At 39.5% G+C, this 558422-nt stretch overlaps 16 protein-coding genes across 26 annotated transcripts; 9 read left to right on the top strand and 7 right to left on the bottom strand.

The window, feature by feature from the left end:
- The first annotated feature begins 5702 nt into the window (after positions 1-5702).
- Positions 5703-27837, top strand: slc6a11b (solute carrier family 6 member 11b). The gene is made up of 14 exons (XM_054616606.1): positions 5703-5913; positions 6375-6509; positions 6834-6974; positions 7159-7240; positions 9862-9994; positions 13180-13314; positions 20208-20311; positions 20532-20656; positions 21488-21600; positions 21898-22035; positions 24782-24884; positions 25468-25568; positions 26112-26282; positions 27575-27837. The coding sequence occupies exons 1-14, from the start codon at positions 5703-5705 to the stop codon at positions 27716-27718; spliced, it is 1836 nt and encodes a 611-aa protein (XP_054472581.1). The 3' UTR covers positions 27719-27837.
- Positions 27838-65056: 37219 nt separating this feature from the next.
- On the top strand, positions 65057-75500 carry slc6a1b (solute carrier family 6 member 1b). The gene is made up of 14 exons (XM_054616607.1): positions 65057-65303; positions 65602-65733; positions 65973-66073; positions 66585-66694; positions 67164-67296; positions 68251-68385; positions 69441-69544; positions 70219-70343; positions 70732-70844; positions 71009-71140; positions 72969-73071; positions 73257-73357; positions 73589-73756; positions 75387-75500. Exons 1-14 carry the CDS (start codon positions 65057-65059, stop codon positions 75498-75500), a joined length of 1818 nt encoding a protein of 605 aa, XP_054472582.1.
- Positions 75501-118456: 42956 nt separating this feature from the next.
- hrh1 (histamine receptor H1) lies at positions 118457-123747 on the top strand. The gene is made up of 2 exons (XM_054617570.1): positions 118457-118597; positions 121437-123747. Exon 2 carries the CDS (start codon positions 121699-121701, stop codon positions 123343-123345), a length of 1647 nt encoding a protein of 548 aa, XP_054473545.1. The 5' UTR covers positions 118457-118597; positions 121437-121698; the 3' UTR covers positions 123346-123747.
- Positions 123748-128469: 4722 nt separating this feature from the next.
- atg7 (ATG7 autophagy related 7 homolog (S. cerevisiae)) lies at positions 128470-185996 on the top strand. 3 transcript variants are annotated; one of them, XM_054616441.1, is made up of 19 exons: positions 128470-128545; positions 130144-130348; positions 130529-130583; positions 131004-131121; positions 131277-131354; positions 131475-131591; positions 132396-132542; positions 132827-132915; positions 136049-136170; positions 137669-137759; positions 137954-138098; positions 139666-139824; positions 143558-143752; positions 144785-145021; positions 146663-146778; positions 150984-151059; positions 156094-156174; positions 160873-160995; positions 184701-185996. In XM_054616441.1, the coding sequence occupies exons 2-19, from the start codon at positions 130177-130179 to the stop codon at positions 184731-184733; spliced, it is 2154 nt and encodes a 717-aa protein (XP_054472416.1). In that variant the 5' UTR covers positions 128470-128545; positions 130144-130176; the 3' UTR covers positions 184734-185996. The 3 variants fall into 3 exon arrangements, with proteins under 3 accessions (XP_054472416.1, XP_054472414.1, XP_054472417.1); XM_054616439.1 differs by lacking the exon at positions 128470-128545 and adding an exon at positions 128556-128986; XM_054616442.1 differs by lacking the exon at positions 128470-128545 and adding an exon at positions 129052-129182.
- Positions 185997-190664: 4668 nt separating this feature from the next.
- vgll4b (vestigial-like family member 4b) lies at positions 190665-226671 on the bottom strand. 2 transcript variants are annotated; one of them, XM_054617612.1, is made up of 6 exons: positions 226562-226671; positions 224738-224811; positions 202482-202716; positions 192436-192706; positions 191976-192093; positions 190665-191158 (listed from the first exon to the last, which is right to left on the bottom strand). In XM_054617612.1, the coding sequence occupies exons 2-6, from the start codon at positions 224799-224801 to the stop codon at positions 190902-190904; spliced, it is 945 nt and encodes a 314-aa protein (XP_054473587.1). In that variant the 5' UTR covers positions 224802-224811; positions 226562-226671; the 3' UTR covers positions 190665-190901. The 2 variants fall into 2 exon arrangements, with proteins under 2 accessions (XP_054473587.1, XP_054473586.1); XM_054617611.1 differs by lacking the exons at positions 224738-224811; positions 226562-226671 and adding an exon at positions 209373-209463.
- A 1464-nt stretch (positions 226672-228135) lies between these two features.
- Positions 228136-234628, bottom strand: tamm41 (TAM41 mitochondrial translocator assembly and maintenance homolog). The gene is made up of 8 exons (XM_054617224.1): positions 234274-234628; positions 233666-233848; positions 233179-233271; positions 232778-232928; positions 232104-232249; positions 230986-231151; positions 230516-230578; positions 228136-229842 (listed from the first exon to the last, which is right to left on the bottom strand). The coding sequence occupies exons 1-8, from the start codon at positions 234409-234411 to the stop codon at positions 229751-229753; spliced, it is 1032 nt and encodes a 343-aa protein (XP_054473199.1). The 5' UTR covers positions 234412-234628; the 3' UTR covers positions 228136-229750.
- A 9621-nt stretch (positions 234629-244249) lies between these two features.
- Positions 244250-319046, top strand: syn2b (synapsin IIb). Its single transcript, XM_054617733.1, is given in 14 exon segments — positions 244250-244384; positions 244387-244706; positions 284840-284897; positions 286483-286574; positions 293547-293703; positions 294060-294149; positions 306859-306921; positions 308651-308793; positions 310457-310531; positions 311793-311895; positions 313665-313841; positions 314156-314225; positions 317751-318288; positions 318893-319046. Coding segments are annotated over 14 exon segments (2175 nt in total).
- LOC129105355 (metalloproteinase inhibitor 4-like) lies at positions 295024-305652 on the bottom strand. Of its 3 annotated transcripts, none has more exons than XM_054616329.1 (6): positions 305529-305652; positions 305060-305358; positions 298300-298397; positions 297739-297853; positions 297017-297141; positions 295024-296772 (listed from the first exon to the last, which is right to left on the bottom strand). In XM_054616329.1, exons 2-6 carry the CDS (start codon positions 305190-305192, stop codon positions 296575-296577), a joined length of 669 nt encoding a protein of 222 aa, XP_054472304.1. In that variant the 5' UTR covers positions 305193-305358; positions 305529-305652; the 3' UTR covers positions 295024-296574. The 3 variants fall into 3 exon arrangements, with proteins under 3 accessions (XP_054472304.1, XP_054472305.1, XP_054472306.1); XM_054616330.1 differs by having other exon boundaries at positions 305060-305262; XM_054616331.1 differs by having other exon boundaries at positions 296629-296772; positions 297013-297141; positions 305060-305548.
- Positions 319047-324489: 5443 nt separating the features above from the next.
- Positions 324490-354290, top strand: pparg (peroxisome proliferator-activated receptor gamma). 4 transcript variants are annotated; one of them, XM_054617784.1, is made up of 9 exons: positions 324490-324715; positions 339660-339953; positions 340344-340510; positions 343510-343648; positions 347834-348033; positions 350803-350920; positions 351199-351395; positions 351489-351732; positions 352820-354290. In XM_054617784.1, exons 2-9 carry the CDS (start codon positions 339662-339664, stop codon positions 353065-353067), a joined length of 1605 nt encoding a protein of 534 aa, XP_054473759.1. In that variant the 5' UTR covers positions 324490-324715; positions 339660-339661; the 3' UTR covers positions 353068-354290. The 4 variants fall into 4 exon arrangements, with proteins under 4 accessions (XP_054473759.1, XP_054473757.1, XP_054473756.1 ...); XM_054617782.1 differs by having other exon boundaries at positions 339657-339953; XM_054617781.1 differs by lacking the exon at positions 324490-324715 and adding an exon at positions 325197-325275 and having other exon boundaries at positions 339657-339953.
- A 7771-nt stretch (positions 354291-362061) lies between these two features.
- Positions 362062-367673, top strand: terf2ip (telomeric repeat binding factor 2, interacting protein). The gene is made up of 9 exons (XM_054617428.1): positions 362062-362140; positions 363250-363495; positions 364054-364199; positions 364375-364610; positions 365308-365403; positions 365531-366242; positions 366403-366506; positions 366725-367159; positions 367260-367673. The coding sequence occupies exons 2-9, from the start codon at positions 363266-363268 to the stop codon at positions 367479-367481; spliced, it is 2181 nt and encodes a 726-aa protein (XP_054473403.1). The 5' UTR covers positions 362062-362140; positions 363250-363265; the 3' UTR covers positions 367482-367673.
- A 3767-nt stretch (positions 367674-371440) lies between these two features.
- iffo2b (intermediate filament family orphan 2b) lies at positions 371441-394603 on the bottom strand. Of its 2 annotated transcripts, none has more exons than XM_054616719.1 (8): positions 393730-394603; positions 377707-377767; positions 375750-375845; positions 374211-374381; positions 373415-373563; positions 372656-372869; positions 372411-372509; positions 371441-371781 (listed from the first exon to the last, which is right to left on the bottom strand). In XM_054616719.1, the coding sequence occupies exons 1-8, from the start codon at positions 394203-394205 to the stop codon at positions 371548-371550; spliced, it is 1500 nt and encodes a 499-aa protein (XP_054472694.1). In that variant the 5' UTR covers positions 394206-394603; the 3' UTR covers positions 371441-371547. The 2 variants fall into 2 exon arrangements, with proteins under 2 accessions (XP_054472694.1, XP_054472695.1); XM_054616720.1 differs by having other exon boundaries at positions 372656-372839.
- Positions 394604-396190: 1587 nt separating this feature from the next.
- On the top strand, positions 396191-399052 carry mrto4 (MRT4 homolog, ribosome maturation factor). Its single transcript, XM_054616722.1, is given in 9 exon segments — positions 396191-396301; positions 396540-396598; positions 396703-396806; positions 396903-396984; positions 397077-397095; positions 397098-397143; positions 397232-397383; positions 398368-398444; positions 398531-399052. Coding segments are annotated over 9 exon segments (711 nt in total). The 5' UTR covers positions 396191-396273; the 3' UTR covers positions 398675-399052.
- Positions 399053-399138: 86 nt separating this feature from the next.
- akr7a3 (aldo-keto reductase family 7, member A3 (aflatoxin aldehyde reductase)) lies at positions 399139-404616 on the bottom strand. Its single transcript, XM_054616721.1, has 7 exons — positions 404136-404616; positions 403384-403571; positions 403179-403283; positions 402838-402934; positions 402292-402391; positions 402022-402151; positions 399139-399363 (listed from the first exon to the last, which is right to left on the bottom strand). The coding sequence occupies exons 1-7, from the start codon at positions 404428-404430 to the stop codon at positions 399202-399204; spliced, it is 1077 nt and encodes a 358-aa protein (XP_054472696.1). The 5' UTR covers positions 404431-404616; the 3' UTR covers positions 399139-399201.
- A 3121-nt stretch (positions 404617-407737) lies between these two features.
- On the top strand, positions 407738-465281 carry megf6b (multiple EGF-like-domains 6b). Its single transcript, XM_054617730.1, has 39 exons — positions 407738-407885; positions 408292-408340; positions 409767-409901; positions 410886-410995; positions 418303-418407; positions 437511-437633; positions 444826-444948; positions 447612-447737; positions 448442-448564; positions 449319-449441; positions 449556-449693; positions 450075-450197; positions 450441-450563; positions 451027-451197; positions 451963-452094; positions 452228-452356; positions 452474-452602; positions 452849-452983; positions 453463-453597; positions 453688-453813; positions 453909-454040; positions 454436-454564; positions 454707-454838; positions 455428-455556; positions 455666-455794; positions 456088-456216; positions 456312-456440; positions 458170-458298; positions 458456-458584; positions 458919-459047; positions 459211-459342; positions 459446-459574; positions 459674-459802; positions 460249-460377; positions 460557-460685; positions 461343-461471; positions 461586-461714; positions 463977-464105; positions 464384-465281. The coding sequence occupies exons 1-39, from the start codon at positions 407738-407740 to the stop codon at positions 464443-464445; spliced, it is 4899 nt and encodes a 1632-aa protein (XP_054473705.1). The 3' UTR covers positions 464446-465281.
- A 3043-nt stretch (positions 465282-468324) lies between these two features.
- On the bottom strand, positions 468325-541039 carry kcnab2a (potassium voltage-gated channel subfamily A regulatory beta subunit 2a). 2 transcript variants are annotated; one of them, XM_054616101.1, is made up of 16 exons: positions 540951-541039; positions 514913-515080; positions 512334-512375; positions 481251-481294; positions 480894-480931; positions 480516-480595; positions 477050-477094; positions 476454-476498; positions 476174-476217; positions 475809-475895; positions 474347-474432; positions 473887-474007; positions 473543-473637; positions 472308-472428; positions 470098-470186; positions 468325-468771 (listed from the first exon to the last, which is right to left on the bottom strand). In XM_054616101.1, the coding sequence occupies exons 2-16, from the start codon at positions 514987-514989 to the stop codon at positions 468511-468513; spliced, it is 1275 nt and encodes a 424-aa protein (XP_054472076.1). In that variant the 5' UTR covers positions 514990-515080; positions 540951-541039; the 3' UTR covers positions 468325-468510. The 2 variants fall into 2 exon arrangements, with proteins under 2 accessions (XP_054472076.1, XP_054472075.1); XM_054616100.1 differs by lacking the exon at positions 512334-512375.
- Positions 541040-541288: 249 nt separating this feature from the next.
- park7 (parkinson protein 7) lies at positions 541289-546566 on the bottom strand. The gene is made up of 6 exons (XM_054617350.1): positions 546373-546566; positions 545907-546008; positions 545418-545477; positions 543873-543942; positions 542318-542404; positions 541289-541792 (listed from the first exon to the last, which is right to left on the bottom strand). The coding sequence occupies exons 1-6, from the start codon at positions 546460-546462 to the stop codon at positions 541632-541634; spliced, it is 570 nt and encodes a 189-aa protein (XP_054473325.1). The 5' UTR covers positions 546463-546566; the 3' UTR covers positions 541289-541631.
- Positions 546567-558422: the final 11856 nt, after the last annotated feature.

Here is a 558422-nt window from a genome sequence, read left to right as displayed (position 1 = left end):
CGCCCTTTTTCCAACATACTATACTATATATTACATTTTTCACCACAGTAAACCATAATTTTTAGCTTTTTCTACATTTACTTTTTTGGATTCATTTCATCATACAAGACTACACATTTTTAGACATACTTATATATGATTTTTATGACTTCTTTTCAACATAAATTACTATGACTTTTTCATGACATTTTTTTAGACAAACAATAACATGACCTTTTTTAAACTTTTTCTTGAAATATTCTACTATGACCTTTTTTGTCATACTATTCTTTCACTTTTTATTATTTTTTTTAAATATATTAATAAATGACTTTTTCCGACATACTATACAATGACTTTTTTACGTCTTTTTCAAAATACTAATATGACCTTCATAAATTTTTTGACATTCTATATTATGACTAATTCATGGCTTTTCGAATATATACCATGACTTTCTCAACATACATTTCTATGACATTTTTAAACATACAACTTTTTTTACAACGATCTTTTTCGACATACCCTACTAAAATGTCTTTTTCAAAATACTTTACTATGAATTTGTTCTACATACATACAATTATTTTACTTTTTATGAATTTTTTTCCCATATTGAAATATGATGTTTTTTTTTACTTTTTCAACATACTATACTTTAACCTTTTTAACCACTTTTTTTTTTTACATACTTACAAATTCCTTTATACTACTTTTTCAACATTCTTTACAAGACCTTTTTCCACATACTTACACAAGACCTTTTTATTATAATTATTTTACATACTATTCTATTACTTATTTCGTCATAACTTTTTTCAAATACTATAATTTGACATTTTTACGACATTTTCTATGAATTTATTCTACATACTTTACTATGACTTTTTAATGTCCATTTTTTGATATATTATAAAGATTACTTTTTTCATCTGCTATACTTTTCCTATTTGACAATAACATTATTATTACTTTTAGATCTTTAGTACACAGATTTCTTTTTCAAGCCAAAATATTTATTTTTCAACATAGTTAACTTTGGCTTTTTATGACTGTTTTTGACAAACCAGACTATGTCTCTTTTATGACTTTTTCTTTGTAATAATAAACTATGACATTTTAGCATATTATTCTATGACAATTAAAAACTACTTTTTCCAACCTACTATAACATGAGTTTTTTGATATTCTAAACTGACTATTTTTACAAGTCAAACTATAATTTTGAATGACTTTTTGACATACTATACTATGACTTTTTTCGTCATACTATACTATAACTATTTTTGTCTTACTATATTATTACTTTTTTAAATGTTTTTGACTGCTATGCTATGATTTCTCATGACTTTATTACATACTATACTATGACTTTTTTCCACATTCCGATGACTTATTATTTACTTTTTTATTGTGTGACTTTTTAACAATGCCTCTAGATGTGATATAATCACAACATGCCCGGCCTGGTGTGAGCTACTGCTTAAGTGCCTGTTCTAGTAACTAATGGGGGTCAATTCAATTTTAAACTACGACACAACGACAGTTTTGTCCATACTTCCTTCATTTTTCATTCTGCTTCTATCCTTTCTGTCTTTCTGCTTCATTTTTACTAATTACCCTTTTGTATTCCTTCTACTTATGCCTCTAACATACTACAGTTCTTTCAGTCTACTTATCTAATCTCTTGGCTTGTTTTCTCTACCACTAGCAGCACCTTGAAAAATACTTGTGGTAGGTATCCTAGCAACAAGTCTTTTTTTTTTCAGTGTCTTAACTGGACAGCAAAGTGATGGGTTCCCCCTGACTCTAACAACCAATTGAACAAAAAGTCTGTGGTCCCTTGGGAGAGAGTCGGCCAATCCCTTTGAAGCATCTTGCTTGTTCTGGAGTCAGTAGGCCAGAAGGATCGTGGTTGAAGAGAATGACCTGTAGCCATCTTGTCAACAGACAATCCAGTGCTGGAGATGAGAGGTTCTCCATTTGTAACACATCTTGTGGAGGCAATCTCTCTCACATCATAGTCCACAACTCACTCTTGACCTTCCTAAAGTGTATGTCACTGCATCAGATGGGTCAAAAGTTTTTTTGTGTACTTGTATCACCACACTCATTACACCGCAGCAACATGCAGCACTTTTATGAGGAATAAATCTGATTCGTCTTACCAACCATAGAAAAGCACTCTGAAGCTGCCCTCTACCTCCGAGATATTATCCAAGTTTTATCCTCATCAAGCATTCCCTCTCAGATAATGTTGTACAGGGCAACGTAAATAAAGGACTTGACTCTGCCTGAAAGCACAGTGAGTGTTTGCCAGCCGCTTTGGGTGGCCATACTTTTTATGCAGGGCACTTCCTTTAAGCTTCTAATGACGAGTGACCCTTTCGTGAAGGGATTCTTAGAGACTAGGTCAGGCTTTTAGAGTCAGGGGAGTTCCTAGTGCACCGAGTCTATCACGCCTGGAAACCAGGCAATCAACTGGTGTACGAACAAACCCTACAAACCTTGTAAACTCTTTGAGTCCATAAAAAATGATTGTGCTTCAAGCAGCATGGGTTATTATGACTTTATGACGGGCTGATCATTCATCATTAGCCAGTGACAAGAACAATCCAATGTTTTTAAATGAGGAGATCCGTTCATATTGTATGCTCGGGTGCAGAGTGACTTCTAGAGAGGACAAAGAGGTGTGAGTTGGTATGCTCAGAGCAAAGCCCCAGGAGCAACTGCTTTGACAAAAGGAACCACACTGTTGACATCAATTCATAAATCAAACGGGGTCACTGCCTCTTTGGAGATCGAGACTCGACTTCCGACAAGTCTTCAACCAACAGGGACCTCAGGTGAAAAAAAGTGCAGACAGCTGATTTATAGGCTGATAATATCTGTGATAGACTCATAGTTGAAGATGTTGATATATCTCCAGGGTTTTAATGCAGATTTGATATCATGTTTTCCATAAAGTCATTTTGTCATATTGTTACTAATGTGTAGGCAGGTGAAACTTGAGAGACACCAGACACAAAGCTATATTCAGGGATCTTTATTTCTGGGCTAATCTTACTTAGTAGAATAGCATTCAATTAATTTGGATTGTCAAATTCGTGTTAAAGTTAACAAAGATTTTCCTACAATCCAATTTACACTTCAGACAGAAAGTCTCACTAACAAGTTCATCAACCAAATAAAAGGGCCTTAAAACCATACCGTTACAGTATATCCGTCTGGTGGATTAATTCAGTGCGTAAACAACTGTAGTGGTAATTATTTTTCTATTAATACAAAAATAAAATAAAACAAACAAAGCCACATGCAGTTATTTCTGATTTAACACAAACCATCCATTTGGTAAATTAATATCAATTGAAATGGTGTAGTATATCTCAATACACTGACTACATTCTATCTTTGTGCTTACTCAGGTGCACATGTGGAGGTGGCAATCAACCACTACAGCACAACACAACGAAAGTAAACTTTCAAAAAATAGTTTGGTTCCATGCACACACACTGCATTTCTTTAAACATGTATGTTAAAGAAATATATATCTGTAAAATGAACTTGCAAGGCTTTAAAAAAAGTTTTAGACGTGCAGTCCCCTCGTGGGAACAACTATCACCATCGGCGCATTCAGCAGCAAACATTAGACCTACATTGTTCTGACTTCTATACAAACCTAATAATGCACATCTTTCTAACAATTTATATCTATCCACATGCAAGAGAGCTCAACTGTTAGGGCTACAGGTCAGTCAGTCGAAATGAACTGTTCACTTACTGTTTTGCTCTTCACCTGTTCACGCACCTCTTAAAGTTACTTCCTGTGGAGTGCAACTCAATATCGGGGTACCTGAAAAGGCACAGTGCCATCTAGTTGCATTAGTGTCAACAACATATTATGCACTCAATGCTACACATACAATGGAAACTTTAGCTCTGAAAACTCATTAATTGTTTTTTTTAAATCAAGACGCCCAGGTTGCAAATGAATGCTAGCTTGGCATTATTTAAAAGCTAACTTGAAGGGAAGGTAAACCTTTAAAGGAAACTTTGTATTTTTCAACAAATGTCTTATTTTAATAATTGTGCACATTCTGACAATGGGTCATTCCCACTTTGCTAACCTACCACCTCCGTTGAAGAAATTCTGAATTAGCTGTTTTAGCTGAGTGCTTGACTTGTCCAACTTGCAACTTACCAGCTAACCCATCTAGCTGACTAATCATCTGCACACAACTATTTGTTTACACAAGGTTGCAGCTCTTGTTATTATTGTCAGAATGGACGTAATTATCAGAATAAGACCCAGATTGAAAAGAATATACCAAAGATTAACGCTCAAAAATGGTATCTCCAGTGTTGTCTGACTGGTTGCATGCTGAATTTAAACTTTAAAGGAATGTAGGGCTTTATAAATTAGCTACATTTTGTGGTGCATTAGGGCCCATTTAAAAAAATATATATATATATATGAGTTGTGTATGCCACATCCCACCCATCAATTTGGAGACATGAAGCCTTGCTGTAATGGGGTGGCTGTAATATAATAAGCAACTTAATATTGATACATTTACAGTAAAACTCCATGCTTAAACTTACACCAACCTAACTTTTTCTCGCGTTTTGCCTCATCTCCTCATGGCACCCTGCTCTCTCTCTGCCGTGGTAACGCTGATGTGAGGGCTAGATTCGTTACCAGATGGCTTTTATCCAAGTAGAGGCGCGTGAGAGTGGACCGCTTGAAGGCTGGGAGCGCAGTCGCAGGTTTCCCATTGCCTGGAGCAAGATCTACCGTCACTCTGCGCCGTCTGGGATCCTCCTTTATATAGACGGTAGACTTACCACCACCACTTTACTCAACGCGGATCCAGATTGTTTTCAATTTCCTCTTTTGCCCCGTCTCTTTTTTTTTTGTTCACCCCCCTGATCAGGCTTAACCACCCTGTGTTTTGTAAAGGCAATTGTTTGTGCGCATCATTGCGGGAGCCAAAAAGAGGTTTGCCACTGTTCCATAGGAGACCGGTAAGTGAGCGACTGATTGTTTCATGTCTTTGATTTCTATTGCATGTTCAATTCTCTTTTTAGTTGACATGTGACCCAACTTCTTACTTGGTTGCTAATTTGCATTCAGCAAGTACAAGAGCCTAGATCATGGAGATTGGGTTAATTGATTTTCACATTCACTGTATTTCAATAAATGATCAGGTCATTTTTTTTTAATGCTACATAACAATGAATTTACATTGATATAAAGCAGAAGAGTGAGCCAGTGTTCACAGAAGTTATTGGTCCCGTGCAGGTTACTGACAGCTTGTTTTTTCTCATCTACCCACATTAACATGAACGTACAATATCTTTTCTACTCTTTCATTCATGATGTTGTTGTCTTTCAATCGAATGAATAGTTGATGAGGCGTCACACTAAATTCCACACAGTTCTTTTTTTAATACAGATAAAAGGCTGATTTTGGGGCCATGCAGTAGCATTATAAGTGAATGTTAACTGGACATCCGTTGATTTGAACCTTCACTTACATAAGTGTGGACTTTTCAATGGGCACGGTTTTGCACTGATGGGACAGTCCCATCCAGATGTTGCAGGGAAGAAAAAAAATTCCAGAGAAAGACACTAAATTCAGTTTTTGGTTATGAAGTCACCTTTTAAAACTCTTCTGTCTTTGTGTTTTGTCTCCCTCTCTCAGTGGGCTGCTGGAGCGTCATGACAGCTGAGAAGAGCGGGCCCGTTATAAACGGTAAACCAGAGGATGGCAAAGACCCGGAAGGGTCCTCTTCCAGCCTAGAAGCTGGGCAGTACAATGAGAGGGGCCACTGGAACAACAAGATTGAGTTTTTCCTGTCTGTGGCTGGAGAGATCATCGGTCTGGGCAACGTCTGGAGGTTTCCTTACCTCTGCTACAAGAATGGAGGAGGTAAAGAAGTAAGAATGGAAAAGGCAAGATTAGAAAAGAAACGCTTATAAAACAATATAAGATAAGATATGATCATTCAACTTTAAAAGGCAGATTCCTGAGAAAAGGAGGTAAGACACGTCCTTTTTACATTTTATCATACCAAAGATGGAGGTCAGTTTTGTTTTTTAGAAACTTTGACTTTATAAAATAAGGCAAGATAAGTTTCAAAATATGATGGCCCCTATTATTTCATTCGTTATGCACAAATTTGGTCAATGAAAGAGATGGGTTCCCTCATTAGACACCATTAGACAGCACAGTATGGATTCTCCATTCATCACATGAAAAGCTCACTTTGCAGTAGAGAGTCATCTTAGTGAATGCTTTTATCTGAATCTTGTGAATGGCTCCTGTACCACTCGTTTAAAGTTTTATCAGACTTTTTATTGATTAATGCTCTGTATTTTGTGTGCCTGAAGGTGCTTTCTTCGTTCCATACGTCATCTTCTTTGTGTGCTGCGGTATCCCTGTGTTTTTCCTGGAGACTGCCCTTGGTCAGTTCACCAGTGAGGGAGGCATCACCTGCTGGAGGAAAGTCTGCCCGCTATTTGAAGGTGAAAATACCTGCATTCCCCATCCTTTATCAGGGTATGCTCAGGATTTTACTTTTAAAAAAGAAGATCGGAAACTTTAAAGAGACAAAGTATTGGGGCTGTTGAAACTTGATTCTTGCACATGCACAATACACACTATCATATAAATGTATTTCCTCATGATGATCACAAGTAATTCCTTTGTTTTTGTTGTGTTTTTTTTACAAATCTTATCTGTTGCAACACCTGTACAAGCTACAGGTCAGGTATTAATCCCTGCAGCTGTGTATCCATAATTAATTAATAATTATTAATTTCTTTATCTGTGTCTCTTTGCCTTTTCAGGAATTGGTTATGCAACGCAGGTGATTGAAGCCCATCTCAACGTGTACTATGTAGTGATCCTTGCCTGGGCCATCTTCTACCTCTTCAACTGCTTCACCACCGAGCTGCCGTGGGCTGCCTGTGGACACTACTGGAATACAGGTAGGAGGAGGGACCAGTGGATAATAGAGGGAATTATTCTTGTGTGCAAAAATGATCATGTGCATCTTTTTTGTTTCAAGAGTAAATACAATATATAATACCTCCTAGGTTTTAATGTGCAATGCCATATCTTAATCTCTACCTGAAGGACGCACTGAAAGGTAATAACATTTTGTATTCACAGAGAACTGTGTCGACTTCTATGGAGAAAATGCCACCAACATTACAAACCCCAATGCAACATCTCCAGTCATTGAGTTTTGGGAGTGAGTACATCTTTTAATACATTCGTTTCATGTTCTATCATGTTCATTAGTCTTTATATGAGATTTCACGCTCTGTTTGTGTTTGCAAAGTCCCATTGCAGAGCATACCACTATGATGGCTTTCATCTCTGTGGGTATAAAGTATTAATGATATCACAGTTTGTATAAAAACACAACAAGGAGATGCTTTTTCAGTTCAGGCAGTCTACAGCATCTCCTTTAATGTACCATAATGTTGAAAATCTGAGCTTCTGATTGCTCCAGATTTACACTGACCCCCCCCTAACCTTTCCCCCAATAATTAGTCAGCCCTTTTCATATTTGTGTGTCAACAGGCCCTGGTAGGCCAGCTGTCTCCCAGCTAGAGCCATGTGTGTGGCAGTGGATCAGGCCTTGTCAGTGTGTAATGCTGACCACACTTCTTGTCTCGCTGCCAGTTGCTATGTTTACACTGCTGTCAAATCTAATAAAACCCCCAAAAATGTATATTGCGGTCGGATGGCTAAATAAAAATGTGATATATATTTGTGCGTTTAGATCAAAATTACGCAAGATGATTTGTGTAACGGGAATGAAAACGTCAGATTTGAGCCATGAAACATGAACATAAACCTAACCCGGAGAAAGACATGACCAAAGGAAATGGCCAAAAAGACAACCACCATGTTTCTGGCAAAAATAGAAACCAACCGGGCTTTGTTAAATCCATGCCAAGACAGACTGTCATGTGTTGTACTGTATATACAGCATAAACAAACATCAGAGCAGTAAGTTAAACAAGCTGCATTTTGCCATCTTTATGAATCATTACGTTTGGGCTCCAAAATAATGTTGCACAGTTTTATCATACCATCTTTACTCCTAAAAATATTAAAGCTTAATCACTGAAATAGAGTTTGATGAAACACTTACAAACAACCTCATTCTTTCGTACATATGTGATTAATTTTGTACATAGGTGCAATAATTGTACCAGTGCATCACTAAAGTAGTGATATGTCTGGACAAATAATTTGAACTGTACCAAAGACTAGACACAAGATATCATTGCAGAACTATTGGAGTCTCTTAACCAAGAGGACGCAGTAAAGTTATAGTTTTTACATTTCAAAATATTTGTTTCTTTGGTAAAATTAAATAACACATCTTAGTCGCTTTTTGTTGGTTAGTTATGGGACACGGTATTTTATATTTGTCTTCTGTTTGCTTAGCTGTAGTTTGAGCCGTACAGAATCCTTAAAAATAAATAACTTGCACACTTACTCATAATCACACACAGTAGCTGCCTTGTAGAAATATGCAGCACTTTGCGCCCATATAAAACCGATTTATATGCGTTTTGGATCACACAAAAGTATATTTACACACATTAGTGTTCGCATCTTGCCCTCTCGGATGACCAGGAGGGCTGTGTTGGACCTAGCCTGTGGCCGGCCACCAAGAACATGTCACGATGATCAATGGCTGGTCAGGAGCTCCAGGGGTGAACTCGGTGGCAAAGATTTGGCAGCTCCATGTAGCTCTATGGTTCCAAGTCTCACTTCTCATACACCATCAATGATGTTGCCTGGCTTAGCTTCAACAAACAGGAAACACACTGTTGAATCACCACCGCTGACAAGCTATGATGTCATAATCGCTGACAACTTGCTTTGTATATTGCACCTACACTGTTACACCTGTATTGCAGGGAAGAACATTATAGTTGTACTGAACCTATACTATGACAGTGAAAGACTTCAAGCCCTCTATGGGATTATATTGGTTTGATTACTCTCTACTGCCAAGCAGCATGCTGAAACTAGCCATTTCAAAATATACTGTGTTGGTCCCTTTAGGAAATTAGCTTTGGACTCCACAGTGCAGTTCCACAACAAATTAACGAATAAACAGCACAGAGAAAAGGCGGACAGATGCTCGACACTTCAAATTATCAGATGGCAGGTGGGAAGTGACCTCAAAATTTTAGTTAGAGGGTCGTATTACCTCGTAGTTGCATCCTCAACTTCCAGGTTAGCAACAGGATGAGGATAATGGACAGGAGGAAGTTGAAGAGTGAATAACAGATGATCGTTACGGTCATCCTATAATGCTGGTTCTTCCCGATGATGTTATGTGGCTCTCTGAGTCGTTGACAGAAAGTAGATGTATGGTTTGGTAAGGATGCCAATGTTAATGAGTGACTGGGCAAGTACATGGGGAACCAATAAAACACAATAAAGGCCATTTGGTGATCAAAGTTAGAAAGTCATTGCACATTATATTGTCAGCTGGTATAGTATGCCAACTAGGGTGAGGGACAGTGTTTTGATGTTCAGGAGTAGACAAACTTTGAAGGGTTGGATAATGCATGAACTGAACTATAAACTATGGTTAACCAGAAAAGTACATTCATATTTTTATTGAGAAGCTTCAAGCTAATATCTATTTTTCATTATCCTTTCTCTGTGTTGTAAGATAAGCTGCACAGTTTGCACTTTATACCTGAAGACTTACTGAAGGTTCTATGTTCGATACATCCACATCTCATTCTTCAGAAAGTGCTTACAACAACTTCTACTAATGCCACACAAGAGTATTAACTAAATTGTAAATCACCTGTGCTCTCTGTGCCAAATCAGACGCAGAGTACTGAAGATTTCAGATGGTATTGAGCACATGGGGGGAATGCGCTGGGAGCTCGCCATGTGCCTTGCCCTGGCCTGGTTCATCTGCTACTTCTGCATCTGGAAGGGACCCAAGTCAACTGGCAAGGTGAGACTGAGTAATGCATGTTCACTATTATTTGTCAGTATGAGGAAATCTATGCGGTTGAACTGCAAGCACAGCAAATAAGTATTGCACAATGTTTTCACACCATAAACATGAGGACATATATGTGTAATGCTGTTATCACATCGTCCAACTCATGATGGAGGAATCTGTATATGAATGTGTTAAGCAGGTATACGTGTGCATGCTACTTTGCTCTTTTAATTCACTGGAGCAGTTTTCATTTTCATCCTAAACACTTAAACAGCGACAAGATGAAGTACGTTCCTTTCTTGTCCTCGAAACAACACAATCACAAGAGGCCACCTGTATCCATTCATCCAACCGTTTTTAATCTACTTATCCGGGGTCGGGTCGCGGGGGCAGCTGGTTTAGGAGGGTAGCCCAGATGTCCCTATCCCCAGCAACACTTTACGGCTCGTCCTGGGAACCCTGAGGTGTTCCCAGGCCAGACGTGATATTCAATCACTTAAGCGTGTTCTGGGTCTACTCCGGCGCCTCTTACTGGTTGGACTATGGAGGGAGGCGTCCTGATCAGATGCCCAAGACACCTCAGCTGGCAGCAGTTGCTCTACTTTAAATTCCCTCCGGATGTGTGAGCTCCTCATCCTATCTCCTAAGGCTGCACCCAGCCACCATACAAAGGAAGCCCATTTCCACAATCTCATTCATTCATTCTCTTGACCATAGGTAAAGGTCAGAATGTAGGTCGGCTGGTAAATCGAAAGTTTCACCACAAGGTCCGGTAAAACGCTCACAGCACTGGTGATACCGCACTAAACCACCTGTCCATCTCCCGCTCCACTATACCTTCACCCATGAACAAAACCCCAAGATACTTGAATCCCTTGCTTCGGGCAGTGAGTAAATCAGAGGATGCAATCTATGGTTTTCCAGCCGAGAACCATGGCCTCAGACTTGGATGTACTGACTCTCATCCCGACCTCTTCACACTTGGCTGTAAACCGCCCCAGTGCGTACAGAAGGTCAAGTTTTTAAGGAGCCAACAGAACCACATCATCTGCAAAGAGCACGGATGCAATTCTAAGGTCCCCATACCGGGCAATCTCCTCCCATCGGGTGCGCCTTGAAATCCTGCTCCTGAAAACAGGATTGGTGACAAGGGACAATCCTGGTGGAGGCAAACACCCTCTGAACATGTTTAACTTTGTGCCAGTATACGGACACAGCTCTCACTTTGGTTGTAAAAGGTTCGGTTGTATCCAATGCGTTCCCCTGCTCTAATACAGGACGAAAGATGCCTCTACTCGACCTACTTCTACCTTTCCTCCCATCACCCATTCGATTTTAATGTCCTTTGAGTCTCTTTTAGCAGCTTCGAGGAGGACAGTGAGGACGCTGCACCTTGCTTTGGGTACTCTGCTCCACTAAAGAAACTCCTCTTAGATTTAATGAGCCAGAATGAGTAGAGAGTTAGAGATGGAGCGAAAAAAAGAGAAGAGAGTAAAGACAAAAGAAGAGAGGTGTGTGAGGAAAAAAATGAATGGGTTCACATTCTACATTACGGGGGTGGGGGAAACAACCAAGCTGCAATGCCTATATCTCCCTGAAGTGTCTTTTGTCTGGCTGTGAAGTAAGAGGGGAGAAGGCTTCTTCATGGCTGGGCTTTAGCAGCCGGTCCAAGATTGATTCCTGTATTCACTGGAGCAAAGGAGAGCGTTCATGAGGGGCATGCAGAGTAAACCCTCAGCCTTCGCCTCTGCTGCCTCTCTCTCTCTCCTGCTATGAGAAATAAACCACAGCCACCCATCGCAAGAGAGAGAAGTGCTTTCTTCTCCACAGACCCTACAGCCCATTCAGTTCCGACTCTGCTAAGCTGTTTGCTTTTGTTGGCTGTGTTTGCCAGCCATTCTCACATTTAAGCCCTCCTGTTAGATTTACGGCAAGGCAGGGGCAAGTTTGACCAGTAAATTTGTGGTGGCTTAAATGTTTACCCGTGGTGAGCTGGATGGAGCATGTGGAGCACCAAAAGTGCATGGAGAGATTGAATATTGTCCTTTTCATTGCCAGAGTGATGGAGAGAAAGAGGGCAAGAAGGTTTAGGATGTGTGATCGTTTTATTTGACAAATTAAAGGAGGGATTTTCTGAGCAGGAGACAACTTTTCCCACAGTTGTTGTCCACGCTAGGATTATCAAAGCTTAGTGTGGACAGTCTCATTAAGTCTTGTGGATCCTCACTGTTCAAGGTGAAAGATGTCCAGGATATTCCGTAAAGCCGAATGTTATCAATTTCTGAATGGTTGAGGGCACACTAAAGATTTAGCTGGCATTTCACATCGGTCACACTTGTCCCCACACAGTAAAAGTGAGCTGTCCGGATCTGAAAGTTGGATGAAGAAGTTCAATACATCAAATGCTTCATATCTAAATGCTGCTTGCAGTTATAATATGACCAGGGTTGTACGGTTAATTGTAGTGTGCATTCGTTTATGGATGTGTGTTTTGGCCCGTACGTGTGAATGGCCTACTCTATCTTTGTCTGTAGTATGTGCACACCCATTTCAGTGTTGTGAATGAAGTTGTGTGTGTGTGCACTCATGCACTTCTGTACGTGCTTCAAAGAAAAGCGCATTTTCCCACACTGCCAGCATCACTCCTCTGGGCTTCTCCTGTTTAAGAGACGGGGCCAGCGGAGCCTTCTTTTCTTTTCAGCCTCCTGGCCTGGCTCTGTTCTGTCCTGTTCTGCCCTCAATTGGACTTTGACTGGATGCCAGCAAGCCAGGGGATGTATGTTGCCCGCCTTTGCCTTCCAAGTGGCCAGGGTCTTTGTTCAAGGGGTTTCTAAGAGTCTTGAGATGTTGAGCACAATTCTGCAAAACCTGAATAGTTAAATAAAAAAGGGAGCGTTGGTTTGATGGTTAGCTACTGTACTGTACTGATTTATTATAGTGGTATTGACCCCAGTGCTTTTCATGAAACCCTACCAGATGTTGTACTGTATATACCCTACACAATGTATTTATATAGTTGCAAAACATGGCCCTGTTGGTTAAAGCCCAACATAAATCAGCTCAGACTATCGTTGGCAGGTTTTTTGCTTTGCACAGTTTCACTTTGAGTTCTGATAGTGTCTCTGTGTCTCTTGTGTATTTCTATGATCTGTACATAAATTAATATTCTAAAATCTGCATATTTATACTTGCAGGTTGTGTATGTGACAGCTACATTTCCTTACGTCATGTTGTTGGTCCTGCTGATCAGAGGAGTGACTCTGCCAGGAGCATATGACGGCATCAAGTTCTACCTCTACCCGGACATGTCACGTCTCTCTGACCCTCAGGTAGGCTTAGACCCAATGTATCCCTCTCATCTATAGCAAACAGGTTAAGAATCTGCAATCTGAATATTGGATGCAGGTGGCATTTTGGATATATTATATGATCAGGGAATCATTTGTACTGTGTATAAATTACACAGTTTCACAATCAGTGTGAAAAAAAGTTTTACTAAATCGTCATTGGCCTAGATTTGAGGCTCCATTGAATTACGTTGTCGTGCGTTCAAGATCAATTCCGTAAAAAATAGTTTTGGAAGTAAATTATAATGTCATCATGATGTGTTCAAATGTAATCTTGTTAAATGTAGTTTTTGGTGAGAAACTTGAATAAATCCAGTTGTTTGAAGGAGATGTTTTCATGCAATATAAATAGAGATTAGAGAGTGACACTAGCTCTGAGCAGCTTATAATACATCATTAAAATTACTAATGTTAAGATTTTTTTATCACCACTAAAGATGACTAAAACAAAAAGGAATGAAACAGTTGATGTTGATAAAAAAATGTTTTAGTTCATTGGCAATAGGTCTATTAGAAATGAACTGAAGTGAGATGAACCAAGTGATCTTATCTTATAAGATAAAACTGATGTTTATAAACTGCATAATTTGCCAATGAAAATAGGTAATATACTGCAGTATATCGCAATGATTGATATCGCAATACTCAGTATAACCCAAAGTCGCAATAATATTGTATTGTGACTTAAGTATCGTGAAAAAATCATATCATGTGGCCTCTGGTGACTCCCACCACTAACAGTTATACACTGTGCTGCACAGGTTGATATGATTCAAAAAACAAATGTCCAGCAATATTGTTTTTTCAAGGAAACTGTAGAACCCCAACCTTATATAAGTCATGGTAAATAGTGTACACCTTTGAAACTTCAAATAAAAAAATCATCTCCCTTGTTTATATTCTTCCTGTGCCCTCAACTTATATTTCTGTTATTTTTTAATGACAGTTTAAGGAAGTGTTTGTGCGCTGTTCTAAACCTGTGGCTGTTTTTGTCAGCTTACCTATGAGAGGGAGACCGTACCGAAGTAAAGCAGGAAGGTTTACAGAGACTAATAGAGGATAATGGGAATGAATGGATAGCCCTACCTCACACATTTAGCTGACAGGGGGACAGGTGGTGTTGTTGTAACTGTAATGCGATGGGGGATCAGTCTTTTTTTTATACACCTTTCACTATTTATGACCTATATTACCAAATACATGTTAATTTACAATACAAACAAAACAACTACTTGGCTATTTCATGCAGAAATAAACTATTTGCCAAATGGCACATCTCTTGTGGCAAAGGTCTAAATAAATGCAACTGTTTAATTTAGTTATAAACATTTGGCTTCATTTATACTCTCCTCTCTAGTGGCACTGATACTACTCTGGCTTACAGTCATATAGAGCCAAGATTATAATAGCAGAGCTGACACTTCCTGCTGGTGATGAGATGATCAACGGTCATTTAAATAAAACGTTTTTAGGGCCTGGAGGAGTTGAAAGTTCAGGTTTTGAGGCTAATAGAGGTGGTGCATTAACATACAACTCAAACACACAGACAGAGCAGACACCATGACCTCGTCTGGAAAAGGTAGACCGCTCAGGTTGCTAGGCAACAGTGCAAAAAAAATGACAGTGGATGGGGTCTCATGACAACGTGAATCAAGATAGATGTAGAGTTTGAGTGAGAAAGACGGAAAAGAATGGAAACAGTGAATAATGGATGGATGGATGGATGGATGGATGGATGGATGGAAGGAGAGATGGATGGATAGACAGATAGAAAGACATGACTTCAGAATTGGCCGCTCATTGAACCCCTTCCTCAAGCAGCATTTGTTCAATCACAGCTTAACAATTGTTATGTGGCTCAGCAGACCTGTCAAGCTTTGGATTTCTCTGCATGTTGAAGTGATGTGCATGGTAGCAAGAGCAATATCTGAGATTTAACACAAGAGCAAAAATATAAGGAAGAGATAACACTGTGTTTACTGGCCGTAATATAAACACTAAGCGTTAGCATGTGCAGCTAACTCTTGCAGTAGTAATCTATCTAGTAATCTATAATTACCTCCAAGTTTGCCTGGGACATACAGCTTTAGCCTAGACCTTAGGAAAGTATTGAGTAAGTAGCATTAAAATGCGACAAGGAGTCGGGTAGAAACATGAAAAAGTCAAGTGCAGACTGTGTTTTCAATTCATGGAGCAGATATAGCCAGCTAGCTTCAGCTGTTAAACTATTGATCACAGTTGTACTTTCAGCAGGCAAGTAAATAAAAATTATGAAAAATTTGTGATCAAAAATCACTGTACACTTTGTATGTGCTGCGGAAAACGAAAAGTATCAACAGTAGGGGGGAGGGGCTTTGCAGGTAATTTGAGTTGAAGACCAATGCACCCAAGTACACAACTTCAGTGCGATGTAGTGCCTTTTTTTCTGACCATTTATCCTGTCTTTTCATGTTTGCAAAATAAGTAGCTCTCTTGCAACTTGCACATTTGACAACATATCACATTTGATCACTTCCTGTTGTTCAGACTCCAATCCTGTCTGAACACCTGTTTTAAACTCTTAATGGCAACAGCCGGTCCATGGTGTGAGACGCCATGGATGCGATAACAAGGACACGTTATTGCCTCTGAAATGTCTAGAAAATGAGTCAGTATGTAACTGTACAGACAGACAAGCAAGATTGGGCAAAGCAGCTCCTTTTGGTGAGAAAAGGCGTTAAGAACATACAGTATCACACCATGATCCCGGCTTGGATGATATAATGCAGTATATATAAAGACTAAAACATTAACTCTTGATAAACTGCCTGTTACTAGTTATATTTCATTTTTATATCTATGCATTTGCAATGCAAAAAAGTAAGCCTATAACATGATTTCTTTTCCACTTGTTGTCCAGTGAGATGATTGTTGTTTCTGTGAATTCAGTTAAGTTAGAGAGAGAAACAGTGATACAGATAGATGGTGAATGAGTGAGACAAAATGGATTGGCAAACAAAGACACAAACAGAGGCACAGCGAGAGTGAAGGAGGGTGATAAAGAGTTGCTGCTGTCTGCCAGAGGAAGACATTACTTCTGACACCGATATTAAATTAGCTTCCTCAGGGATAATCAGGGCTCTGTTCTGTTCACCAGGCTGTGTGCAGTGTGTGAGGCTGCGTGTCACCCGCTCTTTACACCCCTGAACTTCATCATGCATTCACAATTCTCTTTCCCCCTATACCTTTCTGTCCTCGTTCTCCCCCATCACCTTGCATTGTGCATCACTCCTCCTCTCTGCACTTCACACACTCTCTGTCCTCCCTTGTTATCTTTCCATGTGCTATAACAGAAACTCTCTTGCTATTGTGTCTGTGCAGCCTCATACTAGTCAATCCTATACCCTCCTTATTTTTGGCATCAGAACTTGTTTTTCCCTTTATATACAAAAACAGCAAGGCCCAACATGTTGTTGTGTGTGGTACCCTTACTTAACAAAAGAGATGGACAACACTGAAATCAGCCAGACAGTAATATGTGATAAGCAACTCAATGGATGTGTTAAAATCAATGTTCAGGTACAGGTAGTCCCTTCAGGGTTTGTTGTTAAGTTCCAAACTTAAACCTGCAATAGCTCATGTTCTGCCACTTGAGCCGTATGGGACTTATTATCACCTCATAATATTGATATGATGAAAGTGTTACACATCCAGCAACAAGCTAAAGACGTCAACTTTGTCCCTACTGTTAGATGCTGAGCAGGTACAGTGGGAGTTTTAGAGCTTTGTAGCCTAAAGAGATGCAAAACAATACTTTTAGAGTGGTGATGGTGAATCAAAACAGTAAAGATTTGAGCTGAAAAAACACAAAAAATATCAAACTTTTGTGTTGTTTAGTTGCCATGATGTTTTTTTTTTGTATGTGTAATTTGAACTATCAAGTATTTCATTTTCAAATTGATTTCATTGAGATGAATTTACATTTAATTTAAATTAACAACCTTAATGCAAAATGTCTGCAAAGATTACTGCAAAGATAAAAAATGTTCTACAACCAAGTTGTTTGCAGTTCATCTAAGGCATTTTATCAACACAATAGTTGTAGATAACTCAACAGCACATCACCGACTAATAAGTTAGAAGACCAGATTGCTACATGACAGCAGCAATATTCACATTCGTAAAATTATAACTTACGTAACCAGTTTCATGTGATCTGTTCCCTGATTTCACATCTAATTCTGTAATGGGTAGAAAACTGATGTGTTTTCCTTTTTGTTACTTTACTGGGATGTCTGATATTCACTATGCAGAACGATGTACAGTAGAGTTCGACACTATAAGACTGTAGACACATTTATCTGCTAAAGGTTGGAAAGTTTCTGTCTTCACCCTAAATCTGCATTTAAGACGTAAACATGCGAGCAATGAAGTAGGAGAACACATTTGACTGTTTAGCAGAAGCTAAGAACATCCCTCATTGACTCATTGTTGTAGGCTCGCACCATCTGTACAATCTAATATATTGTGATGATTATTTGATACATTTAAAATGACGTTCATTGTATGGGAACAAGGTTAATTGGTGAGTGTAATCTGACTGATTAATTTCAGCCGAATATCCTTCAGCACTTTACATAAAAGGATGGCCTACTGTATGGATCTCAATATACAAAGAGTGCAAATTCAGGAGACCCAATACTGGTACATTTAAATTACAAGAAGGCTATCTTACAGCCAATGTCTTCCAGCTTTCACACAGTAGAAAAGTTTCATGGAGCCACAGTCTCAACATAACCAAACACAAGCCGGCTAAATTAGGCACAACATCAACAAATGATTCTCTCTGGGCCTGGGCCTTTAAGGTTTTCCTGCACTGTGCGGCCATCAGCCGAGGGTGAACTAAAGGGAACATTAATGAACATTAGGGGAGAAAGGCCTGTTCTTCCACAGGAACAGTCCTGTTTTTGTGAGGTCACAGAAGTTACCGTGGTTACTCCCAGGAGGGAGCGAAGACCGTGCGTTTGTTAATTGTTTCTCGTGGGGAAATGAGATTAGTGGCTGAATGGTGATGTGAGAGAGTTTTCAAAGAGCCACGCTGCATTAAGTTTGAATTCGCCAGCACACCATGCTATCCTGTGGGTTCTAGGGTCCTGTACTGAACTACAAACTAGTTTCATAAAGCACATTTTACTGCTTCACTGTCTTAGTGAAGAATCGTGTAAATCCCCATGCAGCCTGTGAATCAAAATACTTTGACCCACATCCACATTATACCTAAATATTTAATAAGCCAGGATAAAGAAGGTGATAAAGTTCTTGCATCACACTTCATCCTTACTTATCACCAAACATTTACTGGCAATGTAATAATGAACTGTTTTGCATTGAAACAGGTATCTAACTGAACAAAACAAGCAACTATTTTAAAGTACCAAACACATGCTTAAAGCTAAAGACTAGCAAAATCCTAGCTAAACTTTGCTGACAGAAAAGCCCTCTCCTCTGCTCTCCCAAATCAGCCTGTCACAGAAAACAGTAACACACCACATTTAAGATACGTCCCAGGACATCAGAGAGGAAAAAAACTGCAGATGTTGCAGCCTTTTCAATAGGTTGGGGTGTAACCAGTGATAATTTAGATTCAGTGCAGCTTTTGGTGTTTTTGCGGTGAGTGAGTGAAAACATAAACATAACATAAGAACTGGTTTGTATTGAGACACTGCAGCACCATAATAGGGAAAGATTTGTTTGCGGCTGTTCTGAGATGCTTGAAAAGAAAGTTGTACGCTGGGATTAAAATGGAAATGTGGATTGTTATTTGACCATGTAAAAGCTTAAAAAATATTCAATTAGGGAACTTGGGATCTGATTACCATTTTGCATCTGAAAAGTAGAGTACGATAGGTGTTTGCTTTTGATCCATGGCCCAACATTAAGATTCAGTTTTGGCCCTCACAGGAAAAAAGTTTGGGCCCCCTGGTCTATAGCCATAGCGGCTCTGTGAGACTGTATTGAAATGCAGTGTAGCTTTCAGTTAAATGCTAATGTCAGCATACTAGCATGCTCACAATGCAAATGCCAACAATTGCAAGTTGCATAGGTATAATGTTGACTATGTTCACCATCACAAACCTCAGTTATGCTTTCCATACAGACATGACTGAAGCAGAATCATGATTATGAAACGTTTAGTTCTTTTACACTCTATCAAGGCTCCTCGTTGCAAACCAATATGCTCTCAAACTGTAGGGGGTAGTGTGATTGGAGAATCGCGTCTTCTGCATTCTTTCATCCTTGCAGATGCAACAAGCATAAATCACGGTTTAATTTTGAGTGTTAGTGCGTTTAAATATAATATATATACTTTTTTTTAACGAACAAATTCCATTGGAAAAAAGTACTGAATTTTAAAGTAAACCCTAATTCATACTCTAGCTGTCCCCCGTTAACACCCACCAAACAGTAGAGAGGAATAGAGTTGGTGTAGATTTTGTATCTACTTTTAGGATGTCAATCCATGATTTATGCTGCTCCACTGTGTGCCTCTTAGTGGGCAAAGAAATAGGTTGAGCTGAGCCATGATTTCATTAAAAAGTTATTGAGATAATGAAAATCAGGTAGATGAGGAGTAACAAAAGAAATGTGGGGTTCCATTAGAGCAGATAATAGTCACCTCTTGACATACCATGGTAATCTCTTTTGAATGGCAAAGCCTTTTATACTTATTGTAATTCTGTGATTTAATTCATTAAAAAATCTCACAAAAATGTATAATGTGAGTTACAATACGCAGAGAAGCATCAATGAAGTGGAATTTTAACAATTTTAAAAGGTTCTCAAACTATAGCTGTTCTCAGTTAATTTACTGTATGTTTATTCCACGTTTTCCTAAGGTGTGGGTGGATGCTGGAACCCAAATCTTCTTCTCCTATGCTATCTGCTTGGGCTGTCTCACTGCTCTGGGAAGTTACAATTCCTACAACAATAACTGCTACAGGTAGGCCTATAAGAAAACAGGTAAAGCCCCACTTTTAAAAGGTGATTAATAAGAATGAATGGATTGCCACATACTGTATCATTTCAGTTTCCATTCATCACACAGTAGTTCCGTGCATGAGAAGGTATAAGGCAAAAAGTCTGCGTTGCCTTAAGGAAAGGTTCGGGGACAGCTTTTACAGGTGTGATCTCCTTCTCTGTCTGTCTGACTTGCTCCTCAGGGACTGCCTCATGCTCTGCTGTCTGAACAGCGGCACCAGCTTTTTAGCAGGTTTTGCTATCTTCTCTGTGCTGGGCTTCATGGCCTACGAACAAAATGTTCCCATCGAGGCTGTGGCAGAATCTGGTGAGAGAATAACAATGTTTTTAATCTATTATCAAGTCCCAGAACTGTAATGTGGCCATATACTATATCATATATCTCTAGCATATTGTTGACTAGAGAGAGCCTTTCTGAATCATCGTATTGTGCAAAAATGGATAAACATAACCAGTTATATAACGCCACACACTTCACCCAAGCTCTTAGACCACCGTATTATGATTTATTCAAGTCAGTATGAATGATTTAGTGAATGTGACAGAGCGAGAGATTTGAAATGTGTGTCTCAGAGCATGGTGAGGACAGAGTTCAATGCTTTAAATAATGTGTTGAAGGGTCTGTCACAAAATGAAGGTGTTAAATAACGCAATTGCATTCCACCTCTTATTTTAAATCAATTTTACAGCTGTATCTCATCTCATTTCATTCATTTCCCCAAAGATCAGGTATTGTGCCACTTTGTGCACATATAGTATATTTACACATCTATCTGCCTTTAATGTGTAGACAGCGTTTTTTGAGAGAGATATTCAAACCACTTTGCCAAGTGGAGGTTTACTAGCGTCTGCATTGATTTTTGATAATGTGTTTGTATTGGAATAATCCTGCTTACACCACAATCATTTGCCAATGATAAAATTAGTATAATAAATGATAAAGCCTAAAGCCTTTGCTTACATGGACTCGTAGGAAAAACATTGTTAAATTTAAGGCACTGTCAAACGGCTTTAAGTTCAAAGATTTATGGACCATGCTATGATTATGAGTATAAGGCCATAATTCTGTGTTGAATTTCTTGAAAACTCTCACCTATACTCTAAAAAGACCCCTGTTATGTTTTTTTTTGTGATTCAGGTCCTGGTCTTGCATTCATTGCTTACCCAAAGGCTGTTACTATGATGCCTCTGTCTCCACTTTGGGCCTGTCTCTTCTTTATGATGCTCATCTTCCTCGGTCTGGACAGTCAGGTGAGGACCACTGGTGTGATAATACTGAGATTATAGAGAATCTATAACTTTTTAGTAAAAATGCAAAGGTTGCTAAAGATGTGCAAGTAAAAAAAAAACTGATTTGATGTTTCGGGTCAAGTTACTCTGAATTGAATTGAACACTGAACTTTGTTTAGTTGTTGAATACTAAGCCACTATTGAATAACTACAGTATGTTGTATGAACTGTACCATAGTATTGTTTTGTCAACTAATTTATAACTTAACTCAAGGATGTTTCCATTGAAACAATTATCTTGTTTATTTTATTTTGCAGTTTGTGTGTGTGGAGAGTTTAGTGACAGCTGTGGTGGACATGTACCCAGAGACCTTTAGGAGAGGCTACCGCAGAGAGCTGCTGATTCTGGGCATGTCTATAGTCTCCTTCTTCATAGGACTCATCATGTGTATGGAGGTAAGACTCAGCTATAGATACAGCTTTAACGTTTAAGGGAACACATTTTTGTATTTTGAAAAAAAATATTCACTAAACGATGAAGAACAGTTATTTACTGGTTTAACAGGAAGACATGTTTGCATCATCAGGAGAAACAAGCAAAACATTCATATCTCCTTTTGAGGTTCCTAAATAAATTTTGAATATCACCCAAAAAAACATGGAAAAAATGTATATTATTTGTTACTGTGGTTATATGAATGTAATACATAGTGCTGTTAGATTGCTGCTAGACTGCTATGTTAACACAGATGCGTGCCACCTGTGTGCGGCAAGAAAGAGAGCAACAGTGTTTTTTTTGTTTCGTTTTTTGTTTTTTTTAAGATTTCCTTGATTGCCTTAATGCACCGGAGAATGATAGGAAAGGGAAAAGAGAGAGAGGGGATGACACGTGTCGGAATTTAACAGGGTGCAACTGCCAAGGACTCGGCCTACATGGGTTAAACCAATCTGGCTTTGAGGTCTGGTTGAGCTAGAGGTTGAAATAGTTTTTTCACCAGAGCAAAAATTTTGGTTTTTGAAAGGCTAAACGCCAACAAATAAGGATTGACCAAAATATTTCTTTTGATACATTTTTTTGGGTGAATCTTGGATATTATAACACTTTAATCAATGGATTTTGACTTTTAGAATTAACAACGCTCTGGAGTTATTGGAAATGTTTGGATCACACGCTTCAGAAACAATCGCATGCAGCGCCCACTAGAATCTAATTCTACAAACACTATTAATATTAGTGTAGCCTAATCTTTATCAGCATTACTGGATTTAAACAGAATGATTTGACATGCACAAAAAAAATTTGTTGAGTTTGTGATGTCTTTAGTTACTTGACACATATTTTTATAACAAGACATATGAGAATCTACTTGGTAATATGTTAAATGTACATTCAAAGTGTACTCAACCTTATTTCTGGGGAGTTTTTACCTACACAAAATGTTTTTGTTTTCATTATATGTCGGCATGTCAGAATCACCATCACCATCACCAACATCATCATCATCATCCTCACCACCATCATTATCGTCACAACCAACAATTTATGTCTAAAGTCTGAAATGGAGCCCAGCCAGGTACATTCTAGATAAAGGTCAACAATCCATATAATAAAAAAAGTGGACCTGTTGGATTAAAATAATTTGAATCAGAGTTTATCATGTTTGAATCCTTAAGGTCTGCTATCCATTTAGAGCTATATTCATGTTACCAGCTTTGCTGTGCTTTTTAAAACATTTCATCTTTAAGTCATAATAATGGAAGACAATCTGGTTCCTGATACTTTGAAGAAGGTCTTTCATCCACTAAAAGCTTTCCATGTGTCCATATGCACTGCACTCCATCTATCCCCACTGTAAACATGCTGCACTGTTCTCTGGTGGCCCATTATGGCCAGGAAACAGGGGAAAATAATTGAATGCAATATTAAAGTACAGGACTTTCTCAGTCTTTATGCTGTTTTAGGCTGTTTCATTGTCACCACCAATTTTTCCCTCGGCTTTTACTCGTCTTGCAGCACCTATACTCTAGACACTTTATTCTTTTCTGCCACCAAAGAGGCATCATGAATAAAATGTTGCAAGAGGACTAGAGTAAAGCACCATTCAGAAGGTCCTCTAAGAGTGAAGTTCAACAGCCGGCTAAAGTATGAGGATGAAGACAGTCACTGAGACATTGTGGTGATGCTCTAAGCTGTTTATGAGAAGTTTAGAGCTGAGATGTAATCCTACTCCCAGATTCATGTGAGATTTTATTCATGATGACCCAGTTACTGGAAGATGAAAGCACAAATGGGTTGTCTTGAGTGGAGGTAGGGTAGATAGAGTGGATGATAACATGTGCCCACCACCAATGATACTGTAACAATGGAACGTTTTAATGGATTTATGGGAAATGTATGAATATTTGCTTTCTTGCTGAGAATAAGATGATAAGATTGGTACCACTCATATATATTGTATGTCCTTTTAAAATCTCCAGCTAGCAGACGGTTAGCCTAGTTTAACACAAAGAACTGAAACAGCGGGAAACGATGACAAATTTTGTCGTCATGGTGAGGTCAAATTTTACGCATATAGCGAGATATGGGGTGTTAAATTGTAAGCTTTAGAGCTGCTGTATTTTTTAACCATCAGGCTAGCTTGTTCCCAGTCTTTATTCTAAGCTAAATTAACCAGCTGCTTGCTTTAGTTACATATTGAACTGACAGATATTAGTGTTGTAAATCGAATTAGATTATTTCCCAAAATGGGCATGAACCTCAGTTATAATGCAAAAAAAAAAAAAGGGTTATCATTCACTCAGCTGAAGTTGCTTTTCTACTGTACATTGCTTAAACATGTTCTCAGTGTATCAGAGCTAAAATGGACCACTAAAGAACAGTTTGTAGTTTGGATTTAAATAGCCCTCCAAAGAAACAACAATGATTAAAGCATAGATGTTTCATTATCACCAAAGCAGCTTAGTACTGGGAACCTCTTGAGGCAATGAACCTTGGTCATTTTGGGGCAAATCCTCATTTTTGTTATAAGAAATATCAGTGTCGAGTTGCTTTTTACATTAGTTTAGTAAATGTCGCTATGACATCGGCTCCGAAAACCAAATTAAGAAAACATGACTCAACTTGCATGCATCAGACTTGAACCAAGTCTGATGCATGCACAGTGTCTGTGACAGAGAACTGACACCTGTCTTGTCCCATCAGGGAGGAATGTACGTCTTCCAGCTGTTTGACGCGTACGCTGCCAGCGGGATGTGTTTGCTGTTTGTGGCCATATTTGAGTCCATATGTATTGGCTGGGTGTATGGTAAGATAACAGTCTCAACTTGAAATGTAAGAAGAGATCTCATAGAATTGTGTTTATTTTCTCCCCCTTGTCATCTCAGATAACAATAGTCTCTCTTCTGTTAATTGTCACACGTTTCAGCACAGAGAAAGGCCACTGCACAAACATTGAATCGTGCTTTTACCCTCTTTGCTGCATTAATATTTCTTCTCTGCCCTCTGCTGGAGAATGGGCACAAACACATGCATCACACAGTGTTATACAAGGCACACAAATATTTTTAGTGAGACATTGAATCTGATATAGTGTTGAAGCAGTGTGAAATGTTTTTTATATTTTTATTAAGCAAACATAGTGGAGTGCATTTTTTCTATCTAATTTACCCTCATGCAGTGGACATTATGCCCAAATAAGTTATTTATATATTTTTATATATTTATATATAAATATGCAGAATGTCTGTTTCTCCTTTTATCCACATTCACATCTATTCAGCAGCTTTGTTTAGATGGCCTTTATCTTTTAAACTGTCAAAAGACATCAATCTCACCATTATTTTGATGGTACATGCAGAAACTCTGAGTGACACGTTTTTGCATTTCAGGTAGTGACAGATTCTACACAAATATTGAGGACATGATTGGCTACAAACCTGTCTTCTTCATCAAATGGTGCTGGATGATCCTGACCCCGGGCATCTGTGCTGTGAGTCCGACTGCAGACACAAAATCAGGCTTCAGCAGTAGCATCGACAATATATCATATCATATGTCATATACATTATATAAATGTGACTATTTATTTTTGGAATAAAATTGTTGAATTTGTTATTGGTTCAGTTAGCAAGAACTTCTGACTTTGTGTGAACAATCAACTTATATCCTTTACCTGATTTTATATCCAGTATAAAACAATAATGTTTTTTTGATTTAGGTTTTTAAAATGTTTTGATATTAGCAAAAACACTGTCAAAAACAGTGTCGCATAAACAGCTTTGATTTATATCTGGGCTTAGGTAAAGGTATTAACATTTTAAAAAGATGTGTTTGGATTGTTTTTCACATGACTTGTACTTTACATGAAGGCTCCATTGTGTGTGGCCTTACATTTACTAGACTAGTATTTGTTACAGCAACATAGTGACTATGAATTCAAAATTTGCAACCTTTAGTAATCAATAGACGCATTTGTTTCTAACAATACGAAAAACAACATTTACAAATGAGATTTTATCTTCAATTTCTGCAGGCAATTTTCCTGTTCTTCTTGATTAAATACAAGCCGCTGAAGTACAACAACGTGTACACATACCCTGACTGGGGCTACGGTATCGGCTGGTTCATGGCCATGTCCTCGATGGTCTGCATCCCTCTGGGTATGATCTATATGATCTGGAAGACTCCTGGCACCTTCTCTGAGGTACAAATACACACAGGGACAAATCTCACAAGGTTTTCTTTCACTTAAAAAACCCCCAGTAATGCTCATGCCTTATTGCAATAACTTTAACTATAATGTCATTGTCAAATCGACTATAAAACCTCAACCTACCAGTTAATACTTTAAAATCAATCAACCAATGTTCTTGATGATCAGTAGTCTCTAAATAAACCCTACAACTTGCAATCTTAAGAAAAAAATATTGTTTCCCACATAAAAAACAGATTGTTTTCTTCTTCAAAAGGCCAGAAATGTGATGTTTTATGAAGAACCTTTACAGTAGTGATGGTTGCACAGGAAAAGCTGCGAAGGTAACAGTTTGGTGACATAGAGAACCTTCCTTTATGTTTTCAACTAATCTAGCAGGTTATTCTAATTCATAGATATAAGGTAGATAAGACTTTAATTTACAGTTGTAAAGTTCTTAAAAGCAGAATAGCATTAGTGACTCATTCATTCCAGGGATGTAACCTGTATCACCTTGCATAGAAGGAAATTACTTAAAATAATCCAGTTCTTGTATTTATTTGACTTTCTCAAAGGGATTTTGAGACAGTTGATCTCCCATCGCTGCTTGAGGGAGGCTCAGATGAACAAATTGCAGGTTTCTGATGTGATAAGATCAGTCGTGGCCTCTGGCTCTCAGTAGACCTGAGGCATAATGACATGTAGAGGAATGATACCAGTGATGTGTTGGTCATCATGTCTGAAATAAAATACACATGGCATACAAATGCTTTTTGTAGTGTAGAAATATCAAAAGACAAAAATTGATAACTATACTTTGGTTATATGTGTTTGTGTTTAATGACAATATTTTTCTGACAGCTTCATATTTTTTTATATGCAGTCCTGTATTTGGACAGTGGCTATTCAGTTAGTACGTAATTTAACTGGCTAGTCAGTATGACATTGTCAGATGAGTGTGAAACATACTTCGTGTTTTGATATAATATATATACAGTATGTTATGAAACAAACTGTGTGAGTGTCTCCATGCTCTTTTATTCAATGTTTCATCCCCCAAGTGCCCTGACTTTAGTTAGTTAGTTGATGCATCATAAAAATCGTCTTGACTGTATTTGTCAACAAATGAAAGGCTGGCACAGACATCTCAATTTTATATTTGGATACATTTTTATTGTTTGTTATTACCTTCAAACGTGTGACTATATGTATGAAATGTATTTGCTTAATGCTGTTATGCTGTTAAGCATTCCTGTGGGAGACTGAAAGATAACCTTGATTCGCTCTCCCGATGCTCTCTGCAGAGAATAAAGAAGTTGACGACTCCCAGCCCAGACCTGAAAATGAGAGGGAAGCTCGCCGCCCTCAGTCCTTATGCTGCCAATGATGCAAAACTTAAGGTTGATGGGAAAATATCCACCGTCTCAGAAAAGGAGACACATTTCTAACCGCCTGTCTGACCGACCAAGCTGCCTGCCCTCTACACAATAAGTCCAACTAAAGAAAACTACTGCAAACAACAACAACATTATCCACAACTACACAAAACAGGAAATGATACAAATGACTCAAGGTGTTATTTTTGTTTCGTAAAAAAAAAAGCAAAAAAAAGCAAAAGCTATCACATTTTACGTAGTCTGCTTCTGTTTTGCACAAACTTTAATAACAATTTTTTTTGTTTTGTTCCAGTTAACATTGTGAGTAAAGCAGCTGTTTCTTTCTTTTCTAACCATTAATATTTTTAAAATCTGTTTGATGACATACAATATATGGTTAAAACTTGTCTTGGTACTTTGTCAGTACTGGTCACGCTAGTGTCTGGGCTTGCAGAATGTTACCAATGTGCTGTGTTGCAAAAGACTTAAGCTGTACCTTTATTGGCAAAGTGCTGTGCGTGTAGGTACCCAAATGTTATCTAAGATGTAGCAGCTTGGGGACCATTCTACATAGTTTGTGTGTTAGGAGAATACTGCAGTATGTGTAAGTACTGAGGCTATTCCTGAGTACTGAGGGCAAACCCTGAATACCCAAGTCAAACTTTAGTTGTATAAAAAGACTTTGGCCATCAAAATGTCATACACTATCTGAACCAGATGTGACTGTGACGGTTTTTAGGCCTTCAGTGTTTTTCATTTACTTGAATTCAACGTTGTTATCTGAATCTTCTCGGGAGGTTCAGAGTAACGTTGAAGGAAAATTAATAGTAAAACCTGTAAAAGCATTCCTCTTTCAGAAATACAAAATTCGACATCTATTGTTTTGAGTTACAAAGCTTAACATGGCCACAAATAACGAGTGACTCGCAGGCTGAGTCTAAAAACACACCTCCCTCTCTCCTCTAGCCGCCCTCCTATAAGTCGTGGGTATCTGCCATTTCACAGCAATTATGCTGAGCCTAACACAGAGTGACAGACAGACGTGCTTCCATCCCTGCATTTATATTTCCTGTTCCGCCTGTAAAAGAGAAGATGTACGGCCATCAGATGAGCATTTCATCTGTCCCATCTGTCCTCTTATACCCCCTCTGTTTATTCTTTACCCTTCTCTCTCTTTTCTCCCCCTGTCCTTCTTTCTCATCCTCAACCTCTGCTTGTCCTCCTCCAATGTTTTTCCACTTCTTTCTTTGACTTCTCTTTATCACTGCTTGAGGAATGACACACACCTTGTATAAAACTGAATGCTTTGTGTTTACATCGTAGACTTATGCATCAGCAATAGTCTTGCTATTGATTAGTGTTTCTTGAACCAAACTGAAATAATACATCGTTTAATTTTGCTGTCTGAGCCGGTGCAGGAGTGAAAGCACCGTCTGTTCCTGTCATCCATTTAATTGTGGTAAGAGTCAATGAGCTGGTCTCATTGTTCAGATCAATGTCATTTCATTACAGCCTTATCCAATCAGCTCTCAGATGACTCTGAGCTGTCCTCCTACCTCCCTTCCTTGCTTTATCTGACTTTCTCACCACCCATTCTTTCTTCCCTATGTTCTTTATTTCCTGATAAAAATGCAATCAGAGCAGAGCATCTGAGGGGATGAAACTCAAATTTCTCTCTGTACAGTTTTTCAGGAGGAGGCAAAGAAAGCAGGGGAAGAAATTAGGAATTGATGAGCTGAGGAAGTGTGTGATCGAGTTAGTAATGAGGGAAATTGAGGAAGTGTTTAGTGACTGAAGCCCCTCCTGTATAAGCTTTGACATCCTCTTAAACATGTGATTGGTCCCGCTGGCGTGGTTGCATTATGACTTTATCACCTCCTCACTGATGTTTTTGCAAGTTAATAGTTGTGTGCACTGGAAATTATAGCCTTCTGTTTAACACTGATCATGTTGATGTATATTTTTACATCTCCTTCTAGAAATCTGTTTTTTTTCTTGACAAAAAAGATGTTTTAAAACGAATTGCTGTATTAAAAAGAATACAACCGTTGATTTGACTTTTGATATGTTGCTCAAAAGATCTTGTTATAATAATAAAAAATGAAAGGCATTTTACTGTTCTGTACTGTTCTATACACACTTTGGTATTCACAGGACACTTGAACTGTCTGCTTACTCATTTTTAAGAATAAATATGATAAAGGACAACAGAGTGTTGGCTCTGTTTTTTTTATTTAACTACATTTCATAGTTCAGCATCGCAGTAACCCTAAAAAAGGAAAAAAGAATACTCTTAGATATTGACATTTCCTTTTTAAAGTAGTTTGAAAGGGTTTCAATGCCTCGTCTGTATCTATGATGAGACTTTATAGATACAATAATGGGATCAGATAGGATGACATTTAAAACATTTCCACCGGCTTTGAAAGACGGATGACTGAATAAAATATTTGAAAAAGAATAACTAAATACAAAAGATGCTTATTTTGAAACTGTAAGAAACACATTCAATGTAATGATCATTCCAATACCAGATTAAGCTCTAGACAAGCTGTAGATAAGCACTGCAAGGGAAATGTCTGAAAGAAAAAAAAATCAAACATGTCAAACCCCCCACATAACCATTATCCACCCACACAGGTGTTTTAACTCAATCTGCCTGGTTACATCTCTTCTCAGGACTCTCTCTGTGTGTGTGTGTGTGTGTGTGTGTGTGTGTGTGTGTGTGTGTGTGTGTGTGTGTGTGTGTGTGTGTGTGTGTGTGTGTGTGTGTGTGTGTGTGTGTGTGTGTGTGTGTGTGTGTGTGTGTGTGTCTGTGTGTACAAACTGGGCTTCACTGACATATTTTCATTCTCACGTTGCCTTTGATACACCTGTCAGGGAAGGACAATTTTCCTTTTCATAATTGCATACTTTACTTAATATTACATCGTTTCCAGCATAACTTACCTCCACCTGACTAGCGGTCTTAACATTTCTGCTACCTCAAATAATTAATGTGGAGTTGCAGTAATATGCATGTGCTGACCAAATTATGATATTTTCTTGTCTTGGGCCGGTGCAGTATGGATCCTTTCCTACATTCTTTCTTCCCCTGTATTTATGTATCTCCATTGTCACCACTACATTTGTTGTCTACTATCTTTTAAGTCACAACAGAGGCCTCTAAAATCCTGATTACAGCCAGGAGTATAGGGCAGCAGCCATCAGATCATATCTATTGATACAAATAAACAAGTAAAGAGATTGTCTACAAACAGTTTATTTTTTCTTTGAACCTTTATATATGATCGTGTTTCATTCAGGGACTGCCACATGACTGTAGTCCAGATTTGACGATGTCCCTTACTGGTGTGTTTGTAGGCCTCTGGGTGGATGTTTCAGTCTGTGCATGTGTGTCGTGCATGCTTGCTGTTTCTGTGTGTGTGCAGTCATGCACATATATCCAACTGTCACACTTCAGAAATCAGCTTTACTTTCTTTGACTTGGAGGTGACATTTTGACTTGATCCGGTTGATGATGTGAAGTAAATCTTCTTTTGTTGTTGTGTCACTTTGCCACAGCATGAAAACTTCTGAGAACATTTTATGAGCTGAAAAACTTTCTGGACTTTTCAGCCAAGCAAAACCCATTCAGAGAGTAATGTGAAGGTTACAAAAAAAGCTCGGAAATTATGTTGCTTTCTAATGCTGTGAAATGTCTTCTTGGGTTTCTCTTTTCTTCTTTTTTTGGGGGGAGATAAGCTTTTATCTCAAAGCCTGATCTAAAACAGTTCTATTGACTGACATGGACATACTGTTTTACTAATGCAGTTTAGTTACTCAAGTTTAGTAACAGGAACCCGTGAAAACGAGATGGTTCCTTTCAAGGGGTTTATCCTTCAAATAAATAGCTAATGTATACATTATGAACTAGGATAACCGTCTCATGTTAGTGAAGTCACAGTGACCTTTGACCTCCAACATGTAATCAGTGTGCATACTTGAGTCGTAGTGGATGTTTGTGCCACGTTGTACGAAATTTGCCCCAGGAGTTCCTGTGAAGTAGCGTTCCAGAGAATAGACCAGACATATAAGTAGTGTGGACGAATGGACAGACGGACAACCAGAAAACACAATGCCTCTGGCCACAGCTGTTAGCGGCGCAGTGGCATGATATAATTTCCCTACGAAGGGTTGTGTTATTTCACTCTTCTGATGTTTGTTAAGAATGAAGAAGGCTGGAAGGCATTGTTAAATAGTTTTCCTGGAAGCTACACATCTATCGCTGCAGTAGTAGAGTAGACCATGCAGAAAGATAGCAGATTAGAGAAATCTAACCATTTAATTTAAACCTTAAAGCGACATTAATCAATTTCTGGCTAGGTTGCAAAAAAAAACCATAAAAACTATCTGACAGTTATTTTATGTATCTTTTACTGTATGTTTTATGCATTATATTAGGTTTATGTATCTAATGGGCAAAACAATGGCTGTTTTTGAAAGTTTTGAATAATGTGTTAGCAGTCAAATATTTGTTTGCTCTGTTTGTGGGCTCTTACACTTACTAGGTATTTGACTTTAATGATCTGCAAGTTGCTAACTTTGTTTGGCGTTAGGATAGTGGTATGGTATATTTGACCACACAGGGTTGATGAGAGTGGAAACAACCATGCAAGTCAAAGTAGATGTACAGGCAATCAAACTAAAGCAACTAGCTAAAACAGGCTAATAAAATTATAATTTTCAATTATATGTTTTAATGTTAATATAAAATAAATATTGCTTAGTAAAGGTTCAAATATTAATTCTGTACAAAGACACAAACAGACGTAGATAAATTCAACAGACCACAGCAGTTGAATTAGTGATAATGGCATGAAGAGAAACAATCAGGTGGAGTGAGAGCAAGACAGGTAGGACAGGGAAGCCATCAGGATGAAAGACAAGCAAACAAACACCATGCTACTGTAGCTATACAGTGACAATTATACAGTACATACAGCACAAACAGGCAGTCCAACAGACGCAAATTTAAAGAAGTGATGGAGAGACGAATGCCATAAGATAGACGGGTAAAAAAGAGACAGCAGATAGAAAAGCAGCCAGTAGGAGAGATAAGAGGGAAGCAGCATTCTTCACTGCGATTATGGAAAAGGCACAACAGATTAGTTGACTCACCCACTGTGTTCTGGGGCAGCGCTCCAGGACAGAGCCAAGATAGAAACGCATCGCACCAAAACTCAGCCTTGCCTAAAGATTAAAGCAACCTAGATTTTTCTCCTGATCTTTTGATATGGAGCGATAAAAGGAAAAAAAAAGTGCGAGAAAATCTGAAGTAAATTCATAGATGTAACAGTTATTAATACACCAAATCCAGTTACCCTTTAATTCATTATTGTAGTAGGTGTTATATTGCTACGACTTCTTGTATTTTTATTGGATGCTCTTTTTTTTTGAGGGGCAGGGGGGTATCAATTAATAAATCGATTACTCACTCACTCAGTTAAGTATTTTGGCAAATTGACCTTAATGCATTATTTCATGACATCCGTGCCAAGTCCGACCAAATTCCTTGATTCAGGTTCTACAAGTCTCTGCTGGCACCATGGCTTTGTTAGTGTTGTTCTTGGCTTTTTTCTGCAAAAAAAAATCTTGCACTGTTTATGAACACCAGGAGGCAGGACACAGGGTCAAGCAAATCATTATGAGAAGGAAAGATTGTCATTAGGCCAAATAAAAATACAGAAGGGAGATTAGTTTCAGGGACTTGAAAAGAAAGAAAGCCTTGCAGAAGAGTAGACATACAGTAAAGTTGTGCATATAATGACAACATTTGATTATATAATTTGATGAAGACATAGCCAAATCCAAAATAATAGATGATTATGGCTCTCCTGCTCTGCTTTTCCCAATCATAAAGGAATTGATTGAAATTCCTTTGGAGACTTGCCAATGCGGCAGCAAATTCCAATAAGAGGGAGAGCCCTGTAAGATTATTGTGTATCATAAAAGGTGAGACAACGTGATTAAGAAAAGCCTAAAATATGCAGTAAAAAAAAGCAGTAGTTCATAGAACATCTCAGATACTGCACACAGCTTTTATTAAATATTGCTTGTAAATGCCTGGAATCAGCTAGAGGTTGTGTTATGGTTATTTGCTTTAAAAATCTAAAATCAATCAGTTTTTGTTTGCTCTTGATACCATTGTGGTGATATCAAGCTGGAGTTATTCTATTAATTTCAGCAGGGGGCAGCAAATTCCAAACTACCATGACTGAACGAGCTTCAACACCAGGTGAAAATACCACAGTTAATTTGCATATTTCTGATTCTGGTGCATATGTGTGTGCAAAAAGCCTCTGCTTGAAGCTGCATATGTTTTAACAAGTGGGTGCATTTCTGTGCGTGTGCACTGCATTTTCTGCTCATGGCAATATATATTTGTGTGATAAAGCATCATGTGTGCATCTCTGCCTTCATTATCGCTAACTTAAAGGTTTGCATGCTCAAAGTGCCTGATAGGGCATCATGTAATTTCAGGTAAATTTCTTCCTTGCACGCTTGATGCTGACAGCCACAGACAATGAAATACATAGACATCAGTGTCATTGTGAGCGTGTCTTTTCACATGCGTGTCTTTAATGTGTATATGCACATGAGGCATTTTCTGCATGTATCTCCTTCATTGGGAGCTTTAATCATGCTTATCATGATCCCCCAGGGTTTCACAGGCACACAAAATTGTAAAAAACTAAAAAAAGAGAGAGCTAGAGTGAGATAGACAGAAAGCGGATGACCAAAAGTGGGAAATATACGGTTCGACTAAAACGTGAGGAAAGAGAAGGAAGGGGAAAGGAAATGAAGATGGGAGGGGCATGAGTGAGAGTAATCTGGTGTGTAATGAAAGGAGGCAACACAGAGAAAATGGTTTCTGAACCTGGTGAGAGAAAGAGAGAGCAGAGAGGCTGGACAGAAAACTCGGAGGTCAAAAAGGGTAATACTGTTCATTATCCATTGACGGAAATTGCCAGATACAGCTAAAAAAAACAGCTGATGAGAATACTTCAATTTTACTGTTGTTGTTTTCAGACAAAGAATATCAAATGAATATATATATGAAAGCCATTTGGGGAAAATAACATAATTAATCAATGAAGGATAATGGATTCAGTGTGTAAATAATGTATAATTTGTTATCCGCAAGCCTTTAAAACATACTATCAACTGTTTAATTTTTCTGTGTTTTGTTGATATACAGAAAATCATCAGAAAATGCAATGGTACACAGTGGAACAAAGCAGTTGATCTCTATTCTCGCACCCAAACATGAAAGTGGGCCAGGAGAGAATTAAAATCAGACCCCAAGTACCTCTGGAAAACCTGACTTTAAAAGAGAGAGCGATTATATTACAGTATTAAGTTACCAGAGCCTTTCTATATGTCTGCAAAATAAAACAGTCTGAATATAGGTAATAAATACCAACAGATAAAACAATTAGGTGAAAATAGAAAACCAGAAAGTGGTCCAAAACCAACAGATTACAAGAAATGTAGTAGATAACACAATACAAATAATTGAAGCTCCTCAGTGAAACATGTTTCCATAAGATGATTCCATCAAACATTCCTCACGTTTGTATGATTTTGGATTCCCTAAATGTTTGGTTCTACTAATTAAAGGAACATTTTAACTTCTGTTGTAGTTTTAATTTGCTCTTTGCTTCTGTTAGCGATTCAAAGATGTACTCGTGACTGTAAGAGAGAGTCAAAAGTAACGTTGTGGGAAGAAAGAATAATAAAGTGTGTCTATTTAAAAAAGTCAATCAATCTACATTTACACCGATTCAGTTATATTGTCATGCAGTCTCTGAACACTGAGAGATGACAAACTGAGCTGTGGAGCCATTTTAAATGCTCTGACATAATGTACTAGATTCATTTTTAATAATAACATGTTTATATCCTCTATTCACCTCTTCTGTGCTCCCTATATTTATTCTCTAAATGACACATTAATTTCGTCTGACATTATAAACAGTCAATGAAAAGCTATTACACTGCATGTTGAACCCTGACCTGCACGTCAACATCTTCGTTGTATAATGACAGTGCAGCACACATTAGAATTATGTGCGTGTGGGAGAGAGGGTGAAGTAGAGAGAGAGAGAGAGAGAGAGAGAGAGTGTCACAGGGGTAAGCATGTCAAATGGGACCCGACTCGGCACCTTTTTGAGTTCTCAGTTCATGGGTCAAAGGAGAAGAAGCCTGAGGACACTCCAGGCATCTTTCTTTCTCTCCATCACCCTCCCTGTCCTCTTCAGTAGGCAGCAAATGAAGTGTAGCCTAAAAAAAAATCAGCATTACCACCATCTATCATCATCATTACGAACATCTTTAATGCAATCAGGAAGTGATGATTAAACAACCCAAGGGGCAATCCAGTGACTAGTTTTGGCAGTACCTCATTTTGTGGATTTTTTTTTTAAATATGAATTTGCGTATTTGTACCACTTATCACTTTGGATTACTTAGCCTTTTTTATAAGCATTTAGACATTTTTAGGATCTGATTATGACAACGTTTTCATTTTTCATTTTTTTCTTGTTGTTCTGAGATTTTATTTTGGTTACAGTATGTGCTGGATTGTTACCATATTTAATCAATAATACTATTATTATCACTATTCAGTCATTTTTGATATCTAGTTTTTTTCATGCCAGGTTAAGATCGGCTTACAGTAAAGGTATTATTATTTTGCTACTTAACGGTTTTCATAATCCATCAACACCAAGTCCTTTTTTTCTTGGTCTAGGTAGGTTTTTTCTTGGCAAATCTCTTTTCTATTGCATGTGTCTTGTTTTAAGATGTGAATCATGACAGTGAAGTGAGCACTGAAAAATGCATTTTCCACAATAAATACTGTGTAGCATGAAACAAATACATTACAGATGATGAGCACAGGCATGGAATGTGTTAGGATGCCCATGTCTGCGTGTTCTAGGCTGTGATTATGATTTTTTTGTGTGTTACAAAGTGTATACACCCCCACACACACACACATATATGTGTATGTGCTCAGAACTGTGTGTGTTTGCTTAATACACTCAATGAGTGGTCTATGCCCATTGGGTAGGCCCGGTGTTACACGGTTCTGCAGTAATAGGTTTTGGCAGCTGTGTAATTTCTGTTGATTTACCCCTGACCTTGGAAAACTGTTCTTCTGCAGTGCAGGTGTCATTTGTAAGGCACACACACACAAACACACACACACACACACACACACACACACACACACACACACACACACACACACACACACACACACACACACACACACACACACACACACACACACACACACACACACACAAACACATGCACACACTGTATATGTATATTCCGTATATATACAAAGAAGAGTCAAACAAGCACACAATTCAATGTACGAGGCGCCTCAATTTGCTCAAACACCACACTTACACACACACTCACCAATCTGCAAATGCAAACCCAGCAGCTCATATTCATGCATCAGCCCCCACCACCCTCCATCTACATACATTCACACACACATGCACACACTTGGTGTTAATAGGTCACCAGCCAATGACAACGTTTCCAATTTTACTGTCAACTAATGTTGACTGGTTGAATGGGTCACTGGTTAGGTGGGGCGCCAGCTCTGGTATTTTAGTGAAGGCTCGGGAGAACACTGTTTATCACTCTGAGCCTGGTTTCTTAAAGTCATGGAGACTACATGGAACTTGTTATGGTAGAAAAGAAAAACAGTACTACAGTAGTATTTGATTAATTACAAATTCTCTTGATTATTTAATGTAGAGTAAACAGACTTTGAATAGTTATGTTTGAGCTATCAGATTCAACATCGTACTCCAAAATGAATGTATACCTTCACTTGATCATTATATTTAGAGTTTATTTTTGGTACAAGCCTTCAATAATGAAAAGTACCATGGTTATCAGATGTCTGTGACTGTGTAGGTTTGAATTTAATTTTGCTGAGATATTTTACCACATTAAAAAACAATGTCACAAACATTGGACTATCTCTATGATGGCGTAAGAATTTAATGGTATGAGGTGGAGATGAGATGTGATTGTACAGCTCCCCTGGCTTTTCACTCTCACTCTCTTACTATTGAATCTTACTATCCTGCTTTCCACTCATAACCCTTTTTCTGTCATTGATCTCCAAAACAGTCAATACCCTTTTACTTGTGGTACCATCATTATCCCACCTCTCACAGCTTAAACGACATCTGTGTGTGTGTGTGTGTGTGTGTGTGTGTGTGTGTGTGTGTGTGTGTGTGTGTGTGTGTGTGTGTGTGTGTGTGTGTGTGTGTGTGTGTGTGTGTGTGTGTGTGTGTGTGTGTGTGTGTGTGTCAATGAGGCCTGATCAATGGCATCAGTTGAATGCAGGAGAGGAGTAAACACATATTTGCACCATGTAATTGTGGGCAGAGACAGAAGATGTGGTGCCTTACAAAATTTAAATCTAGCAGGTTGTGGAAAAAAGGTACTGCACCTTTACTTCTCTTTTTATTTAGATATTACAATATATATAATGTAGTTTGACACTTTGTTGACTATTTTCAAAATAAGATGCAGTCTTAACAAAAAAATACTTTTGACAATACTAAGCTAATAACAAAATACATACATTACATACGTAGAACCAGGATTTTAGATTGTTCAAATTCCACATTTTTAGTTAGCTGAAGTGCAGTAATGGCCTAATAATACAAAGCAAATTTGGATTTAAATGTGTATTGTAAAGTTTATTTTTAATTTTTTTACATTGATTGTTGTCACAGAAGCCTGAATTATCAACACTATGGAGCGTTACTATAGCAGCGAACAACTATTTGCGATAGATAAATAGCGAAGATATAGTGGATTAATGTCAAACCTGAGCAGTGAGTTTTTTGTGTGTAGTGTTATCTGAGCTTTTCTGTGCTTTGTTTATGAAGCCAGTGTTAGTGCAGAGCAACGCAGTAGAGGAGGAGTCTGCAGAAAATGCAGCTTAATGAATCCTAATGAAGTCTAAATATTCTTTACAGAAATTGTCAGTGGCAACGTGACAAACCAAAGAAGACTATGCAGAGAATGTAGATTTAATAAGAAAGACAGATCTGATGTTTATCATCAGGATTCTGATGAACAATACGATTATCATGATATTTATTTAGCTTCCACCTTAGGACTGATACAGATCAGAAGACATCGGGTTACATTTTGTACATGCAGTGTATCATGTAGTGATTTGAAAACACATTGCTCAGTGTCAATGGTGCCTGGTTATACGTTGGTCCACGTTAGTGTTTATTCTTTCAGACATAACTCATATCTTTGCTATTTTCTTGTAAAAATAGCAGACTTTATGGTTTTGCCTCTTTGGGCCTATAAAACTAAGAATCTACAGCCATGCTAGTAGTCCAGTAACAATGTAACTTCACCTCACACAATATTAACACAAGCTATTTTAAAGGTATCGTCTCTAACATACAAAAATTGTATAAATGTGCACTCATGATTTTATATATTGCGCCTGCATGTGTGTTTTTCACAGGTTCTTTACAACCAAAACATTTATCAATAACTTTGTAAATGTGGAAAAACTCCCCTCCTACTGCTCTAATGTTCTTTTTATGTTGCTGCATGTTCCACTATCCAATCCCCATAGGAGCATTAAGGAGCTGTAACCGTCCATTGAGTTTCAAGTCTTTAGCTCAAAGCGTTAACGATGCTCTCCGGCAACATTAGACATATCTTTGTGCAGTTGTTTGAATCGGATTTCAATTCAATTTTTATTATCCTGTCACACCAGTATGCCTTAGGTTGCAAATCTGAACCAATTTCCAGTTTCCTGCAATTCTACAAACCATAGCACTTCTTCAGTTTTTATAGAAGTTAGTATCCATTATGTTTCAAATTAAGGAATAATTCTTAAATCAATCTGTAGGTCAAACAATCAATCTGGTGGTGCCTTGTAAAATATACAACCTGGGACATGTACCCTTGGTTGTGCACATTATGACTTCAGAGTTTTCTGTATGTGTTGTCAGTGGGGTGTAGACGTTTTCTATAGTTGCTTGTGTTTGTTTATTTGCTTGTATTTCCTTAACTCGCAGTGTGATGACACTAATATTGTCAAGAATAATTCTGCATTTAACTGCTTAAACATTTGTGACATCAAGTTTTTAAAAACCTTGAAGAGCTACAGAGTATATCAGCAGTCGCAAAGGTAACATCAATTGAAACCAAACCTGGATGAACACGTTGGGGGCCTCCTAACAATGTGCCTATTTTGGTATGACTGGCAACAAGAAGACACATTGAGACAGGTTGGGGTTTGTCATTTGTTGTTTTTCTGAGAGGCGGCTGAGTTCTGGGCCCTTTGTAAACACAACAAACCAGCTGAACGATTGATTGCGGTGGTGGTGATGGGTAAAGAGACAAGACAGGGTAGAATTAGAGAGTGAGAGGGATGATGCTATCCGTCCAAAACCACCTCTGGCTACTCTAAAATGAATCTCCTCATCATGGCTGTGACCTCTAGCCCCAGTTGTAAAGCAAGGGGTAATTGAGGTTAACAGTGTAATTTGACCTTTGAAGTTTCTGTGGGGCTTCTGTAGGAAGGTTGTCCTGCTAAACTGTAGAAATATAAGAAACAGCAACCGTTTGAATATTCTTATCTACAGCTCCAGAAGGATTCTAATGTGAAGCAGCATATTAAATCCATGCCACTGAGAGCGAACATCACATGGAGGTTAGAGATAAAATGTTTTAGAAAAATAAAATAGACTCGCAACTGAGTGCCATGATTATGCCCTCTTCTTCTAACCCTCACATAAAAAGAGAGTTAATGTTGCATAATGTGGGCTTACCCAGTGTGCATTTGCCTCCATCTTTCTTTTTCTCTCCCAAGAGGACATAAAAAACTACTCTGTGCATCCACCTTTCAGATTCTCTGGAGAACTGGTACAGGAGCCTGGAGCACTACAAATCTAACAGCTTCACAACTGGTGTAACAATTCACAGACACAGCAGTACACTCACATGGACTGTTGACACCAAAATTACAAAAGAAAAAAAAAGAAAAATACACAGAAACACTCGGCAATGAACGTGTGGCAAAAAGTACACGTATCCACACTAACACACACAAAGGAACACATACAAACGCAGCCACCTCTTGTAGTCCAGGGACTTTAAAAAAACATGCATGTTGATGAGTTTGGCTGCAGGCAGAGACACCTCCCAGTGAATCACTGCTCCTGCCACTCGGCCCCCCCGCCCCACACCTACAACTCATAAAGGTCACCATGCCAGCATGGAAAAAAATAAATGAAGTTGTTCCCTGGGGTGACATCTGTCTTGAGGTGTGGGTATGTGCAGTGTTTGGGGAGAGTGTGTGTTTAGCTAGCTGTTCCTGGTAATTTGGTTGTGATAACCAACAGTTAAGTTGATTAATTATGTTGTAATAGATAAGATGCTCAATAGTGTAAGTATAAGTGCATTGCTGGAGGACAACATGTCTTTAGAGAATGAATTAACGAAGCAGTCATGTACGTTACAGTATGTTTAGATATGCACAGAGAGGTGGGCTATAAAGAGCACAACCCTTTTAAATCCATGCAAACCCTGAGTCCAAAAATGCATTTTTGTGTGGCTAATAAATCAACCTTGGTATTGATAGGATTCCTCAGTCTGATGTGAACATAATCTACACCGAAAGATAACTAATTATGGGAAATAAACCAGATTACCACTGAAATCAATGTAATGCGAATTATTACAACATTTCCAGAACAGCACCAAAAAGAATGCAAATAAATGTGTGTTCATTGACATCCTCCAGTCAGGTGCCATTAAACAGTGTTAAACAATGTATTAAACATGATGGAAATGCTCATAACATGCATATTCAACCGATGGATAGAAACGCGTTATGTACACAGGCTTGTCAGCAAGATTTCAGGATTTGTTGATATCAGCTGTTGGTATCAAAATTTCAGTCTCTGCTCACTGTGAAAATGCATAAAAATGATATAACACGTCAGTGTGAAGGTGAATTCCAGTGCGTGAATGTGATCCATGATTTAATCGACTTATATATATATATTTAGGTAATGATGTGTGATAATGATCCAACAGCTCATTTGAACACCATATCTAACTATATTTCTGTTTGATGATGTAGCTCAGAAATACCATTATAACTTAGCTCAATAAAAAATACATTACTATCCCGCATAACGACCTCCTTATTATTCCTAGATCAAGTATTTATCCTTACAATACTCTGATGCTGCGTGGATGTAGCTAAGGCAATGACTGTTAGTCAGTTGGTTGGGTGAATGGATCAATAAATCTGGGGAGCACTATAAACAAAGAGAAATCTGTACAAAATATTGTATTTTCCTCTACATTTTTAAGAGACATTTCCCAAGCTTGTGAGGTTCTGCTTTACTTTAATGACTCAGATTTATGAAGTAATTCTCAGTATGGTGGAACTTTTTCATGGTTGCCTGCACTTCTTGCTTTTACACGCAGAGTTTTTCTTCTGCTGTCATTCTCTCCCATTTTCCTATCCCCTTCCTCCCCCTCTATTTACCTTTCTGTCCCTGTCTCTTGCACTCAGTCATCCTATTTTTATCTCTTTTCTTCCTCTCTGTTTCCCTCTATTTATATCATACTGTCCCTCTCTCTGAAGTAAGTGTGAAATCAAATTAATATCAAGGAGAATAGGTCCCTTAAGCATTTGGCAATCTGATAAGAAACTGCTCTAATTTTAGGTAAAATATTAATGTCTGATATATTGTAATTTGTTGAGAAGTGATCTCCTACAGACCTAACGGAGAGAAACAAAGCAGATGTCTGATAAATATTTCCTACATATGATCAAAATACTTTTAGCGCTTCAGTGCCGTTTTGGATTTGCATGCCAACACGTGTCTGGTAAATTAATTTAAATGGTTATTTTCATAACCTTCATCTTCTATGTGATACTTCAGAGAAGAATATTAAGGGGCATTAATCTTGTCTTTTAAGGGATGAAACACTTAAAAGAATCCAGCTAGATCCAGGTTTCTGTCCACCCACATAGTCTGTGCATAATCCAACTATTTTCTGAAAAAAAAGAAGGCAAGAGAGTGTTTGCATGACAGAAAGAAAGATAATTGATAGCCTGAAGATAGAGTGCCTCCCAGAGTTCTGCTCAGCAGCCATACAATCATTATGCATATAGTAAAACTACAGTCGTGTGTCTGCATCATTGTGTTTTTATGCAAAACACTCTGAAGATCCCTCACAGTTGTAGACTGAGCTGAGCTTTTCAGGGACAAATCTGTGAAACATTCCTGATTTTTATAATTTACAGCAACAGAGATTGTAGAACAAGGGGGCATTAGTAATTACACATTAGAAGAGAAAAGTTAATTTTGGCTTCTGACTGCTTCAAAAAGATTGGGTATGTGTCAAAAGAAAGTCATGCCAAAGTGATCTATCATACCGAACCACCTTGCTCTCCTCATCAAAGGGACACAACTTTTTCACTGGATTCAAATTTTGATACTGAATTATTTTTCACCGACCTGAAAATCAGTTTAACTTCAGTTAAGCAATTCGAAAAGGAGCGGGCCAAAGGTGCCTCTGGTCTCAGTGCAGTGAACTGGAGTGTGTGGAAAAGACTGTCTGCCAGGTCAGAGGAAGCAGACCTGAATGGCAGCATCAAAGCTAGAGGAACATCTCCTCCTCTAGAGGTTCATTTTACACTTAATCCATTTCTCTTTCTTGCTCTGCCTCTCCCCCACTTTCCTCTACTTTCCTCCATTGCCTACTTCCCCTTTATTGTTCCTTCTTTCACTCTTTCTTTCTCCAACTCTTTCTCCCCACCTCCCTGTAGTTCACTTTTCTCTCCGTTTCTTCCACTTTTCCTCTCATCAGATTGTGAATCACATGGTGCAATTTTGCTCCATTAGCAGAGTCCTGTCATATCACAACTCACCTATCCTTATGAAATCCGAATAATGAAGGATATTAGTCATTTTAACAATGCCTTAACATCATGCTTTCATTAAAAAAAAAAAAATGGCATTACATGTTTAGCTCACTTCTTTGTTTTCTCACTGGCTATTGCATACGTCCCCTGAGATGAAGAGGAGTCGACAAATGGTGGTATAGCACATTACCCAAATTCCTTATGCCTAATGGTGTGTCAACATGGATAGGCTATTCCCGTATAATGATGTGCTTTGTGATAACGAGTGGATTATTTGGTTTACTATGCCATGAGCAGCTATACGGAAATAACACGGGGGAGAGGAGAGGAGGCTAATTCGGTCCTAATTCGATGCCCGAGGCAATCTTATCTGCTTTGTTCTTGTATGTATGAAGGGCCTCTCCTCTCCTGTGAGTGCAATATGGTGAAAAGCTATTTTAGACCCCGTGGATGCAGTGCAAGCACACATCATATAGAGGACAGGATTCGGCTTAATTTTGCTCCATACTATCAGCAAGTAACTTTCTCTATTCTTTTGTGACGCAATGGGATGTTTTTATGTTGCCTTTTTATATAAGTATATCCCATGAGATCAATTAAAAAAATGCAGTTTAGGCTGACTGTAAGTGATACTTCACTTTGTTAAATCTCCGTTCTTCAGTGCACTAACCTTAAAATGGGCACTCAAACCAAAAAGATAGGTCTTTTTCCTTGGTAGATTCAAAGTCGAACAACGATAATACAAAAAAATATATATTTTGTTAAAAGTAAAAGTGTGTGCCATTTAATGCATCCCAATGTCCGTCTGATTAGCAATTCTCGCTAAAAATAATGTCAAAACTGGCACTTTTTTCATGTTCTTAATACAGTGCATGCCATGGTGTGCCAAATCATTAATTTGTGGTTTGTGTCTGAATTTTACCATGAAACATAAATTACATGTAAGTAAAATAGCCTTGATGGAAGTTTTTGTCTTACCTAACTGAAAAAAAAATCACAAAAGTTTTATGCCACAATGACTTTACACAGCGCATCACAGTTTGAGACAGCTATTGTAGTAATCGCTATCCTTGAGGCTATTCTATATTTGTTGCATCTGCACAAGAATGAAAAAATACAAATATTGCTTACAACATCCCTCTGCTACTGTATTTCCAGGCAGATCGATATGTCCTCTCTGCGTGGAAAAGGGTAACTCAGCTGTGATGGCTGCGCTTTAAACAAATTGAGGTGAGATTGTGTAAATAGGGCAGGCTTTATAAAGGTATTGTTTAATCAATCACTTGTTCACCGCTTTGGTCTAGGCTATGAATGATATGCTATCATATTAGCTAGTTAATGGTGCAAGATCTGTGATTGGGACCATTTAAATGGCCTCTCAACATCTCTTTACATGTCGACAGCAAGCCTGCGACTCATAGCTGACAGTGCTAACGGCGAATACAGTGCCAACTATGGAAAAAGTGATGACGGAGCTAACAGTGTTTACCTGTAGTGTTATTCAAAATGTTCCCATATTACCAAGATTCCTCGAACATTTTTAGGACACAATAGATATTTTATCTCACAACAACTGTTTGATGGATTGCCATGAGATGTAATTTGATGGGTTGCCATGAACCATTCATTGTTCCCAGGGGATGAAGCCTACAGACTTTGTTGATCCCCTGACTGTTCCTCCAGTCCCAGGAGGTTGACATTTGGGTTTTGAGTAAAAATGTAAGGTCAACTACCGGAGGAATTGTCAAATAATTTGGTACAGAAATTGACGCACTTTGGTTTTGGTTTAAGTTAAATTATCTCATCCCATCATCAGGTCAAAACGGTGATTCTGCTTTGGTTTATAACCAAGCATCTACAATGTAAGCATTCTAACTGTAGCCTCTTAGTCTTAGCATAGTTGCTTCTCTGTTACATATCTACAGTCAACTAATCCAAATGTATCTTTGTCATCTATTGTTTCATTCTACACATAATCTTCACAGGGAACTGAAATGTATTTCAAATCCAAGACACGTGTGTCACATCTCCAGTTGGATATAGACCATCTTTCATGTTTTGCTCTCTATTTACCTGCCATATCATTAACGCTCATGTCATTTCAGATCAGACTCCCACCTACCATGCCATAACCTCATTCCCCTCACCAGAGATTCCTGGCCAGTCTCCCCACCTTTACCGTATTCAGTCACTATATTTACTGTCCGACTGTCATATACTGTATACTGTCATATAATGTCATATACTGTCATATACTGTCCGACTGCCTGCCTGGTGCCTCTTTTTGGAACTGATCAAACCTATCTGTCCCTGTATTGCATGTTTGGGTTCAAGCCTGTCTGTTTTATGAGCTCTTACAATGTGACCAATAAAACCACATTTGGAAAGTGATTTACTGATCTTTAAGCTTCTTAACACTTACAAAATAAAACCCAATGCAAGTCAAATCTAGTCATCCTTTTTTAAATATTTCATCACAGAAGGCTGCCTGCATTTGAACCCACTGTGCTCGTCAAGCAGTCATTCAGTAAGGTAACCTTTGTTTCGAAGTAAGAATCCATCTGAGAGTTTACATGCCAATCCTTCAATATTCCCTTTCAATCACAAACTGATGCATGGAATTTGATTTTTGATCAATCTATATTAACTTAAAAATGTACTCAAGGTGAAAGAGAGAAGAAACGATTAACAATCATAAGTTCCAGCAGCAGCAATTCGCTGTCAATTACTGATTAGACATTAGCATGAGAATGGATTCTCTGTCAAACTGGGGAACATATGAATTGATCGTAGCCTTTCTTCGCATCATTGGTGCTACACTAGAGGCTATAGGCCAACAAACAAGCAGAAATTAAATTTCACTGTAGCTCCAAGCAAAATATGGTGAACAGGCTCCAGTTAATCTTTAAACAATTAAATGAAAAATGTTGTTTTGCATATGGATTGCATATGGATTCTGCCTAGCAAAAAAAAATTAAGGTTTTAGAATTGTTTAAGATTAAGTATCTGAACAAATGCATTTTAATAATGAAAATCATTTTTTTTGCCCCTCTCTATTGAAATGTTTATTTCAAAACTGATTTTGCTTGTGTCGGCCAACATTTCTTTTCTTTCTTTCTTTTTTTTCTTTAAGACGTTCTGTTGTTTTCTATAATTTAAGATCGAGCATGTGGATCTTGCCCAGAAGAGGTCAACGAATGGAGCCTGGGGAACACCATTTTTGTATGCTTAAGGTTAAGATTGGATCAATTTTTGGCATGCTAATTGATTGTGGCTGTGAGGACCCGTGACAATACAGACCCTAAACACAATATGGTTGAATAGTTTGAACAGTCTAATTTTCGGAATTATGACGGAAGAGATTGATTCATTGCATGATTTAGTGGAAAAAGGTTCAGTGGGTAAATGCACAGGGGGTTTGTCTGCCTTTCAAAAGGTTGCAAATACAGTGGATGCATTATTATTGTTTTTGGCATGATTTCACATAATAAGAACCACCTTTTATTTCTTTATACATCTTATAATAAACCTGAAGATCTGTTTTAGGAAGGTATCTCCCTGCAATAACAATTAAGCCAATTCCAAGCTGATACGGTAATGCTAATAGTTTGTGTTTATTCAGTTATCAACCATGAAGGGTATCAAACACTTTTTGATGTCAAATTCCATGAAAACAAAACTTGTTTTTCCTGTGCCAGGGTAAAGTAATAGTCTAGTGCAGTTATCAGCTGGGCCAATTGTCCTCTTCTTACCCTTTCTAAATGACACTGTGATGAGAGTTGTTACTCCAGGACAATGATTCAGCATTGCACAATCATCTGTGTTCATTTAAGGTCTCCATGTTACCCTGCCCCTTACTCCCTTTGACTCACCCCCTCTCTCTTCTTCATCCCCCCCCCCCCCCCCATTCCTTATCCCATTCACCCTCCCGCCATCTTTCCACCGCCTCAAATATGCTTCCTTTTCTTTTCTTGCCTCTTCTGTTTGTTTCCCTTCTTTTACTTGCTCTTTATTTCTTCTCCCTCTCTCCTCCTCCTTTTGCTATGACGAAAGAACGGCAGTCAGAGCCTAGTAGGCAGAACTGTCAGGACTGTTCATGGTAACCTTTCAGTGACGAAGACATGCAATAGTTAAGCCAGCAGCAGCGCCTGGCTGTTGTTAATTTTCAACTGGCAGATCCCCCTCCAACCCTTACTCCTACTCTCTGTTTTACTCTGTTTAGAGTTGTGCCTGTATCCCTTCATGAGCCATTTTTGTTTTACTTTGTCTATCATATAGATTTCTAAAAAAACATTATTTAGAAATCCTCTTTTTCTCTCTCTTCTTTACCCTTTATTGCTCACCATACTGAGGACCACAAATGTAAGATGGCCGTAGATAGCCTCAGCATAGGAGAGACTTCTTTGTCAGTATCTATAGCGATCTCCTAAATATTCTTGCTTCCATAAATACAGAAGATTAAATTGTCTAAATTAAGAAAAAAATGACATCTTTTTGAAAATGTGCCGCTGAGCACTACAGTCATTAAATCCCTTTTACTGTAAAGGGTCAGAGCAGAAACCGTGCAGTGTCATGCATGTTGAGCTGGTAATGAACCAGTAAACAGGACCCGTGATAATTATTCTCCTCAATCACCCCGACCTCCTACAGTTGGACCAGAAGTACATGTCTCAAACAAGAAATGTGCAATATATACTTATTTTAAAGCAACTGGCATGACCCCAGCTAATGAGCCTTAGAAAATAAAACACTTGATTATTAAGTTCAGTAGTGAGGAAATATCTGGAAATATATAGTTTATATCTAATCTGCAGTTCAAAAACAGAACTAATAAAAATGTATTGGACACTTGGAGAAATAGCTTACTAACTGTCACGCAAAAAATACTATTGCTACCAATAGCAACAATGTAATAAATTGGGAAGTATAAGAGTGCTGGTTTGCACTACACACCCTAACCCTTGGATCTGCGTTCAAAAACACAAGCTGGTGAGGGACTTTATTAAGGCCCTGTGATAGACTGTAAACATGTTCAGGGTAAACGCCCCCATTGTAAGCTGGAAAAGGCCCCAGCGGATACAAATAATGGACACAATATATTGTACTTAATCTGACTGTGCCCCTTCATAAGCCTGTTGGTTAGGTTCTTCAGGCAAGGTTAGGTCCTGGGTGTGCTCTGCTTCAGCAGGTGGCTCAGCCACAAAACACCCGCTGGTACCTTTTTCCCTTGTCATTGTCAGTCTACATCACAAGTTAGCCAAACAGACAACCATCCAGAGAGTCATGTCACAACACATCTGCTCTTCATACTAAATGTCTATTTAGAAACACGATGTGAAGAAATGCCTGTCTTTTCGTCAAGACAGCCGAAAGATACAGCAGCAGAGGGGAATGGATTTCACCGGGAATGTCAAAGATCTTGCGATTGTCTTTTGAAACTGATGATAAGAAAGTGGCACAATGCAACATCTGTTTACCAGAGGGCTAGAATGTGCCTTAATGCACCCCGTCATCATTCAGGGAAGATCATTGCTCCTTTTTCTGTTTTGACGTCGTGGCTGGTAATTGTAAGCATTAGCATTTGTTGAAAATGAAGGATGTCTGATGGATGCTCCTAAAAATCTGCGTGGGGAAAAATACAAAAATGACCACTTCATTATTGACTATACTGATGATAAAATTGGATTTCTTTATTGTTTTTAAGAACAGTTTATTTTTTTCATAATTCAATTTCAATTTCCCCTTTAAAATTAATAAATTCAAGAGTACGTTTGTAAGAATATGTCTTGTGGCCCCGCATGGGCTATGAAAGTATAAAAGGATTTTAATTTCCTATAAACTGAAATAGGGCAGAAAGACTATGTTCGAAGAAAAGAGTGTCACGCCAATTATCTTTTATCTGTGTGTCATCTCTTTTTGCCATCAGGCTATTATAACTGATCATCTTTGATCACAGACTCACGGTAATTAAATCTCTGATAAGAATAAAACCTACCAAAAACCCAAGCGCTTACTTTTTTACTTTTCTATCTCCTCACTGTTTCTTCTTATGGCCATGACAAGATTAAGTTAATTTACATTTCCCTCACAAATATGAAATGTAAAAATAAATTTAATTCCCATAACAAAACAATGCAATACACTGCATATGCTGATTTTTATGGAACTTTCAGTGTCTGGAAAGCAGCTCAACAAAAGCAAAATAAATGGCAAAACTAAGCGGGCAAGTCCATCGCTACTGGCGCAAAACTTGTTTAACCAACATCTAATAAAAGAACCAAATAAAGAACACTGTAGGGGAAAACTGTCGCATTTAGGCAAGCTGCAGTAGCGGGTATCTTGAGGTTAAAGAAGGATGTTGGGCTGAAGAGCACTGTCTGCCTCTCTGGAAGATTGGCAGCATACCGAAGGGCTGAGGCTCTCTGAGGTGAAGTATCAATCAAGGCTGCAGTCAGGAGCATGTAGACCGAGTGAAAAACCTGACATCAAAGTTAAAGATAGGCTACTAGATTCAAGGAGATAGTTAAAGCCAATGTTTGACTTGAAGGGCAAGAACTGAGACAACTTCTGAGTTCGGGGGCAGAGAAGTAACAACCAAATGCTTTATGTTGTTTAACAGATAAAGTCTGTAGGCCCTCATGGTCTCACAGTATTTCAAGCAAATTATACTCTAATGCTAGAATAGTTTTCTTTCCAACTGAATTTTATTTTAAAACAATATTATTTAGAGAATAAATTTCCATACAACAGAATTTCCTTTCATGTATTTGTCACATATTGACCTTTATGCTTACAAAGTCATTTATAAGCATGCAGGCTCTCTGTCCATACCCTGTGCTGGAAGGGAGCTTTGTACCCGTCACTTTTGCTCTTTTCAAAACGGTTTATACAAAAATGAGAACCCAAAAAAAGGAGCTTAAAAGGCATTTTCTTTCTTGTGCATTACACCACACCTTTAATCTGTTGCCTTGTAAGCATAGCTGGACAAGGAGTAGTCCAGTAGGGTGTAGGTTAGTTCATAATAATTGGCTGTGTAATGATCCAATCGCACACCTCCTACACTCCACTAACTCCTCCAGGGAGTACTCAGAGCTTCCTTTCCTGCAGGATTGCTTTATTAGACAATTTAAAAAGAGACAAGTATGCTAAATTCACATTGAGTTTAAACATTTGACTGTGATAGGTTATTATGCAAATGCAGCTGCTTGCTGAATGCAATCAGGGATATACAGCTCCTGTCTCCCCTTGCGGATCACATCACAACCTGATCCACCTGGTGTTCAAGTGTGTGTTTGTGTGTGCTTCCACATTTCACCATGCTCCATCTGCTTGAGAATAAGATTAGATCCATGGAGGAAGTTTTCCCACGGTGTCTTGGACTATCGATTATTAAACAGACATGCAACGATGTGTCCACCAACTGAGCAATGTGCCGGACATACGGCTACCATGACGGTGTCCCTATAAGACCACAATATCAGCATTCCTGGGCATCCTCTCCTTCACTTACACTATACATTCTTTTGTAAAATAAATAAGGAGTAACACATAAATGTGCTGTTTGTAGACCGCTGACAGAGCAAGAGATCACTGACATCAGTCATATAGCCAGAGTAATCCAGAATTAAATCAGGAGAGAAGAAACCGTCATTGATATTTGTAATAACGCACACTAGAAATTCAGCTTTGAAACAAAGCCTTACTCAACAGTATGTTGTGTGGTTTACTCTACCCGTCTACATAAGGGCCGTATTTCAAAATGTTAATTAATTAATTGTAGCTCACACTATAGAAACTATTTTGTATGTCTCGTAACAAAACTTAACAGACACATTTCCTGTGACTTTTTATCTCTCCCTTTATCTTTTTAATTATCTTATTTGAAAGGATGAATATGAAACAAAATAATTGTGCTTTGCTCTGAAAATAAGGAAGCACTTTCACAGTTTTGGGTTAATGAAGTGCGAAGATTAAAAGTGAACAAAAATCCTCCCTAAGACTTGCAGAATCCGATAAAATCTGCTGATGTTTCAAGTTTATAAGGAGTACAGTCTTACTGACAAGGCCTCAGATGTACTTTCTGATTGTGTGCATGTGTGCACAGTTACATAATGTTTAAATGTTTGTGAGGAATTTTACAGTATGTGTGAGTGGGAATAGGAAATGGAGGAGAGCAGGTGTCAGCAATCTCTCCATGCTCCCCTACTTATCCCCTATTCACTCGGGCCGTTTCTATGGTAACGAATGAATGGATTGCCACATGGATGATTGGTGCCAATCCACCAGTCATTGGCCTCATAATGGACACCCACTCAAGGAAATAATAGTAAATTAAGACTGAGAAAAGCCTTGTATGTATGAAATACATCACTGAGGGATTCGAAACTTCTAGGTCTCCAGTTTCAAACAGTTTCTCACAGTAATTTCACGCAGAAATGTTTAATGATTGGAAATAAAAGTGGTTACCTAAAGTCATTGGGGAAATTAAAAACAAAAAACACATCTGTGTTTCCGCAGGATATTACCTTGCAAGAACCTTATTGCAATTCCTAAATTGAACAAGACTAAACACATGCATATGTATGATGAGTTCTATGATCTTCCTTTCAACTGGTAACAAGGTAGAAACCATAATCCAATTCTACACAGAATAAATAAACTAAGGTATTTACACACATACAGAGTAAAGAATAGCTACTTATTACACAAAAATTCTCAGTTATTAACAGTACAGAATTTAAGCCTCTTCTTGTGAATGTATTTCAGCACCATTGTGGAGTGGACAGCTCCACCTCAGGATAACCACAGTTAACTATTACTCCAGGATAATAATAATAATAATAATAATAATAATAATACTACTAATAATACTACTACTACTACTACTACTACTACTACTACTAATAATAATAATAATAATAATAATAATAATAATAATAATAATAATAATAATAATAATATTTAAGCAATGGCCATTTTCCAACTGCATTCTATGCATTTTGGATTTAGGAAACAGGTGCTGTTTTCCTTGTTATTAAAGAAGGCATTTTTTTTACTGTCAGTCATAATGTCCTTTTTCCAAACTGTCAAGGTTTAAGTTTTCTACTAATTCATTAACGGTGCAACATGGCATGGCTATTAGAGTTCCATAGGAATAAATCCTTTGGCCAATTCTATCTAGCTTATACATTAATGATATGCCCTTGATTTGCCCAGATCTCCACATACAGATGTATGCAGATAATACAGTTATTTATACCCAAAACGACTAAACCCGGCAGGAGAGAGGAACGTTTTTGACAGCAATCGTGCTTTCAGTGGTGGAATGTTGGTCAACGATCAAAGGAGGTAGCGGCATGACATGTGAACTGTCGATGTGTTAAGTCTCAGTTATGGAGTGAGTGAGACACTACGATGTTTAAGCTTGTGACACCATAAACTTATGTATGTTTTATTCAAGGGCATTAGTTTGAGAAGCCAAATCTTTTGTTGGAGTTTCAGTGTGTGTACCTGTAGCTGGTTTGTCAATGTGAGCAACATTAAATAGTAAGGGTGACAAAACAATAACTGCCCCAACCTCTGTGGGAAATTCACCCTGATTACTGTTGTGAATCATCTAAATAATCATGTATCTTAGGAAAGGAACTACAACATGCGCTCATCCTCCAACTCCAGCAAAACCGTATTGTCCATGTATGAACAGACCATACACATCTGTTTGTTCTACTTACCTTGGTCTTGATCATGTGTCAGTGGGATGGCGGTTGTAAGATGGAACAACTCATCAGTGGAAAGGCGGAACGGTCCCTACTTTACAGTCCAAACCAGCTTCCTCCTCTTGAGGCCTGTCATTGTGAAAACTCATCAGATGCCCTCGAAATCCCTCGCTCTGGCAGCAGTCCGATGCCCTTCATTCTTACAGCCCCTTGCTCTTATAACGTGTCACACACTGGTCCACGGGTTCAGGGATCATTGGATCAAAGACGTTCTCCAACCAAAATATCTGTAACAGACTGAGAACCGATTTGCCAATACAAAGAATAACAAATAATCCAAAATATCTAGGCTAGTTACAATGTTTTAACTGCTTCAAGTTCAATAAGTGTACAACTGCATTAATTCATTTTCATTCAATCCATCAACTGGGCTAGTGTTTTCATTTAGTTCACAACTACTAAAAGAAAACATTACTAAAACATATAGAATTTCGATGTTCTCATAGGATACCTTATTTAACGTCACTCTTTGTTAAAATAAAAAAGAACAGTACATTGCTACTATTGAATGTCATTTCAGTAAGAACGCATAAGCTGAAGACTTGCAAAGTCTATAATGTTCAAGAATATAAACATCAAACTGTGACAATAAAAAATATTCTTTCCAATAAGCTGTCATACCAAAAAAAACTGTAAATATAACATGCATGTCAATATATTTTTGTTCAGTTTGAAAACTTCACCAACCGTTAAAAAAAATGCAAAAGGTGTTTCCATTCAGTGCAAATTTGCTCAGTAGAATGAGGAAACAACGAGTCCGATTACAAAGAGATTCCATGGGAATAGTAAAGCGATATACTGTATCCTACTGGCAACACGAAATGTTCCAAGTGTTTTAAAATAAAAGTCTTGCAGTCTCACCAAGAGGCAGTAATTGACCAGAAAGGCTAATATTCAATTTCATAAACTGAATGAAAGTGTACCAAGAAGAGTATCTCAAGACTGAGAACATTAACCTGCTTTCTCTGCCAGATTCTTGTGTAGTGTCATTCACGTCCAGACTTTCATCTGCACTGATAAACAAGTTCTCAAGCAACACCCTTTGATGAGTGCCTTGCTGATCGATAAAAGTGTTTATTCGTCAGTGTAGACTGGCAGAGTATGACTTGCTGACAGGTACCAGTTAGCTGTCATTCAGGCCTGGTAGCATGCTCATGGCTTTGGGCAGAAAAGGCTTCACTTTTAGTGCAAGTGAAGAAAGAATACCAGTAATGGTTGAAATTGATTCCTGGGTTTACATAGTGATTAATTGTTTTTACATTTTTGGAGAGGTGGTTGGGTCTAAAGCAGCTCTTTAAAGAAAGAGCACTTTGTCTTTGAAGGGAACTTTGCATGTAAGGACACGGTGCACGGACTGCCACATTTGTATTTAGGATAGTGGATTGTAGTGGTCTATAGCTTTGCAGCAGAAAATCACTGTCCTTAGTGTGACAGCTTGTCTCTGTCCGCCTATGTGACAATTAGAGTGTGGAGACTCTAGACAGATGCATAACTGATGACCATGTGAGGATGTCTATTAAGGCAGGGACATACAATCTCCGCCGTCCATCATCAGATCAATCCACCCTAAAGAGAGAAAAACACTAACTGGAGAGGGAATTATAACTTTAAGATTGTGCGACAAGTTGCCTTTGTGCCTATCTTGACTCTTTTGTCGTAAGGTGGCTTTGCACTTTGTAATAAAGAAAAACACAATCGAACCCGTCCACGTTCCTCAGTCAACAGTGTCATGCTGATGCGGATACAGCATTTGCGAAAAACATGTCCGTGAAACCAGCTCCACTCTCAATGGCAATCAATCCGATCAATTAGAGAGCTATATGAGGTGTTAAACATTGTACGTATTGATCTTTTCCAACATGCTAAGTGTTCATTGTAAGAATGCAGAAGTCAATAACCATGTAGAGTTATGGAGTAACCCAGCTTTTTCTTAATGGATCACTGGTCCAAAACCCCTTTATGTTTTCCTAGAAGAAGGAATAAAAACAATAAACATTAAATAGCAGTTTTGAATTGAGAATTTATTTATAAGAAAGATACTATTGCTCACAACAGTGTTGTTGTCTACAAAAAGGATAAATTAGAGTATTAAATCATTAAAGAATGATTGAAGAACGACAGCTCCACAGTCTAAGTCCAACCTTGCCTCTTAGGCGACCCTTGTCTTAAAAGCCGTCCAGAGAGATGTGGTCAAACTGCGAAGACCAACTAATCAAACAGCCCACAGCTCTGTTGCCCAGCAACACTTGAGTGAACATTTAATTTATCACAGCAGGGATTTGCATTTAAACTGTCGTGGATTGAAATGATCTAGGTTGCTTTACAAAATGTTGTAGATTCTTATGTTTTGTCCAAAAATCTTTTTCGCCTTAAACCTAAATTCAATGATGTAATTCATTGAACACCTTTGGCGAGTATCTCACATTAAAATTACTGTTATCTGCCTAGGAGCAAAAACAAAATCCCTGGAATAAAGGATAGGAGCAATCACAAGCTCCTCTCTTTCCTCCTTCCTTTTCTCCATCCTTCCCTTTCCTATGTGGCGGCAGCATGAGCCATGAGTTTGAGGGTGCAGGTGGCAGCAGATGCAGATTCTCTGAAAGCCATTAAGTCTAAATATCAGCCCTGACTCGGGGATCACATTCTGTCTGCCTCAATTACCTTGACTAGGGTTAACAACCCATAAAAATGGTTTTGGGAACCGAGTTGAAACCCATAGAATGGCTACATCTTCCCATTCCATTCATTTCTCCTGCCGAGCCTTTATTACAAATACATGACATTCAACAGAAACCAGTTTGAGAGGAACATCCCAGTTATGGCTCCAACCACTGAGTCCTTTCTGAGTCCAGCAAGCTTGTCCATCCTATAATTCATATTTTTGTAGCTTGGGCAGCTACAACCCAATCAAACTCAGTCATCCAGCATCTAAAGCCCCCACACTCTGCTCTGCTCAGATGGTGTATAAAACAGCAGAATGATGTGGAACATTAATACAGGTGCACAGGCAGGAAAAATGTTTGCTGCGATAAATTATAGTATAACCAGAGGCCAAAGTGTATTGATATTTCCAAAGCACAACCCACTGGCCCTCTGGACAAAAAGAACAGCATTTTGTTTTGATTTTTAATAGGTAAATTATTATTCTGGTGCTTTCAACCATAACTGACGCAGATCAATAGTTTGACATTGAACTGTATCCTTTTTTTGAGAGAAATAATGCATGCTGAAGTATTAATGTTTTAATTTATTCATTTACACCAGCAAGAGAATGGCTGCTTCTTGTGTTGATATAATTATGATGTATTTTTGTTCCTACATTACTAATTTGCCCTTTTTTCTCTTCTATTTACTTTAATTTTTTTTATTCTTCTTTAATTTACAATGTGATTATGTGAAAACACTCTAATGATGCATTAAGTTTTTTTTACAGTGATGGATGCAGATTGTAATTTCAAAATATTAATTCATTCAGATTAATCAAAATGTCGATTTCAGTAAAGATTTTCACCACCGCAGCAGCATAGCAAATAGGCTCATTAGAGTTACTTTAATGACTTCAAGATTAATATACAGTAGTAGTCAGATCAGGATGTGGGGCAAAGGGAACAACTGCACGGTGATGTAACAGTCCCATGTACTGTGATGGCGTGTTTGTGTGTCAAAAGATGTACATGTTAGCAGAACATAAACAACACGCAGTTCAGTCCTCTGAATTCATAGTTAATGCAGCAGGAAAAATTATGGCACAGAACTTTCCAGGAAAAACCTTTTGTAGTTGTAACAGTTACCAAATGTCACAGGCTACATTTTGCACAATTCTGTTTGGGGAGCCTTTTTAGGTTTACAGGTTGTTGTTGTTGTTGTTGGAGCTCATGTATCTATCTCTATTTTACACCAAACGACTTGACAGAAGAAAAATAGAATTAAACCTTCTTTGTTTGATAATTTATTCAATCTCACAGAATTTGTGGAAAACAAAGACCAGTGCATAATCAAACAAACAGCTGACTAATGCTAGGGACTTCGTGCAATTTAGTAAGTTTATCTTATACCATTGCCTTCCATCCTGATATTTTCTGCCATGCTTGACTTTTTTTACTCGAGTCCCGTTAGGATCAGAGAGTCAAATGGCAAAACACCAATGCAGAGATGTACAAAATTAACTTTCCCACCATGCTTGTCAACAGTGAAATTGTCCCTCCACCCACGTTGTGGAAGTAAGCATTAGTCAATTAGTTTGACTTTGGCTACATAACCTTGTGGAAAATCAGCATAGACTAAGTACAGCACTCTTTCTATTTGAAATATACAGTAGGTTTCACTCTGAGCAATACTGACCTTGCACTTTTCTAGTTAAAGCCCTGCTAGCTGTTAATAGGTGATGGATACACGTTAGCAATCATCCTACATCCTATGCTACACTCAGCACCTATTGCATATGTAATAATACTTGAGTGGCGGTTGTTGTATAAAAAGTTGTCTTTAGTCCAAAAATGGACATGTTTCTCTTTATACTACAGTGGTAGTCAGTGTGTACAGTCCTCAAGTACAGTTTGCATGGACATTCAATTTTGACTTCAGCATGGAGGAACCCTCCTAACCCTCACGGCCATGCGGTTTCGATAAAAAAATTAGGGCTCACACAAAGTAATTAGTTAATGCCTTAATGCACATCTATAAAACCTGCTTTCTATGATGAATCTGTCATTTATTATTGAAAGAAGGCAAGCGATATTATTTCAATGTCAAGAAGAACCTTAAGGGATTTTGATTCAAGCTGAAAACACCGTCATTTGATTTACTTCCTGTTCCACATCTGTCCTGAAGTTGGAATGAGTTCCTGTTGTGACCAACTTTATAACATTTGTCTGTTGATAAGCCAACACATAATACTGGGTTTCAAAAGCAACAGTAAATGGCACCGAGTAAATATGTGAATCCATACTTTGCAAGGTAAAATGGCTACCACCCACTCAGACTGGCTCTCATTGTATAGGAACCCACATAGTGTCGGATATCCATACAGTTTTATGTTGAATGAATTCATAAGCCCAAGATTGATGCTTTGTCTCAGTGTCTCCAAGCAGCAGTAACGTGAGAGGTTGTAATGAGTAAACAAATATGTAAATCATATTTAATTACCATTTTAATGACTCATTTATTCATGCAAAAGCTATTTCATTTGTGCATGAATAAAAGCACATTAGTGACACAAACATGGTCATATACTGAGCCTTTTTAAATAGAAAAGGCGTTCATAGTCCCCAGAGGATAAGGTCTTTGGATTTTAGTCATTCCTGACTTTTTCTCTAGTCTAACAATTAGGTTGCCATTTTTATTGATTTTTTATGAGAGTTAATGGATGGATTGCTGTGAAATTTGGTTAAGTATTGTGTCAGTTCAGTATTTCACAATAGTAATGTTTTGACTCTTGGGGTGGCAATGATGGTCGGCCGACCACTTATGTTCAGATTTAAATACCTCCACAATTATTAGATTGAAAGGCGACATTTTCTTGGCACATTTTTTCCATGTTTTAGTTTAACTCCAGATATTCAATGTTGTGTGAAAGAAGCAACGTACCTGCTTAACCTGTGGTAGGTTTGCACTGCAGCTTTAAGTACTAATTATTCTCAAAAACACACATAATGACACAGTGTAGTTAATATGACATTGGGCAGCTCTGTAATCAGTCATTGAAAACAAGCCCTTCTTTCTTAATTTACCTTTTATATTGTATTCTCATAATGCCATGTTGCATATTCATCCGCTGCACCTTGGTAAGCTTTTGCAACCTGTGTCGCTGATGTTATAATAAATCATAACAGGGGTCAAAACAATATCACAGTGCATTAACAGACATTACACCATTGCTCACATGTCTGAACTTGTCTCTACTGGCTTGAAACTTCTCTGATACGTGGAACATGACGGTTCTTTAATGGTGATTAATTTAGGGAAAATTTGAATTAATTTACATCCATGAAGAGGAAGGGGATCAAATTTCAGATTAAGTGACTAATTGAATCTTCCCCTTTATTTTACGATGCAGTTCTTAAAGATGTTTCTACATTTAAGTATGGCTTGGCAGGCACATTTTGGCTTCACTTTCCCTCCGTACTCTCCCTCGTGAACTTCTACATTCCTGCTAGGCTGTGAGAAGAGTGAGGGAGGCAGGGAAGGAAGCCAGTATTTGTTTTACTTTGCTGCTGTGTTTCCACCCTCTCTTTTTTTAGAAAGGCACCCTGGGTTCTTTTTGTGAATCACCCGGCAACAGACACATCACTTTGTCTCCATCTTTTCACTGCGAGCGGAAACGTTGCACCGAGGCTCTTCTGGAGAGGCCTAGCAGCGTCCTACCTGACTGACTTACCAATGAAGAGCCAAACACATTCTATGGGCCTGCAGTGTTCCACATAACTGGTCTTGACAACAGGCCCTCCCTCTCCCCACCGCCCGAAAAGAACAGAGGCTTTTAGGATTAAGAGACATGGAAAAGCTACAGTACAGGGCTCCGTCTGTCTGTTTGTTTGTTTGTTAGTGTGTCGTTCCGTTTACCACTCAGTCTTTATCTCTTTTTCATATGCCCAAACATACACATTGATTTCCATAAGCTCTGGAGTGCTAAGCCAACATACAACAATGTCAAAGAAAAGTGTTAGTTCAAGCTAGGTATTTGAGATCCTAAAACACACTTAAATGGGCAAACACTAAAACTGACTTGGAAAGTGATGGTAGACGGTTCATGCAGTTAAAGTTAAAAGGCCATGTGCTGCCAAGTAATAAAAAAGACAAAACCAGTGTCCCAGAGTAGTAAATAGTAAATAGTAAATAGTAAATAGTAAATAGTAAATGGTAAATGGTAAATGGTAAATGGTAAATTCAATTCAATTCAGTTTATTTTGTATAGCCCAGAATCACAAATTACAAATTTGCCTCAGAGGGCTTTACAATCTGTACACATGTGACATCCTCTGTCCTTAAATGGACATTTACTTGAATAGCGCTTTTCTAGTCCTGTCACCTGCCGATCAGGACTCTATCTAACCAATCATAACCATTCATACACCGCAGGCACAGCCTACGGGAGCAGTTTGAGGTCAAGGGTCTTAGACAAGACACTTATGGGCCACAATGCAGCCACATCCAAGGATAAATGGCCATGGACTAGGGGAGTCGGGGATTGAACCACAGATCCTCTGATTGAAGGATGACCCTGCTCTACCACTGTGTTACAGTCACCCCCCAAAAAAGTATGGATTAATATTTCAATCATATGCATTTTATTTGCTGTTTTTCAATGTCACCTTTTCAAGAAGATGTTATTTGGTCCTGTGTGTTTGTAAAACACTGTAGGTCTGTTTTTTAGATATGTTTTGATTTCTGGCTATGGCTGCGTCGTGGCTATGGGCCCAGCAATGTTGGTCAGTTAGTCAACTGTTGGTCCAAACAGAAACATATCAACAATCATTTTTTGACAGATTGCCATGAAATGTGGTACGTACGTTGAAGGATGAATCATTATGACTTTGGTGATCCTCAGGTTTTTCCTCTAGCACCACAATGAGGTTGACAATCATGGTTTTGGGTGAAATGTCTCATCAACTATTACATGGATTACTGAGAAATTTGTAATATTTGAAACATTTTAATGCGCCTCTCAGATTTAAATGTAAACACTTGATTCCTTAATACTTTTGTTTATGACCAAATACCTGCAAAACTAACGACATTCTGTACTTTGTGTTTATTGCAATTAGCAAATTATAGCATGCTAGCATGGTAAACTAAGACGGTGAATATAGTAAAGATTATATTTACTTTCAGCATGTAATCATTGTCATTGTGAGCATGTTGCCATGTGAGCTGCTGGCTTGGCTCATTGCTATGTATGTTAATCCACAAGAAATCATTCCAGTTTATCAATAACATAAATACAAATACTTCACATAGACTCGAATCCTGCTTGTTGCAGTTTTCTAAGAATTATACTTAGGATGTTATTATTAATAGTCACAATATTTTTGTCGCACATAAAGAGCCATGAATGCAAAGCTTCATAGGAATTCTGAAAGTGAGAGGCAACATACGGCTCTGTAAATAAGCCTGCATTATACAATGCATCTGTCATCATTATCACTGTCATCATCATTGGCATCGCCATTTTGTCTTTCTCACGAGTAATAATCTGCTCTACAGTTTCACAACATCACTTTTGTCCCCTACGTCTGTGCGGTGAAACTGACAGGGGGCCAGCTGTCTGCCTGTGTGTTTGCCTGTATTCTACTCTCTATTACTACCACCTCCTTCTGTAATTACAAGCTCCACTGCACACAGACTCACCATCAGGTGGGGCCAGGGCCACAAGCGCAGCTCCACCAGCTCTCATCACTGTGGCATTTTGAATTCCCCTCATATGAGAGCTGCAGGCCAACGGGAGGCTTTTTGCACATCTGAGGTGCCACAGCCTGCAGGCCAATCAGCCAGTTGGGATTAAAAATGCTAAATTTTGTTTCATATCATTAGAAGGTTAGCTCACCCCCTCATTGGTTCACCATCTGGGCGTTATATCCTTCCCTCTCAATGGTGTGGCTTTTCTGTCGCACTGTATCAGCAACGCACAGCCTACAGCATGGCGGAAGGAGACAAAAAGAACAAAAGATGGAAGGGAAAGATTTGGGCAGATGAGCACAGGGGGGTAGCAAAGGCAGCGAGACGTGAGAGAATGAGAAAAGGGATGGTGTGAGAAAAAGGAATGAGAAAAATAATTTAATCAAATTAATTGGAGAACATAGATATTTTCTTTTACTTCCAAGGATCCATAAATAAGACACAAGCCATGACATAGCATATGATTCCACTTGACATTAAAATGAAACTGCCTTGACAACGCGATATCCCGACAAGGTGTCACCTGACAGCTTAACAACAAACGTGAAATACGGGAGAAAATGAATCACCATCACAGTTTTCATCAGTCAGACGTTTGTCATTCCCAAAGGTAGTTGTAGATTTTATTTTAATTTGAACACTGGTTTAATCCTTACTCATTTTCACAACTCAAACTTTAACTGTTAAACCCTGCGAGAGTGTAATCTCCCAGTGAGACCCTTATAATTTATCTCGATGTGGGAGTTAGAGTCTGCATTAAGACTGCTCATTTGGGATGTTCCACAAGGGTATTATTTTGGAAGACAGTTGGCTAAGAAGATTATAAGCAAAGTTTTCAATTTATCTCACACACCCTGACTCCCTTTATTGGCAGGGACCCTCTTATCACGTTTTGCCAGGAGCTAAAGCAGCCATTGGCATCTTCCTCTATATCTGCTACTTTGGAGTGGCTGCTTTTGGTGCAACAGTACACTTGTTATTTTTTACCCAGAACCTGGCCTTTCCACTCTAAATGTTTCATGTTAACCACCCAAAAGTTAGTTGGATGGAAGTTTAGGAAAATAAAAACAGTGAATATGTGTCACTGAAGTGTGCATAAGTGTTTTTGTTATGGCAACTGGATGGAATCTATTCATTAAGTTGTTTAGTTAGCATCAACTGGCCCCTGAGTGAGCCAGGGAGAATGAATGAGTGAGAGAGGGAGAGAAAGGGAGAGGGAGAGAGAGAGAGAACTTACTGATGTAAAAAAAAAAAAAAAAAAAAAAAAAAAAAGCTGCAGGAGTAAGGATATAAAACCTTGAGACAAGAGGATGCTCCTCTCTCAAACCCGCTGCCATCTCAGTGGTGGAAATGTTGGAGTTGGGGAGGGTCGACTTTGAGGTGACATTGACGCTATGTAGATGAGAGTGAGGATCTGCGCTCCATGTTACGTCCCTGCTCGTTTCAACTCAGACGGCGGCAGCTCCTTTCCCCGTCCTCTCTCCCCTCCTCTCTTTCAGCACCACTCCTTCCAGGACAGCACCTCGCTCTTAAAGACGCATTTGTTCGACATCCACCCCTCTCAGGATCATATATTTGCCCGGTGTCGTCGGATGCAAAGTTTTCACCTTGGTTTTGTTCTGCAGAAGTGCAAGGAAGTAACTTTTTAAAATTCGGATTTTCCCCATCGGGGAAACAATCTGGGAAATAAAAGGAATTTATTGTAAGTATTCTGTTACACAATATACATTTTCATCACACTAAGGGATATACTAGTGTTCGGTGACATACTAATAAGAAGCGAGAATCACTGAGGAATTTGGAAAATGCAGATGCGCGGAATTTGGCGATGTGCACGGATGTGCGTCTGCACTTATTTACGAGGCAAGAGACTCATCTCAGGAGGGTCATTAGCGAATCTGATACTTCAATCCTGCAGCCAAATATTTTAAATCTGCCAAATGTAAATGTGTGATCTGTGTGGAGAAAAAAAACCCATCATTCTTACTTCACTTAATCCCAATTTGTCTTGAGGCTGTGCGTCTCTTTGAAGTCAAATGTAAAATAAATCTGGAATATTATCAACAGATTGGATGTGAAATGCTTTACTGTTTAAAACATCAACAGATTTGTCACCGTGTTGCCTCATAGAATAATTAATGCCTTTCACTATTACGCACGCGAGTTGATGGAGAGCGCAGAGAGCGTTTATTTTGCATTTTAAAAGTAAAAATAAATAAATAACGTAAATGCAGAACCTTGCTCAAACCATGCGCTAAAATGGTGAATCCATGCATCTAATGCAGATTAACTAGTAACTATAATACATGTAAAAAAAAAAATGTAACTCTGTTCCGCAGATACTTAATGAAATTGTCTATTCAAAAACTCCAGTGAGTTATAAGCCTCTCCAGGTGATTCATTAGACATTATCGTTGCGCCTGACTCCTAAATGTGTTTAATCGCTCTCCTCTTGTACCGGAGCAGAAGGAAGTGGGCCATTGAATTTGGAGCATAATGACTCAAAGACAAGAGCAGGCTCTAAATTTCTGTTAACATGCATTCACTCCAGGCAATTAAAAGTGAATTTTATTGCATGAGAAGTCTTTATTTGATCCCGTGGGGTTCACGGATGGTGGGGCCCATTTTTTTTTTCTATCCAGCCCTGAAGAAATGTCATGGAATCAGAATAGATGCATGCACAGTTACCGTGGACAATTATATTTAACCAGTAACGTAAAACTTATTCTTAAACACATGCCACTAGATTGACCACCTTGATAAGCAATTTAGTCACCTCTTTAATCTTGTTTTTTTTTTCTCGCAAAATTCAGAGGTTATTCGGTTAACAGGGAACATGATTCCAGTTTCAATGAACTGAAAATAAGAATCACAGTTGTTTTTTTTAATAATGTAAATATGTTAAAGAATTAAGCCAGAGTTACGCAAATCATCACTCATTATTAAGACCTGACATTAGACCCATATGATATTTCAAACAAGTAGATTTGCGTCTTGTCTTTTTTTGTGCATTTTTTATATTTATATGTAAGCATATATAATTATGTTTTCAGGGTCGCTGGACCGCTGCTAAGCTGCTCCTGATCACTCTCATTACCCCGATTATTCGTCTCCACTCGGACGTTATCTTGGATAACTGGGTGTAAGCGACGGAGAGAAGCTGCTGTTTGCCTGGACCGGTGCTGAAACCACCTCCTCTCCATTGGTCAGGACTACCCGACACGCACAGCGAGCATGGCCACCAACGGGACCAAAGCCTCGGACGGACACGTCTTAACGGAGACCGTGAATGACGCGCCCACTACCACGCCAAACGACAAACCCAAAACCTTGGTGGTGAAAGTGCAGAAGACGAAAAATGAGTTACCCGAAAGAGAAACGTGGGGAGGGAGATTTGACTTTCTTCTCTCTTGTGTCGGATACGCAATCGGACTCGGGAATGTCTGGAGATTTCCTTATTTATGTGGAAAAAACGGAGGAGGTAATCAGGAATTTCTTGGCAATTTTTCATTTACCCATTCACCAAAAGGAATGCAAAGATCTCGACAACCAAAAACTGCCAGTTTGCTTCCGGAGGTTTTTAATAAAAATAAGCTGTATAAGTGTATTTCCCCTCCATTTAAGCCGTGCGTAATTGCGCACAAGCGAAAGCCTGCACGCTGATCAGGGGCGCAGAGTGAAATACTATTTTGACCTAATATCTTATCTGGATTATGATGAATGTTACTAGATATGATTCACCTTCACTTACACACCTTTGCCTCTCACTTCTCATTCAGGGGCCTTCTTGATTCCCTACTTTTTGACCCTCATATTTGCTGGGATGCCCCTCTTCTTTCTGGAGACGGCTCTTGGTCAGTACACTTCTATTGGAGGACTTGGAGTGTGGAAGCTGGCCCCCATTTTCAAAGGTAAAATACACTTTTGCATTGTCCTTCAGGCCTTAAACTATGCTCTTTATGTTAACTAGCCGCTTGATAAAAGCCAGGTTGATTGACAGTTCAAGTTGGTAATTATTTATTTGTAACCATGTAACAGTGAAAGACCAATACTAAAAAAAAATCAACTTAAATATATTTCTGTTCCCGTTTTATGCCAACACAAATATTTTAGCACAATGTAACATGCCTGTACTCTCTCATTGTTTCAGGTGTGGGAATAGCTGCTGCTGTTCTGTCCTTCTGGTTAAATATCTATTACATTGTAATCATTTCCTGGGCTATTTACTATCTGTACAACTCCTTCACTACTGTGAGTATTTGTTTTTTTACATTATTGTGGTACCCTAATAAAAAGATATAATAGGAGATGAATACCTTGGAAATGTAAAGGCAAAAAGGTAGTCTAGTTTCCTCGATTCCTACTAAAAAACATTTAAAACAAGTGCCCCTTTAAATCGCAACAAATCTCCGGTTTTATTGTGTTTTTCTTTCCCAGGTTGTCATTTTTTACATTATAACCTTTGAAGTTATGTGGCTGGTTATTTTTGCCAGCAGCTCTTATATAAGGGTGAACAGCTCTTAACAGAGTATGACATGTATTACTTCCTTTCCCACATAATTAGCGCCGTATACAAGGTATTGATAAATGCATTTGGCGATGAGGCATTCACTCCTCTGAGAAAAGCATGAAATCTCAATGAGTATCATGGTCTTGGCTGCTTGACAGCCACAGAGAATGGGACCCGGCGGTGGGAGAGTGGTCCGAGTAAAAAGAGCTGTCTGTGTGATTTTTCTCTCTCTTTTTTTTCTTTAATTTTCAGGAGCTACCATGGCAGAGTTGTGGCAATCCCTGGAACACAGATCGCTGTTACACCAACTACAGCATCCCAGACACCAGAAACCTCACCAGCGCTGTGCAGGAGTTCTGGGAGTAAGCTGGACTCAAGAGTCTGTTTAGATCACAAGGATACTGCTCTGTTATGAACAGATTCAAGCTTAGGTCATGGTCTCTACTGTTCACAATCAGGATCAGAGTTGGAGTCTGACATGGCAATGTTGATCTGAGGATCCAATGGTTCACCAAATCCCTTAATATCCATCCATCTAGATAATTCTGGAGGAGGAGAACTTGTGCGCATACAATAATGAGCCTCAGACAAACCTAAGATTTTTTTTCATAAGAGCAAAGAAAAAAATCAGTTTAGCCATGCAAGCATGACTCCCTGTGACTGTAAAGCCTTAAAAAAAGCTTCAGGGGTGAGAAAAGAAAGCCACGGAGAGGGCTTTTTGTGAGTAACTAGACATGTGCGTGCATGTTTGTGTGTGCACCGATGCACGCTGCACGTATGACATCATGATGCATTTATGCGTTGTAGTAAGCACACTTTTCTCCCCTGCAGACGTAACATGCACCAGATGACCGATGGTCTGGAGAAGCCTGGGGAGGTCAGGATCCCACTGGCTATCACACTCGCCATTGCATGGGTGCTGGTCTATTTCTGTATCTGGAAGGGGGTCAGCTGGACTGGCAAAGTAAGTAAAAGACAAACACGGGAACTAAACAAAATGTAAAAATAAAATCCATTGTAAATTGAATTTGCTTCATCTTTATACTCAAGGGCTTAGATTATTGGTCAAATTTAGGGGTCACATAACTTTTTCATACTACTTCAAAACTAGTGTAGGTTGAGCAAAAAATGTAGTTTAAGTGACAATGTTTTCATAAGATTAACTCTCTCTCATGAAATATTTGAAAATGATATAAAACAACATTTTCTTCCTTTTGCAAGTTAGACAATACATTGACATGCCGTATTCTGCCAACCACTCTCTGTCCGTGTCTCTTTAAAAGGCAATACAACACTGAACATCCAATATCCCTTTAATCCAAAGCACCCTAAGTATGACAAGCACCAACACGTTCCACAAAGGGATACAAAGGCCTTCATTTGACTGCTGCAAAGCCATGATCTGCCCAGTGAGCTACACAATTACAAACCACACAAATGTATGATTAGCCTTTTTCACTTTTTATATCAATGGTTGTTTAATGTAGATTCATCATTGTTTTTTTTATAAAAAGCAGTGTCAATGACAGTATATCTGTTGGTTCATGTCTTATTCAGTTTATTTTCTAACAAATGATCTGAACTGTGTTGACTTTGATAACACAAATTAGTTCAGATAAGGAGGGAAATAGTACACTGAGAGTGTGCTGAACCCAACCGTTCTGGGGTCATCTCGCCTCCGGGGAATGGCAGACTAGGTCACTGTGCTGCTCTGTGCTGTAGGGATGGTGCCACACAGTGCTGTAACACTGTACACGAGGAGTGGAACAACTTAGCAGTTTTCACTTCTTCTACAATTCTTTTGCCTTGCAGGACAAATATTCAAAGTTAAATGGTGCTCACTAGCTGTGTGATTTAACAATTTCGAGTTTAGATAGACACTATTCTTCTTTTCTAACAATAACTTTGTGTCCCACAGGTGGTGTACTTTTCAGCCACATACCCTTACTTTATGCTGTTCATCCTGTTTTGCCGTGGCATTTCTCTACCCGGTGCAATTGATGGAATTCTCTTCTATATCACACCAGACTTTGAAAAACTGAAGCAGTCTGAGGTATGCTTTCTGTTTCCAGTCGAAGTGTAAAAATGTTTCTGTTCAGGGATACATTTAGCTATTTATTAAGGTGGCTGCGAAGGATAAGCGTAGCCCCAGTGGGAGGTGTTTTTTACTATTTGGGGCAAGGTTGTATTACTGTTACAGTAATACCATAGTACAGGTCTCTTACTGTGCCTGCAGTGTACCTGCACTAGTGGCGAAGAGCACATTCTTATCCAAATAGATTTTCAGTGAGTACACTATATAAATAATAACAGATAATAGTTATACCAATGACTATTAATTGCATGGGCAGCAAAAGAGTAGAAATTATGCACAATTATTAGCACACATCCATAAAAAAAGAAGTATAACTATCAGTTTATGTTCCAACTATTTTACCCTCGAGCAGCTTGATAATATTGATATATAAATATTTTGCATATTTGTATTGATTTTGCTGATGCAGACTTTTTATAAAGTATACAGTAAGTCTCACATAGCTGTTGAAAGGCTGAAGTTTACCTGTTGTGGGTTAATAAAAAGCCCTATAGGATTGATTCTTTTTTTGATGATGATGATGATGATGATGATGATGATGATGATGATGATGATGATGATGATGATGATGTTATCTGTTATTCTGTAATGATTGTGACTAAATGACTTAGCCACATCGTGAAGGCTCATGAAGAACATGAGCTGAAGCTATATGAGGTGTGGAGAGACATCATTAGACAAGGCAAGGTCTTGCCGAGTTAGGTCAAGATGAGATGCAATGGAATCAGAGTGAGTCGGATAGGACCAAGTATAACAAGACAGCACTTAGGTCTTACAAGTTGCCGACACAAGTATTGTTCCCAGTTCGTCCTATTAACATCAAAGGTTAACAAGAGACAAGATGCCTTTGGGCACATGGTTTGGTCAGCCCGGCCAGTTAAATTGGCAGATAATGACGAACAAGGCAATTTCATCAGTAAAATCAAATCAAATCTAGCCAATTTTTAAATAAATATCTCTGTTTAACATCAATCTGGTTAATTGAATGTCTTTTTTTTATCTTTGTGTGATAGGTGTGGCTGGATGCTGCCACTCAGATCTTCTTTTCATATGGGCTTGGGTTAGGCTCTCTGATTGCTCTTGGCAGCTACAATCCATTCAAAAACAACGTATACAGGTAGGTGATTAAAATATGACGCATTTTCATTACCTGTTCACAGTGTTTAGCAACGGTCACTCACACATCTTTTTCCATTTTCAAGCAGACTGTGCAGATGTCTCTTCTTGAGAATATTTTTGGTTTCCTGGCAACATAGTGTCTGCTGTACCTTCTATTTTGGGACTATTTCAGCCTTATTATTAACTCACCTCTTCAAAACTGCTTTTAATGTCTGACTAATGCTGTGTGTTTTAAGTTTTAAGTTTTTAGTGTGTAGCTTTTAATGCTGATTTTAAATGTCTGTAAAACGTCTTTGAGTACTCTGAAAAGTGCTCTATAAATAAAATGTATTATTATTATTATTATTATTATTTTGGTTCTACCCTCTGTTTTAAACTCATAGGCTCAGACTTCAGGTTTGACTCAGCCTCTGTCATATTCTCTGATAAACACTGGTCTGCAGGCCACCTACGCACATCTATGGTTCCCGCTACTTTGAAACAGCTGGAGCTAACTGCCATTTTAAAAGAACAGGTCAATATAAATGTACTCAGCTGCTGTGCTACAGCAGGATCCAAAATGGCTCTCCACCGTCCCTTCCCCCCGGTGCATCTCGACAATGTGTGACGGGTTGATAAGGAATTGATATAGGCGTGACAATGGCTGCCTTGTGCTTTGTCTCTCCCCTACAGAGATTCTGTCATTGTCTGCTGCATCAACTCCTTCACCAGCATGTTCGCTGGCTTTGTCATCTTCTCCATCGTGGGATTCATGGCCAATGTAACAAAGAGACCTATCGCTGATGTGGCAGCCTCAGGTAATTGCAATCAATGTTGAAAGTCAATAGTGACAATAGGCACCAAGAAGAGATATTTGTGATTGTGCAAAAAATTGCCCTTGAAATTGCGAGATGTTATTCTTTCGGTGCTCAGTGATTTTGCAAAAACTCTCTGTCCTTTGTAAAAACTCACGTTTGACATTCAGCACAAACATTTAGGTTTTTCCAGGACACTTTGGATTTATCGAGTATTACAGCTACTTTACGGCTGAGTATGTTTGTTAAAAAAAGGGCAGACAACCTGTTTTTAAAATAAACTTAACATTCAATTTTTAAACTTATTTACAAATTTGATTTTGAACTGTTTTTTGTTAGTGTGACATTGCAATCACACGTCATAATGTCTATGAAATGTGTCTTTTTTAAGGACCTGGCCTGGCATTTCTGGCTTATCCTGAGGCTGTGACCCAGCTGCCCATCTCTCCTCTCTGGGCAATACTCTTTTTCTCCATGCTGCTGATGCTGGGAATTGACAGTCAGGTAAAGATATCCCAACAAAAATTGACTAAGTTGGGGTTTATGGTCCATAATGATACAGTAATATTTGACATCATAGTTCTAAACCTCAGAAATTGACCTAATGTTTTTATTGTGATGACAGTGTTTTACGTAACACAGTTTTGAAATGACTGCCATATCTCCAGTTCTGCACAGTGGAAGGCTTCATCACTGCACTGGTTGACGAATTCCCTCACGTTCTCCGAAAACGCAGAGAGATCTTCATCGCGGTCGTCTGCCTTATTTCTTACATCATTGGACTGTCCAACATAACACAGGTAAATTCTTCTTTCCTATTAGATAATCCACTAACTGAGACATTACTGGCAAGTAAGTTCAGATACACCCACAGCAGCCTCCCACTTAATGACAAGGTTTATATCTGTTGCTATCTTCGGCTCATATTGAGTCTGTATTGTTTACCTTTAATCAACTCAGAAAACACTTGAAGTATTCAGACATCAACATGCTTATAAGTATTTCATATTTTACATTTCTGACTTTGTCAATTTCACGGGATAATAAAAAAAAATCACAGACTTGTTAGCATTCTACAGGACACCATTGTGTTGACCTCAGCAGCTGACCCAGTAACCTGCAGGAATGTTAACTAAGTTAGGTTGTTAACTCAGCTCTTCAAGAGGCCCTCATATGAAATCCCAAATGCATGTAAGTAAAAAGTTCATGGGGTAATACTCCCTCTGACACTGTAGCTACCGGACAAAGTGGTTTGGGTCATCTAGCATCATGTTTCAGTCTGTATACATGAAACAACATGAAACAAAAGTTCACAACCATGATTTCACTTATTAACCAGCTAGCTGCTGGACCATAAGGATAATGACATGGTCAGTTTGTTTGCCTGTCCATTTGTCTGTCAGTCCAACTGTTAAATGGCTTAAAATGACTACGCAATTTAAACAAAACAAAACAAAAACGTAACAAAAGTAGTTGGTTAAATTTAGGCAGCAAAACCAATACTTGGTTATGTTTAGGGAACACAATTACTTGGTTCATACAAGATAAAAACATCAATCTCTAGGTTGAAAGCCCTTTGTTATTTGATCCATCCAGCACCCTGACCTCATCCCAACATGGACTTCTGCAGACTCCTTTGTTTTACTTCAAAAGCAAACGTTATACAGGACAAAATACATGAACCTCGAAACTCACAATGCAGTTGGGATGGGAAATGTAATTTTTTGGAGACGGGGCTGGATGACCTCTAGCAGTGACCTAAGGTTAAAAATTCCACTTTTGTACAGAAAATATCTGATAATTTAACAAGCAGGTTGCCATAAAAATGGTTGGCATTAATTCTTAATGTTCTGTTTCAGGTCAAAAGCGATGCTTTAAGAATTTTCCCTATCATGCATTTCAAAACACCACCCCACAAAATGACTACTGAGTACTGCTGTACCTTGTATTTCACCTGTTTATCTATCACATATACATACATACAACAGTACTTTTGTCCCAATTAGAATCAAAAGTTAAAAAATCAATAAAAATAAGTGATGGAACCAACAGTCAACAAAAAGTTGGCTTCTGTTTCTGCCTACTTGTTAGTGGGAATGACAGAATCACTGCAGACCAAGGCCATGGTTGCCAATGACACTTGAAGACCCTGCATTGTCCCTTTACTTCTGCCAAACTGGCTATTCATTAGCCAACATGCACAGCCCTGTTAGAATGAGGCAGTTACCCCAATTGCTTCTCCGGGAACCCCAAAATGTATCAAGTTTCACAGGTTAGGAGTTAACAAACTGTAGCAGGTCTTTCTTTGAACTGGTCTCTACAATTACCTGATAGCTGCAAGAGATGGTGGACAGACATGAAATCTTTGGAGGAGTTGCTTACACTGGTCTTGCCTGTGCTGAAGTGCACATTCTCATTAACACAATAGCCATACAGAACCGCTTTGTCGTCAGCAATGAAACGTCAACGCTCACCTGCCACAGCTGTCGGTGCTCTTGCCCTCGATGTTATTCCACTTGACTTCTGTCCTGCACATTCAATACTATAATTGCTTCTTTAACGTTTCCCCCTTCGCCTTTATGTGTCTTATCCTCTTGGCTTTTGTTTTCCACTTCTCTCCTTTTACAGGGTGGACTTTATGTGTTCAAGCTATTTGACTACTACTCAGCTAGTGGAATGTGCCTGCTCTTCCTGGTCTTCTTTGAGTGCATCTCAATTTCATGGTTTTATGGTGAGCCACATTTATGTATACGTAATCTAAAAATGGATGTATTCTCCATCCGGTAAAATCTATATATCCATCTATCCATCTATCCATCCATCCAAACCTATCTGAGATAATACCTTATGGAGCACATCTAATGTCACACAACTCTAACAAAACTTTATTCATGATTTTTTCATATTTGGTTCCAGGTGTGGACAAGTTCTACGACAACATTGAGGAAATGATCGGCTACAGGCCCTCTCTGTGGTGGAAGGCCTGCTGGGTTGTGTTCACTCCACTTATTGTGGCTGTAAGTGTTATGGCTTAGTTAACTCTCAGTGCTCTATGCTTAAAATGCATTATTATCTCACCATACCATCATATTACATCACAAAGTGCATCTGTTCTGTCCAAAGATCATCCAAGACTCAAAGCTCATTCCGCAGTTTTGCAATAATTCTCATAGCCTAGAATTGTGTGTGTGTCAAAACATGATAACGAAGAAGATGCTGAGATATATTTCTTTGTCCCTCTTGTCCAGGGTGTCTTCTTGTTTAGTGCAGTGCAGATGGTTCCCCTCACCATGGGTGACTACGTGTTTCCAGCCTGGGGCCAGGGAGTTGGGTGGTGCATGGCCCTCTCCTCCATGACTCTCATCCCTGGCTACATGGGCTACATGTTCCTCACACTCAAAGGCACATACAAAGAGGTAAGATCAATGCGGATTCTGTCTAGTAGTTGATGCATTTTACTTAAATAATACTATCTGACTGCTTTTTTTTGCTGCAAAGCAAATAGATTTACCAGATGCATATAGCAAATAGTACTAGTATCCGCATATGCAAATTAAATCATAAATACATACACTTAAAGGAAGTGTTATTAAACTTACAAATATGTATAATGGTATATAAATATGGAGAGTTTTAGTAAGTGTAATGCAAATACGATAGCCGCAGATTTCGCAGAGCACATCACTGCACCCACGTCGGAGCATTTCACACATCTACTGTATTAGCTGGTTTGAATTTTAATCTGCAGGCGGCAGCGAGGCAGGGTCTGTGTTAAGAGTTTCAAGTAGATTACTTTTGGGCTCAAATATATTTTTACATACTGCATGATCAGACCAATCCAACAGGAATGCAGAGGAGGCTGATGTGTAGTGAGGATAATATAATAATGTGCAAGCCCTGCAGATTTTACAGTCAGTTTTAACCATGAAGGGAAGTTTGAATATACATTCAAGGTCACCCTGTAGATTTTTCACCGACTATCTGGCTCAAACATGTTTACCAGAATATACTGATCCAGGATTTATATCATCCTCACTTACATTTACAATATTTACATAATGGCTGGCTCTGAGAGTAGTACCTGAAAAGTAATTTGGCAGCATAAAGACACACATTGGATGGTAAAATGCTCAAATAGGCCCAATGTGATCTTGCTCTATGCATTATAACTGCATTATGATCCAATTAGCCAACACATAGGCATGCTCGGTAAAGATGAGATGAATTACAGTGAGGAGTAGAACAGTGATAAAAGGATTAGTAAAATAGATTTTCTAATTCGTTCTGTTAAACAATTTTAGATGCCTTTTTGCTTTACCAGTTCTCAATACATTTCATTCATTTGTATGCAGCAAAATGGTACGCTGCATTTTTATTGATCTGATGATCCCAATCAGAGACGCATAATGCCTTTTTTCAGCATGCCATTTACATTAAGAGCATTTTGATTTGCAGTCATCCATAATGTGCTGAACAATAACCTTACATCTATGCACTCCCTAGTGACAGATATAGCTTTATAGCCACCACTGACGGAATAAATGGGCCATAATTGCAGGCAGTGCAACAGAGGCTGTCAGAGGCGATGTGCAGGTGTCAGATCCTGCAGTACCAGCTGATGGTTGATTGTCTAATTGTAGCAATCAGCCAGCCATGCACCCAGGCGGAAGCTTAGTTTCACAAACACTCCACATAAATGCTGCAGAATCCCAGGTCCTACACTGCACCCAGAGTTTAGATTATTTGAAAGGTTCCTGGATGGTTTGATTAAGGTTTGTTCGATTAGTACATTTGGCCCATGAATTATATATGAGTAACTCACATCAGGGAAACTATATAGATGTCTTTCCTGAAACTATCGTGTTGAGTTTACAACCATTCATCAAGCTCACAGCTGTGTAGCTGGTGTATTTTGTTACAGCTTATTGGTTCACAAACTTTGCAGCTGTTTGGTCTCCACTAATGCTGTGTGACAGTGTCTCATTGTAATTTCAACACCATCAGCGATTTCTTCAGCTGTGTGATATCCGTGCTTCTCCCTTTCAGCGTCTGCGGATAATGTTCAAGCCTGTGACACTGGTGAAGGCTCAGGAAAACGGCCCAGACCAGCAAACAGAAAACCAGAATCAGAACCCTGCCAACGAGGAAGCCTACATCTAGAAACTCCTGCCTCTCTCTCTGTCTCGACGGGCAGACTGGCGATCTACACAGAAAAAAACATAATCAAGGTTGGGAACGACCACCAGACTTCCATGTCTGTTTTTATTCACCTACCTCCTGGGGACACGTGAGACCAACCTGATTACGCAGTTATTTTTAGGGGTTTTTCTGTTTGTTTATTTGTATAATACAGAGTTATAAAACTTATGAGGAAAAAACAAACTACCCAGCAAAATTGTTGTGATATTTTCAATTTCATTATGCAAAAAAAGTTAGTCTTTTTAGAAAAGGAAATGTGACTTAGGAAATTACTGTACATTGAATATATAATTTAAATTTGGAGGCCCGTGTTGATTCAATAGTATTGTGCTACTTTGAAGATATTAATTAATCTACTAAACTACAATTACTGTACAAAGAAAAATATTGGTTAAATGCATTTTGCTTGTTTATGAAGTACATACATTAAGATGATTGCAGTGTATTAGGTGAAAAAAATGCAATTTTAAAGTTTGTGAAGTGAAAATTGAATACAGACCAATTTATGGCAAAGACAATATGGGAATGTGCAACAGGTAAGGCCAAATCTGCTTGTATGTGTACAATATAATTTAGACAGACTATCACTCCCTTGCAGGATCCTGCAGTTCACCTGAAATGTTTACCACCCATGTCTGGGGCTACCTTTGAAAAGCACAAGTTCAGTATGGGATTTTGAGGCGTCCAATTTTTATTTTGACTCAATTGAAACTTGGGACAACAGCAAAAATAACTTACATAGGATAAATAGCAAGAGACTGTTATAATTGTTTCTTTGTTTTCTAAAGAACAATAACTTTGTATGTTGTCTAAATCTTTTTTGTAGAATCATTTTTAGGTCATTTTCTATATGTGAGAGTGAGAAGGACCAAAATCATAGTAGCGTTAGAAGGATTGGTGCAGACATTTGACCTGCTGAATATATCTGGATTAAATCAAGTAACTCCTCTTTTCTCTTTGAAAAGCTATGGAGTAAAGTAGCAAATACAGCATCCATTACATTACAAGCACAATTTTTGGATCTGTAAACTACCACCTCTAACGATAAAAGAGTAGCCAATACATAAATCCCACATTTGCATTGTGCGTACAATATTTATGCCTGAGATTATTTAGAAAAAGTAGAATTTCTTTCTCCTGACAACCAGTAAAGTGGAAAGACAGAGTTTTGTTGCAATAAGTCAATGCTAATTCAGATCTATATTTTAAACTGTGAGAATGAATAAGCTCCGGGGGCTGCTGCACTGGAGACTGCATGATGGATTTCTATGATAGCTCCACTTTTCCGACTGGAACCGTTTACTTGTATATCTATTTAGTAACCCACTCCTCAGGAACAAAGGTGGAAGTGACCAAATTCTCTCAGCTCTCAGATACCACCATTAAACACTGAAACAATTAATGCTATATTTAAAAACAAAACAATCAACTATCAGCAAATTTTTGCCATTTTCTCCCATTATTTCAACATGTAACCTTAAGCGGCAACAAAACATGAACACACAAACAATATATATATTTATATATATATATTGTTTGTGTGTGTGTACATGGGCGCACTCGAAAGCTGATCCAAATTGTCATATCTTTTCTATGTGCTATTCAGCTAGCATCATTTCTTTCAGTGTAAATGAACTGTGATTGCCTTCACTCAGTCATTTTAGTAAAAGCCAAACTGTGTTTCTATCCTTGTGGCGAGTGCAAATTTCCAATATCAGATGAGAGAGAAACTTTGGCTCAGTCAGCGGACAGAGCCAGCAAAAGCACTGTTAACTCAACAGGACATAGCAAGATGCTACATACTGTAGGCCAACACCACTGAAACTACTCCTTTTTATAGGGTAATGAAAAACCTATTATTACATATCAAGTTTTCTCGGCAATATAAAAACATATTATGTAGAAGCTGACTTTGCGACAGACCACAGATATCACTGTATTACTATGAAGGAGGATCAAGAAAATTTGCTTCTGTGGCAGCTACATGCGACAGGAATCAGGTTGAACCAGTCCCATTTATTTTCTTTTATCTATGTTCTTTTTTCAAAGATATGTGAATTAAAATGTGCAATGACAAAGGGTTCCGTGAATTTTGTATAAAGTTACCATACTGCAGTTTTCTCTCTTGAATGATGTTGTAAACTGGACTGTGTAATACATGTATCTGTGAATGTCCGTACAACCTGAGTTTTTCTTTTGTCTAAATGTTGAACAAAAAAAGTGATATTATTTGCTGTTTTCTGCAATAATATTATTATCTCAGAAACTAAAGCACATATCTCTCTCAACTGTAAAAAATATAATAACAATAACAGAGTAGAGTAATAATTAAGATGATGATAATATTAATAACAATAACAATAATGTAATAGAGATGTCTAGTAAGAGAATATTGTTTTGTATATTTCTAGCTGTTTCATGGGCCTAATGTAAAATATTCTATGTAAAAAACATATAATAAATGTCTTTAGATGGTGTTATATGAAAAAGCATGATTGCAATATATGTTATCTGCAAAAGTAAATAAAGACCTATAGATTATAATATCTGTGTCATGTCATTTTGGAGATAAAGGGAATATATGTAACTATTCATTTTTAAATGCATATAAAAAATAATATATTCATCAGCCCATGGTACAAATTCACAATAGGTTAATTGTGGATTGTACAAACACTATTTGTATTTGTTAAATGGATGTGACCCTTCAAATAACTACAAGTTTTGACTTAAAATGTATAGAAATGCTCTTCCAACATGCTTTCTGCATTGTTGAGTGAGATGGTTTTGCATGACAATGACCTGCTCAGTGTTATGCTAATGCTCAATTTATAGCATACTGTAATTGGAAATGAATATGCAATCAGCTCCATCACCTCAAGAGATGTTCTCTTTAAACTTAGTTCATAGTTTCTGATAAAATGCTTTTTCGCCACAGTTATTTCCTTGTGACACCTGCACTGAGCACTATAGCTGTCCTGGCTGACAGCCAATCCCTCCGGGTCACAATGCAGCATCCATCTCACTGCTGTTATGCTGTAGTTAGCCTACGTTTGTTATGATCCAAAGAGCCAAATCATCACTAAATGCACTGTGGAAAAGAAGTAAAGAATGTGTAGACATCTTCACTTTGCAAGATTGGGAAAATTGTGAATTACATTACTAAAAAAAGCATGAATTAAATGACCCCATTTGTTTGCCGCGAGGTATGCCTATCAAAAAGAAATACACCTTTGGATGATATCATTGATTGATTTAAACTAACTATTAACAAAAAGCAATTATGTGTTACTCATTATTATGCAACCAATACCGCAAAAATAAAGCAATTATTTTTATTTTTCTTCTTGAGGGGCAGCTCAGCCAATGAAGGCAAATGGGCCGTTACTCACGTAACTTTGCCTGGCCTTGTACACATACTTGATTTGAAGCAGGTGCAGATGAAATGATGTAAGAAAAATACATTTGAAGTAGTATTCTCATCAAGTGACTGCTACAGTTATCTGTTGAGTTTTTAGGTGAGCAATGCTGAAGCAGGCTTGACAAAATTGTAAGACTGGGCAGAGCAATGACAGCTTAAATACATGCTCTAATGCGTGCTGGATATAAAATGCAGCAAATTCTGTGTATCATGTGAGAGTATAGTAGCAGAATCCTGCACTATAGCTCACAGGCTTTACTACATTCCAGTGAGCCTAATCACATGGAACAGATGATGTGAATGCAGAATATAACAGAGTTTAGAATTGGCATCTTGGCAGTGACATCATCATTCCTTGCAACCATATACAATATTAGCACGGCATAGATCTGCTAAATGACTGTAATGTAATGTAATGTAATAGATTGAGGATTGAGGGAGTGTTGATAATAACGTCTCTCTAAAAACCGCATTAGACACCAGATTTTATGTGGCATCTTCTACATCGTGTGTGTGTGTGTGTGTGTGTGTGTGTGTGTGTGTGTGTGTGTGTGTGTGTGTGTGTGTGTGTGTGTGTGTGTGTGTGTGTGTGTGTGTGTGTGTGTGTGTGTGTGTGTGTGTGCAGCCGTAATAGCAATTTCCCTGAATAACACCTCAGTCCACATATCTTTTAAGCACTGTTGCTGGTAGCTCAGTTGAACACATCGGCCAGGCACAGTTTAGTCACTCTCAAGCTGGACAACTCAGAAAACAAGGGGACAATACATCTGGTGAACTGAGATGAAAAAATGTTGCCCTAGCTATTAAGTACAAGGCATAAGGTGAAGTTGGAGTAGAGTAGACATAAACAAATTTTGATAGATGATTTTAACAATGTGAAATACTACAACGTTCAGCAAATAATCTTAATACAAATAGTTTATTGCCATGTTTAGGTGTCCTCCTTAAACCGGTAATACCATGCTTCTTTGATGCCACAAAATTCTGTAAGTTGTTTGCTCAGATCCATGTCTCAAGTGTTTGTATCCAATTTAGAAAACAGAGAGAAAGTGATTTTATACCTGGTCAGACGAGTCCTAAATCGTACTTTAGTGGTGATGACGGTGTGTTTTCAAGCATGTTTGAGTTGGTGTTCATGCATGCATGTGATTCAGCGTGTCCTTGTGAGTATGCATATATATAAGTCTGTGTCTGCTCATCTGAGCATGCGCCGGCACTAGAAGTGTCAGTTGTGGTGATGACACAGGCATGAGCGGAGCAGCTCTGACAGCTCCATTCTAGCAGAGGTAGTAGCAGCTCAGGAGTCAGCTCGAGGGCCCCAACAACACACACACTGTGGATATGGTAATCCGGTTTCCCTCCCTGCCAGCTTGGCCAAGGCTCCCAGTTGCATGCACACTCTCCAACCGCATCACAATCAGTGGTCGCTGACATGCGCAGCACTATGGGGCATAAAAAGAAGAGGAAAAAAATACTCTGTTCGCTCGTCTTATAGCTGCAAGGCTGTAGTTTTCCACAGTTGTTTCATGTGATGATGCAGTGAGGTTATGCAATGGACGTTGCAAAAGGAGACAGCATATGATATTTGAAGGGTATATAAATGGGAGTTTTGGGGGGACAACTCAGCCAGCCAACACACTAACACATCCGTTGCTTATAAAAAAAAACATTAAAAAATGAATACAAATACAAATAAAAAATAATCTGCCTCAGACAGTTTTAAGAGTTAATTTGAAGCTTTCACTGATCAAGTTTAAAGCACTTCATCGATCAGAGTTCAACAACGGCGATCCTTGTTGTTTTTCTATTTTGCAGTAGACAGTCAAGTCATATTTTTTTTAAGCACCACCTTCATGTAGTATGTCACATTCAGAACAACATTAACAAAATTGTTACATTAACCACAACACGATCTTTCCCTAAACCTAGTCAAATCTGTTTTATGCCCAAACCTAACCCATGTCATGTCATAAACCAATTCTTTTTTCAACAGGGATTTGTCTCGGTTTTGGAAGGGACAGACAAATGATGTTGTCCTGCTGATAAGGGTGTCAGATCAGAAAACCGTTCTATGTTTCATCTAGAGGGCATGGACAAATAACCAATGTACTTTGTCATTTCCTTTTTAGGATTTTTTCAAATGCCTAACCCTTTTATACAGAACCTACGTTTTTACAGGCTATCTAGGATACACTGCCACGCCTTTACTTCAACTAGGATCCTTTTTTCTCCTGCTGACCAAAGCTGAATCAAAATATTAGTGAGCCTTCACGCTTTCCCTCTGTTCACCTTTACAACAGGCTACTGATAGCATATCTGCTCCCAGCAGACTGATAGACAGACAGGCAATGAGAGAAGAAAATGCCCTTATCATTGCCTGCCATATGATGGGATTAGCTTGAGTGTTGTCAAACAAAGCATTAATGAGCAGCTTTAATTGCCTGCACAGCATACCCTGCCAAGCCCTGCCTGAACCACACACACACACACACACACACACACACACACACACACACACACAACACAGGGTTGTGACGCATATTTGTCCCATCTGAAATGGCGTCCAAGTGATACAGAATTTGTATTCATGACTCGAGTACAAACCATTATTGAGTCATTCCGATACATTGGTGTATAATGTGAGAGAGAATTTCTCTTTAAAGACGTTCATATAACCTCCGTTAACTCCCTCACACAATACAGACTTAAATTAAATCAATAGATGTTTTTGATTATCTTTTTGGACCGTACTACAGTGCAGCGTCACTGTGAGCAAAGGATCTCAGCACTGCCGTGACCTGAACATCCAACTGCTTACAGCATGGCAGGGGGCAATATTATTTGACTGAACTTCAATTCTACAAAAATACTAGAAATACAATTATATATAAATACCAGTCATGTCTGATGCGCTACTGGGATCTTAATCAGTTTGTGATGAGGGGGCCAATCAATAAATATCTCATTAATACAAGTGGCAACTATATCTCTGTCTCTAACCTACTTATGAAGGCCATTTCTAAAGGTTACAGTGGCTATATGCTCTGCAGACAGAATACTAGTTTTTTTATATGTAGCAAACTGCTCTCTTGACTGCAAAGATGCAAAAATGACTACAGTTATTTGACATTAGAATCAGGAATACATTCTTAATGTATGAAAGGTAACATGACTGAGAGCATTGCACTAAGAGCTGAACACATATGTCTGCATGCTAACATAACCATGTCAACCATCCTAGTTTAGCATGTAAGAATGCTATCAAATTTGCTAATTAGCGATAAACACAAAGTACAGCTGAACTTGATGGAAATGTCATAAGTTTTGCAGGTATTTGGTCTAAGTATCAACCTAATGATAACTTTGGAGGAAAAGCCAGGAGATCATCAAGTTATTACAATAGAATTGCAAGCCATCTAATAGTTGTTGAGATATTTCCGTATGGACAAAAGACTTGCAACAACTGAAAGGCCAACAGACGTTGCTATCCCTAGAGCCATGCAGTGGAAAGCTGAATCGAAGGTTATGCATTTCCTAATGAAACCAACCAGATTTGTGGGTTTATCTTATTGACCTGCATCTCTGCAAACTGTTGGTAGATGGTTTGTGTACAACTTCTCTGAAACGCACAGAGCTAGCCGTAAAAATGCAGGAGGCAGTATGTTGAAAACTGTCGTAAAAGGCCCCATTGAGACAAATATTCCAAATGCGCTGTATACATGTCCAAAGAATGCTCCGAAAATATAAATATTATTGGCATACCCCACATGTCTCAATCAGAAATCCTCTCTTCGGAATATGCAAAGGAATAGGCTGTTCACATGACCTATATGAAATTTGGAATATTAGTGTGCATATAAACGTGGTCAATAGCATCATATCCCCTTTACCCCCTTTTGTTGCTCCAACTTCCAGGGAACAAGGGAAACAAAAGATGATCCATCAGAGAGTGAGGAAGGAAGTTGGTGAGCCACCCTATTGTTAACTATTGATTTTTTGCTTGGATTTACCAGAATTACCACATGATGTTAGCTACAGTAGCTGTATAGGCGGTAGACCATCCAATGGTAAGTTACCAAGTTTACTTTACATTAGTCAACGTTACATGGGGCTATTTCATTAGAATGAAATTACATAACGTCAATAAATGTAACTAAGCGTAACTTGAATTAAACTTTAATACATTATCTAGCCCGTGAATGTGATTTCTGCCTTAGTCATTTTTATCTGCTATTGCGGTTGTTTAACAATGAAGAATACAACTCCCCTAATCCCACACTACATCACACCATCATCAAAGTCCTTCTTTTGTTATAGCGCTGATTGAGAGATCCCTAACTGTAGAAATAACAAACTGTGCGTTTAATCAGGACCAACCTAACCCATTCCCTACAGTAGCCTAGCTTTTATATAACAGCAGTTTTTCAAAAGGAAACACAGTCCTAGGTTAAGGAACCGGTCACCATGATACAAACATCCCAGAATGGTCAGCGACCGTCGCACACCACCATTCAGGCTGATTATTAAACAGATGGTGTCAAACTATGCTCCTTGTCTTACTGCACAGCACAGCAAGACACAGCATGTCTCTGTTACAACACAGGTCGCACACTGACCCAGTAAAAGGCCAAAAGTATCCCACACCGCTCAATCAACACAAGGCTTTGGCCTTGTTAAAGGTGAAGGAAAAGAGCCTTGAGGCAGTCCTTTTACATCCCGGGATCTGACTGTCCTTCTACCTAACAGCTTATAGAGAAGCAGGGAGCAAAAAACAAATCAAAGACCATCTGTGGTCAAATTGTTGTGAATCAAACAAATTAAGTAAAAATTGGGATCAAGAAAAGCAATACCAGGATGTATTGGTGTAAACTGCAGCAACTATAACCGTTTGGTATCATGTGCAGGTACGCAGCAGTTTGGGGCTTGAACTAAATGTGTTCTTCAGACCCTCTCTGTGTTTTAGTGATGAATGGAGACAGAAGAGGCTTGTGTGACAGAACAGGGAGCGTGACTTCCAGCTGGAAACAGCTCCTTTCTCCTGGCACAAAAGAGTAAAGAGCCCCAAACAGAGCTCAACGCTCATTGTCTTTGCTCTCCTCGTCTCCGTACTTAGTCTCTGCCTCTTCCCCACACATTTTTCTCTTCTCTTCTCTTAGGTTAGTGTGAGTGATTGCCATGCCAAAGCCTCAACCAATGAACCCATCCTATCCCTTCCAGTTCCTGAGGTATTTTGCCATGCCACATTTATAACCAAATGTTGCAGGACTGTTGGCGTTGCGTCGCATCTCAAAGCTCAGAAGCGGTCCCCTTTAGGTGAGGCATCCTCTTCTACATTTAAGCAGAGAAGACTAAATAGAACAAGACTATGCACAATGTCGAGTAACACATATTGCATCTGTGACGGAGATATGGTAGGAAACTTGGAACGTTGGGTAAGCAATTAATAAATGTTTGTTCTTCCTCTTATATAGCTTATTTTTCTATGTTTTTTTATTCAGGATTTTTATTTCACAACACCTTGACAGTGCTTAGTAACCCTTTAGTCTTAAAAACAATGTTTTTGAGATAATTTGGTAGGACAACCTGTGCTAAAACCTCATGATGAGCATAAACAGGAGGTTTTCATTGAGCCTGAAAACCTTATCATACTATTGTAGAAGGTTTAATTAAAATATTCCCTTTGCTGTCAAGAGCTATCACCTCATCAGCCAAGTGCTCTTTAACTTAGCCAAGTTATCATGGGCTTGTGTCTCTCAAGAAACATCATGTACTTGACAACATTTTCTGAAGAGTACTATCCACCCAACAGACAAAGAGGCTAAAATTGCATCAAAAGTATGTCTGTTCATGGTGGAAGGGGAAAACAAAAAGAGAGGGATGAGTTCAGTACCATGAATGTTAAAACTGCTTGTTTGAGATTCAGGCACAGTCGTCGCCGTGGGAACAATGGGACATCTTCCATTACAGGTGATTCACATGTGTTTGGTTTTGTGAAAGGTTACAGCACCACCTGACAGCAAGATACAAGGATTTGGAACGTAATGTAATATTTACATGATATTACATGGTATTTTGGAAGTTGCACAAAGCCTTTGCACCCTGGTGGCTATTGTGATAATTCAATATAAATAAGTAATTCAAAAATGATATAAAACAATATTAAATGTTGAGCTTAAAATATGTTTTCTGGCTTCAAATGAGGCAAAAGAAAATATTTACAATTCTTGCTTTTTTATATCCCCTTTTCGACAGTGTGCACAGTTGTCCCCATTTTTGACCATGTCCTGTTTCCACCCTCTCTATAACTAGAACTGGGAATAACTATAAACATTAATTTTTGATGTTACTGGACAAAGCCTCCTATATGAACCAGTTCTATTCGAGCATAAGCCAATCAACTCCATAGCAATGCTATTGCCAATTTGAGGCTATACTTTGGCACAGCGTTGCTTTGAGCTGAATGCTAACATCAGCATGCTAACAAGCTCAGTTTAGTATATTGATTCTTCACCATGATCAGCATTTAGTGTGCTGCATGCTAATTGCATATTAGCATTAAACACAAAGGACATCTGTAGATGATGCGAATGCCATTCATTTTAGAGGTATTTGGTCATAAACCAAGGTTGTACAAATTAGGACTTTGCCCTTAGGATGTAGCTGAAAAGTTAAGACATCACAAGAGTCCTTACGATTCATCAACTGGGAACCTGAGTGTCCGTGCAAAATGTACCAATTTATTAAGTAGATAAAGAGATATTTCACTGGAAAAGTGTTAGATCTGCTGGTGGTTTTAGAGGGAAAAAAAACCTAGGTGATGACCAAAGTCAGTAGGATTCATCCTCTGGGCACCATGAGTGACTGCAACACATTACAGGATAATCCATTATATTCAACTATTTAGTCTGGACCGACTGATATTTCCATCCCAGAGCTTCACGATGCCAGCTAAACGCTACATATACAGTCGATGTATCCTCATACAACAGTTCTTAAAATATTGTGCAAAAATCACCCTCATTTTTTGTGTGTTTTCCTACGAAAGCCGGCAACAGGTGGGCGGCAAGTCACATGGTTACAATTCTTGATCCAATCCGGCAATTAATATAGTCCACTGTAATTGAGACACAGCAATTTAGGGGCTACACCCTACTGCCTTTTAAGTGAGTATGTGTCCTTCTATACAAAACCCATATTAGGGGAAAAAACAGAGATGCTAAAGATATGCATCCTCGAATAAATGTCCTCTACGGTACAACGATTCATTGCTCAACAGAACGACATCCAACCAAGGATGCGTTATATGTCAACACCCCCCTGATCCCTCTCTCTCTTTCACTTCCTTCTCTCTCTCTCTCTCCCTAATGCTACTTATGCAGACAGGAAGGAATCTGATCTCATGCCTGCCTGCCCTCGGCTGTCAAGCCCTCTGACACATACAAACACACATACATACACGGACAAACGTTATTTACAGTATAATAACTTCCATGACAGTTCCGATGCAAGCCTATCACTCAGTATTATCAAACTCTTGGTGCGTGTAACAGCCTATATATAATACCGACAGCAAAAATGAGTCCTATCACAAATCCAAACACATGACCAACTACACACACAGATTTCTTCTCACAAAAATGATTTCTAGTCATCTCAATGTTTTTTTACTCATAAATGAATTCATACTGAGATTCCAAAAATCATGAACTCATAAAGAGAATTTCAATAACATAAAAGCTTGGAAAACAGAATAAGCCAACTGGATAGTTTTTCCTCATCATATTCATTATCATTCAAACCCATGCTAGTGTGCAGAATTTGGCAGGAAGTGGAAGGCAAGGGAAATTTATATGGGTTTCTAAAGGCTACAGTTACTATGCAAATCAAGTGCAGATGATTGAGTGATTGCACGTAGACTCTCCCATCCTGCTGCTCCCTCTCTTCCTCTCATTCCACATAACCTGAGCCACCGGAGCAGAACATTCACTTGTCTTTGCTTTTTGCTTCAATTCCAACATTGCCGAGGGCGTGCTGAGAGAAATCAGATGTAATTAGGTGGATGTTCGAGAGGCAGTTGGGTATTAACATGGGTTTCAACACTCAACATGGTGTTGAATGCCATATGCACGTCTCCTGCAGTCACTTTATGTTTGCAGACAGATGTTCTTTAAGGCCCCCCAACCCTTCATGAAATTGTGGGACGTTATTTAGCACTTATTGTAGTTCTTATACACATTTATAATGGAGATAGTGTGGCTTGAAATTAAGTTTGAATAAAGTTTTTGTCTTGTTGTTTCTAGTTTTGAGAGAAGCTTGATCATAGAGGACAGATAACTGGTATACTGGTTAATATTGAATGCAAAATTCAATGGGATTTAAAGTTTGTGATTCCTTTTTGTTATTACTATCTTTGTAGACATGGTTGTGTACAAAACATTAATGTGTACAAAATATTGTGATTGAGGGAAAAATGTATTCAAAGGTAGTTTTTTTACTTGTCATGCCTTATCCTTCATGTCAGGCCAACAATAACATTTAGGTTTTTTTTGTTAACTTGGTTAAAATATTAGTTCTTACTTTCTCACTTGTGCTACTTTTAAGCTGAGCACTGTGGTTACTGGTGGGAGTGCAACTGAGAAGAACACAAGACGGACACAACAACAACAAAAACTGAATAGGACATGCTTCGAAGAAAAATGGCAGAGACAGATTACAGATTAAGCGTGCCACATCCAGCTCTCTAACTGTCCTCCCTGTCTCCTTTCTCATGGTAAATGCTTTCCTTTTCTCTGTTTGGAGAAAGTAGTGGGAAACAGTGAGTCAGGCTGGAGTGGTGAGAGCTGGACTGGACTGTTAATGCTGCCCAATGAATTAAGAGTTGGTTCTGCTAGTTTACCATTTGAATGACTGGGAGGCTTGGGAAGGTAGCGAGCTCTGGACACAAAGAGATGCTTCACAGCCCGAATGCACTTGGGTTCACATCTACATGTCTAAATATTTGCTTCCAGGGTCACAGCATGTTGTGCATAAGTGGAAAGACATTATGCTATATCACAACACCTAAATAAAAATAAGTAATTTTAATTTGTTGTCTAATTTGGATTGGCAAGTGGGTTAATCATCTTCAAGCAGTAAAACATTTTGGGACAGGCCTTATCTTTATTCAGTCAACAAATTTGACTAAATTACACATTCCCACATAAAATAATAAAATTCAGAACCACAGTTATTGGTCCAGGTGAAACTAAGCAACTTTCAACTAACCAATGTCATTATAAATGCACTAATGTCTGGGAGACGTTCTCTCCCCTGAAGGTATTTTCTCAGGCGAGACTTACTTCCAAGCTGTGCATCGCCTAATTATGCCCCCATCTATCAGAGCCCTGAAAGTCCACCTAGTTCAAGAGGTGGATCTGTCCATCATGTTTCGGTTGTTAGCTGCTTACAGAGTGTTTCCGCCATTACTCCTGCACATAAGACAATTGTGGTGGCGGTTCACATAGCTTGACTGGGTTGTATAACGTAAAAAAAAAAAATATCCCCCAGTGATCAGCCTACAACTGCCCGTCAGCTGTGGTGAAGTGTTGGTGGTTTGTTTTTTTGTAAACTATCAGGACAATCAGGGCAACACCTGTGTGAAATATATCACAGATTATCCTTTGTAATATGTATGTAGTTTTATGTGAAAAGGTGGGAACATTTTACCTTTTTGTTTCAGCACTTCTGACTTTACACCAGATGTGGTTACCATGGCTATTTATATATCTATACAGTATATAGTTAAGGCTGGATTATGATGCTCATTGTAAGGTCAGTGTAAGGTCCTCATTGTAAGGTCCTGTGCTAACAGAAGGGATACAATGTCCATTTATTCTTCTTTCAAGAGACCCTTTTTTTTTTACAGGGTGACACTGATTGTGGGTTGTAGGGAGTAGGATTGTCGTGTGACGACGGAATTAACAACTCAAAGCAGGTGAGTGCTTTATTCCCCACGAGGCGCTTTCACAAGCCTCGTCATCAGTGAGGCGAGCCCATCAACCGAGTCCTGATTACAAAGAGAGCACTTTACTTCAGCCTTACAAGAAACCCACTGAGGGTGCTATTTATAGAATACAGATGTCAAAGTCGTACTTCAAGAGAAACTTTTCAAAGTTTATATGGGGAATCCAGTAGTCAGTTAGTGATGGTGTAATTGTGGCCCGTCTCAAATTACCACAGAGGCTATGTATAGTCAACATGGTATCTCCATGCATTCTAATGACTTTCAAGATCTTGAACACGTCAAACAACGAAAATTGCAGTACTGTCTGTGTGGCAAAAGACTACAGTAAACAGATCATATCAAATTTTCTGAATATTTTGGAAAACAAAACAGAAATGGCAGCTGAAGACTGAACATACAGTACTACTTGATGGACATACTCCTTATTTAACTCATTTTATGTGAGTATCAACAGATTTTCAGCCTTTCGTCTGTCTGTCTTGAGATGCATGTTTCAGCTAATGGATTGTGTTTAACCCTTGTGTTGTCTTAGGGGTCAAAAATGACCCGCCACTATGTTTAATAGCACAGGAAACCCCCTTAATGATCTTTTTTCAACTTGAAATTCAATGACTTTTCCTAGAATGACCCCAACATGAGAAAAAGTTAAACATTGCCTTTGTTCATATTTCCATAAAAGCTGTACACCAACAGGGTACAAATCTTGTCTTAGGGGTCATTTTTGACCCGGGAGTTATACAATCATTTTCATACTACAGAAACCATAAAAAACACACACACACTCACACACACACACACACACACACACACACACACACACACACACACACACACACACACACACACACACACACACACACACACAAAATTGAGATTACGTGTGCTACTGATTGAACTCAGGAAAAACTAAAACTTTCTCAGGAATGTGCAGCATTTCCCCTCCACGACCCCACACCTGACTGAAGTTCACAGACAAAATACAAACAAGATCAGACAGAATAAACATTTCTTGAAAGCATTGTTTACTAATGGGGAATGCAGTCAGAGGCTATAAAGGTGCTGCAGATGACAGTACCCCCAGTACTCTCTTTACCGTAGCCATGAGTGCACGTTTCACTCCTAGATCTGATTTATTCAGATGTCCAGGAGGATAATAAAAATGAGTGGATTCCACTGATTAAACACAGTCTTTCTGCACTGTGAAGAGGAAAAACCTAGATATTCACAAAGTTTGTGATGAATGACAGGTTGTTTCTTCATGCAAAATAGATTTGGGGTTTAAAATGCAATCAAGCTGCTTTATTTTAGGGGTTTAGTGAAGGCGGGTCATTTTTGACCCTTAGGACAAGTGGTGTATACAGAAGGTTAAGACAACACAAGGGTTAATATGTAAAACAGAAGGTAAACACATACTTCTCCTTGGCTAAAATACAGATCATGGCAATACAAATATTGCTACCTAATTATCAGGTGAAAGGTTATTTAACATTAGGGCCATATTCAATTTAGGACTAACTAACACTCAGCAAGAAGTTGTTATGTACACTGAAATAAACCACAGATACAGTTATATGATATCTCCCTTAAGCTTAAGCCATTTAAAGAATGTTGGAAACATTTTCATTCATGATAAATACTTTAACATGTATTATGATTATTGTTAAAAAGAATAATAATTATTTATTAGTGATTATATCTATAATTATACAGTGCCATAAGCAGATTATAACTCATTATAAGTATAATTATAATGCCTTTTTAGATATTGCCAGCATTGAAAGTGTTATCGAAGTGTTTAACCCACAAATCACAAAAACAAAAATGAAGACGTTACGGATCAGCATGATCCAAATAGCATGGAACTGGTTGCATCTGCTAATAGCACAATTAATCATACAGGCCACCGCATGTGTCACATACTAGAACAACACATTCTTTCATTTCCACATGGCATGAAATTCCCCTCTCCCACCAACCTCGCTTCCTTGTCTGCCTCAGGAATATCTCCCGGCAAGACAATGGCGCACAATTACCCTGAGCAGAAAGCACTGTGGCACTGACAAATGTAGTTTTTACCGAGCAGGAGACATTATGTTCTCACATCAGAGTTAAATACCTCCTATTTATCTCAGCCAAGGCGAGGGAGAGAAAAGAGCAAGAGGGAAAAGGAAGGCAGGGAGAGAGAAAGTCAGAGTGATCAAGATGGACAGAGAGAGGGGGAAGTAAGGGCTGTGGGCTGTGGAGACATTACGAGATGATCCATGACAACCGAGAAGGAGGATTCTGAACCATTGCATCCTATGTTCCTATTAGGAGAAGAACAGTGAGAAGGTGCAGCTGCGTAATGACCTAAAGCTTATTTCTCACGTGGAGCTGAATGGCGCAAACCATTTTGTGCTACTCAACTGAATTGAAACTGATGTAATTCAGACTCATTGAAAGACATTTTCATTGGAGGCCATGTTTTGGATCATTGCTGAAAAGTCTAACTATAACAAAATGTTTTATCCCCTGCTTTTTAGGATAAGTTACATGGTTGCATCTACAATGTACACTGTTTTTTAGAGATGGGGAACATTTTGCTTATAATGCTTTTTTAGCTATGAAGAAGTGAAATAATGTTTGTAAAAGATTGCATATTCAGACCAACAAACCATTAGTCACTGTCAAGTATTTATATGAAAAAATACACATTGTATTTCCAATAAAGGCCTTCACAAAAGTGTACAAACACAAAGAAAGATACAATTAAGGTGCACAATCTTTGTGCATACACTCTGCAGTCTCAGGATCTATAACCCTCCCCCCTTCTGCCACAGATATATTCATAGACACAAACACTATTTTGTGCTCATGCAACCCCTCTTACATTTAAACAAAAGACAGATAGAAGGAATCAAAAGCTTTGTATGGTATTTAAAAATGTTTCCTATGATTTGCCAAGTACTAATAACGCATCACAATCATCATAATGTGTTCTTAATCGCCTCGGCGTGACCAACTATGGAAGCTCCAATGACACCACGTCTGTCACTGACAGACAGGTCGAACTGTGCTGGGGCCCCGCCCCCTCATATTTCCACAGTCGACCGTCCCATCCCAAATCATTCTCGCTTTCTTCCCGTGAAGAAACTATAGCTCCCTCAGCTCATCTAGGCTAGCTTGGATTTTCTGCTCAACAGTTCACAGACGACCTGTTAAGGAAACGTCGCCGAACGCAGTTCTTGGCTTTAGTCTGGATTTGCTGAGTAAGTACTTCGATAGAAGTATACTTTAGAAGTTACATAGGATATTCGAGCAGTGTCCGCGTCAAGGCGAACTGTTCTCCCAACTGACCTGTATTTGTTTACGCGCGCAACCTAACCAGCCTTGCTTCTCCCTCTCCTCCTCCTTCAAAGAAAAGAAAGGAGATGGAGGTTTGGCCGAACCCCCTAGTTCATGTTTCAGAGTCCCTGGTGTTTTCCAGTTCTCCAGAGGTACTTTCTCAATTTCTCCTCCCTCACGTTCAAGGGCAGGAGTTACAGGGGCGGCAGGTAACAGAGTGTCACCAAGCACTTCCACCCAGTTCAGCGAATGTAAAAATAAATGTAGCATTTTCGCAGCCAGGCCGAGGGCCGAGGGCGAAATGCTCCCCACAAAACAAAATAAAAACAAAACCATGTTGTGCCCCTATAATCCCTGCAGGGGGAGCTCACGCTCCTCCGAGGGAAGGCGGCTCCCTCCAGGTAAGGGAGGTGACGTCACCGTATGGGTTAAGTCCACTCTCTGCCCGCGCAGACCAGTGGCGCGCATGCGCAGTGCACCCATGGGTTTTGTCCACTATTTCTCAGGGGTACAGACTACAGTTCGCTATGAAACCACCCAGATTCAACGGTGTGTTAGTTTCAGTGGCCAAGGGGGATTCAGCACGAGTCCTGAAGGACGAAATAGCATCACTGCTAAACAAACAAGCGATCAGAGCGGTCCCGAGGGAGGAAGCTCTACGGGGTTTTTACTCCCGTTACTTCTTCAGGGGCCCCAGCACAGTTCGACCTGTCTGTCAGTGACAGACGTGGTGTCATTGGAGCTTCCATAGTTGGTCACGCCGAGGCGATTCCCATAGTGAAACACCTCACTCTGTTATCAAAGAACCGGGGTTACGTTAAGTAACCTAAAGTTTCTTTAGTGCCTACCGATGCAGTGTTTTATTTATAGAAATGCATCATCAGGGTTTGTTTAGTCAGTGAGAAATAACTGAGACATAATTTTACTGCTTATAGAAAACAATACATTTTCCAAACAGAGTCAGTTCCTTAAAGGAAGCATTATTATTTGGCACATGGAATAGATCGCAAGGTCATACAAAACGCACATATCATATTAACCTTAACACAGGTATAATGTAGCAACATGATGTTAAATATGAAAGGGTTAATATTCTACGAGAGTTGTGGGTCTAAGAAAAACAGCTTTCCTTTAAGTTCATATGAAACTGTATGCATTAAGTTGCTCCACACACCATTAAGTTGCTCCACAGTTTTGAATTTTTGTTTTTACAGTTATTTTTTATAGTTATTATTATTTGTTATTATTCTTACGTACTGAATTTAAACACCTAAGGATTGGAAATGATTGTTGTGTGTACCCTGTTTGTAAATGTTGCTCACCATGTTTGTTGAGGCGGATCTGTTGGGTTGAGCTAACACCTCCTCCTCACTACCTACCGACTCGTGAATCAAGGTGTTTGTGTCGACTGTGACCATTCGTTTGGAAAAGGGGTCATTTTGGGGGTCGAGGTTATTATTGTTCTCAAATAGCTTCCTTGCCTTGCTGGCTGGGTGAATTATAGCTTGCTTGGCTCAAATTTGGACCGCTGCCCATATTCTGAGGTCATCTATATTGAAGGTGCTACATAAATCATTAAGCACATTAGAGCAATGAAAATAAATATTGGACATTGATGCATTGATGCATGTTTACGTGCATACATTTGGGGGAAGTTTGTCAATTGATGTCAGAGATCAGCCCTTTCAAGTCAAAACAGGGAAAAAAATATATAATATTAATTACTTTTTCATTATTTTTATTATTATTATTATTGCATAATAAACTTCTACAACCGAATCACCATCCTGAAATATTGTCGCTACATGTTGCCTCGGCTCACTAGCCTGCCACATTATGAATTTCATAATGACAATTTATTCCAAGTAAAACTAAATGCACCTCCAAACCTCCAGGTTACATCAAATTTAATGTCACATTGCGAGGCGTGACTTGATTTTCTGGAGCAACCAATTTCACAGTGTAGCCTGGACTCTCTGTCTCTGTGGTCTTTCATCTGTGAAGGTTATCCAAATAAGACTGAAACGCTTCACAGGCATGGCTTCTGTTTGTGTGTTTGGTGGCTCTCCAGCAAACAGAGGTCCTCTTTCTCTTGTCTTCCTTTCATTTCAGAAGCCCAGCAGTTATTGTGTAAGTCTGGCCCAAGTAAATTACCGGGGAACACGGCAGGTTCAAGGTCAGTCACAGCTTCAAGTGAGGTTGAATGGAGGAGGTTCAGCACCATCTCCAGTTCACCCTGCCCCTCTGTAGTAGCAGCCAATGTGATCGCAGATTATAACCTCTGAAATGTGTGATGTTTGGGGGAGTCTACTATGTCTCTTTGTCCCATGGATTCTTTCTTACTAATATTTCCAGTGCTTTATAATGTATATGCCTTATTTTCATTATCTCTATTTTATCATCAAAGTATTTGTTATAAAGTCATGTATCATCAGTTAAACACCCACTATGTTTTTTCACATTTGGCTGCAATCATTGTCAATACGAGCACCGTACACACTTCCGCCTTAAGCCTTAATTTTCAATTGACATCTCTTTTCCCATGAGTTCTGATGCTACTAAATAAACTATTCATTTTGTGATCTAATGTAGTTCTTGATGGAAGAGGTGTGTATCTCAAACTCAGTCGCAAGGAAAAAACGTTGGCAAAAAAATGTATGACTTTTCTGTGTCTTGTTCACATTGCTGGGCAGTCCGCGTTTGTTAGTGCATGTGAGCCGCCTCAATTGTTAGCTCCCTGCTGCCGCTCTGAAATGCTCTCATACAACGGTTACAAGTGATAACGCCGCCGCGACCGACAGTGTTGTGGCGGAGGAGTAGCACCGACCCTCTGGTTCCCATTTAGGTAAATATTGCTATAATTGTTAGCATTGTTGCTGTTTTCTGTACTGTTAGCATTGTTGCTGTTTTCTGCACTGTTGTCAGAAGTTGTGAGCTGTCGGCCAAGCCGTCCCCATGTTGAGAGCCGTTGAGAGGCAATAGAAATACTCCTAAAATATACTGGCTAGTAACTAGTTGTTTGACAACGTTAACCACATGACTGTGATTTTCTGCAAGGGTGAGACAAGGCTGTAGTAAAACGTATTGAAAAATAATTTTTGAAATGAAAAATTAAATATATATTTGTTCCAAAAACATAAATATTCAACGCATCCTGGGGTTTTTAGAAACATACAATTCAAATATTTTTGCTGACGAATAAGTTGGTATCTCCCTTTTTCTATAGTATTTTTTTTTTATTTGCCGTTGATTTTTTATTTATTTAGCTATTATTTTTTGGGCAAATACATCTATAATTTAAATTGTTCTTTAGGTGATATTGTCAAAAAGCCCACAGCTATAAATGAAACATACAGTGACTACTCCCAGAAATACTGACATTTGGACAATGTCAAGTCTTCTGAACCACGTTCATCTTTAGTACAGAACCAGTCTTTTATCTGTGTGTGTCACTGTGTCACAGTTTGTAAGGCTCTCAGGGCTCTCGGTGAACTGAGGCATAACGCAAGAGGAGCTGAGGGCGATGGGTATTTGAAAGGAAATCTCTCATAGCATTCAGTCTTTAGCATTTACTGCATTTCATAGTGCAGTGGGCACCAGGGGGCTGTAATCCATGGTCCTTTTCATAAAGTTACTGAATGCCCTGAGTGGCGCTAGGAGAAAAGCACAAGGCCCAGTAGCGTTGGGAACTGATGATCCATGATGCCTTTATACTATGCTGGTCTGCATCACTGTTCCTTCTTCTTCAGCCCCTTCATCTGCTCTAGCTGTATCTGCTGAGGGAGAAAACTAGACTGCACTCCATGAATACAGAGAAGCTTTCCAGAAAGCATCTGCTCAATGACCCTAGAACCTCAATGTTCTTTGTCTTTCTTTTTGTCTGGTGTTTACAACTCACTAATGCATGGTGGCGTTAAATGATAAGGTACATTACCCTCAGTGTAAACACTGTACAGTACTTGAGCCTTGCCAATATTTGATATCCTATGAGCAAGTAAAAGTAACAATGAATCCCCTCACCATGTGTGAAGATGAACAACGAGCTAACTACACTTGCAATAGATGTTGGTTTTTGAGGTTTTCAGTGGACAACAAATTCAAAGATAGTGATTACAAATAAGAAAAACATGATACACCATAACAGATTGTTACCAAATGTATACTTAGAATTAATAAGTACGTTAACAAGGCAACAGGATTCACAGAAGTACAGACTAGCTGTAGCATTAACCATTGCAGGACTGTCTGTCTCTGTGGCATCACCGTTGAAAGATCAACTTCTTCATATCAAGTACAACGTAGAATTTCCACAGGCTGTACACATACAGACTGTGTACGAAATCACCCCCTCATTCGTTAATTCAGTACTAGACACTAAATAATTTACTCAAAGTGGTGAGCAGTAAATTGAGATTTCGGCCATGTTACGAATCATCTATCAATCAACTGTGTAGACGCAACAACGATCATTTTTGTATCTAGAAAATGTGGAGCATTGCGTTGTGGAATTGTTTGCAAAAACTAGTGTACATACTTTTCTAGTTTCATTATTAAATTTTAGAGGACACAATATAATGGGTACATTCACACACACAGAATTTGGGTTTTTCTGACACAGCCAAAAAACAAGGGTAAAAATTGTTAAATGTATAACAATTAGCCCAACTGCACATTAAAAGTCACGCAGACTGCTGCATAAGTAACACGGCAGCTTGAATGGACAGCAAATCACAAATGATCAATCCCAAAACACTCACAGCTTCACTGAGCTTGGCTGAAATAGGATACCTAGCGCAAGTCTTTGATTTGGCTGCTTCTTCACCATCTTTACATGTACAATACCATGTAGAGAAATTAGCTAAGAAGATACTGGTATTTCATTTAGCTGTGTTGATCTCGCAACCCGCCCCTGCTTTAACTCTCTTCCCCCATTGTATTTCTTTTAGGCTTATAGTTGCTTCAGCCATCTCTTTCTATTTCTCTTTTTTCTCTCTCTCTCTCTCTTGTCCTCTTGAGCTATAGTGAACCCTGCTGAAACCTATTTTTATATCAAAAACACAGCAGAGAGGATCACAATGGCTTTATTGCCAATGTGCATTTAGTAGCTCAGTGCGCTGCCCTAAACAGAGACACACTCCAAATTTCACCATTTTTAGACCTGTGAACCCAATGTTGCTGGATTTAAAAAAAATACACCAAAGCCAGCAACCTTTTCCAGCTTAAAGACTTACAGTTACAGAGAGACAACGAGTCTCCCAAAACAGTTTATTTGCAGTTACAGCCTCAATCAGAAAATACACAAAGACAAAATTATTCCGTTCCTGCCAATGTGTAGAATTAAGATTACGTTTGATAGGAGTTCTTTGTGCTGTGTTCGGCTCCATGTAACTAAAGTTTATACCAGGCAAGGATTCACTTACAGTGTTTTCTAATCCACAGAACAAGATTTAAGTTTGGTTGAATTGTTAGTTGACATAAGCCATTTCCTTCATTTCAAAGGGTTTCTAAAGGCTGCAAAGCCCCAACATCTTAAAATGACCTAAATGTAGAGAAATGTCATAGCAGTTGTTCAAATAATGGTCATGACTTGGATGGAAATGTTGTGTCCAACATCCTTACATACAATTGATAAAATATACACTGGTTGTTGATGCTGATAACAGTGTAAGCAAGATTGATAATGTGATACATTAAATACTAAAGTGTCTTTATTCCAAAATGTGCTACAGCAACAGGCAGTTCTCTTCAAAAATAATTTGATCTCGCTGGAGGACAAATCAATTAAAAGCCTGTTTTATTAAAACAACACACATCAGTTTTGGCCCCATGGAGTGGAAAGCATTGGATAATTGTTACATTTTTCCATTATCACAAAGTTGTATCAAAATTGACAATTACATTTTTTAATATACAATGCACAGATATGATAATGAAATCAGTAAACACGCTGCCTGAGGCACAGTGAGATAGCAGCACTAACGATCTCATGCTGCAGTTAACTCATTACACTTATTATTGTTTGCAGGCTGCTGAGTCTTTCAGTCTCACGGGACATTTGGTTTGGTCAGTGTGCAGAAACTACTGTGAGCTAATATACACGATGACATGGAGTTGGTTTGTCATATATTGCAGTGTACATATTTCCAGTTGTAAGCTGACCTTTTCTGGTCAGGGCAGATATTATCTCAAGCTGTATGATGTTGTGAGTCACCCAAGGGTCTCGTTGGTCTCCGAGCAGACCATCAGGCCTGAATCTAAATTCAATTAAAAGTTTCTTATGAAGAGACTTACAGGTCAGACGTGCAGTCAGGCAACAAGTTGCTAATCAGTTCTGACACAACAGCAGACCATGATCTTTTCACTAGTAATTATGTGAGGAGAGGTGCTGGTGAGGCACCAAAATATGAGCCATGTCTGACAAATTTTGCAATGACATTTAAAACAGGAGTCATGTCTTGCCCTGTTCATCCTCAGAAGTCTATTTTTAGTCCACTTCATTAGCATTGTGTGTGTCATACACTTCCTTACTGTACATCAAAATTAATATGTAAAGATGTCAACTCATCCCTGCGCAGAAACTGATGAGATGAAAAAACCTAGAGAAGATAAATTGATGAATGGCAAATTAAAGGAAAAACTCAAATAAATGAGAAAAAAACAGAAGCTTCCATACCAGATTTTGACCCAAATGAATGTCTGATTTAGAACAATTAATCTTTTCTGGTGGTCTTTGATGGCATCAGCACCTAACTAGGACACAATGGCCCTCAGTTTCATGGCGATATATGAGCTGGCAGAAAGACATTAGTACGTGTAAAGCCAGCAGTAAGACAGAAAAGATGGGACTAATTGAATATGTTGATCTGTGTTATTGTCCCTCTAGCAGACATCTCAGCTAGAGATATCTTATCACAGTGTAACAGAACTTTATCTCTTAAATATCAGTTCACCTCTCTGCAGCCTGATTCATGACATGAGTTACTAACTCATGTCTTTCACGATCCAATTCCTCCCCCCTCCACTGACAGTTTTCACCCTCTCAACCTCCCCACCCACTTACTCACTTGTTATTCTAATGAATTCTACAGGACATTCACAACGTGGACTGTCTCTTTGTCTTGCGTTTGGTTTCCTGTCTGCCACCAGCATTACATTACGTTACATCAGTGTTACATCAGTGTTACATCTGGACCAATAACTGATTAACTGCAAAGTGGCGGAAACTGGAAAACAACACGTATTTTTTTATTTTTTGTCCTTGTCACCACCAAGAGACCAGTTTCCCAGGGGTCTAACCTGTGTAATGGCTTTAAAAAAAAGTTTTGGGGTTTTCTCTGGCTGAGTTTGTGTTACTTCAGCTAGCCACTAACTGAAGGCGCTGACCCCCTCTTCTCCCAGCAAAGTAGCCTTGTCCTGGCGGCGAGGGGGCGAAATGAAAGATAAGGTTTTCTCGTTTTTGCCACCTTGGATTTAATAAACTATCAACTTTTTTTTGGGGGGGGGGGGGGGGGGTGAAATGCTTCCACCTATTTCTTTGGAGCGTGTGAACAGATCTTATGCAATGCACCTTTAAGGCTCTGAAACTTTGTCACAAGTCAGGCCAACATGTTAGACTGCTTACCTCGAATAACGCTAATCTGGTGCTGTATATGAGAGAACTCAGCTAATGTTGATTGTGCAGGTTTGTGCATGCCATAGTACTATTAATATAGTACATTATATTAAAGAGATATACATACATTTAAGTTACAAGTAATTGTTGTGCATGTACTCAAGTAGGTTTTGCTTGAATGTCAGATTATTCCGGTTGTTGAGTGACCCATTCCAAAGCACTCATTAAACTGGGTCCGTTACACTTCCAGAAAGGTCAACACTCCAATTCCCTCCCAACCAGCTCTTGGCTCACTTATACATGCTCATACAGACCCGAAGACACAGCAATATAGGTCATTTATTGCATGCATGTATTCTGATGAATGTTTAACATTATATTAGTAATATAAAACTGGAGTTACTGATTCTGCTGCTCTCTGCAGGATCTGATATTTCTAAATCTACTACGTGTCAGTCTGTACTGCTACATGGAGTCTGCTGGAACTAATTCAGTCTCCAGTTGAGCAGAGGATCCAGACTACACCGACTGCCTCTGACTCATGGAGAGAAAGAGGATGGAGAATATGACCCTGAGTCTCCCCTCCATCCATCCCTCACTATTCATCCATCCATTCTTAATGGGATACTCTAACCTGGCTGTTTAACACACATTAACATCAGAGCTCCCCTCAGCTGGAAGTCTGGCTTTGGAAGCTTTTGGCTATAATGACTTGGTTGGAGGGCGATATCATATATATGTGGAACGCTATTTTGTTGATTTGAAACAAATGTAAAATGTCTAGGTGTGATATGAACGCAGCAATATTTGTGCATAGTCAGTCTGGGATCTTACTGGATCTGATATTCACGTCCAGCCAATACTTATTTTCTAATAAAGGACATTGTAATTTGTGTTCAAGAGGTTGACAGTAACACACTTTGTAAAATATATATGTCTTGGAAGTTTATATTCAAGCACATAGTGGTCAAAGGAAACATTGAAAACTGAGAATAGAAGACACAGAGCATGAAATGAGATTGATGATGAAAACGAAATTGGTGTTACTATCTCTGCACAGCTATATTGGCCGGTCTACATCTTCACATACATATTAATTTTATGCTTAAACATATAGTATATACACTGAAATGCAAAAGTTACATTTCTGTGGTTAAGAAGGGTTTTTGGCATTACACTTTAGAGCTATAAACTAATGAACATTTCCTTATAAAACACTACAGCTTGGTGCAAGCAATGAGGCAAGTTCCCTGCTTGTTTATCTATTGATGATGAATATACATTTATGGAGGTCAAAATGAAATAAAGTGCTGCTTGACACAGAGTTTACAATCTGTTACGAGAAACAGTGGGAGAGTAGTTATTGAGAATACGGCTTCCTGCTGTTAGGCTGTTCTGCTTGGCGGGCGTAATGATGTTAGTTTTACATTAACTTGATAATATTCTCTCCTAGAGGCATGACCAAATATGCTTCCATCAGGGAAGATTGTGATGAAACTAATTCTTACTGATGTTGACAGTGTGCTCGTTTCAAAATGTTTTTTCTTCTATGTTTTGAGTTGTTGTCTTTCATGGATTTGGCTGCTTGCATGCAAAAAATAAATACCATTAAAACAACTTGTCTGAGGCATGAGCTTTGAAAGTGTTTAGGGACCTGATGAAGGTTCTCCATGAAAAGTCACGGTTTCATCAAATAGCTGTTGAAACATTTCACTCAAAACCACAAATGTGAAACTCATGGTGGCACATTTTTTAATTATTTGTCAGGGCTGTGTGCAGTATGATTTTGTTGAAAGGAAAGCTGGTTTCACTGCACCTTTAGCAGACATACAGATTGAAAACAGTCCTGTGGTAAAACAATGCAAGTGGCTGCATTGGTTCCATTGCGTAGTAAACACCAGTGGTTATATCAAAGATTGCAAAATTGTAACTTGATGGATACTGCTACTTGTCTCTTGGAGTTTTTAGGTGGGTAAATGGTGTTACATCTATAGCAAGTTTATGATGTCTCAGTTTCTTCAAACATGCTTGCGAAGCACCACTGAAAAAAAGCTTTCTGATGGCAATATCCAGATAAATGTTAATAATCACCCCAATCTTAATGCATGCTTTCCACTTCTTCTGTGTGTTGCTTGGCAACCGTTCTGCTAAATGTCGCTGAAGAACTACAATGCTTGGCTAAAGAATGAATATTCATTACTTTTTTTTTAGCTGTGTGTTTATTTAATTAAAGCTTTGCCAGGTATATGTAGTAACCGTTTTATCAAAGCGAAACGCCACGAGAGGCCATGATTTACAGTGATTTTATAACAGCTTAGGGGCGTTATTAAGCATTTACTCTCTGGGGACCATGAATCCATTATATAGTTTGTTAGATATTTCCGTCTGGACCAAAGTAGTGGGCTGACCAACCAACCAAGATAGAGAAAGGGAATAGGGATATTACTAGCATGGCAAAACTGTATTTTTTTGAAACATCTCCCACCTTGGACCAGGGGACAATTTGTTTAACACACTATCAACTGATAAAATGGAGTTAAATGCTCATTAGTTCACACAGCTTTTCATATTAACATTTGCTCCTATAAATAACAGCCTTGTCTTTATTGAATTTAGAACTTACAGTTGCTGTTTTTGTCAGCTCCTGTTTGATTAATTTGAAGCTTTGACTTCCACCACCCATGGGTACAGATACTCCGGTGTATTCAGGGTTGAGCTGAAACAAGCAATTAATCTGTCACTTTCAAAACAAGTCCTTTGTGCATCAAAGGGGCCAGCGCACTACCACAACACACCCACAGTGCACATACAAACAGCCACACACATACAAATCCCTGTACTCCTCAGTGAGGTTACCTTCCACAAGCCCAGCATTTAGTGCTGTGTGTTTTTGGTCCAGAGAGAGACGGGGGCTCCCCTGGTACCCTGGCTGAATGGTCTTCTTTGGTTTGTAGCAGGTTGCTGCTCTCCTCTCAGTCTGTATGATTAATGGTTTACCCCCATAAATGTAGGTCACCAGTGACAGCATTATTATAACATTATATGAATAGATTGCCATTATTTATTTAAGGTAAATTAGTTGTCTGTGTGGGAATATCGAGCATGTGGGTAGCAGACCAATCATGCACTTGTCCTGTTGTCACAATGTCTTTTTAATGTCTCTAAATGTCATTCAAGGTCCACAGTAAAAGTTATTTAGTATGTGATTTGTGGCCATGGACTTCAGTCATTTTAAATTATGTCCTCATTATCAGGAGAGTAATTTCTTATTGTGTATCCATTATTAACTTAAAATGTGTTGGTCTTATTGATCTATTTGACCTTGAATTTTACCAGTGTTTTTTCTTCAATTTAATATTTTAGGAGGTATACAAAGATATATATATATATTTTTCTCTGTTTTTAATATCCATTCTACAGTCATAGCAACTGGTTCATCCATTGCGGGTTACATTACTATAAGAGTAAAAAAATCAGTTGTATTTCACATGTACCTGGACATGGAACACAGAGTAAAAGTAATAGAAATGGAAAACCGGGAAGAAATGCCTGGTTATTAAGATTCAAAAAAGCATGCAACACTTCTGAACATAATAGCAAAGGTTTTCAATCATGTGCCATTGAGCCTCAAGAGTCTGCTGGTTTCCGTTCCAGCCAACACTTAAGCAGCTGATTTCACTGATTACAGTTTCAAACTGAGGCACAGAGAATGAGGGCTTTCAGCATGTGCATTTTGTAGCATTGTTAAATGCATTTCTATGCAATAAAGAAAACATCCTTGTTTTTTGTATATTATAAGTTGCATGTTATATGTCTCAATACATGCTTATGAGCTAATAACACCGGTTTTAAGTCACTATGGATTGATTGAACATGATATCCGACACTCACAAAATCCAAAGGGTCAAGGTTGATCATGATGTTGTAAAAGCATTGTGACATTTAAGATAAATTAAAGATTTTAAATGTCTTTGTTCTGTCTCAGTTTGCAGTTGTAACAATGAAGTGCAACAAATTGTTTGTGATATTATCAGGTTTCTCGTGTAACAAATGTAGAGGATACGATATAAACATGGTCTCAGAAGTTTTGTTCAACCGTTGAACTTCATCTGAGGTCATTTTAAGTTCTTTCAACCTTAATTCTCCATTTTGACATTTTCACCTCTCCTGCCTTCCCTCAGTAAGGTCTCATGTGGTCGCTGACCTCCGGCCACGCTGACCAACAAAGTGTTTTGAAAGTATTAAGGTCAGGACATAATGTTATACCCCTCTGCTCTCTGACTTGCTAGACAGCTGTCACTTCTGGTTTTGTTTATTTCAAAGGAAGTATGCCTGCAGAGAGCTCATCTCATTGTCCTTTCTTTAAAAATAACAACACATCCAACTAATGTCCTGAACAGTTACATCATTAGGGGAAGTTGTGCATGTCAGGCACTGACTCATCACCTGGACATGAAGGGAGAAAGACACCCTGAAGCAAAGTTGTTTGAAGAAGCCTCTCCTAAAACTTAAAAAACGCCAATATGGGTGTCAATTTTTAGCTGTAACACAGGTTTAGAATATGGACATTTTGGATTGCAGTATCACTGGGTGAGATTCAGATGCTTTACTAAAGTAGAAATACCTCACTGTAAGAATAATCCATCACAAACACAAGTCCCTAATTCAAAATCATACATAAGTGCTCTGATTGAAATGTATAAGTATCTTAAAGTGTACATTATGCAGTAGACTGGCCCTTGTTATTGCAGTATTATTCTATATTGTGCTATTGTATAACAATTACTGACACATTCATCTGTGAAAAAAAGCTACACTTTACCGTGTAGCTTGTTAGGTGGAACTAATTGCAACTCTTCACACAACTCTCAATTGTTCCCATCTATTAAACTTTGTGGTTTTCATTTACATCGTGTGGTTTAGTTTTTGGGGTATTTGGTGATTTGTGGGACTTTGTTCACACTCATTTTTTATGTTGAACTCATGCTGTTCTAAATTATTAACTACTCTGCGGTCTCCCCTCACACATTGTATGTTTTTTAGCAACGTACCTCTATATCAACCTATGTCAAACTTCTGAACGCAAAATATTAAACAACTTTGTTTACAAACACTTCGCAGTCCAGCTGAATTCTTTTATATTTCCTCTACTGCTTTGAAAACCATCTTGATATATTTTCTTTACCTTGTTAACACAAGGGGAAAATCACATTTGGATGATCTCAAATCCGTCATCCTCTTCATTGTTATGATAAACAGTCAATTTAAAGTATGCTGAGCTGAGCCCCCTAGTGCTGAATAGCACAGGGGGGCTTTAATAGCATTATTGTTGATGTGGAATAAAGCCATAAAAGGTAATAATTGAGTGTTTCCTTTTTTTCTCAGCCAAGATCTGGGCTCTAACTGACGCACAACAAAACACTATAAATCAAACTGTCACTCTGTGGAACAAAGATGAATTTGATTGAATAGTAAGGATCACTGACTTTGACAGTGTGACAGGAAGAGAGAGAGAGTGTTTGTGGGGGAAAGATGGATACGTATGTGTTTATTTGTGTGAAAATGGATGGGAGTCATGTGATATGTTTTGGGCTGATATTACGTGTGTGTGTGTGTGTGTGTGTGTCTGTGTGTGTGTGTGTGTGTGTGTGTGTGTGTGTGTGTGTGTGTGTGTGTGTGTGTGTGTGTGTGTGTGTGTGTGTGTGTGTGTGTGTGTGTGTGTGTGTGTGTGTGTGTCTGTGTGTGTGTAGGTTGGCTGTTTCTTTCTGTGTTTAAAGCCAGGGTGGTTAATGTATTTTAGAAAAAAAGTGTTATATTTGTTGAAATTCTCTTTACATCCTGATAGTTATCAATAAATGAAATAATCTGACGATAAAATAAAAAATCTGTGGCCGTCGCAGGACTCTAACAAATGTAATGTAGTGATTGGACGAGCAGTCTGCTTTCTAACTAGATTCAGCGATTTTTGGAGATAGTGCTAGCTGTCAAGTTGATACAGACAGAATGTTGAAAATCTTGTCATTATGGAGCTCGCTTTGTTCACAGCAATCAGCAAAGAACCTTCCCCAAACTCTTGGCACAAAGTTAGAAAGCTATTATCTTAAATAGCATTGCATGTTGTAGAATTTTATATCTCTCCATTGGAATTAAAGGCCTGATAGCTCCCCGACAGCAACCAAAAGGGACCTTTTGATGAGATGGTTTACTCAACTGCTGGAACCAAGGTCAGGAATTGACTTAAGATCAGTGAAATGTTAGAACAACTCTACTCTGCTACAGATTTTTACAAACAAAATTGTATTATTTTTTTTTAGAGGTATAGTTCCCAACATTAAGAGACAAAGTACCACTTTAAGGAGTGGAAATATATCTCTTATTATTTAAATTCCGTTATTTTGTTAACGTCTAACGTCGCCTACACCTAAAACTATTTGTCTTGTGAATTCTTAGATAACTCAGATGCACGTGCAAAGTAAATTCACATCATAGGTGCATTTTAGTTCATGGTCTCATATAAGAAAAGAAAAATAGGACAAAGAAAGAGAGAGTGAGATAATAAGGGACTGACTTTGTCAATGAATGCACCAACAATAATCATTTTATCTTCACATATAAGCAGACAAAGAAAATGCACCATTCCTCTGTCTTCTTCTGCAAGTCTTCAAACATCAATAAAATTAGTTACGATCGTCTGTCATTGTACAACATTTGTCACAGTGCTCTGCCTAAACAGTAAAAAAAGCAAATCAGTTTTGTTTTTTCCTTCCTTTCTCCCCCCCTCCTTTAAAAACATTACTGTAATGAATTGGCTTGAATGACAAGAAGGAAGTGTAGTGAGAAGCCTTTTCCTTGTCTCCATTAGCAGGTCCTGTGTTTCCAGAGAGGCATCAAAGAGAGAGGAGCAGGAGAACGCAGGGGGGGAGGCACGCTGTAAGCTTCAAGCTGCACACAGAGATAAAGACCAGACACAGAGTGTGTGTGTGTGTGTGTGTGTGTGTGTGTGTGTGTGTGTGTGTGTGTGTGTGTGTGTGTGTGTGTGTGTGTGTGTGTGTGTGTGTGTGTGTGTGTGTGTGTGAGGGATTAGGCTGACTTTGACTGGCTCTGTTCCATTGTGACAGCAGCTCCTAAGAAGCTGCACACTGCCACATGACGGACAGGGCTTGAAATTGCACAGATAACGTCTGCCTCGCTCTTCTTCTCTCTCTCTCCCTCCCTCTCCTTCTCTCTCCTCTCTCTCCCTCTCTGTAGTGCCCGTGTCTCTTAGCCCCAGGACGCTTAAGCTTTACAAATTTGTGCGACTGAAAAATCATGCAGTATGGACTCTGAAGGTTATTGGCCATTAAAACTGTGCAATTCTAAACATTCGGGTCTGAAAAAAAGTGTGAAAGCTTTAGACAGAGAGCATGCACGGCATAAGAGAAACTGTCATGGAATGGTGTTGTGTTTTTGAAAAGATGGTGTAGATCTTAAAGAAGCAAAGTCTGATGAATTGCCTTGAGTCAGCTTCAGTTGGGTCTGAAGACTACACGTTTGAAAATGAAAACAATCTGTAGGTGTGGAGTTAGAAAGAAGGGAGGTTACCAGACCTCCAACTCCTCACCTCTGCCTGAGGCCAGAGGCTCAAGGCTGCATTGCATCTTGGGTAATGAAGATGCTTGGTTTTGACAAGGAAGAAGTACTATAACATAGTACACTGCTTAATCAATGGAATCCTCTTGAACTGTATCTTGAGTAAAAATGTGAAATAATAAAAGAAAGAAGTAGACTGAGAGGAAAGATTGAAAGGGACAAATAAAATAAAGTGAGGGAGTAATAAAATAAAATATCAGAGAAATTGACCAGTTTAAAAGCTGAAATGGTGACGTTTTAAAAGTAAAACCAGCCCAAATAAAGCCTCTTCTTCCTCTTCTCTTCATGTTCTTTTTGCACAAGTGCATTAAACCGTATTTTAGAGTTTTCTGCTGTGCTTTAGTTGGAATGACATAAGCTTGTTTCACCGGTCAGAGTTTTTAATGTTTGACTATAAACCCTCTGCTAAGTCTCGCCATGCCTGACCCTCCTCATTACCTTCATCACTAAATTAAATCACCAGTGACACACACTGTAATAATTTTGCAGTATAACCATGCAGCTTGCAGAAGTAACTGTGGGCTGATGCTTGTTTTGCCATTATTTCACTCACAATACCTATCCCTTTTGGTTTAAGAATGTAACAATAAACAAATACAATATTATTTTAACTGTGATATGTTTCAAAAGTAATGTGATAAATGCCAATGCTTATATTTAAAATATATATTAAAACATTTACAAACAAATACACCTGCATAGATTGTCATACTGGAGAAACCAGTAATCTTGGAATTTAAAAGTCTCAGTCCTCAACCTGAAACCTTATTTGGGCAAATCCAAAATGATTCTCTGTGTTCATGGCAAACGTTACTGCCTGCCTTATTTGTAATGTATTATTCACCTACTGATACGTATTTTGATCTAAATCAAAAGAGACAAAACATGCTTGGAGGATACATAACGACTCTTCCAAATCTCTGCCGCTGTGTCTGCCAACTAACCATCACTTTAAGTTAAGCTTTTTCTATTCGATGTTAAGGTTACATGGTAATTGTAATCACCCCACATCTTACTAGATTTTCATACAAATGCATTTTGATATTCCATATGCTTAGGTTTTAAAAATAAGATCAGTAAAAACATAATTAGTTATATATAGAGGGGTTTTCAGTTGAACTCTGCTTTCTCCGAGTGTCGTTCCCACTGTATAACAGTGTCAGCACACCTCCCCTCCAGACACTCATCATATGTGGCTTTATCAGTGGTGCTTGACATGCAGCGTACTACTGAGCTCAGAACTGCACACACATTTCAGCCTTCCAGCACTTGCGTGACTTAAAAGTCAGCGGCAGACGAGTGCCATCAGCACCACCGAATCAAGTTTCTATTCTTTGAAGTGGACACACACAACAGTGAAAAACGACAACAGCATTATAATAAAACAAAAGAGTTACTAGAAGGTTTTCTTTCTTATTATTTTAACATTTTTACATATGTGGAGAACATCTCAAAACATGAAACAATGATGCTACTCTGTTTGTGCATATGCTTTGTGTGTAATCATTGTATGTGTGTGGCTCTGAAAGGCTGTGAGAGAGCTATTAAAGCCCAGAAACTGTTAATGGGGCCTGCAGGGTCCTGGGCATGTGTTATAGGTAAATGTGTGTGTGTCCAATGCATGACTATGTGAATCAGTATGAACGCATATTTGTGTGTGTGTGTGTGTGTGTGTGTGTGTGTGTGTTTATGTGTGAGAGAGAGGGGTTTTTGTGTGTGTCCAGTGCAATGCATTATTCTTCATTAGAAACAGATGAGTGACTCTGTCTATTCCAGGACTGCCCCTGGGTTCAAGTCAATCCACCAACCAGGCATCCACACACACACACACACACACACACACACACACACACACACACACACACACACACACACACACACACACACAGACACTGCCAAACGCATTCACATTATGCACATAGTCTGTCTTGGACAACGAGAACTGAGTCAGATGTTCAGTAGAAATTTGCATTTCCGACTTGTAACTCGGCCAGCATAGCAGATTCATCTCTGCATATGAATACAGGAAGAACGTAGTAAGGTACTTCAGCTTTTCAGTGAACTTTTCTAAAGTATAGATTTGATTATTAACAGATGGAACTAACACTTTGCTTAATGTTGCCCCTTGAACGTCGACTGGACAATCAAAGTGTAACAATAGCCACCTCTGACCAGGGTCTTTGGTCTGACAGCTATACCACTGGCTCCATAGACTCTTATGCAATCATTTCAAATTCTGTTTATTATCAGGCTGGTTTTGTGGATTTCAAGCTAGTCATGTTTAAACGTTGTGCCTGTGTGACGTGTAATGGTGATACTTGGTAACCAGAGGTTGGAAGTACATATACATTACTAAGACGCTACATTTCTACATAAAGTTTTTGTTGCTAAATCACTCTGACATCCTGGATTTATCCTTCAAATACATGTTATAGAACTCTCTGTCTGCTTCTCTCTGGAATCGCTTTTTTGTTTTTCTAAAATTAGATAATATTTCCTCAGGTATAGCAGTTAGTGACACTTTGGACTCCATGGTAGCATTGAAAGTTCGACGTAGCAGTGGGGGGCGGGGCTTAGCAAATGGAAACAACTTTTGATTAAAGTGGCCCCAAAAAAAGTGCTAAGAAGTTGTGTTTCCTAATATGAAGAGATTTGCATTAAGACGTCCTAAAGTAAGCATTTGAATTGATGATGAATGATTATTTAGTTTTTTGATCATATTTAAGGTGTAAATTTTACATCTTCCCCCATTTTGGTCTTGATGGCAAATTATCTCAAACAAAAAAGTGCTTCTTGCAAAAAAATAAAATATGATTGGGAAATGCAGTGTGTACATTATTACATACACATACATACTTACATTTGCAATTATTTATTTACTCACAATACAGAATATAACATTCTCACTATCTAAGTATATAAATAATAGCTCATGTGCTGTAATACCTTAAGTCCCCAGCCAGTTGTCATTCAGACCAAGTTTTTCTGAGGTATTACTGGAGGAATTTAAATTGAATTTCAATATGGATAGACTTGCATGATGAGCCTCTCTGCTATCTATCAGACGGCTTTGACTGAATATTGCCTACCTCCACATTGCCCGCTACTCGCTGGGATGGAATTATCCAGTATGCTAACACCTCACAATTTCTGCTTACTCGGGATGGATAAAGCTTTTGCATTTGTTTGCAAGATGAGGCAGCATGTGTGTATAATTCTTCCTAATATTGTAAAATCTAGTTTCTCATTAAAATAGGTAATATTAACCTGATGAGTTTGACAAACAGCAAAACAGCACAATCAGGATTCTTCTACATAAAGACAAACGGTGAATTTGACTTCTGTAGCCTCCACTTCATTGTCAAATTAGCACCACTGTAAAAAGAAGGACAGACATGGAGAGCAAGACAGACAGACAGAAAAAAGAGATGAGAGACTGTATAAAGAGAGAGCAGATTACATAAGTCCTTCACCTCACATGCCTGACTATGTGACTGCAAAATGCCCAAGAGACTGAGGAATGGAGGAAGGCAGCGAGAGGAGAGGAGGTGGGGGAAGCGGAGTAAATTGGAGAAAATTAAGTGGAAGAGGGGAGAGAAGAGGGATTTGAGAGAGAGATGGGGTGAGCGGGAGGAAGAACGAGCGAGAAACAGAGAGAGAGAGAGGGGGAGGCTGATGAGAGGTTTATAAAAAGGAAAGTGAAGATGATGTAGAGGGCGTATGAAGTGGGCCTCTGTCATTCTAGTTAACGCCAGTCGCCTCGCCTCAACGACGGCAAAAAGAATGCAGCTGAAGAGGGCTCTGATATGCAGCCTGTCAAAAGCACGTATCAGATCCAGTACGGCTTGAAAAATGCTGACGTGCAGAAAAAAACATTGAAATCAAGTCAACTGAAAGGCAGATTGATGAACCTATTCAAATTGTCTGGCAGACGCAACGTGTCAGAGAACATGTTATGTTATCATTTTATACTAAATTAGAAAATTGGTGCATTCATGCTTTACATTTTAATTTAAAAAACATTTTAATGATCTGAAGAAATATAGTTTTCTGCTTTAAAATACTCACATTTTCCTTTTATGTTCTGAAGTGGGTTTTAATGCTGAAGATAAATGTGTCATCAAAATAACATGACTAAGTCCGGAAATTACATGTTAACGCAGTTCTCTTTTTTAAGAGATTTGGCTCATGCTGCACAGCTACACGGCCATAAATCTAAATCACTGGAGCTGCTGAGGATTAAGCGTGTTGCTCAAGGACACTTCAAAAGGACAGATGCTTTTTTTTTTTCAATTCCTGTGGCTGAAAAGCAAGCTCCCGACCAAGTATCAACCCAAGTACTGTACAATATTCGAACAAAGTGGATATATTCTATATAGCACCAACCCCAAATTCACACACATGCTCCTAAAAACAGTGCGCACATATTTATTTTTAGTCGCATATGCAAGTGAAGCACTCGATCTGTCAAGCCCAAATGAGGCCACTTGTATTTGAACATTTCCATTTCATGCCACATAATACTCAGAGGTCAGAGGAAATATTCTTCTTTTTACTCCACTATAATTATTACATTACAGCTATAATGACTTTACTAATTACAATTTCATACTCAAAACATTTGAAGATCTCACAAAACATGATGCCTAGATTAATGTACCCAAAGTATATAAAAAAACATACATAAATCTGCAACTAATAAATCAAGCACTTTCTCATTCACAAATGCCAATCTTTCTTTTCAGCATCACAAATTAGATTTTTTTCTTGTCTAAAATTACAGTAAACAGTAACAGTTTAGAGAATTGGACTATTAGATGAGACAAGCAATTGGAGGATGCCACACTGGACTCATGGGTAACAGTTTGGGTAAACCATCAATTAATCAACAAAGAAATCTGCAGTTTACACCGTAATGAAAATATTCATATCTTGCAACAAAAAATATGCTGCTTACATGAATTGAGTAACACATAAAACATATGATATAGTAATTATAATCTAATAATTTAATACACGATCATTTTTTTCAATCATACTCACATCTGAATATGTCCTCCATCACTACCTCACTGTGCTATGTCAATGTTATTAGGTTTGGTTGCCAACTTGCTAAACAACAAGACAATCTGTAATTTGAATGAATATAGAGACCATCTTGTAATAAGATCACACCAGCCTCTACGCTAAATCTGACCCAGGGCATAAATATCAGGAGCCATCCCCCTTCCCTACTTCATACACCCTCTACTTTCGGCGCACTTGCTCAGACCACACCTATGTTCAAACCAGCTTTTGTTTTAATCTCAACTACACACCTGTAAGATTTCAAACTTGCATCTTGTACAGTTGTGATGCTGTTGAGGTCACAAAATCTGTCCTCAGACATATAAACACCTGGCAAAGTACTCAGACCCGCTTCTGTGGTAGTTCCCCCTACAGTAGATGTCTCCAGGACCACTTTACCATGATGACACACACCTAGACTCACAAGGTGACAATAATACCAGCTTGCTTTTGCAGCTCATCATTAAGAGCCTTAGAAAGAATATGCAAGACCATCATAAACAAAGTGACAGAGTTGGACAGAAAGCAGCAGCTGCAGTGAAAGAAGTAAGGAGGTGTTTAAATTGGCAATAGAAAAGAGAAGAAGAGAGGGCTGGAGGGAAAAACAAATCAGAAGGTGTAAAGGATGGGAACAGGAGGATGGAAGAAATATATAGGTCAGCTCCACCTTCCGCTGTACATATTCTTAAATGAAATGAAGGAGTCTACTCAACTACTGTTAGTAAGGTTCACCTTTGTGCTCACCGTAAAGGTACGGCATTTAATGGGTTTGCTTAGAGGCCGAACAAAGGGTTACAAAGTCAACTCCCATTGCTAACAGCAGAGTAAATCCCACATGTGATGGCAGATTAGCCAGAGATTTTCTCCTCTTATCATTTTCAGAGAAACTGATCTACAGGCTAGTGCGATGATTAATAGTGGAGATTATAGGACTGGTCTTGAGTTTACGAAGGCTTTACTGAAGGTTATGCTAAATCCGGGGTTTCGATTTGTTTTGTGAGCTCGTAAATCCCCCACATATTGCCACACACAAGATGATTGCTACATTTCCAGGCCTCCTTTATGGATCATTACAGCAGGTACAGACATGGCCAGCAGATGTCACTGTTGGCTTACAAAAGGCCTGACATGTTTTTGTTTTTTTTAAGGTGCTATGGAAAGGAGCCACAAAACTGCAATGTTAGATTGCTACAGTTTGAAAAACAAAACCCAAGTTTAAAGCATGTTGATGCTCACAATAAATGTTGATGGTAGCTGTGGCATAATGGGGACATAGATATTCAGTTTAGGCAAGTCATTTATGGAAATCAGGAGCGTAAATTATACAAGTGATGTCTGTGACCAGTGATTGACTTCTATTAGAAGCTTCTGGCTTACTCTGAAAGATATAATTACCCAACCCAAACAATGAACTGTGACTGGTCTGTTTCTTTCCTGACACTCTGTAATTATGGGCTATTATGGACTCCCATACAGATTGATCTTAATGAAATTAGGAAGACCTCTGACGCACTCATTCACACAAACATTCTTACAACCATGTGCACTGTGCATGCAGGGCTACTACTCCAGGTGTGTGCGTACACAAAATAAATAAATCAGATTACTACTTACGCACATTCATATCATTGTCTATTAAAACCTAATTCATGTACAGTTTGGATCAATGTGACTACATTTTAAAAAGATTTTGTATGAATTATAGAATCTAAATATCCATTATCCCTCAGCTACCCTGCTGTCGTCCTTGTCCTTATAGGAACTAACTCATTTCTAATTTTTTTATCCAGAGGAGAACTAAGCATTCAGGCTGTTTGTAAACAATGGCTGCCCTCCTGTGTTTATTAATACATTCAAGCTGTCCAGTTTCTGGCCACAGAGCAGCTGGACTCAACTACCTTCATGGTGTTTTTGAAAAGGGGATTTTCCAAAGAGATGTGGCAGTTCAGAATCCAGAAAAGTAATCTTCTATCACCATCAACTGGTACTTTTTTGGCACATTTTTGGAATTTATTTCCTCATTGTTTAATCTTCGTCCTCACACACACACACACTATCTTTTCATCGCATCCCTCTTTTGCTCCCCCTCATTCTACTCTCCCTCCCTGCCTGCCTTCCTTCCTTCCTTCCTTTCTTTTCATGACCTCGTAACCTGCAGTTTATCATAACATCGATGGTAGCAACACTTATCCCCTCACTCCCAGTAATCCAAAATGTTTTTGTTAGAGCATCCAGTGTTTTGCATAGCAAGACTGACATAAACATAATTTATTCGTTGTTACAACTCTAGCGCTTGAACAGGATCAGGTGTGACAAAAAATATACCTGGCAATTAAAAGTCCTGTTTTCTGTTGCATCCCTGTCTTCACCAGACATCGCTCAACTGGGATTTTCAGTCATACAACAGGTTTACATTTCCATTTTATGTAATTAATGCATCTGCCTACAGCTCACACTTCATGTTTTGTGCACGTAGCACCTCTATTGTAGGTCAGGTCTGAGGCTGTCTGATGGCAGACTCACAGCAGCCGCTGATGTTCTGGTGATATGTTGCCTTCACAGCAAAGCTTGTAAGTAGAAAAGCCGATATTCTGAATAGTTTTGGCCTCTTCTCAGGCTGAAGGCACAGTGACGATTGGGGGTTTGCTACGTTCACTAAACATTAGACTTCTGAAGGGGTAATTCGTCCCACCCTACCAGGAGCAACGAGTAATAAAATCTATTAATATAATATATAACCATTTTTATCAATCTTACTTGTGTACTTTTACTTAGGTAACACTTTATATTAAGGACTTATAATAAAGCATTTTTCAGTGTGGTATTACTTTTACTCAAGTAAAGAATATGAAAACTTCCTCCATTCCTGCCTCACTCTGATGTCAATGTTATTCAATTTGGTTGCACACTGGCTAAAAAAAACTAACAATTTGCATTTGAATGAAACTAGAGACCATCTTAAAATGAGACCAGTCGCGACACTAAATCTGACCAGGGGCATGTAGTGGAAGGGCCAATGTTCACTTACTCATTTTGCCGCTTTCGATTTCATCTCAGCTAGTCTTCTACAGCCAATGAAACAGGACCAGGTGTATGCACATGACCTATGAGGGGTTAAATAAAACAAAGTTCAGTTAGTGACTGTTAATTAGAAAATGTCATGTTGCTGCATGTGCAACTCACTTAACAAATAACAGTTGGTACAATAGAATTAAAGTTGATTATGGAAACAGTTTTTTAATACAGAGACATAATAAAATAAAATACTGTAAAACGACAATACTGAGTAAGTTCATGGGAGTGCATTCTCACTTTACTTATAGGAATAAAAAAATATGAATATAATTGAAGCTTAGTTGCGTTGTCACTGGGATATTAAGTTCTGCCACATTTTATCTCGACCAATCAGCTGATGTAAATATTTTGACAAAATTTATACTGAATGTATACTCTTTTTTTAATTGAATTATCTTTAGATACGATGCTCAGTGTGCTCAACAATTCTCATTTTATATGATGTTCAAAGTAAAGAGTGTGGACACAATTGCTAACATTTTCATAACATGTTCAAAAATGTGATGTTTTCAAAATTTTACTACAGAGACTTTACATATTTGGCACTATTAGTTAAAGCTCAGCATTTGTTATCTCAAGATAATGGAAAAATTAAGTCTGATCTCAAACTAATAGGCTAAGACAGAATTATGACAAACCACAGTTGCTCTCAGCTTCCTGCTCTACATTATTTGGTTACAAGGTTTTTATTTGTCAGACACTCAACATAGCTCTACATCACAGTGAAATGCTTGTTTGCATCTTGTGTTTGAAATATAAATATAAAGATATTACATGCAGTATACAAAACTACAATATATAAAAACAGAGAAAATACAGTATAAACAACAAAGGTAATATGGTATATGCTTTACAAATACTAGAAAGAGAAGAAGAAAACACTGACTGTTATTCAAGTAATGCTATTTGCAATGCAAAAGATACATGTATTTTAAGTTAATCTTTACAAAGTAGATGAATAATTTCTATGTATGCAACATACTCTGGTAATGGAGCACCTTGTCTATGTGTGTTTTTTACAGCTGTTAATGTTTGGTGTTGAGAGCTATTAGAACTGTGAACCTCATGCTTGAGTTGATCTTTGTCTAGCTTTTAACGGCCAGAGAGGCATAAAATCCAGAAAACACTCTGGGTCGAACGTTCTTGTAACACCACTATAAGGCCTACATTTTGGTTTTCCAATGTGTTTATTTCTTGGACAACCTGCTGGAAGAAACATGGTCTTGGATGTAACTCTTCATGATATCAGGCTCACCTTTTGCTAATCTTTAAATGTTTATGTCCTGGCACCTTATCAGAAATATGTACTTGCAATAAAAAGAAACTGCTTCAGCCTTTTGACCTCATGGACTTTCCCCCACAGTCATATGTTTCCATCAGTTCGTACACATCAGTTTTCCCTTTGACCAAGCAGCCGTTTCACAATGGTTCAAAGCCCAGTGGAGCCCCTGATGAATCCCAGACTAATTCTCAGAATCAACCCATTAGCAGCGTCATTAGGAGCCTCCCCCCAGTGTGAGATGTTATCGAACATGTCTGATAATTTGTCAGAGTTCTTCCCAGTGTGACACTCAGTGCCTTTCAAGAGCGCACATAATTATAACAAAAAATCTCTATCTACAGTTTACAAATGTCACATCAGTTCAGAAAAAACATCCTCTGATGGGCCTTAGTTCAACTCTTTAATCATTTGATCAGTGCCATGTTGACTGAAAGAACAGTTGACACTTATATAGTTATATCTTTTGGATCAGCAACCGTTGTAATAAAGCTCTAAACCAAGCAACAATAAAAAAAAAAGTTAGATTACAAACACAACCCTTCCTCTATCCAAACTTTCACTTTCTCTGTACTAGTTTAACATCTTTACTTTGACACATTCATTTTGCATTTCAATTTTTCCCAACTGATATTTTTGTTGTGGACTACTTCTTCTGATCCTTTGGCAAGGAAACGGATCTGATTCAAACCTCCCAATATTCAAAAAAAATAATTAAGTTGAGCGTTGGCTGGAGTTCTAAACAGGCTGATGGCATCCACCCAAGACAAACCAGTCATCCTTATGTACGTAAATCCACACACTGGAGATAGTGAGACACTCTTGGCGTGGGTGGAAATGTTGCCCTATGACAGCTGGTGAGCCATAGAGCCGGAGAGGTTGGTTCTTCAGGTACCAAGTGGGAATAATATGCAAAAGTAATCATGTCAGCAAACCAAATTGACCTAACGCTCAATCAGGCTGAGTGAACTTGATGACACTTACATCTATGTTCATTGGACTTAATATAAACACCACAAAGACAACTGCTACTTGATTGGCACAATGTGTACTGGGTTGCATCATTTTAGCTTGAATGTTGTGATTGGAGGAATTCATGATGTTGCCATGGTCCCTTGCTACTGCTGTCCTTAGTCGCCCCAATACTGCTCTCACCATCAACTCTCACTGATACAGGCTGGCTCAGCTGTAAATAAAAGTGAAAATATTGAATATAGGTGTTTTTACAACACTGTTCAAAGATTAGTGTTTAAGGACCTTTAAAGGCATGTTTTGCATCCCTGTAATCCTAGATAACGCTGGGTTCATGACATGGAGGAAGTTACACCCCCTTTGCTCACAGCCTGCGTGCAACAGTATGGTGAATCATACTCCAATCATAACGCGCAACTCCATCAGTGAAAATCAATTCCAGTAACCAGATCATTTTATGGCTGCAAATGTTCAGTGGGATAACATGTAAACTCCAAAGTCCATCCGTCCAAAGCAAGAGAGAGAGAGAGACGAGGGAAACGGGGAGAGAGAGAGAAGAGGAAGAGATGATGTCTGTTCATTTTCAAGTCCTGTCCTTCACTCGATTTCTGATTTTCACCCTGAATACAAGCTGGAATTTAACGGACCTTCCTGGAAATACGCATATACATCATTGGTAAGTGCAGAAACGAATTTACACCATTGCATTAACTTGAACTGATAAACTTAATAGCGATTTCATTATCAGACTGTGTTTTTGTCGATTACGTTGAGAGCCTGAAAGTTTCCATGCAGCGGCTCAACAGGTGGTCCTCTGCGCACAGACTTGTAGTATCTAACACCAGAGCTGTTATTCATCTGGATGAAAAGGCTCCATCAGGTCTCAACAGGGCTGAAGATGAGTCTCTGTCCCCAGCTCTCTTGTAATGAAATCAGACAAGCAAGGGGTCATCACCGATAATCTTGTTGGACAATCAGCGTTGGATAAACATCCTGTCCTTTTTCTGCTGAGATAAGATGAAGGGTTCCGCTCAAATTCAGAAAACACGCAACGGTTCTGTGGGTGGGTTTTGGTTCTTTTTTTTTCTCTCTAACCTGTTATTCTTCCTTTTATATCTTGTTATTCTTTAAGAATTCGGTGAGTAATATATGGTACCTAAATATTTGTGTTGCGGAGGCAGTTATTGTATAAACACAGATGATATGAACACCGCGAGAAAAGATGTTTACAGTCATAGTTATATTTATAGCTTGGATTTTTAGAGCCAAAAAGATTTATGGAAGGAAATGATAAATCATCAGAGAGCCTATAACTGAGTGGGTTCAATTAAAGTTTCTTATGTGAGGCTCAAAATATAAAGCGTGGATTCACAATGCTTTGTGTTCAAGGGTTTTGGTTTCCCTTCACCTTAATTTGTTCAAAATGTGGCATAAAACCGACTTTATCACCAATTTGAAGCTTTGTCTGTTGGAATATGCTCCTGTGAGTGTCTCCACCTGATTAAATTAACCTGGCAGTCAATGGAGACATTAACATCCATCACACCACATCCACAGGATAGTACCATAGTTTATTAAACGCTTCAAATACTTTGGCATTTATTGAATTGGTAGAGGAAACAACATTTTAACACAGGGGCTGATGAGAGCAAATACGTCTCTATTTTTCCAATGCTGCCCCATTTTAATATAACAAATATCCATATATGTATAAAATATCCAAAACAGTTCCAATGAGTAATTTTCTGTGGATGTTCTGCCTAAAACCGGAGTCTAAGCACTGAACACTTGTGAGCTTGGTGTTTCTTTCCTTCTTCCTCCTCCTGAGTGTCATCTGTGAGTAAGCAGGCATCCACATACAGAGATTCAGACAAAAAAGATATAGTCACATCTGTTGGATGAATAGGGGGGGAAATAGATTGATGGGAATGAAACTGATGTTTCAACAGGATTTCTCCATAATCAATACACATCACAAGTGTCCTACCTCCCTCTCTCCGACTTAAATTATTAGGTTTATTTATGTTTACATGTTTTCTTGTTGAGGACAAGCCAGATCTCAAGTCCATATTCTTAAAGTTCTTTCTTCTTATTAATCTATTTATTGATTTAGAAGGGTGGCTCTCCTGCCTACCCAGACATAAGTTGTTTTTTAAGTGGTTGTGAGGAAAGAGTCAATATTAATGTGACGGTCTTATTAGCAAAATATCACACAATAATTATCCTATGTTGGATAATAATAAATAAAAAGTGCTCTGCAATATTCTATACTTAGGTCTGAGTAAAAAAAAAAGGCAGAATGCGTATTTCAAGTCACAGATTCATCGCATATACAGAAACACCAACCTGCCTCCATGGCAACGGGTATATTTCAGTCTTCTCTTTTAAAAAGCATCACCCCAAATGGACAAGACATGTGATAAGATTTTCAAGCAGCACATTGATATATTTTCATATGAGATGTCAAACTGTGTTTAGCAGATTCAAACATGAGAAGGACTCAGATTTTATCATGAAACACCAGCAGCATTGTATTGCCTCCTTTTCTCCTATCACTTGCTCTACTGCTGTGTCATTGATGGGATATGCCCGCCTCCCCTTTGTGTGAGTGTTAAAGAAAGCCAGCTGGACAGCGAAAGAGCAAGAGGGATTTTAGCCTGTACTGTATATCCAAAGGGAAGTGTCAAGCTGCTGTTAAGTTTCTTTAGGAACACACATATATAGTGTATATATATATATATATATATATATATATATATATATATATATATATATATATATATATATATATATACACTGTTGAAGCAGTTTTGTTATCTTTTTTGGTGTGTGGCACCTTACAAAAACACAGGACCTAGAAAGGAGCTTGAACTGGCTACCTTGAAAAATGTGGAAGGCTACACATTGATACATCAGTAATGTTATATGTTATAATATATCAGCTTTTTGTATGTATAATAAGTACTTTTAATTTTGATACTTAATGTATATTTTGCTTATAATACATGTACTTTTACCTAAGCAGGAATTTTGAATTAATGTATCGGTATTCTTACTTAAGTAAAGGGTCTGATACTTCTTCCCCCATTAGAGTTACATCTTTATTCCTCATTGAAATACCCAGAATCTATGAATAAACAAATTGTTTTCATGTCAAACTTTAACTGCTGGACACAAGATGTCTCCTATTTGAACACACTGACAAATCCATTCTCAGTGTCTGTGCACTGAAGGTCTCCAGTTTCCACACCACACTTGTGTGAGTTGCATATTTGACTGTGCTTGGCCTCCAAACAAATATGCCACAAAATTGTCAGTCAACATTTTTTCTCATATTTAAGGTGTTTGTCCTTCTCCAGATAAATGTGAAAAATCTTCTCGTGTCAAACCGCACTTACATTATTCTTCACAGTGAAGGACAGACATTGAAGTAACAATTATATGTGAAACACATTTTTTAGTGATAATTTAGTTTCATTTAACAAATCTTAATGTTTTTTTCTTTTGTTTTTCAGGTGTTAACAGTTTGGATTTACATAACAAAAATGGACTGCCCATCAAGACAACATGGATCAACACCTTTTCTAGTATTTAAAGGATTCATTTTGTAACATAAAGGTGCACTGGTTGTTGTGCCATACAAGGGTTGGAACCAAACTGTGTAAATACACCTCCCTCCCCTCATTTAAACCTACTGCCTCATGCGTGTTTTGGCCGACAGTTGAAGATACACTGTCCATGATATGACTGGCTCTATAGGTGACCATCGCACCTACTATGATGGAATCTGGTCTGTCACCTTCCTCAGACCCTTTTCTCCTCAACACCAACAACTTTATCAACGTCAGCAACAAAAGCTGGAGTGGCCTCCTCGATGCTGACCCACTGAGGAGCAACCACACGCTGACTCTCAACGACCGCTTCCACAACGCCCTGCTGGGCGTCTGCCTGGGACTACTTTCTCTACTCACAATCATGATGAACCTGCTCGTCCTCTACGCCGTGAAGAGAGAGAAGAGCCTCCACACCGTCGGGAACCTCTACATCGTCAGCCTGTCTGTGGCAGATCTGATCGTGGGGACCACAGTTATGCCTCTAAACCTGGTGTATTTGTTGGAGGACGAATGGAAGCTGGGACGGGCTGTCTGCCAATTTTGGCTTATCATGGACTACGTGGCGAGCACAGCCTCGATATTCAGCTTGTTTATCCTGTGTTTGGATCGTTACCGCTCTGTCAGACAGCCGCTTAAGTACCTCAAGTATCGAACACGGGGAAAGGCCAGTGTGATGATAACTGGAGCCTGGCTGCTCTCAATGATGTGGATTATTCCAATTTTAGGATGGAGGTCTTTCACTAATGTAGAGCTTAAACCTGAGGAAGAAAACAAGTGTGACACTGATTTCCGCTTCGTCACGTGGTTTAAGGTTATCACTGCCGTCTTCAACTTCTATGTGCCCTCGATTTTGATGCTGTGGTTTTACACGCACATCTACTTGGCAGTAAGGCAACATCTCAGGGACAGAGAGAGAATTATTCATCCCACAGACTCATTTGGGGAAAATGGGAATGGACAAAATGCCCAATCGGCAGTGAAAAATGACTCCAAATCACCCAAGAGGGAATTTGAAGTTCCAATAAAACTGTCTAAAAAACAACGTTTGTTGGACCAGAACACTTTAGACCAGCCATATTCTCTCGAGGATCCCGATAAATCTACAACTGCTTCATCCAGATCTCACAGGAAAATTGGTGTCAAGGGCCAGCAGACGTCATTGCTTGCCATGACAACAAAGCGACTCAGAATGACAAAAAAGGTGAAAAGTTGCTCGTTGTCTCCTGAGAAGCAGCCAGACACTGAGATTCCCCTCAGTCAATCTTCGATGCTACAGGATGTAATTTGCTCGGAGGCGAACAATGAGAACAAACTTCAAGCGTCTTTAAATGAATGTCACGTCACAGTGCCAAAGTCAGTGAGTGGTGTCTGTGATATCAGTCAGGTTTCAGACGTGCAGAGATACACTTCTGTGCTCTGCAACAACTACGACCCCGGTCAGGCTCAGTCCTGGACTGAGGAAGGGGTCGAAGATGCTAACTTGAACCCAGCTAATGCAGTGACTCTGAGACAGACGTGGCAAAGATTTATCGGCCAATCACGTCAGCGTATCCAAAGCCTGAGGATCCATAAAGAGCACAAGGCAGCCAAGCAGCTGGGCTTTATAATCGCTGCTTTCTTGTTGTGTTGGATACCATACTTCATAACTTTCATGGTCATGGCGTTCTGCAGAGAATGCGTGCACCATGACCTTCACATGTTCACAATATGGTTAGGTTACATCAACTCCACTCTCAACCCTTTCATTTACCCGCTCTGCAACGGGAACTTCAAACGAGTCTTCAAAAATATACTTAACATTCATTCGTGACAGGCAGAGCAAAGAAGCAGATATTCGAATGAGAAGGGAGCATCTGTTGCATTAATTAAATATCTCAAACAGCCTTGTGAGATTTTTAAGTGTAGATAAAACTGTAAATGTATTTTGAACGTCAGTTACTTCAGTTTGTTCTAAATTTTATTTTTGTAACTTACTGCCCTCCGATTTCGGACTCATGGCAACACTGAGGAAAATGTCTGACTTTAATGTTATTTATTTTGTCTATTTTATGTCTCAGACCACAGACCTTTAAACTCAAAAGAATGTAATCTCTCACCCTTGTAAAGAGGAATGGCGACTCTATATTGGCTCTGGTCCAGAGCGAAGGGAAATATGTCCAAAATGTGTTTTTAAAGAAAACCATATTTATTTTTGCACTTTCAGTGTACAGGACCGGAGATGTTACATGGTACAATAAATCTAGCATTTTAAAAACATGCATTGTTCACTTTGTTTTTTTCATCATTAGACCGGGACATGGGTCAAGTGTTGGCGGTGGTTGTTCTTTTTATTTATTTTACCCTTCTTTTGAGAGTCTTAAAACATGCAAGGTTTCAAAAAATCCATTGTATCATAACACATTAAGATCACCATCTTGATAATAATCTGTAGAGATCATCTGGTCTTTTTTATTTGTTTTGCTTTGTCAACTCTTAACTATCATCATGTAGAATAGGTGAGTGTATTAGCAAAGTGTATATACATACATGTGTATATGTACGTGTGTGAATCACACATTTGCACACATTGCAACAATAACAGTGATGTGTCTGCATGGCAACCACTTGGGCTTTATTTGACACTCTTTTTTAATGTGAAAATGTGTGATTCACACTCATCTATTTATATATACTCATTAGCCAAAGAGCACCAAATATTATTTCACAATGCAGTAGAAAAGCAACCATTAACTTGAGGCTCATGTAAATGCATTTGTATTGAATAAATATTTGGGGGAAAACACACAAAGTGAATCCATCAGGCTCCAGAGACACATCATTACAGCGCAATTATGCCTGCTATCCTGCTGTGAAAAACAAAGTAAGTGGTTCTACAATTAACATGTACCGCTATTAAATCAGTGTTCGGATTTTTTAAATGTTTCTCACATTAGTGGTCCATAACTGTATTTCAATGAATATTGCCATGACCCTAACAAAATCTAGAGACAGAATCTAGTCCAGTGAACACAGACGGGAATTGAGTCACTACTTAGCCAAATCAAACACATCGGGGGGGCGCTGAGCTGGAAGAAGTGTCATTGCACTCGGTCATCTCTATGGTACATCTCAGGCAAAATCATGGAGCCAGTGTCAGGCTGGTATTTAGGAAAAATTATGATGTTTTCAGATGCAGGCATGCAAACTCACTAGTGGTGAAAAAGAAAAAAAGACACAACTTTGGTCCATAGCTGTATTACAATGACTGCAACAAAATCTGAATCGATGTTTACTTTTAGATTAGGAGCATCGCTAAGGATAGTGTATTACACTGTACAAACACTTTCCCAAAAGGCTAAAGGTCACAATAGATAAAAAAAAACAGAAACGCATCTCTTCTACTATAAAATTGAAAACATCAAAATGCATGGAATAATAAAAAAAAATATAGGACATGTGCATTAGGAGGAGGTTGACTTAAGCAGTTCCACCTTAGCTATATGCCAATGTAAATGCCAATTATTCCTGTAATTGTTTTGTCCTGTTCTGCCTTTACCTCTGAAGGCTAATTGAAAGCAGTGGGGATAAGGAGTTGAGCTCCGGCTGTTTGGACCTCTTTATACCCTTCAGCAGTAACCCCGACACATTGTCCTCAGAACTCTCTCTCACACTATGACGAGAGCTCTTTTTGCGCTCGTCATAGTGTGATGGACTCGCACACCAATTGGCTTGTTATGCTAACCTCATCATATGTTGCAAGTCTGCATGCCTGCTGATGATCTTATAACATTATAACACAGACCAAAGATGTCAAGTTCTGTTCGTTGAAAAACAAAACTGATATACCTAAACGACAGACGAAGGCCAATGATTCTCAAATAATATATCCCGTTAGATAGTAACGTCACCCGCGACAAGCCTGGTTAGTTGCAATTTTAAACACACAAATAAAACTACGGGGTTGGTTAGAAAAAGATTTATATATATATATATAGGTTGTTATATGCTGCTTGCACAGACGCCCTATACAGACTTTTTGGAGTGGATGATGGTCTGAAAATGCAACCCTCATCTCACCACTGAGGTTTCTTAACAGCATATTATGTTGCACAGTGCTTTCATCATGTGGCCACTGAATGCTTTGATGTTCATCAAAGTTTTATTATTGGCGACAGAGAGTAATGTTCTTGGTCTAGCAATCTAATGATCACTGCTTGAAATAATGCTCCTGGTTATGACTACCAGAGCATATCTCTCATTTGAGGCGTTGTAGTCATTTACCCAACCAAACTAAATGTGGCAATACTAAATGTGCATATACTTTGTGTTTGAATATACTCCATTATGTACATGAATTATGCTACATACATGGCTGGATTAACCAGGACGATGTTGAGCCCCTGTTGCAGCTAAGTTCCCATATAGTTCACACTATAGATGGCAGCTTTATTGTTTTGTTTTTTTATTTACTCAGGAGAAGAAACGTATACCTAACTACCTAACATCAGTTTTTCTTTATGTCAAGTAGTTTGTGTTAATTTGATTAAACGGTCTTTACACAGGAATATTAACCATATAAATGCAATCTTAAAAATAATTCAAGTTTACTGGAACTAGATTTTGACATCTTCCAAATAGGACAATATGATAATGGTGTGTGGGAGGTTGCCCACCTTGGTTGTTGGTAATCAAGCCTTGGCTGCATACACATTTATAATAATTATCTTACATTGCTGGGTTTCATCAATACATGGCAGTTACGTTTATTCATAAAGCCCAAAATCATAAATCCAATTTTTTCAGCTTCAATCTTTAGATTCTCAAATTTGAATTGAGTGTTTGCTCTCCCCCACAAAACATTAGATCGTATCAACGAGAGAAAAGTGGCACAATCATAGAAGTAGAATATGAAAAGATAAGATAAGATAATCCTTTATTAGTCCCGCAGCGGGGAAATGTGCAGGCTTACAGCAGCATAGAGTAAAGTGCACACAAGAGACATAGTAAAAGAAAGACAAGATAAAAATAAAAAATGAAATAAAAAAACAAGTATTATAAATAAGCAATAAGACACAGTAGAAAAACAACAATAACTGAAATATTATATTTACAGACAGAAAAACTATTATAACTATTATTGCACAGGTTTTTATTGTCATGTGTCATGTGTCATGTGGTCTGCTGGGAGCAGAGCTGGTTGTGCAGCCTGACCGCAGCAGGGGTGGGAGGTGTTGTTCATCAGGGATGACAGCTTGGCCATCATCCTCCTGTCTCCCACCACCTCCACCGTATCCAGTGGACACCCCAGCACACTGCTGGCCTTCCTGACAAGCTTGTTCAGTCTCTTCTTGTCGGCTGTCGAGATGCTGCTGCTCCAGCAGACCACTGCATAAAAAATGGCTGATGCCACCAGAGTTGGAAAAGGTCCTCAGGAGTGCTCCCTGCACTCCAAAGGACCTTAGTCTCCTCAGCAGATACAGTCTGCTCTGACCCTTTTTATAAAGTGCCTTTGAATGATTAGTCCAGTCCAGTTTATTATTCAACAGACATTCCCACTCAAATAAATGTAACAGGTTAGTCACCAGGTGGCTATTTTATGTGTACTGTTGCCATTGCAACCGCTGTAGCACGCTTACTTTTATATTAAGGGCAAGTCGCTGACTCACTCATGCCAGCCTGAAGTGTAAAACAACAGCGTCAACATCAAGCTTGTGTGTTAAGAGCAAAAATTATCAAGCTGTGAAAAGTAGTTCCCCTATGCCTACATGAGGCTCACTCTCGTATTTGTAGCTTTGTTTCACTCAACCAGTTAATTTGGCTCACAGAGTGTCACTGACCTTAAAATGAACCCAGCTGAGTTTAGGTTCAACAAATCGACCAGCAAACTGAGTGGTAAATTTATTTCAAAGCACTTTATTGTATCATTTCACAGCAATAGCCCATAATTACACCTGCTAATAGAACGTATTCCTACGATTAAATTCTAAGATGCAAAGTTAGTCTGAGTGTCTATGCAACTAAAGTTCAACTTTTGCAATGTTAAATTGTTTTGTTTAGCCAATAACTATACAGTTTTATTCTAGTGATATTAGTGGTTACATTAGGATAGTATTTAAAATTCCCATTCTGAGACTTGAAAAGCTTTTTGAAAGAATCAGTACCAAAATACCAATGGTAATTTGAGGTTTTTTCTTTACAAGGTTGGTATTTTATGAGCCGATTCCAGTATTTTTAGACTCAAATTTTCTATACTTTATTTGTAATTTGTGTTTTATTCAAGTAGAAAGACGGCTTTGAAGCAGCATTTGAGGCCTTCATTTACAGAATAATAAAACTGAACAGTGATATTTCGACATAATGAAAAACATGTGATTTGTGAAAGATCTCACGACCTGCGTATTTCCAAAATCTTTGCTTTCGCCATGGTTTATGGAGTCTTTATTGGTCCCCTTATCCCTATGGCTTAAAAAAGCTGGTATCTTGGTAGTGAATTAGCTAAAAATGGTAATTTGAGTTTATGGAAGTCTGATGCTTGACATGTCATGTGACATGTGGCTGGAAAAGGTGAGAGCAAGGTAGTTCTCCAATCAGAGGGTCGGTGGTTCGATACCCGGCTTCAGCAAGTTGCTCCCGAAGGCTTGCCATCGGTGTGGACTGGATGATGAATGTTAGTTAGAGTCTGATGGTGGCACCTTGCATGGTAGCCTGTCATCAGTGTGTGAAAGGGGGAATGATATGTAATACACTACTGACTGTAAGTCGCTTTGGCTAAATGACTGTAACTTAATGTAATGTAATATAATAATATTCACAAATGTAGACTGTCTCCAACAAGAATGTGCAATAAAAATATTCTGAAACAAAAAAAAAAATGAGCAAACATTAATGCTGATGTCTTCATAACTTGACTGCATGAAATACTTCCAAGCTTCCCTTCTTGTTCTGCAGGAGTGTAGTTTGCAGACGGCCCCTAACTCATTGCCTCACACTGGTTTGTTGTCCAGCAGGTGAAGTGAATATGTGATTTCCGGGTAAGCATTCGGGTGAATATCAACTCGTCTCTCCTTTGCCTTTATTTACAGACAACGTGGACTACTTCCTGCTTGAATGCAATATTGTTTGGCTTGTGACTCAACCTGCTGAAGCTCATTAAACCGGTTTTACGGATGCACTGTTTCCATACTGACATACTGAACTTCTCGGTGTCCTGCAAACCATCTACACATCTGTTCAATCCGACATGAAAAGAAACGGCACCTATAAGTTTTTGTCAGTTTTCTCCTTCTTCGTCGTTTGCTTGTTCTTGTTTTTCTTTTGGTTCTTTATATTTTACTCATTTACACATGCACCGTAAGGAGTACATTTCTTTAGCAGCTAAGCTAAACCGCTCAGCTGCTTACCCACAGTGCATTGCGGTGTTGACAAGTCCCGCAGGTCACATGATCCGTCTGACCAGGAAGTAAAGGTTTCTGGTAAGTGCACACACACCTCGGCTTGTTACAGTTTTGACAGGAGAACGTGTGTTTAATCTGGTTTGAAATACAGCTATATCGTTATATTGTGAATTAGTTTTTCGCGGATGCTTGTCGTGTGTAAAGAAAACGATAGAGTTACATCTGTCAAAGCTTCTGCTTCAACTCTGAGGTCTGCGTAAAAAGTCCTCATCAAGTAAATATGGTTTGTTATCATGTGTTCATTTACAGATGAACCTCAAAAGAGACCCTTATAGTGTTTAAGGGTCAGAGGTCTTAGTGCTACATGTTTGCCAATAAGACATATTTTGAATTGCACAAGACTAGCAGGGCTTCAGTTTGCATGTTTTGTTCATTTAAAGAGTGGAATTTGTAAATGTATAACATAATTGGACGTGCTCATAGGATCCACATTAATCTAGATATAAATTATGAGATTTATTAGTAATTTATTCTGGAAAAGGTAATAATGCTCTTCACTAGTTACCATAGCCAATCAGGTTGATTTATGTTATCATACAGTTTGTCAAATCAAGTCAGTTTGATTTGCAAAGCCATAAATAAACAAACAAGTTTGCTGCTAAAGGCGTTGCAATTTGTACAACATACAGTACCAGTCAAAAGTTTGGACACACCTTCTCATTCAATGGTTTTTCTTTCTACATTGTAGATTAATATTCAAGACATCCAAACTTTCATATGGAATTATGTGGTAAACAAATGCTTCAAACCAGAATATTTTTATATTTTAGATTCTTCAAAGTATTAATGAGAAGACATCCAAACTTTTGACTGAAGGAACACATATCTTAATCTTTTTGTGAATGGTTTGAATAAATTTTATTTTCAACAAACCAGAATATGTTTTATATTTTAGATTCTTTCCCAAAGCAGTTGAATGATCTTATTTGTTTTGTGTTTACCAAACTGATTGGTGATCTGACTCACTATTTTCTTTGAAAAGTGTATATCTTAATTTTTTTCATGTAAATGGTTTCAGAAAATTCACCAGCTTTTATTTTACCACAGACTGTTGCAGATGTTTACAGCGTCAGTGGTAATGTAACCGTCCTACTAGAAAGTGTGTTGAAGTTATGACAGGTTACAGAGACTGCAACTCTTTTGTAACCTACAACTGTTTGATTTCACATCTTCAGTTCTTGGCAGCGCATCCTGTTAGTGAAGTTGTAATGGCATCTGACACCAGTGAAGCAGCGTCCTCCACTCCAGACCTCAAGCTGCAGTTTGCTCCCTTCAGCAGCGCTCTGGAGGCAGGCTTCTGGCACCAGCTCACTCAGAAGAAACTCAATGACTACAAATTGGACGAAAGCCCCAAATCTATTAAAGGATATTACTACAATGGTGAGATCAGATGGTGTCTTTTTAACGATGACTATTCAGTTTATGTTTTTTTGCTCTTTTGACAATTGTGGATGTTATATGATAAAAGTGTTCATTTTGTAGTGTCATATATAAAAAAACAGTGAAGGCAATTTTTGGGGGATTTTAAAAACTATTTTATTCTTCATTTCTGTCCTGTAGGTGACCCACTTGGTTTGCCCACTCGCCTGACGTTGGAGTTCAGCGCATTTGAAGTGTAAGTTTGATGCAGTATGTTGCCTGTATACATCATATTTTAGCCCTAAGTTCTCCTCATGTTATTTGGTCTTAAAAAAAGCATGAATACTACTAATGTGGATGAAAGGGTTCAACCAACAACTGACAAACAATGTGGAACGTGATACCACTCTCAAATTTATTGAGAAGTCTTTTAGTACAATAGACAACATACAAATAATTAAGATGAGAATAGTTTTTCATGTTGTACAAAATAGTTTTCATTGTTGGGGAATAATGAAAGGGTGAACTCGCTTTAAAGTTTATCAGCCAGGTTTAGGGTTGAACTAAATTTGGAACAGCTCTCACTTTCTTGTCATTTAGAAGCCTTCAATAAAGCAAATTGTTGCACAATAAAAATAAACAATTTAATACAAATGTATTAATGCTTTACATTCAGCGATGGACCGACTCCAGCCCGTTGCTGTCCAGCTACTGGAACGCTGTACAACACCAACACACTCGATGCCTTTAAGACCACCGATAAGAAGGCCCTGCTGGAGAAAGAGGCCAAGGAGGTAAAAGAAAACAAACATAGGAATCTTCTCGGTCACACACATATTCACACAAGACATATTGAATTTCTTTGAAATAGACTGCAAGTTACTAAATTGTGCAGCTGAGGGTTAAATGATCTCATGAATGTGATTTGTCTTCTCCTGTTGTTTTGTAGATATGGGATGTTATACAGTCTGGGGCTGCATTAAAGGACCCATCCATCCTCTGCAAATTCATTCTGCTGACCTTTGCAGTGAGTTAAAACAGCATCTTATAAATGTGTTAGTTTTGTAGATCTATGATGTTGTGTGTGTGTGACTGTCTTTCTATTTCTCTTTCTCTCTTTTTGCCATTTTTTAAATCCCTTTTGCAGGATTTGAAGAAGTATCATTTCTACTACTGGTTCTGCTTCCCTGCACTCTGTTTCCCAGAGGGAATAAAGATCACCCAACAGCCGTCTGCCCTAGATCAAGTGTTCTCAGCAAAACAGGTTGGCTTTTTAAAAATCACTATACAACCACTGGAATTAATATTTTCTAGTGTTTCTTTCCAAAGATTCTCTATGACATAAATTGACTTAAAAGTTTAAATATTATTCCCATTTTTGAGATCTTCATAACATTTCTAATGTTGAAACTGAGATGGATGCATTTTACAACAGCAATCTTTGAATCTGTTTGTTCTACCTAATACTGTCTAGGTTATAGAATAGTATAATGAAGTGAGGTGAATTCTTATTTCTCAGGTTAGTGGTTCCCTAAGAAAGAATCAGAATGACTCATGAACAGCGTGACGCCAACTGCAAGAGTCTGATCAGAGTATAAATGAGACACACTTCAGATTTACAGTGTACATGTTCATAATCACTAAAATAATTCGTACAGCGAGGCTTATCCTTGTAATGAGCCATAATATCCTTTCGTTCATGCTCTAAGTTCTATTTACGGTAAATATTTCAGCAATTGCATATATTATGCGTCAGATAACCTCTTGCATTCCCACAATATAATACATTATAAGTTATTGTCATGTATGACGTGTCAGAAATGAGCTGCTGCTCCTTCACATCAAGAAGATCCAGTTGAGTTGGTTTGGAAATCTGATCAGGGAGTCCTGGGCAACTTCCTTTTTCCAGGAAGGATACATGGGTGGATGGATATTATTAATGATTACCCTTTAAAAATTCTCTCTCTCTCTCTCTCTATATATATATATGTATAATATGGTGGGTGGTGTAATGTACAGCAAGGGGCTTTCTATAATTATTACTGAATCCTAATCATTTCTGTCTCAGATCACAGCCTTGCAGGAGGCCTATGACGCCCTGTGTGTCAAAAGAGGGACCACTGCTGAGCCTTACTTCATAATGAAGTACACCGCTGACACTGTTCAGATGGCTGCACTCGAGGACTGGGACACGTTCTTCACTGATACTAAGAAGGTACTACTTCAGTTTCTTTGCTTTTTTTAAGGAATCATCTTTAAAAGCAGCAGTTGAAAAACATTTTCTGTGAGAGTAGTTTGATAGAGTCCAATATATGTATTTAGGTTTTTTTTCAAGATTCAAGTACTTAACGATTGTTCAGTACACAAGTACTGTACAGTACTTTTTGTGGCTCCTCTATCAGATTATATATATATTATTATTATTGTTACAGTCATTCTCAAACACACACAAACACACACCGTTTGGTAATGTAAACACACCTTGTTTGGTTTTTCTAGGTTACTGTGGGTGTCTATGATCCGTGTACTCTGTCTCAACATCCGGGCTGGCCTTTGAGAAATCTGCTGGTCCTCTTAGCCAACCGATGGTAAGCCGTACTTCTGTGTGTGTCTGTGAATGTGCTGTTAAAAGAAGAGAAAGTTCACATTGTGGGTCCCTAAACACATGCTGTCTTTGTGAATTTCTATGAATGTTTTTCAGCTTACACTGACTACTTTATTTAGGCACCAAGCCACAGAGTAAGAGAAAAGGAAATCTCTGCTTAACTAATTTCCTGACTCTGAAGTGTTGGGAGCAGGTCATGTAAGCAACGTGGCAGTAAAGATGCAGACCAAAATTTAATGGCGTTGCTAAAATCAAAGCTTTTCTGTCGCACTCAGAGTGAAAAAACAGAGTTTGGCTGTTGCTTAGCCACAGCTGTGTTGTTAGAGTTTAGGGAAGTTGAGATAAACATCATAAATTACACAGAACATGACTGCTGCAGTTAAGATTGCAATAGCTGTAAATTTTCCTGATAAACGAGGTCCATTTTTCTCAATTTCTTACATGTTGCTCAGGCCATGGTGTAAAAACAAAAGTTGGATTTTACACTTCATTTTTTGTAATCTAGTCATCTTTGTCTGCAGAAATTTCAGTGTGAGAACTTTATTGCGTGCTGCCAAGAATATTCTATCTACATAAGGATTTCCAATATTATCAAAAATTATTCAAAAAGGTATTTTTTTCCCCCCAAAATTACAACAAATACAGTACATGTGTGCATGAACGTGAGTTACCAGGGCCTCTGCTTGTGATGGTTTCACTCCCTCCGTATAGATACATCATTTTATATGAGTCGGATCATGCGGTTGCTACATTCAAGTGAACATAACTGGCTTGTTTGTTAACCCATGCCAGGCCCATCTATGACACATGCAGCACACAGCAGCTGCTGTCTGTAGACACCACTGGCTATCTTGTGTAAACACCAAACTCCTGAAACTTAGTAAACAAAGTATGAAGCTAGCCACTGAATGCTCTACTTCTCAACTGCTGTATATTATCAATGATAATAGTTCGTAATACTTTAGGCTGTTGTTGATGTTATAAATTTGAAATATTTTGCCACGATATATATTTGAGGTTTTAAACAGCCGGAAAATGGCTCTGTTCTGCTATTCAAAAGTTGAAGGAGCGGTTATGAAGGGAGGGAATTATGAAAAATTCAGTATTACATGTCAGCATGTAAAGAAAGCATGTGAGACTTCTTGTTTTGTAAATAAGATTAATTTATGCTATACTCAAAGCATTATAATGTAAGAGCTTATAAATTGTTTACTGATTCAAGTTGTTGCAGAAATGAGGGTGTTATGTGGAGGCTTCCGTGTGCTTTGCAGAGGGAGATATTTCATAGAAATATTTACAGAGGAAATATTTCAGTTCACCAGTGGGGAAGTGGTGCAAGTTGTTGGATTAAATGTTCAGTCATAAATCTAAGAATCCAGGTCTGAGCGTATTCAAATATTTACAGAAAGATTAAAAGCAAGTGACTTACTCTGCAGGTGTCTCTCAGAAACTTTAATCCCATGTCAGCTATAATTAGCAATCAAGAGTTTATCTTGTGCAATGTTTTCAAAACCCCTTACTGTAGCTATAAGCAACCAGCTTGAAAAGACTGATGCAATATTAGGAAGTAGAAACGAAACTGTTAGCCAATGATTGAAGAACTGTAGCTATCTACAATAGGTCTCTGTTTGGAACAAATTTGGCTTCTTACTTACAGATATAATTTATTCTTGATTTCAAACAAGTCTGTCCTTAGAGACTTTCCCATGTTATCATTGTAGCCACTTCTTTTTCTTACTGCAAGGCTTTTTAGTTATTAAGCATTATTAGTAGAAAACAGTCTCCCAAAGAAGTGCTTTTTTTATTTTGCTTTACAGATTGATGAAACGTTAGAAGATACACGCAGACAGACAGCATAAATATGCCTACCAAGGACAAGGGGACAAAAGTACACTATAAGCTCAACTAAACAAATTTGTCTTCACTTTATTTGTTAAAAATGGATGAATAGTGCAGGTGAAAACCTCAAATCAGCATGAAGGCAGTCTGTGCTCTAGCAGCATGAAAACTGAATGCTAAGATTTTGAATAACTGTTTTTCTGCAAAGTCAAAGTTTTCTGATAATAAAGCTTGAGGGCAGAAGAACTTACAACAGAGCAGTAACATGATTTTGACTAAAACAACACTAGACATAACTGTGATGGGTTACTGGTGTAAACAAGGACAAACGGCTAATTGATCTTAATCATTTCTGAAAATGAATGAAAACAATGTTACATCACATCATCGTATTGCACCATCCTCCGGGAATGTCAGTTAAATATAACTGCATTTAGTGCTGCGCATTTCAATGCTGCAATTTAAAAAAGAAAATGTTGCCACAATTTTCCCCAGAGAGCTTAGTTTTTCCTGGCACTTGTATTATTATTTCTAGCGGATTTTTATTGCATAATTATTTTTTATTTAAACAAGGAAAATCCCATGTGGGCTTAGCAATAGAATCCTGTGATACCAGGGGCTTATCAGCAGCAAATGTCTTTGGACAGTTTGGCCCTCAGCTCTGTATTTAGAGGCATTTGTCATCCAATACAAACCTCATCAATCTTGTGCTTGACTACTCTTGCAGTGTTAACCATAAACTGTTGATAAAGGCTAAAATAGGTGAAGATAGAGTTACAATGTAGCCGCAGTGTCTCGCGTATTCAGTTGTATCACTGGAGTTTGATTGTGTAATGTGACTGTGGTCATTTAGTACCATATTAGGAAGTGTGTTGGTATGTGGAAACGTGTTGATTACGTCTGTTGTTCCTTGTTTAAGAGAGGGAGAGAGAGCATATTCCATGTAAAATTGTATTTGTGATATTTGTATTGTCACTGATTTTTTTTATTTCAAACGTACACTTTATTGTGTGTGTGTGTGTGTGTGTGTGTGTGTGTGTGTGTGTGTGTGTGTGTGTGTGTGTGTGTGTGTGTGTGTGTGTGTGTGTGTGTGTGTGTGTGTGTGTGTGTGTGTGTGTGTGTGTGTGTGTGTAAAGCCAGGGTGGTTAATGTATTTTAGAAAAAAAGTGTTATATTTGTTGCAATTCTCTTTACACCCTGATAGTTATCAATAATATTGTGTGTGTGTGTGTATGTTAATTTGCATTGTCTCTCCTTGATTTGTGTGTTTGTGTCAGGGGCTCTAAGCTGGACACAGTGGAGCTGCTGTGTTTCAGGGACCGAACTATGCAAGGAAGCCGCTCCATACAGCACAGCGTCATCTTCCAGATAAAACTTCCTGAGCTTCCCATCAACTCGGGTAATTTCCTTTTCTTTATGTGTTCTTCTGGTAGTATCTGTCCACGTAACAGTGCGTAGCGTCTACGTGTGTTGGTATGTCTCATGTCTTTGTCTGTCATGCATTTGTTCTTGTTCATCTGAATGCATCTGTGTATATTGTAACTGAGCCATCAGTGCTCGCCTTCTTTCCACTGAGACTTTCTGCTTCTGTTTCAAGCCACACTAATCTCACACAGCTCCTCCATTATTCCTTTATCTGTTGCATAAGGGATGAAAGTAATTTAAATGGTAATAGGATGGGAAAGGGGTTGATGGTTTTTGTTGAGATGTGTCTTTGTTTATTCAGTCGACCTCTTCATCACAATGTGACTTTTAATTACCTGACAGAATATGCATTCATGCTACAAAAATAGAGTTGTCTGTTATGTTTGGTTTTGCATGGGCAAATTTGGTATTGTTTTGAAAGGGTGTAATTAATCTAGCTCAACCCACGTTTTCAGATACACCAGGCTAAGTTGTTGCAACAACCAAAAAGAGTTTTGCGCTTCAGAATGGTGAAAAAAAACTTCATGATAATTTAAAATTTACATATCTCAGACCAGATCCAATATTAAACTGTATTTACCCAGCGACAATTGTGCATCTAGCAGCCAACACTGATCAGCGAGGAGTAAACGGTGTGAAGCAGTGTCCAAGCAACAGTTTGAGAAAGAAAGGCTGAGTGGACCGGAAAGAAAGTGATCATTTCATGTTTTTTATTAGAGCGAATAAGTTGAATACTTTGAGTCCAACTCAACACTAAAATTTCACAGCGTTCACTAACTTGCGCTTACAAACACTCTGCTCCTCCCTGACTCACTTATGTTGGCCACAATAATCTGTTACATATCATACTGCTACAATAATTTATTGCAATAAATCAAATCCAATTTTAAATGAATTAAGTCATTTAACTCTATGATTTTTATTATTCAGAAGTTGGGTGGAATCCTAATTAATGTGAACAAATTAACACAAATATTAACCAGAATCCTTAGCTAATACTGAGGGGAAGATGAAGTGGTAAAGAGAGTGAAGGCAATAGTTGGTTATCTTTTTGTGCCTATCTCATTGCACCACTCACTGTATGCTTGAATTTTATAAAAAACATGTTTTTCTCATTAGTCCACTTCTGTTTGACATGCTGTCAACATTTTTTCAGGGGAACTTTTTCTCCCTAGGAAGGAAGTAACACTGAAAACTGTGAACAATGCGATTTGTGTATAATTCAGATTAACTGCAACATTGTCACCAAAAAGATGTCTAAATGTGTTTTCAATGCTGTGAATACTGTGAAATTCCATTTGCCTCTATTGTGTCGGGATGGAGGCAGAAATGTCAAAATTGAAACTTGAGCAGATAAAACCCAAATTTCTGCATTGCCCTTTGTTTTCTGAAAAATCTTTCCACGTCTCTCACTTATGTAGTAGGGGCATTTTATGCTTATTTTACACTGTTTATGTTTTTTTGTTCCACAGCATGTCCTAAGAGTGTAGGTTGGGAGAAGAACCCTAAAGGGGCCATGGGACCCAGGATGGTCAACCTCAGTGAATGCATGGACCCTAAAAGGTAATGAACACACTACAAGGTGTTTAGGTATAACGGTTTAACTGGTCTGTGTTAGCCTTCAGACCAAAACACATTTCAACTATCAATATAAAATAAATTAATGAACAGCATTGGGCAAAGTAGATGATCTACATCTAATTATTTCTCTCTGTGAACAAAGAGTATCTTCAGTTGTCTCCATTGACTGTCTGCAGACTTGCAGAGTCATCAGTGGACCTGAATCTGAAGCTGATGAGATGGAGGCTGGTTCCTTCCCTGGACCTGGACAAGGTGGTCTCCACTAAGTGTCTTCTACTGGGAGCTGGGACTCTGGGCTGCAATGTAGCCAGGACTCTGATGGTAAGGGTGGGAGGATACTTGGATGAAAAGATGGATTTGGGATTAAAGTACGCAGTAATGAGACACTTAATTTTTAGGATGTAGCAAATTATGTAAAATTGTACTTGACCAAAAAGCTTTTAGGAGATTAGTGTGATCTTTGCTGTTAATCTTTGTTTAATCAGCAGTTTCATGTGTTATTTCTGCTGTACTAGCCCCAGACTTTTGACAGCTATGTGCTGTCAAAACACTTCTACTATACTCATGTTTAAGAAAAAAATGAATATATATATATAGGATATATAGGATATTACAATTGTAGAAATAGTCTGTTCTCCAGAAAACCCATCCAGTATCTCCTATCGGTGAGCTTAATATGACACAACTTTAAATGTATAGCTTCCTCTGAATGACAGTTCAATTTTTCTTTGATTTAAGTGGGAGTTGAACATGCTGGATTAATCTTGGTGCAGACATCTAAAGATAACTATAAAACTGAGACAGCCTGTACAGATGTAGTTCAATCAACATTTGATGGACATCTAAGGAAACAGTCCAACCTGTCACTTTAATTGACTCAATTATCAAATTTACAAGTGGTAAGGCAGTTAAAACATTGTGCTTCCCAAGTGCTGCACTCTGTGGCATAATACCTTAACTGATATCTGGTTGTTGTACTGGTTAAATTGTCATATTATTGTACATATGGTTACCATTGACATTAACAGAGAGCTATCAGTGACCGCTAAGTCAGGATTTTGATGAGCTGTTTAATGTCTTGGAAAATACCAGCTCAGTTATCAGTGAATTGCTACCAACTGTTGACAGAGTATTCAACATGTTCCACAGATTTCACTAGTCAGTTTTGTACATGGCTCTGCAAAAGTGCAGTCTCCAAAAGATGGATCAGCTTCATTGAAAGCTGTTATCTGTTACTTTCCAGGACAGATGGGACAGAAAGACTTAAACCAAAATTCATCTGCAGTCATGCAATACATTTTTAAAAACTCTTCTAGGAAACAAAACGCATGCAATGAAATTTGCTTTATACTTTAAATATTTTCGCCTCAGATTCTCAAATAAATAATTTTGGAATGTATTTCCATGTACAGAGCAGAAACATTTTAATGAAATATTTTTCATACAACCACCTGCTAGCTAGAATACAATGGTTTTTTTTTAAGTAAATGGAACTTAAACTAAGACTGCATTATAGGGCTGTCAGAGTATTGCTGCCTGCAGTTATGATGTTCATTATAAATACATGGTTATGTTTTTTTGTCCTCGTCAGTTACTGTTCTGGGGGAACTTTGGACACCAGTTAATACCGACTTGGTCTAATGTTATTGATATTGTGGCTAGATGTTGTGTGAACAGAGAGTGAAATGAATGAACAACAGCTAGAATAACTTGAGGGTTTTACTACCTGCACACTGATGCATCCATTATTTTTAAATGAAAGTGGAATTGCAGGTATTATTTAGAATCACACACTGGGTACAGAACCTCCCACTCATGGTCGCTGAAGCTGCTTACAAAAATAATGTGATTTTAAAATATGAATGAATGTTTGCCTTTTGTGCTCCAGGGATGGGGCGTGAGACACATCACATTTGTAGACAATGCGAAGATCTCATACTCCAATCCAGTTCGGCAGCCGCTCTATGAGTTTGAGGACTGTCTCGGAGGAGGGAAGTTTAAAGCCATGGCAGCTGTGGATCGACTCACCAAAATCTTTCCTGGAGTGGTGAGTGCATAAAATCAAAAGATGATGCCCATGATGCGGAATGTGATCTCTCTTTGTATGTGAGGTCATCCGTCAATTAGAAAAATCTGAGATATTATCATCAGAAATCTGTCCTCTTTTATTAGTTTTCATACCTTAAATTGATAAGTATATATTTTTCACATTTGTGCGGCAGATTACACTGCTGTACAACACCATTGAGATTATAATCTTAATCTTAATTTTATTTATATATATATATATATATATATATATATATATATATATATATATATCCCTATAATCATATTCCTATTTGATTGGTCGTGTCTGAGATGTGATGGCCAAACCATGCAGAAAATGAAGAGTCGTGTTTGCAAATTAATGAAGGCACTTTCATTACTTTGTTAATTAATGAGTGGGGGGGGCTCCGGGGACGATATTTAGCTGTATTACTAAATGAAAAAGCAGCCAAACACTCACAGCAGGGCTCTGTTTTTGTGAGAAAGCAACCATCTCTTATTAAGCTTCTTGGAAAAACAAAGACCGAATGCATATTTATGACGTGAATCATGTGTACACCTGTGTGCTGATGAGTGCATGTTTAGTTTTGCAAGAAGATGTAGGCAGTTCATACGAGGATGATTCTCTTTGATTTGGCATACCCTCAGATGGCATGTAACGCTGCGATTCAGGAGGTCTCAGAAGTTCAAATTAAACAACCCATTTACTAAATGGTCGTCTTAAATTAAAATTACTGCCTTGTTTCTGGTAAGCAGTTATTAGGTCCTGTAGCTCAGTGGGGACCAACCCTTTTGGGACACCTTAAAGGGAGCAGTTCGACCAAAAGTGATTTTTTGCTCTCAAATTGTTTAATTTAAAGGATTTTTAGGGGGCCTGCAAATGTTAGAGAATACAGTATATCGCTCGGGAAAAAAAAAATTGTATAATTTAAAAACTTAATTTTGTGTAACAGAAATATTCCTTCTCATCTCTTTAATCATCTGGCAAACAGTCCAATCTCAGGTTATGGGTCCGTTGTGAAATGATCAAAAACAAAAACAAACTACATGTACTTTTACATTTTTTAGGTACTTACACTTCTACTCTACGTTTTTTAAATATTGTTCACTTATTCCACTACATTCATTTGACAGCTGTAGATACTTGTTACTTTTTAAATTAAGATTTTACATGCAACACATGTATTCAGTTTATGGAAAATGATGCATTGGTATTGATTACACTACCAAAATAAAGCAGTTAAAATTGGCTGAAACCTTAACTTATTACAACATTAAAGTACTGAAAACATGTTCACCGATGATACATATCTAGTAATATAACATTTCTGCAGAATTAAATACTTTCAATTTTTATACTTTAAGTACATTGTTTAGACTAATACTTCTGTACTTTTACTTAAATACATTTTTGAATGTAGACATTTTACCTGCCATTGAGCATTGCTAAATAGGGATATTTCTAATTTTTAGAAATGATCTAAGTACTTCTTCATCCACTGATGTGATACCAGGAGAACGTATACTGGCTTAAAGTCGCTACCTGTGCAGTCGGCAGTAACACAAGTTTTTGATCTTGTGAATCTTTTGAAGCATCACTAAGATTTTTTTTTCAGATAACAGACATTCTTTTTTAAATGCATATCGTAGTCTTCTATCCGGAAAGTATAGCGCAGTCTGTTTAATATAATGTTTAAACCCTCTGGACTTTGATGCGACTTTTGAGTTTTGACTAAACTGACTGAGACTCACTTACTGTCTGACTGGAAACCTGTGATGTCATTTACCTTGAACTCGGTAAGATTGAAGCCTCATTTTATAGTTATTGACCCCGCAAAGCTTGCAATCATGACTTGGTAATAGGCGGTTCCTAAAACAAGATATAGTTGCCCGGGTTTAGAGGGTCCCAGACAAAAAGACCTTTGATGTCCCCTTGAGACACACACACACACACACACACACACACACACACACACACACACACACACACACACACACACACACACACACACACACACACACACACACACACACACACACACACAAAAATAATTGGCATGCCAGCATGTCATCAACTTCTTATCCCAGTCTCTCTGTCTGCCCCTGCATTTTCTGATTCCCTGTTATTGTTGTGGAAATAGAAAAGAAAGTAAAGAGCAAAGGCTTAACTCTTGATGGATGGCTCTGGGTTTTCAAGACATCTGGTGTCTGTCTAGACATCTTACCGTCGGCCTCCTATACTAGCTGCATCCATACCTGACCTCCTATTTTTATCTGTGTGGTTCTGTGCTCCCCCTCCCCTTAACTGTCTTGTTTCCCTACAAACACAGAGGCACCAGGTGCCAATGTGAAAGCTAGAAAGAAAAACAGACCCAGAGAGCACAGAAATGCATCAATTGAACCGAGGAGTCGGTTCACACAAGGTCACAATGTTGAAAAGGTTGAAAGCAGATTTCATATTTTGTCTGTGGACAAATACTGTCACCTGACATTTACAGGATAGTTTGTGGTGTTTGCTCTTCTTTTCTCTTTAAATTTTGTCAACAGTGAGGTCAGAGCTGGTTGAAAATATCAACAGTGGAATTGTTGGATCTATTCAGGAAAGGATTTTTCCACAGTCAGAATGATTTTTGTGTGACTTTCTTGGAGGCAAACTAGAATATTATTATCATCCCTGCAGCCTGAAATAACATCCTTAATACTTAGCAACACTTGAGTCAGAGTGAAATAAAAAGTAAATTGAAGACTCGGTTAACAGCTCCCACTCTCGACACATGGAGAGCGAAGGCAGTAGATCCACTGATTTGGTAAGAGTGGCATTTCTTCTTGTTAAGACCTCTCACCTCGTCTTTGCCCTTTTCTGTCCTTCTCTTGATTATAAAATGACTCTTGACATTTCTATTCGCCTCGCCGTCAAGCCTTTATTCCTTGGAGAGAGTCACAGTAATAAGTTTGGCAATGGATAAGATCGGTCATTGAATATTTTTTATGGAATTGGAAATGGCAAGGGTTTCCTTTACATACTTCCATACCATTGACGTATACAGGAGAGTCAAATACATACTGGCCTCAGGTCAGCTGTGGTGATGAAGCACACTCCACAATTTGCACTCAATTATCTTTCTTGACTAGTATGTCACTCAGCAGAAAGCACAACAATACTTTTTTTTTTTGGGGGGGGGGGGGGTTAGTTTTCAGCATCTGGCTTCTCATACAGCAACTGATAATTTATTAATAGTAAGTTTTTAATTTCAAGATTTTTCTGTAGTGTCAAGTATGTTAAGATAGCTCTAAAACACAAAGCAAACATTTTATACACTGTTGGAAATATTTTATGTAAGGGCTTGTTTTAGACGGCGTGGAATTAAAGTGTTCTTGCATATACCCACGTTGCATTTGAAAGAAGGCAGCAGCTAATGTGCACCATCTAGAGGCAAGGGAAATCCTTATTATTAATTACTTTAGAACTTGGATGTCGAGAGACAACTTTGTTCATTTGAAATTTTTCAGTTAAGTTAAAATGTATGTATAATGCACATCATAATTCAAATTCTGTTTTTACAATTTCATGTTTGCAGATGCACAGATGTTGCAAAATTGAAAACCACAAAGTTGATATCATTGTCCAAGAAAATTGGATACAATCCTAACCCTGCATTTGTACATTTTCATGGAGTATTCAGTCTCAGATGTTTTTCTCTGACTCTCTCTCTCTGTGTGTCCTCCTACAGAATGCAGAGGGTTTCAATATGAGCATCCCCATGCCCGGTCATCCAGTGAATTTCTCTGAGGCCACTCTTTCCCAGGCCCAGAGGGATGTGGAGCAGCTGGAGAAGCTCATTTCAGAACATGATGTGGTCTTCTTACTTATGGATACCAGGGAGAGCCGCTGGCTGCCTACTGTGATAGCTGCCAGCAAGAGGAAGGTAGGAAGAACAGAACAGCCACACTGTCAGTGACCAGCGGGGGTGGGGTCACTAACGCTGCACTAATCACATTTTCTATGCAAACTTTGAATCATATGACAGTGTTAGATTTTAATGTTGTGTGTTATGTTGACTTATGTTTACTGGATGTTTAAATGGGTAATTGTTTTATAATCTACCACAAGCCAAAACCACTGATGCAGTTCTTCTTAAGTGTTAAAAAATATACATTAATGTATGCAACAAACCAGACATTTGTCTGCAATGTTGCACTGTGATCACAAATATAAACACAAAAATCAATGGTAGTACTAAGGCTAATTAAAATAATAAAAAACTGAGGCTTTCCACAGATCTGTTTGCTTAAAGGATCCGATGGACCAGTAGAGACAAAATGCAGCACTGTGGATGGAGACTTTTATAACTTGTCTTTGTTTTACTTTAAGCTGGAGCTTTTCAATTTGGAAACAGTTTCACTTATCTTCCAGGAAATTGAATGAGCCCAATAATATTAGCCCCATTTTCTGTTTAACAGCTTGGATTCTATTAGTTGCCAGGCAATGTTAGATTTAGCAACGTTGTGTCTTTACGTTTTAATGCCTCCAGTGGTCTCACCGATGCAGCTATTAGCAGTTGAATGTTTTTTGGACTGTTGATTAGATTTTCTTGTTGGCCGGGTCAGCTGAAAGGTTATTTTGCCATTTGTGCTGTGGGGCTGTTTGAGACTTCACCGATAAGTGGCTTCACAATTTATTTCCATTGCCTCTCTGAGTGTCTAGAGGCTTTCAACATTGTAAAGAGCCTATTCATTTTTTGTGTCATTATTTTTTTTAATGATTTTACCCATTTCATCCTTGTTGTTTGTGTAAAATGAGCCATTTAGCTCATTTGATTTGGTTGAAATGTGCTGTGTTTGTGTTTAGGAGAAACAGATCAAGCCAAAGCCATTTAAGATCTTTCTTTGTCACTGTTTTTTAAAAACATATGACGTGTTATTATGAATTACCATAATTGTTGTTTTTCACCCTTCAGCTGGTGGTTAACTCCGCTCTGGGCTTTGACACATTTGTCGTGATGCGCCACGGCCTGAAGAAGCCCCCCGTCAGTCAGAGTGTTTCTGCAGGGGCAGATTCCTCCACTTCCTGTTCTTCTGCTTCCTCTTCGTCCTCCACACCTGCCGGCTCTGTCCCAGGATCCTCTCTGTTCTCCAACATCCCAGGGCACAAGCTGGGCTGCTACTTCTGCAATGATGTCGTGGCACCAGGAGATGTGAGGAAAACACACAGATTACACGCATGCACTCAACTCATTAGCTCACGCAATGCACTTAGAACCAACACTCTGGCAAAAAGGTCAAGCATTTAAGAATAAACAGGAAGCAATTAGGTTTCTTAGATGTGTTTTCTTCAACCAGCACTCATTTTTAAAGCTTGTTTGATATTCAGAATGGGCCAAATGACTAGGTGAAAGGTGTTTTCTCATCGTCAATACCCTTAAGTGAATTTCAACCCAATTATGCAGTTCCCCTCAGCTCTGTGGAGCTTTTCAGTCTTTATTGGATCGTTGCAAATATCTCTCAGCAACCTTCTCTGCAGTCACAGCAGGCCGCTGTGTTCAGAAGAAAAGCAGTAATAAACCACCTAAATGTTACCAGACCAGCACCAAATGTTTACAGAAGAAGTTAGCGACTAACTGGTGAACATAGTGTTACATTTAGTATGTAGCAGGTTAGAGTCAGATTTATTCTTCAGGACTTGATGGAGACCAGAATAGAGCTCAAAGGAGAGTGAATATTGGATTTTTTTTTTTTGTCAGTTACCCAGAAACTCAAAATGAATGCTAAGGTTGCCCAGTGTTAACACTGTCTGCATATCAACATTAGTAGTTGATAATATGTGAATGTTGTGTTTAAAATAAATTCTGTTGCCCCAATCTGATAACGTATTGTTGCAGGTTTAAATTGCATAGTTTATGTGATTCATTTTTTGGGGGATTTTATAATCATTGTTATAAGCTGCAAAAATGTTACCATTTTGAAATGTTATGTTTAATGTATTTTTTTTTTTTAAAGACGGAGGGAGATGTAGCCTTTGTTTTTTCTCGCCATACACATTTTTGTACCCTTTGTGACACTCTTTGTTTCACTCTTGTTTTTCCCTTCATGACCTTTTGATATGAGTATTTTTTTAAAGCAATCAATCAGCTATTGAATGCCACAGCCTATTGTTTGGAAACTGTGCTATTCAGCTCTGACTTCTCCTATAAATGCCATATGGCTCCAGCCTGCTGTCACAGGTTTTAGTGATGCTAACACTTGAATTAGAGGCACAGCTTCCTCTCACAAAAGCTAAGTTTGCTGAATGAATGAATAGAAACTTGTAAATAATAAAATGCGTATAAAGGTTTTTTTTGGATTAAAGAAAAATGATACATTTTCAACATATTGTGAAACACACACAGTCCTTCACCACAGTGTCATTGATCAGCTGTTCTAACAAACACTTGTGTTTGTAGCCATGCTCATGGTGTAGCTCTGTGGATGTTGGTTTGTTGATCCAACCAATATCCAGACAACTATTAGATGAAGTGTAATGTAATTTAGTCCAGACATTAATGGGGTTAATTTTCAATCATGAAAATAGTATTGCATCATTAAATACCACTTAACTAAAAGGACTCCCATTGTCATTGTGTGGTAAATAGTCTGCGATCAAGCAATTTAGTCAGTAATTGCTACCTCAACCCACATCACTTTGGATAACAGCATCATCTCGACCCGTTCTGAGTATAATTGGAAAAAAATTCTATCTTCCAAAACACATTTTTCCTGATGTCACTGCTGTTATGTTAATGTATATTGCCAGTGGTTTACTTGACTGATTTTGTTGTTTTCCCTTCTTTTGTAAACAGTCAACCAGGGATCGGACTCTGGATCAGCAGTGCACCGTCAGCAGACCAGGCCTGGCCATGATTGCTGGAGCCCTGGCTGTGGAGATGATGGTGTCCATTCTGCAGCACAGTGAAGGGTAAGACCAGCACACTTACAAAAGTTATGTAGGCCAATTCTAAAGACTAGGAAGGACTGATTAAATTGATTGAACGAAGGAAAAATGTTGCACTTGGATTCAGAGTTTTACTTTTTGTTAATCTCTGCTGACAGCTACGTTGTTTAATGTATGTTATGCACAAAAATAACGTTTAATGTCGTCAAGGAAACATGAAAACAGCTCTGAACCTTTATGGTGAGCATCAGCCTGGCTTATCCTATTGCTGTGACGATTGACCTTGAAGTTCTGGGGTTGACAGCGACAGATACTCCTTCCCTTGCAATTTGTTCTGGACGCTCCCTGATCCCAACTTGAGTTTTCTTGTGCAGCGTATCAAGTCCACGTCTCTTATGCACCTTGCCTCAGGCTCCCCTGTTGCAAACCTTCTTGATCTTGATTTTTTTTCCAACTAAAACCAATTAAAGTCAGAATCCAATAAAAGATCCTCGCAAAAACCTGCAGAGGTCTGCCAGGTCAGACACTCGCCTACCTCAATGTGTTGGCTGCCTCACTCCAGGCTTTACACTTAAGGAGATCGTGCCTAGGATGTTGTGGCTCCTCAACTGTCAGTAAACTTTACTTGCTTACTTTTGCTTTTTGATGGAGCAACCCTGAAACTGAGGTCTCACTGCACTGCAGGTAGTGCCTTCTATTTGGTTGTAGCAAAGCGCCCTGAATTAACTGCACTTCAGCCCAAGAACTAGCGCTCACTGCGATTTGTTGCAATTAATAATCCATCTCTTTTTTATTCCTCAAAAGCTTGAACAAAGTGATTCAGTCAACTCTCAAGTTCACTTAGCAATCTGTACTCGCTCGATAGTGTTTTCCCCCCGCAAACATTGATGGGGATGTTTTCATCCTTATTAAGTGTGCACAGCTATGTCTTTGTGGAAATGTAATTGTGTGTACATGTTTCGGTGAAAGTCGTACTAAAGTGGCTGCTTGCTGGGCCTGATAAGGCAGCCATTTTCTCTCAGAGTGTTTTGAGATGTTATAAGCCGTTACAGAGCTGCTCTGCCTATCCTGGATAAAGAGCAAAAAGGAGAAAGAAAGTTTTTATGTACACTCTGTACCTCTATGTTGTGCAACTCCTTCCTTTACCACAAGAACTCCCTCTCTTCGCTCTGCCCTCTCTGTGTCCTTGTTTTTCTCTTCATAGCCGTGTTTATTCCTTTCTTTTTAACCAACTTCTCTCCATCTCTTTATCCTTTTTAAGGCCCTTATGCCAGCGTTCATATGAACAGCCATGGACTTTAGAAGATTGTCACATAAGAATTAATTTTGTAGTGGTTTGCCATTTTGTAATTTGCAAAACTAAAATGAGCTCAGTGTGAGACTTGATGTTTTTGTCATTGTTATCCACTGAGAGTCAAATCTTTTAAACCTTGCTAGATTTACTGGCGAGCAGTAGCTCTCAGATCTCATGGAAAATGTAAATCTTTTTCATTGTTAAAGCAAATGGGATGGCTCAGTTCTCAATATAGGCTACCAAATTCAGTCTTTTGACGTTATATTTTCTGTGTAGATTTGCTACAGGGGGGAAACCTGGAGGGGTGTGATTGGGAGGAACGGCCTGCCCGATCTGAACCCGAGTGGTGCTTTGTTGTTGGACTTCTGTGCTAGTCATGGACTGTCCATAACAAACACCATGTTTGAGCATAGGGAGGTTCATAAGTGTACTTGGTACCAGAACACCCTAGGCCAAAGGTCTATGATCGACTTTGTAGTTGTGTCATCAGACCTGCGGCCGTATGTCTTGGACACTCGGGTGAAGAGAGGAGCAGAGCTGTCAACTGATCACCACCTGGTGGTGAGTTGGATCAGGTGACGGGGGAGGCTGCCGGAAAGACCCGGTAAACCCAAACGTGTAGTGAGGGTGAACTGGGAACGTCTGGCTGAGGATCCTGTCCGCAAGGTCTTCAACTCCCACCTCCGGAATAATTTCTCGTGCATCCCGGGGGAGGCTGGGGACATGGAATCCGAGTGGGCCATGTTCAAATCCTCCATTGTGGAAGCTGCTGCTAGGAGTTGTGGTCGGAAGGCGATCGGTGCCTGTCGTGGCGGCAATCCGAGAACCCGCTGGTGGACACCAGCAGTGAAGGAGGCCGTCAAGCTGAAGAAGGAGGCCTTTCGGGCTTGGCTGGCCCAGGGGTCTCCTGAATCAGCAGGCAGGTACCGGTTGGCCAGAAGGGCTGCAGCTGCGGCAGTTGCTGAGGCAAAAACCCGGGTGTGGGAGGAGTTTGACGAGGCCATGGAGAAGGACTTTCGAATGGCCTCAAGGACGTTCTGGCAAACCGTGAGACGACTCAGAAAGGGGAAGCAGGGCTTTTCTCAGGCTGTGCTCAGTAGGGGGGGAGAACTGCAGACCCGGACTGGGGATATTGTCGAGCGGTGGAAAGAACACTTTGAGGAACTCCTGAACCCAACCAACACGTCCTCTGTGGAAGAGGCAGAGTCTGAAGACTCAGGGGAAGACTCGTCCATATGCCTGGCGGAGGTCGTTGAGGTAGTTAAAAAGCTCTTCAGCGGCAAAGCGCCAGGAGTGGATGAGATTCGACCGGAGATGCTAAAGGCTCTGGACAGTGTTGGGCTGTCTTGGCTGACACGTCTCTTCACTGTCGCGTGGAAGTCGGGTACAGTGCCTGTGGAGTGGCAGACCGGGGTGGTGGTTCCCATTTTCAAAAAGGGGGACCGGAGAGTGTGCTCCAATTATAGGGGTATCACACTGCTCAGCCTCCCCGGGAAAGTTTACTCCAGGGTGCTGGAAAGGAGGCTCCGTCCGATTGTCAAACCTCGGATTCAGGAGGAGCAATGCGGATTCCGTCCTGGCCGTGGAACAGCGGACCAGCTCTTTACCCTTGCAGGTCTGCTGGAGGGTGCATGGGAGTTTGCTCATCCAGTCTACATGTGTTTTGTGGACTTGGAGAAGGCCTTCGACCGTGTCCCTCGGGGAGTCCTGTGGGGGGTACTGCGGGAATATGGGGTACCTGGTTCGTTACTACGAGCCATTTGGTCCTTGTATGACCAAAGTGAGAGCTGTGTCCGGATACTCGGCACAAAGTCGAGCTTGTTCCCAGTGCGTGTTGGCCTCCGCCAGGGCTGCCCATTGTCACCAATCCTGTTTGTGATTTTCATGGACAGGATTTCAAGGCGCAGCCGGGGGGAGGAGAGTTTCCGGTTTGGGGACCTCAGAATCACATCCCTGCTTTTTGCAGATGATGTGGTTCTGTTGGCTTCTTCAGAACGTGACCTTCAGCACGCACTGGGGCGGTTCACAGCCGAGTGTGAAGCGGTCGGGATGAGAGTCAGTACCTCCAAATCTGAGGCCATGGTTCTCTTCCGGAAAATGGTGGATTGCACCCTCTGGGTTGGGAGTGAGTCACTGCCCCAAGCGAGGGAGTTCAAGTATCTCGGGATCTTATTCACGAGTGAGGGTAAAATGGAGCGGGAGATGGACAGGCGGTTCGGTGCAGCGTCAGCAGTGATGCGGGCGTTGTACCGGACCGTTTTGGTGAAGAAGGAGCTGAGCCGTAAGGCAAAGCTCTCGATTTACCAGTCCATCTACGTTCCAACCCTCACCTATGGTCATGAGCTTTGGGTAGTGACCGAAAGAATGAGATCGCGAATACAAGCGGCCGAAATGAGCTTCCTTCGTAGGGTGGCTGGGCTCAGCCTTAGAGATAGGGTGAGGAGCTCAGACATCCGGAGGGAGCTCGGAGTAGAGCCGCTGCTCCTTCGCGTCGAAAGGGGCCAGCTGAGGTGGTTCGGGCATCTGATCAGGATGCCTCCTGGACGCCTCCCTTTAGAGGTTTTCCAGGCACGTCCAACTGGTAAGAGGCCCCGGGGTCGACCCAGAACACGCTGGTGAGATTATATATCTCGTCTGGCCTGGGAACGCCTCAGGGTCCCCCAGGAGGAGCTGGAAAGTGTTGCTGGGGAGAAGGACGTCTGGTAAGCGGAGGAAATGGATGGATGGATGGATGGATGGATGGATTTGCTACAACCCTGTATAATACCATGTATCAGCATCACGCTATAGAGTTAGTTGTTGTTCGGCTCATACCTGACAAATAAAGTGTAATATTGTGGGGTGTTTAGGGAGATTTAACCCTTTTTTTTTTTTCTCTCTTTCAGTCAAATTTTTTCTGGTATTTATTTTTCTCCCTCTCTCTCCCAACCCTCAGAGGCTACGCAGTGGCAAGTAGCAGTGATGACAGAATGAATGAACCTCCAACCTCTCTGGGTCTAGTGCCACATCAGGTCAGACACTCAAACTCACCCACATGCATCAACTTGTTTTATTCTGAGGACACTCTATGCTATTTGTGCACTTACATCCATCAGCCTGCTCCGCCTGTGTTTGCATATAAAAAAAAAAAATTAGTTTCTGTTCTTGTTTACTTGTACTGATTAGGTTGCCATAGAAAAAGAAATCTGTTTTCTCAGGGCATTGTGTGTTTGTGTGATGTAGTGCAGCATCTTTAATAGAGTGCTGAAGATACCTGGCGTCTTCATTAGTTACAAATTAATGCAATCTAATACGACAGACCTGCTACAAATTCTACGTTTTTGTCAATCCAATCTGAATATTATTATCTTTGTAAAGGTAAATATTAATGCATTCCTTTTAGAAAATTTTACAAAGTAGCTTTCAAAGTCATTAACAAACACAAACATGAAAGATCTTCAGATCTTGCTGAAGGAGGCGGGAACGTTGTAGCCTGGCTGACACGTCTAGCTTCATCATTATGAGCAAGCTGCATATCACCAAGAGTGGTGTATGCAGTATGCCTGTATTAGGCATTAGTTAAGCTCTGCAAGAATAAAGGGTCCTGTTATGGCTCAGTTTTTATGTACACTGAATAAACAGAATGCAATGTTGCCCAACTTAACATCCCTGCAATAGAAACTAGCTTACTAGAAGTGCTACTTTATTTGGACTGTGTGGTATTGAAGATTATTTCTAATGCTTTGTCTACATCATTTGAACATGAGAAAAATATAACCTCAGCACCATACCACAAGTATGTACAACACCAGTGAAAATGTAACAGACATTTCTAAGTGATAGGCCATCAGCGTTTCCCTTAAGAATGCTCAGCTTTCATGCTAGCATCAATGTGAATTTTTTTCTCAGCACAATCTCTAAATGCTTTGCAAGAATGCTAACAATGATCCATTATCTCAATCCTGGGACCGACTTCATCTGTAGCAAAAGCATCCAGTTCCGTTAACAGATAGCCTATCATTAGCAGCTGGCAGAGACCCTCCATCTTCCACAGCATCAGCCCCTGCTGTTTTCTCCACTGCTTTGTTCGTAATCTGAATTCTATCACCATTTATTGCTATTGTTTTGTTTTACCGAACATGACGGCGCATAGGGGTTTTTATTCTTGTCATTTTAATGGTCACTTGATGTGTTTAAAATGAAAGATCCAACATCAACATGAGACAAATTGTTAACAATTAAGAAAAGATAGAGCTTGTCTGACCATAAACAAAAATCCCATTAACTGTGAGATGAAGACATTTAATTATTTGCACTGCGGCTATGGAAGTCTCTGACTATTATCTGTGGGAATTAACTTATTCTGTCTTTTATGAATTACGATGCTCAAAAGTAGAATAGGCCAAAAATATAGCACTGTGGCCAAGCATAAGTGATCATAACTATATTTAAAATGCTGCTGTTTATACAGAACAAAATTAATTCAGTTTCATAGGTCAGGGAGCAGTGGAGTTGATTGGAGTCCATACATAGTTATATTCAGTGAGTTGGATAGCTAATACTTCCTGAAGGACTATGGTGATGAAAGGGGAGTTAATTTATGTGTCTGTGCCTGTCTGAATGTTGGCTTTTGTGTAGCCATATTTCTATGGCCTTGCCATCGTTTTTGTGTGTGACTCTATTTATTATTATTATTTTTTTTTTTTTTTTTGAGTTATAACAGCCACAGACAGTTCTGTGGAGTGGTTCATAACATACAAAATATATATATATATCTAGACACAATGTCTTGGTTAACAAGACCAGGAGGGCAGCTCTATTAAAACACAGGTTTTTTCAGCCTGTTTTTAAATGAATATTTTCCAGCAATAATCTTCAGCTTTCCAGACTGTGGTCTTTTGCATACTGACTGTTGTCACATACTCGAGTTTCCCACGCCCTCCATTTGCATCATCATCAGTATTCATCACCCTGAGAATCTGAATTTCTGCCATTTGCTTGACACCTTTGCCACTCGTGGTATTTCAACCAAATAATCCAGAGGAAAGTGGAATGCAAATGGGTTTGCTGGGTTTGTGTGTGTGTATGTGTGTGTGCGTATGTGTGTGTGTGTGTGTTTCTGTAGAGAGAGAGAGGGTGATGGCGAGGAAATAAGATAATGATGACCAAAGAGAGAGGAATGCAGGGTAGATAATATGCACAAGGGTGTAAATGCTTGCATGGTGGTGTGTGTGGGTGTGTGTGTGTGTCCAGTTTTGTATATATTATTCCTGGGATGCCTGTCCGTCCAGATATATCTACTGCTGATACAACACCCTGCAGATGTAGTCTGAAGCTGCGGGCTATCTTTTCCGTGGTGCCACAGTGACAGCTTATGGTGCTTTACAGAAACTACATGATGTCGTATTTATTTATTTAAGTGTCTGAACAACAAAGTGCCAATACAGGATTCTACAATTTTGTAATGGTGATATAAAACTTTTACTCAGATGGCCCAAAATCACAAAGTTGCCTATCTTTAGAACTTTCATTTAGAAAAGTAAAAATCTCCCCTAAAATACCCCTAAGGGAGCAAACATAACATAAACATAATGGCACCAGGATGGACAGACATTTAATATATGTCATTTACAGGAAAGACATAATAGCAAAATTACATTTTATAAATGGTCGTCAGATACAAGCTGGAAACACATTTTATTTATTCACTATACTGGACTGGATTCACTAGCTGGAACGGAAAAGCCTGAGGATGCAAAATGATTTTCATTGTTAAATGACAATAAAGTTTCATCATATCCTATATACGATGCTACAAGGGGTTATGCAGTTTTATGTAGAGCTGCTAGTCTGTTCAAGTCCATCTCACTTGCCCACACTCACCCATTGGCCTGACTCACTCATGCACTCTCCGCTCCATTTGTTAATTCATCCACTGGACATGTCTGTGCCACCAGTTATCTTCTCACATTCATGTTATATTTAAACAGCCTGATACTGCAGTTAATATGTCAATCCATCTGTGCCTTTTAATTGTATAATCTATTTTAGTTGAAATAATCAGCACATAGATGGGAATATATAAAAGACAAGAAGAAATTAAGAAAAAAGATGACCCTCCGGCTGAAGCTGTTTGACTAAATTGAACCGTCTTACAAGATCAAACACTGTAGCACATTGTAATTGACTATCAGTCATGGATGGAGAGATTTGCATCTTAACCCGATACTGTGAGTTTACCACACAGCCTTGGCTAATGCACATTTGACCCCGAAAGGGTCAGCTGAAATGGGGGTGCATGAAGATGTGACAGAGTTTGCAGCCAAATATCCCATCCAAGAACTGAAAGCTTTTCATTTTCATCCCTGCAATTTTTCAACTAGTGTAGTTTGATATGTTTGAGGATATTACACACGCATACACAGCCTTTAGTGTGTGATACTTTCAGTGCAGTCTAACAAATCATAATTATAGTCAGGAAGTCACTTCATGCTGTGGACCACGTGCGTCACCAGAAAACATAATGGGTGAAGCTTTTATTAAGGAACCAGGAGGAAGAGGAGGAAGTATAAGCGATGAAAGGAATATATTGATGACAAGTGGTGGTTTCAACATGTATCACAAAAGAGTTTTGGGTGCGTGTGTGTGTGTGTGTGCGTGTGCGTGTGTGGAGAGGGTTCTGTAGACAGTAATCAAGGTAATTAGCCGTAATTACTGTAGCCATAAATAGGATTAAAAGCTTTCAGCCGTGAGAGATGTGGTGAAAAGGTGTTTCAATATGGTAACTTATGCTTCCTCGCGTCCTCTCTCCTCACTTGATCTGGAAATTGAGTGTACCTGCAGCAGACGAGGAGTGAAGAAATACCAGAAATATCCTTTGCAGAAGTCTTTTCTCCATCCGTTACATAAAAGAGGCCTAAACACAGCTGGATTAATCTCAAACCATGGCAGGACTCTACAGATGTGACACTTCCTTTAGTGTGTAAAGTCCTCGTAAGGCCTTTTTCTAACTGCATTCCTTACTGACATTTCACCTACACCAACATATTGCTTATGTATTTAAAAATTGATTGTAGGCTGCCTCCAATTCACGGGACGCTTACAAATGCAAACGGCTGCTTTTGTCAAATTATCAAATCAATAACAACATTCTCTTGCATTCCCCACTTATTCGCTGTATTTTACGATATAATGTTGAATTGAATAAATGTGTATATAAAATATGTATATGCATGATATATGATCATTCTTCATATTATGTATATATTTATGTATATATATATGTATATATTTATGTATATGTATATATATATGTATGTATGTATGTATGTATGTATGTATGTATGTATGTATGTATGTATGTATGTATGTATGTATGTAGGTGGTCATAAACACAGTTGTGCTCATCTGACAGAGATCATAAAATACATTTCTATAACAAACAATGATGCAGCCACACGTCATATTTAATTGACGTCTCTTTTAAATGACGGATCCCTCTCTTCTCGTGTCTCTTACTCGCCTCCTCAGCTCACATCTCTGTGGGGTGTGACTATGATGTGAGAAGAGGAGGCAAGGAAAGGAATCAAAGACACGTTTGCATAAAGGCACCCAGTGTCTCACTGAAAAAGGTTGTAGTGTCTCTGGACACCAGAGGGCGCTCTTGGCATGATTTTAAAATCTAGAAAACATAAAAAGTCAAACTGCCTCCAAAATCTTCAAGCCCTAGCTATAATGTTTTAGTACTTTACTACTGTTACATGTACTTTTCTTACAAAGAATACAGGCTTTAAGGGGACTTTATTCTCACAAAGGGAATACTGTCTGTCCAAAAGGCATTTTTAACATCCAATAAAGTCATATTCTGCTCTATTTTCTGTTGAGTTATCTCATATTTTCATCTCTTTATGGTTAGAGACCTTTTTCGTGTTCTCATAATTTAAGTTTTCATTGTTTATGAATGATATGAACGTGCTTTTAAAGGAGTGTGCCTCTTTGTACTCCTGCTGTGCTATTTTGCTGATGTTTCATGTCTGTTTTTTGACATGTTGATTTCTCATCCACAGATCCGAGGCTTTCTTTCGAGGTTTGACAATGTCCTGCCTGCAAGCCTGGCCTTTGACAAATGCACTGCCTGCTCTGACGTTGTAAGTAGCACAAATTGTAACTGACTAGTTTAAAATATGTGTCTTCAATTCCAGTTTACTAACAAGACAGTGTTTAGACAGTATAAGAAGGAGTGTTGCGGTTAAGCAGGTTCTTATCAGATTAGATTATTTTACTACTAACAACATTGTTTTGAAGAGCAAATTGCAGCCTTAGCAGAGACAAGGGGGATTCCCATACCTCCCATTTCTACATGGTTAAGTCAGTGGAGCTGTGTTGAAATGTTGGCCCTTGAGGAATACTGAACACACACACACACACACACACACACACACACACACACACACACACACACACACACACACACACACACACATACACACAGGGAAAATCTGGTAAAACCATATGGTAACAATCAGGCAGCAGTTGCTCACTGATGTCAGTGACTGTCGTATGAGTGAAATTAGCTCCCACCACTGCAGTGTGTGTGTGTGTGTGTGTGTGCCAAGCAGGGTGGGAGCGATTCCCCTGTGTCTTTTTACCGCATTGTCATTGGTCCACAGTCAACTGGCCAATCACTGCCCCAGGTGGTCCTGTGGTCACCGTGTCCATTGGCTGGTGTACATTAGTGTAAGACCAGGGGAGGGGCACAAGATAGAGACAGAGAAAGTTTTAAAAAAGAGGCGTAAAGCAAGATGATTTGGTGGTGGGGGGGGATAAGGAGAGGAAGTTCAGTGCTGAAGAAAGGGTGTTGTGATGAGTGGAGGGCTGTTTCTCTCTCTCTCTCTCTCTCTCTCTCTCTCTCTCTCTCTCTCTCTCTCTTTCTCCCTGATCTCAATGCTGTCTTTGTGTCTATAAAGAGGTCATAAAGCCCCAGATCTATCACTTTCATGTGAAGACAGAGCGAAAGGGAGACAGGGAGGGAGAAACCAAGATGGGGGAGGGGGGGCTTTCTAGCTTTCTTTAAGTTTTTCTCCACCTACGCTGCTTCTGAGAAGAAAAAAGAAAAAAGTATAAAGTTCCACTCGACCTTAAGGTGTCATGTTTCTGCCCGTGTGACTGATGAGATTATCTGGTCTGTTCGGAGGGTTCATAGGGTTTGATAGGGATTGGGGTAAAGCCTGTGTAGTTGGGAACAATGAACAACATGAGTTAGGAAAGACGATCCTCTGCTGAGGCAGGGATAAAGGTTATGTAGGGAAATTGGTGAATATGTTTTTATTCCCTTAATCCCACCCACACACATTTTCCCTTTTTGTTTTGCGTTTTGCTTATCTGCCTTTCTTTCTTTTTCATTTCTACCGGCCTACTTCAGTTCCTCTTTTTTCCCTTCTGTCTTACCTTTTTCTCCCTTCCTGTTCTCCCTCCCCCATATCTCTCCTCTCTTTGTGTGTCCCTCTGTCCATCCATCAGTCCGTTCACTGTAACACGTTTGTGTGTCTGTCTTTGTCTTGTGTGTGTGCGTGTGTGTGTGTGTGTGTGTGTGTGTGTGAGCGAGTGTGTGAGTGTGTGAGCGAGTGCATATCTGTCTGTGTGTATTCCTGCCGCAGTCAGCTGTGTGCTGCCAGGTCACTATGGAAACAAAACAATTCAGCCCCTGTCTGGGCTGGAGCAGTTCCTGTAGAGTTGGGGCTTTTTTGTGTGGGTGTGTGTGTGTGCGTGCATGTGTATGTGTGTGTTTCCTAATTCTTTCTGGGGCTTCAAGCCAATAAAACTACACACCAGAGAGTAAATCTCAGCTGACGTGGTCTTAAACCATGCCAGACACCTCTTACTACAACGACTTGTACTAACAATACCAAATATGCCATATGCTACCTTTATTAATGGCAAAAGGAGACTTTTTTTTTTTTTTACATATGTAGTGCAAAGTGTTGAAAAGACAACATAGCTCAAAGTTTATCTGTTAATGCATTTCTTTCTTCTGAATAACTAGACTGTTATAACTGTTTTATATATACTTAAAATATATTCTACTAGATAATTGTAAATTAAATGTCTTTGAGTTTGAGACTTTTATTTTAGACCAAACAAGCGATTTAAAGCTCTTATTTGGGCTGTTGGAAATATTTTATTCATATTTACATTCTAACTAGCAATCACTTCCACACTAAGTGCAATTTCCGCAAATAGTCATAACTTATTTTAGAATAAATAGCTCTATATCACTAAGTGTATAAAACGTATAAAACGTAGACACACATGCATTGTACATCAACCACAGAGCGTCAACAATGCACACTTTATGGGATGTGCTTCCTGTAAAGTGGGCTGGAATACCAGAGAATCAGAGTGGTTCCTCAGTGAGTCAGTATGGAGTTTGCACATTTTTAAGGCAAGTGTCTAACCTGGCATGTTGACTTAATAAGTTAACAGGGGAAGTTAAAACCATTGAATCACCAGGAACTGTTTACTCATAGTGTTCAGTAAGTGTCACATCATGGCAAAACCACTAACCAAGAGCCTCTATGCATTTAATTTATTGTTATGCATCAGTAATTGATTTGAACTGACGTACTTATGTATACAAGTATATTTATACATATAAAACTCTGTTCTTCATGTTAACAACATAAGTTAAAGCCCATCTGAACCACCAGGACCACCCAGTTTTTTGAAAATATGTTTAAAGATGCTACACACACAAACACAAACACATGCAAGCACACACATATACTCAGTCTATAGTGTCTGATACGTTCAGTTAGAATCCACACAGTATGGATCCACAAACAACTTCAAAAAGAAATCGTCACCGCTGTAAAATACAGCCAGAGGGTAGAGATTTATGTGGCTCCATAAGGAAGGAAGCTTTAGGACAAGTGCACATGTACATGTGTGTATACAAATGTGTAGCACACCATCTAATCCAGATGTTGATGATTCCGTGGTGTTATCAGTCAACGGCATGCAGTCACTACTGAAACACATCTGATTAACAACAACGAAAATCTACTAAAAGTTTCTATTTTCTTCCGTTCTGTGTTTACATAATGTTCTTGAATTTATTACATATTCCCCACAATGGTTTTGGCACAGCATAGTTGAAATTAGTCAGATATTAGATGATTCACTCTGCTATCAAGTTTTCTATCCCTCGAAAGAAAATTGATGATTTCTGTTCTTTCATCAAGTTGCAGCTGTAGAAGAAAGTAAAAGTGCCAAACACTCAATTTGAAAAAATTGAGATTCTCTAAATATATACAGCATTTGATGAAGGTACAATAAACTTGTCAAAATTCACAACCCAATCTCTTCGGAGTTGGCTAAATTATCTTTTTAAGCTTATCTTTTTACAGTCTGAAACCAAAGGCAACGCCTTTCCATGTGACTGAACACTTTAGAAATCTTTTGTCTCGATCTTGTCTACTATTAATATGGACATAAGTGAAGGTTATTAGTGTGTGTTGTGCAAGTAAATGTGTGTTTGTGTGATGATCATGGAGTGACTTTAGAAACTTTAACACAAAATCATCACGGTTATCAAGTTGCTCTCTGTGTCATGAGCATCTATGTTTCAACAAAGTGTGTTTTGGCCGTTGGCGTCTCATGTAATGGATCCTGTGGATGGAAGTGGAGAATCAAAGAAATAAAAGAGAGGGAAGGAAAGAAAAGAGGTTGAAAAGATGAACCAGGGACACGTCAGTGTGCATTGTGTGTGGTGTGTCTGGCTCCACGACTAGACGCCAGGTCAGTCTGCGAACACACACGCACGCACGCACGCACACGCATGCACAGACGCTGATGCTCACTGTGTGTTGATGTCTGAGGTGGAGGTAACCCTACACCTGCAGAGGAGGGTCTGTGGGCGTCCATGAAAGGCTTTGCCAAGCTTAGTAAAGGTAGTCGAGAGTGGTGTGTGTGTGTGTGTGTGTGTGTGTGTGTGTGTGTGTGTGTGTGTGTGTGTGTGTGTGTGTGTGTGTGTGTGTGTGTGTGTGTGTGTGTGTGTGTGTGTGTGTGTGTGTGTGTGTGTGTGTGTGTGTGTGTGTGTGAGAAGGTGTGGGTATTTGAAGTCAGTGCTGGTGGGGGATCAAGGTAAACACTGAGTTGCGGTGTTTTGCAGGTCGTGCCTATGGACTAGAGCGCCAAGAGTGCATTTTTATTTCATACCATTAAAACCATTTTTTTTTTTATCCGCTTTTGAGAGGAAGTTTCTCTTTGCCATCTCTTAATGTTTTTGATTTAAGTGCACAAGTCGTGATGCATTAGCATGACTCAGCCCTCAACTCAAAGTGTACACATCAGAATCAAAAAGGACTTTCACCAAGCATCAAACTTTTAAAAGTGTCTTGGACATTACGCAATGTTTTTACTTAAAAGTGCAGTAAAAGGTTACCGAAGCCTCTCTACCCTTGAGACTTGAATCAGGGAAATTACTTCCACATTTTACAACTGTCCTCCATTAAAGTCTACAACTATAACACACACACACACACACACACACACACACACACACACACACACACACACACACACACACACACACACACAACACAGCTACTTATATTTCTTCCTTTTTGTCAATTTTATCAGGTACTCTGTTGGTTCCACATCATTACAAAATGGTCAACTGTTGTCTACACATTCATTCAAATAAAAAGGAGAAATGTAAAACAGGAGCACCAATATTATATTCAATATGCACCTTGGACCAATACGGTGATATAATTGCCTGTAATGGAAATGTTTCAGTCAGAATGGATTTATTATTTTTATTACATTTTCTGTTTTTTGCCCAGGTCCTGGACCACTACGAGAGGGAAGGATTCAACTTCCTGTCCAAGGTTTTTAATTCATCCCACTCGTTCTTGGAGGACCTGACAGGGCTGACACTGTTGCATCAGGAGACACAGGCTGCAGAGGTAAATCACACTCTAATACGGCACAAACGGGTACAGACACGCACACAAAACCTGCTGCACTAAGAGACACAGGCTGCAGTGTCAACACGTACATTGACAAAAGAACAATGTCGCACTCAATGAATGCGCAACACTGTTTAGTTAAGACTTGAAGTTGGTGTTTGATTTTTCTCTCAACCCTGGGGTGTCTCGTAGCGGGTACTGGGAGAATATGGGGCAATAACTATTGCAGTATTTGGTATTTGTGTAACTTGAGTGAGTGAGTGAGTATTTTAGGCAATAAGTCAAGCACGTCCGAAGTGGGCATCGTACTTCCCGAATGTGGTGCCTTGTCACCTATTCTGTGGTTATTTTACGGGAAAAATCTTTTGGCAAAGCTGAGGAACAGAGAGTTTCCACTTTGGTAATCCCAGGATTGCATCTCTGCTTTTTGCAAATGATGTAGGATGTAAGGATGTTGGGAAACCAAGAGTTTACCTCCAATTCTCAGACAGACGTATTCAGACAATGGTGGAGATCATGGTGGAAATTCTTTGTTTTGGGGGTAGCAACTTGGTCCCAGCTTATCAAGTTCTTAGATTCCTTCACAAGTGGGGGTAAGACAAAGAATGACAGGTGAATTGGTGCAGCATCTGCAATGTACGTTAAAGGCTTTCAATATCCTGTCTTGCCTGGGAATGCCTCGGGAGAAGTCAGACGTCATGGCTAGGGAGGAGGACTTCTGGGTGTTCTTGCTTAGCCTGCTGGAGCCATGACCTGGACCTGAATAAGGAAGGGGAGATGGATGGCTTGGTAGAGCTTACCATGAAGCTGAGTTTCATCAGCTCATCTTGTGGAAACTGAAGTCTTAAATGAGCTCTCATTAGTAGGATTTCTTAACTTAAAAGTTTAATAGGAGCTACACTGTTTTAACTCAAAGACAGAGAGAGATATTTTTGTCCCGTGATCTTGTTTTAATTATTCTGTTGCCGTAGCAGCCAACAGTTGATGTCTATGGAACAACGAGCGTCAAAAAGTTCCAACAAACATGCAGAATACTTGGTGGTGGAATATGGGTGGTTTTCCTCAAGACTCCCTTCTGACATGAGACAGGAGGAGGAGGGAGGGGGGGGGATTGGGTCTGGTCATGCCGAGCTGTGGGAAAATCCCACGTATTTTCTCCACAACTCAACTCATAACACACAGATGGAGGAGGGGAGAAGAGAAAGGCAAGGATGCACGATGGGAAGGAGGGAAAAGAGGCGTGTAGATAAGAGAAAACAGGGGAGTTGGAAAAGACGAGGGAAAGAAAGAATGGAAAACAAAGTAGGACAGGAGATTAAAGAGAAAGAAAGTAGTGGTTAGCAAAGAAGAAAAAAATATATTCTTTTCTCCTTTTTGCTCTCTCCATCATTCTCTCTATCTCTTTAGATTGTTCCTTCCTTCTCTGTTCAACTCGCCCTCTCTCTTGATGAAGTGTGATGAAGTGTCTGGCATTGGTCCCTTTCTCCTCAATCAGAAGATAGAGAGATTGTTTTGATTGCTCAGCCCACTAGCGCCAGAAGTCTTAGCGCCTGTTTCCTGTACACAGATTAGCTATTCCAAAAACTACTGCACTTGGAGGACGTCCCTTCAAGTTTTTTTTTTTCCTATTCCAGGAAAGCACAGAGGTTCTTCTCCCACTCCTGAAAGCATATTATTACTTATTTCATGCGGGCACCCACTAGAAACAGGCCTGTGGCTCATTTCGGATCTTGTCCCGTATTTTAAGAACTACCAGCCCAAAATAATGATAATTTTCAATGTGAAAATTAGGGGTTTAAAGGGTTCTTGTGGGATACCTTTTTTTATGTATTGGAATTGTGTACAGCTATGAGTCATCATTGGATGGTGATTATTGCTTCCAGTGGCTTATTTACTGAATTGTTGCTTTAAGAAGGTTTTTTCCTGTGACCTTTGTTTAAAAGTTAGACATACTGTAGGTCTGTGATTTTAAGTGTCACTGTCAACTTTATGTCTGATTAGGATCACAAAAGATGTGGTTATATTTTACAAAATGTTTATGCGTAGATTTTAGTGGATATAAATGACTTTATCTGCATATTAAGTTGTTATTTTTTTTAAATTGCTCACTTCTTTCCCTGAAGCATGGTGCTGAATTCATTACAGATTGTGTGTATATGTGTGTTTTATTGCGTGTTCAAGTGTGTGTAACCATTCTAAACTATAGTCTACGTCACCAGATAGCAGTACTATGTACTTATGGCCTATTTTGGGCGAGTTTGTAACCTGAGAACTACTTCTTATGAAATCACCACAGGGTTTTGAGGGGAGTTCAAGTTCGGTAAAAGTTTAGACTGACTGAAAGCTTGTGTGTGTGTGTTTTGTGTGCGTGCGTCCGTGCATGCGTGCGTACGTGCTAGTGAGTGAGTGAGTGAGCGCGCACAAATCAGTGTGAATGGCTTCTTTGTGAGATCAGATGTGGCAGAGTGGAAAATTTACTATGAATCTGGCATCTGGCAAATAAGTTACATGTATTTTAAAGTTAAGTATGCAACACGTATTTTAAGTTTCAAGAGTGGTAAGCAAAGACAAACATGACGAACCATTTTTAAATATTCATGGCATGATCTGTACTTGTACTGTATTTCCCCCCACTTTTACTCTACAATTTGGTATGGCCAGTTTCCCGATTGCAGTCCTTGCAACTGTTGCATCCGGTGTCACTCCCCTCAGTCACAGTCTACTGGCAGATCGTCTAAAGGTGGAGATACACCAAATCTGTTGCTTTAAGAGAGGTCATCGGATCCTACTTGTTTTCTATGGAGGGCAGGAGATCCAGCCGCGTGTACATGATGATACAGCTCGGCAGGTTGACTGAACATTCGCTGTAACTAAATCTTTCAGATCAAATTCAAATGAAACAATCAAACTAGGAAAGTGCTGATTAAATATGAATCAATGTTCTGCTCATCTCTCGCCACAAATTTTTTCCAAAAACTTATTTTACATCAAATTTTATTGAGGCCTTTATCAGGGCACATATCTTGGCTGAGACGCGGTTTCGTCTTTTCTTTACTTTACTTTTGACAAGTTATGTAGTTAAGCATAATTAACATTTAACAAATTAAACATCTATAATAGAAAAAGCCTGTTCACCAAAAATAAGTAGTGTCCGTTCAGTTCAACCAGGTTATATGGCACACATTGGACCTTCCAGATCAATCCCTACTGCATGTTCAAACCATTAGCGAATTCAAGGGGTTACCTGAAATGAACTCGGCCCATTGTGCTAAGCATTTGAACCATGTATCTGTGTCATAGTGTAGATGCATGTTAGCATGTCAGAACAGGGTGTCGTGTTGGCTGATTAGACTTCCTGAATGTAAGCTCACTGTGGAGGGCTGGGTCGGACAAATCAACACACACCAAACACTCAAAAGAGTCTGAGAGGAAATGAGGGTCTGCACAGGATGTTGTTCCTCTGACGCATCCACCCGCTGTCTTTGGCTCGGCAGATGAAATTATATGAAATTCTGTATGCATTCATCCATACGGGCACATAAAGGGGTCAGGCTGATCCTAATTATGTAAGAGGACAGAGGACAAAGGTCATGGATTTTGTCCTTACAAAATCTGAATATTATTAAAGTTATTAAAGTATTATTAGCATAATATAAAAGGGCTATACACAGTATGAAAACCTCCATATTATAATGATGTGGGGCCTTTGTTACAAATGTTAATTTCTTAGTGGGTGAGTCTAAGGAAACATACAGAAATTGTAGAGAGAGAAATGATGCATTATAATCTTTTGTATGTATTTTTTAAATTGGTATGTTGAAATACTCATAAGTGGCTCTGCAGTTCTTTATACATTAAATTCTAAACAAAGTCATAGCTCAAGTTTTGTATTTGTTATTCCCAATTATGTTAGGGAGAAGCAAAAACCAACTGTAAGATTACAGCCTTCAGCAAACCCCCTTTTTAAAGCCATAACAATGATGATAATACGGATTTTAATTAATACAGCACAATTCAAAATGCAAGCGAAGTGTGAAGGTGCTTCACATTCAGTGAAAACAATTATAGTAAGATGTTAAAACTAACCAATATATAGTAAAGAAACATGCAGTTATAGGGTTTGAAACAGCATACATTTTATAATAGCAACAGTTTTTCAAGTCCCAAGTTTGAAGTTAATAAAATAATAGTCATTACTGTATCTACCCAGTTCCACCCTCCTTGTACACTCATGTGATATCAAAGGAAGCCCTCCATCTTTGGTCATTCTTCATATGACGTATATCTATCATCATTTTCAGTAAGCGATCCATCTGCTCGTGTGCATGCGTGTTTCCACGAACATGAGGCGGCCTAAATGTGAATGCCCCGTACAGAGGATGTGTGACCCTCTCAGCACAAAGGGCCTTTCTGCACAGTCCTTGTTCCACTCCCTTCCACCTACTCCTTCTCGCTGTGCGCTGCCAGTAAGTCACAAGATTAAGACGTTTGCATTGGACTTAGAGTTGAATGTGTCACTTGTCAGACTTTTTGCCTTCTTTGGTTTGATCTTGTGACGATGAGTTTTTTCGCTATTCTCTTTCTAACAAAATGACAGCTAGCCTTGCAAAGTGATTAACTTAAAAATGACACAATTTTATGACGAGAACCCCTTGTGAATTTGACACATGGTTTTGTCCCCTAGGCTTCAGTGCAGAACCGGGTCACACGGAGAGTGTGTATATTGTGGATTTTAGTTGTTGAGGGTGTAACCTGTCTTTGTTCAACAACATCATCTGATGAAATGAAATCATTGTAAAATTACCTCAATCCCTGCTTAATAATACAGGACCTTCCTGGAAGTTTCCAGGTCCAGGACTCCTTGGGGTCTGGGCCCCCCAATTTGTTTTGTAGATGATTTTCCAGATATCCAGGGCAACTTTTCATGAGATCAGTGTCTTGCTCAAGAACATTTTCACTAAGAGACCTTTATAGTTGGGAGTATTGTGTACACGGTTTGTTAGTTCCAGGGCAATCTCTCTGCCAATTATTTTTTACAAGACGATGCCCTGAGTTTGAACCACACTGGATTTACAAGTAATATTTATGAGATAATCTGTGTCTTGATAAAAATCCTGGGTCTTGACACGCTCCTCTTTTTTGCCTGATTCCAGTACCGTATAATATAGACTCCTCTGTTACTCCAGATATGTGCGTTTGGCTGTTCGATAGCAGTCTGTGCGGCATCAGATGCCACTAATCATCACCTTGAGTCATGCTAACGGCCCGCAGGAGCAGAGGTTACCCAACCACCCACGCTCTGGTCTACGTAAAACAGTGTGCTGAGGATAAAGTTGATGTAGTTATGTTGGCTCGTCACCCAGCAGCTTGGGAAACACACAAGCGGGAGCATGCACGCACACACACACACACACACACACACACACACACACACACACACACACACACACACACACACACAGAGTTACACAGACTTTCACCAGTCTCCTTTCTCCTTCTCTCTCTCTTTCTCTCCCCCCCACGTAAACACACTCTTGAGCGTCAGAGGGCCCCATGGATGTCAGAGCTTTATCCAAACACAGCTACGGTTGCTACATGCTGCAATTATTACCAGATGGACTCGGGGAAAAACATATTAAGTCTGCTTTTTCATTAGCACACCCTCCTGTGAGAAAGAGAGAGTGGGAGACATTTCAAAAAAGTTTTATTCATTACAAATTTCAAATCATATATTTCAATTTCCATCTTTTTTTTTTGTGTGTTGCTATGTTTTCAAAACATCTAGTTTAATGTTGGTTTATATCAAAGTCACATCCTTTTCATCTTTGCAATCTTACACTCAAGAGAGTGTTAAAAAGTTCTACTAAATAAAATGTGATGACAGAATGTGGTCCAGCCCTGCCACCCTGTCAAAACTGCAACTTTACCTGGGTCACTAAAACTAACAGCAGTTACTTGTATTGGAGATACTCCCCCAAAAAAAGAGTTAATCAGTTAGTTGACTAACAAAAAATTCCCACAATTAATAAAACAAGGATCGCATGCTTTTCACTGTGTATTATCACTAATGATGAAACTAAATAAATGAATATCAACTATTACTATGTCACCTTTTCCACAGAGGTTGCCTTTAGTTACATTATTCTAGCTCCATCCAGTAAAAATGAGCACTGGACGAAGTTAAATTATAAGATTATCATGATGAGTTCAAATGTAATCTTGTGTTTAGGCGAGGAATTTGAGGCTGATCATCAGGGTTTAATGATAACACATAAAAACAGTTTGCGAACGTTAATAAAGGGATGTATGTTAAAGGGATTTGATCTTTTGTTTTGTTTTTTTACCATGTTATTTAATTGTATCAACTACAAAATGTCTGGTATTGTGACATCCTTATTCATGAGAAACGTACAGTACACACACACACACACACACACACACACACACACACACACACACACACACACACACACACACACACACACACACACACACACACACACACACACACACACACACTTATGCCAGTGTCATCATGTATCACCGGTACTAAGCATGTGTATTTCTGTCCAACATGTATGCCAGCTATGCCTGCTTGACATCTATTGCACTGCTAATTATAAATGTGTGCTCTACTTTTAGAGATGTATGTCAGCTATGTAAAGACACATCACACCTCCTATGCTTCCTCTCTCTACATAGTTTCTCTCTCTCTCTCTCTCTGGATTGGTGGTCTCTCACACATGAACACACATGTTCAGTACTATACATAGTTGGACTAAATCTCCCCAGTTCCTTACGGGCTAAATTCAGAAGCTTCATGTCAGTCTGTGGCTTGACTTTTAACCTTGCTTGCTAACCTTCCTAACCCTCTAGTTGAGTGTTTGGAGGTTTTTACCCCTTACGGATGTGAGTATATTTGGTGGTGAAGAATCCTGGGTATTTATATTTGTGAATAATTCTTTACCTGACAACTGTGTTGGCTCTTGAGTCATCTGCGTTTAACTAACCTCTCATGGTTTCCTCACAGGTTACAAATGATTCTACATTTCTCTGGTTTTACAGAGTTGTTGTGCGAAATATTTGGGACTCCCTAAGTTGGCATGTCTCTGATTCTGTACTTACTACGCAGTGCATATTGGTAGTCATAATAGATACTATAATTTCTCAAAACAGTAGGTGTCCTCCCAACTACCGGTCCTGGTGGACTGATACCAGAGTGAGACAGACGCATACAAACAGAATGCTGAGAGTCCAAGCAGTCCTTGTATTACTTACTTACATATTGTACATTATTTTATTCCTAGCTTTCTTTTAATTAAGGTTCAGAAAATGCCTATTTTACTCCATTTGTTCCAGCATCTTATACAAATCCTACATAGTCGAATGGCCTCTGGGTAAAGGTGGGGGATAATAGTCTGTTAAATAACCCACATTCTGTGTCAGTGCAGATATGCTTCCAGGACTTTGGTCAGGTGGGTCAGCTATGTCATCATTCCTTAAATACCCCTCCCCTCCTCTCTGTTTCTGTAGCTGAGGTATATATAAATATAGGAATATGAGTCCAGCATAGCTGCTCAGTGTTCCCCGTATTACAGGGTGCCCTTCTCAAGCAAAATGCCAGTCAAATATAAGAACATATTTTAAAATAACTGATATTAAATATACAGTGAATGTTCTTTTCTTGTCACCATAAGAAGCTAAAAACTATGAATAACTCTCTTTTGCACTGTTATATTTAATACTTTTACATATGGTATGGAATGTAGATTATATCAATGAAGAGGTAGATGTGAAATATAGCAGGTGATAAGATCTGCACCTCGGCCTGCACATTACTCCACTAGAGAGGGGCACTACTTTGGTGGGCTGTATATTAATAATACTCTGGTACACGGGGCTGAAGCTGGTGAGGAGGTGGACTGTAGGTGGGGGGCAAAGGAGATGCATGGCACCCAGGACAGCTGTCAGGCTTCTGGAGCCCAAAAGGGGCCCATTCAGAATTACCAATCATTAATCTTAGGAGAGTTATTTTCACAAGTCATAAATAGGAGCCATAAAGCCAACTTTTCACTCACTGTGGGAAAAACTTCCAGCGGCCCTGCTCCTATACAGGGGCCCTGCTCCTATACAGGGTCGCTCCTCCCCGGCGCCAGTCAGTCCAGAGTGATGCCTTCTTCTGGCCTGGCAGCTGGCTGTGTGCATGGACGGACAGACAGACAGACAGACAGGTAGACTGACAGACAGATGACTGCGTTGCGACAGACTGAGTTGTAGTCTAGCCATCCCTTTTTAGCTCCAACTCTTCTTCCTCTTCGGTAGCTTGTAACGGCTATTTCCGTATCTGTATCGGCTTTGCACTTTTAGAGTGGGCTTTCACTCACTCACTCACTCACTCACTCACTCACTCACTCACTCACTCACTCATTATAGGGACTGTTTAAGCTACTGTTCTTTAACATGGACATTATGATATAAAAGATTAAAAGATGAACAATTTTATCATCCACAATTTATAAACTGTCCACCTTTTATTTTTGAAAAATAATATACAATTTATTTATTTTTTGTCCCATTTTATAATGCCTTCAAACAGGGTCATGTTTACCTTGTTGACAAAAATAGCCCGTTTGATAGATTCACTTATATCCCAGACTTTCTAAGTAAATATTTATCTGATAGTGAGAGCCCATGGATGTTTTTTTTTAATTTATCTTGTTTTTAAAGTATATTTGTTATCACCATTTCTTGATCTTAGCCCGACATTGAAATGCAGAAATAAAACAAGTCGTTCACTCCTTTTGAAAAGGGAAAATCTCATCGATCTACAGATAAATGGTAGATATACAGTGTTCATGTTTCAAAGTAGTCTACCTGAAATGTGCACTTGCACTAATATAATTGTCCATTACACATAGAATGGAATTTAATCCTATAGGAATAAATTTAATTAAGCTCTAAAAACTAATTGATTGGAGTTGGAATATCAGTTTTCAGAGTTTTACTGAAAAAAAGTTAGTGAAGTTAAGATAAAAGAGACCAATGCTGAGTTTGAAGGATGTTTACCTGCCTGACTTCATTGTGGAGCTCAAATGTGGCACCTGCATCCCTCTCTATACAGTTGTGGAGCTGATAAGTCATTTAATTAAAGTCTCAGCATGTGAAACACACACCGTGTCCTGTTAATGCTGCATTGTTGCATTGTTGCATTCAAACTAACGTTCACTAGATGTATTAAAGTCAGCTGAGCACATCCAGTCAGTGATGGCAGAGGACCCCACTCTGCAGCCTCAATATGAAGCCTAAATATAAAGTAACCAATGGTACCTCACTCTTATCTAGTTTTGACTCTTAGACAATCTACCAAAGATATTTAATCTTAAAGTGCAAACTTGAACTTAGTCTAAGTATTTACATGATTCCTGTCTGAGTGCAGGGCTGTTTATTCCTCTGATCCTGTTTCTTTGATACAGAAAAACCCTCCAGCTGCATCAAAGACTGAGATAAATGTGTGTTTGTGTGTGTGTTTGTGTGTGTGTGTTTGTGTGTGTGTGTGTGTGTGTGTGTGTGTGTGTGTGTGTGTGTGTGTGTGTGTGTGTGTGTGTGTGTGTGTGTGTGTGTGTGTGTGTGTGTGTGTGTGTGTGTGTGTGTGTGTGTGTGTGTGTGTGTGTGTGTGTGTGTGTGTGTATATGTGTCAGTGCCTGCATGTGCATGTCTGAATCTTGTAAAGCCTGATTCTATCCTTCCTGGCTGGTCGCAGGTAATCTGCCCTGGAGCTCTGGCCTGAAAAAGAAACACACACACACACACACACACACACACACACAAGCACACATTTATGTACATCTGGCCGCAAAGCCAGTTCTTATCTTTTTCCCCTGATGCTGTTTTGTCCAGCACATGGAAGACGGTGATAGCATCAAGCCTCTGGTTCAGATAATTACTCACACGAACGCACAAACAGAAATAATATGTGTACATGTGTTTGTGTATGTGTGTGTCTCTGTACCCCCATTTTTATGATTTTCTACAAAAAAATTCAGGAACAAACATTTGTGACAACACAATCACTGTATTGACTCATTCAAATTAAGCTAAAACATAAATAAATAAAACACACTATTATTATTGACTAATCACGAACATCTGTGTGTAGCCACTTGAGCCTCATGGTTCCCAGTGTGTGAATTCCAAAAGCTGATTAATGTATGCTTTGAAAATTGTTCCATTGTCAAAAATGATCCGTCACAGTTGTGTTAAAAAGTGTTAAAAAAGTTTGTTTTGTTTTGTAAAGAAAGAAGTTGTTTTCAGTGATTGATTCACAGAGTGAAGAAGTCTTTATAATGAAAGACTGTGACTGCCTGCTGCTTTTAACATCAGATCAAAAGATCTGATGCCTCCACTGTGGTTTACAAGGCACTTTACCGTCTTGAGCTTTGTGTGTGTGTGTTTGTCTCGGTCTGTCAGGGCTTTGATGATTTTTTGTTAATTTCAATTTGTAAGTTGTCCTGTTTAGATCTGAGTTCTTTTAAAACAACAGAAAAAAATTAAGCAGGAAACTCTTTTCTTTTTTTAATGTTTATTCCCTTGAAGGGTGTTACATGTGATGGAGTGTATGCGTGTGTCTGTGTGTGCCCATGGGGCCCGACCAGTGTTTGATTGCTCCTCTGACCACACGTGAGTTGGCTTTGACTCACTGTTAATTAAACCTAGGGCAGGTCTGAACTAGCAACACACACACACACACACACACACACACACACACACACACACACACACACACACACACACACACACACACACACACACACACACACACACACACAGCCTCTGAAGTTGATCTGTTATTGCCATTTGGTTAGTTGCAGGCTCAAAACGGTTCATTAGGTAGAGTTTATAATGGTTGCACACACACACACACACACACACACACACACACATACACACAGGGTAATGCATCTTAAGAGGGAAGTGAACTAATGTAGGCTTCACGCTGTTTAGATCTTTTATTTTATCTTTTACAGCAATTGTGATACGAATTATCATCATAAACAAGAAAATATGATACAATTATTGTGTTATTCGAAAAATGATTCAAAGCTACATGTCTACACTTTGTTACAGCATTTAGTTATTTAGTTTTTAAAAAGTACGAGAATCTTCATTTTGTGTTTATGAAAAACTTTTATGACTTGTATGACCTTTCTCCAGTATACAGGAAATGTGTCAGAGGGAAATGGGGGCCACGCTGAGATACAGGGGGAGAGAGGAAGAGGGGAAGGGAAGAGGGAGGAAGGGGACTGACAGATTAAGTGAGAGAATAAACAGAAAAGAACAAGAATGAATCCAAACGTTTAAGAGAGAAGAGGGTTGAGTTTTTTGACAAAGACAGTTTAAGAGCAATACCTGAAATGTGAGGGATTCATTATAATAAAATCGGTGAAGAGTTCAGATAAAGGCAGATAAGAATATCTAGAGGTGAAAGCAATCCAAAATGAGCAAAAAAAAAAAAAAAAAAGTAAACATTTAAGAAAAAGTTAAGGACACAGAGGGAGAGTTGTCCTGAAAAAGAGGGCGAGCTGTCAGTCTGGGTCTCAGGAGAAACAACAGGACCCAGCTGTTGCTCTGCAGGCCACCACACCCAGCCGAGAGAGACTCCATTTGTTGTTGTAGCTGGCCTTTATGACTGAGAGAGAAAAAGAGGGAGAGAAGGGAGGTGGTGGTGGTGGTGGTGGTGGTGGTGGTAGCAGAATCTTAGATTAAAGTTCCCTAAAAAGTAAGAAAGAGGACGAGCGTCCTTTTATTAGGAAATGGGACGAACAGAGGAAAGACAGGAGGATGCTGCATCACTTCCTGGTTTGGTGTGTGTCTCTCTTGTGAAGTTTGGTTCCAAGGTTTTGCTATCTGGGTCGAGTGCCGGTGCTCTGTTTGATTACCCCGAGACTCAAGAGTTTATGAAAACGCAGCCAGGGGACATGACCTCAGCTGGGACCTTCAAACTAACTCCGTTCCCACCAATGCTCCTCTAAAACCCTCGCTTTCCTCTTCTGTCAAACCACTTTCACTCCCACCAATGTTATCCTTCACTTTCCCAGGATGTCTCTACTATCTATCTTCAACTTTCTGCACCGCTCAGGCTTCATCTCCACCCTCTTCTGTCAATCACTCTCCCCTTTGTCTCACTCTCTTACCTGCGCTCTGCCTCCTGATTATAGCTTGTTAAACTTGGAAAAAAATATATATTTTGAATTTTCATACCATGAAGCACTTTGCTGTCACTTCGCAAAATTAAAAGCAGTGCTGGAGCCATTTTCATCTGATGAGTCACATTTGATGCATTTGTGGTAGCAAGTATGTGAAGGGTAATTAAGAAAACTTAACAACTTAGAAGTTGTTGTTCAAAAACCATTATAAACACATAAATTAGCCACACTGTTGCACTGGGTGACGTGTACATTCATTATACTTAAAATTGGGCACTTTAATTAAATTTGAGTCAATCCGCAAAACACTATCTAGATAGTGTAATTACTGACAAGAGGCATCATGTTTCTACAGAAGCCCAATAAGGACAAACTAAACACAGGTTCTGGAAAGAGCCGTTCGCTTTTTTGTGCTCTTGTGTCGTCCACTGTACTACTACGTGTTCGGCTCACGGGAGAAGTTTCAGTTGGTTGCAATCTGTAAGTGTAGATGCCGCCAGATCCTTCACACTAAACCTTTAACTTAGTACTATATATTTCTGTTGGTGTATCCTGTCTTAAGAGGATTTAAAAACTTCCCCTGACTGCATTCCCACATCAGATTAGTGGAGGATATGTTCGACAATTTCTGTAACTTTCTTAAACTGTTTATTCATTTTTATAATTTAATATTTTCTTCGTGCGTGTGGGTCTAATGTATTGGTCAGTTTTGGATCAAACCCAGAGGACAGGACATGGGCTGCTGAGACTGCAAGGTTAGTTAGTAGGGGACCTTCCTCTTCCTGTTTCCACCCATCTCCTCTTCCTTTTCCTGTCTCAAGCCTCAATGAATACATTGTGTACTCTTGCATGCACACACACACACCCACACACCCACACGCAGACACACACACAGCCGCACCAACACATGGACATATCCAACCTGTGGCCTGCTCACTGTGTTCCCCCCTGAGACCTGTAGGCCTGGAACAAAGAGGACCCAGGAGAGAACGCGATCCATGAAATGGAAAAGCACAAAATGATCATTTAACAGAAGAGGAAAGAAAGCTACCTTAGTCCGTGTGATCTCAGTCCATATATATATATAGATATAGATATAGATATATATATATATATATATATATATATATATATATAATATATATATATATATATATATATATATATATAGATAGATAGATAGATAGATAGATAGATAGATAGATAGATAGATAGATAGATATAGACTGTATACTGTATACTGTAGTGAGAAGGAGACATTGGAGGTGGAAAACGTTTAGATTTGGCTCGCTTGGTTTTCCTCAATCCAAGGAAAAGCTAGTGTGGTGTGATGTTATAGGCAGCAAAGTTACGCAGAGGTTTGAGTTATTCAGGCCTTGAGTTGTCGAACTCGGATTACAATGTTTTTTGGCAGGAAAAGGAACAAATTGCACAAGTGCAATTTAAGGGCTCTACAGGATCACTTGTATAGTAGTTTGACTGCAGAGAAAATATAGACACTGCCTTCAGGCAAGGCCACACATTACGATTGCTGAACCAATCAAAGAGTGGTTATGTTTTGGACGACATGACTAATTGGACCAAGGAGGATAGGGTATTTCAAATTTTTGCCTGACGATACATGCACCCCTTTCTGACTGTCGAGAATTAAAAATCTGTGTATGTTGGTGGAAATAGTTATTGCGTGTGGGATGTTGAGACTTAAGCAACCAGACGTGCTATAACCAGTTTTAGGTGACAACCTCAATGTACAAATCAGCCACAAAGTACAGCTTTGAATCTGGATCACAAGGTCCCAACATCTTGTGTCCACTGAGGCATCTGGAACTACTTTATCAAACGAGTGTTTTTACCGCCAAGCAATATTAGCCAAAGCTCTGCTTATTGTGTGGAACTGTAAACGCTGCCTGGAGACATTACTTTATTAAACAGAAGGCATTCGAAGCTTTAGAGTCCTTTACTAGTATGTTTTTACTGTTGGATGGCTTTGGATAGCCTGAAGATGTAATGAGTAGAAAATGAAGACCTGAAAAAGCAACATACAGATAACATAACGGCCCTCTGATGGACTCGGACATGTGTGACTTGTGTCCCAATAGGAGTATTGATCAGATTAGCCATATTGTAGATGAAGAAAAGTGTGTTTTAAATGCAGTTGTGGTAGTCATCAAAAGCACCAAGGAGAAGGAAAAGTGATGTGTTTAGTGGGATTTCCACAAAGGAAAAAAGTGCTTGTCAGTTGTGAAAGCCCATCACCCCTGGGTGTCGATCTGCTTGTGTAAGAAATTGCATTGAATCAAATAAAGTTACATCAGTTTGGTCCTGCTCTATTTTGGACTCCATCTCTAACGAGCAGTGTTTATGTTGGGATGACATAACATGATGACACTTGGCAAAGGGTTGCAATAAAGCTGGTTGATCCACCACTGATGTGATCTGGTAGAGTCGTTTGCATCTTGACATCTTCTTATTTTAACTGTATACTATTTATATTTTTATTGTACCATGCCCTTTATTTAACTGCAGTAAAAGTACACATTTCACACACAAGATCAGCATCTGCTATTTTAATCTGCCTATTCTACCGCCTACATTTGTTTGGGATTAAAGACATGTGTTTATTGTTATGAGTTATGAGCATGACACGTTTACTATTTCATTTTCAAAAAGCTCGATTTACATCAAGCCCGCCCAACCTCAGAAATACTGGATGTGGCTGCATGTGCCACCCAGAAACTAAGTCAAGTGCCTGCATAGTACAAGTCTGAATGTGGCAAACTTTCCCCATTGTACTAAAATATAACCTATAGTATCCTGCTGTCACAATGAAGAGGCGACATGCTTTTATAGATTGTTTTAAAACTTTAAATATATGAATGTGCCTTGCTTATTTTTGCAACACAAAGAGAAACAAGTGACAAATTAAAGGGAGCGTGGAGAAACAACAAAGCAGCAGCCAAATTAATTGTTTTAGTATTTTATTCTCTCACAGTCTCTCTTGTTCTGTGCCAGTCTGTTTCTCTCTCCCCTTCACAATGAGGCCCTAGGAAGTCTGAGACACAGAGACTCAGGCCTCTATTATTTCCCTGACTGTGTAAGTGATTTGACCTTTTACCTTTTCACACTACTTAAAACCGCGTATCTACCAGAGAAACCACCACGCTGCAGATTCCCGCCACATTGTGCAGGAATGTCTGAGGGGAACTCAGGAATGTAGTTGGGAATGCAGCGTGCTGCAGCAGCAGTTGGAGTTACATTGGGCTGCATGAGGTCATTTTCTCTGCTTAGAGTGGGTTTGCACATGCACTCATCAGCATCTGTGTGGTTGTGTGGGGTGGGGGTGTGTCCTATCATTTAAGTGTGTTACTGGAAGACATTATAGGGCTTAACACTCTTAATCCTAGTTGATCTTTTTACAGGAACATGACACACTGACCAAGATTAAGTCTGGATATTTATTTAACCAATTACATTTCTTGCAAAGTTTTCCTATAATTAGTTTAAGAACGTTAATAGATCAACAATGGAAGGCTATTGAATAATTAGGGATACTTGTTGCCAGCCTGTTGGACAACCCACAAAAATACTTCCCTCATGACCCCATGCTAACGTTCCCTATTTTCTAAAGATGGCTGATTGTCTTAGCATTTAACGCTTATTGTGCCAGCCTGATGCAGATATTGGCTTAAGATAAGTGTCAGTTTTAAAAGAATGGACGGCAGCATTAAAACCTTTTTACACACATTGATGCCTATTGGATACAAATTCACAGTACATCCTCTTCTTAAGTTACTAATAGCTACTGCAGAGATAAGTAGAGATGACATCACCAGGGCCCATGAAGGATGCCAAAACATTATAAAAATGTGTAAATCTGCTGAGCCTGCACACTTACTGAGATAAAACTGGACCATTGAGATCTACTGTATTTGGAGCCACATAAATAAACTCTGGACAGGCCTCCTGTGTTACTTCAGATAACATGCAGCACTTCAATCCTGGTGACAGGTGCTGCTTCAGCTGGACGGGGTGTATGTGTTCTGCTGCCTTTTAATAACTTGACAGTAATCCTTGGCAATAAGCAGAACACCATAATATAAATGTAGTGTATGTGTTACATTGTTGCCTACCAGTATGGTCAAACAAGATTCAGAGACTACAGCCATGCTAGCCGCACTTTGAGGCCGTACTTAAGCTCAGCTCAGCTATATGTTTAGCTCAACGCTAACATCAGCATGCTAACATGCTCACAAGGATAATGCTAGCATGTTGATTAATCGAAGGTACAATGTGTACCTTCTTTGTTTAGCTTGTTAGCATCCTCAGCTTTGCTAATTAGCACTTAATGCAAAGTAAAGCTGCGTCTGAATGTTATTAGATTTGCAGATATTTGGTCACAAAGCTAGTATGGAAAGATTAAACAGCTTCTGATTCTGATTGTTTGCCACATGAAGGGGCTCCTGTACGTCAAAAGATAAAATGAAATCTCTCGCTTTTTCATCTATCTTATTTTTTCCTGGTTTGAATGTAGCCCAAAGTTAAGATTTGAAAACAAGTCACTTTTCTTTCTTCCCTTTCCCTGAGAACGGCTCAGGAGCCGGCTAAACCAGATATTAGTTGTTCCCTCAGTCGCCCCTGAGGTGATTGTAGAACTTATCACGTCTTTTGTAATTCAAAGCGCTGCCGTTTTACAGCTGAATCCTCCCCCACACCGCCAACTGAATCCTCAGGAAGGCTCCACCCAAACTACATTATTTAGTTACGTCAAGCACGCTGAATCAACAGTTCATTTGCGTGTGTGTGGTAAGATTCATGGGAATTGTGTGTGTATGTGGTGGAAGTATGTGGAAGAGTGGTCATCTTTTTAGCATTAGTTCAGCACACATACCTGCTATTGTTTTTCTTGTTTAGGTAATTTCCAGTTCAGCGTGTTTTCTACGTAGTGTGAGAGTCCCCATGATTAGTGGATTGTGGTTAGACGGGCAGAGGGAAAGAACGAAAAAGAGACGAGAGGAAAAACAAAGAAGAAGGAGATTATTTCTCAACTTGTATGAAACCACCAAACTGCTCTGAGCAGAAAACACTTTTTTTATTGACTTCTAAAGTTTATCTCCCTTTGGTTGTAGCTTCCTCCACCTTCTGGGTGTGAAACCTGCCCTCGGGGGGGGCTTATGAGGAGGGATGAAAGGGGAAGAACCACCCCCCCTCATAAACATTAATCATCAAATGCATTCCCTGTGGCTAACAGAAGTAAGATCGTTTGTTAGAGGAAACAAGTATTTCCATAGCTAACACCCCTTGTGAAGTATTTGCCGTTGTTGATGTTTAATGCTGATAGATTCATCAGGATTAATTTGTAGATCAGAAAGAACAAGTTTACACAGTTTGGGCTTCACTTAAGAAAAGGATTTTGAAGGATCAGACGGAAAAGCTGTGGTGTAAAACAACAGTGGTGGTTTTCTAAGATCTGTCATTTTTTTATCATTATTTCTTGAGACTTGAAAACTATCTGCCAAAAATTCTATTTGTGATGTTAAGAATCAGCAGTTTCTGGACCTGCTCCAAACACAGTGACTGTTTGAGCATTTCCTTCCGTGGAAGTTTGAATGCACTGTTGCGCTGATTAAAGCTATGTTCAGACATGCAGCTCATAATGTACCGTGAATGTGATGGACCCTTTTTATTTAGAATTCACAATGGCACCTACTTCAGACCTGGTAAGCTTTTCAGCACGGCACAAGTCTGCATTGAATGCATCCACATTACTGTTAAAGCCACTGTAGCTCAATACACAGCAAGAAGGATTTCATGTTTGTGTTGTTTTCTTTATCTAAGATAAGATAAGATAAGATAATCCTTTATTAGTCCCGCAGCAGGGAAATTTGCAATGATTTATTATGATAAGAAAATTGCCAAATTTAAATTGTTAAGGAGATCTTTGTTATATAAGCGGTTTGTTTCAGTTATGTATATATTCTCTATTTTCATTCATGGCAACTGGATGGATAATGAATAACTATTCAGCAAAACAGTGTACATACAGCATAATACAAAAATCTATTTAATTTCTGGTCATTCTTTGCTTGTCACTGACTTTATATAACAAGCAGTAAAGTTCTCTAAAGGATGAAGCTGATGAGAGAATGTATCAGGACATTCACTGTAAAAAGACAACAAGTTTCTCTTGGGCTACAGTAGTTATTAATTAAGGAGTGAAATCGCTCTTTTTTCATATTATTGTACTTGATGACTCACAGCTTGGCAGCAGGCGCCTAATTTTACCCAGAACACTGTGGCTCTTTCCTTAAAAGTCCTGTTATGTCTGACTAAAAATGTTTATGTAATTTGCACACCTCTTTGACAAAAAGCCATCATTTTAACAAACAGATGGAGACATTAAGGTCCAGTGTGGTGACAGATCTTGGTCACAGTCCACATATTCTCTTAAGCCTTGTAAAAACTCACATTAACTAAAAATCACATGAAGGAAACTGAAACGTAGTTAGATTGGATTTCTCCCTTTTTCTTCCTTAACCAGCAGCACACAGTTGGAGTTGCATCCAGCAGCCATAAACCACGTCACTCTGTGTGGTCCACTAATTGCACATCAGATGGAGCCAGTCTCCGTGATGAAAGCTTGACTTTGCGCTTTGTGCTTTGGTGTCAGTTGTAATATGTAAAACAGATGTGTGTTTAATATCAAAGCCCATCCGCGGTTGTGTAGCCCTGCCTAGTTTAAGGCTTTAAAGGCTGGATTCCTGCTGAGGCCACCCGCACTAAGGATGTATTCCTGGAAGTAGGCTCAGTATTTTGAGTCCTGAAATAAAAAAAACAAACCATAGCCATCTGCCTGAAAAAGGTAAAGTCATTCAAATCACCTGAAAAGTTGTTGCTAGATAAACTGTGACGCTAGACTGCAAATATATTGTGGTTCTGGCGTTACTTTTTCTCAAAAAGCTTTGACCCAGTCCTGCAGAATGATAAATATTGCTTAAGACACTCATGCTGAGACTCGTGTTGTTTTTGTGGGGTAACAATAATCAGCGACAGCAGAGAGTTGGCTCACTTCACGGCCCTCAGCTTCCAGCTAAAACCTCCTCTATCTGATCAGATCCCAGCCTTGTTTCAACATCTAGCCTGGATTATAGTTGTCATATCAGCCAGAGCCCAACTGATTACAAACACATTCACACAATGATTACATGCAGCTTACTGTAGGACTTTCATGGGACATCCAGAAATCCTCTTTGACCTGCAGTGACTCGAGGTCCTGAAGCGATAAGGCTGCTTCAAAGTTAAAGATGTTTGTCGTCGATTGTGTAGCTGCCAATCCCTTTGAGATGCTGTCATGGTGTGTGTGTGTGTGTGTGTGTGTGTGTGTGTGTGTGTGTGTGTGTGTGTGTGTGTGTGTGTGTGTGTGTGTGTGTGTGTGTGTGTGTGTGTGTGTGTGTTGTGTGTGTGTGTGTGTGTGTGTGTGTGTGTATTTGTTTGTTTCCGTCTGTGTGGTGTGTGCGCCAGCCACTAACAATTACTTTCATTGTTGCTGAATTTGTTGATTATTGTTTAGTTTTTGAATTAGTGAAAAAATCCCAAATTCTTCAAGTTGACAGTCCTCTAAACTGGAAAAAAAGTTTATAAAAGAAGAATAGTATAGTACGTCAAAATCAATGTAATGTAAAAATATTATGGCACAAGAAAATGATATGAAAAGTAATTGTATAGTATGTAATAGAAACACTATAATAAGTTATGAAATTGTATTTCATATAAAAAATTATATAAAAAGTCATAGCGTATGATGTCATGAAAATGTCATAACAAGTCATAGTATAGTATTTCACAAAAATGTACGTATACAAAGTCATAGTATAGTAAAATAAATATTATTTCAAAGAGAGTGCAATATAAATAGTCATAACGTAGTATGTCATTAAAAATGTTGTATAAAAAGTCATCGTACATCATCTCTCCTTAAGATAAATCTGCTCATACTCTGCAACAACAAAGTAAATGGTTGATACAAATCCTGAGTACTCAGCCGTGCTTGAAGCAGTGTAGTAAAGTTGTTGGCTTCAGTTTGCTATTCCCGTTACATAAGGTCTATTCACCCCCCTTCAGACCCACCCCCGCACCCCCTCTTTATTTTGCACAAAAGACTCCTCAAAACACACACAGACGCAGACACACACGGCATCAGTGCGGCATGGCATCCGTCCAGAGAGGGGCTCCAGTGTCGCTCCGTTTCAAAGAGCTCTTTCTTGCTGTCCTTTTCTGATGCTCGCTCCCCAGCAGCAGTGGAGCAGAAATGCCGAACGTCCAGCTTTGATATGAATTTGTCCCCCATTCTCCACACTGCCCCGCAACTCTCCATCCGGCCTGCTGAAGTTACAACGGCTCACAACAACACTCCGTTTTAGCTGGTACGCAGTAGGTCCTTCAGGTCAACATGCTGCAGAACAGGTTAGACAACTTCTTGCAGAGTTCCCTCGTAGGGGAAAGTTCTGTCCCCATGACTATGAGTACCCTAACTTGTTTTTGCGTGCCGATGCCTCCTTGGTGAACCCAGATGGACATGCATGTAAGCTTATGGCGTCAACCATGACAAAGCCAAAACAAAAATAGTTCCAAAAGCGCCCTTGTTAAAATAGAATCCATATAACAAAAGGACGGATGAACTGCTGACAGCATGAATCTCTTAAACCAAATGGCACCTTTAAATACTTCTTTTAAACAAAGGTGATACAGCTTTAGAAGTGTCAGAAGGTGTATTTATTAACAACGCTAGGTGTTACACCTGCTTCCAGTCTTTATGCTAAGCTAGGCTTATCAACTCCTGGCCTTAGCTCTTTAAGAGAACATTAGAGTTTCAACTTTAAAGGAAATTTACTGGGGTTTTTTATTATTTCAAAAACAGCTATTTGCAGCTTTTTTGTTTGTTTCTCATGAATTTACATGTTTTCATACAGAAGGATTTCACAAGGGATGTACTGTGGTAAGACAATAGATGAAAACCACATCCATTGCAGCTGCTGGTTCTGAGTACCGGCCCCTTTTTTTTTAACTCCAATTCAAAGACCAGGTTCAGCGCTGACACATCAGTGAAGAGCAGTTTTTGTAGCCTTTTCTGTGAGAGATGCTTTGCCTTGATGCGTCATCCCAGAGCATTATATCTTTTCAGAATTTATTTTTGGTCCATCTCAGTCTTTTAGCTGACATTCAGTGAGGTTTTGTACTGTTTATATTGAATTGATGTTTTACATTGATTGTTTCACATGGAGTTGCCAAATCTGGATCCACAGTATAAATAACTGAGAGCTCTTGATGTGTGTCGTTGACGATGTGTTCTTTACTCCGAGCAGATTTCACTTCAGTTTACTGTGTGGCCTCAGCAAACAGCATGGACTCTAACAATGTGGTTAGACTCTTCTCTCTGTTCTCTCCCCCTCTCTTCACAAACAGAGGAAGTGTTGGCAAAATCAGAAAAACACTGGTACAGGTCTGTTATTTACTGATCATTTTCTGGGAAGTCTACAGGAACAAAATGTAATGTGGTGCTAATTTTAGAGAATTCCCCTTAAAGAATTCCCCTTGCGAAACCATCACTTTGGTTTAAAGCTGAAACAATGATTGCTATCGACCTAACCAATCACTCAATTAATCAATATGCAGAGTAACTCAAATGAATCAGCAACTATTTTAATAATTTATCGTTTATTTTCCAGTAAAAATACCAACTAGGTTCCCAAATAGGACCGTTTTCTGTTTGTTATTTGAGTAACATTTGGTTCTGGACTGTTGTTCAGACAAAAACAAGACATTTGAAGTCATCACTTGGTGCTCTGGAAAATTGGGCATTTTTTTTACAACCTTCCAACATTTTATTGACCAAATGATTACTCGATTAATTAAGCAAATAATCAGTATATTAATTGATAATGAAAATAACAGTCAGTTACAGTTGCAGTGACTTTGGTTGTTTGTTTAGATGTTTTGAGACTTTTTTTTTTTCCTAATCATTTCAGATGTTCCCCGTTGAGGTCTGTCAAAAAGAAATGAACCCCGTTTTCATGGTTTCTTTAAAATATGGGTTCTCTTAAATCTCCTAATAATACATTCTGTCTGCATGTGTGTCCACAATATTCCCTGCTGGTTCTCACTGCACAAAAAGAAAGGGAAGGGGCAGCACATTCAAAGGAATGCAGCATGTATGTGTCAAACTGTGTGTGTGTGTGTGTGTGTGTGTGTGTGTGTGTGTGTGTGTGTGTGTGTGTGTGTGTGTGTGTGTGTGTGTGTGTGTGCGTGCGTGCACACTCAGAGCCTTGTGTGTGTACATTCCAGACAGTGTTAGAGGTATGTGAATTACGTCTCACAGTGAGAGAATGTGAAGAATCTGCTGCCATGAGAAGGCCGCTGTTGTTTACTGACACAGTAGTGAAAAGGAGGTTTGTGTGTGTGTGTGCGTGCATGCGTGTGTGTCACATGCTTCTGTCACTTCCTGGTAAGTAATTTCATAGCAGTGATTGTGAGTAATTATTGTCAAAGCTGTTATACAATCGGATGAAAACATTCAGGCCTTTTAGTAGAAGTGTATCAAATGAGCACAGTTCCTCAGTGGTTCACACACTTTGACCTAAATCTGTGGCGAGCAACAATCGGAGCCCTTATTGCTCTGGATTGGATCGGATTACAAGTACAGTTGAACAGAGTTTTTACTGTGTACTTCTGGTAACTCAATGTATGCTTACATGCATCTTCATGCCTCAGTCCAGGATAACGATTGATGACTTTATGTTCTGTACAAACTGTACATAGACATGAGAACACTACATGTATCAGACCTTGATGTTAAGCATGATTTAAGGTTCATTCTTGACCTTGGAAATAGTAGTTTGACAAAAAAATAATCTTCAGGTTACTCTGTGGATTTTTTGACAACCAGGGAGCACACCTGTGTTTTTACTAACAGGTCCCCGTTGGGTTTGTATTGCGCAGGAACACGGGACATAACGTGATCCTTATTTCTGCCTCCGGTTTCAAGCTATTTCACTGATGGACAGTTTGTGGAGCGGTGATGCGAAAAGAAGGGCTGCAATGTGGCTCGAAAGGCTGTGAAGGAGACTGCAAGCTAGATAACATGCACGTAAACGATGCATGTTTTAAAGTCATTTTGAAAAAGAATGGCTTTGCAGGAAATGCTCTCAACACGTTCGGTAGAGCTCAAGGACACATTCATGTGTTGTGGTGAGAAACACTGAACGTTAACATTTCTTTTATTTGTTTACATTCACACAGGGCACCTTTTAAGGTCCACTTGCTAACTTTCTCAACAGCAAATCACTGAGAAAACTCCACCGAAGGCTGTAACATGCAGCTAAAAGACAGAAACAAATATTTACTGGACCTTGAGTTAAGGCTGTTTAGTCGAACGTTGTTCGATAGACAAAATAATGACTTCCTTGTTAACTGTTTCTTTTTTTTGTTTTGTCTTTTTCTCATTAGATCTGGGATATGAGCGATGATGAGAGCATCTGAAGGACTGGAGGAGCAAACCCTGAGAAGGACTGAACACTCCAATCCGTCTGGTTTTGTCTCTTAAGGAATCACACCTTTGTATGCAGATGAGAGCAGGGCTTTGCAGACGACAGTAGACACACACACACATACAACTCAAGTAATCAAAATGAACTACTTTACAAAGACATCTTCAGAAAAGAGCAGTAATGAGGTAAAATAACAAACAGCTAAATAACCAGATTTATTTTACTGCTAAAATATTCAGTGGCACAGTTAAATTAGAAACAAGATCAGAGATGGAACAAGTTAATGTTCCACTTTGTGTGTAAGAAACTGTTGCATTTTATGGAGAATGTACCTTTTTCTATATCCTCATGATGTGTAATCAGTCACCTTCACTCATTGTTTGGAGTCAGTTCAGTTCCAAAAGACAAAACACTGAGTTTTTGTCTGGAGATGCCTCGCTGAATGCTCACAGGTTCGATCCTTCCCACAGTCCCTCCATCAACACATTTAATGGGGTTGCTGAGTCCTCTGGCAAGACATTGTCTAACTACATCTGCTCGCTCATTCAGTTCGCTGCAGATAGATTATGAAATTACAAAAACACATTTGACAACTCAGCAAATCCATCCATCTCCCTTTTCTGTTTACTGGAGACTGTGATGCTTTCAGCACAACTAAAACTAAAACCAGCTTTGTTGATTTGAAAGTATGAAACCTGCAAACAGATGTTACTGTGCAGCTGTGGCTTCTGATATGGAAACGATTTGCTGTTACTGTAGACAACCTGGAACCTACAACTGCATGGTTTAATCGGGGGAAAAAAAAGAGCCTATGGACAAACTGAAGGTCTTTATTGTTTGTTTGTGTTGAAGCATGCACTTGTGTGTCTGTGCAGTTAGTGTTGCTTTTCTTACTCTACCATGTGTCGTTTGTCTGAACTGTGAACATGTACAATGTTTTCAGTGTAATGAAATGTACATTTCAACAGCTGCTTGGATATTTATGGAAGATCATTAATGCAGTGTGAAAAAAGCGATCTGAGATTAATTAAAGGGTTTAGGATTGAAGTTCAAAAATTAGAATTGTGGGAGAAATACATATTTTCAAAATAAAACCCAAGAATTCAGACTTTTTACTCATACTTTATTGAGGATCGAGATTAAATAGATTCTGACTTGGCTTTCATAATTCTGACTATTCTCAGCTGTTTTGCTCAAGCTTTGACTCTTCTGTAAGTATTCAACCAAAGACTGGAATAAAATGTCTCTTTATTAATTCTGTTTCCTTTGTGAGTTTTATATTGCTCTTAGTTCGGGGTGGTTTTAATGGTTTATGTGGAATTCAGAATCCAGCACATCCTTTCATACACTCAATGTTGCTGCATCTTTCCAAAACCCATCCACCCTTTTTCTACAATCTGTCTTAACCATAAAACACCAACACAGTCACAGAGGCCCACACAGTCAGACAGTGGTTTAAAAGCACTTTATTGTTCATCAAGGCTACTTTACGTACAAAAAAGGTGGCCTGCCAAAACCTTTTTAGTAGGAGGAGCACAGAGCCACAAAATGACTGTTTTTGATACAATTTTTTTTTTCTTTTACAGTTCAGAGTATTACTACCACTAAGTACATGCTACTTCCACTTCAAAAAGGACCTGGAAAATGTGATACAGTCAGAGTAAAGACCAACTCCTCTTTGATTTATCTGCACAAGTTCCATGTTATTAACTTGATTACAGATGCAAAATGGCCTCCACAGATGGGAAAAGCTACATCAGACACAAGGGTGACGACATAAAGCTCATTTACTGCTCAGATCTCAGCCTCAGAGAATGATAACGGAGATGAAGCAGATGAACTTGAGCACGAAAAAAAGAATCGACTAAATCGCTGTAAGGTTTTTATCCGTTCAGCTTTAGTGCTCTGATTTCAGTTAAACCAATCTGATACATTTTTTCCAATGGACTGATGGTGTTACTGGTTAGTTCAGTTCCCATCTTTAGACCAACAGTCATCAAAAGACCTTCAAAACCAAGAATTGAAACTGCAGTGGTGGAAGGTTTGCCTGCCTTCTAGCCCATAACTAATGCTGTTTGTTTATTTTATTTTTAATTGTTAAATGGAAATGATCTGGGAAAGGCTGGCAGGACTCACTGGGCTAGTGGCAAAATGATTATGTTCCATTAATGCAAAACTTGCTACTTGCTCAAGAGGTCTCTGAAAGGTCAACCTCCTTTGTTCAGATGTCTCAGAAGCAACACCATCAAACCAAGTCAGATGATTGCAGAACACTGGGGACCAATGGAAGTAGCGATTGTCACCAACACACCAGTGGCTTATTGTGGTTTCATACGTTTACTGTGTTCCTGCACTTGAACCTTTACTCTGACAAGACAAACTCTATAAACAAAAAAGATCAACTTTTTTCACAAAAAAAAAAAGAAAATGCAATGATTACAATATAAGGACAGGGAAAAAAAAAAACCAACAATTAAATAGCTACATATCATTAACAAATTAATTGTTCCTCAAAAAATACCTACGATTTTTGTCTCTGTACATTCGTTACGCACAGCGTAATGATGGTCTTATAGTTACCTATTATAAAAAAGTATTTTTTTATTAAGTGATTTCCCTACAGGGTGTAGGGAGTGTTTGCCGAAGCAGAAAGAGAGCCGCCTACCTACAGGGTGGTAGTGAAATGATAATGAGAAAGAATAATAATAGAATAACAAAATCCTCTGGACACTGAGCCCTTTTCCCTCGTGTTTTCTAGCATGTTGCTTTTTACATCAAACTTAAATCAAGGTCAACTGGATCTGAGGGGTCGTGTGGGGGCACTGCCGTTAGACTTTCAGCTCAAAGTCTCCCAACTCCGGTCTATCTTACAGAAGCTCAGCTCCTGAAGCTCCGCTCCCCAAAACCTGCCTGCTGAAAATCACCATTTAAACCACTCTGAACCTTTCACAGAAAGCACATTTAAACTGAGAGTACTTATTTGTTCTGGGAATTATTTCACTGGCAGATGCGTTTTGATTGAAAACTTTTGTGTATCTGAAAATTCTACAACTTTCACCGTCAGTTCCGGTTCTGTCACGTCTGTTCAGTTGAGGATGGAATGTGTGGACATTCTAGAACACAGACTGAATTCCATTTAGAGAACTCTGGTTTAGGTCATTTTTATCAGGTATGATTAAATCCATCACAAACAAGATCTGAACCTCAGTGTACTCGGCTCAGACATTAAGTGATTCAGTACTTTAGATACAGAATGACTCACATCGCTGTACACTGTTACAGCCACAGTTCTCTGAATTCTATGCTCTTAATGGCCTCAAAAATGTAAGTATTTATAACATAAATGTTTGTTTTCCTTAATCATATGCTATGGATTTATGGCCAAATTGCCTGATGCAAAGAAAAGCAAAACCTTGTAATTCCGGAAAAGACACAAAAAAAAACCCTGTTGGCAGGGAACTCTGGGAGAGTTGGCCCTGACTGGTTATTAGTGCAGTCTGTTGAAATGGAGATACTGAGCGAGTATGCGGCCTGTACAAAGTTCCCTATAGGAGGAATGTATGCCACCTTGGCGCAGGCTCTTTAACAGGAAAATGCATTTTCTCAGACTGTAGCAGTCAAGCTTAACCGCAGCAACAATACAATGTTGTTCAGAAAAGAAAGCATTGAAGCACAAAAAACAAAAAGTCTGGACACCAAGTCGGGACACAAAGAGTCAACTGATGAAGGTTGAGCTGTGACATCACACTATAAATTCAGATAACCCTTCATTTTCAGCAAATGTTTTGTTTGTTATCGTCTCTTAAACATCAAAAAGATGTTTGCGAGACGCCATCACTAGCTCTTACCATGAACAACATCTTGTTTCTCAAAAGCATCGGAGCATACTAATTGGATTGCAGCGAGAATTTGGGTTAAGGCTGGTACCAAGACGGTTAATTTAAGAAGACAGCCAAACAGACTCGTAAGAATAAAGACCACTTGAGATGCTTTTCAGGAAAAACAAGGCCCTGTTGACTAATATGTGCCAAGTTGATGTCTCAGCTCGGTCATGCTGAAGGTTGTAGCATCCTGTACCACCGATGGATCAACATCTTAAGAAAACCTTTACTGGGCTGCGTATCCCGGAGCCAACTCAGCACCAAGGCCACCTCTGCTCCGCTGCGGGAACGAGCTAATCGGTTAGCGTGCCGAGATGGTTCCGAGAAACGCAGCTCTCATTGTTAAACAGAGCCTGTCCGGAGGCCGTCCCACTATAGATGTTTGTTACCATACTGATATTAATGGAAAACAAAAAAAAAAAATACAAAATTGTAATAATAACAATAATAATATGGAGTACAACTGACCCAGCAGTGAGTGTATAGTGTCTATGTCTGTTACTGACAACGAAACAAAGTAACAACTAACGTCCAAATGGAAAAGGCTAATAGTAGTTAAGATTGAAATGCTGCTTAAAAACATTAATAGATACCAGCTATTAAAAAAAACACAAAAAGAAAAAAACACAAAATAAAACATGCACCTGTAAAAGCATTAGTTTACCCTTCAACCTTATAGAAATCTACCGAACCACAGTGTAGGAGAGGGAGGGGTAGCAGGGTGTAAGCCAAACATAATTACTACACCCGTGTTCAAAGAGACACAAAAACAAAAGGTGTGTTTGAAGAGATCTGAATGATCTTCTCCCGACCCCCATTCGAGAAACCAGACTTCTTTTTTTTTCCCCAACCACAAAGTGACATGCAGCGTCATCTCTCTCCTCATCACTGTCAGCAGTTAATCTCGTGAAAGACATCAAAGCGCATTGTTCAGCAACGCACTGCAGGCCGTGCAGCTGTGTTTCCAGCTCGGATCTCTGCTCCTAATGGCTGCGATGTCTATTGGAACCACAGTTTGCTGATTTGATAACCTGACTGTGCTTGTTCTAAAAATGAAATGCAACATTTTGGCACCATTTAAGTAGTTTAGACCCCGACAGTGGCTGCCAATGGTGGCAGAGCGAGCTACCACGTGTGTGTTTGGAGTTAACAGCTGCACTTAATCCACATGCAGTGATGTGACAAAGTTCACTTTACACTGGAACACATGGCATCCAAATGGGTATAATTTAGCACATCTCTAACATTTTTTTTTAACTTCCAAGCCATACTGGTATTCATTTTATATTTTTTCCAAAATGCATTAACAAAATAATGCATAGTAATTGTACTTTTTCCAGAGGGGTCAGGTTGGAATTTTACCCAGGTAGATTTTACATAACAGTTAATGGGATCCGATAGAGGTTCCAACAAAAGCTGGATTATACCAGACCGTGTCAGAATGAGCGTTATCAGTCCAGGTGTGTGCGGCGCCAGATTACAATATTGACATGCCACTCTTTAACCTCTACGACAGCAATGCAAAACACACCAAGCCAATCACCTAAGTTTACACATACAGTAATAAAAACCACCAGCACACAAACACAGGGGCGAGAGGGAAGGAAGGAAGGTGAGAAAATAAAAAGGAGATAAAAAACAGAGGGAGATTGCAAGATGGTTTTTCGTTGTTTTAGTTTTTTTCGAGGTGGGGCATTGATAAACATCTGTTTCTGAGGTTTCTTTGGTAGCACAGTCAGGTGGTTTGTGATTTATTTTCTCCAAAGTGTTTCTCTCTTATCTTTTCTCTCAAATATCGGACATCTCATAACGCAAAAGCAGTACACAAAACTACTGTTAAAAACACAAACGGAAAAAAAAAACGAAAAAAAGAAAGAAGAAAATTAATTATTAAAATACCGCCTTTGCTCTCTCTCTTTATGTACATATAACTACAGACACGTTGCTCAGCTCCAAGCTTGACATGCAGGGATGATGAATGATTGGAGGGAGCAGCTCGATGCTCCAGTCGAGTCTCAAAAGAAAGGGTGGGGTGGGGTGGGGGGGGGACGACGACGACCATGTTGTTATTGCTTCGTTGATCCTCTATGAGTACACAGAGAGTGAAGGAACAGGCTTGAGGGTTTTTACATGTTTTGTTTTTTTTAGCAGACCAGCAGGCAGGCATTCCCTCTGGGATGCTGGTGATAGACCAAAGTGACGAGGGCGTGGGTGTCAGAGCCGGGAGGATTGTGAGGGCCGGGGAAAGAAGGGAAAATCTCTCTTAAACCCTTCTTCCTTCAGGAGACCACAGAAGGGGAGTGGTTGTGATTGACCATGTGACTGTCAGGGGAGGAGTTTGGGCTGCTGCCCGACGACGAGGGACTCCCCTTGTTTTTAATCTGCAGCCAGGTCTCGCCCAGTGCCTTGGCGAAGTGGTCGTCCACGGAGCCGGTGATGGACACAGAGTTGGTGGCGATGGGCTCGGGCTCCTTGTAGTTCTTCCCAAGACTGCGGCGGAAATGTTCCTCAATCACCGGGTCACAGGCTGTGTTGGCTAAAACGGGGAGGAGAAGGCGACAGAGGGAGTTTTTATTTCCCATAATAAAAAACAGAAACATCTCTAAAACACACGTATATAAAGTTCAGCGGGTGTTTTATTGCCTAGCGTCAGGTTTCAACATTGGTATTGTTCATTTTAGGTCAATGGAAAAATACTAACGCTGACATCTACTTCACTTTTTCATTGCAGTTTTGAATATTAAATCACCGTTTTAAATTTCACTGTTGACCTCAATGAGATCATAGGGATTTCACTGGGATCATAAAAAATGGCCACAGTTAAGTTATCAACCCACAGAAAACATGACCAACACTCACAGACAGGCTGAATAAAACAGACACATGTGTTTGGCTGGAGCCTCGGGGGACTTTTACAGTACAGAGATAACAGAGAGAACAGACAAGGTAGTAAAGAAAGCACATCGAGTCTTCTGAGACTCACTGACAGAAAACTTGGATGATTTTTTTTTTTTTTAGCAACACTAGTTATATAAGTCTGTGGAGAGTATGAGCGGTTGTGTTTTCTCTGGAGGCTGATCTGCACTCAGAGAAGTTTCCCACCAACTGCTCTGTATGGGAAACTCTTTTTTTCCCCAAATGATATCCACTTTTAGGGATGTGGCCAGTAAAGGTTACTTGGTAACAATTGGTATCAATTTACTACTGAGATATGTCCATCCATCACTGCTCCTTCTAACATAAACAGAATAACTGAAACAAGCAAAGAATAGCATATAAAAAAACTATGATGTCATGTGTCTGTCTGTATGTGTATATGCTTTTTTCCGATGCACTTGCACTTGTGCACTCACTGTTGATTCTCCTGTAGTTGTTAGCGAGGCTTGCACAGCCGTTGTGGGAGACGGGACAGTGAGACAGGTTGCAGTTGCGGTTGTTGGCCGGGGCGCATGTGATCACTGAAGGACGATTCTGAAACACAAATTCAATATTTAGGAATCACCAAAGCAACATAACTGTGTCAAGAGTGGGGTAAGAAGATTGAATAAGAAGAGAAATATTCATGTCAAGTAAGACAGACTAAAAGGAGGTTTGAAGCTTGAGGGAGAGAGAGTGATTTATTTACCACCAGGGATTTAGAACAGTTTTGGCTAACAAACCATATTTTTTCTCTCTAACGTCCAAGGAGACTGGCTATTGAAGGCACGGTGCTCACATCATGAGGGGCGACTTAACGAGTTGAGGTTCTACCCAACAATTTGCAAAAAAATGTATTCTGTGCTCAGACCAAATAATACAGGAAGTGCAGGTTACCTGCTGGCGTTCCACGGCGCTGACTGTATGTGGCACTGTGGCCATAGCTGCTGTGCTGCTGCGTGCAGATTCCACCATGCTGTTTTTGGTGAGCGCTAGCGGCTGGTCCATGCCAGCTAAGCTGGCAAGGTGGTGGTGGTGGTGGTGGTGGGTGTGGCTGTACAGGTGGTTGCTATGGACTCCCAAAGCGCTGGGCACCACCACACGCTCGCTTGGGCTCCGGCTCCGATCCTTAGAGAGGGGAGAGCTGCGGTAGTCTCCATTAGGCTTCCTGGGGAACGGAGGGAAGAGAGGTAGAGAAAGAGAGAGGCGCATTAGTTTAACCTTCACATTGGGTTTTGTATATATTTTAGAGGTGGAGTCCAATAGTGAAGTGTCTTTTTTTTTTAATCCAGCAAAATGTATTGTAAGCAAGAAAAGACAACTTTGCCAAATAGATACCATATTTGCTATTTATCTATAGTACCTTCTCAATGTTTAGCACATTATTCTTTACTACATGGATTAAATGGCACCTTATCCAAAGTTATTAGAAAAACCCAACCCTTGGTGTGAGGGATGAGCGGATAAGAAAGATGAGGAAAGACTGGTGGCAGCTTGTGTGTGTCGTGACGGAAAATGGACCGAGAAAAAGGATGAGCAGTGAAGAGATGAATAAAGACAGAGCGGTAAACAGGGGCTCAGAGAGAGAGAGAGAGAGATGAGGGAGAAAAGAGGGAAGATAAACAAAATAACATTTGTAAATGGGGCTCTGTGTCAAACACTGCAGGACCAGCAGAAGCTATTAATACTAACCTCACACATGATAAGTCACGCATACACAAACTGTCTTTTTGCTGTTAAACCTAGGAAGGAACGCTCTCTTAACTTTATCCAACATGGATGGACTCCAAACTTCTCCCTGCACAGAGGGCAAACATTGCACAAAGCTCTAAAAAGGGGTTTCCTCAGTGCAGCAAATCAACTTAACTCTGCAGGGAGCCTGAAGCCAGCTGCACTCACTGCCGTCTGATGAAAACAGGGACTATCCTTCAGGGCTAATGCAGGATAGTCATCTCTCAACACTTTATTTAATCTGCTTGAGCTTACATCCGTCTTTGGATGTTTTTGACTCTTCTATTCCACAACACACCGTCTACACTCACAACCATGGACTGGATACTGAAGGTGAAAGAAGGTAGGCTGGCCCAAACAAACTTTCCATATGAAAGAGAATTAGTTCTCACCGCAACAAAAAATCCCTCTGTTCCTCTACAATACGTGAGCTCATATTCTAATCATTGAAAAAGCAGCGATAAGGATAAGAGACTTAAGTAACGACAGTTTCACACAACACAGATTTTGGCCTCTTTTTTTTCCAGCTCCCAGGCACTGCTTAATACTGCACACACACACACACACTTGTTTGCCGGTAGCAATTATTTTGCACAGTGCGTCTAATGTGGTCTGTGTGTGTGTGTGTGTGTGTGTGTGTGTGTGTTCAACTGTATATTACAGCCTTACTGCAGCTCCACTCTCCTCCCACAATTTGAGGCCCAGTTACAGGGAGCAAGATTGACTGTACTCTCCTCTCACTATCTCTTCTTTTGTCTGCAACTTCATAGCCAAATGCAAAGACACAAAAATGATAAATGAATACATACTCCCCGACTTCCTCCTTCCTAAACTGAAATATACACTATTAGACAAAGAAGCCTCAATACTGAAAAAGTATGTAAGCTTGCACCCAAACGTGAAATTCTCTCTTGCTCCTTTTGTTCTTCACCAGACACAGGGAGGCATTTCTCCAGGAAAAAAAAAAGTCTGAATGAGAATACGAAACAGACCCTAGAGTGAAAAAGTTGAAGCGGGCCTTTAGAGTTTTTTTGTTTGGATGCAAAACAACAAGTTCAGGCAAACAGTTGTAAATCCATGTGACCAGGCAACCTGACTGCTGGGTCAAGCATCTGGAGCCCACAGCAGCGTCCTCCACAAATAAATAGTCTCTACAGAATACAGAGCGGGAGACAAGAAGAGCCCAGGAGAGGTGGGGAAGGGGGGGGAGCTGCGTGTGAATGGTCCGGACCTCTACTATAAGAAAGAGTGAGGTCAGTAGTTTCCTTCGTTTGTGCCGAGAGCTTACATTAGCAGAACCCCCCCTTCTTTCTTTTTTTTCTTTCTTTCTTTCTTTCTTTCTTTCTTTCTTTCTTTCTTTCTTTCTTTCTTTCTTTCTTTCACAATCGGCAGCAAACTTCCTGAGGGTTAAAGAGGGAGAGACCTGGCAGCGTTTTCATAAACCCTGGACGACAGCTCACCAACAAGCTTTGGTGTTTTCCCCCATAGTGGCACAAGTTTTCTGTTTCATTCTTTATCAAAAAGTCAAAAAGTTAATGCATTGTGAAACTAATCACAAAAAAAAAAAAAAAAAAAAAAAATCTTATTCTCCAGAACACGGTCCTCCTGTATAACTCGGTTATCTTCACATATAAACAATCAGCAGCAGATTAGCTTGGAGGCAAACAGATAATAGAGCACTCCCCCTCTCAGACCCTCCCAGCAGCTGGGTCTTGGGTTAGGTTAACCAAGTTGTTCCAAACTTTAATCATTGCCAAAGAGCAGGCATGCCCACATCCTCACACAAGAGGGGCCCTTTGCAGGAGCCGGTGAACGGGATCAACAAATCCGACCAATGAATGGCGTAGCTGTCGAATCCACCGCCGCCCCCGCCATCCCCTCGCCTGATTGCCCACCAAACCCGGGACCGCATTTCATGCCAGGGATCAGGCATTCAAAACATACCCTGTGTCTTTGTCTCTCTTACTCACCTCTCAATTATCGTTTGGGGTCGCAGCTGGGGAGAGGGGCGGGGGAGAGGATGCAAAAGGCGGAGGGGTGAGGGCTACGCATAAGATACGGGTATGCGGGTGGAGAGGATGAGAGCTAGAAGTGATGATGAGAGATAAAAGTGGGAAGAGATAGAGAGCGATTTAAAAAAAAAAAAAAAAAAAAGTAGAGAACTCTGGGACTCTGTACCTACAAAAGCTACGGGGGGATAAAGTGAATAAATAAAGAGGCAAGAATTATGAAATCAGCTTCATCTGATTTCATAATAAAGATTCACTCGTTGTTATTATTATCACCAGCTTGGAGTTCACCCCACACAGCACTGCATTAGTGGTAGTCAGTCACTGAGGTGGGCATTCACTGGAAGATCCCTTCATTTTAAAACCCCAAGAGTCCAGACCTCAACACATAAATGATATAGTCCTATATCCTGAACAATATTACGCCATTGAGATCTGTCATTAAGTACAGCCTTTAAAGAAACCGTTCACATGACACCCTGTCTTCAAGTTAAACCCCAAGTTAAAGATCATGACTGTGATCATGTGTTTGAATGACTTAAAATCTGAAAACCTGTAATTTGTTCTTGCAGCTTTGTACAAGTCAACTCGCCTTATTGTCACAATGGAGAACTAAATCCAACAAAAATAAATATAAGAACTGAAGGTTTTAAAAATATGGTTTAGTATTCCCGGTTTAGCTGAACATTTAGTGAGTTAGCTATATTCTACTTTGAGGCAAACATACAGGAGCTATAAAAGCTCTGCGCCTTTTCTCACAATTGTGTTCTAAAGTCTTCAGACCAAACCTCACAATAAATCTTTGGTTGGGCAGAGGTTCATATCCTACTCCTTCAAGAAATAAATAAAAAGAGCAAGAACACAGAGAGAGAGAGAGAGAGAGAGAGAGAGATACACACACAGGAAACATCTGGGAAGAATCAGGGCGTAGAGAGGAGACGACGACCAAAAAGAAAAAAAGTAGAGGAGGATGAAGGCTCAACCACAGGTTACAACCAGACCCAAGCTCTGCGAGGTCTGTACAAACCCACAAAATGGATATACACACTCACACACACGCACACGCACACACACACACACACACACTCAGAAAGGGAGCCACAGGGCGTACCCAGGCTATGTATATAAAGTATACAAACATCTCGACACAGTTTACTCTGCTACGTTCATGTTTTAGTATCAGGACTATGCTTAAGTTAGCAATGATATTTGTATCCTTTAAAATAGAAAAGTCTAAACCCAAAGGAAATACAACTTAACAGATGTCATTTACAGACCATTAATCACCCTCGACATGCAATATGAAACATTACATAGCATAAATGTATTATACTGAATACCTAAAGCAACTACATCATTTCATCTCTTGACAAAGCCGTATTAAATCTTTCATGCATAATTACTGATCGAAATCAAGCACATATTTGACAGTTAACTGAAGAAAATCCTTTGTTATCAAAGCTGGGACCGATCGGATATGGGAACAACCACAACAAGCTGGCAAAGAAAACAACATGAGAACCGACACACACACACACAAAGAAAACAACATGAGAACACACACACACACACACACACACACACACACACACACACACACACACACACGCACGCACACGCACACACACACACACACACACACACGGAAAAAAAACACAAATAGTTCAGTCCCATGTAAAACAAGGGGGTAACAATGACTTCACCTGGCATGGTCACACTCACTCACACAAACTAACTCCACCTCTCTTATTTTTTCCATGAGAACAACTTGCTGATGAAGTTCCCAGTAGAAAGCAGCTGCAGTTTCTGTGTGCTACAGTACTTACTGCAGCAAACTGACCAATTTAATTTAGCTTTTATCATTATGCACTATTAAAAAGCAAAAGCAGCATGTATATACATTCAGTATACCTTCAGTAACTAGCATAGAAGTGCTAATGTGAGTTAATCATAAGATGACACACACTGCTAACGTTAGCTCCACGGGTTTTTACATAGAAACGTAACATTTCAGAAACATACATCTCCTTCCAACATCGGGGTGATAAGTATCACTATTACTCGTGCACAATGTTTAACCATTCCTAGAACGAAGCATGAAAATTAGGAGGTATAAAGCGATTTCATGAGAGTCTATGGAGCACAGCCGTCGGACCCTGGTCAGAGGAGGCCGATGCTATAATATACAGTAATTGGCCAGTCAACGTTCAAGGGGCAGGGCTTAGTGAAGGGTCAGTTAGTATGGGTTATTTGTAATTTAAATAAAATAATTCAAAATATATATATATATATTTTTTTTTAAACACACTGCTCAATGTGGTTACAATAAAAGACAATAACTTCTTAATTTTGAAATACTTCCCTGGGGAAATTAACAAACCCACTGAGTCATATGTAACCAGGCTGCTGCAGTTACACTTTCCTGCAGTTCTATTCCCCCAATTACAGGCCTAAACTTTGCTCTGTGACCGGCTCTTATTCTAAAGGAGAAATTAAACAGCTGAGCAAGAGGACTTTTTTTTCCTGGAGGGTCTACAACTGCAGAGTGGCGGGGCGGGTAGGCGAGCAGGCAGCAGCAAGCTTCCAGCCCGCAGGCTCCAGTGGACAGGATAAGGCTTCTTTGTTCGAGACTCCTCCTACTCCTCAGAGAAAATGAGAAAGTAGCCTCTGCTGCCTGACAAGGAGCCCTCTCACCAAACACACACGCACACGCACACACACGCACACACACACACACACACACACACACACACACACATGATCACAGACATGCAAACATGCATGTATGGACAGTTCACAGGACGACACATGTGCATACCTGCACAAACACACGCAGAGTCAGTACCGACAGAGATCACTTCGACATATCAGCCTGCCAGAAGGACTGCCAGTGACTTTTATATGCAGAATTAACTATGTCATAAACTTTTCTGTAATGCAATAGTGACTTAACTATTAAAACAGTAAGACGGCTGAGAAAAGTACACTCGCAACCACATTCTTAAATAAATTTCTGTCGACAAAAGCAAAATCCGCTCATTTATCATGCCTGTTAATACTGCCCAACATGAAGAAGAAAAAAAAAAGATTGAGTTGGTTCAGAAAGTTATTTTCTCTCTAGCCAGTGGCTGCCTCCCCCTGACTTCAGCTTGTTGCGATTGGACAACAAAAGAAACCCGAGCTTCCTCCTTCGTAGCCCCGCCTCAAGTCTAAGGTGTCAGGTGTCTGTCTGTACGTTCACTCACCTAAAATATGACTGAACTTACACACAAAAGAAGACAACTACAAGCAGCTCGACAAAAACACACTGATGTAGTCGGCACACAGGAAAACTGCCATTGAAGCAAAACAGAGAAAATGTTTGTTTTTTTGCTTAAGAGGAAGAATGAACACAAAGCTGAGCAGGGCAATCAGTGCAGACAAAAAAAGAAAAAGAAAAAGCTACACAGAAAGAAGCAGCCAGCAAAAACCAACAGCTAGAATGGTGTCAGATAACCATCTCTGGACATTTGAATTGAGTGTGTGTGTGTGTGTGTGTGTGTGTGTGTGTGTGTGTGTGTGTGTGTGTGTGTGTGTGTGTGTGTGTGTGTGTGTGTGTGTGTGTGTGTGTGTGTGTGTGTGTGTGTGTGGTGAGTCGTGCAGAGCTCATTTTCTTGTTTTCTGTTTAGCTTCTTCTCCCTCGAAAGGATCAAGTCCATCATTTTCAAATTAAACCTAATCACTATTCCTACAATGACGGATGAGTTAAATGAAGCAGAAAGCTCACGCATGTTAAATAAAGACGTGTCGACTGTTGAGTACCCTACAATGTTTTCCACAGACGCTGTTTTCACTCGCTATTTTAAGCTTGACTTTTTCTGTAACACCAACCCATCATTCTCCACTTTAGTGTAATCACTGTTTTTTGGACAGGCACAACAATTCAAACAAAGAGGAAAACTTTTCAGAGCCTGACTTACTGCAGGTTTCTATCAGTCACTTAGTTGTTCCCTTAAACAGGGAAAGAATGCCCGCAGAGAAACCTAAAATTAAATGACTAAATTAAAGATACCTCTACGATGGCCCTAAGGGAAATGGGTTTTAAAAAATGATATCTTCATGAAGGCACGGGATTTAACTTCAAGTTGCAGCAAGTCAAGTAGCAATTGACTTTTCTTGGCTAGAGATTAACCTACAGCCCCTCGAGCCAAATAACCTCAAGGTCATAATTAAGGTGAAGATTAAATAAGGGGATTATGGCTTATTATGTGTTACTTGTAGGAAATTATCATGGTACAATAAGCAGTTTGAAAAGTCGTAAACATCACAGAAGTTTGAGAACAATTTACTTTCACAGAACCTAAGGTTAACTCCACAAAATGGTTGCATTTAGAAGCTGTGGCAAGGAGCTCCGACACCAACCGAAAGCTGATATGACAATAAGTCCCATTGTACTTTGGCAGACCGACTTACAAAATAAAAGCCAACTCGTGACACACGAGTAGGCGGTTTTGCTTATCAATGTGAGCAGAAGTCAACCGCATTGTGCATAAAAAAAATATCAAAAAGAAAAAAGAGGGAAAAACATCTGAGACAAGAGAATAATACACCAAGTGGTGGGATCGATTTACTGCCTGGTTAAAGAGAATAATGTTAATTCTCCCACCACTGACACCACCATAACAGAAAACAAGATGACTCTGCACAAATGTCAAGACACACAAGCTAATCCTTTGTTATGTGAGCCCAGACGGTCACAAGATGAAGGAGCAAAGACCCTCCCCCCTGTCCCACGAGAAGACTTTATGCAAAAGGCAAAAGATTTCCTATCTGTAAAACAAGCTCCGCCAAAATATCACTGACACAGACAAGTGAACATATAGAAGGTTTGCAATAAATGAAGCGAGAGTCACCAAGTTAAAACTTGTATTTAGCTGCGTCGGAAGTGTTTGGAACATACTGAACTGAAACATACACGTTATTTAGTCAAGTGTGGATTATACTTCATGAGTGATTTTGATTATTTGCTGGTTCGGGATTGCAACACATCGTTTAAGCTATGAATGAAAGCCGACGACAGCTTCAAACTTTCCTTTAAAATCTAAATGTGGTACATGTTAGTTACTCAGAAGAATTTAGTTTTTTAACAATGATTTCAATTCAACTATTTGCTTAATGTGCAGCAGGTGTTTGTGCAAGCGTGAACAGATGACAGCATGTAATGCATGTGCATTCACACATGCATTTGTGTGTTTGCACATTCTTAACCACATAATACACTGCCAGTAACTGTGCTCTACTCTTAATCTAGGGCTTCAAGTACATCCAGCATATCATCTGTTCCATTGTGTCATATCACAGACTGACAAACATAACTGCTGGGAACAAGTGACACAAAAAAAAAAGTAAATTCAACTCTGTATGTATAGCCCAATATCACAAATAAAACATTTGCCTTAGAGGGCTCTAATCTGTTCATCATACAATATCATCTGTCCTTGGACCCTATCAACAGTTAAGGAAAAACTCCCCAAAAAACCTCTAACAGGGGAAAAAAAAGAAAGAATAAACCTCAGGGAGAGCAACAAAGGAGGGATTACTCTCCCACGATGGAAATAATACAATACATGTTGTGTACAGAATGAACAACATTATAAAGTTACAATTAAGTAAATCCATATGACAGAAATGATACATGGACATAGAAAAGGATCACTCCTAATGATGACAGCAGCAGTGGATAGAATAGAATGCTAATGATAAGAGAAAGGGGTAAAAAGAAACGTGACTGAGCAGCAAAAACATTAATTCATAATCTTACTTGCATACTATTATTAATTTTAACTGCACAGTTCCACGTAACATATCCTAGCCTGCCTCCACAATAAATAGCATTGGCTGGAGTCCCATGACTGAGAAAATGTGTGTGTGTGTGTGTGTGTGGGGGGGGTTTTTTTGTGTGTGTGTGTGTGTGTGTGTGTGGGGGGGGGGGGTCCTTCACAGCCGATAAGTGCTCCAGAATCTCTGGAATCTCTGGAAGTGGGAATGTGGGAACCTTATAGATGTGAGTAATCTTTCTGTTGTGCAGTCCCCGTTTCCGAGCTTCCAGAGCTCCGCAGCTATAAGCAGAACACTGTGCAGCCAGCTAAACCTGGCATAGCACCCTGGAGTCCAAACTGGGACTTCTGAGAAAGAAAGCCTGCCTGTCTGCCTGTCTGCCTGTCTGCCTGTCTGCCTGTCTGTGCACAGCTTCAACAAGCAAGGAGAGCGCACAACACGTGGCCAACAGAAACCCTGCCATACAAGTCAGCAGTAGTGTATATGTAGCTTCTAGGCAGCAAGGTGGCCATTTCAATGGCCACATTGTGTGTGTGTGTGTGTGTGTGTGTGTGTGTGTGTGTGTGTGTGTGTGTGTGTGTGTGTGTGTGTGTGTGTGTGTGTGTGTATAAAGAGACAGACAGAAAAGAGAAGGGTGCAGTGATAGAAAATCGGAGATTAAGGATGTTGGGATTTTGCAATAACCATGGCTATACAACGTCACAGTGTCACTGGGCGCTGTTCATTGTCTCAGGCCTTAGTCCAAAAAGGCTAAATTTATTGAAAAAAATGGTCGTAGTCATTTCCAAAATCAATTATTATTATTTTTTTTACTTATCGCAATAAGTTTGTTGAGCATTTGTTTGTTTACCACGTAATTCCATATGTGTTCCTTCATAGTTTGGATGTCTTCAATATTAATCTACAATGTAGAATTTTTTTTTTTTTTTTAAAAAAAATAAAAAGAAAAACCATTGAATGAGAAGGTGTGTCCAAACTTTTGACTGGTACTGTACATACATACATACATACATACATACATACATACATACATACATACATACATACATACATACATACATACGACATTTTCACTTATGTCATGAACTATTTTCTCTCCCATAGGTAACCTGTATTAACAGGGCGACCTAGTATTTATACAACCACGATCACTCAAAATCAGACGTATGCTAGCATGTTGTCACTGTTGTACTGTCAGGTTTCGAAATCAATTACAGGTATTGCATAATTGATTGTGTTGTTATTGTGGACACTTGAGGACAACGATCATGACCAACCACTATTTTGTTGAACGGTATTCTCGTCATATCGCCCGAGCCTATAAAGGACTCTTTCAGAAGGTGTCCAAGTGCCTTATCTGTTGTGTTTCTCAGTATTTGTACTCACAGCTGTGTGGCAAACAGCCGGCTCATCTTCGCCACATGCTCGTTGTCGTCCATGTCGCTGTCCCCCTGGTCCCCACTCAGCTTCCTCTTGGTGGGGCTGATTGGAGGAGGACCTGTCCTGTGGTTGGAGATGGAGGAGGAAGATGAAGAGGACGAGGACGAAGAGGAGGATGATGAGGAAGAAGAGGACAGAGACAGCGACTGGAGTCTGGGGTCCCCCCTCAAAGCTGCTTCACCTGAGAAGAAGAGACGAGAGAAGATAAAAGAGAGGTAGAGAGTTATTAGTGATGATGGATCTCTATTTAAAAGTTCAAAAAGAGTCGAGGAACATATTATTTTATTTTATAAAATTGAAAGTGTATTCCCAGCAGAATCAAACAAACTGTTCACGAGTAAAGTTACGTTTTATTAAGTAAACAAGACAACAGCTGCCTTTACTTTTGGTATGAACTGATCCTGGTTCCTGTCAACTGACATGCTTACACTTCCAAAATGGTGCTTAGCCATGGGTGTAAATGATGGTAATTAGACAAAATTATAGTATTTTCAAGTAGAAGGCAACTGTTTTATTGCCTCTTTAAACAAACTGACCACAAAAACTATACTCTACATGCTGTGTTCCAGCTCAAACTTTGAATTTTGTTGACTTACACACCACGGTTTGCTGAGTGAGGCACAAACCTCTGGCATAAGCGGAGGAGTATCTGGTAGGTAATGTTTTGGAAGAAATAGTTGTGGATGTGGTGTGTGAACTATTTCTCTCTGCTAACCTGGAGTCCTGTCCCAGTACAGGAGGCCTACAGAGCTGTCAGTGAGTGGGAGTAAGAGCCAACGAGAATCAGGAAAACTACCACTGGCTCCGTCTCAGCTCGGGGACTTTCCACTGCTTCTACCTCATGTGTCCGTCTGACTTTTCCCAAACAAAACATAAAGCCCAGCGTAAAACTTCCATTCCTACGTGCATTTTCTTCCCCATAGCTACGCTCATACTCCAACACCAAGCTATGAAACAAGTGTTTTTTAATTTTAAACCAATTTAATAATTACAAATGCCATTTTGATTATGTTTTGCGTTGCAGAATTGAATAAAAACTCACATCGATTTTAAATGTTTGTGCTTATTCTGTTATTATTACAAATTACTCAACTTAAAATATTGACAGGCATTAATGAATAAACCAAAGGCACACAGTAGTTATAAGTCTCCTGGACATTGCTCTATTTTAAAGTATTACTGATTCTGAGGAGCTAAATAAATGGTGTTTATTTCACAATAATCACAAAAGTGATGAATATTGTACTTTAAAAAAAATCCAAGCAGCATAATACTTTACTGTTGTCTGCTGTCTTAATCGCTGGAGGACGTTTCCTGTAAACTAGAGTAGACAGTGTTCTTTTGGATGCATGCGGTCGTAAAATCTGGGTGAAAAACAGTTTAAACCGAAAACAACTATATCATTAAGTCACACACAATGAAAAGGCTTTGTGCTGGTGCGCTCTATTCCTCCACTCTTCCTCTATGTATGTTTAGTTTTAGCAAGGCCTCCCAAACACGGCAGCAGCTCCTCCCCCTCTCCCTTTCTCTCTCTAGCATGTTCCTGCTCGCCCCACTGTGTACCATGGCAACAGGGGTGACATCATTGTTTTTGGCAGGACAGAGGGCTGGCGATAATAGAAGGGAGACTGTGACACCACACTGTCCAATCAGGATCCAGGACATATAATAGCTTGTTCGAGGTTCAGGAGTGAAGTGCTCAACGAGAGGTGAATCTGGGAGTGTTTCCCCGGAGAACAAACAGGACATCTGACCGTATCGAGTCAAACACTGCTGACCAAACTGCTGCTCAACAGTAAACCTGAGCAGCATTACACTCCAGTCACCAGTTAGGTACACCTATCTAAATATTGCAGCCCTGCAATAAATCCTACATTCATAGATGAAGATCCACGTTAAGTCATTTTGGAGGAAGTAGTCTATGATGCAGTTTGTCAAAAACGAAAAGACACAGAGTCGGACTGCATTAGTTTTAGCTAGGGATACCTAATAAACTGGAAATTAGGTGAACAGATTTACTTTAAAAACTGACCTTTGTGAGGCATTCCTCTTTCACAAATACAGAATTTTAAAAGTAAAATGTAAATATGGGTGTTGCTGTGGTAAAAATGTAACCGAATGATATTTGCACAGCAGCATAAACTGTACACAAAATGCACATATGAGAAAGGACTCTCTCTATTTTACATACTTGTTCATTAGATAAAAGAACACTGCAATATTTTGAGAGAATGCAATTTGTTTGGTTGGACCAGCAGACAATCAGTGGAAGTAGGTCTGTAGCACAGAAGTAAAACTCCACTCTATCCTTTCCCCTCTCTGCCCCCTCAGTTCATTAGGCCCACCTGATCAAAGCCTGTTTCTCTTGACAGAACTTCAAACAGCTTGGAATCAGGATGAGATTGGATTACAAACAGAGGTCAACCCCTCTATCTCTCCTCTTCATTTCCCTCTCATTTTTTCCCCTCTCTCTCTCTCTCTCTCTCTGTTTCCCCTTAAGGTACTTAAAAAAGGATGAGTCAAAGCATGCCCTCTTCTCTCTCTGCACAGCAGCGGCGTGATTATTTTTGGCTGAGTTTCTCTGTAACCTGAACTTGGCCCTCTGGGTTGCCTTTATTTTCTTAGCCCAAAGAGATTTAGGGCTTTAAATGCTTAAGAAGGACATACAAAAAAAAAAGCTCTTCCCCAGAAGTTCTTGTCTGTGTGAGCTGAACTTTTAAACCGGATGTTAGATTGGTTTGATCTCGGCCGGACAGAGAAAGGGAGAACAAGAGAAGTTTACAAAAGTAGAAGGTTTTAAGGAGGTTTTCAACCTTGTTTATTTCCCACTGCTCAGCAGCAAAAAGCAACAGTCAGCATTCCCCTGCACCCCTCCCTGCCAGGCCTACAACTGATAGCAGCTTTACAGAAAGAGAAAGGGAGAGCTGGAGAGAAAGACACATGAACAGACAGACTAACAGAGAAATAGATAGAGAGTGATGATTTCCTATAACTCATATCCTCCAGCAGAGTCTGAGAGCAAAAACAAATCACACAGCTGGCTAAAAACAATAACTCCCCAAAATGTAATGTAGTTGGGAAATAAAACAGTTTGAAATTAAATGAGAGCAATCAGCTGGTGTTATATTGCAGGAGATAAGAGCAATTGTTTTGAATGACGCACATGTGGGCAACTTGGTATTGGACTTCCTTTGTCAGTTACTGTAACCTGAATTAAATAATGTATGATATACTGGGCGCTAAAGGGCACCCAGGGTAAGGTTGAGATTCACAGTTTTGTTATTAAACTAAACTTTGTCAGTCAAATTGGTGTCAGATTCGGTGTGACCATAACCAAATGAACACACCTGAAATTACTACCGACCTTTCTTTCAACTATCGCCTATAAACACCCAAGTCTGCTTCTTAATGTTGATTTTACATTGACTCACGAGCAAAGTCACGGAGGAAACGGAGTAAAGATCAAGGTCTTTATAATAACGGACATCGACTGTGTACACATCGGCCCCAAAACAACAGCCATCAATGAAAATGTGGACAAGATGCTTGCTGTATGCCATTTCACATCATTCCAATTGACCTGATCCTCAAACAAAATATTTCTATTTTGTCAACAACTGTATTAACACACAGCACTGGTCTTGATCAGAAGACGGGTACATACGTGTGAGATTATTGTTTTGATGCCATATCTGCCAATACAAATACCAGTATTGGGATTGGGTCCGATACTGTGCTCATGTACTTGTACTCCTTAAACTACTCTTATTCAACTGCACCTGATACCACTTGCACATATGAAGTCAGCAGTAACATTTCAGCTGTAAATGTAGCGGTAGGAGCCATGCCTTTGATTTGTGTTTAAGTGTAATAACCCTCAAGCGCTAGGTGGTGGTTTGATAAAGGCCAGCTGGCATCAGCCAATTCAGTTCGTGCCAGTAATTGCAGGTGTAACGGATTCTGGAAAAGTTTTTGCTCGATTAACATCATGTGGCGGCTGTTTGTTTTTACTTTGTGATGGAACTTATTGGAAGTGATGGATACTCACTATGGACCCTAGAGGGAAAAGACAAAGTATGGATAACGTTGTGTATGTTTTTTCTGACTTCTTGTCTAAACATTCCAGATCAATTATCAGCCAGTAGCTTAAGTATAGGCTTTATGGTCATTACAGTAGCAGTGCAGTATGTGTACAGTTTGCTTGTTGGTGAAAAACAAAAAGGCAACAACTCTTCAGGACCCATGAGGAGACCCTAGTTAAGTTCCTGTGTCTTGCATGTCAGCCAGTTGGTGATTAGAGTGATGGGGGTTAGCTCAGGCTCAGGTTGTAGTTAAGGGGGGCTGACCTTTAAGGTGGACCAGCGCTATTCTCCTTTGAGTGACAAGCCGCTTCTTATGATTTTTTTTGCTCAGCCTTTTATTTGTAATATTTCTTTTAAACTGATAAATATTGACATATCCACTTCAAACAATTCTCTGTTTGTATCGTGAAAACACAATGTTGCATGTTAAAATGTCACTAACAGTATCATGTTGTACATTTAATTTGTTACAGTCAGAAAGTGAAGAACATCTAATGAAACGAAAACATGTTTTCAACATTATTGTTAGAACTGCAAGGCTATTATTAAGTAGTCATATTGGTGCTCAGTTTCTTGACTTGCTAATAAATGTTGATGATTGTGATGATGAGTTTAAGAAAACAAACGAAGCTCTAGGGACAGAGTACCATAATGAGCATTTATCTGTGGGGGAATGCTTTTTGAGTATGTGTGCCCATGCATACATTAACAAGTCAGCACACCCACAATATCACAAAGCTCCTCAAACCACCTTCTTGGCTCGACATGTTTGAGCATGAAGGGGATTTCTTTCACTCTTTTTTTGGGGGGTGGACTCTTTTCCTTCTTCTTTTATCTTGCTCATGATGGAGTCAGTGTTTAGCTCAGTCAGCTAGAAACAACACTCACACACAAAAACAAACAAACAGAAAAAAAAACAATGGATGGGCTTATCATGTAGAGATGAGCTTCAAGAGACAGAAATAAAGCATTGTGTCGAAACACATCACATACAAGAGACACCCAGAGGATATACAAGTCTAGAAAAACCACTAAAAAGTAGTCCCCTCCCCTCCCCTCTTCTCTTCTGTAATTGTCTTCACAGAGAAAGACTTGCAGTGATACAGAGAACCCTTCTGATTGACTTCAATCCCAAACAGTCCAGAGCAGCAGCCTTATCTGCTGCACCATCACTGCACTGAAGAATGATCTTAACTATTTCTCAAAATAAGCATGTGTGCCCAAACCCCTGAGCAAAACTGGAAAAGTCACATGCCTAAGAGCAATCACTTTGGGTCAAACAGTTTGTCCAACAGGAATTGCAACACAACACTTTTTTTCCCCCACACAAAGCACCGAAACAGACAAAAGTACAACTCTATTGACAGAGACCATAATCACATGCTCAACCACTTAAAAAAAAACAAAAAAAAAACATGTTTCTTCTATTTGCTCTTACAAAATGGCACTTGGCCACCTGCCAAACTGCCTCTCTGACCCTCCCTCGAATCTGCAAAACGCATTTCGGTCACACCGTCTTAATAGGAGAACTAATAAAAAGTTCATTATATGTTACATGTAGAGAAGAGCTGCTAACTGTGGCACAGGAGCAGTATGGGAAAAGCAGGGTGATACACAGCAGAGAGGGATAAATGAGACGAAAGGAAAGCCTGCTGTTTTCCATTTTGCTGCATTAGCTTAGTCACCACCTTAAACAGCAATCATATCATATAATCCTAAAAAAAAAATTCTTACTTCAAAAACATATCATTTGTTGAAGTTCATGTCAAAAAACTGACTTGAGTGGACTATTTTCTTTTCAGTGCTGGGGTTGATTCTGCATGTTGCAATAGAAAACTCGTATTAATGCCCCACAAAGACAGAATGATATTAAACATAAATGACTGTAGAGCACAGCACAGGAGTTACACTACTCCAAAGACAGTCACTTTGCTGTGTTTTCATTACATAACAATACATTCTACACTGCACATGATTCAAATAAAATAGCTTGTAGAAAGACAAATACCGGGCCTTATCAAAAAAGACACTGGGTCAAATCACAGTGTGTCAATAGTGGAGACACTGTCACATCCTGATACAGCTGAAGCCAGACATTTAACCACATGTATTACAATGTTAGGAATGCAAGAGGTTATTATGAATAATAGAGAGCAAAAAACTCATATGTGAGCAACCACCGTGGGTAATAGTAGTGTGAATCAGCCATGGGAGGAGAGCTATGAAATCCACGCACTTAACATTAAAGTCTATTAGTCAGCCAATAAGACTTGCGTATAAACCACACTTCCAGCTTTCCTAACGTAACTTAATAGTGAAACTTAAAACTTACGCAAATTACGTAGCTAACGGTGAAAACTACGTTCCAAAAGGGAAAGACAAGTTAATGTTTTTTTTCAATGGCACGTTTGCATCAAGTTCAAACAGTTGAAAGGGTTATAACACATTTAACTCGATATTCACAAACGTAATGAATCAACACGTGTTGAAAGCAACACCTTTTTCTCTCTCTCTCTCTGCAGGGCATGTGGAAAGTACCAGCTAACGTTAAGCGTGAGTGAGTGGAGCGAAAACTTCGCCCGAACCACGTCGCTAGCGTTAAGCGAAGACTTCGCCCGAACCACGTCGCTAGAGAGTTGAGTGAAAACTTCGCCCGAACCACGTCGCTCACGTTTAAACTCTCAGCGCTTACGGCCGCTTCGAGTTCTAAAAAAAATAAAAATAATAATAAAAAAGTCCGAGCCATTCACGTTACCTTCGTAGCAGAGAATGCCAATGTTGTTGTTCATTTTGTCCAGGTACTGGTAGTTCAACAGGTCCATTTTCGTTAGTAGCATTTATCGAGTTTTTAACCCCCCCCCAAAAAAAAAAAAAAAAAAAGACCAGCTTTTTTTTTTCTTCTTCTTCTTCTTCTTCTTCTTCTTGTTCTTCTTCTCTCAAGCGACGGTCAAAAAGCTAAAAAAGGCCCAGCCTCCAACTTTTGTTTTCTATTTCTATTCCCCCTTTAATACAATTAAACTCACAAAAGAGGATAAACACCAAGTTAAGGATACTTGTTGTTTTTTTGTTTTTTTTTGTGAAATATGGGTAAATGTATCGCGGTGATAAAGAGCAAAAAAAGGAGAGTAGCGTCAGTTGTCCTCACAGCCAGCTGTAAGTCGACTGCACTGACACGCAGGCTATGCTTGGTATGACTCCTGTGCTGCAGCAGCGCTGTGCTGTGCTGTGCTGTGCTGCTGAGAGAGGGGCGCACTGGGCATGCTCGCTAAATCCCTGGAGCGCCTCAAATATCAGGGATGTTTGACGTGCAAGATCAGCCTCTCCAAACAAAACCCCAACACCCAAAGAGCTGCAGCCATCCCCTGTTAACTTTTGCAAGGAGGTATAAAGTATTAAAAAGAGTGGCCTTTCATTTGTAACAATGCTGTAGTTTTGGCACAGAATAATGGAGGTACTGCATGAAGTCCCTCTAGGCATATAGAAGTGATAACAGAGGAGAGTAAAAGTGCCATAAAAGTAAGTTAAGATTATAGTAGAACTTTATCATAGGGTGTGAGTCCCTGCAGGACTATTTTCAGTGATAGCATGGAAGTATATAAAGAATAAGTCAGTGTTTACTTGGACATAATGCAGTGAATGTTTAAAGACTTTGAAGCTTGGAGGTGAGAAACATAAAAAGGATGGATGGAAAGAGAGGGAAGGAAAAACGTAGAAAGTTTTTTCCACAAAGTTGGTTGTTTCCTCGCAATCTACTTTTTTTTTTTTTTTTTTTGTCAGGCTTCTCTTAACAGAAAATAATATTAGATTAAGGTTGAAACTTGTTATACCAACTAACCCCACTGGCAGGTAAAAGGACATAGTTAAACATGGGGGAGAAAAAATGTTGATTTGTATTTAATATTCGTGCAAAATCACACCAGATTGTTTAAATTGCCAGTAGTTGCCTTATAAGTGGAGGGTAAACTTCCATGTAGTTACCCAGGCCCAGTAATGTATCCTCAGCCTCAGCGTGGTTCTCTCCTGCCCTCTGGTGTTTAAGATTGGCTACACCCAGGTTCTGTCTTCAATAAAGGGGGAGTGATGTGGATAAAGCAGGAGCAGAAATGGGGATGAAAAGAGGAAATAAGTGTCTTCACCATAGATGCAAAGAATGTGAATATGTCTGTAATCATATCACATGGTTTGTGTGGACAGTTTCCTCTGTGTGAGAACATAATGAGCAGGGTGTGGCTGAACTTTAGAGCATGAGTTTATACACAAACATGCATTTGCCATGTGTGTGCTTTCGTGTGACACATAGCCACAAAACAAACAGACCGGGGGAATAGAGAGACATTAGAAAAGCTCAGACCACATAATAAAAACTAAAAAGGTAAGACCCAGCTTTGAAGTAAAAATTGAATATTTTCTAAAAAGCAATAAGAGTGACTTAGAAAGAAATAAGATCAAAAACAAATTCTGAATTGCCTTTCCTTCATTCAGTCTTACACCCAAAGCTCTTTGATACCTGTGAGAAAATATGCAGGTTAAAAGCCCCGTATATTACATTTAAGGGGACAAAGTAAGAGGGAAAGTTATGGCTGCCTCGGTCTCACTACAACATGCATCCCCTAACTTCTAACACGGCTCAGAGCTGGATTAACAGTATGGTTATACTTAGGGTTTTACCCGCCGACTCCTCGTCTACACACAAGCCACAACAACAAAACAAACACAAAGACAGAATTCATGCCCAAACACACTCGTACATCTAAACTACCCTACCTCTAATGCCTCCCCCTTCCTTTCTCATACACTCACAAGCACATAAACAAAAGACCTCTCCCCTCCAGTCCTCCTCCCTGCTCTCAGCCCCCCCATCCAACAGCGGCTCAGAACTAAGGAACATGGCTCCTGTCTCATTGGATACCCATTGTTTCCAGTTTCACACGCACAACAAGGCTCAGTGCAGACAGAGAGGCCATTCAGTGGGACTGCTTCTACTACAGCTGGTGCTGCAGATTACAACTAACTCAGAGGGGCTAAACTCAAAGCAGTGCATCTGAAGAGTTAGAGGCTGGAGCTGAAAGTTGTTGCTCAATTCATATTGTACTGTGTGTGAGAATATGCTACTACTAATATAAGTTGTTACAGGAAGTCAAAATCAAATTGGCAGAGGCTTTATCAAGTTCCTGATTGGTCGATGTCCCAACTTTTCAGGAATGTAAACCACAAGGCTGTGATAATACAGCTCAACTGGTTCTTTATGGCAAGCATAGTGCCTCCATTCACACAAACTCATAAGTCATTAAACATCTTCACACATTTTCTAAATGTTGGAAACAAGAAGTTCTCAGTAATAGACTAGTGCCCCCATATGGCTGTCAGACCTCTGTACATCAGCTTAGCTTAGTCTTGCTGCTGGTTATTAGATTCATAATTTGTTTCTCTGTGGCTTTATTTCCGTCAATGTGCTCATTTGTCTTGCAATTATCACAAACACTTGACTTCAAATGTACTTAAAAAGGGAAGCAGTCTTAAACACAGTGCCTTTGTTCTGGCTTGCACGCTGTAAGATTGAATAAGTATACTAAGGAGATTAATGGTTACACAACATGTTGGTGAAATTCCACCTTTCTTCCATAGGGACAAGTCGGTACAAATAACGTTGGCCTGCTGTGGTAATAACCTTTCCTCGTCACGTTTTCCACATCTTGCCTTCTTCTGCATGATTCAACAGTAAAGAGATAGCTGTGGGGCTGAGGATCTATAGTGAGGTCAGGCTGCAGCTATGGTGATGGCTGCTGTAGGAAAAGTAACCGCGTAAGTGCATGAAAACTTTGTGGAAACGTTTCACTGGCTCACTAACCCTCATTTTAACCAAACAATAATTCAACTGACATTGCAATTTTGATAAAATTTTGATTAATTGTGCCCGCTCTAGCAAGGACAGAGGATATATTAAAACCAGCTTGTGTGGCGCAATATTTGTTAAAGGCAAAATCTGTGTCAAAATACCATTTTAAATTAAATATTGTTGTGCTAAACAGGTGTCCTGGCCTACACATCACATTCTACAGACTTAAGAGAACATATTTTGTTGGTACAGATTCCCCCCAAAAAAAGACAAATCACGCCATAATCATTTTAATAAGCTTTTCAATAAAAATCTGAATAATTATGTTACAATGATCATTCCCTGTAATATGAATAAATATTACAATATATATAATAAAACACATTGCAATTGAAATGATAATCATAATAGGATACTTTCATTTCATTTATTCATTATTTTATAAATCATTACAAAATAAGTCCTTACTAAATAAACGCTTGAGTAAGACCTTGTTAATCTGGTTTGATTTCTACACTGGAGCACTTAATTAGCTCTGTTTAATTAAGTTTCAAAAAATAAAATGGCTATAGGATCCATTAATGAACTCACCCATGTTTCATTAAGTGGTGATAGATGTACAGCTGCCCTTCATCTCCAGCAGAGGATTCGTGCCTTCCTGTCATTATCCTCCTTACTTCCTGCATGTCTATTTATTTATCTCATCTATCATGCCAAGGCGCTGCCACACCTACTCAATCCCCTGTGGTGTTGTGCGTCTCTCTGAACAGGTCTGGGCTTCTCTGGGGAGCGGGTGTGTCTGGATAACAACACCGCACAGGCCAGGTGGTGAATCACCCTAATGCTTTATTAACACGCTCCGCTGTTGTGACCCAAACACTGTCAGAATAAAAGACCATATGATGATGGAAGAGTAAAATAACACCTGCTTCTCCCTTCATCACCTTTTCCTTCCTAGAATTCAGTCTTCTTTCCATGCTTTCCATAATAATAACATACATAACTAAACTATCTTTATGCTTTGTTGAAAATTAATGAAAGAGCAGGTTGTAGGTCCCTCAAGTTGGCGTTAAACTTTATTATAAACACGGTCCTTAATAAGCCAGAGTGGAAGAACAACTTTCAAACTGGCACAGATCAAAGGTCAAATCCTTGATTACTCCATAGAGGCCTCTGTTGAAATAGCACCACACCATTACAGGCTTTGTTTACACGGTGACATAATGCATTGAAGACGTTTATCCCCTCTGAAATGGGTTACCTCAGCTCTTGGTATCAGGGCGGTTACTTAACTGTGACTTTTACACAAACCTTGAGGCTTTAAAAGATTTGATTACACATATAATGTCCACAAACACCTGAGTGGGACAGAACTGTATTGCAAGTTATGATGCTTATTTTTAACCTTCTTCAAGTCAAACTTTTTTACAAATCCTGGACGGATTAAAACCTGCTTCTCAAAAGCCGAGCAACCAAAAGTTCATCTTTCTGTGAAGACATTTACCTTATCTTCACTGTATTTAGAGGCAAATTACACAGCAGCACACAGACGCCATTACACAGAGTTCCTGGGAATGTTTGAATGAAAACAGAAAATCCTCAACAGATTCACAGAGGAGGAAATATCATGTTACGACACCGAAACAATGATAACAACAGGTGATTGTTCGGAGGTGAAGCCGTTTGTCATTTCCCACCTTTGTGTGGTCAGTGCATGCATGTGTGTGTGTGTGTGTGTGTGTGTGTGTGTGTGTGTGTGTGTGTGTGTGTGTGTGTGTGTGTGTGTGTGTGTGTGTGTGTGTGTGTGTGTGTGTGTGTGTGTGTGTGTGTGTGTGTGTGTGGCAGTTGGTGAAATGTGGAAACCCTACCAGACGTTAACAAATCCAAGGCTTTGTTTAATATATTGATCATTATGTCATTAGATTTAATTTCTTGTAAAACAAGGTGCAGACTACTAGATGCTGAGACACAAGAGTGGTCAAATTCTAACGCTTTTAAACCCTGCACACTGAAATATTTATTCACCAATCAACAGTATGCAGAGAAGGTTACTCTAGCATGATACATAACTAGCTACTAATGGCAGATACATGATGCTACAAGTCTTAAGGTCTTTTGCTTCCATGTTATATCCCATCAAACATTAGTAATACTGCTGTTTAAGACTGAACTGATGCTTTATATTTTTTACTTTTCTGTTTTAAAAGGGGAAAAACGAGAATCTGATCTGTGATATGGACTATTCTTTTAAAGATTATTCATGGCAAAGTCGCATGTGCATTTTACAGCCGTGTAGATTTAGGCAAAAGACCCCTGGTCGGAATCAGACATTGCAATTAAATGATAAGCTAGCTACTAAACCACTATCCCACAGGACGCCTCCGGATATAAAGTGTTTCTTTGCCTTTTGAGAGTTTGGTCTGTATTAGTGTCCCTCCTTTTAATTGTCAGTGGAGCAGTTCAAGGCTGTACGTTGGTATAGCAGCACAGTACTGGTGAGTGTTAGTTTCAACCTCTGAGACCTGTTCATATAAATATTTATAACATAATATCATTATTTTAAGCCTAATTAAAGTCCCAAGCCGTGATCAGTGTACAGCAGCTTTCAGCCATCAGAGTCCGCACATTTTATCCAGCTGCAATGAGTAACACATGGACACATGGCAGAGGGTTCTCTCACAACCCACAACCTCAGCCCATCCAAACTTTCTCACTCTTCTCTCACACTAACTTGCTGTCTATCGGCCCCTTTCTCTTTTCTTATACTGTCTGCACTCCTCGCTCAGTCGATTTAACAAACCTAATAAATCTAAACGTCCATTCTGAACTTCTTCTTTCCTCCAAATCTCTTTTCCCCTCTCTGTGTCTTTCCCCATCCCCCTCCCTCCTATAGCTTGCCTTCCAAATTTTGTTTGCAACACAAACAAAGCAAACACCAGGCAGACAGTGGTTGCGCTCTCACACTCGGCCGATGCAAGGTTAGATACCTACTGTGCGTTATTACAAGTATGCAACTGCCTGGAACGCAAGTCAGATCTGATAGTGAGATGCAAATTTTTTCAAAGTAGCACAGACTCAGATGTCTCGTACGGTAACAGGAAAGGAGGTAAAGTTTTTATTGTACACAGCAGTGACTCCTGTTTAAACAGAACATTCATAAAATATGGGAAAAACTATGTAATCCAACTTTGACATGAAAATGTGAGTCTAATATCTGTTTTGTTTCTAATTAAATGAAGATCAAGCATTTCAAATACATAACACTTAACAGATTTATTTCTGGCATTGGAAAATGACCCATGCTTTCATAGGCCGATGGGACCCTGTCACAACATTCTTGTCATGCTAACAATTAGCTAGTAACAATCTGACCCCAGGGCCTTATAGGCGAAGACAGATCCTACGTGGGACAGCAGGCTCTGTGCCATTACCACACTCATTTTCTGCATCTGTGCCTGGATCGCAGCCTCGGCATGCTCAGATGTTGTCAACACAACTTTATCACTGGATGCCTACAAATACAATACATACTTTTCTGAAAAGAGTATGTTGACATCTTCTTGAATGGAATTCTGGACAACCTTTACCTTGAAAATGAATACTCTAGATCTCTTTTTATGTTGTGTGCTAACTTATCCTTTTAAATACCTGCAAATATGTTAAATGGACTTATACTTGTAAAACGCCTTTTTAGTCTTCTAGGTAGTCAAACCGCTTTTACACTACATGTGAAATCAACCATTTACATCCATTCATACACTGATGACAGGGGCTACCATGCAAGATGCCACCTGCCCATCAGGACTCTAACTTATAATTCATACCCATCCATGGGTCTTGCACAAGGACACATCGGCATGGACTATCGTAGCTGGGGGATCGAACCGCCAATCCTCTGATTGAAGGACGACCCTGCTCTAACCCTGATCCACAATCAGGATAAATACAGCTCTCTAGGTCATTAATCAAATCAACCGACTTCCCTAATCACAAAGAAAGCTCAGTATGACTCAGCAGGAACACTTTTTCAGCACTATAAAAGGTTAACTGTGTGAAAGGCTTTGCAATCCTGTTTCATTTCATTCTCAGTAACTATGGTGAATGCTATCAAAAAGAGAGGAATGTAAAGTAAAATGTGTGGTCAGCACAGCTCTGAGAAAAAGTTCCCTCGCTAAGACAGCGGAGCTGGTGTGGGACCAGCAAGCATGGCATTTACTGAGAGCAAATGTAGTACATTAGTTATTTAACATTTTAGCCAATATTAGGAAAAGTAGCCAGAGCCGCTCCAAATTTAAGCAATCACTCTCGTCAAGAGAGGACCCCGAGCACATGACCATTTTACTCAGGTACTTTGATGTACAGGTGGGAGCGAGATACTCCATCTATGAAAGGTAGTGGCTAAAAAAGGTATGTACAATTTGACCTGTACAGTGTGGTGAATGACTCATATATATACTTCATATATAGAAACAGATAGGGCAGGGTGGATTGTTATGTACTGTTATTTGAAATTGATAAATCTAATAAATAAAAAACCTTGCAAGCAGTTGCAAAGCATAAAATGTACCAGAGGAGACATTTGTATTTCTACATTTCCTCTCCAGGCCAATAAAGCAGTTCGCAATGACTGGGAAGGCATTTCAAAGGAATTCAACAAATCAAAAACCGTTTATAACCAACATTTCAACATCTGTTGATGGAACAACAAACAGCCGATGAAAGTAGATCACTTAAGCAATGTCTTTTCTAGCTACACACAACCATTTCAGAAATCAGACGAATGCAAAAACCAGTTGGCTTGTTTAGAAAAAAATCAAAGAAATCAAGAAAATCAAATAAACAAGAAAAACAGCAGAAAGTGCAAAAATGATTACTGGTATATAAATGTCCATGGGGAAGAAAAAACAACGTCTTTTTTTTTTTCCCTAGTCAAAGTGGAAAACAGAAATGCTTGAAAAACAAGGTTCGATTGTCTCTAACCTTGTGACTTGCAACTGTGACCTTTTGACACTTGACCTTTGACCCTGTGACCATGGTAGCCCCTGGCCCGTCAATTCTTAATGGCCGCCCACTGAACCATGATGGTAGCAAAGCAGGGGCAATGACGTGTGTGTGTGTGCGTGCGTGCGTGCGTGCGTGCGTGCGTGCGTGTGTGCGTGCGTGAGCTAAACTGCAGAGGGCAGTCTATCTAGAGGCACAGAGAGATGAATATGGGAGGAGGGTGAGACAACAACAGATAGACTGATGGTAAGGAGGAGTGACTGGGACGCCGTCACTTCCCACAAGCAGCATCTCATTCATCTTGAATGAGAAGCACTGAACTGATGAATTTATACACAATTTACATTCAAACCAAGCTCACTCTGAGCAGCACGATGGTCCAATGAGCAGCACAAACAACCCGACCCGAGAGTGACTCATGCATGTAACAACCCTAATCCCTGTTCTTTTTGATAGAAACTAAATATACATGCTGTTATAGTAGTTTGATTTGTTAAAGCGATAATTTGACATTTTAAGAGCTGCATTTCTTCATTTTCTTGCCAGGAGTGGGATGAGAAGATTGAGACCACACTCATGTCTGTCTGCTCAATATGAAGCTACAGCTATCAGCCAGTTATCCTAGCTTAGCATAAAAACTGGAAGCCGGGGGAAACAGCTAGCAAGGCAACAAATCTGCCTTCCAGCATATCTTAAAGTAACTCATTAATAATTAAATCAATTCATTCTTGGGTCAGCGCACTGACTTCTTGTCTTTAGTATCAGGTTGCCACGCAATCAACAAAGACTCCAGGATGGATCCAGGCTAGCTGTTTCCCCGTTTCCAGTCTTTATGCTAAGCTAAAATAAGCTAAGCTAAATTGCCGCTGGCCCCTGTTTCATATTGAACAGACAGATATGAAAGTGGTATCACTCTTTCATTTAACTCCCTGAGAGAAAGTTAGGTATTTTTTTTCCAAAAAATTGTCAAACTCTTTACGCTTTAATGTATGTTTTTTTGTAAAAAAAAATGAATGTATGTATGTCTTTTATTATTATTATTATTATTATTATTATTATTATTATTATTATTATTATGTAGGCTACGGTTTCACTACATTCACACCAGGACAAAGCAAGGGGCGAAAATGTTTGGTCATTTGCCAATTTGTAAAAAAAAATATACAGCTAATCAAAAAAATCCCCAAAGTTTTACAAAGTCAAAATCTTTATGTAGAATTTTATTTTTTTAGACAAGCAGCCTTAATTAATTTGGGCCAAGGCCAACAATTCTATTCTGGGATAGTAAAAATGATTACAATAATTGTCTGTACATTAACGTGTCACAGCTACTCTCTCTGTCTCTTTGTGTGAGTCTCATCCTTTCCTGCCCTCTACCTGCACCCAGTCTACCCGCATACCTGCCATCAATCAGCTCGTCACATCTCCCAGCTTCCTGCTCTGCACACACCAGTCAGCAATCTCTACAGTACATCCACTCTCACTTTCCTTTCTACTCCTCACCAGATCATTGTATCAGTTATCGTGGTGGTTCATGCTTAAGTAGTTTCTATGTTTTCTGTAAGTACCTTTGCCTGCCGACACCACTAACCACTCTGTCTTCCACCATCACTTTCACTCCACCTCAGCTCCCTTCAATGATGTCTCACAATAAGATAAGATAAAATAAAAAATGTTTTACCTTTATTAGTCCCACAGCGGGGAGATTTGCAGGATTACAGCAGCAGAGAGGATAGTGCAAACAAGAGACATAGTAAAAACAACATTAAAACAGGTATTTTAAATAAGTAAATAAGTATAAAATCCACAATAACTAAGATATTATATAAACAGACATCCCCTACAACTTCACCACTCTCTTGTCAGTGACTTTCATTTGGGTCCACCATACTATCAGATCATGACATAATGAAGCAGTGTGCCTTGTTTTTTGGGGGGGAGGGTCCACAGTTGTTTGCCTACCGATGCATCAGGAGCTCCTGCTTTGTGTTTCATTGTTGCCAGATGAAGTAGCTCTTCTTCCCTTGTTTTTTATAACCCTAAGGCAGATTTTTGTCAACTCTGTCCATCACAGTGCTAGAGTGTGATTATTACAGTGTAGCACCATTTATGCTTTAAAATTTGACCCATCCCAACCATTGAGGAGCACCAATAGTGCACTTCTTCTTTGAGGCCACAACTGAGTCGAGGGCAGGATTCCTGCAGTAATACTTCACATATTGTAAAAGTCTCTGCGATGACACTCATGAGAGAAAAAGAGCAGGACTGTAACAATGAAGTCACCGCTAAAGTTGAACGAATTTTACCCTGCACATTGTCCGTACATCACTTTGACCCAGTCATCATGATATCCTTATCACACTCGTAAAAACTTTGCTGATAACCAAGATTCATCTACTGCAGACTCCTTGACCCACACACATACAAACACACTGATAGCAGGCGATAGCTCAAACACTGTTAACAATTAATGACATCAGAGTTAATCATTTTATCAATAAAACGGCAACAGACACAGATAGGAAAATAGGCAGTAAAACATCGGTGGAGTTTGAGACAATAGAGCGCAGTCTTTGATGCATACATATCTGCTTTCATCTTTTATGGCATGCTCACACACACATACACAACAGCAGGCATACTACACTACGACTCTAAATGACAGTGTGATCCACATTGTCCCCAGCTATTTTGTTCATATTATCTATGTTATATTTGCTGCAGACTTCTAACATGAACTTTTAGTCAGATATAAATCAAGATATAGATATTTACATCACTGGGCCGCAGCGGTTGCTCTGAGCGTCTTATATTTCTAAGGCTACGGTGTCTTGTTATCAGACATCATATCACACAGGAAGCACTGAGAAATATCAGAAACGTGGACAGGCTGGAGGGCAAACCCACTCCTTGCTGGAAAAGCTCCACACACACCTTAAAAAACCCAACCCATCCCACCCACAAGCATGAGTCCTCCTCGGTCAAATTACCTCCCACCGAGAATACTGTTTGCTTCCAGAAAGGTTTAGACAAAGTGCCATGATGCAAGCTCTCTGATTTCACTTTCAGTGTTGATGTGTCTATACACCACCGAGCAAAGACAGGCTCTGACTAGTTTCCACTGCTCACTTACTGAGGGGACTACCACGCCACCCTTAAAAAAAGCTTTATATGTCTGATTTACCAATCTCGCAGTAGTTCATTCATATACAACTGAAGACACTCACAGACTAGGACTCCGTGATCGAAATGACCGGATTGAATTACATCTTGCCCGCATGCCCCGCGTCAAAATCTGATTTAATGAAATCTATTCAATGAACATAAAAGCGATAAACACAGACACTACAACGCTGTCCACATTTTGCCCTCAGTAGGCCGTCCAACAAACGAAGATAAATGTGATGGAATTCCTAAAAGCATCACATTCAGTTCAAGCTAAATTGCTCAGTCATAACAGGTGCTTCCAATAAGCAGAGTAAGAGCTTTGTGAATTTATGTTCCTATAAAAAATAACAGCCAGGCTACAGCTCTGCAAGGCTGCACTGTGGCACAGCGATGCTTTGAATAATGCTAACACACTGATGATTATCAGGCATAGTGTTAACCATACATCACTATGTGAGTTTAGCTTGTTAGCATGCTAACATTTTCTAATTACCTCGACACACAATGAAAGTATTGGACAACAAAACAAATGACCAGATGATGGCACTATATCAAATATTAGGTGATCACCTAAGATGATAGGATTTGATACCCAGCCTGATATTTATACTGGAGTGGACAAATTAACTGGAACAAATGGAGAAATCACAATTACTTAATCGTCAATTACAGCCTTGCAAGGAATTCGATACATTTTTAGACCAGAATATTCCATCTTTGTTGATACTGATGTTGAATCAGCTCTAAGTTCATTTTTTTCTGCTGAAGTTTGTGGCGTTGTTATATCAGGATAAATGATAATGTAAGGTTATTATTTATTTAAATATAATTTTAATGATTTTGTCCACAATCTACAGAATTTTCAGCACAAGAATTAGACAGAACATTATAGAAAGGTCTGATTTAATGGAGTGCTTCCCTTCACTAAGAGCTCGGAAAAGACTGGGGTGTTTGAACAAACCATGGAAACTATAACAATGAAAGGGGGATTCTTTAAAAAAGTGTGTGTGTGTGTGTGTGTTGTGTGTGTGTGTGTGTGTGTGTGTGTGTGTGTGTGTGTGTGTGTGTGTGTGTGTGTGTGTGTGTGTGTGTGTGTGTGTGTGTGTGTGTGTGTTTTCTCGAAACAAACAAGCGGGATTTCAGAGTACAGCATGTGTTTTTATGCGTGTGCAGAAGTAGAGCATAGGGGCATGTACAGATCTCAGCATACCACCTTCTCTTGGCACCAGTTCTTCTTTTGTTGTAGTTCCTGTCAAAAACAAAACACCATATTTCACCTCTTCAGATGGGCCTTAAACTGTCAGACCTCCTTAAAAAGACTGGCTTTGATCCAACATCCAAGACCCGACGAGCATTGACAGAGCCTGCTGACTGGCAATGTCAATGAATTCACACTAAAACCAGACACTTAAATTGATAGAATCTAGAAAAAAATTAGCTACAAACTAACTAAATATGTCAATCTGTCCTTGGAGTTGGGCCTGTGGTGCAATCCAGACTGTGTAAGGTTGATTTGATATACAGGTTTGCTTCCAGGAAGGGTGGAGCGCACTGCAACATCTTCCAAGGAGCCACCAAAATTGCTATGGATGGGTGACAGCAAGCAGCATTCCCCCTGCATTCACCATAATGGCACAGATAACTTCACTGCTGTTTAAGTGCGTGAGTAATTACTGTATATTCAAGGTCAGGACTGTTTGGCTAAAGACCTGTGATTAGTGTTGTTCACAGGCAGCTTATTTCAAACTCACTGACAGCAAGGAGTAGAACTGCTGAAGTGTGTGCATGTGTGTGTTAGTAATGTCTTTATTTTGGTTTCAGATGTGGAGGGAATTTAACTTATTTGTTGCGTTTATATCAATCTGGAAAATAACAAATGACATTTGTGTCACACTTTTCCTATGGATAGTATTAAAACAAAATTATCAAAAAACAAAACTCGTGCTTGTTGATAGAGACCTGATACCTTGTGAGAAATAATGCTGTCATTGCATATTTACCACAGGACTTTCCATAACTGCCTTTTCTTTGATTAGTGTTAAATTACAGTCTTTTTAGGAGAAAATTAATTCACTAACTGCTGCTCTCGGCTAAAGCCTAACTCCTGTGTGTGCATAATAATTACAAAGATAACCATTTCTATTACGTCCTCTCGTCCCTCTTCTGGATTATAGTGGTTGGTTAGACGACACAGTTTTAAAGTAAGTTTAGTGAAAGTATCAAACCGTGAGGTAAAAGGAGGGATATTTCGGATATCAACCCATCACAAGCATTGCGTGTGTGAAAGCAGAAAAAAATCCCCAAAGTTTTACAAAGTCAAAATCTTTATGTAGAATTTTATTTTTTTAGACAAGCAGCCTTAATTAATCTGGGCCAAGGCCAACAATTCTATTCTGGGATACTACTGAGGTATATTTTCCACTTTGAAGCCAAGCAGAGCGACCTCGAATCAATACATTATTCATGAGCTGTAATTCCATTTCCCTCGAGACAACATTTGTGTAATTTTTTCTGAGAAATTCATTTCCAAAAGAGATGGGTGATCTGCACAAGTGTGGATTTAATAAATTGAAGTGCTTTTCATTTCAAGCTCTAGAGGTTGTGAACTACCCTGACGAGCCCCACATGGTCCTTCTGAGTTAGAGCAGCTGTTGTGAGGGCCGTCCAGAGCCTTTCCCTGCTCTGTGCTCTGGTATCAAGTGCTGCACAGGCATCGCAAACGCTTGTCATAAATGCAAACAAGTAGGCAGAGGTTAATCACTCTGCCCTGTTGGCCTGGTTGGCTGACCAGCGTAGTAGGTCGGCTGGCTCGCCCATTTCTCCTGCACCTTTGTGGAAGCAGGGTCGAGTACATTGTCTTTGAAACAAAGAGGCCATGCTCAACCCACAACAAAAAGTGACATCAGCGCAGAGGAAAAAACAAAAACACTGCAGGGGAGCGGGGGAGGAGGGGCGGAGGGGAGGAGGGCTCCCATGCCATTTCACTCAGAAGTGCAAGGAAGCTGATATTCCGCTCATTTAGGCCGAAGCATTGTGGGAACAAACCGGGTGACATGGGAGACGTCGCAGCTGAAGCTCTTTCTGAATATTCCTGTTCTCTCAGTGAACCAGTGAACAGAAGTTATTATCTAAAATGTTCCTGTAGATATGCTGAATATTCAAATTTGATCAATTACCATGCTTCTCAGGAAAGACTGAAATGGAAGTAAGCTTGCACTTCTACCAAATTATAATCTCTTAATGGATTCCATACATTATTTGGTTTCCTTTAAAAGCTCAAATGATGCTCCCTAATGATTGAGCAGCTTCAAATTCCTTCACAACATGAACAAATTCAGATAAAAAAAAAAAAGAAAACACAAATCCACCTGCTTGTTTTTCCTCTACAGCAACAAATTAGGTGTAAGTGCTGCACAGCCAAAGAGCAAATATTAACTACACGACAAACAATCAGCTTAAGTGCAGAAGAGAATCAGATCAATTATCAGCGGTATCCACTGAATGTTAAGGCCTGCAGACAAGGAGTGGTCATTTCTCCTTAATCTTGCAAGATACATCTTTTTCAGCAACGCTAGAAGTCCTCAGACATGATAAGAGGAGGAAAAAGGAAAAGGCGGAAGAAGAAGACGGAGGCAGGGAGACCGGGAGGAGAACGAAAGAGAAGATGGAGAGGGATCAACAAGACAGAAACAGACACAAAGTTAGAGACAGACAGCAATAGACTGAAACAGTAAAGACACTTAAATGGAGGTAGAGACAGATAATGATACATAGATCCACCCCACCCTGACTCAAGTGAAAGCACGTTAACACTTGTAAGCAGCAGAGTTAAAAAAGCAGCGCTGGTGGCAGTTGAGTGCGGTTGGTCTTATTTGCCTGTGTATCTGCAGCTGCAAGCTTGCACGGCACAAAGACGCTCATTGTCTCGTGGCAGAAAACAGGGCCAAGGCTTACGGCTCAACATAATGTAACACTTCATCGATGTTTAACACCGCTCTAATCGTAGAAAATCATTTGTCCACAGGGCACCCTTTTCAAAGCAGGACAGAGTGGGAGCAAAACCGCTGAGACACACACACACACACGAGAGGAGCTGGTAGTCTGATGAAACTTACTCTCTTCTTCATTGGCGTGAACGAATGACGCGGCTCTTGACAGAACATCCAGTGGTGTCTCCATGCTTGGATGCCTGCGAGACAGAGGGGAGGGCGATGTGTTGAGCAAGAGAGCAGCTTTCAATACAACAACTTAGTTAATATTTGATAGATGCCAAGTCATTCAGAGCTCCAAAGCTCTGTCACCACAGTCACAAAGGACTAAATCACTATTAGTCCTTTAAAGCATTTGAAATCTGACGAGACCAGAACTTGAGTTTTGGTAAGGACACCAAAATTAGACTTTTATCATCTACGAAAACCATTTAAACTTAATGTGCCAAACTTCTCCGTGCATCAGTGTTCAATGTTTTCTTCATAACACAAGCTAATAATTAACTTTGTCTTAGCAGAATACAGTCTTCTTTGATTGAGCTTTACACATATCAGATTTAATACTAGGGCCAGAAATAACAACTATTTTAAGTTATCGTTTCTCAATTAATCGTTTGGTTTACAAATGTCAGTGAAAAATTGTTATAAATTATTATTTCCCACATCACAAGGTGACAAGAGACTGGAAGCAGCATGTTTTTGGCACTTTGGCTAAAAACAGAATCATTTTTAATGGAATCGATTACCTAATACTGTCAATTGACTAATTGATTAATTAATAAATGATGGATAATATAAATAATATAATAAGAGTGTAGCGGGGGGGCATTCTTCATGAGAACATTTGATACCTATTGCACTTTACCAAGTTAAGTTTTAGTTGAGTTAAGGTTGAATGCAGAACTTTCACTTGTATTGAAGTAGTTCTAACTTGTAGTGTTGTTCTTTAAAAACTCTACGAATACTTCTTCACTGTTATTGTCCTCTAGTTTGCTGTATTAATTATGACCTCTCTGTGATATTTTTGCCTCCAAAGCATTTTGCACTTTCAGCATGTTGTGGGATTTTTGAGCCTTCACTGTGGCTTTGCTATGAGAGGTATTTGTGGAGAAAAAAAAAAAAAAAAAAAAAAAAAAAAAAAAATCTCTCCAGCGCGCTTCTCTTCCCTCTTTCTGCATTCCTGAGATACCGTTCCCTCATTTCTCCTCATTTCTCCTCATTTCTCAAGCAAAACAGAGCTTTGAGGACGATTATCATTAAATTAAAAAATAAAAAAACCACTTCCTGCATCTTTTGGTTTGTTGTCCTGTCGCTCGTCACAACACAACACAACACTGACTACGTGGTGCGCGTTAAGAACAGCGACACACTTTAACAACGAACTCGGGCAAAATGAAACCAATTATTATTATTATTATTATTATTAGCAGTAGTATTAGTAGTAGTAGTAGTAATAGTAATAGTAGTAGTAAATGCAGTAGTAGTGGCAAGTGCGTCCTCTTTTATTCTCACCAGTGGTGTATTTATACCAGCGTGACTCAGTGCTTCCTCATCTGCCCTTTAAGAACTGGGATCCGGGCAAAATACGAATAAATATATTGTAACTTTATTAAGTGATTAAGTTTCTTTTCTTTCCACCACACTCACAGCAAAACAGAGAGACACCGAAATGCCCCCAGACGAGGGAGAAAACATGTGGCTTGAGGGGGGGTTTCTTGACGTGAGAAAGTTTGGGAAGTCGCTTCACCTCGTGAATGAAATGTCCCCCGTCATTAAACGAAGCGGATACTATTCCTGCAGTGCTGACTTGTGCGTGTTTACATCGCTGCCTTCGTCTACATGCGGAATATTTCGCAACAACTGAAAGAGCGCACTCTCGTAATAAAAAAAGAAAAGAAAAAACGCGAGACAATGTCAATCAGACACAACTTCACGTTTAGCAGCACATACCTCCTTCAAGCGCCACCTTGGTGTCCTCCAGTATGATAATATCCACACAGAAAAATAAACAGAGAAATAGGATATATATATATATTCCACAGATACGCAAAAACAACAACAACAAAAAAACGCGGTCAAACGGGTCCGTACGAGGGGAGACAATAGTAGCAGAGCTGTCGGGACAAACTTGGTTGTTGGCTAAACGAGGAAGAGGAGGAGGAGGAGGGAGGAGGAGGAGGAGGAGGAGGAGGAGGAGGAGGAGGGGGCAGGAATGCCTGGAATGATGGAATTCAGTTCCTAGCAGGTGGTGAGAGCGCAGCGCGCTGATTGGCGGAGGGCCGGAGCGATGACATCAGCATATATTATGATAATGAGCCATTGCATCACAGGCTCGGAAAGTTGTGCTGCTGTCACTGGGTTTACTACTGTGAGATGATGAAACATTTAGTAGGTGATGAAGGAGAGCTCCCGCCCTCAACAGCGACTTTAGAAGTGCCTTTGTGCAAGGCAGTTAACCTTCAACTTAATGATTAATGGTTATTTGCAACCCCACTAGTTGTTAAACCTATTTAAGGTCCATATTGAAGTATTGTATAAAGGTTTACAATTACACCAGGCCCCTACTAATCATTCATAAGCAGCATATAAACAATTAACACACACACACACACACATATATATATATATATATATATATATATATATATATATATATATATATATATATATATATATATATATATATATATATATACAAGTACCAGTCAAAAGTTTGGACACACCTTCTCATTCAACTACTTTGAAGAATTTAAAATATAAAACATATTCTGGTTTGTTGAGCATTTGTTTGTTTACCACATAATTCCATATGTGTTCCTTCATAGTTTGGATGTCTTCAATATTAATATACAATGTGGAAAAAAATAAAAATAAAAATAAAGAAAAAACATTGAATGAGAAGGTGTGTCCAAACTTTTGACTGGTACTGTATATATATATATATATATATATATATATATATATATATATATATATGTATATATATATCATCGGTGGTGTTTCTTCCACCACTGAGGAAAGTACTTATAATGTAGACAGATTGACGGGAGTTGTTACCGATGCTTCAGTGTATGCAGCGTTTTATGTTGTAGCTGGTTTCAGTGAAGCAAATCTTTTGCTACTTTATTGTTAGGAAGTGTAATCTTTTTTTTTTTTTTTTTTAAATGATTGTTTGTATTGTATATAAAATCTTAAATTGCAATGTGACTTATATCTTTAGTTGTCAGACGAATGAAGCAGAGAAGTACAAGATTCCCTCTGATATGTAGAACTGTAAATGTACTTTCCAGCACTAAAAGCAGTTGTTGGTTGTGGTTGGATTACAAGTGGATTGCACAAATCTTGAAGCCTGAAGTGTGCAAATGAAAGACATTTGTGGTCAGCAAACTGTCCTGAAGTACATAGATATTATAAAAAATGAAATAGATTACCAGTGAGAAAGAGTAGTACAGAACAGATAATACGAGGTATTGAGAGTCTACTTCAAAATTATTTAATGGTCAACTGAAGTCATTGAAAAGTGTGACTCATGATTTAGTAACAAAAACAAGTGACAGTACGAGGAAGTAACTGATAATTTCACTACTGACTGCATTAGGATGGACCAGCAAAGGACCAGTATATCTTTACATCAGCACTGACTACACTTACATGTATACTTTTTGATAAATGAAAAAAAAGGTTATGAGGGAAAATTAAAGCAATAAGTGATATGATTTGCTGTATTTGTTTACAGACAAATTCTGCATACATTTAGACCCCTTATGTACTGAGCCAATTGCAAAGGACCAGGAGCACAAAACAGACACTAAAGGGAATAACATAAGTAATGTCATTAATTACACCTGTGCTTTGCCGGCTATAACGTCAAAATATTGGAAGTGAAAAAAAAGCTTAAGAATATTACAATTTATGTTTTTTACTATAAAGTAATACAAATACAACAATAACTTACTCACAGTCAAGTTTGCTCCTCATTAATCCTCGTGGGTTGTCAACTCGAGAGGGAATCTAATATCTGTTGTGTGATAATAATTTTAGTTACATTATTTTGTAAAAAACTGAGGCGTCATCATTTAAGAATTAAGCCGGTTAAGTAAGTAAAGCCATGCAATCCTAATTAAATGGCTCAATAGTAACAACGCCAAAAAAGTGACACGAACAGTCTCCTCTTGTATTATGACAATCAGCAAAGAGAAATTTGAGTAATGTTAATACAAAGAAGAAAAAAAATCATGCAACTGAAAACAAAATAATCATGGATGCTGTTGTATTAAAATGTTAATCAATCCCAAGTCTTTTAGTAAAATTAGATTACAGCAAGGATCAAAGACCTCCAGTCGTCAATATGACCTGCTTACAGCAATGAGGTGGCAGACAACTGTTCATAATGAGCAACATTTTTATCATAAAATAAATGTGATCCTATTTTTTATTTCATGAACACTGACATAATTATAGTACAAACATCAAAACCGCTATAAAATGTCAAATGATGAAAGATTTGAGATCTTTGGCGAGTCAAGAGGGGTCGATAACAAGTGTGTGTGTGTGTGTGTGTGCATGTAACATCAGTCCACATCTGTTCATTAAAGCGCTCTCTCATCACAAAGACAGAAATAACACACTGAAATATCAACGTCAATCTCTTAGCTGCCTGTCATCTGACGATGAAAAATGCACACTCTCTGTCAAAAGATGACAGAAGACATCAAAGTATTTTCTTTATATACTCGTAGTTCTTCCTGCATGCTGTGCTCACACCGATTCAGTGCTGTGGCTCTACAGATAGCCAGTTCTCCAGCCAGTCACTGTAGTCATTATGCAGAAAGGTCCAATCTGTAGTTCCATTAAATGTCAGCCATAATTCAGTCAGGCTCCTGAAATGTCACCCTTTTTCTTCAACTTCTATGAACTGCATGATAAAAGGGCAGTTTCTACAGACGGTTCTACACTATTCAAACACAGACTGACGCCTTCTCAGTGATCCCCTTCCTTGAGGCTATGCAGTGATGCAACCGGGAGGTCAGTGTGTGATTTGTCCAGCCACAGATAGTCAGGGTAAATATCAAAGGATGGATGTCGGTTGTCTTGCTGACAGTTTATAGAGAAAGACGGATTCCTGGTTAACAAACAGGATCAGGACATCTGTGAGACGGACGGCTTCCTCCTCCAACCCTTCCACATCTTCATCAGTTTCTTAGAGCTGTAGGAGACCGTCTTCCACATGCCTGGGGAGGACAAACAGTTAACTGAATATCAACCACATAAAAACAACATTATTTCTACACTCAAACAGTTGTTAATACACCGTGAAAGGTTTAACAACACTCTTTAGAGATGTCTAGTTAATCCAAAATACACACAAAGCTTTCAGGCCATGAAATACAGTATATTAATTGTTGAGATAGATGAGAAAAATGATACCGCTCTCATATCTGTACAGTAGATGTGACGCTACAGCCAGCAACCAGTTAGCTTAGCTTAGCACAAAGACAGGAAACAGGGGGAAGGAGCTAGATTGACTTTGTCGAAAGGCAATTAAATCCAATTACCAGAACCTAACCCTAAAATAAACACCCTTTAAAACAATAAATTGTCATTTCTATATTAACATGATTTCAGTACGGATTAAACAAATTTGATATAAAATTAATTATGATGATTTCAGAATTTCCACCTGATTTCAGTCTTTATGCTAAGCTAAGCGTCTGTTGGCTGCAGCTCCAAAGTTACCGTACAGACTTGAGATTGGTATCAATCTTCTTATGTACCTCTCGGCAAAAACAAGATAGCGTGTATTCCCAAAATTAGCACAAAATCCGCATTAACTAATAAAATCTGACAATGAAGAATGTAGGATTTTTCCTCAAAATATATAATGAAGAAGAAAAGAGTGCCTACCAGCTGTCGCAATGCCTTTGACACTCTGTGTTATGCTGGAGGATTTCACAATAGATGAAATACCTGAGGAGGAACAAAAACATGAGCAAACATGCAATTATACAACAGCTAATATCTCATCACTCTCAATTAAGATTTATTGATAAGCTGCCTGTTGGTGAGGGCCATATAATCAATAAAAAATTAAAACAAAGATTAATTGTTTCCCATTTACTAGCTTTGCTACATGTCTGATATTCATGAACAGATGGGTCATGGCAATATATAAGCTTTGTTACAAATATTCATTTGTCGCATAATTCTGGCATTAATTAATATTCACCCTACACGTAATCGTTTATCTGTAAAACCGACATGCACTTTATCTCGGATCGCATTGAGTGACTTTTGATGAAACAATGAGAGTGATGACTTCTCCTGTACATCTCTCCCTCTATTCTACATCACTAAACCCGTTCTTCAGTGCGAACCTTGTTGAACGACGGCTCCACAGTCGGGGTCCTGAGCAACCTGCAGCAGGATCTCCTCCACATCTCGGTTTTTGCCCGGAGGATCGACCAGCTTTGTCATCCTCTGCTGGAGGGTCCGAGGCAATGCCATCAGCTGGATAAACTGGCCCTCTGGGCTTTTGTCAACCTGCAGACACACAAACAAGAATAAATGAACAGAGATGCATACAGAAGGCTGAGTACCGACAACAGCAGCACCAACTATCACATTCACAGGTCTCGTGTGAGTGGCCAGACACTAATGTTGTCCAATAAACAGAGTGCATTGTTGTTAGGAGCCTGTATAAATGTATCTCAAGATAATAAAACTATGAAGTTTAGTAGAAATTATTGGAGTGGGTGAAACTATATTGACTTTAAAAACTCAACATTTAAAACACCAATTACAATTAATTTGGAAACTTCTTGTCGCTGCACATAGAAGGTGGTTCTTGCATGTGGGGACTTAAACTGCCCTGTCTAATGACGGACAAGGGCATAAGTGTATTTCCCATATGCAAGGCTCAAAGCGCACAATTGTGTGTGAGCAACAGTGCTCGGGGGGAGCACTGTTACTCACACACATAAAAACACTCCTAACCACTTATTCCTGTTTTCCAGGATGGTGTGATGAGTATTTGGTCGGTATAACAGGGAGTGGTGGTAACATTTAATAATAGCAATAATAAAAAAGAAGATGAAACCTTACACCATAATATTTAAAGAGGATTAATTATTCCAACCATTAAATGTGCAAACAGAGACACATGTTGAATGAGTTGATACATTGTGTAAGCAGGTAACAGGGCAGAGTGCCAGGTCAGTCACACCCCATTGAATGTTTACTACCGAGGCTGTGAGCACACTGTGTAAGCAGGTCAAAGCTGTGCTCACGTTAGTTTAAACATGTGTTTGCCAGGTTCACTGAAAAGGCATGACACATGGAACATAGATTTTTTTTTAAAGGCAGTACAGGCAAGCATTATATATATTTTTTTATATCACCGTCAACGTTTTCACCTAAGTTATTACATTTATAATTACAGTATGTATTGGGTCAAGTAAGAAGTAGAGTCTATTGAGAGTGTGCCATGTTTTACCTCCAGTTTCCCTTGTTGAGATTTGTAGACCACTTGAGGGCAGTCCCGCAGGATGTTGGTGTACAGAATCCGGAAGTGCTGAATGTTATCCTTGACGATATTGGCCACCTTAGATTTATCTTCTCCGATCACCATTCTAAAATCCCCTGAAGAGGCACAGACAAAATGTTTTCCCTGAAGTGTATTATATTTGCTTTACAGTTTTTCATCTTCGCTGTCGTAAAATGAGATAATATACCCTTTTATTGATCCCAATAGAGGAAAATGTAAGTTTTGCAGTAGCATAAGGATTTAAATAGTACTATAGCAGTAATCTTTTCTGAGATATTAAACTCCCTCTGGTGTGCTTAGCATGAAAAACTATGTTGGGTTCAACATGAATTTATCTGCTTCAATTTCACATCACTGCATCTGTACAAACCAACCAGTTTAGCTGTGAAACGACCCTCTAATTACTTCCATTTATAATCCAGGCAATTTACTCATAACCATGCTGCTGTACTTGCAGTATGCAATGTTTTTGAACGTTTGAAATTATTTTCCTATTTAAATCTACAACTCATAACGGTGCAATCCAACTGATTTGGTACATTTTTATCCAAGCATGCATGCACTTTATATATGTGTATGTGTTTAATCTTCATCTGGCTTTTAGAGTTGTGCGGGTTTGTTACCGGCGTAAGAAAGACCAGCTATCTGCAGGAAGAGGTCTTCCTCAGTGAAGCTCTCCGGCAGCATGAGGAAGGAGGCCGTCACAGCACTCTTCAGGTTGGCCACCAGAGCAGCACGGAGCTTTCCATTCTCATTCTCCACCAGCATTTTCACCTACGTGGTCAAACGCATGAACACACACAAGCATGAATCAGACACAGTTTTAGCAGAACCTGGTGGTCATTTTGTAAGAGTCAATTATGCAACAAAATTCTCCTGTATTTATATTTTTTTAGATGCATACCACTGTTTCAACATATCTTAAATAACTTTGTCAAAATCTAGGAAACATTTGATTGAATTTGATGATGAAAAGTGTGTCCAATAGATGATTTCACAATAAACAGTAATTCAGGATACTCACTGGTTTGTGAAGGCGTCCAGCAACATACATGGTCTTCCAGTGCATCAGGTCATCTATGAGAGACTCTGTACTAATCACACCATATTTGATTATCTGAGAGGAATAGGAGAAGGTCATTACAGTATGTAGATAATATAGTGTAGCCAGACAAAAACAATAAAATAATCTGAGATAAAACTTTAGCAGTCAGAGATAAAGTGAATTACTATGACCCATAAGTTTGAATTATTATGATGTTAAGACAAAGTCTGTCCAGCCTCAAACTCAGCAGCTATTGGTACATTACGTCTGCTAAAAATGATGAGTTTTGTTCAAAACAAACACTAGAATCAGACAATTAACAATGATGATTTTTTGTGAGAAGAAAATACAGTGTGAGAAACTATGACTGCTTAATAAACAAATTGGGAGATTTAAGTTTAAACAAGAACTGGACAGCTTTATCACAAAAAAACTGAAATATGAAAACAAGAGACAAGTAATTTACCCTTCCATCCACTGGCACCAGTGTGTTGTAGTATACAGATGCCCCATGTTCCTTTTGTACGGAGCTGATCATCCTCGGCCCCAGCAGCTTGAGGATGGAGTAGTGTTTGCGATTCTGCAGCAGATTCATTGTGTGCCACGTCACTGGGTCGTCAACCGCAAACACAAAGTCCAGCATGTTCTTCTGTATATATCAAAACAATAATAATAATAATTATAATACATTTTATTTGTAAAGCGCTTCAAAAGGCACTTAAAGGCACTTTACATGGTAAAGTCAGAAACTATTGAGGCAATAACAACATAAACAAGGCAGGGAGATGACATTATAACAGTAATAAACAAAAACAAAACATACATAACTAGCATCACAGGTTAAAAGCAGATTGAAATAGGTGAGATTTAAGTGCAGTTAAAAAGGTAAACAAAACACAATAACATTACATTTTCTTCAATGAAATAGGATACAGTTCACAATTCTAACATTCAATTCAGCTGTTTATCTGCTCTCATTAGACTCATATTGTGATCATGTGATCACATTCAATTTACAGTGCAAGTTTAGTCAGGAGCAGAGTTTGTAAACTGGCAGTGACAGGGTTCACTTACCTCCATTTGACCTTGGTTGGTTCCTTGTTGTTTAAAAACGCCAGATCCATAGGCAAAAGCCAAACTGATGTCCTGAGGAAACTGGGATAAAATCCGTCTGTAGATCACGCCGGTGTTGTGCAAAGTTGGAAGAGTCATTTTGAATTAAGTGAGCTATGATAGCTTTCCAGCAACACGAGCTTGTTTATGAGCGAAATACCCGACTAAACAACGTGTAAAGCGACGTGTCTGCCACATAGAGTGAAAGATACATTTTAGACTGAGAGGCTCCGTGTCAATAAACACCACAACCGCCCCTGAAAAGCACTAATATTCTGTGTTTATTTCGTTTAAATGCGTCCACCAGCTCAGTGTGGGTCGCTGTGCACTTGACAGTCGACTACAATATGCGTCACGGAGTGCGCAGCGCCGCAGAGGCTCACGGGAAATTGAGTCAGAAATGGAAGGCGAGAAAACTGAGCCTTTAAACAGACAAAGTACCACTATTGTGTGATTTATTTTGCACCTAGCTTCGTGTATGATTTAATACAGTCGTGAATTTTAAACTGGGCAACACGTGGCAGTGTTTTAGTTATTTTATTAATACATTTTAGCAGCTCTAAATGTAGCCAGCAGAGGGTGGTTTTTGACCAAGTTAACTAGCTGTTCGGTGTCAATGAGCTAAAAATGATTTGAATAGTTGTGTACAGTTAAAAGGGAAATTATAAAATAAAATAAAAGAATGACACAAAGAGACAGACAGATTAAACAGATTAGTTTCCCCTAATCTCAAGTGTCATTTCCCGTGGTGTTAAAATGTTGTATTGCATTACACCTGTTGTAAAATAAATCTATGAGAATGTAATGATCCTGACATGATAATAGTGATTTGCTCCTGACAGAATCCAGTCTTTTATATTAAACTTTTGGAGCCCAAAAAAAGAATTGAGAAAAAAAATGACAGCAATATACTACACACCAAGCACATCTGTGAAAAGTATAATTTGTCTTGACTGTGAGATTCATGTAAAAAAAAATAATTGCAGCAGTTAAATCCAAAAAGCCTCTGAGGCCATTATCATTCTTCTGTCCTGCTTTAGTCGCTAGTCTTATGGGCCAAAAGCTAACATCTATTGGAATGAATTAATATTGAATTTAGAGTCATGACGGTCAGTGATATGTCTAGAGCTCATTATGGGATTGTCAAGAGTAGGAAAAATATTATCTTCTTAGTAATTTATGTGAACCATCTTTCCAGCCAAATTAATATTGATAGGGTCACTGAATCCTGAACAAAAAGCACACTCACTCGGTGAAAGTGCCTTAATTCAAGGATATTGAAGCCCCATTAGGAATAAAACAACATTAACTCTATATTCATGTTCATGTTGAATTAATTCCTGACCCTAGAGAAGTACTTCAGTCAATATATGCCTTTTGGTAGCCTCCAGGTATTTATTCCTGTGTTTTATAATCAGTGTGGCTGTATTACATTCTCTTTATCCAGTTAAAGTTTAAGAGCGGGTTCCCTGTTTTTTTGTTTTTTTTGAAGTACCATGTTTAAGGGGAACTGAAAAGGCTGACTAAGGCTGCATTAACGTATTTTTTATGTTCCGCTTGGGGGCAGCATAATGAGTGGTAAACACAACGCAAATCAAGTTATTAAGATGATTTGGGGAAATGGGCACTTATTTGGAGAAGTGTTTCTGGCCATTCTACTAATTCACTGTAAGTCCAATATTCACCCTCCTATGAAATATATGGCTCTTTAGCAACTACGTTCAGCAGCTATAGTGGCTAGCTATATTGTGTATCTGCCATTTGGTGCTGGCATAAAGCGGAGGTTAAAACAAGGTTAATAAGGGACGTGAGAATTAACCGAAAAACTGTACAGTTTCAGGCCTATAAACCAATAGAATCACCTGTAAAGAGCAAAATCCTCTGCAGAGCTGAGGGGAACTGCAGAGTTGGGTGACGATCATCAATGAGCAACACTTGTCACATGACACAGTATTTTTCCATTGTTAATGTAAAAATGATCTGTAGTGCAGTTTAAAACATGCAACAATCTTTTTTTGTATGGGGTGGAAACAACTTGTGGACATATTAACATATCATCACCTTTTATTCTGATATCATTTGAGGTGGTTATCAAACAGTTGCTTATTTACACATACATCAGATACAGAGTAACATTAGCATTCATTTGGGGTCACGTTCAGTATTCACTCTCCTTTTTAGCTCCGTTTTCACCCTTTACCTACTCAGGGCTGAGAAAAACATCTGGCCCTTTAGCTACTAAATGCTCCACTATGTTCACCAGCTAGATGCTAACTTAGTCTGGCTGTTTGCTGATGAGCAGGTGGTCTGCAGTTTATTTCTAGGGAAAACAGCGCTGTGAGGGTTGTGAGTGTGAACCAAAATAGCTGTTCTAACCAATGAGCTGAAAGTTGCTATAAAGACAAGGGGAACTGCAGATGTGTGTGATGACTGGCTGTAGGTTTATCACTACGAGCAATCCCTTTCACATCGTTTTCACATTGTTGATTATTGACGCTTTAAGGAAAACCACACAATATAGTCAACAGTATGTGGAAAAAAAAGAACTAAAAATCTCATTTTAGGCAGCTTTCATGTTAAGGGCATGAGGCAGGCGAAGTAGTAAAATAACACAATTTTACTTATATTTCCTTTATAGTCTTTAAAGCAGAGTCCACCATTAGTGAAGATCCAGCAAACTGGTTGCAAGCAAGTAGACCTGAACAAAGGCTTGTAAATATATAGAGCTAACACCTCATTGTTTTCTCACAGAGTTTGTGTGGGCCAGTGTGAAAATGAAAACTGAAGCGACTGGAGTGAAAGAGAAGGTTGTCTTTGTAACTTATTTTTTGGAACCAGAACAATTAATTAATCAATATTTGTGGTGGTTGCACATTGATTTTCTCATTTGAAATAATTTGGCCAGTGTTTCTATACCCAGGGTAAGACTTAGAGTGGCACATGATTTGCAGCTCACAGCACCTCTCCTTGAGTTTGAGTGGCTGCCTCAGGAACAGTTTATTTCAATGTCAGCAGCTTTATTTGGTAGTGCTTTTCAAAGACCCAGACTGCAGTTTACTGCTGCTGGTAAAACATAAACATCACTTCAGAATTCAAGCAGGAATATTATAATAAAACTACATGAAGAAGAATATAGATTATAGTGAACAGTGCAATAGCTCTGAGGCAATTTAAAGCTTGCCTGATGGTAATTCACCAGCTTGCATATCCACTCATGTACACACAGATACAAACATTCACACACACATGCACTAAACAGGGAAATCTTTTCAGCCTTTGCACGCCTGTTGCCATGGAGATTCACATTGCTGCCCATGCCTAGTGATGGAACATCAAAAGAAAATGCTCCATTAACCACACAAACATACACACACACACACACACACACACACACACACACACACACACACACACACACACACACACACACACACACACACACACACACACACACACACACACACACACACACACACACACACACACACACACACACACACACACTACTGTAGATGCACAGCTGCTCAAGGCCCCCACAAGAAGAGACAAACCGAAGCAGCCACTTTAATCTTACTCCACTGAAGGGATACAGTGTCACAAGCGGGGAGTAAACCAGTGATATTCATTATATGGGAGTCAGAAGCAGAGCTTAAATGCACATCTGAGGAAAATTAGGCACTGGTTAGTACCTTGTGTACGTTATATTAATATTAATAATAAACCTGAATGTCCTGCAAATTTTAATTTTAAATATCTTCAGTTAATTTGAAATGGCACACCTGCTTAAAATGTTGTGTAGGTTATATATCAAATATTATTAGATAAACAGTGTATGTTTTAGTGAAAGAGTTAAAGGGATAATCTGGGTACTTATCTATAGTCGGTGTATTTCTCACAGTTGATGGCGGTCGGCTCGTCCCCAGTTTGGAGAAACACAATAGTACATGCACAGGAGCAAAGCATTATACTGCTATGGACATGTGCAGCTGCAAATTGTATTTGAGCTTCCTATCAGTTTAAGTGTACACTATATTCAGAATACTTCCGCTGTTTACCTTGCCATTAGTAAGCTCTTTCTGACGGGGAACTGAAGCTGTTATCTATGCGATCTTCAAAGCAGCACTAGCCGACTCCATTAACAAAAACTGTGATATTTTGTCACTTTGGTGTTTTTAAAGGGTTAGTTTGCATTCATCAAAGTCACACAATAACCGGGACATCATGTAGATTTGATTTTAACGATATCTTAAGCTCACCACTCACAACATTTATTGTTACATTTGCGGCAGCCGCATGATTGGTGCTATTTCTGTAGTATTTAACACGTTTGCTTTCCAAATTGTTCAAAATCAACCCGGTTCATGTTGATTATTTATGAATGAACGATGAGACAGATTAATGTTGTCTTTGCCTGCTTTTAGTGTAGTGCTTGGTTGGCCACATATTTTTGATCATTTTTTAAACAACCCCCTTTGTAACATGCTGTTGTATTTAAGCTCGGCCTCATCTGCTGATGCACTTCTAACCTAAAAGCTTTCATGTTGCTGATGCAGTCCCTGGCTGCTGCTATTACTGCTGTTCATTTGCCCCACCTTCACCCCAGCATCCACCTGTATCTCTGTTCCTGGGGGGAGTTATTATCACCAATCCCAAATCCCTTCTGTGCTGAGCTTTGTGTATCATTGTGGTGAGCGACGAGGAATGAGCCTTAACACCAAATATCACCTGTAGGTATTCTGAATTCACACAATATTTCACTACATGTTAGCTGGGTGACTGCAAGGTTTATAAAGAATGTAGGTATTACTAAATCTTTTTCATTCTTGTGGTATGAACTGCTCGTCATTGCTGAATTTTCATTATTGTAGTTCTTCTATTGTTGTGCTTTCCAAGCAAACTTCTGCTCTACTTGTTGCCATGGCAGTTGTGAATCTAGAATTCTGGGATGTGCATCAAAAAATACAGTACAGCGAGGCCTATCGCAAAAATATCAGCCTCAGTCTCTTTAGCGCTGCAAGTCACTTTGCAGAGTGCATTCCGCTGTGTGCCTGGTTTAATGTTGTTTTGGGGGATTTGCTGGAAATATCTCAGGCGTGTGTGGGTGTTTTAATCTTGTAGCTACATCCATCCATCTATCTGCACACACAGCGCTGTTTATGTTCATTCAGAGAGCTATCTTTTTTAATAACTCGGCTGAATCTACATTATTCCCTAAAGCAACTTAAAAGTCCCGGATAGACATTTTCTTTTTTCTCGTATTCAAGTGAGTCATAGCATCAACACTCATTTCTGATGCAAGAGGCCCAGTGGGGTGAAGTCTGTGGGGGTCTAGGATTGTAGACCCTGTGTTAAGACATGACTAGACTGTAATTTTATATTATTATATAACCCTGTTGTTTCGTGGGTTGAACCCCCTTTGGTGCACCAGAGATTACTCCCTGCAAGGAAAACTTTAATTTATTCACTTCTACGCTTCAGTATAAAGTGTCCCACTATATCTAGTCATTAAAAAGTTATTCATTAATTGACTCAAATGTGAATTGAGTTGAAATTGAATCGAATAATTCATCAATATAGTCAAATTTGCAATTATATGCACGCCCTGCTGAGGTTGTAGCATGTATTACACCATGTCATGAGCACCTACCGTCAATGCCAGATGTGCGCAGAGCTGTTCAGATTTTTCATGGATTATCTAAATTGAGCCAGTGAAGCCACAGAATGTTTGACCCTGGCATACTCACCCAGACACACTGGGATATCTGCAGATAATCCTCCCAAAGCAGCATTTAATCAGGCATGTGACACAAACAGACAGACACACACACACCAACAGTTAAAGTCATGAAACGTGTAAATATCCTACCTAACACATAGTTTAATGCTGATAAAGGAGGTTCATATTAATATTTGTATTAATGAATGAATACTGTAATGATTTATTTAATTCCTTTGTTACTCCGCCTTTCACTCAGTTGCAAAATGTAGGCGTCTTCTGTGTGTTGGTCTATGCATGCATACTGTCCTTCACAGTGATGACACTTGACAGAGAGAGAAGGCTGATCGTGTTTGTACGTCAGCATTTGTGTTTTTGTGTGCATACCAGTTTGTGTGTGGATTTCTATGCGTATGTGGATGTGAGGCGCTGCTATTATTATGTTTGAGCATGTGTGTTGACAAATGAGTGATGCTCCTGGCATTGTGGATCTGCTGTTGGTGTATTCTCACTGTGTTTGCTCCAAGGCAGCAGCACGAGGCAGATCATATCATACAGTATAGCTATACTATATTTAATCATTAGTGGTATGTGGGGAGCAGGTTTTCTACTGGCCTTCAAGAGGCAACTCATCTGGTTGCAGAGTTGCAAAAGTAAGTCAGATTGTATAGAAATCTAATAGAAAATGACCTGACTTCTCACTATTACTTAAGTAAACATCGTGAACATGAGTTTATGGTGTCAATCACTACTTTCACGTCTTTTTCAATACAGCATGACGTTCATTTTTAAACGATGGTCCCATTTAGTGGCTATTTCTTTTGATTGACAGGACACTACTAGAGCTGTATGCGGCGTCTTTATGTCACTTCTCCGCAGTATAAAAATATTGTCACTGGTTGCAAAAAAACGAGATGACCATAGCACATGGTAGCTCCATACAGGAGGATTTTTATCTTGACATGTGCACTGCTCAATCCACTCCTCCATAGAATTTAACGTTCCTGACCTCAAAGTCAAGATGAAATGAAAAATGCCTTTTTTAACCACTTTAGATCACATCCCTATATTGTGCATCTATTTAACAATATAAGCAAAAAGAATACAAGAAAATGATATCCATCCATCAATCAATCTGCAACTTTTTGCGACAAGGAAGGTTTGTGTGGAGCCACAGTGGCTTTGTATCGCACTACATTCTAAGGCTGCCCACTTTTTAGTGGTCCAATCAAATGCAAAGGATTTGATTTAAATCCCTCTTGTAATTGTACAACGCTCAAATATTACATTTCACTGGGGAATACTTACAGCTTAGAAGCTAAAGACACTAACTTCTGTATCATTTGGTCATTGAATGTTATATTTTTGTTGTGAATTTTAGATCGCTGTAGTATGTAGTTACTATATCACAGCAGTTTTAGTTTACAGTACACACTAAAGCCAAAAGAGGGGAGTAAACATGAGGATGGTTGAGAGGCCATAATATTTATCATCCTTTATTCAACTGAGATGATGGGCTGATCATTTATGCTATAAATTCTGCGGTGTGTCTTTCTCACTGTTTGTAAAAAAAGCGAAAAAAACGAGGTACCTATTGCGAATGTTACATTTTTGACTCCTGGATAAATTCATGCACATACATATTATATAATTGCTGTTTAGAAATGTGTTGTGCATGTGTGTCATGAAACATGTAGGCCAGGATGAGCTTAGGATGTCGCTACATTTTATTACACTGCAGCTCTGTGTGACTCACTCGGCTCTCTTCTGGTTGACTTCACACGGCCCCCCCCCTCCCTCCCACCCCTCCTCCTCCTCCTCCTCCTCTTCAATGGACTTGACTCATCGTGACCACAAATGTCCATGTACTACCATGTCTCTCTGAATGTTTTGTTTTTTTATGACAAGAGAATTGGGTTCACCTTTTTCCTGTCATCAGCACATTTAGTGTCAGGTCATATGAATTTGGACGAAGCCTGGAGGCGTTTGGTCTTCAATAGATTTAAAAGCAAGTTAAACCCTAAACATGAAGGGCGAATAGGAAGTGAGTGCTGGTGTCTGATGGGATCCAGTGCCATATTGTGCAGTAATCTACACACCTCTCAGTCCTCGCCTGTGTGAAATACCCCAAATTATGAGTCAGTCAAATATAGCTGAGGTTCAAAAGAGCACAGCTGAAAAAGCAGCCGTTCAATGGCATAAAGGTCAAAGAATATATTTCCATCAATTGAGATCGTATCATCACTAGAAAGCTGTTCGCTTCCACAAATCCCAATGCTTGATGCTGAATGAGCAGTCGAATCTGATGAATGGGTCGGAGAATATTTCTAAATTAGTGACACTTTCAACCTTTAAGGAATAATTACCCATCGAAGACAAGATGGAGGTTTATATTTTCCTTTACTGCAGTCTCTCTGTTCTTCTTGGTGTGGTTCAGACGTGTATGGGATTTTCTTCCCCGCTTTAATAATCTCCTTTCTCTCGCTTTTTGTCATCTTCTGAAATTCTTTCTTTTTTTTTTTCTTTGAATTAAAGCTTGGAGCAGCAAACAGTGCAGAAGCAGCCTGCCGTATCTGGTGCTGCTGGCATTTAGAGGAGAAGTGCTCTTCTAATGCCCTGAAATAGTGACTGCATAATGAGGTAAGGGACAGGGAGGAGGTTTTGGTTTAGGAGTAAGAAGAGAAAGAGACACAGAAATAAATAGTGTGACTACGTGTAGAAAATAATCTATATGTACTCTCTAGCTGAAAAGAGTGTATTTATGTCATTCATGTTTTTTTTTATGTTCTACAAGGAAGTCAAGGTTTTCCAAAACTGTGATTCGCTCACAGATGTATTCATGATAGAAAGCTGCCATGTTGGGGTCCTTTGATTGTTGCTGCTTTACATTCAGATGCTAAAGTGCCCTTAAGGGAAATCATTAGGGAAAATCTTACTGCAACAGGCTCTCCTCAAGCTTGGCTACCCTTGGTCGACGTCACCATTACCTCCATGTGCTGCTTTTCTTAGGCTGCAGAACAGCACACATTATTGAGTAGCAACACGTTTCACTGGAGGGAATCATTTGAGGGATTAAATCAGTCGATAGAAACCGTCCTTGTCCTCTCCTCTCTCTGTTTTCCTGCTGTCCTATACCGAGGCTTCTTCACTATGGTGGTTTCAATTACAAATCAAACCTGCCCTGTATTTTTTTGCCAAATGCTTTTTAATGGCAAAACATGGGCATAAACACATTCTCAGAGGGGGGTTTATTTTTCTCAGCTCTGAGAGAATTAATCCCCTAGAAAAATGCATCAGCACTGTCACATACCTGAGCCCACAATGGCATGAAAGGGGATGAAGGGAAAACAGGTTTGGAAGGAAGGTAGAAAAAGATGGATGGAAGAGGTTGCGGGAGAAGGAGGTGGGGCTTGCAGAGCGGATTGGATGGTGTTTCCATCTCTGAACCCCACCTTATGGGCGCTCGCAGGAAACCCCCTTCCAGTGGCTGCACACGGCACACAGCGCTACAAGGCTGCAGCACGACACGCACACGTAGCCTGTGATGTAGGAGGATGATGACAGGAGGGAGGAGGAGGCAAAAAGGGGGGGGAGGGGGAGGGGGAGTCAGCCAGTGAGCGTGCCCAGTGAGAGAGTGAGCGAGAGAGCGAGAGGAAAGGGCATAGTGAACGGGTGAGATAAGCAGGGAGAGCAGCATCTCTTGAGCGCATTCAGCTCACAGCAGCTCAGGAGGCAGGACGGCAGAGCAGAGGGGGAGAGCACCTGCACCTCACCGAAGGGGGCGACACCACACCTCTCTCTCTCTCTCTCTCTCTCTCTTGGACACACACTCTTGCACGTCACACACACATTTGTGAGGAGGCGTGAGGCTCAGAAGGAGGAACACCAAACCACATGCACGCTGTCTTGCTGGCTTAGCCGTGCTTTGGAGAGCTGTCTCTTGAAGACTGGACCAGAGCTGTTTTCCATCGCTTCATCCATCCTTTTCCTTCCTTCCTGCTTTCCATTCCTACAACTCAGAAGCAGCTCTCCGTCACCCAACCCCCTAGATCATTTGGACTGATTTGCTCTCTGTCATTCATCTAACCTCTGATCAGCGTGCTCTCTCTGTCAACCATCTCCGCCTGTCTCTGCTTCCACTCCATTCAGCCAAAAGACCAAGAGACACACTTAGAGAGCAACTATCCGACCGACTGAGAGACCGACCGCTCGACCGCAATCATGAACTTCCTCCGACGCCGTCTCTCCGACAGCAGCTTCATGTCCAACCTGCCCAACGGCTACATGTCAGACCTCCAGAGGTCGGACCCACCTGCTCCGCCACCCCCACCGCCACCTCCCCTTCCCAGCAAGGTGCACCCCCAGGCGTGGCGCCGGCCCCTGCCCTGTCCCCGACCAAAGCTCCAGCCCCGTCCCAGGCTCCCGCCAGCTCCCCCGCCGCTCAGGAGCGGCGTGCGAGCCAGACGCCTCAGCAGCCTCAACAGGCCCAGTCCTCCTCCTCCTCCTCTGGTGGTTCCTCTGGCTTCTTCAGCTCCTTCAGCTCCATCAGCTCCATCACCAATGTGGTCAAACAGACAGCCGCGACAGCCGCCGGGTTTGTGGAGCAGTCGGCTCCCTCTCCCTCGCTCTCCAAGAAGTTCAAGATCCTGTTGGTCATCGATGAGCCCCAGCACGAATGGTAAGTGTAAGGATGCACGTGACTTCAGTGGTGGGTTGAGTGTTGGCCAATTGACTGATGGGAATTTGGGCGGTTGTGTTGGTGATCCCGATTTTCTGGGCCGCTTTTCAAATTTGGTGTGTAAAAAATATTTGGGTTATAGTCAGCCAGAAGGAATATGCTTTACTGTTAATTAGAAAAAGCTAACTTACATTTGGGTGAATTTGCCCAACGCTGACTGACACGAGTGATTGCGATTGATTTTAATCTTCCATGAATCCTGAATGAATTCTTACAACCCTTTTTGTTTGTTTGTTTGTTTTATGTCTTTGTTTTCTCTCCTCTCGCTAAAACTGCTTCCAAAATAGAAACAGCTCTATTAATCAAAACATACAGGAGAGCTATTCTCTGGGGTTTGGATTCACACATCGCATTAGTCAGCGCTGTCACTTCTGTTTTTGTGTGTTTATGTTAAAACTTGATGACGACATGTGCGTGCATGCATATTCTAAGGTCTCTGAGTGATTGTTAGAGAGCTATGAGCAAGTGTGTTTTTTCATCCTTTGACAGCGCAAGTTGGCTAACAGGATATTATACTCACGCTATTAACTCATATATCATGAACAGGCATATAAGAGCATGTAGCTCTGAATAAAACATCACCAACACAAGTGAAACATGAGCCCTTGGCTGGGAAATATCTTTGGCATCCCACTCGCTTTTCTTCAAATCACATTTTCAGACTATAAAGGTTTACTGTGTGGATGTTGATGGTTGATTTTACAGCCGTTCATTGCTCTCATTATCACGGTGTAGTTTCATTTTCTCAGCCCTGTACGGGATGGCCATGTGATGTAGTAGCTGCACTTTTGACCTTTTGCAATTCATTGGACGTTCTGCCATGTTGTCATGAGGCAATTAAGTTTACTATCTCATAAAACTGAGTGTGTTTATTGTGGCTAACAAAAAACATGTAATATGGTCAAACACATAGCAAAATAAGGGAGTACGTTTACATTGAGTTAAGATTGTAGCTGTTTCGACAGTCATTAATCAAGTGGCTTTTAGGATTTTAAGCCAACAGCAAATAAAGGTGCTTAAGAGTTGGACATCAATGAGTTCAATGACGATGATAAAGACTGTGTGATATGGTCCAAAGCTCCGGAACAAGCATGAAAGAAGGCCTTGAGTTGAGATTGGTTTGTTAACTTTGCATGTGTTTGGGGATGTTGGCAATATAATCATTTTGGAAGCTGACTCAATGCTGTTTGGGAATTCATCTTGGTAGTTGCAGATAGACTTGAAAGTTCTAGCTCAGTAAATCTTTGACTTTTAAATATGTTTATGTTTAGGTGCCCAGAAAACAACCCTCTTTGGGTTCTTGCCATTGCAGGTGTCTGATACTGAGATTTAAGGGTCTAATGTTGGCACAAATCCCATTCTCTTGAAATGAAACAGTGTTGAAACGCTATAATACTGTACTAGTTATCTATAATCCTTCTGAATTAATGGCATATGCTTAGAAAATAAAATATGGTGCTATTTATCATTGACTAAGTAATGTCTGAGTCTGACTTAATGGTTTTCACTGTTTAGTGCAGTTGATAATACTTCCATGACAATCGGAAGAGGATTATCTATATAAGGGTGCATTATGCATGTGTGTGGATGGATGCATGAGTGCTGCGGTTTCACCACAATGAACTTTCTGAATGTGACAGGCATCTCTACATTATGGTAATCCTGTGTCTCTTGCTGTGAGTGTTTTGGTGCCTTATGTTTGGATGACTGCAACTATCATGATGTGGCGATGCCTGATTTGGACACTGAAGCTTGCATTCAGAAATAAGACGCTTGAATGCATGGTTTTACTTGATATGTAATGACTGCACATCAGAATTGTATATCTGGATATAATAATGTGTTTTCATTTGAAGTGGAAACTGTCAAATCTGAGTGGAAACGAATTAAGAGATTTTTTTGTTTACTACCTAGATAGATCAAGTGCCACCTCCTGTACATAGCCAGACAAAACATTTGAGGGTTTATTCCTCTATAGTTGGCAGCATTTTAAGCCAAATTGTTGTCCCTTTATAATCAATATAGCCATAGTCATGTCTGAAACCCCTCGTGACCTACGACAGTCGTTTTAAGTGACTTGTAACCTCTATTAACAAAGTGGTTTGACTTGCATGATGAACTGCGGTTTTACAAAGGGGAGCTCTAATTACTCCACGTTTGCGAGACATGTACAGTGTGCATAGGAATAGGTTTCTAGGGAGTTTGCAGTGACGGCTCATTCATGTTACAATACGAATGTGTGCTAAGTGAATGTTTTGAAATATATTGTGTAGATGTAGCTGATATAGAAATACATTTTTAAGGTTCTTGCTAAATGTCTGCCACTTCTCTGTCCTGGGCCTCTGGGCCATAAAAATATTCTGTTAAATGTTAGCGTTTTTCACTCAGTAAAGAGCAAAGTCTGTGACTCTCAGTTTTATAACTTGGAGAACAGAAATTCACCCTTTTTTAAGGATTCTGTATGTGATTCTCATCAAGGCTTTTCTCTGATCAAGCACAAATGAGACAACTTGACTGTTTAACATTGCTGGTGTCTGCACACAAACATATTTATAAAGTCAGCCTGAAGCCAGACTCTAACTTCATGTCATTTTGAATGAAATCACAAAGCTCATGTGCAAAACGAGGCGCATGTTTGATTTCTGATATTTAATATGCCATCAGTTGGAGGGAACAATTATAATTACTTCTAACGTTACATAACATTAAACACTTCTATAAGTTTCTTGCAGGATGAAGAAACTTTAACAGCCCCTGGAGAAATGTATGTGTATTTGTTTTAGTTTTACATACCTAACACAAATATACCTTTCATTCTGAGCAACACATTTGGTATATACAAATTTTCGATGAAGCAATCCCAATTTAGCGTTATACCACTGAGTACCACATGTAATCTAACAATCTAGTACAAACAGGGCCATTTTACAACCACACATATAGGTGAAATCCAGAACTGGTTCCAAATTGTCTGATCCATATATATTGTATGCCTCCTTTAATTGATGCCGTCATGTTTTTCTGACAGTTGCATATTGCGTTTACCTCTGCATCTTGTCTGCACTGCTGGATACTTGGAACAAGAAGGAGCAGTGTTTCCCATAATTTCAGAGAGGAAGCCCCACCACAGTTTCATAATGAACCGAAAATATTTTTTGCACTTCTCAACGCTGTCTGCCCAGGGGTTTCAACTCATTAGATCAGTGATGACATTGGGCAGGATACCGAACACCAATTGTCTCCTGCTGGCTGTGCCATCAGTGTATGAATGTGATGGAGTAGTCAGAAAACTACAAAGGCACTGTATTAAAGCTTGTCCATTTACAATGAAGATTTGCACCAATAAGCACAATCAATAATGGCGTTGGTATTAATAGAACCATACCAATTCCCATCCCTACACACACAAATGAATCAGAAGCTAAGATGAATAGTCTTAAAGAGAAATACGTGCAATCAGAATGGCTCATTTCCACCTCTGTCCATTACAATCAAATGGATGATAGTAATAAGAAGCGATGAAGCTTTTACTTTCTCTCGCTCAGTGTTTCTTTTTTTAGTCTTCCTGTGTGCCCTAATTTTGCCTTTTTTTTCCCAAACTGAAGCTTTTTTTATTTCTTGATTTAAACATCCCTTTCTGATCCATCTAAACTTTGCATCTTGAAATAGACAGGGAAACAGAAAATGCAGTTAATAACGTGCAATAACTCTAAATAACGCTGGCATCCCCTACAAAGTACCAGCAGGCAGTTACATAAGCGACCACAGGTAACAAGACTCTCTCTGCATCTGACTCCTCATTCTCTGAGCCCTCAAAAATCGACTGGGCTGCTATGATGGCTTACTCTGACTGTGCCACAAAAAGACTCCACAATGGGAGTCCAGCAATAAAGCCGCGTGATGAAAGAGTGCATGTATCTTTGCAGGCGATTCAGGATGTGTGTGTGTGTGTGTGTGTGTGTGTGTGTGTGTGTGTGTGTGTGTGTGTGTGTGTGTGTGTGTGTGTGTGTGTGTGTGTGTGTGTGTGTGTGTGTGTGTATGTTTGAGTAGCGTCATGCAGACCTTATGTAACAGACCCGAAACCCATTGAGATGGGTGAGGAAGAGACGGTCTCCTCCAGGGCCTTTCAAGGTGATATCAGCACAGGGGGGAGGATTAAGGAAGATGGAGAGAGAGGATCTGGGAATCTCCCCCTCTTTCGGATGTTTATGTGACCCTGTTTCCTGTTTGTTTCGCCCTCTGTCTGTCTGTCTGTCTGTCTGTGTGTGTTTTGGTCCGCCTCTTTCTTCCTTGCTTCCCCCTCTCTCTCTGCCTTTTATCATGACAGTCTCTCTGTGTGTGTGGCTCCAGAGGAAGTGCTCCGGGTTCCTGATGTGATGAAGTAATGAGAAAAGACGTGGTGATTCAGCAGTTTCTGCCCAAAGGCCACATCTGCTCTCTTTCCTTTTGCTCTTTATATCTGTCTGAATCTCTTCCGCTGTCTATTTTTGCTCTCCCTTTCTTTATCTCTCTCTCTGTTTATCTATTGAATATGCACTCTGTCGTCTGTGCCTGAGTACTAGTGAGCATATTTGCCACCTATATTGCATAAGTAGTCATCAGAGGAGATTATTTCGGGCCGTTGACTTTAAAATGACTCATGGCGGAGGGTTTTGTTGGATTGACTGCAGGTTGACGCACAGACGAGCAGGCATTGATGTTGAATGTCACCCGCCCTGCAGTTAAAGCTCAAGCTTTAACTGGTTGGTATTTGGCATATCGATTAGCCTACAAGTAAAAACATTTGAAACTGCTTCACAGGTGGCGGGGGTAAAGTTATTTTAATAACTCAATTTTTAGTTGTATTTCCACAAACTGACGCTTGTGTGCTTGTATTCATGCATGCGCATCCTTTTAATTTTCTCCATCAGAGACAGAGACAGGAGTACACAGTGAGAGCAGGTGGGGAGGTGGAGCCGCGTATATCTCCATCAACATCTCACACACACACACACACACACACACACACACACACACACACACACACACACACACACACACACACACACACACACACACACACACACACACACACACACACACACACACGCACACACACACACACACTGATGAAATTACAAGTACCTGCATGCTCTGTTTCTGTTTCCAGTCATATAATTATACATAATAGGAAAACAAAAATTTCAGACAGAATTCAGCATTTTTCGTTGCCATGCTGATCCTCGTTTCTGCTTACCTAGATTACTAAGAACTATACTTCTGGAACAAAGTAGTTCATTGTTAAAGGTAACATGTTAAAGATATGCACTCTATATACAACTTACCCAAATGAAATGTAATACATACACTATAAACAGTAAATGGGTCATGTCCTTTTCAAGCGTGCTTGTACTTTCTGCTGGATGTAGTTTTGACATCATGTCAGTTATTAGGAATAATCTGTTGCATCATGGTTCTCAGCTGCAGGTCCACATACACACACGCAGTGAACTGACCTTATTACGGCCGGTGGCAATGTCATGTTGACTTTATGGGGTCCTCTTGGAGTCGACCTTGGATGTCTTGTACCTCTCAGCTGTTACTAGACCAGTGGCATTTCCAGCCGAAGAAATGATACAGAAACAACTCCAAGGTAAAATTTGTAACCTTGTAATTTCCAAAAAAGGATTTAATGGTTTTAAAAGTTCAAAACTTGTCTGGTAAAGCAACTGTCCCTGCAAGAAAAAACGATAGCATTTGTTCAAATGGCTTATCTGTTTACCTCCATCTGACCTGACAAATAGTAAATGTAACGTGTTTCTACCCATAATCGCTTATTTCCAGTTAACCACTGGAATAGACATTTTCAGTTTGCATGGGACTATTCATGTACTAAACGATTCATTGATGAATTGAAAAAAACAATGTACAGATTAATTGACAATGCAGCCAAAATCATGGCCATAATCCATCCCAAACCTTAACTAACAATTCTTTGTAACCAAAACCTGAATCTTATCCAAACCTTGACCAAGTAGTTTTTGTACTGAAAAAATAAGTTATCCAGTTTCTAGTGGGGTCAGATCAGAAAACTCTCATTTAAGCTGTTTTGTTTTTGAACCTATGATTGTTGGGGGTTTGTGTAAGTAAAGAAAAAAAGCTTTTAGGTGTCAAATTTGAAACACAAACACTGGCATCATAATTAAGATCCATTAACCAAGTCAATTTTCTCTAGAAAATCTAATCTAATGAATGAAATCCAAATTATGGATAATATATTAAAAATAATAATTTAATTGTTATTTTCTTGAGAGTCTTTTAACACTAAAACAAGTATGCGCTGGTTTTATTGTGCAGCTGTCAGAATTAGCATTTTAATTAATAGCCTATGTTTATGTATTCAATACCTTCTCTGTGAGGAGCACGTAGATAAACAGAAGGCTTATGTTTGCTCCCAGGAGACCAGGCTGGAGGGAATACAGATTTGTGGCACTGGCGATGTCAAAACCGACTGACTAATAACCAGCGTTAGACTTTATCCCTAAGGCCTGTTAAGACTAAAGATCACCCATTACATTTGTGTCAAGAAGCAGTTAGCCTTTTCAGCTAATTTAAATGTGACAGGAAATAAAATACCCCACTCTGTGCACTATGTTTCCTTTTACCTTTTCATGACCATGCTGTTTTTTTCCCCCCCGCTCTCCACTGTGGAAGACATTTTGTAAAGATAGTTTGATAAGCACAGCACTTAGCACTCTCTATACATTTAGACCTGATTAGGCTGTTACACTAAAACAGCCAAATGGCTTGAGAGGCTTTATTCCAAAAAATACAATCTGACCAAGAAGCCACAGGCAGCAGTATAGTCTGAATGAATGGTTAAGTGAATGATGCCAAAACAAAGCTAACAAGGAGCAGAGGAGGTTTGACATCCTTTTAAATGAATGTAGACCTATGAATAAAACTGCAGTTTGACTCCATATAACACAGTTTTAATCAAAATACATAAAGGTGGGATTATCAAGCAGGTTTATAGGACTATTGAAGACAGCGTAACTGGTGAAAACAGTGTGGCCGCCACTCTCTTTGCAGCTGAAAGGACTGGAGTGGATTGAAGGAATGGACTCCAGAAGTGAAACATCTGTTATGAATTTAGGCTAAGCTGATATACTTATAATACGTTATAATGCTAAATGCATCATTTTGTTGTTTGTTTGCCAGCATTGTTTTGTTTCTTCTTGTTGAAATAGTGAATACCTCGCTTAGATTTAGACTTTTTCCATCTATGTTTTGTAGGTATATTAATATATGTCTAAAAAGAAGGCTTATATTTGATGCGTAAAAATAGATTGTCCATTAGAAAAAACAAGTAGGGGGGCAAAAATGAGTTGGATGAATGACAGAATGAGCAGCAATATCCACAAGCTAGGCAGACTGTAGTATACTTACTTACTTACTTACTTACTTACTTACTTACTTACTTACTTACTTACTTACTTACTTACTTACTTACTTACTTACTTACTTACTTACTTACTTACTTACTTACTTACTTACCAAACTACTATGTAAAACAGCGGTCAGGCCAAATATTTTACTCGAGGATATCATAAAAAGAACAAAACTTTTGCACTCCAGTAGGACGACAGGTGCGTAGGAGAATACCTTAAGTAGACAATATAGAACAAAAACTCCCGCACACTGGCTTCTTCACTTGCGTATAAATGTATTTTTAGTCACGACGTTTCGGTGCGTAGACCTTCATCAGGTTATTTTACATGGAAGTGAGGATGCATGCATTTAAATAGCATTTGGGGTTCGTAAATGGGTTGGTAGACCAATCCGATTGCCCCAATCACATGACATCCACAAATCAGAACCATCGACAAATAAACAATCAATTTACATTATATGTGGTACTAAAAGCCTACAAACATGAAAACATAATATATATGAGGTATGTCTTCAATCCAAAACCACATAAAGATAAATATAGAAATTGTAGAAAGGCTATAATGCCAAGATCAATACTTTCCTATTTCTTTTGTAGGACAGGATTTTTAGGAGTTTGCATAGGTTATCTTCTAAAGTCTGTCCCTAGAAAAGAAAAGAAAGGACAAAATATGTCACATTATAAAGAACGAGTGTTATACGTTTGAAATAAGTACAAATAAAATGAAATGAAATCAAATAGAGCATCGGAAAAATCTGAAAAATTATTTCAAAACATTATGTTTAATAATAATTCATCATTCAAACCTTTGGGAGACAAGGTTTGTAGGGTGAATATCCAGAACGCCTCACGTTGTTTTAAAAACAAGTCAAAGTCGCCACCTCTAGGTGGTAGTCTGACTTTTTCAATGCCACAAAACCTTAAAGTGGATATGTTGTGTCTTTCATCATTAAAGTGTACCGCTACAGGATAGTCTCTGTCATTTCTGCGTATAGAACTTTTGTGTTCACTAATACGCAGCTTGAGCTTTCTGGTAGTTTTGCCTACATACACAAGTCCACATGGACAATATAGCATGTACACAACATGTGTGGAGGCACAAGTGATAACACTCTTTATGTGAAACACTTTGTTGGTGTTAGGGTGATGAAAACTGTAGGTTTTGTATGTATTATTGCACTGTGCACAGCTACCACAACGGTGGTTGCCATTGGGTAGGGGGCTTAGCAGTCTCTGTTGTGTAAGTAGAGGGGGCTTGTAATGTACAGAATCTGCATGAACCAGTAGGTCCTTCAAGTTTTTTCCTCGTTTATACACAAAAAGAGGCATATCATTAAAATGGGACTAGTTCAGGGTCTGATTTTAAAATATGCCAGTGATTTCTAAAAATTGATTTAATGGCATGTGAGTGGGGGGAATGGGAAGTAATACAAGTAACAGAAAATCTTTTCTCCTTTTTTTTTTAGATTTTTTCAGTAATTCCAAGCGGGGTTCGCTCAGTGCAGACTCATATGCCCTCTGAATCCATTCCACAGGGTACCCTCGCTGGACAAATCTGGCTTTCATTTCTTCAGCTTTGTCCATGAAGTCGTCAGTGGTGCTGCAAACTCTTCTAAGTCTAAAAAATAGGCTTTTTGGGAGACCCCTCTTGAGTGGGGTGGGATGAAAACTGTTTGCCAATAGAAGAGTGTTTTTGTCAGTTTCTTTCCGGTATAAAGAGGTTGATAGGGTGCCATTATTCTTTATTACCCACATATCTAGAAAATGAACCTTTTCATCACTATATTCCATTGTGAATTGCAGATTACTGTTAAAACTATTCAAAAGTTTAAGGAACTCCTGCAGTTCACCAGTGTCACCTTGATATACACAGAACACATCATCAATATATCTGTACCATTTCAAAATTTTGGGCAAGTGTATATTCTTTTCAGGGTTCAAGACAAAATTTCTCTTGAAAAAACCCATAAATAAATTGGCGTAATTGGGTGCACAAATAGAGCCCATGCTGGTACCAGAGACTTGTAAATAAAAATCTCCATTAAAGTTAAAATAGTTCTTATGCATGACAAAAGAAGCTAAATCGGTGATCAATTGATTAGGTGGATTAGCTGTGTCACCCCGATTCTGGAGATAGAAGTTTAGAGCCTCCAAACCACCATCATGTGGTATATTAGTGTAAAGGCTGGCTACATCAAATGTCACTAGTAGAGCATCAACAGATAAATCAGCAAGACATGAAACATTATTTATAAAATCAGTAGAATCTCTGATGTATGCTGGTAAGGAATGGACATAAGGTTTAATAAAGAAGTCAACAAACTCTGACAGTGGAGACAATAATGAGTTAGTCTGAGCCACTATGGGACGGCCTGGAGGATCAATCAGTGATTTATGGATTTTAGGTAAGGTGTTTATTACAGGGCGGATAGGGTGCTGACAATAAAGAAAGCCATGTTCAGCTTTAGTGATCCAACCTTTTAGCAAAGCCTCTCTCAAATAGACACACACCTCCTGTTGAAAAGAGCTAGGGGGATCAGTGTTCAAATTTTTATAAACGTTTCCGTTCGACAATTGAGAGACAATTTCTAATTGGTATTTAACAACATCTTGTACACAAATTGCTCCGCCTTTATCCGCTGGTTTAATCACAATGTCTTTATCATCAATCGGTTCACTCAAAGCCATCCTTTCATTAGATATCAAATTATTCGAAACATGATAAGGTAGATTGTTCATCTTCATAATGTCCTGTTCAACTATTCTGCAGAAAGTGTTAATGGATGCATTAGTGGATTTTGGGCAAAAATAACTCTTTGGTCTGAACGGTGTTAAAGAAGTTCTGGCGACAGTATCAGTGTTTCTGGAGAAGAAATGTCTCAGTTTAATCTGTCTAAAGCACCTGAACATGTCCACTTTTAGACCAAAGGCATTTATCCCACAAGTGGGCACAAATGACAGGCCCTTGGACAGGAGTGACATTTGATCGTTAGATAATTCCTTAGAGGAAATATTAATTACCGTGTTTTGGTGAAATTGCGTCTCTCGGATATAATAACATACTCTTGGGCTGCAAATAGAGTATGTTGCAAATTAAGTACAAATCAAATTATGTACAAATCAATTTATCTCCAATGATAAGGGCATCAGATGAAAAAGGTCCCAGGAGACATGTCAGATATTTCAGTTATTTTTTTGTTTCTCTAATCTTGCGTTTTGACCTTCTGATTGTAGCACATACACATTGTTCAAACAGACCTTTTCAATTATCTTACTCTTAAATAGCCTCTTCAGTAGGATGAGGAGGCACTGGTAGCGAGCGAGGGCAGCTCTGTGGATGCATCAATGTGAGATACAACACAAAACCTTTTTACTCCGTCATAATACAAGATATTTCCATTTAAACTATATTTAATTTTTTTAAAGAGACCGAAGCAGGTAGAGTTTGGTAGAACTCATGACTTTTATTAAAGAAAACCTTCTGGTCAATAAACAAAGATAAACTATAAAAAAAGAAGCAGTCTGTCTCATTGGCCTATAGCTGTGTGTGCTGCGTTGGACTGACCGAACCAACAAAGTGACCTTTACTATCTGCTGTTTGCAAATAAAATCACAATAGGATAACTGATAAAAGAGATTCGTACAATAGGAAGAAGAAACAAAACAGCATTGTATTGATTGTGTCATTAGTATTCCTGATCGTTTTTGTGATGGGTGCTACTCCGAGTCCTCTGCAATATTCCGGCAATAAAGCTGTTACTATGCATGAGGCAAACAGATACCTAAGAGGGCCATAAACGAGTCCAATCACCATCAAAACCGCTGGTGAAATAGTCCACTGTTGCTATGGAAACAGGTAATCCTCTACAATAATTGTGAAATGGTTGCAAAGAGGCATCAATGGGATTTTTTTTCCCACAAAGAGCTGTTTGCCGTTTACTTTTACATTCTCTGCATGAGTCTCGTCAAAAAAATAAATCACAAACCATTAAGACATCAAAGATGTACATTCACACGGAAATTCAAACTTCCTTATCTAACATCTCACTTTCTTGCTGGCTCTAAATCTCACTAAGAATTTTGCAGACATGTTATCAGCATGAAATACAAAGTTTTCATAGGGCCAAATGGCTCATTTTTGCTCATTTATTTTTAAATGATTGCGGTGATTTTTGAGCAACTAGACGCCATGTGATTGTGGACTAATGGTGATTTTGAAGTGTGCCAAAATCACTTCACAGCTAACAGCGGGGCTATGCTTGTTGTTTAAAAACTGGATCTGTTCTGAACTGCCACACTCGTAGGTGAAGTGAAAAGTCTGCTTTCATAGAAATGGGGGGACTTGATAATCATTTAAATATTGGGATCATCTTTTCAGACAGTTTCTCGTTTAAGGAGAAAAGGAAGGAAAGAGTGCTTAAGGGAGTTCAAACCCTGCCAACTTTTGCCAGTTTTTTTTAAGGATACACATCAAGAATAAACCTAAAAGAGTAAAATACACAACCCAATCCCAATAATTGCAGTAGCAACACATTAGCTCTAAACAGCTAATATAGTGGCTATCTTGGATAGCTGTAAACTGATAAAAAACAAAAAAAGACAAATTCTTCTAAATCATAAATTAAAATCACAAACCAGTTGTGATAAAACGAGTGCCTAAATATTAAGCTCCAAAAGAATATATTCGGGAAGTAAATAAAAGTTGCCTGTCAATTTTTCTGACAAAACGGTGGATGTAACAGTGTCAGTTAAACTGCTGTATGCCAGTAGGGGTTGCTACTGGAAACTGGACACCAAACTGAAACCAACTGCTCGTGGCAGAACATATCCATCTCCATGGCAACTGAGTAACCTTCATCTGCTCATGATGACCAGCTGAAAGACCTCAGAAAAAGCTAGCAAGCAATTGTACACAAAGTTTCCTCAACTAAAGATGCAGCCAATATATAAACCTAAAAGTTGTGCGTCTAAGTAAAGGTGGAATTAAATTATATGATTCTTCAGTCTTTTCATAACATTCTTCAGTCTTTTCAAAACAATTGTGATTGTTTTGTCAAACTCTTTTTATTAGTTGCTGCAAAGCAGGCGGAATAGCGTCAAATTGGATTGTTATGAATATCCACCAAGATTTAGCAACTAGTGGAACTTGTAACTCATTCACAAACTCATAAATTCACAATCACACATTTGACGGGCTGTGGTTTCTCTACAAGGTTGAGTTGGTAACTGCCAACTCTTCTGTTTGCATTCATCTTTTTTGAGGACATTGATATGAATCACCAGCTAAAATGCACACTTGCAGTGACAAATAGTGTAAACAAAAAGAGTAACCTTGTGCGTGCTCCTGCTGAAAATGAAATATTCTTTTAACAAGATGAAAACGGTTGCTCAATTCCTTGGTACAAAAACAGACTGTTTGTATCATTATAGCCAATAAGAAATGAAACTGCAGCAGTGGAACAGTTAGCAACATTAATAACTTGTGGTTGAAATCTGGCCTAAAGGTACAGTGTGTAGGAAGAGGGGTCACCCTTCGTCAAATTACTTTTTTAAGAAGTATCAGTTTTTATGATATTCCATTTTGGCCAGTAGATCCCGTTTTTCCTATAAAAGTGGGGGTGGCTGTGCCAGTAGATCCCCAAGGTTGGTGGTTCAAATGCTACACACCTAACCCCAAGTTGCTCCCTGGGCTTTCCCCACTATAAGCACCATTGTTATATTCTTTACTGTATGTATTTACTGTCCCTTTTTGCTGACACACGTGTGGACTATGTTGTCTCATAATGATAATCATTTAGCTTGAGTCTGACATGACTGACTCAGGCATGCATTTTCCTCAATTTCATTTTGCTTCTGAATAATGAGAAGGAGCTTGTGTGTGTGTTTCAGCAAAAGAAACAGCAGTGTTGGCACATGCTGTGATAATATCAGCAGCAGAGGAGTTATTATGCAAACACAAATATTAGACTAATTCCTTGACTCTAATTACAGCTGAGCAAACTGGCCATTAATTATATCCAGTAAAGTTTTTTGGTTTTTTTTAATAACAGGGGACCACATTCATACTGGGGGCAGTTGATTACATTTCTATCAAATGAACAATAAGGATTAGGATATGGAATCTTTAAAGAGCTAATGTCACTATGGCTCAAGCTCGGGTTCGAGGCTGTAGCCACCTTTCTGCTCACAACACTCCACCGTTTGAATATTGACATGTGTGAATCATTTATTTCTACCTAATGGGATTTATAAGAGGGATGACTTGCTGTAAGGCTTACAGGCGGGGTTATAGCATCTGATTACACACATTTTCTTACAAATTTCCTGCACAAAACTACAGTAGTAGTGGAGGCCTCATTGACCTGATTGATAACATGATACTGTTATGGTACTATCTCCTCAGTGTCTGGACAGTTGTGGTCAAACCTATTTGACCTACTTATTATTTGGTCTGTTAATTTGACCAAATTGAGTGCAGGTCATGAGAGACTGCATCTTGTGTACAGCAGCTGGGTTACTTTTTTCTCATCACACACAAATAATGAAAACAACTTACCTATACTTAAAATTCACATTAATTAGCCCGTTGTTGTTTCTGCAAAAGTTGTATGAGCTCGACGGTGAGCTTTATTAAGACAACTAGCTAACTTTAGCCCTTCAGCTGTCTCAGAGTTGGCTAAGAGTTTGCATACTTACTTTGAATAGCCGTATTCTCATAAACATAACAATATACATGAAATAGTTTGCTAATTAATTGCTAGAAAGTCATATCAGCACAGGTTTGCTTATTGGAAACATGACTGGGCGACAGGTCTGGAACACCTTTTGTACCTCAAGTACCATACGTAAGAGAAAAAGTACAAGAAAATTGATAAATGCCACAAAAAATCATCTTAAATCACTTATAAGTGCCACAAATCTGTTCATACTGGTCGTTCTTACACACGGCCCAGTGTTTCCTGTGTCTTGTAGCTTATGCCATTAAGTTGCACTCTAATTGTACTGAAAGTACACATAATTTGATCAGCTGAGGAGAATTGCAAAGCAATAAGCTGACTGAGCGAGGGTTTCACCCCTTGAGCCAACCCTGTTTGTACCCAGAGCACTGTACTGAAAGAAGCACCCACCTAATGGCATATCAGTCCGCTGTGTGATTAAACACAGGGCTGAGGGCTCCCCAAATTAATTCTGAGGGTTCTGCAAATTCCCAAAACAGGGAGTCATGTCTGCTCGGTGTTTCCCTTTTGTCTGTGAGCTGAGAGAAGAGCCAGCCTGCCTTTGTTTGTCTTCCATTAGGCGAGGGTCGATGTGAATCACTGTTAGTTTTGGGAGTCAGCAGGGAATCAGGGGTATCTGACAGATAGAGGAAGTAGGGAATAATAGGGGGGAAAGAGAGATGGATCAGACAGGAGAACAGAGGCAGTGATGGAGATGGCTGGTTAGAAAGGGAGAGACAGACATGAGAGACAGAAGATGGAGGGAAAATCAGTTCAACTGAAGGGAAGATTCCTTTTCTGCATCCATAACCATTAGCCAGCAATGGTGGAGGCTGTAACAATAAGCTGCATCTAATAGGGCTCTGGGCTTTTTCTCCCCTGGTAACTATCTCCTAGTGTCTGTTGCTCTCTCCCCTTCCTGCTTTCTGTTGCTGTCTCAGTCGAGGCCATATAATGAGGATCCCATCATCAAAGGATCAGATAGGCTTAAAGCCAGTGTTGCCCACACAACATTAGAAGCCAAGCCGGACCTTGTTTTACAACAAAAAGTCGGATACAGTACAAGACATTTTCTTTGCCTTTTGCCTATTTATTTATGTAGATGTCCAATGATTGTCTCAATACACATGATACCATAATAGCAGCATGAAATAGTCCACACATAAACATATATAATTAATTTACAGCGTTTACAATAAAATCCTGAGGGGCAAAAGATGATATAATTATTCAAAACATTTACGTTCCTCTGGAAAAATGAATATATTTGAATGTCTGATATGAAGACAGTGTTTTCAAATTGAGTTTATCTTGTAAAAATATGTGTACAAAAATGCAGTTTTACTGAGTTCAGAACAATGAAGATTATCAATCTCAATGATCTATAACAACATCAGTTATACACATGAAAAAAACATGTAGTATATCTATAAATTGGCATTATAAAGAAACTCTTCTGCCACGCTTCATTTCAATTTTAGATTATTATAAAGAAATGGAAATATGGCTAGACTGAGTTATTGAAATAAAAATATGGTGATGTCTGCTTTCAGCTGCTCCAGTGATATAAAATCAAAATCACCAACTCCAATATTGTCATGAAATCTCTGCAGGTTGACTCACAGTATACCTTCACACCACCCAAACCTCTCTGACATCAGTGGCATGATATTTTAAGTGTTGACTGAGTGATTTAGAGGTGAGGCTCTGCAGGGGTCACTCTGTAAATCTAATCAGACAAAGTGTTTTGTGAAAGATGAAGTGGTTTACATAATGACTCAGGTCTGACCTTGGTTCTGCAGTGTTTTGCCAAATATAAATATAGTGTCTGCAGAAACTCTTTTTTGGAGATTCCTCTCTCCAAACTGTAATGCTACATTGTAAAGAAGCTGCTGGAAGTGGAACTAGCTGAATCCAGCTGTGACTTTAAATTCAGCGAGGCCTGATTCGCCAGCCAGGCTTTTAGGGGGTTTAAGCCAGCTGCAGCAGTGCTAAAATAAGTAATTCTCTGAGGTCTTAAATGGCTCACTTGACCATATGGTGTAAGGTGCAGTGGTGCATTTCAGCAGGAAATACAGCACAGTAAACACAAACACACTCACACACATATTTGCACTACTACACTAGGTTCCTTTGAATAAGGCATGCCCTATAGCACAAAATCACAATCTCAACCACTGCGACGACATGCCGTGTAGCACGAAACACCAAGTTATTTACTCAACCTCTCCAGGATAGTCCATTGATCGCTGCAGTTCCATTGAAATCAATTTAAATGTATCATTTCCCAAATGACCCTTTTAAAGAAGTGAACTGACCAACATGCCCTCACTTTCCCAAATTGTCCTGACTCTGCAAATTGAACAGCACATAAACACAAACAATACCAAATATTTCACTTACCAACTGTAGTGAAATATTGTTGGTAACTCTCTCCAACACCGCAGGAATCCTCAAATCATCGAAATCCAAACTGCTGCTCTTAAAGCAATAGTGAAGGGGCTTGATTGGGCCGTCGTCTGCTTCCAGCTGCTTCCTCACAGATGGTGCAGATGCTGTGGGGTTGGGTTTTCTGGAGTGACGCTGATGTCTTTAACAAACAAACAAAAAAGAGCTAAGTTCTTCATGATATTCTACAACCTATGAAGTGAAGAAAAAGCTCTACTATGTAATCAACGTCTTTTATTCACTGTTTGTGTTTTTCTCTCTCACATGCATACCACACATGGTGCATAGCTTGCTCATGACGTGCAGCATTGTAGTAGGTGTAAAACAGTCAATATGGAGCCACAAAAAACTGCAAAGGACAAGCGGGAGATCGCTTCCTCTCGACTCGACGTATAAACAAACAGTACACACACGCACACACACGCACACACGTTAACGCACATACTCACTCTTAGAAGTAGTGCAATGGCAGCCACGGTGTGTAAACTATATGTAGTATACGTATATTAAGAATAATAAGTGCAATATATATACCAGTGATAATATTATAAGGAATATATCATGTTATATAAAGCAATTTTGGTATTTTTTCTTTTTTTCACAACTGACAACTCGTTTTTTTTCAGTTATGCATCTTGTATGTAAATAGTGGCCTTATAAATCAATGGTTAAGTAATTGAACTACTATATGTGAACAACTAGGAGAGGATGTCACTACACCTAAACTACTGTAAAGAAATAAATACAGCTTGGCTGAACAGAATATGAGAAAAGAATGGACGCGTCAAATATTCTTTTTTTTAAAACCTTGAAACTAATTGTGAGGGCTGGTCTCTGTAGATAAGAATGTGTATGTGTGTGTTTCCATATGTGCATGCGCTGTAGGTGTTGGATGGCGTGGGTGGGTGTGCAGCAACTGACTGTGTGTGCTAGAGGCTTCCTTCTGCATATACTGTACTGTATGTCAACCATTCACAGGCTTGCATTTCACACGACCTCAGAGGCGGTCACATGACATGTCTCAGGAAGCACCCTTCTAAAATGGCGTAAAGAATTATGGCAGGAACACGTCAACATTTAGCTGAACACGTGTTTGTGTGTTTGTGTGTTTGTGTGTTTGTGTGTATGTGTGCATGTGCTGAGTGCGCTGCCTGAGTCGTGACCAGAAAAAAATCCTCCTTCCTGAGCTCGTCTCAGACACCCACATTGAGGTTTTGCTGCCAACAGGGAGCTGCAGTTTGAACAGTACTGTTGCTTGCCATAGCAAGAGTAAAAGGCATAGAAGAAGCTGTTGGGAAATAGTTGTAAACTCTCTCGTACACCGCAGGAATCCTCAAATCATGGAACTCCAAATTGCTGCTCTTAAAGAAGTAGTGAAGAGGCTTGATTGTGCCGTCATCTGCTTCCTCACAGGTGGTGCAGATGCTGTGGGATTAGGGTTTTCTGGGGTGATTCTGCTGTCTTTTAACAAACCTTCTGATCAAAGATCCACATTTCACTTCATTGACTTTTGGCCACAATACAAAACCTAAATTCTGTCCCTTATAGATCATCTCTCTCTCATCAGCTTCCCAACTCAACCTGCTTAGTTTTGTCCTTTTCTCATCATCATACTCATCTTTGTCCTTCTCAGCCCAGTGGCTCTTAAGTGTCTTCCGTTGTTACACTATGCATTTCCCTGTGACAAAGTGCTATAATAAAAAGAGAGGAGAAGAGAGGCAGCCCATATGGGGAAATCACCTTCAAGCTAAATTATTTTTTGGTCAACTGCAGATTAGTGTATTATTATAATTCTCAAATCTTGATTTGGTTCCAGTGCTCACTTGATTATGAAAATCATCAAACTCTCAAGCACACATTTAATAATAATGATATATATTTTGGGGGATTTTGTTGGAATTGTGGCATTTATTACACATATGTTTATTTTGTCAATTTAAAAGATAATTTTGCAAGTCAAGTAAGTCGCAGTTTTTTGCAGGTTTTTTTGTAGGAGCATTTATTTTGTGTGAAACCTTTCAGTAATCTTCATCAATTGTCTCACACAATAAATGTCATAAACACTAGCGAGCTAGGTTCAGCGAAAAAGACATCTTTTAGATGTGTAGTCCAGCTGATTATGTGTTTTCAGTCTTACACTTCAACAGTTTCACGACAAACTACTTTCTTGTCTTGCAAAATTATCTTTTTAAATTGACAAACATCATATGTGTAATTCATGGCGCAAATCAAACAGGATCAAAAAATTATGTCTGTCGCCATTAACTACTGCACATACAGTATATTCTTTACTGAAATAGGCTCCCATGGTGTTCCACGTGATGCGGAGGGACTTCATCTCTCAAACAGATGCAGGCAGCCAGTGAGGAGAGAGGAGCACTGGAGTGACATAGTCTCCTCCACTGACATTGCTCACGAATTGTTTTAGAGGCTACTGAATTGTATATTCATTTTTTTTTTATCAAGCCTCATATACATAAATAGTCAAGTCAGTTTATTAGATAAAATAAATTCCGTTCTCAGCAGCTTCAGGAACTTCATACTTGAAAAGCGCAAAGTGCACAAATGACAACCATTAAAGGAATATCATACAAATATTACAGTTGAATTATACAAACGTCTTGTGGAAAAAATGCACACGTCATTTTTTACATATTTTTCCAATGTACTTTTTTCACTTTGGAAAATTGTTCTTAAAAAAGGGCGCCACCAGATGTGTCTTAAGTGATTTCTCGCCTACATTGGTGTAATTCAAATACTGACATACAAAGGCCTGGTTTTGGTAGAAAGTATATTTTAAGTCCCTTATTTTCACTCTTCAAATGAAAGTATAGCTGTTTTGCTTTTGCATGCAATAGATATGAAATAGATATATTTATCTGCTTTGCTTTGTGAGATGTTTCCATATTAGTGAAAAACAAACCAGAAGAAATGGATGCTGGAACTGGAAAATGCAATTTGTTTGTTGAAGCCAGTGGCTTCTAAACAGAAGTGAACACAGAGTAGTTAGCATCAATGTCTTGGGGCCAATACGTTTGCCAGAAGAATAATTACATTTCAGCCTTTAGCAGAGAGAGGAGAGGAGACTGAGGAGAGGACAGGCAGAGGGGATGATGATCTCTGTGCAGAGGCCAGGATGTGAGAGACAACGATAAAAAACAAAGACTGAAGAAAGGAGGGTGGGATGAGGCATCACTTCCTGTCTGTGATGTCACTAGGCGTTAGTATATGGGAGTAGAGGATGATCAAAAGTGAACTGAGGTGTTTTGAATTTTTTTTTTTTTTTTTTTACGGTTGGAAGCAGTGGACTGAGAATGAAAGATTGAAATAAATGAAGGGAGACAGGGGAATAAAAAGATGCTGAGAAAGCAACAAAGAACATTTTAAAAAAGGCTGAGAAAGGACATAAAGGACGAACAAATGGAGAGGAATTTTGTTCGTCCTTTATGTGCACGAGACAGAGGGTTTAAGAGACAGAGAGAGAGAGAGAGAGAGACAGGTTAGGGCTTAATAGTAACCGGAAAGATGTGAACACGTGTATCCTTGTCCGACTGTGCACCATGGCACATGACTGCCTCAGGGCCGCTGCACTCAGCCATGCAAAGGCTCAACGATCTCAAACATGGACTGCACACACACATACATGTTAACACAGTAGGCTATGAGAGACTGACAGAAGGATGAGAGGATGAAAGAGAGGGGGAGAGCGGACAGAGGACATGGAGATTGAGGTGTGGAGAAATGTCTGTGTGCACCAAATGCTGCTGCTGTGTTAAGCTATTCCCTGGACTCATGTATTATTTGAGCACAGGTGAGCCTTAAAGGACTTATTATTAACAGTTTTATGTAGACAAATAATTGTAGTGTTATTAAATAAAGGATTAATTTCCTGAAAAACGTTTGACGGATCAAAATGAAGGATTTGTTTATCTCTGTGGAATATAACAGACGTTTGGTTGCTACTTCCAATAAGGCTAGTGAGCCAATAGTATAAAGACGTTTGTATCACATGGTATCTCTGTGTCGTCAGCGATCAAGAGTCTCAGTAGTTGCCTCTGTGGAAAAAAAGGATGAATGCCTGAGATGGACAGTAAATGCCTGGCCTCACTCCAGTAGCAATCCCAAGTGCTCAGTGACAAATGGAGGTTTTTTTCTCTGCCATGCCTGGCCTCACTGTCACTGCTGTATCCATCAGCCTGCAGAATACATAAATATTTAACGTGGCAACAAGTGAAAACTGATTTTAGCACATTCATGATTCATCAACATAAACCCATAAATTTACAATTCAGCATATTTAAACCAAACCAACGACTACCAACAGCCACAGGCCTTACAACCTTAACTAAGTTGTTGACACGGGTCAGATTGTCAGAATAAGAAAAATAACAGCTTCACTCACTGAGGAGCTTTGTAGGTATTAGTATTAGTATTATATAGTTAATTACGTTATAGTTCATTCACACAATGTATAACGAAGATCTGCAAAAGAAGGGATTTAGATGGTAACATATTACCCAATGCCGACTGCAAAATAAGTAGATATACGTTGTATAACTGCGTTCCCCTGCACTATAGCACTGCTTAGATGAAAAGCTAAACGTTACCTTAAACTAGCCATATCCTAAGATTACCATGGATTAACGTTACATGAATCTTAAAACACCACAGCATAAAGTAACCTAAATCTAACACAAATGTATAGCTACAAAATGTATGCACAAAATGTGCTGCTTCAAAACGACTTCACTACTCAACAACAAAAGATTGACATGTCTGTCTGAGACTCTATGCGACCATGAAATATGCCGGTTGTGCAACAAACTGGCAACCACTTGGATGCAATGGAAGAGGAAAGGAGGAACGCAACATTCAGTTGTTGAATGTTATCAACAGCACCTTTAGTATCCTGATTACTCAAAGCTCACATACATTTAATAGAGTGTGACTGGAGAGACAGCTCGTTGGTTCAGTAATGAGCGTACAGATCTCTAATGTGAAGCTACAGTGTGGCCACTGAGTCGACTACTCACTGCCCATGGCTTGCTACAAAAGACATTTATAATCCTTTATGTGTTTGATGCCTTTTGTGCATTGTGAATTTTTAAAGACTGCAGCCGAGCATTGAGCTTTTAGAGAACATTTAGTACATTAGTACAGCTAACTGTTAGTGCTCATACCGAAATATTCCATACTATTACTACTAGTAGTGCACTGAGGTCATTGTATTTGTGTGGCTAATATGTAAAAAAGATTTAAAGTTTTAGTTTTTTCTCATACAAAAAAAAAGAAAAAGGAAAAAAAAAGAAAAGTTGATAATATTGTGTATATTTTTTTCCCTTTAGAGGCTAAAGTTATTTCTTAAGGTCGTTATGTGTTAAGAAAAGGACACGGTTTCATTTAATTCATTGTTAGAAGGATATTAGATCAGAAGTCATTCAAATGGTAAAATATGTAAACTTGGTCTTGCTCCCAGTTCCAATATCACAAGTCTTGGAGCCGATGGGTCGAGGGCCTCCTTCAGAGAGCCACCACTCTGACAGCTGGACTAGATTGAGTACATTTCATAATAGAATTGCATCACATTCAATCAAGGCCTTGCATGGTCTGGTTGCCGGGGTATATAACAGATCTTCTGACTCCTTATTGTCCTACGAGGACGCACAGATCCATCAGGTCAGCCAAATTAAATTTTAACTGTTCCCAAGTCCAGGTTGAAAAACTGTGTATAATCAAGCTTCTGCTTTAGTGGTTCCTTGGCTCTGAAAGAGATTTCCCCTAAGAAACAGGTCAGCTGAAACCTTCTCCATTTTTATGTTTCATCCAAATGTGCCCGGGGGAGTTTTCTTGGAACAAAAGTTATGATTACATTCAGTAATACTCGCCAAAATGCATCCCTTGTGCCCTGGATCTCTAACAAATGTGTTGAATGCATTTCCTTTCTAATAAAACTTGAAAAAAAGCCAGTTTTAAAAGTAGTTCAAATCAACCATTGTTTACATCCATGTCCTCATAGTCTGACCTAACAGTTTAATTAAAAACTTGTTGTTTTTTTCATGAAAATGTACATAAAAGGTTCATTCAGCAAGATAATAAATCGATGAATGAGACCTACCTACTGAAATGAAATGCCCATTCAAATCTTATCTGGCACCAGGACAATGTTTCCTCAAATCCTCAGATAATTTTTGAGGTTCAGTTTGAATGAAAACTGTACTTAATGAATGATTTTTACACATCCAATAAGTACATTTTTCATGAGATCTTGACAGTACTTTCAACCATACTGGAGCTGAATTGTTTTTGTTTGTTTTTTCCCTGCTGCACACACTAAGTGCGATGTATGTGCACTCTGTGATCCCAAAGCCCCAAAACTCTCTTGAATCATACACTATAAGCCCTGAACTGAGGATTTTGGAGCTCTCTTTGTTATAACTCTATATAGACACATCTTTTAGAGGGAGGGACACAAACAACATCTCATTAACATTCTGTTCAGTCAGTGTGTTACTCCTTTTGAACTCTTTCTCTCCACACACACATTCAAACCCACACAACAGCAACGCCGGGTGATTCTCAAGATGCAATTAATAAGTTGCAGTGAACCATAAGGAAGCAGAGGTCCTTCCTATAGCCATGATGTGACATGCCATTATGCAGAACAATGGAAGGAGGAAACCACATGAAGGGACTTTGTGTGTTTGTGCATGCACTGTGTGTGCGTTCATGCAGAGCTGAATAACCCCAGTGAGACGTTTGCTTTGGTTCTTTGCTTTAATGCTGATAAATAACAGGTTGTGTGTTTCATTAACTGTCTATTGTATTTAGCCGAGTGATCCTGCAGTGCATAAAGGATCAGGAGGGCCTTGGGTTGTTTTTTGATGTTTCCATATGGCAAGAGTTCCTGCAGGATGTGACTCCAAGGCACATCAAGACTGAAATTATTTAGTTTTGTGTCAGCATGAAAAACAATCTTTTTTTTAAGTGAAATTGACTTTCCCCCTCAGAAATGATCTGTTATTAGTGTGAGCTAACAAGCCTTAAGCATGCCTCAAAGCAGTAATTTGACATCTTGGGAAAAACTCTCATTCGATTTCTTGCATAGAGTTTGATGAGAGGATTAATAGCCCTCTCATGTCTCATGTAATTGAGTCAGCAGCTGGTTAGCTTAGCTTCGCATAAAGACTAGAAACAGGGGGAAACAGCTAGCCTGGCTCCGTCCAAAGGTAACAAAATTCACCTCCAAACTCACTAATTAGTACGTTATAGCTTGTTTGTTTAATTCTTACAAAAAACGAGCGTGTTACGTGGTAACCTATGACAACAAGATGTCTTTTCTGATCTGTCACCAAGTTTAGACAACTGAAGTTACTGGCTTAAGGCTAGTGAAAGATTGTAGTTATGGTAAAAGCAAACCAACTTTAACTGCTGTTAGTTGATGTGATGCAAATCGCAGCCTCTGGTGTCAAAGTCAGAGATTTCATATTTGCATGACCACAAGAAAAAAAACATAGTGTTTGAACAAACAATTAAAGCATTTTTTTTCTCTTATATACTTCTTTTCACCTGTAGTTTATCAGCTCATGAATGGAGGTTCATGCTTTACCATCAGTCCACTCCGCACAGGCACCTGATAAACTGGCAAGAGTTACTACTATAACGGCAAGTCTTCCCGCCCACAAACACTGCCAGTTACATCCAATAGACCCAGATTAATCTATCCGTCTGTGCTGCAGAGTTTTGTACACACACAAACTGGCACATTTATCATGACTGTAAGTGATCTCTGTGCTCTGCTGCTGTATGAAGGGCTGCAGGTTAGCTTGTTGAATCTGAATTCAAGCCTCCTTTTAATGTCTAATGTATGTGCCTATATTGTGTTTGTATGTGTGTGTGTGTGTGTGTGTGTGTGTGTGTGTGTGTGTGTGTGTGTGTGTGTGTGTGTGTGGGTATAATATATTTTAATTATATTGCATTGATTAATGGTAACTTGCAGTTCATGTTTAATCTCTATTAACCCCAACACAAGTTGTTTCCACCCCTCACCAGTTCAACAGACTAAACTGATAAATCCATTAGTACATGAAAGAGAGCTCTGTCAAGCTTTCTTTTCATATAGAGCGCTCCCTTCCTCTCACTGTTAACACCTCCTCTTGCCATCTTTGTCCTCCACCCTCTGTCTCTCTGACAGAGAGTTTGAAAATCCAAATGAACCAGTGAAGGGAAACAGAATAATCTTTTGGATTACCTAATCAAAAAATTGGAGGCTATATAAGCAATCAAGCTTGGTTAGATATGGATCCAACGTTACACTAGATTTACACTGTAATAATAGCTGTAGATGCCCTGGAGTGCTGTTTTTAAAATGTTATTTCTATTAGCAGCTGTTATACACAGATGACCTGCAATACATTCATCTTCACAGACACTAAAACTTCTCTTAAATTTAACCTCCATGAATGAAGCATGTATTGCAGGACAGGATTTTCCAGATCTCATAGGGAACTGATTAAAACCTGTTTGTTGCATCAGAAAATTAGTGACATTCAATAATAATAACTGATTCAGATGAAACAGCACTGCCCCACTTCCATTTATGTGCATTTTAAATTGCATTATCTGAACTGGATCAGGAGGTGTTCTCTGCAGAAGGGAGACATATAAACACATGGATTACAGAGTCTTTTTTAGATTTTTTTCCTCCCATTTCAGACAGGATTATCATGCCATCATGAGATGGACGAAGTATCTGTAGGCTCTAGGAATAATCCCTCAGTACATTTTATCCTGGCACATACATGACTCACTGCTTAGCCATGCAAATTGCATTTGGGAGACTGTTGCCACATTAACTAAGCACACACAGTAACTGAGCTCCATCCAGCAGTTTTATATTGTCGACATATTCTGTTCACGGTGATTAACGTGCGGGCCAACACTAACAGTGGCCAAGGGTGTATTTTGTACACCCATACTCACTATGTTTATACTACATAGACACATTGTAATTAAACTTCATCACTCATTTTTGCATAAATTGTCATGCTAATGTATGCTTACTTTAAAAGCTTGCTTCCTACACGACGTCCATATTTAAACGGCATCCCTCTTCGGTGTGTGATTAAACAGTTCTTCGTGGGATCCCTCTGGTTGGTCTGGTGAGCTGGAGGAGAGTTATACTCAGTGTTTCAACAATAAAACCATCATTGAGGAAACCACTATAAAAATGATTAGGTTAGCTTAAAGTCTGGCTTACAGCCAATATCCAGGAACGACATAAAAATGATAGTGTTCTGTGCAACGGAGAAGTAAATTGCCAAAGCTTTCATCGCTTTATTTTAGTAGTATATCAATATATTTTACTTTGTAGGATAATTTTGGACTCAGCAGCAAAAGGATGTTTGTGAGTTTTTGTTTTGTTTGTTTTGGTAGCTGTGATTCTGTCTGATAGAGTGTCAGAGGTGAAAACAGGAGAACAGATAGATAACACGGGTAATAACCTCTAGTTTCAACATCAGGGACACGGTGGGCACCTTTTTTGTGCAGGTTCAAAGCTGGTGATTCAAATGAATGAACAATAACTTCTCATTTCGGCAGTTATGTTTGGTTCGGTGATTTTGCTCTGCAGCTGCAAACAAACTCACTTGTGCCAAGTTAGGTGTAGTGATTCAGCTGGATATGTGTTTACGTAGGTCACCTGATGAAGTGCAGTTTTGGTGCCCATTTTATTGTGAAATTGTGCTTTCCACTGCATCAGATCCAGCTATTTGAAAGCACATTAAATAAATGTACATGGATTGGTTGTTGGAAATGCACACACTGGCCTCTCAAAAATCAGATAAATTCGTTTCATGAATGGTTTCCTTCCACTTGATCTAATATTTTTCATCTAGTTTGGTTAAATGAAAGTGAATCTTCATGTTTAATGTGATTGAGGAGGGGATTGATTCAATGTACACACATCTAATCTATAAAAGCGACATCATCTGTCCCTGGAGGCATCTTTGGAGTGCTGTACATTTGTGCTTTGGGACTTTATTTCTTTCTTGACAAAAACAGTGTTCTTTGATGCAAAGCCAACTGGACTCCCAACACGGCCCATTAGGAAAATGTCTGCTTCTTCTAATCATCCGGCATTGTTGGTGACTGTCTCAGCTCCTCTTGCTGATAACGTATTCCTCCTACGAATCATGTGAAGTATTCATCTTGCTCCAGCCACTTCTTCAGATAGCATCATACTGTGCTAGGTACATCACTCCTTTGTCCATGAAAAAATATATTATTTATGCCCATTTCAACAAAAATAGAGCCCAATATGTTCCTTACTCTGCTGAGCCATTGGTCACTCATCCATGAAGGGACGGAGGAAAATGTAATCTGCATTAATGTTTTTTGTTGGGTTTTTTTGTTGGCCACTAGGTGGCAAAAAAAGAGCAGAACATCACTCACATGTTTGACATATTTTGGGTTGATTATTTACACATCCAGCAGATAAAACAGAAACACTATCATTCATTTGGAGTCGTGTCTCTGGCATTTTGGTGTCCACCAGTTCCTGAGGGGAATATCTGTCCCTTTAACTTTAAATACATCTCTGACAGTCAACAAAAAATTATAGTAAAACATTAAAATTACAGTAAAATCATCTATGACACACATTGTTGCTATTCCATGTGCCTTTAAGTGTCTGAGTGCATGTTTTCTTGTCATTTCATTGCAAAAAGCACTTGCTGAAATGCTTTAAATGGAGTAATGGCTACCTCTGTAAATGCATCATTTCCTACATGTCTCTTCTATGTTGGTCTTTTCATCCAGCTGGACGATGTAAACTGAAACTTTGTGTTGGTGAATCTTCCTCTTAGGCAAAGTGCCATTAGTTGGATTAGCTGTCTCTCTCTCTCTCTCCCTCTCTCTCTCTCTCTCTCTCTCTCTCTCTCTTTCCCTCTCAAATTAATCACTATGCTCCAAGCGTTGTCACGACAAATAGACGGTGTGGGCGCACACACGTGAATCCACACGCAGTGGTGCGTTGAACACGTTCTAAACACAAGCAGAACAATAAGTGAAGTGATGATGACTTTTCAAACAGTTAGATTGTGTCGATTAGATAGTGATGAGTGTGTGTGGAGTTCTTTGTGGGTGCATAATGTGTTCATTTGTATGTGTTAATATGTGACATAAAGAGGAGGAGGAGGGAGCTTCACCTCACAAGGCAGTTGTTGTGTAATCTGTCATGACGGTTCTTCATGATGTTGGAATTAGATGCAGCTCAGAACACGGAGTAGTTGATTGGATTTCAGGTAGATTTGAATAAATGGTGAGTGCTTGTTGCTAGTTTATTTGTTTAAGCTTTTCTTTGAGGCTGACTCCAAGCTTTTCAAAATTATAATCCTTAAAATGGTTGATTTGGCGAACATCCATAGATACCGTGGTAACAGCAAGCACAGTTAGTTCTACAGGTCGCAGAACTCAGAGAGCAACAAAGATTCATTGAGCAGATACTTTTGTCAGAAATACAACAAAGGAGTAACAGGTGAAACTTTTTATAGTGCAGAAAATCAAACTCCTGTTGTTTGTAATAAAAAAGTCTCCCATTTCTGTCATGCCATGAGCAACCAAAATCAGATTTTGGGTCGCTCACGGCTTGGATTTGCTGTGACTGCCTCATGGTTTGTGTTAGCATTAACGTAATACAGCTCTGATACAGTGATGGAAGAGTGAGCAGAAAGCAGTGAGGCTGACATCAGTGATATGAAATTACAAACAGTAACGCAGGATTACATGTGTGCATTTTCCCCTAAAGGTTCCCTATGCATAGGGAGGCTATTTTAAACCTAAGTGGGAATGGCAGACTCTGCCTCCATTAATAAAAAACTACATTGAATGTGGATCGTAAATTGAACAACAACTGGGTTTGATTGACTATAAAGAAGAATTAGGGTTTATAACTTTAACTGGTCATTTAACCCAATTTTCTAGTTTATGCCTAGTGGTATCCTGTTCTGCAGATAATTTCCCTTTGATAATGCAAGATTGAGACTTCTTTGCAATTTAAACTAAAGCCACCACTCCCATATATAACACAGAATGCTATCTAGTTTGTGGTGCTCAAAGCATAAAAAATCCCAAAACTCAAAAGCAACATTTCTGGCCTGAAAGAATGTCCTGATAAATCTGGAATCAAGAACCCTTTTCTTTAAGAATTATTTTCTACTGAAATATGACGGCCAACTGTCTGTCTTTCTGTGCAGAAAGACTTGCCTCAGTGCTCTTGCTGTACCGCCTGAGTGCACCTTGAGAGGGCCTGTTTAATAGTATCATCAAACTGAGAAATGACATGAAACCTGAACAGAGACATTGAACCTGAACTTGTTGCCAAGTGACAAACTCGAGTGGTGATTCACTGACACCATTTTGTGGGTGATTTATTTTAAACCTCATTCAACCTTGAACTAGTTCTCTTTACTGTATTTGTGTGCCGATTTAAAATAGTTTATGTTTGTTATCCAGACGGACAGCGGGTCAGAAAAAAACACAATAGCTAGACAGACATCTGGATAAATTGCACATGAAGTTTCATTTGTGCCAAGCCAGGACAGGGTTGTCTGAAATAATTAATCTTCTCTCCATCTTGCTGCAGACAGACAATCATTCTTTACCCACCACCAAAGCAGGAAGAGAACTCACCTCAGTTTCATTTCACTGAGAGATCAATCAGACTTTCAAGACTGGTCATCTTATCGCTGATAAGATCAGGCAGTCAACGATTTTGTGCTTGGATATATATTACTCCTATATCTTACACGTCTCCCTGCTACAGTGGGATCAAATTGTCCACATCGCATAGTTGTTGGGGATTATAATGGTGTCCGTGCAAGAGACAGAATTCTTTTCCTTTTTAGAAGCTCTGTTTTTTCCAAAAACAAATGTGTTGTGGAGAATCCCTAAGATCTAAACTCCTGTCTCCTGAAGGGGAGTTACGGTACACACTGGACCATGACCACCGTTCAGTTCGGGGATAATTTCCAAACTGTCCTAGAGTCCTCAGCTCTGTATCCATCTCAGCCTTTCAGTCAATGAATAAAACATTGAGCCGGAGTGGAAAGCCCAATCTTTCATTCTGAGAACACAGCACTCTTAATCTTAAACCTCACAGTGACTGCAGGGCGTGTATCCTGGCAGTGTATATATCTCACTTATGTAAAGGAACAGATAAAAGACAGACTTGTCTTGAATTTGAGTTTAGCCTGTGAAATATTTAACCTGTTGAAGTCAAGCCTTCTGAAGCTGAGCATATCGTGCTGTGCGTGAACATTTCTGTCAAATCCTTTGTGTTATTGTTTCTCTGATGTTAGAAAGCAAACATCAGACATGCATCACCAGAGCCTCTGGCGTAACTTAAAGTAACTTTGGAATCGACACGAACAATAATCATGTTTTCTTGCAATTGAGACAAGTGAAATAGCTGATTACAGCAGAAATTAAACAGAAATGTCAAACAAAGAAGCAAAACTCATTGTAAACTACTGTCAGACAAAGAAAGAGCTTTAAAAAACAGTGATGTCAACACCTGTCACACATTAAATTACAGTCATTTAGCAGACGCTTTTATCCAAAGCGACTTACAATCAGTAGTATATTACATATCATTCACCCATTCACACACTGATGACAGAGCATGCAAGGTGCCACCATCAGACTCTAACTAACATTCATCATCCAGTCCTGATGACTTTAATGATCCCTTGATTTTTCCTCTAGCGCCTCCATGAGGTTTTGTTTTGAGGGAAATATCTTACCAACTATTGGATGGATAACCACACACACAGTCTGTGTGACAGAATTTGGATCTGTCCAACACATTGATTTATGACAAAATACATGCCAAACTAATTAAATTCCCATCAGCCTCAGACGACTTTGTATTTACTGCTAATTAGCACATTCTAGCATGCTAACACACTAAGCTAAGATGGTGAACCTGCATAACAATTAGCATGTTAGCATACCGATGTTAGCATTTAGCTCAAAGCACCCTTTGTCCTAGTCTTTTTCAGGCATAACTGACTGTTGGTTAGATAAAATAAAGAATTTGAAAATAAACACCTTGGTCTCTCAGAAATTCTAATGAATATTTTTCCTCACATTTTAGACTTTTATGGAGCTCAACAATACACCAGAAATTCGGTGTCCAGTATTTCTGACTTAATTAGGGATGAGGACAGATCCTCCACAGAAATACAACAGCCATAATCAGACTGTTTTACCACAGTCACAGAGGCTTTTCTGGCACAGCCAGCAATTTGCAGTAATGAGGATGTTGGTTTTCTTCTGCTTGGAGAACCTTATTATGAACTAATCATGCCCAATATTTGCCTGTAATTGTTTGGCTTTGTCACTCCCGCTAATTAGCGAACTGAAAACCAAATACCGTGGCATTCGGTCTGAATGAAACCAAGACTGGCTAATTGGCCGTACTGGTCATGCACTGTTGGGAGTGAGGATGACAGAATATTGACATTATGGCACCAAGGCAGATAAAAAGTGCATAGGTAATAGTAATTTCAAATCCATTTCCAAAACATATTTTCCGTCTAATAAGTGTTCATTTGGCTTCTTATAAACGCATCAATAAATAATTCCTACTTACCATCTATACTCTCAGTGGAGTGCTCAGTTTGTTAGGCATTAATATTAATGACTGACAGCCAGAATGATGTGACACTGCTGATCAATTTCGCAATCCCTCCTCTGCTAGCCTCCCAAATGTTGTGAAAAAAATACAAATTTATCTCAAATTCAGCACATGCGTTGGCAGTTTTTTACGCCTGAAATGTCTTTAGTGGAGCTGAAATATGAGATTGTTTCTGTAAAAGCTGAATAGTTTTGCCAGTTTAAAATTCAATGACATTCATTTATGATGACTTGCTGAGGCTTCCAGCTGCCATTCAAAAGTAAACACTGAAAATGTGCTTTGTTTTTTAAGTAAAAGTCTTGCAATACCAAAACCTAAACTGCACTTTAGTACCTATTAAGTATAAAAGCATCTAAAGTAAAATGTAGTCAATGTATATAAAGTAAAATAATCAGTTAGCTCAACCTGTGTGAGCTGCATTGTTGACAAGGTGGAGCATATTTTGAATGACTTCATATACCAGTGGGAAGTACAACCTGGAACAATGCATCATAGTTAATAAACTGATATATTCAATATGTGCAGCCTTAGTCAAAAAAGAAGCAGGAAAACACATCTGTTAAATACATTTAATGAAGTAAAAATACAGAACTTTAGTATGAAGTAACATAAGATGGAAATGCTAACGGAAAGGTACTAAATTACTTTCCAACACTGAAAAGACACTTGTCGCAGAATTAGTAGCTCTAGCATTAATAAAAACAGATTTAAATTATTTATTTTTTTTTTGCAAATTTACTTTAACAAGTAAAACTATTGGTCATTTGTTTCTCAGCCAAAAATGTCCTATAGATGGATGTGTAAAAGGACGCAGAAGGTGACTGTCTTAGAAACAGATGGAGACCCTGATTGAGAAACTGTGAGGTTGTGAGGGGGGGGCAAGAATCAAGAGACAGTAAAAGAGAGAGGCAACGAAAGCTGAAGCATGAGGTAAACAAAGCTTTCAAATTACTCGTACTAAATACAATAGACTTCTGCCTGCTTTCCAAGGACAAGAAGCACAATAACAACAGTGTTCTAATCATTCACACAGACACAAAACCAACCCACTCTCAGTCACACATCACTGTGTATCTGCAGGCCAGATTCAGTAAAACTTAAAGAAAACAATCAGCTCTGCTGTCGGTTTCAAGATGTTCCCTGGTCGAGCCTTTTTCAATGAAGCAGATGTGCTGTCAGTGTGTGCTCTAACACCCACACAAATCCACACACACAAACTTCTAAGCGTGTATGTGTGTCTACATCAGAGCCCAGCTGGCCCTGTAGGTCATCATTCATCACAGTAATGTAATAACCCCAGACACAAACACTTGCATCTCTAAGACTCATTTATCAAACGATGCAGGAAAACTGGGGAGAATTGTACAACCGGAAAATGAATGTCTCATATATTTTAGTCTTGTAATGTTCAACTGTAAAAGCAACATATTTCTGTTGTTAATCATCTGGAGTTCTATTTTATCTCCTGTTAGACATTATTCATTTTTCAAGACAAAGAAAAATGTGTTTGAAAAAAGATTCCATATTTTTGTAGCAATAAGGCACTCTTTATGAAGCATATTTTTTGTCATATTTGAGGTTGATAAACCATTTGTTAATGTTTCATATATATTAACAATAATAAACTTTGCTTTGTCCATTTAGCTAGCTTATACCAATCACCCTTCCTCTGCGACCCAGACTTGGATAAGCGGTTACAGATAATGGATGAATAGATGGATATTACTTCTAACAAGCAAATGTTATGACAATACTCGAAGCGGCGGAAGAAGTATTTAGATAGAGGACCATTTTAAATGCTTTGTATACTCCTGGGTGGATTAGTAATATAGTACAAATCCTAATGTACCTCCAACTTTGGCATAAATCAATTATGTAAAATGTTATCAGATAAATTGATCAATAGCATCACAGGATAAATTCAGTCAAATACATTTTTCATAACAAGGCAACCCAAAAGTTGCTCTTATTGATGACTTATAACTGATCTATAATTGAAAGTAAAGCCAGTAGTGGCTAACTAATAGATGTTTAAGCTAAAATATTTATCAAATAGGCTCTGTTAGATTTCTGATTATCTAGAAGATGTGAAAGGACCGACATGTGACCCCTTTTCGCCAGATACATTGATGTGACATTCACACACACGTGTGCACACACACACACACACACACACACACACACACACACACACACACACACACACACACACACACACACACACACACACACACACACACACACACACAGAGAGAGACACACAGGTGCAGTCTATACCTGCATTCCTGCGGGGCTAAGGAGGAGGAGGAAGGAGGATGATGGCAGGAAGTGTTACAGCCTCCTGTGCTTCAGCTGAATAATTCAAGCGATTCACCTCAGTGCAGAATACGTGAACAAACACCACTGATTTAAAGCTTTGTATGCTGCTCATGTTCAGTCAGCGCAGCCAATCAGAGAATCAGGTCTTCTGGATGATTTTTTTCTTCACACCTAATGCCCACAGAGACACACTCAAACACTCACAGATGCTGAAGGACAAATGTCAGACACAGATTCTCTACTTGTTAATGAATGAAATTCTTTGTTCTGTGTTTTTCTTTGTTTGACCATGTTTGCAAGTCCGAGCGATTTCCTGCGGTTCTCTTTGAGTGATACGTAAATAAGCCTGCCATTTAGTGATTTTTTTTCCCGTTTAATTCTATCTAGTCTTGTTCCTGTTAACTGTTACTTACAAACGTAACGCTATCTTAACAGTATCTTGTGTTTTCTGAGCCTTTTTTGTCTTTTCGTGCTGATGAATCAGTTGAGCATAACATGTACAATATTAGTTTACTGGGTAAAATCCAGCCAGCCCTCTTGAGTATGCAGCATGCTGTTTCCTTACTCTCAGCTCTCCTTCTACCTCTCTCCCTGTCATCAACCATTATTTTTGTAATTTATTACTAAATATTTCCGTTTTAAGTTTGTTGTACTTCTGGCCATAGCCCAACTTCAGAGCAGATGTTTTCCACTTAAAACACCTGTAGGTACTTAGGTACAGTTTTGAGGTATATTTGTACTTATTAAAGTGTTGCCATTTTATGTTTTTTTCATACTTTTACTCCATTACATTAACAAAGAGAAATATTGATTTACTACATTTATTTAGTACATTTCTTTTTTTCTTTCAGATTTTTAAGAATATATTATCAAATATTATCAACAAATAAAATATGATATATTATTATAGATTATGCTACACAGCAGTATATACAATAATTCACCTTTACCAGCTGTACATAAGTGATACTTACATTAACCAATCAATGATCATAATCCAATAATGAAATATACAGTATTCTGAAATAGGACACGCTGCATAATTACTACTTTTACTTTTGGTGCTTTAAGTTTTCATTGATTAATATACTTTTGTCCTTTTACTGAAGCAAATGTAAAATGTTAAATGTATTTCTTAACTGCAGTACTGCTATACTTACTTCTTCCACCACTCTCTATGGCATTAAAACAAAAGGATGCCAGTAAGACTGAGTTGTTGGTCCACAGCCAGCGCTGGCCTCTGCCCCTGTGTAATTCCTCCCACTGTATTCTTATTTTCATGCCCCTACATTGCAGCCAGCCAAATAATTACACCCCTGCTGACTCCCACCACACCACAGCAGAGAGGACTGCTCCAACTACTTTTGTGCCCTTTCACCCCAATAGAGTTTTGTTTTACACAATTTGCACTCCAAGAGAAGGCCTGGACATGTTAAGTCTTGCTTTGCCAGAGCAATGTGCCAGCAAAGGAGGATGGTCATTTTCATGCCTCTGTGGGGTTGTCTGACTGTCCGTCCATCTGTCTGTACCTACGGTCCATTCTCATGATCGTGATATCTCAGGAACACTTGGAGGGGATTTCTGGGAAGTTTTGCACTAATGCCCACCTGGACTCAAGGATGAAATGTCTAGAATTTGGTGTTCAAAGGTCAATTAAACTCACAAAACACATGTTTGGCCATAACTCAAGAATTCCAATGCTAATCATCAATATCAAACACATATCCAATCGGATAAGATCTTGAAATTATGTAATTTTGGATGGATATGGACGTAAACTGCAACATAACTGGTTGGCAGAGGCACACAACCGAGGTGTTCATTCTAGTTTGTTTAGGTTTTTGAAAAAGCATTCTTGTCTATGTGAACATTTTAAACCAATCCGACTCTAATACTGAAGCTCAAATGTGTTCTTGGTAATAATAGTGACAGTTTTGTTTTTATCAGGTCTGCAAATGCTCCTAAGCTTCATACCTTCCTTTCTTTAGATTTGCCATTTATTCCTCCCATATTGATAGACAACTTTCTCAACATGCTCTTACCAGAGACTGATCAATCAATCAAACATTTGTATAGCGCCTTCTATACAGGTTAGTAGAGTTCAAAGTGCTTTACAGATGACTGACAAGACAAAAAAAGGCAGCACAAGTGTGGACTGGTTTGTAAAAAATTAAAATGTATCAACTTGAGACCAATGAATGTGGGACAATGAATTTATAAAATGTAATAAAACAGAATTAAAAACTATAATAACAGTAGAAGTAGTGAAACAGCTTGAAATAGTGACGTAACTGATGTATTCTCTACTTTGTAAAGCACCATAGCAACACAACCCCGGCCTTTCGCGATCAATCTTTTAAAAACCCATTAAAATGCAGCCGCTTACCGCCTAATGGGTCATTGTTTAGCACACGTTCCATTAATTTGTCTTTGCATTGAATTGATCACGATCACCACAGCGGGGATATGGGCGGAAAAAAAGATGCACTTAGAGGGAAGGAGGGGAATGACTTCAGCTTTGATAGGAGAGAGGAAAAAGAGAATAATAGCTAAGAAGTGTGAGAGAGAATGATCGGGAACATCAACTGATGTGATATGTATCACGCTTTAATGTCTTTATGCCCTGATTATGGTTTCTAAATGCTCTCATCTGTGACTCACTATATGATACAGGTAAAACATATAGTAAAACATAGCTTTGGGAGGATTTCATGACCATTTGATGACACCTTTAGTAATAAAGCATCCATGTGTATTTTATGAGAGTTATTTTCTTGCAGAGTCTATGGAGACAGAGGAAATGTTATGCTGTTCATTCTGTACACATGACATCTATTGCATTCTGTCCATCCTGGGAGAAGGATCCCTCCTCTGTCGCTCTCCCATAGGTTTCTTCCTTTTTTTAGGGGAGTTTTTCCTGTGCCGATGTGAGGGTTCCGGGACAGAGGATGTCGCATGTGTACAGATTGTAAAACCCTCTGAGGCAAATTTGTGATTTTGGGCTATACAAAATAAACTGAATTGAATTGAAATAGTGGAACCAAATTAGCATAAACAATTGCCCAAACATGATGTTTTGAGATGAGTAATTTGCAAAAAAAAAAGTAAAATCATAATGTTATATCCTCATAATTATGCAGATGGGTTTAAGGCAAGACTGCCAGTACCACACAATAAGTCCACAGTGCAGCCATTGTACATTATCTGTTTTATATTTAATTTACTTGTGGTTTTCTAGCTCCATAATTTGCAATACTTTTTGTGTTTATCTCCCCCATTCTCTCTCTTTGACATCTTCCTCGCTGTGTCTCTTTCTTTCTGTCATTACCATGCATTGATTTGAAAGGCTTCATTTTGCCGGACTGTGTGGCGGTCTCAGACTCTTGGACTCCTTAGATCAATAATGAAAATGGGATCACATCAAATGACCCTGAGGAAAAAATTGGAGTCAGACAACAGAGCACAGCTATTGTGCAAAACATAGAGGTTTACAGAATCATTATCTCTATTATTCCTAGATAACTATTTGCACGTGTTAGGATTTCTCATCCTCAAATCTTCAACCATCTCCATTCCTTTTCTTTATATTCATCTCTCAGGAGAGTTTGCACTCTCTGTTACAGGCCTTGGAGTAATAGATTAAGATCAAAATCTTAATATTACAAACACAATGCCCGAGTAGCAGTTTCTATATAAACTTTAACGATTTCCAATTTGTGCCAAGATGCAAGGGCAATTTGGTCAAAAATGATTATTGGCGCCGACCTCTTTTTTTAAGTATTCATGTCATGGTTTATGGTGATGGTGGAGCAACTTAATTTGCTCCATCTTAAAATCGATTCCAACCACTGGTGAAATCTTCATTATATCTACAGTATATGTAATTCTTTTTATGATTGGAATACCAGGCATTTAATTTAGAGGGATTTGCACAGAAAACATTGTACGTAGACTTTTGTTCTGTATAAGATACTTTAAGTGTTGTACAACATGCAACACAGTTAAACTACGACAAAACATGTGGGTGTATTTCTCTGAGGATGTATCAACTCCTTAAGTATTTAATGTTTTTGCTCAATTTTCATTTTTCTGCCATGATGAAGGTTCAAAAATCTAATTATAGTCAAGTGTTCACAATATTGAGTCTCTTGCTTATCAGATCATCCTGATTGAAGGAAACATTGCTGACTTGCTTTCCTTGAAGTTCTCAAGTCTTATTATAAGACGCTAGTGGGAGCCAGAAATTGAATACAGGAAATGTTAGGGGTGACCTGTCAGAGATGATTTATTGCCTATAATGTCATAAAGTGAGAATCCTTTGGCCTAACGGGCTGAACTAAAATCTATAGCCATGTTAGCGGCCCTGTGATCATCAAACACCTGAAAACATAACTGATGGATAATTTATCACATTGTTAGCGCTGTGTCAGGTTGTAAATTTGTGTTGGCACTTGGCAGAGCTAAGTGCCAACACAAATTTGCTTGTTGCAAAAGTGATACTGTATCGATTATTTTGGTGTAAACTGTTTTCCAGGTTTAAACATTTCTCTTTTCTACAGTCTGAAATGGATCCTATACTGATCAAACAAGATTATTTTGTCCTGAATAGTTTGAACATTGAGCAGGATGGTGGAAGTGCAGATTACAAGAGAACAGACCGTTGGATTCCATGAAACAGATTATGTGAAGCACTGTGCTCTGCAGGTCAATGCAATGTACAAATGATAAAGCTGCAATAATCAGTATTACAGAATGGTGTTTAATAGGTAATTCGCTGCACCTTTACGATGACAACTTTATAAGGTGATACCATGTTTACAGCTTGTTCTGCTCCCCCCAACCGGCCAAATAAACGAGTAATGAAGCTGTAAAGCATAAATGCCTTCTGCATATGTTTTGCTAAAAACAAAATTTTGTCACCCCACAAAATTGAATACAAAGCTTGTCTTTAATTTATTTTTGTTACTGACACACATGTGCGTCCCATAAAAGACGTCTCTCAGGGATTCACTTGTAGCTCTGTTGCAAAGAGTCATATTTGCAGATGGTGTGTTTTGCTATGTGGCAGCTGCATTATGCTGCTTAATGGAATTTAATAAGGGAGGTTACATCAGCAGCCTCACCACAATTGTCCATTACTGTGCTTGCCTGACATCCCATGTCTTTGTGTACTGTTTTGCACCGCACATACTGAACATATGCTGAATGTGGAGCCTCTTTTGACCCATTCAGTGGCAATGGGATAAGAGACTTTTAAATATATTCCTCTGAGAAAATGGCAATGTAACTTTTCAATTAAAGCAGCGGAGTGTAATTGCATATTTCAGTCAGGGGATGATGTGTTTTGTGTGTGTGTGTGTGTGTGTGTGTGCTGTTTGTTTTTAGGTCCACCAATTTTGCTGCCGTGGCTATTTATTGGTGGAATTTGTGGCATCATACCCTCCGAGTGTTTCTCTCACAGATGGTCTGGTCCTAATGAACCAGACACAAGCCAGATGCCTTCACTACACAAGGTCCTGTGTGGTGATATGGAAGGAAACTTGCATACATTTTTAATTGATGACAGAGACAGGGACCATGAGGGCACATGGAATTTGATTTAACGTCTTATTATAGTACATAAGCTGGTACATAAACTGGTACATAAACTTGCATGCTGTTTAGAGGGGGATATGATGATAATGGAGGATTTAAGAGGGGTTCAGGGACCTGTTGAAGAAGACATTACATTTCACAAACTATTCTACTATGTTGTCAGTACATGAACAGAACATACAACCTCTTTCTTGTTCATGCTCTTGGTAATTCCTTTATTTAGCTTGAGTGTATGGGACGGTGATGGACGCAGTGCAAACCATCTGCCATCCATTTACAGTGTCGTGTAAAATGAGGTGTCCTGAGCGTTTTGTGTGTTGGCTGGCAGCCTGTGCCTCGCTGCTTGACTCATTCTCCTGTCGGTCTGTCTTTGTCTGTCTGATCTCCATCTGCTCGCCTGTGTGTGAGTGTGTGTGTGTGTGTGTGTGTGTGTGTGTGTGTGTGTGTGTGTGTGTGTGTGTGTGTGTGTGTGTGTGTGTGTGTGTGTGTGTGTTTGCTTGTAATCCATTTCTACATCACTCTTGAGCAAGTGGCAGCAAAGATATTAATAAGTCAACATCAGACAACGCTGTTATTGGACACATTCATCATTCAAATGTCGAGACGACATTTAATATTGCAGTGGAATACTAATCTGAATGTAATGTTACCAGCTATTGAATTGACATTAACTGCAGTTTTGGTTTAGGCACACTGATTGGCAGCAATTCAAAAAAGCTCATTAGAATAATCATTTTTCTATAGCTGAGAAAGTTTGGCAATTAAAAGTGCACAAGCAGGCGTCCATTTTCTTCCTCTCATTTGCTCCAAAGGGTTTTATTATGTCCAGTAGAGGGCAGCAAACTAAATGTCTTCTCTTCTCTTCCAGGGCCAAAGTGTTTCGGGGAAAGAAGGTCCTTGGAGACTATGACATCAAAGTGGAGCAGGTATGGTATTGATTTTATAGACCTATGATGGTGCAGAATCATTTATTAAAGCTTGAGGGGGAGCTGAATAGAGATGAAAGTGAACTGACATCATATTCACGTCTGTTATGGAAATGCATTTCAACTTGAAAGTTGAGACACTGGTGCCTGAATACATTTTCAATGTCACTCTAGAAGAGTTAATAGCATGCAGCCTCGCTCTATGGTCTAGTTACAGGAGATCACAGGTTTAGCAAAGTGTCTCTGCCTGTGTTGGTCAGTGGTTCTACCATTTTTGTCTTGACTGAAACATCTCAACACCTATTGGATGGAATTCCATTAAATTTTGTATATATATATTCATTGTCTCCAGAGGATGAATCCTGCGGACTTCAGTAAACTCCTCCTTATTATCTTTAAGTTATTCAGTGAAATATCTCAACATCTGCAAGATAAGTTGGCTGAAAAGCTATAACAGACATTAATGATCCCCAGAAGATGAATCCTGATGACTCTATTCAATTCAAATATCTTTCAACTACTGGATGAATTGATTAAATTATTTTTTTCAGATATTATAGGTCTCTAGAGGGTAAAGTTTCGTTAAAACTTTAACTTTCCTGTGACGTTTTCTTCTAGCATCATCATCAGGTCAATTTTGGCCCAATACTTCGGTTTATGAACAAATACCAGCCTTCTATACTGTATATTTGTATGTTTTGTTGTGCATTGTGTATTGTATGTACCTCTGCTGTACTTGGAGAAGCTAAATACAATTGTGGGGTGGACTTAGTCTTGCATTCAACACAAAGATTTGCAAAAAAAATTATATCGGCCAGAAAGCTGTGTTGCACATTTTGCACTTGTCATCCACAGCAAACAATGCAGTAGTGATGTGTTTATCCATTTTGAAAAGTATAAACACAATTTAAAAACCACCAGTAATTATGAGAAATTATGCCAATTTTTGTAGTTAATGTGCATACATACAAGTTATTATACATATTGTATATTAACAGTATGTGACATTTTGGTTTCATATTGGTTAAAACCACCCTCACCAGCAAACCATTTTGATTTGCAATACTTGGTTACTACATCTGATATGAATACTCTCTGGGGTTGTACACCATAGAGTTTCACACCTAATAGATGTTGACAGTGAAGTTACAACCCCGAGCCTGACCACAGAAACTAAAATACACACCAGAGGAGACAGGAGTCGGCAGCTATGAGTCACAGAGGAATCCTCACCACACCAAAGACATGCACACATGCATTCTTTTGCAAGAATAACTATATGATTTATGCATACAATAATGTAGATGTGTTTATATCCCAATAGGTACAAAAATAATTAGTAGTAATTCACCTTTTCTTGCACAATGACCTTAACTATTGAGAATGTGATCAACTGATATTCTTTTTTCTTGTATATGAGATTCTACAGTTATTTATTTAAAGCATTAGGAGCCATTTACAGAATTGATGCATATGATTATGCAACATTTAGCATTTAATAAGATTTATGTGTATGTCATCATTTCTATATCAATACTTAATATGTACAGCTGATGACACTTCTGTCCTCTTTCTATCCTTGTAGGCTGAGTTCTCAGAGGTCAACCTCATCTCACATTCAAATGGAACTTGTAACGTGGACATGCAGGTCATCAGGAGCGGGACCAAAGTGGTCAGGTCAGCAGCACATACAGAAACACACCCACTCATCACTTCTTCTGTGATTCTAAGAGGAACAAGCTGTGTTCATTTTGAATTCAAATCCTTCTTACCAAACCCCAAATCCTAATTCCAAAACCTTCATTTAACTCTAACAATTATCCTGATTTTGACAATAAAACAAATTCCAAAATACAACTTAAAAATACAAACATAACCTAAGTTGTTGTACTCTTAAGAGCTTAATTTAAAAGACCTACAATCCCTAAATACAACCAAGAAATAAAACCTGATCTCAACCATTAAATCCTAAATCCAAAAGCTACTCCTGATATAGTGTCATCAAAATGCTGCTGTATCATGTCTATGCATCAATTAAAGCAGCAATATATGATATTCATTTGCTTGGGTCATTTGAGGTGAGTTTGTAGGAGGTACTTTTCCATAGTCAGTGTATTATTACCTACAGATGTTGGGCAGAATGGCTCCGACTCGAAGAAGCAGACAAGAGTGACCACACAGGAGCAAAGCAATGTACTGCTTCAGTAAAATGTTTTTTAGCCACCTTGAACAAAGTAATCACCAATAAATACCAGAGTAAATGTATATTAAGAATATTTTGTGGGATTACTTTGCCATGAGACTGAAGTTGTTGTATCCATCCATGCTCTCGCCAAATCCAACAGACTCCCATTGAAGAAAACAGCAATTATCTTGTAGCTTTGGCAAGAGCATAGATAACATCTGTTTCCCATCAGAAACACAGAGCGTAGAGCTGTCTCTCTGCAATGTAAACCGGCGAAGATATTCTAAATATAGGGTGCTCTTAAACTGGTATTGATATTGCAATTAATTGTACTGTTAGCGCTGTTGGCACCGTTAGCTATAAGCTGCCGGCTCAGGTGTCGCCATGTTGGAAGGCAATCGAAATCTGGTATCTCGCACCCTTAAAGAAGATCTCATTTTCTTTGCAAGATAAGACAGAAAAAGCTCTGAATGCTCCTGAAAATAATATTTAGATCCTTGTTTACAGCAAGCTCTGGTCAGTGGAAAAAGGGCAGAGGCGTATGACCGCAGTCATTACCTGCAGAGTGGCACAGTACAAACATGTGAACCTACCGTAACCCAGACAATCACACAGACCCACTCACACACCACAAACCACATTGACACAGACACCAGTGTCGCTGACGAGGACTGCCAGTGATTACGCAAGACTGTAACTCCCACTGCTAACCAACCAACAAAACCAACAGGAAATGAAGACAGCAGCCTCAGCCTGATTATCAGCACCGCCGCCCTGTATTTAGGCTTTATGAGGGGTTGGTCTGCACATGCTCACACACAATCAGTGACCACTGACTGAGATAGCGTGGATTCAGGGAAACTTTGATTCATGGTGGTTCATGATTCACATTCTCCTCACCTGACAGTGTCATGTCCACAGAAGCATTATTCTTTTATTAACATGTGAGCTCCTCGTAGACCTCCACAGTTGTATCATGACCTCAGTCTCACCCAAACACGGACTGGCTGTGGAGAAAATGTATGTGTTTACAACATAATTGTCCGTCTGTCTTGTTGTCTGCCTGTCTAAGTTAATTGCAGGCTGTTTAGATTTGAACAGTCTTAACTATCTACATTTGTCTCTGTAATTACAATGTGCCCATCCATTTTAAGTCAAAGTAGTGATTTTACTAGTAAAGTAACCTTCACCCTGAATAAGATGTAATGTTTTCCATATTTCAAAAATCTCACTATGCCACCTTCAGCTTCACTCCTCCCTATTTTTTCTTTTTTATGGCTTTATATGTTTTGGTTTGTTTTGGGGATTTTTTTAACTACTGCAATTGGAAGATCAAATATTGAGTAAAACCATGTTGAAACAATCTATGACCCAATGATTTATGAGACATTTTGACAGTGTAAAACATAAAAAGTTATTGTAAAAGTTGCAGTCGGAGCCTACACAGTCATCACATTTGTTGTAAAGGAGAAGAAGACGTTGTGAATCATCACAATGATTATAGTGTTTATTATACTTCAGAAGCAAACAATTTAAAGTAATTTAGAAGATGAGTCTGTTGTTATTCTATTTTTACCTGTTTTTAACAAATCCCAAATCCAAATGTTTTGGTCTGTCTCACAACATTACTCTAACCTGTCTGCAGCTCTCAGCCCATTTGTTCCCACAGAAAACATGAATCTTAAGAAACGTAACAAATATACAGCAAGGTGTTAAACTTTTAAAGGCCAAATCATTTCTTAAAACTTTGTTCTACTCAAACAAAAGTTAATGGTGCCTTTATTGGTGACGATTTTCTTTTCATGCTGGTCAGTATTTAGGCACTAGGACGGTGTATGTGGATTACGGTGTATATGGTGAATTTGTGTTAGCTTTGAGAATGCATTATCATCATCATCAGGCGCTACAATACTTTGATTTATGACCAAATACCTGCAAAACTGATTAACACTCGACTTAGTTGTACTTTCTGTTAAGTGATAATTAGCAAATGTTAGAATGCTAACATTTAAAACTAAGATGGTGAACATCACACCTATTTATCAGCTGATCTTAGCAATTAGCTTAAAGCGCTGCTGTACCTAAGTAAAGCCTTACAAAGCTACTAGCATGGCAGCAAACTCTTAGTCTTGTTTGGTTGCATCAAAAATGCAATATGCCTATTGGAAAATCCAAGGTGAAAGCTTGTTCTGATGATCATTGCCCTGCTGTAAACACTGATTCAGGGTATTAAATTGAGAGTCATGACGATGTTGATCTTTACAGCCTACTGTCAGCATTGAAGCGATTACAGTCAGTTGCTGTGTCTCTCTTTTAGTTTCTTGGAGAGTGTGATTAGTATTCTCGGTGCAGAAAGAGCCGGTGGTGGTCACACTGTGCCAGAGTTTTCTCACTCTGTCTCTTCTCTCTCACTCCTCTCTACTTCTCTTTTACTCTGCAATTTTTCCTCTCTGTCTCTTTTCTCTCACACCTCCCCCTGTCTCTCTCTCTCTCTCTCTCTCTCTCTCTCTCTCATTCCCTCTCTCTCACACACACATTCAGAGACAAAAGCAAAAATAACAGGAGTCGTGCTCTATCATCATCAACCTTCCACTGAGCCGGACTGCACTGAATTTTGTTTTTGCCCTTAACCTTCTGGACACTAATTGCTTCTGTGAGCTCTAGATATGTTGGTTTTAGTCTTTTGCTATGGAGGCCGATACATTTTAAAGTAAAACATAAAATAATCAAAACAGTCCTTCGGTATTAGATCATAAAAAACCCAAACTTGGAACCCATTATTGTCTGCCATTAAGCATTTGTTTTTTATTCACCTGTATAGATTCATTCTCCATTTTCTCTCAAGCTTTGAATGCCAGATTCCCTCTGCACTGCAGTACTCATCACTCTTAACTCCACCTTAGGCCTGAGGAGGGCTGCAGACAGACACCTCTGTGACACACACGTCACCAACAGCTTAATTTTACCAGGAGGCCAAAATGTGTGGGAAGTTCACACAACTTAATCCCCAGCCAGTTCCACCTTCAGCTAGGGATGGGCAATACCACAACATTTACAGTTTTTCACAATTGTTAACACACGTTTCTCAAAACAATAACGGCTTTCTCAAAACTGCACACACAAAACTGAAAACCTCACACACAAAATGCTAAACCTGACACTCCCTTTGCAAGATGACTCTTTGCCATCAAATCTCTTAACTGTTCACAAAATGGAACTCGTGTTTTCATTTGGTACACACAGCCATATTTTCAAATGACACACACATACCATTCATTGAGTACACACAACTAAGCATTTGCTGCACACTGCCAAGCATTTACAGCACACTGAAGTGCAAAATTGAAAACACAATCATAGAAATGGAACACACCATATGAATGACAACGACTCTGGAGAATGAGCCATTTCTCCTTTTGTAAAATGTCTCAGTGTAGGCCTACTTTTTTCATAGTCAAACATAAAACAGCACACAAATATGCAGCAAAAAAAGTTTTATTTCGGTACACACAGAGAACAGTACAGTACTGTAAACCGGCCTGACGGTCTGGACGTTCCTGAATGTAGCATGGTCAGCCAGGATCCTAGTTTGTATTTGTCGGAGTGTGATAGCGTTGTTCTCACGAACCATATTTACAATTTCAGTCTCCTGTTCGGCTGTGAAAGTGTGTGTTCTTTCTTCACGGTGTGGTTCTCTTTCAGTCCTGCAAAACACAAATACTGTGAGCACACTGTATTCTATTGATATGCAGTATTACAGTACACAAGGCAAATAGATTTCGTACCTGTTCTCCATCCTGAAGGTTCTAATGATGGCAGCAACTGTGAAGCGGCTGAGATTTGGTTGGACCCTCTGGCCAGCCTCCCTCATGCTCAAACCATGGTTGAGCACATGGTCTACCACAGTGGCCCGAATCTCATTAGAGATGACCGTTCTCCTTCTTCTTTCTCCTCCTCCTTCTTCTCCTTGTCCTCCTCCTCCTCTCACTCTTACCCCTCTCCTTCTCTGGTTGTCGATCTCTTCAAAGTTCTCCATTGTTCACCAAACAAAACAGAGGCTCAAGGCACTTTTATGCTGCAGTCCTGATTGCAAATTGCTCAACAGACCTGAATGTTTAGAGATTTGAATATTTGTGTGTTGTAGGTTGATGCTTTGAGATTTTACTTGAGAAGTGTGTGCAACAACTGAACATTGTGTGTAGTGTTTTGACAACAAGGTGATGTGTAATTGACATCAGAGTGTAAAGAAGGAAAGTCAGAGTCTAATGCAGATAAGGGAGTGTGAAGTAGTGCCAAATTGGGTCGAGCGATTGGTACATGAAGTGAAGGTTGTGCAAACTGTGCCGAATTTTCGCTTTTTGTGTGTTAACAACTGAGAAAAACTGTAATGTCAAACTCAGCAGATTTATCTTAAATACCTTTACTTTTTATTATTAAAAAGTATAGCAATACTTTTTATTATTAAAAAGTATAGGTGACCAATAGCGGACATGCTTTAAAAAACAACAACACTGATTGTCAGTAGATAACAAGAAATGAACAATTGTCTCTTGTGTCTTGTTGACTCATCCATCCCGACATCCTCCCTACGCAGACTTTGTCTCTTTGTATCGGCGTCACCTCACTTACTGCTTTGCTACCGCCATAATTACTGGAGCTACTAGAGGGCTTAGTCACTTTAGGATGCTGAAACGACTGATGCACTCTTTCTTCTTAAAGAGGACAGTCTCCTAATGTACTATCATGTAGATGAGAAGTGTGAATGCATCATTAACAGACTACTTCTTAACATATTTTCATGACCACAAACTCATTGGCCAGTCATCTGTTCTCTGTTAGCAGCAGCCACAGCAGCAGAAAAGCAAAGGCAGGATAGCAAAACCTGATCTGATGTGAGACTGGTAAAAGATTTTGTATCAACCCGATGTAGGAAAAAATACTCAAAACAAGACTTAGTATTGATATTTTAGGTATCGATCCCCTTAACTCCTATCTCACAATGCAGGTACCTTGATCAATCAGAAGGAGTCACCAACAACAATCCCTGATGGAGTCAGTTGTGTTTGTTAGAACAAAGTAGTGCAGCTAGATCTGGTCTCTGATGGAAAGAGCTTTGCTTTTGCACCAGCCATATTCCCCAATACAGCATGTTTTTGTGTGTTTTTAGCCCTGTAATTGTGAAGGACTTTGGCAAGAGTGAACAACTGGAAACCAAGTTCTCCAATATCCGACGGTTATGAAACAGTCTCAATTTGATTTTTATGCCTTTATATGACCGCAGGGGTAAACAAGACCATCATCGAGAAGATTAGCTTTTTTTTTAATGTAGTTATTCTTCAAACTCTTTCATATATAACAATATGTGCAGTGTCTGTTCACCAGAGTGCTGTGTTGAGTTAATTAGCCTCTCCCAGTTATCTGCTTACTGTTCTACTAAGTAATGAATTAAAACATGAAAGGTCATCAATCATTTTGCAAGATTCACTGCTTGATTTTGTTAAGGTGTCCCAGATCACCAGGTGTCTGTCTTCTCTCACTATTTGAAATTCAAAGGTAAATTCAGTTTAGAATTATCTGACATCCTCCTGAAGGAAAAATTTTTTAACAAATCTAAAATGAAAATGAAAATGAAGTCTGATGGTGGCATGGTAGCCCTGTCATCAGTGTGTGAATGGATGAATGATATGTAATATACTACTGATTGTAAGTCGCTTTGGATAAAAGCGTCTGCTAAATGACTGTAATGTAATGTAAATAGTGATGTGTTGCAGAAAGCAGGTCAGAAAAACACAGCTTCAAAACTTGCTTTTATGAATGACACTATTCATGTTATAAATAGATTATTTTCCCACTGATAAAGTGATGCTTGAAAAATGTTATATTTTATAAAGCCCTGTGATTTAACTAGTTGTGTCATTTATATTATAGATAATGTGAAAATAAATGTAACATCAATCACCCACTTCAGGCTTCATTTACCATCAAACTGCTTCATGTGTTTGGTGTGGCAGAAAAAAAAGGATCCTCTTCAGTTTGATTTAGCGATCCAAAACAGGGAACTTAGTAAGAATCCCTCACAGATGATGATCTATTCTAAGACGAGAGACGCTCCATTGTCTTTCTTTTTTAGTCCAATTTTAGTCATTTATGTGGTCGGACTGACTTTTCCTATTACAGCCACAGCATCCTCAGTGGAAAACAAATGTACTAGCTTTCATTGTGGCTTTGTGGGGTTTTCCTCTGTACCTTGACCTTTATTTAATGCCATCCCTTCTCTTTCTTCCATTAAAATGCAGGTCGGTGGTGTCTGCATCCAAAAATAGATTTAGTTTTCGATTTGTATTCTGTTAACACAGGCTATGTGGGGAAATACTAATTTTTGTGATATACAGTAAAAGTAGAAATGTACATTTGTTTCAACCTTCTTTATTTCTTCTTTATTCCCTCTGCTGCTCTCACACCAGGTCTTTCAGGCCTGACTTCGTCTTGGTTCGCCAGCACGCCTTCAGCATGGCCCAGAACGAGGATTTTAGGAACTTGATCATCGGTCTGCAGTATGCGGGCGTCCCCTCAGTCAACTCTCTGGACTCCATCTACAACCTCTGCGACAAACCTTGGGCTGTAAGCAAATTCAGCAAAACTAATTTACATCTGCAACAACCTACAAGTTATTATTATTATTATTAACTATCGTGTATGTGAGGCTACATAAATGTGGAACCATGTTGTTTTAATGGAGCTGGCAGCTGTAAATTCTACTTAAGATCATTTTGAGGATTTATTTTTGGTGAACATTTGTGATGCCAAGCTCAGTTTCAAAAACACTAAGACATTGATTATTATTATATAAATAATGTCACTGTTCTGGTCTGTATTACTGTTGTAACACATTACACTTAATCAACCACATGTGTTAACATTGCAGTTAACTTTCTCTTGCTGTTTTTCTCTCTCTCCATTGTCCTCGTCTCCACCAGTTTTCCCAGCTGATCAGTAATCAGAAGAGGCTAGGTTCAGATAAGATCCCTCTCATTGATCAGACGTTCTACCCAAACTACAGAGACATGGTAAGATTTACACTTTGTGTATCGTCAGTAACCCTTCAGTAAACTCACAACTCCAAAACCCCAGCTTCTCAACAAATGACAAAATGTCTTGAGATTTAGATATTTACAGTATATTTCTTGTATTGAGTAGTTTAACTTTGTGTCTCAGGGCAGTGAAATGTTTTCTAAAGCAGTAGATTGCAGGGGATGCAGTTAGGATATCAATGGTAAAAAAGAAAAGAAAATCATTTTGAATTACTTTCCAAAATGCAATTTGCCATATTTTTGGCATAAATACCTTGACATTAAAAGTAAAGTAAAGTAAAAAAAAAAATGTTTACCAAAAAGCTGCGATTATGTATAAAGGGTAAAGCATGAGTCATAATTCCTTTCTGAGAATTCTTTACACTGCTATGTAGCTACTATTGAAGCCCCAATTCCCTAAATTCAAATCATTGCGACTATCATGTGATACTTTAATGTTTTAATGTCTCAAATACCGTGAAGTAAGTATTAATATTTTTTACACAAACGTGTGTTGAGGTCACAGAGAGATTACAAAAAAGACAGGTATAAAATATAGTACATTATTGTATATTACATGAGTGAGAAAGGTTACTTTCCTTTTTTTGTTCATGCATTTTATTTACTATATTCAGTGTTTATGAGATATTTATACCAGAGTGTTTTTTTCATTACTACTCCGACTTGTTGGAGATATTCTGTAAAAGCAGCAACCCTTTGAAAAGCTTTAAAAATCCTGTCACCTCTAGCTTTCATTGAAATGCTGTAAAGAGTCTTTTTTTTCTAGCATTTTGTTTACTAAAAAGAAGAAAAATGAGTCAGTGCCACACTATTCCATTGAGACATTTTATATACAATATTTTTTGGTACATGGAAATAGAAAACTCTATATAGACAGAAACAGAGACATAAATACAAACCCAAACAATTCTTTCAGTATAAAACAAACATGAAATTGTTTGATAACGCTTCACTAAAGCCATACAGTTATTCTGCATTGTCTAAATTTGTTTAACATATTTCAATATAGTATGTTTCAATTAAATTATTCATCAGTTATTCATTTCATATTTTATTGTTGAATGGGACCCTTATTTAATCTTTGAATAGTGGCTTAGGTGATAATGCTTTTTAATCTGTATGACTTCAGTGAAGCAATCCAGTAACAAGACAGGGGTCAATTCAGATCTGGGTCTTTTAATAAATGTTCAGTCATTATATTAAATAATGCCTATAAAACAACAATTAAATCACTAATTATAGCTTATTCATCAATATCAGTTATTTCTCATTTTGCTGGTTAACGTCTTGTGCCAAAGTTTTCACTATCTTTTCTTAAACTTGAAGATTGAGGAGAAGCCACTTCCTGTTTTAAAAGAGTTAAAAACAGTGAATTGAACCTTGTCCTGTTACATCATTTCCTCAAAGGGGAGGTGGCTTTGCTTCTACAGGTGGCAGTGCTGTTGTTAAAGCGCTGGATTAGATTTTTGGCACAGGAAATATAACAGAGTTCAACCAAGGAAACTAAACACAGAAAAACAACAAGATAACAACTTGCTATAACTATGCTATAAAACACAATCTGGTTAGCCTTTAAAATGTTAATTCTCACTCACGTACAATATTTACATCCTCAGCAATTTGAGAGTATAAACTGTGATGATTTAGATGTACAAGAACAATGGTCATATATAATTCATGTGTCAGATTTTGTCAAATTATAATTATTTGGGGAATGCCTGGTTTCTTTGCTCTAGATACTGGATATTTATCATTTGCATTAGACAGTTATTTGATAATATATAAAGGTGAAAATTCAACATCAGAATGTTTAGGTTAAGCTGGCAGTGCTGCAGTCTACCTGCAAAAATGTAAGGGGCACAGATTTGTTTACAGTGTGTAAAGTAGACTTTGCAAAGCAGTATTGTGGAAGAAGTTGGCAGCTTTTTTTTTTTACTATTTTTCCTCATATTGTTTAACAATAAATCCAGCTTCCTTATAATTTCAGTAAATGCATAACCCAAATGGTTACATAACCTTTTGTGAGTCATGCATGAACAAATACGAGGTTATGCATTTACCATCAAGCCATCAGAAATGAAGAAAGGATTCACCCTGGGGGGTTTAATTGGCATTGGATGGTCTGCTGTTATTGTTATTCTGTGGAAAACAGCAAGTGAAGTGGAATGTGTGAGAGCAAAACAAGTCGGAGGAATGTTGAAAGCCCCTGCAGTTTAAAAAGATTCAGCATTGCTGTAGCAACGACCTGAACTCTGCTAACAGAAGGTCAGCGTCAGGTTAAACCTCCTCAACTGTCAGATTCAGCCAATTTTTCAGTGAAATCAGTTAGCTACATAAGCCAAAGCAGGAAATGTTTCTCAGGATTTTGCAGGAGTGAAATGGAGTTAAAATGAGTTACAAGTCAAGGGTCGGCCATGTCCAGGAAGTCTTTCTCAGGTGGCGGTCCGCCCCGGTACCAGCTACAGGTCGTGTCAGAGCGGCGGATACAGGCGTACTGCCGAGCCTGCTCCCCGTTAAGGCTGTTATCCAGCAGCCAGTCAGTCCACAAGCACTCGTTTTCTCCTGTAGACGCACACGGGACTGTGTAGCAGGTGTTGATCTGTGGATACAAGAGCTTTTGAGTCACCCATTCACTCACTCACTCATCTCATTATTTGTTCCTGAAGTTGTCCTTCCCTATGAGTTGTGTTTTGGTGGAAGTCGGAACGAAGCTAGAGCGTCTTTATAGACACACTGATCCTTTTGCTATCACTTGTTCTGCTCCTTGAGGAATCTCTGAGACAGATAGTTGAGTGTGACTAGAATACATATGTATGAATAGAGAACAAAAAGTCCTTACTCACTCTGCATTCACAGCCCATCTGGTATCTGTAGTTGAGATTCTTCTTCTGTGACAGTGATAAGTTGTCCCAGGACTCCACCAGGTCGCATTGGCCGATAGAAATTCTCCCATCACTCCACATACTTCCTGTTTAGTGACATCACAATACTGCCATTGAAAATGTCATTTATCACATTGCAAATTAAGTTATGGTCCTGAAGTAAAAAGTCTACAGCATTTTCTTTTTATAGATAACATTAGTTGACAGCTAATATAATTCAGGTTAAATAATGTATTGTACATTTTACTGCCATAAATATAAAAATGTTACAATGTTTACAACACTTGGTTTTAAAAGACATTTTCAGAATTACACATACAGTTTCTTTCTTGCAAAGAGTTACATGACAAGATAGATACCACTTTTATATCTGTACAGTTAGCTTAGCTTAGCAAAACTCTTGACAAAGGGGGAAATAGCTTGTAGTCGTTTTTGTATCTATTAAACCAATCACATATACTATAAGGTTTTAGCTTTAAAGAAGCTATTTTCCGACGTTTCCTGTCTTTATGCTAAGCTAAGCTACTGTAGCCTCATATTTACCATACAGACATTAAAATCATATCAATATTTTCATCCAATTCTTGGCAGATTAGCAAGTGAATAAAGATATTTCACAAAATGCTGGGACTTTCTGTGGCTTTTTCCTACTAAAAGTACAATAGAAAAAAACAAATCTGTACCTGAGAGCAAATACCCTGCTTTATTGTTGGAGTCCAGTTTGACTCCACACAGCGAGGAGAAGACTGGAGTGTACACGTACTGGATGTCCTTGGCCTTGTCAAAACCTTTGAACATCTGGACACAGAGGCAAAAAGAGGGAAGGTATAAGCCTGGCCTAATATAAATTAATGCACTATATACGTGTCAGAAATGTAATCAGGAATAATAATAGGACTTGACCAACTTTTATATGTCTATAAAACATATAATTCCTCATTCATCAAACAGAAGTGAATTTAACTCCACAATGTAGAAATGACACTGGCTGTAAATAAAGAATGAATACATTTTGGATATTTACACCATTATTAACACCATAAGGTCAAGTGGAGATTGAGATTAAACTAGACCGTTTGTGTGTGTTTGAATGTTGTCAACCAAACACCAATCAGAATTAGTTTACTTTTCCTGAAAGACTTTGTAGCCAGATACATTATGCCGCTACACACAGCAGGATAGACAATACAAAATTATGTATGTCTGCACCAACACCAGCTGTTACTACTGTTAAGTGATCTCACCTTGATCATTTTGATTTCATATTGGATCATCTTCATGTAAGGTGAGGAGCTGTTGCTAGGCGACACAATCTTCTCTCCGGAGATCTTTGCCCTTATCACTGTCAGGAAAGGGAAATAACAGAAATGCAGGAGGTTAAGATTAATTTAAATGCCAGGAGGCAAGATAATAATGTGATTTACATGCCAGAGACAATGGAAACATTGTAAATATTTATGATCTATATGTTTTTCCTTCTCTCTAGTTACTAGATAGACAGATGGCCTAGAATTCTTTTTATTTCTAACCCCCCTCCTCCCTCCTTTTCTGTCATTTTGCTTGTCACTCGTCTTTCTCTCCACACAGACAGTGTAGCAGTCCCTCTCAGTAGTGATACAGGATGTGTCCCTCCTCTCCTCTGGGAGGGAAATCAAAACCCACATGGAATATCAAGTAGCTCTCTGCTTGCACACTCCCATTAACCGACTCCACACACACACACACACACACACACACACACACACACACACACACACACACACACACACACACACACACACACACACACACACATTTATACAGTATATACCACACACGCTTTTACTCAGGCCAAACCATATCTGGCACAGAGGTGACTTCACGTCATTTTATCCCATAATGTAAATCAAGCAGAAGGGTAAGATAGCAGGATAATTGGTCTGTGGTTCTCAACAGAAAGGTGCAGTGAAGACATGTAATTTTACAAAGACCACGACATGCAGTTCAAACTGAGCCAAATCAAACAGACTTCATTACTGCAGAACCACTGTTTTTTTCTTCCATCAAACCCATTAGATCTACATTTTTAGACAACTGCATGACTCATTATGTTAACTGCCAAATTTATTTCACTGTCAAACATTTCTTTTAAACTAATAACACTGTTGTAGCTCAATCAATCAAACATAATTAAGTTGACTATTAAAGCTTTCTCCCAGGTTTGAACATGACAGACACCTGCATAAACTATGAACTAACCTTATAAGAAGAACAGTGGCATTGCAGTAAAACAATACATAGTAGTAGTAGTCAACGTCATATACTTAAAACTGAGTTAGAGGTTATCTCCACCACTTATGTACTTATGTTCAGCTCTGTTCACGACTAGCACATCCATAATAAGAGCAGGACCTGGACACTACTATGTACGATAACATTAGTAGCTCTGCTCTGCTTATTGTATTTAAGGAAGTTAACATTCCAGCATCTACAGGCTAGCTTACGTTAGCCGAAACCCATTGGTTAGTCCTTAAGCTAAACGCCTTTACTCTTATAACTTTAGAATTTAAATATAATGTTTGAGAATATGAATATTAAAGAATAGTTCCCTAAGCAGATAATCAGCACAGCCCTACACTGAAATGTAAGAAGAACACAATGTCATGTCTGTGGTCTTCAACTTAATTTTCTAATTTCAAGGTCTTCATTTGAAACATTCAAAAAAACATTGTACTAGAAATTCTATATTATTTACTTTTGTACTTATCTCTATAAACACATTCTGCATGCATATGAAGAATTTGTAGGCAACGGGACAAGATTTTTGCATTTGAAGTATTTGGTTTTCGTTTGTAGTCCGTGAAGTATAAACTAATCACATTGAAAATGCTTTTGGTTGAACGCAGATAAACATGATGAGAGCAAAAGGGGCGGAAAGCATCAGACAAAAAGCAATCTTGCAACCCATCGGATAACATCTGACAATGATTTAGCTTTTTATTGGTTTAAATTTTGCTTGTAAACCTGTTACTTGTTGAAACAGTCCAGTCGCACACGTCATCTGTCAACTCCAAATCCAGTCTGGCATCTCAAGCTGCCAATCGGATTGTAGACAATGAGCAGCTCATGGAAAAGGAAGTCTTAGCCTGGATATCCGCTTGCTACACAAGAACCCCAAAAACATAGCCCATTGCCCCAGAGGCTTATCCATCATCAAACCGATAGCTGATTTCTCTACCAGTGTATAAAAACATGGATCCATTGTTTCAAAAACCACTAATAATTTCGAGTGCCAAATCTGCCTCTATTATCATTGTAAACAGCATTATGTATAGTGTGAGAAGGTTATGCTTGACAGGCGTACCAACAGTTGTTAAGGCTTACCAAAGACAATTGATTATACTGTTGATTATGTGTATTATCAGCAATATGGATATGATGTGTTTATTTATCTTTAGATTGAACTGAAAATCATGCAATAAGTTGCAATAATCATGCAATAAATGGTTACATGTAGATGCACCAGAATGAGATGGAAAAAGAGAAGGAAAGAAACAGATAAGTGGAGCTAGTGACCTTGGTATAACCATGAAAGAAAGAGAAAAGCTACAGTATAATAGAGGGAGTCAAAGTGTGACCCAGCACCCCTCCTTAACGTCACCCTCTCATACAGTTACGCAAACCACCCCCTTGTTTGTGCTTTTCGCCTCATCCCATAACGACACCACGGAGCTCAGTGCGTTCTGTGAAATTGGTTCAGGAGCAAAAGAGACTGTTTTCTTAGTTGAACACACAGGAAGATATAAAGGCAGGCAGACAAACAAATGAGAGTTATTGGGAAAACTGTGTGAGGTGTTGTAGTTTAATCAGAGAGCACTGCAGCGAGAGCACTGCAGCGCCCACAGCGACCAGCTGCTCCAATCCTGTTCACTTCACAGAAAATGTCAGAGAGCACAAAATGCTAGCTCATGTAACTTTGTTATACTTAATCTTATATTGCATAACTGATTTAGACTTAAAGGAAAGTTTTCTCCTGAACTATTGCATGTCAGAAACAAATAGATATCAAATGTAGTAAGTGTATTGATGCTGTATAATACCTTACAATACACTTAATAATATCCGACCTCACAAGGACACACCTGCCTGTGAACACACCTGCACACATTGACCTAAAAACTGCATACAAAGAATTAGAGCTCAGTTTGATTAATGGCTAGTACATTTTCATTAATCTTTATCAAGTTCAGTTAATCAAGTATTGGTATAGCTGTAACCATAAAGTAGTGTGCATAAGTAGGATCTAGAAGTGTATATATACATATATTTATATATATAAACAATTGTGACCAAGACACCCCTCCCCCCTACATCTTTTCGACAACGGATTAGTTGGGGCTGTGTCCGACCTTTCTGTAACTTTCCAAATCCATTCACTCCCACTTCACACGGTGATTTGCCAGCTGTGTGAAAGTTAGACAGTAAGCTGGGCTTGAACAACACATCGCACGACCTAGTTCTGTACGACCACAACCAGACCCTAATACATGCTTATTTACCAGCCCAGCAGATTTATAAGTTTAACAGTACTTGCAAATAAGTAGTTTTACTTTCAGTTTAAGTTTACTTCATAAAGTGTATCTAAATACTTCCACCCTTGATTGATTTTAAAAAATGCAGCAAGTGTTGTTTTTATAGGCCAATGTCACATATTTGCACATAACCCCCTGCTCAACTCTATTACACCACTGAATAGGGCTGTCATGCTCACTACACAGAAATACTCTGTACCAATGATGACTATCATATTATTTCCCTCTTTATTCAGTTCAGCTCTTTGATCTGCATTTCCTTTGGCAAGAGGAAACATATCTGAAAACAGATGAAGTGCTTTGGCAAATTAGCCGTCCCATTTAAATCTTCTGAGCAGAATAATGGGTCTATGTCATCTATTAATGGTAAGTAATACACCTTGGCATAGCCATGCTCTGAGTAAGGATCAAATAGTTGGCAGTCTGAGCATTGGCCGTGTATCAGTGCAACATGGAAGAGGACAGAAGTTGCTATAGCCAATTAACCAAGAATAGTACAGTCAATTTTCCACTACAGCAGATCCGTGACTTTTAGTTGGATAACCTTCCAGACGTATTAGTGTGGAAAATAAATGTTATAACTTAATAACAAATCTCATTTTATTCCAAGTTGGTTTTCTCTTCTTAAAATGATTCTCTTGGCCCAGATTCTCGGAAACGTTTACCCCCCACCTAGCTATCTTTGAACTGTGCAGGCTCGGTTACCCACTCAATTCAGTTGCTGCAGCTGTGTTATGAACAGCAATAAGGACAGGCACGCCTGCAGAGTGAGAGTCGCCGTGCATCTGCCTCACAGCTACATAACGAAAGAGAAATATTGCAAACTTGTACCATGAGAACTGATGTAGTAAGTAACTTCCCCCCTCCCTGATGAATCGGCACCCTTGTCATGCTCACAAAGCTGGACTGTCAGTGGGCTTTCACACTGATATTGTTAGTATGCAGACCATTAGACCAAGCCTATAGACATGGAAATGAAGTGGGGAGAGAGAGGGAAAGAAAGAGAGAGAGATGGAGTAGGCTGTGTTGGCATGGCTTGGCCTCCATCCAACACACTCACACACACACACTCATGCACACAACCTCAAATACACAAACAGGGCGAGGGAATCGTCCAAAGTGTTGGACGGGATCCAGATGGGATATTACTCTGATGTACGGCTTTATTCAAAGGGCTCATCGACTCTGACAGCACCGTCAGGTCAACTGAAGGCCACCACCAGCCTATGCTTAGAACAACCAGGACAGAGTAACAACAGATGCCCCCAAATGAAAAGTTTTCTTCGACACACTTGGTGTCAGTGAGGGATTTTGCTTATTTGGTATTCATGGCTCCAAAAAGTTGCATTCTACCTGAAAGAGACCAATGACTCTTGTATCCATTCAAAGGTGGACTCATGCATTCAAAACTAAACACAGACCCGAGCGTACCCCGAGGAAATGGGATCCAATTACAAAAGAACCTGTGGTTAATTGAACATTTGTGAAGTCCCGTCCCTTAAAGTTACTGCTGCTATGCCTGTCAAGCTTTCCGCTCCTGCAGTTTACAATTGTAATGGTGGCAAACTTAAAGCTAGTAATAGTTCATGATATGATGCCTCGGTTTAGGAATTAATGCTGCTAAGTTAGTTAGCCAAATATGCTAAGGTTTGCAGATCACTTTAAAACAGAAACACACAGTTTTATCCACTCTTTTCACTTTTTCTCTTGTGTCTTTGGTTTTGGAAGGATAAAATACAAATACACAACCCTCCAAACTCTTGGGATACTTAGTATCGTCACATCCCAATTCACACCACTGTAACATGTAGAGAAATCCAAAGCTCAGACCTACTGTAACTAGGTACAGTTGCTAAGCTGTAATTGGACAAATTGGGGGAGGGGTTTGGCAAACAGTCTATTGGAATCCATTTTGTTTGGGTCCAGTGTTGAACACGTAATAAGTTTGCCTCCAGGGCTTTCTGCCAAAAAGGGTTAATCTTAACCCAAACCATGATCTGCTCCTCAACCCAATGAAGTATGTTTAATGCATTAAACTAAGGATAGTTCTGGAAAAAAAAAGCCCTGAGGGCAAACTTCTCCCATGTGCAGGCAGAAACAGAGAAAAAGTGGTTCAACATGTTTTGCTGATGAGCTGCAATACTTGAAACATATTCATTTCAGTAGCTTCCGTTTTCGAATGTTGGCCACATAATTTCCATGAGAATAGCATGCACTGCTGATGTGTTTTTTTGGGGGGGGTTTCTTATGTAACCAATGAGAGCAATAGCACAAAAGGCCAAAATATTATAAAACTGGACCCAGTGCCATACCACTGGAAAGTCTAGGACTGTTCTAACTCATTGGGATTATGTCAATATCAGGCCTGGATGAAAACCTGAAATGGTTCAGTTGGAGAAAACAGAATAATCATTTGGGACCTCCATCTCACTCTTTGATGACACACTTCATATATAAAACTCTGTCCTAAAATCACTGCCCCAAATACCCTCGTTGTGATCTCATAACCCAGATCTAATTATGGCGGTTTGGAAAACAGGTCTCAACTCCATTTCAGACTGAATATTATTTTGATATACATTTTACTTTGAGGGAGTTGACCCTCTCGAAAATCTGAAGAGAGAAACAGGCCAATTAGAAAACCAAGACTAAAATACCATAGAGCAATGTCTTTGTGTACTTTCTCTGTCTCTCTGTCTCTCTCCTCTGCTGGAGTGTAACCTTTGACAGAAGCACATACTCCAGCTTTCCACAGTCTGGAGCCAAGTACTCAAAGTCAGAGCAGAGTGTTGGTTTTGGCCTTTGCTTAGACAAGGAGGATGATGGGGGGGCGTCAGACAGAGAGACAGGCAGACAACCCAACTGATAGACAGACAGTAAGTAGGCCAGGGCCACTTGGTGCTGGCTGTTCTTTTTGGGGGGTTTGTTTTTATGGAATATAAAGAAAGAAGACTAAATTATTAAACAACAAAAACAGGCTCCCCTGTTGTCAAATAACAACAGGGCTGGAAGTGTATTCATCTTTGTATAAAAGAAAAATAAAGGCCAGCCATTCTATAAAGTGCTTTAATAACTTACAGTCTAATTAACTTTAGACTGTCAATGTTTTCTGCATAAAACTGATCAATTCCATGAATAGAATTGGAAAAAGCCAAAATGATAAATAAACATTTCTTTCAATAAAATACCATTAAAAGCTCAGCACTGAGGCTCTATTGATTATTTATTTTCACAGTAAGTTCTTACTGTGGTTTAAGTCCAATTAAGTTGATCAATAAGCCAAATCATCAATCAGTCAGTTATGAAGGAGGGCCATTCCTACCATTTTCAAATCAAACACTTACTTTTGAGCTATCCGACCATCATTAAATGCAGGAGCTTTTATATTCTTAACTTTTATCTGAGTTAAATAAGTCCGCAGTTATTAACTCACCGATCTCAGCGCTGCAGAATAGCTGCTGTGGGTGTGCTGGGTGGCAGCTACATCCCTCCACAACTCCCTCCATGCCTGCACCAAGCAAAAGGAGCACCCAGAGCCCCAGACACGCACTCCGGTCCTGGGACATGGTCACGATGACTCTGGCTGCCTCTGATTGCTCCACCACTCAATGGATGCTCGGCAAACCTCTTCTGATCCTGTTAAGTTCCACGGGAAAAAGTAAATCGTGCAGCAACGGGGGGGGAGAAGGATAACACAGTAGAGTCGATGTAGTGAGATGAGCTGAAAGGCAGCTGTGGATAGAAATGTTTAAAGTTTAAAGTACACCTCTGAATTTAGGCTGGAGCAAATAACTTGGGTTGAAGGGAAGGCTGCCACTGCTCTCTCTCTCTCTGTCTCTCTCTCTGTCTCCCTCTCTGTCTCCCTCGCTCCCTCTCTGTAGACAACACACAGAGAAACTCACAATAGTTGGATCCCCTCACGCTCTGGTCTTGAATGCTGAGAGGGTCGCACACAGGGAGCCTCTTATGTACTCAACAATTTAGGGACAGCCTCCTCAAACGCAGGGGGAAAAAAGCTACCATCCTTCGCCTCTTGTACCCCCTTTTGATGTCCTCCCTCTTCTCCCATTGGCTGCCGTGGGTGAATTCATGCAGTTAGTCATGAAAATGATGACTGGTTAATGTTTGTTGGACAGGTTTGTGAGGCATTTATAAATTAGATTAGTGTTCTTCTTTTCAGATGCAGCTCTTGCGACCATCAGTGCATCCATAAAAGCACACGATAATCGTAACAATTATTGTTGGTTATTGTTCATGTGTAGAGTACACGTATTTCTGCAAGAACAGTTTAATGTCAATACAGTTCTTCATGACTGATTTTAATGAAATGTGCATGTCAGCACATCTGCAAGTAAACAGTAAAGACCAAAAGAAACAAAAAGAGATTTTAATGAAAAAATGCAGCTCTAAATTGGGAATGCTTGTTCATTTGTTACACTGTAGTGTCGCGGTGTATTAAAGTTTAGACTCTAAATGTTCAGTAATGCAAACATCCTTGATCTGCATCCGTTTCCTTGCTTTAACGTCCTGTGTGTTTAACTGTGTCAATATGTGCACTACAGGTTACATCCGTCTTTGGCATTATGTTTATTTTGTGTCATATCCTTAGAAGCTGCACTGCTCAGCATTTTTATATTAACAACTGACCACACAACAACTTGTAAAATGAAAGGTGTTGCTTGTTGAGACAAACTCACAATTAACACCCGACTCTGCAGCTCCCTTCAGCTCTACGGAGCGTTTCAGCAACTTTCATCCATTGTTTTGCTTTTTTAACGTAGCTGGTAACTAGCTGGTCAGCATAGTGGAGCATTTAGTAGTTAAAGAGACATATGAGAGATATTTCCCTCAGGACTTGTCTGAGCCAAAACAAAGCAAAAATGACAGTTAATATTGGACTTGTATACATATAGAATTTGTTTGCTGAACCATTTGTCATATGAACGTTGTATGGTGATCATATGTATGTGATAATAAATGTATGTTATATGATATTATCTGACTATGTTTGCTGTATAGACAGCTTGCTGTGTTGCCCCTAAGGGGTCATGATTTGCACTGCTGGACCCTTTAAGGCCAACTTACCTTCATAGAGCTGTGAATGGTGAAAGGTGTTTTTTAAGCACCAACCTTTTTTCACCGCAAGGACTTTTCAGTGTGTTGATATGTTGATAGTCATTCTGTATTGTTAATTGTCAATATTCAACTTTTGATTATTCTATTGCTTTTCAGATTACAACTCCAAGTTTCCCAGTGGTGGTGAAGATCGGACACGCCCACTCTGGAATGGGAAAGGTAATGTTGAGTCATTTTATTTATCTAAAAAAATTTGGTTAAATGGTTTACACTAGGCACCATCTCGCCTGGAACCACATTGTTTGTACTGTGTAATGTGTTTTCTGACATGCACTACCAGCTAAATAACCAGTGTGCAAGATTTAGTGTCATCTCATGCTGAGGCTGCAGATTGTAACCAACTGAATACCCCTCCACTCACCCCTCATTCTCCAAGCATGTAGAGAACCTACAGGTAATGTAAAAATGCAAAAGGCTTTCTCAAGTGTCAGTGTTTGGTTTGTTGTTCTGGGCTTCTGTAGAAACATGGCAGTGCAACATGGCGGACTACTCAATAAAGACAACCTGCTCCCCAAGTGGATTTAAATGCCTCATTCTAAGGAAAAACATTACATTTTTAGTTTCTTGTGATTATGTACTAATGAAAACAGACGTCTGGGGAGAGGTTCTGTTGTGTTTGTTTGTGTATGTGACTGTGTGAGTCCAATGCCTCTGTGTCTGTCCACGGTTTATCTTTTAGCAAACTGCATATCATTATGGGAGCCAAGTTATGGCTGATTGCTCAAGGATTTCTCGTGGTTGCAGTGACTCACACTTTCTAAAAATACCTTTTAGTATCTGTTTTAAACTGCATGTTACTGCCTGCTGGCTCCTCACTTACTACTCTTCAGTGGCCCTGGGCTTGTGATATCACAGCTGAGGGCATATCCGACCCCCAGCTACTGCTCTGCAGCCAGAGACAAAGTAGGGTGGAAACAATTAGAATATTGTTATTGTTTTGGATGGTGTGTCTTACTAACAGCTAACAGAACTACCAGTGCACACACGGCTGTACCTTGCAGCCACTCAGCCGCTGCTAAGCGGGATTACAACTCGGTTAGTTTACCTTTGGGTTTTTTTGCACGATTGTATGAAGTGTATCATAAGAAAGCTTCGATCCAATTGCTTGTATAGCTATACTACTGCTTGTTTTTGAGTTTGAATGAAGTCGGTTTGACAACCCTTTACAGCAGACACCCCTACTACTGAGTGGATCTTTCTAGTTATGAATCTTATATTCCATTTCTGCCAATAAATCCCCCCTAAATCCTCACACTGGTCCTTTAATATCCATCCTCTGTTTTCCTTGTATCTTTGTATCTCTATCTCAATCCTTTCTTTCTTCCATGACTGCAGCGAATCCTTTTCTCATCATTCTCCCTCAGTCCTTTTTTTCCTCCTCGCACTGTGCTGGTATTGACCGACAACTGTGTTAATATTTTCTGGATGAAATCAGAGTGAAGTGTTTAGCCTCTCCCCAGCACTCCTCATCGATCCTCCACACATCATTCCCCTGGACTGCTCAATCTGATATCCGATATGGGATTGTCCTCTAGCTCTGTCTAACCGAGCCTCTTATCAGCCTGTACCTTTTGCCCTTATTTATCTTAACCTCTCATCTTCTACAAACCTGTATTGTGCTACAGATTTATCCGTTTCATTGCTCTATTTTAAGAAAGACACCTTTCTTTGTGACAAATACTGTCCACAATAGCTTCCACTTTGCTTTGACACTCACTTCCACTGCCAGTGGGGATTCCCAGTTACGATGCAACAATACAGTGCTTTTGATGAACTTATTGCAAAGATTACAACATTTACATAGAAATTATCTCTGTACTGAAGAATAAGACATAAAACTTGGACTTACATTAAATATACGTGTTTCTTATGTGTTGTTCCTTTGTAGGTCAAAGTGGACAATGTGAGTGACTTCCAGGACATTGCAAGTGTGGTGGCCATCACTCAGACCTACTGCACCACAGAGCCATTTATAGACGCCAAGTACGACATCAGGGTCCAGAAAATTGGAGCTGACTACAAAGCATACATGTGAGTGTTGTTCTTGTTTATTACTTAGATTTTTATTTTGTGTATTATTTGTTTTCATGTGTGTACTGTAAATTATACATTATACAGCAGCAGGTCCTTCCTTCCTGCCGCTTTCAGGCTGCACAATCATCTCTGCTCCCAGCAGACCACACATCCCAAAAAAACGAATATATAAATCTGTGCAATCCAAAAATATGTCTGTTTATATAATATTTTAGTTATTGTGGATTTTTAACTTTTTTTATTTAATATTCTTTACTGTGTTTTTATTACTTATTTACTTATTTATAATACTTGTTTTCGATCTTGTTTTTACTATGTCTCTTGTTTGCACTATCCTCTCTGCTGCTGTAATCCTGCAAATTTCCCCGCTGCGGGACTAATAAAGGATTATCTTATTTTATCTTATCTTATCTTATCTTATCATTTTATGCAAATTTTGAGTTTGTTACATATTGTTTTCTAGGCTGAACAGGGAATCATTGACATACACTACATGAAATAGAGCGTAAACCTTGCAAAGTGAAATGTTAAGTCCTGATTTAACACATTAATGCTTAAATGTGTCCCTACATATCTTTGGTCTGTAGCAGCCCGGCATTTATATTATGCAAATAAGCCACATGTTTAAAACACATTTTATAGCATCCATCAGCTTCTGGAAGTTGTGGCATCTCTTTCCTTTTCCCAAACCATGGCCACAACAGCTGAAGGCCAAGCTCTTCCAGGAAAGTGCAAGAGTCGTAGGATCTACTGGCTTCATAAGCTGGAAATTTGGCCATGACTTCTACTTCTAATAGCACATAGCACTTCTTTTAAGCAGTACAGTCGAGGCATTTGAGGTGACTATTTAAGGTTCCTTCATCAGTCTTCATTTCACCTGGGATCTCTATTTGGACTGTTAGTCGGCCCTTGCCCTATTCAGAGCTCATGTTTTCTTGTGCGATTCTTAAATCACAAAAACAAATTCCTCATCATCCGTAAGTCTCTTCATCACTAGTCACCGAAACACCCAAATATCAGAGAAAATGCTGCCCTGCACTTTACCTGACCTTCGGGTGCTGCGCCATAATGTTACTGTGAGAGTGCGCACATTTTTTTCTCACAATTTCTTTCATCTTTGTTTCTGTATTTATTCATAGTAACAGTGAGCCATCATGAGCCTAAATGGGAAAATAAAACACACGCTAAAACGTGCATCCACAAACAAAAAATATAACACTCTTACACACCTGATGACTCTAGCGATTCTTTACACTTTTTAAAGTGTAAAGGATAAAGTATTTTATTATTAAAGACTTTTCAACACTAGAACATTGTTATAACAAATAGTTTGAGGAATATCATAAAGTTGAGAGCTTAACTGAATGAATTAGACAGGGTGTATTATAGCCCTGGATTTGATGTATGGTAACCTGTACATTTACTGTAAAACAAACCTAAGCCTATGGAAAATAGTCAATTTATCAAGATGCTAATCAGCCTGATAACCTGCAGCTGTGCATTTTGCCTACACACTCACTTTTTACCTGACAGCTTGTGCTGTAACCACACCCCTCCTGCTACAAGGTTGTTCAAGTCTCTCTTCCCTCTATTGACAATTTCTACAAGTGAAAGTTAGTGTCTGTAACGATTTAACGCACAATTTCCTCTTGTTTTCCAGGCGAACATCCATCTCTGGTAATTGGAAGAGCAACACCGGATCAGCCATGTTGGAACAAGTAGCCATGACTGACAAGTGAGCACCGCATCAACATTAGTGACGCTCAGGCTGTCCTTGTGCACATGTCACAGTTAGTCACGATGTGCTCTCGCAGCAGATTCATTGAGCTGAAAACCAATTCACATGGTTAAACACACAGATGAAAATCAGTTTTGGTTTGTAGTGGCATTTATTTTTTCCTTTGGCTAAAGAAATGTTCTGGTTCTACATTGAGCTGCTCTGCTCACGGCTAAATGTGTTTATACTCCTTATGCAAAGCGTGTATTTTGACCTTTCACAGCAGGTGTAAATATATCCATTAATAATTTATGCTGGATCCAAAATGAAACAGAGCAGCCATAAATGTTAAATTGCAACAGTTTTTTTTTCTGCCAGTCAAAAGGACAGTGCAACTGTAAAAAAAGGACTATTTTCAGATATAAGAGAACTGAGTGTCGTCGTTGCACAAATGTCTGTATGGAACACCACTGAAAAAAGAACTAAAAATGGATACATAAATACTCACCTGAATTATATAAAACAGTACCAAAGTAGTTAATTTCGCTTTTACATACAGTGTATTCCAAAACCTTACCCTGCCACTTACAAATGTCCCAACATAATGAGGATTTACCACTTTTCATCATAAAATGTAATCTTGTCAATAATTTAATTACTGCCATAATGCAAAATTGAAAAAAACCCATTAAAATCAGCAAAAGCTTCTTTAATCTGCGACAGCTAACAGAGCACAGTACAGAGACTCTAAACATTACAAATCTGACTTTGATATTATTTGGTTTTATGTGAAGCTCTAAAAAAAGTACCTGCTGGAGCACAATCCCACTGTCCATGTCGGTGTTGGCATTGATCAGTCTGTATCTGCCAGCAACAGCACCTTTATGGGCTTCAGTCTGCCCAGCCTCGAGCTAGAGAGGTTCTGTAACAGGTTTACTGCCAAGATAAGTGCCCTGAAGAGCAACATTTGCCCTGAATTACAGTGCCAAAGTGATACATAAGTCAATATTATTAAAAAAGTAGTGTGCTGTGTACAAGAACAAGATTTAATTTATTTTTCTAAGATAAGCAAGATGGCTTAAAGCAGGACAAGTTGTGATTTCACTTCCAGTTCTTTAGACAAAAAAGTAAAATACTACTGTTCTTAACCTCGAGAGGCAACTCAGGAAAACAGTTATTTGCACATGCAGTAGTGGTACTCTACATGTGATTTTTTTTTTGTTGTTTTTCTGTAAACAGACAATGTTTGTAGACTTAATCCAACTTCTCTATGTGACAGGTATAAACTGTGGGTTGATACCTGCTCAGAAATCTTCGGAGGGCTGGATATCTGTGCTGTCAAAGCCATCTGTGGCAAGGATGGTAATGACTACATTACTGAGGTGAGGAAAACACAGAAAGAAGGGAGGGAGAGAGAGATGGATGGAAAATCCCCCAAAAATATTTTATCGATCCAACAGTTGACAAGACACTAAATTAAAAAAGTCACATAATCAAACCCTTATTCTGAAGCTGCCATATTATCACAGCATGACTTTATTTATTGTCTCCTGCCTTTTTATTGAGAACTTTCACCATGTTCAGCCTTGGGGAGTTTTATTAGAATACTAATAAGGTCTTTGAGTCTTAAATTTAGCACGTCTGGCCTGATTTCCACTGCTGGGGCCTGAGATGATCTGGCTGGGAATAAATTGATTGAATCTAGTCTAAATACACATCATGAGTTTAATACCCAACATCTGGTGATATGTCCAGGGTAGGTATGGCTCTCTTCTATAGTCCAACCTATCTCAGTATTTATTCTATTTAGCTACAATTAACCCCCACTTGCAAATTTTCAGCATATTGGTTTCATGTTTTGTAGTCTTTAGTCTTGAATTCATGACCAGAATGGTTGTGAATAACACATTATTAATGTTGGAGTGTGGTTCGCTGTAATGATACCTTTCCTCAAAAGTCAAGTGGTTACGTCTAAGTATGGAAAATTGCTAAATACTCTGATTCCATCATCGTCACTGAAAAAAACTGCAGGATATGACACAAAACATAAGGTGTTATTAAGATTGGAAAATGTCACTGGTCAGTGGGGAAGTTGATACCCATCTATTACAGTTCTGGCCTGAGGCAACAAAAAGCAGGACCCAAATTCCCTGTGACACAGCTGGTCATTGGGTGGACAAACACTGGAGGGATGGGCAGTGGACTGGATAATGTAAATATACTTACACCCAGGGCCCCCAAGCTGATTAAAATCCCAAAGTATGATAAGAGACAAAGTACAAAAGGGCCACGAAGCAGTTAGAGGGATAGCTCACAAGGTAGTAAGCAGTAAACTGATGAAAAGGGAAGATCTGGAAGTAAAAGCAGGATCAGGGACTAATTTGGCCACAGGATTGAGCTGTTTGAGAGACCAAGATTTCTGCCAGCTCGGGGAGCAACTTGACAAGCCAGGGTTTGTAGGACACGAGATGGAGTGCTATAGAGAGAGAGCTGCTTCTATGTGGTTGGCAGTAAATACAAAACCACTTAGTTGTTTGGGTCAACTCAGCCCTCGCATACATGGAAAAAGGGGTACATTTTTAAGCAAAATTCTGGATTAAAAAAGCAGTGATGCTGCACATATGGATAAAGACAGTCAATAAACACGCTCACAGTTGGCAGTCAACACTTTGAAGTAGGCTGACTGTCAGAATAAAATATTCACTAGTTTGGTCGGAGGTCGATTAGATTCTAAAGTGGGAAAGATGTGAAAAACATGTCTCCCCATGAGTCATCTCAACTGGAAAAGTGTTTTGTTTATTATATAAAATTGTTGAGTGGATATTCATTTACAGGGATGTTGACATGATATCACTGTCTGTCTTATTTAGCAGCAGCCTGACTGCCACAGTGATGAAACATTTGGGTTAATGAAAATAAAGATGATTGCCATTCACATATTACATTTTTTTTTTAAAACATAACCTTTCCGACATACATTTTCTGTCCGGGAGTTGAATTAACAGTCCTTTAAGCCTACCAGAGAGCTATTACCACACATGAAGTGTAATCCACTGTGCCCTTTATACTCCTTTGGGGCAGCATGTCAGTCATGTAACCTTCTCATTAAAAAAGGAACACCATGTCCGATGTCTGTGCCCTCTTTGTCCAGGTTGTGGGTTCATCTATGCAGCTGATTGGTGATCACCAGGCAGAGGACCGCCAGCTCATCGCGGAGGTGGTGCTGTCTAAGATGAGCCAAGCTCTGGCTACCAGGTCATCTAGTGCTTCCCGCTCACCTGCTCGCTCCCCTCAGGGCCAGAAGCCAACGACCGTGCAGCCCCAACAGGTAGAGAATGATGTTTGAAACCCATGTATTTATAATGGATGTCCCAAAATGAATAGCAAGTATGACACATGCTCATACATCATTTGCTTCAATTCTCCTTGTGAATATAAAGAGAGGCAAGTTAAGAAACATAAGGGTTTAATGTCTGCAGGAAAATCTCTTTTCAGTTCACTGCTTATTCTTTACCAAAACCCGCTTAACCTTGTTTGCCTTTTCTCCCTCTCTCCCTCTCTGCCACTCTCTCTCTCTCTCTCTCTCTCTCTCTTTGTTTTACTTTCTCTCTGTCATTCTCCCAACCCCTCACTGTCCCTCAGGGTGCTGCCCTTAAGGAAGGAATGTCAGATCCAAACAGGACCTCCGGCCAGCGCCCTCAACCTCAAGGTTGTCTGAACACTGTTCTCCAATGTAATACAAGTGCTGCCAGTGTAGGCCCAAAGCAAGTCTAGGAAACAGCCTCTGAATTAGTCATGGTGCAGTTCACCCCCAGACATCTTAGGAGATTTTTCTGAAATGAAGTATCAAGTATTTGAAAACGTTCTCTGCCAAAATAAGCACTGCCATTAGAGAAAAAACTCTAGAAAAACTCTAAAAGTTTTCTTCATTTTGAAAAAATTCTTGAGAATAAATGTAAATGAAACTAAGATACAACCTGTTAATTAGAGATACTGGTATGCAGATTTGGTTGCCTTTGACAGAGCCGGGCTAGCTCTTTCCACCTGTTCCCAGTATTTGTGCTAAGCTAAGCTAACTAGATAATGTGCTGTAGTTACAGACATGAGAGTGGTATCAATCGTGTCCTCTAATTCGTGGCAAGAAAGTTAATGTGTATTTCCCAAAAATGTCAAACTACAACTTTGAGTAAGAGCAGTTTGTATTTTATCTGCATCCGTATCTCTTTTCTTTGAAGGTAACATTGTCTAAGACAATAGAAAGACGTGTCTGTCTGAGCTACGGCGTTGTCTCTGTTTAAGGTGTGACTTGAAGTAACAAGCAAATGTACAGTAGAGTGCATTTAGCCAGCCTGTTGAGTTTAATTACAGCATCTGCGTTAGTGTGGTAATGTGTGTACTCAGGGCTGAAGTGTTAAATGTAACAAATAAAGCAGTGGTAACAGTGTGTAAAACGGTAAATTAACAAAGCCATTATTATCGTAATTTCAATGTGTTAATGTTTGCATGTTTGATTGATTTTGCATGAATGTGTAATATGTTGATGTTTCATATGTGTGTGCTGGTTGTTTTTAGGAATGCCAGCTTTTTTATATTTTAGAGTGAGTAGTTGTTAGTGAAGTGCCCATTCAAAACAGTCAGAACAGGCGGAATGCTTGGCCTGTGGTGTTGCTGTTTCCAGCTGTCTCGAGATCCCGTCATGCGAACAACTTCCCACTCGACACTGCGCTTCCTTGGGACCTCAGCGATACAAGACATAGCTGCTTCACACACTCCAGTCGCAGCTACTAATGGTCAGAAACACCAGTGATTACACAGGGGCTGACTTTTCCTTACTTTCCCCAACTAAAAGGGCCCCTAATACTATTTCAACATTCATTATGATGTTCAAATAGGAGAAATATGGAATTATGTCACAATTCTCACTGTACCTTTACACACTTAGCATACATACACTTCGCAAGGTAATTTACAAATAGGCGTATTAGTTGACATAACCTCTGCAGTTATAAAATAGAGCATGGAATTACCTAGAAAAGGTTTTTTTGCTGGTGGTTATGTTAGTGTTTTAAGTTATTATCAAGTCTTACACCAGGGAAATACAGTTGCACTCTCAGGGGAAAATCACACCCACGCGGCTCACTCTCGGTCACACCGGTGAAACGCTGCGGTTCAATTCTGCTTCCAATTGGCTGTGCTCTTGTGTTGACGGTTCGTGGACGACATGCTGCGGGGGGGCAGGACTTGTTTATTAGAAGTTTATTAAAATTGAACATGATGCATATCTAAATAGCATCAAATTCGACAGAAGTACTCCCATGGTACACCCGCCAAGTGTGATGAAGATCAGATGAGAGTTTCTTGAGAGGACATACAGACAAACAGACAGATGAACATGTTTCTACATTTCAGCTGCGTTTCCGTCTTTGTGATTAACGCTTGGCTTTTGAATCCTTGTTTTTTAATTCTGTACGTTGTTTTGGTGTGAATCCGTTAATGGCATATGCAGAGATGTTTCCCTCTGTTACATTCCAAAGCCCCCTTTGCAGGATCTGAATGTTTTGTGAATAACTGCTGGGTGTTGTCTTTTGATATAAATTAACTTTCTTAGCTTTGTGTTATAATACCTGAGACTAGACAAAGTGGCTTTATAGTGTATGGTACTCAATACATATTTTTCTTGGCAATTATAAAACTTGCTTTCGTGATTAATTAATTAAGAGTTTCAAAGAAAATAAGCATCTTTTCATTCTCTGCATGTTCATTTCCTTATTTGCTTGGATCCAAATCACTGAATTACTGATATTTGATCTTCCTACACCATGTGACAACTAATATTAGTCTGTTCTCCTCCGTCTCAATCTTTCCTGAATGATGAACAAACAAACACACGTTAAAGACTTTTCCAGTTTGTTGGCAAGAGACTAATATAAAGTGTGTGTGTGTGTGTGTGTGATTAAGTAATTCAAGGTTTGTATCCAAGCAAACTGTTATTGTGTTGTCCTTTACAAATCAAATATGTTTGTACAAATGGTATTTTCTTTGGTTTTTATGTGTCGTGAGTCCCAAGCAACCGTTGGGATGCTTAATGACAAACACTTAAAACGTAAGACTTGTAGCCATTTACTGCAGTGGCCTGACAGTAAAGACGGTCTGAGAATGTCTGGGATGACTTTTCATGAAGGTTTTGGTCATATCATGTGATAAGTTATATAAAAATTTAGATTTTGGACATTTAATGAAATTTTTATAGTAAACACTAATTAATATATTTTCAAATCTGTCTTCAAAGAAACCTTTTTAAAGCGGTTTCAGCATATAATTCACACACCCTACTATAATCCTGCATCATTTAAAATGAATTATCAGCCATTGGAAACTCATCCCTCCCCCGTCACTCAGCATGTGTAATCATTTGTTTGTTTTGTGCTGCATGATGTTGCTTTGTGCTGAGTGTCTGAGTCACTGAGTTGTTTGATGCCAGTGTCCTTTCCTGGTTGTATCATATCTATTTTTGTTGTTTACTTTCCTTCATTCTCATGTTTTTACCTTATTTATTTATTTTTTACCATGCTTTCTCCTAATGGCACCACACCGTCTCTTAACCGTTGATCTACCACCCCCTGCTGGTCATTGCAGTCCAAACACTCAGAGCCTGCTTTGCCCCAGTCTGTTCTTGACTGATGAGTTGGTCAGGGTTTCTATGAATGCGAGAGGTTGTTATGTGAATGGGCATGTCTAGACTCAAAATCAATATTGGTATCATGTTCTGCTTTGGTCTTAAGTGAGTGATGCAGGTGCCTGGTTTTCTAACTGCTGCACTAAAACAACAAGTGCTAGATCTACGAAATAATTATGCTTTTTTCTTTGTTTCCTTTACTTCTCCTTTTGCTTTTTATGCTTGTCTTGTCATGTGTTACATAGCCATGGAACTATAATCTAATGTGATTATATTTGAATCTTTCAGGTGCGCCAGTGAAAGCTCAGAGTGTGGAGTCATCATCAGAGTCAGCTAAGAGAGCATTTGAACCGGTACCGAAGCCCATCCAGGCCCAGAAACCTGGTCCAGGTCCGGCTCAAACTCAGAAGGGCCCAGTCCAGAGGGCCGCCTCAGTCAATAAGCCTCCGGTGCCGAGGCCTCCTCCCCCAATGACGAGAGCCCCGTCCGTCGCAAAGTCAGCCCCTGATTCTGCCTCCACCAAAGCCAAAGCTTCACCCTCATCCCCAGCAAAGGCAGCAGCAGCAGCAGCTCCAGGTTCTCCTCCAACCAAAGCAGCAGCTCCAGCTCCAGCTCCAGCTCCAGCCTCGGCTCCAGTCCCAATTCCTCCCTCAGCCTCAGCTCCTACCACAGAGCAGCCCAAGCCCCAGCCTCAGGGCTCTCCAACCCCGGCTCCTGGCAAACCAAGAGAGCTGCCCCCCAAACCTGCACCACCTGCAAAGCCCATCCCTCCAATGCGCAGGAATTCAAAGCCGCAGCTGCAGCCAAAGCCACAGACCCCTCCTCCTCTCAAAGCTTCACCTAAACCCCAGCCCGAGGCCCCTGCCCCAGCACCCACTCAGGCCTCAGATACTGCCTCGGCCCCAGCACAGGTTCAGTCCCCAGCCAAAGCCAGCCAGTCCCCGACTAATGTCCAGTCTCCAGCCAAGGCTCAGCCCCAGGCCAAGCCGGCCTCTCCTTCCCAAAACCCTGAGCCTGAACCAGCTGAAGCTGCCGCTGATGCTGAGGCCTCCGAGGAAGAACAGCCAGGATCCCAGCAAAAGGCCCATCCTCTGCTGAAGTAAGAGCCGCACTATCAGCACACTGTTGATAATGCAAAGACACGCATTTCAATTGGCCAAATCCTAGTGTTTAGGACACAGAATAAAGTGTTTAAATCCATTCTTCTGTAGAAAGATAATATATGGAATTCCAATCGTTTTAGTCATCAATATGTTTTTGTTTAAATGGTGTATTTTAGCGTGTCAGTCGAAGTGGTAGTTGCTGAAATGAGTAAATTAACACTTTACTTTAACCCTTCCTATTTAGCATTTATACACAGAACACATTTAATTATGTAGTTTTAAGCAGATGTGAGGTCTTTATGTGTTTATTGATGTATTTGTCAACACTTTAACTATTGCATGTTCATATACTGCAGGTGTATGATAAATAGGGGGGTTAAAGTACAATGTTAACATTTTGCAATGTTTTTTCAAAGATCATTGTACAATTATTGTGTTTGTGACTTTTTGGCCCTCATATTTCCCTGTTTGTCCTGATCCTTACTCTTCCCTTTCACTTCCTCCCTCACTCCTCCTCCTCCCTGCATCCCATCCTTCTTTCCCTCCCTACTCGCCCACTTGCTCTCCCCTCTCTTATTTTCCTTCCCCCTCCCCTCCCAGTAAGTCCCAGTCCCTGACCAATGCCTTCAGCGCCTTCAGCGACTCCTCTTTCTTCCGCGGGGTCTCAAGCACCGGAGGAGACGGCCAGGACGAGGCAAAGGCAGAGACCATTCGCAACCTCCGAAAGTCCTTCGCCAGCCTTTTCTCTGACTAGAAACAGCCCAACTGTAGTCAGCCCCTAATTGATTATGCCCCACCCCCGCCCCCACCCCCCTTTCACTGTTGGCCAGTGATGACTTGATTGACATTAAATGTGAACCAGTCTGAGATTAAACTTTGTGTGTTAACTGTACTGTATTCCCTCCGTCCTGGTCCCTCCTCTCCTCCACTTTCAGCTTCTCTAACAGTGAGACCTCCTGGGTAGGATGTTCATTGCACGAAGCTGTCCCAGAATAATTGGACTGAAGGAGTTACGTCATTGATATAGACGAGAGTAGATAAGAGTTTAATAGAATACAATAGAATAGAATAACAAAATCTTTATTTTTCCCAGAGCACATTTTAAGAAACTCTTTCCGAAGTATAAAAAAGTAGAATATTCAAGACTTTAAATGGAATGTACATACCGTATATATATTTATATATATATACTATATATATATACAGTATATGAATACAAACATATATAACTATAAAGGGAGATAAGCCAATGATAAAAAAAAAAAGTCCAGTAGCACTTTTTAATCCACCTTTGTCAGTGACATAACTCTTTCATTCAGTAGCTGGATTTATCCATATTTTAAAGAATAGTTGATGGTTTTCCCCCCAGTGAATACATTTTGGTCAGTAAGTGAAACTATGTGAGTAAATAAATCAACTTCTTTAAGGATTTGTTCAAGTGTAAATCCAGCTGTTGTGTCTCTGGTCCTCGGCTACTGACTACTGGGCTCGTCATTGCTGCCCCTTTTTTTGTCTACAAGCCTTGAAGTTCATTGTCGTGTGAGGGAGTCGGAAAAATATGTATATGTTCATCTGTGTTGGATTGTTATGCATGGCTCCTCCAGGTGGCTCAGTGTGACTTTTGGAGAAGAAAGGAGCTCCATCAGTGATGAGTTTCGCCCTCCGTTGCCTCTCTCTCTTTCTCTCTCTCTCTCTCTCTCTCTCTCTCTCTCTCTAGATGTTGTAGCCTTATTGTGAACATGTTTTCATACAGCTACATGTTAGCTGTGCAGACCTGGGTCGATTACATCTGGAAATTCATTCATTTACGTTAGGTATTTGATAAAGTAGGGCAAGGATTGCAACTGGTGTAGTTTGTAGAGGAGCTTTGGGATCTGGCCTATAGTGGCCCCCCAATGAATAAACCAATCCTAAATAGTAACTAAATGCATTTCAAAGAGTAAGAAGATTCATGTCTGTAGCTGTGACTGGTGATTTCTTGTTTCACCTCTGTGTAGATCTATCAACAGTATTGTAATTTGTTGGTTATTCTCATGAAAAGACATTGAGACAGTAGTGCAATAACACCTCAACATGACTGTTGAGCGCTGTCACCCTATTATAGATATAAATATGACCATACATACAGGACCTGTGTATCCGTTAAATACCGTACTCTTACATTCCCTTTAAGATTTCGTTCAGTCGCACCTTTCCAGGTTGCTTTTCACTGCAGTCAGACGTCGGGCTCCAGATTTATACGCCAAAGTAATAGTGGTTTCTGTGATTGATCCTGTTTGTGTTGTGGGACTGAATTTAAGGCAACCTGGAATGAACCCAGTACCTTGACTGGTCATTTTCAGTTGAGCTGCTGCATTTCAAGTTCATACATGTAAGAAAAATAAATAGAAATCACTGCATTAAACCTGTCTGCTTATCCATTTCAAGTACTATGTTGCAAGTAAACTATAACATATTGTATTTGTATGTTTGTAAGTGTCTTCTCAGGAGTTTATTTTTTGTAATATATTGATTGATTGATTGTTTTTTTTTTGACGCTCCATATTTATGGTACAGTATATTGTTTGTTTTGCATTGTGTTTTTATTCGTAACGCAATATTGCTTTGCATGATCTGGTGACTGATGATGTTTTTTTCTGTACAGATCAAAGTAAATAAAGATGTGGTTTCATCATTCCACTAATTCACAAAGTAAGATTCATGCTGATGTCTGCGTCTTTTGTTTCAGGGACAACGTTTTCTTTAAAGAGCCACAAAGATTTCACACATTAAGATCAGTTTATTCGTTATGAGGGGAAAGCTTGTGATACAAACTGGGGGTTTGGAAAGATATGAGTACTAACCAAACAGTATATTTCATTGATATTATAAAGGGGGAAAAGGGGAATAGATTAAGGCTTACAATTTATAACAATCGTGCAAAAATAACCTTTTATTACAGATGTTTGACTGATCCGTTGCCGTTGTGGCAATTCACCTCAGGGCTGACTTCATGAATTTAAATGTTGGGATATTGGATCAAGTCTGGATCCGAGCATAATATAGCAGCATTTTGTGAAAGTCCTGTTGTGTCAACAAGCCATTTTCAAGGGTTTGCAAACAGTCCTCAATAGAGTGATGGGTAGAACTACCTGTGCTGAGCCAGCAGATGGCACTATATACACGTGGAAATGTTCTATATGAGTACATTAAGCCATGTCGTGTTGGCTCATTCCGCAGGTTCGTGTAATTGGGGCCCTCTGCTTTGGCAGGGTGCATTCTTTGTGAAAAATAATTTAATTGCCATGGCCCTTTGAACCGGCCATGACAATAATGCAGATCTATTACAATCTGTAAATGACCTTGTGTTTTGTGTCGAAAAACCATCACCTAGGTCAATATGGGCGCTGTTATTATCATTATCATAAGGTGTTAATAAAAAAATGTATAAGATGGCAGCTGAAATGAAATTAATGAACATTGCTGTTGTTACATTTGTTCATTCCTTGTTTACATCAAACTGCTCAGCTCTAAATTTGTCATCGTCATAAAGGCCCCTACTCAGAACTTTTCACAAATCGAAACACTTAGCATATCACGTAACTTCACTTTCATGAGCACGGAAAAATAAAACACACACATGACAAAATCTATGATATTCAGTCAATAACACCCAGTTGTTCACACAGCAGTTTACTGTGCTCATTACATTAGTTTTCTCCAGACGCCTGTGTTTTTTTCTTTCTTACCTTTTTTCTCAAGTTTTTCTTTTCAAATTATTTCATGTCAAACCTTTGATGTTACACTCTTGTCAGTTAAATAAAGCTAGAGGCTGACAAGGCTTTTTCAATATGTGCCACTAACAGCAGTGGATCAGTAACATAAACCACCACATTTACATGTGAAACACGACTATATTGCTACAACAGTTAAAACGTGTCAACTGATGATGAGAAACATATTCACTGATCCTCTCACACAAACTCTTTATTTGAGTGACGTTCAACAAAGAGAGAGGAAACACGCTTTGCTCTCAGTTCTCGGTCCATGGGACGACCAGTCAGCAGAGATCTGTGGGAAACGTCTCCATCGCACTGCTCATGGGGACTCGGACGTGGGCGGCTAACGCACCAAAGCAAGCCTATACAAGCCAAACCCTGTTTGTCTTGGTGCACATCCCAACAAACTGGGGCCACTGAGAGAAAGAGACCATGAACGTTGGGAGGAAGGAACAATCAGTGCACTTTATTCAACATTATAGCATCCAGATTCAGTTCTTATATTTTCCAAAATGTATGAGGATTGGACGAAAATCAAGCCATTTGGCCTGTTTATGCACATTTGCTGATTTCAAAGGGTTTGGTACCCTCCTCGACCTGAAAACATGTCAGTACCACTTTAATATCATTTCAGTGTCATGACAGTCGTATCAGAGTCTTGTAATGTTACAGAAGCACTTAGATGATCAACGTGTTCAGATACCAGAGCTCCAGTCGCCTGGGACTCAACCGTATAAACAATCAGAAGTTATTGCTTATTATTGCTTGCTGGGGTTTTTTTGTGACAGTAAAACTCTCAGGGGTGTCATTTCTTTTAGTTCAGCACAAACAAATTCTGCGTAGGGAGGACTGTAAGAGAGAGAGAGAGAGAATGTGTGTGTGTGTGTGTGTGTGTGTGTGTGTGTGTGTGTGTGTGTGTGTGTGTGTGTGTGTGTGTGTGTGTGTGTGTAGGTCTGTAAATAAGATGAGTGTGCCAGCTGTCTTAGTTCACAGTACAGAGAGGTATGATAGATCAAAGGCAGTTAAGCAGAATGAAAGTAGACAAAGGAGTCAAACTTAACCCAAATTTTGACAAGCATCACTGTCATGTATCTGTTCTCACACTCACACTTTTCTTACACTGAATTCTGCTACACGATCAGAGCAAAGCAAATTCTGACAGACAAAAAGTTCTGACTGAATTATAAGTAAGTCCTTTCATTGACATACCCAGCCACCATGCAGTGTCGTGTAGGAACTGCATCACTGGAGCAGACAGAAGGTCAGAGGCTGGTCAAGTGACACTAACAGAAACAGGAACATTGATTTCTTCATGGGCTCAAATTTTGGTTGTGGAAACTATTATTCACTAGGCTGATCTGTTGCATGGCTCTGCATTTTTTCAAACCAAATCTAACCAGAATCTGTCAGCATATCAGGTGAATATTTAGCCAGCAGGGCTCATGTGACACCACATCCTCGCAGTTTATTGGTTAAATAAGCCTCAAGTGACATGAGTAAGTTTAATGCTAAACATTTCAATGTATTATCTGGTGTCACGTGAATTATATGATTACATTAAAACATCCAATACCCTGAGTTAACAAGATGTGGGTTTAAAAAAAACAATGTGAAAAACTGTGTCTTCCTTTACTGAACAGAGTAGCCTGTAGATTTCACGGTTTAGGGATAAAAATAGATTGAGGTTTAGGTTGGGGTTATTCTAAGGTCCTCAAATCAACAGTCTATAGAGATGCAGCAAGCATGAAAGATGAACAGTATATCCTATACTAAGCAAACACTCACAGGGTTTCCTTGACCACTGACTTTGGGCTGATTTAAATGCAGAATCTGTCAAATTGTCTCTCCACTATAACTGTTTTTCAGCAGGTGAATTCAGTCACACCAAAATAGTGCATTGCAGGCCTGTAAGGTCAGCATTAGTCAAACAAGCAGTCATTTATACACAGGTAAGTGACAATTTGCTTCTGCACTATACTTTTGCTCTGGTTTATGCTTTTAGATGCTTGTTTAAGAAAAGAGATGCACTTATGACTTCTGGTGACTAGTAGTTCTCTTGAATATGTTGAATACACTTATTGTAAGTCGCTTTGGATAAAAGCGTCTGCTAAATGACTGTAATGTAATGTAAATGTAATGGGAAATACATTTAATAAGCTAAATAGTCCCTTAAATTAATTGGACTTGAATTTAGAAATTTAAAACCAATACTTATATAACCAATACCAATACTTATACTTAAAGAAACGAGTTCAAAAGTAGTATAAAAACCTAGTTACAGGCAGCTAAACGGTAACTTGATGCCTCTGCGTGTGTCCTCAGGATACCGGGCGAGTAATGTTTGAGAGAGGAGGGAGAAGAGAGAGAGAGAGAGAGAGAGAGAGAGAGAGAGAGAGAGAGAGAGAGAGAGAGAGAGAGAGAGAGAGAGAGAGGCACCGACCGCAGCAGCAGCAGCAGCATGACCAGAAACCTCCGCGGCAAACAGACCGGACCACTTTGACACCGCGCCCCCTTGGAAGCGACGAGACGACGGCCACGGTTTCCAAGGCTTGACAAGGCGACCGAGGAAGACGACACAACTTCGAGGGAAAAGAAAAAAAAAAAAAAAAAAAAAAAAAAGCAAGTGGTGCTCCTGTCTGCTCTCTGCGCTTCAAACAGTGATCAGGTCAGTCACCTTCCGCTCGGTTCACAGTTTTTTTTGCAGCGCTGTGTGAGTGTTTGTGGCTGCTGGTTGTACTTGTAACACTCTGCAAACCACATTATTGGGAAAAAAAAAAAAAAGGTCATTTAAAGAGCCAGGAAAGAGTCTGTTTTATAATAATACAGGGTTAATGCACAATATGTCAGTTATGTTAAATAATAAATAATAAATCAGCTTGTTTTCTTATTGGGAAAAAAAAAAAATAAAAACAGTATTTGAACAAAAAAAAAAAAAAAAAAAAAGGATGCAGAACAAAGTCAATAAATGTATTTATCCTTTGTGGTCAAATGATCTATCATGTCATGGTGGACCCTTGTTTGCAGTGGGCATCCAGATGGGTGGAGGAGGAGGAGGTGGTGGTGGTGGTGGGGGTGGGTGGGTGGGGGGTGCGGTCACAGCACTGACAAATGGCACACAGTCAGGTGTTCGCCCATAGTGTGTCTGTGGGCCACAGTGAGTGTGTGAGTTTGACATGCAAACACCAGGCAGAGAGTTTAACCATCAAAGTGGTCACAACTTCCCAGGTGAGTACGAGTAACAGCCTGGGTCTCGCTCCCTCTTAGGTAGTTTATAAGGGTTTATAAGGCTGAGCAATTTTCATGATTATCTCACAACTTTTTTAAATATTTAAAATATTCTGTCTATTCTTCTCTCGTGTCTTTATTCCCCGTGTCATGTGAGGGACTTGTAGATATTTCACAACACTCAGGCAGTTCTGTGTTTTTGAATTGACTAGAAAACCTTGGTCGTGACTCAGCAGTAATGTGGACACAAGCTCAGGGGCCAACACTGATTTCTCTCTGAGGTTTGCTGTATGGCTCCCTGGGTAGCTGATTTGAACTGGCCTAATGTTGTTTTATTATGATATGATGATGGTATTTTGAAAGGGAGTTCATCAGTTTGTTGTACAGGACTCACTTTCAGTGCCAACGGTGAGTCTAGTTGTTCACCAGTGCCGTGAAGGTCTTTCTTCATCACTTTGTATGATCTATATTTCAGTGATCTGACAACACAGTGAGTAATCACAGAAAATGTACAGATAATTCTATTGCTGCTCAAAACTACATGTTTATACATATTAAACGCAATTTAGGCATGTTTTTGCTCTTGACAGGCCTTATGGGACAAATAAGAGAATTGTTATCATGCAGTTTTTTGCAAGTGTTTGGTCCACTTACTTAACATTACTGCAGATGATTGCCTACATTCAAGGCATAGTTATAAGTTTTATTATATTATTGAAAAGTACAATTTTTTTTGAATCATGCATTTGAGTTATTTTATTTTGGCTTCTTGAACATGCAGATGGAACTTATAATAAAAAGTTCACTGTGATGAAATCAAGCTTGTTTTAGCTCTGTAAAAAATATTAATTAAGTAGGTGTCCAGAAGTAAGATGCTCTCTTGCTTAAAAGCCAACCAGACTGTTTAAAATAAAAGACATAAAAAGAGAGAAAGTCATACTTAAAGTAAGAGTTAAAGGGTTTTACAGATTATCCCATAATGATTAAGTAACAAGGACATTACCCATCAACTGAGGCTATACACTCTAAGATGTCTATAAGAATGATAAAATGGGTTTTTAAGTTTAATAAAGGTTAAAATGTGACCACTGATGTAACTTCACTTTTATAGAGTAGAGGAACATATGACCAACTTGTGGTTAAAAAATAACCTATTTTTGGAGAAGTTATAAAAGGACATTTCTCTGTTTAACAATGCCCATCCGGATTAATGTCATAATGTACATTTCTGACTTTAACTCAATCATTTGCTAACTTTCATGTGAATAAGAAAATGATGTGTCATTTGGGACAATATTTGGACATTGTCTTTCATGGATTAATTTTGGATCCTTTATGTGCCGACTGTAGAAAGTGTTGTCTAACCTGTGCGTGAGATGCTTTAAGTCTGACTGCCTGAGTGTGTTGATATAAAGCCAACAAGTACAATTATTGCTTATCAAGTAATATAATTCCTAAATAAAGGTGTGTGTAACATGTGAATGACTGAGACAGATATGGACTTTGCTCTGTTGTCGTAAATGAAGGAGTGTCTCGAGATACCATGCTATGTTTATGTTGACCCTCACACGGCATGTAAGTCTCTGCAGACAACGTACTTCCACTCAAAACCGTGTTTGATTTGGTGTGGAGAACAAATTCAGACGCCTACACTTTTAAGATTCGTCTTGTTTAAAAAAAGATCTGCGTTAATTTAAAATACCGAAAGCAACACTTCTAAGCAGTTGTTTGCAGTGGCTTTAAAAGTTATATATAAAACCACTGTGAGAGCTAAACATAATCACTGCATGAAAGGAAGGAAGATGTTCAACTGCACATTTGTGTCTGTATATAAATGAACAGATAAAAAGAGAGTTACACGCTCCGGTTCAGCCCACAGATAGTTAACCACTTATGACTGGAGCCACACCGCCTACATCCTGGTTTGTGTACTAGAATTCAGCTTTTTCTTATTGTTTTTGTAAATGTTTCCAAAAAGCTAACCTTTGATTAATTCTTATCATTATTAAATTGAGACCATGTTGAATTAGTTTAGCCTTAAGTTCCTCAATTAGTTTATCTTTTAATTAGTTGTAATTATTAACTTCAAGTACAATTATTTCCCCATTTACTGTCTACTTACATTAACTGTCTACTCAGCAACATGTTTTTGCTGCTGAATTCGATTTCTTTTGATATCAAAAACAGTGTGCTGATAAAAAATTCAAATAATCTTTTATGTCTCCATCGTATTCTGGCAAAACACAATGTCCTCTCTTCTTTATAGTACAATCTCTGTCTTTCTGTATCTATCTACTGATTATTATAATTATACTTACAATCATCTATTGTATAATTGAAAATGTATATTCAGGAAATGGAGTTGAACAAAGTGACCAAATTATATCTTCACCATTCAGCAAAACTTTTTCTGTTATGTTTAAATTAGTTCGATGCTAAATTGAGTATAGATTTTTTTCTCTTATATTTTTAATGTTCTGCTATCAGAGTCTACATAACATTTTCAAAATAAAACGTGTAACTTTTAAACCTGTTAACATTTTCTCTTTCTCTCTCAATAGCTGCTGTCTGAAAAGTGACGTATGTTGAGGTCAAAGTCAAAGCAAGTTTTCAGTTCTCACCTGTTTACACTTTGTAGTAAGTAAATGGAGTCTAAGTTACGTAGCATGAGAGAAGAGCACATTTTAATGTAAGGTGTGGCTATTGGGCCTAAACAACACATTATCAATTTAAAAACATCTATTTCTCTAACATTGCCGCCCATCCACATTGGTAAAAAAGTCAAAGCAACAAATGTAAGATATCGTTTCTGTTCCGTGGTCCTTCCTTCAGCAAATAAAACTTAGGTACAATGTATTTAGTAACAGCCTTACTCCCTAAATCCTCTCCTAGTAGTAGCATGCTTTGGATTGTGAACATTAGGTATTTTGTGGTGAGATAAGAAACGCTAGCAATCAGACAATTATCTGGTAATGAGGTGATTATCCAACTGTCCATAGTAACAACACAGGTTACAGAACGACTGTCTGGTCCAATTGTGAGCCACCGTATTTAGTTTTGTTGTGCACAACACCTGTGCAGTAATTGTTGTATTGGGGGAAAAAAAAAACTTTTTTCCTTTTCTTTTTTAATTCATAGCGACAGTAGAGAGAGACAGGACATTTGCAGAAAAAGACGTGCAGCTCGGCCTGCTGGGAAATTAACCAGGAGCTTGCTTGTCAGGTCATATGCAGCAATGTAGTAAGAGCCTAACCACTCGGCTATCAGGCCACTCTTTTCAAAAAGTGGTTGAGGCAAACTGGCTAAACAACCTGTGTGATGGTCTGATCTGTCGTGTTTGTTGTCTGACTTTAATGGTAACAATGTCACCTTGTTTTCAGATCTTAGCAATTACTTAAGCAAGTAAAATTATATCTTAAGAAAAAGCTACTGTTGTGCTTAGTGTTGCATCCTCTCAAACACACTCTCAATTCATTGAATTGCCATAAAACCACACAGTTAAGCTTGAGCTTTTGAGGCAATCTTCAGTGTCGTTTTGGTAATCCACCCACGCGCACGCAAAAAAACCACACAAATATTCACTCATACACTCATACAAGAAGAGTTTTCCTCGCAAATGCACTTTAACATAGATATTAGTCAACAGACAGTAGGGATATATAACAACCTTTGTCCTAATTTCCCTTTAAGAAAGATGTGGGCACAAACAGCTGCTCCTCTGGTCCCTATTGGGAACTTGAGACTGACTCAGACTTTATGTGCCCAACGTGCTACGTGGGTTTACTGGATGTTGCACTGTTTGAGACATCGCTAGTTCAGGTTTAGCCAGGGATGATGTATGGTTTCTGTAATCCGCCCCCTCAATTTAAAATTGGCTAATAATGTTCAAATGCCAAACGATCATGGAAATGAAACAGGAAGAAAGACTGTTAATAGCTGTCCCTCCCATTTTGGTTTATCATTTACATTACATTACATTACAGTCATTTAGCAGACGCTTTTATCCAAAGCGACTTACAGGAAGTGTATTCAACATAGGTATTCAGGAGAACTACTAGTCACCAGAAGTCATAAGAGCATCTCCTTTCTTAAACAAGCATCTCAAAGCATACACCAGAGCAAAAGTATAGTGCAGAGGCAAATTACTACGAGAACAATAATTGCAACAGACTAATACGAATATAATAAGTGCTACAAACTACTACGAATAGGATAAGTGCAGTAAACAAATACAAATTCAATAAGTGCAGCGAACTGATACGAATACAGTAAGTGCAACAACTAATACGAATGCAATAAATGCTACGAGGAAGACTCAGGGTAGTACTTCTTTACTATATTTTCATCATTTTGAATAGATTTCAACAATTTTCGGTTATGCCTAGTACTTTGCAAAGTTTCTGGTTGATTGACAATCAAGGGGTGGGGGTTGAGCGTTAAATAATAAATTGTTGAGCCAACTCTGACACTTATTTTGTTGAGCCTTCCTTTTTCACGGACAATTCTATATCAGTTTCTTTTGTGCACACATATTTAGGGAACAATCTGTGATTGAGAGACACGTCATGGGTTTGTTTTTGTTATTGTCCAGCTAAACAGCAGCGGTAGGCAGCACACTCCCGTCTTTTCCTCTCCACTTCGAAGAACAGGGTATGACCCTTCCCACAATGCACCTCTCCCTCTTCCTACCGCAGTGCCCTCCTCTCACTCCCTGCCTTTGTCAAAACACAAGTTTAGCTATAAATCATCACCGCTGCGATTTCTCACACAACTCCAACCGCTGAGCTCACACTCTCATAACATGATCGTTAACCTATGTGACAACATCATAAATGACAATTGTATAGATTGAATCAGTTGTTTATATCCATGCAAGTCTTTCTGTCATCCTCATTTTCTTCCTGACTCACGTGCCCGTTTTCTATGCAACACCTCTCGAGCTCAGAGGTGTGTGTGTGTGTGTGTGTGTGTGTGTGTGTGTGTGTGTGTGTGTGTGTATGTCAGTGTGTGTGAGGCCAAAATAGATAGCTTTTGACTCTGTTCACTTGTCATAAATGGAAGGAGTGCCTGGAACTACGCTTTGTTTATGCTCTGCACATGTTTCCTCATACACATTTGTCTGTCAGCGTGACAGCATGGCACATACATTGTGTGGTCAATGTGTGGTGAGGCCTTGACAGCATGCAACACTCCTTTCCCTTATCCACTGAGGAAGCTCTTGAGGCCCAAGAGACTCATCAACCATTAACTCATAACTATTTAAAGGAATTGGGGGAAAGTTGATGTCCTCAGATTATTGGTAAATCTGCAGATTCCCAGAGAGCAACATATGGAGGAGACACACAGTCACACACACAGATATTTACTACGATAGTGGGTGAACTCTATCTCTCTCTCTCTCTCTCTCTCTCTCTCTCTCTCTCTCTCTCTCTCGCTCTCTTTCCATGAGTGTACCTGCTCATGTGTGTTGACCTTATCTGAGTTCAAACAGCAAGTCTTTAAATTCCAGTGTGCTTTCATGCCCTGTATCTGCAGATACATGCAGCATAATGTGTGTTTGTGCTTACATTCTTTTTTGCATGAAAGCGTTCAATATGCTTCTTTACAAACCCCCAGAGTTCAGTCACCCTAAACCTGGCAAGCCCAGCCTTCCGATCCCAATGAATAAATTAATTATGTGACAATGATCAAAAGCTGGGTCAAAAGATTGAACAGTCAGAGTAGATTTGTTGTTGAAAAACTGTTGCAGTTGTGTGAGTGTGTAGATTAATGCTAAAACATTTGGTGTTTCTTGCTTACTTAGGGAAAAGACATGCATTACGGTTGTTGAGCCGATTATAACCATAATTTAGTTGTGACGACTGAACTGAGCTAGTCCAAACGAGTCTGGTGTTTACAGTGGGGAGATGAAATCAAACAGTGTGTGGTGTTTAATGAATATAGTCATTTGTCTCCTGATTTATAACCCACTTCATCATGTTTAAGTACAGAGTCAGAGCTCAGTTTAACAAGGGTGAAATGCCTTTTTGCTTTCCTGGCAAGAATTAAATGAGAAGACCTCATGTCTGTGCACTAACTCTTGAGCTGGAGCCCTCATTCCCTATAAAACCATAACATACATTATGTTATGTACATATATTCAAGGTTCCTGTTTGTATTTGAAATAAACAAATGAGGTACAGCATTGTCATTGATTTGCTTTAAAGTTGCAGGCACATGTTTTTTATATATTTTAAACTTTGAAGACGGACAGTATCCACTGTTACAATTTTTTTTGCTAAGCTAAGCTAATTGCCTCCTAGCTGTAGCTCTATAGTTAATGCACAAACACCGTAGTTGTATTGATCCTCTGATCTCACTCGCAGCAAAAACAAGTGAAAAAGCACATTTCCTGAAATGTTGAACCACTCCTTTAAGATCACCTCACACACGATTGGGATCGTAGCCTCCTATTGCCAAAAGTGTTATCTCTGTATTAAGTTGTTCAGTGGTGTTTTTCTTTCTGTCATGTGTTTCGTGAAAACACTTGTCATGTGTGTTAGACCCCAACTTCAATGCTTTAGTTCCACATTTCAACTAGCTCACCAAAAAACATGATGCAGCCCCTTGGCGACAACCGCAAGATTCGACAAGCAGCCAGCAACCACAGTGCCTGAAACCACTTGTGAATTTTTAAGTGTAAACTCAAAGTACGCGTTAGCTTCAGTTGCTCGGCTGATAAACTTCATCAGAGGGGAAGTCTTCGTGGTGAGGCATTTGTCCTTGTTCACAACTGAGAGTGCATTGCTTTTTTGTTCACTTTGTCTTACTGAAAACATTGATAATCGATTGTCTATGGTAGATGATTAGTTAACACACAGGACATACACAAAAATACAGAAACAAGCCTCTTGTTAGATGGAAAAACAATTGTATCATATGATCTGATGAGTAATTTTATCCCAAACCTGAGATTTTTTTAAATGCGATTCTTACTTGTACCTGAGGTTTATGTTCCAACCTACAGTATTACATATTTTTTAAATTGTTAAACAAGGTGGTCGATCTGCCATCGAAGCAAGAAGTCATTTTCTGAGAAAAGTTCCCACATTGTACAATGGATTACAATGGATACATCAGGATTACATATCAGACCTAGCAGTCACCTCATCAAACCAGTTACCTCATCGAAACATCATCAAATGTTTTTTTTGTATCTTAATCTTTCAAAGAACTGATGCGTGCAGGTCAACATTCTTTCTCATTGTCTCTGCATTGCTAAGGAGGGTTGTCGCTTTTCACACTTGTGGTATGAGAGCATAGCTTCTGTCATGCTAATGTGAGACCACTTAACCCTACCTGTCCAACCTTGACCCTTTTGGTTAATAAAAGAACAACAACACAGTTGAGAGTGAATGATTGATGGTTGCAGTCCAGCTGAGACTTTCTGTCTCTGAGTTGTTCAGTCAGTCCTCTTTCTGTCTCGTTTCCTCGATCAGTGTTTTAGTTTTTTTCGTTTGTTACATAAGTGTTGCTTGGTCATTCTCTGTGCATCCCTGTATAGTCACGTAATTTATGTACAAATGGAAATAAAGGAAGAAATGTCCCACTGTCACAACCAAAAAGTAGAAACCACTTCTCTCTTGTTTGGTCTGGGAATGTGTGCTAGCATTTTATTTAGTAGAATTGAACACGTTTACACTAAGAGACGAACTCCTCTACTGGAAGCTGTCTGTATTAGTTTATTAGTTCATTTGTTTATTGATTTATTGAAAGGACAATTCATTCACATTGATTGACATCACTGTAAACATCAGTCAGGATTGTCATGTCTCTAGTCTGGTTGGAAAATGATAGCTAGGCTTTGAAATTAAATCAGAGAACTTGCAGGCTTGTATTGTGTTGGTATTGCATAAGGAGGCAGAAGTGAGTGCGTCGCCGGTGTCACATCGACACTGAGTGACTGAGCAGAGGGAGAGAAGTGCAACCAGAGAGGCATGAAGAGGTCGCCTGTCAGAGTGAAGCAACAGGAAATCATCTGCATCTGATGTCTACCACTTTACACAAACGCATACACACTCACACAAAACACACAGAGGAGAGCACCTACACAGGAGAGCACGCACGTACAAGAAAACACTTTTAAGCACATGGGCACACATACACAAGTATATCCTGTATTATTACACTGAGACATGCACACATAAAAAGAAAAATTAGGAATGAAAGAGACACACACACACACGCGCGCTTAGACCACATGATAGTTAGCTGTCTGAACTTCTGCTGAGCCAAGACTCTGACAAAGACAAAAAATGTGTGTGTGTGTGTGTAGTTCCCTTTCTATTGGTCATCACTTCCTGAGGAAAAGCATGACCATACACACATACACACACCAGTTTCTTCTGTCACTATCACTTGGTCGCTGGTCAATGAGCTGCCACTGAACACTTCTGAATTGAAACGGGAGAAACTGGGTGAGTGGACTGTCCTATACGTGTGTGTGTGTGTGTGTGTGTGTGTGTGTGTGTGTGTGTGTGTGTGTGTGTGTGTGTGTGTGTGTGTGTGTGTGTGTGTGTGTGTGTGTGTGTGTGTGTGTCGCTGTCACTCAGTTCATGATGTTGAATCAATGCATGAGCTGTGGATAACAACAATGAGAGCAAAAAAACAGTGTACTGCTACATCTGATAAAGGCTTAAGGCTGTCAGATAGCTTTTAGCGTGGTGTGTGGTGAGTCGATTTCCACTTTTAGCCTCTTGGGAGCATCGGTGTTTATCGTTGAGATACTGTAGGTCAACCAGTTTACTTTGATATGGAGTATCCTCGGAAAGTTCTTCGCCTCTTGGTTTTGTTAGCAAGTTTTTCGTGATATTTGGTAGCCCCAGTGTCCTCAAAAACCTGCTATTCATAGATATTCTTTCATTCCCCCCCGCAAAATGAGCAAATATCTGTAACTAGGTCGTATGAGGCAGCTTCATGTTCTGCATATTCTTTAGACTGTCTTCTGACTTTTACTTTGTGCTCTTGTGTATGTTTTTGTGTAAATGCAGGAACCAAGTGCCCTTTTGAAAGACAGGGGTTTCAGTAAGAACGAGACATGAAGTACTTGTGATATTTTAAGATTTTAAGATTAAAGAAGTGTTGCCTCCCTCTCAATTTGACCTCAGGTTGACCTGATGTCTATCAGTGGTCAACTCTTTCCAAAAAGTCAAATATAAATCAGTGAGTGGGTGCTGCTTCACTCAGAGCCGTGCCATGCAGACAGAGATTATGGTTTCTTACCTCCCACTGTGCCAAGCTTTGAAGTCTCATGAGTAAATTCAGTACCAACCGTGCAAGTGGGTTTTCAGACGCGAGTAGACTCTCGTTTTGGTCGAAAAGGCCGTCCAGGTCTCTGGTTGACACTTTTTATGCATTTGGTTTTCCATTACTCTCCTGTTTGATCATTTAGATGCAGAAGGGGAAGGCCCCTTTTCAGGTAATTCTGCCCATAATGACTTCACACTAACAGAGTAAAACTAAAAAAGTGCCAATTTCCTGAAGAGTGAGGCAGGCGGTTTGTTTTATACGCTGCAGACACCGAGCCTCTGCTCTTTATGGTAAAATAGGTATCTTACAAATAAAGCACAGCATTATCACAACATATGATCTTTTCAGTGCATCCCACGGTTTCTTTATATAGGACGAACCAGGCAAATATCAAGCACACTTTGTCCTTTCAAAGACACTGTGAGGCAGATGCGCAGGCAGGTATATCTTTGTTTTAGTCACTGCCACTGAACCACATGCTTTACATGAAGAGGTCAGGAAGTCACAGAGCTAACTCTGCACTAACTCTCTGTCTCTGTGTGTCACACATTCATATACACACAACAAATGTGATGACACCAATGGTTTAATGTACAGAAAAACAAATCAAACAGGGGAAATACTCCTGCAACATGTAATTTTGGATGTTTTGAAGGCAGCAGCAAGAAAAAAAGTGTTAAATTTAGCATTTACATCTCTATTAGAGTGCACTTAGTTGTGTTTACCATCAATGTACTTCACTTTATGATGCATGAAAAGCCCATAGTATACAAAAATCATCATAAACATGTATTCATTTGTATATTGTATCCAATTTTAGAGTTCTCATGTAGCAGCCCAATTAACTTCTTACAAATACGTTAAAATATTAAAACACATTTCCAATAGTGTCTGCTTTGACATTAGCGGTGTCGTTCTCACCCAAGGAGAGGGCGCATAGTTTTTATTCAAACAGAGAAGATAAGAGTGTTAATGTCCCTGAATGCAGCGGGGCAGGTTTTGCCTTTTGTCTCCCACTTTACTAAATATACCGGACCGGCTTCTGTGTTGGCTTATCCCATGTCCTAAACTCCACACCTTGTACATTTTCTTTGCTTGACTGTAGAAAGACTTACTGTGGAGGAGTGGAGGAGGTTTCTACACCCTCAGAAGATTTTATGATGATGCTGGATATTTTCTGTCTGCAGGGCTTAGTCATTGTGAGCTTTTTTTGGCATTTTCTTTAGTCTTTTTGTTGAGTTTTTGTTGTCTCTGTTTTCCTTCTTTGGACTTTTTGTATATGTATTCTGATAAAAGCTCATTCATTAAATTCAATAAAAGTCTATTATCAAAGATACAAAAAGGACTTAAGACACTTTCTGTGCAGTAATCTGATCCCCAGCTTGTGTTTCAGTCTGTTTTGGACCGCATAGTTACTGTTGTGAAGAAATATGAAAGTTAAAAAAGATTTTATATGTTTTGCAACTTTGTCCCTGAAGGAAAGATTTCACATCTTTTTGATTGACCTCTTGGTTTCACCTCCTTTTCTTTCCCTGAACTGCTGCTTTCAGACTGGGAGACCTGCATCATTCCCTCTCCTGAAGTTTACATTATGGTATTTCAATTTTGTTTAATGATCCAGCTGTTGTGGGTCAGTCTTTGCTTTTGTACGTTCACTCAGCCTTAATCAATGTCTTTGTCCATTCAGAGATCCTTCGAAGGTTGATGCTGTACGTGTGGGCTCACACACACACACACACACACAGCGCCGATCCGCCTCATCCGTACAGCAGCTTGCCAGACTCGCATGCCAGTTTGCCGTTGGCCTTTTGTTATTATGTCATGTCTGAGGCAATAGCTGACAGAAAGTACTCCTACACGCTGTGCTCTTACCTGGGAAACAAGTTCTGACATGTGGAAATCACAGAACTGGCAGGAGACACCGGCATAATTGTCACACACACACACACACACACGCACATCTTTGCAAACACAATACACACTGCATACACCATACTAATCATTTGTCACCCTTTATGATGTCTGACAAGGTGTTTTCCCACACAGCACTCACAGATACAAACATGTTGAATGCAGTGGATTTTCTAGCGCACTGTTTTTTGTGAAAACTCCAGGAGAGAAGTTACAGTACAAACTTGTTTTTACCTTCAATTACGACATGATTTAAGCACTTTGGTTTAACTGCCAGCCTGCAGAGGCCTTCCTTTCTTTACTTTCTCAGTTGTGTTCGGGAGCCTGCTGAGTACAGACCATGCATTTACCGACATAAGGGTTTTTTACTTGAAGCCTCGTAGGTGCAGTTTGATTTCTTGAAGTGGTCTGAGGACTCGCTCGCTGTCACCCCCTTTCACTTAATCTCTCTCACTCTCAACTCTAGAGCTCTTTCTCCCACTATTCCTGTATCCATGTGATAACTTGATGCCAACAAGGACACATTCACTCCAATGCTCCATCTATTTTAGGTTTGGATCGGCAACTGGCCAACAAATGGAAAAAATATCCAGGTTTCTCTGGTTATTAATAGTCAGCATTTTCCCCCGCAGCAGCTTCCAAGACAGTGGAGCTACAGCCTGCGGACACACACACACACACACACACACACACACACACACACACACACACACACACACACACACACACACACACACGCACACACACACTTTCTCTTGTTCTGAAACAATGTCACAGTCAATGTGAATTTTAAGTGGATCACCCGCTGATTTTTGTTGCAACAATGAAAACAAGTAAAAAGGAAACAATAAGTATCTGAGAGAAGAGGATGTTTGCTGCACAGGGATGTTTTGCCAAGTAATTTGGAGCCAATTCAAGCCATTTTTATACCTGGTGCTCCTGTGCCATCCGAGTATTGCTATTTTAGTGTTGCACTGTTGCATAATATATTGCATTCTTTGTTACCTATTTATTCCAAATCAGAGGCTCAGGGTTGATTAGAGGAGGTTTATTTTTAACAACTTGTGTGGTAACAAAAGGTTGTTTTGCCGGCCAGGTGGTTCAGTGCACAGAACTTTTACTCTACTGATTATTTATAAACTGTTGCTAGTTTGTCTTTTCCTTTTCAGAGTTTCTTTAGTTTACATAAAGGTCAGAATTCAAGCATGGCTTCCTCCTTCTCAAAAAAAAGAAAGCATGGGAAAATGAAATAGTTTCCAGTATCACTATTTGGAAAGACACATGGACTGTTTTTTTTCTTCTAGTTAAAGCACTCTGCCTTTCAAATTTGAATTAAAATATTCAAAATCAGATCATTTCTTTCTATAAAACAAAATATGACGTGTGCTTCCATAAACTAACACCGCCTAAATTCAACCAAAAGTATCATGACATCCATCCATCAATCTGCAACATTAGCAACAAATTTATTCTAATCCCACTTTTAATGATCCAATCAAATGCAACGGATTTGACTTAAATCCATTTTGCATGAGTCTCGAATATTGCATTTCACTGGGGAATATACCAGTACAGCAGTTAAATGCTCTTATTTACGTTACAACGGGACTTTTAAGAACAACTGGGATTTATTGCTACAGCTAAGAAAAGCATATTTTCTATCTGGCCTGTGTTTCTTACAAATATATTTAACAATTCTTCTTGTCATAGAAGACCAATTCAAACAATTAATTACAGCTGTGGTGCCTGTAGTTTAGAAAAGCCTCTTTAACAATTAAAAAACATCCACTCAACAAGATATTCTACAAATGTATGCATAACCAAAAAACCCTCTACAAACTTCCCCCTGATTATAAAGCCGTGTATGTAGTTTGCCTTCGGGCGGACTGCAATAACCTCTGTTGATTGGACTTTGACCATATTGGGCTCACTTCCAATAATGTCTGACCATCTGAGTTAGATACTGTATTTTAATGACTGAACAGCCTTCATTCATTTTCATCAACAAACATTTGTATCTAGATGGAGCTGTGTGGTGAAATGTGTTCCAAAGACTTTCTGAGTGTTGATTAAGCTATTTTTTCATACATCATTCAGGTCAATTTATTCATTTTAGCAGTAGCAGAGTTTAATTAAGCATAATGCTGGTATAGATAGTATACTATATTCTTCTCATTGTAAAAAAATATCTTGAAAAGACCAAAGCCAACAATGAATTGATCCCACTGTGTTCAAAGTCTAATAAAAACCCCATCAGTGAACCACACAACTGACATGTTCCTTCATTACGATAACCATTGAGCACTGTCATTTATTTTGAGTCAGCCGCACATACACCAACCTGCTGCTGTACATACTTGCTAATGCACCAAATCCACAGCTTAAAATAGTCCCCATTTGTTATTTATAACTATCTTGTCTTTTTTCTCACAAACAAGAAAAAAGCCCTAGAAAGTGAATTAAGCTCTAATGTTGAAGTAAGTATCCTTGCCAGCACAGTTCTTAATTAACAATCAGTATCACAACTCAACACTCAGAAGGTGCAGTCCGTGCCACATCCTTGGCCCCAGACAGACGGAGGCAAACAGTCCTGCTCTCTGTGTCCTTTCGTTGGGCAATCACACAGCGAGCCACCCAAACAGCAACAGAGGAAGACCGTGTTTTGAGTAGAAGAGACGCTCCTCAGTGCCAGAGTTCGCCTTGTTCTCACTGTGACACAATCTGCCTCCCTGTTTACCAGATAAAAAACAGACTGCAGGAACGAGCTGAAGGGCCAGGGGTACTCCTGGAGTGTGTGTGTGTGTGTGTGTGTGTGTGTGTGTGTGTGTGTGTGTGTGTGTGTGTGTGTGTGTGTGTGTGTGTGTGTGTGTGTGTGTGTGTGTGTGTGTGTGTGTGTGTGTGCTTTGTTATGTTTGGGCTTTTCTGAACGGACGTATTTAATCATCAACACTATGTGCAACGCATCATGTATATTTTCATTTTCATCTTTCCTTCTCCCTTCCTCTGTTTCTGTGTTTATGTTTTATCTCTTCCTCTCTCTCTCTCTCTCCAACTTTCCTCTTCCTCTCCTCTCCTCTCCTCTCTCTGGTTCCTTCTAGTGTTTTCTTTTAACAAGGCCACATACAGTCAACAAAGGATGTTGCATCAGCTGTTGCGTCACTGCTTCATCTCTCTCTCCACAGTAGACATGGTGGACACCCAGCAGCTCCTAGCCTGGCCTGTCGGGTTCAGCCTGAACGCCGTGGAGCTCTCAGAGCTGGACGACAGCTCCCACTCCCTCGACATGAAGCATTTGTCCACATTAGACTACGCCTCCATCTCCTCCTCCTCCATCCAGTCCTCCCTGTCTCCCCCGCTCGTATCCTCCATCTCCTCTGCCGGTGTGGCCTATGACCCCAGTCCGCCGCAGCACGAAGAACAACTGACCAATATGGACTACACAAACATGCACAGCTACAGAACAGAGCCAGACAGGCACAGTAAGTCCAGTCTATGTAATGGGACAACCAGCTCTAAAACGTATTTAGTTTCTTAATGCTGATTTCAGTAAATGCACAGAAAGCTTAGTCGCAAAATATAACCACAGGAAGCAGAAACTGAATTATTTTCTCAAGTCCTCGCATAAGAAAGCTTGAATATAAAAATACATCAAAGGCACCACATTTAGAAGCACTTGTGCTTAACATGAGATTAGTGCTTATAGCCTGGTAGAGTTTACATTACAGGATGCACATATTAAGAAACCTGGATAAAAGCAACTGAGTATTAAACCTGTGGATATAAGAAGTGAAGTAGGAAAGTTTTAGTTTTCAATCTGTCTGCCAATTTGGTGTTCTTCTGTTCCTGCCTGATGATGTTTTTGCTATCAGGTTTGATCAAGCTGGAGCCGGAGTCCCCTCCACAGTACTGTGACAATCCCGTGTTCTCCAAGCTCCAGGACGACACGTCGCCAGCAGCGCTTAACATCGAGTGCCGCGTGTGTGGAGACAAAGCTTCAGGCTTTCACTACGGCGTCCATGCCTGTGAGGGCTGTAAGGTAGGACTGAAAGATTATCATGAGTTAAGATGAAAATAAGATGTAAAAAAACAAACTGGGGAAGTATAACGAGTGTTTTAAAAGATTTCGATTATATTATCAAATAATCGGCAGATTACTTCCTGAATTAATTAAAGTGACTTTTTTTTGCAAAACCAACAGTTTAAACCCAAAGACCACCAAACGACAAAAAGCAGCAGATCCTATCAATTATAAGGCTGGAACTAACTAATGTTTGCATTTTTTGCTTGAAAATAAGTTTTGATTCAGTCACTTATCAAAATAGTTGCAGATTAATTTTCAGCTCTATTTTAAGGGTAACTCTGTCAGTCTGTGTTGGCAAGAGAAGGCACTCTGGTCACCAACATCTTTGAGAGATGCATATTATGGCTTAAATTGCAGTGCACAGTAGCAGAGTATAAAATGATTGCTGCTTTCAAAAAGTAAGAAGGAAAAAAAGCTGACAGTCTACCACTCTAGAGTCATGTCAGGAAATGGTGATGCTAACTTTTACTGCGAAAAGTTTTTTTTCCCTGCCTGTCTTCCTCTTTCTGTCACCATGTGTCACTCGTTTGTGGAATAAATAATTCTATAATGCATTTTTTCATCTTTTTGATGTCTGTCACCCTGACCACAAGCCCCATACATTTTCCACTCTGCAAGGGCTCAACAAAGGCTTGTGCTTCTACAGATGCACACCCAGCCCCTTAAACTCTGTCTGTTTGTCAGTCAGTACAGAGTATAAATAACTAATAGAGTGTGGGGGAAGTTTCACACATATTTTCGTTTTCTTTGAAACACTGAGACATTATAAGAAGAGGAGCTTTTAAATTGTGACATTGTCCTTCACAGACATGTGAGATGGATTTTCAATAACAATAGCAATTCTTTGTATTTTATTTCCAGTTTGGTTCCAAGAAAGTTGCACATATCTTTCCAGATAAATTGGTATAAAACTACTACTTAAACTAAATGTGCTGTGTTTGTATCAGCCCCAAATGTTTCTTATGTGTACAGATTGTAGAGCCCTCTGAGACAAATTTGTGATTTTGGGCTATAAAAAATACATTAAATTGAATTGAATTGACATAGATTTTGTCCTATTAGATGATTTTAGATTGAAAGTGATTTATCTTTTGAAAACACAGATAAAACATAGGCTTGTGTTTTCAATGTAGTCAATAGTTTTCAATGTTTCAACACTTCAGGAATAGAAACTCTCGCTTTGATACTGCCAAAGAAAACAGAAACCTTGACATCCACTGAATGACCATATAAACAGAAACCATCTGTATGATGTAACTCAATGCAATACAATAGACTTCATTGCTTGAAGGATAAGTCTTGTGATATTCTCTTTATTTTTCTTCATTGTCAACAAATACCATGAAAAGACCAAAATCCACAATGCATTGATCTTACTAACAATAACTGCCTATGAAGCTTTGTTTATCTTATTCCTCCAAAAAATGTCAAAAGCACACCAGTGAGCAACAGGTTTCACTTCTTGACATGTTTCTTAATAAACATGAACATGTGCCCTGTGGTTTGTTTTAACTCTATCTCACATACACTAACCAGCTGCCATACATACAGTACTTGCCAGACAAATAAACCCCCAAGTTTTAGGTTTTAGGCTAATTATAGTAGCCAGCAAATGCAATATTCACCCATCTTTAAACTACAGTCAGATTTCCATCTTTAGTATGAATGAACCATCTTAGAGCCACAGAAGGATGTTTCATCAGCTGGCCAGGGAAGTCAGAAAGTATTGAGATACAGATTAACTCATTGTTGGTTGTGTTGTTTCATTGGATTGTTAATAAGCAAAATGCAGAATATTTATCCCTTAATATAATACAGCACAACCACTAACTACAGCCATGACCATAGGGTTGAATCAGCGCCTCTCTGACACCCTTAGGACTGTTGTGTTGGATTTATTCCGAGGTTCATAGTGCTTAGTCAAAGTCATACTGTACCTTCAGAGGCTGAATGAAGGTAACGTACAGTATTCATTGTTCTGCTCAAGTCTCAGGGGACACTCACAAGAAGAGGGGGTAAGCCAAGCAGACAAACACCTAATTGTTTCAAAGGAGAAACATTCTTATTTGAGGTGGAGCCTTGACCCCCTTTAACTTCCTCCTTCTTTAAATAGCCTACGATTAAAAAAGGAACATCTGTGGATTAAAGATGCCAAACATACCAGCCTTCACGTAGTACAAGTCCACAAGTGGATGTTGATTGCTTACAAAAAACAGTCAACACAATTCTCCTTCTAAAACTTACAACAGGTTTTTTGATTCAGCTTTCTATTAGCTTTCTTGGTGATCTTACACACCGCAGCCATTAACAAACCTGTGACTGCATGTAGGAGAGTTTTGGCAGTTTGACCATGGCTACATAGTTACTAGCTGAGATAAGGAAACTTCTTTTGGCTCCTTTGGTCCTAAGGTTGAAAACATCAAAGCATAAATACACCCTGAATTGCAATCTGCTTACTAAACACACTCTTGGGCAGTGTAATTGGCTTCCTCAGATTAGAAAGAACCAGGTATCTAATCTGCATCAGTCAATAGATGCTCTGTGGAGCTACTCCACCAACAACAAACTTTAATCAGATTATGAATATTAAAGTAATAAATGTAATACTAAAAAACGTGGATCTTTTCGGATCATAATCAATTGTTTGACCTTCCCCTTTCAGGTCTCAACTAGAATACTGATAAAGTATTTTTCTGTATTTATAAGGCCAATACAGTACTGGGAAAATATGCTTTTATGTCTTATCATATACTTCTATTGTCTTATTTGGCAACACAAATAGTCTCTCAGTCCTATTCTTTTCACTTTTCTCAAAGAGAATAGTTACATTATAATATCTAAATGCATAACTGTCTTCATTCTTCAAAAGGAGCAGATTTAGGAAAGAAGTGCAAATGTAGAAAATATATATTTTTGCTTGATCTGACGTTATTGTCTCTGTTTCTTTCTCGTAGGGTTTCTTCAGACGCACGATCAGGTTAAAGTTGGTGTACGATCACTGTGATCTTCACTGTCGCATTCACAAGAAGTCCCGCAACAAATGCCAATACTGTCGCTTCCAGAAGTGCCTCAATGTCGGCATGTCACACAACGGTAAGATGGTGAAACTGTCTCACGCACCTTTTAGAACGCAGTGTGTATGATGTGCTTGATTCATTTTATTTAAAAGTTAAACTTGCTTGTGAATTGAAAAACTTGTCAAAACTACATTTAGGTGTTTTTCGTTTTGGTGTCTTTCTTCAGACACAAATTACCCGCAATTTACACTCATTATAAATAAGCAGACATTGGTTACACCTCCTTGCAGACCAACTCTCCTTGCCTCTGATGCCCCCTGAGAACAACAGATACATCTTCACCACACAGCTTCTAATTTGGTCTCTGGTGTGGTGGTACATGTTGCCACTTGCTTCCTCTGTAGTCTTCAACCTGTATCATAAGTTTTGTCACATCGATCGTGCACTGTACCTGCCACCCAAACAGCATGAGTCAAAGAGGCAGAACTTCAGCCAGTGTATTTACAGTTATTTTGTTTTATCTTTTTATTGTCACATTGATAAACATTGCAAGTGCACCAGAGTTAGCCAAAGGGCCTGTTTTCATCTGTGGTCCTTTGACAAATATTTCAACATTAGATCGGAAACAGTTACTGAAATGCTTTATAAGCATGCAGTTAAGAAATAATACAGAACATCATTATGATACATTGTCAGCTTACAATTTACAAGCAATTTCTATTATAGGTTAAAGGTTTTTGGTGACATTGTTCCACATTGTTAATGTAACTTTAGATAAAATGTTAAAACACAATCAAAACATCAAATGAAGCAAATCCACATGTACACGCCTTTCTCAGCCACGGTACACCCACATAGGTTTTCACCTATACACCCAACATCAGGGTAGAGATGCACCAAATCCTGCAAGGTCGCAAGAAACGGCCGACACCTCCCACGCTCAGCGGCCTGTCGGCCGATAAATGAGTCCGTCAATGCAAATGCAGTTTACTGCTGCTTCGGCTGCTGTTGTTTCCGGTTAGATTTACAAGCTCATTAGAGGTTTTGTAAGTTTTCATTTATAGACAAGAAACTTATTCGATATTTATGATATGTTACTTGGTAAACGCTATCAGACGACAGATGTCTTAACATCACAAGTGCGATATCTAGATAAAGCATGTGTTTAATGATACAACGTTCTTTGCCCTCACCCGTGACTGTTCAGCAGTAGAAAAGTTTGTTTTGTTAGCCTTTGTTGGTCACTGGGGCGCATCAACTGGCACAGCTGTAGTCTGTTTTTTATATGAATGCTGTCTCCGCCTTCCCAGGTGAGTTTCAGCATGGACCTGCACGACAGTGTGGGCGAGCACAGGTTGCGCTTGATTGTCATCTCCCTGACTCTCCTGTTAGTTTTGTTGCACCTGTTAGGTTGGGACAACTTACAACTTTCACTCTTTGATCTATGAACTTTACCGGTCCATGAGTATTGTCAGCTTTTGCCTTTCGTACAACAAAAGTGCTTCCCAGTCTGCACTGTGATATCCAGAGTGACTGCAGCATAAGAAAATGTGTAATCAGATAAATAAATGAAAACTACAGTGTGGTTATGCAGCGCTTCTAGCCCCCATCTACGCCTGGTGTCAACATGCCTTCTGTTAACATATACCCTCAGTAGTTTACTTTATAGTGAGTGAGCATTAACTGAGATTTACCTCACTTAAGGAACATCAGAATTTTGCGTCTTCACCGACTGTTAATTTTCGCATCTATAAAAGAGCGTTGCATATTTCTCTCTTACACACTAATAAATAAAATGTACCTGACTTGCAGAAAGTAGTGTACATGTCATGGACACTACTGTTTTTTCTGCCCTATTTTGGGAATTTTTGAGGGCACGGCAAAAAATGGAGCTTCCTCTGTGCAATGTCTCTCCAGTTTAGGACGTCCATTCAGGTTGAAATGCATGTTGGTTGATTACAGATACTACAACTTCTGGCCTTAACCAAGGCGCTTGGCTGGCATTGCAATTTGGATCGGTCGAGGGACTTTAAGGTTCTGTGATATGCACTGAAATCTTTCAGCTAAAGATGGCGTACATTTTCTTAGAAGCCTTTTCTAGTTTGTAAATATTATTCATTTTTTTTCAAAAATGGATGAGTTAAACTGGAGTCAGTCAAGTATTGAGGCTCAACAGCAAAACTTCTTTATATTTACAGTATGATACAAGCATCCATTAAAACTAAGTTATACAAAACTTTATTAGTTTGTTTCACCTCTCCGGCTACTTTATCTCCCTGTGCCTCTTTTTGCCTCCTCCCTCCCTTATTTCATGAGACACAGGTGGTTCTCATTGAAATATAGCTCTGTCTTGGTTTTTAATTTATCAATGATTGACATCTCAGAGTCCATAAACCACAACTGATTTCTCCAACTTGCTGTGTCACTGCTGCAGGCTCGATGCCAGTGGGTGGAAGGGCCGCTTTAGATGGTATTCATTTGCTTAAGGTGTGCTTTCATCACGCAGTCAGCATTACACAATCACATACACTGCAATGCACTCACAACACAAAGCCGCTGTGCAGCGGCTTGAATGGAGGATAATTAATGACTTTCACTAACAGAAAAAAGAAGGTTTAACTATTTCGCAACTAAGCGTAAAATTTCAGTTAAATAACAAAGAACATTTTCACCACATTCACCATAAAATCTAGAGTACCTTTTTAAGTGTATTGCCACTTAATATATAGTGATATAATGATTTTTAACTTGGGTAATGGAAAATTTGTTGGAAATGGTAACAGGTTTTGTTTTTCATCTAAAGAAATATAACCACTTTATTTTCATTTTTATTTTTATAATAAATATGGAAGCTAAATAGAAAGTAAAACCATCAAGTAAAAAATGACATTTCAGTAATACAATGTGAAGTTATTAATACAGTTAGATTTCATACAGCGTTTGAAAATCTGGCACACCATCACCTCAGATTTGTCTTGAATGTTAATGTTGTATCAAGCACATCACATTTAAGGCATTAACAGTATAAAATAGATCCTAAACTGCATAAACATAGTCTTTTCTTGCAAATAAAAAAACATCCTTTTAACAAGGGAAACTAGACCCGTCTTCTTTGTTGGGTATTTGTAAATGCAGCAACAGGTGGAGAAGGGTGGAGAAACGAGACTTGTGTAAGTGTGTGAGATAGTTTTTCAGGTTTTGCAATGCGCAATGAAAACATCATTACCAACAAAAACTATATGAATGTCTCATTAAAGGGAACTACATTTTGTAATTGCATGATGAGTCACGCCTCATAAAATCACAGGATAAACATTTCTTATGTGTTGTTGCCAGTTGATTTTCCTGTTGCTGAGTGATAATATGAGCTCTGAATCACTTGTAGAAGTTGTCTGAGCAGTGATTTGAATGTCTCTTAAAATCTTTAATTTCGTTAGTGATCCAAAAAATATTCTTGAGCGAAAGCAAAAATTTCCCCAATCTGAAGTGAATTCTCCCCTGTATTAATCTAATTTATTCTTCAACGTGTTTTGCTTCTGTATTTAGTAAAAAAGTGTTTGTTTGCTGTAGATAGCAGCTCATGTTGTGGACATAAGCTGGTCGCTCTGTTTCATTGATCACTGTTCAAATATTAGAGATATGATAGAAATTAAACAACCGTGGTGGACATCAACTGAAGCTCACTCACCAGCAACAGAGTAGAAATAAAGTATTTAAAGTAAAGTAATATAATATGTTAGATATGTAATATAATAAATTGTCGGAAAGAGGTCACAATACAAACAAAAAACCAATACTAGGGCTGTTTTATTCTTTATTAAGAAAATCATACATGTATACATGCATTAATTTCAACATGTCATTAGCATAAACAATCTAAGCAGCCTTGCCTTGCAGGAGTTTAATTCTAAGTTTTAGAGGTCATATAAAATGGCTTTGAGATGGTACATTTTGTCAGCGGATCGATAAAATATTATTTTTTGGATGTAAGTCGTCACTTTATTTTGAAAAACTTGTTTTGGATATCTTGACAGGAGGAATTTAGACTGAGGGTTTGTTTCTTACTTTGAATTTTTGTGAAAATACCCAAGAAATGTTTTTTATCATGTTCATGTATGTACAAATGTGTGTTTATCTGTATGACTATTCTTGCATACTGTATGTGTTTGTGTGTGCTCTTACATACTGTATCTGCATGTGTGCCAACCTGTGTCCATTTGTCCCCTAATGTATGTTTATGTCTTCCTGTTTCCTTTCCCAGCCATTCGTTTTGGCCGAATGCCCCAGGCGGAGAAGGAGAAACTGCTGGCTGAGTTCTCATCAGACGTGGTGCACATGCACCCGGAGGCAGCAGATCTGAGGGCTCTGGCCCGGCATCTGTATGAGGCCTATCTGAAATACTTCCCCCTCACCAAGGTCAAGGCCAGGGCCATTCTCTCTGGGAAGACCGGAGACAACGTGGTAAGCAGCACTGCCTTAATTCTGCTTTACCTCTATGTGTTTGTATTTATCAGGGTTGGGGAGTGCTCTATATTGCTTGACTGAGCAATAGACCTATTATAAAATTGTCTCCTGGATATCACAGTACAGTAAATGTATACTTAAACATAACCATCATGATGATCAAAGCAGAACAAAATTTAAACAATCATATAATCCTAAAGAAATCAAATATAGGACATAAAAAAGCCTTTGACTTGACTTCTTGAATGTATCTTCAGTGACACTTCATATCACAGAATTATGAAAATGTTCTCCCATGTGCAGCCTTGAGTTTTAAATGAAACAATCAGTTTATATTGAAAATAATAGTTAACAATACAAGCTTAAAGTGACGGAGTTTGGAATCTTTAAACTTAATGTAGTTCAAACTTTTCAACTCTTTTCAACACTTTTTGCCACGCTCATTGAGTTCAGATGAGATCTTTCAGCTATTATTTCTGCTCCTACAGGAAAAGTGGATTGACTGGTTTGTACGTGTCTTGGCTGTTAGAAAACACCTCAGATTACAAGCAACAGGATACATACAAGGCTTCAACATTCCTACTCAACAAGTCAAACTAATTTATTAAGACATTTGATAATTTATAAGTAGTATAAGTGGACTGAAGGAAAATATGTTGGCCAAAAGCATGAAAATGTCAGATATCATCTATTTCTGTGTTTTTGTATGTACATTTTGAGATATTGAATCTCATTATTCAAAAGAGACCTAATCAGGAAATCCACATCAACTGAATTACAAGTGGCAGACCAAAGAAAACTGTGGTAAATATTTAATAATGATAAACAGTGTGTTTGTGCTTGTGGTGTTGACTTCAATCTTATGGTTGATCTAAAATATAACTGGTAGGATACTTTTCTAAAAGGGTTGATGGTTGAAATAAGGCAAAAAAATCAAAGCATTATCTCCCCTTGCAAATATTTTAAATACGTTTTGATAACTTTTTGTTAAAGCAAATGTGATTAAGTTATCTTCATCAGCTAAACATTATCAAAAGTCTGGTTGAAATAAATATATTTTAACATGACTAAATAACAGCCTAATCTGAGCAACTGAACCACTTAAGTAAATTGTCATTAAGTAAATGCAGTGAAATAAACGGCCAGTAGGTTTCAATCGATTTTGATAGTTACACCAAAACAGATTGATCAAGCACTTAAAAATATATTTACATTTTATTAAAGTAGCTACCTGGCTCTGTGTCGAGGGGGTGGGGGCAGGGAGTCCTGAAGGGTGGGGGAGCTAACTCCGAAGAGAAGCTAATTTCAAATCATGCTAGCTCTCTCAAATCGTACAGTAAGCTTTTTAAGTAAATTGTCTTAAAGCTAGGGTGGGTAATTTCTTTACTGTAATATTTGGCAAAACTGTCCTAATAGCCAGTCAGCTATATGTAGGTGAAGTGCTCTGAGAATATCTGCTCATAACTGCTCTCCCCTGCCTCTGTGGGCCGCACCCAAAAATTGCCACCGCTCATGTACACTTTGACCAATCAGAGCGAGGCTCCGATTCTCCGTTCTTATTGTTCTGATGTGAATAGTGTAAAATGAATTATAAAAATGAGGTTTAAAATGAACTAAAAAGGAACCAGTTGCAGCTAAATAGTATTTATAATGATTACTTATATTGTTGGCTCTACAACTGTGGACCACCAGTACAAGCAGCATCTGAGTCTTTTTCTTCTTCCCTTTTCTGTTGCCTCTCTCTGCGGAGTCATATAAGTTCAAGGCTGCTCCGCCCTTCTTTCTTCTGATTGTTATGACTGTTCATCGCAGCGATAGCAGCCAAACAGCACTGCGTTATCTGTTGGTTAGAGGAAGTTTAGGGTTATTTACCAAACCGCAGTGAACCTCCTGAAACAAATTGAGAGTCAATGATTTTATCTTTTGTAGAATATTTACATAGTTTAACACATGGGGCCTTGATTTGAGTCGATGTAATTAAGGTGATACTCCACTAGCACTCCAGATGCTTCGTGTGAGGTAAAGGAAGACACATTTTTGACTAAATTAGTTTGACAGAGAACACTTAGCAAACATTAGAATACAATGTTCACTAAGTAAGTCTGTAGCACCAAAAAGTGTATTTAACGGAGCAAGGGTGCATTTTAAAGCTTATGATTTTAACTTTTCATACATAAAAGAATGAATGTGCTATTTCTTCTTTCAAAAGATACATAGTTGTGTTTTAAATGATTTTATTTCATAATTGAAAGCCCTTAACTTCCATAAAAACTCTGCATTTACAGTAAACTGACTGAACAGACAGAGTATATACATCCATTACATACACTTACATAAGAAATTATTATTCAATTCATAACCTTTTGTGAGTATTGTTGGCTGTAATCCCCTGTAGGATGTCTCTTTATTCATTTCACTGATATAGAAAGGGAAGATTTAAGTATAGTACCATTCATCATTCAGGCCAGTGCATGTCTTTGTCATTGTTTTACTAGTAAGTTCGACTTTAACTTAGTTATGCTCCATTTCCCTTTTAATGTTGTTTTTTGTCTGCCTCAGCCTGCAGCTAAGATTTATTTACTTTGTCCCTCAGAGATGTGAGATCTGCAGTGTTTGCATTTGCAGGTCTGATGAATGAGCCATGACCAAAATGCATACGCAGGATATATATGATTACATCTGTAGCTCACGTGTCCTCAGGAGACCTACAGGGAGCTAACCCTGTTTCTTTCTCTTTTTCTTTCTTCCTACATATCAAACCTGCAGCCTTTTGTCATCCATGACATGAAGTCTCTGATGGAAGGAGAGCAGTTTATTAATTGTAAGCAGGTTCCCATCCAGGAGCAACAGCAGCAGTCATCTGCCCTAACAGCAGGACTTGGAGGTTAGAGATACAAAGCTCTCTTTGTCATGATGTGGAGATGTTTTAAGTTTGTTGTCAATTATATTTCTTTCCTATCTTTATGCATTTATCAGTCAATATGACTCGATAATTAAATTGAGGTTTTACAATGTTACCTTTATTGTTGCATTGGCTTTAAAACTCTGGCTGCCCTTTGCACTGATGTATAAAACATTGGTCTAGTTTTTCTTGTAATCCTGCAGCTGAACAGCCTCATCAGAGACTTACGTTCTTTCTCTGCACATCTCATCTGATTTCAGGATTCATAGGATCTCACCAGGGGTCAGAGTATGGCTTTTTGGGAATGGGAACAAGCATCAGCGGACCGGCTCCATCGGACGCTTTGGAGCTGCGTTTCTTCCAAAGCTGTCAATCACGTTCAGCCGAAGGAGTGAGAGAAGTGACAGAGTTCGCCAAGAGTATCCCAGGATTCATCGATCTGGATCTCAATGATCAGGTGAGAGGCCGAGGCAGTGAGTGTACATCACTGTAAAACCATTACGTATCAGATCTAATCAGCATCAGCTCTTCATGTCAACCCTTTTACCAGGTGACTTTGCTGAAGTACGGTGTGATCGAGGTCCTCATCATCATGATGTCGCCTCTGATGAACAAAGACGGGACCCTGATCTCCTACGGACAGATCTTCATGACGCGGGAGTTCCTCAAGAGTCTCAGGAAACCTTTCAGTCAAATGATGGAACCAAAGTTTGAGTTCTCAGTCAAATTCAACACGCTGGAGCTGGACGACAGCGACATGGCTCTGTTTCTGGCCGTCATCATCCTCAGCGGTGGTGAGTCAGGTTTTTATTGTTTTTTGATTTTTCCCCACAGGGGACTAGCCTAGTCTTACTCCAATTTAAGGAATAATTGGATTCCACTCTCGTGAAGCTGCAGCCAGGAGAGAGTTAGCTTAGGTTAGGTTTTAGCTTTAGAGTCTTTATACTAAGTCTCAATGTTACTCCTTTCATACTGAACAGATACATGTGGTATCAACCTTCTCCTGACAAGAGTCAATAGTATTTCACAAATTGACAAACTTTTCTTTTCAAAGTCGTTACCAGCCGGCGTCTTTTTTTTTAATTGTTCCAGTTGAGAGAACTTATGGGACTGCCTCGAGAAAAAAGCGCTGCACCCAGCTTTCTTTTTCAGAGCGCTCTGACTTCTTTGCCTGGCAAAGACAGCACAAAAAAACTGTTGGTTTATAGTGCAGAATGGTACATGTATAATTATTTTAAATAAATAACTTTAGGCAATGATGTCAATTTATTTTATGATTGCGTTGTTACAACCAAAAATCATTTCTGGCAAACATGTGGCACAATTTAGCTTTCTGTGATTGTTAAGTGTTGTGAGCTATCTGCTGTTTACAATCCAGTTAAGTTAAGAACCCACTGCTTTACACACTATCTATGGGCAGCCTTGACCCATTTATCAGTTTGCAGGGAGGCTTCATGTGCAAGAAACAGTTACTACATCATATGTAGCGATATTTAAAGTTTGCTTTTTCTTCATTTTTTAGGAATCAATGGTTTAACATCTTTTCATGCCTGTGTAATAGCAATCAAAACCAACCTCACTCAAACAAACTATGTGGTCTAATATTGCTGGTTAGCGTGTGACCACTTGATAAAATTCTAGCCTTGAACTTTTATGAGGATGAAACATCAGGCATTTAAGTCAATTATTAACATAAACAACTAGGATTATAGCTTGAAATAAAGATAAGATTGCATTTGTAAATAATAATACTGCCTTGTCGGGTAATAAGGGACATCTAAAGTGCTCTTCAGCCGACAGATATGTTGACCTAATAGATTATTAATGTGTCCCCCGAAAAATGTCACTGATTTATCCTCCCTGTCTCTGTAACCCGTCCAGACCGCCCGGGCCTGCTGAACGTGAAGCCCATCGAGCAGCTTCAGGAGACGGTGCTCCATTCGCTTGAGCTGCAGCTCAAGCTGAACCACCCAGACTCTCAGCAACTGTTCGCCAAGCTGCTCCAGAAAATGACCGACCTGCGTCAGATCGTCACCGACCACGTCCACCTCATCCAGCTGCTGAAGAAGACGGAGGTGGACATGTGCTTACACCCACTGCTGCAGGAGATCATTAAGGACTTGTATTAGAACTCAACAGAAGAAAGGGACAAGTAGAGGAAGAGGAATAGAAGAGATTTTATTATTAAAACCATGACTTGTGAAATCATAATGATTTCACAATCATTATGAAATCATAATGATTTCACAAGCCCACTGCTCCTCCGGGATGGGTTAAATGCAGAGAAATAATTTCCCCATTGTGGGACTAATAAAGGCTTAATTATTATTAAAGTACTTTGTGCTGCTGGTGTGTTGAAATAAAGGGAGGTAGCCAGACAGGCTGACTGAAATTGAGAAAGTGATGAGGAAGAACAGGAAAAGAGAAATCAAGGACAGAAAGACAGAATCTGAGTTTTCGATCTTGTCTAGACAGCAGCATGTGAGCGACTTGCAGCACAGTCATTTAGCCTCTGCTGAGCCCGGACACTTTGTGAATGAGTGGGCTGCCAACTTAAATACCAACCTACCACCAATATGGACCAGCGTCTGTGACTAACTGAAAGAGCCGGGACTTTTCTTTTTTGGCAAGCTGTAGCTTAAGATGGCGATCGCTCAACACAGCCTGCTTCAAGTGCCTTCGGGAGAAATCACTGTGAATATTTTTTACACCATGTGTTACACAGTAGCGTATGCGTTGTCGATGTGCAGCTTATCTACATGTTGCGTTACAACCGTCATAGGCAGCAGCAGTTTGTACGTGCTTCAATACCTCTGTGAACGCACACCAATGCATGAATGATCACCTGCGCACACACAAAACAATGCACATGTCATTTTTCTGTTTTGGCATCAGGGTGAAGGTGCTATCTCTTTTTTAATCAGCTCTATACAAAGACAGAAATCAGATTATTGCCTGTAACGTATTTTAGTCTCGGCCACCTGAAGAAACTGAGAAAGTGTGAAGCCAACATAAGGCACATTGCCATGACGATTAAACCGTATACGCCATACTGTGCCTTTTTAAGAATTGCCGTTTGACTCATTTCTTTGTGGAATAAATGCCATCTGAAAAATATATATTACAAATGTATAATGTATAATATATATTCATATGTATTATTTTTGTATGGATGAAATTGTCTGTCAAACAAACTTTTCAGACTTGTTTTATTTTAAATTCTTAAAAAATGTTTGAGTTATAAATTTACTATGAAATCATTTTTTAACCTATGCAAAGTGTCTATGTCTGATCAATCATAAATGTTTTTTTGGGGGGTGGGGGGTCTACAGACAAAGGGGTTGGATTAAAACCAGAGAGGGTTGTTGTAAATAAAATATTTTCTAACTTTTTATTTGAAATTGTTGTCTTGCTTCAAGTCATCCAAGGGGACTTGCTATGTACCGTCAAAAAACATTTCCTCATAATGTCTTTCTTGAAAGCATTCCAGACACCCAGACTCTAGAAATCTGTTTTGCAGTCATTACATCAGCTGTCCTCAGTGTCTCTTACCAAACACACACACGCACACACACACACCCTGATGGAACAATTGCAACATATGAACTCTGCTGAACCGTGCCAGGAAACCAAAGTCTATGGATACACATTTGATCAGTTAGCTGGGAGGTGATTTTATTTTTTAAGAGTTTAATGTTTAATGTTGTTTTTATTGATAGGGACCAGTTTCCCTTTTTTTTAAGGGATCAATTTACAGTGAAGCCTGAAAAGAAATATGATATGGAGGAGAAAACAAGGTCAGAGTCAAACTCAGGACATCACAATATAGCTTACTGACACATCAGGTCACCTCAACACGGGTTCATTGACACAAAGCCTTCCTGATATCTGGCTTTTTGCCAAGTTACAAGTCTTTAAGTACACAAACTCACAGTAGATGTTTGCATTCGTATGAGGGATATACGCCCTATAAAGTCCTCATTTAGGATCAAGCTCTAAAAATGTTAGTATCAATTTAAATTACATGATTAGTAAGACAAATTTATAATAAACATTGAAAATACCTAGAAAATATGTGCTTAAATCATATATGATTCACCGTAAACATGATTAGAAAGGGGTTTGTAAGATTGGGATGTTCTGCAAGTGTAACTGTTATAAGGTAGAAAAAGCAACTTATGGTCCCTTGTTTGTTTGTTTACTTTTTATTTTTAAATATAGCTTATGGACCTTCGTTCTATGTTGAACCTGTAGGAAGTTTCTGCTTTGTTGAAACAAATGAGCCTTCACATATTCTGCCTTCTGCCTTTGTCTAAGAAAAGCAATCCATAGTTTAAGACACACATAATTCTATAAGGATCAAGCTTGTTGGTTTCTTAATGTTGGCTCTAAACTGGTAACACATACAGAACTGCCTCTCAAACCTGATCAAGGGATCAATTCACCCTCTTTGTCGCTGATCTTAAACTCACCTTTCTCACTATCAGCAGGTAAACGCCTCCATGAGGACCCTTTGGGGTCCCCTGTAGACCATAAAATGTGACTGGGTCCTTTATTTCCAGTGATTGTTGTAATGGATAAACATCATATACCCCCCACCAATGACCATAGTATTGTCCTAGAGGCAACAAATGGAAAAAAATGATCAAGTATATTTATTTATATATGATATATGAAATATGTCTTTAAACTACTGTAATAACCATAACTGATTATTGCAGTAAGTGGCTGCCTGTTGTTGCCAATGACACAATAAGAGCAGTGAAACAGAACAAACCCAGTTGAAATTGCAGCCACAAAAATAAAACAACAATCTGATAAACACTAAAACTGAAGAGTCAACTGTTCGTCACTACGAGCTTTCCACATTTCATGTTTTCATTTGACAAATTGTTAAAATAAGAAATATTGATCATAGCCACATCAGTGTTCCTTCTGTAGTGAATCATACATTCATCAAGTTGTCCATGTGTGCCAAAAAGACTATACTTAGTATGATAAGGGAAATTTTGATTTGTTCTGATGGGTCTTGTTATCGGGTTTCGGACATACTTTGAGCAATTACTTAACAATACAAAAAAGAAAATCACACTTTTATCAATAATATTCCCCAATGAAAAATCCTTACATGTTATTTTATTATTTTAAGGCATTTTATAAAAAAATTAAAAAAAGATTTCCCATGCGCTCAAAGACAGACATTATATATTATGATAAAATAAACTTAAGTATGTTAATAGATTAGATAGAAAGATTTTTAACATTTCTTCAGATTTGTGATTAGGCGAGCTCAAAGGACACTTCCACCCAAATTATCAAAGTACAGGCATGGGCACAAATTAGTTAAATATAAACATTCAAATTGATCTTACCTTTACTTTCATAAGCCACATTATACCAACTTCTATAACTCTTTATTGTGAAACATGTCATCTGATATTAAAATATGTGAGAGTTAAATGTGTTGAACTTGGAGCGTGTAAGAGTCTAAAGATGCTTCAGGGCAGCAATGAGGTGTAATGGGTCTCCTTGTCTTTGTCTTTCTTTATGTATCCGATGGGGTCTTTATCTCAGGTTGTAAAGACAAACAAAATCAATGTTAACTATTAGATCTGATGAGGAAAATAAAAATATGTGTGAGCTGTAAAAAAAGGAGAAAATGATGAGACACGGGAGGAGCCGGGCCGTGAGACTGCAGCAGATTAAGGAGAAGATGGCCCCTAAAAATAAGTCTTTGAGTTGGCAGATGATGGGGGGGGATTTCTGGCTCTGACCCGGATGGTCCCCTTGGATGGTTGATGATGATGGTAATTAAATGTGTTCTTTATGTCGAGTCAGCATATCCTCACTTTGTTACGGCCGGTCTCTGCAGACCAAGCTCTGCCAAGATTCCTGAGCTAATCTGCCAAGTAATTTTCATAAAGTATATTTCTGCAGTTGTCCATCCGCACAGCCAAGTCCAAAGATAGCAACCGTGATTTACACAAGGAAGTTTTGTTTTTGTTTGAGCTCCTTAAGAAACAGCAGCTTTGCTTTTTTATTTTCTTTTGTTTTAGTGTCAGAAAGGAATTTTACTCCCACCAGGGTGTGATACCTGATATGTGTGTGTGTGTGTGTGTGTGTGTGTGTGTGTGTGTGTGTGTGTGTGTGTGTGTGTGTGTGTGTGTGTGTGTGTGTGTGTGTGTGTGTGTGTGTGTGTGTGTGTGTGTGTGTGTGTGTGTGTGTGTGGGTCCTTGAACAAGCCTTGTTTCTGAAGTGATACACCTGCCGCTGGAAGACGAATATATCTCTCAGGAAATAGTTATGTTTAATCTGGTGTTTGTATAGAAAACACCTCAGAAAAACTTCAGATTTAGAAGAAATAATGTTGATACTCTTTACTTGTACTTATATACTTAACTAAACTATAAAGCAAAAATTACCCCAAATTTGTGTGGCTCTATGCACCAGATTTTCAGCATTTCAATGATGGTTTATATTGTACACTGTGTATTATTTAGTGTCATGAAAGGGTGAGGCTTATTTCTTTCTGGAATCCTACAATAATAACAATACCTATGGTATAAAGTAAATTAACATAAATATGTAAGATACAGGAAGTGTGAATTTTACAATTTGAACATATAAGTAAAGCTCCATATGCAAAGCTTGCATCAATTTACCACATTTTACACACCTCCTCTTTAAGTTTTGAATCAAAACTACACTTAAAGATTTTAAATTGACTTTTAATTTAGATTTTTTAAGAGGGCCAATTCACTGGATTGGATTTATGGGTAATTTCATTAAACGCAACATGAAAACGACCAGTAGTCTTGATATGAGAGTAGGTGTAAAAATGACAAACATTTTATTTTGTAAACTGTAGAAATGTTCTTGTTACGTCTTGTGACATCACCCATTTTCTTTCCGCCCACCAACATTTTTCAGACATTGTATCACTGACAGCTCACAAAGGTTAAATTACCTTTGTCAGGTGGATTTTTTCCGAGTGATTCCCTCATTCACTCTTAAACACCATTCATTGACATGTGAATGGAAAAGTTAATGACATGTGTTGCAATGTCACCTGGTTTAAGCTGTTCTGTCATATGTCTCAAATTAGGTCATTATTGGTGAACAGACACGCCTGCTGACACGACAACCTTTTAAGGCACTTCAAATCATTATGTCTGTACCTACATCTGAAGCTAGAGTCAGGTGATGGTAAAGGAGGGTTAAAAGAGATGACATGTCATGTCATTTTGTTCAACCCAAGTGCAGTGTAAACAGGTTTCACTGAGGCTCCCACAGTGAGGGTGTCATATAGTAGCTTGCTTTATGGGTGAGAACTACAATTGTGCAACTATATTGAAAAGTTATTAAAAGAACTTGAACAGATGCTTTCTATTTGAAAACATCCTACTGAATTTAACTCAAAGCGTATTCAAAAACTTCTGGTGGTCGTGCGCGACTAAAAACATTATCCCTTTATTTCTAGTGCCGACTGCTTCAACCCTCCAATATCGCAGCTCCAGGTACACTGTGCATGTGTCATACCCCATAGCTCAAGACCATGTCCCAGCCTTCATTTAATAGCTTTGGTGACAGTTAGCTTAGCTTAGCATAAAGACTGTAAACTGACCGGCTATGTCATAAGGTTACAAAACCCACCTACTCTCTTGTTTTTGTAAAACATATCAAACCGATGAAACATGTTACTTAGTGATCTTAAGAGATGCAGATTTTCCTTTTTGGACAGAGCAAGGCTAGCTGTTTCCCCCTGTTTACAGTCTTTATGCTAAGCTAAGATAACCATCTACTGTCTCCAGACTCATATTTAAATGACAAATGTGAGAGTGGCATCAATCTTCACATCTTGATCTCGACAAGAAAGTGAAAAATGCTGCAGGGACCAGATTGTCACTATCTCTTTTCATCAAAGTGTCTTGCATTTTTTTCGACAAACTCAACTCTTACTGGTAACAGACTGTTAATGCCGGTCTGTCAAACTCTGAAGGAGTATTACACCCTTTTCTGGTCTTATGTACTTTCCCAAATGTGCAGAAATTGGATGGACTTGCCCAAAGTTTAAATCTGGTAAGAATGTGGCTTAAATGTGTTAAAACTTTATTCGGGAAGAATGTCCAGGTAAACGTTGATTATAGATTCACTAAATCACTCACTAGTTATTGAGTAAATGCTGCATTTAGTAGCAATGCTGCTCTAAATAGCTTTAATGAAACTGAAGCCTTCCAGTGGTTCAGAGTGACCCGGGTTTAACCAAAGCAGCACATCGAAAGGAATGATCACAACATGCCAAAGACAAGGCGGAAAACACACTGGAACTGGAGTCTTGATCTGTTACCAAATGCAAATTCTGCAAACAGATGCGCTTGACTGCACACTGTTAAGCAGATCAGATTATAATCCACTTTATTTGGTAAACAGTAAGAAAATCAATCCGTTATTCTGGACTAAAGTGACCAGTAATACTTTGTGTGACTGACATCCCTGGTGTTTTGTAAAGCAGTATAACGTCTCCCTCTAGAGGAGGGGACACAACTACTGAACCTCACAGCAGAGACGTTTTCCTCTGCCTGAGCCAAACAAAACCATACAGTGTTACTCTGCGGTGACCTTGTCTCACATCCGCTGTCTGACATGAACTGATATGAACACAGTCCTGAGGTGTGATGATGGTTGAGGAATCAGTTGATCGTTTAAGGGCAGAGGTTCAGGTTGAGGATGGATAACAATCAGCTTGCAGGAGTGAATATTTACACATCAGTAATTACAGATTGTCCACAAACATACGTTACAGCATAGTTGCAGCACCTTGGTGGCTGTTGTATTGTTTCAGCTGGTTGAGTGGAAGAGGGAGAGGAACAATAGAGGCCAATAACAATAATGTAGCTGTCAGGACTGTGAGGGAGGCAAGGTCGCAGAAGTGATACAGTACACAGGCCGGCCCAATTCCTTCCTTAATTCCTAAGCTGAACAAAAAATAAGGTAAAACTGGACTCTGGGTTTCTCAAAGTGAGTAATATTGTTAGGAAATGATGATTAGCTTTTGGCCTTTCATAGAGATTTGGATTAAAACAGGCTCAAGTCAAAAGTAACTTTTAAAAATACCAGAAGCTTTTTAGTTTACAGACAATTTAAAAACACATACAAAAAGCAAAAAATTTAGAATTGCTCAATTTGAAATTCAGAGTGTATGTAGTGCCTCCCCACCAACATGGCAGCTAACAATGAGGCGATCTCAGCTGTAACAAAACCAACAGAGGGAGAGAGACCCAGGTACCATTGCTCCACTATATCTTTACATTGATAATAGTTGTTTGCGGCTATATTGTTGCTCTGAATATCATATTGAGAACCTTAAGGCAGATACCAAAACAAACACCAAACCAAACAAAAACCTTTTTTTTGCCTTCATAGTTTCTTAAACACAAAGTAGTATAAAGGAGACTTAACTACATTCACTTTGCGGCAAAAAGTAGTAGAAGAAGTGCTCATAATTTTCATAGAGACAGTCATTTTCCCTTGTTTTTTTACATGTGAGTACATTTGTGCAACAAAATTTGGAAACAAAATGATGTTATTGCTTTCCAGTCTTTGAGAATCAGTGTTTTTGGCTAACCATGCCAATCAATCAGTGTTGTTTGTATATGAGACCGCTTCAGAACATCCAAAAACAATACAGAATATCTGAGCATGTCAATTATTATAAGACTTTTTTTGCTGATTCCCTGCTAAAAGAGGAGATCATCAGGTTTCATTTTCTGTGGCCGCTATGGTTTTCATAATGAGGTGCTGAAATCAGTGCAGCAGTCATCCATCATGCCTTTCTCACACGCCATGCCTCAGGGGGACAATCAACTGATCAGGAATAATACATCCCACTGGACGGTCAGTGTTTATGTGTTTGATTCTGGAGATATCATTTTTCTCTCCTGAAGGAAGCTCACAGCTCAGTTGGGTTGTGTGTGGTCCTGACCCTGTACATGATTTACAATGCCTGCAACTAAACTTTTTCTTACATTATAATAAAGTTACACATTGTATTCTGAATGTGAAAAACGTGTTCTAATATTTTCCAACCAGTTTTAAACCACATTTTAACAATTAATTTGACAAATACGTTTCCAAAAGAGGAAGGCCATCCATATTGTCAATGCTTTTAGCTTTGAGTTTAGCCAAGTTTATTTAACAACATGAAAGGGCATACATCAAATAACACATCAAATGACACTTTTACAAGAGTAAAAAATGTTGGCTGAATTAAGAGTCCAGGTATTATGCACACTGGCTCATTGTCATGCCCTTATACACCATGTTGGAGCATAGACGTTGAATTAAGTATTTACTTTATCAGATCAGAATCAGAAGCTGTTTATTGCCAAGTACGTTACACATACAAGGAATGTGGCTAGATGATAGGTGCATAACAGTAAACACAGTGCATAGTATAAGATATAATAAAACAATAAAAAAATTTGTAAATTTACAATAAAACATGGCAAATAAGAGTACATTAAAACAAGTATATTATTAAAGTGTCAAATGTACAGTACCAGTCAAAAGTTTGGACACACCTTCTCATTCAACTACTTTGAAGAAACTTAAATATAAAACATATTCTGGTTTGTTGAGCATTTGTTTGTTTACCACATAATTCCATATGTGTTTGGATGTCTTCAATATTAATCTACAATGTAGAAAAAATAAAAAATAAAGAAAAACCATTGAATGAGAAGGTGTGTCCAAACTTTTGACTGGTACTGTATATTAATAGAGAAAAAGATGTGCAAGGGTGTAAGACATTTTCCTGGGGATGTTAGTGACTGAGTCAGTGGGGGGGTTATTGATGAATAAAGAGTCTCAAATAATAGGTTAAAATGGCTTCACACAAATTTCAAATAAGTTTGAAAAGCAAATGTGCAATAAAGGAATTTGTGCCTCTGCATTTAGTAGTGTGGTAATAGTTGAGGGAACGTATTAATGCTCTGTTTTTGATCGAATTAGAATTCGGTAGATCGCGGATACAACCAGTGGGGGCGGTAATGCGACACTAACTGCGTGCACTCCACCGGCGAAGAAGAAAACCCGGAAGTAGGCTTTGTTTTGATTTTTCGTCACGGCGGGAACGCTCGGGAGAGCCCACCGAGGACGTAAACAAACTAGCGCCATTCTTCATACACCCATTAACGCTGCACTGTAAGTTTATATTTCAATATCTACTACGAGCAGTGTTTAAATTAAATGCAACGTTAATCACACAATGTGCTAACTAGGCTGCAACTCTCTCCAAACTTAAACGGGCTGCGTGGGAGCTAGTCGTGCTAACCTGGACTTAGCTTTTCTAATAAGTGTAATTATTATAATACATTTATTAATTCATCTTTAAACTGTTTTGTATGTAAAATTGAACCTGTAATAAACAGGCCAATAACTAAAAAACATTCAATATGCTGAAATGAACTTAGTCTGCTCAGCACATTCACATATACAACTCAATTATTACATATAGTGGCATTAAATAAGGCTCAGCTCAGCCTGGCTCATACTGCTGTTTGTGCACTGCCAGTCCTCTAAGGCTCATTAAAATAGTGCCTACCCTTAATGCACACATGTAAATATACTGTACTTTTTTATTTTATTGTATAATATGTTTTATTTATTACCTTAATCTGTTTCTCTGTCCTTGAGCTGCTGCAACACCCGAATTTTCCCCATGGGGATCAAAAAAGGAATATCTATCTATCTATCTATCTATCTATCTATCTATCTATCTATCTATCTAAACCATTAAATCTTGGAAAAAATAACGATTATGAAATTAGCTGTTCATCAATCAGATTGATCCACTAATAAACAATACACAATTCTATTCATATACAGTACCAGTCAAAAGTTTGGACACACCTTCTCATTCAATGGTTTTTCTTTCTTTCTTTCTTTTTCTACATTGTAGATTAATATTGAAGACATCTAAACTATGAAGGAACACATATGGAATTATGTGGTAAACAAACAAATGCTCAACAAACCAGAATATGTTTTATATTTTAGATTCTTCAAAGTAGTTGAATGAGAAGGTGTGTCCAAACTTTTGACTGGTACTGTAGCCTACAAACGTAAACAGCTCTTGTCAGAACTCAAAATAAATCATAAAATGTTATATTTTATGCCATATGCAAGGTTGTTTTTGTTTGATTTACGGGTTATGAATGTACTTAAATGTTTGTACTCATAATGTTAGTTACGTTGTAACATAACAATGGTGTTTGATGCCGTCTTTTCTTTGATTGCCTCTCTTCCACCAGGTGAGACATTTCGACAATGACGTCCCAACAGCAGGATGTGGCCAAACTTAACATCTCCCCAGTTCTGTTTCTGACCGTGGACGGGGAACCCATGACTTTCTTCCTGCGACCGGGTCCCGCTAAACGCAGGCTCCAGCCGCTCATCACAGCCGGGTCAGGGGTGTTGTGCAATGTGCAGCAGCCAGGGGCAATCCTGCTGATAGAGCCAGAGGAAAAAGGCTCTATTCCTGAAACTAGTGCTCACTGGTAGGTACTGGACTGGGACGCCATTAGAAAGTGTTTATGTCAGGGGAAATGCTGTCTAGCCTATTAAGTTAAGAAAATGAAACCATGCAAAACTTTTGTGGGGTTTTCATGGTTCTATTCAGCCAATGTATCTGTCAAATTTGGACATATAGTCTGCTCAGCACATTCACATATACAACTCAATTATTACATATAATGGCATTAAATAAGGCACAGCTCAGCCTGTCTCATACAGTTGCTGCTGTTTGTGCACTGCCAGTCCTCTAAGGCTCATTAAAATAATGCCTACCCTTAATAGACAATTAAACAGCAATTTGCTCTGTTAGGGGGAGCTTTAATACTTATACCGGGAAAATGTTATAGATATATTAACATGTTTTACTATATTACGTTTTATTCTTCATCTTTAATGACAATGCATTTTTAAGTTTTGAGCTGAAACATTCCCATGCGGATGTATGTGATCAGCTAGATAATTGAATTTAGCAAAAAGGTTTTACTGTGTTAGTAACTTAAAAGATATGCAGATTCATGGTAATGAAGTGCCTTTTTTCTCAGCTTCGTGTCCATCCAGTACATTCTTGACTGTGTTGAGAAGGATGAACAGCTGAATTTAGAGGACTACAGGTTACATCCTGAAGTAGTCCCGAGACAGTCTGCTAGACTCAACAATAACAAACGTATCTCAACTGGACACGTAGGAGGTATGATGAAAAGACCTAACTTGAATTAATTAAAGTTTAATTATAAAATAGCTGTTGAATAATAAGTGTGTACTGGTTTTATATTAGCTGTACAATGTAGTATTAAATTGGGAATCAATGTTACGCTGTTTGCTTTAAATCTACCGACGTATATACTTTCTGTCATTATGATTAGGCAGGGTTTCCTACACCGCTGAAGATGATGCTGCCATTTTGACTTATGTCAGCAAGCACCAGAAAGAGACTGGGGGAAATCGACTTTGGCAAAATATGGAGAAGCAGCGTGTGACCAGTCACAGCTGGCAATCAATGAAATACCGTTATAGAGTGCAACTGGCAAAGAGACAGTCAGAGGTTGTGGAGGTGGCAACAACAGAGGAAGACACAAAAGCAGAAGAGGGTGAGAGCAAGGTAATTAACCTCAAAGTTATTTTGTCATTTATTTCTCTGTTGAGAGGCTCAAATAATAGTGCAACTGTAACAATCTACTCTAAACCAATTCCAAACCACAATAATCCAAAATGTATGAAGCTTATAATGGTCAGGTTTTTTGTTGGCAGGAGAGTTTTTATTTCTTTGTTGCTATATTTTTGCTACTATTTTATTGCATTATGTCCCTGTGACGTATGTTAATGCATGTGTGCAAAATATGAGACCCGTTTTTTAGTGCCGTTCTCGCAGGTAACCAACAATCAATATTTCCAAGTAATACCAGGGAGTCGATGGAGTTATTAGCAGTGACTTTATGTTATTTAGTGTTCACTAGACATGACACCTTATGCAGGTCATCCAGGTTGTGTTGTATAAAAAAAAAAACATACAGTAAAAAGTAAATCAAGATAATATTAATATTGCAAGACCATGTCGATGGAGTGTATTTTTTTATACTACCACTGGGTGGCACCATACGAAAGAGAAAATTGTACACACTGCTTTCATTCTTTAACGTAACATGGTAATCGTGTTAACACATACAGTTTAATCCAACAGACTTCATTGACACACCTTCTATCGAAATACAAATTCATCTTTAGAATACTTCCAGACTACGCATAGTTGCATCTTTTATAGACATGAAGCCTGAAGTTTCTCCTCTGTCTGCTCATAGGTAGAAGGAAATCAAGACACAGATGTTCAAAACAACTCCAGTGCAGAAGATTCTGCTTCTCCTCAGACACATCCGACAGAAACAGACCTAACACAGGTAGTAACCAGAACTCTCTGCTTGCAACAATCACTACTGTTAAAGTATTGAACAGTAAGTTTGAATGTGTTTTAACAATATATTCAAAGGAGCAGAACTGAACATGACAGATTTGGTGTCTCCACAGATAGATGCCCAGTCCATACCATCTGAAAGCACACAAATAGAAATTGTAGAAGCTCAAACATCCATTCCTCCGAAAGAGGAAGAGCAACATGTGGACCAACAAACAGACAAACAACCAGCTGAAAGCACACAGGTCGAGACTGTAGACGCCGAAACATCGAACTCCCCCCAACCTGAGGGACCTTGTTTGGACCCACAGACAGATGCCCAACCCGTTTCAGCTGAGAGTGCAGAAACAGAAGAACAACAAACAATCATTTCCCCACAAAAGAAAAGTGTGCTAGAGGGTTCTCCTCCAGCTGAGCCTGAGTCCCCGCCTGACACCTCTTCTCAGAAAAAGCCCAAAGAGAAGCAGAAAGCCTCCCCCAAGCAAGAACAACTAAAGCGATCAACGCGGAGGGAGCTTGCGGTTGAGTTGTTTTCACTGTCTGAACCTTATAGCAAAAAACTCAGATCATCATCAACTTCTCCAGGGCGACCACCACCACCACCATCATCATCATCATCATCATCATCATCATCATCATCATCATCATCATCATCATCTCCTCAGCCCTCAAATAAAACTAAATCGGCCGCTAAGTCCACTCTTCAAAGGGACACAACAGAAGATCAGCCGCCTTCTAAGAGAGCCAGAGGAAAGAGTGTTGCAGAGAGTCAACAGGAGGAGACGGGACAACCTGCCGTCCCTGAACAACAAACAGCACAAGCAGGTTTGTAATACCGATATATCAGCGTGGGGCTCAAAACACACAGAAGGCATCTTAATATGTTTACAAGCTTTAATGCAGCAGACTTGAGTTAAATGTTAAACCACAGGCAGAGTGGGATGATCTCTCCTCTCATCTTTCTAACTCCATCACTGTTTTGCAGGTACAGCGTCTAATGCAGTGCCACAGAAAAGAGAGAAGAAGAAAGAAAAGAGAAAGTTGGGGATTCTAGAGATGGCTACAAAGGAGTTTGAAGATGCAAGTGATGTAAGACCCAACAGAGAATAGCACATCTATAAATGTGCTTTGTTAAATGATTAGAAAATTGCTTGTCAAAAGGTTTCAGATTCATCAACAAATGATTTAGCTCTAGTAGCTTTTATCACTTTAGAAAATAAAGTTACAAAGGACCATATTTTTTTCTATATCCTGAGTTGTTCTTTAAATAAAGCTATAAATGAAGCTCTTATGTTCCGATCTCTCAGTCTGATGAAGATGGAGGTCCAGATCTCCAAACCCTGACTGAAACCGCCACGATACAACCAACATCAACAGAGCCATCCCACCCAACTTCAGACACAGCTGCAGATGTTGTTTTGACGCCGTCAAACCCTGAACATGGACCCGGCCTCCAGGGGAACCCGCAAGAGGCCGAGGTCTCCAGTAGCAACTGCCGACCAAAGACCGGCTGCCCTGAAGCTGCGGCGACTGAGGCTGTGGATGCAGCCCCCAAGGTCCACCTGTTCATATTTGACCGTGAATCTCAGGAGGAATACTCTCAGTCCATTATTGGTGATAATCCAATAGCACCGTCCAAACCACAGCCAACAGTGAACACAGATGCTGCACTTTCACTGACCCAGGTCCAGCTGGAAGAGGACAAGCGGCGAATCAAAGAGCTGATGAACCAGACTAACCAGGTGAGGACTCTGGTGCAGGAGATGCATCCGAGAGGTGCTCTTTATTCTTGGTTATATTCTGTTTGGTGTTTCTAATCTCCTCTACCTATTTTTGTTTCAGGACTTAGTGAGTGTGACCAAAGCCCTGTTGAAGACCAGCGGAGACTTCTCTGCTGCTCTGGATCGGCTTTTGAATCCCTCCTCCATTTCAGGATCAGTTTGGAGTCGCTGTGACGATGGTCTTTTGTGCTCAGCTGATCCTGTGGTCCGACAGCAGCTGCAAGAGAAATACAGCGAAGAAGACGTGGCCAAAAGAATCGTATTCCTCGAGGTAGAAAGATGAAAATGAAAGACAGGTTAGCACAGATAGAAATAAGGAGAATAGGAGATCAAGACATAAGGGGCAGACTCAGCATTTATACAGCTTAACTAGTGTGAAACTTGTGAGCTGGTCAGCTGATATTGGAATCTTTCAGCATGAAAACTACTAATACACTTCATTTCTGCTCCTCCTGACTGACTTTGAAAAGATTAAACCAGAGGGTTTAACTATTAAATGTTTTAGGTAGATTAAGTAAGGACCAGTGTTTGTTCCATTCTCTATAGCTTTGTTTGGTAACAAAATCTTTTAGTGTGTTCAGAATGAAAATATAATTTGATGTGGTTGTAATTAGTTTTGTGTTTACTTTATTTTAATTACACAGGAAGCTTCGTACCATTTAAGAACATGTTTTAAATTATGAAATAAATATACTTTTTTATATGTATTGTATTTCACCACTTATTTGAACAAATTGCATTTGAATGGTTAAAAGAAAGATTACACTTGAGCCTTGCATAACATCTGTGAGTGGAGGATCTCCAGAGCTTGCAGATAAATTTAAACTTGCGTCAAAATAAGCCAAATAGGCCTTTTCACAGCAGACATATACACTTGTCATAGTAGGAAAAAACACACGTGTAAATAATAAATCGATCGATTCCTTTCAGCTTCTTTGATTTCAGTTTTATTGTACTTGTTGGCTCATCGTCACTCACTGGGACACCTGAATACAAAAGAGCCATCGTTAGTTTCCTCCTTTGATGAGTTAAAATGTCTGCTGGGAGAAAGGCTTGATTACAGTAACACATACACTAATAAACTACTGCTATATAAATCACTTTGACTACAGTAATTACTGTACACGTTAATTATAATAAGCTTTATTTATATATCACTTTTACTTATGGTTATAATCAGATCTGATCAGCCTACTCTTTCAAATCTTTTTTTGAGTTTTTCTTCAGTGGAGAAAAAAAAGAAACAAATTAGTGTTGATTTCGATCCAATCCACCATTTTATTTCATTTTCCCCCAATATCAATTGAGTACATTCGTAATTATGAAACAGTCTTCCCCAGATCCACATGAATACATTGTATCAATAGTTCAAACAAAAATAATAAATCTAAGAGAAAAGTAATTCAATTAAAGCAGACAGATCAACCACTTAAAATGAACCCAACAGGACGCTTCCTGTGATGCAAATGAAACACAAACACTAATATCCAATACAGTGGATTTCACTGAAATATGGCCACAAGTATTGCTGCATCGTTTATCTTCCCGTCATGTTTATGAAATTAAATATAAGAAATAATGACAATTAACAGCAACGAGGTATGTCTATGAACACCTAAAACTGTATGTTGACACAACAGTTAACACAACCATTTAATCCCATTGCCACACTGATACAAAACAATCCTATAAAACCCTTTTGAGTAAGAAACATTCAAATCCACCGGGACCTAATATACGTACAACTAGGCCACACATACTGTAAGTTGGTCATGTAAGAACCCGTTAAGTAAAGCAAAATATACCAAGGTCTCCAGTAACAGCACATCATATATCCCTGGATTTGAACAGATTATTATTTTTGCTCATCTTTTATCTGTAAGGTCTTCAGAGGATGCCTCCAATCAAACTACATTCAATAAGGAGGGTTGCTACAGTTTTACCAACTGGATGTAGTTTGAATGTCACCTGCTCCGACACACCTGACGTAATGTCCCGTAGTTTGCAGGAATTTTGAAAAATCAGGTAAATGTCTCCAAGCTAAACCTGTATGGTGGTGGTGGTGGTGGTGGTGGTGGTGGTGGTGGTGGTGGTGGTCATGCACTAACAGTACCAGAGTTAGTAGAATTCATAGCTTGATGTCCATCTTTGTCATGTTACTTTACATTCTGCTTTGGTTGGCTGGTTAATGTGACGGTGGTGTGGTGTAGGCTACAGACAGTGAACTGTGTTGTTAGGCGTCCGGACGTTACAGCCATTCAATCAATAAATAAAGCGTTTGATGTCGATACAAAGTACAGTACCAAGAATATCTATTTGTTACTCGTCAGGCTGGTTTTACATCAACTCAAACATAAAATGATATGAAGGATGTCTGTGAGTAAAACAATTCCTCACCATTATATAATTAGTTTTTATTATTTCTGATCTGATATGGTCTGCAAGTGACATAACGTCTGGAACAAGTTTAATAGTTCGGCATGAGTTAATAAAAGCAGAATATGGCGACGATAACACACTTTTTGGTTAACATAGAATGATTACAAAACAATGAATAATAAACGTTATGCCACAAATACAGTTCAAATAATAAAAGATTGACGCACAGTCTGCATTGCAGCTATTTAGTTAAAAAAAAAAAAAAAAAAAAAAACGTTATAAAAGAAAGACCCACAGCTTCTTTCCCCACACAAACATGCTGAAATAACAAAAGGCCTGATTTTTAACATTCTGCTTCTATAAAACTTCAAGATCGAAGTAGCACTTAATTCATCTTTGATCCAGCAAACATCCAGCAAACATTATAATACAAAGAGGTGATAAAAAGATCACCTCTGCCCCCATGAGTCGGTCACGTTCCACTCTTATCCAGTGGGAGCACTGAAAAGCGAAATCGTGAGACATCTCAATCAGTTGCAAAGAGACTTAACATGAACTAAAAGGCCTCTGGGGTTTACGATCACATGCCTACAACCCTCTATGTACAGTCTGACACTTCAAGCCCCGATACTGAAGAGACAAAGCAGGATGTGCAACCGTGTGCAACCCATCTGGAACAGAGTCCCCTGCAGGACAGCAGGTCACAGCTCATAATAACATAAACAATAAAAAGATGTCATCCATTAAGATGTGAAAGGGAAACTTTTCAAAATACGTCCTTTGGTTTTTCTTAAGACGTTGGAGGGCATTGTGTGGCTTTGACTTTGATTTCTTTCATAAAAACGATTGTATTTTAACCATTTAAAATCACATGTCTAGATGTGCACGAAATAATCTGCACAAGATGAGAACAACGTTTCCTCAGTACAGAACAATCAAAATCAGAACAATGCACTTCTGTTTCAGTAGCAAGTAGCATCAGGCAGATGTTAACTACTCAAGTAATGAATGAAGATATCAGTCATTTGTTGAGGGGCCACTGTTACATTTTTTTTTACTGTTGATGTCCCCCTACTAAGATTATTTCACGCTCAAACACACACACAGAAAAAAAAAAGAGTTCTCAAAATGATACATAGAAAACACCTGCTTTGCTGAAAAGGCTAATAGTATTGGTTTGAAGGGAAACAAGGAAGGGTGAAAGCCAGTCCAAACATAAGGCCAGCTAAATTGCATAGAAATTCAGTAGTGCACTGAAAACATCAAAAGGCTGTGCTCCTTTCCTCTGTCGACTTTGGCAACTCTGCAGAGTTCCCTCAGAAACCACCAGAACTCCAACACCATTTGTCTTCACTCCTTGGTTTGTCTCCTTGGCAGAAGACACTCAGACCCCCAACAGTTTAATTTGGACTGCAAACAAAAACAAATACTGTTCCAATTTAGGTGCACACACGATTTTGCAATCTAAAATAAATATAAAAAGTCTATGTAAAGATGGATTTTTTTTTAATGAATTCTATTTGGAGGAGCACAATATGTACTATTTTCAATTCCTTTAGAATAAAAGGACATTAATAGGGTAAGAATTTGTATAAAATACTTCTTAGCCAGTGTAAAATATACTGTAAGAGATTTTTTTTCTCTCCTCTAAAATGATGTGAAGCTCTGGACAAGGATCCAGCGAGGCAGCAATGAGGAAGAGAGCACAGCTCGGACTCTATTTGCACCCATTCTCTTTGTGAAGCAAAGACGCCCCCACCCCACCCCTTCCTAACAAAAGAAATAGTATAAAAGCACCAGTTCAGGTCCTGCAACTGTGAGCACGACCATCAGAACTTTAACAGGTCAAAGAGGGCACAGATTTTGGTTGCTCCACCTCTCTAGCAGGATGGAGCTAAATACACATTTGACCCCCTGTGATGACGAGGGGCGTTTAGGAAGAGACGGGTCAAAGGCCGGCTGTGCAGCCATCAACTAACGGATACTCCAGCCTCGGGGTCCTTGTCCGAGATCTCGTCCTGGATCTCGTCTGTGTTCCCTGAGTCGCTGCTGGCCACAGAGCTGACAGAGGGAGAGTTCCTGCCGCCTTTAATCATCCGCCGACAGGTCTCCATCTGCACGTCGAGGCCTCTTTTCATGCTGCACATCTCCATGTACTCGTGCAGATGTCGGTTCATGTCACTCTTTGCTGTGGCCAATTCCATCTAGGAGAAAGGAAATGGATTAAACGGAGTGAGGATGTAAGAGAGGGGCCGACTGAAGCTAGGCCTAGAGTAGCTTTATTAATATTTTAAATGCACTCCCCCCTGAAACACCCATATATCTCAAAATAATATAATATAAAATAATATAACAGGGCGGAATTGGTTGAAAATGTTTAAGAGAATTAGATCAAAATATGGAGTATTTCCTGGACTCCCAAATCCATACAACATACTAATTCCATACAGTATGTACAACATATTAAACATTATAATATACATTTTTAGCAGTTTGTATACAAAAACATCAACATACTTTACCAATTGAAACTAACAGGAAATTACGCAATATGTCGGTTGTCAATCAAACTTAAATGTTGGATATCAATGCCAATTAAACTTCCCAAATAGCCATAAAATGTTTTTCCAAATGTTTTCCAGTATATCTTTAGAGCTGTTTCACCAGCACCTACAGTTTTTTTTTTTGTCCAGCTGCGAATAGTTCCTCCATTACCTTTGTGCATTGCATTGTAGGAGAAAATGGTCCAATCAATCACGGCTAATGTTTTTATGGTTTACGTTTTTGGTTTTCTTTAATCTTTGCTTTGTGCTTTCAAGTCTACATCGTCTACCTCGATCTCGCCGATGCTCTCCTGGTACTGCTGCTCTCTGGTCTTAAATAGTGACTCTGTTTCATCAATGAGGCTGCCAAGACTTCCATCCTGGGAGTCCTGAGAAAGCACAGACAGAAGTCTCATTCATCATGCATGAGTAAATGTCTGACACAGCACCCAGAGCATTGATCTACACGCCGCCTTGCATGAGTTTAAAAATCCATATACTCTGCATAAGAACCATAAATGCAGACGGGACTCACCGGATCAGGGGCTTCACCGTTCCCATCGGATGGGCAGGCGGATGGGCAGGCGGCTGTGCCGGGCGTTGCGTTGGAGGTGCACGGTAAGTTGTAGTTTGTGAAGTCTTCCCACAGCAACAGAGTCTCCTCATTCTCCTCCCACGTGAGACTGTCGCAATCGTCGTCAATTTCAAACGTCTCGCGCCTGGCAACAAAGGAGTTATCTGAGCAATGTCTGTGTAGGGACAAGGACAGGGAATGGAAAGAACAGGAGAGATGGAGGGGGGGGAGGAGAGGAGAGGAAGAACAAGTATAACATACACCAGATACAGAAAAAGGACACAAGCAAAAGAGGAAGATGCACTTATGAGGAAGACTAACAGACGGAAGGAAGAGTTTATGGAAAAAAGAGCAGTCACTGAAAACTATTTCATGTGCGAGTGATTAGTCAATAGGCTATTCCAAAATAACTGTGAGTAAAAACCAATAGAGAGCATCCAAAAATATAACTACTGTGACTTTAACAAAGCAAGTTAATGAAAGCAGTATTTATATCTGCTTAGTTTTGCTGAATGGGCGTACTGTATGTCAGTTGCAACACTTCATGTAAACACTAGAGGGAGATGAAGGAATGCACGGTGCGATTCCATCAAAACAACATCTGTACTGGTCTATAACTGCAGATAATATTTAGGCCCATTCGAAGCCGAGAAGACCTGATTCTGATATGTGTGTGTGTGCATTGTTGCTGCATGTATGCATGTCTGGGAGCCCGCTTACAGCTGGTTGAGCATGCGTTTCATTTCGTCCGTGATGTTGAGCGAACCGGGGACGTCCTCCTCTGAAGGGCTGGGCTCGGCATCCATCTCTGAACTCTCCTCATCAGACACGACTTTACGCTCTTTTCTCCTGCAGCAGGCCATGGCACCCTGGGAAACACGCACACAAAATAATATAAAACTGTCGCTTGAGGTTACAGGAGAAACCTTTATGATCCAAACGTGTTTAATTGTTTAGTTGCACATAGTTTATCAAATAAATATGAGTTTTCTTCTAGCAATTCTTCTTCCTGCCCGCCTCATAAATAAGCCTACAGATGAGATCATTTTGTCTCCTTCCTAAATACTGTAAACATGAAAAGTACCGTTGAAAGTATGGACATACTGCATAACTACATGTAACATAAGAGCAGCCTCCAGCTTGAGTCACAGTGGATGTATACTTGGGCTTTAGCCAACACTGTCGGCGCAATATGATAACCTTGTATGCAGGGAGAGTTACCACTTCAGCATTTCACGTTTCTGTGTGTGCGTGCATATGTAAGAGTTACTACTGTATTCAGTATGCTGTATGTTTATATGTTTGTGTGTGTGTTTGTGAACATGCAGGCATGCATTCCTGCACCTTTTTAGAAGGGTCATTGAGTACATGATCAGCTGGTGAAACAGTCACCATTCACATTTAGCCACTGGCAGCTCTGATTTCATGTAGAGAGTGCTGACTGTTTCTTTCACAGAAGAACTCATATTTTTTCTGCGATTACTGTCAAACAATGAAACAGCAGATGGGTACCCACCTTCTCCGGGAGCGACCGGGCCGGACTGACGTTGAACATCTTTGACATGTCCTCTGAGTTGCGTTGCTGGGCCACATCGCACAGTTTGGCCGTGATGTCGATCCGCCGGCAGATGTCCATGTCTACCCGCCTGGCTTTCTCCTGGATCTTGGTGTCCAGGTCAGACATTTGCTGCACGGGTAAGGATAGTTTGTAAGGTCCAAACTCCTCACGCTGTGAGACATACAGTGTGTGAAGTCGACTCACTGTGGCAGGCAAAGTATGTCATCATCTGATCATTATGTTCATATCTGACGTAATATGACCGCTGTGTTCAGTTGATAGCAGTCTACTCAAGTTCTACTAAGTTTTACTTCAGTTAGTTAAGTCGTCACCAGGAATTAACAAAGTCAGTGTTGGTAGAATCATCTCCATACCGTGTGGTCCTTTTCACTTTTAATAATGACCTCCATTAAATGGTGTCATATATGTAGTATTTAAACATATATCGTTCTCATCATATTTACATAATGGTTTTTGGCAGCTCTTTTAAGATTTATTTGACTGTTTCTGATGCAATTTTATTCAATAATACAAGTTTGCTTTTTTTATTCATAACTTTATTATGGCCTATTTGTTATGTTCTGATCTTGTAAGATATATTGTGTAATCTGTAATTCACTGTCCCTGTTGCCTATCTTGGCCAGGACACTCCTGACAATATTGTTAATGTTAAACAAAATAAAAAACAGTCTATGAAGAGTATTAAAAAAATGTAAAGTTTGCATCAACATTTAGTCAATTCAATAATTATGCAATGATATTCTGTTTGGATAAGATTTGGTAGGTCAGATATGGATCACACAAATAGGCTAAATGTATTGTGGTTGTTCCTGCTACAGTGAAAGTTTTGACAATAGGAGCAATGAGAAGAGGGTCACAACATCTAGAGCACATAACACAGAATGTCAAACCACTAAGTCTAACCTAAGAGAGCCACTATTCTACGTCACTTACCCGTCTCTGGATTCACACATCAGGGATCAAGTTAAGCACAGAAAATAATGTGAAAAATTTGAGAATGTACAGATGCCGAAAGATAAGAAAAGCATGATAAACAACAAAGCTTTCCAAAAAAACAAAAACAACATCTGGCTTTATTTATCCCTGAGCAAGCACTAGCTGTGACTTGGCCAACTGCAGTATATTATAACTGTATTATAACTGTATCACTCTTGAGCAGACCTGCCAGAGAACAATACACAGCTTTACAGAACAGGAAGTGCTCTTGATCTACAGCTGCTATTTGAGCTTCTCTCAATGAAAAGCTTGTCTTCCAAATAAGGAAGGAAGGGTGTGTTAATAGTTTTATTATCTAAACCTGTATGAATAGCCTTTATCAGAATGGCGCCTAGTAATGTGTAGGAAAACAATTGTACTTCCTTCAAACACTGCTGTTGGAACACTTAACATGATTGCTTTGAGTATGAGAGTTAAAAAAAACATACGGTGCGAATGCTTTGTCAGACATGTCACCCTCGTTGCTGAACAAATACTTACATCAGTCATCAGACTCTTGAAGACCACAAGTTCGGCCTTCAGTCTGTCCACCTTCTCGCTCAGCTCATCCTGGACCTCGGTCGACTCCTGCGCACTCTGAAAGGACGCCACAGTGAAGGAATCAAAATGTAGCAAAACGCATAACAAGTTAACATAGATACTATCCTGAACCTCAGTAAACTTGTAAAATAAAGTTCAATAAATCTTTAGATAAAATTTTTATAACAGGCATTTGGGTAGATGAAAGACTTGCAATCAGATAAAGCCCTTTTGAACAAATAAAGCCTTTATACTGTTATACATTTTCATATTGGTTACTGTTTAGCTTTTTATGATCAGTACCCAGAGGTCACAGTTCTTTTCCTTTTCATATATACATAACTGAGATAATGCAAATTGGAACCTTTGAAAGCATTTAGTGATGCTGAAGGTGTTTGGTATGTAAGGGAAGGTAACCATGTAGGATCCTTCCATGTCTGTTAACTGTTTTTGGTGAATAAGGGACAAGAGAATACTCCTGAATAGTTCAACATTTTGGGAGAAAATCGTATTCTCTTACTATAGTTAGCGTTAGATGTGATAACCGATACCACATTCATGCTCTCTGTAGATAACAAAATCTGTCTACCAGCACCTCTAAAGCTCACATATTGACACATTATATCTTGTTTGTTTATTTCGTACAATTTGTTTTATAAATGTGGAAAATAATCATGTTGGGGTTTACAGGCAGTTGTGCGCCATATTATTTCTTAAGCAGGCGCAGTGATTCTCCGGGGGTCTTGTAATCAATGTGAGGTTGCCAGGCAACCACAAAGAGATTCCCGGAAGTTACTGGCAAGAAATAGTACAGGGCATGGATATCGTTTCTATTTGACAGACGCAAGCTAGCTGCCCCCCCCCCTTCAGTCTTTATGCTAAACAAGCATAAAGACTGAATATGAAGCCGCTAGATGCAGCTTCATATTAACTCAACTATACTCCCAACTGTTATATCACATTATGGTCCAGCTTTACTGATCTCATAGATATTAACATAAACCTACTTATCAAGTCGTCTGACCCTTGTCACTTTTAAGAAAACTAGCTTTTCTTTAAGCTGCTGGCAAAATAAAACTCCTGTATTCACTCCTATTTAACTAGTAAACACGTGCTGAGCAGTTTAAAGATCTTTTACAAAGATTTAAAGGATGACTAACTCTATAGAATGTATTCTGTCATTAGAGGAGTGACACTTTTTTATCAGCACATGGTTAACAGTCCTTTGGCTCTGAGCCCTCAACAATAAATGGCTGTTTGCACTGAATTTACTATCTCTGAACAGATTTCCAGCTTCCCACATACACAGCTGCATCAGCCTGTGTGCTCTAAAAGGTTAAAGCCCCCATGGGATGGCCCTCCACCTCTCCATCTGGGGTTTTGCTGACCCAGAATCCAAGACAAATATGCATGCAGCTACGGATCGATTTTTTACAAAAACAGACGGAAAGATACCGACCAGATGAGGTACTCACACCAGCTCGGCTGGTGCATGTTTTGTGATACAGCCTCAAGGTGTGACATTTTATATTGATTTTGCCTCTACATCTATTTCCTCTGCCTGCTCTGAACTGAAACATAATGGTAGACTGCTGGTGATATTTGATTTTTATATCCATATCCAGGCCAACAGACTCCTCCTGATGGGTTTGTAATATGGTTTTTCTAATCTGACACACATCCTCCTGCTGCTTCTAGTCAAGATCCGCTGAGTACACACAGAATACAACACCAAGGATAACAGAGCTATATATTTATGTATATGCTTGTGCTGTAGTTTTGAAAATGTATGCATGCATAGGCTTTATCCTCTGATTGTATTTGTGCTCCTTGTCTGCATGGGGTAAATGGCATTTGGCGAGACTTCAAACAGCTGTGCATGTGAGTGGATTATATTCTATTCTTTATGTTTCCCAACCTCCTGCATGGATTCCACCGTTGACTCCAGCTGCTCTCGCTTGGACAGCTCCTCCTCCCATCTGAAACACAGAGCACAGAGGTGGGTCAGTTACTGCTGGGCCTGGTCCCCTGAGGGCCACCAGACAAGTTAATGGCACTTTTGTGGGGATAATACTCCCATCTCTGATTACAAAATGCCCTTGACAGTGTGGGTTCACACCCACTTTCCCCCGTATTTCCCATCTTTTGTCTACTTCCTCCTTTGTGCAGTCATCTTTACAATCCCACTGCCTCAATAAAAACTATAGAGAGAACGGAGTTCCATCCTTCTCCAAACACAACATTGCTCATGATAATAGTTTTTGAATCTTTGAGTGACTGTATAGGTCAACACACCCAAAAGGGTGGAGTATCTCTGCTGCAGCTTGAATACCTTCACGCCAACTGCTTCTTTCCTCATGAATTCTCACGAGTGAGTTATAAGATGACAATTCAAAGTAAATGATGAAATTAATCTTGAGTCATGCCATTGACACAGATAAAACCTTCACAGATAGTGTGTACATGCTACGGACCCTTGTGCAAAGCCATTCGAAGTAATTGCAATATTTTCTGAAGATAAAGTAGATTGAGTTATGCTGCACAAAATAGTTTCCAGTAGGGCAGATAAGTCACATTAAAACAAGCAGCTCATATTATTGGTTTAGTCACTTCGCAAGCAATAAGATGACCCAAGAGTCTACAGCCAAACTTGCCACTGTGTGAGGCTGCACAGCAGTGCTTTGAGCTAAAAGCTAATGTCACAATGACAATGCTAAAATGCTATGGAGGTTTAATGTTTACTATGTTCACCATCTTGGTTTAATATTTTAGCATGCATGCTTAACATGAAGGTCAAGGAATCACAAAAGTGAATGTGTGACATTTGGTTCACACATTCATGATGGGGACATGAATGTGTGAACCAAATGTCATGGCAATCAATCCAATAGTAGTTGAGATATTTCAGTCTGGATAAAAGTGGTGAACCAACCGTTTGGCATACAACAGCCCATCCCCACAGCCATACTGTTAGCAGGCCTAAAAATAAAGTGCCAGACCACCACCCCCCCCATATGCTGCAGGCTATTGTTAGCAACACAGTTCTCTTCCCCTTCTCTCCTGACAGTTCATATCACTCATTTGCTCCGTGGCAGCTATTTAAAAACTAAATTAAGCACCTGTTTATTTGCCTGGCAGTATTTACCACACGCAAGGCACAGAACGCTCTGCATCAGTCGGTTCAGCGTGCTCCTCCTAATAGACACACACTCATCCTGTTCACTTGGATATGAGACAGAAGGCATGCTGAGTCACGGACGCTTCCCAAAAGAGAGTTTGAGAATGGATAAGGAACTCATTCAGTAATATGAAAGAAGTAACCGCACAATGTCAGAAAACCATGTTGTGAGCCACTGTGGGCCACATGGACGATGACAGTGGAGGATAGAATGAGAGGGCTTTTCTGTGTGTGTGTTTTGTGTGTGTGTGTGTGTGTGTGTGTGTGTGTGTGTGTGTGTGTGTGTGTGTGTGTGTGTGTGTGTGTGTGTGGAAGGCTTTGTACTACACTTTAAGTAGCGCATGCCCGACAATATATGTTTACTGATGAAAACTACTGCATTCCACTGCAGTCTTTACCGTGGAGGATCACAAACACACAGCCAGGAGTCACTTAAGTATCACAACATGCTTCACTAGATGTTCACTTTCTCAACAAAACACAGCCCTGTTTCCATTCAGGACCCACTGAATGTATACTGTCTAATTAGGGGAAAGTATTCCTTGGCAGGGCGTGCCAGCTCGCACTGTGATTGGAGCCTTGTTCTAAAAATGCTGGCGGGGCTGCTTCACTGTGTCCACAACATGCCGCAGGATTCTGGCTGAGGTTGTGGGGGTTCACAACTGCATCACATCCTCTGCAGACTCGAATACATTTGTCACAGCATCTGCATCACTTGTGTTGTCACTTCCTGCCGAAACCGACATGTCCTTTTCATTCAATACCACAGGGTGAAAACTGGACAACATGATTAAATCGACCTAGTGATGGAGGGAAAGCCTCCCTGTGTCAACAACGTGTCAAGGCCGTTTATGTCATCTATCAAAGCTAATGGTCTCATTGACAGAACGAAGCAGCAAGTGCTTCCACATTATTTGGAGCAGCTACAATTCAACAGGCCATAAAAGTCTAATGGAAAAATTCCATACTGTTTTCAAGCATCCAGATAAAAATGGCTTATCCAAACAAAGATGACACGACCGCATGGCAAAAGTATTCTATTTGGCCCATCTGCCATAACTGTGGTTCTTGTTTTTCTGTACCTTTGCCGTGACTCAGTCAAACGAACACACCCGGAGTCTCCTTACAAGGACAAAGACAGCAGGAGGGTTAGAGCCTGTGTCAACTCAGAGACTTCTGTTTACCACCAGACACATCCTCTGTAATTTTGCTAACAGTGCGGTGTTAAAGATGTGGTAGCCAACTGAAATTGCTGCAATACTTTTAATGGTTTCCTTTCCATTTTTGGGAGACAAATATAAACTAAAATAGATAGTAAGCAAAGCCAAAATTGAATTATTTTTCAAGAGCCACATAAAGATACTATCTAATTTAATTAGAATATAAAGAAGCATTCTAGTAATGTTTCCTCCAATCCAATCTAATAATGAACATAAGGTAATTGTTTTTTTTAAACGATGCATGATTAACTACAGTAGCATTTAAAGTCACAATCTGGAGGATATTCATTTCGTTCACTTTGGTGGCGGAGATAAGTGGGATGCAGATTCTCGCCTCTCAGAGATACAAACGTATGTGTGTGATTTTTCCTGGTTGTACTACAAATGTTAGGGTTTTCATCAGTGGGCATTTGCTAAGTAGAATTGTTTAAATTAAATTAACGAGGAAGTAAAATACCGGAAAGATTCCCAATCCAACTCCAGATTTTGTAAATCATAAAAAATGGTGATTTGAGAGAATACTGTGGTGCATCAGTGCTGGAGAAAAATGAGGTGTCTCATTTTCTCATATGATGTTTTCTGTTGAACAATAGCATTCCTGCAGCTCCTGCCAACTTACACTCCCTGCCTTGTGTGGTATGTCTGGGAGTTTGCACGCGAGCTTCCTCAATGTTTTCTCATCACTGAGCCGGAGGACACAGCATGAACCGACCAAATCTGTTACACTAATGATCCTGTGTTTGATACTTTTCTAATGACAGCGTGTGATGATATTTTATGGATGCCAATAAAATATTGAATCAAGAAGGCTGATTTATCTCTACCAGATGTGAAATGAAGAACAAATATATCTTGGAGGTGACTATCAAATGATGAATTATTATTTTAACGATCAAACGTTTATCTGAATCTAAAGATCTGTTGTGCAACAGGCGGTAAATACCAAAGGAGCATGGAATATGCAGTAAATACCAAAAGGAGCACAGGGAAAACTTTGAGGTGTGGTTGCGTGTCATTCCACAAAGCCTCTGTTGCTCATTGCAAATAAAAGTTTAAGTCAGACAACACCCTGCTTAAACTATGTGATGTAACGGAGAGTGAAACTCACTCAGTGGAAATTCTCTGTAAGCAGACATTAAATTACAAGCTCAAAAACTGATCCTATGTATTAGAGTAGATTAGACCTTAAACATGTACGTTTAGAGACCTTATTATACCACTTCTTATTAAATATGGTCACATTTAGATTTTGGAGTTTATTATTGTACAAATATTGTAAAAGGTTTAAAAGTAATGTCTTTTGAATTTATAAATTAATCTGAGTTGTATAAGTCCAAGTATATAAGGGTATACGGGAATGTTTGGCAAGTATTAATGGGTTGATGGAGGTAACTAGCTAATTATCATATACAGTCTATGTTAGCAATACAATATAATAATAATTAAGCCTTTATTAGTCCCACAATGGGGAAATTATACAATATTCCTATAATCATATAATTAAAACAAAACAATACCTACCTACACCTCATGTGTTTAATAATAATAATAATAATAATAATAATAATGATTATGATGATGACGATGGTGATAATAATAATTATAATAATAATAATAATAATGCTTTAACAATACAGCCTTCATTTGTTCTTTTTAAGTTAAGACTAATCGTAATGTGCCTTTCCTGAAGCAAGTTCTTTAAAATAGAGCACTATTCGAATACTATAGAGCACAAGTCGAAACACTATGAAGAGATTTGAATAGGGCCATTACAATTAATTCTCATGAGGGCATGCAATAGTGAAACAGGAAGTGTTATATGATAACAGATTAAAAGATCAATACATCTGGCTACATGCATTACAAACACCCGTTCGGCTCAGCTGCTCGTATAAAATGATGCCTCTGACAGCTTTGACAAATCACGTTTGAGAGTCCAGAGGCATGTGATTCCTCCCATGGATCCCTATAGGTGCCTATATAATGTCTTCACCGAGACACCAGCATCCCCCAACAATATATTTGCAATTATATAGCAGACATGCCAGGGCCATGATTTACTTCAGGACAGATTCTTCCTATAATCTCGGGCGGATAGGAGGAGCGTGATGGGAAGAAGCATTTGTGGCACAGAGATGTGAAATAGTAAGCAACTCCTGAGAGGGAGAACAGGGGGCAGTATGACTATAGTAGGTCATCGATTGAGCGACCATGATGCTCTGTAACCTAAAGCCTCCCCAGACTACACAGAGACATATGTGTGGCATGCTAATGATGCAGCAATGTGAAATGGATCGGGCCGGCAGGGAAAGCAGCTCAGGAGCCCAACATCAGGCTGCTGGAGGGTCTCTGCTGATGAGACAACGCACCAATGTCAAAGCTCACGTCATTGCTCTTCTCCACCTACCTCCCTGACCTCAATCCATACCCACAACACAACCACACACATGCATACATTTGTACTCAATCACCCCATTTTCTCAAGCCAACTTGTGTCCATGGAAACCATACCATCGGAAGTGAATGCAGATTAGTTCCTGGCTCGCTAAATCATGTAAACTGTGCGCAGAGATGTCGGGCAGGATCATAGCTCACTGACGGATGATTCCTGTGCTTTATGTCCTACTGGCATGGCCAGACTTAAATATAGCCCCTCTAACCCAGACGGGACACAGACACCACCAGGCCGAGCAGGAGGAATGTCGGTGTTGCTAAGTGACCACAGACATTTTCCCAAGCCACCATTACCGCTGGCCCTTTGGGAGCAAGTTAATTGTGCTAGTAGCTAATATAGGGGACAGTATTTGTCATTGTTCGATTGATTCCTCTAAATCTTGTTAGAGGAGGGATTTCTATTACTTGTAATGTCATGGATTACAAAAGCATTTTTTATATATTTACTATTTTACCACTGAAAGAAGTAGCCTAGGAATGGATAAGTTATGTTATAGGCGAGAATAGTCTTTGTTTCCAAACTGCTACTTAATTTATAATGGTTACATTGAATCGTGTGTATGTTACAGGTCTGACATCAGCACAAACAATACAGGGGCAGCAACAGCAAGGCTCCCTTGAGCAAGGCACTGGACCCCTAAACTGCTCCCCAGTTGCACTATAGAAGCTGTCCATTTTCCTAAAACTAGGATGGGTTGAATGCAGAGGCTACATTTCGTTGTGTGCTTTCTTGTGTACATGTGTGCAATAAAAGATGATTAAAATTACATTTCGACATGCTAGCAGCTCTGTGAAGCTGCAGACCTGCTGTGCTTTGAGCTAAATGCTAATGTCAGCATGCTAACATGTCCACGTTGACAATGCTAGCCTGTTGATGTTTGGAAGGTATGCTGTTTATCACCTTAGTTTAGCATGTTAGCATGCTCACATTTGGTAATTAGCACTAAACACAAAGAGCAGCTGGATTTCATTAGTCCAGCAATTGTTTTTTACTTGTCATAAAACAAAGAATTATACAAAGAATTAACACACATTCCGACCTGATAAAACCTCAGGGGATCAAAGTTCCATCCTACACCAAATTTTATGGCAATCAATGAAATAGTTGTTGACATATTGCAGTTAAAAACAAAAAGTCAACCCAATAGAGGGAAAGTTAGGGGATCAACAAAGTGTTACTTTTAAAAATACAGTATATTAAAGTGAACGGAAAAACTCATTAAAAATAATTGGCTGTTAAAACTGAAATTCGCAGTTACTACATGCTGGAGTGGGGGGTGAAATGAAAGGGAGTATAATAAATGACACCATTCCTCTTCCTAAGAACCTACTGTCTTATGTCTTTCCCAATAAACCAGGCTGGTTGAAGATTTTCTTCAGACCTACTGACCTATGAAATATAAGAAATAGATAACTGGTTATTCCCTCCCATCTCTCTTTATCTAAAGGCTTTGAAAGTTGTTAGAGACATCTCTCACTTTATGAGATAGTTCCTTCGGGGAGGAAACACAGCTTTGATTCAAATCTGGGAAGAACATTCCTTGAGGTCATTCAACTTGTGAATATCAAACAGCTGGCACATATAAATTCATAAATATTTTCTAATATGATTTTGCACTTTAAGGATTTCACTTATTTTGGGGTATGATGAGTTGAATTTGTGCAGTTTATCTTGTGTGCACAACGCCCTCAGCAAGAGATTTCCTTTTTGCTTTGACAGCAATAAAATCAACTCATCAATGCAGTAAGTCTGTTCATATTAGAGCGTCTGTTGTATAAAAACAAGGTTATCTATGGTAATGAACATGTTCAACAAAACTGCACTGAAGCTGCATGTGTGTTTCCACTGATTGGATCAAATTTGTTAAAAGGGAAAAGCAATGTAACAACTGCTAGATATGCTCTTAGATATGTTATGTGAAATGCAATACAATGAATGCGCTCTAAATTAGATATATCGCATATGTGCATTGAAGGCTACGTATCCAGTATATAGTACACGTGTATAACTGCGTGTGTGTTCGTGTATTTTTACTATTTGCATCATATAATATTTTTTTCTCTTTTTTTTGTAGCTTTCTGTTTGTAATGTAAGAAGATGTTGACTGTTATGCAAATGGAAATGGGAAGTCACAGTAATACATTAACTTGCATAAACTGGTAATTAGTACTACACAGTACAAAATGTTCTTATGTTATCTTGCAATTATTTTAATGAATATGTTTAATGTTTTAAAGCCCACTAAGTGCAGCATTTCATTACTTTTGGACAAGCTGGTACATTTTCCAGGCTCACTTATCAAATACTGGGATGTAATGCATGTTTGGAACAGATTGGATGAAATAGCATTAACACTGAGGATGAGAGGTTGTATGCCCCGGGAAATGTAATCTGCAATTTTTGATGAATGTTCTCCGTCTTACATCAGACGTCTGTCTCTCAATTAAAGTTCTTGCAACAGTAGTGTGTTTCTGCGCACTTCTATATGCTTCATTTGTGTCAGGGTATCTTCATGCATCATTAACCGACTAAATCACCATATCGTATGTAATCTACTGTAAATCCTTTGCTACATGGAACAACATTTCAACACTGCAGGAGCTCTGAGAAGCAAGTTCAGACTAGCTGCAACACAACAAGACAATAATAAAAAAAAGAAAAAACAGCCCAGAGACAAATCATGTTCCTGACGTGCTTTGGAACAAGGTGAGACTATAACAAACTTTTTTTACACTGATTAAAGTCATCCATCTGAATAGAGGGTTTGGTACGCCATCAGTGGATACTCCCATAATACTGATGGACCAACAGATAATTGGGAGTCAATGTTGAAGCATGTCTAATCCTCCGTCGCAGCCCCACAACATTGCTACACTGACTTTATTCCAACAATATGGGTGTGAGCTCGACCTGTTTTCCCTGTGCACTTGCATTATCTAATTGCTTAACTCCCAAAGCCTGTCCTTGCCCTCTTTTCTCTGGCCTGAGGGATGTTGATGTTAGGTTAACTGTAAATCCTTCAGATGGGAGACAAATGCACAGGTGTTGTTCACATGTAATTACCACCAGTTTAAGATTAATAGATATATAGTTCAACCTGAAAAAACCCCAAGGATAATTGCTTTCAAAGACACTTGTGTAAGTGTTTATAATGGCAATGATTAATGATAAATCTTTGTAGGGACATGCAAAGATGTTGCCTGTCTGTGAAACCAAGCCAACCATAATGGGTTATTAAGGTTGACAGTTAAATGTCTTTGCTGGTAGAACAAGCCAAAAGAGCATCTGTCAAAAAAGGGTTTCTTACTAACTAAGAATGACTGGAAAGTGAGATTTTATAAAAAATGTTGAGTCATTAAATATATTATTGATAATATTGTTTGTTTTTTTTGCAAGGAAAAACTGTATTTACACGTAGGAACAGGAATTCATTCAATGTTTATTAATTTCATCTGCAGCGGTGGCGGGTCGGGTGGTGACAAATCGTTTTGACAGGGAATCAGTTTTCCCTGCAGTCTTCACTGCAAACCGACCCCACCCCACATCCTACTAAAGCACACTACTGTGCTGTTGAGTAGTTATGTTTCTCCCACTGATTTCAATCCTTGCAGTCCACGTTTTAGTGCCATCATTAAAGGTCTGAACCCCTGCCGGTTGACTCAACATCATTACAAGTATCAGACATTTAACTGTACATAAACTCTAAAGACATAACAGTTTACTAAAGAGCCTTCTTGACAAACCTATAATACAAGGGGCTTTGAGTTGGTTGTTCTGGTTGATAAATAATGACATGGATTTGTGAGATTCCTTGTAAGTGCAAAGAAAAAAGAGCGCAAACAACGGTCGGCAAGCCCGGGCAACGTCAGGGTGGAGCAGCACTGGGAGTGACATTGAAGAAGAAAAGAAGATGAAAATGTTCACTTCTGGCACAAATCCTCACCAATCAGGGTGTGTCAGTGAGACATAATGGAGCTATGATAAATCACCACTAGACAAATGTCTTTTGTACCTCTGGGTACACACACCTGTAGGATGAGCCCCAGCAGGGACTATCAAACTGCAACCGCTCTATTCAGAGGAAATCTGGTTTCTTCACCACATTCTGTTTTCATACAGCGAACTGAAACTACGGGCCTAGGGGTTAAAAACAGTGTCATAACATCCCCTGCATGTTTAGAGTGAATTGTTATTTATGTTTTTGGTCAACAGACGGTATATTGTGCCTTTATCCCAGGTGCTTTACAATGTGGCTCTCATTCACCCATTCATACACAGACACTGAGCAGTGAGCTAACACACTGACCTTCAGGGTTCAGGGAACCAACCCTGGGATTAGCGGATTGGACCCACTTTTCCTCCTGAACCACAGCCAATTCCAGACATTTAATCATCTAGGCGATTAATTGTTTTGAGTCATCGAGTTCTCATGTTCCTGCTACTCAAATGTGCACATTTGCTGTATATTCTCGATGAATACAATGACATGACATTACTGGATCAGTAACTGGGTACTATAGGGAGAGAAGAGGTAATGATAAGTGTCTCGGCTTCCAATTTATTATGAAAAACATAATAAATAAGCCAACCTGGCGAGCGCCTAAAATTTGATTTTGAGACCCTTACTGTAAAGTATTTCTTAAATTTTCTTCTGCTTAAATGAAGAGGAAAAATCAAAGCTTTGAAGGACGTGAAGATGGAAAAAAGGCTTTTGGAAAGTTCAGTAAAAAAAGGCCCTAAACCGATACAGACAATGCAGTACTTATGATACAAATTTAAAAAGATGCAATCTGTAAATGTTTACCTCTATCAATTATATATGTGCATTATTTTTGGACATATAGATGAAATATATGCATTCTGTATGCTGTTAGTGATGTAAACAAACCTGTCAGTATAAGAAAACATTTAAAACCTGTTCGTCTGAGTTTAAAAATATCCGTTCATACATTTTGTAGTGTTGGCGCGGCAACTTTGTTTACATATACATTCAAAGATTGTGTCTTTAATATGAAAACATTTTTTGCTTCTGTAAGAGGCATAATGAAAACGCTGCCACAGGAGGTTAAAGCACTTTCACTACATTAAGATTTCCAAGGAGCTCTGACACATCTGCTCTACCTTGAGGTCGAGGATACAAGAACACAGAGGAAGATTTAAGACCATGTCAAGACACTCACACACAATCTGTCTATCTGGCACATGTACGACATTATATATTGCTTATTGATTTGTGTGTTTTTTTAAGGTGCCTGGCAAAACAACATTTCCTCTGGAATAAGCTTTTGAAATACAACAGTTATTAAGTCATGATGCTGTGTCAGCACATCCAAGCCTTAAGGAAAGGTGCAAAAAGCTATTCAAACTGAGCAGGTCTGAACTGAGTGGTTAAATTATATGGTGTAAAAAAGGATTACGTCTGACGATTATGGATTTAGCGGTGAGATTTACTTGATCTATGAAACTGGATGACCTCGGTCTCAGGACATAACTGCAGCAAGGCGTAGCAGCACTTTTCCAAAAGCATCCACCAACCAAAACTAAAGTACAGCACGCTCTTCCCTACGCCGTCAGTGCTTACGAAAGACAGGTGCATTCCTGCACTTTTAAATATGGCAACGAGCCACTGCTCTCAGCTGTATCGATACCCATGAATAATCAACTACAGCTGCACAGCACAGCAGCTCCAGACACAAATACATATAAAGAACAAAGGCACAACGGAGCATAGGCGGACACACACTTCCATCATGGTATAACACAGATTATCTGTTCTTTCTGAAAAATGTAAATCCTTAAAAACATGTCAAAAATGTTAAGATTTCGAATGAAAATAACCCACAATCATTTATTAAAGCAGCAAGACACTAGTATTTGAGCAAACGTTACTCAAAAAGAGGTAATAAGGGCCTTTGTTGGGGACTATTTTCAGCTGTGGATTAATACACATTTGGTGCTCTAGTCCTCAACCTTTTTGACTTGCTTTTATTGTTGTTTTATTGCCAAACAAAACCTACACATTAATTTACTATTTCACAAGAAAAAAGACACAGATTTGAGGAAAGCTATAAATAATGTGCATTGTGTGTTGCAGAAATGTGATTTGATTTCTCTGCTCCTAACTCATTAATCATCTCAGGACCCCTGGGATTTATCTTGCTACCCCTTGACCCTTTCTGACCCCCATATTGGTTACTACAGCTCTTTACAGCAGCAGGACAGTGAGTGTGGGATTCATTCAAAATAAACTACAGTTCCTATGTTCATCGTAATGAAGAAACACTGTGGTTCCTTGATGTTCTATGACAACAGTAGAGGTCTATGGCACAGAGGAATACGACATATCCTTAAATGTTTCCACTTGCAACAATCCAGATCTGGAATGATGATGATGTCTACAAAATGAATACTTTGTCTACAAACTAAGATGACCTACAATACAACGGACTGCAAAGGCATGTTGTGAGCTTCAGCAAAGCGCACCACACAAACAGGAAGAGGGAGTATAAGAGTAAAAATATAGTCTTTAATTTGGAGCTCTATGGGTTTAGTAAACTCTCTCTCTTTCTCTCTCTCTCTCTCCCTCTCTGTATCTCAGCAGCAGGGAGTCTCCCACTTCGAGAGGCCCGGTTCAGTCAGGCGGCTGCGTGCCAAGATATGGTGCAGGGCTGGCTAAAGGTTGGAGCCTCTGTACTAGGTGACGGCTTAGAGAAAATCCCTCTCCTGAATAGACGGCCTGGATTATTCCGAGGGCAGGTCAGCACCAGACAGACAGGGACAGGCCGAAGAGCTCATCAGCGCAGCACGTTCGCTCTTTGTGGTGGAAATATGATATATTGAAACCCCAATGCAGCCTTCAGCTTTGTAATCAAAGTCTACCTCGCCCTGTAATTAGTCACTTCATTAGTACGAACCACCCTGAGTCCTACGTTCAAAAAGAGATGCTTAGCTTTGCCTTTTACTTCTCTTAAGCACACAAAGAAAGATTAAAGCCTCAGAAAACCTCATCAGATGATCCTCATTGCATTGATCCACACACAGCTAAATTCAGCTGCACGTGAATTATTCATGCAGGAAGAACATGCCCTGGAGGCCCGGAGTCTTTTTTCTATACGTCCTGTATCGCCCACATTGTGATCTCGCAGGACAGTTGTTTGGCCTCCATTCACTGATGGAATAAACAACCAATTAGGAGAGGCCACAGCACCGATCTCTGGTTCAAGTCTCAACCGGGGCAGAGCTTGTAGCTGATGTGCCCTTTAGCACTACAGCATGACTAAACCACTGCATTGCACCTTAAAAATTATTATAATTACGTGAATCACCCTGCTCTCTCCATCTCTTTCTTTTTGTCTGTGCATTCATCATCTCCATAGCGGCCTCCCACAGCACCTCTATTCCTCAGAAAGGCATGTAAATTAGTCAATATATCAATGGTATACTGTGCTCTGTGTTCTTTGGAATAGGCAAATAATTATCGAAATATCTTTATTCATACGGCTCTTTAAAAAATGCATTAGCATATTAGCACAAGTACAGTAAAACTTTAGTCTGTGCAGTCATCTGCATAATAGATAAAGCTGCAATATCTCTGCACCAACAATTTAACATGTAAATACTAAACAAATGTGCACTTTGCCTTCTTGGCGACAGAAAGGTAGCTGTCACAGTTTCTATCTTAGTTAACATATTTGTTGTTGACTGTCAAATATGTTCTTCCGTGTCCGCTCCTGTTTTAACGGCATTTTAAGTGGCAATTACTGGTAGAGACTCAGTAACCCCCAAGTGATACATTTCACAGTGACGCAAAACAGAGGTATAAAAACAGTGTGGATGAGGCCACTGGCATCAACCTTACCCATTTTCCTTTGCTCAGTTGTTTGTCACTGTGAGAGGTTTGTGACCCCTCAGTCCAGACACTGCTGCACTGAGTGGAAACTCATATAAGCTGGCTGTCTGATTTATGCGATCCTTGCTTGGACGTGTTTGTGGAAGTGCCGTGTGTTTGCGTGTGAGAGACAGACAGAGGGACTGTAGGTGTGTGTGTGGGTGTGTGTGAGATCAAGCACACATTTGCATTTGATGATGAAAAATCCGATAAATGGTCCAAAGAGCTTTTTCAGATATACAAATACATCCAGTAGATGTGAAAGAACAAGACTGTTTATCAAAGGATGTTGTATAATGGAGAGCATCTGATATGAAAATATTATTAGGGTCAATAAAGGTTTAGGAGAGATTAACTTTCCTGCTCAGAAAAACTGCTGTTACCTGTAAATAGTTGAGGAAAGATATGAATGGAAATCAACAGCATGCTCAAACCTTTGAACTATTTTGTTAAGGTATAGTTCAATGTGAAAATGCATATTTGTCAATATGACAAATATAGCACTTTTTCCAATTTTAAGAAAAATCCAGAAGTTACAAAAAAATAAAAAAACAAGCCACTCTCAACTCAAATAGGATTTTGTAACTTGTGTCTGAGGATAAAATTTAATAAAAGTTGATACACAGAATAGTTATTTAGTAATTTCTTAAATTACCCTAGTATGTGGCTATTAGGTTAGTTTATATTCAAGGTTTACGACACTGTATTTTTTTTCCCCTTTAATGCTATTTAAGGGAAAATAAAACTTCTTCAAATTCATACGCAATGTCGTTAGTTCCATCTTAAGAGCACCTTTGCCATCCTGGCTTCTGTAAATTCACATTTATAGTCCATATTGTACCTCTTTATTGTCCTGTTTCTGTAGTTTTTTAGCCTTTTAAAGCAGTCATGTGGATAGGTACAGAAAACAACGAATGACAAGTCACACCATTTTTCAGAAAGAGGCGTACTGTAAAATAACTGCACGTAAACAACCGATTACAGTGTGGTATGAAAAAAAGTGATCAAATCAGATATGGACCAGCTGGCCATCCGTCTCCTTGTGTGTGTCCACACTCGTAAAGTTTTAATAAATCAGCGGGGCGGTGTGGGAGCACAGGGGGGGCTCCGTTGGGATCAAGGACGCCTTACAAAGCAGTCTGTATGACATAGAGAGGAGCGGAGGGGTGGAGGGGCTGTAGATGGGTGGAGTGAAGGGCGAAGGAATGGCCGAACACAAAGAGCACAGAACAGAAAAGGCCTGGCAGGAAGGGGCTCGGGGATTGAATGCAGAAACGTGACTGTAGTAAAGAGGATTTAGACTGGGAGACCGAGAGAAAACAACTGGGAGGTGAGCTCAGCACTGATGTAATTACTGAGCTCATAGCAGAGAAGGAACGTGAGAGGAAGTGAAAGAGATTGATTGCCATGATTACTGGGCGATAAAAAGAGGCTAAAATGTGTCTTGTTCCTCACTTTTCAGGACGTAAAGTGAATATAAAGAACATGTTTGAAACTTTAGTCATTAAAGATAAATGTAAACACACGTATCATCCAAAATACCTTTGCGAATGAATAAAACGTATAGAAAACAAGTCTTCCAACAACTCAACAGCCACTATATGGAGGCATAATATAGGTTTCATGAGTTAATGTGCAAAGTGCTGTAGCTTTTGTATTTTGCTAGCTAAAACCCAAATTAAAAAGCAACTGAGACGGCTATTTCAATGACTTTTAACTTTAAACAGCTCCCATTTTTGCCGAAGGAGATCCAAAATTTTTGCCTTCAGCTGCAGCAGCCTTTTAATTGGCTGACGTCCCAGACGCTGCCGTCCATCTTAAGCAGGAATGCACAAAAAAGGATATGCTAGCATTACAGAGAATGACTGGACAGGATATCCAGTTCAGAGGAGTGGGAGAGCACACACATTCTGTGTCACTGAGTCAGTGCATTCACAGAGAAGTCGGCCTTCGTCATCGCCGACCTCACCGGGCAGACAGGGGCCTGTTAAAATGCCTCTCTGCTTGAATCATGGCAGCAAACAGAGGCAGGCCGCTGCTTGGCATGTCTCCCCGCCAGTAGCCGGCCAAGCAAGCCAGCAGTGACGTGGGTCAGCCGGGGACGCTGCAGTGAGTCCTCAAGGAAACACAATTAATCTGTCTAGAGAATAACAATTGGTGGAGACTGGGCCATGTAAAGGAATTTCCTCAGAAGACTGTGAGAAACAGGATCTCTTCAATTGACAATAAACATATTTGTGAACTGCTGAGCTAAGCTCTGACCTCCTTCATGTGAAATACTACCTCAAGTGTAACTCCATCACTGTGATGTCTGTCATCTCCCCACTATATGGTGAGATAAGTGTCTGGTGACATTGGAGAACCACACCCACATGGGAAGCAAAAAGTCACACTGAGAAGTAAGAAGTCCCATCGTGATTGGTAGATGAAAGCAGATTAAATCTCTCAACCAACTCAGATATCTTTCTGAGAGTCGATCCATTCTGCAGCGTGATTAACCTATAATTGGTTGATAAAATGTCATGATCTGTGAAAAATGCCCATCACGGCTTCCCTAACCCATGGAGATGTCTTCACATGTCCCGTTCTGTCCAACCCACAGTCCATTATCCAAAGATACTCAAACAGAGAAAAGCAGTGAATCACCACATTTGAGAACATTGATTATCAGAAACTTTGCTGATTAATCTGTCCGTTGACTTTTCTTTTCAGCTCTAATGTGAATAATTGAAATGCAAAAAAACCAGCCAATCTTTAAGAGCACTATTGATTTAATGTCTTGATGTAGCATCACATTAGAGCGACGTCTCGGCTTATATATAAACTGTTACATTTGCAATGAGTCAACCCTTGCACTTCTGGCAATTGAGTGACTGCAGTGTGGACTATGATGTAGTATTGACGAGAAATGACTTGAATATTACTGTTGAAAAACTCCCGAAGGCTTAAAGTGAGTCAGTGAGTTACTTTCATTCTTATTTTTTTCTAAAGCTACTAGGTGGGCCACCTAGTAGGGCCCAGATATGAATATGGGGCCCACAGCAACCTTCTGTCAGGACCTTTAATTCCTCACTACTCCCCTGCATTTGATCATATATATTCAAGTAAATTAGGATGTATCCAGGCATAAAGAATGACTTGCCAGTTTATGGAGGAAGTTTCAACACATGCACACTAGTTTAACATCAGCCTGTACTCACTTTCTCCTGTACTCGTCCCTCTCCCGCTTGACTTTGGCCAACACGTTATACAGAGCCCTCAGTTCTGGGGTGATGGTGTCTATTTGGACCCCAACTCCGTCCGGGTGCGTCCACGTCACCCCGGGCCCGCGCAGGGTCTCGAAGCGCTCCCCTTGCCTCCGGACGTGGGTGAAACTCCAGATGGTCCCCGGAAATCTTGAATCCGGACCGTCCGTCTGCACGGCAACTTCACGGGAGTAAAGGTGTCGGTACTGCGTTTTCAGCAGGGCTTGCTGCAGCTGGCTCTGCAGCAGTTTGTTTCTTCTCTCCAGTTCGTGGACTTTGGCAAGGAAGCAGCGAAACCGCAGATTGAGGGTTTTCAGCACATGGATGTTGGAGCCCAGGTCGTTACGCAGGGCGCTGGTCACCGCGCCGGACCCGGTCGCGGCGCTGCAGACCGGCCCGGGCGGAGAGTCGGAGAAAAACAGAGAGTTCATGTTGGCAGACAACAACACCCAGTAATCCAATTATGGCTCTGTCTGGGGTTTTTGGTTTTTGGTTTTTTTTTAATGCAACAACAATAAAATATGTTGTTTTTTATCTGTGCATATTGCTTCACAAGCCCTTTCTCCTCACAATGCAGATGCTGAGAGTGACTGAGAGGCTGGAGACGGTGGGACCATCACTGTCCCTGCTGGATGTTGTTTACCCCGAAGGTACTGACATGGACCACTGCAGCGAGTAAATAACAAACCCAGAAAGTCCTTTAAGAGGCACCGAGGGCATTATCCTCTGAAATGGGTTTGACGCAGACCGCAATAACCACTAGCAGCGCTCCCCGTCGCCCTCATCTCTGGGTTCGCCTTTGCTTTGTCAGTCTCTGCTGATGCTCAGCGGGTTCATATAGGTCCACCTTCTTTTCTTTGTCATTCCCACCGATCAAAGTATGGCTCTATCCAGTCTCTCCATGTGGTGCGGTGGAGCTCAGAGCCCGGCCTCTCCGTGGTGCGCTCGGATCATATTGCAAAGTGCTAAACTCGGCACTATCGCAAACGTCGGCCCCTCCCACCTCCCTCCTCCCTCCAACCTTTTTTTTTTCTCTTACAGCGACGAGAGGATCACATCCTGGCTGAAGGCGTATAAACATAAAGACAAATGAATAGGATAAAGTTTAGAGGATTCAATTCATTTAGATGGACATGTATTATTCAATAGTTTAGGTTTTTAATGTATAATTTTACACAGTTTACAGCTGAATCATTTCTCAAAATACAAAAGCATCACTGACAAATACAAAGTGTATGTATGGACTCACTGTGTGATAGGGATAGCCTATGTTTACTGTATTCTAAACTCTATTTTATATACCTAAAAATTGTAAGGTATAATAGATTCATATGTGTGTAGGGGCTACTATTGGTCCACTCCTGTGTGTTGTTTTTATTACAATGAGAAAATGGAATTGACTTGTAATGAACAATGCAGTTTTTCAGATTTTATTTTTATATATTTCATATCATAAGCTATATTTCATATACTTAAATATAAATAAGTGCATGTCATATACTGTGTAGGGTACATACATTTCACTTTTCTCAGAAATATAAGGAAGCTGCAGTATTGGTAGAATTTTTTTCACATACAGTTATTTTTATCTCAATTTTAATCTTAATGATGCTCCTAATGACATCCCACAGACAGAGCCCATGATACACCTGTCATCACTTTACATGGATCTTAAATAAATTAGTATTTTTCGAATGCTCAGGTCAACCCCAAGCAGTTTATCCCATTCATAATAAACATTACTTCAGATGGATGATATTCACCCTGTCCTGTCACACTTAGATGTAAACTAGTCTTAATAACTGTTATGCTGTTCATTCTGTACACATGACATCTATTGCATTCTGTCCATCCTGGGAGAAGGATCCCTCCTCTGTCGTTCTCCCATAGGTTTCTTCCTTTTTTCTCCCTGTTAAATGGGTTTTTTAGGGGAGTTTTTCCTGTGCCGATGTGAGGGAAGGACAGAGGATGTCGCATGTGCACAGATTGTAAAGCCCTCTGAGGCAAATTTGTAATTTGTGATTCTGGGCTATACAAAATAAACTGAATTGAATAGTCTATAGAGGCCAATTCTGTGAAAAATGCTCCTTGGAAATTTTAACTTCACTTAAAATATAGGTTAATTGCCATATCATAACACGGCAATTAACTATATTTAGCTGTTTATTTATGGCCATTTTGGCGTTACATTTACGCATTGCACACATGTATATGTGTACATAAGATGACACATTTTGAATGATTTTGCCCCATTTATTAAGAATATAAGTTTGAAAATAAAGAAATAAATAATAAAAAATAAGGCTACCATTAACCAATAACTTGTAATTTTGGGGGGGGCAGTAGTTTATTTTTGCATACCAGCAACACCAATGAGTTATACGTGATTTTATTTTATTTTTATTCAGGCACCACATGGTCGGCTCCACCAAGTCGAAACATTTGGGGTCCTTTCACTTCACGTGTGCGTCTGCTGCTCCGGCATCGTGAGAAGTAACCATGCCGAAGTCAAAGAGAGACAAGAAAAGTAAGTAAATAGTCGTTAAAACTACAATATGTACAAACACACTAAGCTGTTAACATTTACAACTGGTTATTTGTGTGTAACATCTATGAGCGACAATTAAAAAGTATTTAAGTTAGTTAAGAAGCTGATATTAGCTTCTCCCTCTGGGGGAAACAGCGACATGGAGTACTGCTACAGGGAGCTGATATTCATCAAACTCGTTGCTAATTGACTGCTTTTCACCTGATCTTTCCCTCAGTTTCGTTAACAAAAACCGCCAAGAAAGGACTGGAGTCAAAACAGAAATTAATCGAGGAGGTGAGTGTCCTGTCACAGCTGTGCTAAGCTAACTAGCCTTAGCTGAAGCTGCTGACATGTTGACTCTGAATTCTCCATTTCTTTGTGTTTTTTTTTTTTTTTAGTTACGGAAATGTGTGGACACGTACAGAAGCTTGTTCATATTCTCTGTGGCCAATATGAGGAATAACAAACTGAAAGATATAAGGACAGCGTGGAAACACAGCAGGTAACATGTCTGCTATATTATTCTTTTTAAATTTATTTTCATATGAATTTAAAAAAATGTGTCTTAGTAAAGATACTTGACTCTCATCTTCCACAGATTCTTCTTTGGCAAAAATAAAGTCATGGTGGTTGCCTTGGGTAAAGGAGAAACAGACGAATACAAAGATAATTTGCACAAGGTATGTGAGATCTTAATTGTGGTGATAAGCCAGAGAAATGTAATATTCCATTGTAAAGACTTAAATTTGTATTGCCTTTTGATAATGTGCAGGTCAGCAAGTATCTGCGAGGGAGGTGGGAGTACTATTCACTAATAAAACAAAGGATGAAGTACAAGAGTAAGTCAGGCTTCACTTAATGCACTACACTTTCAGTTATCCTCCAAAGTTGTTAAATAGTTAACTTAATGTTGTTCTCTATCATCAGGTATTTTGATCATTTCAAAGAGATGGATTATGCACGGGCAGGCAACCGTGCACAGGTGGACACAACTCTGGATGAGGGACCACTTGAACAGTTTCCTCACTCCATGGAGCCCCAGTTGAGGCAATTAGGACTTCCTACTGCTCTCAAGAAAGGTAAAATGTCAGGTTATGACTGGCATTATTCTTTGTTCTTTCTTCTTTTGTCAACATAGCCAACTTAAAGCCCAAAGCCTTTAATGTAAAATCAATCTTTCAATGTTTTCTGACTTCCCCACTCCGTCTGCGGCACTCAGCCCCAATCCCAATGTTTCTTACCAAATACCCACCTTTTTGAAAATAAGGTCACAAAAATACAGGCCGCTTTCCAAGATAGCATACTTTTTACTTTTACTACATAATGCAGCTGCCCTTACAAAGGACGTACTGTTGCATGCAGTGTGCATATAATTGGGGCACACTACTTTGTCATAACTTTGCACCTTCAACTTTGACCCTCTTGCTCATATATCCGTCGCAATTTGTAGTGCAAAGTATGTTTAACAGATTAAACCTTATTTGCGCCCATGATACTAATACCCTACAATCTTGTGTTAAGTATTACAGTTACACTGAATATTAGGATGTTCTACAAAATTATGGTATTTGGTATATGGTATTTGTGGTCAAAATTAAGAGCCAATCAGCTCTTTAAAAGGCGAAAAACAGGTGTTTCACATCATGCCCTGGTTCCTGCAGTCATTTGAGTTAAACTCGGGCTGTCTTGATCTTCAGTTAGAGATTGATAACACATTTGGAGCTCTAATAAGTATTTAAGGTAGCTGTACAGTGTATGCGAGATTTACTTGAAACAAACTACAGTGCTCATATTCATCGTAATGAGGAAACATGTTAGCCAAGTGTGTCTCAATGATATGTTTTTAATAGTTTTGGACAACAATGGAAATCTATAGCACGGATGAATTTCCTTCATCAGGCGTTGGCTAGTACCAGCCCTGTCCTTTAAACATGTTTGACTGCAACATGTGACACCCCTTTCTTCTCTGAACAATGCCCAATGTCACTCTAACAGGAATCATTTTCCCAATATCAGTTAGTTGGATACATGATAATCACATTTTGTATCATGTGTTCTTAAAGGAGTGGTGACACTGCTGAAGGAACATGCAGTCTGTAAGGAGGGAGACGTGCTCACTCCTGAGCAGGCTCGTATTCTGGTGAGTTCAACTACATAATATTTTGACCGTGACACACAGAACTGTGTTGCATTTGTCTGACTGATCTGTTCAAATGTTCTCCGTAGAAACTCTTTAACGTCGAGATGGCAGAATTCAAGGTGCAGATCAAGTGTATGTGGAACTCAGAAACAGGCGCGTTTGAGAAGATTTCCGGTGAGGAAGAGCCGATGCAGGAAAACGAAGAGGAAGATGACGAAGATGCAGAATAATACAGCTGCAAGGCAAGCTGCAAGTTTTACGAGCCTGCAGAGGTGCATTAACGTGGAAACCATTGTGAAACTACGTGGAGTGCCAGCGCTGCCTGGAGTCTGTCATCTTTCTCTCCTTTGTCCTATTTTACACCCCAAAACATGAACTTCTGTAAATCACCTTGAATATAGCTTTGGACTGAGTAGTTGTTCAGTAAACTGGTGACTGGAGTCATAAGATCACTTACATGTAATCATGTAATGAGAAAATTGGTTTTATTTGTAATGTAACAGTTATTAAGGCAGACTCCAGAAAAGGTTATTTTCCCCTGAAAAAAATATATTGTACGTTTTCATTTTTACATGTGTACATTATCAATGAAGTGCTTTTGACATTAATATTTACTGGTCTCCAATTTATTCATTCATAAAAATAAAACAAGTGTAATTTCAGGAAAAAAGTATAAGGACTTGAGGGGAAAGGTCTGTAGCAGCTATCATTATGATAACTTGGATGAAATTTGATTGAAATGACAGATTTAGGCATTTTAGCGGAAGTAGTTTGGACACTCGTGGGCTACGAGATTCCAGGCCTCATTGAAGGAGGCGACCACTCTCTCATCTAGAGGACCCTCCTCTGCAGCAGCCAAGTTTTGCTGCAGTTGCTCCATAGTTGACATGCCAATGATAACTCCATCACCAAGATCCCCCTGTAACAGCAGAAAATGTAATGGTCAAAGAGAAAAATTCTGAGTTTCATTTCAAATTGTTGGATGGTAAAACATGTTCCAGCTACTGTAAGCACCAAATATAGCCTTTGACTGTAGGTGTCAGGGTAAATATACAACAACTGACCAGGCACTAAGGGATGAATAGGAGCCAGGATCTGTATAATAACAAACGGTCAGTATGCAAAAGTCCTGACTGCCCATAATTCTACAATAAGCCAGTAAATTTGCATAAAATGATAATGGATAATCAAATAATGTGGGCTTTGTACAGTTAGAACATAAACGCTTTGTTTATTTCTGAAAGGATTGAAGTTAATTTAGAAATTGTTCTCTTAAAAAAAGAAGGGCCAATTAGACATTTGAAATCAAGGATTGAAGTTAATTTAGAAATTGTTCCGGTAAGTATACAGTGGAATATGAAAGTATTCAGACCCCTTTAAATTTTTCACCCTTTGTTTCATTGCAGCCATTTGCTAAAATCTCGGCATTAATGTACACTCAGCAACCCATCTTGACAGAAATGTAGAAATTTTTGCAAATTTATTAAAAAAGAAAAACTGAAATATCACATGGTCATAAGTATTCAGACCCTTTGCTCAGTATTGAGTAGAAGCACCCTTTTGAGCTAGTACAGCCATGAGTCTTCTTGGGAATGATGCAACAAGTTTCTCACACCTGGATTTGGGGATCCTCTGCCATTCTTCCTTGCAGATCCTCTCCAGTTCTGTCAGGTTGGATGGTGAACGTTGGTGGACAGCCATTTTCAGGTCTCTCCAGAGATGCTCAATTGGGTTTAGGTCAGGGCTCTGGCTGGGCCAGTCAAGAATGGTCACAGACTTGTTCCGAAGCCACTCCTTTGTTATTTTAGCTGTGTGCTTCGGGTCATTGTCTTGTTGGAAGGTGAACCTTCGGCCCAAGGTCCTGAGCACTCTGGAGGAGGTTTTCTTCCAGGATATCTCTGTACTTGGCCGCATTCATCTTTCCTTCAATTGCAACCAGTCGTCCTGTCCCTGCAGCTGAAAAACACCCCCATAGCATGATGCTGCCACCACCATGTTTCACTGTTGGGATTGTATTGGGCAGGTGATGAGCAGTGCCTGGTTTTCTCCACACATACCGCTTAGAATTAACGCCAAAAGTTCAATCTTGGTCTCATCAGACCAGAGAATCTTATTTCTCATAGTTTGGGAGTCCTCCATGTGTTTTTTGGCAAACTCTATGCGGGCTTTCAATGTCTTGCACTGAGGAGAGGCTTCCGTCGGGCCACTCTGCCATAAAGCCCCGACTGGTGGAGGGCTGCAGTGATAGTTGACTTTGTGGAACTTTCTCCCATCTTTCTCTGCATCTCTGGAGCTCAGCCACAGTGATCTTTGGGTTCTTCTTTACCTCTCTCACCAAGGCTCTTCTCCCACGATTGCTCAGTTTGGCTGGACGGCCAGGTCTAGGAAGAGTTCTGATCATCCCATACTTCTTCCATTTAAGGATTATGGAGGCCACTGTGCTCTTAGGAACCTTGAGTGCTGCAGAAATTCTTTTGTAACCTTGGCCAGATCTGTGCCTTGCCACAATTCTGTCTCTGAGCTCCTTGGGCAGTTCCTTCGACCTCATGATTCTCATTTGTTCTGACATGCACTGTGAGCTGTAAGGTCTTATATAGACAGGTGTGTGCCTTTCCTAATCAAGTCCAATCAGTTTAATTAAACACAGCTGGACTCCAATGAAGGAGTAGAACCATCTCAAGGAGGATCAGAAGAAATGGACAGCATGTGAGTTAAATATGAGTGTCACAGCAAAGGGTCTGAATACTTATGACCATGTGATATTTCAGTTTTTCTTTTTTAATAAATTTGCAAAAATTTCTACATTTGTTTTTTTCTGTCCCTGGGTTGCTGAGTGTACATTAATGCAAAAAAAAAATTGATTTTAGCAAATGGCTGCAATGAAACAAAGAGTGAAAAATTTAAAGGGGTCTGAATACTTTCCGTACCCACTGTATGTGTGAATATGACAGTAATCTACTGTACGGTTAAAAAAGAAGGGCCAATTAGACATTTGAAATCAAAATAATTTACTTACAATTAAAAGTACAGGTGATAGTTCTCAGTACAGCTGCAACAATTTGTCTATGACAGAAAATAAACTATTCTGATAATTGATTATTAGGTTAAGTCGTTTTTAAGGGTTTCAGAAGTGTTGATCTCACAAAACAAGATGTTTAATGATGTCAACAAGAAACATGGGGAAATGGCATTTGTCACTATTTTTTAACCCAAACTATTCAATTGATTAAGAAAATGTTTTGCAGATTAATCAATAATAAACAACATATCTGTAGGTCTGGTTCTCAGTATGTGCACTATAATGTATAAAGTGACATGCTTGACCACTGATTATTGAAACAGAACTGACAAAAAAAGTGTTTAGATTCTTGAAAGACTAAATGCTTCTGCATGATGAAAATATTTTAAATTAGTTGAATTCCCCTTTTGGTAAAAAAAGAAATATTGTGCAGAGTAAGATATCTACAATTTAATCGAGAGTTAAAATTCCTAATACTCGTGTATACATTGTAATTTCCCTATGATGATGACCAAACATAACATCCTGCCACTGCAGTGATCTATTCACATTAAGTACCTTAAGTTGGGAGTGGTGGTACATCCAGCGCATGGCAGCAGAAGTCATGGTGGGTTTCTCTGAGCCGTACGCCGTCTCCAAGGCCTTTAGTACCAATTCAATTGCCTCAAAGTGACTCTGCTTCCAGTATCTGACAGAGAAGAGGACCGGCACAATTGCTTTTCAGTGCTTCATCAGCTGACAATGTGCATGAGTGCAGACATGGAGAAATCCCTTACATGCAACAACTTAAAACAAGCTAGTGTTTGGAAACATTCTTTGGTTGTTCACCTGTCCCTGTATGCTGCAGCCCAGTTGTTACCAAAGAACCGTCCTGCAGGCTGGGAACCATCTTTGTCTTGGTAATGGTACTTTCCTGTCAGCAGTCCACCTGTAAAGGAGGAATAATTCATTCTTAAATTATCTTGGATATTACTATTTATGCACTCAATATTGTCAGTCACTCAAGAAGAATGCTGTTCTGGTTGCGGCTCTGTGAGAGTGGACGAAGGCACAGTGATGCTTTGAACTACAGTAAATGCTAATGTCAGTATGCTAACATGTTGCTTGATCAAAAGATAAAGGATCACCAGAGTGATAACAATTAATCCTGAGTGCGACATGGATATCTGTATCAAATGTTATTGCAATCTAATAGTAAGTATAGACATTTCACCCAAAACCACTTAAGTCAACCTCATGGTGGCGCCGGAGTCAAACTGAGGGGATCATCAAAATCATAAGGATTTATCTTTTTCGGCATCATTTATTACCCACTATAACTATTTCCTTGAAAGAACAATTCAAATAGCGACTGCAAGGAGGGAAGATATGCACCTGCTAGAGGATTGTATGCGTAGAATCTCATTCCATAGTGTCTCAGGCATGGCAGCAGCTCGGTCTCTACCTGTCTTGTAGTGGCATTGTACATCCCCTGTGAAATGTTGAAAGAGTCCAAGTTAGGGTACAGAAAATAGTGTCTCTATGTTATGAAGGATATTTAACCATGGTTTCCCTCCCAAATTAAAACTCCTGTTATTCTGGATAAGCATTTGCACAATAGAAAACAGGAATTAAAAGCCCAGATATGAGCATGTTAACAGCATGTTAAAGAATGGTTCTTCTAACCCACACACATTAAGTGATTATTGGAAATTAAACTATAACTGCCAGAATACCTGATACACAGTGGGAACAAGCCAGTTGTTGTGTCTACAGATGGTGGCAATTTCAGACACTTCCCACGATGCATAGTTTGAAAGACCAAACTCCTTGAATTTTCCCTAAGGGCGATAATTTCACATTGAATTAGAAATTTATGAAACATTATCAAGTATGTTTCAAATTATAACTCATAGAGAGTGGGGTGTTTGGTCTCTTTGCCTCTTTGTGGAGTTCATTGCAGGCCCTCAGGGTATCCTGGATTGGGTTCTGGTGGTCGGGGGCATGGAGGTAGAAAAGGTCCACACAATCAGTCTTCAGCCTCTGCAGGGAGGTTTCCAGCTGAGAGCGAACACTCTCTGGCTTCAGCGTCTTCCCGTCCCAGGGGTTGGCCTTGGTCGCTAAGCTTACTGTTAATTAAAAGTATTTCATTTACAGGATGTGTGTGGAAGTGTTGTTATAGTGGAAAGTTGGTGCAAAGGTCTAGTTCTTCTAGGTGGAAGAAGTACTTATATCTTTTACTTAAGTAAAAGTATTACCACATTGTAAGTACAAGTAAAAGTAATACATGTAAAGTTTAAATTTAGTTAAAGAACAAAGTATTAGCAGTAAAAAAAAAATAAACTTAAAGTACCCAAAGTAAAAGCTCTGATGAAGAACATCAGAGCTTTATTGGATCATAATTATTAATGCATTCATCAATGTAATGTTTCAGCTGATAAAGGTGGAGCTCATTTCAACAACTTTATACACTTTATCTGCTGGGTACATTGTGGATCTCTCTCCAGGAAATAATAAAGTTATATCTCAACCTATAATAATGCATCATGAATTTATTTGTTGCTTAATATTTGTGTTAATAATCTGCAACTAGAATTATCAGATCAATGCAGGGGAGTGAAAAGTGCACTATAAAAGTAGCAAAAAATGTGAAAAAAGTAAAGTACTAGTTACATTGGACGCTCCTGATATACCTGTCTTGGGGAGATTCATGCCCCCAATGACCGTCTCTGACTTCCCATCCATATACATGAAGGCTGTGTCCACCCGGCTGTGTCCCCGGTCCACGAAAGCCTTCACCATCTCCAGGCTCTGCTCGGCGTCGGCTCGTCCACCGAAGGCCATAGTTCCCAGTAAAGAAACCGGTCGTTTAGTTGGAGACGACGACATGTTTCGATGAGACACAAACCTGGGCGACTGTGTGAGGACTTTCTTAATAACGTGACTCTGTCCAAGTGTGCACAGTCTGACTGTTATCACCCGCTGCATGCTACAAGGCAACAACAACAAGCACACGTCTAGGGGGTAAAGGTCACTGCGAGTGGTGATATGGGAGCGTCGTCAAATTACTTAACCGGTATAAAAACGAAACATGAGTCAATTTGACTGCAAAATGTCGCCTATTTTGATTATTTGCTTGGCTGTAGTTCATGCAGTGCAAAGTGCGTTTTTCTGTGACCATTTCCTGTTCCTGTTATAGACATGAAGGTTAATATTTGTTCAAGTCTCTTCGTTGCATCATATAGACACATAAGCGGTCATTATATCTAGTTGTAGCATGTAGTTCTTAACTTAAACCACAAGGTGTCAGCAAATCACAGTATATTTCTACAAACTATGCTCAGGGGTTCTTCATACAGTCCATGGGTTTCTCCTGCATCCATCAATGTGCAGACTGCAGGCATAATGAACTTATATTGTAATGCAAACATTAACATGTATAGTTTTTAAGTGCATCCTGGCAAAAAAAAAAACATTCATATGAAGCTTTTGTAAACCCCTAGAGGCTAAGAAACCAACACGTGTTTCAACACTGGAACAAAAGCCAAAGTTTGTTGTAAGTTCAATGGTTTGATCAAACAACACACATTTGTTTAAGAATGTGCACCATGTAACCATAATATTAGCTGAAATATTAAAGGTATTACAACCTAGACTTTGAATAAGGGCTCCTGTAAGACAGGGCCTCAAGTTTAGATTGGTATGATGTGTAAACATTTTATTTATATTGTGTTTGAGTAGGGTATATTAGCAAACTAAATAATATAAAATAAATATTCCGATCAGCACAATATAATTGCCACACAGAAATCCTTAGGGGCCCACAAGGTTTGTTCAAGTCTCTTCGTTGCATCATATACACACAGAAGCGGTCATTATATCTAGTTGTAGCATGTAGTTCTTAACTTAAACCACAAGGTGTCAGCAAATCACCGTATATTTCTACAAACTATGCTCAGGGGTTCTTCATACAGTCCATGGGTTTCTCCTGCATCCATCAATGTGCAGACTGCAGGCATAATGAACTTATATTGTAATGCAAACATTAACATGTATAGTTTTTAAGTGCATCCTGGCAACAACAAAAAAACATTCATATGAAGCTTTTGTAAACCCCTAGAGGCTAAGAAACCAACACGTGTTTCAACACTGGAACAAAAGCCAAAGTTTGTTGTAAGTTCAATGGTTTGATCAAACAACACACATTTGTTTAAGAATGTGCACCATGTAACCATAATATTAGCTGAAATATTAAAGGTATTACAAACTAGACTTTGAATAAGGGCTACTGTAAGACAGGGCCTCAAGTTTAGATTGGTATGATGTGTAAACATTTTATTTATATTGTGTTTGAGTAGGGTATATTAGCAAACTAAATAATATAAAATAAATATTCCGATCAGCACCATATAATTGCCACACAGAAATCCTTAGGGGCCCACAAGGTTTGTTCAAGTCTCTTCGTTGCATCATATACACACAGAAGCGGTCATTATATCTAGTTGTAGCATGTAGTTCTTAACTTAAACCACAAGGTGTCAGCAAATCACCGTACATTTTTACAAACTATGCTCAGGGGTTCTTCATACAGTCCATGGGTTTCTCCTGCATCCATCAATGTGCAGACTGCAGGCATAATGAACTTATATTGTAATGCAAACTAAATAATATAAAATATAAAATAAATATTCCAATCAGCACAATATAACTGCCACACAGAAATCCTTAGGGGCCCACAAGGGTCCGAGGTTTTGGCATCAAAACAGTTATGGAAAGTTGCCTTTGCAATTAAAGGAATGCCTGCTGACATCTTGGATTTAACGTCATTATTTTTTGTAGTGGTACTTGAAATAGTTGTTCATTTGTTTGGAGATTTGCACCGGTAAAGTGCAATATAAACTGTGGCCCATATTTCAAAATTTTAAGACCATAGTTTATATTCTATTTCAGAAAAAAAAATATTTGTTATAAGGATCATATTCAATAGTAAACATTTGTGTGTAATGTATCAGATTCATGTGAAGTTAATCTCCATAGCACCGGTTAGTCTTTGGGCATGATGAGGCTGCCATGTGTAGCCTTCTCTGTATACTTGATGGGTATACTTGGACGCAACAGTGCACAGTTGGGGGGGGGAATATGAGAGCCCCTTTAAACCTCTGGGCTTCTAAACAGCTTAATTCCTCCATGGATTTATGTCTATTGGCCTACAAATAGAAAAACAAAGACATGTGTATCTTAAGACTCACTTTTGTTGTTTCAGTTATAAAAACAACAACACATATCTCAGATTAACTCTGATATGTCTGAGAGCATCCGATCTAATTCAAACAATATGTTTTTGGAGCTGGTACCCTCGGAGGTTGCACGGACTGCGGTGACCCGGGTCTCTTTGGGGGTCATGAGCACACATGCGCGCAATTAAAGCTTTGTTCGGAGAGCAGCAGTAGTCGACCCCAGTCGGCTGACCCTGTGACCGCACCATCAGCTGTTTGCCCCGCAGAGCGACCATGAGCTGCTTCTGACTCAACCCCAACCCTCCTCTGTTGCTCTGCGGGTATATAGTATATCACTGCGGGGTTTTTTTTTCTTCTAGATTCTCTGCATGTGCGCTTATGTCTCAGCTCCACGATTTTTGATTAAGTCGATACGCGCACATTGAACTACAGTACCAGTCAAAAGTTTGGACACACCTTCTCATTCAACTACTTTGAAGAATGTAAAATATAAAAACATATTCTGGTTTGTTGAGCATTTGTTTGTTTACCACATAATTCCATATGTGTTCCTTCATAGTTTGGATGTCTTCAATATTAATATACAATGTAGGAAAAAATAAATAATAATAATAATAAAGAAAAACCATTGAATGAGAAGGTGTGTCCAAACTTTTGACTGGTACTGTAGATAAACGCAATATATCTGGAGGGATTGAATATCGGCATACAAAAAGTTATTGTAAACGTAAATATTACAATTAGGCTGAAGTTTATGTCAGGTTTGCACGCGACGTTGCGTTGGTCTGTTTTTAAATCAAATGTGAAGTAAAGTTAACATTCCTCTAATACAGGGTACAGACGAGAACAATACAAATCGCGATTACGAAAAAGTTTAATGCGACTTCCCCAAAAAAATCTGGACCCTATAAACCTTTTCAGACTGCAGGCTGTCTCGTGTGTGTGTGCGTGTGTGCGTGCGTGTGTGTGTGTGTGTGTGTGTGTGTGTGTGTGTGTGTGTGTGTGTGTGTGTGTGTGTGTGTGTGTGTTTCAGAAGCTGCTGAAGCTCTGAATAATAAATGACACCCTGTCCATCCTCCCCCTCCAAACCCACTGCCATCATTACCAAGTCAATGGAGGGAGCAGAAAGCGCTCAGCCTCCTCGACTTCGTTCCCGTCAGTCCAACATCTGCAGTGAAGGAGCGTCTGTTGTGCTGCAGTTTTTTAGTCAGTGTCACACACACACAAACACACACACACACACACACACACACACACACACACACACACACACACACACACACACACACACACACACACACGGCTGAGCGCGAGAATACACACCGCATGTGATGGCTGGGTCATTTTTGGAAAGTGCTGATCATTTCCACGCGGGAGATCCTTTGTGCGCGTTTTAAGTTTCTCCCAGTTGAGAGCTTGGATTTTTTTTATTTTATTTGGGTATTTATTAGGTTTCGTTTTTTTTTTATATGGTTAAACCGCTGAGAAGAACTCACGTGAGTAATACTCATGAATGAGTTAACGAGTTATCCATTCACTTTTTCAAAATCTGATCCAAGAAGAAGAAACATGGGAAGTGTTATTTTTTCTTTTTGCCTCATATTTATTTTAGAGGCTCATGCTTTGCGTTATGGCATCACCAACAATCTCCAACCTTATATGTGAGTAACTTTTTGTCGTATGTTTTGTTGTTTACATGTTGTTTAACTTTCTTAAATTTTCTTTAGGGAAGATTTTACCTCCTCATCTTTCCCAAGATATTTTTACAGCCTCACCTTCCCTTTGAAGTTTGAGTTTGAGAAAACTGCTGGTTCACCTGCACATTCAAAAAACGTGTGTCACAAGACTCAACCAGAGGCAGAAAACTAAGTCTTGTGAAGTGTTATTTTATTTTTTTGCTAGAGGTCTGGATGAGCTATTTTTCATTTAACTGTTGTGCACTATCATCATGCACTTTATTGGCTTCCATGCACAGTATCACTGTAATCAACATGATTATATATTAGCTCCATGTGTACGGTCTGTACTGCATTCCTCACTCTGGCAAATTTAGTTTGAAGCCCCTCAAAGTGAAGAACCAGAATTTTAAACCTCTAAATATTATGAGCATGTATTATGTGAGAGAAGATTCTCTGCGTTTACCTGCCACCATTAATAAGGTCTTTCAGATATGTGAAGTGATCTTGTTTACTGTCGTTTATGAGACGAGCAGCTGAATGTCTTAAGATTCTCCTTAGGCAGAACCTTCCCGGCTTACCTTTGAGTGTACCAACAGAGTAAATGTTTCAAAGATCATGTTGCGTTTTTTTTTTTTGACGAGGCTCCTCTGTGCGCTGCAGCAAGTGATGTGAAAAAAAATCCAGTGGCAGGTTTGCCTGTTAACCCAGACACACTTTGTGTAAGGAGGACAAAACATAACAGTTAGAAAGGCTTATCGTGTTTTACCTGAGGGCGAAAACGTTAGCTGTCTCCTGCTTCTGCTGACATTCAGTCTTGTACGTACAAGTGAAAACATGCATGTTCTACGTATGTCCAGTGATAACTCTATAACTGTCTTGTGTGAATTGTCTGGAAAATTGTGGCATGTTTTTGTATTATTCATTATTGTGAAAATATTATGCAGTGAAGTGGTAACTGTTTACATCATGTGTTTTTGTTTCCCGGCAAACCAGTGGCTCACATCTAAAACATTTGATCTTGTCTGGAAATTATTTTGTTTAAAACTGAAACAGCAAATCCTTAAGCCACCCTCTAAAATACTTTCAGGTAACAATTTCAGATGAGTACTGAGTTTAGTTTAAGATGCAGGTAGCATTTTGTGCAGCTCAGCATTCTAAAAGATAATAAAGGAGGAATTCCCCTTAAATCTTTAAAAATACCAAAACCATCAATCAATCATAAGCAGCTTCACACCTCGGCACAGGTAATGCCCTCACAGACACTACTAGAGAACGCTTCGTAAGCTTTGTCCATCTATATTTAGTGCAACATTTCTCACAGCATTCATAAATTGCCCCCACTGCCACCTGTACGTCTGTAAAAACCTTTTGACAGCTTAAGTATTTTCCTTCCCTGTTTTCGTTTCAGGCCAAATGTGTGTGTGGAGAAGGAGGTGACGCTGGTCGCCCAGAGGCAGCCGTGTGTGCAGGCCTTCACACGCATGGTTAAAGTGTGGAAGCAAGGCTGTGTGGGACAGTCATGGTGCATGGGATACGAGAGGAGGTGAGTAATGCTCCTCATTTGTTGTATGTCGTTTCTCCCCTCTTTGTAGTAAATACCTGTGAGTATGTACTCACAAGAACACTCCCATCTTCACCTGCAGGGGATGAAGTACTGCTTTGCTGATTAATCTCTGGCTAGAGCAAAGCATTAATTATGCCTTCATGACTCATGCAACCAAAATGTATCAGAGAGGGCATCATCCGTCATTAGACAGTATCAAACAGGATTAGCCTCTTGACCGCCTCTTTCCTCTCAGTCTCCATCGCTCTTGTTCTGTAATCACAGCTTTGAACCTCTCATACAGTAAAGGTGAAGCCCCACTAATTCGGGGTTACCCACTATTTAACACCCAGGCGTCTTTGCAGCCAGCATTCATGTGAAGGAGCATCCTAACGCTAACATTTTAGCCCTGTCTCTGTGTCAGGAGTTTCTCACTTTGCTGCTCACACTCGCTTTCACAGCGTTATTTACAGTGTTACAAAGTCAAAGGTTGCTTTGAAGGCAGCCAAAGCCACAATTACTCGCTGTAAACAAAACGTGTTTCCACAATGCGTAATGACCGTGGAGCAATGAGAGGGGTCCCAAAGTACAGGGAAAGGCACTGTTCTCTGAAGTTGACTCTGCCAGTCTCACACTTTAAAATGGCGCCTTTAAAGGTCTGGGAAAATGTTTGCCTAACATTGTGTTGCCTGTCACTTAAAAGGCTGCGAGTCGTTTGATCAGATGACATGTTTGTTTTTCCTAATCCCGTGGTATTCAACCACATGAAACATTAAAAATTACATGTGATATGTCAGATAATGTCAGATAATCCCTTTGTCTATACTGTACACCTTTCCATTCAAACACTGCTGTTTTAAAGTGGAATACTACAAAAACTCCTTTATTCTGTCGGTACTTGTTTTATTTGTTTTAAGATTGGTATAGTAACTGCCACCACTGGTTTGATTGAATTTTTTTTATTGATGTTTGTCATGTTAACAGGACAGCGTACTACACTGCATACAGACAAGTGTACAGACAGGATTATCAGACTGTGTATAAGTGTTGCCCTGGATGGTCTCAACTTAATGGAGAAGCAGGCTGTCTGTATCGTAAGTATCCTCAACTTTCCATATTTTACTACTTTCTACCTCTTTAATAAAATAAAAAAAATCACACTTTTAAGGTTTTGCTGGTAGGTATGTTTACTAAAAGGCAATATGTCTTTTCCTGACTCCGCAGGAGGAAGGGTGCTTCAATCATCACTTCACCCTTGGCACAGACCTCTGAATGAAAGGTTTTTAGAAAAAGGTCAATAGGGTCAAGAGATGCTTTGCCCATCCAGACTCCTCAGCAGATGTTATCAGTCAGTGCCACGTCCACACTACTTGTGTTGTTACAACAGTCCCACAAGGTTTTGATGTGGACGATGGGAACAAAAAAATCTCAAGTGGTGAAAGACTTTAAGTGTTGACATATGGCTTAAAGAGGTTTGCATTGTAGTTTCCTGTTCTACTCTCAGCAAAAAAACATTACGATTAAGGTGAGGTCATGGCTCTGTAGCGCTCCTTTAGTTTAGGACAGATAGTTCGTCTGGCAGTCAGCTTTACAAGTCGTGCTATTTACTTTAATACATTGAAACTCCATACGGACCACAATCCCCCTCTAGCTGTGGACTCATGTTTAAATCTTGGCCCACCTCCATATAGTCATGCCACTCTTCTCATTCAGAGGTGTGACATGGCAGTGCAGGGCAGAGCTTTGCATTATGGATATAAAAACAGACAAGCCCATCCAGTGTTTACCCGAACCAATCACAGTCAATGCCCCCCAAAACAATACCCATAAGCTCATGGTGGGGAGACCACCTGCTGATACGCACAAAAAGAACAAAGAAAAACCTAAATATGAATCTCCCCTCTGTAAATTCCAATCCACGGGTCCATGTATGGAGGGGTAGTTCTGTTGGTCACACTGGGGCTGCCAGCAGCTCATCTCCTTGTGGATAAGCTTAGCTTCACACCACTGAGACCAAGAAGGCTCCTTTGATGGGATTTCACAGCCAGTGATCCAGAGCACATAGCCTGCATACCATAGACGGACCCTTGACAAAGCCTTCCTGTAAACAGTTTGTCCCCTGTCCGGTTGACTGACAGGAAAGTTCCACTTCCTTACTCTCATTGCTCTCCTGGAACTGACCCGCAATCTCAATGGCTAGCGCTGTCACCCACAGTACAGGCACGTTACTGTCCGGGGATAGCCCTCAGATGGGAAGTTGCCGGGATGTGGAGCGAGAGAAGATCTCCTGGATGTGCCTGTCATCGGTGTCTTATTATGGCATTTACGTTCTCCTCAAAGGGCTCTTTGTTTCCACAGAAAAGGTTATGGTATTAAATTATACAGTACAAAGAAGCATTACGCTGCCTGCTCTGCAATGAGTTTGTTTTGTTTTAAAAACTCCCATAAAGAAATTCCTTAAAAATGCATTCCTCAGGACGGTCCAGTGTTTCCCCTCACTTAAGTAGACAGAAGGTTTTGTTTCTCTTTTTCGCGTGACAATGGCTGCCCTCTTCGACGTGAGGCAGGGCTTTTATCTCTGTAACCAAAGCCGTGGCAGCACTTTGAGATGGGACAAACTAATCACCCTTTTCTCTGAGCCATTGAACCAGGATAAAAGGAAGCTCACACCACAATCCTCCCTCTCCCTCTCCTGCACACTTTGCTATGCACTATCTGCACTGTACCTCAGTCAGCACAATGCAATCTGTGGGGCTGTTTTCAACAGCGCCTCCAACATCCAAAAGGAAGAATCTGCTCTGCAAAATGTACAGCTTTAGCAAATCCCCTTAAAACCCCCAAAAGGGTAAGATTGTGAAGATGGGAATGCTTTGTGTTTGAGATAGTGATGGAGTGTCTGGCAGTCCTGAGTTTTCTCTCCGCCTTGTTGTCCCTCTTCCTCTCTCTGTGTGTTCCCTAATAAAATGTATTGAGGCAATTAGGCAAATTACTTCTGGCTATTGTGAGGTAGTTGAGCAGAATTGAGGCTCTAATCATGTAGTCCACACAGTGGCTTGTAAGTTGTTGCAAGTCCAGCAGTTTGTCCTTCCTATAGCTCACCTTTGGTTCTCTTCTGCTTCTATATCCACCCATTGTACAGATGTTGACATCCTGTCACATTCTTGCAGTGAATGGCCTCACTTGTAGTGCTTTCTAGCAGTCTGTGCTCATTATAATCAGATACATGTTTGGAGAAAGAATATACCACAGATCTGGTTATTTTTTGCTATTTTGGCCCACTACTTGTTTTTTTCCATATCTTTTATATTCAGGCTACTATCATCCAATTAGGAAGCTTTGTGCGTTTTCCATTTCCACAATAGCAATGATTTAGAGTTTTTGTATCCAAGTTCTGATGTTTTCCAGCATTATTGCACACAGAAAATGCAGAAATGCACTAAATCCCTTACCTTGGAGAAGCTGCAACCAGAGAATAGTTGGCATTTTTGCTAAAGAAATGACTTAAATGATTAGTTATATGATCAGTTATCAAAATAGTTGCTGATTAACTTTCCTTTATATTAAAGATCTTAGAGCCACATCTATTCAATGTTTTTACAATACATCTAATGACTTCCAGTCTACCGGTGACTTCTGGAGGCAGAATGCATTTCTTTAAACCCCCGAAGTGCAACTGAGGTGACTTTTGTGTGTTTTGTAAAGACTCAAATTGGCTCGATGATTATCTTGTTCACCTGAAGGTGAAGAACTCTTGACTTTGTGATGGCGCCTTCCTCCATTTAAACCTTTGGAGGAGCACTCAATAAGTGAGTTAAACCTTTTACCCAAGCAAGTAGCCACAGGACGAATGAGGATGGATGGGGTTAGGCAGGAGTGGAAACAAGTTATATTGATTGACGTCAACAATCAACTTTGTGACAGGGACTGAGGGGCAGGGACAATGGCTCCTCCAGTTTGTCGTCCTCATTAACTGCTGAATAGGAACTGGCCCCCTTTTGTGGTTGGAGCAGGCTGGGGAAGGTAGCTACATGTGAAATAGGCCCAGTTGTCAGAGAAGAGGAAATGGCCCTCTGTCTATCCATGGGTGGTCTGTATGTGTGTGTGTGTGTGTGTGTGTGGAGACGGCATGGTGCATAGCTGATAACACATAGACCCAGACTCCTACAGAGAAACAAACAGGAATTAACCTGGGACATAACATTATGCATATAACTAATGAGTAATGTGCAGCAGAGGTTGTAAGGTCAGCATAATACTGAAAACAAATTGTGTGGCTGTGAGCGAGTTTATGCCTGACGTCGTGAGGTTTGTGTGATGCTAGCTGAAAGAACTTCAAATGGGAACAGATTGTAGAATTACACCTATTCCAGTATGGGTCTGGCGAGCAAACATGACCGTCAAAGTCTCTGAGTTGCAGATGTGGGTGTTTTGTGGGATGGTGAAATTAGACGGGCTGAGCCAGTAGCTTATACACGGTGTGAACAAGCCACTTGTTTTTCAAAGTTGTGGTATATGATTCCTATTTGGTCTGAGTGACATGCATGCCTTTATTATGTCTAATTCACATCTCCGTTGCATTAGAGCAAGTAAAAGCACGGAAATGTTCACTGCAAATGCTGACCACGACAGGTGTTTTTTAAATTGCGCTTACTAATTTGTATTGTATGTCACTGTATTGTGACTAAATGTCAATAACCTTATCCAGATATTTGGAAATAAGGATGAAAATATATTTCTCTCACAGAAATCTGTGTTATTTAGACATAATAATGTAGGGAGCAGCAGATGCCCCAGATATTCTAATTGCAGGGTTGTGCATGCCTTGACATTTTTTGCTGGGTGTTATTGTGCCTGCTTAGTCAAACCGACCTAGTGTGTGGTTTAAATGGTATTTAGAGTATTTCAAAGAAAACTGTCAGAGATCATCTAACATGGCTGGCCCCCGTTTTCACACAAACTCTTTGAAATGACACATTCCTCTGCAAAGCAAAACATGATTTGTTGCCTCATAACACAGTGCTTGGCTCCACGCGTACCAATTGTGGCACCAAGCGAAGCCCTGAGCGCAGGCCTTTGTGTCTGTGAATCGCCCTAAATGTGGTCTCCCTCTGGGTCGCACCCCAGGGGTTAAACAGATCGACGGAGCCTAAACAAACACTGGGCTTCCTCTGTGCTGATGTGGCCGTCCCCTTCACAAGCTGTAAGGGTGACACCTGCTCGATGTTTTCAGTTTCTCGGCACGAGTCGCTGACCCCTGCTCCTTCTGCCTCTTCTTTTGGTGGGAGCTGTTAATCCTCTTGGAGAAGGTGTCTTTGTACTAGAGTGTAGGCATTCACAGCGACATATGAGAGTGAGTTTTTATGCCACGCTGCATGCCACATTAGGAAATTATTTCAGGGAAGATTAAGCAGCGTAAGGAGCTCAGGATGGGGGCGGCCCAAAAATGCCCTGGTTAGCTGCCAACAATCCTGTGTGTCTCACATCTCAGAAGGGGGAACGTACATTCCCCTTGTTGTCGCTTAGCCATGCTAACCTGAAGTGACTCTGAGAGGCATCTGACCTTTTACTTTTTTGCTGGTAATTAAATTCATTTGAGATTTTTTACCACAATTTAGAAATGTCTCAATAATTTGATCTCGCACAGTTGGTGGTAACTTAATTGTACGGAATAATTTGGATTTTTTTGCAATTAAACCTGACAACTGAATGTTTTTTTTCTGCTCGTCTGTCATCTGTAGCTTTCACCACACCATCATTAGATAATCACAGAAGTAGGGATAGTTATGCGTGTTGAACTACTACAGTGTATCATAGCTTCTTTAGCCATAAAGTCTTGAGTCACTGGAGTTCATCCTGGACAGATTAGCAGCGGTGAGATGGTCTTCCTGTTGGAGTATGATTTCAGCGGCTTCACAAATAGGGCAAGACTTTGGTCTAATAGTTACTTCGAACAAGAAAATGGATGTATTTGACAATGGTCATCAGTTTGTGCAATCACTGATGTTTGCTGTTTTTTTTTTTTTAATAGACAACAGGTGAGAGATAGTCTTCATGTCCTTTTTAGGTTGTGTGAGTAGAAACCCCGGATGGTCCAGCTGTTGAGCAGGTGTCAGGCGTATGTTTAGTCTGAGCGCCCGTCTCCAAGGAGCCCTGTGAATCTACTGGATGAAATGACTCCGGCTAATCTGTGATTATTAGAGAGCACTTCTTCATGTCCCTCTCCTTCTGGCTAGAATTGTTATTCCCCTCTGCTTACATGATTCGGTTGAAGACAGACTGTAGATGCTCTTTAATGTGTATATGTTTTCACAGCCTTTGGCGTCTTTTTGTTTCTCAGCTGATCAGTATTACCTTTAATTGTACCTCAGTTTAAAGTATCTGGAGTGGTATATAATTAGGGCAGCAGCTAATGTGTTCTTTATGGACTTTATTTAGTCCATAAAACGTCTGAAATAACTTAAAAATGGCCGTCAATTTCCCAGACCTTTTCTGTCTCAAAAACAGAATAGAGAAAAGCAGAAAATCTTCACATATGTGAAGCGACAACAAGAAATTGTACTACAAGAGGAAACGGTTTGCGGCAAGGCAAAATAATTAAATAAATACAGAAAACAATTGAATAAGCCAAAAGCTGAATTGAAAACATTACATTTGCTGCACAATACATGCAGACACAATGAAGGGTTAAAGTGATACTGAATGCAAGAAAAAGGGCAAAGGATTATTTAAAATTCCCACTAGCCGTGTTTCCATTCTAATTCTTTTATGCTCATTTATGAAGTATTGCAATCCGAAAAGCTGTATGGAAAAATTAAATAGAACTTAAAACAAGCATAGCGAACATTTAACTCGCATGACTGATCAGCTGTTTCCACTGTCGGCGTCTTCTCGGAAATTAGCTTAATGCGTGAATTCTTGTCTTCGTCTCCAGACAGCATGAAACATGGCCAACAGTAGCTGACATGAACCAACAGTTAAAATGACCCCAATTGAAACAAATTCCTTAGGATCTCTCTCCATTTTTCTCTTGTAGATGAGTAAGATAGCCAAGCCGACTTGTTAGGTTTCCACTTCGCAACCTTTACTTTATCTACTCTGTTTACTGGCGGACTGCGTAGTCTGTAGCTCCAACTTCTGACCAAACTACACTTTGGCCTAGTTTAATCGCTCCAAAGCAGTTGATGGAAACGCTCCTAATTGGCATTTCTTTTTTGATACATCACAAAATTTCCCTCAAAGTTTGCTTGAGAATTGAATAGAAACCCGGCGAATTTCTGTGTGAGCTGTCCTGGGCACATTGGTCATCACTGTCACCATATGTGGTTAAACAATGGCATCAAAACTGGCAGCGCCTGGTGTGATGGTTGATCATGCCGGCTCTTGTTGCATTAGATGTGCAGAAAAATGCATATCTGATAGAAGACACACAGTTAACCTGTCATTCAGAGGCTTTCTTCTCAATCATCTTTGGGAAAGGTTGGCATTCATATAATTATTAGCTGGACTGTGTGTTTTACATCCCTGTGTCCTCAAGTTGCCAGTCAGTTAAAGCAATGATGGACATCAATCCTCTGCATCTGTCATCACTAAGCACTGTACTCTGCTCAGGACAGTGCAAACAACAGGCCTGGCTCAAACAGCTGGAATATTAGCCTAGACGCACATCAGATAAGCACAGAGGCAGGCAGACCTCAGCACACATGTACTGTACGTGCACACACACATTTTTAGGTGAAGGACCATCATGATTAATGAGAGTGTTGTGTTAGCTCAGGGAATGTGATGGTACACCTCTGAGGTGGATTCACATGCTCAGAGCTACCTAGTTTATATGTCCTGGATTCTTTGAATTGCCCGTCTTAACTAGCGTGAGCAGTTTGACTCATGGGGATTTATGGACACAGGACCGCAGGCTTCAAGAGATGGATGAGCCACGCTCACCCTGTGGCTCTCTGATTTTATCCCATGACTCATGCACTATTTGCAACAGTGATCAAAGTTCAGTTAATCAATCAAGGTCATTTTTCAGGTAACTTCTGTGCAGGAAAGAGGCCACTTTCCCTTTTTAAAGTCATGCAAGCTGTTGCCGCCACTCATGTTAAACACTGATGCTGTGAAAATGTTCAGAAATGTCTTTCACTTGGCCAAGAGCCTCCGCTCAAAGAGAGCCAAGTGGTGGATTCCTCTGACATTGGTTAGTGTGAATGGAGGAGAATCAAGGTTCCTCTTTAGTCAGGAGTGAACAGGCCGGTGATAAGGCTTTGATAGAAAGAGGTCATCGTTTGAAACTGAAGACGTTGACATTTCATGACAACAGCCAGGTGTCTCTGCTTCACTTACTATTTTTTTTTATCTCCTTTTCTTTTTCTACCATCCTGTCTGTCCACATCCACGTGGGCAGCTGTGTGTAGCTACGGTGTGTGCTTCAATGGGGGCCAGTGTCAGCTGGGATCCACTCAGCTTTGTGACTGTCCTGCAGGGTTCAACGGACCCAGCTGCCAATATGGTGAGTAGAAACATCCTGACTGTGGTTCATATTAAGGATCTCCTTTCTTTTCCCCCTTCTTTGTCCTTTATGTTTTTTTTTATCTGCCATTCTATCCTTTTTTTGGTATTAGAGTGTAAGAATAAATGTTCTAACTTTTGTTTTCTCCAAGAGAATCATGTTGGAACTGTCACACACTGCACAATTATATGAAGCTATTATCTTTTACACATGTCCATTTTCCATTACTGTCAGTGGATGCAGTAAGTACTGACAGTAAAAGCCGGAATCATACAAAAAACAACCTTCACAGATGCATTGAAGCTGATAAGCGCTTGCCATTTAATTGAAAACCCCTTTTTGGGCTCTTTGTTGGATCCTACAATTCTGATCTGTTTCAGTCCGCTCTACAAGCCTCCTCACTGAACTCTGTTTGAGTGATCGCCTTTCTCTACAAGTAAATGAGAATCTCCTCACATCAGCAGTTGGCTACTTTACCAGCAGCCCAAGTATTTTATCAGCATCTCCATTGTTTAATTTGAGCTGTTGAAGTAAAACAGCAGAGGACTCTGTTGTTTTTCTGATAACACCACACGACAGGAAATTCCTCTAGTGTCAACATTTTTTACTAGAATCATCCATCTGTCCATCAAATTAGGCCCTCCTAGACACTTTGTTGGTCAAGTCAAGTTCAAACTGCGGTGAAATTTTAAAGGGACTGTCTCCTTTTGTTAGGAAGTTCTGTCTGAACTTAATGATCTCTGTCCTGCATCCAGGAGCTCCAAGTTCATCTCCAACTTACCAACTTTTTTCTGCAAGACTTTTCTGGTGAACAGATGTAGCTTCATTATGCCTATAGCTATACCTCCATCTCCTGTTAAAGGATTTGTGATCAAACTTTGGGACTTGCAGCACTGACAGCCCAGCTCTATGATCAGAGCTCTCTGTGATAGCTAAGCTGACCTGGCTTATTTCTGATTACTTCATGCTTGAATAAAAGACTTAATCATAAGGACAGTGGATCCATGAACACACATGCCCATGTATGTGTTTCTTAAGACTATTGGTTGGCATTTCTGAGCTGGTCCTGATGGGCCTAGTGGAGGTCTTTGAGAAGATTGAAACCATCTGTTGAATCTGATGATGCTGATTAATGTTCATGCTAAATTTACAGTATAGATTTACAGGAAATTAAATATATAAACCCAATTGCATACAGACTCTGTATAAACACTCCAACACGTTGGGCTGTATCATGCTATAGAGGGGTGAGGTGCAGGCCAGTCCTTCACTTTTCACCATGAAAAACAATTAGAAGAAGTAATAAAGGCAACCTAAGTCATATAATTCAACGCTAACCCTGAAATTCTGACATATTTAGTAAACCATAACATTCTAAGGTCTCTTGACTCGAGTAAATACACTAATTGCAATCAGTGCAGTCGATTCCTCTATTATGGTCATAATGAGTCTTTCAAACTCCCCCAACTATCGACAGTAAAAGAAAAATGAACTTCTTAAATAGACAGGCGTGTGCAATTATGCGGCTGTTAACTGATCCAAGACAGATACAAGATGAAATGTCAAAGCTTTTGGTTTGGATGCCCAGTTTATCAGGAATCTGTCAAAATGTTCTCTAATCAGTATGGGACAAAGAAAAAGTGAAGTGGAAAGAAAACACTATCTTATTAATTGGTGTAGCTACTGTGATCCTAATATCTGATGAGATATGAAAGATGAGTTCTTGTGTCTGACTTCATAACCGTTACTCACATTTACACATCAAATACATTTATTGGAAAAAAAATCAGTTGCGACAAATATAATTAAATCCAATCTATTTAAAACTCCTCTTTCCTTTGTACAAAATTCATAAAATTTTGCTCATCCCGTTGCCACGTTTTTTTATTTATCTCCTTATTTTTAAATAATCAAATATGACATAAATACTGGATGATAAAATATTTGTCTGACACTTGAGTATATTCTGTTGTGTTTCTAGCACCAGGGTGCTAGAGAAAAAGCTAAAGAAGACAACATTTGGTGAAAAAATTGCTTCAGTTCCTGGCTTATTAACATTTCAATTTTGATGTTGACTCAGCCATCTTTTGCATCCAATCACTATAAAGCCTCCCATCCGTTTCCGTTTTGCTTCCAAGCAGCCCCGGAGCTTCACTGTTTGATATCAGCTCAGACATCAACCCCACCCACCCCCCTTCCCTTTTCCACACATTGAGATCCGCCAGCATTGTTCTGCATTGTGAATGATAGCTGTCATCAATGGGCACCTAGGGGCCCTTTCTAGTGGAGAGCGATGCAGCAGACCCCCACGCCTTAACCCTCCCCCTATTGGAGGCCATCAGTCCGTAAACTCTCCGACAGTTATATTGCCCTGTGATTGGCATAGAATGTGCTGCTGGATGAAGGGCGTGGGTTTGTCAGTGACGTAACATTTGGGGTTATGGGAGTCGTACGCAGGCAGGAATACACTCACAGCTGTCCCTCTTTTGAGGTCCTGCATTTGCCAAATACAGGTCACTTCAGTATCGTGAGATCTGAGGGCAAAGAGAATAAACTGCAGGCTGAGTACAAAGTGGCTCATCGGAGAAGGAGCCATTACACCACTTCCAATGAATGACTCTTTAAGCTGAGTGACAGCTCTGATATATAGTAGAACCACAGTGAAGAACGCTCTGTGGTGGTCAGGCAAATACCATTTTGTTGTAACTCTGTCACATTCTGAGCCTCAGATAAATAACCTTGATGTGTAGACGAGAGCTCACACAAGCTGCCGTTATAATTCAGTTACGACTGCGGTCCACATGCTGCACACAACTTTCAGTCACTGCTTGTTCTCTCGTCATGTTTATGTAAAAAGCCGAAGCCCACAGTGGAGGATGTTGCTGAGGACGAATGCGTGGAACCGCAAAGGCTCACTCGTCATTTAATTACTTAAGATGTCAACGTTGGCATTCCTCTGCAGTCGCGTGTGGAGATTGCTCCTTGAAGATCTTTTGATGTGGTTCAAACTTATTTGTGTAAAGCAATTGGTGTGTTTATGTTGTTTAAAGGTGCCAATTAGTGCCTTGCGCTCAATAGTTGTCTGGAGCTGTCATCTGTTTTGCTTTATGTAGCATTGTGTCTCAGTGATGTATAAGACAATAATCACGGTTTCATTTATTTTAATTGATTTTATTATATTGTAGGAGATATCATTTCAAGGTTGTATAATTTGACATGACTGGTTGAGACTTCTGAAGATACTGAAGATAGAACTTCATTTACCTCAAGGGAAATTGTTGTTCAGCAGTTGCAGTATAAAGTAGGAAGGAGTTCAAAAGTGTGTGTGAGTGCAAAAAAATAAAATAAAGCCTACACAAACTCAATTATTCAACATTAAGTATTTAAAGTCTCTGAAACCTATTTTATTAACCAACTTCTTCTGAGTGAAGGAGTCCCACATGAATGCAACATTTTCTTTCAGAGTTTATTTAACAAGAGACTGCGTTTTGTATTTGTCTCTGTGCTCTTCTCACTTGATGAAGTCGATGGTTAGAAAAAAGGGGATGTCATGTTCTTCTGTGCACCAATCAGCCTAAGCAACATTTGAATCAATTCGTACTAACGATCGATTGTTGCTTATTTTGTCAGAGAAATACTTCTGCTACTCTTTAGCTTCACATGTATAATTTATAATGATAAATTACTTATGAATGTAATGCACTTATAATACAGAACTGGCAACCCTTTTGTGTGTCCAGGTACCTGCCGTGTGTGTAAATGAGGTTTTATCTCATTTTTCTTGCTCTGAAGTTGCCTGATGTACTCCAGTATCCAGCCTGTCATCAGTAGACAAGTGGTATCCTCAGGGATCAAGAGCTTCTAGGGCTTTTAGACCTCTGGCAGGGCAGATGTCTTCATACCAGCTGACATCTGGGCTAAGCCACAGATGAACAGAAAAGCAGACACACTCTTTTTGTAACATGAAACTTTACAAGCGTCTTAGTCTATGAATCTTGAGATATCTTTTAAAAGCTACCTCATGTGTCCTGTCCTGAGGTGAAAGGTAAAATGAAAGTTATCTCACATACATAAAACTGATGGATTGTGTAAGAACTTTCTCAGAGCCCTTTGAAACAAATATAGGGGGGAGGAAAAAGGAGTCCTGATATCAAAGTTAAATCCTTGATAGCAGAAGGAAACATTTTTCCAAATAGATGTAACCCAATATGAGAAAATACAGTATTTGTTCCGTTCCCACAGGTTTAATATGTGTTTATTTGGCTTTTTTTTGTTGATCCCAAACTGTGAAAAGTTTTACTGAAAGAGCTCTTTCTCTGTTACAGTAATTGCGACTCATTTATTTGCTCTTTGCGAACGATTTCTGTACCGTAAGCTCATATCTTGGCTGGGTTTGAGGTCATTGTAATGCCAGGAGGACCAGCTTGTTCTAGACATCTATCAAGACGGACCCTCTGTGCTGGCTATTATCATAATCTTTATTCTGTAATGTTGGCTTCAAAGTAGGCTCCCAGGCTCAGCCACAGAACAACGGCTTTGAAGCTTTTAGTCGCAAATGTTATCATGTTAGTATATCATACCAGTATGTATGTATGTCACTTGCATTCATTCACAGAGATTATGGTTAAATAAAGCATCTTTGTCTGATCTACACTGCTATTCCTTACAGTTTATATCTAGCAAATAAATCAAACAGTAATGATATTTTATTGGCAACCAGATATTTTATTGGAAATGTTGAGCTGTTGCTGCACAGAGGCATTGGGCTAAAACAAAAAAATACTTTTTTTTTATTAGAAACATTATATATTCAAGTAAAAAGGAACTTTTCAAAAGTATATCTTTTCTATTTTCTTCTTTAAAACAATTAATGTCAACAAAGCAGATCCTCTTTTACTGTGAAAAGTTACAGTTTGTGGCGTCAATACCACATATGCATGTTAGTCCACCATATTTAAGGGTAGGGACTGAAGTTGCTCCTCCATTCTTACCAGTTACTCTTTTTACAATCCAAAGGGATTATACACCCTACTACTATGTTGTCTTCAGAGTTTTTTCCTGAGGCTTATAAACGGCAGACTGAAGCTCTTAATAATGAGGTCAGTTATTTCTATGGAGCCTGTTGGTGCATGACGCGAGTCCTCCACAGTCTACTGGCCGAGCTGCTGAGAAATGGCACTGGACGAACACACTGAAGTCATGAATAACAATTTGGAGTATGAGACCAAATTTATCAAATTCGCTGCTAGTTTTCTATGTTGTAGATATTTTTCAGTGTTCTGGTTATTCTGGTTCGATCTTGGAGCTGCATTGTGAAGTTACATGCTTGTTAGCATGGTTGCAAGGTCAGGACATCAACCCTGGAGCTATTGTGGGAATGGATTGGCTTGTTAAAGGACACTTAAATTGCACAAAACCTTTGAAGTGCACAGACTTGAACCAGGGCTGTCTGGTCAAGAGAGAAGGATAGCTAAAGAAAAAATGTAACTGGTCATCACACAAGACCATGTCACATCTGACTTTCTGCTTCTGTTTGTCTCTCAATGTCTGTCCTCGTTGAGTTGAACAGCTTTCCAGTATGTCTGGAATGTATGATTCTTTAGTTTTTCTTAAGACTGGGATGAGTTTGCGTGTGAGCTGCAGTCAGCGAAGGTGATTTCAGATGTTGCTCTTTGCAGTTCCTCCTCTAATAGCTGTGCTACTCTGCAACTACCTAAAGTTCAATAGTGGTCTTTCCTCAGACTCACTGTCTAGTGTCCTGTTATAACCTGTCACCCCTGCTCTCACCTCACACACATGTAAACATAATGAATTGCCCAAAAGCAGGCCATGTGTGTAGTTCTCTAACTAGTCTGTGTTTGTTGTATTTGGGTAAATGTGCCTGGATGAAATGTTTATTCCTTCTTAGTCATGGTAATCACTGAAGCACATTGGGCCAAATGTGACCAAAAGTATGTGTGGTTCATGCCTCCCAGATGTTAAACCCAAGTTAACACATTAGTGGCATGGTTGTCAGAAATATTGCTGAACTTTGCTACATTGTCACTGATGGTGATTTTACACTTGAATGCAACATCCAATGATATGGGGTTTGCTCTTTTTATTTTTGTCCAATCACCAGTGATTATAGTATTATTAGTATCACTGCACGCTTAGTTAAGCTGATTTATGTGACAGTGGTGACTTTTGCCATCTCCCCCTGCGCTGAAGATTGCTGGGGAGCAGAGAGATCAAAGGTCAAGCCAGCATGTGGACCCAGTATGTGGCATTTGAGAGCGTCCTCGAACTCCCATGGCTTCACTCCCTGGTAATGAACAGCAGGAAGGCTACTCAACATCCAACCATTTCTTAAAATGTGGGCTGACTGCCATTATCACTGCTGCTCGTCAAGCCATTTAAAGACTGACAGTGACAGGAATGAGCAGCAGTGACACAGATGGTATCTGTCGTGTTTAAGGGATGAGTGGTCTGCATGGGGCCATGTTGTAAAAGAGATCATCCCTGTAATGTATGGTTAAACCATTTCAAACGTGCTCCTTTACTCTGGTAAGTTTGAATGTCAGTTGATTAGCGAGGAAACAGTCTTTGTTTTTTCTTTGGCTAAATATATAGCGTATCTGCTCCCTTCATGTTCGGGACCACTGAGGAATGTGATGAGAGGGAAGCTTTCAGCATGTCAGCCTTGAGACCTTCCCTATTGTAAAAATAAATCCCTGAACTCTTGAGTCCCATTGAATGGTTTTAACTTGGGATTAAGGAAAACATTTGAAAAAGCTCCATACATGCACTTTGGCGAGTAAGTGCCCCAAATGAAACACACATGCATGCCCTGGTCCTTATGGCTGGAGATAGGACAGTTTTCTTGCCTCAGCATTGAATGAATGCTTGGTCTCCCTGTGATGATTAGCCAGTGTGGTTTATAATTTCATCAGGCTTCCTTCCTCTAAAATAATACAAGTTTGTATAGTTTTTGGTGAATTTGAAACCAGTAAGTTGCCCCCAAAGAAGAGGAGGTGGAAAAGATCCAAACATGAATATGTTCGTGTCAGCTTTAAAGAATGTGAAACTTGCCGCATGGTCCTTTTCCATCAAAGGAATTTTAACAGCCTGTAATCTGAGTCTTCTCTTAATCTAAACTTTTTGGTACCATGAAAGACTGGTACTAGCTTCTCCTTGCCTTTCCACTGTATTTTAAAAACTGTGATGATTTGGTAATACATAATTTAAGAGGCAAAAGAAGGACAGACTATGTAATTTGAATGTGCTTTTTGGTAGACAAATAAAGTAAGGGGTTGTAGGATAGACAATAACATAAAGTTACATTTATGTGAAGATGAGATACATGTGACAGAGAGTCTGCAACAAGCTGATTAGTGGGCCTACACTGAGTCAAGCACCTTGAACCACTCGTAGTTTTTCAGTATGTTCCACTGCACACACTGTGATCCTTTAATTTGCTATTTTTTTCCCTGCACTGTCTGACTGTGTTAAATTCTGTTAGACATTGAGAAATCTTCAGGTCCACCTTTTTGTGTCAAACCACTAACTCCTGCTTGCTGTGAATAGGCTGTCCCTCCCCCAAATACTAATGAGTGCCTGGACATCTTTGTTTGACCAACAATCATTCTCTGTTTGTCTTTTTTAAAGTAGTGGTTCTCCTGATTGATGCTGATTCAGTTGTAAAAACGGGTTAAGTTAGTGCTCGTTGTAAGTCGTTTGTTTTGATGTGACGACACATCTGTTTGGCCAGAAACCTGTGAAAGCTGGAACTTACATTTAGTCTCATGTCCTGAGCAGTGTCAGGGATTTAATTACAGGAGCTTGTCTACAAAGCTGGTGGAGAAAATTGGGAACAAAGTCGTAAAAAAAGTCTATGCTTTACTTTATGTTTTATTACATTTTTGCAGTTGAAAAAGTATTGATTGACAGGTAGCATGTTTTTCTTTTACACACTCTAACAAGACAACTTGTTAACAAAGTAGCTGTGACCAGCTCAAATCATCTTTCACTATTGGTAGCTTCATCACAGCAAAGATTACAGGAACAAACTACTGTATACTAACTGGGAACTTGTGGCTGTGTGTGGACTTTAATACTTGCCAATAATTCACATGATTATCTGTTATTGTGCTCAGTGCTAAATATGAGCATGAGAGACTGAAAGGCCATGAGATTGTAAAGCTGTGAGATGTTCATCTGCAGCAGTTTGTCAATCAGGATTGGTGTAACCATCCTCCACAGAAAGGTCAAAAGGTGTTGGGAATCAGGGCTTCAGGTTATGTAACTGTTTTATACCGATCAACACGTTTGTTTTATCTGCCCAAAATATGGCTGTTTTTGTGGGAGTGAAAAAGTTGTAAAGTCCAATGGCTGATAATGGGATAGTAAATGTCTAGAAAGATCACCAACAGTCTAAATCATTCTCAGGGTTTCCCTTTTTCCCTCTGATGAGTTTAACAGGCTGCAGCTGAAATAGTTGTGAACAGGTTGAAGTCTGCTTTTTTACTTTCCTTGGAAAGAATTATGACTTCTTAGGTTCTAACCTTAAAAACAAAGAATGTGAAAAATGTTGTAATGAGAGCGGTTTAGAAACAGTAAACACGGCCAAGTGGTGACATCATCTTGCTATTCATAATTTTTGTTTGGATTATGCTTAGATTTCTCCCATCAGTCATAAATGGGACTTTAAATGGACCATTCAAAGAGTCACTGACATGTTTTCAAATGTTTGCCATTTGAAGGTTTAATCCCGTTCTTTGAGTATTGTTAGCAATCAGCATAGCGTGACTTCCAGAGCAGCTGAAATAAAAGGAGGCCATGGAGATGTAGAGTGCTGGAAGGACCAGAAGCTCCCGGCCTCTCACACATTCTCCACCTTTTTATCCTAAAATATCCTCTGATTAGTAAGAGGGATATAAATAAATAAACAGTGTAGATATTTGTCTTATGTCTAGGGCCACAACTTATAATTATTAATTGTATTATTTTTAGTATTGATTAATTTGTAAATGTTTTTCTTTAAATAAATGGTTAACCCTTTGTCTATAAAATGTCAGAAAATAGTAATGTACAAATCCTCAACGCTAAATGCTCATCAAATACCTCTGTCAAAAATACACTGACTTTGAAAATCTGACTTTGTGGCCAAAAAGAATACATGGGGGATAAAACTAGCAATGAAGAAAGGGTTGTTTATTTTTATTTTCCAGGAATTGTTTGCAATCCCTTGTAGACAAAATCATTGATCCTCAAATTCAGTCTGTTTTCACTCTTCCCGTGTCTGCAGTCCCGTCCTGAAACAGTGTGACGTATTTATGTTTAACCATGAGAGAGAGGAGAGAAAGAGAGGGAGAGAGAGAAGCCCTGTTCCTGTGAGGTCAGGAAACGCACCTCTAATGAGAGGGAGTGCGTTGCAGTCTCAGGGTGGGGTCCATCCATACCCACCTACCTGCCTTTGCGTCCTGCACAGCACCCTAATCTCCCGTAATTGTGCAAAGTCTGGGCTTCCACCCGGTCTCATTAGGCTCTTTACAGCACTACTGATGAAAGGTCGCTCCTGGTGACGCTGGGGGCGAGGGCATCAAGTTTGTGTTAATTAGCAGTGACAAGAGTTTGCAAAATACAATTAGAGGAAGAATCAGCGTGGGCTGATCCCTTCTTCTGCCAGTGGTGATTCTCCTCATCTCCTTTACCATTTACTCCACTGAAATCCCTATCTTTACTAAATCTGCCTCCGCTGCCTTTGTTCCTCCTCATCAGCTCCATGTGGACCCGACTGACACAAACACTTCACTTCTTATCTCAGTTTTCTCTCCACCTACAACGTTATCTCCTCTGTTGTGTGTTATCTCCATATGGAAGCTTCTAAGCCTCGGGGAATGTTCACACAAGAGTGCGCTCTATTTCAATGCACAGCCAGCATCTTACTGATGTCTCGTGAGGTGTAAAACGCAAATGATAATCTGAAAGAAATGTAATGAGACAGGGTCAGTTGCCTTTCACATGTCCCGGCTGTGACCCATTACTGCCATATGGCTCTGTTTCATCATGTGTTACGTCAGTAGAGACTGCTTTACTGGCATTCTTGCAATGGTTTCATTGCTTTTAACATGTAGAAAACTAATCCTAAAAATAATAAACAAAAGTGTGAAGATTACATGTTAGTTTAAACAGCAATGGAGGAGGTTGGGATGGTGAAGGAAGCTGCAGGAGCTAAAAATGTGAGAGGTTATAAAAATGTCTTTTTTGGCCCCAATCTTAGTCGTTTAACATTGAGTATGCTGATACAGAGAATAACATAGCTGCTGAAGATATGCATCATTGAATAAATGTGTATCTGGAACATTTAGATAACAAGCGGAGCCTTCTAAATATGACATGCATTAGTTTTGCGACCTATTTAATCCAGATGGCAAAGATCCTGGATCAAAAGTATGAAATTGGTCGGCATAAATTATTGATATGTTGTAATTGAAAGTATAACTGGGAAGATGCGACACCTGACATTGACATGAAATGATCTGCTGGAGAGAAAACGTATCTCTCTGTTGGAGTTGTTTGAGCTTCAGAAACACTCTGAGAGATTGTAAAACGATCAACAAGTCACAAAAAAAACAAATTTTAATTTCTTAAGTGGCATTATTTTTTCCTTTTCTTTGTTTTTCATTTTTTAAATACTGAATAGTTTGACCTCTTTGTTCAAATTAAACCATCTGTAAAAATGAGTCTGGCCTTAAGCTGGGCTGGGAGAAATATTTAACCTTTGATGACAGATTGTGAGTTGAATTTTTAGTCTTTTAAATCATCGAAAAAAGGTCAGGAACCACGAAATGCACCCTCTGGTCTGGAGAGTGCTCTCTGGTCGAATCCCCTAATTATAAGTGAGAGATGCTGCATTGCACACAGACCTGGTCTTTGGATATCTGACTGTATGCTGCCTCGTCCTTGTGAGGCTCCTGTCTTATTACCACGCTGAATGTGACTGAAATCTGACACAGGCAAATTATTTTAACGTCAGGAAAACACCACCACCTCATAGCACTGCTTGAGCAGGTTTGTGCACTGCCATGAAAAAAGAGCTCATAGCCTCTGAATTAGATGTAGCTGTTGGGTGGTGTATCCGACTGCTGTTTCTTTCAACCTTTAACGACTGTGAAGCCATGTAGTGTCACACTTAAACATCTGAAGCAGTAATCAGAGCCTCAATGTTTATTCTCCCCTGTACACCTTGAGCACGACAGTCTGTCATGTCTCTGCCACCTTTTGCCCCTCAGGTAAAAGGCTCTCAGCAACTTTCCATCCGCTGTGGCCCTGCACATACCACAGCAGCATATCTCACCCATGCGACGGGTGAGGGAGGCAGGCTGGAAACCACAAGTCATTTTTTGGATTCCTGCTGATCTCCCATGTGTTGTGCCAGGAACTCAAAACTCCAGGGTCAGAGTTGGGAAACACAGGTCCTAACAGGTAGAGCACAGATAGAGCACACGCAAAGGGGTCAGAGGGCAATCCCCCGGGGGCCACCAGGTATTTGTTCCTCCTGTCCGTCTGTGTAGATGATATAATGCTATTCTGGAGACATGCATAGGTTGATGCAGTTGGCCTATTTTTTTCTGTGTTGTCTGTAACTTCTACTGACAGTAAAAATGAGTGACAGCAGTCTAAAAACATTGGCTGTCCAGAGGTTGTTAAAGGGACAACGCTGCCCAAGTTGTATTGCTTTGTCAGCTAGCTTCCATCAAATGATTACAGTGAAAATAGTCATGTGAAGGAACTCTGGGATTGTCTCTACCAGCATACAAGACTCAGATTTCCATTTTGACATATTTACCTGCTGGTGGCACATCTCTGTGACTCTTACTGAGGGGATTTTAGCTCCCTGTGTCTGGAAATGAAGGAGTTGCTGTAGTCACAGTCAGCTGTAGTGAGGAGGAAGGAACAAATTAAAGCTTATAGGAGTGAGAAGCAGCTGGCACCTAAGAATGGGGTATCCCATAGCACATAAACTAACATGAGTGCCTACACTCAAATATGTGCACATGAAACAGACACACAAACTTAACCCTGCGGTGCAGTGAATTGGATCATTTTAACAGATTAGAGGAGTTTAGGACTCAGTGGAGGAGAATGGTCACCAAACAAACTCAAAAACTAGATTTTAGTGTCTTTTATGTCGCACAAAAATCCCTTGTTGTCAAACATGCATGAATAATTAAAGTTAACAGGTGGGTGGTTAATAAGATGTACAGAGACTACAGAGTCGCTTGATCGATTTTACCGAGAGGCAGACAGTGCTTCTCTCAGCACAACAGTCTGCTGCTTGTCTGTGGCTCCTTGTCAGCACATGCCTTTGGAAGAAGTGTATAAAAACAAAATGTGTTTATATAAACAGATAAGCAGAGTATTTAGATTGCGTTCAACTGCATTTTCACATGAGAAACATTCAATTGAAGGAAAGCTATCACCACAGCTAACCTGTATTGGCCTTACACACCTGTCAACAAAGCAGAAACACCTTAAGACATTTGTGGTTTTTTTGTTGACTTCAGTACAGTTTTAGTCTATTTACAGTCATTAGAGGTACAGCAGCTTAAAACGTTTCACCCAGTGTGTCCCTTGTGGCAGCCCACCAAATTCGATTTTGTCCCGCCACAGTTTCATAATGAACCAAAAATAGTTTCACACTCCTCATGTCCGCTGCAGCGGTGCGCAGTGACCGGCTAGTTTGGCTCAGAAAGTGAAAATGGCTTGCAGCTCCGTGTCGAAGAGAAGGTGAGAGGTTCAACCACCATAGTCTCAAATCCTGTGTTTTTCCCCCTGGTTTATTCTTAGAAAAAAGGAAACGGAAACGCATTTCCATTCCCATACTGTAACACCCTTAAGACAGATCGTTAATGACTTCATGGAAACATTAGAGGTTTATGAGAGGAGGTACAGACGTCTAGCGTCAAACATCAGTGGATAAACATCACAGAGGTCAGTCTGTGTGTGGTTGGTGCTTTGTCATTAACAGAAAATTTTTGAAATGGGTTTCAGGAAAGCCACACCACGTCCAAATGATAAAGCCACTTAACAACAACTCAGCCGCAACACTGGCCACAATTACAGGGCTATAGGAAGTAACTCATACTCAAAACTGGCACAAAGAATGCATCAAGTTGGACTAGGGGTTGAAATTATTGGATGCTCACAGCATACATAGTTTTCTGGGGTAAGTCAGTGCGATGAACCAGAGTGAAAGATGTTTTGCGGGCACTTTGACAAGTAAAGTGTGGTCCTCTTTGTCTTTGAATTATTATATTGTGGCAGCTGTGTTTTAGTTACATGATGAATGAGAGCAGAGCAGAATCACATAGTGTTAACTTGACAATCATCCAGCAGCACATCTGGGCTATTATTTATGTAGCAGGAGATTAACAGCAGGGGGCAATGTTGAATTTGAGCTGATGCCTTGCAAAAGAGAAGGATGGAAAGAAATGCATCCTACTTTTGTCTTATTTTACAAATAAGTCTATCAAATTATTGTCTCCTCTATTTTTAAATGAATTGAATGTGTCGTCTGAGAATCTGACTAACCAAAATGAAGTTCAGTCATCAACCCCCTAAAGCTTTGCCTCCTGATATAGTGTGCACTGACAGTAAATATGCCAAACCTTTTGTGCTTTCATACCTTCTATATTTTATTTTATTTCTAAATCATGTAGACTTTTAAATCCTGAATCCTCAAAATGTCATTGTTTTCCTCATCTGATTACACCTTGCTTGTAAAGTTATCAGACTTCTTGATCTCCGCTCTTGTTCGCCTGCAGTCTATCTCTAAATGTTACAGCACAGAGACAGTAGTCTGGCAGAAAAGCATTACAAGGAAACCTTAGAGCTAAACTACTTACCCAATAATGTAGACACAATGGCCATAACCACAGTGGTAATGCTTGGATAAAACACTTTAAATGTATCCTTAGGATTTCTATGATACCTGACTCCAGGAACAATGGCCATGTGAAATCCATGAGGAGTTATAGGGTCCATTAAATAAGTTTTATAATAACATTTGTGAGTTTGGGGGAACATATTTCACCACTTCATCTGTTTCATTTGAGCTTCTGCCAGACAGCCTTGTTGGGCTGCCTGTGGGACGGATAAAGGAAATGTGTCCTCTACAAAAGGCAAGGCGGGTTTATTTGTATATAGCACCTTTCAACAACGAGGCAACACAAAGTTCTATACATAAAACATAAAAGGCATTAAGAACAGATATTATAGGGACAGTAGGCAATATGAAAAGAAGTATGTATATATGATTTAAATAACATGGAATGTAAACATACGCTAAAAAAAGGAGTAGGATTAAACAGTAGATATAAAATACGAGTGCATATACAGGACAGTGACAATAAATGGTATCAGTCTTATTAACGACCACCAGTATGAATGACCCTTGAAAAGACCCTTTAAAAGCATTTTAAGGCTCAGTTAATCTGGAGGTCAAAGGTGAGGATGAGTTTTCTGGTAAAGAGTGTGAAGTAAATTGTCAGTTCCTGTTCATAGGTGCTTGGTTTGTTAGTCAGACAAGATGTTGTCATGAACCATACTGCTGCTACACATGCAGGTCAGTCACAGAGAAAACCTTGTCTAAATGAAACCTTTGGCCAATCCTCGTCTTTATAGCACCTGGTAATTGAAAGCAGCTGTGAGGACAGCAGGGAATGCAGCCAGCAATGAACACTAGCAAAGCACATTATTACACCAGCAGGCTTTTAGATCAGGACCCTAAAAGGAAACAGGTTAGGCCATCCTTGGTCCCCCCCCCCTGATCCCTGATGAATAGTGCAATTTTCACGGCTCATGACCCTTCCTGAGATAATATCAGGGGTCTGGTGGTTTTTGTTGGCCCCTCGTGGTCTACGGAGACATTGGGAGCAGTGGCTGCTGTTCTTATCGCAGGAAGTCACACAATACAGCAGAGGAATGTAAACCCAGAGCCTTGCTGCAGCTGAACTTGCAAAAACACAATTGACAAGTTGAGTTTTTTTGTTTTTAAATTCTTTACCTGATTGCTTTGGAACAGAGTGTCCACTGCAGGGAAATACACGTTATACAAGTTTTTTTTGTATTTCACTCACGAGAAGACATAACACTGAGAAATTTGGCACAATATTTGTTATCTAATTGGAACAATGCACAGAAATTCATCCTTCATGAAGACGTGATGAAAAACAGAATATTCAACAGTTTCCATTATGACCTCAGATTGTGATATTTTGTTGTCAATTAGATCAGGTCAGTAGATGCCTGAATAATAGACACATCCAGTAAACTATGGCATATGCTGTGTGAAATCACGTCTCTGCTTTTCCCGAATGTTAATATTTTGTGTCATAAAAATGTTTTTTTGTACGAAATGATGTGAGCAGTCTTTCAAACGAGGTTGCCCACCTCTCTTATAAAACAGCATTGGAAACCCTTAACGCACTGCAATAAAATAAAAAAAACACTAACTGCAACTTCCAAAATGAGTACACAGTTAAATAAAGATATGCTTGATAATTTTAACAAAGACTCCATATTATAAGCTTTTAGTCTTGAAAAGATTAGTCATTTGATACTTGCTAAACTTTACATACAGTTTTACACGGAATGAGGAGGTTTTGATCCCCATCACTTACAATTAAATTACTTCAATCTTTTTGGGACTGGTATGGTGCTGTGTCTGGATCTCACAATTTGCGAAAACTCTTGCAAGATGATTAATATAGGCATTGCCCTCTAATGGTTATGGTTTGGAAAGGTCGTCGGGCAGTGAGTCTCAAGTTTTTTGCAAGTTTTCACATTTTGTTGGTTTACATCTAGACACAACCCAATTATTAAAAATGATGTAATAAGTTCATAGAAAGTTGAAAGTAATTTTTAAAAACATTTGATTTGATAAAAGACAATCGTCAGAATTAGTTGTGATTCTCTGTTTTCAATCATTATAAACAGAATATATTCTTGATCTGGACTGATAATTGGCTGAAAACAAATACATTCAAGATGTCACATGGGAACTTGTGATGGCTGTATTTCGCTATGTTTGTACATTTTATAGACTAATAGCTGAGCACCTCTAATGCTCACCAACTTTGTATCTTTTCATTCTTTATGCTAAGCTAGGCTAACCGGCTGGTGGTGGTAGGTGGTGGTAGGTTCATATTTAGCACACAGACATGAGTTGTATCAATAAAATATTAGTCTATTTTATAGACTAATAGCTGAGCACCTCTAATGCTCACCAACATTGTATCTTTTCATTCTTTATGCTAAGCTAGGCTAACCAGCTGGTGGTGATAGGTTCATATTTAGCACACAGAGTTGTATCAATTTGTTCCCACCTATCCCTTTATTTGTCCATTCAAAATAATTATTGACAGAGTATAGTAATTAATAATGAAAATAATCAAAAGTTGCATTACCTTTAAGTTTCACAAAGATTTATATTTAGACAGGAAGCATGTTTAAGACTGTACATATATTTGTCGTAAACTGCACACTGTACAATGTTTTATTGACAACATTTCATCAAGGAATCCTCATGTTTGTTTACCACTTGCCAAAGGACTCTTGCGCCACATAGATTATATATCTGATCATCCACCACATGGTGAAACAGTCAAAAGCATCTCTCCCTGCATGGGTTTGACCCTGAGTTTTGGCTTTAGACCCTGACCTGGCGCATAAATTGGCCAACAGACACACGACTATGGTTCAGGCATCTGATTCCTTTTTGGAAAATGTCACGGAGGCTCAGGCCAGAGTGAAGAAACCTTAGTGATCTGACGTTCAGGGGAAGGAGGTTGATCCGAAAACATGCTCCTTTTTGAAGGAGGCTACAGCTCTTGTTTCGCTCCTTTAGATGTGTCTGATCACTCTGCTCGAGGTTCAGCTTGGTGACGGATTGATGGATGAGTGAGGTAGACACAAATTGAAATGCCCCCTGGAGACAGGTACCGACTCTGCTACAACCCCCAGACTCATTTATCTCTTCAGAGTTCATTGAGTTTAACGTTCATAGAAAATCTTTTTATGTCTGGGGATGTTTCTGAAAATAGCTTATATTAACTGCTGTGTAGCAAATAGTTATGGTGGTAATCTTTCGAAGCAGCAAACCACAATGTTCTGGTTGTAATTGAAGATTGTAAGACAGTAATACAATAAAAGCATCCTTAAAGCACAAAACAAAGTTGTTGTTTTTTCCATATTAAAAGCATGTGCATGGTTTTCCTCTAAAGAATTTCTTCTGCGCTTTGAACATGACAGAAATAAACAAAAATCCTGTCTTTACTAAAAACATGCCACTTTATTGATCCTCAGAGTTTCCAGTGTTGTGTTTTGTATTCTGACCTGTAGCGGTTTAAAATTCCTGTTCGCTTATTGGGCAGAAATGATGAGCATGACAGTGACCCTGGGCAGACCCCTGCTCAAGCTGCCACACAGGTGTGTGGCCTCAGGGGGGAAGAGGGGGAGATGGACGTTGTCAATCTCACACAAACACACTCAATGCAACACAAAAACACTCTCGTACTGCAGACCTCACCACAGGATCCCTCCTTTAACCTTGCTCTTGACTTCAGATCACTTGGCTGCTTAAGTCTCCTTATTTCTGCATAATTCTTTCTTCAAACCTGCTGTTATCATGCTACTTATTTAGCAAGTTAAATGAACATTACTAAAGAGCAGACACTCTCTCTCACCCAGGTACCGAGACTCATTAAGTCAAGCTCTTTTGGTGTAGTGTCCATATAAAACACGGTAAGGATCCCAAAGTGGATCTTTAGCTGCATTTCATATAGTCTTGCTAACGAGGACCAGAACAATTCATTTATCAGGAATTAGTATATAAAATGTTTTCCTGATGATAAAGGTTACATTTCATTGCATCTTGTGTTTCTGAGAGTTTTTTGAACACTCGGCAATAGAAAGAGTGCAGTGTTTTTGGTGTGAACATTTCCAGATGCTGTAAACTGAGAGGGAAATTGTTTAATGGGCTGGTTAAACGCTGGCATTGCAATGCACCAAACCTTGCTTGAGGGGGGGGGGGGAATATTCTTTAAAGCAATTTTCTTTGCATTCTGACTCTTCCTCTGTACAGTAACTCTCCTCTTTTATGGACATGGAGAAAGTTCACAAGCTGCTAGTGCCAAGTAAATGCCCCCTCCTACTTTTCTAAACAGCGTTCAGTTTTCAATCCAAGATACCTTCTGCATGGCAAATGAAAAGACCCAATGTCATCAAGTTCAAAATGACACTGTGAGCTTGATCACCCCTGACAAACCTCCATGAGAACAAAATTTAACATTAATGCATGCAATTTGGAGCTGCATTCCGAATCTGCAGTGAAAAAGTCAACAACCCGAAACCCTACTTTCAGTTTTCGATATCTCCTCATTACACAGACGCTCTGCAGCTCAAATTATGGTATATGGTGAACTGTCAGCACCTCTATCTGACACGAGTAATTATGTGTAGTTTAGGAACTGGAGGAAAAGATTTTATCAAACGTAGTTGATGACAGCTTTGGCAGGATATTTAGCTGATGGAAATGAGTTGGAGAAACTGTGACTGTTCTGGAGGTTCTGCATGATTGATAAAAGCCAGTTCTGCTTCATGTTGGAGGAAGTTAGAGGTGACAAGGGTGACATGTAAATGCTGCACATTTCCCTTTGTCCCTCTCAATTTATCACTAATTTTGATTCTGTTTTGGATATTTTCCTTGGAGTTGGTACTAAGGAGACAAGTTTCAGGATGGAAACGGAGCACAATGTTTCTCACAATCATTCTCATGAATTTCCAGGCACTTGAGCACTTTCCACATTTTCAAAAACTAGTTCCAAGTTCATTCACAGAACACATTTAAAACTTAATCAGACTGACATGTAAAGAAAAATGCCTTTTTAATCTTTGTTGCTCAAAGAAAAAGCTCAATGCTGTTTTTACTAAAACATCAATATAATTAAACGTGTTGGATGTTTTTTTACCGCAGCAGTTCTTTGTTTTTTAAATGTTTGCTTATGCTTGTGGTTTATATAAAATACAGGATTAACTTTTTGCTTGTTTTTCCCCGTCAGATGTTAATGAATGTGAGGAGACCAATGGAGCCTGTGAAGCTCTCTGCTGTAACACCATTGGAAGTTACTACTGCAGGTGTCCTCCTGGACAAAAACTGAATCAAGATGGCAAAACCTGTCAAGGTGAGTTCTCCCCTTTATTTTTGGGTTGTGGAGCTAGTTTGTATATCAATTTAATATCAATATGAGTAACATGATACCAGTAATTTGGGTTCTGGTTATCATACTTTACAGCTTTGATGATCCCTGAGAGAGCCTTTCTGATCTAACTGATTACATTTTTCTATCGGCTCAATCCTCGGTTCCAACACTCCAAATGTTCTTAACGGAAAACATCTTTTCGAAGCAAAAATGTTAATCTCAAAAAGTAAAGTTATAGTATCGAAACATTCTGTGGAAAAAAAGCAAACATTACATTGGATTTTGTCAGTATTGCTCATCTTAAAATGACACCATGTAATTTGACCTCTAAGCCTGAAAAAAACCTTCATCCAGCTTTGTGTCCTTACTCCGTTCAACCTTCTCCATAAAAAATAAATTCAAATTCATTACATTTTTTAATTCATGCTAGCGGTGTGGCTCTAGGGATGGCAATGTCAGTCACTTTAGTCCAAACTGATATATCTAAACAGTTAATGTTGAAAACTACTTAAGACATTCTTGCTTCATGGAGGATGAATTTGAAAAGTCAACAACTTTTAGATACATTTTGTTCAGACAATTATGTTCCCCTCAAGTTCAAGTACTGCAACAACTTTTGTGATCCTTCAACTTTCCACCTTGTGCCGCCATAAATATTAAAATGTGTTAGATACTTTGGTTTACGAACAAATACATGCAAAACTAATGTTTTCAGCCTCAGCTTCAATTTGCTTGTGGCTCTTATTGGCAAATTTCAGAGCTGCAGGTTCTAAGTCTTATTGAACCAGTTTATGCATTATTGGATGAAATGCTGAACAACCTTTTTCATTTTAAACATACTGAGCTCCCAATGGTTCACGTGCAAAAGAGGATCAGTTTATTTACTTCAGTCAGCATCCCAATGTTTTTGGTCCTTTATTTTGTATTCTTTTTGCACATGTTCATGTTTTATTATTGGCTCAGTGAATGTTACCAGTAAAGATCAAACCATATCCTAGTAATCCAAGTGAACCACAGGACCAGATCTTTTTTAACTGTACACTGTTGATGATTAAATAATGTTGGCTCCTGATGTTTTATGACTCAAAATGTCTGCCCAGGAACTCTGAACCACAGCTCACCAAAACTTAGCTTCTTCCCAAACATTTTCCCATGAGATTCCCATTTTGCTCAATCATAGTTTGATGTTTCTGATTAGGAAAGCTCTGCGACTGGTTGGTTTAATCAGAATAATGATTCCTCTGTGAAGCAGCCAAGTCTAGAGGAAAGACGCTGGAGTGCTCTGCAGTATAGCTGTCTGCTGGAGGAACCAGTGAAAGATCTGATCCAGGTCACGGTTGTTAGGAGAGCCGATGGGAACGTTGTCACAGCTGGCTTCCATAGCTCTCTGCCCACTGGTGTTTATTGGAAAAAAACAGCTACCCGCAGCATTAATGTCCTAATTGTCTGTAATTGGCAGTAGTATTAACAGAGGTAAAAGAAGCTGGATGAATGCAGTGGGTTTTTAAGTAAGTGCTGCATGTGTGGCATTGGGTCTTCAGAAAGTGATCAGGTTTCCTTCTGCATGACGGCCTGAAGCTGGGAGGGCTGCAGAGTCTAAGCCTGCATGAGTCCAGATGAGAGACAAGATCCATTCATTAAGCTGTTTAAAATAAATGGTTCTGGGGAGTTGGATTGTACAAACCGTACTACTACGTTGGGGGAATCCTATCCTTGGCAACATGCTATAATACTTTTAATGAAAGACATCTGCTGTGGGGTGGTAATATGCGAATACAGTTGGGGAACAAACAAATGCATCTTATGTGCAGTGCAAAAAAGCATAAAATGAATACGTTGTGGACGGTTTTCTAGATTTCAGCTCCTGGTTAAATTCCATTTTATTTATGCATTTATTTATTTTTATTTTGAATAAGCAGCATTCATACAAATGGCACTGATCAAAGTGGCAGAGGCCAACTGTAACTGCTGTCGTGTTGAGTGCAGTGCAGCAGTGTCAACACTTAGGCCATCATACTGAATGAACTCGATTGCTCAGACAAATAAGAGCTTGAAGGTGAAGTTATGGTCTTCCAGTTCTTGGCTCCTGTCTTTATAGTGAGCTTTAGGAGTGTGTGAGTTATGTCCTCCAAAATCAGCAGGTATTAGATGCCCTTGTTAACTCTGAGAGCAGGACAGTTCCCGTAAAGATTTGTGGTGCTCGAGGATTTTTTTTTCTTGTATTGTATTCATTTTGCTTTACTCAGGCTCTGAGCCATAGCTGTAAGATACATTGCCAATTATGTGTTTTCCGTGCTGGAGCGGACTGCTTTCCCTCTTACCTCAATGGCATCATTGTCCACATGATTCTGAAGTCTGCACATATAGACATTTTATATGCGATGATTTGTCCAGACAAGTTGTGAATATGTTTGCATGTGGTGTGACAAAAACAATCATTATCAGTTTCTGCTGCTCTGTCTGAGCTAGAGTTCTTCTCAGATTATTGTGGCCTGATGTAATGACTGCACAGGTGTATGTTATAGAAGCTTTATGTTTGCATTATTAAGAAAACACGTCATAAGGAGGGGAGCTTACATTCATTGAATCCTGCAGAGGTCTCTTAAGGATCATTTCTGTTCAGATCAGGGAAGTGATGCTGACCATGAACATGCTTGGCTCTTCATAAGCTCTATAACGTGCCGTCATGGTCCTGCTGCTGTGTTTGTGTATGCGTTGGCACCAGATGAGAGTGCACAGTGCTTAGCTCCTGAATAGTCGATTTGACTGCAAGGCTCATTCCTTTCTCAGATGTTTGGATTATAACTACTGGATTTGACGTCTGGCACTTATCTCTTTGGGCTTTTCTTTAGTGGCAATTTGTTTTGTACAGGTCAAAGTCCAAAGAAAAATAATGACAGAACATCGTTTAGTAGTCTGTTTTCATTCTTTATTTTCCAACAAGGGATTGATGTGCACTTATAAATCCTCGCTTTTTATCGCATCATGTTCTTTGAAAAATACAGTGGCCCTTAAGTACAATTTAGTACATCACTGAGGGAAAGACATCAATCACTGTTGGCTGGTAAAATGCAGAATTAGGTATTTGTAGGTCATGCAAGACTGGATATGCCTTTATTGTTAGAGAGAGCCAAGGCTGGGGGTGAGAGGGAAATCATGGGAGAAGGGGAGAGAGAGGAGGACCTTTAACGTGATGGACATCTAGTTTTAGTAGATGGGAGGGTGCAAGAGAGAGGGGGATGGAGGAAGGGAGAGAAAAATCAGGAGGCAGAGTGAATAAAAAGTAGTGACCATGTTACATCAAACCAGGATTTTGCACATTCATTTTAACTTTTCATAGCTATTGTACTAAACAAAAAAAAGGTTTAATTATTTTACAGTGTATTTTTTAAATCTTTTTTTAAGGTCTCTGTGAGGCCATGGCTTTGTCATCAGGACAGTGGATTTACTTTTTGGTTTTAGTTGAAGTGATGGCATGTCTGACATCTGCTGCAAACTATCCACAGAATTATTACAGAAGGATATGCTATAGGCCATACTGTTACCATGGAGACCATGGCTACAACCGTGGCTACCCTGCAGCAGGTAGGTGATCAGTTCACAGTCAAACTGCAGATGAAGTCCAAAGCGACTTGTACTTATTGTAAGTCGCTTTGGATAAAAGCGTCTGCCAAATGACTGTAATGTAATGTAAAATGAAGCTGTGGCAGCAGTGTTTAATGCTTTCACTCTGGGTCAGTCCTCGTGAGGAATAGTTTGTAAAAAAGTAATTATTCAACTGTTAATCATTGAAGTGAGTAATGCTGCCATTTTATTTGAGAATAAATAAAAAAGCAGAGAAAGTTAATTTCACAAAGGATTATAAATAGATTTGGTCACCCATATTTTTTATATGCAGTAGGATTGAATACATAAATAGGGAGTTATTTACAGTAGTCATATTATTTGTTCATAACTTAGCCAGACTGGCACATCAGCCCCACTGATAATGTATGCGCTGTCTGGCAATGCCCAGATAACTTTGTCTTTGAAAACATCAACTATGAATCATGAGAGACGCTTTGTAACACTAACACAAACAGCTCTAGATACCAGATACACTTTCGACAGATTTCAATATTATTTGACCGAATATTCATTTTCACGCTTGGCAGGACTACAGCGCTTGGGGATAAACGCACAAGATGACACATGTTTAACATTTTTTATTACCATATTGCTGATAACCCCAGGTTCTGCTGTGTTATTTAGATGTCAGTATTGGACATAAATCAAGGCTATTCAAAAATGATTTATCTTCTGCACGCAATAAACAAATCACCTTTCGGAAATGGACCAAAATAGTTTTCCATGAAGACGACTCAGTGCTGTAGGTGACTGCGGGCAGAGAATTAATGTGCCTTCTGTAAAAGCCAACGTCTGCGGAGACTTTGGCTCTCAGCTCTGGATGGATCATGTTCTGGAAATGGAAACCAGGCTGGAGGGGCTTCATTGACTGAGCGCTGCAGTCAACGGAAGAACAGCAGCACCACAATGCTGGACCTTTTTCATGAAAAACCAAACCAAACTAAAGGATGGCATGCAGCATGGATGGAAAAACGAAAGGACGGCTTCTGCCAGCTTTCCTGTGCGAAGTGGAGTCGAAGTTTGGCAGCAAAGAGACGATGAAGAGGAAAGTTTAGAGGCTCATTTCTGCCCCAAACACTATATTTGAAGATGTCGTTGGATATTATTATGAGTAGATGAGTTCAGCCGAAGGATATTCCTATAATTTAGGCTGTCTTGGGTAGGTTTTACTAGAACCATTTAGCAAGTAGATTTGAGTCCCTTTATGTTCATACACTGCATTTCTGTTCTTATCCTAACCCTATCCAATGCTTGTTTTTATTATGAAGTGAAGAATTGGTGTTTTATGAATCACATTGTCGACTAAGATTTTGTAATTTGCAACACTGTGCTTCCCCCATCGTGTTCTATAACAGTGGGTGATATGTGTCTGGGTCTTCTAAAGACCTGATTTATGGGCTAATCATTGGTCAATTATTGTTTGTGTGTACTGCGGGAACATGAAGACAATGATGTGGTGGTCTGTAATGCGCATGATGAGGCTCAGATGCAGATTATCCCACTGCCATGCTGCCTCCATCCCACACAACATGACATGGGCACTGTGGATGCTAAATCCACTCCTTATGTTACAGAGATTCTGAGATTTATATTTGTTAACACTGGCCACAGGAAATTAAGCCTTAAAGGGATAGTTAAGATATTTTGAAGTGGGGTTGTCAATGTGACAGAGACAGTTAGCAACTAGCTGGTGAACACAGTGGAGCATTTAAGTGGCCCTATTATGCTTTTCCAATTTTTCCCTCTCCTTTAGTGTGTTATATATATTTTTGTACATGGGAGGAGCAAGAGCTGTGAAATGTTGACAATGGAGCATTTCAGAGAGAGGATGAGAAGAGGTGCTGTAGGACAGCCAGGATGAGAAAAACAAGGCGGATTATGAGCATTAACGCATGTAAACATGTTGTAACTGTAACTTGAGATAAAAATAGGCACCGGGAAAATAGCATAATAGGGCCTGTTTAAGAGCCAGATATTGCCCTCACTAGCTGGTGGAAACCAAAAACAGAGCTAAAAGGAGAGTGAACATTGGACTTAAATTCACCATGTTGCCCAAAACACAATGCCAAATATGTGCTAATGTTACTCTGTATCTGGTGAATGTGTTAATATTAACGGTTTTAGGTTTGCCATATCTTAATCTTAAAAGGTGATAATGCCAATAAAATCATTTTGAAAGATACAGCAGCATCGTGCATGTATCCATTCATTATCTATACTAATTTATTCTTTGTGGCCCCGGGTCACTTTGGGTGGGAGGCAGAGTTCACCATGTATGTCTACCACAAGGCCGACACATATAGACAGACAACGTATCAACACTCATATTCACATCTATAGGCAATGTATACGGCCCCTAACTGACTTGTCTTTGGACTGTGGGAGAAAACTGAGAGGCAGGAAATAAAGCCGACTGTATACATGTATTTATTTGCAAAATTATTCTTCCCACAAAGGGTACAGGACTGTCTGTTATCTTTTTGGGGGGGTGATGAATGTTGATAAAAAAATGTTTATACTGAACTTTGTAATGCATTTTACAACACAGTGCCTGAAGGCAAATGTATGGTCAGTAGTGAGACAAAACAACACAAAATAATAATATTCCCCCTTAGAAAATGATGAACAAGTTTATAAAACTAGCTATTTTTCACTGGAATTCCTCTGAATTCTTAAAATAGTTTCTTGCTGAAAATAGCTGCCTGGAGTCAGAACTGCACTGAACAACACATTTCTCAACCAGACATTTAACTTTGCGCTGAATAATGTTATTTTATTATGTGTTGGCTGTTTTTCAACACAGCGGCCAAAGTACATTCACACTCACCTTTTTAATATGTCACATCGCTTTTTTTATCAGCCTGCAACATTTCTAGTAATTTGTCACTGGTCTGGAGGCGAAATGGGTTCAACTTCATGTCCTATTTTTCCCGATAATTATGGCAGCAGAGAGGCTGTTAGCAGAAGTCCAAACATATCAGGGCTTCATAAATCAGCTCTGATCTCACAGGGGGTCCGCTGTGGAACTCAAACAACAATTTATTAGTCTTTGACCCCTAAAATAAGAAATGTTTAGGAACACTGCAAAGCAGTCATCTTTCCCTCACCATCACTTACCCAGACACTTTTTTAATTTGTTTATAATCTCAAGGCACGACAGAGAGGAATGTGTATGTTTTGCATCCTATGATTTAAGCTTCCATATGTTTGCTACACCCAAGGGACCCTGACAAGGAAAGGAATTTAAATTTGGGTTTAAATGTTCAGTAGTTGTTACCATATGGGGGGATTTGTTTGTTTGAGATTCAATGCACTTGTAGAATACTTTTCCTTCTCATCCATCATCTCGTTTCCTCTCGGAGTACATCTTTATCCTAAAACCTGTGTTAAATTCCTTGCTCAGCTTGGCAGCTCATCTGGTCTTTATTCTTGGGACCATTTTTTTCTCATAATGAGAGGATTTAGTGAAATTGCACTAATTTCTCTCCATTCTCTCTCCTTCTGTCTGTTTCTGTCTTTTTCTTTTTTTCCCCCTCCTTCCCTACAGATATCGATGAGTGCCAGGTCCATAATGGAGGCTGCCAGCACAGATGTGTGAACACCCGGGGCTCCTACTACTGTGAATGCCTCCCAGGTTCTCGCTTGCACGTGGACGGCCGCACCTGTCTGGGTAAGGAACACTACAGCTATGTGGCAGTGCTTACATTGTACAAGCAGGAAAAACTACCAGTGGTGTGCACACAGAAATAATACTGGGAATTTGGCCCTGTTAGTTCTTTGTTAACATACTGTGACGTAATGTTACAAAACGGCTTAATTTGAGGTTTCATCCTTCCTTTAATCCGAATGGAAACAGAGTATGACGACCTACGACGTTTCCCCATTGTAACGTGGCCCCACTTGTTCAAAACTCACATTAACAATGAATCACTGTTTCAGATGTCTTCTGAAAGTCTTTACTGGGAGTGTTATTTTTGTTGGTCATTAAATCACTGAAGTTTAGCCACATATGCTTTTTGACATGGGCACTTAATCATGTAAACCACATTCATGTTGTTTTAGAAGTGGACCCCTTTCATTCTGACAAACAGCCCTATGGTGAGACAATTTAAATAACATTTGCTGGTTAAACCGCACTTAGTAACAGTCCGTGCAGTTTTAATTCCCTTTATTGGATGTCTTGTAGAAGATGTTTTCCTGTGAGGGAATCAACTGAGACAATAAACTGACATGTCATGGATCGCATGTGTTTAAGGCTCCAACTAACTGCTGTTTTCATGATTGACTAAACTGCTGATGACTCTATCGATTATTGGTTGTGAGGAAATTGTGAAAAATGTCCAACACACAATTTCATTAAGTCCAAGGTGTTGGCAAAAAATTGCTTAATCCATTTAACCAATAATCCAAAAACCAAGATCTTCAGTTTATGACCACTAAGGACAAAGTAAAGCAGCAAATTCTCACATCTGAGAAGCTGGAACCAATTAATTTTTGCTTGACAGATTTCTTACACAATTTATTTATTATAAAAATAGTTGCCCCTCTCGTTGCCCCAGTCTCTCGTCCCCGTTTCCTCTCATCTCTCTGCTATCTACTCTTAATAAAGCAACAAAATAAGACCTTACAAACATCTGACTAATCATTTCAGCTCTAGTTTTTACTACATACTTTGTAGTACTTCAATGTCTATACATAGAATACATCTCTGTCTGTAATGTTACATTTTAAACATATTAACAGGCCATATGCATTTTCCAATTAAAAAAGTTCTGTGGACCCTGTTCCCTTGGTTTGAAAACTGTCCCTTGGTTATTATTTGAACTTGTCCCATGATGCCTTAATCCCCGCACTGCTCAAATATACAAAGATTAACCACCTATACATTGTATAATGACTTTCAATTAAAACAAAGTACCAGAATTATTATGAGAGCATATAGAAAACTGAGTTGATTTTTCAGTTTAGTTGGCAGTGGTTTCCGTTCCTCTGTTTAGTTATATATCCAACATTTCCCTCCATTAAATTCTGCTTTAGTGTTATTTCAACGTTCACATAAATCTGCTTGTTATCCCGTCACTCTTGACCTTCTCTGAGTTAACGCAGTACCTGTATGTTGTTTCTGCCAGATACACTAGAATTGGTCTTTTCAGAAATAAAAGATAGAGAAAAATAGTATAAACCCTGGCACCAGCAGTAAGGAATGTATACAGAGTGTCCTGACATTTAGAGTGGAACTCATTATGTGTTTCTTGGCTTCAGAATGTGCAGTCGTTTCATTGTTTCATAGAGCAGACACTGTAGCTGGGACCCAACTGTCCCTGCGAGGGCTTTTTGTGACAGCTGTTGCATGAAGAAATGACTGATTGCACTAATAATCATAGTGCACATCTGGACTGACTCCCAGGTGAAACGTATCTGTGAGGCTGCATATCCATATGCTAAAAGTGGTGTTCAGATAGTGCTGAGCCAAGCTGCAAAGTGTGTGCATGTTCACAAATAGATCAAGTATTTAAATCAACTCTAGGATCTAACTGTCCTTATAAAAATTGAATAAAACTTGTTTTTGCACTTTGCACAGCATGACCACTTGCATACTGGACAAAGGAAAGCACATACCATTCAGCACAGAGTCAGAGGGAGAAAAAGAAGAGCAGATGTCCTCAAATCAATTCAGTCTCAGTTCTGTTTGTCTTATCCAGCTCTTGATCTGCCAGCACAGGTCAGATGTATCCCACACACTTAGCGTGTGGCTGAATAATATTTGAGCTGGAAAGCTCACTGCAGTTTGACATGTACTTGTGATGGATGGATCTTGACTCCTGCCTTCCAGCATGAAAAACACCCGGCTGTTCAGCCTCTAAACCTTTTGTTTTTTGCTGAAGGGGTCGAGTAAGGGCCGACTACCTTGGTTTCATCTGTTGCTTCAAAAAAGAGAGATTCAGAGGGGGGGAAGATGATTAAGCTGGCTCTCCCCTCTAACTCATCAGTGGACGAGGGTTGTCCATCACAGAGGTCCTGTCTCTGTGATTTTTGGCTCTTCTGTGAAGATTTTGTGGCTCAGAGCAAATCAGTTCTCTGAGGTATTCGCTGATTGTAGGATTGTCAGCGGTCATGACCTCTGAGAAATATTCCTGTGGATGTGCCACTGCAGTTAAATCAAAAGTCAGAATGTGATCATAAAAACTGCAATTTGAATTTAGAGGCATTGATTTATTTTCTGCAAAGATGATTGATTTACTCATTTCCTATGACTGTCTCTCTTTCTGTTCCATTATTTTTCTAACCTTTTACCACATCTCTTAAGTTATTTTTAATTTTTTTGTCTTTCAGCCGTTCATTCGTGTGCCATCAGCAACGGAGGATGTGAACACTACTGTATGCAGCAGTCTGCCGCTCATTTCCGCTGTCGCTGCAAGGCAAATTACGTGCTGGCAGATGATGGCAAGCATTGTAAATGTGAGTGAAACTGTGGTGTAAAGCAACACTAAACATACATCAACGCATGGCACAAGACAGAAAAGAGGAATAATGAATGGATCGGTGACTAAGGAAAGAGTTATAATAATACTGAGCACTTTGGAAGACGACGAAGGTGTGATTCTGAAGAGTTGATCATAACATTAAAAACTCATTTTCTGTATCTGCTGCCAGTTTTAATTATCTGACAGGATGTCTGTGCTGGAACTTGATTATCTGTCTTCCATGGAATGAGACATTGGAGTGAATCGCAGCAGTCTCCCTCATTGTTTTTTTCCCTAAAATTAGTATTTAGATGTCCTTGCTTCTTTTAATCTCTATGATTTCTGAGGCCTTGTAGTTGAGTACAGTTCTCTGGGGTTGGGAAATTATACATATATGCATTTTAAATTACTGTCTCTCAAATGCTTTTACTTTGTAATTGCTGGCTAAGAACGCTGAACGTTCTCAACCCAGATGCTGGACAGGCTTACACAAGTCAAACACACACATAACTATGCAGAGAGGACAATAAAGAGATGGGGTTGAGGTACAGAGTGGCAGTGTGAATTTAAAGCCCTGCACCTGCTCTGCATTAAGATGTCAGTTTTTACAGTTTTCTACACCAGTGCACCAGAAGTGTCCCCTCCCCTGACTGTCACTAGTGGATTTATATTTATGAGTGTGTGTTTTTTGTGTTGCAGTGCAGAATCCCTGTGCAGATCAAAACGGAGGCTGTATGCACGAGTGTCAGGTTGATGGTGGGAGAGCTCACTGTGACTGTAGAGCTGGTTACATCCTGGCTGAAGACGGGAAAACCTGTGAAGGTAAATTCATCAGTAACACAAATGATGACATACTGATTATTAATGTAGTTTAGAGTTAATCAAGTTAAGAAAATATAAGGAGACACACATAGAAAATGGTCTATAAAACAATATTGCCACATTTAGTTGCTGCTCTGGAGCTTTTCCTCATCACACAGTCATATTCCTCAGCAGATGAAGTTTAACCAGTTGACATTTAGTTAAAGCTGTAGATGTTTAAATTAATTCTTTGGAGTGCTTTAAATATTTCTCAAAAGTTTGATGGTTGGTCACTGCAGAGAAATAGGAATTGGAAAATCTACATTTCCGTGTCAACTGGGTAAACACCGTCTGCAGAAGCAGAGTGGGGTTTTCTGGCACAACTTCACCAACTTTTATGATGCATGGAAAACGGAAAAAGTCTGGAGAGGTTAAAACCCCTGCAACAAGAAATAAACGAAGGCCACAAGCTGAAACATGTTGCTCCCACTATAAAGCTGGGCACTCTGTCTGCTGACAAAGATGTTTGATACAATTGAAAACTCTAGGGAAAAGATCCCTGTCATGATTACAACAAGTATAGCTTTTAAGAGAAAGAAGAGGCAGAATTTGAAAGCCGATGTTTCCATTATCGGTATCTACCAACACTGAGTTTAAAGTGTGTGAAAGATGGTTTTCAAGTGCAAACATGGATTTTGTTTGTAAATTAACCTGTGCACAACAGATGCATCTCTCCATTGTACTCAGTATTTTTTTTAACATCTTTTTGTCACAGATATCGACGAGTGTGAAATACAAGGGGCCAACTGTGCTCATGGCTGCCACAACACACTGGGCTCTTACGCCTGTGTATGTAATTCTGCCTATGACCTGGGATCTGATGGAAAACAGTGTTACAGTGAGTTTAAACTCTATTAATATTATCACATGCATAACAACCTTATATTTATTTACTACAACATGTTTTGGCCCTTTAATTAACAAACGTTATCTCACTCTGAACTTGTTAAAGAAATCGAGATGGAGATCGTGAACAGCTGCGAGAAAAACAACGGAGGCTGTTCGCACCACTGTCAACATTCAACCAACGGGCCTGTTTGCTCCTGTAACCAAGGTTACCGACTAGACGAAGACCTCAAAACCTGTACTGGTAAGAAGCTGTAATGTACTTGCGTTAACTTAAATAAATTGCTTATGACAAATTATAAAGCATACTTATAAAATACATCAGCACTCATCCACAGCAGTGGAAAGCTCAGTGGAGATCACTAAATACAATTAGATAACGACAAAGCCAGAAAAAAAAAACACAGCCACTGACATGGAGAGCAAATATTTGTTTGGAAATATTTTTGGGGGGTTATGTAGGACTCATCTATTACACAAAAATGCTCTTTTGGTCAGAGGTTGGAAGATGTACTTGACCTGTACAATTTACATGATTTTGTAAAACGTTTCTGTCAGTGAGCAGGGAGGCGTATCACTACAGGCAGTTCATAATTTTACTCTCCCTGCTTGTTGTGTTTGGCAGATGTCAATGAATGTGGAGAGCAGAGCTCCTGCTGTGAGCAGGACTGCACCAACTACCCCGGGGGTTATGAGTGTTACTGCTCAGCAGGATACAGACTCAGCTCAGACGGATGTAGCTGTGATGGTATGTTCAAACCTTTTAGTCAAAATGTTAATGGCACTCACACTTTTATGAGACTGGATATTTACCTGTGTTGGGAGAGTTCCAGTTTGACTCTGAAGACGTCAACACAAACATGCACAATGTTGTCTTTATTTAAGTTTAACATGTAAAGTGAGCACTGCTCAGTTAAATTGCTTTGGCTTCTCTCAACTTTTCTCAATGTAGCAAAAGTGTTTGAATCTGTGTTGCATCTGTGTTGTTTAGATGTAGACGAGTGTCTGGCATCTAATGGCGGTTGTGATCACACATGCCAGAACAGCGCGGGTTCCTTTCAGTGTTTCTGCCGTCGGGGTTTCCGTCTCGAGGAGGACCGGCAATCCTGCATCCGTAAGTATCAGCATTGAAAGAGAGTGGCCAAGTGTGAATCACACCAGAAACATGCCAACTGAAAATCTGCCAAACTGTTGTTTGTACTTCCTGTGTACAGAGTAGTTCTCTTGGGATGGATAATGCAGTGATACAACATAGTGATAAAACTGCTCAAACTGCAGTCAGGCTGGATCACTATCAGGCTTTGATGTTTGGACCCAAAAAAAGAGGTTGCGAATGTTACATGCCCAATAATAAAACTGAGAGTGAGGTCGTCCCGTACCCCAACTATGTTTAAACCTTAACTTTTTCTTTTCTTATTCTGTATTTTTTTGTTCCAAATAATGGAGTTATTACATTACCAAGGTTTGTAAAAAATAATGCTTTTTAAGAAAGGTTGGAATACACAGAATAAAAAACAAAAATGTTTGTAGTGTATTCATTCTAACAACATTGATTCTTCTTGTCTGTCTCCCCACAGCACTAGAGGATGCGATTGAGGCCCTGTCCAGCGGAGCTCCCATCGAGCTGCCCCTTATTCAACCCATGCTCACCTTGATGCAGGACTACAACCAACCCCTGGAGCGCTATGACGACTATGAAGACGACGAGGGGGAGCTGAGGGCCGAGAGTAACCTGGCAGAGAAATTCGGTGAATTTTCCCCTTCAAAACCATTAGCCACTCATTATCATTAAGACCAACCTGTATCTGATTACCTGACTCGCAGGAGGTGAAGCTGTCTGACACATTCATTTACTGCAGGCAGGAACAGACCACATGGTGGGGGTTAATTACTTTGCTTCATGCTCCCAGACTGTCTGTACATAATGTAAAACCACAGCTTCTTTGGCAGGAATGCTGAGGATTATATGTCCTGGCAGCCCGTAACAGGAAGTCAAAGGCTCTGTTATGTGTTGTCCAAACTTAGACTCTTTTCACAACGGCAGAACATTTAATGTGTAATGTTACGTCACTGAAAGTTGACAGGAGTAATACTTGCAAAACAATTTTATACATATAGATTTTTTTGACTTGACAAATATTCAACTGGGATAGAAGCGTTGTCCATTCAAATACATTTGTGGTTTGGAGTCAGTGTTAGGGTGATTTTTAATAGCCTTGAGCCTTCATGGCATGTGTGTTTATAGCTAACGTCACACCTAATAACTTTACTGAAACTTGTAATTATCTCTGTCAACCTTGAACATATCATAACACATCATAACCTCTGACATCCAATGAGAAAATGTACTCAGGCAGTTAATAAACTTTTTTTATGAGCATCAAATGTCATGATTCTAGTTTAGATATGATTAAAATAGATAAATCAATCCTTCCCTGTAAACTGTTAGAACTCAGATGGGTGTTGATGTAAAAGAGTAGTGTGAACTTAATTCATTACTCTGTTGTTTCCAGTGTGTTTGGATGACACCTTTGGCAATGACTGCAGTTTGACATGTGACGACTGTTCTAATGGAGGAAAATGTAATCAATGGAAAAGTGGCTGTGACTGTCCTGACGGATGGATAGGTGTCGTCTGCAACCAGAGTGAGGATTGGCTCAAACATATACAGACACTCAAATACATATTCATATGTTTAATCTTACTACTTACTACTTCAAATTAGTCAGTATGACGGATTATCAGTAATAGACCCTTTTTTATGTTTCAATTTCCCAGCATGCCCAGAGGGAAATTTTGGTAAAAACTGCTCCTTCCCCTGTAAGTGTAAAAATGGTGCCACCTGTGATCCGGTCTCTGGGAGCTGCCGCTGTCCTCCTGGGGTCAGTGGTGACTTGTGTCAGGATGGTGAGTTATCACCTTTGTCCAAGCACACATTCTTTGTTCCTTGATCTTCACTGAAAACATTTCTCTCCCACAATGGGAGCTTGTTAAGTTTACTTAGAGTTGTTTTCCCGTCTGCAGGCTGTCCTAAGGGCTTCTTTGGGAAGCAGTGCAATAAGAAGTGTAATTGTGCCAATAACGGGCGCTGCCATCGAACCTACGGAGCCTGTCTGTGTGATCCTGGACTCTACGGACGCTTCTGCCACCTACGTAAGTCCCACCGTCCTAACATTAACACACTCACACCCTTGAAATCCCACGTAAGGAACCCCAGATTATACAAGCATTGTTTGGAAGACTCTGAATTTAGCTAACATTACATTTCAAGTATCCAAATGCAATAAAACAAGCTTGTAAATACTCCTATTGTGGCTTTAATTTTATCATCACATCAAACTTTTTTGTGCTTCATCCTGTTATGAAGTCATCTTCTCCTCCTTGTTTATTGTCCTTCAGCTTGTCCAAAGTGGACCTTTGGCGCCGGCTGCTCAGATGAGTGTCAGTGTGTCCAGCAGAACACTCTGGAGTGTCATCGTCGCCATGGCACATGTGTCTGTAAAGCAGGTTACCAGGGCAACACCTGCAAGGAAGGTGAGCTCACTATCACAATTATTATCAACAACTCCTCAACAAACCTTTCTTACATTTACTGTAGGCTGTTTTCTGTTCTAAGGTGTTATTACTGCACAAATACATTATGGATTACAGATGACAAAAGTATGAAGAAACTTAAAAAGTAAAAAAAAAACAACCATTGATACACTTGCCGAGAAACAGTCAAAGAAAATAGAAGGAAAAATAAATGTTGCCAGAGTAACAAATGAATGTCCATGCATGGCAAGATATGCTGTGTCTCCAGAGTCCATACAGGCTGGAATACAGCCAAGTTCACTGAAGCACATAACCCACTTACACTGAATTGCAGTCAAGCCCATTTGCTTTGTGATATAATCAGTAAAGGGAGTCAAATCTTTAAAAAAAATCTTGAGTCAGTCGAGGAGAACCAAATACCCACTTAATAAAGACAGAAAACATTGGATTTTCATTTCATTGTCCTGTTCTGTCTCTAGAATGCAACCCAGGTACCTACGGAGCCGGCTGTGAGAAAAAGTGCTCCTGTCCACCTGGAGTGTCATGTGATCATGTGACTGGAGAGTGCCAAAGAAAATGCCCTCCTGGTCGTCATGGAGAAAACTGTGATCAGGGTAGGTAGCACTACAGAGAACTTGTTTTCCCAAACATAAGTTTTTGTCCTTCCATATTTAGACAAGTCTCTCCTGTGTGTCCTGTGTCAGACTGTCCAGCGGGGAGGTTTGGAGCAGGCTGCGTCCATCCTTGTAACTGCACCAGCGCCCCATGTGACAAAGTGTCGGGACAATGCAAGTGTCCAGCTGGGACATCAGGAAAGCACTGTGAGAGCTGTGAGTGCAGAAAGTTTTTATCTTTACAGCTGAGTATATATAACCACACAAGTTTTGCATGATAAAATTGATAAAAATGTCAATCTTTTCCACAGTGTGTCCGGAGGGTTTCTGGGGACCAGGCTGCACAGAAACATGCCCTGTTTGTGAGAATGGCGGAGTGTGTGACAAACACAACGGGTCATGTAACTGTCCTCCAGCATTCATTGGCAAAGTCTGCCAGAACTGTGAGTATCAGCAGTGTGCATTTTGGGATTTCCACAGCAATATGCATTTAACAGTACACCAGCGGAGGAGGATGGCAGCACGGTGGATTATGGAAATCTCTAAGTGGTGCAGTTTGGACAAGAAATAGAAACACATGTCAGAAGACAGAGGAGCAGTTTTTCTCCAAGTTCATTAGCTTAAAATCTTCAGCAGTCGGAAAACCACCTCAGCAAAATTCACTGGGAAGAACAGATATAATTCCATTTCAAACAACCACGGCCTATTAAAGCCTCATTTGATGGCTGAATCAAAGAACCACAGCTTTTATGGGAACTTGCTGTGCTTTCATGCTTTCAGGAGAAGAAGGTTCCAGTAGATTAGTCTTGATGATTTCAATTTTTTTCCCCTTGCGCAGCGTGCCCGAGTGGACAATTCGGTCAAGCTTGCCAAATGAAGTGTGTGTGTGAGAACAACGCTCGCTGTGATCCGGTGAGTGGGCGCTGTACATGCGCTCCTGGCTGGACTGGACACAACTGCAGGAAAGGTAACAGCACTGGAAGGCATTTGTTATCAACTAACATCTCACTGAAGTTAAGTGATCTTATATCATCATCTTAGATCATATCTGACTGTAAAATATGTCCCTGATTTATGTCTGACACTCAAATGGGATGTTTCTGTTGCAGGCTGTGATGCAGGGCACTGGGGGGAAGACTGTGCAGAAACATGTGACTGTAGAAACGGAGACGGCAGCTGTGACGCTGTGACGGGCCAGTGCAACTGTGAGGCTGGTTACACTGGATCACGCTGCCACCAAAGTATGTAGTCATGTGTTAAAACATTTAAAGAAAAACAATTTTTTTTGTTTGGATAGAATATACTAAAAAGTTCTTACACACAAGAAATTCTTATTGACCTGCACTTCTCATGACATGAAAGAAACAAAAAAAGGTTCTCACTGTCAATCAATTCTGCTCACTTTATTAATGTTTCAGTCTGAGATGAAGGTTTGAGGATTGAAATGTCTTTAATAAAATGAGCAGTGTGAGTGTGAGTGTGAGTGGTGTTTTGGCTCTCTCAGTTTGTATAAAAATAAAAATGGAAAACCTGCTGGGAGGATATGTTGCTGTCGGCCAATTCATTCATTGGCAGTTTGCATTGCTGTCATTCAGCACAGTTTCATTATTGGTGCTGCCACCAGATGGTGCCAAAGTAATAATTTCAAATCCTAAATAAATACAAAAATGAGTGTCTGTTGGGTACTTATTTTTTGTACTGTAGAATTGTGTCATTTTAAAGCCAACCTTTATGAAACATGACATTGGACACGAAATGTTAAACAATATTGAAAGCCACAAATCAATAGTCTGTACGTCTAATGTGCTTGTGTGTGTGATATTCCCTCAGAGTGTCCATCAGGTATGTTTGGTCTCGGTTGCCGTCATCGGTGTCAGTGTGACAACAAGGCATTTTGTGACCATGTGAGTGGAGCTTGTACCTGCCAGGTGGGATGGACTGGAACCTTCTGTGAAAAGCGTAAGAGACGTCCCTTCACATCACAATGGCAGCTTCACCTTCTAAATATGTATACAGCATATGCTATTAACGGGTAGTCTTTACATCTGTGTGTGTGTGTGTGTTTCAGCGTGTCCTCAGGGTTTCTACGGACTGGACTGCCAGGAGAAATGTTTGTGTCTAAACGGCGGGAGATGTGACCACGTCGGCGGAGTTTGTTCCTGTCCTGCTGGCTGGATCGGTCCATTCTGCAACCTGAGTGAGTGACAGTCAACAGGTGCCGCCGTGACTCCAGTGTTATGAAAGATGGTATCATTTGTGAAGCAGCATTGGTGCGCTGAGAACATCTTTGTGATGCTGATTCACAGGGAAACAAAAACGCACTTGATTTCAGAGTTATTTGGGGAAACCCAGTTCAGTCGCACATGAGAAAGCACCGACTTGAAGTTCCCCATGCTTTGGCCTGTATCGCTTACCAGACACTGGAATTTCCACTTTTGATCAGCAAAGTTCACCATGGGGTTATGATATTGTTTGTCCCTCTCCTGGCAGCGTGCCCAACCGGTTTCTATGGGGAAGGATGTAACCAAACCTGTAGCTGCCGTAACAATGGCATCTGCCACCCGGCCACTGGGCAGTGTGTGTGTGCACCTGGCTGGACCGGACCCAACTGCACAGAAGGTGAGTGAACGCAACACAGAGCTGGGTACTCATCTATATGATGGGTTAAATAAGGGTGTCATAATTTGGTTTTGTCTGTGCGTTTTTTCCCCCAGAATGCCCTCAAGGGTTTTATGGAGCAGACTGTCAGCAGCGCTGCCTGTGTCAGAATGGAGCCGCCTGTAACAAGAGCAACGGAAAATGTTCATGTGCCAGTGGATGGATGGGCACGGCCTGTGAACTGGGTAAGTCTTAGAGATGCTGTGAGTAACAGTCTCCATATGTGTGACCACAAAACCACCTACTGATGAATCATTTTAAGGAAAATTCTCATTTATTACAACTTGGGTCTTATTTTTGTACATTTGGCTGCCATTTATAATAACATACTCAGATCTGGGAACATTGCTTCGGCAAAAATTGACGGGGCGAGAAACAGGAGATGATCAGACAGGTTGTAAACTGGCCAAAAACTGTTTACAGGTGCAGCAAGTCCCATAGGGCAAAGCCGAACCAACCAATGTCTGTTTAGAAAACATGTATGACTGCTGGCTTGTCTCACCTTGTCAGGCGTGTTTTTAGCAGCTTGGCCATATTCCCAGTACAGTACAACTGGTACAAAATCTGAATTTCCCTCTAACTTTATACTTGAAAATTCTTCTTCTTACCCTCATCCAAATCAAGGGTATAAGAACAGAGGTGACTCAGGGTCTTTAATCAGAGGATTGGCGGTTCGATCCCTGACTCCGCTACTCCATGTTGATGTGTCCTTGGGCAAGACACTTAACCCTAAATTGCTCCCGTAAGCTGTTCCTACGTTGTGTGAATGTGTGTGAATGTTAAGTACTCCTGATGGGCAGGTGACATCTTGCATGGTAGCCCCTGCCATCAGTGTATGAATGGGTGTGAAAGGGTGAATGACATGTAAGGTTAAAGCGCTTTGAATAGTCAAAAGCCTAGAAAGGCCTTATACAAGTACAAGGTTGTCTTACATTCTCGGGCCCTCTCAGACAGACAGACTTTTTTTTTTAGCTGTAAAAGAACCCAGTTAAATCATTATTTTGACCCTGACCCTAACTTGACATGTTTATCTCTAAACTCTCACTTTGTAATACTCTTAGGGCCGGATAATTCACCTAATTTAATGAATAACAAACATATTTTTGCTAACCCAATTTATTCATATCATAATTTTCAATAAATGTCCGTAGCTACAACAAACTCAACATCTGAACAGAACATCTTATCAGTAGTTCAACCAACAAATCAGCCGACAGATCAGCATCTTTAACTAATCATACTGGAACAGGACAGACGTATCGGAGCCAAAATGAGAAAACAAATACACACACTGATTTATAAACATGTATTGTCATAGATGATAAGCTGATCATTTATCTTGATATACACTTTAGGCTGTTTGGCCCAGCTCTACAAACTTGAAGAATTCAGCCTCATCTTGTAAAGCCATAATGATTTTTGTTAATCTTGACAGCAATGCAGAAGAATAACATTACCTAAACCCTAAACATTTATTGCCTATGGTTGTTTTACTGTGCTCATGAAATGCATACGTCTGAGTTCAATCTGCTACCTTAGCTCATTTGTTTTTGCCTCCAGTCTGGTTATTTGCTGGCAGAGTTTGTTTCCGCATCACAGACGGGTCTGCTCTATAAAAGTCTCTGCCGACCCGGCGATGACATTCCAGCTCGTTCTCCCTTTGAGCTCCATATCACACACTATCCTCCCTCTGTGCCTGTTACAACTTTTCCCTGCCGATCCATGCCAGGCCCAGCCCCCTCCTCATCCCCAGGAAACCTCTAATCCTGTCGCTGGAATGCCTCTAAACTCTGTGGCTACAACCTTGATTTCCAACTCTATACTATAAATTATTGGGGGAAAAGTCTTTGTTTTGTTTCTCTTTCTTGTCTCACGTGTGTTTCTGCTCATGCACGCTGCTGTATGTTTATACAGAGTGTGTGGTGGGCCGGTTCGGTACGGACTGCCAGCAGCAGTGTGAATGTGAAAACGGCGGCCAGTGTGACAGACTGACCGGACGGTGCAGCTGCAGCGGCGGCTGGATCGGAGAGCGCTGTGAGAAAGGTGAGCCAGTGAATCTCTACTGCACAACTGAAGCAAAACTAATAAACCATCAGAAACTCTGACCTTATGGGAACTGCTGTACAGTGGAAACTGTTGGACTGGCAATATTGTGTATTTTTGTTAATTATAACCTCTAATTTGCACCTTCTCCGCTCAGCATGTGAACCAGGCCTGTTTGGTGCCGGCTGTGAGGAGAGATGTCAGTGTGTGCACGGGGATTCATGTCACCACGTCACTGGAGCGTGTCAGTGTCCTCCAGGCTGGAGAGGAAAACTCTGTGATAAAGGTGAAAACTGCAGTTAAAGACACAATGGTTCTCATGCAGCCTCTGCACTCAGCCTCTGAGTTTGTCCTACTATTTCGATTATGACCCTGTTACATATTCAAAAAAATATACATACAGGAGCATGATCAGAGAAAACTTTCACATTTTGGATATGTTCTGCTCTATTTACTTGAAAAATATCACTCTGTTCCTTCGAGTCATAATTCTACTTCTTTCTACTGTGAATATATGGCACCTAGGTTTCCTTTCCCATTTATAAAGGCAAACATGCAGGATAAAATTTCTCCCCAAGTTGAAACTATAAATATCTTGTTTTGACTTTGTTGCCTTTCAGCATGTTTGCCGGGTATGTATGGAAAGGGCTGCATGCAGCACTGTGGCTGTGCTCAGGGCACGTCCTGCCACCACGTCTCTGGAGACTGCGGCTGTCCTCCGGGATTCACGGGAAACGGCTGTGAGCAGAGTAAGTGCTGCAGGACCAACTTGTGCCTCCAGTCCATTTAGAAAATGATGAAGCTTTGCAGCTTTTATTGACTAATTCTTGCATTTATAAAACCTGTTTAGTAGGCATCAGAAAGCAAGAACACCTCTTTCAAATTGTACATGTAAACCTCTCCTTCTCTCAGCTTGTCTTCCAGGAACATTTGGACAGAACTGTAACCAGGTCTGCCAGTGCTCAGAGACAAACCAGCTCTGCCACCCGGTGTCTGGATCATGTTACTGCGCTCCAGGTTTCCACGGCCCCAGATGTGACCAAAGTACATAAAATAGCATATTTATACATGCTACACATATCACATTACAGTGAAGCAGAGGCCTTTTAAAAGTACTAATTCCCTGCTTTTTCAATTTTCTTTTCAGTTTGTGGAAACGGTCGTTATGGTCCAAACTGTGAAAGCGAGTGCCAGTGTGAAAATGAAGGGAGGTGCATTCCTTCCACTGGAGCATGTGATTGTCCAGCAGGTTTTATTGGAGCACGCTGCAACATCAGTGAGTCCATCTAAAAACTGCTCCGTGGATGGTGACTGAATTAGTAATACATGTAAGCATGAGATGACAAGTATCTGGTGTGTGTCTTGGTGGTGACAGCGTGTCCAGCTGGGCATTATGGAGTTGACTGTGCTCGGGTGGCGCTGTGCGGAGACGGAGCCCAGAATGACCCGGTCACCGGTCGTTGTAATTGCATCCCTGGACGAAGAGGAAAGGACTGTGGACACGGTCAGTTCACAGTGCTTTTGATACAGTTTGATGTGCAATTTACTGGTGCTGCAATAACCTGCACCTGAATAATCTACATTACACACAAAGCCACCTTCTCCACCATCATATGTGAGAGGGCAAAAAGCTTAGTGGTGAAAGCTTTTGCCTCCCAACCAGTGGATCACTGGTTTAATTCCTCTTTTTTGACCAGTGTTGATTTTTCAAAATGTAAGGAATATAAATGTTCAACAATTAGAATAGAAAGTTTACGAAAATCAACTAAGACATCCAAAAGAACTGTAATGAGGAAACAGGGCAGAGTTTTCAAGGAACGCTTTGAATGTCCCTGTTTATGATTAGTGAAATACCTTAATGCACTGCTTTGTAACATAAGTAATTGATAGCCATCTCGCTTTTATAACTGAACTAGATCTTTAATTTTAAGAGTGTATTTCCTCTCTCAGGCTGCCTTCCAGGCTGGTTTGGGGCGGATTGTGTTGAACGCTGTAACTGCAGTAATGGTGGACTGTGTGACTCTGTGACTGGCAACTGTACGTGCAGTCTGGGTTGGACTGGTTCACACTGCGATGAAGGTGATGCACACTTTCATAAATCCTGTTTCTTAATGCAGTCAAGCTGATTTTTTTCTGACCTGCCTATGCTCATTATTGCATGTATGCTCTGCCAAACATAGACACTAGTGTTAAGTCATGAGGTTGATTTTTCTTCTTCTATTTTGACTGTGTCTTCTGTTTCTGTTTCTGTCTCTCAGAATGTCCTGCGGGCAGATTTGGGTCTGACTGTCAGCTGAAATGTAACTGTCAAAATAACGGCACTTGTGACAGAGTGACAGGGACGTGTCAGTGTGGTCCAGGGTACTATGGACATCTGTGTGAACATGGTGAGAACTGAACAGACTAACACACAAAAAGAAAGACATAAGTGTCTTAAAGTATAGATTATGTAGCCTAATAAAAAAAAAAAGGGACTATATATTTGTGACACTTTTTTTTATTTACATTTTCAGTTGGAAGCAGTAGGATTTGGCATAAGGGCAATTCAAATTTAGGAACAGTGTAAGATATGGTTGGTTTTGAACTTTTCACAGAATTTGTTGAATATTAACAATATAGATTATCGCCCAGAATTACCTCTAATAGAATAAAATATAACCAATAATATAACACAAACACAAGAAGGCCAAAAACAGTAATGATCTGGCATTCTGACTGTAATAGGGCTGGGTATCATTTTCAGTGTTTCAAGACAAAGGCCAATACAATCTGAAGTAACACAAAATAGTAATACTAAATCACTTTTGATTTACCCTCTTGGATACCCAGTCCTGTCTCAAATGTCCATTTGAACTCATTGTTAATCATTTTTTAGGACAAACAGAAAACTAAAGCATCCTGACTAATATATCTAACTAAAGCTTATACTTTTGAGGTGTCAAAATTCAACTTTGGGGTTCATACTCAATCATTAATCCAGTGGGAACATTTTAAAGCCATGAACGTCGTCTTTAAATCTTGTGGCATGTATCCCTGATCTTCAGCCTGTCCCCCTGGTCTTCACGGCCCGCTGTGCCAGCTGCAGTGCGACTGTATGAGCGGAGCCTCCTGTCATCCAGCATCGGGCCACTGTATATGTCCTGCAGGATACCACGGAGCTCGCTGTCACAGAGGTCAGTCAAATCGCTGCTGATTACCACAATATAATGACAGGATTACTAGCATTTCTAAGCCTAATTTATCCTTTTTTGAAAATGTTTTCTTTTTGTCTCGGACTCCTCTCTCAGTGTGTGAACAGGGTACCTTCGGTCATGGTTGTGCCAAGATGTGTGACTGTGAGGATGAATCTCCATGTGATCCTGTGAAAGGAAGATGCCTCTGCTCTTCGGGGAAGACTGGACTCAAATGTGAAATTGGTAATCTTCTAACCTTTTTTCTGACTTTGAGAATACGCACACAGCAAGGTTCAGACCAATGTGAGTCCAAAATTAAATAGAAATTGATACACGTCACTCAACTAATTAAAAGTTATAGTATAGTATGTCACAAAAAAGTGATAGTATATCATCTCTCACTTTTATCTCCTAAAAATGTTATTGAAAAGTCATCGTATAGTATGTACTGAAAAAGTGATAAATAATAGTATAGTATCTCATAAAAATGTCATAGAATTGTGTGTCATAAAAAGTCCCCAAAAATTCATAGCAAACAGGCAATAAAAACGACATAGTATAATATGTCATAAAAAATGTAAATAAGTCTTATATATATGATCAACTCCAGTATGTCAAAAAAGGTAATTATAAAGTAGTATAGTATGTTGTTAAAGTAAAAAAAGTATAGTATGTCATAAGGATGTCATAGTAAGATATGTTGAAAAAGGTCATGATAAGTCATAGTATAGTATGTCGAGAAAGTAATTAAAAAATCTAACGTTTGTGTAAAGTGTCATAAAACAGCCATCGTAAAGTATGCTGAAAATGTTTGGAAAAAGTCACAGGCTAGTATGTCGATATATGAAAAAGCTGATATAGGAAAAAGCTGTAGTATAGCACATCCAAACTAGTCATTAAAAGACATAATATAGAATAATACGTAGAAAAAGTCATTAAAAAGTCTTGGTAAAGTATGTCAAAATAGTCGTGAAAAGGTCACAGTATAGTGTATGTCCCAAAAAATGTATAAAAGAATAGTATGTTGAAATGTCTTGAGTAGTTCACAGTATAGTGTCATAACAAATACATAGTATAGTATGTTGAAAAAAATTCAGAAAAAAAGACATAGTATATAGTATGTCCAAAAAAAGTCATGAACAATTCACAGTATAGTATGTCGAAGAAAAGTCATGAAAAAGTCATATTATAGTATGTTAAAAAATGTTCATAAAAAAGTCATATTATAGTATGTTGATAAAAATTCATAGGTATAGGTAGATGTGTACAGTATATATATATAAGTCTTACACAAACTTTTAGTTTACAGTTCATTTAATATATACAGCAACTTAGATTTATATTTGGCAGTGATATGCATATGTTACAAAAAACAGTGTATATTCAAAAAATGCAGCGCCGGCTGGCACGACTTTCTTTGCAGTCCCATCTGTCCATTGTTTACGGTCTCTGTCTTGTTTGGTGGCCGATCCAAACCACACAGTGATGATGAGCAGATAACAGACTGGATATCTTCAGTGTTCAACTGGATGAGCAGCTCTTCAGGGGAACTTCCTGAGCTGAGGCAGGAAGAACGTCCTCTGCTGGGTCTTTTTCCAAATGTTGAATATGTTTGAAGTCCACTTGAGATGCGGGTAGATGGTGTCTTAGTCATAGTATAGTATTAAAATAGTATAGTATAGTTTTAAAAATGTCAATATGTCATAAAAATGTTGTGAAAAGGTCATAGAATAGTTAGAAGAAAAAGTCAGTTAGAAGTCATAGGATAGTATGTTGACAAAATGCATTGTATAGCATGTCAAAAAATTCTTAACTTTTTTTTATAGTACGTCTCAAAATTCTTGAAGAAATTATGAAAATGATGAAAGAAAATCAATAGAAAAAAATCAATAAAAAAATGCATGTATGTCAAAAAGTCATTAAAGAATCATAGTAGTTTGTCTTTTTAAGACAAATTATATAATGTAAAAAAAACAAAAAACGTTAATATATATATACTATGTCATAGTATAGTATGTTTAAAAGTACAAAATACGCTCACAGTACAAGAAATGTCATATCTTGTGATCGCTTTGTGCCATTGTAACCACATTTAGTGGACCTTTGTAGATGTGATGTCTGAATTACTGGAACTAAATCAGATGCTGTTTGGCCAACAGGTGGTGCTGTTGCAACTTCATCTTACGATAAGTCTCTGCGTGCCACTTTGTTTCCTTAGCATATCTGAGATCAATTCACGCGTTCCACTTCATATTTGACGGGTGTATTTCCCAGGACCCAAGGACGTGCAGTGTCGAAGTTGGTGCAATTTGGACAAGCGACACTTTCAATATAAACTAAGCTGTGGACTAAGCCTGTCCTTTGTAGCGGGCTTTTACAGGCCAAACAGTAGGCCGCGCCAAACTGGCACTGCGCTACTTTTCCAAAATGTCAAAGGATTGTTTTTGAATCACGTGGACCTCTGTGTAGTTTTGTTAATCTGTGTGAATTTGTGTTTTGTGTCAGATTGCAGAGCAAATCATTTCGGGCCGGACTGTTCAGAGACCTGTGAGTGTGGAAACGGGTCTCAGTGCGACAGACGCAACGGCCGCTGCAGCTGCATGAACAGCTGGATCGGACTCTCCTGTCAAGAAGGTACAGTAATGATAAATCATCGTGACGGACACACACTCATCCCTAGTGTCTTATCAAACATCTCACTGCATTTTATCATCAATGTGCCAACAGAACAGACGTTTTAGCTGACTTTGTGCAAAAAAAGAGTCAATAACTAGTTCTGGTGCTGACAGCGTTCAGTTCCTGCTGAGCAAGCACTTTCTCCTTGGTGTCATCTTTGTTCTGATCAAATATGAGTGTGTGTGTGTGTGTGTGTGCGCTGAGTTGCACTCACAGCTCATTATGCATTTCCCCAGGTGGACCTCCACCCATCACCCACAGCAGAAGAGGAGACTCTCAGCATGACAACTCGTTATAGCGCCGTCATCCAGCGTGAAGCCTCCACCCACAGCTGGGACGGATCTGCCATGTTTTCCAGAAGAGGCTCCAGTTAGTGGGAGATTGGGACAGGAAGTTGTAGCAGGCAGCTGGAGGACCTTCATGGAAATAGACTCTCTGATGAGAACTGCCGTTTCATGTTTGGACTTGAGCTGGATGATTTTTTATTTTTGTTGCCAAAGTGTCCTTTGAACCGTCAGCCTGACCGGCCACAGTGGTACTTTGTGAGTTTCTTGTGGTCAAGATGGATCATCGAACCTTTTTAGTCTTCACGATTAAAATCACTCCTCCACATCTACGTCCAGCAGAGTGCAGCGTCAGGAGACTGTGGTTGCGTTTACTGCACTTTCGGTATTTTGTATTGAATATTTTGTCCTTTTGCAGGTACTGTGTATAAAATAATCTCTAATTTTGTAAGGAAAATTGCTGGATATGATGCAACCTCAGTTTCTGAAACTATATTTCATTTTTTGCCAGTAGTATGAATTTGTTTTTTGAATCTATATGATATGAAGTACGACCCTCAGTCAGATGGTGCTCTACTGTACAGTGCAACAAAGACTTTAATTATTTACACTCATTCCTGTTGATTTAATGACTTAATTAACAGCTGGAATTCTACAGTTCATTATGTGTCACTAAACTACACACTTATTTGCACCTTCTTTAAGGTTAAGAGTCTAAATATTTGTCTTCGAGTTGATTTTTTGTATAAATTGCTTCATATTTATATTTCTCACAGTTGTATACAATTGAATATACCACAAGTTTGAAACGCGTTTTTTGTTTTCCACTGGAGAAAAGAGACTTACCAGCTCTGCCAAATCTACAGTCAAATTAAACAATATATATTCTACACACAAAAGCCGACAAAGACACATACGTAAGGTTTGTTTACCATTCTTATTTTATCATTTTATCATTGAAGATCAAAGCTGTACATCCGGTCTAAATTCAGATTCAAGCACAGTGCAGATAGCAACGCCTGCAAACGAAAACTAAAAAAAAGAAAAAGGCAGAGGTGATCACAACCAAAAATATATACAAAGGTCAAACTATGTACACGAGATACCAGACTCTCACTACGTCGTCTTCAGAATGAATTCAGTCCACCGTGTCATTCACTTCAGGGCATTCCTCATAAACGCACACAACACATAGAAATTGCTTCTTTTTTGTCAATCTTAAAATCGATACAACACTGATAGGAAAAAAAATGCAGCATGATGAAAAAAATTAAACAGTTCTTTTGGATTCTCTCAACTGCATTAAAGGCTTAAACGTAAAAATATATTCTCTGTATAACCTAGAACCTTCTGTAAAATAAGCTCTATCCAGCTGTGGGTCTAGTTTCATCTCTGAACAAATCATTGAAATGAAACTGTGACCTCTTAAAGCATGACTTATCTCACTTCAGCCTTAAAACATTGAGTTATTCCTACAATGTGCAGAAACCTTTTAACACCAGAAGATCTTTGTTGGGCAGGTCAGCACGCTGTGAAACAACACTGATGGTCAAACAAAACGCACAGCAATACCATTTAAAGGGAAAGTTCGACATTTTGGGCAATGCACTTATTCTCTTTCTTTGCTGATAGTTAGATGAAAACGTTGATAATACACATCTGTACGCTAAAAAAACGAAGCCAACGCCAGCAAACAGTTTTTGAATAAATTAAAAGAGATAAAACAGTAATTTGTGAGCTTCAGAGGAGCCAGTAGGTGGATCAGGCTGTCGGACTAGCCGTTTCCTTTTCCCCCTGTCTTTATGCTAAGCTAACTTCCTCTGCTGCTGGCGGTAACATTACGTCATATTTTGCAGACAGATACGAGTGTGGTATCAACCTTTTCAAATTTTTAATATCTGTGAAAAAGCCCATTTCCCAAAATGTCGAACACAGTGTCAAACGTCCTCCCCCCTCCCAGCAGATGAAAATATTAAGACAAGAACGCCACAGACTAAATTAACTAAATGTTCTTTGCCTTTCTTTTTTTTTTTCTTCTTCTGAGAAAACATTCAGACACGGCAAATCAAACATATACAGGGATCAACTAATACAACAGGCTAAAGCAAGGGGTTAGTTTGTTTCCTCCCACACACACACACACACAAACAGGATCAACAGCAGAGAAATGAAATCATTTTGCTGCTGTTTCAAATCCCCTAAGCAGAGTGACGGAGCAGACCTCATCCACACAGTAATGTTCACTCTGATTATTATCGCCTCCACTTCAACGTCTCATTCATGTCATCATTCGCACTAATATGACAGTTTTCTTAATGTGTTCTCGTTTATTTTCCGCTAAGAATCAATATTTGATCAGCTGTTAGTAAAGATTTTAGTAAGCAGGGTAGCATCACCTCACTCGTCCCATAGGTACTGTATGCTGGGTGAAAAGGGGCCCATGCTTTGAGGACGTATCACATGCTATCCACTTGTGCTTTAAATCACAGTAAGAGAGCACCCAAAGGAGAAAGAGTGATGTAGGGCGGCGTCAAATTCTGCAGTTATATATCTGACATGTCTCAGGTCGTATGTCGCCTGAAACAAACCTTACCGATCCTAAAGCAAGTAGCTGTACTTATGCATTCTGTATATGAAGGGCATATTTGTTAACTAGTATAACAGTGTGGTCAAGTAAAGATATATATTTATATGGAGTAAAGTCCATATCATAGATAGATAACAAGCTGCACAGCACATGCGCCAAGATGAGCTCTATAATCTTGCAGGAAGTGAGAGTGAAACACTTGGGTGTGTCTTTCAAAGAGAGATGAAGAAGATCTTTGGCTCGAGCCACGCTGAAAATGTCACTGGTCCTGCCCAGTGTCCACACATGAGAGAAAGACAGACGAGTAAATACGACCTCCTGACCACGTGCACGCCGACACACGACTAAAAACCACCTGCTCTGTTCCCTGAGCTGCTGCTACCCACTGATTAACTGGACACACCGCCTCCTCCTCGCAACTGATGCCATCTCCACCAGTCAGCGTTCCAGTATGTTGACAGAGGGACACGAGACCAGTCGGCCAAGGCCTACGGCTCTGTATGATGCAACTGTAAATAAGGCAAAACAACTTGAACAAAAATCTGATCAAGGAGAAGTTTCCATGAGATGTGGAGCCAGCACGGATATGAGCACTTCCTGCACAGTAAAAACCTCTCAGCCTGAAAAGCAGAGACCAGAGGCGGGGGCGACACAGTGATGTACGACACTGCAGGTGATTTAACGTGACTGCAGTTCCTACCGTTAGGGGTGAATGAATGGTTTATCTCCTCAGTGGCAGACGAGTCTCCCTGACAGATCATCCTACACTCCTGACTCGTCATCACAGAAGGAGGAGGAGCCTCACTCCCCCCCCTCCTCATCATCATCTCGGCTGCCACCACCACCACCACACCTAGACGGCAGGAGTGTCGGAGCATCGGGCTGGACAAACGCACTGCCAGTGAGGACACAACGTGAGGATGATGAGGAGGAGAGGGAATCTATATGATTCTATAGTGCAATGGCTGTGAGATTAGACTATTGTTATACCCATCCTCTCCCCTCTCCAGAACTGCCCTCCAACACCATACTGACGATACTAAAGTGCTGATCGTTGAAGCCCACGACGAGGCTCGTACACCGACGATGTCGACAACATAAACAAAAGGTTTGACAGAGAAACCTTGACAGACGCTTACAGCACACACGTGTTTTGTAAACAGAACATCCAAGGAACAAATGCATGGCTATGGTACATGTGCAACTGAATAGTGCTGCTAATATTCATACAGTATGAACTTAATCTTCCTTTTAGTTGCATTCAGTTTTAGAAAATAAAAAAGCAAAAAAAAAAAAAAGAAGAGAAATCTGGCTGCCAAGCAAGCGTGTGCTTATTTATTTTTTTAAAAAGGTATTTTTCTCTATGGTTTTTAAAATACGTTCAGCTGAATTGAATGTATAACTGATTTAAGTATGAGCGCATATTCCTAAACTTTCCTTCCTTCCTTCCTTTCCTTCCCTGTGGAGGTGACTGTATTTTTTCCCCCTTTCCTTATCTTATCCCTGTAACTCTAAATGAGAAGCCCTGGGTGGCCTTGGTGTGGCCAGACTCATGCGCCAGGGTCTCACTCAGTAAAAGCTCAAGCAAACAGAGGATCAGGCAAAGGTGCGGCGCTGCGGCTGCAGCCCGGGTGCAGCCCTGCCGGGCGTGGCGGCGCTGCGCGTTAGGAGCGGTAGTCCTTTTACTGTACGGCTTGTTCCCCAGGATGCTGTCCACCTCGTGTGTGATGGACGAGGACAGCTTTGGAAGAACCTGCAACAGGAGAGAGAGAGACGGAAATGGTGAATATGTTCTCCTCACTTAAATGTGATGTCAGAGGTTTCGGTCATCGTTGGTAAGAGGAACAACAATTATCAGAAAGTGTCTGCAGTTGCACATCACAGCCTCTAGAGGGCGCTGATGGGTGACTTGAGTGTTTTCCATGCCATGTCTGCGACTTCACCCTTATTACTTCAAATAAAGCAACCAAAAAGAAGGGAGGAAGTTAAAAGACAGTCTTATAGCTCATATGTAGTTTATTTAATCTGTATAGAAATCTTGTGGATTGTTTTAAAATTCATTAACTTGATACTTGAGTTTGTTTTTGCACATTCCTTTACCCACATCCAACTGATCTGTTAGTGTAAATTATTTCACATTATACAGTGACGGAAGAAACATACAGACCCTGTACTGAAGTAAAATTAACATTAATACTCTATTACAAGTCAAAGTATGATGAGAAAAATGGGTTTTCATTTCACAGCAGAATGCTCCCCGCCAGTGCTGTTTTATTATTTTTACTGTCATTTCCATTACAGAAAATTGTTTAATAGTTTAACTTCTCCTATGTAGAAAATATAAAATGATTTGTTCTCTTTGCACAGTGTAGACATCAAATAAATATTAAATTCAATAAAAACAACATCATTTTTTTGATGGACTTTTGTTTTCAGGGTGAAGGACTGTGTGACCCAGTAAATTCAGAGTAAAGTAAAACTGCTGAGCCCTTAGGAAATGTGAGCATAACATTTCAAAACTGAAATATCAAATGTGCTCAGGGAGAGGAGACATATGGCGTGTGCACACATCTAGTACACACACACACACACACACACACACACACACACACACACACACACACACACACACACACACACACACACACACACACACACACACACACACACACACACACACACACACACACACAGGAAATAAAAGAGTGTGCTCTTTACTGCAGGCCAGACATAATGTGAGGAGAGGACGTAAACCCCCACCGGTCTGAAAACCCCATTAAAAGAGTGCATCTTATCAGGAGAGGAACAAATGGCTGTGAGCTCGTCTCCAATCCCCCCCGGCAAATGATACTCCGCTGACCTTATTAACTCGGTACAGTAAAGCACCCAAGCGTGCAGCAGCAAACTGCCCAAGAGGCCGAGCTGTACCCACGAGAGGAAGCTGCTGTTACAGATTGGAAGGCACGAATGTGGGCCTTATGAAACGGATCAGGTCACACTTTCACAAATTTAACAACTGATTTGCTCTGCAGAAAAACAAACACAAGCACAAACACACACACTCGTCTTGTGGCCTCACCTGTATCGCTCCGATGTTCTCCATCAGCTGGTCGGTGTTGGACGCCCCTAAGAGGACCGAGCTCACCCCCTCGTTCCGTAGGCACCACGCTGCAGGAGACCAGTAAACAGCAATGACACCCCAACCACGACTATAACCACACACACTCGCATAGAATCACACACAAACACATTTACACAACAATACTTCACCAACCAACACACACCAGTCACTGCAACATTTCCTGTCCACAAATTAAATCATAAACGTCAAAATTAAATTAAATCTGGCCCCATCCTCACATCACAATAACACTCACAGTGGTGGAAGAAGTACACACAGACTCTTTTCATATCACAATATAAAAATACTCCACTACTAGCAAAACTCCTGGATTATATGTCCCATTACAAAATACTTAATGATTACCTGCATTATCATACAATATTTTATTATTATGGACTTAAGGATGAACGTGTAAGCGGCAGCATTTTAGTGATATAGACGGTTGAAAGGAAGCGAGTTTTAACTACTGTATACCTCGGCTCAGGGTATCCTGCCGATACGGAGCACTGATCAGATATCGGTTCTCTTTTTCATGAATTTTAAAATCTGTTTACGTCACTGCGTGGAGCTCACTTGAAGGATTTTTATGTCGATAACTTGAGACTTTCTGTGGCACTTAAAAAATGAGTCAGCAGCTCACCAAGACTAAATGTGACTGATAGCAGCAACACAGGATTTAAAACTGACAAAGGAATCGGCAACGTCTGAATTCTGATCCGCTTAATGAGGTCAGTATCTGACCAATCCGGCATATCAGTGCAACCATATGTGAAATCAATGTTTTGGAGCGGAAACTACATTATTTCCCTCTGTAACGTAGTGGAGTAGAAGTACAGAGAAGTTCAAAATGGAAACACTAAAGTACATGTATCTAAAATTTCCCCCTCAGTCAATGTAACTTAAATTGAAATACTGCACTCTGCTCTTAATGTGCAGGAAATGTTTTTTTGATGATCTTTTTGAGAAATCTGACACAAAAAACCTCCTCTCTGTTCGGTGTGCTATTATAATAGCGAGCGGTCTTATGCAATACAACTAGATGCTTTTGGAAAATAGGCTTGTAAGCAGATTACAGCATAAATGGATGGAGAATTTAGCTGTAAAAATAATGGGATTATAGTTTTACACAAATCTTCTACCAACATGAGAATATGGCCTAAAAACACAACGGTTGAAGGTTTCCAACGGATTGGGGCAGCTGCAGACCTGTACTAAACAACTATATACTCTAATCTTTTCACCTCCACCTGAAGTCACCACCTGCTCCAGCAGCACCAGGCCTCCGTATCAAGCCAGAGGCAGGAAGGAGTCCATCACTGTTATATAGTTTTTTATTCCACACTAGAGAGCTTCGGTGCTGTAGAGGACTACATGATGGACATAAATCTCCTGTGCTGCCTTCAGGAGCGCTGGAAGGATTTATGGTAATTGGTAGAGATGAGTTTGTCCACTAATGGGCCGTGAAACCTAATCTATGACACTGCATTACTGCGAGGGTGAAGGATCTGTCGTGATGTGCGCTGAGATAGGAGAGGGAGTCCAAGATTTACTCGCCTGCGTCGCTAACGTCTGACACTTTAACAGCCGTCGCAAGAGTGTCTGTCTTTTGGGTTTGCACATTCTCACTTTCCTGCCCAGCAGTGAATCGATATCAGTCTCTCGCTGGATTTATGTCTGCATTGCTATTTTAATGCTGACACTGGAAACAGTTAAATACATGTTTACACCACAGGCTTGCATATACAAATATACACTGTAAACTTGTTTGCATTCCTTGTGTTGATGTTTACATTATTGTCTTAATGTATTAAAGGGACGGTGCCCAATCCTTGTTTGGATGTAAATACTGTATATTCTATCAATGCTAATACCGGTTTGTCCCTGAGAGACATTAAGGGAGGTTATAGAGGAGTTTAAGTCCCTAAAATATACATGACTTACTTTTTATTTCCTCAGTATTGTCTTGTTACCTACACTCTTTCTTCTTTACCATTTTTTTTTAAACTACAGTAGCTACAGCACACACTCATACCTGACACCACAACAACGCAACAGTCAAACCAGACAGCTGCCAGAGCGACATTGACCTCGGCCCGTCCGAGGCAGAGGCAGAGGGACGGACAGACAGACAGAAAGAGAGAGAGCGGCAGAGTGTATCTGCGTACCGATGGCGAGTTGGGGCAGAGTGCAGCCCAGCCGCTCCGCGATTGCCTGCAGCTCTTTCAACTTCGCCTGCTGACGCCGGCCCTCCTCGCTCAAGATCTTGTCCTTCAACCACTGGTAACCCTGTGGAAAACACAGCGCACCTGCTCAAAAACAACGCCCTGCTCACACACCGCTGCGCCGCAGCTCCTTGTGTCACCAGGGCCTGTTTTTAAACACGTGACTCTGTCTCCTGCTGTCTACACCTCAGCCAGAGCTACACTTAATGAAATACAAAACGTTTTGTTCATTATTTTCATTAAAATGTTACAAACATTAGATGACAAATCTCTATTTAAATTTACTTTTACTCTAATTTATCTCAGTTTATTCTCAGCTGAGTCAAAACAGTAATCTTTACAAAGTATCAAGTATATTATAGTATTATTAGTAACAAATTAGAAACAAGTAAGAATAATCAAAGAGCCAAAAGACCACAAACATCCACAGACAACACTGAACCAAACAGGAAGCAGCACATTCCACACCAAGTCACCAAAAGTACTGCACAACACCACAATGAAGAACTACTTTCCCTCTGACAGTCACTGACACACAATTCACAGATACACAACATGCCACTCCACCACACATATCAACGACACAGTGTTGCATTCAGCCAGGTGTTAGCTTCTGTGTGTAATGCAGAGGTGAGGACCTGTTTGACCAAACAGGTTTTTCATTAAAATTCTATCTGGGTGTTTTTCCTCCTCATTAATGTTCAGTTTAGTTCCATTATGCCTATGGGAAAACAAAAGTTTTAACAAAATATAAACAAAATATTACCTAAATAACATACTGAATTATTTAGTTGGAGCTGAAGTAGTGTTGGTATCCAGAGTGTCAAATCAAATCTAAATACAATTTAAATAAGTTCGGTCACATGCCGTGCTGCTTTTACTCTTTATGTATGTTTGTAGCATGTGTACTCATGTGCGTGCACTGAATTGCGTTAAGCTGACACCAGCTGGCAAACGGTGTGGAACAACAAAGCTCGGGAAGAGGTGCATGGCGTCAACCATGGCACTAGAAAACACACAGATTAGAGGTGTGAACAGGGTTAGAGAACCTGAAAGACACAATACACACAATAAACAAACAAATAAACAAACCAACCAGCAACCAGTAGGGAGACACAGAATGAACGACATCAGCACAGATGATCAGATAAAGAAACCAGCGAGCGAGGTTTGACTACCTTCAGAGAGGCCCGAGAATAGGGAGGCACCCTGCCGTCGTATTTCCCTGAGATGATCCCACAGGCCAGTGGTGACCACGTCATGGCACCCACACCTGAGAGCAGAAGATGTGAGCATCATGACACCATCACTTCCTCATAAAGATGTAGCCCTTATTATGTCTTTGGACAATGGAACTTTGATTGAAATCTTGGCTCGCTAAAATACAAAAATAATAATTTCAAATGAAAACTCGACATTGTTAGTACAGAATTTGTGTCCTCCATGTTACAGTCACCTGACAGCTGCAGCCTGTAGAGGTTGAGTAGACCTCAACCAAAGCCACAAACCTATTACTGCTCACCTATCTTATGGAAGAGCTCCGGTAGCTGCACCTCCACCTTCTCTCGCTGGAACATGTGGTACTCCGCCTGCTCACAGATGGGAGGAATCTGGTTGAATTGTCGCGCCACAGAGTACGCTTCCTAAAGGAAATGGAAGGACATGGAAGAAACAAAATTTAGGCTAATATACAGTAGAATGTCATCATAGAATAGTATGTCATTAAAGGTCATTGTATAATATGTCATCAAAAAAATGCAATAAAAAATTAAAATAAAAATAAAAATGTCATAAATAATGAAATATGTCCCACTATATTAGTTCTAGATATAAAGTATATGGAACATAAATGAATATCAGGAACAGGAACATGTAGGATACAGCAAGGTCAGGAATAAATTCAAATCTTTGTGATGTAAAAAAATATTGGAAATTATTATTTGCTCTGATTATTTTTGCGTGTTGTCTTCACAGAGTCTCACCATTATCTCCATCGGGCTCCAGCGGGACGTTCCCCAGTACATGGCCATGCCTTGGTTTATCACATGGGTCATTGCTCGAACCGTTTCTGCAACAAAAAAAACAAAAACAAAAAAAATGTTAAAAACACTTTCAATGCTAGAGTGGCATTGAGAGTCTACTATATGTGTGTCTGAGCTGTTCTGATTTATTATAAGAGACGTATTTGATTTGCAATCCAAATGGAATGGGTGAATCAGGAGAGAAGTGGAAAGCTGATTTTGTTAATCAGAATGGGGAGTGATTCATTCTGATGAGGTCGATGTCTATTCATGACAAGGCACACTTCAATGACATTGATGTGAAAATCCAGCAAGATTTTTTGTGATCTGCAACATGCTACAGGGGACGATAAGAAGAGCCCAGTGAAATAAATAAGAGATGACGGGCATGTTCACACTGGTAAGTCAACAAAGTATCTTCACAACATTGGCAAACTGGACAACAGCTTATGTATTTTAAGCAAAGAGGGTTAAAAACACATTTGCTTCTTTTCATTTTCCAGACATATCTGACCGTGTGTGACGGCAGATGAAAACCTACATTACCCAACTTTAATTTCCGTGTTCTCGTTGATCAAAGTGGCAATATATCAAGGAAAGATAGCAAGCATGTTTGATAACGATCGGGGAGTCCAAGACAAGATCAGGAGCACCAGAGTGCAATAAAACAGGAGCGTGTCCACCCTCAGTCTTCCTCCATTCCTCCGTCTATTCACTTGCTGATGTGTCGTTTCTGAAAAGTCTCTCTGACAACCCAAATCAGCCTTCCTATCATCTAGTGGGCGTTTGGCTTAAGAGGGTTTCTCTGTAAACTGACAGAACATCACGTCACCACTTCTCCATCCTGCACCCTGCTACAGCCAGAATAAAACACACCAGATGGTCCAACTACTGTTTTGAAGACATGAACTCAAAGCTGTCCATGTGAACTGCGTGCATTCTTTAAAAGGGCAGATGAGCAAAAGAATTGCCTCGACTTTTACATCAAACAACACCAGCTACATCGGACAAACAAGACACTAAAGAATTGTGAAAGAGCCGAAAGCAGTGAAACATCAAACTGCAGGATGAAGATGACCTCTGACCGAACTCTGTAACCCAAAGGGGAACTCCGACACTGGAGCAGAGATGCATACTGTGTGACCAGCTGAGCCCACACACAGTTAGCGTTCTGCCATTTAAAGGTCTCCAGCATCAGTATATATCCTCTTTCTGTGTGTGGAGGTGGAAGCACCAGGACAACATGCAGCATGTAAAAATAGACATTTCAGTTACAAGAGGTTTGTATATCTGAGTCTTGGCATTGCAGTAGTCATAGAGACAAAAAAGAGGGGATTTTTTTAATGCGCAATATGACAAAACATATGTAAAACATGGTTAAGTGTGTGAAAGAGAAAATTTAGGTCATAAATAGTAGAATTACCTTCCATAGGTGTATTAGGGTCCGGTCTGTTCGCAAACACCACATCCACGTAGTCTAACTGCAGTCTTTCTAGAGAAGCTTTTAAACCTAGAAATAAGCACCACAGTTAGTACAGTAATAGTGAATCTCTGTTGTGCTACATTATTATTTTCTTCACAAAACAATCTATATACTGCCGGAAGAATAAAGCAGAGGATTCTCAAACTGTTTATTGTACCCAAAAGTTTCCTTACAACCCCAAGAGTATGTCAGTTATTTTTGTTTATTTTTATTATTTTTGTTTTAAAAAGCCTTGATTCCCTTAAAAGTATTTTGTTGCTGCAGTGTCAGCATTTAATCCAATAACCTGCGGCGCTGCTACTTACCTTCTATAATGTGTTTTCGGGATAAACCTCTTTCAGTCTCCGCTCTAAAAAAAAGAAGAAGAAAAAAAAAAAAGACTTTACCTTATGAACAGTTACTTGAATAATGATGCGACCTTCCCCTAACTATAAATGATATATTTGACAAATGTTTTGTTGAAAGTACCTGAAAACAAATTCATTTGGATGACACATGATCCCATTACCAGGAGCATAGAACAGAAACAATATACAGGAGGGTCGTTTCTCATTTGAGTCAAAGAAGCAGCCAGATGAAACTTACTTTCCACCCCAGAAGATCTTTGTTGTTATCACCAGACTTGAACGTCTGGAAATAGAAAATAAAAAAGACATCTGTTACAACATCTGCCAAACACTAAGAATTATAAAAATAAAAAAAACCCTCATGAATAGTTGCTGGTGAGATCTAAAGTCTACACAAACCATATATACATTTTTGGGATCAAAAGCCCCGACACCCCCTTTCAGCAAACATGCGTTTCTTCATTATTCTTTCAGTGTCACACGCTCCCACATCCCACAATATGTGCGACTGTGCCAGAACTCGATCGGCGCCAAAGAATCGTGTTTGTAGGCGTGTAACCTGATGGTGCTATACAAAATGTCAATCCAGGACCGACAAAGTAGAGGACAAGGACTAGAAGTTCATCCATTATTCATCTCTGAGGAGGGACAGGATTGTGGGCATGGCACGGCTGCCCGCATTAATCTTTCATCTTCCTACCTTACTGTTCCACTTCACAACACACAGCCTCCCAATATGTGCAAGGAAGAGATGATACAAGATTAGGGATGCTGGCTGGGGCGAAAATAAACCCAAAGAACCCCCACCAAACTCAATTCAAGTGTGCCTCATACCTCCATCCTTTCTTCTTTATGATGTTTCCGAGCACCACCTCTGCCCTGTGAAGCAGACGGAGAGAAGATTTAATACAGATAGTTTTGAAATTATAAGAGCATTTACACCGGACTGTCTGAGGAAAGATTTTAAATGAAAGAAAGCAGTCCAACTCTTCACGCATACGGTTTAATGCATAAAGGAGCTTTCATTGAGGACGGGTTTGTGTGAATTAGCAGCCAGGTCAGAGCCAGCAGAGCCTCGGACCAACTGTGCTGTCGAGTCACCACTATGTCACTCATTAGCAGCCACAGGGGTGCTAATGAGTGACATTATGATCAACATGGGGCTCATTAAGGGCTGAGCAGAGACCTGTGTGTAGGATCTCTCTCTAGTCCTCTAACTCTATGTCTCATGAATTGTAACAGTCAACAGTAACAATCATCTGCAGATTAATTGAATGAAATTCAATGAAATTCAATTAATCGATAGTTTGTGCCCTAGCCTGGCTAGCGGGAAAGTTACCCCGGAGGATGTTGCCCTAATAATGTCTGTGTTTACTTTAGGGTGGACCGACACAATTGTTTGAAATTATATAAAATTGATTATTTATGCGGAAAGCTTTCAGATTTCCTGAAATTCTACAATGGCTGTCGCTTTCTTAAACAGGGCACTAATAGTTCCCTCCTGATGTTGCAGAATACCTGTTGACTGTATTGAGGTCAGTTAACAGTGTATCCCACTGATTATCAAACATTTAACGCCAGTCTGTCCTTATGATATTAAATGCATTGAGAAACAAACTGTCACTCATTTTGATAAAATTAACCTTTACTTAATTAATGATGGTGTAAAATGAGGGTGTGAAATCTTTACTTAATTAAACATATAACAATTAAACATTTCACATCCTAACCTCCCTCCAATTTCACCCTGTTTATTTCTATCATTCTTCTCACTGACCGGACGAGTTACTGGAGGTTAACCTCATTTTCTTTTCTATGTGATTCTACACAGTTTTCTGTAAATGGAATTGCATTTATATGTTGTCTTTCTACTCTTCTAACCACTCAGAGATCTTTACACAACATGTGTACATTCCCACACACATTCATACACTGATGGCAAGAGCTGACATGCAAGGTGCCGACTTGCCCGTCAGGATTTAACCACTAACACTCAGTACATCCTGCCCAAGGACACACAAACATTTGTTCAGAAATAAGTATTGAACACGTCACCATTTTTCTCAGTAAATATATTTCTAAAGGTGCTATTGACATGACATTTTCACCAGATGTCGGTAACAACCAAAGTAACCCATACATACAAAGAAAACCAAACAAATAAGTTCAGAAATTAAGTTATGTGTAATAAAATGGAATGACACAGGGAAATATTCAATATTAATATTAAACCCTGCATGTGTTTTTACTGTATCTCTTGTTTATCACGTATTTAAAAATACCGGTACTATCTACTGATCCAACGAGCAGCACAAGTACTACTACAAACCATTTCAGACCATGTCGGCCGGACACAGCTTTTTAAACAACGAGCAATAATGTCTGTGTTTGGGTGCATAATATAGTGTGTACATGTGTGTTTCTCTTTCTGGCAAACACACACACGCACACACAGGAGCCCAAACACAGGATACAGTGCGCCTTGAGCAGGTTGACTTTCTTCATCCATTCATTAATTACGTCTTTGTTCAAGCGCTACGTTGATGGGATGTCTTATGACAGAAACCAACAACATAATGTTGCATTATTCACGCATTTACAATATTTTATTACTTTCAGATTTCTCTGTAATTCTGCTTCCAATTTGTCACTGGTTTCAGACAATATCCTGCATTACTATGCATCTAGAGCAAAACGCCTAAGCCTGACAGAAATGACTCACATACTTTTAAATGCTTTGCTGCCATATGTGTTTGCTGATAACAGCAGCTCCACGGGACACACAGAGCATGTTTATTTGTGCAATTACACATTTTTATTTATATTTCTGAGAAACAATAGCATGCGTATTGCAAAGGATACACTTGTTAAGAATCACATTCAATATCTAAATATCTATATGTGCTTAATGTTTGTTTGATGACTGTTTCTCTGTTTTGCAGGGCTAAGCCAGAACAAGCATCCCAAACAAACAGCCAACTGCCATGTGGTGTGCATGAGCAGAACGAGGAGTGAGAACACAGCTTACAAACATCATTTATCTGTCCAAGTTCGCAACACAGAATCCAACGCTACAGCAGCCGACTGTACAGCCACCATCACCGCTCTATGTTTTATAAGTCTGACTGATGAAGAAATCGCAGTAAGCCAGAACCAACGACTTCACATGAAAGCTTTTTCCATTCTGATGTGCAAAGTGTGTGATTTGTTCTACTCTTGTGTATGTGTGTTGTATAAGCTCCTCTCGCTACTTTGCCGTGGAAGTTATCGGGATTAACACCTGTGCAACACATACTGAGCTGTGTGACATGCCATCACAAACATTTGCACGTGTCTAACAGATTAGTACTATCTCCCGAACGGTGGTCTGTTCTATGGAGGCGCGATGATCAAAGTCACTGTTGGTAAAACTTCTGTGTCAAAGATCAATATATTCTGGCCCCTCCATCCTAAAACAACAAGGGAAATAGATTGATGAAACCCCCCCCTCCCTAGAATAATGAAGCATGTAGCGCTGACGTTTAGCACAAACAGCTGCTGAAGAAAACCACTGAGACCTGCTGCATTTTTCTGGTCTTTTTGTTTTGTTTTGATTTTTTTTTTCTGAGGCACTGACGCATCTCCCCAAACATAATGGCAAAACTAGGCTATTCTTAGGAGGATTAAAAAAAAGGACTTGGTGCTGTTAATCAGAGATACTGTTGGCAAAGGATAATCCCCTAGATTATTTCAAAGCACAAATTACTACAAAACCAGATTAATCCATGCTGGAATTTGAAGCATCACTCCAAACAGTAATAAGGCAGTCCCGCTTTCTGAGGTTAAAAATATCAACACCGGCTGTCCTGTAAATTTAGACCACGACTATGAATATCTGAACCCTCGTGAATGCAACGATGGAGGAGCCGATGATGAAAAGAACGAGTTTAATTACAGGTCGAAGATCAAGGGTGGAGACATAAATCTGTTGTGTCCACTTTTCTGCCAACAAAATAGCCTCAATCAAAACTGTTGGCAGTGATCAAGAGGATTGTGCAGTACAAAGGAATTTATTTTTGGAAAGAAACATTGCTGATGAACTTTGACTTGCTCAAATAAAGCCCTATTGTACCAGGATGGTGTTAAAAGCCTCTGCACATCAAGTTCAAACTATTTGCATGGGTCCACACCTGGTATTCAAGCAAGGGAAGTCTGTCTTCTATATAATCTCTACCTGGTGCTTTTATGGTTTTAGTGATTTTTGGTGATATTTGGTGTTACTGCTCACTGCTATGTGACCTGTGGCACATGATATACTCACTTCCCAGCAGCGTAGACTTCCGCTGTGTCAAACAGATTGATGCCATTTTCATAGGCCAGAGTCAATAGCTGCTCTGCCATCTGTTGAGAGATCAGGGGAGACGAAACAGACACAGGAAAGGATGGGGTGAGGAACCACTGACTTGAGGTGTTAAGAATTAAATTATTTAACTTCTTTCACAAGACTAAAGAAGGCGTCGATGGCTTTGTCTTCCTATAACATGTGTTTCTTCTCTCAGTGTTGACTCCCTCTGGCAATATGTTTTCACTATAAGTATAAATAGGCTTCTAGAGCAACCCAGGATGTGCCAGATCATGTGGAGGGTTTCCATTCCCCAATTTTGACTGATGGAGGATGACAAAATCCATCTGCTCTCACCTCATCCGTTATCTGTCCACCGAACGTCACCCATGTTCCTACAGAGGTCGACAGGGAGGTGGGGTCAGATTGTAAGTACAAAAACATACGTGTGCACACAGATGAGCAAGTGAACAGTGATACTATATGTTCTGCACAAGTGATACTGCACATAGTGTACAAGAAACAAGATCTAGCTTAAAAAAGGATAATATTGGATTGTATAATTGAGTCAATTCTACAACTGGATCTTCCGGCTGAACATTCTTTTCTTCATATTTGAAGATAGTTACAAATTCCCCTCACATATCTGCTTGACAAAATCTTTGGTTGTGCAGCAAACTTCTCAGTGTGTCTGATGATCAAAAAGTTTCTTACCTAATCCAAGGCAGGACACCCGCAGACCTGACTTCCCAAGGTTTCTGTCAAAACAGAGAGAATCACATCAACATTAATGCAGCACCAAGGTGGCAGTGATTTGTGGTATTTTGCACTCCTGCGGCAGCTATGACCATTAAAGTAGGACTTTAAGCCTCATTTGTAACTTTGATTGAGTGGTTGATAAATAAATAAACAACCCCATCACTCCTCTGTAATGTGAGGAAAGCCTGTTACTGCAGTGGAAGCTTAAAGTTATGGAAGCTGAGAAGAACAGGGGTTTTGTACGGATGTCAGTGCTGACACATGTACAGTATGTTGTATACCTTAGGAGGGACAGTAACATGTGTGCTGACGATGAGGTTGTGTGTGTGTGTGTGTGTGTGTGTGCAGTGAAATGTCAGGGAGAGGAAGTGGGTCTTAAGCAGGCCCACCATGGCATCCACTGAAATTTCTCACAGCACACCAGGATCCCTTAGCCCCCATCTGACTAAAATCCCCCCACAGCAACACGGAAGCTCGACTACTGACAACAAGTTGCTCCTAAAGCTGGCGTCTCTGAGCCTTCCACTGTGCAGACAGACCCCTCTGCTGACAATCATAGCATCGCTTTAGTTCTTTTGTGGGAACTTTTAAACTTCTCTAAGACATCCATAGCTCCTAGCTAAAAGGCAACACTGAAATAACGAATCTGGTTGAATTTGCTGCTGTATTCTTTTTCAGTAGGAAGCTGGAGTTTATCTTCAGACTGTAATAGTTTCATTTTATCCATGATCGTAGAGATGATTAGACATACATATAGAAGTGTGCTACCTCTGGTCAACCTATTTCAAGAAATAAGCTGCCAGTGGAGAGAGATAAAAGAAATGTGGCATCAGAGATTATGTAACATGTGCAGGAGTCAAAGTGAGCGAGTGGGAGGATATGTAATATATTTTTATAAGACTGCCTGTATAGAAATACCGATGAAATGAAAAGGAGTAAAGAGGGAGACAGAGGATAGGTGTGCTCTGTGTGTGCAGATGTGTGTGTGTGTTATATGACTGCGCTTGTGACTGCATGTTCGAGTGGGACTGTGCGTGTGTGTGTGGGGGTGTTTTGTGAAGCCATGATAAAATTGCTGAATTGCTGCGCTGACTAACAAAACACTTCAATGTGGTCTGAACACAGTCGCAAAAAAAATAAAATAAAAAATGATTAAACCGTTTAAAATAAATATGGAAATCTCAACAGTATCACATGTCCTCTAAGTAGTGGGCTACATTTGTGTTAAAGTGAAACAAAAAAAGGCTTTTTAAATGTTTTAAGTTTTCTCTTCGATGAATGTTTATACACTTTCCATTTTCGTTGAGTTAATCCAGTTGAATGTTCGCTTCATCAGGCAACCACATTAGTTCCACTCTTTCTTCACTGAACCACCATGGATGCTGGCAGAGTCTCGCCTCTCATTTGTACTCTTTGTTTTCTCACTCAGGGTATATCAAATCACAACAAAAGTCAACCTTCAACCATCAGAGGTTTCAGTGAGATCGAGTGATATTAAAAAAATCATTAAATCATATCCAGTTTGTCTATTCTGCAAGTAAAGTATTTGGGTCAAACATAGTTACAACAAAAAGCTTAATTAAAAAAATCTGATCTGGTCAGTGAGGTCTGTAATCGAGTTATAGATTGAATCCGAGAGCGCGATGATGTCACGTATAGGAGCCTGCTGATTTATAAGCAAACACAGTCAGTCATGAGGGAGACGAGAGAGATAAGGGAATCCAGTGGGACCACATGCCCTAACTGTGCACCAGTGTGACAAGGTTAACACAAGCCCCCTCTGGCAAACCACTAGAGCTGATCTACAATTAACTGCCACTTAATTGCATGAGTTAAATAACCCCTCGGGGTGGCTGCTGCTCAACGTCACAAACAGAGATAACCAAAACCAAAAGCAGCTTACTGACCAAAATTGTTAATGGAGAATATTTGCTAGTGTTTTTAATGACGAACGGAAATATTTGTTCGATGCAAAACAGCTTCTTTCTTTTAAATTCAGCCGACTGAACCCGTTAGTAGAGTTTAGAGTACAACTGTACATCAGCACCAAGTCTTTTTTAAGCCTTGCACTCTTTCAGATTTAAACACCTAATGTGATTAAATGAATTAGTGTTGCTTAATGTGTTTAAACATGGTGCACAAGCATGTTCAGAAAAAGAGATGCATAGAAAACATGTCTAATGAGATACTTTAAACTAGGAGCAGCTAGATACACATGCTTCACAAGTTGCTTCACGATTTTCATCAGCATGTTAGGGCTTATCACAAAGCGAAGCTTACAGTGCAAGTGTTGCGTAAGCATGCTTTACACGTGAACACTGCATGTACAGAACAAGTGCATTTAAACAAAAAGTAACCGGGATATCAGAATACACAGCTCTGACGTTGAATTTGTGCTTATTGTAAGAATATCCCTTTGTCAGCACATTGTTGTGTTCAATATTTTACTAGACTGGCCTTGAATACTGCATTGTGCGTTGCTGCATAGACCCTCTGTCAGGTCCTGTAAGCAGCCAGGTGTCAGGTTGCCGCTGAGCCTCAGCATACATGAACCACAACAGTAAAGTCATCTCTCACACCCTCCTCAATAATGAAGGAGACAGGCACAGCACAGCAGCGGACCGCCACAGCACTGCAGCCGCAGGGACGGAGCCTGATGAGACACGTAGTGACCATAGCACATGTCCAGTCCGGTTGTTTACTTTGAAATACTAGATAACCTTTCTCTAAGTTCACATTAGCCTTCTAATCCCAGTAGCCCGAAGTCCAAGTGCACAAGTCAAGGTTTTTCATTTTGTTATGTTGGTTTATTTGATTAAGGGTGGCTTGGAGAGCTATTTGGGGCTTGTTTACACACAGATTCCATTTCACTTCAGCTTGACACATTGAATCCTGCTGGTCTATGTCAATCTATCTGCTCTGCTGATGACTTTGGATGCCATTGATGAAAGCTGACTTGTGGTAAATAGTGAAGGTTATTTTCCTTTAAGGTCAACAGGGGCGAACAGGAGGTCACCTGACCTTTCAGTCATGTATTACTGATCGATTTTTTATAATTGGGTTTTTGTCTCTGGAAGAAAAATACGAAATAGGAATAAAAGAAAGATATATTATTTTTATTCTTGCCAATAGTTAGTGATATATTTAAGAACTGCTAACTGCATGATGATGAGTCAATATGGAATCCAAATAATATCCTGAAAAGTAAAAAACATTTTACTAACCAAACAAAGACAAACATTCAAAGACAGATAAATAACAAGCACTATGAGATGCTCGTCATTGATACAAGGCACATGCACAACACGCATGAAAACTGCACGATCACCACTGAATGACCAACACAAAACTGACTGTTCGCTCATACAGTGGACAAATATGAAAAACATATATTTATATTGTGTTACTTTAAACACTCTGACATATGAACAGAGTTTTAAGATGAAGGTGGGAGCCGTTTCAAACTGCTGTGACACAACACAATAAAAAACTGGTGTAAATGTTGATGTAGCCTGACATTTTCTATTCAAAGTCTTAAATGTGTCGTTTTCCATGACTGACAGACAATCACTCCCTTGGGCCAATCAAATACCGTTAAACAAACACTGTAGTGACACTTCTCAGACCGATCAAGACAAAAGAAAAATCCTGAAAGACACAATGACACGCATCAATCACTTGAAATTTCAACTAGAAGTACCAGAGACAGTGGAGATAAGGACAACCCAAATATCTCATGATCTTGCTGTCAAACTATAAAATCATGGTTAAATCAAATGTTATAACCAACTAGCCAGAGGACATTTTCCTGTTTAATTAGCAAGAAGGTAAAGAACCTGCTAAAGACACATCTACTGTTCTAGCAAAAACAACACATTCTCAGAATGCCAGTTGGTGATGAGACTACTGTTGCACCCTTTAAATCATGACTTATACAGGGCATCAACTAAATGCCTATCATGTCAAATCTGCTCTAATTTTGTGTTTTAAAACAATGGTAGAGGTATTTATACTACTGTAGGAGAAACACTACATCCCTTCTCTAGTTAAGAGTTTGCTCTGGGCGTGTGGATATAAAATGGTGCCAAACGGTGGTATAGTTTAGTCTCGGTACAGTGTGAGAGTACAGCATCGGGGAGGAATGGAGTCGGAATGGAGTCAGTCAATGTCAGCGGACAGGACAGGACAGGACAGGGTGATGAATGAGGAAACAAGGTCACAGAGCTGTAAAGAGGAATGTGTTGAGAGATATGTTCACCAAGCAGAACTATTAATACTACCTCCATCGTGGCTTCAACTTCAGAAAAACCAACAGACCGAATGCCATTAGCGCTGTTGGATGGTTTCTGACATGAGGCTCTATTTACTCGCTGTGAGCTGGATGACCTTTTTGAAACTCAAAACACAAGAACTCAATCCTTGTTTCAGATCAAGCCCAATATGGATTTGCTGGGGTGCAAGTTGTGACTGGAGGTGATTGGATAAAGGCTTTTTCCTGTTGTTTTAAACCTCACAGTGACAACACTTTTTGTAAAACTTTTGACAGCTAGAGCTGCTGGCTCTAGTTTCATACTTAATGGGCGGGCAAGAGAGTGGAATTTAGATTTAACCTCTCATCTAAATCTAAAGTTCATACCTCCACACATGGCTATACCCGCACAACAGATCTTCTAAATTGTAATTGTCTAAGGGCCTAACAAATCACCAATCTTGTGTCTTTCAGGCCTTGAAACATGCACATTACATGATATGTATAGGCAACATAAAATACATAACAAGTCTTAAACTACCTCTGACCCTGAGATCTGTTATCTTGTGAAGATTTCAAACAGACTCTTCATGTATTTGTGCACGAAAATGCACAAAAAAACCCATAAAAAGATCTGGACGAAGCTATAGCTGAGAAAATTCTTTAAACTTTCACAAGCATAGCAGGGACAATTCTTTTTTTGCTGTTGGAAAATTCCCCTTTAGTGTCGGCCATGATTCTCTTTAAGTGTTGTCGGGTTAAGATGACATTATAGTCCAGTCAACACTAAACTAAGTGTGTTCTTACAGACATAAAGGCAGGTCTTTGGTCAAATACAAGCACCACATCGATCCTAGACTGTTTCAACGAATGCATGTTGGATGTTACAATTTTTTCACAGCATTGCAACATATATGTAGTTGTCAGTAATACAAATTAAATATCATTACTTCCAGGCTACATGTCATCAATCAACCATTCTGTCACACTGATGAATTTTCAAAGAATAGAAGCTACAGCCACTCTAACTTTGACTCACTGGGACTTTAAAGACAGTTGTCAATGGCAGTTTATTTCTTTTTTTACTTGGGCATAAACAGATTGCCGGCTCAGAGGGTTTTCCTGAGGCTGAATTTGTTTTTCTTCTAACTCAGGTGTTTTCAAACGCTCTTGTCTGGGGATAAATCTGGCAGTGCCCACAGGGATGGAAAATCTTCTGCTATACGCTTGAGAGGAACGAGGGAGAAACTCACTAGAACCTGAGGGTTCCCAGTCTTAGCATTTTTTCTAATACGGTATCTGTTATCTCACAGTGAGCTGTGCTGCAACATCCTGACATGTTTTAAAAATGGCTATCATAGCGAAAAGATACTGCAAGAGTACGTTTACTGAAAAAATGCCACAAAATCCAAAAATCCAATATTTGATTAAATATATTTTTTTGTAAATGTCTAAAAGATATCAAACAAAAATTAATTTGATGCATTGAAAGAAGGAAGCAAATAAAATGACAGAGAGCTGCAACAATTAGGCAATTTACTGATAAGTGTATTGTTTTGAGTCAGTGTTTGAGTTAAAGTATGCCAAATTCTCTGGTATCCACCTCTTTAACTTCAATAGTTTCTGAGTTACTTAGTCTTCTATGATTGTTAATCTGGATTTTGGACAGTTGGTTAGACAAAACAAGACATTCCAAGACGTCATCGTGGGCTTTGGGGAATTGTTATGGACAATTTTCACTTTTTTGGCATTTTATATTGTCCAAACAGTCAAGACCAAAGACCACTTTGCTGATGAAAATGAGATTGGGTTGGCCCCTGTATTGATTTAAAGCAAACTGCCAGCTGCCTAATTAAAAAAATGTGGAGGTTAAATATACTAAGCATGATGCTGCAGGATAAATGGGATTTTTCTCCTGCTGGCCTTTTCTCTTACTTTCCGGTACAGTGCAGCCTCACGTCTACTTGTGCTACATTATTTCCTCAATCACACATTACATAACATGCAGTTCAAGCGCTTCCCATGCAGAAAGGAATGCTTAACACAAATTTTGCTGTCAAAACCAGTCTGTTGATTTGGTGCTCATTTGTAAATCTAAACTCCCACTTTAGGCAGAATAAAGGCCTAATGTGGCAGCTTTATAAATATAATAATCTGACACAGAGCATTAAGACACATAACTGTGTGCATATGTACGGAACTTTGGACAAAGTCATTATTAAGTAAAAGAAAATTCCTGCCCACATATATTATGAAACCGTATAAACTGACTGACTTCTATTCAGATGAGTGAATAAAGGACTAGCCTCTTCTTGGCAATCCACAATATAAATAATAAATCTGGGATATTTCTAGAGAATTTAAGAAAATACCATGCAGAGAGAAATGAGTGGTGCTAAGAAATACTCACACACACACACACACACACACACACACACACACACACACACACACACACACACACACACACACACACACACACACACACACACACACACACACACACACACACACACACACACACACACACACACAGGCTCTAATTAAAGTCTATCAGTGAAGCAAAGAAGGAACAGCTGTCTTCATTTTCTCCTTCAACATAACGCAAATGTGTCACATGCAGACACGCTTATAGGCACATAAGCAAAATATTTCACAACAGCCCCTCCCATCTCACTCGCTTTCTTACACACCAACACAGACAGTGCATACAGTGAAACTCAAGCCCACATCAATAAATGAACCATCCCACTGTTTGGCAGCGTTTCTCTCCACACGCCCAGAGCAAACAGATGGTGTATGTTCTGTACACATTTAAGATGGTACCTAAGTGGCTACTGTGGGCCTGAAATCTGTGCTGTGGATGAGTCTAAGTATTAACATTAGAGCGGCTCCTGTATGTGTGCTCTGTTCAACTACCACGGTGTATTTATGATTCATATTTCAAGGGGGAGTGCAGGCTGTAGAAAGCTGGTTCCCTGATGAAGAGCCCTCAGAATGCAGGAAAACGTCCCAGCATGCACCCACACTCATGACGCCCCAAATCTCACACCCACAGCTTTTGTCACCCAAAGCCTGAGCGATGCATGCTTGCTTTTGCATTTGTGTAACAAAATACTGAAAAGATACTGTAAGAAAATCCCTTAAAAGGGCAAAAAAAATAAATCCTATAATTTAGTAACCACAATTCGATTTCCCCTCTGCAATTACAGCTAATACAATAAGGAAACATTAAACCTGTGGTCTAATCATTTATAAGCAGACGTTTGTCATTTGTACATCTTTGAGAGTCTGCTCCCATTTCTGTCTGTATAAATTCGTCCATCTGTTAAATCAGGATACTTCAAAGTGCACTAGATTAAAACATAACTGGTGGGACAGCCCTTTTTAAGTAGTGTCTTGTATCTGTGATTTTCACAGCTTCACACAACACAGTGATGGGATTTAAATGCCATCCGCTTACACAACACTGCCTGTAACTATTTACTGTTGCTGTGATTCACCGTCAACTTTACAAATAAAAGGGGACCTCAGGAGATGTGAGGAATCCTACTGACAATCTGGGCTCAGGCGACTTACTTGTAGATTTACACCAGGAGAGGAGGTGAGTCAGCTCTGATTTACATTGCCACTGCAGTAAACGATACCGAGTGCAATACAGCAGAACTGTGGAGCTAATACAAACTGTGACAAAAATATTTATATGCGTTGACAAAAAAAATATAACCCTCCTAGAGCACAAATGTCATCCAGAGAAGTTTAAAATGACAAAAGTACAAAAATGGCAGTCCAACCAAAAACGTATTCACCTCGGCATCACCTTTCAGCAGTTTATTTGCAGCGCCTCAGGACCCTTCCTGGGTTTGGGTTGCTTGAAAGAAAAGCTGATAACCAGACTGTGAAAAGCAGGGGCTTTACCTGCACTGCCTTCCCAATCTCACAGATATTCTTCCATTCCCTGAGCAAGACTACTTTACATAATCATAAGCCATTTTGTGTGCATCATTAATTCAGTCCTGACTGAAACCATTTAATCATTCCTTGGAGGAGGTGCAGGCTCGCACAGTCAAGCTTGATGATTTTAAGTCATATCATGAAGGCCCGGTGTCACATTACAGAGTGGCTCAGTCTGTGGTGAGGCAGCCTACCAAAAGCTGCCGCATTTCTTACATAGACCTTGAAAAGATCTTCACTTTGATGGTTTCCTCGACCTTGTGAAGGTCACTTCCAACCTAAAATGCATCCTTGCCCATGGAAGAAGACTGACGGACTTGATTCGAGCTCAAGGCTTCCATTCGAGGAAACAGAGTGGACGCAAATGAGGCTGATCTGAATTGCAGAGCCGCCATTCTGCAGTGTGGATAATCGTGGAAAGTTTTGCTGGGTGGATAAGCTTTAAATATATTATTTTGGGGAACAGTTATGAAACCGCTTACCTCCTCAACTGTCAAAATGGCGAAATGAAAAACTCCAAACTGAATTTAACGGAGAGAAAAAAAAAATCACTTGGGCATAGGGATGAAAAGATAAATGTTAGCCATGTAAGAAGGGTTGAAAGCTTAAACTCTGAGAGGCATGTTTGAAAGATACACAGTGACATTTGCACAGATCACTCCAGCCTACTGTACTTCCTCTTGGGCATAGTGCCTACACCAGCATTAACCTTAGCACTCTCTCCTTTCTTTCTTTCACTCTCTCCTTCCTTCCCTTTCATCCGCATCTCTTCAAAAACAACAAAAACACAATGTCGTATCCTCGGTGCATGCATCTCTGAGCCTCGCGCTGCATTTAGGCCTACATTACCTTCAGTTTACATCAGATGCAAGTCCGGTTCACAAACACAGAGCCCGTTATGTACTTTGGACTTCACTGGGGAAGCGAAGAACACAAACAGCCGCCGGCCTCGCAAGCTGAAAATGATTTTACTCATTCAATATCATTAGCCTCAATAATGACAGTGAACCAACATGGCGTGGCTGCCGCTGGCAAATCAGATGTAAAGGATTGCTATGTCCCATCTGACAACACTACTCAGGGTGGGTAATGTGTTTCCTCAAATAAAACACCCAGTCTTCATTTTGCAGTCAATTTAGCACAAATTTTTCAACCCCCAGAAAGTTGATGCTGCTTTAAAGGCACAACATCACCTTTAAGTTTTCGGGGGGGTTTTGGGACTTGAAAAACAGTATTTAAAAAGATAATCAGTTGACTTCAATATTAATAGTTCTATTGGAAATCAAGTCATCTACTACTTTAATGACAATCCTATAAAGAGCACAGTATGAATATACAACAATATGCTCTTGTAGAAAATGTGTGCAATAAAATGGTTAAAAACAAGAAAACAGCTCACAAGCTTCTGATGGAGGCTCTTCTGCTGCAGCTTTGATACAAACAGAAACAAATATCCGCACATCATATATAATATCACTCTCCAGTCAAGAAGTGTGTTCAGTGATATTCATTTTCTATCATCAGAACTAGCAACGTCTTTTAACAAAAAGACAGTATGCCTCCGTGACATCACTATTCAAACCAAGGCTAGAGATATGGAAGTTCCAATATTATCAATATTTTTATAAATGATTAAGTTGCTTGAAAAGAATGAATAGAGTATAAATGAAAACATACTGGAAATACGTATATTCAGGGGTTGAATTGGTAATCGTTATGTGGGGTTCATTGTTTTTGATAAACAAGCTCTATTCTGATGCTTTTTTATGCACTCTTGCTCCAAATTTACATTTAAAGTACATGTATTTATCTAAAATTGCTACATATCTGGTGCCGTCTCTCGGTCTCCTCGCTCTCTTTCCACTTCATAATCTACTCCTTTTTCAGCCATTGTGTAAAATCTGCACTAATTAGAGTAATTCACCACACAAATAGAATACTGTTAAAGTACACTGTTAAATATATGGGGTATGGTAGAAACAGTCATTAGTCTTTATGTCCCTTTGGGTTTCTACACAAAAAGAGGCTCAATCAATTTTATTCAATAAAATACTAAACCTTTTGTCAGAATGAATGCTACAGAAGTGTAAATACTATTATAGAGCTGTAATCAGTAATCAACTGATTTAAGTGGTTTGATAGATATTCAATGCAGCAACATGTCAACATACAATGATACAAGCTATCATTATGCAAAGTGTTGGTTTTTTTCACAGCTCTCTTTAATATGACAACAAGGGTTATTTGAATAGTAACTGACTCAATGTAGCTTTTGAGTCAATAATTGAAAAATATGTGATTTTAATATTTCTGTTACAAGTTCAACAAAAGGATCTGCAGTGATTATAATAAATATAAACCCACACTATGATAAATGGAAAACTACGGGATTATCAGTATGAGGTAAACAAACTAAAGTTTTCATGATAATAGTATTATTGTAGTTTCTAGACTAATCTGGGAAAAACACTAATCAGTTTCCCCCTTTAAAGCTTAACAAATGCAGCTTATTGTACTTTGTTTTCAGTGCTTGTTTGGCACTCCTGCACAGAACAGATTAGACATCAATGGCCACAAGCAAATTAAATGCCAACGAGTTTTACCGCTTAAGAACTAAGATCAGATAAAAATATAAATTGCAAAAAAATGTCATCTGAGATCTTGCTATTTTTGAGGAGTGAGCGGGAATGTTAACTAATTAGCTACTGTCATAATAATGGTCATCAATCTTTAACAGGTGGGGTTTGGCAGTTCTGTCAAGGAGGAGTAAGGAAGAAAAACTAGTGTTCAATAGCAAATTGGACAAACAGCCAGTTCTCTCTGTGATGAATTGTAGCCTGAGCCACGAAGAATTTGATGATTCAAAATATACTTTTAGCAGTGGGAGCGAAAATCCTGCAGTGTAAGTTGAATTGAAAAATGTTAGCAAGGTTTTATGGCCAAATGTAAAGCATCCTGTTAGTTCAGACATGCCCTACCTATACTTCATGCCAGTCTTAATGCTCTGCTCGCTGGAGGAAGGCACGCTCTGAACAGAGAGTTGTCCAAGACTGCGGGCCACCATCGCCACTGCTCTGAACTTGCTGCGGGTGCCTGTGCTGGGGCTGTTGGCGTTCTGACGATTTAGCCGGTCTTCCGTGGTGCGACTCACCCCCCCACGGTGGTCCGTGCACACTAAGGACACCTGCATCCTGGCTTTTGGCCGTCCGTCCCAATAGAAGGTCTAATTAAACTCTTTGCTTGTTAAGTCAGGTAAGACAAAGTCCCAGAGGTAAAATGTTTGAGGACCCTGAAGAGCGTGAGACAGTTCAGTCTGAAGGAGCCAACTACTCCAAATCCAGCCTCACACACCGTGCCTCACACACCGTGCCTCCGTTAGAAAAAAAGTGACTAAGCTCACAATGTTCAGTAGGAAAAAAAAGAGGGGCAGGAGGGTGGGAGGGCAGATCAGGATGGATTCAAACAGTAAAGGATCGCTGATCAGGTGAAAACAAAATCCTCTCAAAGGAAGTCCAAATCCAAGCACAACGATACAGCATCTCTGTCTCAGCGGTGAGAATCAAATATGCAATCACTGCATAATTCAGATACGTAAAACGCAGGTCAAGTACGAAGCTTTAAATAAAAGAAAAATCTAAATATTTAAAAAAAACAGAGTCCCAAAAATCAACAAAGCAAAAAGCGTAAATTCCGCCTGCAAGTTTTTCCTTGATTCATCCGGGTTTTCCTCCTCTCGCTTTATCTTTTAATCAGAGGCTCATCAGAGGCTGACAGACAGATTTAGAGTCTTGCAATTTCCTTTTAAAGCTGAGCTCAGTGCTAGAGATAACACCTCTTGCTGCCAAGCTTTAAGAGTGGAAACGCATAGATCCACACAAAAGGATGGAGAGAATAAAACACGAACACACAGTTCCAGGAGGTTTTCATCTCGCCTTCTGAGTCCGCCTTGACAGTTGTGCTGGCTGCTGGATATTCTACTGAATACTACTGCATGTAGAAAAAGGGCAGCCTCATATTCACTTGCCAGCTCTGGCCGCTGCCTGGCTAAAACTTACATCTGTATGCCTTGTGCTCAGCATAAAGCTGCACGGTGCACACAGGCAAGAGATGGGAGGAGAGAGAGAGAGAGAGAGAGAGAGAGAGAGAGAGAGAGAGAGAGAGGAGGGAGGGAGGGAGGGAATGTGGTGGGAGGGATATGAAGAGGAGCTATGAGGAGGAATATTCAGAGTGCTACAGAGAGAGCAAGGCATTGAAATCTGCTGTGTTTACAGCAGCATTCTTAAGAAAAGGGTAGTGCATTTGTTATTGTTTTCTCTTGTCCGTCTGATGCCCTGCAGTACTAATACAGTTATTTGTTTCAGAACAAAAAGGGGAAGCTGAATACTCCCTGGTCAGGACTTTGCAACAGCCTATGGCTCCGGAAAAGGGGGCTCTCACGTGGGTGTGTTCAACTGCCCATGAAATATTCATTATGTAACTTTATCTGTGTTAATACATGTTAAAGGCAGGGCTGTCTGAGACTGAAGAACTGGCACGCTGTCTTTGTTTATGCTGCTTAAATCCTTGTGATACAATTTTTTTTTTTAAATCTTGTATATTCCTCAACTTAGAAAATAATTAATGTTGCAGGATAAAATGCCTGAATACTGTCCTGTACAACATCTGTTATTAATGGTTACTAGATACTCACCTAATGAACAATGAGAGCATTCTTAGACGAGGTGAGTGGTAAAAAAATGATAATGGTTGGAGGTTGAAAGTAAACACCACGGTAATTGGACTAAATGCAACAATGGCTGCAGATTGAAGAGACAGTAGATTAGACACACCCTCCCAGTAATATAATAGTGAAGCTTATCTGAGAGGACCAGCTAGTGTGCCAAGGAGATAATTAAAAGAGATGCCATCAGGAGCAGACGTGTATTGTAAAAAGCAGACGAAGAAGCAACCTCCATCACGGTAATCCAACAAATAGGCTGTTGCTAACTGACAGCTCTATTCCTGGAGCTATGACCTTTGGTCTCCTAGACTTAAATAGAACCCTGAGGGGAGAGGTGGTTTAATTCAACTTAAATCTGATTTAAATTTCACACTTTGTGAAGAGCGCAGAGAAGCAAGCCTCAGGACTGCCTTGCAGATGCTCTTTCCTGTAACAAAGTGTGTGAGAGATTTAAAAGGAAGCCACTGAGCCATCATGAATGTCAATGCAAAGCAATCTGTACAGTGGCAGCCGAGGCAGCATATGGAAAAGATAGATGGGCTCGCCACCTTTTGCAGTTATGTCCTGCACTAAGGTGAGGGTGAGGGGGAACACATTTGAGGCTGATGACATTCGCTCTCTACTAATTTCCACAAAGCAGTTGAGCATGAGAGCAGTCAGACATGGCGTCCACAGGGTACGGTCCATGCAGACACTGCCAGTGCTGTGGAAACGTGATGCCGCGATTCACTCGGCTCTGAGCCAGGGCCCCCAGGAGTCGTGACATAGGGAAGGCAGAGAAGTGGACGAGGCTAGGGACGGGAGCTCAGGCTGCACAGATGCAGTTTTAGTGCTGTGATCCAAGCAAAACCACAAAATAAGCTTTACAAAAATCAGGCCCAGGTAGATATGGGAACACTACCCCCAACATGGGCTCGCCTTATGATATTCAGAGGTGAAAAATTATATATTTATTTAGATACAACCTTCTTCCTACAGTATATTGTTTAGGATTTAATACCCCGCCACAGCTATTCATGGCTACTGAAACCATGTGTAACCATGTGAGGACTGATTTCTTGTCATTGCTAAACCCTATGAATCCTTTGTTGAACCTTGATTTATCTGCGTCTGAAAATCTACACATTTATTGACTGTTTTGTATAGTAATCAATATAAGCATGCACCATCCAGCAGACTAGTGATCCATCATTTAATAAATCAATGGAACAACCATTTCCACTTATTGCTCCGACTGAAATTTTATCCAGCTGACTGACTCTCATCACCAGATACAAACCATACTGCAACAGTTTGTATTTACAATCTTTACTGTAAAATATCCAAAGTAAAAATCACATGACACCGATACACCGACACCTTGCAATTACCAGGAGCTATAAATTGCTACAAAAATATGCCAACAGAGTGAGCAACAAATATGCTCAATCCAATACACCATGCCTGTCACACTTACTATGATTTAATAATTCACAACAGGCACATCTGCCAACTCTCTTCAAATTGACAGCATGCGTTCCCTTCGCTTTGACTATATCTGGCAAACAAAAAAAGGACCAAAGGACCAGATAAAGAGAAGAGGCCATCATTAAAGATGACTGACACCTTTATCGCAGCGTGATGGCGTGTACGGTTCTCTGAAAGAAATCCAAATGTTAGCAGGTGTTCCTGTGAGCATGCCTGACAGACATTTCAACGGTTTACACCTACTGCTGTCAAGTCAAAAGATGTTTGGTGAAACATTTTATAAATCACTTTTGTTAGGAACCTGCGACCTTGTTCCAAATGTGCCCACTTTTCAACACTCATGCAGCTCAGTCATGCCATTGCTGAAGGGGAGGTCTTTCATCTGCGTGACATTCAAGCTCCATAAACTACCTCTGTGTTGATTTCAGGACTGAAATTTTCACTTGCGTGACACGTCAGACTGCACTGCAGAGGACACATCGCCTCCTGGCCTCCTGGTGATCTCAGAGTCAAAGTCATTCTGAACAAATGCTTACACATGTATTATCTCAGCCAGTCCTCTCATGCACACTTTAATTAGGATTCTTTTCTCAATGCTAGTATTGAGCAATTACTGGCCTGAACTATTAGCTGCTTTGTGTACATTCATCAGAGTACGCAGTAGAACATTTGGAATGAACCTCTATTCATTGCTCGTTACAAGATAAATCAGTCATAAAGGATGTTGAACTAAATATAAGAAACTCTGAACTTTACATAATGCCTTAGAGTGCCGCTGTTAAATTTCTAATTAGTGTCATTGTGTTCACTGTGCGCACAGTAGGGTGACTCAACCCAATGCACGACTGTTTTTCACCAAAAAAATAAGTAATTTTGTATCAATGCAAGGGGACACAATTGAACAATACCTGAGAACCAAATCCCATCAGTTACCATTGTTAGTGCTGGACTCAGCTGGTTGTTAGATAGAGCTGCTGAACAAATCTCAGTGTTAAGAAAAGAAATCCATCTCCTCCCTCTACACATATTATCACAATGTCCTCCCTTGAGTCGTGGCCTTCGTCTCGATGCCTTGATTAAGTGCCTGATTCAGTGGTTATCCCAAAATCTACTGAGCTGCTAAGACCCCTCTCAGACACTCAATCAGTGTGTGTGTGTGAATGCAGAGCACTGACAGGGCCCGGCCCAATGCTTCATTCAATGTGCGGGGGAGGAAGAGGAGGGAAAAGCTGGAGACATACAGCTGATCATGTGTGTTTCTGCGATCACGACTACAGCAGAGTAGAATTCATAAACAACAGCTTTCTTTTTCAGTGGTGTGCAGACGGAGAAGGAAAACAAAAGGAACCAATATTCAGATACTACGTAGCCCAACAACTGTAAACACAACAAACAGCTGTAATATAAAGCTGCGGAAATGTACCTCACTTATTGACAATACTACATCCCTTATTAACAATACAAGAAAGAAAAAGCTGCAGAAACATGCACACCTAAAATGTTAGTCATTTCTGCCCTGATGGAGAAGAAGCGTTGGCGATCAATGATGCCATCGCATAATAAAGCCCCAGTAGTCCGTCCTGGCTGTACGGGAGGTTTTTCTTACTGCCCACATACTGCAGCTGAGCAACTTCATTGGCAGAGAGGGGAGGACAATTAATGTGTTCTGATCAACAGAACGCAAGAATCTACTCTGACCGCGAAGGTACAGTTGGCCACCGTCATGAGCAGTGATCCTTCACCACAACGGCAGAATTAGCTCTGAAAATAGAATGCTAGAATCAATTCTAAGCGGTGAGCCTAGACAAAAAACAGAGAGAGAACGCCCTTAGCTACTGCAAGGGGAAAAGGACTCCCAAATTTGATATTCGTGAGTGTAACTAATTTGCTCTCAGGGGCAGTCTGGGTACCTCCATAGAGCTGGGATTGGCACACGAACTGGCATCCAGAGTTGCTGCAGGGCGCTAGGCCCGATCTGTCCAAGCTAGTTTAGCAAGCACTGGCTTTCTGCCCTATGTAGTACTGCTTCTACTTCAGAGATCCTCTTTAATTAAACAGGGGAATTACATCTCAAGGCAAAGGGTCCTTCAAGCTGGGTGCACAGAATAACCTATTTTCAACTGCTTCATCTCCTTCTAGCTCAGCCTTCTCCTGTGTACATCTCTAACCGTTTACTTAAGAGCGCGTATCCACAGGCATCAGGCCAGGAAAATGTAGTTTGTGACAGGCAATGGTTTTTAGTGCACTGCTCACCAAGCTGAGGATGACCACAGTTGTATCATGTGTAACTGTTGGCCAGCTGTCTAATGGAGGCTAAAGTTCCATTTACTGAGGGTTTAATTGAACAACATTAGTGTGGATTTGAGTAACAAAGTGAAAAGGATAGCATCCCTGAGAAGGGAGTGACGAGGCAACGGAGTGCGTGTGTGTGTGTGTGTGTGTGTGTGTGTGTGTGTGTAGGTGAGTGGGTGAAAGGGTTTAAGAGAGTTAATGGAAAGTGATGTGAGGTCAGACAGATTGACAGTGTTGATCGACAGATGTGGTAATGCCTTTCTAGCAGCTTAATGCATCCTGAGGCCGGGTCTGAACATTACTAAAGGTTGAACCTCTCATCACTGTAATGACGATGTAATTAACGGAAGGAGAAAAATATACTAGAATGTTATTGTATATAGTTTTTCTGTACTTTTCATTATGTGGGTCAACTAACATTTATTATAACTGCTGACTTGTAGGATAGAAACTGTTAAAAGAAAAGAAAAGAAAAAAAGAGCAGGAATTGAAGGTTTAAAATAGCTTTCGCAAAGAATGTCAAAAAATAGGTTTAGCCGATGCTAAATATTATCTTTTCTGGGAATTCCTGAGGAAACAAACGAGTGCGGAGAGAAGCGGGTCACATCTGTGAGCAGCGAGTGCTGAAATTCTTTATTCTCCAGTGAACATGACAGAATCCCCGCAGACAGCAGGGCTCAGGAGGAGTTGTCGTTTCAGCTGTCCCCATTGACAGATCCAACAGAGCGTGAGAGCTGAGGCAATCAAAAAAAAAAAAAAAAAAACAGCAGAAAGGAAACCCCTGTTATTATGTAATATAGTCTCTAAGATGCCTTTTGGCTTTAGCTATCCGCAGAGATTATATGTTTTTCAAAAATATGGGGAAAATAGTGACAACATATTTGTGAATTATTGTTGAATATTCAATGGGTTACTAAAGCCAGATAAATATCTAAGAAAGACAACTTATATCTGATGCAGTGTGCAATAGAGTAAATACACATTGTGAGTTTAAGAAAATATGTTGACCACTACAGAACAGCGGTGAGCCTACAGCCATGTAGGGATTTCTGCATCACGGCTTGTGTAACAAGATGTGCTTAAACCAAACAGGAATGAGTAACACAGTCCGAGGGAGCGCACTCACTAATCTGAGTAGAAGAGAGAGAGGAGGGAGCATAATAATCTGTCCTGTTCAACGGTCAATATACAATATACAGTCAATATATACCCATTAATACAAAGTTCAAGGACATTTTAAGTGTAATCATATGGTTCAACCTTTCAAATCATTATATTTCAGTGTTCATGTCGTTTCCTATCTTCATTTTACTGCAATACAGACCTAAAGAGTTGCTGCTGGCATTTTTGCAGGTATTTGGAATCTAGGACAGGGTTTATGTACTCCTAATTTAGGATTCCAAATTTGGAAATCCCCAAGTGAGGACCATTCTGTCATAACTTAATATAAATAATTAAATGCAGTAAGGAAACATGCTTCAGTAATACCAAAAAAAATGTCTTCCTAAACTGAGATATGACAATGAAGCCCCTGGTGTAAAAACCACAGCCTTAGACAAATTCAAATATCATAAAATTAACATTAACATAATTTCAAAAATATAAAGAAAGTAGTACCTATTAGAGGTAGGTAAAGTAAATATTTGCATTCAATACATTACTGCTCAATTTACTAAAATATAGTATCGTACAGACAACAAGTGAACAGTCAATAAGAAAGAACAATTTTATTAAAATCTTTTGGTATACTGATGCCCTTGACTGTTCACAGCTATGAAGGCCAACTAAGATTTATTACAGTGTATGACCCATCGCTTTCTAGCTGATGCCGTTTGATGGTCCTGTCACACAAGTTATGCTCATGAAACAGATGGTTCCTATTTATTTCTCAGCTACTGATTCTGTCACCCTGAATAGGCGGCCGCTGTATAAATATAGACAGCAGGTCCATAATGTGGTCAGACTGCTGTTTGTAAATCCCTGACCTAGACATGCTGAGAGGTCAGACCAGCTCAAACCTTTTGCCTGGTGGTCCTTCCAAAGGTCTCAGCCTACACCACCACTATGACCTTATGTCTTAAAAAAGCAGAAACCAGAAAGGAAATTGAAAGTGGTTTGTTTGTTTGTTCAATAAGCAAGTAGGTCAAACGTTTACTTATATCCATCACATTTTCTGTTGCTTAAAGACCTTATTGTAATTTATAATAGAAATGTCATAAGAGACATAGAACAATAAATCATGGTAGGATTCCCAACAAATTCCACACTGATGTACACTGATGTTCACTGAGAAGTTCAAGAGAGTACATATGCAACAGACATAGCCCTAGGAAAACAAACAGAACTTCACATTTTATTCAGGGATGGCACTCAACACTTTAGGAAATATGTACTGAAAGTTGCTAAGTAAAAACTTTCATGGGAACTGAAGCGACAACAGCACAAATCTAAAGCCTGAGTGTCTAAAAGGGTGAGGGACGCCTCCCACCTCCTGTCACTACTGGGTATTCATAAAGTACAGAGCAGTCCCCCTGCAGCCTCCAGTGACACACACACTAACATTCATACAGACACGCACACACACACTCTTTCAGATAGAAGAAAAAACACACAGTTGATGCAGACAGGCATAGTACATGTGGGGAAGACAAATGTTTATAAGTGCCAGAGCAAAGGACCAATCAGAGCAGCTTCACGGCCACTGTTAGGCTTGGGGGGGCAATTGTGTGTTCTTGTTTTTTGCATCCACACTTGTTTTGTTTTTTTACATCCCTTGCCCAGACCTCTCCACTCCATGGCACCCAGACCCCAGTCTCACAAAATCCTTTTTCAAACACTGTAATATATTTTTCAATATAAACTGTGCTTAATAGTAAAAGAGCAGCATTATTGGTCGGGATTAAATGCTCTATATTGCAGGAAATGGCACTTTCAGCCATTAAATAAATAAAAAAAATTCATTTTCTGAAACTAAACTTACGCCTACACTTTAACTATAACTAGTAGCCCATGGCAATGTTAACATAGGTGTTGACATTGAAGGCTTTATCGAAAACAACATGTCCCAAAATTGTAATTTCCGCTCAAGTTCAGCAGTGTCATGAAGGAGAGTACAATTATAAAAGGTGCTCTAACCATTTGAACAACTACTTGTGTGACAAAGCTACGCCCTATGTGAAGTCCATGAATGTGCTTCTTGAAATAAATCAGCGACATCGAAGTTAAAACTATGGTGTAATACAAACCAAATATAAAGGCTTATGAATCAGATGTTACAAATTTGTAAATAACCAACACAACACTATTTCAAGTAACAATCCTCTTGTGGAATTATTGAAGTTAAAACTACATACACGGCCATCTCAGGAATCTAAAAACAATGTACTAAGCATTAAACTGTGATTAGGAAGACATCTTGTTAAGCGTCCATTTATAAAGAGATTTAAATTGAAATAAAACAACCACCAAGACAAAATAGAATTGCGTAATCACTGGCATTCCCACCCCTGGTGCCCACACAACATTTCTGACTAGAACACTTTGACAGGCTGTCAGGATAGGCCGGATAGAGATAGCTCAAAGAAGAGCTGGAGAGGTCACCGATGGAAACCAAATTTATATCTATCCAAAAACCTAAACATTATCTCCCACTCCTGTGTCAAAGATAAAGCACTGACACACAACACAGCAGCTTTCATTAATGTAGCAGGACAACGAGGCAGTGGGCTTGAGGTAAAATAGTGGATTAACAGCTGTATCCGGTTGCAGCTGTGGATACAAGTCTGCTGCTAAATTTAACTCTGGAGTAGGGGATCGCTTGAAGAAAAACGTCACAGGCTGACACACATGCTGCAGAGCTGCTGAGACTGAGAAAAAAAATTGTTTACAGTTTAGAGTGGCTCCGTGCAGATTCATGTCCGCACCAAAAGATTTGTGTGTGTGTGGGTGTGTGTGTGTGTGTGCGTGCTTTTGTGTGTATGAAGAAATGAGTGAGAAATAAGTGAAAGAGATCGGTGAAGCGTGAGTGAGCGCATGACAGATACAGTCACAAAAATAGAACATATCTGAATGATGCTTTGAAGGAAAGCTGGGAGATGTGGAGAAAATCAAATTATGATATCTCTGACCGGATACCTCAATATCTACGTTGCCAGGATATTGTAGGGCTGACTGTTGGGGCTTTCACAATAAGATTGTTTTGATAAATAATAATCAATTAATGACTATGGATATAACGACTAAGTGGGTAACGGCAAATAATAAATGCAGCCTTTAAAACCTGGAAGAGACACAAATACTTACGATTTAAGCCATATTAGGATATTGAAAATCTAAGACGCCATATACTCTCAAATAACGATATTGACCTAATATCGATATATTTCCCAGCACTACTTTGAAGCAGAAGCAATACACTTAAAAGATTTTAGGAAACATTCCTCCATGTTGCCACTTGGTGACTGTTATGCTATTTTACACGGTTTTAGTCATCTTTTGGTTTAGTTTCAATGCCTGGCTAAACTTAATAAAAACTGATAAATATCAAAACTAGTTGGCCAGGATGTTCAGCAGTGTGGGAGTGCAAAGAGTGGTGCAAAGAGTGATGCACTGTGCTCAGTAAATGCATTATGGCTCTGAGTGGGAGGCCTTTGAAAAGTGGATAGAGTTAATGTGGAGCACTGGCCCCATCTAGTGGAGATCAGCTGTTTTTAACAGAACTACCTAAAGGATGTGCATTACATTACATTACATTACAGTCATTTAGCAGACGCTTTTATCCAAAGCGACTTACAGGAAGTGTATTCAACATAGGTATTCAAGAGAACTACTAGTCACCAGAAGTCATAAGTGCATCTCCTTTCTTAAACAAGCATCTTAAACCAGAGCAAAAGTATAGTGCAGAGGCAAATTACTACGAAAACAATAATTGCAACAGACTAATACGAATATAATAAGTGCTACAAACTACTACGAATAGGATAAGTGCAGTAAACGAATACGAATTCAATAAGTGCAGCGAACTGATACGAATACAGTAAGTGCAACAACTAATACGAATGCAATAAGTGCTACGAGGAAGACTCAGGGTAGTGCTTCTTGAAGAGGTGAGTTTTCAGCCTGCGCCGAAAGATGGGCAGCGACTCTGCTGCCACTTATTACAGCCCGACTCAGTTAGTGTAATAAACAGTACATTCTGAAAGTTGTGAATATGTTCTTCAGCTCCTTAACAGACATGATCCAACCTCAACTATGCATTTGCTGTGTTGAGTTTTCCTTTGTACCGTTGAGGAAAAACTGGAGACCAATATAGATTTTGTTAAATTATTTTTATTTCTCTCAATGTTTTCTTAAACTTGCGTTAGATCTGAAACAATTTGCTGTTTCTCAAATTTGTATCTCATTGACACTTATTATATGTTGGTTTTAGACTGTTGGTCAGACAAAACAAAACATTAAAAGACATCCCCTCCGGTTCTGATTTATTAGAGTAAACAATCGGTAGATGATGAAATAAATCATTAGTTACAGCCGGAACCTTCATTCAGCTTTTTTTTTCATAATAAAAATAAAATCAAATGACTGCATCATAAAAGTCAGTGCTAAAATTACAGAAACATTAGAGCTCTAAAAAGCTTTTTTCCTTTTTTTCCTTGGCAAACTGTTTGAGGTTGTTTTAAATGTCTATTTGGTGAATTGTATCAAAAATGTAGATTTCTTTCTACAATCAACACTTGAAATGATGAAGGCACTTGCAAATAACAAGATAGTACAAAATGTAAACCATACTTTGGTGTTTCATTTTTTACCTCTTTACTTAAGATTTCATTAAACTTGTTTTTTTTTTCTTTTTACAGAAAGTACCAAAACACTGGCAACAAGGAAGATCTTGGGCAGATAATAATGAGAATAAATATGAAACAAAATTTAAATCATACCCCCTAAACTAAAAAGAAATCTGGTTTGAATTGAAATCAAACACTTTTACAAAGCTTGTTTACAAGACGTTTATCTATAGAGGGAACCATAAAGTGCATCTTTGGATGGATGGGAAAAACAACACTGAATGGAAATGCTAAAACATTTCTTTCTACAATCAACACTTGAAATGATGAAGGCACTTGCAAATGACAAGGTAGTACAAAATGTAAACCATACTTTGGTGTTTCATTTTTTTTTTACCCCTTTACTTAAGATTTCATTAAACTTGTTTTTTTTTTCTTTTTACAAAAAGTACCAAAACACTGGCAACAAGGAAGTGAGTCCACGCTGGTCTAATCATCCGCAGCACAGAAAGCTCTTTAAACCCTTGACCAACACTAAACACTCGCAGACTATAAGAGATAGAAAAAAGTGGATTTTACATTCATCAGGTGCTAATGTTCCTCTAAGTTTGCTGCATATAAAAATGACCTGCCAATGAGCGTGTAATGAGGTGCTGACTGTTCTTGTGTCTGCTTGTTTTTCTGCCCCCTAGTGGCCAAGCCTCAAATCATTCTTCTTCAATAATACAACTAAAAGAACACACCAATGAGCTGTCTAACCCAGTGGTTCTCAAATGGGGGTACGTGTACCCCTGGGGGTACGTGAAGGCACTCCAGGGGGTACATGAGAAAAAATATTTAAAATTAGCATCCATTCAAAAATCCTTTAAAAATTGTTATTTAATAAATATTCAATAAAATATAAGTGTAAGTTCATAAACTGATGCAACAATGCAATCGTCAGTGTTGACAGTTTAATAAATCAGACACTGATGGCGCTTAGTATTACATCTTTTTTTTCAACCAAAAATGCTTTGCGCTGGTTAGGGGGTACTTGGCTAAAAAAGTATTTCACAGGGGGTACATCACTGAAAAAAGGTTGAGAACCGCTGGTCTAACCAATAGCATCAAAAAAATAATTTAAACTTTTAGGTGCATTTCATTACTTACAGATAAAATAAACTCTTTTTTTAAAGCATCAAAGATATAATGTGACCATTTGTACATCGAAGCTTTTCACAATGAGCAGCGTGGCATACTGTACTTTGAGGAACTGCTGTGGTCAGACAAAGCTCTGCATGTATGAACGTCTAAGAGGAGGCCATTACTATTTCCATTAGTGTTAATTCACTCCAGAAATCTATACTTCTCCAGTCTACCTCCATATAGCTTAAATAGGAGACATGACGCTCCCTGTCTCGCCTCACTGAACTCAAGCTGGCTCCTTTACTCGCTGCCTGGCTCTTTCAGTCGGGAGGACATGGACACTAGGGAAAGTTTTACGGTGTCCAAATGGACCTGCTGAGCGAGAGTATTTTGTTTCAAGGGCAGCATAATGGAAATAGTTTTAATTTTCGTTAATTTGAATGACACAGTATTAATAACCTTAAAACCACATGATCAGGAACATTTCTAAGACTAGTACTCACACTAAGTAGTAAATGCGTATTAGATACAAGACCATTAATCATGTCTTTTTGATGTTCCTGATTATACTCCATCTAGAGGAAGTAAAAGAGATTTCATGCTTTCCTAGAGGTGTTAAAATATCTCCCATTATAAAAAGGTCTGCCTAACAAGAAATGCAAAGAGTGTGTTGGTATGCATGCAGAGTAGTGAGCAGCCCAGAGAGTTAAAAAGAAAAGATAAAGACTATAATATAACCTTTTTGCTTGTGTTTGTTGGTAAATGAGATGACAGTGTTAAGAATGGTTAAATGCAGCTTGGTAGCAACGCTGACCTGCCTTCCTGACCACACAGCTGAAATAATGATGAGTTTGAGTCAGAGGTCGCATGTTCTTGCTGACTCAATTGCAGCACCAATTAAAGAACTGCAGGCGATCACGATACAAGTAACAGCAGATCCTGGCAGGACTTACCACTCCTGTGGTAAACCGAGACAAATGGTTAAATACAACACCACAAAGAAACAACATAAATCACAATTAGAGTCGTTACAAGATCCATTAGAATGAACAGAAAAAGCCAAAAACGATAGATCAAACTTCAGCTCAAGTGTAACTGATATGTCATTTTTAAGGTTATTGTAGGAGGCTCTCTGAGGTTTATAATTAAAGAACCACACATGCTTTTTGCAATATTAAACTACTTTTCCAAATTCACCTTTGCAAAGCTGCACCCGAGCCCATCAATGGCCAGTGATTGAGCTTTACACAAGGAATGTAACTATGGTCGAGTAAACATGCCAGCAAGGTGTTGACACACAACACTGCCTGCAGACAACAGCAGAACTTGGTCATCCCAGACGTGGTAACAGCAGCCCACCATACCTGCGTTCTAGTCACTGGTCCCGGTCAAAAACAACAGCAGCCATGCCTGTGTGTGAGGAAAGCTATCCATGTCAACAACAATGACAACATCAGCTTATCAGGCTCTATTAGCCGACACAACAGCCGCTCAGCCTGCTGCACGGACTCATCCTTTGAACAGCAACAGTCCATAAAATAGGATGTTTGGTTTGCCGTCATTGTGTAGATGAGACAGACAAAGTTTGTCTCTTGTTCTGCCATGAAGGTGTAATTTATACTTGTTGTTAGTGCATCTATAAGTAATCCTTAGAGGTATAAAATAAATACATATACACTCAATATAAATCAATATTTTTGACACACTGCCGTGATACGGCAATAAGGATAATATGACGTATGACTGCATCTCCAAAACATAAACTTTTTATGAGCTAAGAAAAACAGCCTCGTTGATGACGTAACATCTTCAGATAATACAATGGGATTGTAAATGCACATTTATCTAAAGAAATGGCCGATTCTTCTCAACCCATGAAGCAATAATTAATCCAATCCGTTTATTTAAAAAATTCTAAATCACCAAATTTGGAAATACACATTCACTTACTTGCCAAGAAGGCGTGCAGTGTTAATCACCCTTAGATTGCAGACTTCAAATAAGATCACAAAACACTACAACCGAGCCCAAGCCAATAACTTATATTACGATATTAAGACAGCCAATATCATACACAATATCTAATCTAATATTATTATATGTATGTTATTGATATCTCCCCCAGTTGTACTTTGAACACACAGAAAGTAGTAATTTATGTTTGTCTTTGTGGGGCAGAATTCTCTGTACAGAAATCACTTCAAGACTGAGGGGGAAAAGAGAAGAAAGTCTTAGTGAGATTTTAAGGGGCCAGGTAACTCCTTATGGAGCAGTCTGTCCTTCCTATGTAGTTGGGCAAATAAGCCACCGACCTAGATGATCAAAATAAAACCTGAGCTTCAGTATCATTGCATTTTGGCAGTCTGACCAGAGGACAGAGTAAGACTATACTGATATTAAGTGACAGATAACATGTTCCTGACTGTGCATATTTCTAATGACAGAATTTATATATTTTTTAAAAATCAACAGCAATGGAAGAAAATAGTGAATTTTGAGGCCAACCTCAACAAAAACAGGATATCTTGGCACACACCTGTTCAGTAGACCCTCAAGTATCTGACCTCCCTCGAACCACACCGCTGCTCTCACCCTCTGGTTGTCAGCCCCACCACTGTCCAGGTCTCTGGAGTATCAAAGTCCCTGTCCAGCTCTACCCCTCTCTTACCTGTACTTCATGCCTGTCTGATAGGACACACACTCCTCCAGCGCTAGGCCATTCATCTTTAGGAAGTCTTCCATGTTCTTAATCTGAGCGGCGACTTTCTGTTCCCGGAGTCTCTGCAGCTCGACCGGGTCGGGGGGCTTGGCCGGTGGCTGATTCAGCCCCTGGTCCGAGTGGTAGCGGTTGATCCCGCTCCGGATGCTGTCGCTGTATGTCATAGACAGCATCTTGCTGCTGCCACTGCTGCTGCTCTTTCGGACACCGCTGCTTGGCGCTGCCGGTTTGGGGATCTGCAGGTTTTCAGGAGGACAGTAACTGGACTTGCCCCTGCCAGGAGCCCCCCGGGCGCCACCAGCGTACCCTCCCGTAAACATGCCCCCCCCACCCTCCTTCTCTTCCTCCTCCTTGTGATGCTGGGATGACCCGTGCAGTAAAGATTAAAGTAGGGACACAAGTAGGGACACGGACGGAGCGAGGAGCCAGCAGAGCACAGCCACCTCCTTAAATAGCACCTGCTCCCATAAAAAAACAGCTCTCCTGCTTGGGGCAGCACACGGCCATGCATCCTGTAATCAGAGTCGCACAACGTAGCCCCGCACCACCCTCCCCCGACAGGTACACAATGGCAGGGTTACACTGATAGGGAGCATTCAGGTGACTTGCTGGTGATTAAGGAGCAGGACTAGAGAGGACACATGCTATCTGCGAAAGGGAGGCATTCAAACATGCACCGAGCGAGAGGGGACGACCTGGTCTCACTTCTGATTCTGACTAACGGGGAGAGCCAAGAGAAAAAACTGAGAGGAGTCCACGATGTAATTTTGAGTGTCTCCCACAAAAAGGCACAACAAGCCAATCTGGACTGGAAACCTCACATCGGCACGACCGCTTAAAGAATCCCCAAACAACAGAATATGTCATCTTCAATGTAGAGTTGGTCTTTATTTCAGCTTCAGGAATTCAGGGAGCTTAAAGTGACAAAGTTTTCCCACAAAAGTATTTGTTTTAACCATTTCGTCTTCATTCCTGTAAAACACACACTTACTTTTGCCTGAGTTATTTGATTCCTTGAAGATTCATGTCTACAGAGTGTTGTGCTGAGTTAAAACAATAGAGGGCAGCACTGCGACAGGTCCTCCATCACTACAAGGATGCAACATAATGCTGAATGCACAACTGAATAATGGCAACAAAGCCACTGTCTTAATAAAGTAAATGTACCGTATGATAGTGAGACTGTGATTTAATATTAGTTATTAGAGAAACATGTAAAAAAAAATGTAACATAAAAATTTACGTGAAAAAAAATAAATATGGAAAAAAAACAATGAAATCCCTTGCTGAACTACATTACAATCTTTTTCTTAGTTCTCATTATCTCATTATAGTAAACTCCATATACATTCTCATGATTTTGAGATTATGTGATTAAAGCCGAATCATCACATAATTACAAACATAAGAAATGAGGAGCACTTTCTAAAGAATATAACAAATCGATCTAAAAAAAGGGTGAGATTACGCTAGCATTTTAACAATAATTAAATCATTAAATAATTACTTAAATAAAAATGCTAATCATTTTATAATCTGTAGCCTCAACAAGAATTACTTGTTGATCAGTTTGCATCATAATCCTTTTTTATAACCGCCTGAGAATAAGGAAATTATATTTTACGGCTGGTTTGAAACATACTATAAGCTCGTATTGATCTTTTTAAAAGTCTACTGACAAATACAACCCTTGAACAGCACCTTCTTTGCTTCTGCACAAAACACCACATAGCTACCGTAACACTGACATCAAACCTCCATTTAAAACAAGGCCTTTAAGTGTTAATAAACAAATGTAAAATCTAATATATATATAAATATTACAAAACACAGATTTTAAAAACCTCCAACAGTATCTGTTTAAAACTCTAACATGGAATAAATTATTAGTCAAACCGTTGATACCTTCATGACATGACTTTGGATCTCTCCCACAAATTCCAATTTATTTCCCAAACAGCCGGTTTCCTCGCTTAGAGACAGAAGACATAAATAAAGGTGGAGACTTCAAGCTGGGCAGCATGCATCCACAAGTCAACACACACTCCTCATCACTCTGCCAGCCCCTTACACACAAAACATACACACAAGCAAACACTCCTGATGTGGTCATGAGTGCAAATCCTTCCTCAAACTCACCCGATTTCTTGGGGGTCGGCTCATGAGCGAGGTTGCGGGGTGCCACTCTGCTCTTATAAACACACACTGCAGACAGCGATGAAGCGGGTCCACCCAAACTGGGAGTGTCTTACTAGGAAATGTCTAAACCAATTAGTGAATAAGAGAGTGCATCCTTCCCTCCCCTCACCACTTGGACCATACTCTATTACCACAACCAACACCTCTCCTCCTCCCCTCCCTGTGAGATCTCGTGGAAGAAATCCATTTATGTCGTTTAGTGCCCCGTCTTGTTTCTGCTAACCGCAGCAAATAATATCAGCCCTGAATTATTCACCAAAGCTTTTGCACTAAAAGCCTCTGATTGTTGTTCCACAGGAAAGGATACTAAGAGCTGGACAATAATGAGGGCCTGAGTGTTGTGTGCACATGAAACACTCAAACAAACATGCAGAGTATAAAGCAAAGATATACACACACAGACTTAAAACACCAAGCATGGTCAAGTACTCTACAAACAAGGAATTATGAAAACCACACCGGTTAAGCACGCCTTGATGCATCTCTCTCTAACACAGCTTTGTGTTTGTTCAGGTTGAGGTCAGAATCAGATTGGGTCGCATCGTTAGGACTCTGAACACAGAACTGTCAGGCAAGTGAAGCTGCTCAGAACCGGCCTCATTATTTACACAGAGGAAAGCTTCCGATATACTTTAATCCAATTTCATATCTGACAATTACTTAAGCACTAATGGACACCTCAGTAAATCTGTAAAACTCATAAATATATACAATTATAGAAAAATCCACTGACTTCAGACATATTTGGCAGTAAAAAAGTAATCCATATCACTAGCTCAACAACATACACTAAAAGCACATAAATCGCCTTTAGCTGAATATTTTTGGTGCAGTGTATTTAGATATTGCAGCTCAATGGTTTCTGCAGGGTAAGTCAAACCAAGTAAAACATTTTTTCATATGTAATCACATTTTTTAAGTACTTCCCAGCACTATATAAAAAATCTTAGACTTAGTAATTAACCAAGCTAGTACAACCTAGGTCAGTTCTCTAAGTTGTGGCACTCACAGTTTACATTTTATTACTTTAAAATATTTTTTAAACCAAACTCGGCAAGCTCAAGAGGTTGGAATATGAGCAATAAGAATTGTACATATAGCTGTGACACCTGGGATGGTAGAAATGAAGCACTTAATAAATGATTTATTTTTCCCTAACCCGAACACATGGGACATAAAGAGGTCAAAAGTCAATGAGCTTCATCAACGAAAGCACTCCGTCCCCTGAAACTGTAAAAAGGTTTAACGATAGTCAGAGCCGGATATATTTCACTAAAAGCATTCCCAGCACAAATACAAATAGACAAATACAAATTGGCTCTGGATATATCACGTCAGACATACAAAATAGTACTGAACGACAACTCATGCTGGAGAACAAAACGATACACAATAAAATAAAATGGATCATAAAGACAATGTGGGGTAAAGACAAATCCTTGCCAGATCTAAATATTTTAAACCCGATTGTAGACTCCTTTCCGACTTAATTTGCATACTAGTGAGTAGTAGTAAGTGTGCTAAACCCTATACACTTTGTGTGCTACAATGTTGAGATGACTGAAAAGAATAAAACTTCCCAGCATCAGCCCGTTAGGATGTCAGCGTAATGGACAGACAGAGATAGGGGTCTTAATCGATCCCCCTCACACAGGCCAGGGGAGCAGCTAGTGGGACGGTTTGCACTTTAAAAAGGACAGAAATGTGCAAGGCGCCAAGATAAAAATCCGATAGAGAGCTCATTATAAGCACACACCCACATAGTCAGGGTTTTTTTATAACTGGATCAGCAGAATAATGCTTGATATCATAACATAAAACATGACTCGAATCTAAAGCAGGAGAAAGACTGAGCGTCTAAAAGGAGCAGTACTGGAGCAGTGAGTACCAGCAACCATAAGAGAACATTGTCTCATCCACAACACTGACAGATCAGGTTGAAGTCCCATGAGGTCAAAGAGGTTTACGTTTGAATATAGAAATGATGAATAAAGGAAATGACTATCTGCTTAGTCATGCCAAAGTAAAAGACAAAACAGAAAAAGTGTCTGGATATCAGTTCTTTAAGGAGCTTCCTAGTCACATTTTGACGTTTGACAAGAAAAGCAGATGTCTCAAGTGTCATTGCTGAAAAAAATGGTGAAAAAAAAAATGAAAACTAAACATTAAAACGCAGACAATTATTGTTGATTCAACGGTTTTGTGAGCAACCTTGCAACAAAATCCATCATCACCCCTATCAGGTTTAAGCTGGATAGTGCATTGCCAGCTAAATAGTAGATGATAAGTGTTATCTGTGCTGCAGAGGTTTACTAATGGATGTATGGTTTTAAATGACAGAACAGCAAGTCTCTACAGCAAGGTTATTAGAGTGAGATAAAAGAAGAACAAAACACAAATGTTATGAACGCATACTGCAAATATATTTAAAAAATACATACGTTACACACACACACACACGCACAAAAAAAAAAAGGGTAAAAAATGCTTCACCAAAGAGTGATTGGCAGATACAGAGACAGACAGGTACCTGTAGAACTGCAGCTGTCGTTTGGGGCTCCCATAACGAGCGCTGAAGACAATAGAGAAAGGAGGAAACAGGAAAGCTTTGATTAATATAAGCTGGAAAAGGAAGAAGGTGGTAGTCTGAGAAATTTAAGACAGAGAATAAGGTAGCGAAAGATATTGACTGTTAGCCAAAAATGTGGAAGAGTGCAGACGGTAATACGGCATCAGAAAAAACATGTAGGTGGTGTCTTCAATGTAACATTCAGAATGTCTTGCTTGTCTAAAATGTTCACTGGATAAAGTTATGTTTGAGCAATATGACCCTAACACACAATCAATGCATAGTCTTCACAAAAATTATACTACATGGAAAGTGCAGTTTTTTGTGCATGTGTTGGCATAAACCCTTTACTTTTCAAGAACTGAAAATTACAAAAAATGATCTCACCATACATTTTCTGGCTATTTAACTAATGTACAAACCTGCATCTTTACAACATCGAGCTAGCTGAACTCAGTGTTTTCGCTGGATACATGTTTTATACTTATAAATCAAACGGAGGGGGTAAAAGGGATAAAAAAGAAAGTTCAAAATATTTCAAGAGATTGTTACAAATTAAATTTATAGATTAGAAGACTTCCAATGCTTGCCTGTAAGGTAGAGACAACTAGTAAAACAGCACTCCATTTACACAGCACAGGAAAAACAAACAAACAGTCCGACAGAATGGCAGGAAGCAAAAACACGTATGACAATATGTTGCTATGGTGATAGAATAAAATATATAAAGTAAAATCCTTTGGCTAATATTTTATGTAAATATTCTAGTAATCCATGTTACTAAATCTGTTATCTTGAGTTCATTAAGCATAAGGGAAAAAAAGCATTTTTCTGATTATGGTTAATTAATCTACTTTCAAGCACACTGTGCAATTATTAGTTATAACAAAAGGTTTCAAATATAAAGTTTATCTATATTTAGTTAAACTCCATTTTGAAATAAATAATTTGGTATTGGACAAAGCACTAGACACTATAGCATCCATTACCTATTACTGTTTTGTTTTTTTCCTCCCCTAAAAAAGAATATAGTATCAACTAATTCACTAGTTTAAATTAATTAAACAGAGGCTAATGCAAAATACCAATAGTTATTTTAAACTGAAAAAAAATACTTTAAACAGAGTAGTTAACAATATTTTATAATACAACATAACTTTCACTATCCATATTTGACAGGACTTACATGCACTTAGTGTTACCCAGGCATCATAGGCTACAACGTTCAACACCAATTTGATGTTTGATGATGTTACCTTTCAAAAAGGTAGCAAAACATTTTAAGCTTTTAGATTAATAGCAAAGTTACACAGAGACATAAATGAAATGTGTGCGTAGTGGATATAAATTATAAAGTGAAACTGATGAATGATATTGTTGTGCTAGTAACAGGCTGCTCATATCCCACATCTTTCCGGTGAATGTAAATCAAAATGTAATGTCAATATCTCATCCACTTTTATTGTTGTGATATTCATGTCTATACAAGACAAGAGTCGATAGATGTCCAAAAGCTTTAATAAAGTATCACAAGACCTATAGCTGACAGTGACTGCACCCCATCTGGTCATAAAGGAGGCAATGTGAAACACAGCCAAAAAGCTGCTGGACAAGAAGAGTCGAACAGATGCTTTTTAAGCTGATGGGTCACTGGCACCACATGCTGGTTAAACATCAGAGTGCAGGACAATCTGTACAAACATGGGTGTCCATACCGCTGTGTCCACCCAGTAAACGCATCATGCAACGAGAAGAGTGAAAAGGAAATGTGCTGTGACATGCCTGCTTTGGCGCGTGTGAAAGTGGAATTGGCCTGTGTCGTGTTTTTGGGGACCCGTTTCAGACTTTACCAGTTGTGGAGAGCAAACTTGTGAATTTGTTGTCCCTAATGTATTCATACTGTAAATGGGTTGTGTCTTCATTAGTCTTAGATAAAAGGTTAGATAAAGGTGAGTGTAAGGCAGGTAATGGCTAACTTTCATAGAATAAACAAGAATCACTGAATAGAAAATATAAACAAAGTGTGTATGTGTATGTGTGATAGAATGACAGTTTTCCTTCCTCTTCTTGGTTGCACTTATATAATTATTGTCTGTAATATAATATGATATAATATAATATATATATAATGCAGGTTTCGTTTGGCTGGTTTTGTTGAGATCACAACACATATCATACTTCATATAATCATTTCACCTAGTGGTTATTGACCTAAAATGCTGATTGCTGCAAGGTTCTATGTTATTATTAGTAAGACACTGAAGACAGTGTTTGCCTAGTATGGAAACCTCTTATTCAGATTTTTTTTTTTTTAATATTGCACTCCAGACACAGCATCAGAGTTTATTGGTTTGCTTTTACCACGCAATCAGCTTGGCAAAGTGCAGAAGCATTAGCGCGATAATGTAATAGATTGAAATTCTTTTCAATTTTTAATCTAAATAGTCTGTTAATTGATACATCTTCAAAACCTGAAACGTGGGCATACAGTTACAGAAATCCGTTGTGTCTGTGTACACAGTATTCACCCATCAACTCACCTGTAGATCATGCCCGGTGAGCCAGTCTGTCGGAGGGAGAGGCGTGCAGGGGAGTCTGTGGTCGATTCAGGATACATTTAGGCAGGAGGGAGGGGGTGTGGCCAGCCTGCCGGGGGTGGTGTTTTTTCACCGGGACCACAGGTTACAGTTTATCACCAATCAGGGCCTCTGGAAAGACGAGAGAGTACACTTGTGTCAGCCTGTGTCAGGGTTTTTATTTTCACAACAATGTAACCTCAGTGTTTCCTGAAACTCAGGCTATAGTTGGCCAGCCCTCTCAATTATACTACTCAGCAAAATACTGTGTTTTTCATGTTTATTTACCATTTATTTATTAACCATCATTAGAACAAAAACATCATACTATACAGAATAAAAAAAATGCCAAAACATACAGATCTCCACAGCCCTGTTGCACACCTAACACTGCACCTCCATTAAGGTCAGAAGAATAAATTCCCCTATTCAACCAGTTAAATATCATCCTCAGATGTCACGTTGTTCAAAACAGATCAAAGCTGTTGAGTCAATTGTTTAGGATATTCAAGTGTTAAGGCTTTTCATCAGGGAAGCCATTCAGAACATTAAGTTTTTTCCAGTCAGCAAATATGAAATGTGTTACTAGCTTTACTGCTGAGAGCATCTGTCTGTCACTAACATCACTGGCAAGAACTGAGTCAAAGATATAATCCTTTTCACTCATTCATTCTTATCAATAAGAGATTATATTATATTAAACTGATGGATTGTGTAGACTGACGATGACTCAAAAAGTAAGGCCACAACATGTTATGCAAGGAGACTTCTCACTGTAACTGAAAAATGTCCACCTTACTGTTGGCTACAATAATCAGTTAGGCATGTAGGACCACTAACACGTAAAGACTGCCAATTCAAACATCATACATATTTGACAATGATAAACACATCGCAGACAATGTCTTTTTACACCATTTTACAGCCGCTTCTTTGACCATGAAAAAATGTGATCCCTCTCAAGTGTCAAGTGTGGTCACACGTATGCAGACACAGCTGAGTTCAGATCTCGCACATCCAATCACAAAAGTCACATTGAAAAGAGAAGTGTCAACAATGCCTGTGTGAGTTTTATTTTGGTCTTTGTTTACTCATCATTTTGGAAATTGTACTTGAATAAGAATCTAAAAGTAAAACATGAACTTTAAAATGATAGTCTGGAAGAGGGGTGGTAGAAAGTGACGTTATTTGACATTGTTTCACCTTTTCAATGGATCGCTACATGCTTTCACCACTAGATGGAGTCATGTCCTCACTCTGCGGACATGAGCTGAATTTATAAATCCGACCAATGTAACCTTTGTAGTCTTCCATGGCTATAAAGAGTTTAACATCTTCATCGTAAAGGCTTTGTATACCAGTCTGGAGCAATATATATAGAAAGAAGTACAATCACATCACAGCACAGAAAACAGTGTTTCTGTGTAAAATGCAGTAAAAAGCAAGGCAGATACAATTCATATATAAGAAGATCTTGATCCTACTTCATCTCCCTGTATGGTACCTATGTGTGTGCACAACAGCAAACCGTAGCTGATCCACTGCTAAGGGCGACTTGATTCTATGAATAATTCAAAATGTCTGCACAAGAAGCACGCCACTGCTGTAGAGGACTATAGCAAGAGAGCTGGGCATCAGTGAGGCTTGGATTGGTGGTTAGGTTTTCACAGATGCCACTGACACACATCTGAAATACCTCATCGAGACATTTCAAGTCAATAATGTGGCATAAAAGGGAGGGGAGCAGCACTCCTGATGTCTTAGCCCAGTTTACTGTGGTGAATCAAATGGAGAGAGTCACAGAGAAAGTGTCATCTATGTCACCCTGACAGAGCAGTGAAGTGAGGAGCGCATGCTACCCTATTTCACCAGTGGCTGCTCTCACGTGAGTCATGGCTCGTAACCGACATCGTAATGATAACATGAAGGTGACTTTCACTTCGCATCAATTTCCAGGCTGTGAATAAGGTGTCCCATGATCCCAAGGACTCATTTATTGCCTGGCTATTCATTTCAATCATGACATGCTGGGACACAGGTCAGACCTGCTATCAGGTGATGATGATGGCATGACCCTGATGGGTTAAAGGCATGGCAGTAGATCTACCGTACAGCAAAGTGCTCCTGGACTGTCTGTCATTGATGCATATCAGAGGACGTGGTGGGTTGGGGTGGGACGTTGGTCTTGTTTTGATTCAGCGCAGTGGTTGTGAGATTATACAAACTGTGCAGGCAGGTATTAGCAAGACATCCTTAAGTGTTTTGAAGCACCGTCAGGTTTTCTTATACCATAAAAACTTCATAAGTGATAAAAAATTATTGCCAAAAAATGTTCAGTTCACGCCCTCTGTCCACTTGCTTAAAAGGCCTCTCCATCTCAAATTGCCTGACTGATTTTCAGTCTCAGTCCGTCAATGTCCCCAATGTCAATACAATTTGTCGCGCAACTCTAGCCTATAATAATGAATTTGATACTTTTCCAAAAGAAGAGAGCTCAAACTACCCACTACACACACACACACACACACACACACACACACACACACACACACACACACACACACACACACACACACACACACACACACACACACACACACACACACACACACACACACACACACACACACACACACCACCATTGCTTGCAGCACCAAATTATAAAAAGAAAATAGTCCAGGGAAGTTACAGAAGCAAAGCTATTTTACACTGCAAGGTCCTGAAACTGATCCAAATAGAAGAAACCAAGTATTTCAACAAGCCAGACACAATCAAATTCACCATCACCCCCAAACATACAACTCATGCATACTTAAGTTGCAGTTTAAGTTGCATTTGAGTCAATTCGTACTGTAGTTTTGATCAATTATACAAAACGATATCCAGGCAAACTACATCATAGCAGGTGAACAACAGTGATTGGTCAACAACAAAAACTTTAACATAAGGCATTACCAGCGCCAATACATCACAAAACAAAAATCCTACAGTGAAGTGCTTTTGTATTGTCCAATTAGTCCATGTTTTCATGAATTAGGAAAAAACACCACATGGGGCCTCAAGGCTCCAGAGCCTATTTTAGTCCTCTCTTCAGTTCAGTCTAGTAGGTTATCAGCTGTTTTAGCCTAATTAGGTACTTTACAAAACATTGTGTTTATACCTGATAGCTAACTGTGGCACATTGTAGAGCAATGCACCAGTCTTTCAGAGATGCTTGTAGTGAGCTGCAGTCAGAGAGGATGCTGCTGCTGCTGATGCTGCTGCTGCTGCTGCTGCTGCAGCAATGCGGTACACTACAGGCTCGTCCTGGCTCAAGTTAGAGGGCTCAGATTTACTGCACTATCAGTCCAAGGTGCACTTTGCAGATTAAAACTGCACACAGATAGAGACACAGAGAGAGAGAGAGAGAGAAAAAAAGAGAGAGACACAGAAAGAGAGAGAAAAGGAGAGAGAGAGAGAGCGCACAAATAAAGGTGGAGAGAAAGGAGTTGATATTTAGGACAATAACTGCCCTGTTTCCTGTCTATTCCCTCCGACAATGTTAAATACATTCAACATTAAAAAGTATCACTATACTCACTATACGTGTTCAGAAATGCTATCATCTGCTGCTCAACATTTCCTCTTTATTACGTTAAGACAAGTATAATGTTTCAAGCTCAAATTGGCTCTCTGTCAGGTACAGAAAAATCAATCAAGTGTCCAGGGATCTGATGAGACATCGAAATGAGACATCAAAAATGTTATCTCCTCACCGGTACCTTGTAGGAAGCAGCAACCCGCCCCCACACCAGCGCAGCTATTTGCGTTTTTGATTGTGATGTAGTGTTTTTGTTGATCTGAACATGGCCTGAAGCATCGATGGTTACGTGTTTTTTCAAAGTGTCTGTTTTACTGCAATACAGCACACAGGAATGAGTTTTATTTTATTTGCCAAAATTAAAAGAATGTTAACATAATGTCAGCCCTGTTCCCTAATTTCTACAACTAATTGATGATTATAATTTGCATTAAAGATGACCTCTAACTTTCAGATTTCAGATTCATGCCAAACTTCTTATCAGGATTATCTTATTTAACAGCGATCAGGAGCATTATCCCATCATCATTAGTGAGCCGTTTCCGTGAAGTATTCTAATTCACTCATTACGCTTTAGTACTTAGCAGGCAATTATATTATTAACAGGGATGATTTGTGCAGACTGGACACGGATGTAATACAATAGTGTTTTACATACAGACTATGTAAAGAACAAGTCTGTCATCTGGTTTTAGATGTTTCTCAAAACAGTATCATAATGGGTCTTTAAGGTGTTAAAAAAAAAATTAAACTCAGCAGAAGAAGTGTCCTGGATTTGTTGAATTTATTTATTTTTAACTTTACTGATCTCATGAATAAGAAGATTATATGATACTTGGGCTTGCAGGGAAACTAGTACCTCAATATAAATGCGCACCCATTAGGTACCATTATAAACCACAAACATTTATTCTAAAATCATCACATAAGATTTTTGGTGGTTGATTGAAATTGTCAGCTTAGTACAGATCTTAGTCCCGATGGGCTTCAGTTATGGGATCCTAATCTTATATTTGTCATGGCATGTATTTAAGGTTAAAAATATGATATGATGAATTCTAAGGATTTTTAAACTGTCAAATATGAATATCTCATTCTAAAATCCAGTCAGGCTATAAGATAAACTACGTTTGTATTACATTCCAGCTGGAGAGGGGTGGTAATCAAAGAAGACAGACTGAATGAAGAGGGGAACATGGTGCCACGTCAAACCTGACAAGCTGAAGCCATGAAAGACATGCAGCTCCATAGCCTCTTTTAAGCTGTTCTCATACACCTCAGTCTCTTCCAAACAAAATTCTAAATTGAGTCACAAAAGGCTGCTCTTCATGCTTCCCATCCATGCATCCACCTACACTGAGCCTGAGTGAATTCCCTCTTGAGACGGGGCTTATGTGAGGCAGGCAGGCAGGCAGGCAGGCAGGCAGGCAGGCAGGCAGGCAGGCAGGCAGGCAGGCAGGCAGGCAGGCAGGCAGGCAGGCAGGCAGTGCTCGCCTGGAAAGCACAACGCGCTGTTGTGTAGTATGTTGGCAGCTGCGGAAAACACACAGACCCGAGCAGATGGCTGCGGAAGAAGGAGACAGGCCAACAGACGAGAACTGCCGGGGATATCCTACACGGGAGATCAGTCAGGCAGAGAGAAGCTAACCCAACCTCGTTCTCTGTGAAGCTAAAAAGAGGATTCAACGGAATCTCCTCTTCTTCTTCCCCAAGAGATTTATTAAAAAGGATGAAAGTCCCACCGATATAAAGATGTGACTCCATGTCACGCATCATCTTCATTCTCATCAGACAGTTTGTGGTTTCATAAATGGTCTTCGCTCTGTTAAGCTGTGGAGGGCCCTTGATTATAGAAACAGTGCAGGTCACTGGCTGCCAACGGAGAAAAAAGGCTAACAGCAATTTGCATAAATGGCCTATTTATACAGCAAACTTCTGATACAAATCCTCCATCCCCCCAGTTAAAAGAAGTGAAAAGCACAACTGAGAGCTCTGCTGTCAGGGATCATTAAATTCTGGGACAACTGCCGCTGTTTTACACACATTATTGTCAAACTTTAAGCCATGCCCATCAGCTGGTGTGACTGGGCCTACATAGATTACAGTTCAGCTGCAAAGGTCTAAAGCAGGGCATTATACATTGAAGTTGTAATCCTCAACACATAAATTATATTAAACCCAGTTTTTTATATTATTTTTCGGTCTTGTTATTATTTTTACCAGCAATAACCATTCAGCAATAGAATGTGGCCTGTTTTGCGTTTGCACATTTTAAAACCTTTTTTCATGTATAGGTATATTTGCACATTTTTATTCTGCTCCATAGATTTCCAAATTGTGCAGAAATCAAGCAAATAAATGATTGCTTATTGCTTTTCTCAAAGCTTTTGTTCATAAATAAGCCATGACTTATCCCCATGAAGTGTAGTAGATACCTCCCACTGGTTATAATACAGTATGAGATGTATGGTCCCAGGTTGCCTGTATCACTGACGGCATGAAGATGAATCAGCAAGCTGTTTGTCCTTGCTCAACATTTCCTTTATGCTTTTCTGCTGACTTACAGTCAATGCCTAACATTAAAACACGGTGCTACAGAAGTTCCTAAAGAAATACTATCACACAAACACAAATCAGCTTAATTGACAACCTGGAAATAGAAAAAGAATAAGTAGAAAATCACAAGAGAGTTGGCAAAGAAGTGCACAGCTAGTTTGGGTATATGAAGCTGAAATAAAGCCTTTGCTAGCACTGCAGGGAGAGAACATGCTGCAGTGTACCAGGAGCACCGAGCAGCACACTGCAGTAGAAATATGAAACCATTTTCCTCTTGTTCTGGGTCCATCCCAGCTCTCCCTCTGAACACCAAAGACAAATAAAGTGTGTAAATATTAGGGCTGGAGAAACAAGTGTGATATTAGGAAGTCTGCAGTTGGCAAATAGAATATGAACTGAAAGTGTCCATATAGACAAAACAAAGACAAAGGAGCTTTAGTTTTGATCAGGGTGTTAGTCTGACCTTTAACACCATGTTCTCAGACCTGGTAACCTAGATAGGTAGAGCTCACAGACCCCTCCCCACAGCTTCTTTAACTTCTGTTACAGTTTCAAATGTTTGATGACTCATTCTGCACGCAGGGTTTTTTACAAGAAATACTCCAATCAAACGAGACACACCGATAAAACAAAACCACACTTTTCTGGATTGTAGCAGCTAACGGTAACAACATGAGGAGATAGATAAGAAACGTGTGTTGGGATAAAAATTAGCAAATAACATTAATTTCCAAAAACAATGTGGCTGAGGTGTAATTCATTCAAGAGAAACACAGATTTTCAAATGGCTCTGTGTCACTGCAGTGCCGGTAGTACATGTCGGAGGATTCAAAAGGGAACTTAGGAACTATAATATTTTTTATATAATACTGCAACATCCTTGTCCACGCAGCGTAGAGGTTTAATTTTTGTATAACTGATGGGTAATACTATGGGTTCTGTAGTGGCTGGAAACTGGGCTACAAAAGAATAAATACCCAGTGACATTTTAGTACTGGCCTAACACCCTGCTTTAACAAAAAGCCGGAGAGAGGAGTCAGCCTACCCAGCTCCCCATCTGAGCTGGGTAGCGGAGGGTTGCTGTGTTGATTAAATAATAACCATAAACAGACATCATAGCCAGTGGTGGTATTTAAGTTATCCGCTGGATTAAGTTTTCCTGTCAGCAAAGGTTTCCTTGGAGCCGCTGCAGACGGAAGAGAGCCAATGCAGCAGACAAGAGTTCCTTAATACTGAGCCTCTGCTGCTGGTTCTCAATGTTGACAATTATACAGATCATTTCATTAGATTGCTCAATAATTACAGAGGTATTTTTAATGCATCTTATGTCTTCACATTCTGTATAAAAGCCCCTTGATACCTCTAGTATTCTAATTTCCAGCCATACAGGATTCAATCTTCTCCTTCAGGGTGCTACTGTGCCACTCTGATGGAGGCTGACGGGGAGAGCAGAGAGTTTGGTCCAGAGTTCCCTAATGGAATCTGGCGCAAACGCAGTAAGTGGCTGGCGGCTCTTTGAACAGACCCAGAAGAAGCAGCCTGCAGCAAGTAACAACCAGCAAACACCTTCTCAGGAGTAAGAGAGGAAAGGAATCAAACACAAAATAAGGAATTGGAAAGGGAGGAGGAGGAGAAAGTAGAGGAGCAGAAAAAAACTGCAGTTGAGCAGTTGCTGTGGGGGAAAAAGCTGAGCAGGCACTGGAGAGCAGGCTAGTCTGGGGAGGCCCCGTGCTGCAGAACAGTAGGTGCTATACCGAGACCAGTGCTAGACCTTCACTTCCCTCCCCTTACGTCCTCTGACACTTGGCTGGTCACATACTCCGTTTTGTTTTATTGTTTTGGAAGTGATGATCATTATGGGTCTTACAGAAGAGTAAGCTAACGGTAGGGCTGTATAAACATACATTGTGTGTATAAGGTATACAATGTGCAATTTTAGTGATATTCTTTTGTATCAAATTGATACTCATATTAATGCAAAACTGATATGTCTTTGTTTTAGAGAATATAACCTTATGACTAGATGCACTTATAAGTGTGTAACGTTTAAAACTGTGAAATGTTACTCACAATTCTTTTTCGACCTAACTTTAGCTAATTAGCGTTAGCTTAATCTGCCGTCACAGGCTGATTTGTGTGGCATTTTGACGGACAAAGAAACAATAACAGGTTCATTTAAAAAAACAGGTGTAACGGACAGAAATACCTTCTGTTTGTTTTCTCTTTGTTCTTTGTGAAGGATCAATGTAGCCGGGCATTCGCTTTCTCAAGTGTTAGCTTTAAAGTGGACCATTTCACAGTTGTAAATGTTAACGTTCCAAATGTGTCCTAGTTTATTTCCAGAGGCAGTGCAAGAATATATAAATGGAGGAAGGGTTATTACGTCATTGTTACAGCCTTCCAATAATGCATTGGTGCAATATTTTTGTGCCAGTTCTATTAAAATGAAAGGGGCGGGCATGGCAAGTCCCACCATAACCCATCATATATGAATTGTTTATCCCATGACTGAAAAATGCTTCTGCAAAATAAAATAAAAATACATTAGGTGGTGTTGACTTGTGTTTTTTATCTGAATGTGTGTGTGTGATTTCCTTGTTACTGACAAACAGATCATGGCTCTGTCTAGCAGCTGCACACACAGCTAAACTCAAGATGGCTACATCTCGATACCTGACTAAATTGGGCAGGTCCGACCTATTATCGCTGACCAGACTGCAATTATAACCAGATTAATTTTGGCTCTGATTAGAACTGGTTGAACTCAATGATATGGTCCGTCAGTTAGGTCAATATGGGACTAGATCGTATGTCTTCAGTTTTATTCTCAGTGCATAACATTCATACTAGTCATCTAGACTATATTATTAGCTATCAACACATAACCTAAGTCATGTCAGCAATTAAGCCAGAGAGGCTGTAACATTGGCTATCATTCACCAACACTGCATCTCCCTGTCTGTTTCTTACACCCCTTCACACAAGGATTATTTCCAAACTAACGTTAACGGTTATTTCCAAATTAATGTAGGACGTCTCAGAGACATTGATGGCTAACCTTAGCTAAACAAAGCGCAAATGTCAACTTGGTCCATTGACCATCAAAGTGACACGTACCAGTAGAAAGGTCCTGTAGTTGTCACAGCCCTAGTTAGACCACTCTAAACATAAAATATTAAACAACTTCTTTCTGCTCTCTTTTCAATCGTTGCGTGTTTAGATGTGGGGCACACTGCAACAACCAGTAGGGACCATGCTCTCTGTCTCCTACAGTTACTCTTAAAACATTTTTAGCTTTTGTTTGTCTCAGGAGGTAACTAGCAATGAGTTAATAAACTCAGGGTACAGTGTTTGTCTAGAAAACCAGGTCACATGATCAACACTGTGACCTTTAAGTAATGGGATGGGTCTGAGTACAGCATGTGGCTACCACTTCACTGGAACAAGACATGCTTTTCCTGAGTCATTCTTACCAATGTGGGTAAGAAGAGGCCGTGGTTAAATCTCTCTCTCTCTCGCTCTCTCTCTCTCTCAAAAGCAAAATGGCCCACAAAATAATCTTATAAAAAAATAAAAGGTTCTTGCCAGTTAAAGCTCTATTAAGAACTGAGAGAACGTAACTTGGTGACGTTTCTTTACCATCATTACTTTATGCTTACGTTTTATTTTTCAAACTGCAGCAAACGTGCTTTAACACAGAAGTTTACATCATCTTAAAGCTGGGAACCTGAAGATTGTTTTGAGATGCAGCTCAACACTGTGTCAAGTTGTTCTAGTCATAAATCTGAAATATTACAATAACGAATCAGTCAATTAATTAAAAATATTGTCAAAGTGTATAAGAGCATTGAACATTATGATGGAAGATTATAATGGCCATTCCTATGTTGTTGAAGCATTTTTTGGATTGGATACCATTTATATACAATTTGTTACACAGATTGGGTACACGCGCATGTAATGTTGTGTGTTTGTGATGGCACATTCAAAATCACACATCCCACGGAGGTGTGTGTTCTTCCTCCAAAAATGATCTAACTTCCTCTATCCACTGTACTACAGTGTCCCCTACATTGGATAGTGTACTACTGTATTACACTGAGGCATTGTGACAAACTGTCATTTTACACATACAGTTAAACCACCCACTCACACACAGTCCAGGATTTTTTACCCACTCAATGTGTCAATGAATGACCGATGCACCGACATACAGATCATACTGTACGTGACAAAGGGCATACAAATTCAGAACAACAAGAATATAACAAGAATATATATATATATATATATATATATATATATATATATGACAAGAAAAAGAGTAAAAAGGAAACAACAGAATAGTGTCACCGTAGACATGCCCAAAACATTTTTTGGCAGACACTGGTAATTAGACTATGTGCTTGGTTATAAGTCCAGCTGGTCACTGTATGTGCCTTTGAAATGGCAGTAAAACCCTAAATATTTGTGGTGCACAGACAATCTGCCTGTCTAACATAGATTGTGTGGTTCACGCAGGCTTTAAATGCCAGCTGAGGGAGGTTACGGTCTTTAATGTGGATATCAGCTGGGAGACAGTAACGGTCTGCAGCATTACGTCCTCTTTTAGCCATCATTGTAACCCCAGAATCATATGCAGACGACAGAAAGAAATCCTCCGGTATATTTGTATAAATTTCACATTACATATGTGCAAATCTGACTCACTCATGAATGACTTGGCAGGGTCACTTTCCACACACACGTATCTCCTCAGGACACTTATACAGCTGCTCTTTTATAACAAAGCACTGCTCCTTTAAGTGGCTCCAGAGTGGAAACATCATTCACTAATCTTTGGTACTCTAGAATGTGTACTCCAGAGGGCACTGCAACTAATTGCTTCATAAAGTTACTCTATGTGTAACATCACTGAATAGGCCCATTGAAAAGACAAAACTCCTGTACCTCAAACAGCCGGTTACTTGGCTTGTTTTTATGTGTGTTATGGAAGCGGAGGATTGCCTTCAAATAGAATCTGAGTACCAACATGGGAATGCAGCAAGCATATAAAATACACTGAGCCTTCCTTCGAAAGTAGATCAAACTAAATGGCTACATGGAGTTGTCCCCACAACGACTAGTGTATGGATCCATCTAAGTATGCTTTAACATGGTAGCTAATAGCTACACAAACATACTCTCATTACATCAGATTACCTACACAAACCCATAGTTCTTCCGCGGTCGAGCATGAGAAAAGCACCAGGATCCCTGAGGCATAAAGGGTTAACATCGCCCTGTTTATTCATGGCCGTTGGCCTGACCATAGTCTGTGTCACAGACAATCATTGTGGAAGTTCAAGTGTTTGTTTACCAACCGACTTCTGTGTCCCTGAGGCAACAGCAGCTACGCTCTAAGAAGAGCGGGCTTCCATGTGTATTAAGGTAATAGCACTTGTTTTGATCCTGCGTGTCAGTGCGATGTGTCAAGGGTGCCATCTGTACTGTTACATTAACCTTGGCCAACCATGAGGCTAACAGCGGGCAACGTGTAGAACTGTGAAATACTGCTCACGGCTGTGCTGTAACATTCAATGTGGGTGCTTGCCTGAGGCCAGATGTTGCTATTCCATTATTGTAAAATCTTCTCAGTCATGAGAGTCTTTCTTTGTGTTCTGTGAAAGCGTACACGTTGCATTGTTTATATTAAAAAAAACGTTTTTCGGCGCTGATAACATTTTTCAGTTCGTAGTTAATCAATTAGTGAACCATTAGAAAATGAAGTGAAGACAATTTATTCATTCATTTTAAAGTAAATCCAAAAGTGTTTCTGGTTCAGGCTTCTCCAATGTGGGGGCTCTTCTCCATTTCATATAACTTATTTAACTGTTTGGACAGTAATAGACGAGTTAAGCAGTTTGAAGACATGGCTTTAGACTCTGATAACTTGTGATGGGTATTATGTAATTCATTATTGACATTTTTTGGACTAAACAATAGATATGTTAGAAAAAATAACCGGTTTCATTAGAGAAATCGTTGAGGAAATAACCATTAGTTGCATCCCCAGAGTTTCTTTTTTTTTTTTTTACGGGATACAATGTTTTTTGTATACAAGATTACTTACTCTTAGAAGTTTGATGCCTGTATATAAGCAAAGAGTAGGGCTCAAGGCTTACCTTTATTTCTTTCAGTTCCCCAGGGATCAATAAAGTATTCTGATTCTTATATGTCAATATCTGTATCTCAAGTAAGAGTAGTACTCTCTCTGCCTTCGACAGGGATGTCCATCTGTCTCTCAGCCCGTTTTAAATAGCCCTTGGATGTAAATATATCTACCTCTGCCAAATCACTGAATACTGTGCCTTTTTGTATACAGTATTTGTACAATTACTCTCAAAACATATCCCCTTCATTCCTCTAATCAGCGAACATTCAAATGTATTGTAGCATTTGTTACAAACACACAAAGAATTCCCCTGCTCGTGATACAGAAAATTATTTTCTAATGTACTTCTTGCAAGTGAATCAAATGCAGAGTATAAATGCAGACTTGGTGAGCACATCACTAAGGCACATATTCTATTCTACAAACAGCAGAAGTTACTTATAAGTGTGATAAATGGAACAACAGGAGGCATTGACAAATTCTTTCACAGCCCACATATGCGAGACGCACCACAACATTGCACAGCAATGTATTTGATATAATGCTTGAAAACAAAACAACCATATAATGGACGCTCAAGCTCAAGGTTTGTTGATATTAAGCAAGAGAATACCAAAGCTTATTGAAGCTGAAAGGCAATCCATAATTATGAAAGTGATACTGCTAAGTAGAACAAACTTCAGCAGATACATCATCAAACACTGATCCAGTTGGGCTTCAGTATCAGATGACCTTGGTGGGTTCCATTCTTGTCCTATAACAAGAAGACGGTGCAAAGCACACGTCATCACCAAAGCCTGGATGACCAAAGAGTGGAATAACCTCAACCGGTCCAACAGTTTCCATGTTGTGGTGTGACATACTGATGACGGGGATACACATGGGCACTGACATCATGTATCCATTCTGCCCCGTGTCATTAGCCCAGATTGCTACAGTATTGTGTGGGGTGGGGTGGGGGGGGGATATGGCAATACATTCTTCGCACGCATTAGGTCCCCTAGTATCAACTGAGGTATGGTGCTATGTCAATGCTACAAAAGCTGTAGCATTGGTTACACATTCAGGCCGGACAGGAACTAAAACGTTTTTTTTCTAGTACGTAATGAATACATGCCTCAATAAATCTGTTCTGGAGGAAAAAGTGGAACTTTTCTGTACTGCAAGCAGGTGTATCAAGTAAAATATATAATACTATAGTAATTATACTAAGGCTTAAAGGAAATCCAAACCTCTGCCATAAAGCTCTTTGTCATTATTCACTTATATCATACGTGCATTTTGAAGTATCATATTAGAAAAGCTGAAATAGCAGAATAATTTTTTTTTTACCCTTGCTTGAGTTGGTTTTTGGCTTTGTCCAGAAAGGGTTAATGCAATAAAGGATTATGGAAACACGTTAGCTAAATAAATTCTGACATAGCAAACACGTAGGGAACACATAGCTCACATGTATGATCAGCTGTCAGCTGTTGGTGTCTTCTCGGATATTACCATCATTTGCAAATTATTGTCTTTGACTCCGGACGGCATGAAACATGGCCAAAAGTAAAATGCGCCTAATTGAAACAATTTCCTTAAGATCTCTCACCATTTTCCTCTTGCAGTTGACGGAAACAGGCCTATCATATTTCTTTATTTCAACATTTCAAAAGTTTGCTTAAAAATCCCTTAACAATTGAGCGGAAACATGGCTATTGTGAAACTTTTGTGAAACTTACACAGCAGATGAGTGTTTAAACTTACGCCATGGTCACACCAAGAGCTGATCATCACAGTTTGGAGAGCATTTCAGTTTGAAAATGGCCTCTCTGCACTTCACTTTCCATCAATCTATTTTCAGCATCTCCCACATCTTTGTCTGAGAGTTATATGCAGGGTCAGCCAGCCCTCTGCTCTCACTGCAGCACAGACACACAAAAGGACTTACAAACCTCCAACAGAGGGGTGTGATGTCATTTATTTGTTTTCAAGATTTGTTGATAATAACAAAGCAACTTAGTTAATGTGTGCCTGGACTTATTACTTAAGATTTGGGCCCACTCGTGTCATCCTTGTCATGTGTGAGCAGAATTAAACAGGCTTACATTTCAGTCTTAACCCATTTTCCTGAACCATTTACTCCGTCTCTTTTGAGTCGAAGGAGACAGGCCAGCTGGTCCAGCCCACATGTGCTGAGCCAACTTGAGAACCCGGGAGGAGAACAAACACAGCCTGGGTCTGTTTCAGGGATATACCCACGAAAAAAATGAACGGGCAGTGACAACACCGTGTTATGTGTTATTTTTAAAGGACAGTGTGTAGGATTTAGTGGCATATAGCTGTATGGGTGCAGATTAAGTACAATTGAAAACCCCTCCACTCACTCCTCCCTCTCCACAACAGTGGTTACATGAGCTGCCGAGTGCTAAACCATGGTAACGCTGTTTGCCCTGATCAGAAACCATCCCTACCATAGTAATGCTACTTTAGGAGCAATTCAAGTTCGCTTACAGCTGACAGTACCAACGTTTTGTACTCTGCAGCTCGCATTACCATGGTTTCACAAACTTTAGGGAGAACTACAGTGGACTTTAGGTACCATAACAACACAAAAGGCTCTCGCTACAGTCATTGTTTGGTTTGTTCGTTCTGGGCTACTGTAGAAACATGAAACATGACGGACTCTGTGAAGAGAATCCCCTCCCTATGTGGGTATGAAAGGCTCATTCTAAGCTGATAAAAACACAACTATTCTTAGTTCCAGGGTATTATACTCTAATGAAAACATAATTATGATAAATTATGAATAGTATATTCCATTTCTGCTAATCGATCCCCCCAAAATGCTACCCAGTAGCCATTTAACACCTCCCCTATTGTCCCAAAGACTGGGACACAGAGCACACACACAACACTCATTTTTGCATATCACACACAACTAACCCAAAATGACTATAGTGAATCACCTTAGCCTAAAACAAACAGTTAGCACATTTCATTGACCAACATGCTAAATGGACATTACAATGCTGGTGCTTAAATGGAACAGTCAAGAATAAAAAAAATAATCCTCACAGTGCTCAGACTCCAGACTGATGCATTCTAATAATAGTATTATTATTTGTCGTAAATACAGACATGACCCCAATAACTCAGCCATCATGAACAGCAAAAATGTAAGTCAGACGCACGTCAACAATGACAGTGAGAGCTAAATCGTATTTCACACCTGCAATGTTGTTGCCATGATTCACATGGGCTGTCCACACGGTGCTGCAGTGTATCATGATCAATGTGGTTTGGTCTTTGTCGCTCACAAATCACCGCTGACGCACACAAACTTACACTTTACTTAAATAGAAACCCTGAAAAAATGAGCATTGCACCACAAATCATGATGGGAGCACTGAATCTGTGTAAGACCAGGGATCATCAGAGAACCATCTGCACATCAACATTGAACTGTATGATCTAAAAGTAGCCTGTGTGTGTGACAATGTGCGCTAGGCTATTCAGGACCATCAGCATGTGATGGTCAGCACTGGGAATGAAGCTACTTGCGGGCAGTAGCTCACTTGAATACATATTCGATTATGAAAAAAAGCAACACTTCCTCTTTCTCGCGTTGGCCTGGGCTGCTGCAATGAATGCACTGCATGACGGGAGTCATGCAACATCACTTTCATTGACTGAAAATGAAATATAAACGTTGAGCTAAATGAGGAATAATTATTGATGATGGCCGCAGAGAGAGTGATATGTGTCTCAATAGCAAGAGACTGTTAAAAGGGCACTTCTGCTCAGTAAACAAACCACGTTCCTAACAGCTGTCCCCTCAAGATCAAACTGGAGACGTAACCACTTAAAAAGGTGGGCGAGTAGTTTTGCCATCGTCCTACATTTGCACGTTTAAACAGAGAAAAACAAATATTTAAATTGTGATGTTTACTGGAAATGACATACAATACAGCCAACAGGAAGTAAGAAACTTTCAGGAGATCTCCCTCCAGCCAGCTGCCACCTATTGAGGTTTTTGTAGTGAGATGAGAAGGTATCTTATAGAAAGTTCATCCTTTCAACTTCTCAGATCAGCTGTTCTTTGTCCATTAGGGTGCTTTCAAAGCCAGTAACAGGAATGAATAGAAACAAGGCGTCCGACAAAAGTTCAGCTCAAAATGGTGTCTGCGTAGCGTGGCATTGCACAGCTCGGCCAGTTAGGACAGTCAAATAGAAATCAATACAATTAAACAGAATTTTCCGCTGACACTGCTCAAAAGTAGATAATCGAGTATTATTATGTTATTACCAATATATTCTGATACAAACAAGCACAGTAATGATCTTAAGCCCATTATGATCAGTCAATCATTCTCTTGACCACTAGCTAGCTAGTTCATGTACGATGTCAAGTACCAGACCAAAATCTTTTGAATAGGCAGCTCATTGATGAGATGCGTTTCAACTGGCCTTTGATATTGTAAGTAATATTTGAAATGCAGCTCTTACAATTACAAAAAGCACTCTTTCATATCATGATTTTAATTTTAAAGGTTTTTGCAAAGTTTAGCTCTTATAGAGACTGATACAACCAAAATCTTCTCCATTTCCTAAGCAAAAAATAGATTCAAAATTTTGGGAACTAAGCAGGAGGATAACACACCTGCTAAACAAATGTGAGATAAATTCACTCAGTTCTTGCGTGTATGTGTGTGTTTGTGGGATTGTGTATAGAACTACATCTGCGTGACTTTCTGTGTGAGTGTGTTTCCTCTTGGGATTGCCAAATCAGGGCTAATGAAGCTATGCAGGCTGCAAAATCTCAACTGCAGAATGATTACTGAGCTCAGTTTAGACACGCCCACTGGTGCATCGAGCAGACCAAGCTGTAAAAACTACAGAGGGTCAGAGCCTACACTAGTGACAGGGCTGTGGGAAATTTCACGTGCAAAACAGATACACGTCCACAAAATACCTTTTCATTGTCATTCTGTCTCTTGGGCGACAGCTTTGGACCAAGTTTACTTCATTGTCAGCTACTGCATTGACAAATACTGCAACATGAAATACAAAGGGGTGCATTAAGACTGTTTATGTTGTCACGTTTAAAAAGGTCTTTCCTGGATGCATAACGTCTCGAACCTCAATACCTGAGTAACTCACCTAAAGTGACTTTTTATGTTTAACGTCAACAACAATTCTCTAATATTGATATGGGCTGTTTTTTCAGTCTTCCAGGAGAGAAATCCAAGAAAGACATTGTAGTTTAAGAAGCAGTTGGCCACACAATAAAGCCATTTCCTAACCAACGAAAACTGGGCCAGGATGTCAATATGATAATAATCAAAGAAAAAAGCAGACATTTCTATTTTGACATCATCAATATCACCCTGAAAGCTGTAAACAGGCTGTGTGTGCCATGTAGTATGTGCTCACATTTACCCTTAGACTTTGTGCAACTTACTTTGAGATAAATAATATGCTGCCCTCGTCATCAATGCTATAAACTATAACATCTCTTTGTAACAAGATTTTATGCAAAAGATGTTGGTTTCCCAGAAACAAGTAAACCTCACAGTATAGTAACTGCTCAAAAGATGCGTCTATGGTTCACTTTAGATCCAGCATAATTGCAACATTATCAAAAAAGCAGTGTTTCCTTTGTTTCTGGCATAAAAAGTATTGGGCATGACACCTAACAAAAGCAAATCCCAGATCCTTTCCTGTTGTCATCGGTTGTCAAATAGCATTTCTTTGAATGCATTTTGTTTGAAGTATTGTTAGTTGTATTGTTTGTTGGGCCTCATCAAACCCTTTACCTAAAATACAAGACAACAAATAGAGAAGGAAAAACCTTAATGCTGTTCTAGCTTTGTCACACTGACACCTTTCTGATCAAAATAAATGCATTAACTACAACAGCAGTGGAACTTTGCTAAGAGTTTTGGCTTCTCAAGGACAAATGAATTGCAGACATTTCAGAAAAAGCCATGTCTCTGCAATATCGATGTACCAGCCCAGTGAAAGGACACACCAGCACATGAATCTGCCTTTTTCTGCTCGTTACAGTGCATTCAACAGCTTACTGCACCAAACTGAACCCCTGCAGCCTGCCTCTCCTGTGCGCTCCTCTTGGACCAGAGCCCATAGGCAGGCAAGCACACACACACAAACTGTAAACGAGTGTGCATACACACAAATGTACGAGCACACGCATGCATGCAGAGATACTGACCCAGAACAATAAATCGGCTTCACCAACACCCACACACTAACACACATTTAAATGATACACATTCAGCCAGGCACAACCTCTCACCAACACACATCTCACACACACATCTCTCACACACACACACACACACACACACACACACACACACACACTCACACACCACAGTTGAAGCCTGGCTGCAGGGTGTCGCTGTCTATGGCAACTGCAACAGATGGAACTGCAGCAGCAGCAGCAGTGGGGCAGGTAAGGTGAAAAGGAATCGAACCTCCTGTGTTAATGCGCATGTGTAGGTCTGCGGAAGCCTGCACAAGTCTTTCCCGCTGACTATTTTAAGGTGGTTCTGTATAAATCCTACAGCATGGCCAAGTATCTGGCAGGAATTCAAAAGGACAGAGCATGCATAAAACATGACAGACATTCAGAAAGAGGAGAGTAATGGAGTAGAGGCAGGAGAGAGAGAGAGAGAGAGAGCAAAATACAAGCCAGTGTAATAATGTATGCAAAGACTGTTTTCAATGCAGTAGCGGCAGCAGTACTATCAACCGTTCTGACAGCTCTGAGACAGAGATCTGGAGAGGTAGATATGCAAACTCACTGGCGTAGTGTGTGAGTATGTTCAATTCTGCTGCACACAGATAGTATAGCCTTTCATCCCCTGTAGGAACAGACAAGTACGATCATCCCTACTCACTGATGGAGCAATGTGAAAAGAGGCAGGAGGAGAAAGGGGTGAGAGAGGAAGAGAGAGAAAGAGAGAGAAAGAGAGAGAGAGAGAGAGAGAGAGAGATACCAAAGAAATGTAGCCCCAGACCTAGCAATGATGCTCTTAAAACACCCACCTCAGTCTGCTGCTGATTCCTGACGCAGTGAGCACAACCGGGGAGTAAATGCAGAATACAGTAGCTATGGTGGAGGACCAAGAGCCAAATTCCAAGAGACTGAGAGCAGAGAGCAGACGAATGCTACAAGACTGGTGAACGTGAGATCCTGTGTGACTAAAATGATGTGTCGGAGTGAGATGAGCATGTATGTCTGACATGAAAGAGACAGAAATACGAGAAAGACAGGGAAAAAAAGAAAGTGACACAAGACAGACAGAACAGGGACGGGGGAGCAGGCAGAAAGAAAGAGAGACAGGAGAGAAGAGACAGAATAAATGTGTGAGCTTGGAGAGTCACTGAGAAGAGCAGATGCACTAAAAGGAAATGCCCCTCCCTCTTTCCTCTGCGCACACACACACACACACACACACGCGCACACACACACACACGCGCACACACACAAACACACTTCCCTTTGCACTGTCAGCATGCATTCAGTGAATCGAAGTGAGCTGTAAATAGTGAAAGAGAAAAAGAGTGGGCCAGGAAAAAAAAATCAAGCAAGAAGCAATGACAAGACACTCCTTTCTCCCACAAACACCTGTAAATCCTACTCCCTATTATGCCAATAGGTAAAATGAACATGTCCAGTATGTAAAACACTGCACCAGAAGAAATCTGTCAGGACCTTGGTCAAGCTCTGACTTACATAGGTCCTTACATAGTTTTGTGTCTTTGAGCATGGCATTCACTTTGTTTCAGATCACTTGTGTCAGTGCACTGCAGTATCACCTTCATGCGAAGTCGGGTCAAGTGAGTTACTTCCCTCCATCGATCAATAACTTGTAAAATAATACCTACTAGTGTATATCAAAACCAGTACGCTGCCTATTTGTTCTCTCCTCAATACAGTTTGAATTTCTCAGAAAGGTTACGTTCAAGCTTTTAGATACCAATCGTATTGCCTGCTAACCAATTCCTATCTTACCTTTCACACTACAGACACCAAGCAATTTAAAAACCTCCACATTTTCTTTGCAGTTAGATTACTGCAATGCACTCTTCTCATGACTCGCTCAACAAAATCCCAAAAATCTTCAGCTAATTCACAATGCCGTGGCCAGACTGACAACGAGGTCCAGATTTTAAAGTCACTTCATTGGCCCCCAGTTCGTCTTAGTGTGGCTTTTGATGATATATTATGTTATGTTCTAATTAATATTATTATTATTAATATCATTATGATCTCCACAAATGAAAAAAAAGAGCTACAATGTCTGTGAAACTGTCCCCACCTTGATTATAGAAGCTGAAAATAATGCTAGCAAAATCAATGGGCTATGGCACCACTACTCAGGGATACTATACTATACTATAGTATACTATACAGGGATGGAAAATTGTCTTAATGTTATTGATGTTAAATAAAAATGTACGAAACAAACTACCTGAATACTCTTGAATAGACAGCAGCGGAGGTCGTCAGTGACAAATGGAACTAGACGCAGATGCGGTTGTGTTACACATCACGCTGGCATGCTATCGAGATTCACGGCTAGTGTGGAATTTTGCTGGCTTTGTGTGGTTCATTGTAAAAAAGAAAAACTGGTGTAACAAAGGTTGATCTTTACAGCAGTATTGCGGGACCTCTGTATACATGGGAGTTATAAGAGAGAGTGGAATATGTTGCACATGTTGCCTGCAACTACATGCTACATGAGAAGTACAGGGCTTCCAATAGACCCCATGATCGGTGATGAATCAATACTGCGTCAAGTTATTGGTGATCAGCCCCAAATATGCTGAGCACCCAAAATGAGGATGGATTTAATCGTCACCTTTTTGGTAATCGTTTCATTGTTGTTACTAGCAACTCATAGCTGCACAAAGTGCTACTAAAAGATTAATAATGATGGGTGCAAGGAATTTAAGATTTGTTCAAATTAGGTTTCGATTACAGATTGCTTTCGGGAAACTGAACAGATGGCTGAGCAGGTAGTTGGGCTCAGAGATGGAACACAACCCATGTTGCATCATGTGTCTCGGACATATGCCTTGGCCAAATATGTAGCAGTATGGTACCAATGCAAAACAAGATAATTGTAAGGTGTAGCGCAGTTTCTGAATTGTCAAGAAATTTGGAGCACCTGAACTTACATTGTTAAACAAAGTCAGAAAAAGAAAAGTGTGTGTGTGTGTGTGTGTGTGTGTGTGTGTGTGTGTGTGTGTGTGTGTGTGTGTGTGTGTGTGTGTGTGTGTGTGTGTGTGTACACATGTGTTTGTTGCCCAAAGCCTGAGGGTACAGCTACAGCTTCACTGTTGCGCACCACTGTCCCTGGCCTTTCTTTGTGAGCTCAAGCTCAGACACGGCATCTCCAACTTCTGCTTCCAGCCAGACTACGGCTCCACACTCCACAGCTTGCTCCTCTAACATCATGACACCAATCGTGGCGGGGTGGGGGGTTGCCTGACAGTCTGATGGGGCCACAGCAAGAGATATTCACCCGCAATCAGAACTACACTTCCCAAAGAGTTTCGGAGATTTGAGGGCAAACCACACACGGTCCATTCAGTCCTCCCAAACAAAACTACATTTAAGGCCTGAACTCTGTGTGTGAGACACTCTGAAGCTTTGCCAGACAGCTGCATAAGGGAATGATCCTCGTTGCTTGAGTGCTTGCCCTCCACATTACCAGCTGGGAGGTTTAAGAAACAATCGGGCCATTAGTTTTAACCCCTACCCGCCTGGTGACGTTCTAAGGTATGGGTTGAAGGCCCAAAAACATGCCAAAATATAATTACACAATGTATTGCAACCTTCATCCCTCGTTCCCTTTGCTCAACCATGAATGTTCAAGGTCATGGTGTGTACAGAAAGATAATACACACCAATTGAAATGGTAAAAGCCAACCTGCAGGATCTCTATTTTGGGCAGATTACGGGATAAGCTATAACTATAAATCCTTATCCATGTTAATGTAGCCCAGAAGCATTTCAATTAATCATATCCACACTGACTGCAAGCATCAGAGAGCCACTGCGAGAGATGCAAACCAAGCCTTAAAAAACACGATTGTGTCTTTGTCTCTACTCTATTTCGCTTTCATCCCTAAGGTGCACCATGCCACTAAACCTGTGTTGTTTGTGTTGCTGAAGTCCATTTAAACTCCATTATTGTGTTAATGCAGGGGATGAAGAGAAGCTATTCCAATCCTGTCCAATTCATTCTACCACAACAGATCCATAGATGATCTTCATGGATAAACCCCCACAAAAAAACTATGGGACACTACAAGCCATAAAACAACCCAACTGTTAAATAAGAAAAATTGAAATGGTACATTTTGAGGCGGGCTATATTTTCTTAATACTTTCTATTCACTGTCAAAAAACACTATTAGTTAAAAAAAAATGATGTCGGATTACATTAGTTAGTGGCTGCACTTTACGAAATATTAAGACAACCAGTAATAGACAAATTTGAACTAAATTGCAAAATATACACTTAACAGTTCAGTTGGTTTTGCGTTGAACCCGATTTTGAGTTGACTCTGAGTTCTTCTGGGTATTGCTGAGTAAAAGGCCATTAGGATTTTAGTACTGCAGTTTCACTGGGATTACCACAGAGAACAGGCCAAGCGACAGGCATTAAGGAAACAAAATTACAGTGTCTGAGGAATAAGTCAGTAACTTCTGGTAAAACATAAAAAGCCACACAATCCTGGATAAGCCTCAGATTGGTACATGTCAGCTTATAGATGCAGTATTTACTGATTGTCCCATGACTAAAAACAGAATAGGTGATCATGTCATGCTACTGCTACAGTTTTGGACACTAATACACAGTTAGATCATCTAAAGAAATGGAAGGGAGAAGCATAAACTAGTCCCACCTCTCAATTCTGGGGGAAAATAGTAGTGCCATAGAAATAAACAACAGATACACTGCAAAAATCATCAAAACAATTTCATTTTATCCAGTACTATGCAAAAGTCCCACTAGACTGCAAAGATATAATATAATGTCGGCAGGATAGGAAATAGCAAATATTGGTTTCAGCTCAAAAAACGTTTGTGTGGATTCAAGTGGATTTGTTTTTCCTGACAATGCAATGTATTAATGATTACCAATTGGCCCAGGACTGTGGGAAGTTTTGCAAACAGTTGATGCTGCACAACCAGCAGGTCACCGTGGGATTGCGCAGCATCTGCACTTGTTTATGTATTAGCTCACCTTTAATAACATGCATCAGTAATACTCTTCATGTTTTGGTTTAGGGTCCTCTGGTGTACCTCAGATCAGACCTGTTAACTATTCTTCTTATCTGCTTAATGTGCCTGACCTAAAGACAACGAGAATAAAATGTAGAAATCAGTGGTTACTAAATGTGTATTGGTCTCGTCCTAACCATTACTTCACTAAGGTCAATGCAAATACCGATACAGTTAAGCCAGTACATAAAAAAAATACTGTTATCAGATTCAAAGCTTGCAAGCTTGTCCCCACATAAAGCCCTGAAGCCCTATTTTGTTTATGGGAAACAGTAATTATGAGCAGTGCAGACAACCCAATAACAGAATGATGCGTGTAACTTTGCAGCTAAGTTCAGCATTTCTCATTAACCTTTGCATTTATTTGAAAATGCTCCAGATAAAAAGCCTAAAGTTTCTATGCAATTACCTTGTCATTCTTCTGAAAATAAACAAACGTAAATTAAGTCAGTACTTTGCATTTTTAGATGCCATCAGATAATTTGCTGAAAACCCATTTCTAAAAAAAAGTAGCTAACAACAAATCCTTATATAGTAAGGGATCATATCAAAGTAGAATTTTTCCGTTTCAGTTTTATAATGAGGGTGTAATTCTGTTTCGTTATGCTAATATACAAGTGAATATGTTGGAAGAGTTAATCATGCAAACTTTAAAGCCCAATTTGGCATAAAGAGTCTATTTGTTTCCAAAGGCAAGCATAGGAATCACTGACCTACAGTGGTTTCAAATTGTATCATCACCAAGAGCTATAAATCAGGTTCCACATTGAGGGAAGTGCCAGGGATTGAGAAATCTATCCATTCATTGCTGATGACACAAAAAGATGTTCCCATTTGATGAAATCCTAACAGCTTGCAAATTGTCTACTACCTTTACGAAATGCATCTTCCAAAGCACTCGGAGAAGCAAATTATTTTTTTATTGTCTGTCGACCAATGCAAGTAGGGATCTAATCAGGAGATGCAAAGTGCAGCTCTCTAATTGCATCATTAGCTAAACCAATGACTCAGTCACAGCGACTTCAGCCTCCCCCTCCCCCCCACCACTCCACCCTCTGCCCCATCCAGAAATAGGGAGTCAAGCCTGAAGCTCTTTACTGTACAGCTGCTCAAGCAGAATAATTCTAACATGTTATGTGCAACAGCGCAAAATGTTACCGTTCCAGAAATATCCAACTGAAAAAACATAGTATTAATGAGACTGTGCTATAATAACATGTTATCAAGACATTATTAAAAGCTCTGGTGTCTTTAAAGGAATAGTATCGATCTGGATGTTTTCGAACAGAAATGAAACATATAAGCTTCAATGTAGCGATGCTGCCTAAATATGACATGGCATAGTAGCCCCATCCAAAATGTTGCAGACTGCCAAAAGGCAAACAACAAGCCTAAACATTTTTGAAAAGTGCCCAGAGGTAATCAGTCAGGGATCTTGATGTGATGAGATTTTAACAGTAAACAATGCTCTCTCAATGCACTGTAATGGGAATAGAGCCCCACAGTCTTTTTATTTATTTTTTTTGTCTCACTTGTGGCCAAAAAAAAGCCAAATGAGCTGTCCTCTCATCTGGAGGACCCTGACTTGCTGTGGCTCTGCATGCATCGCTTAGAATGACTATTGGAGGCGGTTTCCCGGCAATTGATGATGAAGTCTACCAGAAATAACTTGCACTGCGTTTCCCCGTCTCTGTTAAGTGGAAGAGGTGACGATAACACCTCTGGTACTTCCTGCTTTATGTGTCTGAACGCAAATGAGAGCATAATCTTGACGGGCTTCCTGGAAATGAAGAGCTCAATGATGAAGCAAATTACTCATGTTACTGAGAAACACGACAGCCAATGTCTTATGAGGATAAGTCATTCAAATAGTCATAGTAAACTAACGTGACCTTAACTTCAACATCCTGACATTCAAAAGTTGTTGTTTTTTTATTACAATTTATGCACAAAACATGCTTTCTATCTTTATTATTTAGTTAGTTGCACGTGTTTTAATTAGCATTTTCCTGGCTGTCACGGTGAAGTCTTGGACTGATGGAGGAGTCAACCTGGCCTCTGCAGCACTGTTAACCACGGTCAGTGAATGCAGCACAGGCTGACTGCGGCTGCTGAGGAAAGACAGCTTCTGGATCTGTCGTCTCCATGTCGGGTCCCATCCAGTTAAGACACGGCGTCCTTCTGATCCCACCGGCGACACTGATTTAGACCAACTACACCTGAACGCATCTTTAAACTGTGAACATGAGGCGCTGCGTAAACTGCTCAGTCTACGTGAATTAGAAGAAATTAACGTTGTTAAACCCATTTTCGGGGGGAAAACAACAACAACATCCCTGTTGATAAAAGTGTAGCTAACCCACACGACACTTACAGTCACTGGAGAAAGCACAAATGGTCTTACCTCTGCAGAAATCCTTCTCTCCCTTTTTGACTGAGTGAAGATCCTCTTTGATTTTGTTGCTCTGACACAACTACCATGCGCTTCACCAGAGCCCCGCCCAGCAGGCTGCGGGCGAGCTGCCATTGGTCAGTTAGAATACAACTGCAGCCAGACTGAGGCTTCTTATTGGCCAGACCACCTGCCAATCTATTCGGATTTTGCTTCCCGCGTTCTAGGCAGTGCTCACAATACATTACATGATGCAGCCTATATTTAGGTGTCAACAACAACTGCAAATGTGTGAAAACAAATCACAGTGACCTCCAGTTTTAAAATACCGTCGAATAAGACAGACACAGTTTTATCAGCGTATTGGTGTTTTAATGCCAGGTGAAACAATTCAAGCTGTCAAATTAATGAGCAATTTGTGGGAAAAACTACAATGATTTTAATCCAATTTGGAAAGCCTGTAAATCCATATTGTATTTCTTGGTCAAAAAACAAAAGGGTGTCCCACATTGGGAACCAAGAAAGACAAAGGAAGACAATAACATAGAAACATCCTTTTGTCCCCTAGGGAGAATGATTTGTCACTAGTGACTTTGACTCTTAGTGCCAGCTATTTTGGATTAGCTGTCTCAGTAGTGCAAGACGTCTACAGTGGGCAGTTCTGCTTCCAGGCTGAAGTGAACACGGCTACAGTCAATCTTTCATAACAAGAGGAGCCTTGACTTGAGCTGCAACCTCAGCCCCCATAAGTTCCTCTACGATCGTCAGGGCAAACTCAAAACTGGTTCCTGGCCCACGGCTGGTGATGTAATGTCCATCCTTCTGTACTCGAGCCTCTGAATATTTATAGTGGTCTAAAAAAAGACAAAGAGCAATACCATAAGGATAATCACAATATGAGAGCTTCAAGATGAAGACTGAAAGCCATATGTCAGACATCACACTGTAATAGAAACACTTACGTATAGATAATCTATCTCCAGTTTAATTGACCCAGTTCTAGCATGTTCTGCCAAATTCTTGCATCTGCTGTGATCTGAGTGTTGTGCTCTACACTACTGCAAAGTGGCATGACTGTCTATAGGCGAGAAAAACTAGTGCAGCACCATCTGCTGCCCTTTAGAAATAATTACAATACCTCCTGTTCTAAGTTAGAGCTGCAAATGTAAGTCATCAGCTGTACTTTTCAGCATCGCGGCAATGACCCTGGTATTGTTTTCACCTTGTATGTTTTTCTATGAGCCATCCTGGCAAAGTGTGGTCCTGGAGACACCTATTTTAGTGGGAATTTCCACAGAGGCGAACTGTCTAGGGTCAGATTTTGTCCCTTCAAAAGACGGTGTCTAGTGTTTGCAAGTGTTTGTTTTTGTTTTTTTTACCTCCAGCCATCATCTTCTCCTTCATAGCAGGATGAGTAGTGACTGTGCTGCCATACCCGATGCCATGTGCCAGAAGAGCAGTGGGACCTGCAGAAGGGCGACACATTAGCTGCTTCCTTTGATAAAGTGACAGTTGTTCTGCTGCTTGTGTCGGTCCAGTTTATGCTGGGTCATGGGTAAAATACTATATCGTCAAATCACTTCCCTCAAGCTAAACACTAAATCAAAATACAAAGCTCCATTTACCAGTAGGAGCTGCACTTAGTACACAACAGTATATCCAAAAGGTGTCCTCAGCTGTGCCACTGTTACTAAGAATAACCATACAATATACAGTTTCAGCCTCTCTCCAGAGACTCTGCAGCACATTGAAAAGAGAGAAAAAAGGAGAGGCTGAAGACACCGACTGCTGCTGCATTAACTTTGGCAACGTCCTACCACTGCAGTGAGCTCATCCAAAAACTGTTAATAAATAGAAAGTTATTGATTATGCTCCTTGGCTGCCTTCCCATGCAGTCTAAAGATTACACTTTCCCCTGGCAGAACAGAAGACTGCCAGTTAAAGCCAAGCTTCTCCTGTTACAAGTCCCCACCCAGAGGACACCAGTCTGGGAGAGAGAGACCTTCTGAGAACCAGAGTCAGACAGCGAGGCAGACGTGGAAAGAAGGGTGATGATGACCGACTCTCTATTAGTAGTATAAATATTAGCTCAAAAAGAGACATGGAAGACTCATCATGTTATTTTTTTTACACTCATTATTCTGGTTTTCAATGAAGTGCTTTTTGAACTGACCTTTTTTTCACATCAAGATTAATAATTTGCATTATAGAGCAGAATAATAAGTCTTGCAACTGGCCTTCTTCCTGGCAGGTTCATTAAACTGTATATTCCTGTGAGAATTTCAGTCATTTTCTAGGACATCCTTCAATCCACTTTGCCGCATTGGGCCCCGTCCCTATTCAGAATGTCCTTCCAATGTCCTTTCTCTGCATATGGAGGCTGTCAAATAAAATGTCAGTGCTTGTGGGTTCACTCAGGGACAGTCATTAATCAAACCCTCACTCTTTCATTCCAAATGCCAAAAAGGGTCACACATGACCATATATTAATGAAACATGTCATTTACAAACTGTGTATTTTTTTAAATGTCGATAAGATATGTGATAAACTGTTTCAAGGGCATATCCAGTTAGTAAAATACCAGAAATCTACTGCCATGAACATATTAAAACTGCACATTCTTTCTGTCCAAGATCTCCAATTCTATTTTCGAGCAAATCCTAATCCAATTTACTGGCACAATATTAACTTGATACATTTAAAATCACAGTATCATACATTTAGTGTTGTTTCTAGCTAAAATGTTTACAGTTCTCATGAGAGCATAGTGCATTGTTTATTAATTTATGTCATTGGATTTGTCAAAATGGTTTGATTTGATATGGAAAATGATGATAATGAAGCATAAGAATAAACTGCACTGTGTAGGTTGAGTAATTTACATCTATTTGTTCACAGCAACATGATGGCACTGTATAATTATGAAACTGTACCTGCACAGATGGCTGCAATCAGGCCTTTTCTGGCATCTTGATCCTTCAGCACCTCCTTCACAGCAGGAGACTGCAAGAAAACATGCAAAGCAGATGCACAGTAAGTCACTTGCAGGCCATGTGATTGCACAGTTTATATGCTGACGGTATAATAATGTGTGTCAACACATCAAAAATAAACCAACACTGCTTCAATACAACCCCAGATTTATTAAACAAAAACAGTAAAAACTATTTCAATTAAACATGTATTTTCTGGAGATCATTTGTCAGAGGCACCTAATTAAATACTGACTTCCATAGTATCAATTTAACTTAACTGAAAGAGTGAGCAGGCATTCCTGTATGCCAACCAATTAGAACAGAGGGATAATTACTAAGTGAATACATCATCATTTTCTTTTACTCTCAATTCTGATGCCCCAAAAATATATTTTCTAAAGAATGCTCGTACAAGCAATACATTCAAATGAACTCAATTCTTAACTCTTATCAACTCACTACTGTTTTATGACACGACTATCGCCCCATGAGAAGACACTTTAAGCCGCTGTTCTCGGTTTATTTTATTTATTAAGTAACTGTGCAGAACATGGGTTGAGCTAACATACAACATTTTTACTCTCTTCAAGTAGCTGTTTACTTCCTGAATGTGTGCCAATCCTGTCAAACCACAGATATAAAACATTGCTGTGAGATGCACACTCCTGAATACATGTTTGACAGATCTGGCAAACACATGTTCTAAAGTGAATGCAATAGAACAGGGGAGGGTGCGACATCTAGTGGCTGAAAGTTATCATTGTTATCAATAGCACCTTAAAGGCACAATCACACATGTGCAGATGCAGCCAATTTACCATAACATGCCGAGGTGATATTCATGCTTAACTCCACATGAATGCAAACATTTTAATTTGCTTTGCCACCAGAAGCAAATGTATTTGCTCGCATAGAATTGAAGTAAACTGTAGGCAAATATTAATTTTGAGCATGTATGACCATGCCTTTAAAATTAAAGTTAATGGAAGAAAAAAATAAACACATGGAAGTTTTATAGAGAAATATTTGAAATTTGAAAACCAAGTTTCCCAGGAAATTTATAATCCTGATATTATTATTCAATTTGGCTTGCATTGATATTCATTAGTGGTAAGAATATATCTTTTTTCACATGGGATTGACATTGATTTGACATTTTTTCTTCTTCCAACAGGGGACATAATGACTGACAAAGTTTTGAGAACCACTGGGCTAATCTATTGTCCCTGTTGACCCAGGCTCTTTAAAAACTCAACCTTTTTTAAAGGACCCCTAACAAGCACAAAGCATTTTTGAAAAAAGATGTAATACACAGATCAGTGTCTGATTTATTAAACTGTCAACACTGAAGATTGCATTGTTGCATTGAATTCAGTTCATGAACTTAATTATATTTTATTGAATATTTATTAAATAACTTTATGCGATTGGTCCTCTAGCAGATCAAAACATAAATAGACCATGAAAAGCTATTAACAGGAAGGTGATCTGAGTGTTTCTCACCTCTGCCAGATTCTGTGCCCCTGGCATTCCTCCTGGCAGAAGCACCACATCGTACGGGCCCTGGGAGACAAACCATGATAGATAAAGAGAAACTGCAAGGTTTGATATTGTAATAAACTGTTAAGAATCAAATAATCAGAATTTCACAATTAGGAACAGGTTTATTGCCTATTAGGTTTTCACAAACAAGACATTTGTCTTGGTGTTTAGTGCAATAACAATAACATACAGAATAACATAGAAAAAATAAAAGATAAAAGCAAGTACTGTAAGTAAGTAAAAACATATTGTACAATATATCTGTTTTAAACATTTTAATCTGCATTGTTTTGTGAAGGAATGTGTAAAATATTGTTCGAGGAATATGCAAAAGTTCACAAATTTCTATTTAACATTGCTTGATTAATGGAGCTGATTTAACTGAAAATAAATATATTACAAAATACTAAACGTGTAATGACAGAGTTGTAGATGGATGCTGAGCCCAACCTGTGTGCGGGCCTCCTCCAGGGTAGCATCAGGACAGATGACGACGTTTCTGCTGCACTGGACTGGCTCTTTGCCCGTCAGCCCTGCAACCGTCACTGCAATCTACAGGTTTGTGTAGGTAATATAAAAAATAAAAAAAAACACATTATCATAAATGCATGACATGGCATCCTGTCTGTATGTATGTAGGGCTGAGGGAGACTTTTATTTTGAAGGCTATCAGCTGTGGGAGAACTTTGACATTTAACTTGGCCTCTTTCTGCACTAGCAGTTTACCAGATATATTTATACAATTATAAAATCATAACTACGATTTTATTAATCATCACAGTGACTGTATGTCTAAATACGTGTTGTGGACTGAATGAAGGGCATGCTAACGTCATTATAAAACTCATGCAAGCTCTCATGGCATGATTAGCTAGGTAGCTAGGTAGCTAACTGGTAGCATACACAAGTCACAAACCCCGGCTCTTCGCATGATATCCACGGGGATGACAGTTTCCATCTCCTCTGCACCTTTAGACAGGATCACTAACGCCTTCTTGCCCGCCATGGTTAACTTGTAGTTATGCTACTGACAAGTGCAACGACGCTAACTTTAGTGTGCAACTTCCAGCAGCACCTGGCACACGCTGCAGTGATGCTTTGACAGGAGGAGGGTTGCCAGGCTGCGTCACTCTATCCCCCTTTCAAAGACACTGCTCCATGAACCCCTACACCGATAAAAAACACGCAAATCAGGCATGATACCTTCCCTTGGGAATGAGTTTCACGGCTTCAATCAATGTGTGAACCAAAGGGATATGAACTGTAAAATTAATATGAATAACTTAAACCTGCAAAACCTGCAACAACAAAAAATGAGGAATGTAATATGCTTCTGTTCATCTGCAGGGATATTTTTTGAAGCTCAACCAGCCTCTAGTAGCTTTAGGTTTTATTTTTGATTGTACAATAGCTCAGAATATGCATTGTGATCTATGTGTGTACATTTTTTAGGACAAATGTTTGGCCTTCAGATTAAGCATGGTCACGAATGCTGGATTCACACTAACAAACAACACCAATTAAATTAAAAGTGGCTAATCTTGTTGACTAGAGTTTCATTATTGAAACTTAAGTCATTGATAAGAACAAGAATGATAATATTATTTTTCATTAAAACATGCCGTTTCAGTGTTTGTTTTAATACATCGTAAGCAGGGGACATTAGCATTTAAGTTATTTACCTTAACCAGTTTCCTTTGTGCACGTTCAAGTCATAACACTTTTGGTGCCATAAAGACAAAGCTTATAAGATGATGAATTTATAATTATTGTATGGTACACCACTAGAAACAAAACATTTCTAGTCAGTGATAGTTTAACTACAGGCAGCAACATCATAGCAAGGAGAATAAAATGGCCTTGAACAACAGACATTACATACTTTCCTCCAGTAGGTGGAGGCATGTACCTAAGATTATTGAGGGGATGTCAAGGGAGGCCTGAGAATGAAGTTCACATTTAACAGTAACCTTCACTGTCTTGAATCTAAGGAAAGTGAAACTTGGAGACAACTCCACAAATGCTATTAAAAAAAAATAAAAGAATCCATGTATCAGTTAATGCCAGTTAATCACAGGCTTATGATCAGCTGTAAATTGCTATGCAGAGAGCTAATTCAGTAACGTAATGAATGTGGATTTTAAAAACAACACCAGGCAGCAGGTCACCGAGTTCACCAAGTTCTTCAAAGATCTGCCTGAGAACTTCTGCACCAAACTCTTAAGACAGTTAGGGAATCATATTCCAGTGTAAATCCTAGACTTAATGTCTGGGGCTTTGGCGTGCAGGCACCCATCCTAGTTAATGTGCCTCTGTGCATTCTGCTGCTGAGATTCACTTTCATATTTGTGCGACAAACTAGAGCCCAGTGAAACGGCAGATTAGACAAAAGCGTAGGGGGTGCTGGCAGCAGGTTGTTTATTGCGTGCCTGTGAGTGAATCCAAGAGGCAGCGGTGATTACCAACATATGCAGCTGGGGATCAACTGAACCAGACCCGCGGTGGCACTCGAGCTAATTTCCATACATTAATTCACTTATGTGCATTTACTAATTCCTGTCAGTATGTAGTCATAAAGTGCAGGATTCCACTGGGGAAATATATCAAAGTGACGGTAGTCAGGGTGACAAGTAATGGCTGAGACAGTGAAAACAAAAGGGTCTGACAAAAAAATTAGGAAATATAACTATTTGCACAGAGCTTCAACTTCTCATCTCAAGCAGGTTCAACTCTTAAAATAAAACAAAGTCTGGAAAATAATGAAAACATTTAAGAATAATTTGATTTCCTATATTTTCATTATTTAAAACAAAGCCCATTAAAAGACCAAAACTATCAATAAATGGATCTGACAAGTATTGTCTGTGTAGCCAAAGCAAATATATATACATCGTTGCACTGGATTTATTCATTATGACAAACACTGTGGTTTATTCAGGTAGTCAGTCACACATACACCACCCTGTTATCAGGAATACTCATAGCGCTTATTAATCCACGACAAAAGTTCAGTGGGAAACATTTGTTTTTTGTCTTTTAAATATAATACAATGTCAAACAAAAGTATTTAAAAAAGGCTAGAACACTAAAACATGCTTTGGAAAATGGCAGATTGTTTGTATATGAACAAAATTAACTAAATGTATGTGTGTTATGGACCAACAGTGTGGCATGGTAGAAAATGGTCATTCACTGTGTATATGGAACATACTGTACAGTATAGTTTGTATGTTCTTGGGATATTTGAGATTGGCCTTTTGAGTAAAAGGGTGCACATCAGTGGATTCCTTTGCGTATTGTTATTTCTCTCTTGCTCCCTCATGCCTGCTCCATGAGGCCTTGCTCTGCTTTATCTGGCCCTTCGCAGAGGTCTACTCAAAAACCTGAAGGGCTTCTGGAATCAAACCTCTGGGGAGAGAAGAATACAGAAACAATTTTTTTTTTTATAAGACGGGGACAGAGAAAAAAGAAAATCCTTAAACTGAAATGAGGGAATTCCACAAATTACCATTTGTCACAAAGTAATCCTGTTACTATTGCAAAGAATATGAAACGGTGTAAACATGGAAATAAACTGCTAATATGGATGTAGCTTACAAGCAGAGGCTCTGTTTAGTTGAGATACAGCTGCGGAAACCTGTTTCAGATCACCAGCAAGGAAGAGTGCCACAAAATTTAAAAGTGGTTCCAGAATATTTGCTTCTATGGGTATAGATTAAAATATTCAGATGTTTTTCTTTATTTTTTCTTTGCATTGCAACTTTTCATTCTGGTCCAACCCTTCGCTAACGGGGGACTCTTTCCCAGTGATCTAATGGCAGCATTAAGGGCTTACATTGCTGCAGTCAGAAAACCGATGAATATTTAGAAGCATTTTATCTTCCCATCTGTGCACAGGCTTTATCTCGTGTCTGTTTCACACATTGTAAGCCACTGAGTGCGTGGAATGAGTGACAAGCATATAATCTTGATTGCATCTTGATGCTATTACCTTATGCTGCCAAGTGCTCAGGTGACAGCTGGAGGACAGTGAGGAGATCTGGGGGAAAAGGTGACATTGAATTTTATGCACCTGTGTCGGCAGTGAGCAGCCCCATACAGACACAAGATGGCGCCAGTTGAGTAGGCTAGTTCTAAAAAGCAAGGCCAAGTGTCTGAGAATATTTTCAACAATAATCTCTGCAAATAACATAAAGAAAATAATACAAAACAAAAGTTAACTTTGTAAGGCAATTCGTTCTCCTCTTTGTCAAATCATCTGAAGTTTTCAGATATACAGTATATATTAACAGCCATATAAACAGATAAAATGAACAAAGATTCGTTTTGATGTATGTCTCAACATCCATTAAACAATTTCTGAAAAATTATTTAGAATTATTTAAAATAAATGTTCCCATAAATTCAACGCATGACAAATTGTTTTGAGCTGCAGAGGCAGTATTACAAATTAAGGCAACACATTAATGTGTTGTTTAGATTACTGAGTATGTTTAACAACATGAACCACAATTGCCTCACAGTCATTTCTAGTTTAAATAATCTGCCTACCCCCAAATTATGCCCCCATCTGTGCTATTTTACGGGGGGCAAAAGTGACTCTCATTTTTCTTTATTCTCCCCCTCTGTCTCAGTGAGTATCAGTCTGTTTTTCTCTCAGCTTGCCTCTATTAGACGCCTAATGCTGTACAGCGTGGCCTATCTTCAAACAGGAATGCTGATGATACTGGCCCTGCAGCGGTGCTTTCCCCCCCAGCCCCGGCCCCGGCCCCGGCCCCGGCCTGCTCCTCTACACAGAGGGCAATAAAGACACAAGGAGGATTAGTGTTGTGTGCCTAACAAAGTGGTTGCCAGAGAGTGAGCGGGCCATGCCCATGGGCTCAAACCGCAACCCCGCTCAGCTCCGCTCGGCTCTGTCGAGGTCCCCCCCTCCGCTTGGGCTTCCCTAAGGTCCGCTCTCTCTCAGGGAGCTCTGTGGATGTGTGATAGACTCTGAGTGGGTGAATTTATGTTGATGCTAAAGAGGCAGAGGACGCAGACAGATAATCCACAGCTTAAGCAGTGCTGGAGTAACTTTCCCCCTTAAACAAGAGAACATATGTGCAAACAGTTAAATTTAATTCAATCACTTACTTGAGCTGTGCATATTTTTCGCTAAAGACTTTCCCACAGTGAAAAAGAAAGTTCCAACTCTTTGACTAGTAGGCACTTGAAAATTAGCATCAATAAACACATGATGATTTAGTTTAGCCTACTCAGGAACCTGTGTCTTTCTGTGTTGGCTTATCCCACTAAAACGTGGTTTGTTATAGAGCAGAGGCATGGTTAAATACCTTGCAGTATGTTTATGGATATCTCTCCCACTATAACCGGTGTGCTTATATAAATTGAACACCATATAATTGTACAAGTCTGACGAACAGAGGTGCTGTGGTCTTGTAAATGTCGTCACATTAGATGGGAGTGTTACATCTGAGATTACTATGGAGGAACATGTCCGTGGGTGCAGGCCTGTGAGGACAGTAGCCTCTGGTTTGATGGAGAGCCGTGTACAGGACAGGACAGGTGAACCAAACAGCTGCTACCCCCGTTTTCCTTAAAAACCCCAGCGTGACAGATCAGGCCGTGGCTCTCACACATTACGGCCTGCTTTTCACACGGTAGCTGTCTCAGGCCACGTTACACACGTCTTTTCGATGGTCCACTTTGTGCGTTGGGTAATGAAATTTACTCTGGAGACCCCAGAATATGCAGACATATGGTGGCTATTAATGCTCCTTTCTCCCCTTTCAGTTGCAGCGCTTCGACAGACAGTATGGTCTGTTCCCGCCTGTCTGTTTTGGGTCCTCTTCACTCTTCAAGCTGTTTGCCTTTTACCTTTGTCACGCCAACCAGGATTCACACAGCAGCATGAACTGCTGCGTGCAGAAGACAGGCCAAGTTCTGTTAATACTTGGCTAAGTTTACATGTTCATTCACACTTGATTATGGGGGAAGCCCTGAGTTCTGAATGGTTTCAGTATGTCAGAGGGGCACAATATGGAAAGGGTTATCCCTTTAACCGTAGATACACAATGGAAACCCAATACTCAACAAAAATATTGTTATATTATTTCCAAAATAAATGAAGAAAAAAGTGCATCGAGAGAAAGAAAAAAAACTACCATTGTTCATTTTTTGCATTCTTTTCTATATAATAAAGACACTTTTCATTAAATACAGTAAAAGGGCACAATGAGTAGGATTTGCTGGTGGACCCTCCTCTCCAGCTCAACGAGAGTTACTGTGCTCACCAGCATGTGAAATCCAACCCTGGATTCACTCTGTTTCTGTTTCAGAAATTTCTGATTCAAGCGTTGTCCTCTTTGTGTTTCACCTTGTTATATTTAAGTTTTTTTTCCCGGCGCAGTGTCCAACATTTTCATAGCTTCATCTCATAAACATGGTTGTGATCTGGCACCTGGTCACTTCGTTTTTACAGAGGTTGACGCCCAGAAACATCCCCAAAACAGAAAAAGAAGACAAGAGTGTATCAAGATTGTGACAAGACGAAAGTGTGACGGGTTGACACAGAGTCAAGACCAAGGCAGATCTGGTCCCACACACACACATACGATAAAAATCGGTAATATACAAACCACTGAGGCACTCCTCTTCTTGATCTGAATCATCCTCATTTTCTTAAAACCACCCAAAAAAACAATTGAAGATTAAGTGTACCATTATATGTCTTGATAAAAGGCATTGCATAGGTGAAATTTATGTGCGTTCATTTTCCTTTTCTTCTGAGATTTTAACAAATAAATCAGACAATGCACAATTTAGTGATATCCACGCAGTTGTGTTCTTAAAATAATATTCAGAGTCTTCTTTGTCTGAGTCCAAGAAGAGACAAGACAGAAGAGTAAAAATGTGTTTGATTCCGACTGAGACCTTCAAAAAAGTGGTCTTGAGACCAGTCTGAATCCTATTCGTTTGCCTTTAAATAATTGTATATGAATTTATCATACCTTATTCAGAGGAATTTTATTTCTATGTGGTATCACTTCATATGTTTGCAACACAGAATAATTCATGGTGCAACAAATATAGCAAAAAATTCTGATTCTGTTCAGGTTTTTTCCCACTCAGACTCTGAATTGATGGAAGCAATACATTTCATTCTTTGAACAATGTACCTGAGCCACTCCAGAAACTGATGGTAAAATGTCCTTTTCCCATTCCTTGGTAATGGAAACGGATACTCAATGGTCTCCCTCTGCAACATATTATGGAGGTAAAAAGGCATGCAGGTGTAGTCTATTTTTACCTGCATAAGCCTTTATAGATTAACACAGTTTACCAGTTCCTGCTCAGCTTTCCGTGCGCTATCCCAACTCTGAAATTAACCGGATTCTACTCACTTAATCTCCTACTTTTTATATAAATGCATACTGCATTATCTGACTTAATGTCTGAGACGTTTCCAAACAATTTTCCTTTAAAACTTCTTCAAAATTGGTATGAAAACATTCCCACGAAAATGATGGCTTCTTTATTGTTGTCGAATGGGATATTTGCAGCTTGGAGTGTAATTTTCGGGGTTATGGAGGAGACAAACTGCCTATAAATAATTCCTATGCAATCTCAATTAAGTCTGTTTTCTCCCGCTCACTATTCCAACACTTTTGATATCCACTTAAAAAGCAGAGTGATATATCCCTATGATTGGAAATGTTCAATGCACTTCTGGAAGTGGGTGCACTGTCCTGTGCAGATAAGGTTGCAAATGCAAAGATCTGTCTCTCTGAAATAGAAGCCTGACAAACAGTGCTGTCTCTCCCAGACACAGTGGGAGAGAAGTGTGCTCGGATGGAAGCCTTTGAGACCAGCCTTTTTAATATCGGCGCTGCTGTAACATCAGTGAGGTGACATTTCGGCAGCACCATCAAGATCCAACAGTAACCATGCTGCTTCGACAATCAATTATCCATGCATAACATCCCAGCAGTGTGTGCGACATGAATCAGTCCTGGACCAGGCTTCTCCTCTGCCTTGATTCTCAAGAAAAGGGAGACCTTTCATTCGACCCTTAAGAAAGACAGAAATGCTCTGTGTGCTGATAAGGGAGGCGTAGAGAGCAAAGTTATGAAAATGAAAACAGGTAAATCGGCGCTGATATTTATTTGCATTATCTTGAAAGGAGCTCAAATTGGTTTCATCCCAGTGACTGTGGATTGTGTTACAGAGAGCACAATGACCATCTCCTAGCAGAAGGCGACGTTGTGATTGAAAGAGCAGAATGCATTCTTTGTATTGCTTAGTGGACTACAGGGAAGAATGCATGTTATCTTTAGCCCAAGGAGAAGGAAATACATTTCACAGCACACATTGCTCATATCCGTTTTTGAGACCAGTTTAGTTGTTATATGATTGTTATCGATGTAGTGGACGTATGTAATTTACTTCCCCAAATATCTGACATGAATGACATCCCTTCAGCAGACTGTGAGTTCTCACCGTATCTGGGTTCCTCTTCTTCGGCTCAGAACAGGTCGTTCATAATAGAGGGAGAAATACATTCCTGTGCATATGTAAGCAGGCCCTTTAAGCCAAAATACAGAGCAGCATAGTGCTTTATTGTTGCTTATAATAAAGTGCCACACATCTGTATGTATTAAATGGTAGCAGTTGAAGTGTCTTGCAACAAGCTTGTGGTAAAAAGTGGGATTTCCTCTGTCACTTTGACGGCTCTACAACATATCTTGTGGTAATCAGATCATATTGAGTTCTAAGTTCAGTCTACATACAACATGTGTGATAACTGTGTTTGATTTTGGGTTTGTGAAACCTCACAGTAAGTGAAATCAGAGTCGGAGGACCCAGTTTTGGCACAGCAGCCTACTCCCTGAACCCAGAAGCTTTCTCCAGTGTTTGACAAACAGCACCATTCCCCCGCTCGCCTTCATTTCCATCTGTATGCTATCACTTGGCTGTCAGCGGCCGGATTGGCCTGTAGTTCGCAGGATGAAAGGGAGAGAGATCCTGTTGAGTGAATAATCTTGCCAGTTTACAGAAGAGAGTGGATGTCAACTTGACAGTCTGTGAGGAGCACACAGATTTGGGATTCATGGGCAATCCCATAGTCTCTTTAAGTCCGGACGTGTGAATGTGAAATCAATAGTACATCCATACAACAGTTTGTTTGCTGGACTCTGGAACGCTTTGTTATGAAAATAAGAGTCATGGATCTTTTCCCTGCGGATTGAGGACACAGAAAAGGGCACCATAAACATGGTACCTCAGCATGAAAATCCTGATCTTTCTTTCTTTTCTTTTCTTTTTTTTTAGAGAAAAGCATGCACTATTAAAATATATGTATTTATCGACACAATGTATTTCAAAAACATGAAAGCAGTACGAATGTTCAGGATCCGTGTGAGTGTTAATATGAAACCTCTCTTGTGTAAAATAGCTAATTATATTCCATGTGAATGGGTTAGTTTTAATTACCATATTCACCTGTGATGCTTCAAATGAAACGTGTCACCCTGAGGGTAAAGCTCACCATTTGAAACATCTCCTCAGGACTCTGTACACTCCACACACAAACCACCTCAACCTCAGCCACAATGTCACAATGATCTGTATCATAGCATGTATTCAATAGACTTCAATGATACCTTTACAGACATCCGCACATGCGTCACCGTTTACATATAACATAGCTGTCTGGGTTGGCACCGCCATCATGCCCTGCTGTTTATTTGATATGCAAAGGAGTGCTGTGGCGCAGCTCCACGGTCTCTGCTAAAGTACTTTACTCCTCACATAACCCAAAGTGGCAGCAGCAGCATCAGGATGAGCTCCAAGAGCGAGGTGGCTCCCTCTCAGTAATTTATAATGCACTTAACTCCTCTACCCTGTTGATTGTCTGCATTACCAAGAATCAAACACGAGGCAAAACAAATAAAAAATGCCACTTTTTATTCCGGTTTAACACCTTGGAAAGCACAAGTCTTTCATTACGTTCCCGTTCATTCACAGGGCCTTTGCGGAACAGAAACAGGGATTACGATGGCAAAGGAAAACCACTTCAAACTGCCTCCACGAACACCATCAAAGAAAAGCCCGGCTGAAAAAGAGCGAGGAAGGGAGGAATAAACACCAACGTGACAGTTCAAGTGTGGTTAAAATTCAGGAGTTTGGAAAAATGTCAAGAATATCAATATTGAAAACAGTACGGCTGTGTTACATTTGTGAAACAGACACTGGCGGGTCTCTAACGACACCTTTCCCGCCGGTACGACAAGCCTCAAAGTCTTCCTAGAATACTGTGATGCTGCCTCCAGCCTAGCGTCGCATGGACGGCCCATCTCTCGGGGTGGAGACCATTATTAAATGTGCTCTGTGGAGGGCCTGCAGGTAGCTCCCAGGATCAGACACAGGCAGAGCAGGAGGGGGCTGTTTGGCTTAAGTGTTTTTTATTAGGATAGATGGAGACCTAAGCTCCATAACAGAGCTTCAGCCCTTTCTCCCAGACAGGGGCCCACTTTCCCTTCTCACTCCGCTCAGGCACATATCAAAACACCAGCGCCTCACAGACACGCCGCTCAAAAAAATGGCATGTTCTCTTTTTTCACTTGGCTCAGCTTTCTCCCTGTCAAAATACAAATGCTCCATGATGGAATTCTGCAATTTCCTTTATCATCTGCAACAAGCCCGTTTCTCGACTTTTAAAACCTGTAATTATTGTCACTGAAAACAAAAACTGCAGAGGGAGGATTGACAGGGAGACTATGTGCGTCCTTGCGTGTGTATGCAGTGTAAAATTAATGGTTTACTTATGAGAACTTGTGAAACTCTGCTGGAGATTGTATTGTGTGTCTGCGCTCTAAATCCAAAAGCTAAAGAATACGGTGGGCAACTCAGCCAGATTGGAGTTTTGGCTCCACCCGGCAGTATTTACTCTCTATTTCTTTTCAGCTGCAGCACATATTAGAGCCAGCTGGCCAGATGACATACTTCCTCCTCTAGTTGTAACGATATGGTGACATGTGTAAGCCTGTTTTTACACTTCCCATCACTGACACCAGAACACTGTGAACATCTGCTCCGAAACAAGGACAGTAAGTCGGGGGAAAAAGACTGCCTGAAAAACACCTCCATCCCACAATTTGATGACCAGGACCAGTTGTTAAAAATCCCTTTAATGGAAAACTTTATGTGAACTTTAGAGACAGCAAATGTTACAGCAGTTTTGTATTTAGTAACCATTTCTCTCTCTGTCTATAAAGTGTAACCAAAGGTATAAGCAAATATTGTACAGAACACGTTACCTTGTCTTGACCCCGCTGTTGTCATCAGAGGAATGCTGTGAACCCTGAAAAAAACAAAACGCTCCCATGTGGCTTGCCATCACTCCAACTGCTGCTGTTTTACTTTCGGAAACTACAATGGTCTCAATGGTCTACAATGGCAACGGAGGAGGAATGGTAGGGGAGAGGGATGGATTCACATGAAAGATCCAGCTGTTAGGCCATCTGAACCCTGGGAAAGTCTGATACCGGTTTTAATGTGTGGGTGAGCACCTCGCCAGCACATCAGCCTGACTTATAAAGCCTCCTTAAAAATCTAGGGAACAGGTGGATGGGGAAGTTTGGCAAAGGGTGAAAAAAGGCTGAATGCCAGGTCAGTTCTCACTGCCAACATTATGTGTTGCTTTGAACCCCCCACTCCTCCTTTTTTTTTACCTCATGCAGTGCAGTAAATCACTTTTTTATTTCTCCACATTAACATCTATTAAAGTACAATTTTCTTACATTGATTTCTCCACTTTTAATGCATATATTCTACACATTGTATCACACGCTCTGTAGGTTGTGTGCAGTAGTTTGTGTCACTATAGGCAGGCAGATGTGAATAACTCGCTCCAAAGCTCTAATTTGGTGCAATGCGGTCGAGGTCTGTACAGCAGTGTGTATATTGACTTCTCTGTTTCTGTAATGTTTCATTGAATAAAACAAACAGCCAGCACCTCAATCCAGTTTTATCCATAACCTCTGAAATGAGACTTTATGTTTCATACAAACGGCATCTCGGTTACATCAATAATCCTGCAAATGAAATCGATTTCCCCTCCCGCTCTTCCAATTCTGATCACAGCTGGGTTCCCCATATGGAGTATTAATGGGGTGGAGCACCCTGAGCCTGATCTAAAGCTGGAGAATTCTGGGCACACCACAACATCAAATCCCACTGTAATTACCTTCATGCAAACACAGGGGCCCTCTCCAACACAATATGGGTTGGAGATTGGGATTTGTGTGCATTGTTTTTCGACGCTGGAATTGATCTTGAAAATTGTTTGGTGCAATTTACCAAGATGCTTAAGAAAATTGAAGAGCACTGACTGCGCGGCATACAAATGCCTTGTTGTGATGAACACAATATACAAGCTCTAGGTGGCTCATCTACATTTTTGACAGCAATGACTTTCTGGTACAATACAACAATAGCTAATCATTGTGTTTTCCATAAATTCACATTACAGAGATCATGGATCTTGACAATCGTCACTCATCTTTTTACTTAATAAGAAATTCTCCAAATTGAAGACGAAACCAATTTAACCCATGCAGATGGCTAAGCAGCTGCTGCTTCTCAATTAGCTTACACGTGTATTTGAGCCCAATTTTTGCATAGCAAATAAAATGCCATTTTGTCACTAGATTATGCTATCTGACATAAGGCTATTGTCTTAATTCCCTTAGGCTGTGGTGGAGACAAATCACTGAACATACACGGGGCCAGGCTATATCCTGTCTTACAGACGTCCCTATCCCATCATGCACACCCCAGCCTTCTCTCTCCAGCAGGTGGGGGTGGTCATGCACCACGCAACACGGTTATGGGTTTAAGTCTGAAATCTACATACTGAAATGACTTCAGCTCCCTCGCACAATGCCAAAACTTGCAGGAAGTCTG

The sequence above is a fragment of the Anoplopoma fimbria genome, chromosome 17 (genome assembly GCF_027596085.1).
Source record: "Anoplopoma fimbria isolate UVic2021 breed Golden Eagle Sablefish chromosome 17, Afim_UVic_2022, whole genome shotgun sequence".
NCBI lineage: Eukaryota > Metazoa > Chordata > Actinopteri > Perciformes > Anoplopomatidae > Anoplopoma > Anoplopoma fimbria.
Note: the sequence above shows the minus strand (reverse complement) of the source record. Positions and strands in the feature narration are given on the sequence as shown.

Bases quoted from the DNA above. Each gene is read 5' to 3' on its own strand.
- pparg (XM_054617781.1), top strand. From the start codon at position 325,224: ATGCAAACACCAGGCAGAGAGTTTAACCATCAAAGTGGTCACAACTTC. The intron at 325,276-339,656 runs GTGAGTACGAGT...CTCTCTCCACAG, and splicing joins AAGTGGTCACAACTTCCCAG to TAGACATGGTGGACACCCAG. The intron at 351,733-352,819 runs GTGAGTCAGGTT...TAACCCGTCCAG, and splicing joins CGTCATCATCCTCAGCGGTG to ACCGCCCGGGCCTGCTGAAC.
- vgll4b (XM_054617611.1), bottom strand. From the start codon at position 209,454: ATGCTACTAACGAAAATGGACCTGTTGAACTACCAGTACCTGGACAAA. The intron at 192,707-202,481 runs GTGAGTACAAAT...TCCGTTCCCCAG, and splicing joins CGGCTGTTTGCCACACAGCT to GAAGCCTAATGGAGACTACC. The intron at 191,159-191,975 runs GTGAGTGCACAA...TCCCCGTTTTAG, and splicing joins CAACTACAGGAGAATCAACA to CCAACACAGCCTGTGACCCG.
- tamm41 (XM_054617224.1), bottom strand. From the start codon at position 234,411: ATGACTCTTCCAACTTTGCACAACACCGGCGTGATCTACAGACGGATT. The intron at 233,849-234,273 runs GTAAGTGAACCC...TGATATATACAG, and splicing joins CCAACCAAGGTCAAATGGAG to AAGAACATGCTGGACTTTGT. The intron at 233,272-233,665 runs GTAAATTACTTG...TATTCCTCTCAG, and splicing joins TGGTGCCAGTGGATGGAAGG to ATAATCAAATATGGTGTGAT.
- megf6b (XM_054617730.1), top strand. From the start codon at position 407,738: ATGACACCCTGTCCATCCTCCCCCTCCAAACCCACTGCCATCATTACC. The intron at 452,603-452,848 runs GTAAGTCCCACC...ATTGTCCTTCAG, and splicing joins CGGACGCTTCTGCCACCTAC to CTTGTCCAAAGTGGACCTTT. The intron at 455,557-455,665 runs GTAAGAGACGTC...TGTGTGTTTCAG, and splicing joins TGGAACCTTCTGTGAAAAGC to CGTGTCCTCAGGGTTTCTAC.
- iffo2b (XM_054616719.1), bottom strand. From the start codon at position 394,205: ATGAACTCTCTGTTTTTCTCCGACTCTCCGCCCGGGCCGGTCTGCAGC. The intron at 373,564-374,210 runs GTGGGTACCCAT...CGTGTTTCCCAG, and splicing joins CCCGGTCGCTCCCGGAGAAG to GGTGCCATGGCCTGCTGCAG. The intron at 372,510-372,655 runs GTGAGTCCCGTC...GTGCTTTCTCAG, and splicing joins ACGGTGAAGCCCCTGATCCG to GACTCCCAGGATGGAAGTCT.
- slc6a11b (XM_054616606.1), top strand. From the start codon at position 5,703: ATGACAGCTGAGAAGAGCGGGCCCGTTATAAACGGTAAACCAGAGGAT. The intron at 13,315-20,207 runs GTAGGCTTAGAC...CGTTTTCCTAAG, and splicing joins CACGTCTCTCTGACCCTCAG to GTGTGGGTGGATGCTGGAAC. The intron at 25,569-26,111 runs GTGAGTCCGACT...CAATTTCTGCAG, and splicing joins TGACCCCGGGCATCTGTGCT to GCAATTTTCCTGTTCTTCTT.
- kcnab2a (XM_054616101.1), bottom strand. From the start codon at position 514,989: ATGTATCCTGAATCGACCACAGACTCCCCTGCACGCCTCTCCCTCCGA. The intron at 480,596-480,893 runs GTGAGAGCAGAT...ATCTCTCAACAG, and splicing joins GTGGACAGATAACGGATGAG to ATGGCAGAGCAGCTATTGAC. The intron at 473,638-473,886 runs GTGAGCAGTAAT...TTCTGCTCTCAG, and splicing joins GGAGCTCTTCCATAAGATAG to GTGTGGGTGCCATGACGTGG.
- LOC129105355 (XM_054616329.1), bottom strand. From the start codon at position 305,192: ATGTCCCAGGACCGGAGTGCGTGTCTGGGGCTCTGGGTGCTCCTTTTG. The intron at 298,398-305,059 runs GTGAGTTAATAA...CTTTCCTGACAG, and splicing joins ATTCTGCAGCGCTGAGATCG to TGATAAGGGCAAAGATCTCC. The intron at 297,854-298,299 runs GTGAGATCACTT...CTCTGTGTCCAG, and splicing joins ATGAAATCAAAATGATCAAG to ATGTTCAAAGGTTTTGACAA.
- terf2ip (XM_054617428.1), top strand. From the start codon at position 363,266: ATGACGTCCCAACAGCAGGATGTGGCCAAACTTAACATCTCCCCAGTT. The intron at 364,611-365,307 runs GTAATTAACCTC...GTCTGCTCATAG, and splicing joins CAGAAGAGGGTGAGAGCAAG to GTAGAAGGAAATCAAGACAC. The intron at 366,243-366,402 runs GTTTGTAATACC...ACTGTTTTGCAG, and splicing joins ACAACAAACAGCACAAGCAG to GTACAGCGTCTAATGCAGTG.
- park7 (XM_054617350.1), bottom strand. From the start codon at position 546,462: ATGGCGGGCAAGAAGGCGTTAGTGATCCTGTCTAAAGGTGCAGAGGAG. The intron at 545,478-545,906 runs GTTGGGCTCAGC...TTTGTCTCCCAG, and splicing joins TGGAGGAGGCCCGCACACAG to GGCCCGTACGATGTGGTGCT. The intron at 543,943-545,417 runs GTGAGAAACACT...GTTTTCTTGCAG, and splicing joins GGGCACAGAATCTGGCAGAG to TCTCCTGCTGTGAAGGAGGT.
- atg7 (XM_054616441.1), top strand. From the start codon at position 130,177: ATGGCATCTGACACCAGTGAAGCAGCGTCCTCCACTCCAGACCTCAAG. The intron at 136,171-137,668 runs GTAATTTCCTTT...TTTGTTCCACAG, and splicing joins TGAGCTTCCCATCAACTCGG to CATGTCCTAAGAGTGTAGGT. The intron at 145,022-146,662 runs GTGAGGAAAACA...TTTTGTAAACAG, and splicing joins ATGTCGTGGCACCAGGAGAT to TCAACCAGGGATCGGACTCT.
- slc6a1b (XM_054616607.1), top strand. From the start codon at position 65,057: ATGGCCACCAACGGGACCAAAGCCTCGGACGGACACGTCTTAACGGAG. The intron at 65,734-65,972 runs GTAAAATACACT...TCATTGTTTCAG, and splicing joins GCTGGCCCCCATTTTCAAAG to GTGTGGGAATAGCTGCTGCT. The intron at 73,072-73,256 runs GTGAGCCACATT...ATTTGGTTCCAG, and splicing joins CTCAATTTCATGGTTTTATG to GTGTGGACAAGTTCTACGAC.
- hrh1 (XM_054617570.1), top strand. From the start codon at position 121,699: ATGATGGAATCTGGTCTGTCACCTTCCTCAGACCCTTTTCTCCTCAAC.
- akr7a3 (XM_054616721.1), bottom strand. From the start codon at position 404,430: ATGCAGCGGGTGATAACAGTCAGACTGTGCACACTTGGACAGAGTCAC. The intron at 402,392-402,837 runs GTGCATATCTTC...CCTCCTTTACAG, and splicing joins CGCATACAATCCTCTAGCAG to GTGGACTGCTGACAGGAAAG. The intron at 399,364-402,021 runs GTACTTAATGTG...CTGCTGTTACAG, and splicing joins ACCACCACTCCCAACTTAAG to GGGGATCTTGGTGATGGAGT.